We start from the raw sequence: 448,466 nt of genomic DNA on the forward strand, positions 1-448,466 counted from the left end.
CTGTGTCAAGTGTTCATAGGAAACTCACAATTATGTCTGACCCATCTTTGCAATAAGGGAATTTCTGCAAAACTCTGGCTGAAACTCACCATGTTAACGTTATTGCCTAGTTATGGTTTTTAAAGTCATGTCTCAAGTGACACACTCCAACTAGGTGCTTCACTCTCAAAATTACCCTAAAGTCTGATATATAGCATGGTCACAATAAATACAGTTTAGTATTTTAAAATGTGAATGTGAATGTGAACATACAACACATCGCTAGAGTTAGTGATATGAAGTGAAATACAAATGATCACTCTTATATGTACATGAATGTCCTATAAGTTAAAATGGTACATAAATATTACTCTAAACCTGTGGGTAGGGATTATCCTGTTGAGTATCTTTCTCTTCTGTCTTCTGGCAGAGAAAGCTTTCCCCAGGAAAAGTTGGGCCAATATATGGGGATTTTAGGCCTAGACAGATGTTTATATTCCTTTCACTCTGATTTGACAAGCCGTAAAAAACAGAGGGGAGGCTAAAATGGTGGACACAAAGTGATAAACAGGTAGAATAAGAGACCAGTGAATATTTGGGGGTAATTGAGTTGTTGTGACTAACTGCTTTGGAAAATTTTCTAGAATTTTCATAACAAAGGAATTTCTTTTTTAAGTTTATTTATTTGAGAGAGAGAAAGAGAGAGAGTGTGTGCAAATGGGAGAGGGGCAGAGAGAGAGAGAGAGAGAGAGAGAGAGAGAGAGAGAGAGAGACTCCCAAGCAGGCTTCACACTCAGTACAGAGTCCCATGCAGGGCTCCATCTCAGAACTGTGAGATCATGACTTGAGCCAAAATCAAGAGTCATCCACTTAACTGACTGAACCACCCAGGCACCCTTGAACAATAATAAGAGCAACAATAACTTCCATTTCTTGTATCCTTGCAATGTGCCTGGCCTAGTGCTTCACAAAGAGTATCACATTCAATTTTCTTGATAACCCCAAGAGGTCAGAATTATTATCCTTGCTTTACAGACAAGGGACTGGAACTTAGAGAGGGGAAGTGACTTGCCCAGTTTCGCACAGCTCATAAACGGAAGAGCCAGGATCAAACCTATGTGTATTTGACTCCACAGCCTTTTTGGTATATTGCATTGCCTCCTTCCTGAAGGAGAAGAGCTTACAATTTTCCTAGGCTTCCATGGCAATGGGAAACTAGTTTTGCTGATCCTAGATGTGGAATAGGTCATTAAAGGTGCAAATTATTTATGTCAAAATCAATGAATTTTTAGTAAATATTTCACTAATGGCTTTTTACTAGGTGCTATATTTGGGATTTTCATAGCACTGTGCCATATCATACTTTGGGATAGAACAAATGTATTTCCATAGAAAACATTTATTGAACACTCCAGAGGCAAAACTCCAAACTATTTTTACTTTCACTGGTGATTCTAAAATAAAGATTTATACTTTTCACTGATTTGCATAGGAGCATAAATATACTTTTCCTTTCTAGCCCTTTCCAGTTTATTCTGACCTACATGGTAGAGGTTTAGCTAATAATAGGAGTAATTTAATATGAAATGTTCAGAGAATCCTTAATGAATATTGTTAAAGTTTTGAGGAAGAACAGTATCTGTTCCCACTTTAAGCTGTCCAAATCCTTTGGTGATACTGAAAAAAGGAAGTTTCATTACAAACTCACCTGAGTTCTTCATGAACCTGCAGCAAACTGTCACATCCAAAATGTTTTATGTGATGTCTCAGGTATATTAGTTACCTATTGGTGGATAACAAATTGCCTCCAAAGCCTTGTGTCTTAAAGCAATATTTACTATCTCAAAGTTTCTATGGGTCAGGAATCTGGGAATGGCTGACTGGATTCTCTGCCTAAGGGTGTCTCTCACACAACGTGGCAATCAGGGTGTCAGCCCAGGTTGCAGTCATTTCAAGGCCTGACCATGGGCAGGACGGCTTAGAAGCTCATGGGCAGAACTATTGGCAGGCCTTAGATGATCCACTTCTAAGCTCACTTACACAACTGTTGGCAGGCCTGATATCTTCCCTGGCTGTTGGATGGAGACCTCTTTTCCTTTCCACATGGTATTCTCCAAAACAGGACTGGTTGCTTCTCCCAGAACAAGGTCTCAAGCAAGAAAGAGTGAACGATGGCGAGCAAAATGGAAATTATAGTCTTTTTGTAACCTAATGTTGAGAGTGACATCACATCACCTTTGTGCTATTGAGTCACTAGCTCTGGTCCACACTCAAGAGCAGATAACTATATAAGGCTGTGAACATCATGAGGCAGAGATCATTAGGGTTCTTTTAGAGGCTTCCTACCACACAAATTAGGACTAGACCATAAGAGAAATATTATTATTATCCTCATTATTATAGTCATACAACATTAATAACATACTTTTATAGTAATTTACATTTTTCAGAGTGTTGTAGAAAAAGCTTACCATACTAAAATTGGATGAAACTTTATCAGTAGATAAATTGGGCATATGTGAAATTCATCAGTGGAATAGACTGGCGCCTATGAATCTGATAAATGCTTATGCCTTGTGCCTAAGTTGGGAGGGGCAGTAAAGTTGTAGTGAATTCATCTTAATATGATGCAAGGAAGTGCTGGTGTTTTTGTATATACTTTTGCGATATGACTTGGCTGAAAGGTCAAGTCTGTGACCTTGGGCCTGGATAAAGCTAACTTGACCTCAAGGTGGTTAAGCCAATGATCATGACCTCATAAGCCTAATCACCTCAGCGCTTGATCCCAATGCTAACAATGCCTGAGTACATTGTGATTGTATGACCTCCAGGTTAGGGGCTGCTAATATCAAACAGTAAAAAATGTGGAAATGATAAAGAACAGTTTTTGATTATATTTTCTTTGAGAAAATATTTCTTAAACCTATTAAATAAACTCTTCTGAATACCTGAATTCTAAATATCTGATAAATTAAAACCACTTTTCAAAATTGTCTTATTCATCAATTTCATGATGAATCCACTGGTTCCAGCTAACAATTCCCTTTATACAGATAAAGAGAATTGGCTGAAGCTACCACAGATGGACACGTCTCCTGAGACTTTTAAAAAAAACCCTGTCTGATGAATAAGTAGCTTGTCTGTTAATAGGGTGACATATTGCATGGGGGTATGAACAAACAGTTTTAATACCGAATTTCCAACTCTTCTATTTGTTAGCACTCTCACTCTGGGGAATTTCCCTAAACTTTCTGAAATGCAATTTCCTTACATCCGAAATGAGGATGACATTCTGTGGCAGCCAGAAGAATGTGCCTCCCAAGACTCCCTCCTACAGGAAGCACAGCAGACTGAAGGCCCCTGCTGCTACACTTTGGTACCCATGGCTGCATTCACACTGACCCATGCCTCCTATGTGTTATTCCCATCGAATGACAGAGGGTGATCAGGCACTAGGTCCTATTCCTAGGGGACATGGGACTCCTTCACTGGCAAATTTTGGCATTCTTCCCAACTGCCTTGTTAAATCCTCCTCAGACTATTTATCATTCTAGGATGCTTCTACTCAAAGAACTTCTCTCCCTCTTCCTTCTCTCAGGCTCAGATTTGCATGGTAGTCTGTTGGTTCCCAGCCTTTGCATACTCCCTGTATTAACCATGTCTTTTTATTTTCTGTATTCTGATGTTTTGACATCTTAGGACTCTGGTGACTTTGGAAGGAATGACCTTCCCAGGGCTAGCCATTTCCCAGAGATAATAAACAACTTGCTCCTGAGCATGCCTTTCAAATGCAAACCAACTGATCCAGAGCCCCTAGACCCAACCACCTTTTTATCTCGCTTTTATATTCCAGGCCACTATTCCCTTGCCTTAATCACCTGAAGACCAGGAACCAAAAAATTAAGGTCATCCCCTATTTTTAGAGTCCACTGAAATTGTTCAGACTCACCAATCCCAAACCTGCATATCCTACCTCCTCCTATCCCTTCTTTCAGAAACCACATTGAAGGTTTTTGTCCACATTCTCTTCAGTTCCCTATGTCTCCTGACCAACGCTGGTATACCACCTATTTATAGGAAACTGTATCATTTCCATGTCTGTGTTTCTTACCACACATGATTAAAACAAATCCTAGGTACCCTTAAAATGTCTTTCTATCTCCTTTCATATAGGCATTTTCCCTGATTATATTCTTACACATTTAATCCTCTCTTGGCATCTGCTTCTTTGAGGACTTGGACTAACTCACACTGCTTGCTAAAAGTGGTACTTTTAGCAATCAGTGAGAGAAGGGGGTCTGGAGTAGGGGCCAGAGCACACATTTTGTGTCTCCAGGGCAGAGGAACAACTCCATTTTGCCCCATCTTTATTTAGATTGTTCCATTAGAGGAAATCCATATTTTTTAAGTGTTCATTCAAAATTTTCAAAAAGGCTGTGGAAATTTTGAAACAAAATTTTGAAAGGCTAAATGTGACTCGTGGGCAACACGGAGTCAAAAAAAGTTTGGCGGGGAGCGGCGCAGAGTGAGAGTGTAGAACTCCAGGCAGAGGGGAAAGCCTAAGCAAGGCTGGCAAGTGAGAGCAGCCATAATTCACATATAGAACGTCCCCCAGGAAGACCAGAGATGGGAGTTGTTGGGAAAGCATAAGTAGGAGTGGCTGGAGAGATCAGCAGAGCCCAGATTAAGAAAGGTCTTATGGGGCACCTGGGCGGCTCAGCTGGTTAAGTTGAGCCACTTTGGCTTAGGTCATGATCTTGCAGTTCATGAGTTCAAGCCCTGTGTCATGCTCTGTGCTGACAGTTCAGAGCCTGGAACCTGCTTCAGATTCTGTGTCTCCCTGTCTCTCTGCCCCATTCACACTCTGTCTCTCACTCTCTCAAAAATAAACATTAAAAAAAAAAAAAGGTCTTGTCAACCATTTATGGAGTTCTTTGATCTTCAAAAGGTTTTAAGCAGTGGAATTGGATAGTAAAATTTACCCTTCATAGAATGCAATACGGACAAAGAATTTTTCTGGCTGCAATATGTAAAAAGAATTTGAATATGGCATAACTATTAAATTGGAGATCATTACTTTCATCTGTTCAAGATATCAATTTTCTGTGACAACTGATAATAAAATGTGCTTCAGCCTGTACCTCTGGCCCATATCTATTCCAATCCTCTTCTCTCAAACTCAATCCCCACCTCCAACGTGGCAATTAGCTGGAAAATATTAGAAGAGTACTGCAGACAATCCACCATAAGGAAGAGAAAACACACAGACACAGACACAGGCACACACACACAAACTTGGGCTCTGCATTAGTTATTTATTGCTGCAAAATGGTTATTCCCAAATTTAGCATCTTAAAAATAGCAACAAATATTATCTCACAGTTTTTGTGAGTCAGAAATTCAGAAGCAGCTTAGCTGAATGGTTTTGGCTCAGTGGTGTCATAAAAGGTTGCAGTCATGGTGTTAGTTGGGGATGCAGTCATTGGAAGTCTTGACTGGGCCTCCCTGGGGGATCCACTTCCCAGATGGCTCATTCACTAGCTATTGGCAGGAGGCCTCCGCTCCTTCCATGTGGCCCTATTCATAGGACTGCTGGAGTGGCCTTGTGACATATTTGAAACTGGATACCACTCCAGTCTTGAGATGCTTTGTTATTGTAAAAAAAAACCTTTGTAGCTTTAGAATATAATCAGAGAAAGGAAGGACAAATTCAGAGATAGAAATTTGAGTGGCTTGACAATGACTCAATAATCCTAAATTTGGCCAATAAATCATTGTGTTTGTCTAAACTCACATGGAATAATATGAACAAAGTTATTTAGCAGAAGGTAATATGGGATCTCAGAGTCTGAAATCAAAACCAGTTCTAGAATAAACTTCTATGTTATAGAAGTGAGTCTTATTAGCTGTCATAATTGGTGAAATAGATGCATGGTACTAGGAAATTTGAGCTAGCTAAAGCTTATACTTGGTCCCAAAAAGATTCATAGGAGACTCAGTTTTAGCTTAAAGAATTATCCTAAAGCCATCTGACTTCTAGATATAATATAATCTACTACTCATCTACTTGGGGAACCAAGAATGATCCAAAATGTTATAGTGATACCAATATGCATGAATTCCTAGAAACCCAAGTGAAAAAAACCCAAGGGAACCAAATAATAACCTGAGTCATTTACTTAAGATAGTTACCTAAATAATATATAAGGAAATTCCCAAGTGTATTATGATTCCTTACTTAAAGACAGAAAAATTAACAGACAATAAAACCTGTGTAGAAGAGTATAACTCACAATGAGATTCTGAGTTCAAAACTAATATCTACATTGATAAATCATATGAAAGATTAATGATGAATTAATAATTTAACATTATAAATATGTTTAACCACCAGGATAATGCCCCCCCCACAAATAAGCAGTTTACAGACAGATACCATATGTTTTCACTCTCATGTGGATCCTAAGAAACTTAACAGAAACCCATGGGGGAGGGGAAGGAAAAAGAAAAAGAGGTTAGAGTGGGAGAGAGCCAAAGCATAAGAGACTCTTAAAAACTGAGAACAAACTGAGGGTTGATGGGGGGTGGGAAGGAGGGGAGGGTGGGTGATGAGTATTGAGGAGGGCACCTTTTGGGATGAGCACTGGGTGTTGTATGGAAACCAATTTGACAATAAACTTCATATATTGAAAAAAAAACAAAGCAACATAATTTATTAGCAAACAGGCATACTACTCAGCTAAAGAACCAATAAGGAGAGGACACAATCAACCATCTTTTGACTCAATGATCTGTTTGCTGTTAGGATACAGAGAACTGTCACTGGGGGTCAACAACCTTAGATACAAAATAGGGTTAATTTTTCCAGAAGACGGGGATGGCATCAAAGACTTAGCAATCTACTGGGCTGATAGAATTCCAGCACATCTCCTCCTACATGCTACCCTATGAGTGCAATTTACGAGCTCACAACACAGAGAAGAATCCCTAGGGAACCCCAGAAGATAACAAACCTCTGTCCACTTGATAACTCTTGTGTAAACAGACTTCAGAAAACAGCAAAAGGACTTCACTTGGGAGCCAACACAAAATAAGAGGTTGTCAGAGACATGCACCCTAATGCCTCTCCTCTTTAAAACAGTCTCTGGATGTCTATGACCTGGGGGAAATTCTCACAATGTAAGCTAAGTTTTAAAAAATCAGGACACAAAACTACTTACAGAGAATTATGCCCTATGTTCCATTAAAAAATGTTATCTGTTGCTATATTTAGCTATAGAGCCAGTCATATAGATATATTAGCAAAAAAAAAAAAAAAAAAAAAAAAGAGGAATTGGACACTCAAAAAACAAAACAAAACAAAAAACAAAAAAACAAATAAGCAGCTTACAATGTAAGAAACTTAGAAGCATGAAAAAAAATTACCATTTCTCAAAAAAGCCACTCACATTAAGTATAATGGGATTGTACATCTTTTTTTGCACAAAACCCAGACAAAACAACATGTTAATATTTGTAAAATATACATTGACTTAGTTAAAAACTAAATGAAAAATAAAATACGTGTAATAAAGTTTACAATTTCTCCCTGAAGACTACCTAAGGAATCACATAAACATTTAATTATGTTTTCTGCACCAACTGAAAAATACTATACTTTATGTCTTAAATTGCTGCTTTTTTCACCTTTTCAAAAATGCTTACCATGTAACTGAGGATATATTTATAATATCTGTTGAGGCAAAAATTGCACTGAACAAAGTTAAACAGTCAAAGAAGATTTTATTTGAGGCCATTGCAATAAAGGAGAGAGGCCAGAACTCAGTTTGGACTCAATCAATCCCACTAAAACAAAGAGCTGGAGAGTTTTCAAGAACTGGGAGGGGTAATGGCCATCTGTGTCTTCTAATTAACTTTACCTAAAGGACAAGCAAACCTTTTCTGTTCTTTGTAACAGGAGGTAGTTTTACAATTTTACAATTTGAAGCAATATGCTGACTGAAGTTGGGCTTCTACCCTCTTGAAGCAGTAGGAGATAGGGGCACTACCTCCCTTGATAATTAATTTCAAGGCAACAATATCCATGTCCTTGAGAAAGACAGTCTTGGGAATAAAACTGGCAAAAGCTTTTAAAAATTTGCATCTCAAAGGAGCAGGGAAAAAATTTATAAGTGTTCTAAAGTAACTTAGTAAAGCTCTTTAAAAAAGAGAGGTCAAGTCAGGAAGAAACTAGTCTAAATTTTAGTCAAGCTGTGGGGAAGGTTAAGGCTGTCTTGATCATACTAAATCTATGTCTATACATGTGTATTTGAGCTAATCTGTTGGCCTTTCACAAATGGTAGATTCTACTTCTGCCCTAGAATTCCAGTCTTTTTTCTTTATTCCAACTAAGAGTTCAACTGAGTCAGTTGTAGGGATAAGGATCAAGTATCACACATGGAAGCTCTGGATAGGGTAAGTATCCTGACATTCATCAGAATAATCCAATAGGTGAGGGCCCCTTCTGTTCTAAGAACTTATAAAAAGGCACACCCCACCTCAATAATCTGATACAGTAATTACAGCCCTCACAGGCAAGACTGTCTTCCATAAATCTAATTAAAATTCTTCATTTCCTACTTTAATGTTCCCTGGCCTGCCCTTAGAGATCTTCCCTTTAATATCCTCTGTGCTTCTATTCTTTGTCTAGCTGAAACATGAATTTCCCCCATTGTATTCAATTTTGAGGGTTAAATTATCCCAGCCTTATCCATGACTATCCCTTGGTTGAATCATGTTAGTGCCATCATAAGTTGTTAGAAATACTTGAAAACCAAAGAAATCCCATTTCTAATCCTGGGTCCCTCACTCTTTTTCTGGCTAGAAAGTCTTAGACACAATTTGAGAGTCTCACCTTCCTCATTGTAAAATAGAGTCAATAAAACTTATTTTGAAAGAAAAGGATTAAATGAGGGGCGCCTGGGTGGCTCAGTCGGTTGAGCGTCCGACTTCGGCTCAGGTCACGACCTCGCGGTCCGGGAGTTCGAGCCCCGCGTCGGGCTCTGGGCTGATGGCTCAGAGCCTGGAGCCTGCTTCCGATTCTGTGTCTCCATCTCTCTCTGCCCCTCCCCCGTTCATGCTCTGTCTCTCTCTGTCTCAAAAATAAATAAAATGTTAAAAAAAAAATTTTTTTTTAAATAATAAAAAAATAAAAAAGAAAAGGATTAAATGAGACAATGGGTTGAGCACACAGATTTCTAATAAATGTTAGTGCCTTTCACCTTCCTTCTTTTCTTAATGGCCTATTTGTTTTTCACCAAGCACACTGGCCACTCATTCCTCTATACTGAGAACAGAGAAAATACAATTCATCGATGCGTATAGTTTTTGAGTTACCATATCACTGATGGTGATGAGCTTTACATTAAAATTATAGGATGTATCGTGAAGTGTTGGAAATATTGATCCATCCTTTAATTTATAGAGTAATGGAGCAATAATGTCAGAAACCAAATTAAGAGTTGGTATGATTGAGAGAGGCTGCTGAGGACCAATCAGACCAGGACTGAAAACTGTCCTTTGTGTTTAACAGCAAGGACAAAACTGTCCTTTGTCATTGGTGATTTGACCTTGTTAAAGAGTTAAGTGGAGAGGAGAAGCGAAGATGGCAGAACAGCATGGAAGTTTTTTGTGTGTCTTGCGCCCATGAAATACAGCCAGACCAACACTAAACCATCCTACACACCTAGAAAACTGACTGGAGGATTAACACAAGAGTTGTTATGATTGATTTTAAAGGGGCATTAGAAAAAAAACATTTTTCATTTAATCTCTCTTAAAAACCAGTTAAATCAATTTCCTTAAGTTCATGGAAGCCAAAGGGCTTGCAGATTCATTTCCACTCTCTGATTAAGAAAAATGTCATATATAAATGTGAGGATATTTCTTTTAGTACAAGAATGTGGAAGAAGAAACTAGCTGATCTGCTATATTACATGCAATAAAGACATCAGTTTTAAAAGTCCCAAGTGATCATTCAACTCTTTCCTAAATCTAAAACAAAAATAAAACAAATTCTCTCCTAAAAATTGAAAGATTTCTGTCCTCAAAAGACACATGAGAATTTTTCAGTCAACTATTTAGTATTATATTAGCACCAGGTCATAACACATAGTCAGCTGAGTAAAATTCAAATAAGCCTGGAGTAATTGAAGTTTATTCTTTTTCTTTCTCTGTCTTTCCTGGAAAGCCAGACGATAGAGGAGTATACTCATTCATTATGTCCATAATAGAACACATTGCCAAGTGCTCTAATAAGCTGATTTAATTCATCTTAATGAATTAATTATCTTAAAAATTCCCATCTCACTTTTTTGATATTCAGAGTCATGCCCTCCTTATAATGTAGGGTTAAGCTAGGGATCTGTTTCTGGCACATTTCTTCTTTCTGTCAACAGGGCATTTATTGGGCATCTACCTGTGCAGAGCAGTGCCTCAGGCACTTGAATGGTCACTGTGAGAGATGGATATGGAAAACCTGGACGCATTATTAGGACACTTAAAATCTGAGGATAAAAAATATACAGAGAGACCTAGAATAGCAGGCATCTTTCACATTTCATTTCTTGTCTAAAATTCCCAGATTATCGCTTCATTGCTTGATAATTAATTATTACTTTTTATTAGGTAGGTCAGTCAAATACAGAAAATGACTAAGGATGTGTATGAAAGTTATGAATTGCTAAAACTACTCTTCAATGACACAAGAAGTCAAGGGTACATTGATTAAAAAGCACAGTTAGTGTCTAGGAGAGAGAAGATCTGGAAAGGGAGCAAATGCAAATAAATTTCTGATGAACTTTATAAATGAATAAGAAGAAAGTGGTTCCCAGTGAGGAAATAATGTAAAGAACATAATTACATTTTCTAATGCCTAAACCTAAAATAGTTTGGAAATGTAATATTGTCTCTTAAGACTTGGTAATTAAATACCTGCTCACTGCTTGAAGCTTTTGCTAAATGAACTTGACACATGATAGCACAAAGTAGTTAAAGCCCTAACCAGTTTTACACTAACATATATTTGTTTCATACTATGAAATTCAAACCAATCCCGAGTGTAGACCTTCATAATGGCTGTCCCCTTAACCGCAGCTTTTCCCATTCAGTTGGGCTTTGCACATTGCAATTTACATTGTCATTCCAACACAGCTGTCATTCACCTTCGTTTGATCTGTAGGAAATCAAGAACCAATAGTGGTGATAGCTAAACAAAGTAAAGCAGAGTTTGATATGGGGGTGATGTTACTTGATCTTGTCTTATGATACACACACCTGCTATTATCACTTTGTCTGGGTTAAATGCTTTTAATGAGCAACCGATCCAGTACTGTAGTGTTGTATAACAGAGAAAGTTAGGATGGAGACAAGGCTGTTACCTACCCTCATCTCAAATGACAGCTAGATTTATTCTCACAAACTCACCGAAAAAAAAAAAAAAAAAAAAGAATCTGCTCCAGTAAGTGGTGATTTAAAAGCCTATGGCCTAGGATTCAGCTGTTTGATTAAATTGAGTTTAAAAAGAACTAGTTAGAAGAAGTATCACTTTTTGAAAAAAAAATCAAATTTCTTATAAGAACAGTTTCAGGTAGAATTCAAAACTAGTGTTTTTTGAAATAAAAATCATATTAACTCACAATGCACATCCGTCAAAGTTATTAGAAAGAACCCTTCCCAAAGACCTAGGTTTATCTCCATAAAAATCTCTCTCTCTCTCTCTCCCTCTCTCTGTCACACACACACACACACACACACACCACTATTAACAAAATCTCTTTGAGCACAGCTAGGCCTCAGCATCAGACACTGCATAAGATTCTGAAAGCCGTGTTGAAGAGATGCAGGCAGCTAAGGGCAAGAGGCCTCCCCACATCCTACCCCAGGACCCAGCTTGGTTCTTCCCATGGCTAGAGTGGGAATATGGTGCTGCCTAGACCCCTCCACCTTACCCCCGTGAGGCACATGGGCCCTTCTGAATTCTGAGGCTCAGCATGATCTCCAAAAACCCTGCAATACACAGGGCTTCCTTTGAGAATTCCAAGTTGCCAGTTCTAATATAAGAACAAATACACATTAAAAATAAGAAAAAATAATTCTTCCTGTTGAGAACAGTGATGCGGGGGGGGGGGGGGGCAGATTTCTATATCCTCAGTTTCCTTAGAGCATTTACCTTAGGAAGCTTATAATTGTAAGTGTTTTCTCATCTCTTTGAAATGTACAGAAATCCTTTTGAAGACTAGATAGGCCTCTTGCCAGCTTTATAACCCAGGATCATCTTTCTCAAGGACCTGGGAGCCATCCCTGAGATGTTAACATCAAGGGAGGTAGTACCTCTGTCTCCCAGTTTCTGTGGGGCAGTAGGAGTCTAACTGTAGCAGTGCCTTGCTCCAAGTTGCAAAACAAAACTACCTACAATCAGAGAACATAAAAAAGTTTGTTTTTCCTCTGGATAAAGCCAATTAGCTAACAAAGATGTTTGCCCCAATTTCCAGGAGAATTTAGGATGAACTACATGTGGCAAATAGTGGTGTCAAGTCCTCTTGAGTACTGGTCATTGTTTAGCTTGAAAACATGTACCCAATGGGTTATATCTGCTTGGCTATATGAAAGGGGGAGATTTCTTTCTGTCTTTGCATGCTCTTAACATTTGCCTGTGACTGCACATCACATTCTGATTTAATGCTTATTCAAGAGAAATGTGTTTTCTTTCTCTACTACCTTCACGGAGAGGATTTCTGGGTTGGGAGAAGATTTTGTTTTTGATTATATTTCCTAACACAGGTAGAGTCCAACTGACCACCTAGGGAGCCCGAGTTTCAGCAGGGATCCATTAGCCATGATTATAGAACTAAGATATTTATTTATTCCTGTCCTGAACCCACCCCACTGTTTCCTGGCCTCAGGGTGGGGGAGATTTGGAGTAGTTCCTCTTGTCCTAAAGATGTACGAATAGTCAGTGGCTTCCTTGTTGCCTTTAGACAATAGCTGTGTTAGTCTCTTTAATGTCAGCTTTTGCAGACTCATTTATGAACAAAAAAAAATATTGTTTTTGAACTAACACGTTGCTATTGTTAAAATTTTTGTGAAAATAGAATTTTTGTTCTTGGTAAATCATAGTACCTCAGATTTTAAAACAAAACAAGTCTAACAACAACTACCACCCCAACCAGTTTTAGATCTATTTCTCCAATCAAATGTAGAGATGAATTTTCTTTCTTCTTCTTCTTTTTTTTTTTTTTGTAATTGCAGTAAAAAAATCTCATGATATGAGATCTACTTCCAACAAATTTTAAGTATGCAAGGAAGTATTGTGCACATATTGTTATTCAGCAGATCTCTAGAACATTTTCATTCTACATAACTGAAATTCTATACTCCTTGAACAGTGACTCCCCATTTATCCCTTCCCCAGCCCCTGGTGACCACCATTCTACTCTGCTTTTATGACTATGATTACTTTAGATACCTCATGTAAGTGGAATCAGGCAGTATTTATCTTTCTATGACTAGCTCATTTCACTTAGCATTATGTCCTCAAGATTGATTAGATGACAGGATTTCCCTCTCTTTCAAGGCTGAATAATATTCCATGCTATTTATATACCATATTTTCTTTAGCCAGTCATCCATCAATGGATATTTCAGATTTTTTTCCACTTCTTGGCTATTAAGAACTATGCTGATGGGGCACCTGGGTGGCTCACTCTGGTAAGTGTCTGACTTCAGCTCAGGTCATGATCTCACAGTTCATGGATTCAAGCCCTGTGTCAGGTTCTGTGCTGACAGCTCAGAGCCTAGAGCCTGCTGCAGATTCTGTGTCTCCCCCTCTCTCTCCCTTCCCCCACTCATGCTCTGTCTCTCCATCTCTCAAAAATAAATAAACATTAAAAAAATTTTAAAAAAGAACAATGCTGCAATGTACATGGGAGTGCAAATATCTCTTTGAGATCTTGTTTTCAATTTTGTTGGATAAGTACTCACAAGTAGGATTGCTGGATCATATGGCATTTTCATTTCTATTTTGTTGAGGAACCTCCAGACTGTTTTCCATAGTGGCTGCATCATTTTACATTTCTACCAACAGTGCATAAGGGTTCCAATTTTCCACATCCCTCCCAACACTTGTTATTTTCTGTAATGTTGATAATGCCCATCCTAAAGAGGTAAAAAGCAATATCTTATTGTGGTTTAATTTGCATTTCCCTGATGATTAATGCTGTTGAGCATCTTTTCATGTGGTTATTTGTATGTCTTCTTTGACAAATGTCTATTCAGGTTCTTTGCCTATTTCCTTAAATTGAGTTATTTATTTATTTGCTTCTGAGTTATAGGTGTTCCTTATATATTTTGAATGCTAGCCTCTTATCAAATATATGATATACAGATATCTTTTTTCCCATTCCATAGGTTGTCTTTTCAGTCTGTGGTTTCTCTGCTATGCAGAAGATTTTTGGTTTGATGTAGTGCTACTTGTTTATTTTTGCTTTTATTACCTGTGCTTTAGGTGTCATATCCAAGAAATCATTGTCAAGACAAACGTCCTCAAACATTTCTCCTATGTCTTCTTCTAGGAGTTTTAGAAAATCAGGTCTTACTTCTAAGTTTTTAATTCATTTTGAGTTGATTTTTTTTTTATATACCTTAACGTAAGGATCTAGTCAAGGTTTATCCCTAAGATGCAAGGATGGTTCCAAAGTTTTTAATTCATTTTGAGATGATTTTTTTATATACTGTGACATAAGGATCCAATCAAGGTTTATCCCTAGGATGCAAGGATGGTTCCATGTGTGCAAATCAATCAATTATGACATGCCACCTTAGCAGAATATAGGATAAAAATCACATTATCATTTCAAGAGATGCAGAAAAAGTATTTGACAAAATTCAACACTCTTTTATGATAGAAACACTCAACAAAGTAGGAATAGAAAGAAATTACCTTGACATAATAAGGATCATAAATGAAACACTCACAGCTAACATCATACTCAATGGAGAAAAACTGAGGGTTTCCAAGGTATGAATACCCACTCTTGACATTTCTATTCAACATGGTATTCTGCTAGCTAGAGCAATTAGGCAAGATAAAGACATAAAAAGAATCCAAATAAGAAAAGAAGTAGGGGTGCCTAGGTGGCTCAGTCCGTTAAGTGTCCAACTCTTGATTTCAGCTCAGGTCAAGATGTCGAAGTTTGTAAGCTCCAGCCCTGTATTAAGCTCTGTGCTGACAGTGTGGAGCCTGCTTGAGATTCTCTTTCTCCCTCTCTCTTTGCCCCTTTCCCACTCATGTGCTCTCTCTCTCAGAATAAATAAATAAATTTTGAAAGAACACAAAAAAAGAAAATTAGAAGTGAAATTATCTGTTTGCAGATGACATTACATGTGGAAAACCTTACAGATGCCACACACGCACGCACACACACACACACACACACACACACCCTCTTGGAACTAATGAATGAAATCAGTGAAGTAGCAAGATAAAAACCAACATACAAAAAATCAGTTGTGTTTACATATTTTAACAACTATCCTAAGAGGAAATTTTTAAAAATGAATCATCAAGAATAATAAAATACATGCAAATAAACTTTATCAAGGAGAAATAAGACATAGTACAATGAAAACTACAAAATGTTTCTGAAAGAAATTAAGGACACAAATAAATAGAAATAAATGTTCTCCCTTTTGAGTGATGTATGTTGGTATGCTACATGCTCATTAACCCCACTGCAAACACATCCTTAGCTTGTTCTGACCAGAGTCATTTACATGTTAATGGAATCACTTTGCAATTGACATTGGATAAAAGAACAACCTCTGGATGGATGCAGTAGGTTAGGTGAGTGGGCTTGAAGAGAACCTAAAAGGCACAGTGGAGAAGAGTAATAAAGAAGGGACTCGGAAACAAAGAATCCGGGGAAGGTATTGAATCTTAGGAAAAAATAGAATTAATAAAGTAATACGCCTGCAGAAAAGTAAGATTTTCAGAACAGCCTGAAACAAGGATTCAAAGATAAAAATAGCCAATTAGAGGTGTCAGGGATAGATTATGAGATTTACCAATTACTTGAGTGAGGAGTTATCACAGTAACCAATTTAGAAATGGTCCTGGATGGGAGAAGTAGCAGTGATAGGCATTACCTATAAAAGTAAAGCCCAGGAGCACCTGGGTAGCTCTTGATTTCACTTTAGGTCATGATCTCAGGGTTCATGAGTTCTAGCCCTGCATTAGACTCTGTGGGGAGCCCACTCGGGAATCTCTCTCTCCCTGTGCCCATCCTCCCCACTTACACACTCTCTCTTTTTCCCAAAATAAATAAATAAATATTTTTTAAAAAGGTCAAGCCCAAGAAAAGAAAATCAACCTTACATAATAACATTAACTCTGATAATACTATGGATCTAAATTGCCTGCTTCCATGTAGTTTGCACACAAAGAAACTCTACTCGATTGCAAAGTAATTACTATGCACTGTACAATTAACTGGGATTGTGCTGACTTCAAAAAGCCATTCAAGAGGAAAGCTGGGGCCCGGTTCCTCAGATCTGTAGAAGCTAGGTATTCTTAGCCCTTTGAATGATACTTTTAAAGGAAACCAGCAGCAAAGACAGATGCTCTCTGTTAAAGAAAAGTGTTTTCTGACACTTCTTTATCTATTATGCCATATTTGTATCCACAGTGTCCATGGTCTTAAACACAGATTTGATTGTTAACCACAGAACTCAGTGTGTCAGGAAGAGAGCGTGCAAGTCAACCTCTCTTATTGCCATGTCTGATAAGGAAGGGACACTGTGTGAGGAAAGGTAACATAGGAGACCACACCTCCAGTCAGAAACATGGTCTGTCCTTCTCCTACACCTCGCAGAACCCGTTAGTAGGAAAACAAAATGGATTCTCTTTAGCTGCTCTTTCCAGCATGCTCAGAGCCAGGGAAGATAATGGAGGCATCAGTTACAAAAACAGTACCACATACGTGCTTCTCAAAATTGGAGGTTAGTCTGACTTAGGAAACTATGAAGGTAAATACTGAATAATCAAACCAACATTTTTTGTTTGTGGAAAATTGAAGTCTATTCAAGAAAGGATTTTTTATCTCCCAAAGAATCACTGATATGCAACTGAATTTCTTATGATATGTGTTTGTTATCGATATTGTCTGACTTCCTAATTCCTCCTAAGAAAGGCCCTAGAGAAAACACAAACTGCCCTACTTGAAACTCTCCAACTGTGCTTTATTCATTGTTCTAGCTACTTTACTATTTTCAAAGTTCCAATTACAGTGACTTATGTTCTAAGGAGAGAGCTTTTCCAGTTAGCAACTCTTTAAAAAATGCAAGTGATTCTAAGAAAACAGGTACCTTATTTGACATGTGGGTTTTATAACTCTGACGGCATTTTTTTTAATATCATATCCATTGGTTCATAGAGAATGGATCCTAAAGAAGCAGCTTACAGAACTCAATCAATGAGCGTGTAATGGTGATAATTACTCTGTCTGTGCTGGTACCATGGACCTCTCTAGAAAGAACTACCCTCATTTTTAGTCGTGAGAAAAAGATACTGATGTCCTTGACGAGGACATTTAAATAATAGTTTCATTCTGCAGTTGAAAAGTATCTTGTCCTCAAATATTTTCCCATATTATCTCATTTGACTCTCAAACCAACTTTTTAAGATAGATGAGTAATTGTGACCTCTATTTTATAGATAATAACTGAAACATTTTATGCTGCACTTTCTAGTTTATAAAGTGTTTTAGTGTCTCCTTCACAATGCCATCTGAGGTAGGCACTATACTTTTTATTTTCTCAGGCTTAGGTTTTATTTTCTCAGGCTCAGACACTAGGGCTCAAAAAGATTGCTCACAGAACAAGTCACCTGGTGTTTGTCCTCATCACTGCTCCTACAGGGGCACCATCATCTCCTCTGGGAATTCTTTGAAAGATGACAGACATGCTCATCAACAATAGTTTACATGACTTCAAAACTATTGGAACTCTTAAGCAAACATTATCAGAAACTCCATGCATTATCTCAGTAATCCATGGCAAGATTGATGAACCATTCCAAGTATAAATGTATAAATGCCAAACTTGTATGATGTCAGTCCTAGGTAGAATTCTTCTTGGTATCCAACTATGGCTTCTCCAATCTTAATGCTCATAAATATATGAATAGTACAAAAAAAAAAAACAACCCTATCCTTCCAGCAACCTCTAGAGAAAGACCTATCAATAATAAAGTCCAAGATTGGCCTAGGATCATAGTTTACATATATTTAAGGCAAAATATATTATTTTAGGAGTGGATGATATTTGTTCCCTATAGAAGGTGGTGGTTTATCAGTTGATGGTCATGCTGTAGGTGTATGTTCTGAATTCACCTAGCAGTTGTTAATACTTGCCCTACTCATCCCTCAGCCAACAAATATTTGTTAAATTTCTACTATTTACCAGTTGCAACACCAAGCACATAAAAGATTTAAGCATTAATAGGACAGAATCCTTGAATTGTTAAGAGGACCAAGACAGCATATGTTTGAAAAACATTTAGCATTCCTTAAACACTTATTAAGTAACGATTAAACATGACCCCTGCCTTCACAGAATTTATAATCCCTTGGGGTATCTGGGTGGCTCAGTCGGTTAAGCGTCTGACTTTGGCTCAGGTCATGATCTCATGGCTTGTGAGTTCAAGTCCTGCACTGGCCTCTGCACTAACAACTTGGAGCCCGGAGCCTGCTTCAGATTCTGTGTCTCCCTCTCTGTCTGCCCTTCCCCTGCTCATGCTCTGTCTCTCTCTCTCTCAAAAATGAATAAACATTAAAAAATTTTTTTAAGTAAATAAAAAAGATTTTATAATCCCTAAATAAATAAGATGCTACTATTATTAGTAGTAGCAATTCTTATTATTATATTATCATTTATTGCTAAGTCACATATGTGACAATAAATTAATTTAGAAACTAATATTTATATATTTTTTTATGTTTATTTATTTTTGACAGAGAGACAGAGCATGAGTGGGGAAGGGGCAGAGAGAGAGGGAGACACAGAATCCGAAGCAGGCTCCAGGCTCTGAGGGGTCAGTACAGAGCCCAACACGGGGCTCGAACTCACAGATCGCGAGATCACGACCTAAGCCAAAGTTGGACGCTCAACCGACTCTGCCACCCAGGCGCCCCTAGATACTAATATTTAGATTAATACTCCTTTTCATCAGTATTTTTTTTAAAAAAATAGTAAGGAAGTAACTAATTAATGTCACCCATAAGATTTAATTCAATCTTTTCAAAGCACCAACCAATGCCCTGAATCTGTATCCAAAGGTACTGACTTTTTTTTTTTTTTTATTCAAAAGGAGGTATTTTGCTGTGGATCCTTGGATTAAATTCAATCTTTTCATTGCTATTTTCATAATGTATTGTATTAGAACTTGAAAATACATTTATTTAATCTCTTGGCTATTGTTTATCAGCAAAAGACTTTTTCCCTGCTATTGACATTATTTGCTTTGGCAAGCATGCGTGTGAGAGCACTGAGTGAAGAATAATGGCACCAAGAGTGGGGACATGGGTGAGATGTAGGAGTTAAAGTTCACTCTTGGTAAGGAAATGTGCTTGTGCCTAAAAGCAGATGTTAGGATTAAAGCTGATGGTAAATGCACAAGTGAGTAGGAAATAAGCATAAGGGAAAACAGCTAAGAAGAGATGAGAAATAGAGCAGCTATGTCTCCCTCAGTACAACACCACACCCTGAAAAATCGAAACATTCAATTAACTGATTATCATGAGACTGGTTTTATAGGTGACCCTTGACCACCACATCCCACACAGACCTAGTCTTCGGATCAACCAGTTATGTGGGTGGGTGCCAACTTTAAAGCTATGCATGATCTCTGTGTTTCTAGCTGAGTTGTGTAAGAGCTTGAGGTCAGTGTGTGGGCAGGGTGTGGGCCACATGGGGACAGAAGAATGGAAAAGGAACCTGCTTTCCTTTATTTGTTGACGGGGGCTATAGACACTGTTAGATGAGGCCAATGTACTTTTTAGGTGCCCCCAAATTAATTACAAACTTTCTTCACTTAGTGAAGGAGAAACAGGGGGATCATTTTTTAGTCATACTCTATACCACATACATATGCACATACACACACTTTGACCTGACTAGAGGAGATACACACACACACTTTGGCCTTACTGGAGGAGATCTCCCCTCTTCCCTGGCTGTTGTTTCCTAATTGACAACCCAGACAAGCCTGCTCCTTCACTTAAGCGCTCTGAGCTTTATCCCTCCTGCCCTGCTCTCACACTTACATCTCATTTATGTCTTTCCCATTTGGAATTGCATCCTGAATATGCATTTAACTCAGTCTGACCTTGTTTGACATTTATATCAATTCTGACTTTCTGTTAGATGTCCTGAATTTCCTCTGACTTCTTGTCCATCTTTACTACTAATAAATAACTTCCTCTCCCCAAAACGTACACACACACACACACACACACACACTCACAATATCCACATAGACACACCCAATACATAGACCAAGGGAGTCTCAAATTTTTGAATTCTGAGTTTGTTTTTGTGCCATTAATGTCCTCCTTGCCATCTTGATCTGAATGTGACCCATTTGAAGTGCTAGCCAATTTTACAGCTCCGTTGAGTCACATTTTAAGCCTCATTACAGGGCCTAAAATGATTTGCATCGCCTCCCACTCCGAAATACAAGCTTTTTAAAAATAAAGTCTCACTATAAATAGAACTGCTCTGAAATTACATGTGGCACATAATTAAGTGGTGCACATTTAAGCACTCAGCTGTTTCATAATTCTCCAGGACCTGATGGCACTGCATTAGAATCCAGAAAATACACTGCCCTTCTTTTGGGCACTGTCAAACCAGAGAGCGAGGTAGCCACAGATTTAGTTCATCAGGACGTGGTGTGAATTAGTAACATTTGAAAGCAGGGGTCCCCACACCAAATGCGCTCCTTTTTCCACCTCAGAAGCATGGAGACATCAATACCCAGAATCTTGGCTGCCCAGTTGTCCCTCCTGATGCACAGGGCCTGACCTTTCCTCCTGCTGCCAAGGTAGCCTATGCACCTGCTGATAAGCATCAGAAAAATTTACAGCTCACATGGGAAGTGGAGTTTCTCCCTAGACAGAAAATCTACTGAAACACACATGGGTTTTTCTGTCCTTGGCAAGCTTGAAGGGCAGGGACTATAGAAGAGCAAGTAACAGATAGAAGGAAAAGATGTCTAAAGCCTCTTACCTATGACTGGATCTGCAGCTCTCCTTGCGTCTGCAGAGTGCCAGCCAAAGTTACATTAGTAGACTGCTGGTGTGATACCATCAATATTTAAAGGGGGGAAGGGGATGGGAAGGGGGGAGGGAGGCTTGAGAAGTTATCTTTGTTTCTGAAAGAGGCCAGAGAGTATCTTCTTTCCTTCTCTAATGACTAAGAGCTTCTGAGCCTTGGGACTGAATGTCAAGTCCTAAAGCAAGCCTTCCCAGGCAAGTATAGGAATGCAGAAAGGAAGAAGAAAGAGTGGGGCAAGGAATAAAGGAAAAGAGATGAAAAAGAGAACAGAGCAAGAAGAGACAGGGAAGCAGAGGAGATGGGCCTGTGGCAAGAAAAGCGAATAAAGCAAAGGAAAGGAGAAAGTGCAGAATTGATGATAAAATGGAAAAGCAGAACAGAAAAGAAAATGGAACTAACGTGAGCCAAATCCAGTACTTGTTCAGTTGTCCTGGAGGAAGACTTTCCCACCTTCCCAAACAAGGGATGGGGTGGGGGATCCAGACATGAATGATCATTTACCGTTGTGAACACTGCTGAGTGGTAGGGCCTCATGGGAGGTCTCTTGATCAGACCTGTTCTGATCAAGGAATGGAATTAAGGAAATAATATTTTCATGCTGAAGGGAAATTTAGAGGCCACTTAACTCAATCTTCTATTTAATGTAAGATTTCTCTACAAATTTTCAGATAAGCAGTTTCATCCTCCTCTTCTGTATCTCTTAACGAGAGAGGGTCACTCCTAGGAAAGTTGTTCGTCTATTTCAGTTAATGCTCTGATTTAGAAAGTTCTTCCTTCTTTTGAACAGAAAACTGTTTCCTTGGAGGCTTCCAATGGTCTTATTTCTGCAGACACAAAGAGAAAGAATTGAAAAGAAACAAATAGGAAGGATGAGAGAGGAGGAAGGAGGGAAAGAACAGTGCAAGATCGCATGGTAACTAAAAAGAATGCATAAAGAAAAAATGAATGAATAATAAAAAGGTATAGAAATTGTGACATTGAAGGAAAAGGAAAATTGGAAACAAAAGGAAGATATAAGAAGATCCTTATCGTAGAAGAGAGAAAGAAACAGAGACAGATGTGTTGTCATCTAATTAATTTTATTTTAATATTTCTCTGATGACTTTTGTGTCTTCTCCAAAGTGGAACTTTATTGTTCTGGAGAATAATGGTAGTAGCTTAATTGTCTTTTTGTGTTGTAATTCTGAAAGTGTTAGTTTTCTCTAATTTTCCAAACACAGCCATAATCTCTACAATCCAGCTTTTGATTTAAGAATGATGAAGCTAAATTTGTGATTCTTCTGTCTAACATGGTCATTACATGGTTGGAGATACAGTAATTGCTTTTTGTTTTTCAAGTGTTTGATTTCTGTACTATAAATAAGCTGAATGTTCTAGTTGTTCATAAACAACTTCCATCTGGGGTTCAAAATTATAATGGTTTTGGCTTGATATGTATTTATATATTGCCAAGATCTGAAATCTATTAAAAAGAAAGGTTTTATATACTATTGACTTGTGCCTAGCCACATGTTCCTGAATTTCCAAATATGCCATTTTTTCATATTTTCTCAGAGAAAATATATACATTATAGGAACAATATTTTATTAGGGCACCTGGGTGGCTCAGTCAGTTGAACATCCAACTCTTGATTTCGGCTCAGGGCATGATCTTGTGGTCATGAGGTTGAGCCCAGTGTAGGGCTCCAGGTTAAATGTGAAGCCTGCTTAATATTCTCTCTCTCTCTCTCTCTCTCTCTCTCTCTCTCTCTCTCTCTCTCCCTCCGTCCCTCCCTCCCTCCCTCTTCCCTCCCTCCCTCTGCCCTTCCCCCCTGCTCGTGCTTGCTCTCTCTCACTGACTCTCAAAAAAGAAAGAAACAATATTTATTTTTTAATTCACTCCTCAGACCACAAAAAGGAAGCCATAAGTATATATTATTACTGCGGAGGAAATTTCACATATATTAGATTAAAAGAATTATGAAGACAATGACTGTATTTAGAGGATTATTGCCCACTTGTGGGGTTAAAATAAGTTTGGTTTCCTATCTATTTGTCAGAAATCTTTAAACTAAAGAAACATTGAGAGACTAATACCGCCAATGAAAAAACAGAATGTTTTCAAAATCATGTTATTCAAAATAAATGTGTTGCTTTGAAAGTCTTCTAAATTTTATATAAAATCCTCTCTAATAGGCTTGAATAGACTCTTCAATGTGAAAATTATACAGAAAGTTCCATGTGATTGTATCACTTAGATGTTAATTGAGAAAATGCCTCCCGGTGGTCTTTAACACTTAAGCATTTTTCACCATTAGTTTTAAATTTTATACTTCCTTATGAATAATAGCAACATATTGAGAAATGCCCCCCAAAATTGCTTTCTTCTCCAGTGTTCTGAGGACATATTTGAAATCCAGAAGGGCAAAACCTTTTTTTCACCAAATCAATATAAAAAGCAATGAAATGTTCTTGTCTCAAGAGATGTAACTAACTTACATGAATGCAAAAGGTAAATGAGTATTGTCATCAGATAAAGAGTTGTTCATACACTGTGATGCTTTTTGAGACAGTTCCTAAGATCTTATCCATTGTAGTTGCTGAAATTTTTCATGTTAAAGAATACCTATACTACTGAAAACTACCATTCTCAATAACAAGATGTGAAAGTAAGCAAAGTCATATTCTCCCACCCCAGGATTCAGTCTCTTTGCCCCTTTCTATATTTCTGATACCCAAATTGGAGGTCTTATTTATGAAGTGGAGGATGATTAGTACAGGAACTAAATTAATCCATATCAACATGGATGTTCTGGCAACTTTTTCTTCTTCTCATATATTCTTTTCTCTGAGAGTATAGTTGAGTAACATGTAGGGCAAGATCTATCTTTATCTGATTCAATTTTTTACCTCTGACACTTTTTCCAAATTTTACAAAATTGTTTTTGTTGTTTTAGCTTTATGGCCCTCATATGCCTACCCTGTGACCTTAGCCAGGGTTCTAGTCTTCAAGGGAGACCTTGCTTGAGCCTGGAGCCTACTTCGGATTCTGTGTGTCTCTCCCTCTGGCCCTACCCTGCTTGTACTCTGTTGTTCTCTCTAAAAAATAAACATTAAAAAAATTTTTTAACATTCTCCTTCATTAATTTAATCGTTAGTTCCACAAACATTTATTGATATCCTACTGTGATATCCTGCTGTGAGTTGGGCACTATAGTTGGCATTAGGAATAAAAGATTTCAAAGGACTCAGAAGAGAGGTGGAGAATTGAATAGATGTGGTAGAGATGATGGTTAGGCTGAGTCTTACAAGGTGATTGAGAAAGACATCATATTTCTACATTGCTTTTGTAGGAATGAAAATATCAAATGGCTGGCACCTGGTGACCAGAGATTCTGGGACACCTAGACCACAATTGGAATTTGGGCCTGGAAGAGGAAGGGACTAGACACCAAAATCGGGACAAAATCCCTGAAAGTGTGGGTGCTGCTAATTTGTTCGGCAAAAGTCTTTTTTCAGTGAAAGCCATAACTGGGAGTGAAGTATTCAAAAAATGAAAACTTACCAGACTTTGCCTGGAAATATGCAAAGCCTTCCTCTATCAGATGGGCTGGTCTTTTGCTACCCACTCCCAGCTGCTGTTGCTTGATCCCTAACAGCCTTGACATAAGCAGAGCTCCAACCTATCAGTTCAACTGAAGACTGAAATGTCCTTCTTTAATCATGGGTTTCTTCCGACCATCCAGGGGTTTGTCCCAGGGAGTAGCACTTCACAAGGACTTTGCCCACGTGCTGCCTATCATTTAGTGAGTGGGCAGAATGGGGAAGAAGACCCTCTTGGTGTGTCCCAGGTACCAGATGTCAGATGCCCTAAAGGAGATCTTGTGAAGTGGTATCTCTTCATCCCAATCCCAATGATGGAGCAATAGGGTTGCATCCAGCAAAGAAGCAAATGATCTTTTAAAAATGACTGGATGGGGTGCCTGGGTGGCTCAGTCGCTTAATTAACCAACTCTTGATTTCAGCTCAGGTCATGATCCCATGGTTCATGAGATGGAACCCCATGTCAGGCTCTGAGCTGACAGGGCAGAGCCTGCTTGGGATTCTCTCTCTCCCTCTCTCTCTGCCCCTCCACTGCTCTCTCTCTCTCTCTCTCTCAAAATAAACAATAAAAACATTTTAAAAATAAACAGATAAGTAGAAAAATAAATAAATAAATGAAGATCAAGTTTATAACATCTAGTTATAAAGTTAATTTCTAAACATATTGATATAAAAGTTATAACTAAATATTTATGGTCATGGGGAAATGTCCATACTATATATTAGTAAATGGAGAGAAGAGCCTACAAAGTAATATGTAAACAATCTTTTCGGGGGGAAATGTACCTATAGTACACATATTTACATATGTGTAAATATATGTGATACTAGAAGGACTCATCAAAATGTTTAAAGTGATGATCTTTTGGCAATAGGAGTAAAGGTACTTTGTGATTTTCTGTATTTTCAAGTGGTTTTTGTTGTTGCACTGAGCATTTTATGTCAAAATGTTACATATACAAATAATTCAATAAAATTAAACAATTCAGATTGGAATCATGAGCAGGAGAAGTATGTATCTGCATTTTGGTGATGGTTACAGAAAAGTGGTCACCTGACACCTTTAGAGTCATAATTTCATTTGGAATCGAAACTTTTTTAACATTAAGATATAAAATATATGTGGAAACAGCATGTTTGCCTTCATCAGGTGAGAAGAAAAGTATTTCTAAAATTTTTTAGACAAAATGAAATTATATCTTGTTCAGTCTGGTGTCCTTTGCTAATAGGTATTGTAATACAACAAAAATATGAATATGTATTATCTTCTGATTTTCTCATTCTCTAATGTGCCATCAAGCACGTTTTGTGGACCTCTCTGGCTTTTCTTTTTTCAGAACACCAGATGGACATGGATCACACAGTGTGCTATGAAACGTTTACTCCTCCTACTCAAGATTTGTGCAGACAGATTCTACTCCATAATTTCCCTTCAACTGCATAATGGCCAACACCATTATGGATTTAACCCACTTCCAGGAACTATCATGGTGGGTAACTTTTATCACAATGGAAACTAAGCTACCAACATTGAATCAGTGTTCTCAGAATGCCAGTTTGGGTCAGTTTGGGCACTTCTTGTATTTTCTACTATTAAGAATCAAATGAAATAAATGATCATCATTTTGTGAAACTTAATTTGACTTGAAAACAAGGAGAGGTTAACAGGTTTCTTGTTCCAGGTACACTTGTTGAATCTTATTAGTGTATGCTGTTGGTATAAATACTCACACTGCACCAGAGGTTCTATTCAAAGTTATATTTTTCTGCAGCTCCCTTGGATGTTGTTAAAATTCCACTTTGTTTATATGGTACCTTCTGTCATATTTTTAATGCAAAATCATACATGAAATAGTAAGAAATTACTTTACTTTTTATTTTATTCATTCTCAAAGAATGCATTGTTCTTTGAAACCAGGTTTGAAAGGAATGTAGTATGTATCATCTTTTCCTAGGAAAGTGTAAAATTTTAATCTTGGTGTTAAATCTCAGCTATGGTTGATGCAAAATACTCTAATCATCCTTCCCTTCAACACTAAAAACAACAGCTACAAATGCAGGTAATAATTAAAAGAGTGGAACCATTATTATGTTTCTACTACAAATGTTACCTGAGTGATTATCGATGCTTTTTATGAACCATGTTGTAAGCACTTTTGCATACCTGGAATTATCATCTTTAAGTCTTCACATATCATATGTAATCCATGTGGCCTTTATATGCACTGTGAGCTGATCTGTGAGACATCAGGAAAACAGCTTCCTGATAAACTAATTACTCAACCCTTGGGAAAGAGAAGTTTTGGAGCAGCTTATAGTGGGCGCATTCTCAGAAGCTCAGCCCAGTGATAGAAATAAAAGAAAAAAAAAATATCAAGTTTAGTTTTTAGGCAAAATGCCTCTGGCAACCTGTAGAATACAGGGTAGTACCCTCAGTGCTTCCAGAATGCTTGTTAGCAGAGCTGGCATTACCAGGAGTCATCCAGGGAAGGACAAATGTGTTACAGTGTAAAGCACACATTTATGAAAGGCCAGTGATGGAGTCTCCTGAGTGTACACACACAGGAAATGAGTTAAGCTCAATCACATGCAACTTCCTTGAGGGGAATCTCAAGAAAAACGGCAACATCAGTGAAATTTATTAGTGTGGACAGTCTTTTCAGAACATCAACTTGAGGTCCTCAAAACCTAAGAAAGTCGAGTGACTCCCTAGGTTAAGATTTAACCATAACTTATTGACTGAGTTCTACGTACTTTATTTATTTATTTTTATTGAATGCATTATAGCCATCCCATGGGTCTCAAATCTGTTTTGACCTTGCCACCCTCAAGTCTTTGATCCATGATAAGTGATAGAAGGAACCAGTCTGTGATGAATGAAAGAACTTCCTATCTGTAAAGATTCTTGAAATAAGCAAGAAGCAAAGAACAGATCCATGGAGGAATACTGTGAAAAAAGAGCTTTAGAGGGTCTATCTCATATAATAACCCACAAATTGTGACACTTAATTGACTGTGTTATACAACAGAAAGTGTTTTTATATTCCTATGTGCATATATGTATTTACACATATATTTTTTGTACATGTTATATATATATATATGTTTTATATGATGTATATATGTTATATACATATATCATGTTGAACACAATATATGTATAACAGAATACATTGTCACAATTTATTTGTGGGTTATTATTTGAGACATGCCCTCTGAAAAAATGCTCTTTTTTCACAATATTCCTCTATGGATCTGTTCTCTACTTTGTATATGTATCCCCTCCCTGCCCCCTCCCCACCACACACACATACAGCATTGCCATGTAACCCTTTAATTTCACTATTAATGCTGAGTCTTTTTTTGTTAATCACGACTTTTGGAGCAGGAAGGGACTCCTGGGGATAATGTGATCCAGTCCTCTTATTTTCAGATGCAGAAGTTGAGAACTGGAAATGTTAATGATTTGCCACCGCACACAACCAGTTAATGGCAGAGTCTGGTCTAGAAATCACAGAGCTTGACTCCTAGACAGAGAGCTGGTAGGTAAGTTCTACCCTGCCTGCAAGTGAAACACTCCTGGATCACCAAGGTATCATTTCTTAAGCTATTACTTTAAGTCATTAAGGCTCTTTATTCCTCAGCTTCCGAGAAGCAATTTCAGGAGCGGTGCCCTAATAGGATTTAAGAGTTAGTGGTGCTTCCCAAAGTACCCCTTTTGGTCCCCGAGGGAAGTTTGTCAGCAAGGATGCTCTAGTTCATTGTGTTCAGAGCAACACAAAATACCATATATCTTGAAAATAAGAAAATCATCCTACAAATGAATGCTTCTGAAAAAAAATAAAAAACCTAAGACACAAACAGATGGTTGGTATATCTTAAAAACACAAAGAATGACAACCTGTTTTCTTTGTGGAATTATTAAAAAGCAATCCAACACTATAATCCTTTCTTCTCTTAGAGAGTATCTAAAGTTGTTGATGAGGGAAATGTCGCAGAAGTTCAAATGTTTGTAGGTTTCAGGAAAACATTGCATGGTCTTTTGTGATATGATGGAGAAAAATAAAAACAAGTAATAGTGGAGTTGTATGGAGATGTAGCTGATGAAATAATGCTAACCAAGGAAGTAGATCTACGTCACTTAAGGAAATCACTCATATCCACCAAGACTCTCTTTTTGGTCCAGGCTTGAACATGTGAAGACACTGTCAGACACTATGATTACTTTTACTCTTGTTCCAAAAAGAAATTTGACACAGCCTGTAATGATACCTATACTAAAACATGAAAACATTATTTAGAGCAAGAAAAGAGAATTGAGACAAAGTGAGAAAATTTAAGCCAGGAATGAAATTAGTACTCAAAACACATGCCACTATTGCCATTCATCCCCCACAGAGCACTGGAAATTTCACCTCATCTCCTTCGATTTCGTGATTAGGAGAGAGAGTTTTAGAGTCAGCCAAAAAGACTCAGTTTCCTCCTCTCTGCAAAGGGGATAGTGATAGCACCTACCTCAGAGGGCAAGATGAAGATTAAATGAGATAATACTTTCAAGAGATTTAACAGAGTTGTAGGTACAGAGTATGAGTTCAGTTAGTATCTGTTCTATCAATAACTCATTTACAACATTTATTGTATTTGTTTTAATTCGATCTTTCATGTCTGTTTTAGTACTTGACTCATAGAAGATGCTCCCTAAATGTGCACTGAAAGAAAGAAATCTGCAGATTCCATAATGGTTTCAGGAATAGCCAGTTTAGAAGATGATAGATCAGTATCCATACACTTTTAAATATATGGCAAATATGGGCTTAACTGAAAAAAACAAAATGGAATCAGAAAACTTGTAAATCCATTTTTATAAATTAAAAACTCTATTTCAAAAGTGCAGGGTGTAAGATAGCTTGAGAGCAATTCACATGAAAAACAAGGAGGTTTAAATAGACATCAAGCCAATACACGCTGACAGTGTTAAATTGCTAAAAATGCAGTGGATTATTATTAATAATAACAGTACCTATTGTGATACATATATTAGGTCATTCAATCTTTAGGACGACAAAGATATATTGACAGTGTGTAGATTAAGAGTGGATTAGAAAAGATCATTTGCTTTTTTTTTTTAAGGACGCAAAGCAAATATGTGGCTGAGCTGTCTTTCAAATTCTGAAGCTAACACCCACTAACTTAATCATGTACTATATCTGCTTTTGCTTGTGATGTGGTATTTGGACCAAGGTCAGAAAGGCTGATTGCTTGCTATAATGGAAGGTGCCATCTAAAAAAATATTAACATACTGAATGATCCCAGAGAAAGGGTTACATCACATGAGGACATTTAATGGGATGAAGAAAGTTAGCACTTAGAAGAGAAAATTTCAAATTGATCTACTCTAGCTGCCATCAACTATTGAAGATCTATCATTTAGGAAGCACTTTCAGATACCTGGTCCACCTCCCCACTTGATGGGGAGAAATTCAGTTCAATACAAGGGAGGTATTATTAAAATTAGGTACATCCAACAATGGGCAACATTTCTTCATAAAAAAATACATTTCTCATTGTTGGAAATGTTTCTCCCCTGGGGACTTTATTTTTAAATAATATATAAAAAGCTATTTCCTACCAGAAAATGTTGCTTACTTTACAACATTAAGGTTTTTTTTTTTTCTTGCTACCAGGTTTTACATGTGTTGTCCTCTCACATATCACTTTATGGAAAAGCCAACCTTGGCTACAAATGCTTGATCCCTGTTAAAACTTCAGATTTCTCTTATTCATAGTTCCCTGGTCCTTTCTATTTCCTGGTTCCATCCTATCTTTTGGTGAACAGTTCAGGCTTACTTTCTCTGATTTATGTTTTCAGTTCCCCAGTCACTCTAGCTCCAACTGAGAATTATTTATTTAATATCAGCAAATCCCTTGCCTACAGGTAAAAGGCAAGCAATTTACTTAGGCACTTAGTCCCCTATTGTTCCACGAGATTCCCAAGAGCAGATTAGGCTTCCATTAACTTATCTCCAGAGCCCACTGGAAATTCATAGATGACACAGAACCTGGACACCGAGGGTCAAACAACTGTCAACTTATAAGAGTCTGAGATGGATAAATCTTTCTGGTAGCAGGTTAAAACAAAAACAAAACAAAACAAAACAAAAAGCCGTTTAACAAAACAGGATTGAAGTAGCAAGTAAACCAAGCGATTTATGTCATATTAAAGTGGCCTTTTTTTGTTTAAAGGCCATATTCTCATCTCTGCTTCTGCTCAGGCAAATAGTTTGAATTTCCATTGGACAACCTGACTACCCTGTTGCCTTCAGAGGAGTGAATGAATAATCTACTCCAATAGTAGAAATTAATACCATAAATCAGCAAGACCATATTCCAGTCAGACCATACAAACATAAGCACTTACGTGAGAAGCTACAACTGATTTAGCTTTATAACATTTGTTTTCCATTGTTATCACCAGGAAATGCATTTGTAATGACTTATTTCAATTATTGACCAAAGGGAAGTTTTAGTCTCTAGGCCCCAAGGGTCACACAGCAGAAGGCAGTAAGCATGGTTCTTATTTAATGTCTGACTCAATCTAAGTGTATCTGCCAGGAGATTTTTCAGCACCACACCTAATCAGGTAGGATTTAGAATTAACCTAAATACTAAACTTTGTTTGGTTTTACCTGAAATAGTGATTACTGACTTTGGACAAGTCAGCTAGACTTTCTGGAGCCTTTCTTCAAATGCACAATAGACATCATTGAAGCTCATAGACTTCCAGGGATAACTAAATGATATGACAGCCAATAAAAAGCACTTTAAACAAATGTAAAGGGTTAATCAAATACCAGACATTATATCTATTTGAATGTTTCCGTACATCTTTAAGTTAAACTATTTTCCCCTAAATAGACCCTCTTCTTGAATGTCCTCATTTTCGGTCTAAGGGCTTAGATTAAAGGAAGTCTAAATATTACCATGGGTCCCTGCAAGTTTGCTAATTTCCTTCTGTTTTTTAATTATTTCTTTGCTTTATACTTAGTCACAAAATTCTATGAATTGCTTACTTTGATCCATATTTTATTTAAAAAATTTTTTTTTCAACGTTTATTTATTTTTGGGACAGAGAGAGACAGAGCATGAATGGGGGAGGGGCAGAGAGAGAGGGAGACACAGAATCGGAAACAGGCTCCAGGCTCTGAGCCATCAGCCCAGAGCCCGACGCAGGGCTCGAACCCACGGACCGCGAGATCGTGACCTGGCTGAAGTCGGACGCTTAACCGACTGCGCCACCCAGGCGCCCCGATCCATGTTTTAGATTATTCTCCTGATCAGTTGTCTTTCATTTCTACACCTCAGATCCAGGTATCTGGTTCTCCTGCTGTCAGGCTCTCTCTTTTTCATCATGAACATAACAGGGGTTCCAAATTAACCTATCTAAACAATATTTTTTTTCTTGTCATTCTTGTACTACACTCTCTTGTTCTGGGCTCCTGTTCATTTTTAGATAAAGTTCACATTCCTCAGACAAGCAAGAAGCCTTGTGCTGATGGACCCATTGAATCTATTTTACCTTCTCTGTAACTATTATTTCATGAACTCCAAAATATTTATCAAATACCTATTATAGATAAGTTTTGTTCTGTCTAAACATGTCCCATCAGTACCCACCAATGAATGCATGCTCCTTTCCTTCTTGTGTGTTGCTTTTTCAGAAATAAAGCTCTCCACCAACCCATTCTCTACTAATAACTATTGAGCCCAACTCAATTCCTATTTCCTTCATTAAACCTCCATAAGGCCACATAGGTCTACATGGACTTAATATACATTCTTGTAAAATTTACATTTATATTTTTGACTAGTCTATCATACACTTGCTTGTAATCTTTTTTTTGTTGTTGTTAATTGATCTCCAGTAAGCTGTAAGAAAAGCATAGACTCTGAAATGAGTAAATTCTTGGGTAGAACCCAAACTCTAACTTTGATTTGCTAAGGAGATGGTCACGGTCCAAATTCAACTTCTCTGAGCTTAAATTTCTCCACATGTAAAATGGGAATATTATTCATACCTCATTGCTTTTAGAAAATAAATAGTGTCTATGAAATTCTTGTCCCACAGGATATCTATAATAAAAATTAGTTAACTCCATCTCCCTTTTTCAAATATTTTATGAATATCTTTTGAATCATCAACTGAATTGTTAAATATGTAGGTATACATGTAGCATCTTCTTCTTTCATTGTATAATCTTTATTAGTGAATGAATGGCAAAGGTAGTAATAGCAATCATGACAATAATAATAACAGCTGTCTCTGATACCTTTTGTTGCATAACAAACACCCCCAAACTTAAAGGCTTAAAACAAACATTGATTGGGAACTACTAACAGAATGGAAGTAACAACGTTTCCCTGGTGAAACAACCATAACTAGGGAAAATTATATTTTAAAACTCATTTAAAATTTCTAGAAACTATCCTTAGGGAAGAATCAAGATGGTGGGCTGAAAACTTGCACTTGATTTTTCCTGTTGACAGGATTCCATTGAGATTGCAAAGGCTAAATAAGAAAATAATTCTATATTGGTGTTTAAAGAAGGTGCTAAAAGTTGGTAACAATTTTTCTAATGTCTGGAAATATTAAAGCAAATATGATTATATTTTTAGATTTATTTATTTTGAGAGTGAGAGAGAGAGAGCACAGGTACAAGTCAAGGAGGGGCAGAGAGGGGGAGAGACAGAGAATCCCAAGCAGGCTCTGCACTGGCAGCATGGAGCCCAATGTGGGGCTTGAACTCACAAACCATGAGATCATGACTTGAGCTGAAACCAAGAGTTGGACACTCAACCAACTAAGCCACGCAGGTGCCCCCAAACATGATTGTATTAAGAGAGAAAGTAGGACAGAGGAAACTGCAATGGCAACTGTGTCCTGGAGAAAGCTGAAGCACGAGTAAGAGTCATTATTTCCAGCAGAATCCCAGAGTCACAGATCAAGGGGCACTGGGACAGAGAGCAGAAATGCAGAAATGGGCTAATGCAGGTAGCTCTTCCATCAAAATAGTCAGGGAAGACTTGCCACAAATTGGCTATGCCCGCTCCAGTTGAACCAGTGCTCTTCTGTAAATAAAGAGCAAAGGGCTATAGATTTAGCCCCAATAGAATCTCCAAAACTGAGACAATACTTCAGTTAGGAAACAGGAAAAGCAAAGATTTAAAAATGAAATAAAGGGGAGGTACCTGAATGTTCTGAATTACTCTGAGTGAAGTCCTCTTTACTTTGGCTATTGTTGGAAAGCCTGGCCTCCTTACCTGTTTCCAGTTCCAACAATCTGTATTCCTTTCTGCCTCCAAAATCTTCTCTCTTATCAGAACTCTGAGTAAGCCCTCTCATTTAAGGAAAACGACAATTGAGTATTTGAGTATCTGGACCAAATCAACAGACCTCTTTATTACCAAGGAAGAAGAATTTGAAAAAAATCTATAGATGAAAGAAAAAGATAAAGATAAACAGAAAAATTGACCTTAGAAGTAGCAGATTATGCAAGGTAAAAAAAGAATATATATTGTATATAAACATCTTCAGAAAAAAGTGAGGATATAGCATTCACAAAATAAAAAGGGGCATTGATGGTAAATGGGAAATTTGAGAAAAACAATTAACTGCTTAGGAATTAAAAATGTCATTGATGAAATTTAAAAAACTCAATAGAACTGTTAAATTATAAAAAAAAGGACATGGCTGGTGGCTAAGTTAGGATTGTGAGTATTAATACAGTTAAGGAACTCTCCCAGAATATTGAGCAAACACTGAAATATAAAACATGGGGGAAAAAGATTCAGGTCACCTTCTGTGTAATAGGAATTTCATAAAAAGAATAAAAACAAGAGAACGAAAGACATCATCAAACAGCCTGTAGAAGTAAAAGTGCCCAGATTTGAAAGCTTTTTTTTTTCAGATGGAAAGAGTTGGGGAGATGAAAAGATATTATATATATATATATATATATATATATATATATATATATATATATATATAAAATATATTATTGTGAGAAAGGGAGCCAAGATGGCCAAAGAGCATGGAAGTTTTTTGTGTGTCTCATGTCCATGAAATACAGCCAGACCAACACTAAACCATCCTACACACCTAGAAAACTGATTGGAGGATTAACACAACAATCTGCACAACCTGAACCACAGAATTCAGCAGGTACGTGGCGCGGAGAGGTGAACTTGGGGAGAGAGAAGCCGGCGGCAGGCAGGGGGTGGCCTTTGCAGGTGGAGAATACAGGAAAAGCACCTTTCACCAAAAGCAGCTGAAGAGAAGGTGGAAAATTGGAAACAGCCGCAGGGACTAAACTACAAAGGGAGAAAGCAGAGGGTTTACATTCCAATAAGACTGTAAACAAGGGGAGCGCAAAGGCTGCAACTCTGCAGCTCCATACCTGGTGGTGCTCTGGTGGGAAGGGCGAATCCCTAGGAACAGAGTGGGGTCCGGGAGGTTCTCAGGCCACACAGGGAAAAGCGGTTCCACTGCCGGAAGGACATTTGGTAGAGACTGTCGAAGCCACCTGGTCCCAGCAGACCCCAGAAAACAGCCACATTCGCTGATGCTGGAACAAGGTCCTTAAGGGTGAAGCCTGGTGCCAGATGCGTGTTGTGATTTTCCATAGTCCCCGAAATGCTGCTGCTACACTATCTCGCAAACTTTTTCTGGGGCGGGCTGGCACCTGGCCACAGTCTCGGGGTACCAGCAGCAGCAGGGTCCAGCAAGCGTTCCTGGGTGCAGCTGACATTCGGCCATTGCTCGGTGAGACCCTCCCACAGAGGTGCGGAACGGGTCAAAGCCGCAATCCTTCCGAAGTAAGGGGCCGGGGAAAACGGCCGCATCTGAGACAAAACTTGGGAGAGAGGTACTGCCTGGGGCTTGGTCACGGACAGTGAAGAAGCAGGAAGTGGACGAAAGCTGAAGACACAGACTGGGTGTGTGATTGCTGATGGGGGAGAACAGAATTCTGGTATTAGAGACCTGGGACCTGAGTGACGCCATTTTCACCACTACCGCGCATACGCACCTACGAGCGCCGCAACACTCCACCCCCAGTAGGCTAGCATCGCCATCTAGTGGAGAACAGAGACGTTACACTGAGTCCCGCTCAACCAGGCCAACTTTGCTCTTCAAAAACATAAATCTCACCGCCGGCTTAGTTTATGGACTATAAAGCGCAACATAGACTGACTTCTAGGGGAAAACGAAGTAATTATAGTCCTACTTCAATCTGTTAGCAGGTCCACCTATTCAATTTTTTCTTTCTATTTTTTTTTCTCATTTACACTACTTTTATTTTTCTTGAACACAGAAAGAGAAAAATTCATTTTTATTTTCAATTTTTATTAAAAATATTTTTCTTTAAATTGTTTTACTGTATTTTTTACTTTTGTGTAAATTTTTTCAAATTCTATCTTACTTCCATCATTTTATTTTAGTCTACTTCAGTGTATTCACCTTTTCAAATTTTCAAACAATTTCCTTATTTTCTTTCTTCTTATTCTTTTTTCTCTTTTTCATTTCTTTTTCTTGAATGCAGAAAGGGGAAAACTTCATTTTTACTTTCGATTTCTATTAAAAATATTTTCCTTTAATTTTTTTACCATATTTTTTGCTTTTATGAAAAAATTTTTAAATTCTATTTTACTTCCATCATTTTATTTTAGTCTACTATAATGTATTCACTTTTTCAAATTTTCAAACGATTTCTTTTTTCTCTTTTTTCTCTATTTCATTTCTTTTCTTTTTCTTGAATACAGAAGGAGAAAAAATTCATTTTTATTTTTAACTTTTATTAAAAATATTTTTCTTTAATTTTTTCTACTATATTCTTTACTTTTGTGTAATTTTTTCAAATTCTATTTTACTCCCATCATCTCATTTTAGTCTACTTCAGTGTATTCAGTTTTTCAAATTCTCAAACGATTTCCCTTTTTTTCCCCCCTTTTTTTTCTCTAATCTGTCAAACCACTTTCAACACCTAGACCAAAACACACCTAGGATCTAGCATCATTTATTAGATTTGTGTGTGTGTTTAATTTTTTAATTTTATATTTTTTTAATTTTAATTTTAATTTTAATTTTTCTACCTCATTGATTCCTTTTCTCCCTTCAAAATGACAAAACGAAGGAATTTGCCCCAAAGGAAAGAGCACAAAGAAATGACAGCCAGGGATTTAACCATCACAGATACAAGCAAGATGTCTGAACCAGAATTTAGAATCACAATAATAAGAATACTAGCTGGAGTTGAAAATAGATTAGAATCCCTTTCTGCAGAGATAAAAGAAGTAAAAAATAGCCAGAATGAAATTAAAAATGCTATAACTGAGCTGCAATCATGGATGGATGCAGTGGCGGCAAGGATGGAGTAGGCAGAACAGAGAATCAGCAATATAGAGGACAAACTTATAGAGAATAACGAAGCAGAAAAAAAAAAGAGGGAGATTAAGGCAAAAGAGCGCGATTTAAGAATTAGAGAAATCAGTGACTCATTAGAAAGGAACAACATCAGAATCCTAGAGGTCCCAGAAGAGGAAGAGATGGAAATAAGGGTAGAAGGGTTATGTGAGCAAGTCATAGTGGAAAACTTCCTAACCTGGGGAAAGACACAGACATCAAAATACAGGAAGCACAGTGGACCCCCATTTGATTAAAAAAAAAACCTATCAACAAGGAGTATCATAGTCAAATTCACAAAATACTCAGGCAAGGAGAGAATCATGAAAGCAGCAAGGGAAAAAAAGTCCCTAACCTACAAGGGAAGGTTTGCAGCAGACCTATACACAGAAACTTGGTGGGCCAGAAAGGAGTGGCAGGATATATCCAATGTACTGAATCAGAAAAATATGCAGCCAGGAATTCTTTAGCCAGCAAGGCTGTCATTCAAAATAGAAGGAGAGATAAAAAATTTCCCAGATAAACAAAAATTAAAGGAGTTTGTGACCACTAAACCAGCCCTGCAAGAAATTTTAAGGGGGACTCTCTGAGGGGAGAAAAGATGAAAAGCAGTAAAGATTAGAAAGGACCAGAGAACACCACCAGAAACTTCAACTCTACAAACATCATAATGGCAATAAATTAATATCTTTCAGTACTCACTCTAAACATCAATGGACTTAATGCTCCAATCAAAAGACATATGGTAACAGAATGGATAAAAACACAAGATCCATATATATGCTGTTTATAAGAGACCCACTTTGGACCTAAATACACCTTCTTATTGAAAATAAGGGGATGGAGAACCATCTATCATGCTAATGGTCAACAAAAGAAAGCCAGAGTAGCCGTACTTATATCAGACAATCTAGACTTTAAAAGAAAGACTGTATCAAGAGATGCAGAAGGGCATTATATCATAATTAAGGGGTCTATAGACCAAGAAGACCTACCAATTGTAAACATTTATGCACCAAATGTAGGAACACTCAAATATATATATCAATTAATCACAAACATAAGGAAATTCATCAATAGTAATATCATAATAGTAGGAGACTTCAACACCCCACTCACAGCAATGGACAAGTCATCTAATCAAAAAATCAACAAGGAAACAATGGCTTTGAATGACACACTGGACCAGATAGACTTAACAGATATTCAGAACATTTCATCCTAAAGCAGCAGAATATATATTCTTCTCTGGTGCACATGGAACATTCTCCATAATAGACCATATACTGGGACACAAATCAGCCCTAAGTAAGTACAATAAGATTGAGATCATACCGCGCATATTTTCAGACCACAACACTATGAAACTCGAAATCAACCATAAGAAAAACTTTGGAAAGGTAACAAATACTTGGAGACTGAAGAACATCCTACTAAAGGATGAATAGGCTAACCAAGCAGTTAAAGCGGAAATTTAAAAGTATATGGAAAGCAATGAAAATGATAACACCACAACCCAAAACCTCTGGGACACAGCAAAGGCGGTCATAAGAGGAAAGTATATAGCAACCCAGGCCTTCCTAAAGAAGCAAGAAAGATCTCAGATACACAACCTAACCTTACGCCTTAAGGATCTGGAAAAAGAAGAGCAAATAAAACCCAAACCAGCAGAAGACGGGAAATAATAAAGATTAGAGCAGAAATTAATGCTATTGAAACCAAAAACAAAACAAAACAAAACAAAACAAAAAAAACCAAAACAGTAGAACAGATCAATGAAACCAGAAGCTGGTTCTTTGACAGAATTAACAAAATTGGTAAACCATTAGAGAGTTTGATCAAAAAGAAAAAGGAAAGGACCCAAATAAATAAAATCAAGAATGAAAGAGGAGAGATCACAACCAACATAGCAGAAATAAAAACAATAATAAGAGAATATTATGAGCAGTTATATGCCAATAAAATGGGCAATCTGGAAGAAATGGACAAATTCCTAGAAACATATACAGTACCAAAACTGAAACAGGAAGAAATAGAAAATTTGAACAGACCCATTACCAGTAAAGAAATCAAATTAGTAATCAAAAATCTGCCAAAAAACAAGAGTCCAGGGCCAGATGGCTATACAGGGGAATTCTACCAAACATTTAAGGAAGAGTTAACACCTATTCTCTTGAAGCTGTTCCAAAAAATAGAAATGGAAGGGAAACTTCCAAACTCTTTCTATGAAGCCCACATATCCTTGATTCCAAAACCAGACAGAGACCCCACTAAAAAGGAGAACTATAGGCCAATTTCCCTGAAGAACATGGATGCAAAATCCTCAACCAGATATTAGCCAACCGGATCCAACAATACATTAAAAAAATTATTCACCATGGCCAAGTGGGATTTATACCTGGGATGCAGGGCTGGTTCAATATCTGCAAAACAATTAACATGATTCATTGCATCAATAAAAGAAAGGACAAGAACCATATGATCCTCTCAATAGATGCAGAGAAAGCATTTGACAAAATACAGCATCCTTTCTTAATAAAAATCCTCAAGAAACTAGGGGTAGAAGGAGCATACCTCGAGATCATAAAAGCCACATATGAACGACCCAATGCTAATATCATCCTCAATGGGGAAAAACTGAGAGCTTTCCCCAAAGGTCAGGAACAAGACAGGGATGTCCACTCTCGCCACTGTTATTCAACATAGTATTGGAAGTCTTAGCCTCTGCAATCAGACAACACAAAGAAATAAAAGGCATCCAAATAGGCCAGAGGAGGTCAAACTTTCACTCTTTGCAGATGACATGATACTGTATATGGAAAATCCTAAAGATTCCGCCAAAAAACTTCTAGAATTGATTCATGAATTCAGCAAAGTTGCAGTATATAAAATCAATGCATAGAAATTGGTTGCATTCCTATACACCTACAATGAAGCAGCAGAAAGAGAAAGCAAGGAATCAATCCCATTTACAGTTGCACCAAAAACCATGAGATACCTAAGAATAAATCTAACCAAAGAGATGAAAAATGTATACACTGAAAACTATAGAAAGCTTAAGAAAGAAACTGAAGAAGACCCCAAAAAATTGAAAAAGATTCCATGCTCCTGGATAGGAAGAACAAATATTGTTAAAATGTCGATACTACCCAAAGCAATCTACACATTCAATGCAATTCCAATCAAAGTAACTTCTTCACAGAGCTAGAACAAATAATCCTAAAATTTGTATGGAACACGAAAAGACCCCAAATAGTCAAAGCAATCTTGAAAAAGAAAACCAAAGCAGGAGGCATCACAATCCCAGACTTTAAGCTATACTACAAAGCTTTAATCATCAAGACAGTATGGTACCAGCACAAGAACAGACACTCAGATCAATGGAACAGACCAGGGAACCCAGAAATGGACCCACAAACATATGGCCAACTAATCTTTGACAAAGCAGGAAAGAATATCCAATGGAATAAAGACAGTCACTTCAGCAAGTGGTGCTGGGAAAACTGGACAGAGACATGCAGAAAAATGAACCTGGACCACTTTCTTACACCATACACAAAAATAAACTCAAAATGCATGAAAGACCTCAATGAAAGACAGGAAGCCATCAAAATCCTCGAGGAGAAAGCAGTCAAAAACCTCTTTGATCTTGGCTGCAGCAACTTCTTACTCAACACGTCTCCAGAGGCAAGGGAAACAAAAGTAAACATGAACTACTGGGACCTCATCAAAATAAAAAGCTTCTGCACAGCGAAGGAAACAATCAGCAAAACTAAAAGGTAACTGAAAGAACGGGAGAAGATATTTGCAAATGACATATCAGATAAAGGGTTAGTATCCAAAATCTATAACGAACTCATCAAACTCAACACCCAAAATACAAAGAATCTAGTAAAGAAATAGGCAAAAGACATGAATAGACACTTCTCCAAAGAAGACATCCAGATAGCCAACCGACACATGAAAAAATGCTCAACATCACTCATCATCAGGGAAATACAAATCAAAACCACAATGAGATACCACCTTACACCTGTCAGAATGGCTAATATTAACAACTCAAGCAACAACAGATATTGGCGAGGATGCAGAGAAAGAGGATCTCTTTTGCATTGTTGGTGGGTATGCAAGCTGGTGCAGCCACTCTGGAAAACAGCATGGAGATTACTCAAAAAACTAAAAATAGAACTACCCTATGACCCAGCAATTGCACTACTAAGCATTTATCCACAGGATACAGGTGTGTTGTTTCAAAGAGATATATGCACCCCCATGTTTATTTATTTATTTATTTATTTTTAATATATGAAATTTATTGTCAAATTGGTTTCCATACAACACCCAGTGCTCATCCTAAAAGTGCACCCCCATGTTTATAGCAGCACTATCAATAATAGCCAAAGTATGGAAGGAGCCCAAATGTCCATCGATGGATGAATGGATAAAGAAGATGTGGTACATATATATAATGGAGCATTACTCGGCAATCAAAAAGAGTGAAATCTTGCCATTTGCAACTATGTGGATGGAACTGGAGGGTATTATGCTAAGCAAAATTAGTCAGAGAAAGACAAAAAGCATATGACTTCACTCCTATGAGGACTTTAAGAGACAAAATAGATGAACATAATGGAAAGGAAACAAAAATAATATAAAAACAGGGAGGGGTACAAAACATAAGAGACTCTTAAATATGGAGAACAAACTGAGGGTTACAGGAGGGATTCTGGGAGGGGGGATGGGCTAAATGGGTAAGGGGCACTAAGGAATCTACTCCTGAAATCGTTGTTGCACTATATGCTAACTAATTTGGATGTAAATTTTAAAAGAAATAAAAAATAAAACAAGTTAACATAAAAAAAAATACCTTGATTGAAAAAAAAAAATACCATGGCATATAACAGGTGCTCAATAAATATTTTTCTGACCTAAAAAAAACCATACTGTTGCAAAAATTGAAAATGCTAAGGAAAAAATTACCTATATTAGTCAGCTCAGACAGCCATAACAAAATACCTCAGACTGAGTGGCTTAAACAAAGGACATTTATTTTCTCATAGTTCAGGAATCTAGAAATTCAAGATCAAGGTGCCATCAGTTTTGATTTCTGGGGAAGTCTCTCTTCCTGGCTTGTACATACCATCTTCTCTCTGTGTCCTCACATAGCCTGTTCTCTGAGTGTACAAGAAGGAGAGATCTGTGGTGTCTGTCCCTCTTCTCATAAAGATATCAGTCATATGAGATTAGGGTTCCAACCTTATGACTTACTTTTACCTTAATTATCTCCCTAAAGTTCCTATCTCCCAATACAGTCACACTGAGCTTTAGAGGTTCAACATATGAATGTTGGAAGGATGTGACCCTGTTCACAACATCAACAAAAGAACCAGAACTATCATTGGTCATAAGCAACACTGCATGGAGCAGTGATTCCAAAGTTCCAATAAAACACCATTCCCACACTTCCAAAGGAAAATGATTTTAAAACAATATACATTGAATTATAAATCAAATATTTTAAAAAATTCATTGAAAAAGTTTAGACAGAAGGTTTATCTCAGAACTCTTTTTGGGAAAAAAAATTACTTTGGGATATATTCCAGCAAAATAAGAACTATATTTAAGAAAATGCAGGATGTGTGCTATAAGAAACAATGTAATTAACTAAAAATGTGAGGAAAAGAAATTCCAGAAATGGTGCCGAATCCAGCCTAGAAATTAGCTTAAATTAAAAGAGAAAGTCAGAAAACCCTCAGAATGACTTAAAGAAAAAAGTGGATTTGAATAGCAAATTGTACGTTCAATTAAGAATCTGAAAGTATCTTAATGATAGGACAAAGGTATATTTTTATTTAACATACTAAATAAATCTTGTCAGCAATAAAATATGAAATTTTAAAAAATGCTGAGAAATATGACAACTGTTAAATAACTATTATTCAAAAACATAAACCAAAATAAAGATTTTGAACAAAATTTTGAATAAATAAATAATAGGGAGTGAGAAAAGATAATTCATATGAAATTGTTCTTCAGAATATTCTCCTTTGATTAGCAAAAATAAAATGGTATAACATAATGTTTTCTTCTTTATAAACACAATCATATTATTGATTCTTCAGTGAATAATTATTTATGTGGTGAGAATATTTAACAGTCTGTTTATTGCATCTCAACTTTTAGAATTAACCAATGAGCAAATATTAACATTTCAATGTGGCAGAATAAAATATAAAAGTAGTGGCAGAATAAAATTTAAAAGCAAATATAAATATCTGTCTATATAATCTATATCTTAACAAAGAATCCATCTGTATCCTTCTGGAGGAAGGCATCAGGAATTTATTGGAATGGATCAGCTTCAACCCTCATAAACCCACTTCCTAAATACAAAAATTCTGTGACCTTCTGGGAAAATGGAATGGATTTCAGAAAATCTAATTGGGTGAAAAATTAATAAGGTTAGTTCCAAAGGCATGCTACAATTATTATGAAAATTCACTCACTGTTTTATTCCCCACATAATATGTTGCTCTGCCATGTTTTCCACCATAGGGAGATGATTGCTCAATCAATCTTATCCCTGATTCTATCCTTGTAGTTTTGAGGTTGTGCCTCCCAATAATTTCCTGTATCTGATTCCTCCTGAGAGTCATTTGCTTTCCAACACGTTGCCTTGTTTCTCTTAGGTTATGTCACACTTGGCTTTAGCCATCCTTTCTGATTTATTAATGAATATAATCTCCTCTTTTTTGAAATGTCATCTTTGGGAGCTATTTGATTTGGGTTTATCTTCTTTTCTCTTTCATTACTTACAACTTTGTCACTTCCAAAATTCTAACCTGGTCATTAAAATTTTTAACCCTTTCAGAAAGGAAACTATTGTTCGTTTATTCACCCACTTCCATCCTTGCTTTAATTTCAAATTTGCACTTTTTTTTTCCCCAAAGCAATCTGGTTTCCCCTGGAAAATCTAAGCAAACTTGATTCCTAGAGACACTGTCCAAATTACAGCCTGTTTACATTCCTTTTCAGTCTATCAGGTATTATAATAATTGTATCGACTTCATTCTGTCTCTGAATCTAAAAAATATCTCTTTGGTCCCCCTTTTATGATGTTGTTAAATCCTGTTGTGATAGAACCCAAATTCTACAGACTGAATTGTGTCTCCCCAAAATTTACATATTGAAGCCCTAACTCATAATGTGACTATTTTGGAATAGGAAGTAATTTGGGTTTTGTGGGGTTTTTTAAGTTAATTTATTTACTTTGAGAGAGAGAGAGAGAGAGAGAGAGAGAGAGAGAGAGAGAGTACAGGGGAGGGACAGAGAGAGAGGAAAAGAGAGAATCCCAAGCAGGCTCCTCACTGTCAGCAAGAGCCCCATGCAGGGCTCAAACTCACAAGCCCTGAGGTCATGACCTGAGCCAAAATCAAGACTCAGCCACTTAACCAACTGAGCCATCCAGGTGACCAAGGAAGTAATTTGGAATAAGGAAGTAATTAAGGTTAAATGAAGTCATAAGGGCAAGTTCCTGATCTTATGGGATTAGTGCCTTATAAGAAGAGACATCAGAGAGTTCTCTCTCTCTCTCTCTCTCTCTCTCTCTCTCTCTCTCCCCCTCTCTCCCCCTCTCTCCCCCTCCCCCTCTCTCTCCACCATGAGAGGGCACAGAAATAGGTAGCCTGTCCATATCTCAAACAGAGGGCTCTCACCAGATTTGAGTCTGCTGGACATTAATCTTGGACTTCTAAACTTCTGAACTACGAGAAAATTAATTTCTTCTGCTTAAACCAGCCAATCTATGTTATTTTGCTATTGCAGCCCAAGCTTACTAAAACATTAAACTTTGGGTCCCTGATATACAAAACATAAATGGAACATATGAAATTAAAAACGAACCCATAGCCAGCATGAGCCCACTACTGATGAAGTTAAGAGACTCAGAACAAGACCTTAAGGGTTTAGCCCTTCTGCAAAAAGGGTCCCTTCTTGACCCTGAATGAAGTTCAAAACAGGGTAAAAAAGAATAGAATTTGGGGTTTCAATCCAAGTTGCAACTACTTATGCCTGGCCTTCCACATTTAAGTTAGAATCTCATGCAGTAGGGCTCTGAGAGCTATGTGACTCTTACCTGTCTTTATATTATAAAGTTTTGGCCTGACGTTCTAGATAAGAATCAAATAAAGAGAGCAAATTTGATTCCACCTACCAGTACCAAAAAGATAATTAAAAAGCCCTTCATAATGATATAATTCCTGATGTTCAAACCCATCTCCACTGGCCTTGCCTGCTATGCCCATTGTATCATTTTTGGTACAATAGAATGAATGGACTGTACTTGCTGAGATCCACTGGGCTTTGGCTTGTTAAAGCCAAAAGCTTGTTACAGCCACTGCCTTACAGACTCCGGTCACCACAGTGACTTTAGGAGGCTGGATAACTTCATATGGTATTTGTTCATCCAAAATTGTGAGCACATCAAACTTTCTAAGAACCATGTACTGTGTTTTCAATCTACTAGATAATCAAACCCCTCCTTGTTCCTATAATTAATTCTAAAGAAATAATTGCAATAATAGTGTTTATGATAAAGAACATTTGATAACTCAAATATCTAACAAAGTATAAAGAGTATATATACTAATATGTTAATTGTAATATAGTGCACTGTTCTGTTTTTTCCTAGATTTGTTAAATTTTATGTACTAAATACTTATTAATTGAGCATATGTTTTTTGAATAAAGAATATAAGATGCCTAGAAAAGGAACCATTAAAATTTTTGGTGCATTTTTTTTTTTTTTTTTTTTTTTTTGCCTCATACCTCTTGTTGCCAAAACTGAATTCAAACACTCTACTTCCAATGGTTTTAACAAACAACTTGAAAAGCTCTTTAGTTGGCCTTGGGAAAACAATGGACCGTCTGTGTCTGGCCAGATGTATGGTTTTACAATTACAATGTCATCTTCTTTTAAAAGAATGGCTACTTAACTCAGATGAAAGGCCATTCACAAGCATGCTTTGAATAAGTGGACACAACTGTTTTGAAGCTGTTTTGGCCATTGATGCTTAATTATATTCTGTCACATGTTTTAGACTCAGAAATATGTGGACCAAAAAAAAAAAAAGAAGGAAATAAGGCTTAACTAAAATTTAAATTTGAGTAACTTACCAATGATTTATCTAAGACCGAGGAATGACCGAGGAGGACTAATAGTCTATGCATGTCCTCAAGTAACCTTCGACCTAATGAGAAGTCCCAATATGCATATAAACAATTATACCACAGGTGCTAGAATGGATCATGAAAATAAATACCAAGTGCTACGGGGAAGAGAAGTGAGAGAGTGACAAATTGTAAATGTAGGACAAATTGTGTATGGCTTTTTCTGTCTTTGTTGTGTCATTGCATAATAATGCAGTGGGCAGAGAGCCGTCTTGCTGCACACTTCTGGTCAGGACATAGAATACACTATGAATAGTGTTCCCTGCGGTTATGCAGCATGGAAGCCCTACAAAAGGAAAACATTAGTGCCTTCAGAGGTTTACAAAGACCCGCAGGTGGTGGCTTTGAATACACCACTTCCTAGCCCTATCATTTAGCAGTGCTTTGGGTTGCAAAAACTTAAGTTTATGATTTATGAAACAAAAACATCATTATCTCAGATTCCAAAAACTGAAGACAGACATTCTCCATTTCTTCTTGAGAAATCTATTATCAGTGCTCTGATTCTTCTTTGTGTACAGATGATCTGCTTTCTCATCCTAAGAGCTAAAGACGCGGAGGGAGAAAACATGCAGGTAATTTAGAGAAGAAGAACATGCCAGGTAGAGAGGGAATTGGCAAGTGCAAAGTGCTCTGGCTTCCTCTCAGCATACAAACTAACCTGGGCCACTGGGTGTCTTCCTATAAACTGCCTACTCAAATGTACTTTCTCAATTCACCTTCCCTGGTACCCATATGTAAACAACCCCTCATTCAGCCCCGCCTTTCTTCTAGCATCTCTTTACTTTTTACTCCATCACCTTCAATACATGCTATATTTATTTTCGTATTTGTCCTTATCCCTCCATTAGAATGTAGCTTCTTGAAGGGCAAGGACTTAGTCTTTTTGTTTACAGCTGTATTCCCTATGCTTAATCTGTTCTTGCTTGTGATAGATGTTCAGTAAATATTTGCTCAATGAATGAAGGAAGGGAGGGCTAGTATAAGTGCATGGCTACTATACTGCTGTCATTGTGCAGGAGCTGTCTGATTCTCTCCCATAATAAGGTAATCAAATCCAGGAAAAAAACTGCAGTCCTCAGCATGCACTTTTATCTAGGCTTTTTCAACTTCCTCTGTTTCTGCTCACAGTATTTTACTTTGGGGAATTGGTTTCCTAGGACACAGTGCACCATTGCAAATCTCTGCCTGTTGCATTTTGGGAGTTGTAGTCTCCTAAGGAATATAAGAATATGGGGACAGTTATATAAAAAGTAGCAATTTCAAAGAAATGGTATAGCCTCTCAGTTTCCTGGTTTGTAAAAACAAGACAAAACAAAATAAAACAAAAACTATTGCTTTAGCCAGGAGCCATGCAATTAAAGAAGAATTTAGTTTCTTTCCATCTTTCAAATGGGAAGAATTACTTGATTTCCTGAGACAAAGCAATACAGTGTAAGTAAAGTACTGATAACTTTTCTCCGTTAATGGTAATTTCACCCTGGTTCTAATGAAAACTTTCTAACATTTCCAATGTTATGTGTTTTCACAATTTCACCATTTATTTTTTGGTTCTCACAGGTATGTTTTCTTAAAAATATGCTAAGCTGTGTTATAAGTCATTACCCAGATGCTTTTCTAGCCCTAATGTTAGAAATTATAAAGTAGAGGCTAGTAAACATGTTAGAAATGCTAAAGAAAAAAAAATCCTGCATCCAGTTCCTAGATTGAATTAGGTAACATTTAATTTTTCTTCCAATTTTATATACTGTTGGCAGTAAATACATCTGATATTGATTCAAAGAAAGCATATTTTACAAATATAAAAACTTTGTCTTACATTTATTTCTTGCTTAGAGTTCACAAATTGCCTGCACACTTGACAGAAACTGCTAATTGCTTACCCAAATATCAGAATTGTGATTTTGTTGGGAAATGCAATGTGCCCACCTTAAAAACTACATTACCCAGCCCCCCACACAGTTAGAGCTTTTGCCCTCCTTTTGGATAGAGAAGCCATGCTGGTTATGGCTGGGCTGTCCCTTGTATAAGAAGAACATGAGGCTTCTGGAGACCTGCTTGCTCTTCTGCCATGTCTGAGCTGTCCTGGACAAATGAAAGCCATTGATTTCTCCTGCAATTCATAGATTGAGAAATGGCAGTTTTGTGCCTTCCCTGATACACAAGTTTACCCTTGTGCCTCAGTAACATGAGGGATTGGCAATTTCTGGGTGACTGTATGAGACTGTCGGACTCATTTCTTTAGACCCATCTTATGCACACTTTTACTGCTCCTGGGTTGACTATTGAAATGCTGAAATTTTAATACCCCTCTGAGCTTTGCAGGTAAAGTCTGCTCCCAGATTGCCAACCCATGTGAGTTTTTATTAACCTGTAACCTCATAAGTGTCAGTCTAGGTGCAAGGGGTCAGAGCTCAGCCTCTTCATTGAGATCCACCAATAAATAAGCTCACTTTGCTCCATTTCTAATTTTTTTTCTTTCTCCAAGACCATAGAATCTTTCTCTGGGCTTGGTAGGAGTGCCAAGCAGGATAGAGAAGTCAGGGGAAATGAGACACTTTTTCTTACTCATTCTAAATTTCTTTTCTATACCAAGAACCTCCTTTTTGTTTCACTGCAATATATTATATCTGTTCTCCAAATAAGTTAGGATATAATAGATTAGCTATTCTGAATAAAAGAATGGGTCATGAGATTATATAAACTACTGGAAATGAAAAAATGCACTAGAATATCAAAAGCCTATCTTATTCCAAGTGTATTAGTCAGAGTTCTTAGGTGCAAGCAACAGAGACCCTTCCTAGCTAATTTAAGCAGAAAGGAACTTATTTAAAAAGCTGCAAGCAGACTTGGGAAAGAAGAAAGATTTTGTATACAGAATCCCAGGCAAAATCATTCCAACTGAAATAGCTTTTGCTGTAAAATGAATCATTCCAAAATTTAGTGGCAACCATTTGTTTTGCTTACAATTTTGCGGTTTGACAATTTGAATTGGGTTCTCTCGTGGGTCTGTGATCAGATGCTAATGACCTGGGTGGCTCTGTGTCTGTTTGGCTAGGGACTGACTGACTGACACAAGAGGTCTATGTGATTCTCATCAACCAGTACATTAAGCCAGGCTCATCTACATAGCTGCTCAACATGGTTCCAGAGAATGAGAAGTGTACCATTCTTTCAACCTTACAAAAGACAGATATAATTTTCACCCAACTTGACTCTTGTAATGTATTAGATCCCACGATACAATCTAGAATTTAATATGATGAATCTAAACAGTTGGCTTCGATTAGTTAGGATCATTTTAACTTCATGGGGTGATGTGCTGTTCAAATTCATAACTGTAAATGTAATCACTTTTAACCATTAAAAACTATTAATCCATTTGTGTGTAATAATTCTCATGTCCATTTCTCTGTTCATTTGTTTTATATTTTAAATACTCTGAGTGGCATTGAAAATTGATTTGGCACAAACATATAAGTTTTTACTTGAAGTTAATGGGCAAACTTTAAAAATAAATAATTTCTAATTTTATAGAATTCCTTTTACTGTACTATATTATTTAAAATTCACTTGAGGGGCGCCTGGGTGGCGCAGTCGGTTAAGCGTCCGACTTCAGCCAGGTCACGATCTCGCGGTCCGTGAGTTTGAGCCCCGCGTCAGGCTCTGGGCTGATGGCTCAGAGCCTGGAGCCTGTTTCCGATTCTGTGTCTCCCTCTCTCTCTCTGCCCCTCCCCCGTTCATGCTCTGTCTCTCTCTGTCCCAAAAAAAAAAATAAATAAAAAAACGTTGAAAAAAAAATTAAAAAAAAAAAATAAAATAAAATAAAATTCACTTGATAAGGACACCTGGGTGGCTCAGTTAGTTAAGCCTCTGACTCTTGATTTCGGCTCAGGTCATGATCTCAAGGTTTGTGAGCTCGAGCCCCGCATCATGTTCTGTGCTGACAGTGCAGAGCCTGCTTGGGATCCTCTCTCTACCTCTCTCTCTCTGCCCCTCCCTTGTTGTCTCACTCTCCCTCTCTCAAAATAAATAAACTTAAAAAATTTTTTTAAATAAAAAATAAAATTGTTTTGATAGACAAAGTGCTTCTAATTAAATGAATAAGGTATAGTTTGGTCATTTGCTATGTCTTGATGATTATATTTTGATAAACTCATAAGAAATTGAGAAAACAAATAACTCTAATGTCTAGTTAACAAATAATTTTCAAGATAGGCAAAATTCTTTTCATATAAATTGTAGAATCAAATTGTCAAGTTCCTTTAAGAAATATTTTGGAATTGTTATTGGGACTGCCTTTAGTTTATAAGCAGCTTCAGAGAGAAGTGACAATTTTGTAATATTGAGTGTCCTGCTCCATAAACATTGCATAGCTCTCCATTTATTTAGGACTTTAATTTCTCTCATTAAAGCATTTTAGCTTTTAATGTAGAGATCTTGAAAAACTCTAGCTTAATTCCTATAAAAACTTGATAACTTTTTATTCCATTGTAAATTAATACAGCTACGTCAGTTTCTTTGGGCAAGTTTTTATATGGTGTTCTCTTTCTTGTCTATACCTTTTCAAATTTTCAAAATCTTCTGTAAATAGGACATAATTAATTTTTAAATCCGATGTACCAGTCCTCATATTTAAAATAAATAACAGTCAACTTGAAGGCCTTCAATTATGTATAAATAATTATGTAGTATATACATTATACATTGTATGTTATGTACTTTTATCTTCAATTTTCATATGTTGTTTTTATTTGTTCTACCTCGTATACTTTTCTTCACCTGATACATTGTTCTTTCCTCTTTTTACCCTCCTTCAATACAATGAAAGAACGTTAGAACATGAGAGACATATTTGATGCTTTCTTGACTTTCATGCTATTTTAATCATGTTTCTTTACCCATCCTTACTTTCATAAGGGTCTAATCTGCTGTTAAACCTATCTGTATAATTTTTCAATTATATAACTTTCAGATAGTTCCTCTTCAAATCTGCACACTTAAATCCCTTGAAGAAAATTTAAGTTTGAGTTTTATCTCCATAAGCAGAATAAGTGTCTTTACCCAAGGATGTGTCTGAGAAATCCAATATTTGGAGTTTTTTGGGGTCTATCTATTGCTTCTGCTGATTCTGGCTCATGCAAACTTATTATATGTATTGACATTTCAAATTATTTGATGGTCAATTTTATTGGAAAAAAAACATCTTTTAGACAAAGTTTGCCACTTTGTGTGATATCATCTTCTTCAGAAAGGATTTTATCTCCTTGTTCAATTACCTATGGACACTTGAAATACAGGATCAATGTTTGAGGAATCTCTATGCTGTCTCTGGGGTCCCTAGAGCAATCTTTACATCCTGCTTCCAGAATTCAGCTTTCTGAGGTGTTTGCTCATAACAGGGATAGGTTATTGCCAACTTTGGCAGTTGCTGAGCTCAGGCTCAATTTCCCATCTTTGAAAATCTGCCCCAAATCACAGCTTGCCTCCCAGATGTGTTATTGGGTGTTCCCACCCAGTCACCCTAGTCCTCTTCACTGAAGGCTGAGTTGCCTCCTCTCCGTGAGCAAATGCCCCCAGTGTCAACAACTCTAGTTCACCTTTCTGTGGCGTTCACCCTCACTAGTCCAAGATTGGTCATTTTTCACTAACTTCTTGCATGTTCAATGCTATTAGGAGGATATTTTCTGTATTTTGTATAGCTCTTTTGCTTATTCTCAGCAAGTGTTAGTCAAGTCACCTAAGTAAACATTACCAAAACCATCTTTTTTTCACTTATATTATAAATGAATGACGGTAGATATCAAATCACAATGGCATTTAGATTCCACTGGACACATGTTCTAACAGATTTATCTAATACTATCAATATTTACAATATGCCAAAGTTTTATCATTTGTACTAATTTAAACATACCTTAAATTTTAAGATACTAATATAAAATGGACAACGAAAAGCTTTTTTTCATATTATTTTAAGAAGCATGTGAGAAAAAATCGTGTAGACTAGTGTCTGTTTTCTAAGTATTTGATTTCACATAACTTCCCTTAGTATAGTGTAAACTTGTTTAGGACAAAACTGTGCTCATTTATCTCTATGCCTTCAGTACCTGGTACAGTACCATATATAGAATAGCCCTTCAATAAGTATTTCTTGAATTGTTACATTTAAATTTTTTTCCCAAATTTTAAAATTGAGTTGTGTATGATGTCAATGAGCAGCTGATCAGCAATAGAAAACAACATTATTTTCATTAAATCTAGTAAGTTTCCTTTCTAATCAATACAACAGTTGGTTTCAGTATTCAAATGGCATTAAGACCAAGGTTCCATCTGCTTTTTCTGAAATATTGGTTAATTTACTCTAATTTGCATGCCATTTTAAATAACCTTGAAAGAACTCAGCACAGATTGAACAAATTAAAGATATTTGTATAATGTGGCTTTTGCCATTTTATGACATTTGAAGGTTTAAAATTTCCTCTGAATAGTATTTACAAAGGCAAATGGATGTCTAAAATTTAAATATTACATTAAAATTCTCTCTACTGTATTTTATGGCATATTAAGGAATATTTTTAATTTCTGTCAAATCTTCTGTGAAAAATAAACTATACATCGTTCTGTTTGCATTATTCCTGTGTATATGAAGTCATGTCACAAATTCACTGTGCTCTGTGAATTCACATCCACAGATATGACATTCAAGAGTCAAGACTAGATATTTCAGTGGGATAGAGGGTTGTTTAAGAACTCTGCCATGAGAGCGATTGGTGAGAAATGGTATATGCCGGAAAATGTCACTGTTTATTCTGGAGACAGTAAGATCAACCACGTGGGTTCAGAGTAAATTCAAACTAAAATTTAGAATTAGTGAGAATTAGGATAGATGGGGTGAAGGGAAATTCTGAAAGTTGTTGAATATCAGGGGTCAGCACTGCATTCCATTAAGAACCCAAGAGAATATTTTACATTTTGTGAGCTACATAATCTTGTGTCACAGCTACTCGACTCTGCCACTGCAATATCAAAACAGGCATAGACAACACAGAAAGGCTGTGTGTGGTTGTGTTTCAGTAACACTATTTATATTATTTTTTTAAGTTTATTTATTTATTTATTTATTTAGAGACAGCATGAGTTGGGGAGGGGCAGAGAGACAAGGAGAGAGAATCCCAAGCAGGCTCCACACTGTCAGCACAGAGCCTGATACGGACCTCCAACCCACGAATCAAGTAACACTATTTACAAAACCAGGCTGGATTTGGCCTATGAGATGGTGGCTCACCAACTCCTGCTGAAGAGGGTTCCAGGACCCCAGGAGCTAACTTGTTGTTTGAAGGAACAATGCTGGAAGACAGAGAACCAAAAGCCTTACCTTTCTCTGTGGCATCCTGGCTCCGTTTGCTGCCAGATCTTGGTTCTCCACAATCCCATGCAAGTTAGCCCCAGGCCTATGAGATTCTCATGGTGACTTGGAATCCTGCACAGTCTGCAGCATTGCCCACTTGGAGACTAAGCAAGAGTTTTCTCATTTCACAATCCTACACACATCCACTGTTCTCAAAGCACAGCACCATGCCAGGGCCAAGTCCAGAGGGACTTCCAAACTTAGTTACATATCCCTCCAGAACTAGCTCTTCCTTAACAATTCTTGGGTCCTATCATTCTAGATTCGGGTCATGAAACCAGAAATACTTTTCCTTCTGGCGAGTTCCTCTTGAGAGTCTTTATGTCTCCTCCTGCCAGAAGATCTCTTGTTTAGGGACACCATAGGTCACCTTGAGAGTTGCCCTTAATTTTGATTTTTTTTCACCCTTAATTGTTAAATTGGGGTCAGAGTCTGGGTCTTTTCTTCCACAAAGACCCTAGCTTTTTATAAAACTGATTCATCTGTCAACATATCAAAGAAAACAGAAAAGTAGTCCCCTGGCAACAAAAGTATGATACCCTTCCCTAAGGATAGTGAGTCCTATTCAATTTACATTTCCCTATGCCAACCCTTTTCAAAGCAGAGATCTGCTCCAAGGTGACTTCTTTCTTCTCCTATAGAATAAATATGCAGTTTCGCTTTACAAAAGGAAAATTTAGCTCTGTTTAAAAGAAGCTCTTATTCAGGTGTGAGATCATTTTCTTGGGATGCAAGAAGCTTTTCCTGGAAGAGCTAGACTTTCTAAATTGAATGGAAGCTAAGTTATCTAAAATGCAAATTAGACCAATACTGCATATCTCGATTCTTGTAAATTGTCAGTACCCCATACTTTATTCTATCATCATCTCACATGTGCTGGTCCATCACATGATCCGAAGTTCACGAATCAATATTTGTCAATCCCAGTTAACCCCAGTGAGTCGTGTACATAGACAAGATGTGCATAGTTGCAAGTAGTGAAGCTCCACAATCACTGTATATGAGGGGTTCATGGACACCTTTGTCATCACTTCTTCCTGAAAATTGTGGGTGGCAGCAAATTATGCAGTGGTAAACAACTTGTGTTGAGGTTTAATTTGTAGTATATTAGGATACATTTCAGGATGATGGCATGGTAGGATTATGGCTGGAAATCAGTTAGACACTGACTAGTAACACCTCATACTTTATTCCCAGAGAAATGCTCTTACAATATCATTAGTATCAATCTTACAGAGTGTGTATTACACAGAAACTTTGGGTTATAAGTGACAGGAACTCAAAGAAAAGCAACAGGCACAAGTTGCTTGGAAAGGAGGTGATTATCAACTCACATAGCTGAATCTCAGAGAAGCTTGTGTTGCAGCTGTCTTTGTGGCCATTGAGTTCAAGAACTCAAAACTCTCAGGAATCTGTATCCTTTGTATCTTCTTCTCCCTTCATGTCAACTTTATTCTCTTCTACTCCTAGGAGACTTTCTTCATTTGGCAGAAGGAACAGGACCATGGGCAGCTTGGGACTTACACTGTCACAGCCTTGCTACCAAAAAGGGGTGAAAGGGAACATTTCCCTCTGACTCTAGTTAGAAAGCCCGTGGGAGGGTACTCTGATAGGCTCCTGTTGGTTTTATGATCATCTCTGGGCAAATATCCACTGGCAGACCATAGGGTATCATACATGATAGGACTCACTTCAGTCATGTGCTTACTCCATAACCAATATGTGGTGAATTCTGTGACAGTAAATGCCTCCATGCCTCAGGACAACATATTGGCTTGTATTTGGAGAAGAGGTCCTACCTCAGAGGAAGGGATGGATGTAAACCAAAGAACCAGATGTTTCCAAAGCCTGAGATCTACAAAAGACAAACAATTAATGAAATAATAGTTTACTCAATTACAAATCAATAACTTATATAATTCAATCTAAAGGGTGAACCGGGGGCGCCTGGGTGGCGCAGTCGGTTAAGCGTCCGACTTCAGCCAGGTCACGATCTCGCGGTCCGGGAGTTCGAGCCCTGCGTCGGGCTCTGGGCTGATGGCTCGGAGCCTGGAGCCTGTTTCCGATTCTGTGTCTCCCTCTCTCTCTGCCCCTCCCCCGTTCATGCTCTGTCTCTCTCTGTCCCAAAAATAAATAAACGTTGAAAAAAAAATTAAAAAAAAAAATAAAGAGTGAACCAATGAATCTAAGGATTCTAGAGTTTATGAGAACCATCTCCACATTTGCAAAGATCTGTCACTTGTGACTCCATACCTGTGTGAAATCAACTTTGCATTAATTTTGTACACCAGAACAAAGTCCAGAATTAATTTACCTATTTTCCAATTACTAATGAACAAATTTTTATCAAAGATGTAATTAACTAAAGGGGTAAAAATTATTTTAAGTATATAATTTTCATGTAGTTTATATATTACTTTGAAATTAAACTGTAATTCTATTTGTTTTAGTTTAAAGTTATGCAACATCGGGGCGCCTGGGTGGCGCAGTCGGTTAAGCGTCCGACTTCAGCCAGGTCAGATCTCGCGGTCCGGGAGTTCGAGCCCCACGTCAGGCTCTGGGCTGACGGCTCAGAGCCTGGAGCCTGTTTCCGATTCTGTGTCTCCCTCTCTCTCTGCCCCTCGCCCATTCATGCTCTGTCTCTCTCTGTCCCAAAAATAAATAAACGTTGAGAAAAAAAAATTAAAAAATAAATAAATAAATAAATAAATAAAGTTATGCAACATCTTAATTTTAAGAACTCTATTGCTTTAGCTCTTTTCATAAGTGTTCGAGAGCACACTGTAAGGATAAAAGGGGTGTGAGTGGCAGCAAAAGTTAAGAACCACTGCTTTACGTCATCTTACATTGGTTCCCATGTCTTTTAATAATTTTTTCTAAAATCTTTTGAACTCCTGTCCTAATTTTTCTTATAATTGTTTATAAAACGTAAGTGTGGTGACTATAGTTAATAATACTGGATGGAATATTTGAAATATTGCATATTTGAAAGTTGCTAAGGAGTAGATTTTAAGATTCTTCATCAAGAAAAAAATTAATTATGTATAGGGATGGATGTTAATTAGAATTATTGCAGTGATTGCTTTGGAACGCATATGAATATCGAATCATTACATTGTATACCTGAAACTAATCTAATGTTATATGTCAATTACACCTCAATAAAAAAAACCATAATGATTATATCATGACTTCAAATTAAGAGGGAACAGAGAAAACTTTTAGTTTCTTATGACAAATAAAATGAAATTCCCAGTCCACAGAGGAGTTGAATAGCCAAGGAAACCAAGATACATTCAAGAGGCACTTAAGTGCACAGGTGCTCAGAGAAAAAAAAAGACCACTAACATTTGGATTCTAGAAAATTTTTGGAGCTGCTAAAGCCTAGAGACAAGGCTAGAAAACTTCACAGGGAAAGGGAGTCTTCAGTAGAATTTAGGAGAATTTCAGATGCAGTATTTACAAGAGCACATGGTTGGCTACACACTGGGAAGAAATCAGAGGATGCAGATCTGCTTGATTGGAGCACATTTCTCCATAGCTCCAGAGGGAGGCTCAAAATTTTGATGTTGGACTAATTATTATAAAAAATGTATGCAATCAAAGGGTAATTACAGAAGGATTGAGAAAACAGGAGTCATTCTGGACTAATTAAAATAGATTCTTATTTGTGTGTCAGACACTTTTCACACTTCTTGTGAAAATTGCCAATGTGCTGAAAGTGTTGAGAGAGAAGAGAAAGGAGAGAGAGTGTGTGCTTATCCCAGCAGGATCATAAATCATAAAAGCCTAAATTAATGAAAGCACTTACTCAGAATCTTTATTGTTCCAGGGTTATACCAATCACTGTAGGGGAGAATAAAAATTATGGAATTCACTTATTCAAAAAGTATTCACTGAAGTCTTGAAATGTACAAAACACTATACCAAGGATTGTATGTTGGGTCTACCCAGGGGACAGTGGAGGCTTAGACAGAAAGATTGGTGGAGGCCAGACCAAAGAAGCCCTTAAATGCCAGCCAAGAGACTGGAGAACATTGGAGCGTTGTTTTTTTTTTTTTTTTAAATTTTTTTTTTTCAACGTTTATTTATTTTTGGGACAGAGAGAGACAGAGCATGAACGGGGGAGGGGCAGAGAGAGAGGGAGACACAGAATCGGAAACAGGCTCCAGGCTCTGAGCCATCAGCCCAGAGCCTGACGCGGGGCTCGAACTCACGGACCGCGAGATCGTGACCTGGCTGAAGTCGGACGCTTAACCGACTGCGCCACCCAGGCGCCCCGGAGCGTTTTTAAGCAAATAAGTGACATGATCAAAATTGTACTTTGGGAGAAATAAAATTAAAATCAAAATTAAAGAGTTGATCATAGGGGCTCCTGGGTGGCTTAGCCAGTTAAGCATCCAACTCTTGGTTTCGGTTCAGATCATGATCTCATGGATCGTGGGTTCAAGTCTGGTATTGGGCTCAATGCTGACAGTGCAAAGCCTGCTTGGGATTCACCCTCTCCCTCTCCCTCGGCACCCTCCCTGTTTGCTCTCTATCTCTATCTCTATCTCTCTCTCAAAATAAATAAATAAACATTTTATTAATTTAAAAAAATGAATAGTTGATTATAAAATGAAGATACAAAGCCAGGGAAATTGATCCAGAAGCTATTATAACATCATAGAAATAATTCTTCATTAAGAATTGAACAAAATAGTGAGAGCAGAAATGTAATGGAGAGGATGGATAGAAGAAATATGACATATGTCATTCCCCCAATTCACTCCTACAGGTGGGAATACAATATTAGATTAAAATATATCAAATAAAATAATCATGGTCATAATCAAGTGCTACATTGTGCAGTACAAAATAAGGTCCACTGTTGTTCAGACAGAGGTCTAGAAGAGCATGTGAGATGTATGTGTATTCCAGGAGATGGGAACAGCATGTGAGAGGGTTCAGAGGCAGAGTGAACATGGTCCAAGTATGGCTCAAACAAGTTCATCAGAAGAGAGGACACAGTCTGCAGAGGGGGAAATGAGGCTGTTCAATAAAGATAAAAAGTGTCTGGTAGATCATTTATTTAGAGGGGTGTTGTATGGCAAAAAGAGCTTGGGGGACACAGCAAACTTTTGCAGGAAACCAGGCATTAATTGATGCCAATGGAAATAGGGAAGACACAAATATGAAAGAACAAATTTTCACTGGAAATTCAAAAGGATTTGGAGACTAAATGTAAGGGATGAAAGGCATGAATAAATCCAAGATGATGGCAAGATTTTTATATTGAGTTGTTGGCTCTATCTTATACTTTAATTAGTCGTTGCTTGTTACTTACCAGTAAGATAGTAGAAAACCTTTTACCCAGTGTGACACTGAAAGAAAAGGAATAGTCAATTTATGTTCATGTATTTCTCAACCTTTTCATACATAAAATAATGTATTAATACAGCACAGTATGGTAAAGTAAAAGAAAATTAAGGGCAGCTATAGAAAACTTAGTGGGAAAAATTAATTATATTTTTACAGTGTGTAACCATGAAGACAAATCAAATTTTAGGGGAATACATTAAATATAAAACTTCCAAATAAAATCTATTCAATTTTTTTAATGAGAAACTTGAGCTTACTTCCAAAAATATGATTTTTGTAACAGGGAATGGATACATACATTTTCTGATCAAAATTTTTAATTTTGATCTCTCTAACTTTGTGATAGTTACCACTGAAGAAAATCTTTGCACAAGTAGCTGTTACAAATCTAAAATCATTGCTTTACAAGCATTGAAAATATAACAACCTTTGAAATTAGATTGGACAAATCCAACAACTCTGCTTTCATTGACCAAAGTAATGTCTAAACTATTTGTGGTCACTTTTTTAAAGCTTATTTATTTATTTTTGAGAGAGAGCGTGAACACAAGTGGGGAAGGGGCAGAGAAAGGGGGAGAGATAGAATCCTAAGCAGGCTCTGTGCTGTCAGCACTGACTCTGAAGAGGGGCTTGATCTCACGAACCATGAGATCACAACCTGAGCTGAAATCAAGGGTAGGATGCTTAACTAACTGAGCCACCCAGGCACCTTTCTTGTGATCACTTGGATATTTTAAATCCAATTAAAATGTTTATATCAAATATGTCAAAACAAAAATGGTGCTCTTATTTCCAAAATGTGTATGTGTGTGTTTAGGGCATTTTCACCCCATGAAAGTTACGTTGGGGTGAGAAAGTCTGTGGCTCACATGCTCTGCCACTGACTGTCTGGATGGCATGTCCAGTTGGTTTCCAGTTCTTGGCCATGTTCAGTGCATTGGGGTGGAACATCGATTTCTGATGGCTTGCAGCTCTCTGAGCATGCTGTTATATGATGCTCCACCCTAACCAGAATGCTTACAAACAGAAGCAACGTGCACTGAAGGACTTGCACAGACCCTGCCATACCCCTAAAATATAAGTATTTTGGGGGGTAGTTGTAACCCATTCTCAACACATCAGTATGTCAATGCACACCCATAGCAAAGCTCCACAATGCAACTTTTTGTTTGGTTCCTGCTGTCACCACTATGGGATATCTTGGGATTACCACTACTCTCAGAGCAAATGTATATTCCTGTGGAATGGGACTCACTAGAACTGGGTAAGTCACCTTTTATCATGCCCTCGTAGGGAACCACGAGGGACCATGGTGGGCAAAAGTCATTGATAGTAGAAAATGTAAAACCCAATTACAAATTATCTCCTGCCAGAGAATACTGTTAGGTGTTATTTTTTAAGTTCTTAAGTTAATCCTTAAGTTAATAAGTGTCTTGTGATCCCTTTGTCTTATTTAGGGGTTTTTCGTTGCAGCCACAGACGTGGACTCTGGCTAAATTTATGAAAGAAAGAGAGAGGGGATGAGGGAGAGAGACAGAGGCAAGAATTTATTTTAGAGGATATGGGAAATTTTCTTTTTTTTTTTTAAATTTTTTTTCAACGTTTTTTATTTATTTTTGGGACAGAGAGAGACAGAGCATGAATGGGGGAGGGGCAGAGAGAGAGGGAGACACAGAATCGGAAACAGGCTGCAGGCTCCGAGCCATCAGCCCAGAGCCTGACGCGGGGCTCGAACTCACGGACCGCGAGATCGTGACCTGGGTGAAGTCGGACGCTTAACCGACTGCGCCACCCAGGCGCCCCAAGGATATGGGAAATTTTCAAAGAACAGAAGAAAGAAGAAAGTCATACTTCTCAAAGGAAAAGAACATGTCACTTCTGAGAATTGAAAGACCAAAAGAAATTGCTGTTCTCTCTGCAGCTGCCATGAATCAACATCAAGAGTTTTCCATCTTGCAATCACTCCCTTCAAAATTCCAATTATTAGGGAATTTATTCCATTTGTTTTCACTTGGCGCCCCATCCCCACTCCCCTAGTTGACCTGGAGAGGACTGAACACCTAAATTACAGCTCTGACTGCAGGAGTGGACAGTTCTTCATGAAAATTCAAGATACTATCACAAGAAGGAACAATGGGTCTTGGACAAATAAGATGTTTGTTAGATGTTCATTTTACCATTCTGACTCTCTCTTTAGGTGAGGAAACCAAGTCCCTGAGGTAAGATGTTCTCTTCAATCAATGATGAGGCCAGAATTAGAACATCACTTTCCCATCTGTCAGAACTTTCCTCATTTTGCTTCTTTTTCTCCTTCATACATTCAGTTCTTTTAACCTTCTCTCTTTTAGAAAAATGAAATAATATCTTACATTGTCTCCTGAAAATGCTATGAAGTGGGCTGGTGTCTGAGAAATACATTACTAAATAAAATATACTTTTTTTCAACCTTAAAGATAAATGTCAGACAAATATCCCAAGGATGAATACTTGCCAAAGAGCTGAAAAGGAGTTTGTATTTGGCTGTGAGCACCCAAAACCAACACATAGGAAAACTACTTCTTTCTTATCTCAGGAGTCTGACAGTTTTAATAATCATGTCAAATGCATTTTCAGGCATATTTTTTTCCAGGTTATTTGTGCCGTGAAGTACTCTGTCTTGTGAAATGTCAGAGCGCTGCATGTTCAATGGGTGCCGTTTTTCATCTGAATGCACTGAAATAGGATTTCCAATGAAAAATATTCAAGTTCTGTGAGGCATGTTAAATTGTTTTTAATGCCGCCATTATCATGAAGACTTACAACTAGCAACATTCAACACACAAGTTCTGCACTTGGCCCAAATATGGACGTACATGGTGAATGTGGAATAGAGCATTCTTTAGTTCAGGATTGTCCTCTAGTAGTTGGAGGTCCGACCACCTCTAGTAGCCTCAATGCTGGAAGTGGCTCCAAGGTCCACTCTTCCCAAAGCGTTCCTTGGCCACCACACTTAAGAAGTTTCTTCATAGTAATTACAACCACACCCTAATTGTTTCTTCAGTAGTGTACATCACAAGAGGTAATTATATGCTTGTTACCAGAGGCAGAGTGTGTGGCCCTTAAGATCACAGAGCTTGGGGCAATCTACTGGGTTCAAAAACTCAGCTAATTTCAGTCACTGCTCTTAAATATAATAGCTAACCTCTCTGAGTCTCAGGTCTTATAACCGAAAAATATGACACAATGGTATCCAGTTCTTAAAGATGTTGTAAGCTTTAAATGAGGTAAAAGGTGCAAAGCATTTTTAACAGTGACTTGTCTGTAGTGAGCATCATGTAAGTGCTTTCTATTGTTTTGGCGAATTTATTATCCTGTGTCTTCTCCCTTTTCACGTGCACTAGACTCTGGTTTCTGTGAGGGCAGGAACCGTATTCTATTATTTTATCCAGTGGGTATCCAGGAAGAAAAGTGCCTCTTGCATAGTGGTGGGGAGGGGTCAATCAATATTTGTAGGTTGAATGGATGGACAGATGAATGGATGGACCAGTTTGATAACATCCCAAGTGCTCTCACATATATTGTCACATTTGAGCTCCCAAGTGCTGCTGTCAGGTGGCACCAACACATCTCTCATTTTATGTATTAGGAAACTGAAACTTGGAGTGACTTGCTTGAGAGCAGACTTCAACTATAAATCCTGGACTTGAGCTCAGGTTTCTGACTCCAAATCTCATTTTCTTCTGGTTCGACCTTTTACTACTTAATGTTTTCCATCTCTGAATCCTGTCTACAAGATTATTCTATAAAAGAATTTGCCTTGTTCATTGCATTGTTTTCAACATCAAAGTTAAAGTACGTAAAAGACATTTAAAAAAAATACATCACACTCTTACTTCAATGTAAAATTATTATTGTGTTTAGTATTTGAGGGATTGTATGAGGTAGCTGGATTGTTTTGTGAAATGATTTTAGAGGGGAAAGAAAATATTTTAAAAGAAGTGGGATAGAAGAAAAGAGCATCTGGTCAAGGGAGGGATAAAGGATTTACAATAGGAATTGGCTTTGAATTCTGAAGCATTTCCTGATCCTGTACCATGTGGTCAGATCAAGCTGGTCCGACCACCTAGAGGAGAAGGAAAGTGCCTTCCTAATGTTTCAATAATTTATTGAATTATTGAGGTGTGGTCAGCATGCATCTCTGATATTTTCTCACACGCTTTCAGTTCTTGGCTAATAAAAATAGGGGGCTATCGTTTTAGCCTTCTGTTTTACCTCCTCTTTATATAGAAGAGCTGAGTTTAGGGGTGCCTGGGTGGCGCAGTCGGTTAAGCGTCCGACTTCAGCCAGGTCACGATCTCGCGGTCCGTGAGTTCGAGCCCCGCGTCGGGCTCTGGGCTGATGGCTCAGAGCCTGGAGCCTGTTTCCGATTCTGTGTCTCCCTCTCTCTCTGCCCCTCCCCCGTTCATGCTCTGTCTCTCTCTGTCCCAAAAATAAATAAACGTTCAAAAAAAAAAAAAAAGAGAGAAGAGCTGAGTTTCCAGGATGATAGATTAAAAAATCTTCCAACTTATTTTTTTACCGCCACCACAAATTGCAAATTCTGTTGAGGTACTAAGAAAGTTGAAAACAGAAAACACACGCAGGAGAATTTTGGTAGTAATGAGAAGTATAGTCACTGATTAATAGCAAGATGACTGGTAAACAGGATCAACTAACAATTATTGAACATTTAGTATGTGGATGAAACCATGTTAGATGGTTTTATATGCATTGTTTATTTCTTTTCACCATACCCCCACTCACCTCCATCATTTAATTTAATTGGTTCATGCATTCCTTCAACAAATATTTACTGAACAGTTATTTGCCAGGCACAATTCCAGTTACCAGACAGGACATATTAATCTTTTAGAGCTTACACTCTAGTGGGAGATAAAGTCAATAAAAATTGACGAATAAATACTTGCTAAACTATCAGATAGTGGTAAGTCCTATGAAGAAAAACAACATAATGAGTAAGGATAAAGAGTAATGGAGGCCTGAGGTGATTAGTGCTCTATAGGTGGAGTGAGTAGTCCTAAGGAGTTTAAATTTGGCCAAAGGTATGAATTAAGTAAGAGGTTAAACCACACGGTGTTGACAGAAGAGCATTCCGGGATGAAGAAACAGGAAGTGCAAAGTCCCTGAGGGAGTACAAAGCTAGACTGGGACTGTCAGACCGTTAAGGCATAAAGCAACATCAGTAAGGTCCATGAATCAGGCAGGGCCCCTGGATAGGGCTTTAAGAAAAATGTGAGGAATTTAGATTTTTCTCCTGGGTGTGATGGAGAGTTCTTAGAGGGTTTGGGCGAAGAATGACACAATTGGATTTACTTTTCAAAAGATCATTCCAGCTCCTGTAAAGGAAATGATTTGTAGGACATAGGGCTAGCAAGAGTAGAAGCTGGTAGAACAGTTAAGAGGCTGTTGTGCCAGTCCAGGAAAAAGATGGTTGTAGTTGTGGAGGGTGAGGGATGGGGCAATTCATCAGCTTTGGAAGATAACACAGCTCTCTTCTGATTACTTCTGCTTTCTGAGTGAAATGAGTTAAGTCGTGAGCTGAGAATGACAAGATTTGAATAAAGGGGAGAAGGTGTGAGTTGTTCCTCCGAGAGTAGAAAGTGAACAGACTATGGAAAAATACTAGGATTGTGGGATATTAGGGCCTGTTTGAAGTTTGTGGTCATCAGTCTAATGCGAGACAAGACCACATGGCTGTGTGTTCTTCCCTACCCACCTTCAGTTGTTCCGGTGAGGGCAGGTAATTGGGTTCAGTTTGGGCTGGGATTCTGCGAGTGAAGTGTGGTGCATAGGGAGGTGGAAATGGAGTTTTGTACAGTGGGGCTCTGGAACCCAAGCCCGACAGAAGAAAATGAAAAAAAGAAAAAGAAAATCAGACTGTCTCCACACTGTCAAAGATCTACTGGAGTGTGCTATAGACTGAATATCTGTGTCCCCTCGAAATTCCTATGCTGAAACCCTACCCCCCCCCTCAATGTGATGGTATTTGGAGGGGACATTTGAGAAGTAACTGTTCAGATGAGGTCATGAGAGAATAGGAATTGGACTGAGAATGTTGGCATTGGTGGTCAGATGCTTCAAATAGAGACTTATAAGATACTGGAAATGACCAGAGGCACATCATCATGGAAGTGAGCTATCTTTCTTATTACATAATACAGGGTTTTTTATTTGCTGTGTGTTTCCCCCTCTGTATTACTTGACCCTTCTAAGTTGTCAGAATCATCACAAAATTGAGACCAGCCAGGCACACTGCCAACAAGGTGAAGGACTTATTTTAGATTGTTGATGTCTGAAGAGGTGCCTCTGTGATGCTGGCTTTGTTGGGGAGGTGTGATGCTGAGGTCAGAACATGTCCTGGCCTCTGGGCTCAATGGGTATGCCCACACATCTGCCCCATCGTTGCAGGGAACCCTCACCATCCCCAGACAGGTGATGGTGTTCATCAGCAGGAAGAGTCGCTATTGCAGGGAGCCAGGGAATCTCCTAAGCAGAGAATCTTCAAAAGGGGTCGTGCCGTCCTTCCTTGATAGCAGCCAGCCTTCAATAAGTTTCCACCACGGCCTACTTTTCAGTATGGGATCCAAGTTTTAATTTCACGCAGGTAGAGGTCTGTGTTGATGCCGTGGGCCAGTGCGCAAGAGCTGGGCTTCTGCTCTCCAGCAATCCTTAAGTAAGCGTTCCTCGAGTGGCCCAGGGGGCTTTCCAGGCGGGTGTGGGTGTCTGAGCTCCTCAGCCTCTCTGCTGCAATATCCAGGGGTGCGTCCCCCCTTTTCCGATTCTTGACGTCAAGCTCTGACAGCGCGAAGCCTCGCAAGGGCGGTGGAGAGCAGAGGGAGGGTGGCAGGGAGGGGAAGCCATTGCAGCAACAGCTTGTGGGAGGGAGCTGGACGTCTCTAGGTGGAGAAAAACCGGGAGCGAGGGCCAGAGTAGGGGAGGAAGGAGACCTGCCGGTTTAGGGAGCCTCTTGCTGCAAAGAGGGGCGGGGAGAGGCGGGGGCGCTGCATGCAACGCGCTGGCTCCAGCGGTGCCCGCGGGGAATGTGACATCAGCGGCGCCGGGCGCTTGCGGCTGGAGAAGGCAGCTCGCCTCGGCTGCGCGGTGCACACCTCGCCCGGGGGAGGACGCGGACTCCGGCAGGCGGCCGGGATGTCGGCGAAGGAGAGGCCAAAGGGCAAAGTGATCAAGGACAGCGTGACCCTCTTGCCCTGCTTCTATTTCGTGGAGGTGAGTTGGTGCAGCGCCTTGGCGTAATGCAGATCTCGCTGGCAGCTCCGGAGCGAATTCGGGTCCTGGACGGTGCTGGAGGCGCGGACACTGTGCCGGGGTGCGCGCCGCTGCCCTAAAATGCCCGACCCTCCCCCTTCCCCTAGGTTTCTCCGGAGCTCCCCCGAGTGTCCCTGTGAGTGTCTGCCAGCCAGGGGTGATTATCACTAGCGGTGTCGCTGCTAGGTGGCCTGCAGGGAAGAGATACCTGTGTGAGTGAATGTGGGGCTAGTTCCCTGGCCCTCCTGTAGCGCCTGTGTGCATAGCGTCCGCGGCCCACAGGGGCCATGATGCCGATATTTTGGGATGTGTGTTTTGCGTCTGCCAAGTACGTATCTAGAACTCTGTGAGCTTTTGCTAAGAATGCAAATGCACACAGCCATGCTCAGAATGTATGAGGTCTGGGGATGTTTATAGAGCATTAGAATCACTGATTGCTTTATTAAAAAACAAACAAACAAACGTTCCCCTGTTATGATTTCTATGGTGCTCACATCTGCTTCTAAAATTGGGTCTGCATCCCTAGGCATCAACCTATCGGCCCTTTTCCATGGTTAACAAAAATTACACATATACGTGTATATATGTATTATGTATATACATATGTGTGTATATATATCTGTAGTATTTTTAAAATCATCATCTGATTTTGCATGATTTGTACATGTGCACTTTTTCTGTGCTGAGCAGTATTACAGATAAGCGATTGACATGGAGCTGTAGTGATAATGAACCTCTAACTTACCCAAATGCAGTATTTAAGAAAGGAACAATTTATGGGAGGGTTATAAAGATTGACAGGTACAGTGATTCCATGCACGATGGTCCATTGCATTAGGAAGACATTTTTTAAACAAGAGGTTTATTAAGTCATAGGTAAAAAAAGAGATGCATTGGGTAGGTTTAGGGAAATTAAATGGTTTTAGGCACAAATGTATGTTCTGTAATTGAAGCCTGATTGCATAGAGAATTATAAGACTGTTGCTGAATTAAAAAAATCCTTCATTGGCTGTCTTTTCAGCCAAATATGGAGGTTTAGCACTTCCAAGTACAGACAGTAGACTCTGTATTTGGTGATTGTGAGGCTTATCTATATTGAGGGACAGCCATAGCCTTGAAACTTGGGGGAAGGGACACTGTCAGATTGTTTCTTGTACAGAACAGTATATTTGCAAATTTGTCTTGGGTGTCCTAAATTTTAAAAACAGTTTCAGTTATCAGAAAGATGTATGTGACTTGCATAAGTCTCAGAAAAATGATGGGTGACTCCTTCATGATCCATAGGGGGAAAAAAAAGATATCTTGTTTATTTAAAGTAATTAGTTGAGTCATTTATTTTTGGCCTTTCTCTTTCACAAGGGATTTTGAGGCCATGGTTTAGACAATTTTGTTGAAATACAACAGAGAGTTTTCTCAAGAAAAATGTGGGCAGCAGAGGATTCCATGATGAAAAGGGAAAATAAATAGAAAATGGGATAACTGACTTTAAGCTAAATCATGTCAGGCCACTTGTCGCATTGCTAATCCACTGTGGTTTAAAGCACTTTCATTCACGTCTGGACCCCTTATGTGTTCTAGGAGAAATCAGTTCATTTCTGGGTTCTACCTCCAGGATGGAGCACACCTGAGGTCAGCTACAAGCTGACTACATACGGATTGCGGCTGTATGGCTTCAAGGAAAATACTTCTTTGAAAGAGGATGCAAACCAGAGAATTAAGAATATGCCTTTAAAGAGTCTGTGTGTGCACTAATACATTTGAAATGTGTCTATTGGGACAGCTGGCTGGCTCAGTTGGTAGAGATCACTCTTGATCTCAGGGTCCTGAGTTCAGGCCCCACATTAGGTGCGAAGCCTACTAAAAAACAAACAAACAAAAAACCAAAACCTGAAAATGAAGTTTGTCTCTAGGAACAAACATCTCACAATTGTTACTTTTTTTCTATGAATGGAAATAGCCCCCAAGTCATTACATTCCCTTTGACCTATTCAGATACCCTCTACAAATTCCTTAGCAAGGCAAGCTATAAAACAATTACTTGAAGACTACGCATGGAGTTGGACTGAGCATTAATGACATTACATCTTGGGGGTAACAGATTTCAAAGGGAGAGCCACAAAATTGGATTGCAAATTATCTCCCTGAAACTTCAATGCATGATGAACCACTAAAGAGCCTCTAGAAAATGGGAGAAGACATTAGTACACCAATTATTTAAGGGGTTGACAGGATGCCCTACCAGGCTTCTTTGGAATGACTCATTTTGAAACCAGTGAGAATGAGCTTTATATCTCCTTTGGAGGATGAATAAATAGCACAAATTAATATGTCAGTAAAATGCTCTAGAATAATGACACTTTGTTTTACAACATAGTTTCCCAGGACCTTAGTAATTAAAATAGAAAAGTGAAACATGAGTGAATCTTCCATCACAGATCAGCCCAAAGCACTTATTTCAAGCCTTTCTCTGTTACTTCAGACAAAAATTTAAGCCACCTCTTTGCCAATTTCCAGAGCTGGTTTGGATTCCAGAGCATTCCTGAAATTGACCTGTCTGAATGGAGAGAGTAACTAACTGAGTGCTATTTACAGTTTGTACAAGGATGATGGCAACCATTTACGAAGCACTTAATAGATACTAAGAATAAAGAAAGCTAAATGCTTTACGTGCACCATCTCATTCAATTTTTAAAGGTTCTCATTAAGAAAGATGCCATTATTATGTCTGTTTCAGAGAAGAAGAAACAGAAACTCAGGACATTCAACAACTTGCCAGGGTTTAAAAGCAAGGTCAAAGGTAGAGCTGAGTGTTGATTCAAAACACGTGCTCCTAACCACTGCACCACCTGTCTCTCTCAACATGTTGAAAGAATATTCACATAGGTAAAGTTACGGTCTTTGGTCTCCCACTAGTAAACATCAGAACATGTAGTTTAAAATAACGGCATGTTGATAAAGATGACAGTTTTTCCTGATAACAGACCAGCTTTCTCAGCTCAGGCTGCCTCTAGGTGCAAAGGGTTGATGGACAGTGTATACTCCCCACACTGACTCACTAATTAGTGGCTAGTGTCCCCACAACAGGGGAAAGAGTGGAGACCCTGGCAGACTATGTGCAGAGTGTCAGAGCATGGAGATTATATCCCGTGGGTGCTGGCTTGAGGTGTTCAACCTCTAACATCACCACCAAACTCAATGTTAAGCAAAGATTAAATTACTGGAGAGCATTAATTTTTTGTACACCTTTGGTTTATACTGCCAATTGTCTGCTGATAAAGGAGTTTATGGTTGACGGTAACTAAATACATGAATATTACATGATGACTTTAAAAACACATGATGATTTCCAGCAGGATACCTCACTTTATGAACAAGTTTGTTTATTCGGTTTGGCATTGTTCAACTTGAAAGGAACTCTCAAACAAGCACATCCAAAGCCTTATCAGGTTCAACAGAAAAGCAGGTTAAAAGAGAATGTTCCACTGAAGAAAAGGTTTCCTTTACCTTTAAAGTTCCAAAGCACTCTCCAACTGGTGGTTGTATCACTTACGATGACAATTGCAGCCACAGCATACCTAGAATTAGTAAAAGGTCTTTCAGGCTTCATCACCCAGTAGTACATGTGATAAAGCTGAGTGTGTGCCTAATGCATTTTCTTTATGCAAGCCATCATAATGGCTGTACGTATGCTCAGACTCACCATTTTGTTCTCATTAGTCATCCTATTTAAAGAAATGGGTTCACATCCATTCAGCATGTAATGGCAACAAATGACAAATACTTCTAAGCCCACAAGGTATATTTCTTAATAAGTAAATGGGAAAGAGATCCTTTTCATTTAAATGTTCTGTTTTATGACATACATTTTTATTATTAATCTAATGTTTATTTTATGGAGATAGAAGAGCTATGTTTAACCAACATGCAAAGATATTTTTATAGGGCTACAGATACACATAGTTTCAAATTCTTGTTCTTTGTACACACACACACACACACACACACACACACACACACACCTACACACATAGTCATGCACAAACATAGGTGGAGTGAAAATATCATCACTCTCCATTAAGCATAAAGTAATAGTATCTGAAGCCTTACATATTCGAATATTTTAAACATTGCACACTTGAAATTGTATGGATAGTTTTCACTAGTTTGAATGTTGTACTTAACAATGGGTATGTTTCAGGATTTTGTTAATGCAGGCTAATTACTATAGGGCTGGTAACCAGACAATGTGTTCAGGAGTAAAAGCCGTTGTTTCTCAGTGGCTGTCCTACCTGGAGAAGTTCCAAAAGCCTTTGTTTGAGCACAGATACCCTGTATCAGTCAGAACACCATGTGCAGATATTCTCGTGCCCTGACAAAACATTAATCTGATTTTTTTCCCTGCCCACTGGAGAGTGTCCACAGATTCTTAGTTGTAGCAAACCTTAATTCACAAGATTTCTGTTCTAGCTCATGATCTATGTGAAAATTATATAACTCATTTGATCCCCTTGCTGAGAAATATAGCCAGCTTATTTTCTTCTACGTAAACTTTGGCATCCGTAAGAAGTACAGAATCACATTTGTGCATTGCACATACCAAAATAGTAGCTGTAGGTTTCTCCCTTTTCTAGATGGCATGGAGAGAGAGTCTGCTCAAAAAAGTACTGCAAACATTGCCAACAGAGATGAGCTGACAAATCGTTCCTCCTCTTTTAGAGTCACAACGTGCAAAGTCTTTTGATGAGAAACAAGAAGGAAATGGAGAACATAATAGATTCCTAAGTTTTAGAGAGATTAAATGAGGACATTCCCACAAATACCAAGTATTTGGAAATAGGCAGAACCTGCTATTAGGAAAATCTGTGCTATTCCTAAGCACCAATGCCATCCTACTGTGTCTCCATGGCCAAGTCACTCATAATGTTCTTTGCCCTACTTTTCTCTAACAAGAAAAAAAATATTTGGCTTCTACAAACCTCAAAGGAGATTTAAATAATAATAAAACAGAATAATCAACTTCAAACCTCCTTTATGTGACAGACCCTGTCCATATGATACCTTTAATACTGAGAACTACCCTAGGGGTTCCTAGGTGGCTCAGTCGGTTAAGTGTTCGACTTTGGCTCAGGTCATGATCTCATGGTTCCTGGGTTCAGGCCCTGCGTCAGACTGTGTGCTGACAGCTCGGAGCCTAGAGCCTGTTTCTGATTCTGTGTCTCGCTCTCTCTCTGTCCCTCCCCCACTTGTGCTCTCTCTCTCTCTCAAAAATAAATAAACATTTAAAAAAATACTGAGAAGTACCCTAGAAGGTAGTATTAATATTGTACTAAGGTGATACCAAGAAAGTATTATTATCCCTATTTTTAATTTTTTTAAAGTTTATTTATTTTTATAGAGAAAGAAAGAGCGAGTTGGGGAGGGGCAGAGAGAGAGAGAAAGAGAGAGAGAGAGAGAGGAAGAGAGACAATCCCAAAAAGGCTGTGTTGTCAGCATAGAGCACAGCACGGGTCTCGAACTCATGAACAGTGAGATCATGACCTGAGCCAAAATCAAGAGTCAGACACCTAACCGACTGAGCCACCCAGGCACCCCTGTTATCCCTATTTTTCAAATCAGCAAACTATAGCTCAGAGAGCTAAATATTTCTGGAGACACACAGCAGTGAAGTGAAGCAGCCAGGATTTGAGTGCTGGTCCATCTCACTCTCACATTGCCATCACACCGCCCTCTCTCACACCTGCTCTCATGATAAGGCTGAATGTGAAAATGCAATGGGATGGGGATACTGGGCTCTGTGATGCCTGGGCTAGCTTCATGGTGTCTGAAGGCAGGTACTTGGAAGATGTCTGGTTGGGGTTCCCTTTGAGTTGTAGAATAAAGTTGTTCTCTTTATTCATCTGCTACACTTGGCTCCATTAGTGCTATCTCCTTCTCATAGTAAGTTATTTCATCCAGACATGGAGGTGTAGATGACACAGTATCTGTCCACCTATAAAGGTGCTTCCTTTGGGAAGGCACAGAGGACATCCATGAGTCTCCTGTGGAGACCGTACAAGCAGCTGTGGATGGAGTGACAGGGAGGAGTTGGAACTGAAATAAAGCTTAGAAAAGGAGAGTATGCAGTTCTTTGGAAGAAGGGATCCCCAAAAGAGAACAGAAACAGAGAGAGGCCAGGCCAAGGGGAATTAGGAGAAAATATAGACGGTAGGAGTGAAGTGCACGTGAGGGTAATGGAGATCCAATCTGTGAGCAAATCATGGAGACACCTTTAGGCATTTGGGTTGTCTAAACTGGCTTGTTAATAAAAACCATTTAAGGCACAGTTGTTACTATTTATGTTGGGAATGTATTACAAATATTATGCACAGCACAGGCTTTTTTCAGGCAACCTCTCTTTAAAAAACAAAGTTAAAGCAATGTTGTATTACAGAATTAAGTCTAATAATCATGCACTCCAAGAACATCTGGTTTGATTCCTCTATGACAGAGGAGAAAATTGCGGCTTGAAAAGGTTAACTGAGTTACCTAAAGACACGCTTTGGTTAATGTAAGGTCAGGAATAGAACGTGAGTCTCCTGACTCCTGTTCTAGTGCTCAGTCCTAATTATTACTATTTCTAGAATTCCTCATATTAGAAAATTTCCCCCTGGATTATAACACTTAAAATACAGGTCATTCTAATTCTGCATGTGAGCAAATTGTGCTAGCTGTTTGAAAGTTGTACCTAAATACCTAGGGCACACATTTCATGATACTGCATTGCAATAATCAATATGTTAAAGCCATTATGGATGATGGATCTTCTGCTTTTTCAAATTGTTAGCCTCTTTGAGAAGCACGTTTATAGCTAGAAGCATCTGGGTGGCTCAGTTGGTTAAACATCCAACTCTTGGTTTTAGCTCAGGTGATGATCTCACAGTCCACGGGATCAAGCCCAGAATTGGGTTCAGTGCTGATGGTGTGGAGCCTGCTTGGGAGTCTCTCTCTTCCTCTTTCTCTCTTTCTGCTCCTCCTCCACTCATGCTGTCTGTCTCTCTCAAAACAAATAAAACTTAAAAGAAAAGAATACGGACATTTAAGAAAAATAAAAGCATGGTTACAACTATAGATCATAAGATTGGAAGTGATATTTTTCCTTCTCATTGCCTAACTCCCCACTAATAATTTCACAATTACTTGCTTTACATGAGGTCTCTGACAGACAGAAAAGGAAAGAGGATACATTGAAGAGTAAGAACATAATCTATATCATCAATAACAAAGTAACTTTGAATTTTCTATTATAGCGTAATGTAATTTTTCACATATATTGTCTCATTTGATCCTTTAAATCCAACTGAGGAGTAGATATTAACTCTGTTCTACAAATTAAGTAACTGAGACTCAAGAAGGTCCAAGAATGTGCCTGAAACCCAAGTAGTCCTATTCTCCTACGCTGGCCACAAGAAAAGAAAAGAAAGTTTGTATTTAAAGTGTGAAATGTCTGGGGTGCCTGGGTGGCTCAGTCGGTTAAGTGTCTGACTTCAGATCAGGTCACAATATCACGGTTCATGAGTTTGAGTCCTGCCTCGGACTGTGTGCTGACAACTCAGAGCCTGGAGCCTGCTTGAGATTCTGTGTCTCCCTCTCTCTGTCCCTTACCTGCTCATGCTGTCTCTCTCTTGCTCTCTCTCTCTCTCTCTCTCGCTCTGTCTCTCAAAAATAAACAATAAACATTGGAAAAACATAAAGTGTGAAATGTCTAATTATGAGCATCTTAGCTTTCTATGGTTTCTTCTAGAATTAACTAGCCGAGAAATGTATTTCCAGGTAACTATGCAATGGAATAATCTCCTCATGGTCATGGGTTTTGGAATGTGGAAGCCAAGGATAAAGATGCTAATTTTGACACAGTTAAGGTGGAGGTGTTTTTCCTGATCAGTAATTAGATACTGAATCAATTGCCCTATAGGTCCATTACTCTTTTGTTGTTTTTAAATCACAAAGCATTTATGTTAATTAACATAAAGGGGAATAATTGCTTTCTTATTTGCTGTAACAAGATGGCTTCTGTACATTTTTCTAGAACTGACATTAGACCCCTTAGGTATAGAATAAAGCGAAGAAGAAATCTAGGTAATTAAAATCAGTGTATTTTAAGGAAAAGGTAAATGAGGTATCAGTTCATTTAATAGAGTATTGTTTGGGAGTGGGAATAACAGAACTATGTGTGAATATGTTGTCTATGATATAATGTCCTCACCAAAAGCCTGGGCTGTTCAATTGCCTTAGCAGTAAAACTGCCATTTTATAAAGTCTTAATCATGCTTCAGAAACCAGGTCCACATACACAGAATCCAAAGAGACCGATCTTAGAACAACTACTCTCCAAAAAGGGGAGCTACAATGAAATACCAGGGTGTAATCTGTTTGTGCCTTCATGACATTTATTCATTTAATAAATATTTATTGATTGCTTGTTATGTGCCTTTTAGTTAAATTAGGGGAAATAATATGGAACCATTATTGGCATACTTCCTAGGCCATAGTAGAATTTCAATAAATTTTCACTGAATAGATGGAATAAAACAGCATTAATATGAACATAAATTCATCTTTAACTTTCTCTTTCCTGCTAGGGGAGACATTTTTATTTGTAAGTGCTTTTATTTATAAGTAAGTGCTGATGAATGTCGCATCAAATATGTTGCCCTGTCTCATGGATTATTGAACAGGGAAGGATTAAATCAGTCTCCAAGGTCTATGAGTCCTCATCTCTTAATTATACTCATTTTGTGATCTAAGGCATACCTATGGATTTTTTAAGATTTGAGACTTCAAGGAGAGGTGATATTTAAACAAAGAATTCATTGTTTTAATTTTCAGAGAAAACACTTTTAGTTACATAAGGTACCCATGCTAGCAAAGATTGGGCCAGTAATTCACTTCCTCCAAGCCTCAGTTTCCACCTTTGTAAAATGGTGAAAATACTGTGGACATGTTAGTTTTTGTGACTGTTTGGTTATGTACAAATTATATAATATGGCTAACAATTTCTAATGGAAATGCAATGCCTAGTAAATGAGCTTTCTCTTTCCCATTTGCCAACACCTATCAACTCATCATCTTATCTAAAGTAAACTTTCTATGTAGCTTCAGAGATTACTAGATTCCTTGGAAGGAGTTTATTTTTCTGATTTTTCATACCACATATTTTGGTATATTTTATAATGTGCATACAGTAATAATTTGTTTCAATACATAAATACATAAAACATGTGCTTATTGGATTGCACACTCATTTTTATTGATAGAGGCACACACACACGCACGTAACACATACACACACAAAATGGAAAGCATTTGCTTTGATTACCCTTACTTAACCTTGTCAGTGGAAGAAAATTCACATTTACTGAACAACTTCTATATACTAGTTTAACACTCTATTGCAAGTCCTTTCTCTAAGGATGTTGGTCAGTCCACACTCTCTGAGACCCTGCCATTCTTGACTTTTCGGAATTCTATGGTACCATATATGAACTCAGCAGCAGCAGCTATCAGGTGCAAATTATACATCTTCCCATGTTTCAATTAGGCCATCTATGAAATTTAAAAAAATAATGTCCTACAAGAAAAGATGAATCAAAAGATAATCCAATCTTTGGAAATAAGTGACCTCATTTAGACTATTAGGGTGAAATTCATTGGAATTTTTATTGAGACAGTTGGGTATGCCTTAAAGTATTAATAAGTGTTTTTGCCTCCTGTACAATGATCCAGAGACACTTGCATTGTAGCAACTGAGATTTGCATGCTTCAAATATAAAGAGCTTCCAACTGTAAAGATTTGGGGTTCTCAGGAAAACATAGAAAGATAAGTAGTTACCTACTGGGTAATGTATACTAGAGAGACAAACACTTGAAGCTTTTCCACCCTAGGTTCTCATTAGGTATCTAGCCTCCAGTTGAAGTTCATACATGTAGGAAAAAAATTTATTCACTGATGCTAGATTCAATGATGTTTAAGTCTCATGGACAATATTGGTTCTAGTGACACTTTAGATAGTTAAACCAGGAGATAATTAAGATAATTTTTTTTCATTTTTTTTAACTCCACCATCTAGAGCAATAGAAATAGCAAGGAGCAGATAATAGGCTCTTAATAAATTTGTGCTGTATTAATGTTACATTGGTCAAGAAGTCTGTCAACTTAATTAATGGAGATAGAGAAATAGAGACTGTATGGAGCCTCAGCTTTGATCTTAGCCTTGGCTTCAGGCTTCTCTTGCTGATTTGGAAGGCTAATGGTCCTTTAGGTCTAGTTCGAAACAGGGAAGAAATTGCTAAAACTTCATTGCTCAAATATGTGTTCCAACATGTCTAAGAAGGACCCAGGGCAGCACCTCCCAGAAGATGCCCGCTCTGTGGGGCTATAAGACTACAGAATGCTCATTCCAAAACCCCCCAGCCCACCTGACTCAACAGGCTGTGTCCCTTCCTCCACCACCACCCTTTCACTTTAAGATTGCAGAGGTCAACACAGCAGAGGAGAGGAAAGATGGGTAATAGGAGATGACCCCAACAAGCACAAATACCTTAGTGAGCTGTGCTGCAGTCTCACATTCTTTTCTGTGTTGTTTCTTCATTTTCCGGGCCACATGAAAAATCATAGTAAGGACAGCAATTTCTAATCTAAGCAGAGGCTGTTAAGCATAACAGAGGGGCAGAGACTGAGTTTGGGCAGTGAGGCAACAGCATGATAGGGCTGCTTAGCTACACATCCCAGATGGCTGGGTTGCCATAATCAGAGGCTGCTCAAATCTTGGCATATGAGTAGGGTTAAACAAATCTCTAATGGATGGCTACTTCTCAAAATGGGTGGGGAGGTTGCTTAAAAATGTCATTAGCCACAACACTGCTTCAAGATCCCTCCAGCTCAGAGACATTTCCATCCTCCTGGGCCACCTTCAAAAGATCTGTGCATGGTTATCAGGTGAAACTCTATAAGTCTGCAAAAGGGCACACAAACATGTACACACACACACACACACACACACACAAATGATCTCATTTGCTTTTTGACTTTTGGTGCAAACCACTTACCTTCCTAGGTTTTCGTGTTGGTCAAGCAATTCAGCAGTAATTAGATTAATTCATTTCCAAGTTTAGTAATAAAATGTGCCTCTTTGTCAGATGTACTTGTATCCCATGTTACAGTGTATTTGACTTTCGATGCATCTAAAAAGAAGCACATGATACAATTACATTTAATTTAATCACAGCCTTAGAATGTTGGAAGATAAAACTTATCAGTGTTCTGTCTCACATTAACAAAACACCTTCAGTATTTCTTTTAAATTCATTGGTGTCTTTCACAGGTACATTAAAGTAAATAAAATCTTTAGCAGCTTTGGAAAATCTTTAATCTTGAAGGTTGACTCATAATGTGCAACTAAATATGCATCTAAGTATGTAAGAGACAAGCTTGAAGGAGAGAGAGTCTCATGAGACATTGTTAAGTTCGAATCTAAAAAAATAGATTGGAAATCCCTTTGCTGGATAATTGATACATCAAATAAAACATATCAAGCACATAGTATACACTCAATAAATGTTTGTTAAATAGATCAAATAATTATTACATAATAGAAAATATAAACTTTTATAGTGCTTAAAAAATGGTTTAATGATAAATTGATACCTCAATTTAGTAAGCAACTAAAAATTTTTTTCAAAATACTGATATCTCTAATTCAATAATGTCTATGTATATAACATAAAATTGTATGTCAGTAAAATTATATGTCAATTTAGATCTCAAAATCAGAATTTTGGTTTTATTATTCCATATCTCAAATGTGTCATTTTTAGTTACATTTCATTTCCCTGACATTATTGCATGACAATATTTATATATTTTTCTTTTACCCTGTGTTGTTTCATATTAGGAAGTATTTATTGGACCCTAAATGTACTATGTACTTCCTTTGTAAGACTGTTCAGGTGAAAATAGGTATGCTTTTCTACATGAATAAAATAAGTAATGGTAAAAATGTCATTTAATGTAAGTATATTAAGATTTTAATTTTTCAAGGAGACATCAAAAAATACATGCACAATTCCCAGCAGAAATTGTAAGGTGGTATCCATAGTATACAAAGATAAGATGTACTTTATATTAATGTATTTTTTTTTTTTATTTCTAAACATCTTTGTGAAGGCAAAGGTCAGAGGTGGTAGTTTTAGCAAAAGGCAGTGGGTATAATTAGGTTGCAAACATGAACTAAGGTGCTATGTTTCTTGAGTTTATAATCTAGCTAAACAGCTGTATAATCTTGCACAAGTCTTGTAATCTGTGCCTCAGTTCTCTCATCTGTATGGTAGGGTCAGTAATAGTGCCTAACAGGTTTTGTGAAGATTGCATGAGTTCAGAAATTTAAACTACTTTAAATGGTACCTGGAAAATATTAGTAGCATTAAATTGCTACTTGTATCCATATTTCTAAAAGTCAGGTATATGTTCTAAGGGAAAAGAAATTACAACTGTAGAAAGATTTAAAAGCAATTACTTTTAACAATTGAAATACAGGTCTCCAGCCTCAGGTCTTAGTCTAATTTGGTTTAAAAGACAAAATGCTTTCCAAGACAATGCACATACTTCACTGTCTAATTATGTAAGGGGAACAAATCTTCAAAACCTAAGGTTAAAATCGGTGATTACAAAGCTTACTGCCCCAAGCCTAATGCTGAATCAATATTCAGGTAATGAAACAGACATGTATTATTATTTTAAACTTTACTAATTGATCACTGAATGATTGTAATTAGTACTTTTAGAGCTATAAAGATGTAATTTATATTTGGATATAAAGACATAAGACAGAGTTTTCCCATTAAACCTAACATATATATTGGGTCTCGTTGCTCTTCCCTATTAACTGCGGTTGCTAGTTGAAGGACTTAGTTTAATTTTCTTGTGCTCTTTAATATTTAAAAAAAAAATCATTAGAATGCTAGAAATTTGCAGTAGGAGCATGTTCTGTGGTAGAGGTAGGCAAGGATCTTTTAACATGGGGATTTTTCTTTTATTGTATTAGCCGCATGACAAGATCTATGTAAACACTAACATCTCTTTCAAACCACCTATACATGTATGTATTTATTCTACATTGAGGCTACTGAATATGTCCTTTGCTATGCTAGGCCCTGGGGATAAAGAAGTGAATAAGAACATTTCTCTGTTCTCAAGGGTCTTATCATTGAATAAAAGAGAAAAGTGAAGGAACAACTGCTATCCCATAAGATAATCACTGTGACAGAAGCAGTTAGCAAAAGAGATCCAAAGGAAACATTAAAGACAGGATAGCATCTGGAGCTTTAAAGGTGCCCAATTCCTAGAATTTTATACTAGAAGTTACTTACAAGGGAAAACAAAAGTGAAGATAAAAGCAGGCAACATCCAAGATACAGTTAAAGGTTCTTAAGATACTGCCAAAAAAAATTAAAATTATATCAGAGAAACTGCACAGGGAAGAACATTTAAGACCCTGGAATATCATATGATTAAGAGCGTGATTTGAAAAGTGCCTCCCACCTTTCACTCTTGGTGCCATTTAAACCCCTTGTACACATGGCCATCTCTGGCCTCTGTCCTTAAGTGGCATTTTCACTGAAGCCTGGGGCTATTCTTTCCTGAAAAGCACTAGACTAATGCCAGATGGTGACATGTGCCAGGATGGCAGCAGGGTGTAGTGGGGTGTGTGCATCTAGGAATTTCACAGATTAGGTTCCCCACTCTGGCTTTGTACTTAGAAGCCAGGCATGCTGTTTAACTTATCCAGGGCGGGGTCTTTTCTTAAAACTTATCTTAAAATTCTCAAAGAGGTTATGAGTATTAAATTAGATAATTTATGGGGAATTGCCTAAATAAAAACCCAAGAGATGTTCTTGTCTTCTTAGATATGTGTTGCTACTCCATAAATTCTATTTTTAGTGACTGAAAGCGAACTGAGTTCTAGAAAGGATGAGTAGTAGATTTGAGCCTAAGAGGCAATTTTCGTGTTTGAGTGGTAAAGAAACTGGTAGAGAAACTGTTTAAGAGGTAAGGGTTAAGAACTGGGGGCCTTTATTTCAAAAGGCACCTATTTCCTGCAACACCCTCCTCCCGTTTGCCAATGGCAGCCATGGTAGCAATGTTGAGCGGGAAAGCAATTTGTGACGCATTAGCAAAGAAGTTGTATATATAGCATGTTTCCTGGACTTAGGCACCTGGGAAGGAATGTGGGTACTCCCATTACCAGCTTTGTGACCCCTGGACAGTTTATGTAACCTACTCTGTCTCAGTTTTCTCATCTGTAAATTAGGAATACCAATAGATACTTTACAAGGTGTGGACTGTATGGAAACTATCTATAAAAGAACTATAAGAGAACTTAGCACAATATCTGGCACCTACATCCTCAACATATATGCTATGTGATTGTTAATAAATTGGCCATGCTTCGTGTTTATTTAATACTAATGTCCTGATTTCTTTTGATTAAATTCAGCGAACATTTACTGGACACCTAAAACACTGAAAGCACCGTGTGAATACAGAGATCTCACTTTTAAGTACCTAATCTTAAAATTAGGGCTGGTAATATACAAGCATTGTAATTCAAGGCAGACACACAGGTCCTAAAATGAACTAGATATGGAGTACATAAGTCAGAGTCTTCAGTTCTGAATGAAGAGCATGGAGACATTTATGAGGAAGGTCATCTCGCCCTTTATGAGGAAAATTTTTATGGGACACAAACGTGAAATGTAAGATAAAGCAGAGACCGGAACATGTCCTTTGAGATAAAAGTGTAATGGAAACAAAGGTTTTTCGTGGGCTGGGAGAGTGAAGAGTAGGTATGGAGCAAAATTAAACAAGAAAGCAGATTAGGCTATAAGATAAAAGGTCATAAGTGCCATTCTAAAAAAAATTTGCACTTTATTCTATTATTAGTGGGACACTCTTAAAGGCATGATCAGACATGAACTCTAGAAAATCAGCCTAGAAGCATTGTGCAGGATGAAATGAATCGTGCAGAGAACAGAGGCAGAAGACATAATACTTTATAGAGGGTAGTGACCATGTAAAAGAAATGGTTGGAATGTTTCTGAAATCATGCCAGGATGTAGAGAGTTCTAGAACTAGATGGCAATGTAAACAGACCCTCACTTCACTGAGAACAGAAGAGATCCAGAGAGGTTAAGTGACTTGCCCCAAATCCCAGAAGCTAGTGGAATAAATGCGGAGAGGCTGGCTTCTCCTGTGGTGAGACTGGCCTTGGTTTCCCTCTGTCACGCTGCCCTGTTTGAATTTGTACCTATGCATGCCATTTAAGCCACAGCCATTTTATCTGTGAAAACTAGCTTAGATACCTAGACCTTGAATGACACTGTAGACTCCTTCTTGACCTATTCCTTCCTTTAACAACACTATGTGTTAGTGTGTTTTTTCATAATTCATGTTTTGGAGATTCATTGTAGTTCATCTGAATATGCTACAATTAAGATAGTTTTATAAACTATGAAGTCCTATACTATATTATAGTATATATTATTAGTTATTATTATTGTCAGTATTTGAAGGAGACATTTATCTGTATTACCTACAAGGCAAAAATTACTAAGGGATATCATTATACATATATATATATATATATATATATATATATATATATACACATATATATACATATATATACATATATATGTATACATATACTGTAGGAAGTGAAAAATTCCACTATCACCATGTTGACCTATGACAACCTCCTTTGTGGCACAAGCTTTAGTAAACTTCCTTTGATCTGCTAGTATTTCTTCAGTTTTAACTTGATTTCAATATATTTATTAATGTTTTAATTTTCACATTTTATATGATTTTGAGATACTTTACCAGAATTGGTTCCCAGCCTCCCACTTAAAATTTGTTATTCTCACAAGAAAATGTTTCTTTTCTTGTGGATTATGTCCTGCATATGAGTGGTAGGAATATACACAATACATTCTTTCATATTAAAACCAAAGTAATTTAGTGCTGAAATTTCTTGTGCAAGTGTTCAAAAGTGAGTGTGATGTTTAAAGCATCATGTATCAATGACATGCACCTTTCTACCTGCAGCCTTGGTCTAGATTGGCATCTTATTCTTTTCTGACAGCTACATTTTGATAACTAAGAGGGATCTCAACTGTCATATTCCCCAAACAGAACTTTATCTTTCTCCTACTTAAGCTTCTTCCACCTTTTCCTCTTCTAATAAATGATGCTACTGACCCAATTGCTCAAACCTTGAATCCTTGAAATCGGCCTTTATTGTTTTTTCTTCAGTGACCAGACCATCAACAAGTCTTGTGTGTCTCCAGAATCATATCCAGATCTGGCAACTTCTGTGTATCTCCACCACTACACCTGAGTAAATGTGCCATCGTTTCTTGCCTGGGTTACTGCAAGTGCCACACGTCCACTAGCATATGGAAGCTTCATGAGTGCAGGGAGTTTTCTGTTTTGTTGACTGCTATTTTCCTTACATTCAGAGCAGTGTCTAGCATGTACTAGGTATTCAGTAAGTATTTGCTGAGTTTTGGTGAGCCTTCTAAATTTCACCCTGCTTCTACTTTTGACCCACCTCAATCCATCCTCAACCCAATAGCCAGAGTGATGTTCGTAAAATAATATTTTAAGGCATATTACACCTTTGCTTAAATTCTCTAAAGCATTTCCAAATGTACTTTGGATAAAGTAAGTATTAACTCTACCCACAGCCTTCAATTCTCTGCAGAGTGTGGCCCCAAATGCACCTTTCTGACTTCTTATATCACTTTTCCCTGTTGACTCTGCTTTTACCTGGTTTTTATACGATTAGTTCTTTCTTGCCCCGTCAAGCCTCTGCTTAAATGGCACCTACATAGGTAGATCTTCTCTGATCTAAAATAGCAATCCAGGCACTGAGTTACCACAGCCTTCTCTTTCATCTTCTTTATAGTATATGTTCTTTCTCATATTGTAATTTTTAAATTCTTATCTTCCTTCCTCAGCTAGAATGAAATCTCCATCAGAACAAGGACTTTGGGGGTGCCTGGGTGGCTCTGTCGTTAAGTGTCAGATTTTGGCTCAGGTCATGATCTCGCAATTCGTGAGTTCAAACCCTGCGTCCAGCTCTGTGCTGACAGCTCAGAGCCTGGAGCCTGCTACAGATTCTGTGTCTCCCTCTCTCTCTGCCCCTCCCTCCCTCGCACTCTGTCTCTCTCTCTCTCTCAAAAATAAATAAACATTAAAAAAAAAACAAGAAAAAAAAAACAAGGACTTTGTTTCATTCCATCCATATTCCAGGACACAGGACAAGGCCTAAGCGCTAGGAGGCTCTCAGTAGCTATTTGTTGAATAAATAAATAAATAAATAATAAATAAACATATTTAAAATATAAATAAAATAAATAAACATACAATAACATATTGTATGTTAATTGGCCCTTTGTGACTATAATTCCACTAGTTTAAGAGGATCTCTTGAGACTCTGCACTCACAATGGCCATGAAAAAAGGAAAAGAATGGAACTGACCTGTATTACTCTAGGCCAAGAGCAAAGTAAATTTTCCCAAATAAGAAGGAAAGTTGTTGGTTCTTATGATCAACATGCTAAAAGCAAGTAAGTTATCTGAACTAGATAAAATGTCATGATAGATTCCATAAAGTGTTTTGCTAAAATTGATAGACTGTCAATTTGTATTTTTTAAATTGACCCGAAAAAATCAATATTATCTAGCAACTGTAATCTTTTGAAACACAGTTCTTTTGTTTGCCTTGTCTTCTAAAACTGTTATAATTTACTCTTAAAAATTGCTTCTATTATTTTTACTGCAAGTTCCTTAGCAGATGGCAATTATAAGAATGATCTCTTATTTTTTAAAAACCATTTTGCTAATCGTCAGGTAATTTCCCTTCTCTGTATTGCTGCATAAAAATAGCAAGTTCATGCTTTTTTTTTTCTTCGCTACACAATAACTAGTGAATAAAATTCCTAATGCCTGCTTATACAGATCTTTTAAAATATCTTTTTAAATCTCATTTTAAATGCAATCAGAAGATGCCTATGCTTTTATATATCAACTCTGCATCTATGCCCAAATTAGTACATACTATCTGCTAAAGTTCTTCCATTCAAAAAGAAGTTTTGTTGATGAGTATTTCAAGAGATAAAGGATACCTCTGAAGACAAGTATTTAAAAGTGAGCTTTATAAAAAAAGAAGTAATGATTTTAATTTAATTCATTACATTGTCTGGCAGTAAAATACCATATGGGACAACAATGCATAAAATTACTATTTCCTCAAATACAAATATTTTGTTCAAATCACTCTTTCTTAAAAACAAATTTGAAGTAGAATACAAAGAATAAATAAAATACAAAGAATACAAAATCGAAGTAGAATACAAAGAGAAAGAAACACCAAAAAGAAGAAAAATATGACTATCAATATTTTGAAAACAGATGAGGGTCTTGAAACATGTTTCTATAGAACTGTAAACAATATTAATACATGGGGAGAAAAATGGTGTCACTGGAAAAATTGGTGGTTTCAAGAAGGCCAATGTCTGAAATGACTAAGGTACATAACATTACTGAAGGAAATTATTTTCACTCAGAAAATGAATTTATTATATTCATATACATACATATATATTTGGAACTCACTCTGATATATATTATTAGTGGAAATACAGAGGTGAGTAAGATTAGACCCCCACTGTAAGATTTTCATTTGGGGGGCACCTGGGTGGCTTGGTCAGTTAAGCATCTGACTTCAGCTCAGGTCATGATCTTACAGTTCGTGGGCCCCCATGTCGGGCTCTGTGCTGACAGCTCAGAGCCTGGAGCCTGCGTCAGATTCTGTGTCTCCCTCTCTCTCTGCCCCTCCCCCATGCATGTTCTGTCTCTCTCTGTCTCTCAAAAATAAATAATTTGTTAAAAAATTTTAAAAACAAAAAGCTTTTCATTGGGGAAGCAGAGCAAAGGCTCCAATTAACCTATAGCAGATAACTGTAATAAAGAAGAACACATACAAATTTCCTAAAAAGAAGTACTGGGGAATTAAGAATGAGGAAATTACTCTCAAAAATATTACCATGTAAGGCATTATGGAAAAGGTGACATTTGATAAGTATAACAACAACAACAATAATAATACTAACATTTATAAAATGTTCTTCATTCCATATATTATTGAAAATTACTTTCAATACTTCATTTAATTGTTACAACTTCCTGTGATGATGGCTACTATCAGTGTACCTATTTCATAGAAAAAAATACTGAGATTTAAGAAAAACATTTCCAAGGTCCTATTGGTAGTAATGAATGGAAGAATGGATATTAGAACCTCCTAGGTGCCTTGAAAACCATATGACCCCATGGGGTTTGACCAGAGTATGTTGAATTCAGAGTGTCCACACTATTTACACACACACAGGTACACACACAGACACACACACACTATAGGAATAGTACTTTCATTTCATGGTTATGTCTTCACTGGTACAGTTAAGCAGACTCTAAAGTAATCATCCACAAAATTCAATGGCAAATAATATCTGTAGTAGAGAAGATTTACTTAATTTTCAGATTGGACATGTTAAGTTTTGTTCACCTTTCTGCAGAAGACATCAAATTCACTTTACTGGGGCATTAGTATATTAAACTGAGAAGATCAAATGTTATTTAGGTAAGTGTCAAAGGTTTCAGACCTGATTCCCATTTACAAAATATCTGTATGAGACCTAAAATTTCATTATCCTAAAACTTTATTACCATTTTTGGGAAAAAAAGCATAGAATAGTGGTTAAGAAATAAGACCGGAGCTATGATTCCTGGGCTCAGAATCAACCTCTGCCACTTACCAAAGGAGACTGGACTTCTTCACCTGAAAAACAAAGATAATAATAGCACCCATGTTATATCATAATAAAAAGTCTTAAGTTAAATGAGTTAAAATTAATTAATAAAATTACTTAAGATTTCTAAAACAAAAAAGTGACTGGCACATAGTAAGCACTATATGAAATACTGTTAAGTTAAAACTAAAATATATTCAAGTGGATTTAAGTGGAAAATCTCAATCACACATATGCACATGAAGCACTGCTTTATTGGTCAAGACTGAAGCTACCATTCATGCATTATGGGAGAGGGGAGTGGTGAGGAGAAATGATCACATATTTGGAGTGATCAAATGATCATGTGTTCTAATGCAAGAAATAGAAGTGATTTGATGTACTTTTTGTTCTCTCTACTGAAAAGCATCAATCTGAAAAACAGGAGGACAATGCCAGATAAATCTCTATACATAATTAGTTGTTCCAATAAACCTAATTCTCACTTCATTACAAAAAGACCCTTGGGAAAAGAAGGCATAATGCTATTTTCTACACTTATATTTTTAACTGGACAACCAGAAATAATGGATGATCAATAATGTCTTTATCAAAAATCTGCCCAGTTTAGTCAAATAATTATTGTGTCTTCTACAAGTAACAAAGCCTTAAGCTAAACAGTTCTTTTTAAAAAATGTTTATTTACTTTTGAGAGAAAGAGAGGCGGGGGGGGGGGGTGCGGTGTGGGAGACAAAGGATCCAAAGCAGGGCTCAAATTCACGAACTGGGAGATGATGACCTGAGCTGAAGTGGATGCTTACCCGACTGAGCCACCCGTGTGCTCTAAACAGTTCTTAATAATAATGTGACATAAACTGAATTTTCAGATTCTGAAAGGCCTAGCATCAATATACATGCAGTATTTTCTCTTAATCTTTGATCCTTGCTGGCCAAGCCCATGTCCTGTTCACCATATTGTAGTTAGCATCGACATAGTACTTGGCATATTGTAGGTTGAGTGAATTAATAGTTGAATCCCTAACACAAAGTCTAGAAAGTAAATTGTGTGTAATTTAGGTTTACCAGACAAACTAAAGGGTATCCAGTGAAATTAGAATTTCAGGTAAACAACAATTTTTAGTATAAGTGTCTTCCAAATATTGCATGAGACATACTTATACTAAAAATCGCTCAATGATTATCTGAAATTATAATCTCACTGGGTGACCTGTAATTTCATTTGCTAAATCTGGTAACTCTAGTCTAGTTATTATAATAAATTAAGATTTATTAATTTATTCAATTAGTCATTCATCAACAAGTATTTATTGCTGTATTAAATTATTAAATGATGTACTACAGGCCCACCCTGTGCCAGGAACAATTCTGTGCCCTGACTCAGCAATAAATAAATAATACTGGCAGACTCTCACTTCATGGAGCGTGTATTTCAGCACAAATGGAGGGAGGGATGATGAAAAATACATAAGTGAAGTATTAAATTGACAAGGTAATTTCAGTTAATGATTGGTGCCATGAAGAAAATCAAGCAAGATGATAAGGGTCAAGAGAGAAGGATGGATCAAGGGCTACCTTAGTAAGAAAGTACAGGAAGTCATCATTAAATGATGAGAAGAGGCCAGTTGTACAAAGAGCCAGAGGAAGAGCAAATGTAAAGGACCCTAAGTAGAAATGAATTGGACTGTTTCAGGAAAAGTGTGAAAACCAATTAGAATGTGGTGGGCAGGGGCTTGGGGAGTTGTATAAACATTGTACAAGAAGAGGTAAGAAACTGAAGCAAGAGCCAGTTCATGCAGAAACTTATATTCCATGATGTGACATTCAGATGGTATTTGAGTAGAATGAAAAGCACCAGAGTGGTTGAAATAGGGAGTGATATGATCAAAAGTATTTTCAAAAGACCTGTTGGTTTGCTGGGGGGAAAATGGATAGATGGGGTGTGGAGGGGAAGAGTGAGAGTACAAGACCAGGAGGCAGTCCAAGAGCAAAAGTGAGGGACAACACAGGCTCATAGGCTGGTGACAGAGGTAGGTGAATTGGAGATATGTTTTGAAGGAGGAAGCAAGAACACTCATGAAGGGCTTTGACTCTGAGACCGGAAAAGAGTGGTGAGAGAAGATAGCCATTTGTTTCCACTTAAAGATGCACTGATCCTATGTATGACCCATGCACAATAATAAACTACTCTTCTATATCCTTCTTTCTCAGTTGCCTATATTGGCATCATCGGTGGTTAGCCTGTATTTCCTTGAACTCACAGATGTCTTCAAACCTGTGCACTCTGGATTTAGCTGCTATGATCGGAGTCTTAGCATGCCATATATTGAACCAACCCAAGAAGCAATTCCATTCCTCATGTTGCTTAGCTTGGCTTTTGCCGGACCTGCAATTACGGTAAGAATTGCCCCCAAATTATGTTTGTCAGTCCCCAAAACTAAGAATGGCCACATTTGTGTAATAAATGTGTTAAAAATAAACAAAAGGTGAACTCTAAATCTTGGAACAGAGAGATCATGTCTTTGAGATATTTTGAAAATATCATGGGACTTAATAGTTGAAAATTACTGGCATTCAAAGTTATAGAAGATTATATGATTGCAAAATTGATGGGTCTCTAATGTTTAATTTTATAAATGATTCTAAAAATGTTAATAACTGTATAATTCCTCTTGAATGGCTAATATGATGTTTCTGATATACTTCCTAATTAATGTGTTCTTTTGGTATCTGAAGTCTGGAAAACTGGAGGGGAAAACCAAATAATTATACAGCCAAGAGACTTTCTTCTCAAAATACATGTAGACATCGCTTACAGTTCCATGTTTACTGGGTTAGCACTTTCTATTGATTAGGAGCACTGAGCTCTAGCAATTGTAAAGTAAAAAGGTCACAACTCACACTTCTGGCATACTGGCTCATGCACACATGCACCCACACACATGCATACACAGAGACAAATAAAATACTTTAGATTCAAAACAGGCATTTGCATTTTTAAACATGTAATATAAAATAATGCCCTAACCTACTGGAATTGAATTAAAAACATAGTTATTTTTAGTTTGCTAACTTACACATTGTGAATAAACACACTTTTTCTTTTTTAAAAAACCTTTTTTTTTTAAGTTTATTTATTTTTGAGAGAGAGAAAGACAGAAAGAGCGTGAGCAGGAGAGGGCAGAGAGAGAGGGAGACACAGAATCCAAAGCAGGATCCAGGCTCTGAGCTATCAACACAGAGTCCGACACAGGGCCTGAACCCATGAGCTATGAGATCATGACCTGAGCTGAAGTCGGAGGCTTAACCGACTGAGCCACCCAGGTGCCCCAATACACTTTTCTTAATTCATTAATACATAAGACTAGACAGAGAAAGACATATATATGATTTCACCCACATGAGGAATTTAAGGTACAAAACAAATGAACATAAGGGAAGGGAAGCAAAATAACATAAAAACAGGGAGGGAGACAAAACAGAAGAGACTCTTAAATATAGAGAACAGAGGGTTGCTGGAGGGGTTTTGGGAAGGGGGGATAGGTTAAATGGGTAAGGAGCATTAAGGAGGACACTTGTTGAGGTGAGCACTGGGTATTATACATAGGGGATGAATCACTGGAATCTATTCCTGAAATTATTGTTGCACTATATGCTAACTAACTTGGATGTAAATTAAAAAATTAATTAATTTATAAATAAATAAATAAATAAATACATAAATAAATAAATAAGACTAGGCAAGCTTTTCCAGAAGGCTTCTTCTGGAAGAAGATTCTGCCCCTAGAATCCTACATAAAGAGCAAAAAACAGGTTTCAAGGTTAATAATATTTATTTCTACAAGTAGGAACTTTTAATTTGCCTTTATTATGCCCATGAATATCAGAGGAAGTGGTTTTTGAATGACAAGCTGTATTTGAATGGAGTTTTTATAGGATTCCCTAATGAACTGACCTATTCTGGTTCAGCACATCAGCAATTTTAGAAAAAGAATCTATGCATAAACCTTCCAAAGTCTATGCTTTTATGTAGCCATGAATTTGCTTTAAAAATTTTACCCTATATTAAAAATCATAGCATATGTTTACACTCTAAATAAATTATACAAAATATTCTCAGAAGGTAAGGTAGAATGCGAAATTAATACTCCATAGAACTTTGTCATACTCAAAATACTTTGTAAGTTAATGAATTATTTGAACTCTAGTAACGCCAGGGTAATTGGAACTATTCATGATGTGCTTAGAAATAGCTGAGACTCAAACTAATAAAACATATTTAAAGTGCAGTATTACTCAGAATAATAGCATTTTCCTGTCATTTCTCTAACGACTTATTAAAAAATTCATATCATCAGTCATTTGATAAGAGCAAAATGGATATATGCTTTACACTATTACACCAGGAAGCATTTCTCCTAGTTAGGGTATAATCCCCAAGTTTATTATAATAGAATATTTGAAATTAAATTCTGTACAAATGTTCAGGACTCTGCTGAAAAGATTGTGTTGATATTCAGTCATTGAAATAATTTGTTTTTTATATATCCAGAAGCCTTCCTTCTCCAGGATATTTTATTAAGTTGCTAAGAGAGCAAGTCTAACTGTGGTACTTGCTGCTGGCACCGTTTAGCCCACATTGATCCCTTTGTTGACACTGTTACATGTCCTAAGGACAATGACCTTGGCCTCATCACGGTGTCCCTGCATCTGTGACTCCTTCACTTCCCATAATAAATTCTCTATATGCAATTTAGAGATGCTTTCTGGGGATTCTAAGCCAAAGCTTGCTTTCTTGAGCCCTGAGAAATGACAGGGCAAATCTGTCATGGCTGCCTCCCACCAAAGTTGACCTGGGGAACCCAGTGCCAGTTCCTCCCACAAAGAACCCACTGGATCTGGGGGTCTTCACAGGGCCTCTCTAGTGGCTGCATGCCTCTTAATGGAACAAGAGGCAAACTAGGGCAATATTTATTTTTTTAGGGACCCTGGGGTCCCTAAATACCCCCATATCACTTGGAGTTCCATGATATTCCAGGGTGTCAGTGATTCTTACACATGGTTTCATAGCTTTGTGTAAACACTCAAAGGTAAAACAAATCTTGACTTTGCTGACATCAAATATTGTTTTCACACCTTTCTTTTCAAATATCATGCTTCTTCTAGATTTCTTTCCAAGTTCATTTTCCCTTCTCTATTTTTAGGGCCTTCTCCCAAAACATTCATTTTCTCAACATTGGTCTTATGTCTATAGTCATCTTGTTCTAGACTCATAATTCTGCCTCTAATCTTCCTACATAGTTACAATTGTAACCTCCTTCCCCTCTTTTCCTGAAGGTGAAAAATAACAAGTAGACTCTAACCGCCAACTCCCAAGGATGCTGTTCTCCTTTAACCTCTATGGTAGCATAAACCTGTTGCAAATGCGGTGGTGAGCACAGGAGGGGAGGCAAGAGGAATCTTTCATTTGAAAATGGCTTTTAAAGCCCACTTCTGTGAAGAGAAGCACTTCTTGTTTTCACCCATTCACCTGGAGAGAAGATCAAGAAAAACAAAGACCTCATGTCCTTGATATTCTTCAAAAGAATCTTTATATGAACAAAAGAAGATCGACTGATTTTTTTATACAGGGGCGCCTTGGGTGGCTCAGTCAGTTAAGCGTCTGACTTTTGATTTCAGCTCAGGTCATGATCTCGGGGGTCGTGGGATCAAGACACAAGTAGGGCTGCCCTGATAGCACAGATCCTGCTTGGGATTCTCTTTCTCCCTCTCTCTCTGCCCTCTCCTCCTCTTGCACACGCACATTCTCTCTCTCTTTAAAAAAACAAAAAACAAACAAAAACAAAAAACAAAAAACAAAAAACAAACCCAAAACTCATGTCCACAATATTCTTTTTTTTTTTTTAATTTTTTAATCTTTATTTATTTTTGACAGAGAGAGAGAGAGAGAGAGTGCAAGTGGGGGAGTAACAGAAAGAGAGGGAGACACAGAATCCAAAGCAATCTCCAGGCTCTGAGGTGTCAGCACAGAGCACGACACGGGGCTCAAACTCACCAATTGCAAGTTCATGACCTGAGCTGAAGTCGGACCTTCAACCGACTGAGCCACTCCAGGCACCCCCACAATATTCTTTAAAAGAATCTTTATATAGGGGCGCCTGGGTGGCGCAGTCGGTTAAGCGTCCGACTTCAGCCAGGTCACGATCTCGCGGTCCGTGAGTTCGAGCCCCGCGTCGGGCTCTGGGCTGATGGCTCGGAGCCTGGAGCCTGTTTCCGATTCTGTGTCTCCCTCTCTCTCTGCCCCTCCCCCGTTCATGCTCTGTCTCTCTCTGTCCCAAAAATAAATAAACGTTGAAAAAAAATATATACTTAAAAAAAGAATCTTTATATAAACAAAAGAAGATCGACAGATGTTCTTATATAGGCATTCAACTATAAATCTTTTAGTGTTTGCTTTTCAGATTTTTTAAAATGCTTTGAGAGGTTTTAAAAATAACTTGGCTTTGTGATGTTGAATGAGAAACTGTAAAAGTTCCTTTCATGTCTGTGAAATACATTTTATGTCTCTGAAATTGCCCTTAAATTGGAAAATTTCATCCTTAATATTCACTTTTCGTTTACTTTAAAGTGATAATGAAACCAGCATTTTGTTCAGTCCTTTGGAGACTGTGTCCCAGGGAAAACAACAGAGAGTACCATAAATCTTCATGAAATCTATATGAAAAGAAAAGGATGTATATTTTCACTTCCCTGGAAGTAAAATTTTATTACATATTCTTAAAGGATAAGTATATCTAACTTTATAGAAGAATTCTATTGGAATTGGATTATGTTCCTAGAGGGTAACCTTAGCTTTGGGAGACTATACAATCAAAAGGTAGAATATTAAATGTATTAGGGTTTCCAAAAGACATTCACTGCAAATTTAAACACTGAAGATACTATGATAAATATTATATTTTTGTCATTGTGCTTTGTTTTTTTCACAAGGAAGACTTCTTTGATTGGAGTGCTTCCTCTGGTGGCTATTCTTAGGGCACTGCCCATATGATTAATAAAAAGCAATATATTTCTCACTATGCCTTTTCTGAAGTAGAGTCACTTCAGAATCTTTTCCAAAAACCTGCCTTGATATTGGACAAGCCAAAAAAATTGTCATTTCTTTTTTGGCTTGTGTACAGGCTAAACAGAATATTGCGAAAAGACGCTTGTCACAAATTGTTTTCTATTTACAAATGACAAAAGCAACAAATAATTTTACTGTCAAAGGCTAAACTCTGAAACCATATTTTAGCACAACAGCATGCCATTCAGAATGAGGAAACAAGTAGGTGCATTTAGAAATAAATCAAGAAGCATCTCCCCTCCCCCTGAGGAGAATTCCATCTTTAAACAGAATTGAACCACTTTGAAAATTCATGCAATGACATACAGCTCAAGGTTAAATGAATAGAAGTATGAGGAGAAAATTGATGTGTTTCTTAGAGAGGACCAGTGGGTGATGTCAAAATAATGACAAGAAACCTCTATCCATAATCAAGCCAAAGAGTATTAAAGTACTCTCTTGACATACAAGTTTTGAGCATATTACACAACTAAAATAAAACCCCTGAAATCTCAAGGTCATTCGAGATAATGACTATTGTGTTGTATGATAAGATACATTTCCCTAATAGCACTATACAAATAAATGTGTATATAATTTAGCTTTCATGGGCAAAATGTGAATCATTACATATAATTGAAAATAGGGGAAAATTATTCACAGAATTATTGTTGAGAAAGTGAAGATGAAATCAGTATTTTTTAACCATACAATAATGCACTTCAGGAATGAGTGGTTAATGTTCTTGAAATGATGAGTTTGAGATACCCATTATCTTATGCTTTGTGTGTGGAATATCATGCCACATCTATCTGTGCAGAATATAGAACTTATTGTGTTTCTGTGTCTAACTTACGGTGATAATGTAGGATGACATTTTTCAAGAAGTATAATTAACTCACTGTTCAATTATTTGAGAAAAAAAAAACCCTCCTTTTGATGATTTCTGTAAGATTGATTTTAAAGATGTTTATCATGTATGCCACATGATCTTCACACATGTGTGATTATTGGTAGAGTTCCATTAAGAAAATTATTTTTATACAAATTAAGATTCTTTGTAATTGTACACATACCATAATACCTAAAGAATTAAATATAGCAGATTGAACATTCAAAGCAGAAGGTCGTAGGCTTACTGTCATTAGTTTTAAAAAAACTATAGTTTTAAAAACTTCATAAAATAAATGTTACACTAGTAATGAAAACTGAGAAGTTTCCCTTGGGAAATCTGTTTGAGCCCCTAATCATGACCATGACTTTTAAAGTGACACCATCACTTGTATCTAAGAGACTTTTGGTGTCTCATGTAACTCAACTTTCCTCAGCTCCACACATATCTACAAATCAATGTCGCATTTCATAATAATCTCTTAGGCACAATAATCTTAAATATTTGAAAATTTTTTTCATAAATAAAACTCATAATTTCAAGTCTTACTTCTCTTTTTTTTAATTTATTTAATGCTTTTATTTATTTTTGAGAGACACAGAGACAGAATGCAAGTGGGTTAAGGGCAGAGAGAGACACACACACAGAATCCAAAGCAGGCTCCAGGCTCCAAGCTGTCAGCACAGGGCCCGATGCAGGGCTTGAACTCACGAGCTGTGAGATCATGACCTGAGCTGAAGTCGGATGCTCAACTGACTGAGCCACCCAGGCGCCCCTCAAATCTTACTTCTCTTGTATAGAATAACCAATGACCTGAATGCCCAGGGTAATTAGCCAACAAGAATCCCACAATGAGGGTAACAAATGCAAATCCCACAATGCCAGGCATTGTGCTAGACAATGAGAATTAAAGGTAAATAAGAAATGTCTCATTCCTCAGAGACTTGTAGTCAGGTAAAAGACAAAAAAATGAACTGTTCAAGTGCATTTTAACCAAGCTTTGCTAAGAGGGAAGGATGAGGTGCTGAGGAAGCCACAAAGAAGGGGACCTAATTCAGTTTAGGATGCTGTGGGGTATTTCAAGGAAAGCTTCTTAAAGGAAATGATGCCTAAATGCATTGGGTACCTTCCCTGATGTCCTATGTCTTGGAATCCTACAGCAAGTATACTTTTCTTTATCTTAACCTAATCCTTCTGATACTACAGCATGGCTCACTGTCCATTGTAAACACATTTTGCAATCTTATACCTAGGGAATAACACCTTGCTCACCTAAATTCTCTTGTAATCTTCATTCTCCAATAAAGTAGCTACCAGCCACATCTGGCTATTTTATGTTAAATCTAAATCGATTTAAATTTTAAATACTGAATTAAATACAGGGTAATGAAACTAAAAATTTGGTTCCTCAGTTGTGGTAGCTAAATTTCAAGGCCCAGTAGCCACATGTGGGTAGTGGCTACCCTACTGGACAGGATGGAAAATATTTCCATCATCACAGACATTTTTATTACGCTGCTCGGCTTTAGATAGCACCTTTCTAACCCTGTGCATACTTTCCAGGGATTGAACCTTCTGCTCAATCCCAAATTGGTTTATTGAAATAATATGCCAGTAAAATTTCCTAATCCTAACTTTGGTACTTATTTTGTTCCTCATCATCCCCACCGGTCATCTTGTTTTTGTGCTTTTAGCAATGAAATGCCAAGACTCAAAGGGTTAGGGCAGGATCAGTCATCATGCAATTAATCAATTAGGTATCGTCCCTGGGTGTCATTGAGCAAAAAAGCCAAAGACTGAGTGCTCCAACTGCATGAAAATGCCAGGATGCTACCACAGCCTTGACTGGTACATAGGCACCCAGAAGATCCAACCAGAGCTCTTTACAGTGCCCTGATTGCTTCTTCTCACTGCTCCCTCAACTACTCAGGAGAACTTGCTCACATCTCTAAAGCTTTTAAGAAAACTACATCTTTACCTTGTTGAACTGATGATGTGTTTAGAGATAAGGTAGAATTCCTTTGTACCCACTGAGTCCATTCCGAACACTGCCCTGTCTTTACAGATTATGGTAGGGGAAGGAATTCTCTACTGTTGCCTGTCCAAAAGAAGAAATGGGGTTGGACTGGAGCCCAACATTAATGCTGGAGGCTGCAACTTCAACTCCTTCCTTAGAAGAGCCGTCAGATTTGTTGGTGAGTGTGGGGAACCACAAAGAAAGGAATTTTTTTTCAAATAGAAATGTTATATTTAATTACAGATATTAAGTCTTTAAAGCTATAATTTAGATGTATAATTTCGGGTCCATGATGAGTTTTACATTATATGAAAAAACTGTTAAAACACTAAGATTTGGGCTTTGTATCTGTAATGGGTTATTTACAGTTATAGTGCTTGTTCTGAGAGCTAACATGCCATACATTTCAGTATATTTTTGTCTTAGCTGTGGCTGAAGCATAAATTTACCTTAAAATGGTTTTTCTGGATCTGTGTTCGTTTTTTAAGGTGGAGAATAAATGTCAGCAGGCCATTATGAATAGATAACTCTTCAGAAATTAGTTTAGCCACATCAGTGATTCCATTTCAATTCTCCTGGAGTGTTTTCATCCAGAAGTTACTGCACATGGAAATGTCACCATAGAGAGAGCTGAATCATGGCTATTTATCCTTGGTTATATCCTCTAACTTTGCCTCTTATTTTTTATAAGGCCTATAGAAAATCAACATCTGAATCTAACCAGTATCTAAACCTTCATCTCTTCTGATTAGCATGAGACTATCCTAATGTTTGAGTCACAGGCCTTTTTGTTCTCCAATAGGTCAGTAAAAAATTTACCTGTAACCTCTCAGCTCAAAGGAATAGGTCATTTCATTTAATAGCTAGAAGATAATGAAGTACAACCTTCTTCCCCACTAGAAGAAAAGTCCAGTCTAAGTCATGCCCTAGATTTGCTCCACTAAGCAAGGCACTTGGAGATGGTAAGACAAAAAAAGGCCCTTTAGCAGGGTCACAAACTGAGGCAAGGACAGAAATCTTAAGGACACATAGCTGATCTGAGAAAAATAAATTTTTGTAATGTAACAAAATTCTGTGGACAAGGGGGCATATGACCTCTGTGAAAAGCCTCATGCCTTTGAGGATGGTCCATCCTTCCTTAGAGAACAGTGCCCAGAGTCAGCAACCTCATCCTCCATGGGTCGGGAGATTCTTATTCTCCTAAGGCAGACATGGATGGGCTTCCCCACTGAAGCGAACTCCTCTCTAAGACCTTGCATACTTCTGGGAATTAGAATGCAGAAATTAAGGTTGTGTCATGAACCCTAGTCGAGAGGGTGGAGAAGGAATTGGGAGAGTAGTTGCTAGATGGGGATAAGCAGAAAAGGAAAGTGGAAAACAAGGTAACGTGCAGGCCAGTGACCGTGGTCTGGAGGAGTCTACTGATGAATTGCCCAGCTGCCTCTTGCAATGATTTCTATGAGAAAATCACGAATAAGAATCCAGGATGTCAATTCAGAGTGAATCCAGGGTGTCAAGACCATGTAGAGGAAGCAGGTGAGTGAGCAGAACTAGACTCCCAGGCAAGGGACCTGCATCAGAATTTGTGAGTTTGTGGTTTGAGACTGGCCACAGGACACAAAAGAAAGATAGGATTTGGGTGGGGAGATACAAGAACATCATTTCTGAATTCCAAACACGCAGGAAGGCTCCCACAGCCCCGGACCCAAGATATGACTGTTTCTGCGACAGGACCCACCTGCCCTCTTCTCTGTTTTAATTAGCATTCCTGATATGTCTACAGCTTGTAGGGAGTTGGAACCAGTTCTATAGGGTTTAGGAACTACTGGAGAGAGCGAGCCCTGAAAGCTCAAACATGTGAAGCAATTTTAAACCATTTTGAATTCTGCTTCATCCCCTGTATTTAATCCTTCTCAAATCACACAGTTGGCCACCTTAATATGTCCTGGGGGTCTTACAAGACACCAATGGCAATGATATTGAGAATAGGTCCTGCTTAACCCAAATGACAAAAATACCTCAGATGACTAACTTGGAGATCCTAATTGCCCTTATTTTAGCAGCAAGTATCTGGTTTAAAGGTTTAGGAATTTTCTATACTGTTTTCTCCAAATTAACTCAGAGAAAATAATCACAACAGATTTGAAGGTTGCCACACTAATGTGTGATAAACATGGCTGATGATGGCACAATATCAGCATTAGGCACTAACTTGGTAACAATTTCTTTCCCTCTGCTTGTAGGCGTTCATGTGTTTGGACTGTGCTCTACAGCTCTCATTACAGATATCATACAGCTCTCCACAGGCTATCAGGCGCCATACTTTCTAACCGTGTGCAAGCCAAACTACACCTCCCTGAATGTGTCTTGCAAAGAAAATTCCTACATTGTGGAAGATATTTGCTCAGGATCTGACCTTACAGTGATCAACAGTGGCAGGTTAGAAATTGAGACTTAAAAACTTTCCATGTCAGTGTTTTCATTGTTCATTAATAGTGTGGGGTATCATTTTAGGCCCACATTTTTCAGTCATAATGACTTTGGTTTTATTTATTTTTTTCAATTCAGTGATTTCTTTAGTGGTTATACCATAGAAAACCCATTGGTGGCTCTTTCCAAATCCTCCGTCTGTCTCCAAATTTCAGCCTCACATTGCTGCCACTAATATTCATATCACCAAATTCTACTCACATTTTGTGATCTACCCTTTACTCATTATGGCTTTAGGTTATCACAGTTGGTTTATTTGAGGATATTATAGTTAGTCATGATTTACAGTTAATACGTGTCCTGTATTGACTTATGTGGTAGGCTAAATATCTATATTTACATCTCCCTTATATGTTCTAGTTTTTAAAAACTATGTGAATTTTCTGTTTGGTAGAGTTTTATACATACATCTTCTTTGAATAAACCCAAAAGATCACTGTAGCTCCTAACCTTGCATTTTAGAAAATAAAAGACAGGAAACCTCAAGAAAATACCAATGCATTAAGGTTTTTTTTTTCAGTGAATAAAGTAAAAATTAAGCTTTTTGGCAAGAGATAATGTTTCGGAAGTTCAAAAGAAATAAATTGCAGAAGGACAAAGGGCAATGAACGATTTTGCTCTAAGAATTTCATGTCATTTAGTGAGTTCCTAAGATCAATTTAAGAGTCAAAAATAAGCTAGTAAGTACTCTTGAAGAACACAGCCTGATATTATGTAATTATATACATTCAAGTTCTCATGGCCCATTCAATAATTTTGAAGCTGCTTTTAAGACCTGTGTCTTCTTCTATTCTTTCTCAATCCTTTTTTACATATCTTGTCTGTATTAAATGGTAATCCTTTTTATTGGGTACCAAATAATTAGGAGGATTTTAATATAACTGAATTTTATCTTTAATTTTTTTTATCCATTAAAATAAATCTCTATTTTTTTCTTCACCTGTCCTTTTCAGTGTCTCTCATATCCTGTGTTCCTCCTCTCTCACCTTGCTTCTTTAACTAGATTCTCAGCAATTCTTGAGATGATAATTATTTTAAAGGCAAAATGCAGGGAAACGTTTTGTTAAGATTGGACTTCTTGTGTTTTCTAGAGTATAAAAAAATACACTTAGATTCACTGCTGTGAGAAAATAATTTTACCTTTTAAAGTTTTATGTAAATTAAACCATATATTTAGGAGCATAGAAAAAGTTTAAAAGCTTTAAAGTCCTAGGTTTTATGGACCTTTACTTTAAACTGACATAATTCTAATACCAAAGAACAAATATAATGTTTTCCAATCCATTTCAACTCTCGACCATCATTTCAGTGGTGTAACAAAGTGATCATCTCCAAAGCTGGCACTTGATATTGAAAAGTGTATTACTACTATTCTTTCATTCTAATGGTGATTAGCAGTGTTTATCACTCAGATCTTTCTCCAGAAAACTAAACAGAATTTAAAGTTATCACTTATTGCCTTGAGGCTTTTAAGTTGAATGTTTTAACCACCCAGTGTTCTCAAGATGATTGTTAGCAATGGATCTGAGATAGAAGACATAATTTGACTGTCTTCCTTTGGCAGAAAATCATTCCCTTCTCAACATGCGACCCTCGCTGCCTTTGCTGCTGTGTACGTTTCGGTAAGTCACTGGCTCTTTTTCATCAATCTGTGTCCTAGAGAAAATTAGAGAAATGAGTGCGGTGTCCAAGTGACTAATTAGATTATATAGCCATGTAATAAAAGAACAGTAAACTTTAGTACAGCAGTCCTGCAACACAATTGCATCGAGAGCAGAAACTGGGTGATACTGGAAACAATATTACAGTAAAAGAACTTTTCTACACAGTCATAATATTTATTCATCCCAGTATTCCTTCAATGTAATATTGTACCTCATGGCAGGGTACCGTGAGCTACATGAATGTTATAAATCTGAAACTGAAAGAACTGTGTTAAGCACAACACACACACACACACACACACACACACACACACACGCTTTACTTTCAGCATTTATGTAACAGTTCAAAGTCAGTGTAAATTTGATAAATGATATGCAATGAATCATCATCATATCTGATTAATACAATAATCCATCAGGTCTTATGTGAGAAAAGTAGACTGAAATTATGTGACAAGTAACGTGGAAACTAAACAATTATCTGGCTAATTTTATGGCTTCAATTTATTTTTCAAAGTTTCATGTAAGTCTGTTTTTTACTAGATGAATTTGCTATGTATTTCCTTTTTTTCAGGTATAGAACGTAACCATTACAGGGCAAATGGAACAGTAAAATTGATGTTAAGTGTACCAGTTAGGCTTTGAGTTTAAGTTTTTATTTGATTACAATTTAATAGTAAAATGACCTTTCTAACATACTTAACACATCTCTTTCATTTTTTAAGATGTACTTCAATTCCACATTAACGGATTCCTCTAAGCTTCTGAAACCTCTCTTGGTCTTCACGTTTATCATCTGTGGGATCATCTGTGGGCTAACACGGATAACTCAGTATAAGAACCACCCAGTTGATGTCTATTGTGGCTTTTTAATAGGAGGAGGAATTGCTCTGTACTTGGTAAATAATTTATTATTCTTACTTGATTAACCACAGTTTAAATGGAAAACTTGCACTGAACATTTTGTACTGTAATAATTTACTTGCAATATAGTTTATATTCGTGAGAAAATGTTTGGGTGCCTCTCCATTCTAAGCCAAAACACACATCCTACTTTCAGCAAAATCATTTTTTTAACTTTTCCCATGGACTAGAAACTCCACTTTTAGGATTATTGCATTTTATCCTCATCCACACACACCCCGAAAAGAATCAAGGATTACTTTTGCTAGTATAATTTTATAGATGAGGAAAGTAAATATTAGTGAAAGTAAGGTTCATGACAGTGAAGGTTTAGTAGAAGTTTATATAATTTGCCCAACAACACAAATGTAGCATCTGGATATATAGGCACCAACTAATACTGGATTTTTTAGCAGTATTCTATTTTCAAGCCTAATCTTCTTTCAAAGGAAATATTCTCAGCATAAGGAAGCTGAGATTATCCATTTCATGCATTAATTCTTTCACTCATTCATTTTACATTTATTCAGTATATGATCTGTGCTAGGTACTATACTGAGCATCAGAACAGTGAGAATATATAGTCTTAAGAAGTCTTCAGTGTAAAGACTAATAAAAATACAGATGGTTACAATATGTTAAATGATATAATAGGGTGTGAACAAAATGCTTTGGAATAGCAGACTGAAGAAGGAAGTTAGGGAAGCCTTCAGAGACATGATGTGGTTTTTAAGAAATAAGAAATTTTTTTCTTAGGGTAAGAAAAGGAGGAAGGACTTTCAAGCAGAAGAAACTACACAGGCAAAAAGATGGACGCATGAAAAAGCAAGTATAAATGGAAGGTGAGGGAACAGGAAGTATGAGAGATAATGGCCAGTTTCCAGCTTGGAAGACTGGGCAGATGGTGACTTCTGGTCTAGCAGACCAGTTAAACAATGGAGGGAGCAGGTTGGTCAAAGCAGCTCAATTTAAGGATCCACAGGCAGTTGAAGAGTTGGGTCTGGAGCTCAAAAGAGCAATTGATAGTGGAGAAATAGACTTGGAAGTCATGGATATTATTGGAGGAAGCACCATTATAGTTATAGGGGTATTTAAAATTGTTAGGTAATAAGAATAAAAGCCAAGAGACACCAACATGCAAGCAGCACAGAGAGGAAGAGGCAATAACCAAGGAAACTGAGAGAGGCTGGTAAAGAAATGAAAATCATCTATAGCAGCAGTTCAATCATGTGATCTTGGTGCACTGTGGAAGGTGTTACAAGAAAATGATTACAAAAAAATAGTAAAAGTGCTGAGGCAAGCAGTGATTAATTTTCATTTTTATAAACTAGCATGGTCAGGATTGTTACTTCAAATCTCATGCTTACTCACATGCTTTCTTCTGTGGCAGAGAATATGATCCAGGTAAAGATAGTATTCCAGGAATTGGGCATAAGCTTGGGTTTCTCATGCGAATGTTGATTGGTGATGTGTGTTACAGAATAAGAAGACTGAGAACTGCATCCCCGTAGTTCAAGAATTGCCTTCACACATGTGTGATTTCATGGTGTCCTGGAATTAGCATGGGCTCCATAGTCTGAAGAATTTGGGCTTGAATCTCCAACATCCTTGACATTTGGCCAAGTTACATAGTCTCTAAGAAGCTTGTTTCTTCACCTATGAAATGAGAATAATAGCTACTTACTTCATGGTATAACAAGGATGAAGCAACTATATTTATTAAGCACAATGCTAGGCACTGAATGTTGAACAATATGGGCAGAGGTTATTTGCAGTCTAGTGGATGATTTTCCTAAACTGACAACAGTTATTACAATTATTAATACAACATTAGGTAGGCCTGCTCATCCTGGGAAATCTGGCAGCGAGAGCATAGATAGATATTATTTAGAAGAAAATTTCAACCGGGAATTAAAGTGGTTGGATAGGCAGAAGCTTGACTTTATTTAATTTCTGTTTGCATTCTATGCCCTGAGGTTGCATATTCATCAATTCTAAGCCAATGCTGTTTTAAATTGTTAAGCATTCTATAAAATGTTGATTCCATGGGATTCTTTTGGCTTGATTTGAAATGGTAGACAGTGGCTACCATTCATGGAAATTAATACCCAAATAGGTATCTGTTCCTTGCTCATATCTCCAAACTAAGCATCTTAGAAATTGAAAATCCATCAGGGATTTGGTCTTCTACATGTAAAAAGTAAAAATTCTGAATCTGAATTTTTACTTTATCCAAATTTGTATCCCCTAAATCTAAAATAACAAAAAATTGGTAGGTTAAGTATGAAAGCAAGATTAAATAAAATTTAGCTCAAATTTAGTGTCCTAGCACTAAATTGACCAAATATACACTTCCAAACTTGAGACCAAGTTAAAAAAAAGAATGTGGGTGCCCCAAACTAGTGACAATTTCTGCCCTGTCTTCTGAGAATTCTGCACAATACTGAACACACAGGGCTGTGCTCGATCTGAGTCATAACAACATTTGTATCTGACCTCACTGCAAAACCTGATGACATGTTTTATGAATGATTTGGTGTTTCATATTTTTCACACCTCTCCTGCTTTCCATCATAAGGTGTGATTAAAAAGGAAGGTAAAATAGATCAGTTAAGCTATCCAAGGTGTCGCTCAACAAGAGGTTCCTAAATCCAGAAAAATGAAATGCTTTGAAAAGCAGAAGAATGTCTTATTTCTCTCATTGTCTGTCTTTTTGTTTTCTCTCAAAACATACAGAGGATAGATAAGATTCACAAAAACATCCAGTGGGATGGAGAAAGGAGAGGAAATCCAACTAATAAAAAATAACGGGCTCCTTATTTCTGAACAGTTAGTTCAGCGATTTATGATATAACTTACAAACTACTTCCTGAGTAATTGTACTTTTGGTTTTTTGTTATTTGTATTAGTCAGTGGTGTATAGACAGCATATACCTTATTTATATGCATCAGTGGGTCCTCTAAGACAAACTCTTAGTAACCATGTCTTCTAGTGCATGATGTTCTTGTTTCTTTCCAATACCAGGGCCTGTATGCTGTGGGAAATTTTCTGCCTAGTGAAGAGAGTATGTTTCAGCACAGAGAAGCCCTCAGGTCTCTGACAGACCTCAACCAAGACCCCAGCAGAGTATTATCTGCTAAAAATGGCAGCAGCAGTGATGGAATTGCTCACACAGAAGGCATCCTCAACCGAAATCACAGAGATGCCAGCTCACTGACAAACCTCAAAAGGGCAAACGCTGATGTAGAAATCATCACTCCACGGAGTCCCATGGGGAAGGAGAACATGGTTACCTTTAGCAATACCCTACCTAGAGCCAACACCCCATCCGTAGAAGACCCTGTCAGACGAAATGCCACCATTCATGCCTCTATGGATTCTGCTCGATCAAAGCAGCTTCTCACCCAGTGGAAGAATAAGAATGAAAGCCGTAAGTTGTCCCTGCAAGTTATAGAGACTGAGCCTGGACAGTCACCACCCAGATCCATAGAAATGAGGTCAAGCTCAGAGCCCTCCAGAGTAGGGGTGAATGGAGACCACCATCCTCCCAGCAATCAGTACCTCAAGATCCAGCCTGGCACTGTCCCCGGATGTAACAATAGCATGCCTGGAGGACCAAGAGTGTCCATCCAGTCCCGCCCTGGGTCCTCGCAGTTAGTGCACATCCCCGAGGAGACGCAGGAAAACATAAGCACCTCTCCCAAAAGCAGCTCTGCTCGGGCCAAGTGGTTGAAAGCTGCAGAGAAGACCGTGGCCTGTAATAGAAGCAACAGCCAGCCCCGAATAATGCAAGTAATAGCAATGTCCAAGCAGCAGGGTGTCCTGCAAAGCAGCCCCAAGAACACCGAAGGCAGCACTGTCTCCTGCACTGGCTCCATCCGCTACAAAACCTTGACAGACCACGAACCCAGTGGGATCGTAAGAGTTGAGGCTCACCCGGAGAACAACAGGCCCATCATACAGATCCCATCTACCGAAGGCGAAGGTAGCGGCTCCTGGAAATGGAAAGCCCCTGAAAAGGGCAGCCTTCGCCAAACTTACGAGCTCAACGATCTCAACAGGGACTCAGAAAGCTGTGAGTCCCTGAAAGACAGTTTTGGCTCTGGAGATCGCAAGAGAAGCAACATAGATAACAATGAGCATCACCACCATGGAATCACCACTATCCGTGTCACCCCAGTAGAGGGCAGCGAAATTGGTTCAGAGACGCTGTCTGTTTCTTCTTCCCGCGACTCTACCCTGCGGAGAAAGGGCAACATCATCTTAATCCCTGAAAGAAGTAACAGCCCGGAAAACACTAGAAATATCTTCTACAAGGGAACCTCCCCAACACGGGCTTATAAGGATTGAGTGATGGGATTCAATCCCTTGAGCGAACCCCCCAGAAGACCATGTCTTGATTCTCCCTCTGTGCTCTGTTTTCAGTGGATTGGGAAGCCTTCTCATCAAACTGGGTCATCTTACCATCAGCCCGGAGCTCAATGACTCTTGAGAACTACTACATGCAAAGCTTGTAGATTTCACATCAAGGGGAGGGAAAAGCACAATGCAAGAACCTAATTAATATGATAAGGTGAAGAATCTTAAGACCTATCTTCAAACTCAAAAGGTTTGCAGAAGGCAGTATCAGAAGAAAGTGGTTTCCTTCAGTGTATACTATTTTACTTCCTGAATGTGCCAACTTTAGGGATTTTTCTTTATAATTAGCTGTGGGAATCCAGAACACGGTTCCCTACAGCAGAGGCCATGCAGTATTATATATTCATTTTGCAGAATCTGCGCCTACAGCCCAGTAAGGGTGGTGCTGATTATTATAGTACACATACCATGTAAACTCTCAAATTCTATTTAGCTGTGAAATAGTGGCGTGCAATTCCTTGTCAAAGAAATGCTACTGTATTAAGAAGATGCTGGCTGCTTTGTGTTAGAATAGGACACCCCGCAGCTTCTCTGTAGTGGCTCTGTCACAGTCAAAAAATGAAAAAGTTTTGTGCATTTCCTCAAAATTATGCTTTCTTCAACAACAAAAAATGTGTAGGAATATTTTCAGTGAAAGGGAATAACTAGTACTTTTCTACATAGTTTTTTTTTCTTGCTGCTTACTTTTTATTTAAGTGTAGGTACTACTAATGATTCTGTTTTTTAGTGAGTAAATTTGCATAACTTAAAAAATACATTGTTTTAGAGTTTTTCAAAATTGTTGTGATCATATTTTGCATTTTATGGCTCCTCCCTTATTTATTAATTATTTTTTTGATGTCATAGATATGTTTTTCTATTTTTAAAGCAAGAATAACAGTTGACATTCCTTGAGCAAAATATACTGCTGTGAATTTATAAACAAGAAATCTGAACCAACACTTGACATTGTGGGTTACATTGCCAGCAATGTTGGTTGAGTCTACCCTTAGACATCTCCAACCAGCTGGCTTAGGTTGCTATCTTAATCAGTAATCCAAAAACTCTGTTTTGTTCCCGATTAGTAATTTTTTGTATTCTAATAACCAGTAAATCAGAGCAACAGTAGTTAGGTTTTACCTTCTTCCCTAAGATATTTTTGTCAATTGGACATCAACAGGAAGAATCTGGGGAAAAAAATGCAAATTGATAAGTGAAAGTATCTCACAATATAAATTAAGAATGTATTTCTTCAAAATATCTAAATAGACACAGTTTTTGTGCTTAATATGCAAACAACAATTTTGCTACCTATCCTGAATAAAGCCTTCAGCCTAAATCAAAGGAAACAAATATTATCAATAAGAAGATAAAACCAAAACATTTGGAGGTGTTTTCCAACTTAAAAATTTAACTGTGGAGAAATATTTGGTTCTTGGAATTTAGTATCAAACCTTTTTTACACCATTTCTTAAGAATTCTAATATACACTTGATGATTGCCAAGGGATAAAAGGTAACAACAAAGCTGGTTGATCTGATCTGTTTTCAGTGAGAACAGAAGGAAGGGGTTGTTAAGAGATAAAGACTATCACATCATTATCAACTTCTACAGGAAAAGGGCAAAGCTTTCTAGAGTTAACCAACCTCCTAAGAGCATTAGGGATTTAGCTGAAACCAGCAGAATTGAAAACTCTGGCAATAAAATATGATTCAACTATATCCCTTCTGGCAATTTCCTTCTCAGAGAGGGGAGTGGGAGTAAAATGTTGCCTTCCCCACTTCTCACCACCGCCACCATCATGGCACTCCTACTGGCTTTTGCCATTTCATAGAGAGGAAGGTGGACTGGTTTTAGTACTCTGAAGAAAAAATAATAAAGCTGCAGCATTTCAGGTGCAGTATGATATTTCCTAATCTTTCCTATTTCTTAACAAAAGATTTTAAAGTACTTCTCTAGTCATTGAAGGTTTTTTTTTCTTTACATAAATATTGATATATTCTTTTTCTACTCAAAGTGCCAAAGGCTACAGTTTTTAATGACTGAACAAATTGTACCACATTGTTAAGGAAATATAATGATAGTCGCTAGAACTCAGACCTCTGCATGTATATTTGATAATACATCTTTTGTAAAAAAAAATTACAAAAATATTTGTTTACATTCCACTGGTACCTTAATTTAAAATAAATGAGACTAACAGGTGGTATCTCTTCTTAGTGTTCTATTTATCTGATTTGCTAATGAGAGCACTTCTTCCTTTGTTAGGCTGTGCTTTACTGATAAAACCAAGTATTGAATAAAGAGAGTAATTATCTTTTTAAAGTAAATAAAATTATGAAAATATATATAATATATATAAAGTATTGTGTTTAATAAAATGTTATGCAATGTTTTCCAAACTGATAAAGTTTGTAAAGTGCTATAATGTATTTTGTTAAGTACAGATTAAAGCTATTGTGTGAGTATATTGTGCTAACATCATAGAAATAAAGATTAGATTTCTTCATCAAAATTGGAACATTTTGATTTTTTACTTCAGAGTATGAATGGATAATAACTTGGCTTATAGGAAAACATCTGAAGAAATAAGAATGAATCAGAACTGATTATATTCATAACTGTTTAGAAGAAAGAGAGTTGACTAACAAAAGTTGGTCAAACTATGCCATAATTTTCCCTCATCATTTGGAATTTTTATTTTATGCTTATTAAAGGAGCTCTTTTAGATTTACTTAGGCATAGATATTTTACATATCAATGTTATAAAGCATGAAAACAAAAATACGTCAGGGCCAATTGCTCGGAATCAATTTTTGACTAAGAGTAGTTGATGTGCCTCTTTTCTTCCATATTATTACCTCCCGTGCCAGATTTTCTCTAGAAGAATGCTCTACTATTAATTCCAGGATTGTTTTTCCAAGCTATTAGCATCTGTTTTATGAGTTTTACTGCTGATACTTTATATGTTTCACTAGAAGGTATTAACAAAAGTTTTTAGGCCACAATAGGACTCATGCTTTAGTCAAATGATCTTGAAGTGGCCCACTTACTGAAGTGAAGTTACAGTTGTTCAGTAATGCCTACAAGTTCATGCATAAACAAGCAACTACATCATGATTTCCACCTGGCAAACAACCATGGTAAGACACTATTCATTATAGAAAACACACTGATTTTAGAGATGATCATATGAATTACAATGTGCATCTTATAATAGTTGAAATGCAATGTTAATATTCTCTAGGTCTTGATTTTTTACCTCTAATATGGGGATGTTCAGCTCTATTATCCCTTCTAAAAGATATCCTAAAGTCTTTTCTAAATTTCTATGGATTATTATTAAGTATTTTATCTAGAGCAAAAACTAATGACAAAAGAATAGGAAATAACTTGCTGGTTTAACATGACTAACTAATGAGAATTGTCATCTTTAATCATAAAGCTAAAATAAGCAATACAATGGGGTTGCTAAGAGTCTACATCAACATTTCATAATATGTTAACAATATATAATATGTCAAAATAGGTGATTTGTACCCCTGATCCTAGTACCTTTCTCATCAGGTATCAGGTGAGTGCATTCTGGATTATATACATAAGAAGCTATCAATAGGGGGTATATCATTTCTGTCTTTTACAGATACTTACTTGATATCTATGGGTCATTCCATGTTACAGTTCAAAGGAAATATAAAAAATACATGCATGGTTCAGATAGTAATTTAATTATAAGGAAATGAAAAGGAATTAAAATGGTTTACTCTAAAAGGAAAATATAACCTGGAAAATGGATAATAGTCTATTTCTGACTGTACATTTCATTTCCTCTGTTTATTAAATGTGTCTCCTGACTTTAATCTGTAAAAAGCTTCTAAAATGTTCTCAGATCAAATGCTCCAGTTGGAAGAAAATATAGTTTTCAGTAACAGTATGATATTTCAGATAAGATCCAGTTACAGGAAATCCCCAGTGACCATGCTTTCTAATTGCAAAAGAATATCTAAATAAGTCCCTTGATCTAGAAATGACTTTTATTTCACTGTCCATACAGTTGTTAGTCAATGAAAGCTCTTAATTGTGTGTGATTGTGTGCTGTAGTCCATGATAATGAGGGAGAACTGAGTAAAATTCCATTTAACGAATTTGTTGAATGCCCATTTTATCTCCTTTACTCCCCCTACCTTAAGATTCTCAGCCATTGACTTTGAGAAAACCCTATCTAAACTTTAATGTTAGCTTTACAAAATAGTACAATTGACAAATGGGAAATGAATTTGAAAAAGACAAAGTATGAGAATTGTATTCCCATAAAATCTCCTTTTTCCCTTAATCACTTCAGGACATTTTGCACCCAGGTACTGCCTTTTAGGAAGAAAGCTAGATATTTATTTTCTGTACTAGGAACTCTCTCTCCCCCCTTCCCTCCATGTTGTGGTTTATACCTTCTAGCTTGAGATGCCCCTCTGAGAAAAGATGCTCCATCTTTGAGTAGTAGGAAAATCTAATTCACTCCACTCTCAGCTCAATCTTTCCCAATCTGCATCTAAAGTTAATAATGGCAGATATTTCCACAGATACTTCTGGAAGTATAAAAAGTCTTTTAAAAAATTAACTCAAAATGGGTCAAAGACTTAAGTGTAAATGTAAAACTGTAAAACTTTTAGCAAAAAATATAGGAGAAAATCTTCAGGACCTAGGACTAGGACCAGGCTACCAGTCCTTGGTTAGGTATGTGGCTTGCAAATATCTCTTTCAGCCTATAGTTTATCTTTTCATCCTCTTAATAGGATCTTTCAAGGACCAAATGTTTCACATTTTAATGAGGTCCAATGTATCCTCTCCCTTTATGGGCCATGTTTTTAGAGTCAAATCTAGGATATATAATAAATCCTCAGAACTCAACAAATAATAATAAACACAGTAAAAATTAAACAACAGTAAAATAACAACAGTAAATATTAAAGACCAAAAGAGTAAAACCATAAGATAAAAAAAAATGAACAAAGGTACGAAGAGAGGGGCTCCTGAGTGGCTGTCGGTTAAGCGTCAAACTCTTGATTTAGGCTCAGGTCATGATCTCACAGTTCGTGAATTTGAGCCCCATGTGAGGCTTTGTGCTTACAGCATGCAGCCTGCTTAGGATTCTCTCTCTCCCTCTCTCTTTGCCCCTCCACCACTCTCTCATTCTCTCTCAAAGATAAATAAATAAACTTTAACAAAAAAGATATGAAGAGACATTTTACCACAGTGGATATAGAGATAACAAATAAGTAATGAATAGGTGATCAACATCATTAGTCATTTAGGAAATAGAAATTAAAACTGCAATGAGATATTACTATACACATATAAGAATGACTAAAATAAAAAATGGTAAGAATACCAAATGCTGGCGAGAATGTGGAAGAATTGGATCACTTATCCATTGGTAGTGCAAATGTAAAATGGTATAACCACTCTGGAAACAATTTGTCAATTTCTTTTAAAAAAAAACAAAACTTTTTTTGTATACATTTATACGACCCAGGAACTACACTCTTGGGCATTTTCCCACAGAAATGAAAACTTATGTCCACATGCACACACAAAATGGTACCTACATATTCATCTTCATTTTATTACTAATAGCCCAAAACTGGAAACAACTCTGATGTTTTACCATGGGTAAATGGTTAAACAAATCATGGACTACTACTCAGCAATAAAACTAAACGAACTATTGACAGCACACTACTTGAATAAATCTCCAGGGAATTATGCTGAGTGAAAAAGCCACTACCAAAAGCTTGCACACTGTACCATTCCACCTCACAAGACAATACAGAGTTGAGTAGCCCATATATGGAGACATGGTTTTGCCATCTGTAACACACAACTTCCATAGTGTCTCCATTTGCCATAATTCCCAGCAGGGGTGGGGTGGGATGGAGGAATTAAAAGATAAGCAGCTTTGAGAAGAAGACATAGAAGTTTCATATGTCATGTGTAATCTAACCAAATGGTGCAAATTAGATCTCCTTGGCGGGAGGAGAGGCGGGGGATATAGTCTCTAGCTGAGAGGCCCCGGCCCAGCTAAAAATTTGTGTCTTCTCTAATTAGACGAAAAAGGATGAGAATGGCTCCTGGGGGCTAAGGATCAGTTCTGTCATACCAGCTTCAAGACCCTTCACAATAGGACCTATAGAGCCTTATATATCACTGCTTCTCCATACAAACCTATCTGCTGCATGAGGCCTGGCTTCCTCATTTGTGTGTGTGTGGGGGGGGGGGGTGGGGGTGGAGGGGTGGGCACCTGAGTGTGAGTGTGTGTGTGTGTGTGTGTGTGTGTGTGTGTGGTTTATTTTTAACTCTCTGGAAAGTCTTTGTGCCCCGTTTTAAAGTCCCCTTCGTCAGGGCTAGTATCCAAAATCTATAAAGAGCTCACCAAACTCCACACCCAAAAAACAAATAATCCAGTGAAGAAATGGGCAGAAAACATGAATAGACACTTCTCTACAGAAGACATCCAGATGGCCAACAGGCACATGAAAAGATGCTCAACATCGCTCCTCATCAGGGAAATACAAATCAAAACCACACTCAGATATCACCTCACGCCAGTCAGAGTGGCCAAAATGAACAAATCAGGAGACTATAGATGCTGGAGAGGATGTAGAGAAACGGGAACCCTCTTGCACTTTTGGTGGGAATGCAAATTTGTGCAGCCACTCTGGAAAACAGTGTGGAGGTTCCTCAAAAAATTAAAAATAGACCTACCCTATGACCCAGCAGTAGCACTGCTAGGAATTTACCCAAGGGATACAGGAGTACTGATGCATAGGGGCACTTGTACCCCAATGTTTATAGCAGCACTTTCAACAATAGCCAAATTGTGGAAAAAGCCTAAATGTCCATCAACTGATGAATGGATAAAGAAATTGTGGTTTATATACACAATGGAGTACAACGTGGCAGTGAGAAAGAATGAAACATGGCCCTTTGTAGCAACGTGGATGGAACTGGAGAGTGTGATGCTAAGTGAAATAAGCCATACAGAGAAAGACAGATACCATATGTTTTCACTCTTATGTGCATCCTGAGAAACTTAACAGAAACCCATGGGGGAGGGGAAGGAAAAAAGAAAGAAAAAAAAAAAGAGGTTAGAGTGGAAGAGAGCCAAAGCATAAGAGACTGTTAAAAACTGAGAACAAACTGAGGGTTGATGGGGGGTGGGAGGGAGGGGAGGGTAGGTGATGAGTATTGAGGAGGGCACCTTTTGGGATGAGCACTGGGTGTTGTATGGAAACTAATTTGACAATAAATTTCATATAATAGATAGATAGATAGATAGATAGATAGATAGATAGATAGATAGATAGACAGATAGATAAAATCCCCTTTGTCCTTCAAGGCTAAATGTCAATATTCCTTTATTTTCAATTTTTCCTTTATTCTAATTTAGGGCTGGAAGGGACTTGACATATCACTCATCCTTCTAGGTATAATAACTGTGGTTACTATGTTTCACACATGAGAAATGTAGAATGCACGAGAAAGACTTTACTCAAAATCACACAAGTTGTAGATGTAAGGATGCTGAGGGCAGAGAAGAATACCTCCTGCTCATTTTTTATTCCCTAATCTTTAGCACATCACCTACCATATAGGTTGGACACTCAGTAAACATTTGAAATGAATGAATGAATGAATGAAATATTTATACTTATAAATGCTTGTTATGCATGAGCAATGTATTCATTAATCATACAGTTTGTATTATTAATCAATTTGACTGATGAGGCATTGAATACTTACTACACATTAAATTGTAAGCTTTTATAAGCAGCTCTTAGCACAACAGGTGCTTGATAAATATAAGGTTCATTGAATGAGTACAGTATGTTCCATTTACTATAAGTGAAAAATTATGAAAATAAGTAAATAACAGAATTCATCATGTGAAGGAAAGTATGAGAGGATTTGGAAGAGAAAGAAATGGTTGTCCATTTGATTGTGCCCCGAAATCTTACAGTTCTCAGAAATTGCCTCCAAGACTCTGAAGCCAAATATATGTTATTTATATTTTTCTCCTTTTTCTTATTTGAAGCATCTTTTTCAAATGTTGACATTGTATAAGCCAGATCTTTTGAAACAAACTGTCTCCTCACAATAGATATGATTTTGCAACAGTTGTTTGTTCAAATGTTTCCCACCTCCACAGAAATCTCAGTGCAGGAAAGTGCCAATAAGGAACACTTACTTCTTCCATCATTTAGAAAGAAAGCAAGAAAGCAAGAAAGAAAGAAAGGAAGAAAACAAAGAAAGGAAAGAAAGAAAGAAAAAGAAAGAAAGCCCACTTTATAATCAGCATTCTAAATTATTTTTCAAATTCAAAATCAGACATTAGAGTCCAGGGACTTTAGTAATTTCTTTATTTCATGCATATCCACTGGTCTCTTATTCCCACCTAATCCGCCACTTAGGGTATCACAATTATTTCCAGAATTATGGAGTAATGAGTCTTTGGGATCAGGCTGACAAGTGTTCAGATTCTAGCTCCAACTACTGTGTGCCCCAGTTTTCTTGCCTGTATAATAAGCATAATAGTTTAAGGTTGTTATGGAGATGAATAAATAAATATAGGCAAATCATTTGAAACACTGTATGGCAGTATATATGTATTGGTTCCTATTCTTGGGAAATGTTGTATGACTTCCTTATCTCTATTCTTCACTCCTCTCTAGAAATCTAGAACTAAATACACAACTGCCTGTTTGATTGATATCTATCCTTAAATATCTATAATTATCTCAAATTTAACATTTTCAAAATACATTTCCAGGTTTCTATTCCCGGATGTATTTTTCCATCTTAGTAAACCATTGACCCCACTACAGTTGCATCTCTACCTCAATGGCATTATCCATGACCTCTAAGAATGTCTAGTGACCTTAATTACTCCAAATAAAGTCATCTCTAATATTATTGGTACACCAAAATAATTCCTTTATTTATTCAGTTGGCAAATATTTGTCAATTACATTCAACATGTCTATCTTCCAGAAACAGATTTTAGAAATGCAGAGCACTTGAGTGCAATCCCGGCTGGATCACTCACCAATTCTGTGACCTTGAGCAACATCCCTACCCTTCCTGAAAAGCTGGGCAGGTTGCTAACTCAGATCCTATCTTGAGTTTTCCACCCACCAGCTGCTTCTCAGCATGTTGTACTGATATCTGCTTCTTCTAGTCTCACAGTGGCCCACCACTGACTTCTCTGCTTGTCACCATCAAGAACTATTCGGCATGGTAGTTTAATAGGATGCTGTTCCTTTCACATGGATTTAATGAGGAGGAAGATGAAGAAAAGTCAAAAGTTCTTGTTACTGTCCCTTTCTTTTGTTCTCCATACTACCACATATATGCATCTATATAGATGTATTCAAGTAACCACAGGAGATGATAAACATAGGAGGTGAAAACATTAAAACTTTGTGCTAAAAATTAATTTCCTGCAATTAAACAAAAAAGCTATCAAGCATGAAAAGACATGGAATAAACTTAAATGCATATTACTAAGTGAAAGAAGTCAGTCTGAAAGGTTTCACTGTATAATTCCAATTATATGACATTCTGGAAAAGGCAAAACTATGGAGAGAGTACAAAGATCAGTGGGCAACCATTTTATAATATATTTCCGTAGATTTTCAGTACTTCTTTTTACCATTGATCATTCATCTTCCAGATCAAGAGAGAAAAATACTAACAAAAATGTAGTAGAGATCTCTCTGCTAAGATCTTAAAGTGTGTCCTTCCAATTAACTTTCCAATCCAAATGCAGTTATTGAAATAAGACATATTATTAAAGGGTGCTTTTATTCTCTTGCCTCTCTAATTAATCCTTCCTCCCCTGTCATTTTTTTTTTTTTGCTTTGCTTATATTAGTCAGTGTATATTACCAAATGTCTTGAATCTTCCAGTCTTAAATTTAAATTTTTACCTGTGTCCAAAATATATACTGTTACTGATGAAATTTTGTTTGAAAGTAGTCAAACTTTTCTCTTTTTTTAAATGTGTGTTTATTTGAGAGAGAGACAGACAGAGAGAGAGAGAAAGAGAGAGAGAATGAGAGGGGGAGGGGCAGAGAGAAAGGGAGAGAGAATCCCAAGCAGGTTCAGTGCTGTCAGCTCAGAGCCAGACGTGGGGCTTTATCTCCCAAACCCTGTGATCTTGAGACCATGACCTGAGCCAAAATCAAGAGTCAGATGCTTAACTGACTGAGCCACCCAGACGCCCCAAAAGTAGTCAAGCTCCTCTTGATCAATTTTTTAAAAATACATGTGCTTGAGTTAAAGGGCTTTAAATAATTTCATATAAAACAATGATAATTTCATAAGAAATGAAATGTGGTCCATACTTTAACAATTACACCTTTTAGTAAATACCTCAGGTGATGATTATTCTCACTAACATTTTGGAAACCATTTGGAAACCATTGCAATAGACCATACTCACCAAGTGGACAGGAACTGTGTTTTACTCACCATTGTATTTCTAGTGCTTACTACAGGGCCTTGGCATTGAAAAAAACTATCTATCTACATAATTTTATTAAATCCTCCCAACTTACTAGATATTACTATTTCAATTTGAAAAATGACAGGCAAAAACTCCAAGAAGTTCAAGGACTTTGTCAAGCTCACTAACTAGCTCTTGACAGACCTGATTTTAATATCCAGGGTTCCTGGATTGCAGCGGTATCTTTGATGGTGAGCCACACAAAAGAAATTGGAATTTTCCCCCCTTCATGGAGAATTATCAGGCTCAAAAATGTGCACTCATTCAGCTTGGAGGAGGCATCCAGATTTGGAGGGAGGTGGAACAATGCGTTAAATTCACCAAAATTCCATCATGGGAATTTAGCCTGGAAAACTCTTTATCAGCAGCAAAAAAAAATACTGATTTTTTTCAATAATACATTTGATTAGAAGCCTTGTTCTAATATGAGTTCACTTTATCTTTTAAGATAAATGTAAATCAAATTACTAATTCTGTTTTTTTTTATTATTTTTTAAGAAACACTATAGTTTATTTAGAAACTTTAGATATATCTTGGAGAAAAAAATAAGAGCCTCTCCCAAAATCCATGACCAGCTAGGTCATGACTACTATCTCTAAACTGAGCTTTTAATGTATTCTAAAATTTTTATTAATCAATAGACACCAGGAGCGGGGCAGGAGCCTACATACTCATTTTGTCCCCAAACTAAAAGGTTCCCAGTAAGCAACCATCCTCCTTCAGCTCTGTTAACCCTGCTCTGTCCACTTCACACATGGCTTGCAAGACCTTGGAGCATCATGATTAAGTGGCCTCATTACCAAGTCGGAGAAATTCTTTCAGTTCCTGTGTTCTAGGTTGTTAGGCATATATAATGGGTGACATGTGGGTTCATGTACACTGACTATAAGAGAGAACATACACCTGTATGTTAGTCAAAGCTTCCAAGTAGTGGCTATATGAATATTTCATGTTTCCTCCTGGCCAATGCTTCTGTAACCTGTTTTTAAGTGAAACAAAGAGAGAGAGAAGAGTACAGGAGAGGTAAGTTTCCATAGGAACAAGTGTCACAACAGAAAAACCTGTTAGAGCTAGAGCTTTGCCTCCAGCTCAACTGAACTCACACCACCAGTGTGTTATGAGCAGCACAATTCCCTAATTTAATTGCATTCTCCAAAGCCATCTCTAAAATCCTTCCATAAGCAATAAGTATTTACAACTTTCCTTTTCATTAGGCATTTTGCTTTATTTTTTACAAACTGGACTTTTGAATGTCTTTAGCCATGAAGTGAAATAAACTCACCAAAGTCTGAATCCTGTCCTATGTCCATATTGACAAGTTCTTAGGGAATAAACCCAGAACGCAGCCTTACCAGTAAGAGAACAACCACTAAAAATACTCCCCCATATCATAATATACAACATTGCATTATTATATTTAACATAAAATACGTAAAATAAGTGTTATAAACATGGACTCTCTGGCCTCTGAAATAGAAATGTTTTAAATCAGAAAATTAGCTATATTTTTTGTTTGGATTGGTATTGTTTGAACATAAGAGGAAAAGCCAGCTAAAGCATGAATATCCTAGGAGAAAATTAAGGCAATACAAAATAATTACTTTTTCTTAAATACTAGTTGTAGTAAATATAACTGTTAAAACACACTGGCTCCTTGACAGAAGGCATTAAGAATAAAAAATAATAATAATAAAGTAATAAGTAACTTATAAAACTTTTCTAAATTTACAAGATGAATTAATATGAAATAATTCAACTTAGAAGAAAAATTGGTAATTTACAAATTACTTCTCATGATCAATATAAGAAAGCAGTATTATTCTGCACTATATTTTAAGGAATCAAAGGAAAAATTCCATTTTATAAAGTCCATAATTATCATGTAAACTCTAAGACTTCTGTTTATAGCTTTTGAAAAGGGGTTTAAGTATTAAAATAGCAACAACAGATAAGTTCTAGAAATCTATTATCTTTGAATTGTTATTTCTTCTCTCTCCACATACACTTTGTCATAGAACTCTGTGTTCTGTCACTTCTTGTCCTTTACCCATGACCTCACTCTAACACTTCTTTGGCCCCCAAAGCTCTAGGTGCCCACCCTGCAAGCTTCCAGTGCTCCAATGCAGAATCACTCTTCCTTTTTGTATTTACCTGTCCACATTCCCATTCCTAATGGGCAAGTTTCTCAGAGGTTTGCCAGAAAGGTCTGATTAAATTATTTTGCAATATGATGTAAGTGACTGATGGAAATGTCACTGTGTTGTACTTCCCAGAGTGATATGCATTCAAAAGGGAAATTGATAATCCCCCAAAATTAATTTGTTGATTCAAATCCTTTGGAAATGAGAAGAAACATTTTTTAATTTAAGTAAACAAATGAATACTCAAAGGAAGAATGAATCTATAATGTTAGAACATCAGCAGTAACACAGCTGTAGACACCAATAGTCTCTTAATTTGCATAGTTTTTAAAACATTTTTTAAGGTTATTTATTTATTTTGAGAGAGACAGAGACAGTGTGACTGGTGGAGGGGGAGAGAGAAAGGGGAAGAGAGAGAGAATCTCAAGCAGACTCCACACTGTCAGTGCAGAGCCTGATGTGGAGCTGAAACTCACAAAACATGAAATCATGACCTGAGCTGAAGCCAAGAGTCCGATGCTTAACTAACTGAGCCACCCAGGCACCCCTTAATTTGCATAGTTTTGACAACTAACTCCTTCACATACAACTATTAGCTCTGCAATAAAATTTTGGAAACTTAGAAGCTACCTGATTTATTCTTCACCACCCTGTCCCACAATTCTGAATTTGCAGCACCAGTTACCTTTAAAATGGAAATAAGGATGAGGTTAAAAACAAGAGGCTGTTTAAGTCACAAGAGCCTTCAGATTTTCTTCCTCATTCTCCGTTCCCTACCTCTTCAGAAAACTGAAGATATGTCCTTGAAATGATGAGACAGAGATTTATTTGAGAGGGTAAGAGGTCTGTCCCTTGGAAACATATACCAGAATGGGGCAGAAATCCATATTAAAACTTTCAAGTTCAGTGCGAGTGTATCAGTCACATACTGAATTTTGAAAACCCAATCTTTTTGCTCATTGGGATCTCAGAATGATGACAGGTAGGCTACTAATCTCAGGTCAATGGTAGAAAACTTCATTTCAGAGAATTTGACTGGCTCAAGAAGAAAAGAACTAAAGATACTGCTATTAGCCCAACTGGATTAACCAGCCCAGAGATCAATGAATCAGGAAGATATAATAGTCCTAAACGTAAATGCACCTATTAACAGAACTTCAAAATATGTAAAGCCAAAATTAACAGGACTGAAAGGAGAAATTAAATCCACAATCATAGGTGGTTATTTTAACATTATTTTCTTTGTAGTTGATAGAACAGGCAGAAAAAAGTATTAAAAACATGGACATTTTGATAAACACTATCAAAACTTGACCTGATATTTATACTTTACACACAACTGAAGAGTATACATTTTTCTTAAGTGCACTGGGAAACACTCCCTATGCAGATGATATGGTGTGCCATAAAACAAGTCTCAGTAAGTTTAAAAGGATTTGAAATCATATGCTTTGATACCTTAAGTGCATTTAATTAAAAAAATCAATAAGATATCCAGAAAATCTCCAAATAGTTGGAATTTAATCAGCTTATTTCTGAATAACTGATGGAGTAAGGAAGAAATCACAAGGGAAATTAGAAAATATATTAAATGATAACTAAAACACAACATACCAAAACTATCAGGATATAGCCAAAGTAGTGCTGATGCAGTACTTAGAAGGAAATTTATAGTTTTAAATGTTCATATATATATATATATATATATATATATATATATATATATATATATGGCAAAGCCAATGATCTAAAACAAGGGACTGGGCTAGACACCAGAAATTCAATGGTAACTAAAACACTGTCCATCTCCTGATGGTGGATACGGCCTAGTGCAATGGTTGCCCTATATTAGCATGAAAAATCACCACCAGGAGTATTTACTAAAATGTAGAATCATTAGAATGTAGACCCAATTACAGTTTCCCTTATGAAGCAATCACTGTTTCAATATGTCCTTCACAATGAGGATTTCCATGTCACTAACAAACATATGAAGAAATCCAATTTCATTACATATTAGGAGAGTGTTAATTGGAAACAATGAGAATTCACTACACACCCAACAGAATTACTAAATGAAAAGGACAGAAAATGCCAAATGCTGCAAGGATGTGGAACAACCAGAACTCTCACATACTGTTCGTGAGAATTTAAATCGGTAAAACTACTTCGGACAACCGTTTGGCAGTAATGGCTAAAGCTGAATGTGTATAAACTCCATGACTCATCCAAATTTCTTTCCTTAGTATATACCCAACAAAAATGCTTACATATGTTGACCAAAAGCCATGTACAATCATATTCAGAGCAGCGCTATTTGTAAATAAAAACTAATAAACACTACCTAAATGTCTGTCAAGGTAGAACAGATTTTTAAAATGGGGACATAGCCACATAATTAGACACTACATAACAAAAAATAGGAAAAACTACAAATATATGCCAAATTTGGATGAATATCTTTAAGGAAACACGGAATAAAAGGAACAGCATCGATAAAATAGTATATACAGAATGATTCTATTCATATAAATTTCAAAAACAGACAGAACTATTGCATGGGGGTTGAAGTCAGAATCATGTTTAGCTGTGGGGGATGGGGAGTGGGGGTGACTGGTAAGAGACATGAAGCTAACTTTTGGAATGCTGGCAATGTTCTACTCTTTGATTCGTGTGTGCTGCTGACATTTGAAGGTTCATATGGTAAAAACTCACTGGGTTGTAGACATAGAATTTGTTCACAGAAAGTTCCTGTTTGTTTTAATTAAAAGTTCAAATACAAATAGAAGAAATATTTCCCATGGTTTTTAGTTTGATTCATGAAAGTCATCACCAAAGTATCTTCACTATCAGGATTTCTTAGGCCTACAATTGCCAGCCACAGTTCTTTTTCTCCTTACATTTAGTTAAAATGGCTTGGACTCTTCATTCACACTTACTATGTACTCTTTGTGTGTTCAAATGAATGGGATATCATTAACATTTTCAGAGTCAAATAATAAGTTTAATGTTTCGTTAAGGGGATAATTTTTGAGGTTAATAATTGACCATGTAATCCCCGTGTATTCCTATGTAATCCTTTTTGAATCAGGCTAGTGAGGCTTACAACTCCCTGAGAGTGGTGGTAGCTACTTGAGCTATGTCCTTTTGGGAATGGAAAGCATTGCTTTCCGAAGCTGAACAAATCTATATTGAATCATAATCCTCCTACTCTGGACCATTGGAGATATCTGGTATAATTTAAAATCTACTTCTTGGACTCTACTCATTTTCTTTTTCTTTTAATAGACATACAGGAAAACAAGTAAACTTTTTGCAAGTTTTGCAAGTAAACTTTTGAGAAGCCTTTAAACAAATATTCATAGAAATATGAATTATCTTGTGTTCCTTAGTAAGTTATAAATGGTTTTTGTTGTTTAGGAAAATATCCATTTACTCACATTGGTTTATGTTAAGTTAAATTGCAATTTGCCTTGGAATTTAATGCATAACTGATATGAATTTAGTGAATGAAGGATCTTAAATTTCTGACATTTGTTTTATACAACTTCATTGTAAAGCACTGGATATCTACAGATTTTCGAGAAAAGTCCATTCATTAAAACATTTATCAATGGAATATTTGCTTTCTTTTGTTTTATCTTCGATAAATTAAAACATATTTTTTAAAAAAAGATAAAAAGAAAACTAAATTCCATTCCCACCAGCATTAGCTGTAATTCTTACTGTAATCTTATCAGTGAGCCACAATCACGAGTTCAGGAATGACTGCATTAGTGCGCCAAATATGTCAGCTGAAAATAACTACACAATTAATTGTCAAGGGATTTTATCACTTTGATGGTCATATAATATGATTCCTGGACTCTTCCAAAGGTGTACAAAGTTTGTGCAGTGTAGTCGTGGAAGACATGGGTCTAGGTCAAGATATCTACCAAATCAAAATGATTTGGACATTGCATTTGAAATAGGTTTAATATTGTTTGCCTTATTATACAGGCTTCTCAAAGTACATGAGTTTTATATTTATCTAGTTTTCTTAAAATAACTGATTTCTTCACAGCATCTTTTAAAATGAGAGCATGCCTAGCTTCATTACAGCTACACAAATTTAAATAAAGTATAATTGTAGATTGTTTTTCCCTCTGTTACCATCTTTTGAAAAATATCCTATTCTTCATTTTTCCCTAATAATTATGAGATATTTTGTGTTTTATTGCTTTCTATTCATAATACTCACATCTTTACTTACACTTTCATGGTTTCTGAATTGATTGCTGTTTCAGTTTCTATGGTAACTCTGCCAGTTGCCTACCTATAAATAGTCATTTTATAATAGGCTCATGAAAGTTCAATTTTTGAATACCCTTCTGCAATAAGGAGAATTTCTAGAATAATAACATATAAATCAAGATTTAGGAAAACAGACATCTTATACTTGTCAGGGTGTAAAAATAGATGACTAAAATTGAAAGTTCAGTTAAATACATGCTGGCAAGCACATGGCAAAAGGAGAGAATACTCGAATATTTAAACGGAAAAATGTACAGTTGGGACATACTTTTCATTTCAGGCTCCAGTGAAAATTCATGATACCTTTTAAATAACATTTATTAACCACATACAAACTCCCCAGACTGCTTTCCTTTTCTTATACTACTCTTCAACATGATTTTGTAGAAATTATTATTATACTTATGGATATTATTCCTTGGCTTTATTTATATATATAATAGATTTTTATATTTATATATATTTAAGATATATACAGGGTCCGTGTATAAAATAGATCCATGTATATTTGAAATTTAATATATGATATGATGTATATATAAATCTCATATATCTTCCAATCTATTTTTTTTATCTTTTAATGTTTTTTATGTTATGGTTTCATTTGCCAAACAGGTATTTTAATTTATGTAGTCAAATATGTCAGTTTTCAAACAAGAATTTATAAAACGGGGTGCCTGGCTGTCTCAGTCAAGACGGCATGCAACTCTTGATCTCCGGGCCACGAGTTTGAACCCCACATTAGGCCTAGAGTTTACCTCCCCACCAAAATATTTAAAATAGGTCAGTGGTTTCTGTGGATTCTGAGTCTGTGTCTCAGTTAGGAAGCCTGTCCTATTACAAGATTATAAAAATATTCCCTTGTATTTCTTTTTTATTCTTAAATAATCTTAAAAGTATATTATGCTATTAATCTATTTGGAAGTTATTTTTGTGTTTATTGTGGGGTGAGTTTCTATTTTTTATAGACTGTCAATTGAATTATAGGTAGTTATCATTTCCTTGATAATTTTAATGCCCTATTTATCAGATATTAAATTTCAAATATACATGGATATATTTTACACATGGACCCTGTATTATGGTCCTTCATTTATTTGTTTTATTCCTACACTGATATCTGCTTGTTTTAACATATAGTAGTATATTTCAGGTGTGTGCTAGTATTCTGTTTATTTACCCCTCTGTTTGAACTTTAGAATCAGCCTGAAGTTCCATAAAATCCCCATTACTGTTTCCACTTAGTTTATTATTTAATTCAGGAACAAGGTACATCTATATAACATTTAGTCTTCCCATTCAGAAACACAGGAAATGTCTACATTTACTCTGCTCGGTTTTATGTTTAACAGTAAAGTCACATTTTATTCCCTGCTCAGAAAAATTGCAGAATTTTATAGTTTTTTTGCTATTGTATATGGAATATTTTTTCAGTTTTTTTCTGTTTCCTTCTTGTAATTAATGCTGCTAATGCTAGCATATTTATCTAGCATTTAACCCCCTACCTGCACTATTGTATTAGTTCTATTGGCTTTTTGGTTCTTTAATATATATTTAAAGACTTATTAATATATGCTTTCATTTTCTACCCACATATCTTATAAATCTCATAAATACAGTTTTGTACACTTTGGGGAATAATCTAAATATGTACCAAATCTTTGGGAGAGACAATAAATGTATATAAGTCTGTACATTTCTGTCCCAGTTAATGCATTAATACCTAGAGACAGAGTGCAGACTCTAAGTCCACAAAATAACATATTAATGTTTTTAAACAAAAGTTATCAACTTCAACTTTTCCTTGATTTAAGATGTATTATAAATTTTCACATGATATAATCTTCATTGAATTATGAGCTCCTTAAATTCTGTAGGTCCACCTTATTCAAAATATCTTTCAGTCACCAGGCCCACCCAGTGAACTCATTCTGTGTTGTTGGATCAATCAATCAATCCTTAACACCCTAATTATTTTTAGTCAACAAAGAAAAGCCTACAGCTTGATTGAAACCTATGAAATTTTCTCTGCTTTGAAAATATTGTAATTTTATACCATATTTGGTCTCATTCCTAAATGCTTTTTATTTGTAAAAATGATTATGTATTCAACAGAAAAAGGGGCTCTTTTCAGTTTAATCAGAATCTGCAGGTATCTTGCACATTAAGGCACAGAAAGATAAAAAAAAAATTATGCTCAAAAATGTCTATTTTTCCAGAAAAGAATATTTGAAATGAAATACTAATATCGTCTGAATACTTGTCAAGTTTTCCTTTTCTTCTACAATTTGATTGTGACTATCATTAGCATTGTACTTTCTGGGTGGTTTTCATGACACAAATCAGTAAGTTGTATTGTCTGTGCCCTTTTAATATAGCAAATGTAAGTTAGATATTCCTGACAGTGTGTTAGGATAGACACATATAAATTACTCCTAAAAGTTCAGATTCACAAGAGTCACTTCTTTTGAGGTTTCTTCAGAGAATGATTGCAATCACATAAAGAAGATTCAAGAAAGTAACTTCATTTTATTGCATTCAGGACAATGTTCCATTGATGAATGGATTTTGCATTCATTGCAGGGGAGATTGTGTAATGAAATGTATGTCAGACATTTAATGTCTGTCAGACTATTCATTTCCTTCGTATTTAAAAGCATAAGCTTTTGGGATGAGCACTGGGTGTTGTATGGAAACCAATTTGACAATAAATTTCATATATAAATAAAAAAATAAATAAAAAAAAATAAAAGCATAAGCTGACCTTATCAGATGCCTAATAAGTGAAGTAATTATACCTTGTACTAAACAAAGTATCTTTCATTATAACAAAAATGAGATTCGGTTACATCATAAAGATATTATTTTTGATGTTCAGTAGTTTATGCTTAAATATATATTTCTGGTGCTAAAGAAACTCAGCCATTTATTCAAACAATAATATTTGGAATGCCTACAGCAGTGTTTTTAAAATATATAGTTGTTGGAAGTATGGCAAAGAAAACACAGTATCAATAATCAAATATTAGCAATGCTGTCCATTTCTTGATCTGTTCAGACAAGTGGTAGATAGCTACAGCAGAATATATTCCATTTATTTCCATACAAATAGTATTTCATTTGAAAATTATCAGAAGAGCAATGACTAAAAGAATGGGTTGTGGCTGTGCTGCAAAGCAGACCTTCATTATCTGTGAGGAAATAAGTAGTTCTAGAAACTAGAAATCACAAGACATATCCCTACCGTAAATTAGATTATTTCCCTACTGCTCTAGTTATGTAAATGTTATCTCTGATGCCATATTTGCAATGTTGTCAACTTCTAGGTAGATCAAAAGGCTCCCATTTACTTTCTCTCCAGTTTGCTTTTTGACTGGCTGCACCCTGCTCCTTGGTCTGTGCATATGCCAGTAAGAGTGGCCTTTTGGTAACTATGCATTGCTAGGACTTCTTTTAATGATTGACATACTCTTCTCTGTACATGGCCCAGCCCTTTATCTCTCTGAGCATTTTAGAGTACAGAAATATTACCTTCTCAGTGAAAACAACAGCATTTTCACTGGCCCAAAAGTATGTCGTGTACTATGGGAACCCTCTTTAAAGTGAGGTTTTATTTAATATTAAACTATTTGCTTCCCATAAGGCTTAGAAGTCATAGAAAGCTTAGGACATCTTTCTTGAATAGACTTTATATGCCTTATCCTATTTGTGTCTGTCCTAAGGCCAAACTTCTGTTCCACGATTTGTATTCCACTCATAGTCTTGGTTCTCTTCACCCTCCTCAGGTAGTGTTCCCCTACAGGATAGCTTTCCCATCTTGACCATCAGAATCCATCCTATTATACAGATGCCTTTGACCTCTTAGATGTCTGAGTAGAAAGTACAGAAGAGATGTTACAATGTCAGTCTCCACGCTTCACTCTGACACATACAATTTGCCATCATGTTTCTCCCTGCTCTGCATTATTTATTTCCATGACAGTACCGCCTTCTCAATCACCCAGGCTCTTTGTAGTTTGGGTCCCCTGACCACTATTTTCTCTCAAGATGTTCCCAGTTTCTCTAAAAGAGAAGTCTCCTGGCTCTGTCTTGGAACCCTGGATTCTGCTTCTGCCAACGTGTGGACCCAACTAGGTTTGCTGAGCATATATTCCAGATCCCAATTTCCCTATAGAATAGAACATTGATTAAATAATCTGAACTTTGATGCATTCTAAGTTCTATTTTGAATCTCGTCACATGACTCATACATCTCTGCTTTTTAAGATTTACTTTCAGACCTATGAATTACTTTTATTCTCCCACCCTCAATTTCCAAAGTATTTTCCCATTTCTTTTTCTATTTACTTTATATCATCAAGAATTTACTGGGCAGCTCATGTACCTGGAACGTACTTAATACAAAGACATGGGCCCTGGCCCAAGAAGCTAACTTTTCAAAACTTGTCTTTCCTTCAAAGCACTCTGAAGTCCAATTTATGCAGGTTTAAAGAATCGGAATGACAGAAAAGGAAATGGAGAGATGTGAACCAATAATTTTTGTTTTGTTTTTTAATGTTTATCTTTATTTTTGAGACAGAGAGAGACAAAGCATGATGGGGGAGAGTCAGAAAGAGGGAGACACAGAATCAGACACAGGCTTCAGGCTCTGAGCTGTCAGCACAGAGCCCGATGCAGGGCTCGAACTCATCAACTGCGAGATCATGACCTGAGCTGAAGTTGGACGCTCAACCGACTGAGCCACCCAGGTGCCCCGAATTTTTAGTTTTTTAAGTATGACTATCATGTACTTGAGACTGGTAAACATTCAAGTTCCTAGAAGAGTTTTTGAATATGCTATTCTTAGATTCCATGAAAGAAGCAGAACTTAAATACAAACTTTATCTATAGATATAATATCTAAAATGGTAGCTGATTTTACTTAAATTTGACCACTGCTAATCTGAGTCAGCATATTGTATAAGCTTCTGAGAGCACAGAGATAAATTATATATAAGGGAAAATTAGAAACTGCTTACATCAGAAAGTTCCAGTAATAATAACAATTTGTAAAAACCATGGGAGAATCTAAAACAATACAAATTACAACACAAAGAAAATATGGGAATCTTACCAGGAAAGAGGTATAAGCAAACAAAATAAAGGAAATCTGTTCCCAACCCTTATCAGATTGGAGGTATGAAACAATCTTAAATTACAGTGTGGCACTATTGATTGTGGCTGCTTGAGAAATTTTCATCTGCACAATGAGAGAATTTAAAATAAAGGATAATTGCATATCCTTCCAAAACTGAAGCACTTTTTAAAAAAAGAGCTTCACGTGTCTCGTGATATTTTTATAAGAATTTTAACAGAAAGTTCTCTTTCCTGAGTTTTATATTCATTTTCTACTGAAAAGGAAAACTTTCCTAACAAAGGGCTTGAGGGAGAATGGAGACAAACTTCTCTGACCCCACAATTGTAACCAGGGGTCCCCAAGTTGTAATATAATTACAGGGAAGTCTTTGGTAGGAGTCCACTAAGAAGCAAGGAAAAAGCATTAGCGGATGCTTTGAACTAAGGGAACTTCTGCATAGACTTTATAGACCCTTAAGCATAATGAATGCCTGATATTTGCTTAGCTAGTTTAGTATACACTTTCCTAGTTTTCCTAGTGTGTTTTTATGCACAGATCTATTTCATTGATCCTCTCAATAGGTTTGTGGGAAGGGAAATAATCACTACTTTTTTTGTCCATCCACTTTTTTCTTTTAATTGTGTAAAATTCCTGTATAATTAACATACAGTGTTTGTATTAGTTTCAGGTGTACAATATAATGATTCAAGAATTCTACACATTACTCAGTGCTCATCATTAGTGGATTCTTAATGCACTTCACCTATTTCACCCATCCCCCCCATCCACATCCCCTCTGGTAACCATCAGTTTGTTCTCAATAATTAAGAGTCTGGTTTTTTCTTTGTCTCTTTTTTTTTCCTTGTTAATTTGTTCTGTTTCTTATATTCCACAAATGAGTGAAATCATATATTTATCCTTCTTCCACTGATTTATTTGACTTAGCATTACACCCTCTAAACTTCTATGTCATTATAAATGGCAAGATTTCACTCTTTTTTTATGGATGAGTAATGTACACACAGTGTGTGTGTGTGTGTGTGTGTGTGTGTGTGTGTGTGTGTGTGTACCATCACATCTTCTTTATCCATTCATCAGTCAATGGACATTGGGCTGCTTCCATAATTTGGCTATTGTAAATAATGCTGCAATAAAGATAGGGGTGCATATATCTTTTTGAATTAGTATTGTCATATTCTCTGGGTAAACACCCAGAAGTAGAATTACTGGATTATACGGTATTCTATTTTTAATTTTTTGAAGAACCTCCATACTCTTTTCCACAGTGGCTGCAGTTTGCATTCCAACAGTGCACGAGACTTCCTTTTTTTCCACATCCTCACCAACACTTGTTGTTTCTAGTGTTTGTCATTTTAGACATTTTGATAGGTGTGTGCTGATATCTCATTGTGGTTTCGATTTGCGTTTCCCTAATGATGAGTGATGTTGATCATTTTTTCATGTGTCTGTTGGCCATCTGTTTGTCTTCTTTGGAGAAATGTCTGTTCATGCCTTCTGCCCATTTCTTAATTATTTTTTTGTATGTTGTTTTGTATAAATTCCTTATATATTTTGGATACTAACCCCTTATCAGATATATCATTTGCAAATATCTTCTCCCAGTAATTAGGTTGTATTTTTTGTTTTGTTAATTATTTCCCTCGCTCTGCAGAAACTTTTTATTTTTATGTAGTCCCAATAGTTTATTTTTTCTTTGTTTCCCTTGCCTGAGGAGATACATCTAGAAAAATGTTGGTACAGCCAATGTCAGAGAAATTACTCCCTTGCTCTTTTGTAGGATTTTCACAGTCTCAGGGCTCACATTTAAATCTTTAATCCATTTTGAGTTTATTTTTGTGTGTGGTGTAAGAAAGTGGTCCAGTTTCATTCTTTTTGCACATAGCTGTGTAGTTTTCCTAACACCTTTTATTGAGGAGATGGTATTTTCCCCATTGGATATTCTTTCCTGCTTTGTCATAGATTAATTGACCATATAATTGTGGATTTATTTCTGGGCTCTCTATTCTGTCTATTGATCTATGTGTCTGTTTTTGTGCCAGTACCATACTGCTTTGATTGCTACAGATTTGTAGTATATCTTGAAATCTGGGATTGTGATACTTCTATTTTTGTTCTTCTTTTTCAAGATTGCTTTGGCTATTCAGGGTCTTTTGTGGTTACAGACAAATTTCAAGTATGTTTGTTCTAGTTCTGTGAAAATGCTATTGCTATTTTGGTAGGGAGTTCATTGAACCTGTGGATTGCTTTTGGTAGTTTGGACATTTTAACAATATTTGTTCTTCCAATCCATAAGCCTATTCTCTCATCTTTTCTATTTGTGTCATCTTTAGTTTCTTTCAACAATATCTTATAGTTTTCAGAGTATAGGTCTTTCACCCCCTTGGTTAAGTTTTTTCCTAGGTATTATATTATATTTGGGGCATTTGTAAATGAGACTGTTTTCATAATTTCTCTCACTACTACTTCATTATTAATGTATAGAAATACAACATACTTCTGTATATTGATTTTGTATCCTACAACTTTACTGAATTCATTTATCATTTCTATTAGTTTTTTGGCGGTGTCTTTAGAGTTTTCTATATGTAGTATAATGTCATCTGCAAATAGTCAATGTTTTACCTCTTCCTTACAAATTTGGATGCCTTTTATTTCTTTTTCTTGTCTAATTGCTGTGGCTAAGACTTCCAATATTATGTTGAAAAGAGTGGTGAGAGTGGTCATTCTTGTCTTTTTCCTGATCTTAGGGGAAAAACTCTTGGTTGTTTACTATTGAGGATGACATTAGCTGAAGGTTTTTCTTATATGGTCTTTATTATGTTGAGGTATCTTCCCTCTAAACCTACTTTGTTGAGGGTTTTTATCATGAATGGATGTTTTACTTTGTCAAATGCTTTTTCTGCATCTATTGGAATGATCCTATGGTTTTTATTCTTCTCTTGTTGATGCAATGCATCACATTGATTTGTGAATATAGAATCACCCTTGCATCCCAGGAATAAATCCCACTTGCTCATGGTGAATGATTTTTTTAACATATTGTTAGATCTCGAGTGCTAATATTTGTTGAGGGTTTTTGCATCTATGTTCATTAGAGATATTAGACTGTAGTTCTCTTTTTATGTCATGTATTTACCAGGTTTTGGTATCAGAGTAATGCTGGCCTCACAGAATGAATTTGGAAGCTTTCCTTTGTCTTTTATTTTTATTTTTTTGGAATAGTTTGAGAAGAATAGGCATTAACTCTCCTTTTTTTGTTTTTGTTTTTATTTAGAGAGACAGAGACAGAGTGAATGAACAGGTAGAGAGGCAAAGGCAGAGAGAGAGAGAGAGAGAGAGAGAGAGAGAGAGAGAGAGAATCTCAAGCAGGCTCCACACTCAGTGGAGCCTGATGAGGGGCTCAATCCCACGACCCTGGGATCATAACCTGAGTCAGAATCAAGACTGAGACGCTTAACTGACGGAGTCACCCAGGCACCCTAACTTTTTAAATGTTTGGTGGAATTCACCTGTCAAGGCATCTGGTCCTGGACTTTTGTTTGTTGGAAGTTTATTGATTACTAATTAAATTTCATTGTTGGTAATCAGTCTGTTCAAATTTTCTATTTCTTCCTGCTTCAGTTTTGGTAAGTTATATGTTTCTAATAATTTATACATTTTTTCTAGGTTGTCCAATTTGTTAGCATATAATTTTTCATTATATTTTCTTATAATCCTTTGTATTTCTGTAGTGTCAATTGTTATGTCTCCTCTTTCATTTATGATTTTGTTTATTTGAGTCTTCTCCTTTTTTAAATAAGTCTGGCTAAAGGTTTATCAATTTTGTTAATCTTTTCAAAGAACCAGCTCCTGGTTGCTTAGATCTGTTCTATTGTGGTTTTGTTTTGTTTTGTTTTGTTTTAGTTTCTATGTCATTTATTTCTGTTCTAATCTTGATTATTTCCTTCCTTCTACTAGTTTTGAGTTTTGTTTGTTATTCTTTTTCTGGCTTCTTTAGGTGTAAGTTTAGATTGTTTATTTGAGATGTTTCCTGCTTATTGAGGTAGACCTGTATCACTATAAATTTCCCTCTTAGAATAGCTTTTGCTGCATCCCAAAGACTTTTTTTTAATGAAATTTATTGCCAAATTCGTTTCCATACAACACCCAGTGCTCATCCCAAAAGGTGCCCTCCTCAATGCCCATCACCCACTTTCCCCTCCCTCCCACCCCCATCAACCCTCAGTTTATTCTCAGTTTTTAAGAGTCTCTTATGGTTTGCCTCCCTCCCTCTCTAACTTTTTTTTTCCTTCCCCTCCCCCATGGTCTTCTGTTAAGTTTCTCAGGATCCACATAAGAGTGAAAACATACGATATCTGTCTTTCTCTGTAGGACTTATTTCACTTAGCATCACACTCTCCAGTTCCATCCATATTGCTACAAAAGGCCATATTTCATTCTTTCTCATTGCCACATAGTATTCCATTGTGTATATAAACCACAATTTCTTTATCCATTCATCAGTTGATGGACATTTAGGCTTTTTCCACAATTTGGCTATTGTTGAAAGTGCTGCTATAAACACTCGGGGTAGAAGTGTCCCTATGCATCAGCACTCCTGTATCCCTTGGGTAAATTCCTATCAGTGCTATTGCTGGGTCATAGGTTAGATCTATTTGTAATTTTTTGAGGAACCTCCACACTGTTTTCCAGAGTGGCTTCACCAGTTTGCATTCCCACCAACAGTGCAAGAGGGTTCCTGTTTCTCCACATCCTCACCAGCATCTATAGTCTCCTGATTTGTTCATTTTAGCCACTCTGACTGGCGTGAGGTTGTATCTCAGTGTGGTTTCGATTTATATTTCTCTGATGAGGAGTAACATTGAGCATCTTTTCATGTGCCTGTTGGCCATCTGAATGTCTTCTTTAGAGAAGTGTCTATTCATGTCTTCTGCCCATTTCTTCACTGGATCATTTGTTTTTCAGGTGTGGAGTCTGGTGAGTTCTTTATAGATTTTGGATACTAGCCCTTTGTCTGATATGTCATATGCAAATATTTTTTCTCATTCTGTTGGTTGCCTTTTAGTTTTGTTGATTGTTTCCTTTGTGGTGCAGAAGCTTTTTATCTTCATGAGGTCCCAATAGTTCATTTTTGCTTTTAATTCCCTTGCATTTGGAGATGTGTCAAGTAAGAAATTGCTGTGGCTGAGGTCAGAGAGGTTTTTTCCTGCTTTCCCCTCTAGGTTTTTGATGGTTTCCTGTCTCACATTCAGGTCCTTTATCCATTTTGAGTTTATTTTTGTGAATGGTGTAAGAAAGTGGTCTAGTTTCATTCTTCTGCATGTTGCTGTCCAGTTCTCCCAGCACCATTTGTTAAAGAGACTGCCTTTTTTCCACTGGATATTCTTTCCTGCTTTGTCAAAGATTAGTTGGCCATACTTTTGTGGGTCCAATTCTGGAGTCTCTATTCTATTCCATTGGTCTATGTGTCTGTTTTTGTGCCAATACCATGCTGTCTTGTTGATTACAGCTTTATAGTAGAGGCTGAAGTCTGGGATTTTGATGCCTGCCGCTTTGGTCTTCTTCTTCAATATTACTTTGGCTACTCAGGGTCTTTTGTGGTTCCATACAGATTTTAGGATTGCTTGTTCTAGCTTTGAGAAGAATGCTGGTGCAATTTTGATTGGGATTGCATTGAATGTGTAGATAGCTTTGGGTAGTATTGACATTTTAATAATATTTATTCTTCCAATCCATGAGCATGGAATACTTTTCCATTTCTTTATATCTTCTTCAATTACCTTCATTAACTTTCTATAGTTTTTAGCATACAGATCTTTTACATCTTTGGTTAGGTTTATTCCTAGGTATTTTATGCTTCTTGGTGCAATTGTGAATGGGATCAGTTTCTTTATTTGTCTTTCTGTTGCTTTATTATTAGTGTATAAGAATGCAACTGATTTCTGTACATTGATTTTGTATCCTGCGACTTTGCTGAATTCATGTATCAGTTCTAGAAGACTTCTGGTGGAGTCTATCGGATTTTCCATGTATAATATCATGTCATCTGCAAAAAGTGAAAGCTTGACTTCATCTTTGCCAATTTTGATGCCTTTGATTTCCTTTTGTTGTCTGATTGCTGATGCTAGCACTTCCAACACTATGTTAAACAACAGAGGTGAGAGTGGTCATCCCTGTCGTGTTCCTGATCTCAGGGGGAAAGCTTTCAGTTTTTTCCCACTAAGGATGACCAAAGATTTTGTACCATAGTGTTTTCATTTTCACTTGTCTTCATGTATTTCTTATTTCCTCTAATTTCTTGGTTGAGCCATTCATTGTTTAATAGCATGTTATTTAACCTCCATGTATTTGGTTTTCTTTCCAGAATTTTTCTTGTGGTTGATTTCTAGTTTCACAGCACTGTGGTCAGAAAAGATACATGGTATGACTTCAGTCTTTTTAATTTGTTAAGATTTGTTTTGTGGCCTAATGCAATCTATTCTGGAGAATGTTCCATGTGCACTTGAAAAAAAATATGCATCCTGTTGTTTTAGGATGGAATATCTGTTAGATCCCTCTAGTCAAAATGTATCCTTCAAAGCCATTGTTTTCTTGTTGATTTTCTGTTTGAATGATCTATCCATCAATGTAAGTGGGGTATTAAATTTTCCTACTATTGTATTAATATTGATCACTTCCTTTGTTATTAGCTGCTTTATGTGTTTGGATGCTTCCATGGTGGGTGCGTAAATATTTACATGGTGGGTTGTTCCCTTCATGATTATATAGTGTCCTTCTTTGTGTCTTTTTTTAAAGTCTTTTTTGTCCAATACATGTATTGCTAGCCCAGCTTTCTTTTCACTTCCACTTGCACTATAAATGATTTTCCATCCTTTCACTTTCAATCTGTATATGTCTTTAGGTCTAAAATGAGTCTCTTGTAGGTAGCGTACACAGGGGTCTTGCTTTTCATCCATTCCATCACCCTATGTCTTTTGATAGGAGAATTTAGTCCATTTATATTCCAAGTAATTATTGATAGGTATGTACATATTGCCATTTTGTTACTTATTTTGTGGTTATTTTTGTATTTCTTCTCTGTTCTTTTCTTCTCTTGCTCTCTTCTCATGGTTTTCTGGCTTTCTTTAGTGATATGCTTGGATTCCCTTCTCTTTATTTTTTGCATATCTATTACTACTGGTTTTTGATTTGTGGTTACCATTAGGTTTATATATAACATCTTATGCATATTGCAATTTATAGTAAGTTGATGGTTGCTTAAGTTTGAACCCATTCTAAAAGCACTTAATTTTCCTGGAAGTAAATAGTTGCCACTTTTTAAGCAGTGGAGAGCAGCAGGTAAATCCAGGGACTTGAACTTCAAAGACTTGCTTTTTGCTACTTTGCTAGGGGATAGTAGGAAAACACAGAAAAAAAAAATGTGTTCGTTTATAGCCCTGTGGACACAAGATTTATTGCGTTGTTTCTTAAGTCAAATAGTCATGAGATTAATTTTCTTAGTGTCACAATAATTGAATTGAGTCTATATTTTGAACTCCTCTTTTTTCATAACTAAATTGTCATCTTGTTATTTTAAGCCACAGTGACACTCATTCCTCCTTACCAGAAGGACTCAGCAGTCAGTGGAAACCCCACTGTTGTTCTTTTATCATCTTCTTTTTTCTTGACAGCCAGTAAGAAGACCTGAGCTTTAAGTCTCAGCTCTACTATTAACTAATTGCCTGATTGAAGACAGAAGATTTTACCTTTACAAGCATTCATTTTCTGATTATTGAAATGAGGGAACTAAACTAAAAGATTTTCAATGACTTTTATGTTTATCATTTTATAATAATAACACTTTAGGGCCTATGTTGCATAAACAAAGGACTTTGTCGATTTTGTTCATTGTTGTATCCTCCTTGGTTAGAACAGCATTTGCTAAAAGATGCTCAATAAATGAATAAATGAATAATATCTCACTTCAGGTATAGAGAGGACACATTCAGTAAACAGATGGTTTACCACTCAAGGAAGGCCGCAGCACAGAGCAGCATGGTCTAATAAAGAGCCCACCACTTTGAAAGCTCAGAAAATTAAGTTAATTTGTTCATTAAAGGTGACCAGGATTAGTGGAATTGATGCAAAACAAATTTCACAAGTGACTGCTTGATAAATTGCAACTATCAACTCATAACTTACCACAAAGCACGTTTACTCAGTGTGCACTAGGATTTATGTTCTTTCTGATGAATGGGTTCTAGGAATGAGTCTAAATCAACTCAAGTACCACAAGATTGCAGTGGCAACCCTGCTTAGCTCACATTTAGGATTCTGAATTTACAAGAAACTTTCCAAACTCAAACAGTTTTTATATTTAAGAAGCTACCTCCAGTGCTGCTCATTCAATTATCCTGTTAATGCATAATCAGCCAGACAAAGTTTGTTACTGAAGTCAAACCCTTGTACCCCATACTCCGAAATGCCCATAGAGAAGTATTTCTTTTCTTTGAAAATGTGGATTCCTCCAATGGGTAAGTGAATACCAAAAATACTTGAACTCCAATATTTGAGTGAATATGCTCATAGATGAAAGTCTTTACACTATACTTATAATTCTGTATCCTATAGATACTTAGAAAATTCCAAACAATGACATTTCATAATCATTTTTCATTTGAAATGAGGGAATGTGGTTACATTAAGCACAATCAACTAGTATGAGCTGTCTCCAAATGGACCATATTATTAAGTGTCTAAAGGTATCAAGTACAGTGATGGTAATATTTCTTTTTTTTTTTTTTTTTAATTTTTTTTTTCAACGTTTATTTATTTTTGGGACAGAGAGAGACAGAGCATGAACGGGGGAGGGGCAGAGAGAGAGAGAGAGACACAGAATCGGAAACAGGCTCCAGGCTCTGAGCCATCAGCCCAGAGCCCGACACGGGGCTCGAACTCACGGACCGCGAGATCGTGACCTGGCTGAAGTCGGACGCTCAACCGACTGCGCCACCCAGGCGCCCCTGTGATGGTAATATTTCTTATAAATTGGTCACTGAGGTAGGAGTTCATAACAATAAATGTACAGACTTGTAAGATACTTATCCATCTTTTTTACATTTCTCTTTATAGCAGTGTTAGGAAGTTATTTAGGCTGTAACTGAAGTTTTAATATGAGTCTGAGCTCCCAGATAAAAAAGATCAAGAGATTTCTCAGGCCAATAATTAGCTAGAAGATGAAAGAGATTATATATCCACTATTTCCTCCTGCACTGGACTCTGTCTAATTCTAATTATTGGATAATATACTTGATTCCCTAATAAGTTTAATATGACAAGTCTGAAAATATTTTCTTAGTTTAATTTCTTGGAAAGGCTTTGATGAGTCATTAATTTCTCCAAATCTACATGAACACTCAGTTAAGAAAAATGTATTTGTAACTAGGACTAAGAAAGTATATCCTTGTCATATTCTACCTTTAATCAGTATTTGAAATAAAATCTGATGATGAATTTTTTAAAGTTTCAATAATATCTAATAGCAATGCTGAGCACTATGGGGTTAAGATGATTTAAATGGCAGTAGTATAAACCCCAATGTTAACAGCAGCATTATCTACAATAACCAAATTATGGAAAGAGCCCAAATATCAATCAACTGGTGAATGGATAAAGAAGATGGATAAAGATATAGATAGACATAGATATAGATGATATAGATATAGATATATAGATAGATCTAATGGACTATTATTTAGCCATAAAAAAGAATGAAATATTGCCATTTGCAATGACATGGATGGAGCTAGAGTGTATTATGCTAAGCTAAGTAAGTAGTCAGACAAAGACAAATACCATATGATTTCACTCATGTGGAATTTAAGAAATGAAACAAATGATCATAGGGGGAAAAAGAGAGAGGAAAGCCAAGAAATAGTCTTAAGTATTGAGAACAAATGGTTCTCTGGTAATGGTTACCAGAGGGGAGATGGGTGGGGGAATGGGTTAAATAGGAGATGGGATTAAGGAGTGCATTTATTGTAGTGAGCACTGGGTGTTGTATGTGGGTGTTGAATCACTGAATTGTACAACTAAAGCTAATATTACACTGTGTGTTAACCAACTGGAATTTAAATAAAAACTTAAAAAAATTAAATAAATGTTAGTAGCATACATCAACATATGCAAATAAAATAGATTTTCACTCTACCCCTAAACACTAAATCAGTTTAAGGTTTGAACAATATTTTGAAACAATTTGATTTTCAAAAAGTAATTTTTATGGGGCGCCTGGGTGGCGCAGTCGGTTAAGCGTCTGACTTCAGCCAGGTCACGATCTCGCGGTCTGTGAGTTCGAGCCCCGCGTCGGGCTCTGGGCTGATGGCTCAGAGCCTGGAGCCTGTTTCTGATTCTGTGTCTCCCTCTCTCTCTGCCCCTCCCCCGTTCATGCTCTGTCTCTCTCTGTCCCAAAAATAAATAAACGTTAAAAAAAAAAAAAAGTAATTTTTATTACTAGGAAATAAATTCCCCTTAAAAATCTTCCCATTTAAAGAAATATATATAGCAATAGCTAGATGACATCTTACAAAATATGAGCAAGACTAAGCAAGACCAAAGAAAATGAAGTTTATCAATGCCATACGTATCACATTTGGATTTCCAAGTGCTTACAAAGTGCTCTTTCTAGTTAGGCTTCGAACATGATTACGAATCAATAACCTAGGGGCGACTGGGTGGCTCAGTCTGTTAGGCATCCCACTTTGGCTCAGGTCATGATCTCATGGTTTGTGGGTTCGAGCCCCGCGTCAGGCTCTGTGCTGACAGCTCAGAGCCTGGAGCCTACTTCAGATTCTGTGTCTCCCTCTCTCTCTGCCCATCCCCTGCTCATCCTCTGTCTCTCAAAAAAGATAAATAAATGTTAAAAAATTTTTTACAAAGAATAAATAACCTAGACTTTAGCAAAAGACGTTAGCAGCAGAAAGAGTAAGACCCACTTTCCTTTTCCCCAAGCCCCAGCCTACAGGGACCTTTGCTTTTCTCAACCTACTACTCATAATCTAACTCCTACTGTCTATAATGCCTGATGAATTATAATGACCAATGACGTATTCACTTGTAGTCATTGTTTCTTTGAATAACAATATCAAGCATATCAAATTTATTTCTTTATCACAGTAATTCCAAAAGGATATAGAATATAAAGACCAAACAGTTCTATGATGACTAACAAGAAAGAAAGTTTATAAGAATGCAAGAGGGGAAATGTTATTACTCATTAATTAGTTCACTTAAGCATTTATTCTAATGTGCATTTCAGAAACACTTAGAAGTAAGTTGCTCTTTATCCTGACCTAAATCCAAATGGTTTTATAAAGACATTACAGTTAATAAAAAATAAAAATAAAATTACTTTTCTCCCAACAATAAGAAATGACTTAATTGCCTAACAGGGTAGTTGTCTCTAGGGTTATTTTGCTTCTGCCCCTACTCTCCTTAGGTTTATCTCCTTTTCTGCCTTTTTCAGGGCATCTTTTCACAATATTCTTATTAACATAATAGACCTTTTTAGTAAAAGTTTAAAATTATTTTAATTTTGATTACTTCATGCTGTGTATTCTGCTGTGTTGCAGATATTTACCTAAATTTTAAAGCCATCAATAAAATGGGGCCCCTGGGTGGCTCAGTTGGTTGAGTGCCTTACTCTTGATTTCAGCTCAGTCATACTTTCACAGCTCATGCGATCAAGCCCTACATCACATGAGTGTATTCTCTCTCTCCCTCTCTCAAAATAAATAAATATTTTAAAAAATAAAAAATAAAATCATCAATAAAACATTTGAAAACAATGTTTTCTCAGTTACTTAACATGTCTAAATCATGTTTTCTTTAAAGATATATGACAACAATCAAAAGGAAGAATGGGGGTTTCTTTAAACCCTTAACCAAAAAGGGCTACAGGGGGTTCTAGATCACTATATCTTTCTGTAAACACAGCTATCTACAAATGCAGAAGTCATGACCTGCTAGCTTCTCCCCTAGGAGGAGTCTCATAAAATGGGTTTACTGTCATCCAAAAATTTTAAGATGAAATGCAGCAAAAGAGAATAAAGAAGCCAATTTCTCTTATCATCAAATACATTACTTTTTTAGTCTGCCAAAGGCAACTCAGATTTTAAAGAAAAAAATTCAATAAATGTCAATTTAACTCCTACTCTATGCCAGGATCCTTTCTGGGAAACATGGTATTTAGTTTGCTAATATTAACATGCAAGTGGCAGGCAGTGTAAAGTCAAAAGGAAGTAGAAACTAAAACCTTATGGTATTGATTCAGGAAGAGATAAATGGATTATTGTAACAATAGATTTCAGAAAGAGGCCCACGTATAGATAATTGCACAATAATTGACAGTGGTAATAAAATAACTCAGTGGGGAGGGGATAGTCATGAATAGATTTTTTTCTCAGTAAATTGAGAGAAAAAATTAAGTTGAACATTTTATACCTTTGCAAAAGTAAATCCACTTGGATTAAAAATATAAAGGTAAAAGTCAAAGCCTCAAACACATTATAAGAAACATAGGAATCCATGTTTATAACTTTGGAATAAAAGATGCTTTTAAAAATAATATGTAAAACACAGAAGCCATAAAGAAAAAGTTCATAATTTTGACTACAATTTAAAATGTTAAATAAAATAAGCCTGTCAAAGAAGGACAAATACCATATGATTTCACTCATAGGTGGAATTTAAGAAACACGACAAATGAGCAAGGGAAAGAGAGAGAGAGAGAGAAAGGGAAAGAGAGAGGCAAGCCAAGAAACAGATTATTAACTATAGAGAACAAAATGATGGTTACCAGAGGGGAGGTGGATGGGGGGATGGGTGAAATGGGTGATGGGGATTAAGGAATGTGCATGTGGTGATGAGCACTGGGTGAGCAAAATAAAAAGTTTTAAAAATAAAAATATGGGGCACCTGGGTGGCTCAGTCAGTTAAGCGTCCGACTTCGGTTCACATCATGATCTCACCGTCCGTGAGTTGGAGCCCAGTATCGGGCTCTGTGCTGACAGCTCAGAGCCTGGAGCCTGCTTCGAATTCTGTGTCTCCCTCTCTCTCTCTGCCCCTCGCCCACTCACATTCTGTCTCTCTCTCTCTCTTAAAAATAAATAAACATTAAAAAATTCTGTAAAAAAAATAATAAAATAAAAAGTAAATTAAAATAATTTTTAAAGAATATTTTAAAATTTAAAAGAATCAATAACCTAGACTTTAGCAAAAAACTTTAGCAGCAGGAAGAGTAAGACCCGCTTTTCTTTGCCCAAGCCCCAGCTTACTTTTCACTTAACTTCATATCCTTCTTTTTCACTTAACTTCATTCATATCATAAACTTTTTAAATCACATGAACTACATTCATATCATAAACTTTTTAAATTATATGTATAATATTTTATATTTTGTTATTTGTAAACATTAAATGATTGCATAACTCTGAAAAAAATTAAAAATTAGGAAACAAAGCTACAGACTGAGGAAAATGTATTATCAACTTATATAACAAACAGAGAGGGATTAATATCCAGAATAGATAAGCTACAGATGAAAAGAGCATATTTTTCAGTCTTTATAATGGGACAAAGATTATTTCCCACATTAGATACAAAGCTCATACAAATCAATTTAAAAACCATAGTAGTTAGAAAATCATTTTAAAGTTTGATACTATTATATGTTGGGTTTTGGGGGTATTTGATATTGTCATACCCTATTGATAGGAATGTAAATTGGCACAGTCCTTTTAGAGAATAATTCATCAGTACCACTAGAAGTTCAAATATGAACACCCTATCACCCAGCAATTGTACTGTTTAATATCTTCCCTAAAGAAATAACTATCTGTGTGTGGAAGAAGGCATATACAATGACATTCTTTGTGACATTGTGACACTGAAAATTGAAAACATTAAATCCCCATCAACAACAACAACAAAAAGATTATGAAAAGTCATACAATGCAACTCCTGAACAGAATAAGATATATTCATATTTAGACAATGTGGAAGGATCTCCAAGGTATAACTATAAGGTAAAAATGCAAATTATAGACCAATACTCACAGTGTAATACCATTTATTTTACAAACTAGTTACCCAAACTATATATTCTTTATGTACATGTATATGTAACAGATATATAGAAAACTAAACTAATTGTGGCAACTGAAACTATTATTTTATTTGAATATTCTGAAAGTATATGAGAATACATTTATTAAATGTTTCTACAATTACAATATTTACCTTTAAAGAGATTATAATGATTATAAACACAGGAATTTGAAAATGGTATATTAATATGAAGCTGTCAGGGCCATCTTAAAAATGACACTAAATGAAATAAAACTATTTCTACTCAAAGATGGCTTTTATTGTATCAATAATTAGAATTCTTCTTACTATTAATACTATTTAGATGATATTTCAACTGCTAAGCCCTCTTATTTTCATTTAAGCTTTATTTTTATAATACTTCTCACACTCTGAAATTAAATTTTCTATGGAAGTCTATACTGGCTCATCACTTTTACCATTAAACTAAAGATCTTCTGCACACACTATATAAAAAAGTATATGCTTTTATATACTCCTCAAGGGTTCCACTTCTTAAGGGATCATTTGTATTTTTGTTTTAATGTCAAATGAAATTTTCAAACATTTTCCTTAAATAGTAGCACCAAATGAAATCTCTAGAACATAACCCCTAATTAATCCTATTATTCATTTCTCAACCTAGAACATGAACACCTCTATAATTGTTTCAGCACTTATTCAAAATTCCTGGGATATGATACATAATCAATAATTTGGAATGGATGGATAGATGGATGGATGGATACCTTGATATTTGGATGCTTTGGAAAACTAGTATAGAGATAAATGTATCTGACCTCAGTCTTCCACTCTAAACCTTTCCTTAAATCCTTTACAAGCACTATGAGAACACTCACTTCCAACGAAATAGTTTTATCACTTCATTGGAAGACCAGGGACCAGGGTGCAGAGATCCTTGGTGAGTATACAATGCTCAGCTAGGCTGTTCTGTCCCTTTGTACTCTCTTCGTTACAAAATTACATGTTCCCACCCTGAAAAACAGATGCTTATATTGTGATTCTCCCAACTGATTAAAACAAGTAGACTTTGTGTGATGTTTTGCTATGTGTAAAGTAATTTTGCTTTATACATATATTACCTGGACGAAAACCAGGTATAATTGCAAACCATTTCTCTACATAGCATTAATCTCCCAGCTTTGCTTTAATTTCCCCCCATAATATATATCACCTTCTGGCATATTATATAATTTACTTACATGTTTTGTTTATTGTCTGTCTCTTTGTCTCCTTACTGCCAACCACCCCTACCCATATACACTAAATATAAGCTTTATGAGAGAAAGGAATTTTGCTTAATTTCTTTCACTACTAACACCTCAGTATTTAAAACAGAGCCTGGTACATACTGAGCATTCAATAAAATTTTGTTGAATAAATGAATGAACATAGTGTTTACAATATTTTGACATTGCTTGAGTGGATGAAATTTGATGAGAAAGTTTGGCTTTTTGAATATTAAGAGCACACCTCCAATTTCCCCAGTTTTATTGATCTTACTGCTTTGGTGAATATATTAAGTGGCAGAGCAATAATGATAATAATTCTTCGAGTCCTACATAGACTTGGTTCTCCCAGATTCTAGGATGAACAGCTCGTTAGCACAGATCAGGCTGTTTCACTTCACTTTACCTTTGTCTCCATCAGTTTGGGCTCGTTGCAGATTGAAACTGAGGATAGACATAGGGAGCGACGTGAGCAGAGCCACGAATTTTCATTGAAGAGATTTAAAAATCATGGCAAATTTATTTGCAAAGAGAATTTATATGACATGACTTATAGTCAATACTACCACGAAAGATGCTCTGCCCCAACTTGTTTCATGAAATTCTTTTGCAGCAGTGCTGTAGAACCAGAACTATTTATTGGCATTATTCCATAGTAAAATTGATTCACACTCTCTGAGTATGTGATGCCTTTGTAGGAAAGAAATTTGGGCCTCCCCTCAGCTTGGACAGGCTCAGAGACAATGTAAAGGAACTAAAGTGAGAAGGAGGCTGGTTTTATCTTTCCCATCTTTTCCTACCCTCATTCTGTTTCTGCTTCTCTCACACCACCAGTTTGTACCCCCACCTTGCCTACCCCCCAACAACCCAATCTTGCTTGCATTACATTTATTTCACTGTTGGAGGTGAGGTGGGGTAGGAAACATGTTCAAGAAAAAGAGACCCCTTTTAAAAAATACCTCGTGTTACTAAACACCATGGCAGGTGTCCTAGTTCTCCCCCACCCCCTAACAAGGGCACATGTGTGGGTTCTTCAGAAAAATATATACGAGTCTCCACACTGCAGTTTGCTGATATAAAAGATACTCTCCAGCTTAACCTCCCCCAATTCTCTCTCTTTACCTCTTGCTTTTTGGATCTCAATCTCAGCAGGCATCTCTGCCATCAGGTCCTCACAAGATAACTACAACCCAACTTTCTTCCACAGAGTCTACATAACCCTCCTCCATCCTTATAACACTAAGCATTGAAAATGCAGAATTCTCTCACACTTCTTTTCTCTATCCTCCCTGCCATCTCTTCCCTACTCCTCTCCCCTTGTTCTACTAGGCAAGAGGGCCGTAAAACAAACATGCCTCAGAAGATAGCCATCTAGGACTTGAGCTAACTGCCTCCCTTGTTTATGGAGGAGAGAGTGTAGCAGTGCCTAAGGGCTAAGTATTTGTATCAGACTGCTTGAGTTCAAATCCCAGTGTCTCTATTTACTGCTCCTATGACACCAGGCAAGTTTTTAAATTTCTCTACCTCAGACACCTCATCTACAAAATGGAGATAAAATAGTTTGAACCACTTAGGGTTATTCTGAAGACTGAATAAGTTAATTCATGTCATACTCTTATAACAGTACCTGATAAAAAGAACCATTTGATATATGTTGTCTATTATCAACTCCAATTTTTATTAGTGGTTGTTTTAAAATCTCTTTTTCAGATCAGGGAATATGACTCTCATCCCACACCCCCTTTTGCCACGGAGACATGGCAAAGACTCAGCATTCTCTTTTTAGGTAGAGGACACTTTGACTCTCCTGCTCATTTTTGAACACCATCCCCTCCCTCCTAAACTGCTGCATTAACATCTTAACCTATCCCTCACCTCCCTACAACCACAATGATTTCCTTAAAGCAGCAGTCATAACACTTTTTTCCATAAAAGGTCATATAGTAAATATTTTAGGTTTTCTAGGACAAGAGGCAAAATCAAAGATATTATGTAGGCACTCTTATAAGAAAAGACACATTTTGACATAATTTTTACTGACAGAATTCAAACTATAATAATAACTGAACACAATTTTCTTATGATACAAGTACACTAATGAAAAGAATAATTATTTTGAGGGAATACGTTTTCTTCATTGGGATTCAAGGTAGTGTTCTCTATCATCAAAACTGATGGCAAATGTTCATTTGTCAAACTGAACTGAAATAGAATTTCAGATGTTCCATCTTTGAAAATGCCTTTTCACAAAAATTAAAACTGAAATGACTACTCAATGAATTTACATATATTGAAGCTTAAAGGTTATTTAAAGGACACATGGATTTTTCTTCTTTTAACATTCAGTCATGTATATCGAATGGACAGACCAGAGAAACCTCATAGTAAAGGGTACGTTTCTGTACCTACTGGTGCCTCAGGCTAGACTCTATGACAGTACTCACAGTGAAACTGATTACCACACCTCCTGCTCACTCAAGATGCAATATAATGCTAAAGAAGAGTTAGATGTTTCCAAGAATTTTTACAAATACATTTTATAAAAATCAAGCCATTAAAGATTTGGGGTAACTTGTCAGATACAACACAAGAACATTAAAGTAAGCTTGATGCACATTTTTTAGTATTAAAAACTCAACAATGCTCTTTTCAAAGTATTTTCAGTTAAGTGTCATAGATACTAGAACCAAAAGGGATTTCAGAAACTATTGAAGTATCAAAAGCAAAATCAATCGATTTTAGAAATCTCCTTTTGGAGCTAGAAAGTTGAGTCAATAATAGGAAAATTTCTTAAACCAAATATATTAGGAATATTTTTGCAACATGAAGGAAAATATGTTAGGATATATTAATAATGCATATTATTATTCAAACTAAATTTTATCATCTTAATACTATTACATATGCCCAGTTGTTTAGTAGAGCAAAGTTCAATTAGAAAACAATCTTCAGTTTCATAGATCCTTATCTAAAAGTGAGAAACTTTAACCTGATTGTTAAAGAAATTTAAAAAAACAATGGAGAAAGTAAAAGTGTATACACAAAGAAATGCACTAAAAGCATGTAACAGTAGGAACTGACCTAAAAGGGGAATTGTTTCCCAATATCTCAGTATCATATTAGAGTTTAAAGGAAAAAAGGCCACTTGCAATAAATAAACAATGCTTGCCAAAAATTTAATGTGCTCTAATAAAAAATTTTATAGGAGTACTCATAATTCTCTTTTTAAACACAGGTTGCAAGTAAAAAAAATGTTTTTCTTCTACCTCATGAAACATTAGAATCAGTCCTTGAAAGATAATTTATAAGAACACAGGGTTTTAGGCTCATGCGCAAAATATGTGGTATTTTGCTGTAGTAATTATGATGAAATCATTGAAGCCAAAGAGAAAAGCATAAAATACCTGAGAGGCTGTTAGCAATGTGACAATACCATTCACTTCAGAGTTATTATTTCGCTCATAGACATACAAAATAAGAGTCATTTTCATAAGGACCTTATTGCAATGATAATACAACAGTAGCAGTGTGACATTTTAATCTAAAGACATTAAAGTCATAGAAAATATAAAATTTGTATCACAGTAGTAAAGGCAGGGCTTTCTACACTAAGGGCTCTTCCAAAGTTAAAAGTTATTCTCAAGTGTTATCTTAGATGCTTATTGAAATATTATCAGAGGATCACAATGGAAGAAGAATGAACTAATGAGAACGATGGCTAAAAGTGCATATCAGAGTAGCTCCTGCTACTATAAAGCATACTATATGTCACCTACTTACCTGTATTTAGTGGATAATAGCTCATTTCTCCTAAAATAACCCAGTGAAGTAGGTGCTATTATTAGCTCCCTCTCCATAATAGAGAAAAGAAAACAGGAGTGAAGTAACTTGCTCAAGGTTATTCAGAGGCAAGCACTGAGGCCTGTATTTGATTCCAGACCTTCTGCTACACTGCCTTCCACTAGCCCTGTTAAAGCAGCAGCTGTATATACTAAAATAAAATGAAAGTCCCTGGGCAATAATCCATCTTAAAATTCATCAGTTTTCATCTTTGATGTATTAGAAGATCATAATAATGTTGATAGTACCTAACACTTGTATTGTGCTTACCATGTGTCATGCACTGTTCTAATCACTATTATAATATATAGTTATAGTTATTTCACATGAGGAAACTGTAGTATTTATCAGCTCCAAGATCTCTTCCTTGGGGAAGACCTTTCCTAAGTCCAGTACATGCACACACAGACACACATACAAATTGTCTTAATGCGCAATACTGTCACAATTGCAATTTTACAATTATGATGTAATGACTTGAGTAATGTCTTTCTCCTCTACTAGACCCTTAGTGGTAGGAGGTTCAAAACTCTGACTTGCTTTGTCACTTGTCTTAGGTTGGGTTCTCTGAGGCAAAGAATTGTATGAAAATAATTTGCTGGGGAAATGATTCCAAGGAGCACCAATAGGGAATGAGAAAGTAAGACGGGGAAGGGAACAAAGCCAAAATAGGGTACATTACTGAACAGTTCACTATTGTGAGCAATTGAGGCTCTCTCTTAGGTCATCTGAGAGACTCTGTAGAACACCCCTCAGAGTTGTTCTATCTGAGACGTGAGGAAACTATGGCGTTTCTCTACCAACTCCATCCACAAGTTGGTTGTTAATTTGAGTCATTTCCAGCCTATTATGCACACAAGCCAAGCACATTCCTTCAACCAGAAAAAGTACTCGGGCAGATTGCTGACAGATGTTTGCAGCCATCAATGTGTATAGAGTTTGTGCCAGGGAGACATAAATGTCGACTGACAGTTTTTGCTACAGCCCAGCACTTGAAACACTCATGATCCAAATTAAATGTACTCAATCCTCAGTCCACCACAGATATTTAAAATGGATAACTGTCACAATTTCTTTTGGAAAAAAAAAAGACAGTAGGAAGATTAATGGTACAAACTACAATTCTTGTTGCACTGTTGTAATTGTTGAGGCTGTAATTTACACTGATTACCTATCTCCTCCACCACCTATTTTAGGTTATAATCAAACTCAGCACTTTGACTAGTCCAGGTCTACTGCCTCTGTGGCATGATGCCAACCTATCTCAAAACTACGGTGTCCAAACCCCTAAATATAAAATCCTTGTTAAGGCTGTGGTTGCTGGAGTAGCCCATTTGCTATTATCACTGGGCATAAAAGCATCAAGAGACACCATAATGACTCCCATTATCTGCCAGTGGAGCATCTAATTTCTTTGCCTGATAACTTTTGGTATGTGAGGCCCTAAATAAATAGGCATAAGCCATAGCTTGGGGTTTAGTGGGCCCTTTGTTATGCCCCCTGGTTAGAAGTATCACCCTCAGTCCCGTGGGAACCAGGACCTCTAATCACTCAGAGAAGACAGGAAGCACAAATTCTGTAAGTGAGTCCAGGAATGATAGGAAGAAGGACCACATCTCATGCTATAGTGCACAGCAACTCAACAACCCACTCCCAGTACGGAAGGAGCACCAGGATCATGGCTTTGGTCATCATAGTAATAGACTGCCATTGGCAGTAATAGTGGGAAAGTAGCATTCAACTAATGCTGACAGATGCCATGGAGGGAACAAACATGAAATAGGATGGTAAGTACTGGATGTAGCCAGGTTTGCCTTTTTCCTTGATTCTGAATTCATTTTCTATATAATACTTTCTGTGCAGTAACTTTATAATTTCAGATTGCTACAGAAGAGCTGTACAGATCTCAGGAGTGATCTGTGACACATTTTTTAAAAGTTAATTTAACACATTTAATATATGTTGACAGAAATGGTAGATATGGACTATGCTAGGATTAAAAACTGATAACAACAATAATAACAGCAACATCTGGTTCTTAAGGGCTTGCTAGGTGCCATTCCTGGACTATGTTTTTTATATGCATGTCTCAGGCTTCACTGGTTAGTGAAACAAATAGGGTCACATTTATAAGGAAATGCCAATTCATGATGCTAAAAGAATTCTAGATACCTTTCTAAGAGTTCTTTCCACGATGATCACCAGGAACTTTCAGTGGCCCTTCCATGAGCTGTCCAAATGTGACCTACTGTAGAATGCTAAGCCCGGTCATTTTTTTTTAAGTTTATTTATTTTGGGGATTGGGGGCAGAGAGAGGAAAAAAGGGAGACAGGGAGAGAGAGAGAATCCCAAGCAGGCTCTGCACTGTCAGCACAGAGCCCAGTGGTGGGTTGAAATAACCAACTAATTGTGAGGCCATGACCTGAGCCAAAATCAAGAGTTAGACGCTTACCTGCTTAACCGACTGAGCCACCCAGGTGCCCCACTAAGCTCAGTCATTTAAATAGTTTTCCCCTGCATCCACTTAATGATAAGTTCCAGCTGCTGCTCCCCATTCAGCTAACTGTCTTGGAGCTTCTAAGGAGGGCAGGTGAGCAATGCTGTCTTTGTCAACCTGTGTACCATTGCCTGCAGCCAAATCTGCAGCCAGAAGCTGATCCTTGCTTACTGGTGAACCCACTACACTCTTGTTCCACATCAGATATCCACATCTTCCTGGCCCCTGCCCTACAGCTTTCCCTGGAACCAAGGTGGAGCTTGTTTGGTATACATGCAGGACACCTCAGAAGGTAGAGATCCGACTGAAACCATCAGATCTCTACCTCATTCATGAGGACCTCCTCCAAAGGGCCCTGTAATAATGCTCTGCTATTTATTCATAATACCTTTGTGTCCCCCTCCCGCCTCCCCCATATATATCAATTGGACCTACATAAGCCCAAAGCTAAATTGTAGCAATCAGCAAGTTTTAAGTTCTTTCTCAGCAGTCTGAGTGGTCATATGCAAAGGATAGGATGTAACCAGGCCTCAGACATTTTCAGTACAGTAAATTAGACCGTATAGAATGCAAACATCTAATGGAGGTCGGGTGATGACACAATATCGCCTACGCACATAAAATCTCATGCAAGTCTTAGCTTCAGTTTCTGCTACACACCTCTTTTCTCATGTAATCCTCAAACAACACTCTAGGATAAGTGATATCATCTTTGTTTAGGAATAAGGAAGCCAAGACAACTTAACTTGTTTGAAACAACATACTTAGCAGTGGTAAAAGGTGGATTTGCAGTTTGGAGGGGGGAAAAGAAAGATTCCATCTATCTTGTGTCAGTGTCACCAAAATCACTAACTAGGAAAATATTCAGAACAAGAATTGACTACGACTTTTAGCAAATTTGGGATACAGCATAGCTCCACCTTCTTCAGCACTAACCTAATGTCCTTAAAGACACTTTACTACAACTTAATGTATTCTTTTTTTAGTATACCCATAGGCATTTTGAATATACATCAATATACTTTTAAAATTCTTACTTCTCCCTTGGGCCAAAAGATGATAATCTTTTATTCATGCTGAAGACTGTACACATTTATAATGTTCATGCTAGAAGTTGTTGGGGAAAAGCCCAGATAAAAGTAAGTCATCTTTCAAATATTGAAATTAATTCCAATTTCAGCCTTTCAAGACATATGTCCAACAAAAGTCCAAATGCTTTCATCATCTGCATCTTTAAATAGTATTTTAAGTACTACATGCCAAGCTAACAAAATCCTTGAGTTTAAGACTCTAATCTAGAGCATTTTAAATCAGTGGATCCTTGTAGTAGTATAAACAGACTACTGTTGAGGTTCAGAGGCCCATTAACTCCAACGGCCAAAGATTTCCCATGTGAAAGACAGAAAGAATATGTGATTGTTGCCTACTTCAAAGACCCACATGCAAAGACTGATAAAGCTGTCCTGATTCCCTAAAGGAAACAAAAGTGGTCCATCCTTTTTGTACTTAGAATCTTCAGGGGAGCAAACAAAATGCTCTTTGATGGGCGGTTTGTTTATTTCTTACCAAAAGGAAACTTTCATTTGCAGAATCAAAGTTAATGTATAAATACAACCCTCTAGTCCTTTTCAGTGATGAAGCTTGAAATTTGGGAGATCATTTCCCTTGGCATGTGTAGCATCTGAGCTCAAAGAAAGAGAACTATGTTCACTTTTTAAAATCAAATCATATGCTTCAGTCTGTTCTTGAGCTGTCCTCTCACTATCTTGCACTTGGCAAGGATAAACTCAAGATTCAGTTTCTGTTTGTGGCAAAATAGTATTTTATTTCCATAGTTTTTATTTGTGCTTTACTTTCTGCACAAACAAGCACGTGGTTTAATATTCATCTATATGCTGGCCTTACTAATTCCAATCCACTATCTCCTGCCTTGTTTCTCATGTCCCCATCTTCCTCTGTCTCAGCCAGACTGTGAGCAAGGAGTCTTTGGCTCTATCTCATGCTCACTGATAATAATCCTGTTTGGTGCTGGGTCTGGGCCCTGAGAGCAATCCTTTCTCTTATTACAGCAGTCCCTTTATTTTCTTATTTTTCTGTACATTTTCAGCAGCATGCTACTTTCTCTTTTCAGTAATTTATTGCATTCATGATTTCTTCCACTGGATTGAGATAGATCTCTTTAGGTAAAGAATGGTAGATTTCTGAAAGACTTTAAATTCTTTAAATAAATTTCTAACTGGCATGAACTGCCATTCACTTTTACTTGGTAAGCAGATGTGTCATTCTTTACAGTGACTCAAAGAAAGTGAAAGGTATTGACACAAAGCAAGCTTCTTAAATATCACTAAATTGGTGTCAAATTCAGCAACATTTAAAGTTGGCATCCCAAATGAAATTTAGTGGAAGCTACTGTTGGTACCGCACAGAACACTAGCCTTCACTCTACTCCTCTCTGAATATGAGACTTGGCATGGTTCACCGTGGGTCCCCTAGCATCAGATACAGCCAAAAATAAAGGGAAGAGTGCTAATTATAGACTTTAAATTGTCTGCTCTTTTTGTGACTGAACTTTCTTCAGGAGGATGACTCTAGAGCCATAAAATCTTGGCACCATTGTTTCACAATGAAAAGTGTTTTTGCTTTTCTCTTATATATTGAAGTAATTCATGATCTTAAAATAGATTCAGTGAAAAGGCAACAGCTTTCTCTTATTTTTTCCCATTCATTACTACAAGGTCACAGGAAAATATTGAGACAAACCTGTATTGGTATTTTTACTAATTTGGTTTGCCTTGCGTTATATAGATGAGGACTTTCAAATATATAAATTGATTTTCCTAAATCTTTTCTTTCTTAGTAATTAACTGAGATCATCAAATGTAAGCATACAGTTCAATCTTGCCAAAGGGCTGCTTGGGCCAAAACCTACTTATTCTTTCTGGGCTTCCCTTGTTCTTTCTAATTCCAGTTTACCAAGACTAAAATGCAGGAAGATAGTGTCTTTCCCTGGAGGGTTGGCATTTAACTAGATTAGGACTCCAAGGCAAATTAAATGCTTCATGGCCTGAGAGCTTAATTCCACTCTTGTTAATTAACTAGTCAGTGGATTGATCACAGAAGTTTAGTTTTACTGGGAAAAAGAGACCTTGGTTTTTCATATTTTGTAGTATGTGCACTTTAGAAAAATAACAAACTGCTGAACCCAATCTGAATGCTAACCTCCTAAAATATCCACATTTCTGAATAATGAACGTCAAGGTTAAGACTGATGATACAGGAGTGTCTGGCTGGCTCAGTCAGTTAAGCAACCAACTCTTGGTTTCGGCTCAAGTCATGATCTCATGTTTGTGAGATTGAGCCCCACACTGGACTCTGTGCTGACAGTACAGAGCCTGCATGAGATTCTCTCTCTCTGCCCCTCCACATTCTTTCTCTCTCTCAAAATAAATAAATAAACTTAAAAAAAAAAAAAGGTCGATGGGGTGCCTGGGTGGCTCAGTCAGTTAAGCATCTGACTTCAGCTCAGGTCATGATCTGGTGGTTTCTGAGTTTGAGCCCCGCATCAGGCTCTGTGCTGACAGCTCAGAGCCTGGAGCCTGCTTCTGATTCTGTGTCTCCTCCTCTCTCTGCCCCTCCCATGCTCATACTCCATCTCTCTCTTTCTCTCAATAATAAATAAACATTTTTTAAAAATTAAAAAAAAAAACTGATCCATGTTGGTGTGTTAAGTACGTTGTATGATTTGAGGAACAACACAAGTTCTCTCACTGGTCTGCAAATCCTCTTCCCCAAACCTTTATGATGCCACCTAGTATAGTTTGATTTACATTATGACCTCTACATGTCTGACACCTTGAACTGCAGCACAAATATGTTGTTTCCTGAAAAGTAACTTGAAGTACCATGAGAATACATTACCTCTTACCTTAATGAACTACTTGTCAGTGAATTCCCTTAGTGGATGGTAGTGAATGAAAGGGAGGACATCAATACCCAAGCCCTATATTGTGGTAACCACAAGTTTACTCTCAATATTATATATGGGGTGCTAATCTGTTGGATGTTAAAGAAGAATGACAGAAGGTGAATGATGTCTAAAAAATTGAGGAAGGCAGTTTATGAGTGGTTATGAGACTGGGCTCCCAAAGGAGCTAAAATATATATACATATTGGGACTAACTACCATATTTAATCTTTTTCCCTAAAGAACCTTTCTTTTTCATCCATTCAACAAATATTTGTTGTGTGCCAACTATGTGTCAGAAAGTACTCTAGGTACTGGAGATTCAGCAGTGACATGATATGATCTTCATGTTAGAAGTGTCACTCTGGTTTCCATGAGGAAATAAGACATCAGGGAAACAAAGTCAAAAGCAGAGGAGTGAGTTAGGAACCTATTACAGCAATCCAGGAAAGAAATGATAATGGCCTGAAGGATGACAGTAGTTGCACAGCTAGAAGCGTAGAACTCGGGATACAATCTGAAGGTAGAGCCAACAGGGTTTGCTGATGGATTGGAAGAGGTGTAGGAGGGGCCTGAGCAAATAGAGGAAGAGGAATGACATTAACAAAAATGAAAAGACAAAGAGAGTTTTTGGAAAGAATCAAGAGCTCTGTTTTTGAGAGGAATATGTGTTATGGAGTGGACAGTTAAACATATGAGTCAGAAATTCAGATAGGAATGGTTAGTAAGTGGATGGTATTCAAAGTTGGGTGTCTACATGTGATCAACTATGGAATGAATTTAGAAATAAGAAAAGTTCTAAGTCATGGGGGCACTCCAAAAATTAGAACTGGTGAAGAGAACAGGAGCTGGAAAAGAAGATTGAAAAAGACTGGTGAGATAGGATGAGAACCACAAGAGTTGAGTGTCCTGCAAGCTGAGTAAACAAAGGATTTCAAGGAGGGAGTGGTCAACTGTGTGGTTTTGTGTTTGTTTTGTTTTGTTTTGTTTTGTTTTGTTTTGTTTTTCAGAGAGAGCAAGCATGTGCAAAAGATGGGCAGAAGGAGAAAGAGAGCTTCAAGAGGTTCCAAATCCAGCAAGGTGCCCAACATGTGACTTGATCTCACAAACCATGAGATTATGACCTGAGCCAAAATTAAGAGTCAGACACTTAACCAACTGAGCCACCCAGGTGCCCCTCAACTGTGCTGAATGAAACAGGAAGTAGAGCAAATGAGAAATTATACTTGATTTGGTTATATGAAGTCATAAGAGAGGCTGATGGATGACAGCAGCTTCATGCCACCTTCGAAAGCCTATGTGATGGTTTTCTCAGAGAGTGAGACATGAACTAGTGACAGCAGGAAATACAAGGTTACCAAGAAATTTTCAGTAAAAGAAAACAGAGATCTGAGGCAGAAGCTGGAAAGGGAAGTTTGGCCAAGTGAAGTGTTTGTTGTTTGTTGATGAGCATTGAAAAGAGGTTGGGATTCTTTAGGTGGAGAAAAGGAACAATGGGCTGGAAGTAGAGGAACAAGAATTACTATCCTGCTTCTAGTTAGGGCCAGTGTAGGAGCAAAGAGGCACCACGGGAAGTCTGTGTGCAGAAACAGTGTCCTCAGGGAACTGACAGGTTGGGGTTGGGAGGGATGGATCTGTGAGCCATAAGATGATGGGCAGACTTATAGAACAAAGACAATAGAAGTCTGAGTCTCTTCTGTTGAGTGTGGTCCACAAGAGTGTAGAAAATGTTGATATTATATGACATTATATTCCTTACTTTCTCACACTTAGGCTCCCTTTAATGTTTACTTTATTATATTTTATAGTTTAAATACTCTTGGGTAAAAATAGTAGACACAGAAATATGATATACAGTGTGATACAGCAAGAGCCCCAGATGGCACTAAGAATTTAGAATATATTTGTATTTAGATTGGGAGAAGGAAAGAGTCTGAAGGAGACTGAGTTCCTCACAAGGCATGGATGTGTAGCGTTCTAAGAGGTAGAGGCTGAAGGATACTAGGAAGCTACCATTAAGGCAGAAAGAACATCACACATACTTTTTTTTCTCTTAGCCATCTACCTTTTCTAAGAATAGGGGGGTTAGGCAAAGGGTTGGAAAGCAGACACTTAATAATCAAGAGAAACCAGAATATAAGAACATAAATTTTAATATTCCCAATGATTTTGACTCATTTTCTTTTACTGCCAATAATTATCCATTTGAATTTTCCATGTTTATTCTATCTTTTAAAACTTTACTATTAAAATATGAAAAAGGAATTACATTTGGACCTGAGACCTTACTGAATTCCTTGTAAGAATTTATTTCATATTTCTTTTGCTTTTCAACTCATCTTTTCTACTTATTTCAATTTCTCACTTCAAATAGAGTGAGTAGAGTCTTATAAAGCTGTATCACTGGTTTGGATAAAGAAGTATAGTACGTATATGGACAAAGATTTTTAAAAACAGGTAACTCACAAGTAGAGCAGAACTCACAAGTAGCACCTAGAAAAAAAAAATCAATGCTACCTTTTCTATTTGGAAACTTCTCAAGAGTTTACATATGCTTCATTTCTCTGAGTTTTATTATGTATAATTTGATGAAAACTTGACTGTCCCTGGGGTGCATGAATATCTCTATAGTCACTTACTATATACATCACTTAAAATTCTCAGATTACATTATGTTCCAGTATAATATAACTATTTTTTCTTCCAGTTACTAAGGTGTTCACTGAAATGACATCAAAAATTAATGTGTTTTCTCTTAAAGCAAAGGTTAATGTCGAATGTTAACAAATTGTCTTTTTACTCAGACACGCAACTTGTTCCCAGTAGCATTGTAATGCTACTGGGAAACAGCCACACATCAGTACCTCAGGCTCATCTCCTTCCCTGTGTCACCAAATGGAGTTGCAACTTGCATATTTTAGATGAATGACCACTTGCTGCTGAGCCAGATTGATAGCATTTTCTGGTTGAGATAAATATAGAAACCACCTCATGTTTAAAAATTCTGAACAGTGTTAGAGCAAGAAGGAAGGTGAGGCCAGATATTAATTTTTCTATTTCTCCAAAATCTTAGGGAACTGAGAGCAACAACAAATCCTGCAAAGAGGAAACTGGCACATCAACTCCAACTGCTTAAAGAAAGGAACACCAACTCAGGCTAATGTCTTTGAAAAGTTTAGCCAAAAATATCGGTATGACTCAACAGGCTCCTAACCTCACCTCCCCACTCAGAGATAAAAATTATAAACAAAGGAAGAAGACAAATATACCACACTCTAAGAAACTCACTTAAAACACACCTCCAACCAATCTGTAGAAAGTCGGATGGAAGGGTAAAAAGCCCAAACAAATAACCAACTCCACACTCAAGAATTTGTCTTGTAGTCATCTACAATGGAATTTTATTAAGTATTCCCTTAATAAGGCAAATATCTATCAGGGGCTGTCATAGTGACCATATGAAGTGGGGGAAAATTCAAGGTAAAGGGCAATTAATTAACAAAGCGAAAGAAAATGTAAGTATGAGAAAACCTTAACAGAAGTTAAATTCTGGTGGGTAAACAGAGGATTATGAGGAATAGGACACTGATATACAAAGATCTCCAGGTCAGGTGTATCTCTGCTCCATCCCACTCCCCAGTGACTCCAGGAATAGAACAAATAACTATCACTTAGCTTTCTCCTATCTGAATTTTAGGGGAACAAAACAGAGTTTAAGGAGAAAAGATAGACAGATGAGAGGTATAGACTTGGTCCTGACATTCTGTTGAAGCTAAGGTTCAGGGCTGCATTTTGCCTTAGGAAAAGGTAGGAAGCTTGAACCTTTCTACCAGAGAAAATGCATATGAGCCCAAAATTGGCATAGACAATTATAGGGAGCGGGACACACATTGTTTTTATATCAAAGCTGAAGGAATATCTTAATAAGACTATTTGTGTTATAAATGAGTAAGAGAAAAAAATGGCAAAGCCTCAATTTTAAAAATGTCAGCACACAACAAAAGAAAAAATAGAATTAAAGAAACATATGATTTAAAGGATGAATATAGAGCCTCATATGCAAGCAATCATAACCAAAGAAATAGAACTTTCCCTACAAGTGCTTTCTACAATAGAAGAATATAAAAAACAACAGTAATTCAATGAGAGACTTCAAAGATGGGATGAAGAAACAAAAGAATTAGTAAGACTATAGAACTGAGAAAACCAATTAAAGACCAAAATAATACCCACAGAGAAATAAATGCATTGCAAGTAGCAATAAGCACACTAAAGCCAACTGAATCCTTAAGAGTACAGAAAATTTATTTAAGAATATGGGGAAAATGCAAGTCAGCCCTAAGAATGGTGGTATAGAAAGAATGGATCCCTCACAAGAAAGAAGCAGTCTTCTTTCTACATAAGAATGTACGGGGCGCCTGGGTGGCTCAGTCAGGCATCCGACTTCAGCTCAGGTCATGATCTCACGGTTCGTGGGTTTGAGCCCCTGCATCGGGTTCTGTGCTGACAGTTCAGAGCCTGGAGCCGGCTTCGGATTCTGTGTCTCCATTTCTCTCTGCTCTCACCCCCAACCCGCCTTCTCAGATGAATAAACATTTAAAAAAATTAGAAAGGATGTTAGGAAGGCAAAACATTAGACAACCACTAAGATAAATACAGAGGGTAACTGCATAATGATACAAGTTTAAATTCGCTAAGAGGATATACCAATTTAAAAGAGAGTAACTCCAAAGTATACAAGAGTGAACTATGAGAAAATGTGACAAATTCATGATCATAGTGAAAGTGTTCAAAGTGCTTCTCTCGGTTATCAGATACAACATACTAAAGTATACTATGTACAACATACTATAGTATAGTATAGTATAATATAGTATAGTGCAGTATAACATAATATAGTACAAAAAATTCAAAAATATGCTATCAACCATATTCTCCAATCACAAAGCAATTAATCGGTATCAAAAAAGTAAATGAAAATTCCCATATACTTGGAGAATTTTAAAAATTACTTCTAAATATATCATGGGTGAAAAAATGTTCATAGATATTTAAAAATAGTTTGGGATAAACAGTGATGGAAACATTATATATCAAAACATATTTGATTTTAAAAAGTGGTATTAAAAAGACCTTATTGGGGCACCTGGGCGGCTCAGTCGGTTAAGTGCCTGACTTCAGATCAGGTCATGATCTCGCAGTCCATGAGTTTGAGCCCCACATCGGGCTCTGTGCTGACAGCTCAGAGCCTGGAGCCTGCTTCAGATTCTGTGTTTCCCTCTATCTCTGCCCACCTCCCCAGCTCATACCTCTGTGTGTGTGTGTAAAAAAAAAAAAAAAAAAAAAAAAAAAAAAAAGACTTTATCAAAAGGGTTAAGTTAGAAATAACAAAGGCCAGAAATTCATGAATAGTGATCTAACTAAAGAATGCCTAGAGATGAAGGATGTTACAAACAATAAACATAGATTTATGACCAGTTACAAATATCAACAAAAGCCTCATAAAAAATTACAGAAATGAGGACTATGAGTAGGCAACTTTTACTCTCTTCCTAAAGAAAGAAAAGAAAGATTTTATTTTTCCTGTATACCTTTTTTCTACTAATTTATGTAGGAATTTATATAAGATAAAGTCTTTGCTGGTAATATCATAATTTAGTCTATAGCTTACAAAATACCACGATGTGATTGTAACTGCCCCAGAGTAGAAATAAACATTACCCAGAAAGATATGCAGAAACACATGAGATTTGGGGCTTCCCCTTTGTTTTTTTTGTTTTTTTTTTTATTTTTTTTTTTAAATTTTTTTTTTTTTTTCAACGTTTATTTATTTTTGGGACAGAGAGAGACAGAGCATGAACGGGGGAGGAGCAGAGAGAGAGGGAGACACAGAATCGGAAACAGGCTCCAGGCTCTGAGCCATCAGCCCAGAGCCTGATGCGGGGCTCGAACTCACGGACCGCGAGATCGTGACCTGGCTGAAGTCGGACGCTTAACCGACTGCGCCACCCAGGCGCCCCATGGGGCTTCCCCTTTGAAGAGAAAAAAGTGAGTTTTCATTTGAGCAGAGGATTGTTGAATTACATTAAGCATATTGTTCTTGCTTTTATGTCATTCTTGTTCTTGTTTGAAAGTTTGAATGTGGGAAAAGTTTGAGTGGATGTTGAGTGGCAGAAAGTGTACTTAGTTGACTCATTCAACACCCATTCCAACTCACTTCCATTTTGACTTCCTAGTTCTCTAAACTGTAAAGCCAAAGATTATATTTCTTAGACTCCCATCCATCTGGCTTCAAGTAAGTAATCTGTGCTCTGTATCTATATAAGACTGGGGCTTAGTATTAGCAACAAAAAAGGCAGCAACATGTGGAGGAGGAAGTTGGTTCTACTTTAGTGGGGGTGATGTTAATTTTATGTGTCAACTTGGCTAGCCTATGATGTTCAGTGTTTGGCAGTCTAGATGTTGTTGTAAAGATATTTTTTAGATGTGATTAATATTTATAATCAATAGACTTTCAATGAAATGGATTACTATCCATAATGTGGCTAAGCTTCATCCAATCAGTTGAAGGTCTTAACAGCAAAGACCAAGGTTTCTCATGAAAGAAGCAATTCACCATTGAGACTTCAACATAGAGACCCACCTGCTGGCCTGCCCTGCAGATATCAGATAGTACTATAACATTAAATCTTACATGAATTCCTAGACTGCTGATCTGACTTATAGATTTCAGAATTGCCTGCTTCCACAATCCCACAATTACATGAGCCAATTCCATAAGTAGATTGAGAGAGACAGAGACAGAGACAGAGAGGCAAGTCACAGCAGATAGGGTGTTTAGCCTAGAACAGTCCAAGATGTGCATGAGTGAGTATTTTTATCCTTACATTTCAGCCACACTTACACTCTCCAGATTCCTTTGCATAATCATATATTCTTTGTGGAACGCCCATCACCTCACATCTCTCCATGTCAGCTGAAGGACTCCATCTCACACTCAACTATAACTTTTTCTAGAATAATTCCTTGAAACCATAGCATTTAAACATTCTCTTCTACGTGTGCACAGAGTAATTTTTTCATGTTTTTATTATGGGATGTATCTTATTATTACAATTATTATTTTACATACCTACCATTCTTCTCTTGCACTACACACTAGAATATAAGCTTGTAAAAGACAGAGAATTTATGCTGTCCATTTGTGTGTGTGTTTTCTAAGCCTAAAGCCTTACTTGGAATATAACAGTTTCCTGATGCTTTGTTGAATTAATGAGTGATTTAATTTATGTAGCAGCATCAATTTTCATGCATCCCAATTTCTCTTAGTCTGGGCGTTCTTACTGACTCCATGGCAACAAAGTGCTTAAGTAACCTCAGAGGCTATTATTCACTCCCAGTAACACTCACCAGCAGAAAGGGTCACACATAAAAGCTTTCAGAGAAAACATAGAGGTAAATAGTTTACTAAATCCGTGTTGCTTATGTTAATCAAATGCTCACAAAAATACATAAAGGAATAGTATTACTTAAAAACACTCAAGCATTGGACTCCCATCAGCTTTCCTCTGCTTAGTTGCCAAGATCAAAGTCTTTGGAATCAAGTGAACTTGAACTCAAAACACACCTCCACCATATACTAAGCTGCAGAAATCTTGGAGAACTTACCTAACCTCCCTGAGTTTCACTTTCCTCATCTAGAAAACACACTTATACATACTTACCTCAAAAAAAACATCACTAGAGTTAGGTGTGTAAAGATAATTAATTACCACAATATCTGGCACAAAATAAGCACTAAATAATTGTTAACTGTTTAAGTTATTGTAATATTTAAATCAAAGAAGAATTATTAGAGATTAATGCCTGTGAAGAGAGATTTTTAGAGCCCACTGATACATCTTTAAAGCACATACGTATATTATTTTATAGTGGAAACTACACCCATATCTTAATTATGTGTAAAAATAAAATAGTGTAATGGGTAACACAAGGTCAAAGGGTAATGCCTTTATCATATGCTGGCTTCATACTTACTAATTATTTCTTCTCTGAGGACTAGTTCATTAATTTTTATAATATTCTTGATTGGTTGATTAATAATCTTATGTTCCATCTTTACTAATAAATCCATTCTACAATATTTCATAATCACTTGCAAAAAAATAGGCATAAAAAGACAATGGTTATGGGGTGCCTGGGTGGCTCAGTTGGTTGAGCGGCCATCTCTTGATTTTGGTTCAGGTCATGATCTCACAGTTCCAGAGAGCAAGCATCACATCTGGCTCCACGCTGACAGCATGGAACTTGCTTGGGATTCTCTTTATCCCTCTCTGTCTGTATCTCCCTCTTTCTCTTTCCCTCTCTCTTTATCTCTCTCTCTCTAAAATAAATAAATAAAATTAAAAAGAAGACTATGGTTATTTTTTTAACTGTTGCTTCTAATTATTTCTTCTGTTTGAAATTTAAATGTTCTTGCTATTCACATTCATAGCTCAAACACATGATAAAAATATGTGCCTGGAGTTATTACCAAATATCGATAACACCATTTGATTGGAATACATTGCATAAAACTTCAGATGATATCTATATTTCATTTCTACTGGTCATATTTTTTTAAATTTAAATCCAAGTTATTTAACATAAAGTATAATAATGATTTCAGGAATACAATTTAGTGATTCATCACTTACGTATAACACCCAGTGCTCATCCCAACAAGTGCCCTCCTTAAAGCCCATTGGCTGTTTAGCCCATCCACCCACCCAACACCCTGCCAGCAACCCTCAGTTTGTTCTCTGTATTTAAGTTTCTTTTGGCTCATCTCCCTCTTTGTTTTTATATTATTTTTGCTTCCCTTCCACTATTGTCATCTGTTTTGCTTCTTAAATTCCATATATGAGTGAAATCAGATGATACTTGTCTTTCTCTGACTTATTTTGCTTAGCATAATACACTCTAGTTTCATCCACATTGTTGCAAATGGCAAGATTCCATTCTTTTTGGTTGCCGAGTAATATTCCATTGTATATATATATACCACATCTTCTTTATCCATTCATCAGTTGATGGACATTTGGGCTCTTTCCATACTTTGGCTATTGTCAATAGTGCTGGTATAAACACTGGGGTGAATGTGCCCCTTCAAATCACCACTGCTGTATCTTTGGGATAAATACCTAGTAGTGCAATTGCAGTAGTGCAATTCCACCAGCAGTGCAAAAGGGTTCTTCTTTCTCCGCATCCTCACCAACATCTGTTGCTGTCTGAGTTGTTAATTTTAGCCATTTTGACAGGTGTGAGGTGGTATCTCATTGTGGTTTTGATTTGTATTTCTCTGATGATGAATGATGTTGAGCATCTTTCCATATGTCTGTTAGCCATCTGGATGTCTTTGGAAAAGTGTCTATTCATATCGTTTGCCCATTTCCTCACTGGATTGTCTCATGGGTGTTGAGTTTGATAAGTTTCTTATAGATTTTTGAATACTAACCCTTTATCTCATATGTCATTTGCTAATATCTTCTCCATAAGTTGCCTTTTAGTTTTGCTGATTGTTTCTTTTGCTGTGTAGAAGCTTTTTATTTTGATGAGGTCCCAATAGTTCACTTTTGCTTTTGTTTCCCTTGCCTCCAGAGACACATCAAGTAAAAAGTTGCTGTGGTCAAGGTCAAAGAGGTTGTTGCCTGTTTTCACCTCTAGGATTTTGGTGGCTTTCTGTCTCACATTTAGGTCTTTCAACCATTTTGAGTTTATTTGTGTGTGTGTGTGGTGTAAGAAAGTGGTCCAGATTCATTCTTCTGCATGTCACTTTCCAGGTTTTCTCAACACCATTTGCTGAAGAGAATGTCTTTTTTCCACTGGATAATCTTTCCTGCTTTGTCAAAGATTAGTTGACCATACATTTATTGGTCCATTTCTGGTTTTTCTATTCTCTTCCATGGATCTGTGTCTGTTTTTGTGCCAGTAACATATTGTCTTGATGATTATAGCTTTGTAATACATCTTAAAGCCCAGAATTGTGCTGCCTCTAGCTTTGGTTTTCGTTTTCAACATTACCTTGGTTATTTGGCATCTTTTCTGGTTCCATACAAATTTTGGAATTGGAGGTCCAAAGATAAAGCAGGCAACCAGTAAGAAGGCCATTTTATTTAGTACTCTCTCCTAGGCAGTAGGTCATGGTAGCTGCTACTAAGGCAGTGGTGGGAGTAGAAGGAGGAAATATTTAAGAAATGTTTAGTAGGCATTTAAGAGATGATAGAGTGGATGTGGGATAAGAACGCAGAAAGTTCAAGGTGAACTCCCAAGTTGTTGGCCTAAGAGCTGAGTGGAAGACTTTCTTTATAAGATAGAAGAACTGGAAGAGGATCATTTGGGGAGTTAAACCATTAGCTTTTGGTGTTCAGATTGAGACATAAAAAAGAGAGGTCAAGTGGGCCACATGAACATATAAATCTTCATCTCGAAGGAAAGGAATATGTGAGCCATGATTACTTGGAAAAAAGATGCAAAGTTATATATTTGATGTTTTTACATGTATTTTGTAACAAGGCATTTATGACAAGAACATTCATTCATATATCTTATGTCAAATTAATTCAATTATTTTCCAGCCAATTTCATTGATGACCCTTTGGAGATGCATTTGGTTCAGGTCCCATGTCTCTCTCCCCTCAGTCACCTTCACTGCCTTAAGAATAAACTCTCTCCTTAGTGTCCATGTTAACTTTAATTTATAAATAGCTCTAACCCTCTTTGTTTTAAAAAGTTGGCTGAAGAATGAAGGGGTACTAATATGACATGAAATAATTTCTCTAAATTAGAGATTAGTTATTCAAATTATGGTTAAAGAAGACTTTCAGGTTTAGATGCCAATTATCAAACATTATGTTTCTCTCTCTTCAGGAATGTTGGGGTAACTTACGGCCTAACTCATGGTTATCATCCAATATAACGTATTATTATCCAGATATAATTTACATCATTTAAAAAAATTTTTATGTTTATTTATTTTTGAGAGAGAGAGAGAGAGAGAGAGAGAGAGAGAGAGCATGAGCAGGGCAGGGGCAGAGTGAGAGGGAGACATAGATTCTGAAGCAGGCTCCAGGGTCTGAGCTGTCAGCACAGAGCCCAATGCAGGGCTCAAACCCACAAACCGCAAGATCACGACCTGAGCCGAAGTCGGACGCTTAACCAACTGAGCCACCCAGGAGCCCCTAATTTACATCATTTTTAAATGATCGGGCTGTATGACATTCTCTGTTACCAGTATTCCTTTGAATATCCATTTTTGCAGGCTTCCAATTGCTTTTCATATATATGTGTATGTGTATATATATATTATATATATATTTGAAAGTGTGTATGTGTATATATGTTATGTATATACATATGTAAATATGTATACATTACATAACATATATACATATATAATGTATACACATATGTAACATATATATACATATATACTTATATGTAAACATCACATTGATAGGATTATGCATTTGTTATTATAATTAGTTGAACTTTTAAGATTACTAATTTGGAAATACTATCTCCCATTTATATTTAAGTTTTAAACTTCAACCTAACATTTCCTCTATTATTCAAAAGAAGCAAACTTTGGGTAGAAAAAAATATGGAAAATTTTCTCTTAGACTCCTTTAGAGGGGAAAAGGAAAGGCAATTCAGAGAGATCTATAAAATATCATTGAATAATTTTGGTTTGTCTGGAGTTTTCACTAACCATAAAAGCCTCAGAAGAAAGGCAGTTTTAGACCTTTGGGTTATCATGAGAAAAATTGTTTTTTTAAAATCCTAAGTATCATCCATAAAATAGGATGATCTTGCCACAAAGCTCTAGGGTAAAGAGCGATTAAACACACACCATGTTCTCTATTAATCATACATTTTCTTAGGTCTCATCTTGTCCTAATTTTATCACCATAAAGCATTTTTTACACATTTGTAGGTTGACAACCCCTGAGATATTCTATGAATTCAAATAAACACCAAGAATTGTCTAAAAAGAGGGAAAGCTTCCTTTAAAGGCTACTACCTAAACATGTCACTTTAAGGAAATTGCAGGCATTTCCAGTACCCCTTATAAGATGCTATAGGCAGCAAGAGATACCCTGCCTCCCCAGCCCTCCCCCTTCACCTTCTATTGAGTTCTCACAACTACCAATATTTATTAATTCATTTACTATTTAATTCATTCATTGATATTCCCAGCTAATGTTTTCTTTGTACACATGATGAGATGGCCACACATGAGATTCTGGTACTAAAATAGTGAAAAAGACATGATCCCTCAAGCATCAACTAGAAAGAGAGACAATGAACCAACAATTATAAATACTGTGCATAACACCATCTGAGAGGTATGCACACGCTTCAGCTGGAGCAGAAAGTGGTCCTCTCCCCATGGGGAGCACGGCATGGCTGAGTATTGAAGGATGAGTTTACTGTGCACCAATTTTAAGCAAGGGGATAAAATGAGGAGATTTTCATTTACAATAGATCAGTCTGTCAGCAGTGTGGAAAATGACAAGAGCAGAAAAAGACGGGAGGGAGCTTCGCCAGGAGATAAACAATCCCGTGAAATCACAACTAGCATAACAAGAAAGGAAATACTAATTTTAGCTGGAAACATCTTAACAGAACAGGCTGTTTAATATGTTAATCTAGTCAACTGAAGAAGCAGAATCTGTATCTTAATGTCTTGGTAGATGCTGGCATTCATCTCTCCTTATGAAGTACTACATTGTGGGCACTCATGGCAGGGACATAGGAGAAAAAAGGAAAACAGGCAAACTCAAGTGACAAGGCATTCGTGCCTCACATCTTTTCAACTTCAAGGCCATCTCCTGGATGAATGAGCTTACTCAGCTTGGCAAATGCTCAGCCAGGCAGGCAACACAGAGAGCTCATCAGACTCACACTTAGAAGCTGCCACCCAAATCCAAAACACCTGTGGCATTGCAACAAAAGTGAATTCCAAATCAGTCCTTTGTAAAGGAGAAAGTAGCTGTTTGGGATAAATACCTATGTGATTCACATACTGCAGAAAATGAGCCTTTTTTGTTGTTGTTTATTTTTTGTTTTTTGTTTTCGTTTTGGTTTTTTGGTGGTTTTTTTTTTTGTTTTTTTTTTTTTTTTTTTTTTTTTTTTGCCAGCTCAAGAAATACTGCTATATTCAAACAGCTGTGGGCTACAATAGGGAAATATCAAGGCTTTCAAAGCAGCAAATTTCTACATTCACATCGCAGTAACAGTCCCATAATGGGTGCTAAATAGGACAGAATGATCTATAAAGTTTTCACATGCATATTTCCTTCCTCTTTATTTGTTTTTAACTCCAAATATACTGAGTTATTTGGTGGTGGTGGTGGTGGTGGTGATCTGTGTGGGAATGTGTACCACTGTTTGTTGTACTATGAGAATCAGTTAGGTATTTCAGGAAGACTGAGGGAAATGGAAGGAAAACCAGTTTGGAGAGTTGTATGAACCTTGATTGAACCCTACTGCAGCATTTCATCTTTCCGGGAACTAGGCAGATGTCAGTAGATTCCATTTCCTCATGTGTAATTGAGAATAATCCACATTTTAGGGTTGATATCAGGATTAAATGCAACAATAAATATAAAAGCATACAATAGGAACTCAATAAATGCTGCTTTTCTTTCTGCTACAGACTTTAAATGACAGAAACAATCTACTATTATGTTCAGAATTGCAATTTTCAGATTTCATGTCTTTTTTTAGCCTCTTACATCTCGTACTTAGATAGCTAAACATTTGCACTGACTGACTTAGCTCCTTCCACACCCCCTCATCTGCACCCTATGACACAAACCTACCCACACCTCTGAATAACTGGTGTTCCCATGGCACATCTCACACTCTGACTGTTCTTCTGCCCTCACCGTTCCATGTGACTGGAAAGCCCCTCCATCAATCTTCACCTAGTAAATCTTACTCATTCTTTGAGGAACTCAAATTTCACCTTTTCAAAAAGTGAGATCTCCCACACATCAGGTAGAATTCATCCTGCTAGCTCTGTGCTCCCACAACACTTAGTCTAAACCACTGGTACTGTACTTAAAACTCATGAAGTTCCAGGGGTGCCAGCATGGCTCACTCTGTTGTGCACCTGACTCTCGACTTCGGCTCAGGTCATGATCTCATGGTTCGTGAGTTGGAGCCCCACATCTGGCATCTGGCTCTGTGCTGATAGAGCAGAGCCTGCTTGGGATTCTGTCTCCCTCTCTCTCTGCCCCTCCCCTGCTTGCTCTCTCTCTCTCTCTCTCTCAAAATAAATAAAAATAAACTTAAAAAAAATCATGAAGTTCTGGATGTTTCTTTCTCTATTGCTAGATAGTGAGATGTCAGAGGTGAGGCATCCTGTCTTGTTATATAGCACCAAATCTGGAACATGTCACTTAAATGACTGTCAAATTGCTTTAAAAAAAAAAGTCATTTTAAAAAAAAGTTCATGCATGGGGTGTCTGGCTGGCTCAGTTGATAGAGCATGCGACTCTTGATCTTAGGGTTGTGAGTTCGAGCCTCATGTTGGATGTAGAGATTACTTAAAAATAAAATCATTTAGAAAATAAAAATGTTACATGCTTAGATGAAACACCATCATGTCACACACTACATTTACTGCTCCTTTTCATAGCTTGGCTTTTCGATTACGGAGAATATTAACAATATACTTTTTTATTTACATAATATTTAATTTTCCTTAAGAAATATTAGAACATAAGTAGTTAAACTTAGATGCATTCTATTAACCATATACTTATTAGTGCTATATAGCATTCTGTCCTTTAGAGATTTTCTATAATAATGTTTGGCTGGATCAGTTATTAAAATATGATAGTATGCACCTATAAACAATATTTTCATTATAGCTGTGGGTTTTTCCCCCCACTTTCCAAAAGCTTTACTTCAATTTCTGCAGTACTGTAGGGGATATGATTTCTTTTACAATTACTTATTAATTAGGCAATCATTAATTATAACAGTTGTCAGAATTATTATAAATTTTAGCTGAGTAATCCATATTTATTATTAAAAATAAAATAGAGACAGGCAAAATGAAAAGGTATCCATAATTCCAGATTCTAGATAACAAGTCTAAATATTTTGTTATATATCTTTTTAGATACTTTCAATGGAAAAGTAACATAAATATAAATTTTCAAAAATGGGATTATGATGTACATGCCATTCTATAACCAGCTTTTTTCACTTAAGAATATACCATGAATATATACATTACATGTACAACATACATTGTAGGGATTTACAAACATGTAGTTAGCCAATCCCCTGTTGTTGAAATTTTAGGTTCTTTTCTATTTTTTTCTATCATAAAAATAGTGCTGCAATGAATTTCATTGTACATATATCTAAGCAGTATTTATTATAATTTATTTGAGCTATACCAGCATTTCATTTCCATTGTAATTTTCATAATGACCCTGATTTTTAATATATGAACTGCTATTAATTATAAGAAGTTTGAGCCCCAGGGGTGCCTGGGTGGCTCAGTTGGTTAAGCATCTGACTTCAGCTCAGGTCATGATCTCACTGCTCATGAGTTTGAGCCCCGCATCAGGCTGTGTGCTGACAGCTCGGAGCCTGGAGCCTGCTTCATGTTCTATGTCTCCCTCTCTCTCTGCCCCTCCCCAACTCATGCTGTCTCTCTCTGTCTCCCAAAAATAAATAAACATTTAAAAAATTAAAAAAAAAAAAAAAAGAAGCTTGAGCCCTGGAAATAGCATCACAGGTAAGATTTTTTAAAAATGTTAAGCATTCATATATAGCTCTTAGGCCCCTCCCCCCTTTACTTATAATTAAAAACCATGGCTAGTTATGAATGCTATAATTAACTTCGACAATGCATTTTTAAAACATATAGTTTCAATTGGCTCTTTAGTGTCATATGGGTTATAAAAACTATTCACACAATGGTAACCTAGAGGTTCATTAATTTTTATCATTTAAAATGCACAGGGCTCACTCAGAATGTTTTATGTAATCTTTTTCTGTTTCCATTGACTAATCTTTAATGTTTGTATTATAAATACAAAGTATTAGTAGTTTTAAAATATCTGTATTATTAAAGTTCCTGTCGGGAATATAATCTTGGAATTGTGAATCTGAAATTGGTTAGGTTCTGACTTCAATTCCTTCAATCATTCTTACATGTGAGTCTTAACAATGGAAGATTCCTTGGAAACACAATTGTGTTAAAACTGACTTTATTCCCAGACATGAAACTACTAGTTAATGACTAAGCTCATTTTAATACTTTCAAGATGTAATAATGATTTATCTCTAATGCTGCTCCAAGAACCGAGAAATACCTGTGAGGGAAGTATAGCATCTTAAATCAACAAACAAAATATGGCAGAAAGGAAGTACAAAAGTGGGAAACCTGTCACTTTCACTTATGGAAGGGAAGGAAACAGTTCTCAGAGAAAAGATAAAATTGTAGGCAAAAATCACAATGATTTTAAAAGTCCAAATCATTGCTAATTGTTTCTTCAAAGACAGTAGTTGTGTAATCATTTGCATATTTTAATTTGGTCACATGTTAAATTATCTCAGTATTATATTCTAGGAAACCTTATTTTGGTGACATAATTTTCAGAGAAGTTATATTCAAGATAATCTGAAATATACCTTAAATGGAGATAATTAGAGCAGTGAAAGTAGTCTACAGAGGGTTACTGGGTATTTTTCCAGAATACTGGTGGTATTCTTGTGGTTGCACAAGGTCTCTGATTTGCATTTACCTAGCATTACACTTTAGCAAAACTCCCATCTGAAATGTCAAGTTGAGTAGTATGTAAAATCCCAAACTGACACTCATTTGCATAATATGACAGAGATGAGTGCAGTGATAGAATGTATGGAAATTTCTGGGTCCTCCTTTTCATACCTGGGACCAGATGACATAATCTTAAAAAGTAAACATAACAAGGATGCCTGGGTGGCACAGTCAGTTAGGCATCCAACTCTTGATTTCAGCTCAGGTCATGATCTCATGGCTCCTGAGACTGAGCCCTGTGTCAGACTCTGCACTGATAGCATGGAGCCTGCTTGGGATTCTCTCTCCCTGTCTCTGTGCCCCTCACCCACTTGTGCACTCATTCACTCTCTCTCTCAAAATAAACAAACAGGAGAAAAATTAAAAAAAAAAAACAAAACAGAAAAAGTTGGAATAAAATTCCTGATACTGCTATGGATTTTTATAGTACTGTTGACTTCTTGAGTATCACTGTAAGAATAAATAAAATAATATGTCTAAAGAACCTAATGCAGGGCCTGTTACAATATAGTAATGATGTAGCTCTGTAGTTAATGCTCTTTTCCTACACTACAGGGAATCATAGTTACAAGTAAGTGTATCAGCCTATCTAGATATATGCGTTGGGGTTCTTAGAGAGTCAATGAATTTTCAATAATGTCTCTATTCTGCAACTGAGTACTGAGCCATTGGAGAAACAGACTTGACAGCCTAACAGATGGAGGTAATGGTGTCAGCTTTATTACTGGTAATGTTGTTTGGAGAATGGCTTAACTCTGTAAAGGAGACTTCCCTGGCCAGTCTGGCAGCTGAGGATGACAGCCAGAGGCCCCCAGAGGCAGAGCCTACTGACAAAAACTCTCCTCCACGAAACTTAAGTCAGGCACCTGGGAGCTCCCTTCTCAGCTAGGTCTCAACCTTGGCCCCATCTTTGCTAGCCTTGCGTAGCTGCTTTAGCAAGAATTCTGTTAAGTCGGCTTAGAGAGAATTGTCACCCTCAGTATCTGACCAGATTCCTCATCCTCCACCATCCCCCAGGCGATATCTGATCCCACTGGCCTGCCTTCAATGGGACTCTTAACAGGAGAACTAACAGAAACTAACAGATTTAGCAAGAAACCCCCTACCCTTAATGTCTCCCCTTAGAAATTTTCCATCTACTGACCACTTCAGGTGCTCCTTAGCTATAAATCTTCATTTATTCTTGCTGTATTCAGAGTTGAGCCTGATCTCTGTCCCCTATTGTGATAGTCTGGACACCTATCACAATATTCCTGAATAAAGTCTTCCTTACTGTTTTAATAAGTATCAAAATAGGGTTTTTTTTTTCTTTAACAGCTCAGTATAGAGTGGCAGAAAAAGGAGATGAGAATAAATCCTCTCCACAGTCAGGCAGAACCCAAAAGGAGAGAAAGGAGCAGCCATAATGTGCATGCATGTCTAATTTTTGCTCTGATGCACATTGGGATTCATGAATGTTCTTTCTTCTGTCCCACCGTTAATGTTCAATTAGGACAAATAGTGAACACGAACTTCAAATTGAGGTGTCCAGATGTTCACTAAAGCCTTACCGATGTGCCCACCATTAGGAAGAGTAAAAAACACTTGTAAAACATAATCCTTACCATCAAGGAAATCTTTAAGCAATCCATTGCAATTAATTAAACCATACTTAGTTAACCGAAATGAACTTAGTAAGCATCTACTCTGTGCTGAGAACAACACTTTAAGATAATTCAGAAATGTGAGACTTGGTCCTGGGGATGTTCCTCCCACATTCTTCATCTACCTAAGACTTATTTATTCTTCAGGTTTCAGCTCACATGTCACTTCTCTTCAGAGGCCTTCCCTGACACACCGGTCTAAATCAGCCACCTTTATTTTACTCCCTCCTAATAACCCTGTATTTTTTCTTCTTGGAGCTTATTCAGACTGAATTTTTATTTTTATTTACGTGATTTTTGCTTAGCATCTAGACTATAAGTACCCTAGACTATAAGAACTATGAGATCAATGTCTTCTTTACTATTTTCCTAAGTATCATAATACTGAAATATAGTGATCAATAAACACTAATGGAATAAATGATTGATTAACTCTTCTTAGAAGCAGAGGTGTGAATGGGCAATAGGGGGTCTTTTTTGATCCTTATGCCTCAAATAATAACAACTGGTAACAGTCTTGGGGTAATTTATAAACTTGAATATTTATGATCCTAAATAACCAAGAGAAGGTTAAATTATTTTGATATTGTTTAATTAATTATTTTGATATTTGAATTGTTTAATTAAGGAAGTGTGTAACATCTTTTGCAAAGGCTTTAAATGTTAAAGTTTTTAAAAATATATCTATGAAAATGGCTATTTCAGTTATTTTTAAGTTAGTTAAGTCAAATAACTTTTTTGTTTAATCAACACAGGATTAATGAGATATTTGGGAAGTGAACGTTTATGTATATGAATCGATCCATATGTCATAAAATGTATATTACAGACATTACAGTCCAATGGGAATAGGAAAGTAAAAAGATCATTTTGGAAGTGATCTACCTAGGAAACTCCTTGGGTAGGATTAGTATAGGTAGAGAGGGCCTACGGAACGGATTCTAGTGAGATAGAAGAGAACAGGCAAAGATTCAAAGATGGGTAAGAATATGTGTATGTGGGAATTATGGGGAATCTGCATGAAATGGAGCAAAAGGTCCACATTATAGCAATAGGTTGACTAGATGGGTTGAGGGTATTTGTGAGTATGAGGGTAGGAGGAACAAATGTCAAAAGCCTGATGCTCCAAGAAACAGGACTATGCCTTTCATTGTAATAGGGATCCCAGCAACTTCAAACTAAGTAGGAACTCTTTCTCACTCCCTGAATTTCCTCTGGTAACAAAGTGACACAGCCTCGGGGGAAGTCTTTCCTGATGCAAAATGCCTAATACCAAGTGCAAATTGGGTGATTATGGTTTTGGTGGAGGTTTTTTCCTCCAATTAATACCAAAATCCTCAGTAAATATGAGCAAGAAGACTGAATGCAGCCACTCTAAGAGTCACCTGGGTTCTAAGGTCTACAGTTGATTCAGATATTTAAAAGGCCAGCACCTTCCTCAGTCTCCAGTATGAGCTCAGCATCCCACACATCAGACTGCTGGCCAGAACAACCCAGACAGGAGATAACCTTTATTTAATCATCACAACAACAAAGGGTTTTACATAGGTTTTAGCCTGGTCTTTTGCTCCTGAGGGTCTAAGGCACATAAACAAAATTCCTTCCCCAACACAATGGAGAGATTGTCTTACATAAAGAAAAAAAGTAAATTGTCCAAAACAATTAATTAAATAATTGTTTGGTGATAATATGGAGCTGTATAAATCAACAGGATTATCAGTGGCTTAGATATATTTGTTACATTTATAAAACACACAAAATGGGAAAATAAGAACTAATACATTCAGTGTTAAGGTGAAGAGTCAGTAAGGTATTATGCTGAAATGATGGGTTAAATATAAAATTTAACGACATAGATGTTCAGACCTATATGCAGTTTCCAAAAAAGAAATTGATTTCATAAATAATGAATATGCTTCCAAGTAGAATCATATACAAAAAGTATTCAATTAACTGCAATTACAACCTAACACTACTTAGATTTAACATACTGGCACCTCCTTATGTTTTAATAGTGCTGTGCACTTCACAAAGTGCTTTTATTTGATGTTAACAACAAGCCTGTAAAATATACGGCAGCAGGAAACATTCAGTGAGCACATAACTATGTGGCAGTATTTTATATGCATTAATTCCTTCAACACTCAGACCAAAATTCTATGTGATAGGTGCTACTATTATCTCCACTTTACACACGAGGAAACAGGTTTCAGAGAGTAACTTGCTGAAGGGGCTTCTTTTATTCCTTTGAGTCTTCCCAGTGCTAAGCACACTCTATACCACAGAGAAAGTGCTAAAAATGATTGTGTGTGAGGGTGTGTGTGTATGTGTGTGTACTTCAGCTTAAAGAAAGGCTTCTCCAACAGAACATAAGAAAGAAAATTGGAATAAAATGAGTAGCTTATTATACGGTTTTATATTAGAAAATAACTATAATGATTTCTAACCCGAAAATCTATTGTCTTATTATTTTTAAATAAAGAGGAAGCATATTGATTTCAAATTATCTTAAAAGTCTCCCTCAAAATTTATTATAAGCAAGATTAGGAAAATATTAACTATGTGGAGAAAAGTTTTTAAAAGTTCCAAATAAGCAAGTAATTTAAAAAGTTTGTACACCTTTTGTCTGTAGGGATTAGAAACACCTAGAAATAATTCCCTGTTTCAGTGGATAAAAATATATGTAATCAATTATTATTTACTTACTTATACCCTTCCTTATTTTGAACAGATTTAATAAAATTTATAAAATTTGATGCAACCTATGATAAAAATATGTGATGAAATGAAAAAAAGCAGAAAATTGGAGGTAGAAAGGATAATGAAGCACAGGACACAAATTAATAAACATGATACATATTCAGAGATCCTGTACATTTGCTGCAGATGTGAGAAAATTTTATATCTGAATTTTCTAAAACCCTACAGAGAAACACTCTCAGATTTTTGGTTTGCCATCTCATAAAATAAAGCAAACAGCTTGTTTGGGAGAAATAAACAATATCTGATACTAAGAAGAAAAAAAAATTTCTCCTGCATAATGTTACGAGCGACATTCTCAACAACACTTAAACAAGACCAAATGTTTCATTGATATAGGCAGATAGTTCCATGTTGATGTGCAGTTTTGCATAAGAAACTCTTGTCCATTGCCACAGTTTTTGCTGAGTTGCTTTAAAGGAAAGATATACTTTAGAGAAGATTCCAGAAAAATTAACTTGCATATTTTCCTATAGTCATTCATATATGTTATTTCTTTTAAAAGCTTTTTATATTGGGCGCCTGGGGGCTCAGTTGGTTAAGCGTCTGACTCTTGATTTTGGCTCAGGTGATGATCTCACAGTTCATAGGTTTGAACCCCGCATCAGGCTCTGCATGTTCAGTGCGGAGCCTGTTTAGGATTCTCTCTTCCTCATCCCCTCTCTGCTCCTACATCCCTCATGCTCTCTATCTCAAAATAAACTTTTTTTTTTAAAAAAAGCTTCTTATATTTTATTATTATCAAAGGTATATGTTTATATGTGGAGGCAGATGGTTAGAGAATATATTAAGGGTACTTATATCAAAGGTATCTACTTTAATAAATCAACTAGTTTTTGTCCTATTTATTATAAAAATGTAGTCCTCTATACCCTCTCCATCACCTTCTTCCTGATTTCTCACAGACAACCATTTTCATCTTCTCTATTTCTTTTTTTTTTAATTTTTAAAAGTTTTTTAAGTTTATTGTTGACAGAGTGACAGAGCATGAGTGGGGGGAGGGGCAGAGAGAGAGGAAGAGACAGAATCCAAAACAGGCTCCAGGCTCTGAACTGTGAGCACAGAGCCCCATGCGGGGATCAAACCCACGAACTGTGAGATCATGACCTGAGCTGAAGTCAGATGCTTAACCGACTGAGCCACCCAGGTGCCCCTCTGTCTATTTCGTTTGATGCTCAGCTTTATAGCATAAAACAACAACAAAACTTTTTCAACGTCAAGCATTATCTACTGATTTTGTCTAAAAAAATAAAGATTTAGCTTTTATCTCATACATATATACCCTTCTCTTTCTTCCATCTTCACAATATACTTCTATCATAATTTTATTTATATCAATATTCAGTGTTAACTTAATATAGTTTATAACTATGGAAACAGTATTTACAATGGAACTATATTATATAATTGTATTTTCTTTCTTGCACAATTTTTCTTTTCCCCAGAATGCATTTATTTATTCTTTCATTCACAAATAATGACTGAACCCCAGGACGGTTCTTGTTGCTTGGGATGCATTCATAAACAAAGAAAATGAAAAGTTCCCATCACTGCATATTGTACATTCTACATTCAGGTAGAAAAAAAATTAACCACAAATCTTATATTAACTAATATTATAAGTCATAAAATATGTACTATATTAGAAGTTAATAAATTCTATGCATAAAAGGGAATTAGAAATGAAAGTAGGATATAAAATTTTAAATGCATGTATGAGAATATTCATATGCATATTCAATTTACTAATTCTGTCACCTGAGAAGGACTAAAAGCCAAGACAACCCAGATGCAATTAATATACCTGACATCCAGATCTTGGCCTCTAAACACCATTCTCCATTGAAGGGTACCAGGAGTCCTTGGAGAAATGGCTGATTCCAGGGCTAACGCAAGAAAAACATAAAATAAGCCAGGAACACCTTATAATGGCAAAAATTCTGAAAGTGTTCAAGGAAATAGTGAGGATATGTCAAAAGGACACAAAAGCCAGCTTAAAATGGCTCCCACAGGCCAAATCTGGGACAATGTGAGTGTCAAAATAAATAAAAATAGTACTACATGCAGTAGGGGTCCATGTGTCCTCACTGATGGAAAGAAAGATGAGGATAAGGGTCCTTTCTTTCAATAGAAAACCAACTAATAATGTAGACAGAATGATGTAATTAGAAAATTGCCGTTTGGCACCCGTCATAATAACAGTTGACTCAAGCAAGATTATCAGTGGATGCTAAAACTAGAAGTTAGAGTTTAAGGGAAGTCAAAGGATATTTGCATAGTGCCAAAGTGTCTACGCACAAGATACCTACTAATTACAAAGGGTAAAATAATAACTTTGCAGGACTATAACCTGGCAAACACCACCTTTACCAAATGATCAAAGTTAATATCTTTAATAATGAGACTAATTGATAGCATGTGTCTCCTGACATAAGGCACTGAGAAGAATTCAGCATTAGATCTATGATACTCCCACCAACAGATCATAAACTGAATCTCATCCTAAGGAAACATCAGACAAACCCAAATGGAGAGACATTCCACTAAATAACTGACCCTACTCTTCAAAAATATCAATATCATTAGAGACAAAGACTCAGAAATTTCCAAAATAAAGAAGATTTAAGATAACTGAATACCAAATACAACGCATAACCTTGGATAGATTTTTTGGGCTACACAGGGCATTCCATGTTTAAAATCTCAATAAAGGCTGTTTAAAGAGGAATCTGAATAAAATTTGCAGTTTATATAACATATAATATAATTATATTTCATCCATGTTAATTTCCTGATTTTGATCATTACACTGCAGTTATATAGTACTCTTTCTATTTTTAGGAAATACACACTAAAATATTCAGAGACAAAAAGGAATCATCTCTGCAACTTACTCTTAAATGGTTCAGGAAAAAAATAAGTAGCAGTTACACCATTGAAAGGACCCATCACACAGTGTATTCACGTAAGACTACTAAAAGAGTAAAGGATGTGATGCATCAGGAAGAAACAAGCACAGGCCAACATCAGAGAGACTGAGGCTTTCGTTGTAGCTCTAGGGGTCCTTTCTTGGTCCCACAGAACACACCTCACCTTCCGATTATGAATCACCAAGATTGTCACTGTCTTATCTCAGGAAGGGTTTTGAATCACCACTGACCACAGAGCCAAAAGCAGGTTGCCTGACCAGTCTCAACAGTAGAAACGAAAGAACAAAACTGAAACCAGGTGCAAACCATCAATCTGTACAATTTCTAAAACCAATGCTGATAAACTGCCAAGGTTTCCCCTGATGTTCTGCAGACCCTAACGCAGATCTGTATCAAGCACATTTCATTCAGGTTTGGCCTGGAGTCAGCACCATGCCCCTGCTGTCTCAAAGATAACCACAGAATTTAAATAGCAACTGAGATTAGACCTAAACTTCCAGTCTAAGCCCCTAACCCTTAGTTAACCATTCTGAATTACAAACCACTCATCACTATTCTTTCTGCATTACTCAAAAGTAATAGAACAAAAGAGGAACACCTGGGTGGCCCATTCAGTTGAGTGTGTGACTCAATTTCGGCTCAGGTCATGATCCCACGGTCATGGGATAGAGCCTTGCCTCAGACTCCATGCTAACCCTAGAGCCTGCTTAGGTTTCTGTCTCTCTCCCTCTGCCCCTCTCCCAACTCGCATGCTTTCTCTCTCTAAAATAATAATTTTAAAAAAAGAAATAGAACAAAAAAATAGAAATATACACACCAAAATACTAATCATTTGTATCTTCTATTGAAGGGTAAGTATTGCTTCAAAGAAACATTTCAGTTTACCACATTTCCAACATGGACTTATTCATAACCATGTATGTACAAATTGACAGCTCTTACCTCCTTCCACGGCTAAATATGAACTTTGTGGAAAGTTATCAACAGACTGATTTAATGTAACGGTTAATTGATCCTTAACAAAGTCTCTTCTTTCTCAAGGCAATCAGATTTCATTATAAGAACAGCTTATAGAGTTTTCAAGTTCATCCTCTCAATACATTTGATCAGTACCTAATTATTAACCTTACCGATTACCTCAGTGTTATAACAAAATGAAGTTACATTACAACTGTAGTAAAATAACTATAAAAACAAGATCTCAATAAAACACACAGGGACCCTCATGAATACCTGACAAGCTCTAATATTTTGGTATACACCTAAAGATAAACTGGTTGCAAACACAGGCCTAAGTACCTAAACAATCTGGAATAAACTAGTTAAACTTTATAAATATGAGAGCTTTTGCTTAGAGTAATCACCACACCTCCTTTGTGAGAAAAATCTTTTCTGGCCTTCAGAAACCTCAGTAATCTAATGAATTCAAAGTTAGGGACCGTTAATAGTACACATATCTGGCTATTTCAAATTTAAGCAATCTAATAAAAAAATGTTGCACTGTTGGTAAGCTAAATAGTATTTATCACAATATATTATATAACTTCAATGGATGAATATTTTAATGTAATGAATTACAAGCTAATAACCTTGATTTTAACTACTTTTTATTTTTCTCTGTCTCAATATATTATTAATTGATTGAATATCACTTCCTGAAAGGGAAACTAAATTGCAGAACACAAAAAAATCACAAATTTGAAAATGTTTAAATTTTTACAGATTCTAAAATAACACTTCCACTTAAAGGTAGCTTAAAATATCAGTGAAAATCAACATCACTTTACTACCAAAGAAAAATTTTAACCTATATTCATTTAGGCAACATATTTTTCAGCGATAAAATTCTAGGCTAGGTAATGGGATGATAAAATTAATAAATCATAGTCACCAATCCCTAGGATATTATAGGTTTCTGGGCAAGTCAAATGGGAAAATAAACAAGCAGTTACAATGCAAAGGTCTCTTCATCACCTTAGAAACAAAACAGGTATAAGGAAAACAATTTTTGCCCTCAGAAATCAATACTCAATCAAAGCAGAGATTTGCAAATTCTACTTAAAGAGACTGGTCTGCAGGCCAGTAAAGTTTAGATTATAATCTTATTTAAGTGCAATAAAATAAGAAAGAATGGGTCAATTAGACAAGGGGTAGTTCAGCCACTTAAGTAGAGAAAATGAGATTCATGTACAGAAAAAAAGGCAAATTTGGGAACTCTTGTCCAAATGCCATCCAGAAAAGAGTTTTATCAGACTGGCAGGCTTATCTGCTTTGCCTAAAGTACATCCTTTTGTTGTGATCATCACGTCCAGTTAAGGGAGCCTAATGCCATAAAATATTGAAATTATACAATGTATATAAATTCCCTTGTTCTGATTTCATATTTATCAAGACTCTCTGATAATCTGGCTTTTTCAGTATAGCTTATCTACAGGGAGCAAATGTACTTATCAGACAAATGTGAATGTAAATTGGCTTCCCAGATGTTTCTCATTTTAAAGTCACAAAATGGCCTCTGTTGGGTCTCTTACTGTGAGTTAACATATTTATGTCCAATTATTCTTATTAACTGAGACATGGCTGAGGCTAGTTTCTGAGCACACAAGGCCAAGAGTCTGGTCTTGGACTCTTGTGAGGTCTCTGGGCAAATAAATAAATATGACCTTGTGGCAATCTGTCTAGGTGACCAGTCGGCCTTCCATATCAAACAACCTCTTCATTTTCATTGCATTTGTTCTTAAATCTTCTAAAGTAATGATGGTCATATCAGAGATGTACATGTAGCATACCTAACTCTGCCTAGAGTGCATTATGGGGGGTGGGAGAGTGGGAGCTTATGCTTCAGCTGAGGCTTGACTTTGCCAGGTGGCAAAGGGGGACCTCCAACACAGATAGGAGGAGATCAAGACTGGATATGGTGGAAATGGAGGGCATAGCTGACAATCAGGAAAAAATTCAAAAACAATACTCAGAATATTTTTAATAAGCTACTGGATAAATAGTATTATTATTAAGCAATATTTTTTTAAATTCTGAGAAGAAGCAAATTTGGGGAGAAATTATTTACATTTTAAACCTAGTGTATTTAAATTAGTTGTTCAATATCCAGAGAGGACAAATTAATAGGTAATAATAAACATGGGCTTAGAAACCAGGACAGGGATATTGACTAAAGATACATATGTAAGTCTCATTGAAATGTAGGAAGGTATCTATTATATACCCAAGGAATATTTATCAAGTGAAAAGAAAGAACTACAGAGAATATCAACATTTAAAAGGTACATGGAAGAAGATGATCCTACAGAAGAAATATGATTGTGACAAACTTCAAAGAGCACTATTGAATGCCAAAGACAAGTCCAGCATGGATATATCTGAGCATTACCCATAGGATTTGCCATACTGGAGGTCTCTAAAGACCTTGGAGGGAGCTGTTTTGCTAGTGTATGTGAAGGAGCATAAAAGAGAGAGAAATCAGGTTAATGAGTGAGTAGGAAATAAGGAAATGAGGACCCTCAAAATAATTAAGATAATTCCCTGAATCCCAGAGGTAGAGGGCTTTTTCTTTGCCATTACACATACATATATATGTGTGTTTTGTGTATATATTTTTTATTCGTATTTGTATATGAGAGTCTTGGACATATTTAAAGTTTAAGGAGATAAAACTAAAATTTAAAAAGTGTGAAAATACAGGAGACCCAGTTAGGCTGCTAACATATGGCTGTATTCAAGGGCTCCTGGATGGCTCAGTCAGTTGAATGTCCAACTCTTGATTTCAGCTTAGGTCATGATACCAGGTTCATCATATTGAACCCCACATCAGGCTCTGCACTGAGCATAGATCCTGCTTAAGATTCTCTCCCTCTCTCTCTCTCTCTCTCTCTCTCTCTCTCTCTCTCTCTCTCCTTCCACTCACACATGCTCTCTCTCTCTTTCTAGAATAAAAAAAAATATATATGGCTGTATTCTTACAGATTATCCTAGTTCTTAACTGACCAACAAAGGACAGTTGAATCGTGCACCTTGGAGGTCCTGTGTGTTGCACATGTTGATACACTGGACATCCAGCAGGGTTTGTGTGCTTACAAATATAAAAATGAAGGTATATAGATGTGAACCCTGTCCTATTAGCCTATTCCAATCCTAGGCAATAGCAAGTCTACCAATGAAATATGTTCATTTCCTCATTAGCTTTCACCTTCTCCAAATCTCTTTGGTCCTAAAATTCCCATTTTGCTCACCCACATCAGGTCCTTAATAGCTTCCCTGTTCATAGATTAGCAGAAAATAAACACAGGTATTCAACAAGTGCATTCAGAACTCCCCACAAAATAGATAAGAGTTGAGATTTAGGATCTAATAGCTATTTTCCTACCTGCATTATAGGAAATAAAGTGTTTTAAATCATAGTTTCTGAAAGCTTAATGAGGTTCATTTCATTAAATTCAATCATAAATCCATGAGTACTATGATCACATTGACAGGATTTTCCAGAACAGAATATATCTCACATATTTTTATCCTTTTCCCCAAAATTAAAGTTAAATAAGTTTATAATTAAATGTAATTTACTATTTTTCCTTTATAAGATTATCCATATAAATAAATAAATGCACAAATAAAAATGTAAAATATCAGACATTGGGCATAAAATAAAGTCACTGAATGTATAAAATACTGATCACACTTCATTTCTGTCAGAATGTGGAATGAGGAGCAGGTAGAGGCTAAGAGGTGAAATTCAAATTAAAATGACCTCTAGCTAAATGGCAAAAAATGGTAAAATATAACAAAACAAAGTAAAAACAAAAAAACACCTACTCAGCTGCCATTACTAGTTAGCATGAGCTCTTAGAGAAAGTACCCCAGTCTCTATGGTAAACTGTTAGGCATTTGTAGAGGAAAAATTAAAATGTTAGTTATCATCTTCTCAGTATCACATGACCTACTTGTGCCCATGCTAATAACAAATTAACAATAGCTAATATTCATTATTTATTATATACCAGGCACTATAATAACCACTTTACAAGGCTTGTCTCATATAATCCCAGAATCAACCTGAAGTATGGATACAATCAATATCCCAATTCTACAGATGAGGTAACTGAGGCTTTGGAAAGGTTGAAAAACTAATCCAAGATCCCCTAATTAGTAAGCAAAGAAGTCAGGATTTGAACCCCACAGTCTAATAATTTATCCCTTGCCAAGTCTCATGACTGCAAGATGGAAAGTGTTGAGATTTTCCTTGGCCTGGCAGGACTGAATATTTATAGAAACCTATGAGGCACGCTTATAGAGAGAAGGAGTGAGTTTTAGTTCAGTGATGTGATTTTATATTTACCTGTCTATAGTGCTTTATAGTGTACAAAACCCTTGACATATTCTCTACTTACCAAACCTCGCAATAATCCTATAAGATAGATGGGACAGGCCTTAACTCCACTCCACGTTCCACAGATGAGGAACAGAAGCCTGGGATTTGGGTTATTTGTTTGAAGTAGTGTTGATAAGAACTGGCAGGACTGAGACCTTTGTTTCCAGAACAATGCCATTTCCATTATAACACACTACTCAAATGGACACCTATGGATAATTAGGATAGGATAAGCCAGACATCCACAGTGTACATATGCATTCAACTCTGAAAGAAAACTTACTGATTAGCCCAAAAGGAAATGTCAATGTTCAGTGACAATTTTTCAGCTGCCCTGGAGAAATGCAATATGCAGTGACTCTCTGCCCATAAATGCTTCAGCTTTCCTGCAACTCCTTGGAAGGAATCCTGAGCTTCCCACTCTAGGAAAGTGCTGACTTAAGCTTTGCAAGTGATAAGAAAGGCCTAAGGGATGTGCTCTAGTAAAGAAGTCAAAGGAGAAAGGGCTGGTTGGCACTCAGAGACACAGGAGCTGGCAGGAGTTGGGGGAAATGATGACGCCTCATGATTTCCCACAAATCCTTTTCAGGAGTGATGGATAATTAAGAATGGCACCTGTAGACAGAAAGCCAATCTAAATGAAGTGGTTTATTCCTGATCTATAATGCTCCATTTGAGCCCAGATTTAAAATATGGCTGTGCAATTGATAGCTAGCTTTTCTCCTCAGCATTTGATCTCAAACCAAATGTAGGTAAAAATACATTTTGCCCCTGAGCGCTTTTCAAGTTACATTTTAGAAATGAAAGAAAGAAAATGGGGTGGGGAGAAGAAACCTTTGAAGAAAATCAACCAAAAGAATTTTGCATGTAGCTATAAATAAAAGGATTCATTTAAAAAATAACTAAAATAAAGATCTAATAAAAAAGGAATTCATTATATTGTTTCTTTTTTACTAGTGAAGATGGAAACCCTTTTACTCCTTTATGCAAATGGATTTCTGGTTTGATAACCAAAATTTCTTGAAAATAGTAAATGCACAGGTGTGAGAAAGCCACAATTCTACATTTAAATGACACATAGATGCTACTAAAACTGGTGTGAATGACATCAGAAGCTGAACCACATGTGTTGTTGGAGCACCTACTGAGTATCCATCACGATGATGGGCATTTTAGGGAGGAAAGGCTTTTCTACCCTTTACAAGCAGAGGGTTGGCTCTCCCCTCACAATGAGCCTGCACCTGTGAATTCAAGTTAATGGAGAATGGATACATTCAACCAATGGAGGAAAATGTCTATAAGGAGTGACAAGACTGAATTTGGGGGCAGAAACTAAGCCACACATTTTATTTGTCAGAAAACTGGGCTTTGTACTGTGGACAACCTCCTAGATACTAAAAATACGAAAGTCATCAGTGGTGGTCCGTGCAGCCACTCTAGGAGATAGTGGGCACCCAGAAACTTTATACAGTTATAGAATGCATTCGGCTGTGAATAATAGAAGCAATCCCTTAAACCCCTCACCAAATGTAACACTGGCTTAAACAAATTTAGGCAGTTTGCCTACATAACAAGAGGTTCTCAGAAGGAAATCTAGGGCTAATTTAGCAACTGCACAATGCCACTGGGAGCCAGGCTCATTTCACCATCCCCCTTTTCGCTTTTGTTTGTATGGTTACTTCATTATCATAAGATGGCTGCTTCACATCCAGCATTGAGTTCACATTCTGGAGAAGGGAAAGGGTAAACACTGCAGGGCAAAAAACACGTGTGAGCTGAGTCCCTCCCTCTTTAGAGACCTTTCCTAGAAGTTTCATCCAGTAAATTCTAATTTCATCTCATTGACCATCCCTGGCTGCCAGGAATGCTGGCAAGTGTAGTACTTTTCATTTAGTTGAAGCATGATAACCAAAATAAAATTGGGGGCAAGAAAGGAAAGGAAGCTGGATACTGGGAAGGCACGTAGAGCTTTGCCACAGACAGGAAGAAGAATGTGGAATGGCTTGGCTGCTGCTCAGTGTCAACCACAAAGTTGAGGACTAGACTTTGGACTTCCAGACATTTTCATTTCTCTTCATTAACCTATTTTGATGTAATTAACCATTACTTTATCAACCTCCTTTGTATTTTAGGACTGTAACACAGATTGTTTCCCATAAAATAACTCAATTCAATTCAACTACCTTTAATCAGGGATTTATATTCACCAAGCACTAGTTTTAGCATATAAGAAACGTATGGCTAACATTTATTTAGTAGTTACTGTGCTTAGGCGTGGTACATATAATCTTACGTCCTTAAAACATTCCCATTAACTACATATTTTATTTTTGTCTGTTTTGTTCACTGTTGTATCTCAAAATACCTATGAGAGTGCCTAGAAATATCCCAACAAGTATTTGTTGAAGGAATGAATCCTCATTTTACAAATTGGAAATTTGAAGCATAAATAAGCATAAATTGTGTAACATTTAATTTAGTAAATGGCAGAGCCAGATTATAAACCCTTGTAGTCTGATTCCAGAACCTATGTTCTTACCACTATGACAGCTGGTCTCAAGTAGGAATAAACTACTTTCTGATGGCAAAGACCATGGTTTACTTGTCCATTAGCATCCTCAACTACTAACACAGTGCCTAAAGTATCTTGGGTACCAGTAAATACTCTTAATGAATTAATGATAGCCAGAGGAAGAGAGAGTAACCAGCGGATCTACAAATCCCAACCTTATATTGGCTCCAGGACAATGTAATGGTCCTGGCAAAGCCTGACAAATTCTTTCCAATATTTAAGCAACCTAATCTTAGAAATCTCCAGGGAGAACACTCTTCCTCTATACCTTGATATAAAGCTTTCCCTTGTTACATTTTGAAACCTCATTTCCAAAAGAAGAAATACAAACAAAACAAAACAAAACAAAACAAAACACCCAAACATTTAAAAACCAACTAAAGGAGTAGGAAATATTACTTGAGCTAAAGCTTTGGGTTTATTTAGGCTTGCTATATTTATTGAAAGTAATTCAAACTCCTTAGCTTGCCGTTCATAACTTTCTTCCCGTGAGCTAGTCCTATTCCTATTTTTCATCACTGATCAGGACTTCCTGTGGCCACAGCCATCCTTGGCTTCTTGCCATTCTTACTGCCTGATTGCCATGTGGATTTGCACATGCCGTTCCCTTAGCATCACTTATCTACCTAGGCTCTCCAACTTTGCTTGCCTGAAAAATTTTGTCTTCCAAGTTGAGCTGAAAGTTTTAAAACAAAGTTGTTACTATTTCAGGCACTGACATTTGCTGTTTCTTCTGCCTGCAACTTTCTCCTACCAGATAATATATATAACTTGTTCTGTTATTTCAGTTAGATCTCTGCTCCAATAATGTATCATCAGATATACTACCACTGATCTTTCCATTCAAATAATTCCTTCTACTCTCTACTTAACTTGATTTATTTTTCTTTATAACACAGAGCAGTACTAGACAATGTATTTTATATTCATGTTTATATTGTCATCTACCACTAGATAGTAAGATTCTTAGAATCTCGTCTCTTTTGGTTACCATCGTAACCTCAGAACTTACAATGGTACCTAACATATTGTAGGATTTATCTCACTATTAATTCGCAGAATAAATGAATCAATGAAATTAATTCAAAAATGTCATGAAAGAAAACTGGCAGAGATCAGTGCAATGTACTCTTAAGAAAGTGACTAAAGACATGCACAAAGATGACTAAGACAGATCAGCTCCTATACTAATGTAAACATCAGTTGAATCAACTAAAATTGATACACTTTTGGTTCTTGTCCTAAAAGAAATTCTTCATATGTGCATTTTCCTTCTGTGGAGGAAGAGGTTTATGCAGTTATGACTTTTATCTTGTGGGTTCCATGGGAACAGCATGCTTTATGTAACCAGTTATCCAATTTAAGAAAATTTCAAATATATCCTAAATGAAAAAAATTCCAGAGACCCTAATTGCTATTACTGGTGATTTTGGATATGGTCCTGAAAATCATAAAGTTGAATATCAACAAACACAATGAGGAGAGGAAGTAATGATATGACTATTCTGCAACCAAGAAATGAAATTTGGAGGTGCCTGGGTGGCTCAGCTGCTTGAGAATCCGACTCTTGATTTTGGGTCAGATCATGATCCCAGGGTCACAAGATAGAGCCTGTGTCAGGCTCTGTGCTGGCAGTGCAGAGCCTGCTTGGGATTCTCTCTCTCCCTCTCTCTTTCTCTCTGCCCCTCCCCTACTCATATGCATGAGTGCATGCTTTCTCTCTCTAAAAAGAAAGAAAAAGAAAAAAGAAAAAATGAAATTTTGATACTGCATCATTCATTCCCTGACTGTACAGAAGAAAGTATAAGTGTTAAATTGAATTGAAAGAATTTAAATTCACAAATTGAAAATTTGTAAGCAGACATAAGCAAGAACCTACAGACTCTAAAAGAAACAAATTATTAACACAATAGCTGTTGAATCATCAATTCCAGGAATATTTTAAATAGAATTTTTATCCCCTTTGTTAGGAAAATCTAGATGTAGACACATCTTATTTAAAGGTTGAACAATATGACCTCTTTAGATACGCCTATGGACTGAATTGTGTCTCTCCCCACCCCCCAAAAAATTAATTTATTAATCCCTAACCCCCAATGTGACCCGGATTTATTCACATGTCAGTGACATGGTGGTATGGTTTCAAAAGAAAAAGCAGAAGCGTGTATGACTCCCTGAGGCCCACACTCACAAGTGACATAGGGTCACCTGTGCCACATTCTATTGGCCAAAGCAAGTCACAAAGCTAGATCAGACTCACGGAGTAAGGAATTAGGGAAATAGATTTACCTCTTGATGGAAGAATCTGCAAGGTCACACTGCAAGGCCATGGATACAGGGAGGCTGCTAATTGTGACCTTGAATGCAATTGATTCACATTAGAGTACCCGAGAAAGCAATTTACAGAGTGAATATGTGAGTGGAAATGGAAGGGGGGTACCATATGGGGATAAATCAGAGCTGACATTACTTAAACACAGTTGTCATAATTTAAGCAATAGTACTACATATAGAGGAGTGGGAGTAGAAAGAGTATTCTAATTTTCTTAATGAAAGAGAATTCACTTCTTTAAAAAAAAAAAAAAGGAATTTAAACGAGAAAGATTTTAATTACATAACCTTAACATGGAGATTTTCACTCTCTAAAGTAAATCAATTCATGTTGTGCTGAAATCTAGAAGATTCATTTCCCCCTTCCTGTTGAATGAATATTTCCTTGTAATAATTCTCTTTATAGAGCACAATAACTACCCAGCCAGTCTGTCAGTTCTCTCTGAGTGGGAGAATGTCAAATAATATACGAGAGTCAGGAAAAATGCATCCATCTTTCTGCATGGTGACATTCATGAATCAGACAAAAAGCTTTTAGTAATATGGAGAAAATATGTGAGTTTTAGGCCTAAGTGCACAGAAACAGAATAGAACTGTCATGATTACAACATGTTCCCAGATAGAGGAGGCAAAAGACAAAAAAAAAAAAAAAAAAAGTAAGCAGCCTTCAATTTCTTTTAAACCTTCAAAATGATTGGGTTTTCCTTTTTTTTAGGTTTTTTCCCCTCCTGGTTTGACAATGGTTAAACATATATATTTTTTCTTGGACAGCACAATCAGAATTACATTATGGTAGTCTCATCCCAAACATAGGTCAAAATTAATTCATGGAATACTTGATAGTTGACACTAAAGCAGGATAGTAAGAGGAAGCAATGCATAGTTTGGGGCTTAATGGAAAAAGGAGCTGACTTCTTGAAAAAGAAGTACGAACTTCCATCTTTATTTAATTCTAGTATAAATATATTTCGTGGTGTTTTAATAAAAAATTAGGCAAAGCGATAGTTATCTATCCACTCCAAATGGAAAAAAATGTGACATCTAGTATTCTTAGTACTGATATCATTAAATCATCTAGATTTCTTAGTATTGATATTCATTAAACATAAAAGCTTAAATCCTTTCTTTTTTTTCTATATTTTCTTTTTTTTTCTTAAACATATTTGACCAAGTTGGCCACACTGCTTTAATATTTTGAGACCATTTAGGTACAGTCACCATCTTTGTTGAGGGAAGAAATCCTTACAGAATTGAGGTGCAAAGTTATAACCTGTTAAGGTTCAGGCTACTGCTATGAATGTTCCTCAAGGGAGATAAATGGAAACTGATAGCAAGAGAAGATTAAAGTGGAAAAAGAAGATATTCAATATTTAAGATTTAATGTCTGCCCTTGTAGTTTATGTTCACTTACTTTATTGTCATCATTATATAATCTATAGAACATAAAATGATTTTTTTCACCAAAATTCAAAATTTTACCAAATAAATATTTAAATGTTATCTCTAGTTTTCAATCTGGGTATGCATTCTGAACTTTAATGTATCTGGGGTGGGGTAAATCTTACCACGCCCCAGGTCTTGGCCCCAGGGTGAGGTAGTGGTGGACCAGGCTTCCGTTGGATCTTTGTGCCTTAATATAAAATAGGAGACTCTCAGCAAGGTTCTCCAGAAGAATGGTTGGTGTCAACCTAGTTAAATCCAGAGAAGTCATTTTGAAAATTGTCTCCTAAAATTTGCTTACCAGAAGTACCTAAAAATGGAATTAGTGGGTTCTGCTTTCTTCTACTTTTAAAGGGATTCCATTTCCCAAATATAACATTATAGGTCTACCAGGTTCCAGCAATGGGGCATTATTATAGGTCGGGACACCTCAACAAAGCAAACTTTGTTGTTGCTGAACAAACTAACAAAAAGTTGTTAGATTTGGTGGTGATAGTTAAGCAAATTAAACACTTCTAGATGTTTGTTTAACAAAATCACAAAAATTGCGTCAAAGTAATCCCTGAAATACCTTCACACCTGCTTAGTTTAATGACAGCTACTCTCACCTTTAAAGAGTTAAACCTCAGATTTCCAATAGTTCACAAAAGCAATTTTGAAAACTTTCCTCATTAAACATGGGAACACACTGCCCTTGAGCTCTGAAATAAGAAAATTTCCCTCCAATGTAATTGCTCCGTGTGAACTACTACATAATATTAACCTACTTGGACATCCCAAGAAACTTTCAAGTGGCTCATTACCTCTGAAGATAGCAGTGTACTTCCTAACGTTTTCCAAACTCACTGGAACAGGAAATGGAAGTGGAAAGCAAGGTCTTCTAAAACAGTCATAATATTCATGCTGGCCCTAGCAGAATCAAGCAGTTATTATTCATTGAGTGATCACGAGGTGCCAAATGCTTCACACTTATTAATCCATTTCATCTTCACAAAACATCATTGTTTTCCCTTCTTACAATGAAGAAAACTGAGGCACAGAGTGAGTAATATGTCTGGTGTCACAGGAAGGAAGGAAGGAAGGAAGGAAGGAAGGAAGGAAGGAAGGAAGGAAGGAAGAAAGAAAGAAAGAAAGAAAGAAAGAAAGAAAGAAAGAAAGAAAGAAAGAAAGAAAGAAATGGCAAAACCAGAATCTAAATCTCCATAGTTTAATATACTACATTATTCCTCTTCTTTAAAATAATTCTGGCTTCCTGAGAATGATTCAGGTGGGTTTGCTCAGCAATTTTTACTCTGTTGAATTGCATCTTTTATGTGGGAAGAGGACAGGCCAGCTCAGAGCAGCTAATGGGGACTCTGCATCCAGGAAGAGAAAAATGGTCCAGGAACTGTGTCAAGCACAGTATTTCATATTGTACTGTGTGCACTATAGGTCGTAAGCACACCTTTACTATATGTATTACAGTATCTTTGGCTTCTGCCTATTGTTAAAGGTGTGAATGTGTTCAAGGCCCCTGTTGATAATGGAACATGAGCAACATAAAGAAAAGCCCCAGCACCTTAGATTTAGAAGAAACTTAACAGCTACATTTCTTTTGGTTGTGAAGTGAGCCCCCACTAGAGAGGCCCTATTGGGGCCCACTGTGTTATAAAAATATTGCTGATATATTTTATTAATAATCTATGTGGGAACAATATTATGCATTTCATATGCAGTATTTTAATTTTTATGATACCTCTACAAGATTTTAGAGATGTCCCTATTTTAGAGATGCCAATCTCAGTGCTAGTCAGTGACAGAGATAGAATTTTAACTTGGGTGTGTTTTAATCCAAAGCCCATATTTTTCACTGCTACTCTAGTTTTTCACAAAAGGGAGTCTAAATGTATTTTCTACACTCATGCAGGAATTGCTTTTATTGGTAATGTGTCTTGAATACAGATCCCAGAAAACACAGTTGCATACAGGCCTAGGGTCTCCAAAGCAGGTGGTCAGGAGCCAGGAAATGCCCAGGGACTTGAATTCAAGACAAAGTGGCAGTGGGAAAGAGACTCAAGGGAAGAGGAGGATCAAGGCAGACAAAATGGCAGACGCATAGTCCTCAAAACTGAAGTTATCCAGATTTTGCTGAGATTGGTGTTTATAGCTCCATGTTACCACAGGGTCCGGTAACTCTTTTCTTACACTCAACCTGGATTCAATCCCCAAGTTACAATTAATGTTCTTTCTTGCCAGAATTTGAATATCGTCCCTAATAGGATGCCGTTAAACTCATAGTAAGTTCAGTAATCAGTATTTCAGTACCCCACAAGGGCATACCTGGCTGACAATCATGAGAGGCTTGACATCGCTTGGTATATCCCCTTGTTCTTGTCTCTTTCAACAAATGAAACTTTCCATTTTCACCAAAATATGTCAACAGTAACAGAATATATGCCCATCTGAAATGTTTATGAATAGCTATCTTATTTCAAGATGGCAAACTAAACCACAACTTTTACCATTTAATGTGTACCTTTATGCCATCTCATCATAGGCACACAATTATTTAACTCCATTGAAAGTTGTAGTGGAGTAGGCACTAGCACTAAATGATTGCTGCTAAATGATCAATGCATTTGTTAGGACTTCTCCCATCGCAAGTGCAAAAACTCATCCAAAACAAGATTACAATTAAACAGGGAAATTTTTGACTCACATATATAAAATAGGTGCTGGCCTTAGGAATATCTGGTTTCTTGGACTCAAGTAATGTTATCAATGCCTGGATCCACCTCCAGTCTTGACACATCTCTGTGTGTTGTTCTTATCCTCCCTTCCATGTGGTGGGTGTAAAGTGAATGAGGTGGTGATGGGGTTCTTTGTGCAAGCAGCAGCAAAATGCAAGTTCTTCTCTTCTGCTTTAGAAGAGCTCCAGAGAAGGACTGGGTTTGACCCAGTCGATCACTTGCATACAACTTTGGACCAATGACTATTGAAAAAGGCATGGGTGTCATAGTCTAAGGTCACTCTGTTGCTGGTGCAGTGGAGTAGGGCCAGATTCACATGGTGGGAATCTCAAACAAAAATGGAAATGATTTTGCCAGAAGAGGAAAGACATGGCAGGATGACTAATAAAAAAAGCTGAAAAAAATAAAAATAAAAATAGATACTTGCTTTCCATCAGTCTCAAAAGAGCGATCTTATCTGATTTAATGAAATATCCATTCTAATTGTGTCTGAAATGCCCAAATACATTACACTCAAAGATATTCTATGCATTTGACCTCATTGTTAAGAAAAAACACAGACTAGAAACTAAAGACTTGTCTTTGGGTCAGAGTCAAATGGAATAAAAATTAACAACCATGTGCTACCAAAAATTTGTGGATCTTTATGAGATTTTGTTTGGGGTTTGTTTTATATTTTGTTTTTTGTTTTTTTTGTCCTGAATATTAGAACCTAAAGTGAATTAAACATCACAGAATAAGACATAGTCTCTATTTGAAGAAATCATTTCAGAAACTAAGATCAATTCCCACAAAAACATTGCATGTGTTTCTCATATTGTTTCTATAATTTATTTTCTGAAGGTGGTTAATGACTAATTCATTAACTTATCAAGCTTAAAATTTTTTATTCTCTTTTAAATCCTCTCTCTTGCAAAAGAAGGCATTTCTATAGGAATCATTTTCCTTTTCAATTTCCTTTTCAGTTTTATATACTTAGCATTCTGAAAAATAAAAGCACAGAGATTAAGGAGGAAAATCATCCTTTTATTATCTCACATATATAGCCGCTTATATAAGTATGGTGATACCATCCTTTCAAAATATACAAGAATGTAAAGGAACTTGGCTGAACTCTGAGTCTTGTAATTAGCATGGAAATTTTTGCTGAGGAAAAGGAGGCATTTGAAATATTGCTCTTACACAAGCTGGTAGTAATATTTCGAATAAGAATTTAATTTATAGATTCATATTGTAGAACCTCAAAACATAGCAATCCACATATAAATGTATTTTCTTTATTTCAGAGTTTTTCAGAAGCTTTCCATGAACAATAATATTCTGGGAACTTTTTTATGAGGCATATGCCTGAAAAACTGTGTGGGTGGCTCACTGTTGAGTGGAAATTCTACTGCACTTTAATGCTCTGCAATCTTAGAGATGTTGGTAATTTTCAAAAGCAGATGTTCTTCTTTGCATCTACAGTAATATTTAGCATATATGAAATATATGCTATACATGAATAGCATGTATATATGAAATATATATGAAATATATGAATACATTAGGATGACCAAATGATAGGTTTTACTGTTTCTGTAGTCTATTTAAAGCTTGGAGAAGAAAAAAAAAATTAAACTAAAAGGAACAGTTACTTAGCTCAAGGCTAATAAAAAAACAACAGAGCAAATTAAATTTATTGCTCTCTAAGTTTAGAATTCCATGGCAGCCTTTATCTCATGGTAATTTTAGAAATGGCAACCATCAGTAACATTTTTCCCCGAAGTGTTTCTTTGTGGATATTCCCAATGGGGTCAGTAAATACTCAAAAAGAAACTTAGAAGAAAAAAGAAGAAGAAGAAGACGTTTAGGTGATCATTTTTGCTTGTCGGTTTTTATGAAATGGGGAGGAAAAGGAAACACATGATTTCTACCCACATGCAAAAATGAAATCAATGTTCAAGAGCCAGGCTTAAATGACATTGTTACGTCTCCATCTTAACAAATTAATAAAGATCTTACTATTTTTTTTGAGCATTAAAAACTAATTATCCACATGTAAATAAAAGAATCCCAGTTTAAAAAAGATATATCATTGCTTTATGGACAGAAGAGGAGAATTTGATATCAGGATTTCATGAATTTGTAATATTCACTCAGTAACTACTCTCTGAACTCCTATTACACATCAAGCACTATTCTAGGCACTAGGAAAAAGTATGGTGGGTGGGATAAAATCATTGCCTTCCAGGAGCTATCAGTGTCATTCAACTGTCATTGACCCCCCTTTGTCAAGTGATTTATCCAATGATCTTAATAAAATTCCATCTTATTGGCTGAATAAGGAGGGTATTGTATATGAAAGATAATCCTTTGGTCCTTAAGTAGAAAAGATTCAAAGGCCAAGATATCTGCTGTAAATTGAATAATGAGATGTGGCATACCAACTTGATCAAAACACTAATTGCCAAGTTTGATGTGCTTCCTCTAGGTTGAAGATCCCTTAGGAATGCCCGTGGAAGCATAAAAGAAAAGAAGTATGAGAAAATCAATTCTTTTCATCTGCTTCAATAAGTTTAAAAAAGGAAGCATGGTTAGACCCTCTATAAACGTCCTTAATGTAGATCAATTCACATAAACCTTGATATCAAGATATCAAGGAAAGCTTTCTCATGTTGTGTTGGGAGGGCAGTAATATCCGTGACTTTTATTTCACCAAGTTTCACCAAGATTAATGTGTATTTGGAAGGTGGAAGATTTCATGAGACATTCTAAGTTTCTCATTTTAGACGTTAGTATTTTCTAAATCAAAGGCCACATATGAAGACTGCAGTGTGCTCTGACCAGAGTTTTATAGAGCTCTCATGGGTTCCAGTGGATAATTCCTTTGCTAATGTCTCTGAAGATCATTGAAAGAGGTATGCCATCATTTCCCAGTTTCAAAAAAATATTCCCTGTCCTAAAAGTGTCATAGAATATGATGGCTGCCCCTTATCCATTCTCTATTCAGTCAACCATCTGTGCTAGCTCAGCAACAACATCCCATTCTGCAGTGACGAGTCTATAGGGACTGAGAGATGCCAACTCAAACTTCTGCCTGACCCCCCCCGACCCCCAAGCCCCTCTAAAGAGCCATATGCAAATCAGGAACAAATGAGGTCATTGGAAGGAGAATTTAGACTTATTTAGTCAACAATCTGCCTGAGATAACTGCTTTGTCAGTAAAGGAGACATGAAGAAAAATATGTTTTTCAATCGCAGCACAAATTGCATTTATGTTTCATATCACACTTTCCTATGTCATTATGAAATAATACATTTTTAGCTGCATGACCGTAGGCAAGAAGTTTTATGAACTAAGTACTATCTTAAAATACCTAACCTGGGGGCGCCTGGGTGGCGCAGTCGGTTAAGCGTCCGACTTCAGCCAGGTCACGATCTCGTGGTCCGTGAGTTCGAGCCCCGCGTCAGGCTCTGGGCTGATGGCTCAGAGCCTGGAGCCTGTTTCCCATTCTGTGTCTCCCTCTCTCTCTGCCCCTCCCCCGTTCATGCTCTGTCTCTCTCTATCCCAAAAATAAATAAACGTTGAAAAAAAAAATTAAAAAAAAAAAATACCTAACCTGAAGGGACGTTGCAAGAATAAAATGAGATGATGTATGAAAGGACTTATCACAGTGCCTGGTAAACATGGAGACCATACTGTATCCTCCAGAAAGAACTATTTGCATTGATTTCTACGGATGGAGACCCCTGGAAGTGGGCGATAATGATATACTGGCAAATATGCATATTTTTAAAAATAAGCACATGGCCAGGCACAGAGTATGCACTATATAGATATTCTTTTTACTTTTCTCTATGCATCAGTTAATAATATTAGTGATGAGGCTGTTGTCTACTAAAGCTACCAGTCTCTGATGACACACCTACCTGTTGTGTTATCATTGCATAGGGACTGTGCTCAAGGTGACCTACTCTGGACATTTCTCTTTCCTCTCTTCAAATCCTCTCAAGTCATGGCAGGCCTCCAGGAAGAACTCTTTTCAGCTGCTATTCATACACATTTTCTAGCACTTTCAGGATGCTGGATGTTTCTGATGCTCTGCAGAATGTGATCTTTAATTGCTTACTGATATTTACTCTCTGTTTCCTTTACTATTTCCTTGAAAGAACTATATAGCTTCCCCCAAAAAACCATAATAGTTTTTTGGGTTTTTTTTACAGCAAGCATAGCACTATTATTTACATATCTTTTTTTTCCAGGCTTTATAGGTCAAATCTATTCATTACATTACAATAAATGAACAAAATAAAGACCACAACAAAGGAAAAAAATTACAGAAAACACTCAACTCAGGATTGTACATTACAATGCTAACTACTAAAGCACACAAAGAGCCAGCCACACTAATGCTCAGAGAATGGAAAATAAACATAAATTAATAATGCACTGACCATGGTTGGGAGAACAAAACAGTCAAGCACTTTGGACAGAAATTTGACAGTGCCTGTTAAAACTGAATTTAAATATACCCTACAATTTAGCAAGTCCACTCAATTACACACCTTGGAGAAACTAGCACATGTGCACAAGGATAAATAATTAGAATATATATTTGAGCATTGCTCCTATGAGTGAAAAACTGAAAAGAACTCAAATATCTACCAATCAAGAATGATAAATTGAGATATATTCATACAATAGAATACTACACAGCAGTTAAAAATGAACCAACACAAATAAACATGAATAAATCTCAAAAATAGAATCTTGAGTGAAAAGCAGCTTGCAGTATTCATACAATTAGTATTTTCAATAAGTATTTATTAAACATTATCTATGTGTCAGATATACAAGATTATTGTGAGTAGTAGAAATTCAGTTGTGGAGAAAATAGACAAAAATCTGTGATCTCAAGAAACTCACATCCTCATAGGAGAAAAGAGATAAGTAGAAAGTAAATAAATACACAATATATCAAGAGTGAAAAGTGAGTGAAGAAAATTAAAACAGAGTGAGGATATAGATATTGAAGGGACTGCTTTGTAATCTCAGGGAGAGATTCTAATAAAATGTTTGAGCAGAGACCTGAAGGAAATGAAGGAGCAAACAGGGAAGTGCTTTCCAGGTAAAGAAAACAAGCATAGGGGCTACTGGGTGGCTCAGTCAGCAGGGCATCTGACTCTTGATTTCAGCTCAGGCCCTGATCTCCAGTTCATGAGTTTGAGCCCTGCATCTGGCCCTGCACTGACAGTGAGGTGCCTGCTTGAGATCCTCTCTCTCTCTCTGCCCTTCCTCTGCTTGTGTGCTCTCTCTCTCTCTCTCCCTCTCTCTCTGTCTCTCTCAGTCTTTCTCTCAAAACTAAATAAAAAAACTTTTAAAAAAGATAAAAAATAAGCATAAGCCCTGGGTAGGACCTAGCTATGTTCCAGTGATAGTAAGGAGGCCAGAGTAGCAAGGGAAAGACTGGTAGGAAGTGAGTTCAAGGGCCAAGAGCACATAGCAAGATCAGAGGAAGGACTTTCCTTGTGTTCTAGGTAAGACAGAAAATCATCAGCAGATTTTGAAAAGAAGAGTTATTTACATAATTTACTTGTCTTCAAAAAAATCACCCTGAGTGCTGATTTGAGAATCTACTGTACAGGACCAAAATGGAAGCTGGCAAACGAGTTTATTTTACTTTCTGAATGATTTAACTATTCCATAATTTTGAAGATATGCTAAAATGGATTGGTTTGTATTTATATGCATCTGTGTATAAAATGTATTTGTGTCTGCACATATATATTTATGTATATAAAATATTTCAGAGGCAAATAACCTAACAAATAATAGAAGATATGCCAGGGGGGTACACATATAGTGTATACTGGGTAAAGGATAGAAATACTACTTTGCAGCCACCTCTGGTCTAAAGGCCAACAAATAAAAACTTTGGTGCCCAATTGGGAAATCAATGCTGTTTCAGGAACAAGATGTTTTCAACTATGCAGAAAACTAGAGTAAAAAAAATTAGATCACATATGACTATAACAATTAAACACAACATAGCAAAGAACATAGGGAACAAAAAGATGAGTCAAGTTTTAGAAGAGTAGTTGGAACACATGATCTTTATGATTCTTTCCAGTTGTAATCAGAATAGTAATGGCAGGGAAAAGTGCAACTCGGTCACCTGGTGTCAGGTACAACAGCCTGAAGCTTAAATATCTATGTGTGACATTTAACTGTCATTAATCATTAGGCAAATGCAAATTAAAGCCTCAATGAGATATCACTACATCAGGGGTCAGCAAAGTTTTTCTGTAAAGACCAGATCATAAGTATTTTAGGCTTTATAAGCTAGATGGTCTCCATCACAGCTACTCAACTCTGCCATTGTAAAGCAAAGATAGCCAGAGAAAACATAAGTAAATGTGCACCACTGGGTTCCAATTAAATTTTATTTGCAAAAACAGGCAGTGGGCCAAATTTGGCTCTTGAGCCACAGTTGGCGGCTCTTTCATTATAATCTCTAGAATGGCTGAAATTAAAAAGAGTAACTGTACCCAGTGTTGGTAAGGATGTAGAGCAACTGGAATTCTCATGCACTACTGGTGGGAATACAACATGGTACAACATTTTAGAAGACAGTTTGGCAGTTTATTAAAAGAATAAACTATACCTACCACATGACCCAGCCATTCATCTCCTGGGTATTTACCCAAGAAAAATGAAATCATAGTCTTTTACATGACTTTCAGTAACTTTATGTACAATAACCAAAAACTGGAAACAAATGTTCATGAACAGGTAAATGGGTGCACAAATTTCATCTTATCCATCCAATGGACTCACATTCAGGAATCAAAAGAACAGACTATTGATACAGCTTCATTGTGGATGCATCTCAAAATAATTTTGCAGTGTTAAGCAACTAAGAATACATACTGTGTTTTTCAAATTTATATAAAATTCTAGAAGCAGAAAATTAATCTGTAGTGACAGAGAAGAGATCAGTGGCTGACTAAAGTTCAGGGTAGATGCAGCAAAGGGTGGAGAAGAAGGATTACAAATGGGAATAAGGAAACATTTGGGAGTGATGGAAATGTTCATTGAGTTGACTGTGATCAGAGTTTCATACGCGTAGACATATCATTAAAACTTATCAAATTCTAATACTTTAAATATGTGCAAAAACAATTGTGGCTGAGAGGTAAAAGGAATGGTACAGAGAAATGATTTCCCTTGAAGAGGACTGTGGATCAGGCTACACTTGAAACCTTTCCCATGAAGTCTGCTTATGGATAGGCATCTCTGCTGAACTACAAAGGTATCAATGTTCAGGTTTAACTTTTTAAGTTAATAAATTCATAAGCAAAAATGAATTATACAAGATCATAGTAATGAATTTCTCATACACAGTCACATATAAAGAAATTCCAGCAAAGCTGATGAATAAAATTTATACTGTAACAAAAGTTTTAATCAATGTCAACCTGGATGCATTAATAGGCTGAATTCTTTGTGGGCTTTAAATAGTGGCAATGATGACTCATAATTCAAGAGTTAAAATCAATGTTTTAATTATGCCGAGGGATCCAATGAAGCTATCATAATTAAGATGATAATAAATCAGTCATGTAGACTTAAGTAAACTTGAGAAAGTGGATATATCTGTTTTATAATAAGTGATATATAGTAGCAGGTAGATTTAGGGATTTTTCCTGCCCAAAGTCCGTGTTCTCATATTCTTTGAGCATGAATATTGAAAATTGACCATGTAGCTAATATTAAAAAAAAAAAAAACCAATAGACATCATAATCCTCATCCCATTGTTTTCTTAAAGAAGCAAACAGCCTGTGGCTCCCTGAGGATAGATATTAGGTCCCTACCCCTTGGCCCTGCCACAATGTCTGACAATATGTGGAGGTGCTCAATTAATGAAACCAGTGGTCTCCTCTTCAGCTGTCACTTAAAAATACCACACTGAACTTGTAAACTAATACTACCTTAAGGCAGCTTCAAGAAATGTTAAGTTATGCTTAATAAAAGCAATCAGTAAATGCATAATCTTTGAACACCAGTAGCTTTGAATAAAGGGATAAGCCTAAATAATAATAAAAATAGTAATAACAGCACTATAATAATAGTAAAACCAATAGTAATAAGAGTAATATTGGACACTTACTACATGCCAGGCACTGTGTTAAGTACTTTACAGTTATTCCTTTTACTTCTCACAACAATCGTGAGAGATAGGTATTATTGTTATCATCACTTGACACTGTACTGACCTATTAGTTACATAGTTGTATAGGGAAGGGACCACATCTTTCTTGTGTTCCACTGTGTGCCCAGCACCAGGCACAGTTTCTAACACAACAGATATTTATGAGCACATTATACTATTGAATAAGGAAGATATGTACCTAGCCCAGGGTTCCATACTTTTTATATAGCAAAGTCAGGACTTAGCATTAGATCACCCAAACTCCAAATTCCATTTGCTTATTGCTCTTTATTTTTTTTAAGTAGGCTCCACACCCAACTTGTGGTTTGAACTCATGAACCTGAGATCAAGAGTCACATGTTCTACCAACTGAGCCAGCCAAGTACCCCTTATTGCTCTTTGTTTGTGCCAGTAAAAAGTTAAAAACAACCTAAATGTTCAATGGTATAGGAATAGTTACATGCATTTTGCTCTAGTAACTCTATGCAGTAATATACAGCCATTAACATTAATTTAAAAACACTAACTAGCTACATGGGAAAATGCTCATACATTAATGGGGGGAAGAAAGAAAATAAAATTATATCTCTGCTTTGATTACAATTATGTAAAAATGATGCATATATATTAATAAGAACTATAAGGGAGTAAAATATTAAGCCATCTTTTTTATGGCAGTTGGGGATAATGTATTTAATTTTCATTATTGTTATTTAATACAGCCTTCTAAAAACTACTTTAAACAGAAGAAAAACAGTAGCATGGAATATGCTTGTATTATGTGGAAACTGCATTTTAACCAGCGTGTTTGCATTTAAACACCACCTCAAACCATTCCCATTTCAAATAAATGTGTGTTAGCGTTGAATAAGTAAGAATTCAGTTAAAGTCCTGGTAGATGGTTAATGTATAGTTTGGGGCAGGCAGAGAGATTATCATACACCTAAAGCAGAAAAAAGAAGCTACGAAGCCTTCAGTGCCTTCTCAAGAGGTCACCTTCATAAAAGTCTTCTATTTCTTTGTACAAGATCTAGAAAATCTACAGATCATTAATTATGTTGACAACCCTTTGTAAGATAAGGAATTCTAGTCACCAAATTCCCCATATGTATCCATCTTCTTCAGCAAATTTAACACCAAAATGATGTTTCCTTCATCAATAATCTTTAGGTAGAAGTATTCAGGCATTCTGGGGGTCATTTCTGCAGCTTTCTTCTACAATTTAAGAGCCTTCACTTCCACTCTAGGCATCAGAGCTGAGATTACCAGATCTTCCAACAGGATAGATCACTGCCAACAGCTACACAGTTGGTGTGGGTTACAGCCGCCAATCTAAAGCATTTGAGTCTGAGTTCTACCACTTACCAGCTGGGGACCAGAATTAAGTTGCTTAACTTTTCTGAACTTCAGTGTCCCTGGTTATAAAATGGAAACCATATGGCCCTCAACTCATTGGTTTATAGAAAGGATTAATTGAGGAAATGTAAATAAGGTGCCTAGTCCATAATTAGTCCTCATTGATATTAAATAATACTATAATAATACCCATTAGTATTGTATTTCCTTAACAAGTACCTGCAATATTCCTTATCAAATACCTCCAGCAACTTCTGGATGCTTTGCGTAGCCCTTCCACTGACTCTTCACCATATCTTCACTGTCTGTCTAACCTCTATTTATATCTTCTGCGTGTGTGTGTGTGTGTGCGTGTGTGTGTGTGTGTTCTAAGGTTACTTCATTTCTCTCTCACCTCTAAGAATCTTGAAATCCTTCACCGAGATTTAATAGGTATACAAAAATTATTTGTTTAATGAATGGATAAATTCAACATCTTTTGCTCAATCTATAAATCTTAATTTAAGATTTCAGCATTTTTCCATTAAATTACAAAGCCTTTCTCTTAGTGTTTGATAACGAAAGCCACTCCAGTTGAGGTAGTAAATCAAAATAACTTCATCTTTTGTGAGGGAGAATGGACCATTGCCACAGTCCAGACTCGAAGGATACAAGAGTGATAGTCCCCCACTTAATTCATTAGTCTGGCCTGTGCATAAACCAGATGGATTTTGATGGATGACAGTGGAATAACACAAACTAACACAAACTAACCAGCACTCACCCCAGTTACAGCTACTGTCCCAGATCTGGTATCTTTACTAGAGCATATTAATAATGCCCTAGGAATGCCATATGTGCCTTTGATATGGTGAATATGTTCTATTCAACACCCTTCAGGAGATTAGAAGAACTTTGCATTCACTTAATATGAACAATTAAACATTAAAAATCTTGCTGCAGGGCTATGTTAACTCTACTGCCCTCTGTCACAATATAATCTGAAGGGACTTGAACCATCTGAACACTGCAGCACATCACATTAATACCCCATATTGATGACATCACTGTAATCAGACCTGATGAGTAAGAAGTAGCAAGTACTCCAGAAGTCTCAATAGGAAATATGCTCCCCAGAGAGAAAGAGAAACCATACAAAGATATTGGAGCCTACTGTGCCCATGAAGTTCTTTGGGGCTCATTGATCTGAGGCATGCCAAAAGATCTTCAAAATAAAGAATGAGTTATTGTATCTCTCATCAACTATTCCTATGAAATTCAGTGTGTAAGAAGGCCTCTTCATGTTTTAGAAGCGGCAAATTCTACATTTGGCAATACTGATCTGTCCCCTTATTAAATGATGAAGAGACTATAATTATTGCAATGAGATGACAGAGGCTAGGTAGCCAGATCATTTTCTTTAAAAAGGAAGTAGGATAGGGGCGCCTGGGTGGCGCAGTCGGTTAAGCGTCCGACTTCAGCCAGGTCACGATCTCGCGGTCCGTGAGTTCGAGCCCCACGTCAGGCTCTGGGCTGAAAGCTCAGAGCCTGGAGCCTGTTTCCGATTCTGTGTCTCCCTCTCTCTCTGCCCCTCCCCCGTTCATGCTCTGTCTCTCTCTGTCCCAAAAATAAATAAACATTGGAAAAAAAATTTAAAAAAAAAAAATAAAAAAAATAAAAAGGAAGTAGGATATAGGAATTAAAAACACACTTTGAAATCACCATATCCATATAGAACACAGCTCTACTGCTCATTAGCAGTGTGACCTTCAGCAAGTTACAATGCCTCTCTGTTCTTCAGCTTTCTCACCTGTGAACTGAGAGTAATAATAGCGCTCACCTCATAGAGCTGTCGTAAGGACTATTATGATTCAATATGTGTAGTGCCTCTAATATAATGGACTGGATAGTCTGAGAAATGGAGGATAAGAAGAAGAAGCCCAAAAAATGATTATAAACATTTATGTTCATGAGCTGTTATTTTTAGTGAATGGGGTAAAGAAAGTTAAGGATTACTTTGACAAAAGAAAAAGTGAAGGGTTAGCTCTTATGCATAATTCACAGAGAAGCAAGGTCAGAGCGTGATGGGGAAAAAAAAGATGCCTAGAGATGGGGAAGAGGACCCACACAGAGAAGAAGTGAGGGTGACTGGAAGACATGGGATGAGTAACCACAAAGGACAGACAGAAAGGACAAATTAGACTTTAGAGTTGGAAGGAGTGGGGCACCTGGGTGGTTCAGTCGGTTAAACACCCAACTCGATTTTGACTCAGGTCATGATCTCACGGTTTGTGAGTTCGAGCCCCATATTGGGCTCTGTGCTGACAGCTTGCAGTCTGCCTGGAATTCTCTCTCCCTCCCCCTCCCCAACTTGTGCTCACTCTCTCTCTCAAAAATAAATAATAAAATAAAATTAAAAAAGATTTAAAGTTGGAAGGAGTTAGGAAATATAACTCAGGTTGTGGAGAGTATGCAGCAGTAAAGAATAAATATCAAGGCCTTTACAAAAGAGACAGAACAGTTGACAAAAGATTTGAACACTCTCCATGTTGGAAGAATTATAATTGAGAAGAGAAGGTGGGGCATTTCTGTTCTTGCAGATACAACTGTCAGCACTCTGGTAAAATCACCCAAACTGGAGAGGGTGATTAACAAAGAGAGGAGGTAATCAGAGTTATTGAGAAAATAATTGCAAAAATAGTAGGTGAAATCACACCCATATGATCAAGCAATCAGTGGGAAGCAAATAAAACTAGAGATATTAAAGCCCCAAGCACCTAGTCAATAAATATAATCCTTCTCATGTCATTTGTTTAATGATTCCCACTGGCATGGATTTCATCAGCAACAATGTGCCCAAGATTGACAGAGAAGCTTTGAAGGTGCATAGAAAACCTTGGTTCATATGAACCAGAGAACTGTATCAAAATCTGAGCCCAGCACAATCAAATGAGAGTTTGGGCTCCCTACTAGAGAAAGACTCCTTAGGTTGATATCTCACCTCCAATGATGTGTTGCAAACTTGGACCACGTTTAACTTCTCCAGGCCTCAATTCCTTCATCTATAACATTAGAAGAATAATGTACCTATTTCATATGATTGTTATAAAAATTAGATGAGTAAATACATGTCAAGTTCTTATGCCAGGTACTAACTAAACAGCATGTAAGTGTCCACTAGTATAATCTTTGCAGAGGGTGTCCTTTCCCTTTCAAACTCACTGATAGGATCCATTCTATTAACTCTTTGTTTTGACATATTTAAAGAAGAAAGATTTAAATTATTTCCAAGTATTTGTTTCTTAAAAACTGTCTTATTTATTTACAAAAATTGGTAAAAATAGGAGAAGAGGAGGCAAAGTACTAAGCCATCATAACTGTCCCCAGCAGTAGCTGGGTGTGGTTGTTACTCCTAAGTCACCAAATAAAAAATATTTCAACACACACAATCATATGCGCCATATTCCCCATGTCAATTATAAAGACCATTAGGTCTCTTCACATAAAAGTCTTTGTTTTGTGTTGGTTCTACAATGGCTAACACATATTAGGGGCAGCTCAGAATTTCATTTTTAATTAGGATGAAATGGGTTTCTGGAAAAGAGAGTCTTGAAAAGCTAAGCTTTTGAACTTTCCAGAAGAGTTATAAACAATGAACTATGGTATCTCATCAGAGGACCCAACCTCTAGGGTAGTAGAGACTTCCAGAGGCATTTTTTTTTTCAAAATAGCAAGGACTGTGAAAGCAGAATATACTCTCTGAAAAGGTAGAGATGGAGGTCTCTGGGATGGCTGCTCACTTGGGAAAAACCTTCAGCCAAACTTTCTCCCCTGATGAGCACCCACCTCAGGGACATAGCCCTGTGCTACTGCAGCTGAGTAGGGGTTGTGGCTAGAAACATGATATTTCAGTAAAATAACTTTCTTATCAACAAATACCCTCCAAATCCCAATGGTCATGAGAAAAAGGTACTACATTTCCTCTGAACAAGATAGAAACCGCTGTTCCAAGGATGGAAAATATTCAAGCAAAATTTTCCATGGTTATTTATAACATCAAATGTAAAAAAATTAAAATACTGTTTTGTGTGGCCTAAGTCAGCCTCAATTTTTCTTTCTCTAACATGGCAATTATCATTTCAGAATATTTCTCTGTTAGTTGTATAATCATTAAATAATTAGTGAGGATCTAGCCTTAGATTTAGGATGATTTAGATGATTTAGGAAAAATTCATCTAAATAGATATTTACCCCAAGGAGTCAGAAACAATCTAGATGAAGTACAATAACAGAACTCAATCTAGATGAGACAGGAGCCAGAGAACTGGCTGGTTTCAAAGAAAGAATTTGAAATAGTTTGTGATTGTTGGAGAGACTCTGCTATTTTCCTCATAGCAAGACCACTTGTCAGAGAAGCACATGATAGGGCAACAAAGCTCCCTATTAGGTCAAGTAAGTAGTCATTTCATTACATCCTTTTTAAATGTAACACGCCTCAAGAGTTAGAGCCATCCCAGGATAAGAACTACCATGTGTGTCTGCCCACCAATGCTCCACAGCACCCCACCCCCGTCTCTCATCTTTATTCCACCACTTCTCTAATCTCCTGCCTCTCATTTTGCCTCCATACATTGGGTCTGATTCTCCATTAAGTCCCTTGGATTGATGCTCCAGTCACAGACCATCAGTCGATTTCCAGGATGCCACTTCCTGTTTCAGTGCCCTGGTTTCCCACAGCAGCACACCCAGCCAGGCTGTACCTTCCCAGGTTTAGCCTAACACAAGCCTGACCTGCTGGCCAGGAAAGTAAGAAGGAAGTTTCAAACAAACTCTGGAATTACAGCAGGTCAGATACAGTACAGTGCCTGAGCAATAGACCCATCTCCAACCAGATTTTAGACAAATTATCTGTGACCTTCAGCCTTCAGAGATGTTGACCTTTAAACTGCAGCTCACAAGTGTTAGGTAGTGTCAGTCTTTGTGCAGAGGATACTAAGCAATTTGATGAGGGTCAGGGGCAAAGCTTCAGTCTTTTTGGAGAAGGAACAGCCTAGAAAAACAGCCCTAGATCCAAGGAAGTAAGAGACAAGATGATTACAATAACTAACTGGAGCACTGGTTTTGAGGCTTTGATCCCAATGAGAATTGAGGCACACAGGCCTGAGGTCATTTGGAGCTAGAGTAAGTCAGCAACCATGGTCCATTACTACATTAAGGAGAGAGCAATCCCGTTGCAGTGGAAGTGATAATAGAGACAGGATGAGCTGTTCCCAAGTCTGACTGTGCCAAGATGCTTTCCCTCCAGCCCCACCCTGCTTCCTCCCACTCTTCATTCTGAGGGTAACATCTAGAGGAGAGAAAGATTTACCAAGCACTGCCATCAAACTCCCACCCAAGCGTAGGCTGCCAGCAGGCAGATAGACTTAGCACTGATACAGTTCCCATGAAAAGAGAAGCTTCTGTCTGTCTTATTGTTTGGTTTAGTCAGACAGATAGAAATCTCAGATAATGCTGATATGAGTAATGAAGTAATTTATAAACTGTTTGCCAGCAAATTGATCTTCATGTAATCTGCCATATTACATACATAGACATGCTCTAAGTAATCAGCACACAGATAATAAGTGTCATGGGGAAAATTCTTCATCTTATATTATCTTTCTTTTTATTTGGTTTTAAACTCTCCATGATGGTGAGTAACACCTCTGGTTTGCCTGGGACCTTCAACTTTGAGCACTGAAAGCCCCACACTCTGGGAGAACGCCCCAGTCTCATCCACACTGGGATGGTTGGTCACTCTAGTGGGAATTCAAAAAGCCAGACTGGAGCCTTCCCGTACCACAGATTAAATATGTGGTTTGGGGCATATCAGTTGGCATATCCTATCCTCAGATATAATGTAAGGCAACATTAAGACACACACAAAGCATTCCCTTAATCTTTTTATTATATCAGAGGTCCTAAACCAAGGATAGGCATCAACACCAAGTAAAACAAACCCTGAATAGTGTCAAGTTTCCCCTCTCCCTTCTGCCCTTTGTTAAGAACCACAGATACAGTTAAGTATCTTCAAACATTTCAGTATTTATTAGGTAATGTATTCACTTTTAGTATGAATTTAATATGTATTCAAATAATAATCATTTACTTAAAAATATATTTGCCTTCCTGGAGCAAGCATTTCTCTTACTCCAGGCACCTCTAGCCTTTCTGTCTTACTGAAGTGGGGTAAGCAATAAAAAAGCAAAGGAACCTTAGTAAGTTTACACTTGGTAAGAAACACTTAGCCCAGGAACTCAGGCTCACTAAAAGACTTATATTTATTCATAAAATAATGAAAGATGTCCCTTCCCCGTGCCTTATGTGATGGTTAATTTTATGTGTCAATTTGACTGGGCTCAGGGTCCAGATGGCTGGCAAAACAATACTTCTGAGTATGTCTGTGAGAGTATCTCTGAAAGAGATTAGAATTTAAATCAATTGACTGAATAGCAACTGCTCTCACCAATGTGGTGGGCATCATCCAATTGGTTCAAGTTTTGAACAGAAAAAGGTGAAATTCCTTCTCTCTGCTTGGGTTGAGACATCCAATTGTCTACAATAACCTTGGGACCTGGGTGCTTCTGGTTCTCATGTTTTTGATTCAGAATGGGACTTAAACCAGTGCCCCTTCCCTACGTGATGATACCTATTTCCTAATAGTCCCTATTTCCAAATAAGATCACATTCACAGGTGCCAGGGGTTAGGAGTTGATTTATCTTTTAGAGGAACAAAATACAACCCACAAAAGATACTACCAGAAAAAAAAATCCAGTCACAGAGTGAGAACTGGTCTTTTCAACAAAAGTTTACACAAAGTCTCTCCTCTCTCTTTTGCTCCTTTCTCGCTCAGTTCCAGCACTGATAGCAGAGTTCTGTTTATCTTGAAAATACATGTTCCAAAAAATAAGTTGTAGTTGTTGAGAATGACAAAGTTACAGGAACATACAGTTCTGAACATAGCTCTAAAAACTAGCTTAACAGCCGAAAATGTCTGTATTTTCCACTAAAATGTTTTTCAGTTTTTGTAATTTCTGTGATATACTAAAGCAAACTCCTCCTTGCCATCTTATTTACATTGTCATTTTAAAGTATTGTTCTAAAATGTTTTTTTCCACCCCCAAAGGGCTGATTTTAAAAATACAGAAAGGGACTGCTTTTCTGTACTATTCTCCATTTGGATGTGGCTCACATATGAAGACTAGAGAAAAATAAAAATCAACATATCTGATAAAAATCAAAGCAAGGAAAGGCTGTTGAAGGGGGGGGGGAACCTACCTCAGGGGGAAAAAATGTGTGTTATTGTGACAGAGTAATTTTTAAGAAAAAAATTATTTATTTGTACTTTCTGTTCTGTGTCTTTTTCTCTTTTTTCCTTCTCTCCTTCTCCTTCTTCTTCCTCTTCCTCATCCTCTTCCTCTTCTTCTTCTTCATTTTTTTGATGTTTGTTTAATTTTGAGAGAGAGAAAGAGAGAGCACAAATGGAGTTGGGGCAGAGAGAGAGAGAGCCTGATGCAGGGCTCGAACTCACCAGCTGCAAGATCATGACCTGAGACGAAGTCGGACACTTAGCCAACTGAGCCACCCAGGTGCACCCCCACCCACTGCCTTTTTTTTTGGTGTATTCAACTAGTGAATATTGTTTAAAGAAAGGGGAAAAGTACCAACTGCCTCTGCTTATACAAAATTATTTTTTTCTGACTAATATCAAAACTGTGTAAATGTGACTATATAATATAAAATGAGGGACTGTATATTTGAACACTAAAAATATTTATTCATATTATAATTAATAACCATTAAAAACGTGTTGCCTAAATGCTCATACATTACAGAAATTCAAAAACAAAAGTTATTATATGTCAAGGTAAATAGTTAAGTAGTTTAACATAAATAGCTTAAATGTCTTTGACATTTTATGATCTGACTGTTACCTCTAAAAAATCATCTTCTACATACCATGTTGTTAACTCTATTCCAGCCACATTAGTTCCTTGTTATTTCTCCACTATCACAGACATATTTCTGCCTCAGGACATTTGCATTTTCTGTTTCTGCTATCTGAAAAGCTCAGCCCCAGACATCTACTAACGTTAGGATTTTACTCAAAAGTGGCCTCAGTGAGGTGTTTGCTGGCCTGCCTAAAATTCCAGCATGCTATATAATACTTTTGTCCTCTTTTTCTTATTTATTTTTTTAGTTTTAGTTAGAAGTAATGGCTGAAATTTTCTTTCCAGATCATTCTGATCATATTTTTCATATATATAACAGCCAGGCTAGCTTCCCTAAAAGTTTTATACACACACACACACACACACACACACACACACACACACATATGGTATATATTATGTTTAGTATATATATTTATTTATATTTTTATATATTTATTTATATTATTATGTTATACATAAGTGGAAAAAAATATGAACTATTTTGTGGGAAACTTGCTTACACTGAGCTTTCCCCCATATCATTAAATTCCTAAAGATATGACATTATGAAAAGTTATCTTTTCACTTAGGCTACTAGGCAACTCAGTGCCAAAACTGTTGTTCAATTATAATTGAATTCATCTATAGGTCCTGAATTTCTTATTAATTTTTCCTAATCTTGATCTCCTATTCAGTCTGTTTCCTTATTCTATTTTTTTTTTCATTTTTATTTTAGAGAGAGAAAGAGAGCATGATCAGGTGAGAGGGGCAAAGGAGAAAGAGAAAATCTCAAGCAGGCTCTACCCTCAGCACAGAGCCCAACCCTGTGCTCCAACAACTCCAGGATCATGACCCGAGCCAAAAGCAAGTCGGTCACTCAACCAACTGGGCCACCCAGGCAGCCCCCTTTATTCTATCTTTGCCTTTCCATCCTATATTACACTATGTATTTTATGTGTTTCCTTAAGTTGTTTCAAATCATTGTGGAGTGTGCTTTGTGTAAGTAAATACCAAATAAGTAAATAACAAATAAAATACTAAGACCTTATATGGAGAGAAGATGAAATAATTCTTAGGTCTTATTCCTTCCAAATAGCATGAGAAAAAGATGGTCTTTGGTAGCTATTGTGGCTTTTTCTCCCCAACAACTCTCCTGCTCCAAAGAGTGTATATAACACGGTGGACCTAGCCTTCACCATGAAAAATAAGAGGGCAGTATGAGTTAGGGGCTTCCATTTGCTTCATTGTTTTTTTCTTTTGAACAGTTAGGGAAAGATACTTCAGGACTAGAATACATACAGTCTAGAACATAGCATATTCCAAACACTTGAAAAATATTTGCTTGGTCAGTAAGTCCATTAATGATTGAATTAATTAGCTGCTAGATGAATATTGTCCTCCTTGATGAACATGTTACTTCCTTTAGGGTAAATTATAATAATTGGTCACAATTCTTTCTTCTTTCTCTGTCATTTCAAGGGTTTGGTGGGCAAATTTTGATAAAGTTATCAAAATTCAAAAACATTTTTATACATATATATGCATTATATTATACATATATTTAAACAATTAATATACATATTAACTCGATTACACTGTGTGTGTGTGTGTGTGTGTGTGTGTGTGTGTGTGTGTGTGATGAAGCCAGGTTTGCTGCCAAGGGGTTGGAGTCAGGGACAATCTTCAATGACATTAATGTGTGTGTGTGTGTGTGTGTGTGTGTGTGTGTGTGTGTGTGTGTGTGAGATGAAGCCAGGTTTGCTGCCGAGGGGTTGGAGTCAGGGACAATCTTCAATGACATTAATGCATGGAAGGACCAGACAAACCATGAGGAAAAGACTCTGGAATCTATGAGAATCTACAAGGTTGCTCTCCTCTAAAGAGTTGAGCCCTCTTTCTGCATGCTTGTCCCTCAGAACTGAAAACAAAGTGCCCCAAACAACAGAGCCCACTGAGACAGGTCCCTTCATGTCTATCTCTTGGCAGCTGCACCAAGTCCTGAAGGTCTGCATGCTGGGCTCTGTCACAGCTTCCTAAGACCCACTAGGGATGGAGTGCATGAAGGTAAATTCAGGTAGCAGCCACTCCCTCCACAAATAAGAATTCATGGTGGAGGTCTTTGACTGCTTCCTGGAACTTTCCTACAGTTTAAAATCCTGAGCCTGATCCAATTTGTAAAACACGCAGGAACACACAGTTTCTAAGAGCTCTCCAGCTCTGTTGGGGGGGGGGGGGGGGCAGGGCAGGTCCATATAGAAGAATCAAAGGTATCAAGTCCAATGGCACAAAGAGCAGCCAAGCCTGTAGAATGATGCTGTGAGCCCAGCAGTCCTGAGCCAAGACCCTGTTGACCAGCCTGTCTCTCACATAAACCCAGGCATCCCTCTCAGCTGGTGTTACTTCAGATTCCAAGGTTAAAAGAGACTTTAGCAATCAGCAGTCTGGTCTTGGCATAAATCCATGATATAGAATTCCTGCCAGATGGTCATCTAGTCTCTACTCACTTGCTGTGAAGAAGCACAGCATTCCTATCAAGGGAGTCAATATATAAGTCCTTCCATATGCTAAGTCAGGCTCTATGCTTCCTGTATTTCCTCCTACTGGTTCTGGTTTGTCTTTAGTATGGCCACACTCTTCTTTCCCCAGACAGCCCTGTGCAGATGTGAAGACACTAAGTCAACACCCCCTAAGTCTCATGGGCCTGGTTCCTGGATTTGAAGATTGTCTAGACTGTAACAGTGTTATTCAGTGCATAGCTAAGTTGTGAGCATATGCTCATGTTCACAGTAGTGAATCCACCATTTGGAAAATTTATTACCAGGGACCTTACTTCACTGTCCTTCTGGAGTCTGGAATTCTTTGGAAATGAAATTTGGTATCTTCAAAAAAAATAAAAATAAAAATGAAAACACAAATAAGGAAAAGGGGATAAGAAGTATTGTGTTGGGTGGGGTGATGGAATTTTAGACAGGCCAGGGAAGGCCTCATCTAATGAGACAGACTCATCTCATAGTATGAGGGAGGAGAGAAACAGATGAGTCAACAATGACACCAAGATCTTGACTGAGCAGCTAGAAGAATGAAGAAGACACTGACTAAATGAGGAAGTTTCAGGAGCAACAAGTTTGCAGGAAAATGCCAGGAGCCCTACTTTGGACATCATAAGTTCAAGGTACCTATTAGACATCCCAGTGAAGCTGCTAGGTAGGCAGCTGGATAGAGGGATTCCCAGTTGTAGGGGGAAAAATTCTTACCTGGAGATATAAATTGGGGTGTCGGTAAATGTACAGACAGTATTTAAAGCCATTGGTCTGGATGAAATTTCCACCAGGAAGACAATATATTGAAAAGAAAAGAGGACTCTCCTTTGAGTCACCTCCAACATTTAAAGATTGAGAAGATAAGAAGGAACAGCAAAGGGACTAAGAAAGAGAAACAGTAAGGGAGAAAAAGCTGATGAGGGTGGCTTCGTGGTGGTGAAATGAAATGTTTCAAGGAGAAAGTGGTAAGTTGCCAAATAGTACTATCTGTCAAATAAGATAAAGACGAAGAGATGGAATGACCATGGGGTTTCAGCCAGAGGTTACTGGTGATCACGACACGAACACTCTTTTACTTATATTAGAACTTTGTTTTCAACTTCATTCGTTGTCTTTCAAAGGCACTGAAATAACGATCTGTTTTGAGCTTCCCACAGTGATGTCAGGTAGCAGTATTGTGACCCCATATTGACAAGCGGGCTCAAGATCACACAGTTCTGAAAAGGCTAAACCAGATTCACAACTCCCTGAGTCACAAGGGTCTTTCCACTTCCCCCGCCTGGCAGTCTGTGGACATGAAATAATAGAGGGCATTTTCCAAGTTGTCCTCTGTCCTTTGAAAACTATCTCCCAAGAATAAATTTATTTAAGCCTCTCTACATTACTAACTTGGCTTATAACACCCATGGAATAACAAATGCCATTAATTTGCTGTCCACTTAGCACTGTGATGTGCCCTTTTTACCTCTGCCTACCCCTTCCCAACTGTGAGGGTTGTCTCCAGTACGGACTGTCTGGGTTGTTTAACGAGACCATGTTGGAATCATACAGTCATATTCTTATTTAATCTGCATTCCTGTTCACCACTTCCCCTTTGCAGACAGCTTTTATGCCGACTTTCTTTTGTCTGTCTCTTAAGGAAGGTGTTGAGATGCTGTGGTGGAGAAAAATCCTTAAAAAGGAAAGTGTTTTCCTAAGTTCCAAAATGCTTGCTTCTTTCGATGGTTGTCACACTCAGACAGCTACAGTGCTCTCTTCTGGTGGAGATGCAAAATTATTTCGTACATGCTTCAGATGATAATCTCTGTGCTTATTTTCTCATGACGCAAGATGATTTGGGATGTCTTACATTAGAACTACAATACGAGAAAATTTTAAATAATCTTGATTATTCTGTTCTAAATGCATTAAAGAATTATTGCAATATATGGGCCATCTAAAGAAAAAGGTTTGCAAGTAAAAAATAATCCTACTTCAAATTTAATTTTACTCCCCCCCTGCCCTCCATTGAAAAGGTGAGAAACAAATCCAAACTTACTAAAGCAAAAAAAAGATAATTTCTTGGCTCCTTTGATGAAAAATCCAAGGCATACAGGGTTTAGCTCTGGGCATGCTGGGTTTAGGGGCTCAAATAAAGTCATTGAGACCCATACCTTGGCTCTGTTCTCCTCCACAGATTTCATGGTCAGTCTAATCAGAAAGGCAAGTCTCTTTTGGGCTACAGCATCTCATATGCCTGCAGCTTTGGCTGAAAGACCAAATCGGGTGCCTGAAGCAAACACTGTGGCCAGAGGGACTATATATGTGATTTTCTTAGGTCGGGAAGCATTACATGTGGTAATAGTAGGTACAGGTCATCTCCTCAAGAGCAATAATAGTAACTACAGCTGTAAACCAGAACAAGAGTAGAGTTTTGTTACTAAAAAAAAGAGAAAGAGAGGAAAGGTGGAAAATAGGAGTCAACTCCACTTGGGCACCAAATCTAAAGAAATCTTTCTACTGTGAGTGGAGTATTTTGTAAAGGATAGCATGTTTAGCTAACTGATGGGAAAGGGTAGTAGGAGTTAGCATTACTGAGCATCTTATTTAATTTTTTACATGTCTGTGTCATAGCTGATGCTGTCCTTATTCTACAGATGAGAAAACTGGGGTATGGAGATGTGCAGTAACTTGCCAACAGCCTTGTAACTATTTAGAGACAAAGCCAGCATGGAACCAGAGCTTCAAGCTCGGAAGTCTATGTTACCCCTCACCACGAGGCCCTGCACCCCTGCTGCTGAGAGAAGGTAAATGAATGAGAGTTAAATTAGATGCAGTTGACACTGAATGCCAGCCGTGCAGGCAAGGTAGAAAGCTATCTGTGTGGGGGCGCCTGGGTGGCGCAGTCGGTTAAGCGTCCGACTTCAGCCAGGTCACGATCTCGCGGTCCGGGAGTTCGAGCCCCGCGTCGGGCTCTGGGCTGATGGCTCAGAGCCTGGAGCCTGTTTCCGATTCTGTGTCTCCCTCTCTCTCTGCCCCTCCCCCGTTCATGCTCTGTCTCTCTCTGTCCCAAAAATAAATAAACGTTGAAAAAAAAAAATTAAAAAAAAAAAAAAGAAAGCTATCTGTGTGAAGGGGCCAGCTGTACTGTCCTTGATGTTTTTCACACTCTAAACCATGCCTGTTGCCAGACGCCTGGTCCACAAAATTAAAATTAAAAAAATTTCCTAACACTGAATTGAAGGAAGCCCCTTTTATAATCCAGGGAGTCCACAAAAATGGTATTATTTTAGGATATTTTTGTATGACACAATGTCCCTTTAATGTAAAAAAAAAAAAGGTCTGTCCATATCGATTCATGTTAGAATCATGTATGTAAAGGAAATAAAGTAGAAATTTTCCAGTTTGAAATTGGAAGAATAATCATGCTGTCTTCTGTCCTTGGCCAGCGTCCTGAAAGCCTTTTCTTTTTTTTTTTTTTCTTTTTTTTTCAACGTTTTTTTTTTTATTTACTTTTGGGACAGAGAGAGACAGAGCATGAACGGGGGAGGGGCAGAGAGAGAGGGAGACACAGAATCAGAAACAGGCTCCAGGCTCTGAGCCATCAGCCCAGAGCCTGACGCGGGGCTCGAACTCCCGGACCGCGAGATCGTGACCTGGCTGAAGTCGGATGCTTAACCGACTGCGCCACCCAGGCGCCCCCTGAAAGCCTTTTCAAGAAGAGTGAACACAGAGGTGCCTGGGTGGCTCAGTCGGTTAAGCATCCAGCTTTTGATTTCAGCTCAGGTCATGATCTCATGGTTTGTGAGATTAAGCCCCACATTCGGCTCTGTGCTGGCATCACGGAGCCTGCTTGGGATTCTCTCTCTTTCTCCCTCTCTCTGCCCCTCTCCCACTCATGCTGTCTCTGTCTCTCTGGAAATAAATAAACTTTAAAAAAAATGTTTTTAATAAAAAAAAAAAAGAAGAGTGAATGCAGATGTGCATGTAACACTAAATGTTGTTGTTACTTGTTGGGATGAGCACTGGGTGTTGTATGTAAGTCAATTTGACAATAAATTATGTTTAAAAAAAAGATGCAGACCGTTCTTTGCTTCTCAGCTTAAGTGCTCTGAAAATACGCAGCCTCCCTTGGTATTTAGAACTCCCTCTTGGCATTAAATAATTTCATTGGGAACTGGGGCTAAAAAGAACATCTTAGAGTTCATTAAGTATCATGCCACTTAAACAAGATTTTTAATTTCTCTTGTTCTTCCTTTTGTTAGATAATCAATAACTGCCAACACGTATTTCTTAATGATGTAACTCCCAGAACAAGCCTGGAAAATGATGTCTGATGAACTCACAGAGGTTCCTCCTTATATAGAATGCAAGTCTATGCTTTAAAAGGGATGCTTTTCTGCTTGGATAAACAGAAAAGAAAGCTAAATGTTTCCAAAGTAACTCAGCCTTTTAGCCACAAAGGAAAATCCTGTGCCGAGATTCCAGAATTTCTCTTTGTCTTGGTAATTTTCCAGCACATGTTTTTACTCTTCCAAATGCCACATCAGAATCACAGATGGCAGCATGACTCGAGCAGGTTTGAGCTTCTCTGTTCTTTAATCCAAATCCTAAATTAGACAGAAGTTGATATTAACCTCTCAGCCTCCCGCACCTTTGTCTTTCCCTTCTTGTTCCCGGTTGTTTTCATCTCATTGAGCTTTCAATTGTTTGACCCCATTAGTATTTTTTGCCAGCACAATTAAAGCACCAAAGAGTCTTAGTAATGTTAACACACCACTTCCTAGCAGCTCAAGCATTTCGTTTCTTGTTTCAATTTGTACTCCCAAATCTAATTGAGGTTATCAGAAGAATGCTGGTTGGTTGGCTTTGCCCAGCTTTAAAGGTAGATGTAATGTTGATAGTACATTTGAGTTTGGGCTTTAAAAATTAAAATATCATACTTTAGGCTGTTTCTATATAGCACATTTGGCTTAGGATGTTTCCAATTTTTCACTTTTTATCCAGATGCTGTATATGGTTTAGATGGGACCTTAACTCTTAAAACTACAAATTGCATATATGTTTCATGTACTAAGATTTAAAGACATTAATGTCCCAAATTTCAACAAACTACCCAAAGATATGAATCTCATGCATGATACTAAACTGTTAACTTCTTTTTAGAATTCAGTAATTTTTTACTGAATGTCGACTATGTGTAAGACTTTGGCCTGGGAAGACTTTGAGAAATACAATAAGTAAGAAGAGATCTGCTCTCAAATTAATGTCTGTAACACTCTGTTTAACAGGTTAACCCAAACATATGAGAACATATTACTTCGCTGTAAAAAGATTTCTGCTTACAGATGCCACTGATTCTGTTTGTGTTTTGTTACCAATTTCCATGCATTCGTGTGCTGTAGCATGCAATTCTGGGCTAGCTTTAATGAATTCATTAATTCAACAAATATATAAGCACCAACTATGCTCTAGACATCCTACATGGCACTGAGGATAAAAAGAAAGTTATCTCTTGACTCAAGGGGAACATCCAGTACAATAGATTTGGCTATCCAAATGGATCCTTAAGTATAATGCAGTATGGAATGGGCCATGGAGGCATGCCCAGGGTGTTCTGGGAGCACTGAATAGAGGCCACTATGCTTACATTTTTAAGTTCCTCTCTGCCTAGTTTCCAAACTTCAAACCTTCTCCTTGCTAGCCCTTCTTCCTCTAACTCACCTCTCCCAGTACTCTAAAAACAGAGACCACTGGGAGAAACACATAATGAGATAGACTTTAAATCTGGCTCCATCGCTGATGAGCTATGTATCTTTGTACAAATTGTTTTAACGTCTCTGAGTCTGAATTTCTCCCTCTCTAACATAGAGATGTTAATGCTTCTGCATAGATTTGATGTCAGCGTGAAGGAGAAAACTTGTACGAGGCATCTAGCAGAGAAGCCACATATAATAAATGTGAGTACTCTCTCCCAACAGCCACACCTTCAGTGACCTTATTGGCCATATCTTTTTAAAATTTTTTAATGTTTATTTATTAGTGAGAGACAGAGAGAGACAGAGCATAAGCATGGGAGGGGTAGAGAGAAGGCGAGACACAGAATCTGAAGCAGGCTCCAGGCTCTGAGTTGTCAGCACAGAGCCTGATGCAGGACTGGAACTCACAAACTGCAAGATCATGACCTGAGCCAAAGTCAGACGCTCAACTGACTGAGCCACCGAGGTGCCCCACTTATTGGCCATATTTCATGTCTGGCCTTGTTAACCAGCCTGACTTATAATGCCCACAGCCAATGTTTATTGAGTCACAATGAGCCAGTTGTCTCAGTTCATCCTCACAACCACCCATTGAGTAGATACAGTCCAGCCAAGTGTTCTTACCTTCTCATTCCCACCAAAGCCAGCACACTGTTCTTCCCATACATTCCTACTACTATCTATGAGTGGTCTATGCTCCCAGCCACCTCCTAGCTTTGTAGGCTCTTTCATATTTGCAGTCTGACAGATCCACACTACCTTCTTGGACTGCCCCTTCCTATGCATTACCCCCTATTTGAGGCCTTTTGCTGTACAAGTGTTCAAAGAGTTCCCAGGCACCAGGCCACAAGGAAGACCATATTGCTGGAACAATAGGATTCCTTCTTCATAGTCTTTTCCTATTTCCTTCTCAACACCCCCCCCCCCCCACCACCACCACCACCACCACCTCTGGTCCTGGCCAAATGCCTCCCAATTGTTGTAACCAGCCTTGTGATCAATTTCTGCCAAAGTGATCCTGGCTGGGATAAGCACATAGAAACCCTTTAAGGCTTTCCTGTCTGCTAGTTGCAACGTAGACTTATTTAGAAAGAAGAAAACTTGCCATTTAACTATAGCAAAAGGTAGAGTCTGTTTAATGTTACTAAGAAAAGCACAAGATGCTTCGGGAAACAGATGCCACAGAACCTCGAGGAACTCACCTGGATCCTCACTATGTCTTTCATAAACCACATGAAGAGAAATTTAAGCCAGGAGGCCTTGATAATCCCAATAATCTCTTACTGGTTATCTCACTATCTTGCTTCCTGAAGCATCTATTCAGTTTCCATTTCCCTTTTCTTTAAGGAAAAGCTTTTGTTATATGAACAAGCAATCTCTACCGTGATCGCCCGCACAAAGGAAAGCAAGGACGGGCTAGAAACTACCTGGATTCTTCAATCTGTGGCAAGCTTTTTGATAAAATTGATGCCAGAAGCCAAACATCTCAGTTTGATAATGATAGCTCTTAATCACTAACATTATAATTTCAAGTTGTAAAGACCCTTCTGACCAACAACCACACATTTTCCACTCGGTTCATGGTTCCTTGGAGGTGAGGCACTTGGAGGGTCACCACTTGAGGTGTGCAGACTAAGCTATCTTCCTAGTGGCTTGATGGCATATCTGCTGTTTATGTTAATGACTGACATTGCCTGACAATCTGAAATTAAAGAAATCAGTATCTCATGCATTTCAAGGGGTGGTTTTAGCCACTTCAGAATATTTCTTCCACCAGCTTCTTGTCATCTGAAAATCTGAGGAAATTTTATTTGGTCTACAATCTATCTTTGGTCAGTCTTTTGGTCAAGGTTGTCAACTTTTTCAGTAATTGCTCATCCATTTTAATTCTTTTTTAAATATTTTTAACATATCTAACAACATAAAATCATTTATTTGTAACTTATTATTATCATAGCACTCATTACAATCACTTTTAGTCTAATAATAAATTACTATTGCATTCAGTAATGTGGTTGTTATAACATGTATATAAAAGCTTAGATGTCTTAGATGTCTCCAAAGCCAATCAAACTCATTTTCTCAAACCCAAATCTAAAATGTATTCTTCAACCAGTGTTTGTTAACTCCATAATTTCCCCTCCTCTGTTTTGTTACTCAAGCTGGAAACGTAGGAACTTTTCTCACTCTTGTAACCCTCTACCTCAGGCCCCTACCTCAATATTAGTCATTAGGATCTATTGATTCAATCTCCCAAATCTCCCAAAAATCTCTTTATTTTTAACTTCTCACCATCTTTCCTGCTGCCATCTAGGCCAACCAACTATAATCATGAGGCCTACTCATTGGTCTTCTAAATCCTTTTTGTCACTTTAATTTATTTTCCAATCTGCAGCCAAAGTTAATCTTAGAAAATCTCAAATCTTTTATTTCACTCCCTTACTTAAAATCTTCAGTGGCTTTCCATATTTATTATCTGTGTTTAATACTAGTAGGCCCCAAACAACCTGAAGCCTGTCCCCTTTTTGTTCTTTGCTTCTGACATTTCTCAGCCTTGTGCTCATTTTTTGGCCACATTGGTTGGTCCAAGCTCTTTTCCACATCAAGATATTTTCAAATATTTTTCACTTCCTGGAACATTCTCCAACATTCTCTTATGTCCCCTTAACCAAGCTAACTCTTATTTGTCTGCAGGATAAATAAAACAGCTAAAATGTTCACTCAAGGTGGGGGGGGGGGGGGCTGGGTGGCTCAGTTGGTTAAGCGTCTGACTTTGTCCCAGGTCAAGATCTCATGGTTTGTGTGTTTGAGCCCCCTTTTCGGCTCTGTGCTGAAAGCTCAGTGCCTGGAGCCTGCTTCAGATTCTGTGTCTCCCTCTCTTTCTCTGCCCCTCCCCCACTCGTGCTCTACCTCTCTGTCTCTCAAAAATAAATGAATGTTTAAAAAAAAATTTTAATGTTCACTCATGGAATATTTACTTCCTTCATCCATCCTATTCCACAAACACTCCCAACTAAGCTTCTAGTTCTGTTTCTACAGTACCCTGCATTTTTCCCTCATAGATCAGTCTAGTCACAATAGTAATCACTTGTTTACACTTGTGTTCTTTGTGGAGTGGTAGCAGGTAGAGACCTTAATCCACAAATCCAGATGTGCAAGCAATAAAGCATTGCTTTGTTTTCTTTAAATTAACTTAAATCCAACACTGCTTAAACAACTTGATTCCAAATCCCACCAATGTGCAGAGCTTTTAATCCCAATAATTATTACAAGTATCTGTCCTCTTTTCCTTAGTGTCCTATAAAAATCCAGGTGAGGCATCTTATTCTGTTACAAAGCATTGCAGAGGCCTGTCCTGTTTTTGGTATGCACTGAATACCGTACCGCTTTTTTGCCCTTTTGACATTGTCGCACATGGTCTCTACCTGCTTTGTACCTCTCTTGAGACCCAGGAATCTTTACGGAGGAGAGTGAAAAGTCCATGTCTAGGACTTGAGTCTCCAGATACACTTTGAGTCCTGCCATTGCCCAAGGGTGCTGCCAAGGAAAAGGGTTAGGGTCATTCAACTGGCAAACCCAACAGCCCTGCTCCCACCCTAGTCTGGGAAATCAGCATTCTTTCTCAGTGACCCTGACAGTGTTCTGCTCTCCCCATTTCTCCACTCTCTATGAACACAGTCTTCCAGAAAGAGGGTAGCTTTCAAAGAATTTCTACTTTCTGCTCCCAAAAAGAAAGCTTGTAGCAAGAAACAAAATCATCTGCTGAAAATAAGGAAATGACCAATGGAGAAGGAAAGAACATACAAAATAATGTGTATAGACAATTCATTAGGGCAACTCTTGCCCATAAAGCATGTTCAACACACATATTTATTGAAAGAATGGATGGATTTGAATTAACACATAACCCTATCATATGTTTCATATGTGTCCAAGTGTGTTGACAGACATGCCTACATGTACAGAGGGAGAGAAATGTGAGGTGATTTTTATGGACAGTAAGGAGGCAGCCTTTCCGTTCCCTGTGTTACCCATCATAGCACCACATCCAGTGCCATGGCCAGCTATGCACTTGCAGACACAACCACAGTCATTGTGGGAAATAAAATAAGAGGAAAATTAATAGGTATCATAGGAGAGTTCTCCATAATACATGAAGCCTAGTATGTGTTTTCCATAGGCTAATAGCAGTCTGCCTTCCCCTACAAGGTAGACAAGGAGTGTGAATGATTGGAAGATAGAACTGGCTGTAAGACATCTTTACCATGTGTGAAGCCGAATTGAGTATTTGGGGTATAATCAGAGTTTAAATCAAGTAGGATCTAACAAATCATGTACAATGGTACTTAGATAACCTTCCTCTCAAATACACAGAATATTTCTACTTCCCTCTGCCATGATTGAGATAAGTTCAGAAAGATTTATTACCCTTCTTTATAAACGCCAGACATGGGGGGTGAGGGAGAGATAGAAGCTGATTCTGATGTAGTTCCTCAACAGGATTTCTTATTTTTCCAGAAGACACCCAGCAATTGGGCTATGCTGGCAGAAATTTGTTTCAACTCTCTAAAGCACCATATTGTCTAATATGTGGTTGATGCTTAAGAATATCAAATAAAGAACAATCATTTCCTGGGAATTCAGCTCTCTCCCAGCTATGAACAGTTGGATTTTGCAAAATGTGTTTGTTTCTCTAGCACTAAAGCCGATCTGGACTTTGGCAAGGCACCTATCCTATAGGACTGGTTCTTTTAAGAACAAGCCCCAAGCTCCCAGAAGCACATTTGCTCAAATGTGAGTGGGCTGCAATTCAAGTAATTTGGTCCCTAGCGCCTTGTGACAATCTTGTTTCTGTTTCTGTGTTCTTTCTCCAGCTCCCCTCCTGCTTTGCCCCTGAAGATTGATGCACCATTTCATCTGCTTTTTCAGAAACCTAGTTTCCTTTTCATGTCCCACTTCTGGGCTCACATACTGTCTCCTAAGCCCACTATTTCCATGGACTGATAATCTTCTATAAAGTCCCCCATCTTGCAAAAGATTAATATTTGGACCTCCAAGATATCTATGCCCATTTATAGCCCCACTCGATGAGCCCCAGACCAAATCCTAAATTAGGATCCTAATTAGATTAGGTTACATAATCCTGTCTTGGAATCAAAATCTTATCTTTAGGTTCCATGGTGTAGTGGTTAGCACATCTGCCTTATACCCAGAAGATCCTGGGTTCAATTGCCAGTGGAACCAAAAAGTTGCTTTAGTTTCCATTCAAAAGAAATTTGGTGAATCCTGTCTCAGAATCTGAAGCTTTATCAAAGAATTTTAATACTGGATTTCTAGTTTTAAAAGAATCTCAGGATAAAAAGGTACAGGGCTAGCCTGATATAGATACCCTGGCTATCAGTCATATCCAATTTATTTCAATCACTGGTAAAGCCAACTTCTTAAACCAAGATATTCAGCTTTCTTTAAGCAGACTCCATTATTTAATATTTAAGCTAGTGCAGAATCATTTTTTTTTGTGTGTGGCACACACTCTGAACACCAGGCAGAAAAAATTACTGTTATCCTTTTATTCTGAGGATATAGGACACATTTTTCCACAGGATGATTTAGGTGTTAAGAAAAATATATGCATCCGGACACATTAGATTTAGTGACACAGTTGACAAGTAAAGGCACATCTCCATCCTCTGCACCATAAGCTCTTCCTCAACATAATTATGACAAGGAAATGCCCAACTCACACTTACCAGGTGAATAACACATTGCATAAGTCATATGATGAATGAGGATAAAATCAAGTCACAGAGCATTACTGGAGAGAAAAATAACATCAGAGTAGAATCCAACCATAAAATTACAGCCAAGGATGCTGTCACAAGTTAGCATGGCTAATGGAAATAGCAAGTCTAACAATTGTTGCTCATGGACCCAACCATCCTTCTTCCATCCCACCCAGACCATCTAATCCACCCTTACCTTCAGCCCTGTTACATCATCAGAAATCAATCCTAGCCTTAGGAATGGGTTTTAAGAAATTACAAACTAATATGTGGATGTGATACTCATACAAGCGCTGACCTTGCTTCCTAGAACACAATCCACAATCGCATCTGGGTAGTTTTTTTCTGCTCACTCAAATTTTACAAAAATATGGCTTTTGAAACCAAATGGGTATAAATTCCTACCTTATTTCCATTAAGGAAGCTTTACTTCTGATCCATTGCCTATGAAATAAAGATAAAATAATTTATTTGCAGAGTTTTATAAGCATTCAGTAGGATAATGTGCCTAACAAAGAGTCAAGTACATGGTATATGCTTAACTTGTTGCTTTTTAAAATTCTCATAACTACCATTCTTTAGGTTTCCATTAGTTTAGTTTGATACCTGTTTGTTACAATTTTTAACATCTCATCTCAAAAATCGCAACACTCTAATTAGGCATTTATTCCTCTAGGCCTTCACTGTGCAAATAAAGTATCACTAGTCACATGTGGTATTTAAATATAAATTTTAGGGGCGCCTGGGTGGCTCAGTCGGTTGAGCGTCTGAATTCAGCTCAGGTCACAATCTCGCGGTCTGTGAGTTCGAGCCCGGCGTCGGGCTCTGGGCTGACGGCTCAGAGCCTGGAGCCTGCTTCCATTCTGTGTCTCCCCCTCTCTCTGCCCCTCCCCCGTTCATGCTCTGCCTCTCTCTGTCTCAAAAATAAATAAAACGTTAAAAAAATTAAAAAAATAAATAAATTTTAATTACTAGTTTTAAATAAAATTAAATATTCAATTCCTCAGTTGCACTAACCACATTTCAATTGCACAATGGCCACATATCGCTAGTGGCTACTGTACTGAACAATACAAATAGCATTGCCATTATGGCAAAAAGTTCTATGGGACAGCACTGACACAGATAATATCTAAGCACCTTACAATGTATTCCATTGATTAGCTCTGAAGCATTTCATAACCTTTTCCTCAACATGTCAACAGATGACAAGTGCCCCAGAGACCATCTGCTTCTGTAACACAAGTTTTTAAACTTGAAACTTTTTCACTCTGTGGTCACTCATTCTTTCTATTAGTTTCTCTTAAAAAGCCTGCTTTCCCAGGGGCACTGGGTGGCTCAGTCAGTTAAGCATCAGACTTCAACTCAGGTCATGATCTCATAGTTTGTGAGTTCAAGCCCCACATTGAACTCTGCACTGACAGCTCAGAGCCTGGAACCTGGAGCCTGCTCTCTCTGGATTTTCTCTCTCTCTCTCTGCCCCTCCCCGGCTCATACTCTGTCTCTATCAAAAATAAACATCTTTTTAAAAAAGCCCTCTTTCTCCTCTAAACTTCCTCCTAACCAAGGCATCTGTTCACATACAAATTATCTTGTTTCCATTGTCATTAAACATCACATCCTTTTTTTAAATGTTTATTATTTATTTTTGAGAGAGAGCGAGCAGGGGAGGGGCAGAGAGAGAGGGGGACAGAAGATCTGAAGTAGGCTCTGTGCTGACAGCAGAGAACCCAATGCAGGGCTTGAACTCATTAACTGTGAGATCATGACCTGAGCCAAAGTCAGAGGCCTAACCAACTGAGCCACCCAGTGGCTTAATGTGCCCCATTAAACATCACATTCTTGGGTACCTAGGTGGCTGCGTTGGTTAAGCACCTAACTTCGGCTTGGATCATAATCTCACGGTTTGTGGGTTCAAGCCCTGGGATGGGTTCTGTGCTGACAGCTCAGAGCCTGAAACCTGCTTCAGATTCTATGTCTCCCTCTCTCTCTGCGCCCCCCCACCCCTGCTTGGGCTCTGTTTCTCAAAAATGAATAAATGTTCAAAAAAATTGTTTTTAATTTAAAAAAAAATCACATTTTTAAATTCAACTCTGAGTTCAATGAACTCTTCATTTACAGGGATCTAAATTTCAGAATATTTAATAAAATAAAGTTAGTCATGAAATTAGATCACTAAAGTAAATTTCTACCCAAACTGTTTAGGAGAACTATGTCAAGCTAGCTACATAGAGCTCAGGTCATGTTTTTCTTTATCAAAGTGAAGAAGTGTCTAGTATTTAGTGTATTTAGTATTTAGGGCATAAAAGATAGAAAAATAAAGCAAACTAAGCTGTAAAATCCTATTCCCAGAAAATCTTCAATATCTTACTTATATGCAATAAATATCTAAATATTTCCTAAGTTATATTTTAAAAAACCACAAAATTTCCTTTTCCCCTACCAGCCTCTATGTGTGTATGAGGGGCGGGGAGAGGGGAGCCAGGTGGCAGGGGGATTAGGAGGGGTGCTAAAGATAAAACAGAAGAATAGAAACTAGCTATAAAATTAGCAATGAACAATTTATTGCAATGCTTGGACTATTATTCTTATAACTCTGTAATATGACTTAATGTACCGAAGGGACAAGTTATTTCATATCTCCAATTTGTGTAGTGGGGGTCTGTTCATCTTTTAAAAGACATATACTCTGTTAAAAGGGTAATAGTATGTATAGATTTTAAACTGAATGTCAAATGAAAAAAGAAACTCATACAAAAAATAATGGCCCAAATTAACGCTGTCAAAGAAGAATATTCTGGTGATTCAGAACTTGGAGTCAAAAAACCCCGAATATTTGTCTACCCCTGCCCCCTTGTGGTGGTATGTGCCTCTTAGGTAAAACAAGCAAATTTTTTATAGATTTGAAACCCAACACGTCAGTTTTGAAAACAGAGAAGAGAGAATTAAAGTAGAAAGGAATTATTATATTTAATACATAATAAAATAATGCTATTTCCATTAGCATGCATGTTAGTGTAACATCTGTGGTTAATTTTTAAAAGCTGCTGTACAAGAATAGTTATAAATGCAAAATCTAAATTTGTCTGAGACAGAAAGAAATAGCAAAATTATGGTTAATTTTTATTTTAGGTGTTCAAAGTCCTGTAATGGTAATTATACAGAACTGTGTTTTAACCATAGACTACAAAGGATTAATGATATATGTCATTCACCCAAGATGATGGATGTTTACTGAAGATCTACCATATGCCAGGCATAGGCTTATATTTTGGGAAGCAAATAATTGTTTGGAAAAACAATAATAAACAGTCTTTTCCCTCATGGAGTTTATGCCTTGTGGAGAAAAAATACAAGCAACATATAATCATACTAAAAAATTACAATCTCCAAATGACGTTTGAAGAAGACAATATGATCCTATGAGAAGAAATATATCTAGCAGAGGGGAGCCTAAAAAATAGAAGAGCATTTTGGAGGCTGTGCATTTGGAGGCAGGGAGTATATGAGAACTCCCTGAGTTCTCTCTGCTCAGTTTTACTGTGAACCTTAAACTGCTCTAAAAAATAAAGTCTAGTTTAAAAAAAAAAAAGGAGAGAGAGGCATTTCATAACAAAGGACACTGGGGTAGGTATGAAGAGGCATGCACAGGAAAGCAAACAGGCAAAGGTTCTGGGCTGAACAGTGGCGTGGCATATTCTAGAGTCTGAAAAGGCCAGTCAATGCCTGGAGCCCAGAAAAAGAATGAGTCCTCCAAGAAACCCAAAAAGGTATCCAGGGGCCAAAAATTGCATGAGCATATGGGCCATCTTATGAATTTAAGAATAATAGAAAGCTATTAAAAGTTTGTAAGAGTAATAGAAAGCTATTAAAAGGTTTTAAATAGGGTGGGGCACCTGGGTGGCTCAGTTGGTTAAGTGTCCAACTTCAGCTCAGGTCATGATCTCGTGATTCAAGAGTTCAAGCCCCATATTGGGCTCTGTGCTGACAGCTCAGAGCATGGAGCCTGCTTCAGAGTCTGTGTCTCCCTCTCTCTCTGCTCCTCCCCCACTCATGCTCTGTCTCCCTAATTTTAAATTTAAAAAGTTTTAAATAGGAGTATGACATAATCTGATTTGTATTTTACAAATATATTAAAATGTTTTAAATAAATGTTAAGAAAAGAGGGGCTAAGAAAATTATAGGCTGCCTTTATAGCAGCATATAGTACTGTCCTTAAAGAGGACAAATATCTATCAGCCAGACAAGAGACAATGAGTTTAAAAAAGAAGAGGAAAATAACCTCTGACCACAGAAGCTTAGAAACCTATGATCAGAGAAGTACTTAGGTTGTGAAAGAATTCATAGACATTACTTAAGAAGGATGCTAGAGGAAGAGAGACTTGAGTTAACACAAGCAAGTTGGGGAAATTGGAGACAAGACTGACAGCACAGGCAACTTTGGTGGCAAACAAGCAGACAAATTCACCAAAACTCCGTTCACCAAATGGCCAAATCACTGACAACCAATCCATCAAATATATGGATTTGACAAAAGATAATCTTATAAGTTTTAAGAAGAGTATTTGATTTGATGACCGAATATGAAATAGTTCACATGAACTAAGTAAAATTTTGCTTTTCATATGGGGATTCTCAGTTTACACTGGTTTTTACTTCTTTTTTAAAATGTCATTTTAAAAAATGGGGGCCCCAGGGTGGCTCAATCTCTCGAACGTCCAACTTCAGCTCAGGTCAAGATCTCGGGGTTCGTGAGTTTGAGCCTCAAGTTGGGCTCTGTGCTGACAGCTCAGAGCCTGGATCCTGCTTTGGATTCTGTGTTTCTGTCTCTCTCTGCCCCTCCCCTGCTCATGCTCTTTCTCTCTCTCTCTCAAAAATAAATAAACTTAAATAAATAAATAAAAACAAAAAATAAAATAAAATGTAATTTTGTATTGATCCAATCTTTCAGCTTTCACCTGTTATCGTTTATTATATTTTTAATCAATTTATTTTTTACCCTTCTTCAACATCTTTTTGATTTGATTTATTGTGTTCCTTGTTTTTTTTCCATTGTTTTTTGTGCTTTTCTGAATCATTTTGCTAATTGCTAACCAAGTCGTGATACCCTAACTGTTCTTTGACAGAAATGACATTTTTAGTTTCATGGGGAAGTAATGTTTTTAACTAATTCTGATTCTTTTGGATGACTTTAAATTGTAATTCTAAATTTAAGTTAATTTAAACATTTTATTTCATTAAATTTTAATCTAGTTTAAAATTCTGATTTATTTTAGTGCCTGTGAGTTAAATTTAAAGTTTAATCTTCATTAAAGTTTAATTTAATCTTAAACTTTAAATGCTAGATATATAAAAGGAAAGTTGGATGCCATTTGAGGAATTGGCAAAAGAATTAGAAAAATGCTTAAAATTCACCAAAATAGAAAATGACATTCAAAGATAACTGAAAATATTTCAGAGGTAGACAAGTGATCCCATTACATATCAAATGGCGGGGTGGGGGGAGGTTGGAAAATAGCTTTTCCTTTGAAAAAAAAATTTTAAATAAATACTGATACTGTTTTTGCTATTCTTACCATTCTGCCAAGTTCCCAGGTGATACATCAACCTTAAAAAGTTAGTATCCATAAAATCTTATTTCATCATTGGGAAACACACTTAAACATCCACAGAGCTTTAACTCTTAAGACTGTTTGGAATAAACTGATAAATCTGATGAATCCAAGCATTTGGCAAATGGTCATTCAGTGAACTGGTCCTTTAGCAAAGTGTTTTCAAATTAGGAAGTGTCTGATTCACTGTAACAGAGATAAGCTCTCTTAATTCAAGTCTCTCACAATCTGCAGGAGAGATAAATACTCAAATAATTACAAACTTTCTGATAAATGTTTAGAAAGGAGGTGGGTGCAAAGTTCTATGGTAGCACAGGAAGCAGGGGAGGGGAGCAGCCAACTCTGCCTCAAGGAAAACTTCACAAGGTTCACAACAGCAGTGACAATATAGCTTATTATTGAAATATTTTTCCAAGCATAAAAGGAAGAAAAAGATAAGTAAGCTTTTTCAAAGTATGAAAGGGCCCACTGTTTTCTGAGAATGGCAAATAATGTAGTTTCAGCATTCAATGTTCCGGAGACATGGATCATGACAAATGGTAGGAAATGGGGAGTGAAAAAATCATTTCAAGTTGAGTTACATTTTAGAAATAGAATGTCTTGTTAATTAACAAGACTAGAGTGTATTATGCTAAACAAAATAAGTCAGAGAAAGACAAATATCATACGGTTTCACTCACATGTGAAATTTAAGAAAAAATAAACAGATGAACATAGGGTAAGGGAAGGAAAAAGAAAATCAAAACAGAGAGGGAGGCAAATCATAAAAGACTCTTAACTACAGAGAACTGAGGGTTGCTGGAGGGGAAGGGGGGGTGGGGAGCTGGGCTAAATGGGTGATGAACATTAAGGAAGACACTTGTTGGGATAAGCACTGAGTATTCCAATGAATCACTGGGTCTGCTCCTGAAACGAATACTACACTGTTGTTAACTAACTTGAATTTAAATAAATAAAAATTTTTAAAAAGACTTAGAAATTGACTTAGAAAAAGACTTAGAAATTGATTGGGGTGTGAGGAATGATGAAGGAGTAGAGCCTCATTTGATGTGCAGTTTCCAACTTGGACTCATTTAGAAATGAGTTCGAGGTGCTTGTGCAGCATTTAAATTGAGAATGTCACATAGAAATTGCTTAAATGGTTATAGAATTGAAGACCAATGTTCATATTCATGTGGATAAAAGACATGGGCATGAGTGGCATATAGTTTATAATAGGAGTGAATGATATCAGCAAAATATTTAGAGTTAAAAAAATGGAATTGGGGGCTAGAACCCCAAGGAGCACCAACATTTAAAGAGGTAAAAGAATACCCAAAATGAGACTGAGAAAGACGAGTAGGGTGGAATGAAAAGGACACTAAAACAGGGAACTTGGAAAGAAGGAAAAAGAGAAGAGAGTAGTCAACAGAACTAAATATTTCAGAAAGGGTAAGTGATTTAAGAACTAGGCAGTTTCCACTGGATGTATTACTCGAAAAGAGGAGGCACTTTATTTGAGGTGTGAGGACACAAACCGGGTGCTTGGAGAGTGGAGGTGAGGAGGTAGAAACAGTAAATGAAGATCGTGAAGAATGGAGCAGTAAGCTTCAGGGAGTAGTTTTCCTTGAGATTGTAGACATTTGAGCATGTTTAAATACAAGTAGAAAGTGAAAATAGAATGAGGGACTTTAAAGATACATGGTGGTTCAATCACACTTGCTTTGTGAGCAAACTGCTTGATTTTTCTGATCCCAATTCTTTCATCTGCAATATGGGGATATAAAATAGTGCTGACTTCATGAGCTCTAATGACATAACCCATACAGAGCTTCACATATTACCTGGAATATACTAATCACTTCATAAATACTTGTTAATATTAAATAGCTTAAGGAGTGGAGTTGGGATAGGAGGAAAGGATGAAATGGGGATTTGGATCCGTGACTATGTATAGATTTGGCAACAGGAAATTAACAGGTTGAGTCACATAACCACTATTCTTCAAGTACAGAGCAGGAAAAAAAATGGTAGAAGAATCAGAGGTTTAAGAAGTGAGAAAAAGGACTGCATTCCTTATATCTAAGGGAAGATGGAAGGAAGTATAGAAATTAAATTTATCAGGTATCTTTTATGAATCATGCATTAAAACAAATGCTTTGTTTACATTATCTCATTCAGTTCTCAAAATAGTTATTATTCCCATTTCCTAGATGAGCAAACTGAAGTTTCTATATTACAGTAGGCTAGGGTAATAATAATATCAGCCAATGATTCAATATAGAATAAGTTTATTTCTTGCTGTCAGAATAGTCCAGGATAGTGACAGGGCTCTATTGCCATAGCCACTTAAGAATTGAGGTCTATAAAAGCTTTGCCATGTTCAATGGTATGATTTCCAAGTTTGGCATCTCCAGCCAAGTGGAAACTAGCAAGGAGGGGCTTCTACCTGTTTTGGTGGTAGTGGTTGTGGTGGTGGTGGTGGTGGTGACAGTGACATGGTGGTGGTGGTGGTGGTGGTGGTGGTGGTGGTGGTGATGGTGACAGTGGTGGTGGTTGTGGTGGTGGTGATGATGGTGACAGTGGTGGTTGTGGTGGTGGTGGTTGTGGTGGTGATGATGGTGTAGTGGTGGTTGTGGTGGTGTGGGTGTGGTGGTGGTGATGACGGTGACAGTGGTGGTTGTGGTGGTGGTGGTTGTGGTGGTGGTGATGACAGTGACAGTGGTGGTTGTGGTGGTGGTGGTTGTGGTGGTGGTGGTGGTGGTGGTGATGGTGACAGTGGTGGTGGTTGTGGTGGTGGTGATGACGGTGACAGTGGTGGTTGTGGTGGTGGTGGTGGTGGTGGTGATGGTGATGGTGACAGTGGTGGTGGTTGTGGTGGTGGTGATGATGGTGACGGTGGTGGTTGTGGTGGTGGTGGTTGTGGTGGTGGTGATGATGTAGTGGTGGTTGTGGTGGTGTGGTTGTGGTGGTGGTGATGACAGTGACAGTGGTGGTGGTGGTGGTGGTGGTGGTGGTGGTGGTGGTGATGGTGATAGTGGTGGTGGTTGTGGTGGTGGTGATGATGGTGACAGTGGTGGTTGTGGTGGTTGTGGTGGTGGTGGTGGTGGTGGTGATGGTGACAGTGGTGGTGGTTGTGGTAGTGGTGATGACGGTGACAGTGGTGGTTGTGGTGGTGGTGGTTGTGGTGGTGGTGATGATGGTGTAGTGGTGGTTGTGGTGGTGTGGTTGTGGTGGTGGTGATGACGGTGACAGTGGTGGTGGTGGTGGTGGTGGTGATGACGGTGACAGTGGTGGTGGTGGTGGTGGTGGTGGTGATGATGGTGACGGTGGTGGTTGTGGTTGTGGTGGTGGTGATGATGTAGTGGTGGTTGTGGTGGTGTGGTTGTGGTGGTGGTGATGACAGTGACAGTGGTGGTGGTGGTGGTGGTGGTGGTGATGGTGATAGTGGTGGTGGTTGTGGTGGTGGTGATGATGGTGACAGTGGTGGTTGTGGTGGTTGTGGTGGTGGTGGTGGTGGTGGTGATGGTGACAGTGGTGGTGGTTGTGGTAGTGGTGATGACGGTGACAGTGGTGGTTGTGGTGGTGGTGGTTGTGGTGGTGGTGATGATGGTGTAGTGGTGGTTGTGGTGGTGTGGTTGTGGTGGTGGTGATGACGGTGACAGTGGTGGTGGTGGTGGTGGTGGTGGTGACAGTGACAGTGGTGGTGATGGTGGTGGTGATGGTGATGATGGTGACAGTGGTGGTGGTGGTGGTGGTGATGACTGTGACGGTGGTGGTGGTGGTGATGACGGTGACAGTGGTGGTGGTGGTGGTAGTGGTGGTGGTGATGACAGTGACGGTGGTGGTGGTGGTGGTGGTGGTGACAGTGACAGTGGTGGTTGTGGTGGTTGTGGTAGTTGTGGTGGTGTGGTGGTTGTGGTGGTGGTGGTGATGGTGATGGTGACAGTGGTGGTGGTTGTGGTGGTGGTGATGATGGTGACAGTGGTGGTTGTGGTGGTGGTGGTTGTGGTGGTGGTGATGATGTAGTGGTGGTTGTGGTGGTGTGGTTGTGGTGGTGGTGATGATAGTGACAGTGGTGGTGGTGGTGGTGGTGGTGGTGGTGATGGTGATAGTGGTGGTGGTTGTGGTGGTGGTGATGATGGTGACAGTGGTGGTTGTGGTGGTGGTGGTGGTGGTGGTGATGGTGACAGTGGTGGTGGTTGTGGTGGTGGTGATGACGGTGACAGTGGTGGTTGTGGTGGTGGTGGTTGTGGTGGTGGTGATGATGGTGACAGTGGTGGTTGTGGTGGTGGTGGTGGTGGTGGTGATGGTGACAGTGGTGGTGGTTGTGGTGGTGGTGATGACGGTGACAGTGGTGGTTGTGGTGGTGGTGGTTGTGGTGGTGGTGATGATGGTGTAGTGGTGGTTGTGGTGGTGTGGTTGTGGTGGTGGTGATGACGGTGACAGTGGTGGTGGTGGTGGTGGTGGTGGTGGTGACAGTGACAGTGGTGGTGATGGTGGTGGTGATGGTGATGATGGTGACAGTGGTGGTGGTGGTGGTGGTGATGACTGTGACGGTGGTGGTGGTGGTGATGACGGTGACAGTGGTGGTGGTGGTGGTAGTGGTGGTGGTGATGACAGTGACGGTGGTGGTGGTGGTGGTGGTGGTGACAGTGACAGTGGTGGTTGTGGTGGTTGTGGTAGTTGTGGTGGTGTGGTGGTTGTGGTGGTGGTGGTGATGACGGTGACAGCAGTGGTGGTGGTGGTGGTGGTGATGGTGATGATGGTGACAGTGGTGGTGGTGGTGGTAGTGGTGGTGGTGATGACAGTGATGGTGTTGGTGGTAGTGGTGGTGGTGGTAGTGGTGACAGTGACAGTGGTGGTTGTGGTGGTGGTGGCGATAATGGTGACAGTGGTGGTGGTGGTGATGGTTTGTTGGTTTGCTGTGGGCCTGGAAGATGGTATTGGCCAGACTGGGAAGGGGTGCCCATAACCTCTGTACATACCCCATTGACTAGAAATCAGCCACATGCCACAACCAGCAATCTCTATAAATGTTTATTTGTTTGAAGAGGCTTGGGAGAAAGGAAGAAGATCACAAGTTTATTTTAAAAACACTGAGTTTAAGATTAGTTTATATGTTTAAATGGAATTTCCCGTGTAGAAATAGAGTTTGAGAGAATCTCAATGGGGTTTGGAGAACCCTGAAGCTGTCAAGTAAATGAGAACACCAAGCTTTGAAACAAATAAGATTGCCCAAAAAAGATATTACAGTAGTCATAATATGTAATATTTTCATAGATAAAATAGCACTGAGAGAATCCCTACCTATTAATTTAAAAGTTTGTAAACATAAAATGGGGATTGAGTCCCCAAATTGCTAAGTAAACACTTAGAATTACTATTCCAGAAACTATACTAAAGAAGTATACGTGATCATTTACAATACCACATTTCACTTTTCAAATGTCTTTTTTCCCCTGTACCAATAAAAGTATTTGCTATACAATTAAAGACCAAGTAGCAAAGGAGACGTTGTCTACTTAGGAACTGGAAACAGTTATTGATGTTGCCTGGCAACTAACCGATAATCTATTTAAGATTATTCTGTTGCATTTGATTCATTTTCCTGATATATTTCAGGCCATATACTAACTATGTAAATGAAGATTTAAAGCAAGCAACCATCACATGGGTGGCTCAGTAAGTTAAGCATCTGACTTGTGATTACAGCTTGGGTCATAATCTCACAGTTTCATGGGTTCTAACCACAGGTTGGGGTCTATGCTGATGGCGCGGAGCCTACTTGGGATTCTCTCTCTTTCTCCCCTCTCACTTTCTCTCTCCTTCTCTCTCTGCCTTTCCCCAATCTCACTGTCTCTGTCTCTCTCAAAATAAATAACTTAACTTTTGACACAAAAACAGACACTCAGATCAATGGAACAGAACAGAGAACCCAGAAATGGACCCACAAACGTATGGCCAACTAATCTTGGATAAAGCAGGAAAGAACATCCAATGGAATAAAGACGGTCTCTTCAGCAAGTGGTGCTGGGAAAACTGAACAGCGGCATGCAGAAGAATGAACCTGGACCATTTTCTTACACCATACACAAAAATAAACTCAAAGTGGATGAAAGACCTCAATGTAAGACAGGAAGCCATCAAAATCCTTGAGGAGAAAGCAGGCAAAAAACTCTTTGATCTTGGCCACAGCAACTTCTTACTCAATACGTCTCTGGACGCAAGGGAAACAAAAGCAAAAATGAACTACTTGGACTTCATCAAAATAAAAAGCTTCTGCACAGCAAAGGAAACAATTAGCAAAACTGAAAGGCAACTGAAAGAATGGGAGAAGATATTTGCAAATGACATATCAGATAAAGGGTTAGTATCCAAAATCTAAAAAGAACTTATCAAACCCAAACACCCAAAAAACAAACAATCCAGTGAAAAAATGGGCAAAAGACATGAATAGACACTTCTCCAAAGGAGATATCCAGATGGTCAACGGACATGAAAAAAATGCTCAACATCACTCATCATCAGGGAAATACAAATCAAAACCATCATGAGATACCACCTTACACCTGTCAGGATGGCTAACATTAACAACCCAGGCAACAACAGATGTTGGTGAGGATGCGGAGAAAGAAGATCTCTTTTGCGCTGCTGGTGGGAAAACAAGCTGTTGCAGCCACTCTGGAAAACAGTAGGGAGGTTCGTCAAAAAATTAAAAATAGAGCTACCCTATGACCCAGCAATTGCCCTACTAGGTATTTATCCAAGGGATACAGGTGTGCTGTTTCAAAGGGACACATGCACCCCAATGTTTATAGCAGCACTATCAACAATAGCCAAAGTATGGAAAGATCCCAAATGTCTATCAATGGATGAATGGATAAAGAAGATGTGGTACATATATACAATGGAGTATTACTCAGCAATCAAAAAAGAATGAAATCTTGCCATTTGCAACAACATGGATGAAACTAGAGGTTATTATGCTAAAAGAAATTAGCCAGTCAGAGAAAGACAAATATCATATGACTTCACTTATATGAGGACTTTAAGACCCAGAACAGATGAACATAAGGGAAGGGAAGCAAAAAGAATATAAAAACAGGGAGGGGACAAAACATAAGAGACTCTTAAATATGGAGAACAAATACAGGGTTACTGGAGGGGTGGTGGGAGGGGGATGGGCTAAATGGGTAGGGGGCATTAGGGAATCTACTCCTGAAATCATTGTTGCACTATATGTTAACTAAGTTGGATGTAAATTAAAAAAAAAGAATTAAAAAATTAAAAATTAAAAAATTAAAAAATAAATAAATAAACTTCAAAAGAAAATAAAGCAAGCAAGAAAACAAACAAAAACAAACCTCACAATCTTTTTTTTTTAAATATATGAAATTTATTGTCAAATTGGTTTCCATACAACACCCAGTGCTCATCCCAAAAGGTGCCCTCCTCAATACCCATCACCCACCCTCCCCTCCTTCCCACCCCCCATCAACCCTCAGTTTGTTCTCAGTTTTTAAGAGTCTCTTATGCTTTGGCTCTCTCCCACTCTAACCTCTTTTTTTTTTTTTCCTTCCCCTCCCCCATGGGTTTCTGTTAAGTTTCTCAGGATCCACATAAGAGTGAAAACATATGGTATCTGTCTTTCTCTGTATGGCTTATTTCACTTAGCATCACACTCTCCAGTTCCATCCACGTTGCTACAAAAGGCCATATTTCATTCTTTCTCATTGCCACGTAGTATTCCATTGTGTATATAAACCACAATTTCTTTATCCATTCATCAGTTGATGGACATTTAGGCTCTTTCCATAATTTGGCTATTGTTGAGAGTGCTGCTATAAACATTGGGGTACAAGTGCCCCTATGCATCAGTACTCCTGTGTCCCTTGGGTAAATTCCTAGCAGCGCTATTGCTGGGTCATAGGGTAGGTCTATTTTTAATTTTCTGAGGAACCTCCACACTGCTTTCCAGAGCGGCTGCACCAATTTGCATTCCCACCAACAGTGCAAGAGGGTTCCCGTTTCTCCACATCCTCTCCAGCATCTATAGTCTCCTGATTTGTTCATTTTGGCCACTCTGACTGGTATGAGGTGATATCTGAGTGTGGTTTTGATTTGTATTTCCCTGATGAGGAGCGATGTTGAGCATCTTTTCATGTGCCTGTTGGCCATCCGGATGTCTTCTTTAGAGAAGTGTCTATTCATGTTTTCTGCCCATTTCTTCACTGGGTTATTTGCTTTTCGGGTGTGGAGTTTGGTGAGCTCTTTATAGATTTTGGATACTAGCCCTTTGTCCGATATGTCATTTGCAAATATCTTTTCCCATTCCGTTGGTTGCCTTTTAGTTTTGTTGGTTGTTTCCTTTGCTGTGCAGAAGCTTTTTATCTTCATAAGGTCCCAGTAATTCACTTTTGCTTTTAATTCCCTTGCCTTTGGGGACCAAACCTCACAATCTTAATGGACATAATGCTCAACCCAGCAAAATCATACAATTCCTCTAGAATAAATTCCTTCAGGAACAGCAAGTGTAGTAAAAGGAGCAATAAACTTAGATTCTTTTTCCTAGTTCTGTAAATATCTCCTTGACTAATTTGGGGAAACCCTCTTTCCTTGGGGAGTGCCTCAGCTTTTCCATCTGTAAAGTGATGCAAGTTTGAACTAGATTAGATTCAGTTTATGAGACATTATTGGTGTTTATTGTCAGATTCTGTGCCAACTATAGGGGGTAGAAAAATGGTTATGACACAATCCATGTACCAAGCTGTTCACCAGTAGTTCTCCCATCTTTCCTGGGCACATGGAAGACTAAACAGCCCAGTTCTGCTATCTAGAACCCTATGATTTGTGATGGCCAGTGAAATATGAACAGCACAGACCAGGATGAGTCAGGATGCCCCTATTAAATTTCTAATCTTTCTCTTCCGCCGTGGAAGTCAGAGAAAAATCCCTTTTGCTGAGAAGGTAGAGCCTGAAATTTGAAGTTGCCTGGATCTCTGAATCCCTGAATGGAATGGCAGACAGCCGTCCTTGAGAGCTGCCCTGATCTGCCTCAGACTCTTGCATGAGTGAGATGTAAACTTTTGTTCTGATAATCGTCTGAGTTACCCACAACAGAGCCTACTGTTTCCTCACAAAGGAGACTAGTTATAAGGCAGGCAGGATACAACTATGTACCATGGCATAAATAAAGTGCCCTTGACAGGGAAAGGGAAGAGGAATTAGTTATTTCTAAAGAAGTCGGGGAATATTCAGAAAGTAAAGATGAGTGTGGCAGTCTGAATGAAGCAACTAGAAATTTAACATTGAGATGGCAGTCAAGCATAGGCCCTTAGGGAAAATTTAAGAATTAGATAAAGGCAAGGTAATAGAGAAAACTGAGAAGACAGAGGGGAAAAGAGAAAACCAAAAGGAAATGGTGAACTCAAACCCAGAAAGGAGAACATTCCAAGTCAGAAACGGTTTATAAAGTTGTTTCCTGGGAGATCATGAGATGTCATCTGAGAAGAGGCCATTTGATTTGAAATTATGGAAGTCTTGAAGACAATCTAGATTATAGTCATTTGAGAGATGAAAAGGAGGTAAAATATGCTTATGATAAAATATTAGAATAGCATTTATCACAGTTGGGAAATACTTGCTGCACAAAATGCTCCCCCAAAATGCGGAGAGGTTTAAGGTCAAATACATTTTGGACATGCTACATACTTTATACCTACAAGGACATTTCTTAAAGATCTATTCAGAATTTTCTCATGAGAAAATGGGGGGGGGGGGTGTGCGGGGATGGTATCATTTACTTACAAACTGGTAACACCAAAGCAAGAAAGCAAAAATAGCATCCTAAAAGAAGTCCACAAGTGTTGATCAATAATATTTAGCTTCTACTGTCACTAACTTTTGTGTCAGTAAGCAAAATAAAATACATGACTAAGGAACAATTTGGATAAAATTTTAATTGAGTATGTTCTGAAAATAAAAGAACCAATAAAATATGTGTCACTTCTGATGTAACACATTTGTAGAGAAGTCAGATTGGCAGCCTGATCACAATGATGAGATGTCTGATTTTGACCAATTTTCTGTTTTTTCTTAACATAATTTATTGTCAAATTGGCTAACATACAGTGTGTAAAGTGTGCTCTTGGTTTGGGGCATAGATTCCTGTGGTTCATAGCTTACATACAACACCCAGTACTCATCCCAACAAGTGCCCTCCTCAATGTGATTTTGGCCAATTTTCACAAGTTCCCTTCCTCTGATCTGTAAAACAGAAATAAGAATAATATCTACTCCAGGAGGTTTTGGGGGGAGTCAAAATAAAACATGGAAAGCACTTAGAATATTGCTTGGCACATAGAGAATGCTCAATAAATATTAACGATTATTATTACCATTACTATGGAACTTTTCATATCTCCAGCATTAAGCTGACATTTGGCAGAACTCAAAACCTGGGCTCCCTGATGAAGTGATGTTAGCAACTCTGGAAAGCATTAAGGCATAATTTACACACTAATAATCAAGAGTTGACAGAGAAACGATTATGTTTGGTTACTTCGATTTCATGTAGAGAAATCTGTACTTGAAAATGAACTGCCAATAGCCAGGATTCTTGCAGGAGAACAATACTTGTGGGATTTGCTTATTGTCCACGTGATTGCATGAAAATGGAATAATTTAATGCATATTCCTATCTGGGCTTCACACTTAAACACACACATGTTCCTAGCTGAGTGCATAACAAGTCTGTGCTTTTCTATCACCACCCTAATCATTGGATTAAATCATTCCTCAAGGAATCTGTTTTCTGAAAGGATACTAGATAAAAATGTTTAGCCATTTTTATAATTAAAGGCAATTCTTTAAACCTTAACATGAATTAAAAACTCGAACATAAAGTCTGCTCTGAGGAAAATGCGATTATGTATGTTGCTACTGCCAAAGAATTCCCTCCCCGAGAACTTACACCCTGTGATTGTGTGGGCTGTGAACATCGTGAGAGCTTTCCTCTCAAACCTCCCAGACTGAGCATTGCCTCCCACACAGCTTTTTTTTAAAACAACATAGGATTTTTAACTCATTTTTGCCTTTAATGCCAGACTTATTCTGAGGTGATTTATGGAATCCAGCATTAAGCACAGAAAAAGTTGTTGAAGTCACCTCTCCCCCATGTTGCAGTAAAAATAAATAGCTGAAGCTATCTGCAAAACAATGGTCCTAGGTTGTGTAGATTTAAAACTCATGCTCTGAGAGCAGCACTGAATTCCCCTTAGAATGCCTTTGGAGATGGGTTTTTTATATCAGCCATCTGGGCTTTTTATATCTGCCAACCTCAGAAGGCATTTTACACATTCCCTGTCTGTCCAGAGAGAGGTCCCTGAAAGCCCATAATAATTGCGCTATGGTGAGAAGAGTAACCCAATGGTTCCTGGTTGCTATCTTCCACCTCTACTGAGACCATACAGACTCTTCTTTCCCTCTTCTGGCACCATCAAAGCCAAAAGGAAGGCAACCTGTTCACCTACATTTCAATAATTCTACCACAGGTCTCTGCTTTCCAAGGTGGAGAGAAGTGTTTTAGGAGAAAGGGGTGTCACTCCAGTGTCCTGTTGTTATTATGTGAGCTTTCGAAATTTCATCACATTCCCTTCAATCAGCCCCACCAGAAATAGTCAACTGGCTGACTTTGAAGTTACAAAACCCTTTTAATATAAAGAATAGAGTAAGATCTGTCATGTGCACTTGACTCTTTCCACCACCAGCTTCACCTGGCCAATTCCTATTTATTCTTCAAGTCTTACGTGTAACGTATGCAGGGACACTTTCTGTCAACCCTCTCCCCCCACACACACCAGTCTATAATAGGTCCCTCTATACAGTGTTCTTAGAATTAGAAATTTTCTTCATTGCATTTAACACAACTCTAAGTATGGGATGATCTGTAATTGTGTTTTAGTGTTTTTCTCCCCCACTGGACTGTTTGCCCACCCATGGTTACTGTTGAATGAGTGTTGATCAAATGGATCATTGAGGGTAGTGTCTTTCATTAAAGAAGCAAGGCTGATGAGATTATGGCTGTGCTTAGATTTCAGTTGTCAAACAGAGGCATGATGAGGGAGAAATCGGGATGAGCCACTGCATCACTTTGGCATTTAGAAAAGCATTTAATCTAACTATAATTCATTTCTGGAGCCGGGCCCTTTAAATTTTAAATGAAGCAAATAAACACACAGATATCATCATATCCTTGGGAATACTATTTCTCCCCTGTTATTGTTTTCTATAACTGACCCAAAACATTAAAATGCAGTGCCTGCTTTTGTAGCCAAACACACAGGATCCAAAGTACCATTACAAAATAGCCCATTGAGGAGAATAAAAATTTACTACCATCTTCTATTTGTTTCCCTGATCAATTGCCTCTAATGGCTACTCTGTGCTATTCCCCTGCCTTCTCTGCTGTTGATGTCTTTCCGGCTGCCTCGTTTTCTACTTGGTGTCCTCTCTGTACTTCACATACTTTATCGTAGGCACACTCTCCACTGGTGGATTTTCCACTGTGTGGAAATCAGAGCACATCATTAACCCCAGACTGACCTCCTGCTCCTGACATTTACAGAACTGCCCAGAAGTGCCCCTCTCCCCTTACAGCTGGTCTGTGCTCAGAAAATGCAAGCAATTATAATACTGTCCTGAGGTAAAAACATAATTAGGAAATCAAATCACTGGAGGCAAAAATATCCAGAATAATGCTTTCCAAAGCCAAACATAAGTGATTTATTAAAAATTATCTGTTCTCATTTGTTAGGCCGTTTTCCAGAATTCAAAATCTCATTTAACACTTCTATCCTTACCTATGATGGCACATAAAAGGTTATTTGAAATGTTGTTTATAATTATGAATTCTTGTGGTCTTACAGAAATCAAAATACCAAGAACAAATATATGCAAGGATAACAAAGCAGTTGCAAGCAAATGTTTTTTCCTCTAAATAGATTCTCAAAATTTCTTCTTACTGAATAAAATCAACGATGTAAGTGGGTTCTGCTAGAAAATATTAACAGGCCTACAAGCAAATTGATTCAATAAATACTTACCAGGTGCCTGGCATGTATCTGACACTGATGAAATACAAAACTAAGCCAATCTGTAACTTCTTTATTCCTCAGTATCTTCATCTGCAAAAGGATAATAATAATAGCACCTAAATCAAATATTTGTTGTATTGCATGAGTTAATGCATGTGAAGGACTCGGGGAGGGCCTGGCATCTAGTAAAGGCTCAAGAATGACAGTTATAGTTATTTTTATATTATTGTTTTAATAGTAATTATAATTGTAATTAATTGTTTTAATTACTAATTTTTTTTAAATTTTTTTTTTAACGTTTATTTATTTTTGGGACAGAGAGAGACAGAGCATGAACGGGGGAGGGGCAGAGAGAGAGGGAGACACAGAATCGGAAGCAGGCTCCAGGCTCTGAGCCATCAGCCCAGAGCCTGACGCAGGGCTCGAACTCACGGACCACGAGATCGTGACCTGAGCTGAAGTCGGACGCTTAACCGACTGAGCCACCCAGGCGCCCCAATGTAATTACTAATTATTGTAATAATGAAGAAGACTCAGCCTAATGGCAAGACTTAAATGTAAGCATATAAATACGGACTTCCTGTGGTTGTTTTGGAAGTTTCTAGTGTTTTTTCAAACCTCATTTGCCTCTACAATATCACTACATGAGTAACAAGTCTGGTACAGATCTGACCGAGCATTGGACATCTCAGAGACTTTAAACGAAACCAGTAAACTAAGATCTTGCCTGACCTCTTCTTCCCCTTCACTCATTTCCAGAGAAAGCTTGGAAATACTTCTTTCTGGAGAAGGCCCAAGTTTCCAGCTCAGTCTATCCTGGATCACTTTTTGACTACCTTAAAGTGAGCCTGATTATCAGGTTAAACTCTGAACATAATTTGTTTATCTGTTCCTTTTATTTATTTTTTTATTTTTTATTTTTTTGGCGGGGAGAGAAGTGTAATCTATAAAATGGGGATAATTATAAAACTAACAAGCATTTCCATAATCCTTTGAACCAGACACCCTTGCAAGCACTTTCCATGTATTGTTGTTTAATTCTCACAATAACAGTTATTATCCCCAATTTACTGATGAGGAAGTTGAGGCACAGAGACATTAAGCAATTCACCCAAAGTCACACAGTTAACCAGGATTTGAAGCCAGTCAATGCTCTTAAGTACAACAATATACTGGTGCTTATACTACTCTATTCCCACCTACATAATAAATTTTGCATTAGCCAAAACTTCTAGTGTTTTAAGGCCAGAAGCCTTAGGAGCTCCTGAGTGGAAAAAAAAAAAAAAAAAGCATTTGTTTTGTCCTATTCAACGAAGTTTAACTGTGCAGTTCCTACAACTAAGGTTACCATACATCTAACTTACCCAGGACAGTCCCAGTTTGCACCTGTTGTCCTGGTGACAATTATAAACAGCACTCCCTTTCACTTTCAATGGCATCTTTCTGAATAATTTAAATTATATGTCTGGTCTCTAACTTAATATGTCTGAAAATGGGAAATGAATCTGTGTGTATATGTGTGTCTATGTTTCCCTTCAGATTTTGAATTATTTTGCTTTTTTTTATTTTGCTTTTGTTTTGTTTTTTGAGAGAGAAAGTGTGAGCATGAGAAGAAGAGAGGCAGAGGGAGAGGGGAAGAGAGAATCTCCATACCCAGTGGAGAACCCAACACGGGGCTAGATCTCACCACTGTGAGATCATGACCTGACCCAAAATCAAGAGTCAGATGTTTAACCAACCGAGCCACCCAGGAGCCCCTTGAATTCTTTACATTTAAAAGGCTTTTTTAACATTTTTTTGAACTTTTTTTCATGAATTTGTCTCACACAGATTTCTTCATTTAAAACTAAAGCATCCATCTTCGTTGTCCCCTGGCAAGAGGGGTAGGGGGTATGAGGAGAAATGGGCCTTTCCACCCATGACACAAAGTGTTGACGATATGTCTAATTAGAACTCAGTTACTTTCCTATTTTTCTGTTTAGTTCATGAATTGTTGTTGAAGTTACTTTTATAAAAGTATTTGAATGCATCCTTTACCAAACACTATTAATCACTTTCAATTTGTCTCAATCTCCACATTGACGTATTCACTCATCTGATTATTAAGTAAGAGAAAAGCATCCTCTTCTGATGCATGAAATTTTCAGGGGTGGCTTCAAAGTTTTCATGCATTTTGGGGGTATATATAAAGTAACAAGTAATGGGTTTTATTTCCCCCAGTGAATTTTCATTGCTTCTTGTTCTGGTTTAGTAGTCCTTGATGCTGCTTTGTTTTATGACTTCCTCTCATCCTCTCTTAATCCAAAAATAAATAAATAATATTCACAATTATACCTCTTTTATATGACTTCTGGGTATCTACCCGCCACTTCTCATTGTTTTAAAAACAGAGTGAGTCTCCTGTTACAGATTAGAAGGAGATATCTGACTAGAACGCCCTTCTTGTCTTCTCCCTCTGGTAAAATCTTACCTATCCTTCCAAGCCCAAATTAAATATCTTCTCTTCTGTGAACCCTCTAGCCAGAATTAATTGCTACCCCCTCTGTGATACTGCAGTTTTGTTCATTCTGTATTATGATTTTATACTCATCTGTCACCTCCATCAGTTGCAAGCTTACTCAGAGCAAGGACTATATCTTACTTGTTTTTATATCTCTCCGTTGGCCTTAACACAAGGTCCGGAATATATATATTAAAAAATGCTTGATAATGAATAATACTTTATAGCACACAAAATTATCTCACATATATTATCTCATCTTAGGTCTATAGCAATATTATGTAGTATAAGATTATGAATCTGCACTTCATAGATGAAGAAACTGAGATCGATAAAGGATATGGAGAGAGGCTGTAAACCAGTCTATATGTTTCTAACTAATTAGATTTATACAAATTATACATGACCTAGTTTTCCAGGGCTTCAAAATCAATAACTTCCATTTAAGAACTATTTGATTTGACAACTTTTTCTAGTGTCCAGAGAAGACTTCTGAATTTTTTTTTCTGTTTTGAGTTTATAGTAACAGAGTTATCAGATTTGCTATAAAGTTCACCATGGCAGCTTCACTTGACACAAACTATAAGGACACACTATATACACAAGTCAAGAAAGACAGGTCTTGAAATTATATTCCCAAGTAGATTTCCATGAATTTTAGAATGGCCTCCAGAATTGACTGGCTTCCACAGAGCAGACCTTGGCCAATGTTCATGATTCCAGCCTACCAAGAAAATTTCCATGCAACAACAGACCACAGACAGCTAAGGCAACATGGGTAAGACTGCTCTCAGACCACTGAAAAGTTGTCTAAGCTCCCTTTGCAGTGGTCCCATCCTTTTCCTCTTAAATCACTCACTTACTTTTCTCTCTAAGGAGGTGGGGATGCAAGAAAAGACATTGACATAAATTTACACTTGACTCCTGAACAAGAAATAATGTGAGCTTACCAAATTTTCTGAATTTAATTACTAAATTTACTAAATATATATAACATTATACATATTAGATATGTATTAGGTACATATCATTAGATATAAAGATAGTATATATATTTCCTTCTCCATTCATTACTAAAATCATTTTTAGTCCAGAAACACAAAATAAATTAAGTATATAAGCAAAGGGAACAGAATCAGCAAGTTGAGCCTAAGCTACAGTGTACCATGGTCAGACTGAAATAAGACAAGTCAGGAGTGTTTGTTCTTTTAGCCAGTATTTACTGAGCACCTGCTATGTACCAGGCATGGTGCTACATGTTAGAGAGTTAGTATGAGATGAAATTGACATGGTTCCTGACTTCAAGAGCATCTACTCTCACAGGAAAGCAGACTTTGAACACTTACCTGCAGTAAAGTCTAAGTGCTACTATTCAAAATGTCCACAGAAGCCTGAGGAAGTGATATTTAAGCTCAGACTAGTGGATAGATATGTTACTTAGATAAGGGAGGGTCAGGAAGATAGGGAAATGAGAATGTGCTTTTCAGGTAGAGAAAGATAAGGACACTAATGAGAGCCTACTGCCACATATTCTCTCTGATTAAGAAACACTAAATCTGGCTGTTTGAGTAACCACAAGAAATTAAGAATATAGGGAGAGAGTCAAAGCTCGAAGGGGTAGATAGAATATAAATCCTGGAGTACCTTAAGTCATGTTAAGGAGTTAGGACTTTAGAACATTCAAAACAATGGTATACCAGTGAAGTGAGAGGAGTACTGACATGATAGACCATTCATTGAGTGCTGGATGAAAAAAGGATTGGAGGAGGCAAGATTGGTGGTAAGGAAACCATCAGGGAGCTATTACCAAGTCCCAGTGTAATAGATTGCAAAAATGGCTATGAAATATTCCTCTCCCTCTATCCACAACCTTTGGCAGTGTCTTGCCACAGTGAGTCAGGGGCTCTGGATGACATTAACAAATACAGCTCAAGGGCCTGAAAAATACTTGTACATCGGGGCTTCTTCTCTTTTACTGCACTTAGAATACTGAGACCACCATGTGGATGAGCTAGCCTGTTGAAGAATGAAAGGCCACATGTGGAAAAGAATCCAGCACCCTGGTCAAAAGCCATACAGCCATGACCTGACAGCCAGTCCATCACCAGATATGTAAGTAAGGCCATGGTAGGTCATTAAGCCACAAGCGATCTCAGCAGATCACAGACACAAGAGTAAGCCCAGCAGAGCTTAGCCAAACTTGTCCAGACCTAAAAAACTACCCAGCTGGCACACATAATTGTGAGTAAAGTAAAATGATTTCTATTTTAAGTCACTATGTTATGGGAAATTTTATATTGTGCAGCAAACACTAACTGATACACTTGGCAAGAGATGATTCTGGCCTGAACTAGAAGGTTAGTGGTGAGGACCAGCAGAAGATCATTGAATCAGGAGATATTTGGGTGTTTTGATCAAAATAACTCCATTATGTATGGCTTGGACCAATAGGTAGATAGTGGGTCCTACTAGCTGAACTAGAGGACAGTAAAGGAGAAAAAAAATATAGGGAGGAAGATGGCAAGTACAGTTGAGAATGTGTAGAACTTCAGGTGATTCCAACAGGCCAACAGATAGATGGTTGGAGAACACTCAAGAGAGATCCAGGCTGCAGATACAGATTTAAGATTTGTCGGTATAGAGATTCTGGTATAGAAGTCATGATAAACTTTCCTAAGCAGAATGAGGAGAGTGAGAAGCCTAAGGAGCTCTGGTAATTACTATGTCATTTTGGACAAGTTACTCAACATTTCTGAGCATGTTTTACTACCTGTAAAATGATGTAATGTTAACCAACTTATTGAGCTATAATAAAGATTATATAAAATTTATTTGGTTTCAATCATCTGACACACAGTAAGGAATTAAAAACTGCTGATTACCATCCCCATCACTTACAACTAAACTGCACACAATGTATTCGAGTCAGTTTTGCTCCCTGCTTTTAGTTCTTGAATATTTGAGGATTAGTGGTGAGTTTCAATCATGGGCAATAAGAATACTAAATCCTCCACTCTTCTTTTGAAATCTTTAACAATGTTTCTTAAGTTACATGCATCAGAATTACCTGTGATTATTAAATATGCAAATTCCTTAGCTCCACCCTTGACCTTCTGAACCAGAAAGTCTAGAGGATGCAAACAGGATCCTACATTTTTAATAAGCTCCCAAAGTGATTCTATACACACACTCCAAAGGTTCACAACCCAACCCTTCCCTGTGGCCCTTAATTAATAATTAAAAGACAAGCAGAACTGGCTGAAGTTTATTTGATATCCTATGAAATTTACACACAAATGGCTACTTGCTTTTTTTTAATATGAAATTTATTGTCAAATTGGTTTCCATAAACACCCAGTGCTCATCCCAACAGGTGCCCTCCTCAATGCCCATCACCCACCTTCCCCTCCCTCCCAAACCCATCAACCCTCAGTTTATTCTCAATTTTTAAGAGTCTCTTATGGTTTGCCTCCCTCCCTCTCTAATCGTCTCCCACAACTCTACCCCCGCTACTACCACCATCACAGGTAAAACTCTGCAAATACTCCCCCTGCCTGTGAGTTTGAGTGGTCTTTCTTGAAATGGAAATCCTTGGCTTCTTCCTGAACCCTTTTGTTGTATTTCTGAAGTAAAGTCTGACCCATCCCACCATCCCAAAGCATCCCTTTCAGAGCAGCATACTTGATCTCCTATTGAAGTTCCAACTCATCACTCAGGCAGCTCTGCATGGTTTAATACGCAGTTACATACATTACATGGTTTTAGACTCATGAAATCGGTTGCTGACTAAGAATAAATATTGTCTCACAGCTGTTAGAAAGGTTCAAATACTTTAAACTGAATGCAGGAAGAAAATAGGTCCAATCTGTTCTGTTCTGCAAAATGTCAATAGAGACTGTTAAGCAGGCACGTCTGATACTTTTCTTTTTGCACAAATTACAGGGTAGAATAGAAACCAGGATAGCATGAATAGAAAGTCATATTTCAGGAGAATAAAAGCGGTGGCAAATCAATGAGCTGAACCTGCATAGGTAGCTACTTGTCATGAGTGTCTGAAGCTAAGTCCATCTGAAGAGAGGAGGAAGCACTTCAAGACAGAGGTCTCTAATCACAGGGCACTGTTCTAGGCACATGTTTTGCTTTTTTTTTTTAATATGAAATTTATTGTCAAATTGGTTTCCATACAACATCCAGTGCTCATCCCAACAGTCTAGGCACATGTTTCTATGAACTTGCTCGTTCATAACACTTGGAATCAAAAATGCAGGGCCCAAAAATAAACTGTATTCGTCTTTCTGAGAGCAATTTGCCTATTTCTTAGCAGCTGCAGCAGAAGGGAGAAGATAAGCTAGGGAGCCACACACATGTTCTAAAATAGCATTAAAGGCCTATGATTAAAATACCTTTAAATCTGTTCAATAACACATTCCAGCTCAAAGCGTTTCTCCTTCCCAGCTCTCTCTCTGTCTCAACCCCCGCCTGCAGAGAGCCTGTGTAATTGCCGAATCACTGATGTTTGAAACAAAGAAAAGATAATCCTTCTCTGAATAAAATCATTAAGAGAGTGAAGAAAGCCCAATCTCCGTGCTCCTATCATGAGATTGGGTTTTAATATTTCTGCTGGTACATTGTGAAATACTTATTTTTAAATAATACGTTAGCAGCAGGCTGTTGATTTATTCCCGTTTGAATATTCAGCCCCCACACACCCATGTTAAAGCACATCCTGTGTCCTTAACATACTTCAGCCCAAATAATAATCACAGATGGAGTGTGGTGCTCACCCCAAGAGCACTGTGCACCACTCTGTTTCTACCTTCATGTGTAGAAAATCTTTGGTCTTAATTTTTTTTTTATTCTAGAAGAAATCAATGTATATGCATATTGTTCTCAATCAGAAGAGGGTGCTCCTCAAAATGAAAAGATAGCACGTGTCTCCCTATGCCTGTGGTCTGCTTTGATTCCACAAGTGCTAAACGTCATGGTCACTGATGGTAAGTCCCGGTGTGCACAATTGCTGGTAGGAGTTGACACTAGGCAACTCAAGGAATCTATTGAGAGCCACAGTTTCAATCTCAAGAGAACTTTGATAGGTCAGGTGAGGAAAGGGGGATTGCTTATGTCACTCCTTTTTTTTTAAATTTTTTTTAACGTTTATTTATTTTTGAGACAGAGAGAGACAGAGCATGAATGGGGGAGGCTCAGAGAGAGAGGGAGACATAGAATCCGAAACAGGCTCCAGGCTCTGAGCGGAAAGCACAGAGCCCGACGCAGGGCCCGAACTCACGGATCGCGAGATCATGACCTGACCTGAAGTCGGCCGCTTAACCGACTGAGCCACCCAGGCGCCCCGTATGTCACTTCTTCCTTTGATAATTTCCTTTTCCTTCATGCCTAACTTGATCTAATTGAAATGAAGTTTTCAGGAGTTTCTGATGGCTAGGGATGTCAAAATCTGAGGATTAAAGAGGAAAAATTATTCTCTAATCACTGTAAATTAAATTAAACTCATTCCAATATAATTCAATTAACCCTTTCTCTGATCAAGACACTACTCAATGAATGTTTCAAATACAATATATTCTACAAGCTTTTTTCATTAAGGCTTACTAATAATTGCTTTACAATGAAGAAAAAAAATATTAACCCCATTTTAAATACTATAGGAATTCTGAGGCTCAGAAACTTTAAGTAAACTTACATAAAATCAAGATGCTAGTAACACAAAATAATTCTGAAACCACTATTCTTATTACTGTAAAGGTGTGTTGGAGGAAAGACTAGTTCTAGGGCAATGTCTTAGTCCGTTTGGCAGCTATAACAAAATGCCATAGACTAGCTGGCTTACAAATGACAGAAATTTATTTCTCACAATTCTGGAAATTGGGAAATCCAAGATAAAGGTGTCAGCAGATTCGGTGTCTGGTGAGAACCCAGTTTCTGGTTCATTTCTGGTTGGTAGCCATGACCTCACATGGAGGGAAGATGAGGGATCTTGTCTCTTTTTTTATATAGGCACTAATGTCATTCACTTGGGATCTGCTCTCATAACCTAATTATCTCCTAAAGTCTCCACCTCTTAATGCCTTAATACCTTGCGGGGTTGAGGTTTTAACATATGGATTTTGGGAGGACATAAACATTCAGTCCATTACAGGCAAGATGTATAGATTAAATGAGATACTTGATGCTATAGCTAGAGGTGAAGGTTCACTGGATTCTCAAGTAGCAGGTATACCTAGAAATAACCTAAGTAGAAAAAAAAATTGCTAAGCCTTCAAATAACCTCTATCTCTATATTCAACTAGAAGTTGAAACTGTACCAATTCTTGAGGATCCAAATTGTAATGATTTTAGTGCAAAATTGTATGTCATTTCTAGATTTTACAGATATTACAGTAAATGTAGCTGAACATACAGCTGGAGGTTTGTACTGCAAATTTGAGCAGTATTGTGGAGGTATCCAAGTACCTACCACGCCCTTCCCCCCCACCCTACCCTGTGAGGAAAGCAATAGCAGGTAATGTCTTCTATTAAAGTTGTCATGTTTTTACCATGTGACCTTGCTATACTGGTCATAACTCAACCAGGATGCCCACAGCTAGAATTCACAGATGCCCTTTTCTCAGTGGATGACAAAATACATCACAAGAATTGCTATTGGGTCCTGGAATAGTTGTTGAATCTTGGGAAATGTTCCAATTTTCCATAAAGCTAACTAAATTGTAAAATTTGGAAAGCAGTTTTCTATGCTTCCTCATTTCTCCATGAATTCTCAAACTAAATCCCAACTACCTGAAGAAGATAATTCACCAGAGCCTAACTAGCAATATTCATCAATATTACCATAGTTTTTAGCCACAAATAGGGAGAACTATTTTACTTGCACTTAAAGTCATTGCAGACACACACTAACCATCAAAAAAATGCAAAATTAAAACCACAACAAAGTATCATCTTATACCTGTCAGAATGGCTATTATCAAAAAGACAAGTTTTGGTGAGAATGTGCAAAAAAGAGAACCCTCTTGATGGATTGGGAATGTAAATTGGGCAGCCACCATAGAAAACAACATAGAGGGTCCTCAAAAATTAAAAATAGAGCTACCATACAATCTAGCAATTCCACTGAATGTTTATCCAAAAAAATGAACACCAATCAAAAAGATACATGTACCCATATGTTCATTGCAGCATTATTTACAATAGCCAGGATATAAAAGCAATCTAAATGGGGTGCCAGGGTGGCTCAGTTGGTTAAACTTCCAACTTCAGCTCAGGTAATCATCTCAAGGCTTGTGCGTTCGAGCCCCACGTTGGGCTCGGTGCTGAGAGCTCAGAGCCTGGAGACTGGTCAGATTCTCTCTCTCTCTCTCTCTCTGTCTCTGTCTCTCTCTCCCTCCCTCCCTCCCTCCCCTGCTCACGCTCTGTCTCTCTCTCTCTCCTTCAAAAGTAAACATTAAAAAGAATTTTTTTTAAATAAGTAAATAAATAAAAGCAACCTAAGTGTCCCGCAATAAATGGACATCCATCAGTAGATGAATGGATAAAGATGTGGTATATATATAATAGGACTATTACTCTGTCATCAAAAGAATGAAATCTTGCCATTCGTGACAACATGGATGAACCCAGAGAGAATTACACTAAGTGAAATAAATCAAATAGAGAAAGACAAATATCATATGATTCTACTTACATGTGGAATCTAAAAAACAAAACAAATAAACAAAATAGAAACAGACTCATAAATACAGAGAACAAACTGGTGGTTACCAGAAGAAAAGGGAGTGGAATGATGAGCTAAAAAGATAAAGGGGATTAAGCAGGACGAACTTCTAGTTATAAAATACATAAGTCAAGGGGATATAAAGTGCAGCATAAGGAATATAGTAAATAGCATTGTAATAACTTTGTATGGTGACGGATGGTAACTAGACTTATCCAGGTGATCTTTTTGTAATGTGTGTAAATGTTGAATCACTGTGTTGTACACCTGAAAGAAATATAATGTTGTATGTCAATTATACTTTAATAAAACAAAACAAAAAAGAGTTTCTTGAATTCTCTAATAAAAAAATAACAAAGAAAGAAATCCAGCTAGCCTTGACCAAAACAAACAAGCAAACAAACAAAAAACCCTCCTTAAAAATAGCTTAGCAACTTTATATTCTCTATAAATCTATCATAAATGATCAATAAAATAAAATTTTCCATAACATAGTAAAGTCCTTAGAACACATGGGCTTTTAATTTGCTCACTGTGTGACCTATAATAAATCAACTTATATTTAATTTTGTTTCTGTTTCCAGACATGTTACCTTGGACAAGTTACTTTGCCTGACCTGTCTGATCCCAAATTTCTCACCTTTTAAATGGGCATAAAATTAAAAATAAATAGTAAATAACTGGGCATAAAATTGGTTCTTATTTCATAGAATTATTGTGGAATAAAAAGAGACAATACCTACCAAGCATTAGATACAATTCTTAGAACATAGTTAATTTTTTTTTCTTTCCTTTTGTTCTTCTTAGTCTCCAGTCCTGGCTACTTAACAAGTATAACCACTGCAATGACAAATATATTTCACTGAAGTTTGCAGTCTAAGACATAATAAAAAGGTCCCCTTTCCCTGAATTCTTCAATACTCAGCCCCGCCTGAGGTCTCCACATTTCTAGAGTTGCAGGCCCTCACATGAGGAAAGGTGTGTATGTAAAGGCACAGTCTTAAAGAAAGTTCCTTCCCAATTCCCCCCACAGGGGCAGGGGCTTATCTACTCAAGAGTTGAGGCAAGAAGAAGCAAGGTTATGGTCTTCCCACAACGTGTACAAAATGTCCTAACAATAAATAAAAACCCAGATGCTCTTGGCTGCCATTTCCACCCAAGGGACATGGTCAGACATAGCTAATAAAACTCTGGCTGACAGGCTGTCAGAGGATCATTTATTTTCATTCTGTGCACATAAAAGAAAGCACTTTTGAACCTATGAAACATGCCAATATGCACATTAAAATACATTCTTCCCCATTAGAAGTTTGACTTTCAAAGCAACGTAAAGGTCGTGTATCAAAATTAAGCAGGTGCAAAGAATCTCAAGACATCAACAATTCAATGTTAGAAACTTGAAATGGTTCAATGAAATGAAATATCCATATTTTATTCACCAGGTGAAAAATATTTTTGACTCATCACAGAAAAGGGATGACTGACAAGCTAACAAGTTAAGCCTGAGACTTCAAGAAGCAACTCAAATTACATTGAATTATAAGTGATATGAAATAAAAAGCCACAAGTGCTAGAAAGCAGATGGAGGGGGGGAAATTTAGCCAATTCCTCAATGCGATAGAAACATCTTCCTGGTGATGCTTAAATAAGGTGCAGAGTAAGAAAATCTGTACAGACTTCTGAGTTAGAAATTGGGCAAATTTTCTTTGGCCTGTTAAAATCTGATAGGGTGATTTAAAATTAGTAATCTAATACCAAAGGAAATGAAAGATACTTCTCCACACACTCTTCCTCCCTAAAAATAAAAGTCCATTAGACCTTTTTGTTTACTGCCAAGGAGATAATTAAACATTTTTTGTTCTGTTAAAGGCCAAAAATGTTGATAGGCTATGGTGGAATATAGAACTACTTTGAAGAAATAGTTCAATAGTTGGAAGCCATTATGGCCTTTATGTTAAAAGATCTAGTCTACTGATCTCATTCAAATACCTATAAAAGCCAGGTCAGTAATAATATAACAATAAGTAATAAGCAATGATAAATAAAGTAATAACACCTACAAAGTACTTATTATGTACTAGTGATGGTTCTAAGTGCAACACATACACTTATGAGATAGGTGTCTTTTATTTATGTTCAATTTAAAGATGAAAACCTGAAATGTAGAAAGGTTACATGATTTGACCAAGCCACATAGTTAGTGAGTGGTGGAGCTTAGATTCAAACTCGAACAATCTTGTTCTAAAGGTTGTGCACTTAAACCAAAAATATAAGAGAAGGAACAGGGAAAGAATGAGAACACAGATGTTCAGTTTTATTGTTGGGAACAAAAAGGCAGGATGGAGACTTTAGCTAATTGGAGAACAAACCTATCTGTGAGTCAAATTCAATCCTTGTCTCGCTGGTTTGCAGACTTAGGCCTGAAGAAGATAAGAAGATAAGGACTACATTGCCCAGAGTAGGACACGGTGGAAGCTATAGCCTTGAGCATTGATCAGGGTAGTCTTTCAAAGCCTCATAGTAGCTTGATTCCTAGAGACTGGGCAGTTGGATGAAGGTGGGGTTCTGTGGAGTGTCATACACTGGCTTACTTGTTCATAACACCTTAAAAAGGACAGGATCTGAGTCATTGACAGCTACTTGAGTTCTGATGGAAATGGAGCAGGCAAATAGAGCCATGGCCAAAGTTCCTGGAACACTTAGCTCTTGAGAAGAGATGCTACCTGCAGAGCCAGACACTTTCAAAAATATCTTATGGAATCAGAAAAAAAGCAATAGCAATCTGTGATAGATCAGAGAGCCAGGGATTGCTCTCATTTTTCCTGGACTGTGCAAATCACAAGGTTTGGAATAGCCCAAGAGATAGGGCAGGACCTGAAAAAAATGAGTGATATTAGAATTAATCCTTGGAAAACGAGAGCAAGAAAAAGTTCCAGGAGGGCAAGACCTGTCTGCCTTCTTTTCCAAGACTATCCCCAGAATTGAGCACATGTCTGGCATATGCAGAATAAATAAACCAGATTTTCATTGTATCCAGAAAAAAAAAAAAAGGCTCCATGGTATTTCTTCCATCTCAGGTTTTGGAGCAACTCTTACTCTATTCATTGTTGATTTATAGATTGTTTTTAAGCTGAAAGGGACTTCCACAATTATTCTTATATTTTATAGATGATGAAACTATGACCCAAGAACCCAGCCAATTAGTGGGAGAGCTAGGACTAAGGACTCATCCAATCCTTCCTCACTCTAACAATATATCCACTTACTTATCTTCCAAAAATTCTTATAGTCTCAAAATAAAACTTCTGTTAAGAATAAAACATTTCAGACAATTACTATCTTTTGCATTATAGGTTTTGCACTCAGTCATGCTATTGTGCTCATGCAAAAGTAATTTCTGCTTCATATAGATGGCCTTTGTGGCCTCACCACCAACTTTCACACACCCCATTTACTTCTATCCAGAACACGTCCTACTTGGAGCTCAACCTCTCCTCTCCACAGAGACTTTCTTAACAATTCCTTTATTGAAATTTACCCATTTACAACTGGGAGCCACTATTTGGCAATGGGCCCTTCCCACATTCAAAGAGGCAATTAGGGTCATTCACACTAAATTGGGTCAAGTGAAACATCTTCTCTATAATAGATAATTCATCCAGTCACTTTTATTTGCCTCTGAATCATTAAAGCAGACATTTCGAAGTGCAAGTCTCTTACCAATAATTTCTAGTGAGTCAGTGTTTTGTATATTTTTAACTCAAGTTGGAATAGCTAATCTTTCTTTTCTTTATTACCCTCTTAGGGTTTTGTCCTATTCTTACTCAGAGGTATGAGAAATAATCCTTCCCCAGTTAGTTTTGAAGAAAACCACTGGAGATGAGAAGGAAGCCACAGAATGCTAAACAGGCTAAAGCCACAGGATGCCAAACACAAGATTACAGTTAGAAGGGATGTCAACATCATTGAGACATACGGTATCCCTCATTTTTTCTACACACTCCCAACAATAAATATCTGGCATCCATCCACAGACAAAAGTGCCTTTGAGGGAGCTGTGGGATCCAGCACAATACACCAAGGGGCTCGGAAGGAATCTCACCCATCCAGGCATCAGGCAATAGGCAGACAGACTTTGGTCCCATGTGTGGACCCTCAGTAGCAAGGAACTTGCTCTAGTCTCTCTTGGCCCACAGTCTGGGAGCTCCAGAGAAAAATGACTTTTAGACAATTACTCATGGATGAGAGAGCATTTCTGGAAGTCCAGATTTCCAGAGAAGTTCCAGCACTTTGTCAGAGCAAAAAAACACAAGTTTGGATGCATTGGAGTGGGTAAGAAAAACAATTTTACCTTACCTGTGTCACCTATGTCCCAAGTTGGTATGGCTTAGGGCCAAGAAATATCTTCATCAGCCTGTCATTTATCTTGCAATGGAAAAGGAGAGTATGTAAGTGAGAATCCAACTTCCCCAGCAATGTGGGAAGCTATAAAAGGAGCTCATTTCTCTCTTGCCCCATCCTCAGAACTAAATCAGGTGCTCCATAACCAGGGAGCAGAAAGAGTCTGGTAGATGAGAATATCAAAGTAACTTCAGCTATCACTTAGAGTAAAAATGGGGAGCTACTGGCAGGTTCTGAGCACAGTAATGGCATAAATGCTAAGAAGAAACAAAGAGCAGGCAAGAGAACAAGAATAGAGGACAGTTAAGAAGCTACTGAAATAATCTCCAGGTAATAGCTATAAACAGCTGTTTATAATGACAGTGGTGGAGATGGTAAGAAATGGTAGATTCTGGGTATTCTTTGGAGGTAATTCCAAGAGGTAATGCTGAATGATTATATGTGGAATATAAGAGAAGACAATTTCAAAAAACCAACTCCAAGTCTTTGGGATGCAGCAACTGCAATGATGAATAAATCATTGATCAAGGTCAAGAAAACTAGGGAAGAAGCTTTGAGGCAAAGATCAGGTGCTCAGCTTTGCATATGTTACATTTAAAATGATTATTAGATTTTATAAATTGAAAACTCAAGTAGGTAGTTAGAAATATGAGCCTAGATTTAGAGCAAATGTCCAGGATACAGTTCTATATCATTTATTCATCAGTACACAGATTGTGCTTAAAACCATGAGATTCGAGAAGACCACGAATGCCTAGAGACAGGAACTTCACATGTAAGGTCTAGGGCACTTCTATGTGAAGGGTTTGGGAAGATGAGGAAAAACTAGCAAAAGAAACTGAGATCAGGGAAAAACCAAAAGAGTATAGCATCCTGTAGGTCAAGAGAAAAAGGAGCTTCCAGAAGGAGAGAGTAATCAATGGTATCAATGTTATAGATACATTAATAAGATGAATGCTATGAAGTTACCATTGATTATAGAAACCTAAAAATCATTGATAGAGTTTGAGTAGAATGATGGAGAAAAAAATCTAATTGAATTGGACTCAAGAGACAGTGGGAGGAGAGTAATTGAGGATATAAAATACAGAGTATTATTTCAAAGACTTTTTCCCTAAGGGAAAAAAGAGAAAATAGTCAGTAGTTTGAGACTGAAGGGGGTTAGGAGAACGGTTTTTATAATCTAAAAAACTAACTATGTGTATATTGGTAAAGGCATTGGACTGCACTTATATGGAAATTACAATTTTCCTTGAAAATTGCAGGCTAATTTTTATCTCATTCCTCTTGAATAGCTATGTTTAAAACTGGCATGTATTTTGTTAACAAGAAGACAAAGTTGTAGAATCAAACAATTCAACTTGGGGATACAGAGTAGTGTTAATAATTCTAATTGGATCCAATCCTCAATTAGATATTTCCTTCAATATTTTGAGTGTGAAAAATTCTTATCGATGCCCTTCATTATTACAGATTCCTGAGTATTTTTAACTTTTAGTACTAGAGTGGATGTAAACACCATACCACATAAAACTGGGAAGACAAGCATGGGATGAAAGGTTAATACATCTAACAGCACGAACACATGTACTGAAACTGTTACAGATTTCACTGAGACATTAATGTATTGCTAGTCAGTAACTTCTATATTTTTCATGTTCACTTTTACAAGTAAATAATTTGGGACTTGTATCAAAAATGGCTATGAATTAATTTTAATTATATTGAGGTGTAAGAATAGAATTGAATTTAAAACCATTATGGTACACAGGTTTTCCCAGCACATGAATGGTATGCAACTGAATCTATGAATCATCTTGGTAAAAATAAATGGGATTCTCAGTTTCGAATCTGACTGGCTCCTGTGAAATGTTTCTTAGAAATGTGCATATCAATGTGGTATGTGGCATACACCAATGGTTGTTTGCCAAAATTATCTTCCCTTTGCCTTTACTGCCAGAAACCTCAAATTTTAGCTACCAAAATACATACAGCATCTCAGAACATAGACAGTCCTTAACTCTATTTGCACCTGAGTGTGGCTGTGTGACTGGGTACAAGCCTGTGTGAATGTGAAAGTAATAGAAGGCATCTTCCAGGAACTACTCTTAAGGAGAGGGTACTTGCCCTGATTTATCCCTTTCTACTATCTGACTGGAATGGAGTTTTATTGGAGCATCCAGTAAACATGGGAATAGTGACTGTACAGAAGAAAGGTAGGAAAGGAGACAGAAGCCTAGATTTTTTCCTGACCCTATGTAATACCACTTCAGCTTTATGCTGTCTGCTCCAAACTTCTCAAATGCAGGGGGAAAAAAAGTGTCTCGGGGCACCTGGGTGGCTCAGTTGGTTACGCATCCAACTCTTGATTGTGGTTCAGGTCATGATTTCATGGTCATGGGTTCGAGCCCCACATCAGACTCTGCACTGACAGCTCAGAGTCTGCTTTGGATTATTTCTCTCCCACTCTCTCCCTGACACTCCCTCAGTTGCTCTCTCTCTGTGAAAATAAATATTTTTTAAAATGACTCTACTGTTTAAGCCACTATTAGTTGATGCTTCTCTCTTGACCCTGATACATGGGATAATACAAAGAGGCCCAGAAAGTAAAAACTTTGAATGATGTAAGATAAAAATAGGGGACAGAAGTCCCAGGAATAATGCTTGAAATATTTTTTAGAAAGGGAAATTATGAATGCACAGATCCATATGCAGAATAACTAATTGTCCAGGAAAATCTCTTTATCTCTAACTTCATCTAAGATATTTATTTATTTATTTATTTATTTATTTATTTATTTATTAAAGCAAGGATTAGAAAGGCATCTATGGCATCTTAAGGCCCATTCTTGACCACCCTTCTCGAAACAAGAAAAAATGTTTTATGACTATCTTTGTACTCTGGGTACAAAACATGAAACTCTTCCTTACTAATGGAGTTCAGATGCCCAAGCAAAAATGAAACCATGAATTTTGGTTAAACAAGGGGACAGTTGCCTCTACTGATAACTGCCTTGAATGAAATTTATTCAAAGGATATTAGAGATTGCTATCAGACTGCCTTAAGGAGAAAGAAGGAGATAATAGCCCTTACTAATAAAAATGCCTTGATAAAAGACAAAAGATAGGAAATATGATCAAAGAAGGAAATTGATGGTGAGGTTCAGAAAATAAAAACTACTTGTCATACAATATACTTTGAACCACATGAATAAAAAAGTACACCAAATCGAGATTTTACTACAACTTCCAAAACCAATACTTTTCTTCTTTGATTGTTTTTATTCAAAAGTAAAGGTGTTTCTCTTTGGTAGTGAGCACTGTGGGTAGAATAGTGTTAATTCTGGCATCTCTCTGTGAACATGAGAACGTAATAGGAAACTGGACAATTGCTCACATTTGACTCTATTAGACATTGACACTGGAAATGGCCAACACTTTGTTTCAGAACAAAGGACATCAGGATGCTTGCTTAATCTCTCAATATTGGAAGAGGGCATTTATATCTCTACCTACCTAACTAACTTCTATTTTCAGAAATACATGAAACTTTAAAATATTGCACTACTAGCTATTCTTATAGGGAAAATAGATTAAATAAATTCTTGAAAAGAGGCAGTATATTTGGTCTTTGGTAAATGGAAAGGGTGTACAAGTTCTGGAAAATAGAATGACTTTTTAAAAATGTGTCCACACTGGAGACTGTTATGCTAAGTGAAATAAGCCATACAGAGAAAGACAGATACCATATGATTTCACTCTTATGTGGATCCTGAGAAACTTACCAGAAACCCATGGGGGAGGGGAAGGAAAAAAAAAAGAGGTTAGAGTGGAAGAGAGCCAAAGCATAAAAGACTCTCAAAAACTGAGAACAAACTGAGGGTTGATGGGGGGTGGGAGGGAGGGGGGAGGGTGGGTGATGGGTATTGAGGAGGGCACCTTTTGGGATGAGCACTGGGTGTTGTATGGAAACCAATTTGACAATAAACTTCATATATTAAAAAAAAAAAAAAGAAAATAAAAATAAAAATGTGTCCACAAGGAGGAGCAATCAGGCTACTAAATAGGAAGGAAACAAAGGCGTTCTGCTACCTAGGTTGAGATGAAGAAGCCAAGAAGAAACCAACATGACTATGAACCAAAAAGGAAAAGCATATGGTAAAAGTGCCTATGGTTCTGCAGGAATGATAAAAGAGGAAGGAGGGTTAGGGTATGTAAACAAATTTCTGCTTCTGCATTTCAGGCATAGCTCTCTAGAATTTAGTTTTGTTTCCATCAGTTAGAAAAAAAAATGCACAAGTACATACTCAGTCTAGTACTACCACAGGTACAGACCTAATACAATTAAATAAGATCTATTATTAAATACAGTTGAGCACAGTAAAATGAGTAGTGAAGCTACTGGAGGACGATTACTGGTAGGAAGACTCTATAACAGGAATATGCAAATGCCCTACGAAATATACACGCATGGTAACTGTAATAACAACAAAGGCCAAACCCAACTCAATCTCTAATTAGATTGACTCAACTCCCATGCAAAAGACTGAGCAATGTGAACGATGTAACAATTTCTGGGCACCTATCCCCAGATTCTGTTTACCACAGTCACTGCATTCCTACATAAGATTAAGATCATGCATGCAAAAATCTGTAAGACACATAAAGAAGCAATTTTTAAAAACTGTCCAGGGAAAACCAAATTCAGATATGACCCAGATGTCTAAGTATTAGACAGGGAATTTAAAATAAATATGCTTAAAATGTTAATGACTCTAATGAGAAAAGTGAACAACATGCATTAATACATGGGAACTTCAGCAGCCATAAAATCTGTAAGAAAAAATTAAAAGGAAATTATATAAATGAAAAATGTAGTAACAGATAAGAATTCCTTCTACTAATCATTGGTAAATTCAACATGGCTGAGGAAAGAAGCAGTGAAGTTTACAGGTCAATAGACAAAATAAATAAATAAAGATCAGTATAAATCAGCCAAACTGAAACAGAAAGAGGAAAAATGAGTGGAAAAAAAAGGAACAGAACATCCAAAAGCAGTGAGACAAAATCAATCCAGCATACACATAATTGGAAACCCAGAAGGAAGAGAGAGAAGGAAGAGAGAATTATATGAAAGATTAATGTTTGTGAATTTTCCAAAGCTACTGACATACACAAAACCACACACACAGACACATACAGACATACACATACACACAAGGAAATACCATATTAAAACTATAGAAAACCAATTATAAAGAGAAAATTTTGAAGTAATGCAAAGCAAAAGGATGTATTACATACAGAAGAATAAAGGTAAGAATTACAGCAAACTTCATGTCAGAAACCATGCAAGCCAGAAAGCAATGGAATGCTATCTTTAAAGTATTAAAAGGAAACAAAAAAAAAAACCTGTCAACCTGAGATCCTATATCCCATTAAATGCCTCTCAAAACTGAAGAAGAAATAGATTTTTTCAGAAAAGCAAAAACAGATAAATTATCACTAGCAGACTAGTGGTAGGTTATACTATGACGAAATGCTAAAGAAAATTCTTCAGGAAAAATGAACACAATGCCACACAAAAACCTGCAATTATACAAAGAAATGAAGAATACTGAAAATGGTATAAACTAAGATGAACAAAAAAGAATTTTTATTTTTAATAGCTCTAAAATTGGCTGCCTAAGGGGGCACCTGGGTGACCCAGTAGGTTAGGCGTCCGACACTTAATTTTGGCTCAAGTCATGAGCTCACAGTTTGTGAGTTTAAGCCCCATGTCGGGCTCTGCACTAACAGCACAGAGCTTGCTTTGGTTTCTCTCTCTCTCCCTTTCTCTCTCTCTCCCCCTCTCTGTCTCTAAAAATAAATAAACTTAAAACAAATAATCTAAAATAAAATAAAATTAGCTGCCTAAGGCAAAAATTATAGCAGTGAATTGTGTATTTATAGTATACGGAAAGTACTATGTATGTCAACAATAGCACAAAGAATGGGAGAAAGGAATTGGGAATATATTGTTGCAGGGTCCTTACACTGTATTAAGCTGTGTAACATAATTTGAACATAGGGTAACTAATTAAATACATATAGTAAACTCCATACTAATCAAAATAGACAAAATTCAGGGCCATAATACAAATCCTAACAAAATAAAAAAATTAAAATCTTGTAAAATATATTCTCTGACCATAATTAAGTAAGCTGTAAATCAATGACAGATACCTGGAAAAATCTCAAAATACTAACAAAGAAACAATATGCTCCCAAGCCCATGGGAGAAAGAGGAAGTCATAAAGGAAATTAAAGAAGATTTAAAATTAAATGAAAATGAAAACACAGCATATCAAAATGTGTGGGATGAGCCTAAAGTAGTACTTAAGAGAAAATCATAGTACTAAATACTCCTATTAGAAAAGAAGAAAAATTTCAAGTCAATGATCCAAGCTTCCAATTTAAGAACTAAAAAAAAGAAGAGTAAAATAATCCCAAACCAAGCATAAGGAAAGAAATAATAAAGGAACGAGCAGAAATCAAACAAGTTGAGAACAACTGGTAATCTACTATTCTTATATCCCTTATATACATTCTTATATTCCTTATATTCCTTAGAACTATCTTCCTTTTATATTAATTAATCTTTCGTTATGCTGATTTCCTGTTATAGTCAACAATCCTTTTTATTTAACTTTTCCAATTCAAATTACTAATTATTATGTGGTTTTTCTTTCTTGATTAGACACAGACTAATACAATTACACTTCATTCTTCCTCAAAACCAGTGGTTTGAATAACATATGGAAGGCTTTGTACTACCTCTCTCTGAGGACTTTCAAACCACCCCACTGCAGAGCCTATAAGCCCCACTCTAAAAAAGGAGGGGAGTCTATTTTTTTTCTTGTCCTGCAAGAAAATGCCAATATGGCACCTGCATAAAATATGTGAGTTAAAAACCCAAAGAAGCTTGCAATTTTCTTTTACCCCTTGAATAGAAGGGGTATTAAAATCCCTCCCCCATTAAATCCCTCCCTTGGGACATGTAGGCTGGGGAAAAGAATTGTTCAATACATGATTAAAGCTTCCCATTGAGAGGAAAGCACAAGATTTTTCCTCTCATGTGCCACGTAAGACTTCATTACAAGACTGTATTTTTCTCTAAGCTTAAAAAAAAAAAAGTGAAATTCTGTGCATAGTCTTCCAAAATCCCATATGATTTTTATATGCTGAATATTTTAATACCATATACTTTTCTACTTGGAGGCTTATTCTTCCATATCCCTAACTGGTAGAAGTTAAAAGATAAGACCAGAGTCTACAATAATAATGAGAGTAGGAATAGGAAAAAGGAAAGGAAAAAAATTCATTTTTTATGCTGATTGATTTGAATTTGACATGCTCGAAAAATTCTGACTGGCTAATCAATAGATTTGGGAAAAGAAATGGCAGAATTGAAAAAACTATAGACTATAGATAAGGAGAGTTAGAATTAATTTATTCATATTCATTGACCCTTGAACACCCTATAGAATTCCCACTATGTGAATATCTCACATCATGGGAAACACAGTATCAACACAACACTCCATTCCATATATGGACAACAGATTGTTAGAAAGTTTTATTTACTTTGAACTGAAGTCCATTATCATTGTTCTTCATTTTATTCCTTGGGTTTATACAGAATAAGTCTAAGTCATTTTTTATACAATAGTCTTTCAAACAGCTACAGATTTATGCCATGTTCTCCCTTACCACATTTTCTTTGTACCTCTGGTAATGACAAACTTTGGTTTGCTCCCAGAACGAGGCTCACAAAATGACTAAGATAGTGATTCTCATCAGTAATGAGATAAGACAGAGTTCTCACCTTACTACCTCAAGTGATGAAAGACTGAACATCCAGTTCTAACTTCACTTAGAGTCTGAGAGAAGTGAAAACAAACCATCTGTCCATAATTGCTCCTGAGCAGAAGCCACCTCAGCTCAGAAATGCTTCTTTCTTCCCAGACCACCTGTTAAGAGTCCCAGAACTTTTAAGGTTCCTCTACTGGGTACTGAGGCTGTGATCCCAGGATCTGTCATGAAGGACCTCATGAGAAAAGGCTAACATATTGAATACGAAGATGTGAAGAAAGACATTTTACATTTTCTCTAATGATCTTCTCAATTTATTTTAAGTAGTTCATTTCCTGATGTATCCTACTAAAAAACTATTTGTCTCTTAGAATGTCAAGGTAAACATTGACAGTATACTGTTTGCAGGAGCTGGTTAGAATATAGATGCAAGGTTAAGTTTAAGTTCAAAGACCAGTATTTTTCATGTAATCCACAAGATATACATTGCATGCTAAAACCTGAATTAGATTGCACACCTGCAAAGAAAGGATTAAATGATTCCAGTTCCCACAGAAAATGACTGAACAATTTCTTCAGTGGAACCTGGGGCATTCCAGACTCATCTCAGTTCTGGGAGGTTCCAGTCACTTGTCTCCAAGTCTTATTTCTTAAATGTTGATTGATATTACATTATATACACTATTTAAGTTAATGTATACATCTCTCAGATTAAGTTCAAAATAGAAGATACCCACCAGTTGTGTTTATTTAGTGAAATAGAATAACTGGAACTCCAAGCACAAGTGTACAGATGACAGCAAAATCTAAATCTGGTCTAGATCACGGAAATAAGTATCAGCTCCATGAAAGAGCTCTCATTTACATAGGGAGGAGGGGCAATATATTACAATACAAGACAGCAGATGCTACGTGCCAAAATAGCTACACACACAAGAAGGGAGGAATCCTAGTGGGATCCAATAGATGGGGAAGGCTTTCTGAAAATGTAGGCTTATCCTGAGCCCATAAAGGAAAAGTAAGATCTAGATAAAAGAAAAGAAGAGAACAAGTCATTCCAAGTGGTGGGAACTGTATAAATCAAAATGTGGAGGCAGGAATGTGCAGAGTACATTCTCCACCGGACAATTAGTCCAATTGGACTAGAAGGAATAAGTCAGTGAGAGATAAGTATAGAAGGCAGGCAGGTCAAGGCCAAAAGGTAAGGGTCATTTAAAAAATTCAATTTATAGGAGTTTCTATAAGAAAGAGTATTTTAGACTCAAATCAACAACACGAGAAACAGGTGCTAGAGAGGGTGTGGAGAAAGGAAACCTTCTTACACTGTTGGTGGGAATGCAAACTGGTGCAGCTACTCTGGAAAACAGTATGGAGGTCCTCAAAAAGTTAAAAATAGAACTACCCTATGATCCAGCAATTGTACTACTAGGTATTTACCCAAAGAATACAAAAATTCTAAATCAAAGGGATATATGCACCTCGATGTTTATAGCAGCATTATCTACAATAGCCAAAATATGGAAATAGCCCAAGTATCCATCTACTGATGAATGGATAAAGAAGATGTGGTATTGATTTGGGACTTGCATGAAAGAGATATTCCAGGATTAAACCACCAATTATTTCAATGCAGATGTAATTTGTCATTTTATTGAAGTTAACTTTAGTCAAACTGTGTTGGCCTATGTGAGAATACATCCAGATAGATAAGAAATCGATGGAACTATATTGAAATTACAAATCTGGTAACTTTTAAATGTTGTATTATGTTCCCATTTCTTGTCCTAAAATAAGAAAAGTTGTATCTTTAAAAAAAAGAAGCAGCTGTGATAAATACACACACACACACACACACACACACACACACACACACACAAGAATATTACTCAGCCATTAAAAAAAAAGAATGAAATCTTGCCATTTGCAACAAGGATGGAACTAGAGTATATTATGCTAAGTGAAATAAGTCAGAGAACAACAAATACAATATGATTTCCCTCATATATGGCATTTAAGAAACAAAACAAACGAGCAAAGGGGGAAAAAAGAGAGAAAGAGAGGCAAACCAAGAAACAGATTCTTAACCATAGAAAGCAAACTGGTGGTTACCAGGGGGGAGGTAGACAGGGGGATGAGTAAAGTAGGTGATGAGGATTAAGGAGGGCACTTGTGATGAGCACTAGGTGATGTATGGAAGTGTTGAACCCTATATTGTACACCTGCAACTAATATTACACTGAATGTTAACTGGAATTTAAGTAAAACCTAAAAAAAAAAAAAACTAAGGCATTCCTTTTAGAGCAAAAAAAAAAAGCATTTTATCACTGGCATGATTTAGAATCACTGGTGTATAGTGATTATTAAAAAGTAGACCATTTTTCACTGGTGTTGTTATTCTCTTTAAACTCTCCACATGAGGAGCACAGAGTAATGTAGAGAATTATTGAATTACTATATTGTATACCTGAAACTAATACAACACTGTATGTTAGCTACACTGGAATTAAAATTTAAAACTTAGACAGGAGGTGCCTGGGTGGCTTAGTCGTTTGAGAGACTTCAGCTCAGGTCACGATCTCACAGTCTGTGGGTTCAAGTTCCATGTTGGGCTCTGTGCTGACAGCTCAGAGCTTGGAGCCTGCCTCAGATTCTGTGTCCTCCTATCCCTCTGTTCCTCCCCCCACTCGTGCTCTGTCTCTTTCTGTCTCAAAAATGAATAAACATTTAAAAAATTAAGAAAAAATAAAATGTAGATAGATGATAGATAGATAGATAGATAGATAGATAGATAGATAGATAGATAGATAAATACTCTCTGCAGGCAATGCATCTCCTTTTTGCCTGTACCCAAGAGTTGACTGCTTTCATTTTCCCTATAGTACCACACTGATTTAGAATATGTTATAGAAACTTCATTATGAAATATCATGCTCATTATTTACATAATTCTCCCGCCCCCTTCCCTCATGTCTCTTTCTCTCTTTTTCTAAGCACTTACAATTTTCTAGGCGAGGGCTAAACCTTTTATATACATTATCTCTCTTAATCCCAAAGCAATCCTGTAACTATTATTATCCCTACTTTACAAATGAGAAAACAAGACCTGGAAGAGTTAATTGGCTTGCCCAAATTTACAATGCCAATGAGTCATACGCAGGCATCTCTGGTACTGAAGTACAGTTCCTTAGCCAGTTTCCCTATTTTAATTGCCAATCAATAATTAGTAGCTTTGCAACTATCTGCAACATATTCGAATCATACTTTTAAGCCATTATTGCTCCTGAGTTTTTCTCACATTCTCTGCTGCCACCATCTGGACTCTTGTAAAACTTTCAAGCTTTTCTTCTCAAGTCCTTTTCAGCCTTATCTGAGTTTTGCATTCCCTTAAAAAAGGGCTGAAATTTGTGTAGACTGGTTCCATATTACTTAAAAATTTCTGTTCTTATCAATAGGCTCTCCTTTACTTCTCTGCAACGTGTTAGGGTCATAAAGAGATTAAAATGGAAATTAATTGGCTAATAAATTGTACTGGCAAAAGAGAAATCCATAACAAATCAGCCACTGTGCCAAATGCTGCAGACGGGATGTGTCAGTTCTAGATTCAGGGAGCAAAGTGAGCTTGATGCATTTTCCCTTGGTTGACTGTGGGAGCCATGAATTAATAAGTAAGGGAAGGTCAGGAAATACCAGCAAATCAATACGGCCATTAAGAAGGGGTTCAAAGGGCAAGGGAGGGACCAGCAGAGATTTAGCACACAAGTCATCGACTTCCAAAAGGCTATGACCCTAATCCTATGAAACATAAAACATGTTCACATTTGTAAGAACAGGAAAAACAGTAACACCCTTGCCAAGCCTTACCATGATCTGGTTTCCCCAGTCAATCTCTACCTGACTATTTATTAAAACCACTGATTGTGGGTGTGCTGTTTCAAAGGGACACATGCACCCCAATGTTTATAGAAGCACTATCAACAATAGCCAAAGTATGGAAAGAGCCCAAATGTCCATCGATGGATGAATGCATAAAGAAGATGTGGTGTATATACACAATGGAGTATTACTCGGCAATCAAAAAGAATGAAGTCTTGCCATTTGCAACTACGTGGATGGAACTGGAGGGTATTATGCTAAGAGAAATTAGAGAAAGACAAAAATCCTATGACTTCACTCATATGAGGACTTTAAGAGACAAAACAGATGAACATAAGGGAAGGGAAACAAAAATAACAGGGAGGGGGACAAAACAGAAGAGACTCATAAATATGGAGAACAAACTGAGGGTTACTGGAGGGGTTGTGGGAGGAGGGATGGGCTAAATGGGTAAGGGGCACTAAGGAATCTACTCCTGAAATCATTGTTGCACTATATGCTAACTAATTTGGATGTAAATTTTAAAAAATAAAAAATCAAATAAAAAAACCCCACTGATTGTGCATTAAATGCTATTAGGTCTCATATGGGAAGGAGAGAGAGGCAGAAGCGTATATGTTAGGAGGACAACTTACTGATGTGGAAGAGCGGGAGACAGAATTTTCAGTCCTCTCTTGGATCTGGCCCCACTGTCCTCCGTGTGTTCGCGAGCGGTTCAGTTTCATCTCTAAGTGCCTTCCTACTTCTCTCACACCTTGATTCCCTTCTTACAGTGTATAACCTTAATATCATATTGAAATTTAGGGAATACGAAGAATGGAAAAGGAGGCAACAATTTAGCACCTCCTACTTTCCAGGACCATGTATGGTTCTTCGAATCCATTGCTTCATCTCATTAATCCTCACAATAATTCTGTAAAATAGAGATTGCTACCCTTATTTTATCGTTGAGATAAACAAATCTTATGAGCTCAGAGGTCAGGTAAACTGACCAAAATTATGCAAGCTGCTGGCTGAAGAAAGCAAGATTCAAATAAAGCTTTATTTAAATGTATGAATGAATGAATGAATGAATGAATGAATGAAGTCAAGAGAGAAGTGCATTCTTCTCTTATTTAACAAAATAGACATTTCAAGCTACTACGTATTTCATTTCTCACCAATCATTGGGACTAAAATTCTGTTCCACTTGAAGCCGCCTGCAAAAAATGCATGCAATAATAGCTAACATGTACCCAGCACTTACTAGGTGTCAGGTACTATTCTAAATACTCAAACCAGTTAATGCTCACAATGACTCTATGAGGGAGGAACTATCCCTGGACCCATTTAACAGATAAGGAATGTAAAGACTTGAGAGGTTAAATAACTTGCCTAAGATCACAGTTAGTACATGTAGAGCAAAAAATTTGCCTCCCCCTGCTTCTAGAGTCTGTGCTCTTAACCAGTCCACTATAGCACCTCTTCAACACACATACCTACACACACATCCTTCATATACATGTACACACACACATGTGCACAGTCTCACTTATTCATTACACAAACACATGGAACTATAAAGACAATAGATTCAGTGCTCAGATGTTCTGGAACACATCAAATTCTCACCATCCATTGTAACACTCCCTGTCTATCCACCAAACTGGAAGTCAGAGGAAATAGAAAATTATAATTAAGGGCACATGAAAAGAATCATATCTCCTAAAACACCAAAAACTTCACCCTACCACCAATGTGTTGTGGTTGATAAAGTTTATAACCACCAGCACTGGAATTCATAAAACCTCTCAGAAAAGTGAAGACATTTTTCTGAGAATTTCCATAGTTATAGCTGTATTGTATTAGCTTGCTCGGCTGCCATAACAAAGTACAAAAGACTGAGTGGCTTAAACAACAGAAATTTATTTTCTCACAGATCTGGAAGCTGAAAGTTCAAAATCAAGGTGCTGGCAGGGTTGGTTTCTTTGGAAGCCTCTCTCTTTGGCCATTTCCTCCATGGGTCTCCACATAGCCTTTTCTCTGTGCTTGTTTATGTCTTAATTTCCTCTTACTACAAGGATACCAGTCATATTGGATTAGGGCCCACCCTAAAGACCCCATTTTAATTATTTCTTTAAAAACTCTATCTCTGGGGCACCTGGGTGGCTCAGTCGGTTAAGTGTCTGACTCTTGATTTTGGCTCAGGTCATGATCTCACAGTTCATGGGTTTGAGCCCTGCATCGGGTTCTGTGCTGATAGTGCAGAGCCTGCTTGGAATTTTCTGTCTCCCTCTCACTCTCACTGCACCTCCCACACTCTGTCTCTGTCTCTCTCTCTCTCAATAAACAAACAAACAAACATTTTTTAAAAAGATCCTATCTCCAAATACATTCACATTCTGAGGCACTATAAGGGTTAGGACTCCAATATTATAAGTATGGGGGTTAGCAGGAAGAGACATAATTTAGCCCATAACAAGTACTAAATAAAGAAGAACATTCTAACAGTTTAGAAATTGATTATGTTCAGAAGTGGATGCTTAATGTTGTTGTCTAGGTCAAGTGAATATTGCCATCAATCACGTTTAAAATTTCCCTTTTATCTTTTATCTCTATAACAAAGTGAATGAGAAGCAATTTTAATACATGAACAAAATAAGACACAGAAATTCTTAAATATTAATTATGAGAAATTAATTTGTATTGAGAAACTTAATTTTGAGATATTTTACTCTGCTGTCTTTCAAAAAAAAAAGGTACTATATCTGATATTTTCAGAAACAAGGTTCTACTTCCTTCTAAGATAATTCTCATAATATTTTAAAATCTGGAGTTTAAACTTTAAAATAAAAAACAAACTTGGACTTGATGACCTATAATTTTTTAATTCCTTTTTTATTGAAGTATAATTGACATACAATGTTATATTAGTTTTAGGTGTACAACATATTGTTTGACAATTCTATACATTACTCACTGCTTACCAGGATAAGTATAGTCTTGGTGACTTATAATTTAATATTAGTTGGAACAATAGAAGACTTAATTCAATACAAGATGATTCTAAATATTTTATTTCCTCTGGCAATTGTGTTTGATTGCTCTCATAGGAAGAACAAGATTTTTCAAGCAAGTAGCAAAATTATTTTGTCTGCAATATCCTAGCAACGGCCTGAGAAGATTCATGTTTCAACATATTTAAATACTTGGAATAAGTTTTTGTTTTCCAAAATAAATAGGAAAGCCTCAGTAATCACCTTTTTAATTAATTAAATAACCATGCATAGAATTATCCGTTTCATACATTTAATACAAATGAAACTGTCTCGGTATGATAGCAATTGCTATTAGGTAGTAATTCTAAGTCAACTATATTTATATTCTAAGTTTTTGTGACTAATCCTAAAAAGAACAATCAATAGATTCATAAAAAGTAAATCTGACCCTAAGAATTGAAATAAAGTAACAGAAATACTTTCTTATTCCAGGGATGTACATAGGACGGGCTGTAAGTTTTAGAGTTTGTTTAATTTCATTTCTTTACATGAAACCATAAGAATAACAAGCATCTTAATAAAATACTGGGTGATTTGCTCACTTCTACAGTCAATCCCAATGTCAACAAGCAAAGTAGGCAAGTACCTAAGTGCAACTAATAAGCAGCATAGACATCTTGGTTGTCTATAAAATTGTGTCAAACCAGATTTAACTTGAAAAAAAAAAGACATTAAAGCCAAAAAATGAAAAAAGGTTATTCAAAAGAATACAAATACAAAATCATTTACTAGGTACCTACTAGGTACCTACTGCTAGAGTTAGCGGTAGAACTAGTTAAAGGTCTTTTGAATTCAAAACTGAATAATTATTGTAAAGATAAATAAAAGGAACAGAAACATGAATAATTATACTCCGATTAGTTCATAATGAACTAATTATGATTTCCTACAATATTGAAAAAGGGTTTCTTAATTCCTTTTTCTTTTTTTTTTTTTTTGAAGTTTATTTATTTATTTTGAGAGAGAGAGAGAGTACAAGCAGGGGAGGGGAAGAGAGAGGGAGACAGAGAATCCCAAGCAGGCTCCACACTGTCAGCACACAGCCCAATGCTGGGCTCAAACTCACAAACCATGAGATCATGACCTGAGCCAAATCAAGAGTCAGAGGCTTAACCCATTGAGCCACCCAGGTGCCCCCACTTTTTAAAGATTAATTAATAGAAAAGTAAGTACAAGAAAAATTATAATTAAGGGCAGGTGAAAAGAATCATATTTCCTAAAATACTCAAAACTGCACACTACCACCAATGTGTTCATTAAATAATTAAATTACATTACATGTCATTTAAGCCAAGCCTCAATTACACAACTTAGTGAAAAAATTATTCAGATCTTTTGCCCTATCTCCTTGCTTCTAATAACAATTCTTTAAGCAAGTCACAAATCACCATTGTCAAATTGAAAAAATACATTTTTCTTTTCTCTTTCTTTTTTTTTTGTTTTTAGAGAGAGAGAGAGAGAGCTGGCAAGCATAAGCAAGGGAGGGAGCAGAGGCAAAGAGAGAAAGAAAGAGAGAGAGAGAGAGAGAGAGAGAGAGAATCTTAAGGAGGCTCCACGCTCATCGTGGAGACTGACCCAGGGCTTGATCCCACAACTCTGGGATCATGACCTGAGCCGAACTCTTGACTTAAGAGTCAGATGCTTAACTGACTAAGCCACCCAGGTGCCCCCCCAAAATAAAATTTTAATATGTGTAATTATGTCAATTTGCAATTTATGAGACACTCTGATAAAATATTTGCTTTTCTTGTAAACTAAACCTTGTATAATGGCTAATTAAGGTTTGAGATTGATTATTGGTTAATGCCCATTATTCATGATACCACTAAGGTTAATATGGATAATCCATAGTTTCCTCTGTTTTCAAAGTACTATTTTTAAACATCTCTAAATGTCATAGAAGAACTTTGACCTTCACTCAAATTTCCATATTGGATCACCGAAGATATTTATGTATTTAATCTTAAAGTATTCCACATGATGATTCTTTTAAAATTCAAACGAGTAGTTTTTAGTTTGGCATTATAGACAATCTGTTTTGAAAGCAATTGTTCAGTTTAAAGGTTTTTGCAAAAGAGGCCAACTCTCTTCAAAGTTAGCACAGGTCCCCAGAACCCACTTAGATGGCTATAGATAGAAATAACATAGCTTGGAACTTTCTAATTTAGGGATTGACATAAAAACACTATCTTATTTTTCTGGCCCTTAGAGTTATTTCTCCTCAGTGACAGAAAGAGAGCTTTGAACTCTGCCAGAACTGATCCATTTCTCCTATTTTATGAGAAAAGCAAAACCAAGAGAACTAAGCCTGTTACTCCACTACCACCTATATTTTCAGGAACAGCAGTCACTCCAACATTTCTTAGATCTGTACGGCATAGTGAACTAACTTCCCAACAAGCTGGCCTCTTAATTTCATCTTGCTCTGAAAGTAAAAGAATAATGAACTCAGTGATGCTGACACAATACTCCCAACCACCAGGAAGGAAACCTTAGTGTCCGGCTGTCACTCACTGACTGGGTTCAAGACTGATGAATTCCCGCTGCACAAAGCAGTGTTCACTCCTCTGTAGTAGTAAGTCTTGATGTTTATCTCATGGCAACTCTGCCAAGCAACGTAAGGATCAACTTATGAAAGAATACGTGTTTCTTAGCTGGTATTCTTAATTGCCCCCTGGAGAGGGAATGAAAAGGTTGGGGGAGTTGGAAGCAGTATCCTATTTCTCTCCGATGTATTGCCAATTTTCTAAAAAGACATTTACTTTCCCATATTATTCCTCTTAAAACCTGGCCTCTGGCCCCAACCATTGAGGGTCTGAGAGTCATCAGATACTTTCTAATTTTCAAATCCAGTGGTTTCTTTTCAGTTCTCTGCCTCAGCTTTCATCATGTTTGATATTGTAGACCCACCTATTAAAATCCTTCTTTTCCATGGCTTCCATCTCCTTTTTTTTTCCCCCTTTTTCCTCATTCTTGCTCTATGCTCGTTCCCCTGTGAGGGATTAGCACACATGCTAATAACTCTTTGGGATACAAAAATATTCCACCTCCATGTAAAGCAGTATAGAGCATGATGTTTACAAATCAGGTTCTAAAAGTAGACACACCTGAATTTGATTCCCAACTGTACCATTTACTGTAGGTACATACAATTATTCCCTTATTATTTCTCTGGGCCTCAGTTTCCCACGTCTATAAATGAAAATCATAATAATAGCGCCATTTTTTTAGGTTTGAGAGAATTCAATTACTATTTGAAAAATATTTATCAGACTCATGGCACAAGAGTTTTTATTTTTTTTCTTCTTTTTTTTTTAATATTTATTTATTTTTGAGACAGAGAGAGACAGAGCATGAATGGGGGAGGGTCAGAGAGAGAGGGAGACACAGAATCGGAAGCAGGCTCCAGGCTCTGAGCTGTCAGCACAGAGCCCGACGAGGGGCTCGAACTCACGGACCGTGAGATCATGACCTGAGGGGAAGTTGGACGCTTAACCGACTGAGCCACCCAGGCGCCCCTGCACAAGAGTTTTTAAATAAATATTGGTATTATTTCTAATACCAGTGCTCTTGGACAGACAAAATTAGAAATGGATAGCATTATAGATCTTAATCAGAGAGTAACCAAGTGACAGTTGGATTTTTTTTTTTTTTTTTTTTTGAGAGAGAGAGAGAGAGAAATCATCAGCAGGGGAAAAGCAGAGAGAGACAGAATCCCAAGCAGGCTCCGTGCTGTCAGCACAGAGCCCAATGGGCTCAAACTCCCAAACCATGAGATCAAGACCTAAGCCAAAACCAGGAGTTGGGCATTTAACTGACTGAGCCACCCAGGCACCCCTGACAGTTGGATTTTAATTTGCTTGAATGGAATTACGAATCTAAGGATCCAGGAAAGACCACTGAGTCCAGGAGTCAGCAAGCTATTGCTCACAGGAGAAACACGGTCCACCTCCTGTTCTTGTAAATGAGTTAATGGAACAAAGCCATGCCCATTCATTTATGTTTTGTCTATGACTGCTTTTGTGCTTCAACAGCAGCACTGAGTAACTATAAAAGAGACTATATGGCTTGCAAAGCCTAAAATATTTTACAGAATAAGTTTGCTAACCCCTAATGCATTCTAACCCCCATAATTTTTCTAATGAGAAAATTAAATACAATCACATGATTCTGAAATTGCTAAGAAACTTCCCAACGTATCATCTTTGTTAGTTTACAGGAAACTTATATGTATGCAGACTGTTTACTGATGGAAAAAAAACCTTCTTCATTAGCTTGTTTTGTTGTTTCTGTGACACAATTATAGTTTTTGGGAGTCCCACAGAACATGGGATTTATTCTGACACTATATATCTACACTTGCACTATGAAAAATAAAGCATTTTCCATTAGGGCCAGGAAAACTCGAGGTTAAAAAAAAAATAAAACAGCATAAGCTCATGCCAAAAGCTGAATTTTCCTTAATAAAAAGAAAGGTGGCAGCTTCCAACTTCAGCACAAAGTACGAGTGTCAAATTGCTAAAGAAACTGCTGTCTTCTGGCAATTGATGACCAGAATGACCCCAGAAGCAATTGTGTATTCTCATGAGATGGCTTGCTTAGGCACTTCTGGGAAGGAGCATGGGTCTTCAGAAAGGTTAGCATGTTGTCTATTTCCTGGTAACTACTTGCAGAAGGTCGAAGGAGTTGATGGGACCAGACGTAAAGCAAGAATAGGGTCAGGCCATGGCATTTAATCAGTGGCTACAGAGGGCATGAGTGGATTGCCCAGAAAGAGGAACATTTCATGGCTGAAGCTCTGGTTTGCTTCTAGTATATTCATGTTCATTCCCTAATGCAGTATGAACATCACAAATACAAGCCACTCCTGGAGATCCCAAGGGTAAAGCTGAGCTTCAACCGAAAATTCTCAAGTCTCAGATGTAAACATCTTGCAGTGGCATCAGGAAGGGAGAGAAAAAGAAAACATCATTTTTCTTTTGGAGAAAACAGCTCTATTTTCTTCTATGCCACCAGAAATGGCATTACCCTGGACTGCAGATGATGCTTAAGGGATGCAGAGATAACCTGTAGCTTTTGCTACCAGAAGACCTCATTATGTGATCCCTCTGGTGGTGGTCTACAATCACCTATTTCAGGATTACCAAGCGTGGCTGTTAAAAAAGCAGACTTCTGGTTCCTGTACCAGACAGTGTGTATCAGCACGTCTGTGTCTCACACCCAGGCATGTGCATTTTCAACAAGCTTCCCACACAATCCTACTGCAAAGCTAGAGTCTGGAGACTGAGGGTCCATTGAAGGGGGAACTAGCACTAATCTTTTAGCTCTGCCATTTAGTCTAGCCTTGTGACTTTGAGTAATTGACTTAAAATGAGTCAAATATAATCTACTCTGCTAGCCAACAAGATTTATTCATTTTGAGAATAAAAGGGAAGAGCCCAAAGTGTGGTGTCAGTGCAAGGTATAATTCCCTGGAAGAGATTAGTGCACTCAGCTAAAATGGCTAAATTGCTCAAAGGCAGGGATGTGCAGAAGGCTCCATGTGGGATTACATGGCTTTATTTTTCTAACGTACTCAAGGAAAAGTACTGTGATTTCATAAAATGTTAGCTTAGCTTTTTATGTTATGTTTGCTTCTTCCTATCCCATAAATTTAATTGAGTAAGCTAATGTCTATATGAAGGAAGAAAATCTCAGAAATGAACAATTTACCAAAGCTTTGTGCAGTACTGCCTGCTCAGTATATTCTGTGCAATTAAAAGGTCTGGGGGCAGAGCTTGAGCCACCCCAAATGAGAAACCATCTAAACACGTGAATGTTGCTACAGACTAAACTAGTTTCCCCAGTTTATTTTACTCTCCCCAGCTGCTTCAGAATCCTTCTTCTGCCTAAAAGCCATGACCACAAAATCCAATTTCACCTTCTCCAGGGCTTGGTACCCCTGAATATACAACAGCCAAATCTCTCTGGTATTTTACTCACAAAACAAAAGGTGGCAAAAGCAGCTGTACTTGAAGTCACTGTTACTAAATAAATCCCAAACCTGTCCGTTTGCTTTTCTGCTACAATATACAGTTCAAAACTGGACCTGCACTGCTGTCCCCATGATGCCATAGTCACTCCTGGGACCGAGGAACTAAGTGGTCACTGACATTAATATAGGTATGCTGGGAAACAATATCCCCTCACACTCATTTTTTTAAAATGTTCATTAAGAAACACTTGAATATACTAATAACAATAGATAACATGTATTGATTATGTGACCGATCTTTTTTTAAGTTTACTTATTTATTTTGAGAGAGAGAACAAGTAGGGGAGAGGCAGAGAAAGAGTGGGAGAGAGAATCCCAAGTAGGCTCTGCACTGTCAGCACAGAGGCTACTTGGGGCTCAAACTCATGAACTGTGAGATCATGAACTGAGCCAAAATCAAGAGTTGGATGCTTAACAGACTAAGCCACCCAGGTGCCCCTGTGACTAGCCTTTTAATACATCATTATCCTACCTCATCTTCACAAGAAGTCTATGAAGTCAATATTATTATCTCCACTTTACAGATGAGGAAAGTGAGAAAGAGCTGAAAATTGCAATGAATGTCATAGTATGGGCACTGAAAAATCACATTAGGTGGTCAGCCCATGTTTACTTGGTTCCAAATACCACAATTTTAACCATTACAACAAAACAGACTTGATGACCTTGATGTATCTGTCTCTCTTAACAATCTAATCCTTGTTCAAATTGAATCAGATTTCTCTGTTAGCCATTATTATCAATTTTCCTTAAAATCTAGGAATCATCTCTAATGGAAGGGACTGTATCTTTAAGACATATAATAAGGTGCTCAGCAAATATTTGTTGAATGAATGAATCCTCAGTACTTAGAAGAACTGCCAGTTATTTTAAATCTCAAATCCTCTTCCCTATTACAAGCAACTATCAGCATTATTTTCATGCCAATTTAAATGAGAAGTTCTTTTTGTCAAAACAGACAAATATAAGGGAAGGAAAAAAGAGAGAGGGGGGGAAGCAAACCACAAGAGACTCTACAGAATAGAGAACAAACAGGGTTGATGGAGGGAGATGGACAAGGGGTTTGGCCAGATGGGTGATGGGCATTACGGAGTGCACTTGTGATGATCACTGGGTGTTGTATGGAAGTGATGAATCACTAAGTTCTACACTTAAGGGAAATTTTACCATCTATGTCAATTAACTAGAATTTAAATAAAAACTTGAAATACAAAATAAAATAAAATAGTTCTTCACAGGTGAATTGTCACTGCTAGTAATTACAGAAACATTGTTTATAAATTATTTACTTTTGTGTGAAGTGAGAAACCCTTGTGTGAACTAGAAACCCTTACTTCTGACCAATAGTAAACTCAGGGGTTCCAAGACCACATTTAGTTTCAATAATTCACTAGAAAGACTCACAGAACTCACCAGAAACACTTATCTCATGATTATGGTTTTAGATACAGATTAGGTTAGGTTAAAAGATAGAGATTAAAATCAGCCAAGAGAAGAAGCACATAGGGCAGAATCTAGGAAAGTTCCAAACACAGAGCTTTGAGTTATCCTCTCCCCATGGAGCCAAACACACACAGCATTACTCTTCCAGCAGTAATATATGATGATACAAATGGAGTATCAACCAGAGAGCCAACCAGGGAAGCTCACCCAAGCCTTGGCATCCAGAGCCTTATTTGGGCTCTATGGTTGATTGCCCACATGGCTGACCTCAGTTGCCAGGCATTCTGGGGTCAAACTGATACTGTGTGACTCAAAGTTCCTACTATATTTAATACCGTTAGACTACCTGGAAATTCTGTCAGACTATCTGGAAATGCAGAGGCTGTGAAAACTCTGAAATTCACAGCCTCCAGTCCCACAAAGGCTCCTATCAGGTATGGCATTGCAAGGGTTTAGAGAATACCTCCCAGCAGCTGAGGGCAGAGGGCAGACCTCTTCTGGACAAGGATTATTCTTCACTACATAAAGAGTTTAAAGAAAATCTAATTTTTTTTTTTTTAAGATTACTAGTTTCACTTGCACTGATATATTTTCCAATGTAGAAGATCTAGAGACCAATTTATAACTATGGGGCCGGGATATGGATGTGACCATCATCTTCCAGGCATGTTTTTACTTCAAAAAATATGATTTAAAAAGGAAATAGAGCTGGGGTGCTTGGGTGTCTCAGTCGGTTGAGCATCCGACTCTTGATTTCAGCTCAGGTCATAGTCTCACGGTTTGTAGGTTCAAGCCCCAGATGGGGCTCTGTGCTATCATCAGCTTGGGATTCTCTCTCTAACTATCTCTCTGCCCTCCCCTGCTTGCATGTGCATGTGTTTTCTCCCTCCCTCTCTCTCTCTCTCTCAACCTCTTTTTCTCTTCCTCTCCCTCTCTGTCAAAAATAAATAAATAAAATTTTAAATTTTTTTTTCAACGTTTTTAATTTTATTTTTGGGACAGAGAGAGACAGAGCATGAACGGGGGAGGGGCAGAGAGAGAGGGAGACACAGAATCGGAAACAGGCTCCAGGCTCCGAGCCATCAGCCCAGAGCCTGACGCGGGGCTCGAACTCACGGACCGCGAGATCGTGACCTGGCTGAAGTCGGACGCTTAACCGACTGCGCCACCCAGGCGCCCCAATAAATAAAATTTTAAAAAACAAAATAGAACTGACTTACGAGGCAGCCCAAAACTACACGTACAAGCATAGATAGCATCAAGCTACAATAGAAACCAACATGCAATAATAGCTATTTTACACGACTAAGTTAGAGAATCTAAATATGGAGGTAGATCTTACAGCATCTAGTTTAGAATCCAGTCCAATAACTAGACTCTGAAATTAGGCCTCTCCTAGATGATTGTCCCAAAAATCAATCTTCCTCTTATTTCCACCATTCTTTTCCTCCAGTTCATTCCAGACTCCTTGCTCTTCCCCCTTCTGACTGCCAAGGAAGCAGGTGGTTTGTCCATCTGGAACTCCAAGTTTTGCTCCATCCTGATCATTTCCAAATACACTGAATCCTCAAAGGCTTACATCTTGTTCCAATTATTTCAATTATTAGGTTTTTGGGTTGAAAGCAATAGCAACTTAATTATAATTAATTTCAGCAAAAATTTTGGACCTAGACACACATATAGGAGAATGCCATGTGATTTCTGTTGCTTAAACCACCTAGTGTGTGTTACTCTGTCACAGCGCCCTAACAAACTAATACACAGACTAAATATGTATTTCTGGTCATTTGAACATCATGTTTTATAGTTCTTTCATCTCACTGGTCAAAATCAAGCACAGTTCACATAAGAACTTCCTCTTTTGCATATGCAATTCCACTCTCTTATATTTTATTTGTCATTAATCATCTTATACCTATTGGTTTCTTTATTCACATCACAGATTTTATTCCATACAAATACCATGAGAATCTAGGCTAAATAGTCATATGTTAGGTATAAAGACCTTAATTTCAAATATTGAACTTTGCAGACCCAGATCTCCATCATATTCTTTTAATAGATTCCAATTGTCTATTGAAATAGTCCATCTTTTTATTCATTTTGCCTTTATTTTCCTTTATTTTTGAACATATAAACCATGGTTATTTTGAACTCCTTACTAACTACATTCCGTACTTATATCACATCTAGGTCCATTTTTTCTGTTTTATCTCGTAATTATTTGGCACTTTACCCACTTATTTGCAGGCCTAAAACTTTTTATTAAATGCTGGATATTATAAATGATATATCATAGGTGCTTTGCAGTATGTTATCTCCTAAAGGACATTAATTTTTTATCTGGCAGATAATCATATCACTAGAGGGTCACCCTCATCCTGTCACATTTAGTCTGAGTCAAGGGTGGGTCTATTTCACTTTGCCCTTTTTCCTAGAGTCCAGCCCTTACTTCTAGCATACTCCGAGCATTCCCCTAACTTCTAGGATGTGGTATTTCAATGACAACAACAAGCCTAGGGAGTTCACTTAGCTGGACCCAAACATTAATGTCTCCACAGAGTTGTGAAACCTCTAAAATTCCCAATTATATTTCAGGCTCCCTTTATTTTCTCTCTGTCCCATCTCTTGAAATCTCATTCTGTCATGCTCCACTTTATGAGTCAGCCAAAGACACAGTGTGAACTTTTGTGTAGATTTTTGAAGGTCCTGTAGCTTCTTCTGTCTGATATCCTACCCTTCAAATTGCAGTCACCATGGTAACTCCAAACACCAGTCTGTTTCCTCTGATAGCAAAAATACTGTTTTCTGCTTGGGCTCTATTCCCCCAAACAGTGGTCTGGAAATTCCATTCAGGGAGAAATCAGGGTGAATGCAGGATGTAGCTCATGTGTTTCCCTTTGCTCACAGACATTGCTTGCTGCCCATTTCCTGCAAGTAATTGTTTTATATTCTTCTCCATACTGGTACACACTTTAGTGGGAGGGGAAGTCTGATACAAGCTAATTAATCATGGCCGAAATTTAAAGTCAGGCATAAAGTTCTTAAATACAGGCATAAAGTTCTTAAATACAGTTCATGATTCATTTCTTTGTTCTATATGCCCTTCTCTCCTCTCTTTCCATACCTGCAGAAGGAAGTTTGGAAGCTTGAGGAAATTGCTTCAGATTGAGCAGTTTGGGCTCCCACTGACAGATGTTGGCTGCTCATATTGACATATCCTATTGAAGGCTAATGAAATCTTAATGAAATATTAGTTCATTAGTACAAGTGGCTTGGAACAAAGTGGTTTTCAATTTGGGGGCTGCACAGAAGATCACCAGGGCAGGGAGTTGTTTTAAAACTCTAGGTGTTCTAGCCACACACGAAACCCATTACATTTAGAGACCCTGGAAACGGACCCAAGAAAGAAGTTGTTTTCAAATCTCTACAGATAATGCCAATAGCAGCCAAGGTTGAGAATCATGGACTTAAATTCTTGGCTGAAGCTCTCTTATGTAAAAATAAAACATCACTGAGATGATCCCTGAGCATCCTTGCCATGCAAGTCTGTCCTTCATCTCCATAATCCTGCATGAGAGCATTTCCTTCACCAGTGTTCTCCTTTCAATGCTCACGAAACAACGAGGAAAATCCAGTGAGGTCATTTTTGCCTTAGCTTTGTGACTTTGGTGAATACAAATGTTCTCCAAAGTTTACATGGCTTCATAAGATGTTTACCATGTCTGCTCACCTAGTCATTTGTCAGAGGAGAAGGAAAAACAGCTATAATCTGTCCAAAGAAAAGTGTAAGTCGAACATGAAAGATATTACAAAAATAAATGTTTTAGAAGTGGGATGAGCCTTTTTGTAAACACAAGAAAGCACCTGCTTATTGACACCATGCTACTGTGGAAATTATGTGCAAGTGTTTGCATAATTACAGATCTATATTCCATATATGTAAAGCAAAACTATTTGCATGAGTCATTTGCAGAAGACTTGGAAGCCTCTTGCCTGAGTCCTGACAGTGCTCAGTGCTCTCTCTCTTTCCCAGAGCAGATGTGTAATGAGAAATGCCATGATTGGCCAAATGGGCTTTTATAGGGAGGCTCTGGGAAGAAGAAAACTTGGAGCCAGGCCCATCCCCATAGCACGATCACCTGCTGTGGGCCATTCAGTTCATGCCAGCCATTTTTATCCACAGCTTTTTCTACCTCACAGGTGTGTCATAAAAGAACTACATAATGTGTAAGACACTCCATGGTGCTGTGAAGCAAGTAACCAAATAAATATAGGATGTTTACCTTGCCAAAAAACAGCATCTCAGCATCCAACGGGAAGATGCCAAGCCACCTGCTAAGGTCAAATGGTTTGTGACCTGAAGCAAACTGCCTCTGCTCAATACAAATGGTGTAACATCCTTGCCCCCCCATCCAAAATCTTCAGTGTGATCCATTTATATTCTTCTTAAATGTATCTGTATATTTAGGCCTTTTCATCCTTATTCATACCTTTGCCCCACCAGCAAGATCTTTTGCCTTTTTCTGTCCTGTCTCTCCTCCTCCTTCAATCCCAGCTTCCACCATTGAAATATAACCTGTCATTCAAGCTCCAATTTAATAAATAACAGCTACCATTGTTTACCATTTACTGTGTACCTGGAACTAAGCTGAATGCTTTACATATTTCATTTTACTGAATTCTTCCAACACATCTACAAAGTTACTTTCATTAAGCCAGTGTAACAAATGACAACCAAAACCCGGAGCTAAAATAACTTGCTCAAGATCACAAAGCCAGAATTCAAACCCAGGCCTGTCTTGATCTAAAGTTGATATTATTACACACTATATTGCAGTCATCCTTACCAACTTCCCATACAAACTTTCTTGATGACTCCACAATACAGCAATTTCTCCCAACCTAAACCTAGCTCCCCTCCAGAACATATTTTGACATGCCTTGATTACTGTTTCGTTTATATTGCTATTTGAATTTAGATGAGTATATTTAGTTTCCTTTCCTAAGTATATTATAAGCCTATTAAAGCCCCAGAACTGTTCAAATGCTAAACTAATGCACCTACATTCTCCAGACACATACAGACATTGGTCTTACTCTACAGTCTTGAGTATAATTTTTTGTTACCCTTTTATCACCTAGCATATTTTTATGTACAGTAATCTAACCCCACCAATAATTTGCTCTCATTTGTTAAAAGTCCAAATATGAGGGGCTAAATGAAAAGCATGAGGTTGAGAGGGCCAGTAAAGGTGTGACCAGAGATGAACATACCTACTTCCAAGGCATTATGTTATGATTTCTAAGTTGATAAGAACCATCAGAACTTAAAAAAAAAAAAAAAGAACTTAACAAAGGCATTCCTTTTTTGTAATTTAAGGTATGTTTGCCAAAATATACTGACATTATACTGTATTCTAAATATGTATGAGTCATAATATTTCCCAATCAGCTATTAATAGTTACTAGTGTCTTCTTTGTTCAGAATGCTTTTCAATATGCCATAGCACAAAGGTAGAATCAAGCATAAAATAAATTAGCATAGTATTTTACATTTTAGGAATAATGAACACTAGGTCTATCTATGCAAACCGATTTGATGGATCAAGAAAAATGCTTAGAAAACTCAGAAGGCAAAGCACTCTAGCCAAACAGAAAACTGAGGGTAAACTTTTAGAGCTTGAATGAAATAGATAATACTTTAAGAGGAAAGAGCAAATTATATAAATGAGTACTTATTGAGGAAATGAAATAAAACCTGTTATGAGTGATAAAAATAATTGGCACCCAGGAGATACCCCACAGGGACTTCCTGTACCAACCACAGTATAGTTGTTTTCTTCAAATGAAGGAGGGGTAAAGGTTACATGTTGTGTCTTCCAGATGAGTATAAAGTTACTCCAGTGCTCATTTTCCTAATTCCAAAATTCTTGAGTAAGAGTGCTTTTGTCTTTACTGGGAACACAAAATGGAATACAAAGGGAACTAAATTAAAGTAGAGAGGTATGCATCTCAGGAAGAAATGCATTTGCTCAGACTCACCTGTGAACAAGCCTTGAGGACGCCTCAGTAGCATACCCTGTTTGGGGTATAAGAATATGAAACCACTTCATGATTCAGAAGTCAGGAATGTGAAATTTACCTTCCTTTTGGCCACAGTCTCAGTGTGTGGGAGTGTCAAGTGTATTCTTCTCTTATTTATGAGTTTGTCTCTTGTATAGACTGGGATAATACCCATTTGCTTTCCCTCAAAAATCTCAGGGGTGACTCATGGCTCTTCTATTCAGCCAGTATGCTAAGATACTGTGAGTAATAAATAATTTTTTTTAAGCCTGCAGAAACTTCCGTCTGCATTTACTTAGAATCTCATTCGACTTTTCCTATTTATCAACAGCTGTGAAACTTTCAAGAATTGTTACTGCAAGTTCTCACCATTTCCTGGAGTCCCTATAGCTATAGATTTTCTAGCCATATGATCTTAAAGAGTCAACTTATTTTTGTGAAAGCAGCTTCAGATACGGTGTCAAATGACCCGTGTTCATATCTCAGCTCTGCCTTTTGACCTTGATTAAACCAAGCACCTCCCTAAGCCTCAGCACCTTTCTCTATGCAAAGGGGAAATAGTACCTGCCTGTACTTACCCACAGAATTGTGGTGAGGCTCAATTTGAGAAGTATCCAAAAATGCTGCATAAATCACATCTCTATAGCAGGATTGTTCATGCTATTTTAAGTGTCTTTTAGCCCCATCATTTCTATCAAACAGCAATCACATGCAGTTAAGGTTTTATTTCCTTCCAGTCTTTTTTCTACAGTGTATGTGTTTGTGTATCTGTGTAGATTTACTTTTTTAAATGTAGGCAATATTTTATTATGATGTAATTGTGTATTATCATATTTACATATATTATGATATATGTATGTATATATCCCTAATAAAAGTTCTTCCAAAACATGGTTAATAACAGCTTGAAATGTCTATCATATATAATATATATAATGAAGTATGATGGAGACATGCATTTTCATGTTATTAAAAATTATTTCTAAACATGGTTAATAATGGATGCATTAAAAATATGTTGGGTAGTGCTCGTTTCAGCAGCACAGATACTAAAATTGGAATGATACAGAGAAGATTAGCATGGCCTCTGCACAAGAATGACACACAAACGCATGAAGCATTCCATATTTTTGCACAGGTAGAAAGACAAACACCATATGATTTCACTCACGTGTGGAATTTAATAAACAAAGCAACAGAGCAAAGGAAAAAAAAGAGCGAGAAAGGCAAACCAAGAAACACTCTTAACTATAGAGAACAAACTGATGGTTGCCAGAAGGGAGGTGTGTGGGGGGATGGGTTAATAAATAGGTGATGGGGATAAGGAGGGCACTTGTGATGAGCCTCAGATGTTGTATGGAAGTGTTAAATCACTAAATTGTACACCTGAAGTTAATATCACACTGTGAACTAACCAACTGGAATTTAAATAAAAGCTTTTTAAAAATATGGTGGGGGGGCGCCTGGGTGGCGCAGTCGGTTAAGCGTCCGACTTCAGCCAGGTCACGATCTCGCGGTCCGTGAGTTCGAGCCCCGCGTCAGGCTCTGGGCTGATGGCTCAGAGCCTGGAGCCTGTTTCCGATTCTGTGTCTCCCTCTCTCTCTGCCCCTCCCCCGTTCATGCTCTGTCTCTCTCTGTCCCAAAAATAAATAAACGTTGAAAAAAAAAATATGGTGGGTAATAATACTACCATAGGAGTGAACCATAATTTGTGGGATCACTCTCCACCTTTAACTCATTAAAAATACACATTTACAGGTTCTTTTGTTTTTGCTTGTTTTGCTATTTTGTTGTTGTTGATGTCACTGAGTTTAGTTGCTATTATAACCAAGATTGTAGTAAACATCTTTGTACGACAATCTTTTTATGGACCCCTAATTCAATAGAGGACATTTCTAGAACTGAAATCACTGAATCAAATGTATGGATTCTTCTAAGGTCTTTGGCTAGCCCTTGCTAACATATGGTCAGATTCTGTTCCTGAAGTATTGTACTGTTTAGACAATGTAAGAGATAACTTTTATGGTAGCTTCATCATGATTACCTATTTTAATCATTACCAATTTCATAGGCAAAAAAAAAAGTAACTTTCCATTATCTATGTTTATATGATCACTAGTGAAGTTGAAAATCTGTCATGTTTATTGATTTTAATTATTTCTGCCACAAATGTCTTGTATCAGTTCTAGCAGACTTTTGGTGGAGTCTATCGGATTTTCAATGCATAATATCATGTCATCTGCAAAATGCCACAAATGTCTTATGTTTGCTCCATTTTCAGTATTTTCCTTATTGACTTTTACACCTTATTGACACCTTAAGAAATTAATTACACAGTCATCCTAACTCATAAAATTTTCCAAATTTGTCAACTGCATTTTAATATTGCCTATGATTTTTGACATTGTAAGTTTTTTTTAAGTTTTTTTTCTTCCAGTCTTATTGAGACATAATTGACACATGGCATTGTGTAAGTTTCATATAAGGTGTCCAACATGTTGGTTTCATACATTTATATATTGCAAAATGATAACCAACATAGCATTAGCTAATACCTCCATTTCTTTTTTGTGGTAATTTTTCAAGTTTTTAAAAATCATATTTACCAGGCAGTTTATTCCATTGCTTCCTTTTTTGATATTTTTGTGAGTTGAGTAGAGGGAATCCCTACTGCATCCATACAGTAATTCATCATTTTAATAAAAACCAGCCCCTAAGTTCAAAGACCTAGCAATCTAGAGTAAAGTTAGGGTGTGATGGTACTGATTATTGCTGCTCTACCAGGAAGTCAATTTGAAAGCACCTGCAAGGAGATTATTAACTATTTCTGGTGCAGGAGGAATTAGCACCAACTCAGACACAGCCCTGTTTATAAGCCACTCAGATACATACTGTGCCAAGGAGTTTGGCTGATGGTGAGCACCCAGAAATTCTGACACTTGGAAAGCAGAAGGTCTGTGCTAGTACATCTGTTAAGTCAGAGGGGTCCAGGCTGAGGCTCAGGCTCAGGGAGACCATGGGGAACAGGGAATAGACAACACCAAAATCAGTTCTGCTAGGGAAGAGGGGTTTGGAAATGTCTGAGATGCATAAGCTATAATTAACAAGGTGACTCTAAAAAGAACTGGACTTCCCTCCCAGTTCTAAGTTTCTGTCTCATCATTCTCTGACTCTATTTGCCTCTTGTGCTGAGTTAAGGGCAAACTTCTTGCTTGCCTTATATTTAAATTTGACACTTCTGTGTTTAGAAAGGCCCATGAGGAGGCACACTTGCCTCCTTAGCAGCATGAATAGTAACCACAGTTAATACAGTTAATAAGAATTAACATTATTTAGGCTCTTCCGATGGTCCAGACCTTGTTCTGAGCCCTTTATATTCATGGAACCCTTCAAAACACTTTTAACTGGTAGGAACACAATTTCCTCCATTTTATAGAGGCACAGAGAAGTAGATGACTTATCCAGGGTCACACAGCCCGCAAGAAGATGAGCCAGGATTTGAAACCAGACACCTGGTATCAGAGTTGGCAACTTTATTATATTCTATGATATTCTGTATTTACTAATACAAATTTTGGTAACAAGTATTTTGATTCCTATATGTGAAAAGATGTATGCAAATATATCTATACATTTGGAAAGATCTATGTATGTTATATCCCTGGATTTCTGCTTTTATTTATTAGGGTCAATGACAGGGGAGGATTAGGAATTAATTAAAGAATTACTGGTTTATCTAGGCCTCTGGCTTTCCCACCTTCTGATACTTCTACCAGAAAACAATAGAACAAAGGAATAACACATTTTAGACAAAAATGACTATTTTCCCACAGTTTGATGTTTATTAGTTCTGCTGGGGATTGACTTCTAAGGGAAACCAGACTCAATATAATGATCAAAGTAAGATCAAGTTTATATACCCACCTATTATATTCCTAGTACCTCTGGTGCTTCCATGGGTACCAGCTTAGTGCAGGACAGTGGAGTGTAGAGTGTGTGGAGGCAAATCCCCAATAACAACACAATTTTGGCAGTCTCTGAATAAGCCTTGCCAACATAGCTGACAGACTCTTGTCCCTTTTGTCCCTTTCTTGCCACCTCGATATCCATGCAGACACAGGGGTCTCTCATGGCTGCAGTTTCAGAATTACTTATGGCCAAACACTGCTTGATGTCTCAGATGGCAACAAGGAGAGGCTGTACTACTGTCACCAATTTTCTCTCTTGTCTCGTTCCCTCCACTCCATCTCCCCACAGCCTTGCTAGACTAATAGTTTCCGTACAAATTTAGTCACATTCCTCTCCTTAAAAATCCTTCCATGGATTCCCACCACCAACAGGTTAAAATCTCACCTCCCTAACATGGTGTCCAAGCCCTTTGACAATATGGCCCTTCTCCTATCTCCAATTTAGTCTATGAGCTCCTTACAGGAAAGTAACCCTGCTCTCCACCCTTGTGAATGGCACTTAATAAATATTTAATGGATGAATGGATGGGTGGCTCAATAAAAGAATGGATGAATAGTGTCTTTCACATGGTGATCATTTCTTTTATTTATATTTTTTATATTGTTAGCAAAGAACTCCAAAATATATTATCTCAATTAGACATGACAACAAATTCCTGAAATGGGTAATACTGACAATTTACCCATAAGGAACAGGTTCAGTAAGGCTAAGAGACTTGCCAGACATCACATTTGCGTCACACCAAACCTTATAGCCTTTCTAATATGCCACAATTCTTTCCCATAATGCATGAAGTGATCTAAATGTAGTTATTTAATGATGCAGAGATTTGTAGAGTTTTACAGCTGGGAGACTCCCCTAGCCAACTCTTTTTATTGGAAACATGAAAAACTCAGATCCAGAGATATGAAATTGCTTAAATTTGTACCACTCATTAGCAAGAGACTAGAAAATAGCTTCCTGGATCCTATTTCTAACTTTCTACATCCTTAAATCCATCCTCTGCCAGTCTCTGTGCAACTGTACAACTCTAACCTTTCTGTGCCTCAGTTTCTTATACTGATAAATCAGGATAATAGTAGCACCTGCTGCACAGAATCGTTGTGAGGATATAAAAGGGATAATACAAGGGAAATTCTTCAAAATTAAGTGCTTTAAAAATATTATCTATTAATCACCATCATTTCACGTGGATGGGTTTTTCCCTTTCATAAATCAGTAACATTGAAGAAGTGCTACCGTCGTGATAGTGGTCACACTCAAATAATAAAAGCTGAAAGGCAGAGAAGCAATATGATGCATGTTCAAATGCAAATAGTAAGTTATAGGACTGGAAGATACTATGAGTGAATGATAGAAAACCCTAACTCAAGGTCACAGGCAAACAAACTGTTAGGCTTTTTTTTTTTCCTTGAAACTTCCCACTTTCTGAGGGGAGGTAAATTATTTTGAATTGCAATGTATGGTTGAAAAATAATAAAGTAAGAAGCAACCATTTTTCATTACTTATTTCCTCCCCATAAAATAGTTGTATTCTTCTGTCTGCTAACTGAAATAGATATATGCCCAAAGATACACATAAAACATAACTAGCAGTGAATACACTGCCTTACCTACTGAAGAACCATTCAACTATAATCATTGCCTCTCCTACTGAGTTCCAGCCAGCTGGTTTTCTCTGTAGGAAAGGATTTTCCATACTTCTCATTAATCAACCCCATGAATTGCATTTACTCATTGACACCTTGCCGTCCTAGCTTTCAGTAGTAGTGAGATTAGGTAGGGCTGTGCTGTAGTAACAAACAAAATTGCATTAGCTTACAAAATCAGAGTTCCATTTCTCACTCATGGTTCATGTCATAGTGGACTGACTGTAGCTCATTGTAGGACTCACCTGACATAGTCATCCCTGGAACATTGTGGGCATCACAGCAGAGAAAAGGAGTTTGGCAAAGTGTGAACCTGCTCTCAAAGCTTCTCCCTGTGTGTAACACACGTCACTTCCATTCATCTTCATTGGCCAAAGCAAGTCACATGGCCAAGTCAGTCTTCAGTAGGGTGATGAAGTAGATATTCATCAACAGCAATATAATCTATCACGTATTCCTACTGTAATCTTTATTCTTGTTTTTTCCCCTCCTGAGTTATAGCAGATTCTAGTTTTCCAAGGTTAATGTAAATTGTCTGTATCATTCTTCCTGCTTATTTCTGTGTGACTCCTGATTAGTTTTGTGAAACTGGATACTGAACACAGTGTTACTATCCTAAAAAAGATACACATCACAAAAAAAGCTAAAGGGTTTGTTTGTTTGTTTGTTTATTTATTTATTTATTTATTTATTTATTTATTTATTTATTGTTTATTTACCAAAGTTAGGTTACCAGATGACTACATGAACTCATTCTAACATAAATTCCCATGAGTTTCTATATTGTTTCTCCAACTCTCTATTACACCTGTAAATGTAACTTCTAATTTTCTAAGTCTTTTCCCCCACAGGGCCTGGAACTTACAATAATTACACATTTTGTGTTTTCATAAATACTTGCTAATAAAATGATTAAAATAAACTGACAGCACCTCCTAGAATAAAAATAATAACTTTCAATCTTAGATCTATCACCAAACTGTTCTGCAATGCGAAAAAGGACAGGTCTACGTCTTTAGATTTAGAAAATGATGATGTCACTCTTAATGGTATTGGTGAGATTGAAGAATGTTCATTATCTAATGACTGTAATGGGCTCTGAAAGCATCCTGCAATTCATGTGCCTTATAATGCCAAGTCACCAGAATCCAAGAGAAGGGTAAAATTATTTTGGAAATCATTCTCTCCATGAGTCAGGGAAAACCAACTTTTGCATAATTTACCTTACATGTAATTTCCAAAATTACATTAACCAATTTGAGTTTGTAGAGTATTTTTCCCCAAATTACCTACACTCACCTCAAATCACCAGAACCAGAAGTCAGGTAAAGCAAGTTACTCTCTTCTGGGCGGCTTCATAAAATTCATTGCTTTGCCGAAATCCATCAATATCAGTGTTCCTCAACTTAAGGAGTCTTCTTAGATATTTCTTTTTCTAATCACCCACACACAATTTCAATACCACAGATATACTGTATGCCTGACTATTTATTGTATGTATATCTGTGCTTTTTTCATTTAAAAAGTAAGAACTGGGGTGCCTGCATGGCTCAGTCAGTTGAGCTTTGACTTCAGCTCAGGTCATGATCTCACAGTCCATGAGTTCAAGCCCCACATCAAGCTCTGTGAGGACAGCTCAGAGCCTGGAGTCTGCTTCAGATTCTGTGTTTCCCTCTCTCTCTGCCCCTCCCCCCTTTGTACTCTGTGTCTCTCTCAAAAATAAAAAATAAAATAAAATAAAATAAAATAAAATAAAATAAAATAAAATAAAATAAAATAAATTTTTTAGGGGCACTGGGTGGCTCAGTCAGTTAAGTGTCCCAACTCTTGATTTCAGCTCAGGTCATGATCTCATGGTTCATGGGATCAAGCCCCATGTCAGGCCCTGTGCTAACAGCATGGAGCTTGCTTGGGATTCTCTCTCTCTCCTCTCTCTCTGCCCTCCCCCTGCCCAAATAAATCAATAAACATTTCCAAAAACTTTTTTTAAGTAAGAACTATTTTTTTCCTCCCTTTGGAGTAACACTGCCTCTTTGAGAACACATGATATTTAGGAAAGATGCTTTCCTCTGCCATGTACTTTCACCTTTTTTACACTTACATCAGAATGTTCTGCTCTTCTTTCTCGACCATGCCCTTTTGCTTTTTCTCACCTCAGGATCTTTGCTCATGAGATACCTTCTTTCTGGAATAATCTCATTTCTGTTGAGTCCAACCATTTTTCAAAAATCACATCAAGCTCTACTCCCTCCAAGTAGAAGTTTTTCTAAATACTAAATTTCTAAATACTAAATACCTTTCCCCTAGAACATTTACCTTTAACAGAAGATATTTTCTCTACATAATATCTCAGTCTACTTTAAATTAATATTATTTCAATACATGAACTTCTCACTAAATTGTAAGCCGACAGATGGCAAGGACTACTAGTCTTTGGATCTCCCATTTTTTCAGAAAGAGTGCTCAATAAATATTTGTCATATTGAGTTTATTAATTTATGACTCAATTATTTCCAGCTAGCACTTCATATTAAAAATAGACTTCAGCTGCGAGCTCACGTTGTTATTTAGATGGGTATATAGACATAGATGCATACACACACAGGTGCCACCTAGCTGGGAAAATGGGATATTCCTTCCACTCTTCATCCTCTGCACATCAAACTTTGGTTCCTCCCTGGAAAGTTCCCTGGATCTATCAACGGCACCATTATTCTTCATATTGTACAGGCTCAAAATTTCAGAGGCACTTTAATGCCTCCCTTTCCTTCATTCTCCATACCTAAGTGGTTGCTCAAACTTGTTGGTTCTTCATTTTTCATGAATCCTTGATTTTTTGCTTTTCTCCACTCCAGCACCTTATTTTAAATCTGTGACATCTCACTTACAGTCAACTCCTCCATCTACAGTTCTCCTCTTTCCACATTGCTAATCATAACTATTCTTCAGTCCATCTTACTCAGGATTATCTTCCTGAAACATAGACCATGATCTTATTCTCTGTTGCTCAGCTGCTTAAGAAACTGCAGACAATTCAGAATAAATCCAATCAACTCAACAGGAATGCTACGGACTGAGTTGTATCCTGCCAAAATGCATTTGTTAAAGTCCTAACCCCTGTTGTAATGTTATTTGGAAACGCAGCCTTTGTGAGGTAATTAGGTTCATATGAGACCATAAGGATGGGTCCCTTGTGATGAGATTAGTGCCCTTGTAAGTAAAGTGCTCTTGCTGTCTCTCTTTCTCTGCTATGTGAGGATACTGTAAAAAGGCACCATTTGACAGCCACAAAGAGAGCTCTTCCTGGACCCCAACCAAGCCAGCATCCTGATCTTGGACTTCCAGCCTCCAAAACTGTGATAAAATACTTCTTCTGTTTAAGTCACCCATCTGTGATATTTTCTTATGGCAGCTTGAATAGACTAATATAATAACCTTTGTGATCCTGCTTCAAGTGGCCTTACCTAATCAACCCCAGCAGCCAAGCCTCCCCACAAGGAATGTTCACATCTAGTTAGGCCTATGTCATTTCACACACACGCTAGAATGAATTCTCTACTTAAAAGGGTTAAAATGCTTTCCAAAATAATTGGTTACAATAAAGATTGTTATTGTTTAGATATCTTTTCCAAGGAATGTTCTTGCTAAAGTAGTCTGTAAGGCTCAAAAACTGTAAAACATACACATTGCAGGGTCTGCCCTAAGCTAAGAGAACCGCACTTGCATTTAAATTCAAAATACTATAGCTTCTTATACCAAAAGTAACATAAAGAGGGAGAAATTTGATCACTCACACTTTGCATTTAACAAATATTACTGTCCATCTATCATAAGCCAAGCCTTAAGCTAGGTGTTATCAATACAATAGTCAAAATGGACAGTTTCGACCTTTCTGGAAACTGCAGGTTAGTCTGATGAATGAGTCCAGCTCTTTTCTGTAAGCAAATGTGGAAAATTACTTCATTTGCTTGAGAATAGGTCTGCATGTGGTTTCACATTTGGGCCACAGAGAAGCTGTTAAGTGGCTTGCTTGCTCAGAATGACTCCCTTTTATTTCCATCTCTGAGGCTGTCTGTCTCTTTCTGTTTCCCTCACTACCTCCTTATGTATAGATAAATGGAAAAGTTCTCCCTACACTGAATTTTTCCTTCTTCAAATACAGAGAGAAGATTGAAGAGACAATTCTCCACTATGCTTTAGCAAGAATATCCTAAGAGTTCATGGGCTCTCTGAGAAACTCATAGCAGAGGCCATGCCATGCAGCTAAACGACATTTTCATGTTTGAGAATTTACTGCCTCTGGACCTTTCAAAATAAAGTAGAACAGTAGGGAATCTAAGAAATTTAGTTTTGTCTCATGTTTTAGAGGATAATTTCTCTTTCTAATGTTAAAACCGGTGCCCTAGAAAAGATTTTAATTTAAGGAAAATGATTTTAAATTCAAATGTATGGATTTCTTTCTGGAGTTCATGTAACCCCAAACAGATATAATGTGCTTTATTTCCTTTTGTAAGAATTATTTTGCATATTTTATGTGTCCTCCAATGTCACAAAGCAGTCTATTCATTTTGATGACATAATGTTCTACTTAGCCAATTTTTATCCAAAGATCAAATGCTAAACTATGACAGAATTGCCAATAGTCAAACCCAACTCCACATAGAACCTCAGTCTCGGGGCGCCTGGGTGGCTCAGTCGGTTGAGCGACCGACTTCAACTCAGGTCATGATCTCATGGTTTGTGAGTTCGAGCCCCATGTCGGGCTCTGTGCTGACAGCTCAGAGCCTGGAACCTGCTTCTGATTCTGTGTCTCCCTCTCTTTTTGCCCCTCCCCCACTCATGCTCTGTCTCTCTCTGTCCCAGAAATAAATAAACATTAAAAAAAAAGAGAGAACTGTCTCTAATACAGGCTTTCATTCAGAGCTGAAATAGAGTTGTGTCATTCACTCCCTTACTGTCTTTTAGGAACTTAAAGAAGGTTTACCCATGTGAGCTCCCCCTCACACCTCATATATATCTTGCACATCTTTGTAGAAGCCAATATCCTTCATCAGTGGGCCTGAGGTTCCCCAGTGGGGAGGGGCCTCACTATGCAGCAGTTTTGCCATTTTATTTTATTTTATTTTATTTATTTTTTTTTTTTAATTTTTTTTTTCAACGTTTATTTATTTTTGGGACAGAGAGAGACAGAGCATGAACGGGGGAGGGGCAGAGAGAGAGGGAGACACAGAATCGGAAACAGGCTCCAGGCTCCGAGCCGTCAGCCCAGAGCCTGACGCGGGGCTCGAACTCACGGACCGCGAGATCGTGACCTGGCTGAAGTCGGACGCTTAACCGACTGTGCCACCCAGGCGCCCCGAGTTTTGCCATTTTAAAGTCACAAATTAAGTAGAAATTATGTGAATTACACAGGTCTTCTAGTGTTATGGATTCAAGGTAAAAAAAAATTTCCTGGGAAAAGAAACACAAATGCTGAAAACTTGCTTTTCATTTACCTATGCACACCATAAACAGAGTAAGAACAGAGAGGCAAGAAATCTTGTTTCTAAAAACCAAATTCTTGGGGCACCCAGATGGCTCGGTCATTTGAGCATCCAACTTTGGGTCAGGTCATGATTTCACAGTTCGTGGGTTTGAGCTCCTCATCAGTTGCGCTGACATCATGGAGCCTGCTTTGAATTTTCTGTCTCCCTCTCTCTGTTCCTCCTGTGCACGCTCTCTCACTCAAAAATAAATAAACATTAAAAATTTTTTTTCAATAAAAAATAAATTAAAACAAAAACCAAATTTTTAGACAGGTCTCTGGTGGTTCTTCATATCATTTCCTTCTTCTCTAAAATAGAAATAATAAAAGTTTCTCATTTCAAATGTCCTACTATGAGCAAAGCCTTGGACTTTTTCAGAACAAAGACCAAACTTGAATATTTTTGATATATTATACTTTAAAATATATATATTTATTTCAGGAAGCCTGGGTGGCTCAGTTGGTTGAACATCCGACTTCAGCTCAGGTCATGATCTCATGGTTCATAGGTTTGAGCCCCACATTGGGCTCTGTGCTGACAGCTCAGAGCCTGGATGGAGTCTGCTTAGGATTCTGTGTCCTCCTCTCTCTCTGCTTCTCCCCTGCTCACACTGAGTCTCTCACTCTCTCTCAAAAATAAACAAAACATTAAAAAATTTTAAAAAATACATATGTATTTCAAAAAATAATAGCATAATTATTGAATGCCTCCTGAGTGTCGCATACTTTGTTAAATTCTGTTTCACCTCCCTACAACCCCGAGTGGGTATCATTATTATCCTTATTTTACAGAATAGAAAATTAAGGCTTATGCCTCAATTATAATAAAGAATAAAGAGGACACACAACTAATAAAGACTGAAGTCATAACTTCAACCAATGCCCTTTATCAACACACAATATTGCATCTCCATAATTTTCATGAGAAGCTTCATTGCCATCACCAGAGCCAGTTAAAGCCCCATCACCGACCCACTAGCTCTACCCTAGAAGCAGACAGAAGTCATTCAATACATCAGGCAGAACCAAATGGATGGAGCTGCATAGCATGTTGGTTAAAAAATGCCAACGAACCAACCAAACATGGAGACTGCCAGCTCCATCTTACTCCTATGGGAGCCTGAGTAATTTATTTAACCTTCTTGTGTTTTGTTTTGTCATCTATAAAACAGAAATGATAATAACTATATCTATTTACAGGGTGACTGTAAGTATTAAGCAAGATAACCTCTATAAAGCACTTAATGTCTGTCCTGTACATCAGTTATTTGTGTTAACATACGAAGACCATACCCTTTTAAGCTTTTTATTCTCGGTGCCTCTTAACGCCTGACTTATGGTAGATTCTCAATAATTGTTTGATAAATGAATAAAAATAAGGTAGGTCAAGATTCATCATCAAAGGAGTATAAGCTTACCCCAAAACCAGGTTTTGTAGCAAATGTGAACTCAGAGAGATGACCAAGGTCAGATAATCAGTTACCCAAAGGAGAGATAGCAGATGCAAGGAGAATAAACATGGCTGTTGGGGCTAAGAGCAAGATCATGGTCAAAGCTGGCAGAAGCTAAAGGGGAAAAAGCAGGGCTTTAGGATATGGGTACATTTATTGGATTATATAAGGTGACTTGTCTGCCCTTCCTCTTTCCTTTCCTCTTCAAACAAACATTTGCTGGGTACTTTCTTTGTATCTAAACTGTATTAGTCTCTATGATTATAATTAATAAAATCATTAGAATTAATTAATTTGCTTATTTCCTCATAATGCTTCTTTGAACTGCAAAGAAGGTTGTGACTACGGTAGTTGAAGAGGGATTTCTCCTGCTTCGATTTTTACTGAAAGATAAGTATAATCTATATCTGATGCCAAACTGAGTGTGAGACAGATCACCATATATAGAATTTGTACCTGCCAAAAAGTTAAAGTAGTTTCCAAGTCATGGATCCACCTACTTACCTTGAAAATATAAAAAAGGAGAAAGGGAGAGAGAGTATGAAAATTGAAAAATATTTGAGAAGAATATTTCTTTAGAGAAAGCTACACTTTGAGGTTTCTCCCACTTACTCAGAACAGAAGAGTGGTCTACTATTATCTCATTTTTCTCTCGCATGGACCTTCCATGGCACCTAGTTGAACAACTAGGTTTTCCCTTGCCATTGATGGACATAGAAGACTGAAGCCTGAAGCCTGAAGCCTAAGTTAGCCTGAATGACCTGTGGCAGGGTAGCCCTGTTGCAATCAAGCTATTCTCCTTAATTTTTGCTGGCACAAGGGTTGTATAAATGTTTCTGGTGGATGAGATGCAAGTCCCTCGGTAGAAAGAGCTACCGTGTTATCAAAGTGGGCCCAGTGAGGCAGAGACACCTACAGAAGCAAAAAAATCCCAGGAACAAGAATCTAGAAGCTAGAAGACACTTGATTTCTAGGGACTGTAAAAGGGAGTCAAAGAGACCATGTAATATAGAGATAGACCTGAAAGAGTCAACAAACCTCAATGTGAGAGGTCTCCAGGAATGAGAATCCCAGAAGAACTCACAAAAATGCCCATGAGAGAGAGAATCACATCTGAAAAGTACTCAGCCCAGAAGAACCAATTTATGACCTTTTCTCTTCTGTTACTCCCAACCTCAACCTCCCTCTCTACCCAAACCTCAGGAGCGTCAAGAACAAGCTCAAAAACTGGTATGAGAAGACTGTTAAGGAGAAGAAAACACAAAGCACAGAAAGACAGAAGCCAACAATGTCTCTTCCATCATGTCTATCAACTAGAAGAAGGCCTGAGTTGGAAAAAGGGAAAACATCTGATACTGAATCAAGCTCATTTTGTATTAACATCTTACACTTGACAACTCTGATTTATTTATTGACACGGGGTTTGTTTCTTAAAAGAGATGGTAGGATGTGTTAATAACCAAGTAAGAGCAGAGAGGTTATGGAAGCTACCCAAGTTCTGATTCACTAGCAAGAGATAATTACTCTCACTGAATGTCTGAAATAAAGCTGAGGGAGACAATAATGAAGTTGTGTTTTCATTATCTGTCATGAGTCATGTTTGCCCACAGAGGCCTGAATCTCACAACTAATCTGTCTCCATCTCTCTCCATCTTCTCTCTCTTCCTCTTCCTCCTCCTCCTTCACTCTTGCTCTCACTCTCCACCCCCTCCTATCCCTCTCTCCTTTATGTCTGTGCATTTATTTGTCTCTCTCTTTCTCTTTTTCAAGGACCTTTGGAATTGTCATTAAAAGAAATTTAAAATAATTGATATTGTAACATACTAAGAGAGGTAAATAACATTCTCAACACAATTCACCTTGTACTCTCTATTGGTCAGTGTCCTGATGCAGAGAGCAGACATACACATAAAGCACTTAGTTCAAATACAGCCTTGCACATAATAAGTACTCAAAGAATAAAAGCTATTATTACTTTAAACACCACCTCTTGGAAATGCTGAGGGACAAGTCGTGCTGAGAATCCCTCACTTTTTCTTTTTACATGTTGTTCTGCCACTATGTACAAAGAAATGTATTGTATTATGCATTCTCTTTCAATTCATACCTTTTGTTTGCAGATACCAAGCCCCTTTCCAATCATTAGAAATAATAAATCACATTTGCACATTCCAACCTCTGAAGAAAGTTAAATATTTACAAAGTTCTGCATGGCAAATAAAGAACAATTGACTGAGACAGGCCCTTAAGAATGATTCTTTATACATTTTTAGAAAACTCTTTCAGAAATTTGGCACAAATATTATAACAATAATTCATCCGATCTTTAATGTTATCACTGCTTTTAACTTCCTCAGATCCAAGCAAGAATAAAATGCAGCAAGATCTACAGGAGCTGTTACTAAACTAGTATTTTTCTAGAATGCAAACTTTTGATTGTGCCAATTGAAATCACCTAAAACACATAGTAGGGTGAAGCAAATTTTTTTTTCTATTTTCTTTCTGCCGTTCCCTGCTCCACAGTCAAATGATAAAAAGGGATAACCTTCCAGCCATCTGATGTTACCAGAAAATCCTAAATTTTCTGGATTTTTATGAAAGCATGCATCCATAAAATCAAACATCCAAATAACCAACAATTATGTGAATCTTTGTGGTCTACACAGCACTTCTGCTATTCACGACTCTTGCAGTGCTCCCCTTCCCCCGACGAGCTAGGCTTTATCATCCTAATTTATAGATTAGGCAACTACAGCACAAGGCCAACCAACCAGCAAGTGCTGGGTTATAACTCAACTATTGGACTCCTGAATCTTGTTTATTTCAGTATATAATGCTTTATCAGCCTCTTTAAAAATACTTTATGCTCTTTACTGAAAGTTGATCATCTGTAAGGAAGCGAAGTGATGCAACATTTAGGACACATGAGGAGGACAGAGGAAACTCTGGCTTGTTTGTTTGTTTGTTTGTTTGTTTGTTTCAGTTACTGAATGACTAGGAAATGCAGCAAACACTTTCTGGGTTTTCAGGTTTCTTCTGGTGAAGTAGACATTCCCACTGCCTTCCAGGGAGATAATGACAGTGGGACGGGAGCAGATGAGGATGGGGAGATATATCACATGCTAACTCATCTTACAAGTAGAGCTGACTTCAGCCTTTGCAAGCGTGTGGTTTAGCATAGACCTTGACACATGGCATGAGTGAATTCAGAGAGGCTATGAAAAAAATGGTTAGGAAGATAATAACAGAACACCCAAAAGCATCTCTTGCTAGTTCCAAATCCAGCATTAGGCAAGGCTGGGCAGCTTCACATTGAAGTCAACAACTCCATTGTGGGCTAAGTGGTGAAGACACAATGTAGGCTTATCTGGGAGGATAAGAGATCTAAAGAAACAGAGAAAGTGTCTATGAAGTACTTTGAGCTCTTCAAAGATAAACACTGCTACTCCAAGTTGCCATCAGCAATGACTTGTTGTGGCACTAGAAGGGAGATGTTAATTGTGTTACAAGTAGGCTTGCTTTGCTTATACCTACAAGAATAGTGACTGATAAACCTGACTCACCAGGTAGTTAGCAATCTCACTCTCCCTAGTGCACAACAGAAAAGGTTTTGTCTTAACAATGTTCTCTGCTCTCTTTCTATGCCATATCTTAAAGATTGCTCACCTTCATCAGCTACACTGTGGGCTATGCTCTTCCTTTTCCCCAAACTCCTGCAATGAAGAATTCTGCCTCAAAATAATATTTTTTACCTTCTTCCCCTATTAGCCATCTCCTCACCTTTCTTCTAACTAACATTTCCTTCCTATCTACCCTCACACCAAAAGCAGATATGTCCAAATTTAAGAAAGTTTAAGAAATATAAAAAATTGAACTTATAAATATAGTAATCATGAGTGATGTTTCTGAAATATTTCATTTACAAAAGAGTAACAGAGTCTTATAAATATTGTCCAAATTTCATTTAAAATGTATTTAATTTTTTACCAAGTATATTACCAAGTGCTTTTCCAATTGTATAAAATGAGGTTCACTTATATTACCTTCTTTTAGAAAATTACTAGGTAACCAAATAAATAAACAGCATCAGAATTCATCTTTAATATTGCATTATCATGTTCTTATAGCATGTCGGCTTCAGCAATGCCATGAAAGGGATAATACGAGATCAGCCCATGGATTTCATGAAATTTATAGCTAAATTTTATTTTTTAAGCTTTTTTTTTGAGAGAGAGCAGGTGTGCACTCATGTGTGCACATGAGTGGGGGAGGGGCAGAGAGAATCCCAAGCAGGCTCCATGCTGTCAGCATAGAGCCTGATGCGGGCTTCAATCTCACAAACCGTGACATCATGACCTGAGCTGATATCAAGAGTCAGATGCTTAACCGACAGAGCCACCCAGGAGCCCCTATAGCTAAATTTTAATTTGGGCTAATTTGGGCTTTACTACAAATATCATTTCAGGCCTAACGACTTTTGGGCATTGGACAATTTTGTCATTCCTCAACATACTAATGTGCCTGGTGATCTCTTAAACAGAGGGACTGGGCTGTTTTAATACTTCAGACTACAAAAGGCCACTTGACTCTGGTCATTTTTCAAAATTATAAGTTTTTGTGAAAAATACACTAGAAGAAAGCTTTTAACAGTTATTTCCTAACTCTTTTGAAGGCACAACGTCTTGCTCTTAGAATTCTTTCAACATACACACTAAAAGCCAGTTTTAAATTTGTCAAAATCCCTTCAGCATGCCCCTTTTCCTAAGCCCCATCCAGCCATGGAGATAAATTGCTATGCTCATACCACCAGGTTTAAAATTCCATCCACAGGGACACCAAAGGTGAGCTCTGTTGCAGAAAGAGAATTAAGCTTGGCAAATACATGTAAACTAATTTCTCTATTAGGTTAGCAAAAGAGAAACTTATCCTCCTTATAAAAAAAACAAAAACAAAAACAAACCCTATACTTAACATGGAGCCAATTTTATATCTTTACTTTTATTTCCCCAGAAGACTTAAAAAGTGATGATCAAGGTGTTTCAAATAAATGAGTGCCAGGTCAGAATGAGGTCATGGTTTGCTAGGAAGGAGATACTTCACAGCATTAACATCACCTTGCCAAGAAAGTCATAAAGAAAAACTATGTCTTCATTCAGGCTCCAGATCTGATAGCCTTGTGGGAAAATACATAGATGATAGATGATAGATAGATAAATAGATAGATGTAATGAAGAAATACCTCCCACCTGCTGAAAAGCTACAAAATTGTGTGTATGTTTATGGAGTCCTAGCTGCACCCACATCATGCTATAGTTTACTTCCTTAATATAAGACAAAAGAAGAGAGTACATATCAAGCTATACTTTTTTTGCCTCTATCAAGTTCTGATCCAGTATTTAGACATCATAAATTATCATAGTTTTTTTTAATTTTCCATTTCTAGACCGCTCCTAAACTATTAAACATCCAGCAACACTCAATCTATCTCCTTCAGATATTCTAGAAAAAGTTTGCTTGGGAGAAACCAGTCATTTTCTGTTTTGATCTTCTGAAATCTACCCTGTTCAAAGAAATCCATCACTACCGACAGGTTCAGGCATGCTTAGTTCCATTCTCTGTAGTTGCAGTCACACCATTTACCAGTTTTGCCCACCCACGAATTCAACACAGCCTAACCAACAGACTTAGGTCAGAATTACCTGTATATTTAAAAAATTCTAGTATTGAATCAACACAACTTAACACAGATACAAGCAAGATGTGTGAACCAGAATTTAGAATCATGATAATAAGAATACTAGCTGGAGTTGAGAATAGATTAGAGTCACTTTCTGTGGAGATAAAAGAAGTAAAAGCTAGTCAGGATGAAATAAAAAAATGCTATAACTGAGCTACCATCTCGAATGAATGCCAAGGATGGATGAGGCAGAGCAGCGAATCGGCGATATAGAGGACAAACTTATAGAGAATAATGAAGCAGAAAAAAAGAGGGAGACTAAGGCAAAAGAGCATGATTTAAGAATTAGAGAAATCAGTGACTCATTAAAAAGGAACGACATCAGAATCATAGGGGTCCAGAAGAGGAAGAGAGAGAAAAGGGGGTAGAAGGGTTATGTGAGCAAATCATAGCAGAAAACTTTCCTAACCTGAGGAAAAACACAGACATCAAAATCCAGGAAGCACAGAGGACTCCCATTAGATTCAACAAAAACCCACCATCAACAAGGCATATCAAAGTCAAATTCACAAAATACTCAGGCAAGGAAAGAATCATGAAAGCAGCAAGGGGGAAAAAAGTCCTTAACCTACAAGGGAAGACAGATCAGGTTTGCAGCAGACCTATCCATAGAAACCTGGCAGGCCAGAAAGGAGTGGCAGGATATATTCAATGTGCCAAATCAGAAAAATATGCAGCCAAGGATTCTTTATCTAACAAGGCTGTCATTCAAAATAGAAGGAGAGATAAAAAGTTTCCCAGACAAACAAAATTAAAGGAATTCGTGAACACTAAACCAGCCCTGCAAGAAATTTTAAGGGGGACTCTCTCAGAGGAGAAAAGATGATAAAAAAGACCAAAGCAACCAAGACTAGAAAGGACCAGAGAACACCACCAGAAACTCCAACTTTACAGGCAACATACTGGCAATCAATTCATATCTTTCTGTACTCACTCTAAATATCAATGGACTAAATGCTCCAATCAAAAGACATAGGGTAACAGAATGGATAGGAAAACAAGATCCATCTGGATGTTGTTTACAGGAGACCCATTTTAGATTTAAAGACACCTTCAGATTGAAAGTAAGGGGATGGAGAACCATCTATCATGCTAATGGTCGACAAAAGAAAGCTGGAGTAGCCATACTCAGACAGTCTAGACTTTAAAATAAACACGGTAACAAGAGACGAAGAAGGGCATTATATTATAATTAAGGGGTCTATCCACCAAGACCTAACAATTGTAAAAATCAATAAAACTAAATTTTCTTCTCCCACAAAATTTTTTAAAATTTATTTACTTATTTTGAGAAAGAGAGAGAGAAAGAGAGAGAGAGGAGACAGAGAGAACAAGTGGGGGGGGGGGTGCAGAGAGATGGAGAGAGAGAGAATCCCAAGCAGGCTCCACATTGTCAGCACAGAGCCCAATGAGGGGCTCAAACCCACCAACCATGAGATAATGATCAAATCCAAAATCAAGAGTCAGACACTTAACTAACTGAGCCACCCAGGTGCCCCTGGTTTTTTAAATCTTCCTAAATCCCTAGGAAAAACTTTCCTTCAAATATTTAGTCTGATAAATGTCAATAAAATCAAGAAAGAAGCCTTGCATTCCTGCACATCTGTCAAATCAATGTAATTATGTGGCCAAAGAATGACCCAGATCCAGAATGGATTTTTAAAGTATCATCAATAAGTTTCTGAAAAGTGAGCTCTTGAGAATATGGGATAGGGAAATGGTATGACTAAAGCTTAGGAAAACATGATTTTATTAGTTTTATTAGTTAGTTCATCAACACTGTCTATAAATACAAAGGAATCCAGAGAAGCAAATCCTGCATTCAGGGCCACTTTCTTCTGGAGACTTTTGCCTCTTTTAGGAAAGAAGCTGAGATGCTGAACAGAAATTCTGAAAGCCTTTATAGGCCAGAGAAATGAACTTTCTCTGGTGAAATACTCCATATTTCGGGTTATAACCCCATAGGGCTGAGTCTTAGGAAGAAGGATAAACTAGAAATAGTTCAACCTTTGCAGGGACTGAAGCACAGCTTCATATCATATTAATTTCTATAATTAGAGCAAGTTGATCTGGGAAGGCTAATGCTTCTAGGCTCTTGCCAAAAGAAAATATACAATTAATAAGGCCTGGGATAGCACTATCATAAGCTTCAAATTAATTTCATAGTTTTCATTATACATTTTTCAGCACAGTCAAAAGTAACCATACAATGTAATTAAAAACCAAGAGAAATAGGGAACAATAGATTTAGGCAATCCAGATGATGAAAATTTTATGCATAGACTTTTTCATATGTCCAAAAAGACAGAAAACAACATGACAAATTTTGACAAAAATGTAGAAACCATATAATAAAACCAGATATTAGAAACTCAATGGATGAGTCTAAAATTAAATTACATACAGCTGAGGACAGAATTACTGAACTAGCAGCAAAATTTGAATAGAATCATCAAAATGAAGCACGGAGAGATAAAAGTAAAGAAAATACAGAAAAGAGGGTAAGAGACATAGGAGATACACTGAGAAAGTCTATCTAATTACTTACAACTGAAATCCCAAAAGAAAAGAAAGCTAATGGGGCAGAAAGAAGGAATTCCAAAGTTTCTGAGCAAGTGTCTTTCAGAGAAGCTAAAATCAGCTAGTTTTGGCAGTATCTTCTACAACAGTCAATGCTAAAAATAAAATAATAGAATTGTCAGCCAAGGTCCAAGACTTTTACAACTAGCTTAATTGTCATTTGCCTTAAGTCAAAACCAAACTGTGAAAGTTATTCTCCTTACCGCTTTTAACTAAAATAAATGGGTTTGAGGTGTCTGATAGTTATTCTGATGTTTTACCTTTTTAGTGATAAAATGACTTTAGGGGCGCCTCAGTGGTTCAGTTGGTTAAACGTCCAACTTCAGCACAGGTCACCATCTTACGGTTCGTGAGTTCGAGTCCCACATTGGGTTCTGTGCTGACAGCTCAGAGCCTGGAGCTTGCTTCAAGTTCTGTTTCTCTCTCTCTCTCTCTCTCTCTCTCTCTCTCTCTCTCTCTCTGCCCCTCCCTTGCTCACGCTCTCTCTGTCTCTCTCTCTCTCTCTCAAAAATAAATAAACATTTAAAAAAATGACTTCAATGTATTTTATGTTTTTTGTCTTAGGGCTTGTAAATACGATGTTTCCTAACCTACAAAAATCCAAAGCAAAAAGTATCCTACAATTACTCTGACTAAGCTTTCAAACATAATTTAAGTTTCAAGGAGAAGACACAGCAAATATTTGGTACACTCCTCAGTTAAATATTCTCATCAAACTAAATGTGACCAAGAGGTAACTGAACTTTGGGGAATTTTTGCCCAGTGATATGGCACTAACTAATCAATTAGGAATAAAAAGTCAGTCCCTGGGGAAATCTGTAGTTATAAAAGAAAATTTTTAATATTAAAATGTATTCAAATTTCACAAGATTTCTCTCTTAAAAGTTGCTGATAAAAATTTTGCCAATTCCAAGGCATTATGGAAAGATGTGTCCTGTGGAATCTAATTGACCTAAGGCTTACTTGGATTCCATCTGACATCACACAAAACGAGCTTGATCAGACTGTTATCTAGCAGCAATTGCTTTTGAAGTTTAGAGAAATCTGATCATAAATTGCTTAACTCAGTTAAGAGTGAACAAATATCTCCAGCATAGTGCTTGGTACCTGAAAGAATTCATTTACTTCTAAAAGGTGAGTCATTTACTACTACCCACTCACTAGTCAGACAACATCAATATTGGTAAAAATTTTTCCCAATGTTGTCTTAGTAGTATTTATTTTCCAAACTTCACTGAGAGAAAGGAAAAATTGATTTGAGGAAGGAAAATTCACAGTGCTTCTGCATATTTGTGCTTTATTTTATCAAGCTTGATGAATTATGCTCAAAAAATAACACACAAATAAAATTTCTTTACAATGCCAACACACTGTGAAATGTCACAAGATTCCACAACACTCTGGGTTGCCCAGACGACAATAACAAGGGGTCCTTTTATATTATGTGGTAATGCTATTGTTGTACAGAGAATGAAATTTAATGCCAAAATAATTATAGAAGCAACCCCATGATAATAGTGATTTCAAAAAGCATTTTCTTTGGAAAGTTGAAAAAATTTTTTGAAGGGCTGTCAGAGATCAAAGAGGAAAGAAAATATAATTCTGAACAGAGACAAAGCAAATATTAAACCTAGCCACAGTTCATGTCAGGGCCAGCAGATGAGAGGTCAATAACACTAGAACTAGAATCCAAAACAGGGTTCACAAGTCAGAACAAAAGTCAAGTAAGAAAGATAAGCCGCCCAGTCAGATTCTTTCCACATATAAGCATGAAACTATAGATGAACAAGGATGTTGGGCACTCTGTCTCCTTTATGAAAACAGAAGTGACTGATATAGCCTTGGCCCTTGGATAATGCCATTGTGGGTCAATAGGTCACTCTGCTCCCATCAATCAAGAGACTATATTGGTACTTAGATATTTGCAGAACAATGTTTTCAGTGTTAGTTCTGTAGTTTTAGGTGCAACAGACTCTCTCCTCCAATGCAAAGTCTTCTTAGTTGATGAAGATAATCTAGTCAACATCAAAAGTAGACAAATCACGCAATTAAAAGCAGTATTTGTTGGATTTCACTAAATAAAGAGACTCACTACAGCATGTACTTAGTGTATATTTCCTGAATAAAGTCTGGGAGAAGATAGAATCCATTCATAGTTCAGGAATCACAACACAGGGACAATAGAGGCCATCAAATCCTACCTCTCACTCACGGAAGGAGTATCTCTCTACAACTTCCCTGGTTAATGGGCAAGCGGCCTCAACCCAAACACTTCTGGAGAAGGGAATGGGTAAATTGTTGATTGCTAACTCTACCTTTTTTCCCTTTAAAAAATTGTATCATTAATATATATACACAGGGATCATACTTTTTAAATTATAAAATAATACTCCCTCCAACCCACCTGCCTAGTTCTACAACCACACCACCAGCACCACTGTATCCCACCCTGCACCAAAAACCATCATTATAAATTCCCTGTTTATTCTTCTGGAGGTTTTATACATACAAGAGTGAATGCAAATATATTTTTTCCAGTTCCACTTTAAGGAGTTCCACTTATTAGAAAACACTCATTTGCTATAATTCTAATTTGGCTTCATTTTATTGAACAGAAAACTTAGAGCAATCATGTTCAAAGACATTAAACAGCATTAAATTTGAACACATATGAGTGTTGTACACTACCCTAAATGCTTTACAGTTAATATGCCACATTATCCTTACAAAAATCTTATAATGTAGGTATTATTTTCATTACAAAGGAAATTAACCTTTGACACAGAAATAAAACCTTGACATAGTGAATTGCAATACAGGTTAACAAAAACATCCTCTGATTTCTTTTTGTCTTATCCTTCTTCCCTAATGCCCACATCTACACTTATGTCATTTTTTTCCTCCTAAATTCTGCCATGTTCACCTCTAAGTGAACCACATATACAATATCAACTTCACAGCTCCTTAACCTACATAGACTTTAGCATAGACTTTGGAGACAGACAGATCTAGATTTGAATGAACTTTCACCATTCATGAGCTCTACAAACCTGGATTCTATCCTTACCTCTTTGAAAGTAAGAAATTGGGGGTGGAGTGGGGTGAGGGTGAGGGAGCACAAAATGAAAAAAATTCTATAGATTTTTGCTACCAAACATTTATGATTCTGAACCATAAGTGGGTCTCCAGCTTTCTTTTATTTTGTCCCTTTTTAATCTTTCCTATGGTGATTAACCCAAACCGCTGTCATTTTCTTTTTTCCTCCTTACCTCATTTCTATAACCCTCATTATCAGCATATTAACTTCAAATAAGACCATTTGGGCAAGTGTGACATTAGAGGAAATATATATTTAGTCTCTGTTCCTGGTTCCTGCCACAGCTCCTAAAACCCTTGTAATTTCCTAAGTAATACGGATGTTAGGAGTATCTTTTTTTCCCCTAATATTTGAGTTTACTCTAGTTCCTGACACAGAGCTTCTAAAACCTTTGGAATGTCCTGGGTGATTAAAAAAAAATGTTGATAGTCATTATTTTAGTGTAGGTCCATTAATGACAAATTCTCTTAGTTTTCCTTCATCTGAGAATGTCTTGATTTCCCCTTCATTTCTTTTGTTCAAATGAGGCAACTCTTAGTGGGCTCCTGAATAGTTTTAGGATAGGGGCTGCTCATCAAAAAGACCAAGCCATGATTAAGAGCTTGGAGGTTTTAGCCCCAACCCCCATTCTCCAGAGAAGGAAGAAGATGTGGAGACTGAGTTAGTAATTAATCATGCCTACATGGTGCATCTTCCATAAAAATTCCTCAACTACAGGGTTCAGGGAGTTTCGGGGTTGGTAAAAACATCCACGTGCCAAAAGGGTGGTGTGCCTCGACTTTATGGGAACAGAAGATTTTGTGCTCAGGACCCTTCTGGACCTTGCTCTTTCTGCCTCTTCATCTAGCTAGTGATTTGTATATAATAAGCCAGTAAGCATAAGTAAATGTTTCCTTGAGTTTTGTGGTCGCTTTAGCAAATTATCAAATCTGAGGGAGGCTTGTGGCAAACTCCAACTTGTAGCCAAGTTGGACAAAAGTGTGGGTATCCTGGGGACCCATTACTTGCAACTGGTGTCTGAAGTGAGGACAGTCTTGTGGGAATAAGCCCTTAAACCTGTAGAATCTGACACTAACTAGTGTCAGAAATAAATTATATGATACCCAGATGTTTATGATGTCTAGAAAGTTGGTAAATTGGCTGGTGTGAAGACAGAGGTGGGACAGAAAACCCACTTATTTGGTATCAGAAGTGTCAAAAAAAAAATCTCAACAAATTTAAGAAAATTGAAATCATCCAGAGTGTATTCTCCAACCACATCAAATTAGAAATCAGTAAGAGAAACATAACAGGAAAATATACAAACTTGGAAACTAAACAACATAATAATTCGTAGATGAAGGCAGAAGTCTCAAGAGAAGTCAAAACACTGAACTAAAGGAAAATGAAAATACAACATATCAAAATTTGTTGGCCACAGCTAAAAGAGTGCTGAGTGGGAACTTTATAGTATGAAATGCATACCTTAGAAAAGAAGAAAAGTTTCACATCAATAATCGAATCTCCGACTTCAAGAACCTAGAAAAAGAAGAGCAAATCAAACCCAACATAAACAGAAAGAAATAATAAGAGCAGAAATCATTGAAATTAAAAACAGAAAAAAACAGAGAAAAATCAATGAAACAAAGAACTATTTTTCCAAAGATCAGTAAAATTGGCAAGGCTCTAGCAGAATGACAAAGTGAAAAGAGAAAAGACATAAATTATCAATACCAGTAATGATACAGAGGATATTACTACAGACCCTGCAGACACCAAAAGGAATATGGAGGAATACTATGAATAAATATACATACATAAATTTGACAAAGTAGGTGAAATGGACCAATTCCTCAAGCTACCACAGTTAAACTAATATGAAATACATAATTTGAATATCCCTATAGCTATTAAGGAAATTGAACTCACCAACTGAAACCTACCAAAAAAGAAATCTCAAGGTATAGGTGGTTTTACTGAGAATTTTACCAAACTTTAAAAACCAAACACCGGGGCGCCTGGGTGGCGCAGTCGGTTAAGCGTCCGACTTCAGCGAGGTCACGATCTCGTGGTCCGTGAGTTCGAGCCCCGCGTCAGGCTCTGGGCTGATGGCTCAGAGCCTGGAGCCTGTTTCCGATTCTGTGTCTCCCTCTCTCTCTGCCCCTCCCCCGTTCATGCTCTGTCTCTCTCTGTCCCAAAAATAAATAAACGTTGAAAAAAAAAAATTTAAAAACCAAACACCAATTCTGTACACTCTCTTTCAAAAAACAGAATAAGGGAAAGCTAATATTTTGTGAAGATATTATCTGACAAAGACAATAAAAGACCAATATTCTTCATGAACATAGACACACAAATCCTTAATAAAATATTACCCAACTGAATTCAATAAAATGCAAAAAGAATTATACACTATGACCAAGTGAGGTTCATTCTGGGCATGAAAGGCTGATTCGGTATTTAAAAATCAATCAGTATAACCCATCATATTAACAGGCTAGAGAAAACAGTTGATCATATCAATTGATGCAGAAAAAGCATTTGAAAAAAATCCACTATTCATGATTTTTAAAACTCTCAGAAAACTAGGAATAGAGTGGAACTTCCTCAATTTGATTTTAAAATCTACAAAAAATCCTATGGGTAACGATAAAAAGCTGAATGCACATACCTCCATCACCACCACAACAACCACCATCTAGATCAAGAGCAAGACAATGATAGCCTTCTTACCACTATAGTTCTGGAAGCTCTCGCTAGTACAATAAGGAAAGAAAGGGAGTGGGAAAGGCATGGAAACTGGAAATGAAAAAATAAAACTGCTTGTATCTTCAGATGACATGATTGTCTATGTAGAAAGACCTAAAGAATCTACAAAAAAAAAAAAACAAAAAAAAACAAAAAAAAACCCTAGTACCTCCTAGTACTAATAAATGAGTTCAGCAAGGTCACAGGACATAAACATACAAAAATCAATTATATTTTATATACTATCAATGAACATATAAATGCTGACATTGAAAATATAATACCACTTACAATTGGTCAAAAAAAAAAAGATAAAATACCAGATGTAAATCAAGGACAAGACTTAACATGTTGAGAAGTAAAACACTTACGAAAGAAATCAAAGAAGATCTAATAAATGAAGAGATAAACATATGCACAGATTAGAACACTAAGCATAAAATGGTGTTGTGTCTCCCCAAGCTGATATACAAGATTTGACACAATTCTTATCAATATTCAGTAAAATTTCTTATAGATACAGACAAGATTGTTCTAAAATCTACATGGAAAGACAAAAGAACTGGAATAGTTAAAATACTTTAAAAAAAAATAAAGTGGGAAGAATCTGTCTATCTGAAGTGAAGACTTACAATATAACTGTAGTAATCAAGACTGTGTGATCGTTGGAGGGATGAGCGCATAGATCATAACAGAGAATGAAAAACATAGTAACATAACAGAGAACCAAAAAATAGACACACACAATTATGCCTAAATGAATTTTCACAAAGGGAGAAAAACAAATCATTGGAGGAAAGATCGCCTTTTCAACAAATTATGCTGAAGAAATTGGACATTCATAGGTGAAGGAAGGAAGGAAGGAAGGAAGGAAGGAAGGAAGGAAGGAAGGAAGGAAGGAAGGAAGGAAGGAAGGAAAAGGAAAGAAAGCAAAGCAAAGAAAAAAAGAAATGTAACCTAAGCCTTACCTTATACAAAAATCAATGCAAAATAGATCATAGGCTTAAATGAAAAACAGACAACTATAAAACTTTCAGAAGAGCACATGTGAGAAAATCTTCAGAACCTAGGACTAGACCCAGTTCTTAGACTTGGTACCAAACAAAAAATTGATAAATCGGACTATCAAAATTAAACCTTTTTCTGTGTGAAAGACCTTGTTGTTGCAAACTATGGACTAGAAGAAAATATTTGCAAACCACATATCCAACAAAAGACTGGTATCTAGTAACTAGAATATGTAAAAAATTCTCAAAACTCAACAGGAAAAAAATCCTATTAGTAAGTAGGCAAAAGATGAAGAAACATTTCACCGAAGAGCATCTACAGATGACAAATAAGCAAATAATGGTGGACATCACTGGCCATTAGAGAAATGCAAATTAAAACCACAATTACTTATGACTACACACCTATCAGAATGACTAAAACAAAAAACTGTGACAACCATAAATGGCAAGGATACAGAGAAACTGGATCGTTCACACTTTGTTACTTGGAAGGAAAAATGATACAACTCCTCTAGAAAACACTTTACCAGTTTCTTCAAACACTAAATGCAACTACCATACAATCCAAGGGCAATTGCACTCAGGCATTTAAGCCAGAGAAACAGACTTATGTGCACCTAAACCTGTGCATGGATGTTTATAGAAGTTTTATTCATAATAGCCTAAACCTGGAAATAACACATGGCACTTTGCATACTGGAATTATAATTCCTGGAGCATTTTAGTTATTTGCTTCCATGTCCTTCTACCAACTAAAAAAATGACATTTGAGGGGCGCCTGGGTGGCGCAGTCGGTTAAGCGTCCGACTTCAGCCAGGTCAGGATCTCGCGGTCCGTGAGTTCGAGCCCCGCGTCAGGCTCTGGGCTGATGGCTCGGAGCCTGGAGCCTGTTTCCGATTCTGTGTCTCCCTCTCTCTCTGCCCCTCCCCCGTTCATGCTGTGTCTCTCTCTGTCCCAAAAATAAATAAAAAACGTTGAAAAAAAAAAAAAGTTTAAAAAAAAAATGACATTTGAGGGGCGGCTGGGTGGCTCAGTTGGTTGGGCAACCGACTTCGGCTCAGGTCATGATCTCGCAGTCCGTGAGTTCGAGCCCCGCGTCGGGCTCTGTGCTGACAGCTCAGAGCCTGGAGCCTGTTTCAGATTCTGTGTCTCCCTCTCTCTCTGACCCTCCCCCATTCATGCTCTGTCTCTCTCTGTCTCACAAATAAATAAACTTAAAAAAAATTTTTTTTAAATGACATTTGAGGTCAGAAGTCTTATATCTATTTGTGGGACGTAGTGTGGAGAGTTAAGGAATGAAACTCTGGAGCCAGAGACATGGTAGCTCACTGGCCTTGGAGAAGTTATTTGATTTCTCTGTGTTTTTATTTTCTCATCTAAAATAATGATACACCTTCCTGTACAACACTTGGAATAGCTCCCAGCACACAGTAAGGTCACACCACATACACCTGACTTCTGGCACCTAGCCTGACAAAGAACGAGTGCTTTAACAAATGTTTGTTGAATGAATGAATGAGTGAATGAATGAATTATTAAGGTTCTGAAATAATTCTTCACAACTGTATAAATTGTTGCCCCTTTTAAAAAATCTAATCAAGGCCCTTATCACATCTTATCATACTAGTATAATAAACTCTGACCTAATAAAAGAGATAAAGTTTAACATAGTTAGCCCAATGCCTGACACAAAATACTCTACGATTATAGCCATGATTACATGGCTACAGTCTTTTGTAAACTCCTTCCCAGTTCTGTCACCAGGAATCACCTTTCTCTTACTCTAATAACATATTAATGTAAATCTCTTAACATAACATTTAAGACATTACAATCTGGCATTAACCTAATTCTACATACAAAGAAAATGCTCAATAAGTAACAGCTAAACTTATATTTACTAACTTTCTCACTAGATTCTTTTCCACATCCTATATTCAAATCCCACCAAATTACTATTTCCTAAAGAAGCAATGGTTCTACCTGAAATGTTCTTTCTGACAAATATTTTCTCTTCAACAAAGCCCCATACCATCATCTGTCTCTACTCAAGCCCCACCCATACCTATCCATCTAAATCATTCTTCAAGCGTTCATTTATTATTTATCTTCTTATCCCTAGAGGCCAGCACAGTGCCTGGCACATAATAACGCTCACTAATAATGTTTGTTACATGAATTGAGGAAGAGAGAGAATTGCTAAAGTCACTAATTTTCAAAACTCTTGAAACTTGCACTGTTTTCTTGGAAATGTAATCATTATAACTGAGTGCTATGTGAAATGTTTGGTAAAGTGCTTGAGTTCTAAGAAGTAGGACACTAACTTTTAAGACATTATTGAAAAAGTTGCCACATGAATCTCCTGGGAAACCCTGAGTGTGTCTCTAAGGGGTGTGTCCAAGCGGGGTGTCAAAGGAGGTGCCACCATTCCGGCCCTCCTCTCCCTGGCTCCCTGCCCCAGGAAGACTACTCCCAGCTACCCTACCTCGTGCTGCCCAAAGCTCCCAAACACACACTTCTGGTCCACATTCCCACTGTGTCCTTTCTATGTTTTCTAGCAGCCTTCTTTCTCTTTCCCATCCAATCCAACTTCTAGGATCCTATTCTCAGCTATTTTAAATAATACTAATACCCAGATAACTAACACAACTTACAGTTTTTCTTCTACCCCTGTCACATCATTTGAGCACTTGAGAATTCTGAAGTCATTCCTGTTTTGACTTCAGATATCCTAGCCAGGAATTGTACCTCATCCTTCAAATTACTGCCACAAGATAGTGCCAATGATAAGAATATAAGCTTTACCGAACACTGAGCCCAACTTTGTATAAACCTGACTTCATCTTCAAAAATTAAAAACGTCTAATTAAAAATGAATAAATTAGGGGCGCCTGGGTGGCGCAGTCGGTTAAGCGTCCGACTTCAGCCAGGTCACGATCTCGCGGTCCGTGAGTTCGAGCCCCGCGTCGGGCTCTGGGCTGATGGCTCGGAGCCTGGAGCCTGTTTCCGATTCTGTGTCTCCCTCTCTCTCTGCCCCTCCCCCATTCATGCTCTGTCTCTCTCTGTCCCAAAAATAAATAAACGTTGAAAAAAAAAATTTAAAAATGAATAAATTTAAATTCATTATATAATTGAATCAAATAATTCTTAGAGCAAAGGTATCACTCTCAAGGTACATGAATCTACTAAATGCTTTTATTTGTTTATTTTTTTTCAGTAAAACATTCTGGCAAGATTTTGACAGATGTTCCTAAATAGATTTTCCTATTAGAATTCTTTCCACATTTTTAATGAGCTAGTTTTTTTTTTGTTGTTGTTCATAATAATAAATCACTCCCGGACCAAAACTGAGAGTGTGCTCCTTCCCCAGCTGCTTTAACTCCTAATCACTGTTTCACATTGGCCCCTTATTGTACCGAATCTTCATCTCTCCACCACTTAGGAGACTGGAAATATAATCGAATTTAAAAATCTATGACTTTGCTTTCTCTTTCCATATATATATATATATGATATCAAGTCTGATCATATACATACATTTTGCATCTGCAACCTGAGCAGACTTGACAGTTTTCCCCACCTGTTAACATAGAACTTGCAGCCCCACACACAAAGTCCGTGTAAGTCCCACCCAGCCCAGGCCACTGATCCACATGCAACCAGGGCCTCCAGGGTGATCTACAGAGCAATGAGGATAATGCCTCTCTCCTACTTGGGTTAAACTCCTAAGAGTAGGGATTCTCATGGGTATTTCTCAAACTTCACTGTTTATGTTTTCAGTGAAAGGGATTTTTCTATTTTTACTGATTCTCTTTCCCCGTCAAAAGACAAACACTACACTTTCCTGTTCAAAATCATTTTTCCCCTTCAATGTCTAAAACTTTATAACTCAGCCAAGCATGGGGTCTGGTTCATTTTGCTTTTAGGATGAAGTTTCCACCCAGACATGCTCAGCTTGCATAAACAGTTCTGTGAACCACCCCAGCATCTCACCAGACATACCCAGCAAGTCTCAGTCCTGGAAGGAGCAAAGCTCAGGTTCAAGTTGATTCCCCACTACCTACTACGACTAAATAAAGGAATAGGACAAAACTGGTTGCATTAAAACCTCTTGCAGATGCTTCCATTTCAAAAGAGAACATCTGAAAATGATAATACTTTCACCCAAAGAAATAAATGGCTAATAGCAAAACTTCCAAGAAAGGGACAGCAAGTGAGGAAATATTTTTTTGGAGGTTTTCTATCAAATCACACTCTAATCAGGATTATGGAGGCAGCCTCCTCAAAACATCCAGGGCTTTCTTAACTTACATACAGGAGCACTCTTGCTGAGCATTATTATGGGCCCATCAGCCAGCCTCAAGCCCGGGGTCCTAAGTAGCACAGGTGGTATCATATCCTGTCTCTAGGGCACTTAAATATCTGCACTCAGGAGCTGGCCAGCTGCCACCCACAGAGAGAAACTTCACACAGGTTTATTGTGGTAATTGGGGGATTCAAAAACAACCTGACATTTAAGTTTTGCCACTAATTACTCTAACAATCAACCCACTGTTCTTCAGAACCACCTTGTGTTTCCTTCGTTTCCATCCAGCTTTCGTTTTGAAATAAAAGTCATTTCCCACCTGACTTCTTTTTCTTTCTATCTGTGCAGATTTGTGAAAATCTTTCCTCTAGATTTATTTTATTTTTAAATCTATCTAAGATTTTTAAAAGTGTGTAGACAGTGGTTGATCATGCAGTTGTTAGATTGAGCATTTGCTCAATGTGGGGAAGGGAGAACTGGGGCAAGGACATCTATAGAATGTTATTCTGGGCATTATTCTGGGCCTTCCCTCAAGGATAAGTCGTGTTGCCTTCATTTTACAGATGGAAAAACAGAGGCACCAAGAGACGAAGTAATATGCCCAAGGTCATATTGTTGCTAAAGCATGGAGACTGGGTTTGAGCCCAGGTCTGTCAAACTCCAGATCCCATTCCCTTTCCATATACAAAAAGCCTTCCATCAGTCAGAAAGAGAATTCCATAGATAATTCTCTCCACACCAGGCAGGCCCTGAATTGAAGTCTGGCTATTCACTTCCCAACATACCTCTTAATGCATGTTTCTATAGTCAGCATGTTAGAAGAGTCTTTCTGCCTTGTATTTGTCTCCAAGTAGATAGCTCCACTATTTTGTCTCATCTGTGTATTTTTTGTATCTCAGAGGTGCCGTTTTAGAATTATTCCATAATTTCTTACAAAGTACTCTCCTGTAAATGTATTTTCTCTCTCCTGGAGACTACTTATTTGGATGAAATTACTTGGGACTACTTAGCCAAATTACAGCTATTATTGAAGTATGAAATAAAGCTGAAAGATTTAAATCTGCCATCTCAAAAGACCTTGCTTCCGGATGATAGAGTTAATTATTACCTTCTTCAGTCAGGTGGGTAAGGTCCTTGATAATAAGATGGTTTGGGAAAACAATAAGTCTTAAAGTCTACAACAGTTTGATAAATGGCAATGAAGTATGTTAATATAATCAAAATGTTAATGTTAATATAAATTAATAAGTATATAAATATATATAAATTATAAATATAAGTAAACATTAATATAATTTTGTAAACATCAATCAGACATATTAGGTGAAGATTACATAGAGTCAAATATTTGTACAGAACATGCCTGGAATTCTGGGCATTTAACTTTCCTCTGTAAACTCTTCTGAATTGTTATTTGTGTGGGCAGCACTGTTAAAGAATTCTACAAAGAAATACTCAACCAGTGAGGTCAGCCTTAGTTAAGTATCTGCAAGAAAAAAATGAAATGTGTATATAAGAGTATAAATCACTGAGTCAACACACCATGTAGAGAAGACACAGCAGCTATGTAGAAATGCATCCAGACAATTTTGAAATCCCAAAGTAATTTACAACAAATTATCTAGCTATAGTAGCCTACAACAGCATCTTGCATTAAGAAGGGCAAAGTGCCCAAGGTCTTGAATTGGACAAAATTCATGTCATCTGCTTTGGGTGGATCTTCATTTAAACAATTGAGTTCTATAAGCAAATAAAATTTTTATTTAATGTTCAAAAATTTTTCTCTCTTTTCCTTAAGTTGGGAGATCTGTGGTACATCAGCATACTCATTCTCAGTAAAAAGGCTCCCCAGTTTTCTCAAAGTTTCCCTCCTCTGGAAAACATTCTATCATCATCACGACACGAAAAACCATCTCCTTCTCCGAAAGCTACACACATTAGCAGCATCCTACACTTGCCACTTAACATATATTATCTTGCATTATTATTTATCTTTCACAACTGATTATTTGTATCTTACATGTATGCAATGTGTACACCAGTAATAAGACTGTACAGTCCTGGAAGCAGAGGCTGCTACACATTTTTATAGTCTCTCCAATGTGTAATGGCTGCTGTGTACGTAGTGGATGCTCAATGTAGAGCTGTTGATTTACCTAGCACTGGTTTTTTGGTTTTTTGTTTTTAGTTTTTTGTTTTTTTGTATTTTAACCAGGGCTATCTTCTTCAATAAATGTGAAGTATTTTTGCTAAAGTATACTGCTAATGTGAAAAGTTGAATCAAAACAGACTTTTTTTTAGTCCGTATACAGATATCCTTACTGCAAAGATATGAATATAAGGTCTGGTGTTGAGACAGTCACTAATCAAATGTACACAAAATCTAGACATAATATGTAAGAATTCTAGAAACAAAATACCAGAATAGGACTTGAGAGATCATAAAATTATCATTCTGCCTCAGCATTAAATGATCTTTTAACCATCCATTTAAAAACATACTATACATTCACGTGTGGAACTTGAGAAACTTAACAGAAAACCATGGGAGAAGGGAAGGGAAAAAATAGTATCAGAGAGGGAGGCAAACCATAAGAAACTCTTAAAAGTAGAAAACAAACTTAGGGTTAATGGGGGGGGGTGGAGGGGAAAATGGGTGATGGGCACTGAGGAGGGCACTTGTTAGGATGAGAACTGAGTGTTGTGTGCAAGCGATGAATTACGGGAATCTACCCCCAAAACCAATAGCACACTGTATACACTGTACGTTAGCTAACTTGGCAATAAATTATATTAAAAAATTAAAATTAAAAAAAAATTTAAAAACCTTTGTACAAAGGCTATAATGTCTAAAATTACTTTTTATCACAGCTTTGTTGTGTTTTATATGTAATTCATTAATAACTCTAGTATATACTTCAATTGAAATGTTTTGGTACATTTTTACTACTCTTTAGTTGCCAGATAACATTGTAGTCTGAATCTTTTTAAAGCTTTGAATCTTCCAGGCATTGGTTCATTTGCTACTTTGGCAGATCTAACAAATGTTCCTTAATTTTATTATTTTATCTCCTTTTCAATGATCCAATGCCTTTCATATTTTTTCATTTTGATATTTTCGTAGAGAAATTCAACTGAAATTCAGCATGTACTTAATTCTAACTTTGAATAACCCATAAAATTAATTCATGATGACACTGACAAGAATCTCTGGACCTTATCATAAATTTTTGACATTCTTTGGTAGAGGAGAGTATATACATCATAACAGTACAAGAAAATCATGATAAATGAACCGATAAAGATTGAAATGACAATTTTCCAGCTTCTTAAATGTATCAACCTTTAACAACCTAAGATTATAATAAACTTTGAATAAAACCTGAAAGTCTTCCCCTACCTGGGTCTGTTTTCAAGTCAAACTATATCCAGTCTGTGGGACTTGACCCTTTTGCTAACTCAAAATCTAATCTGCAGAGGCCAATCCTAAAACTAACATGGAAGACTCATAATAATGAGCAGGAAATCTGGCATTCAACTTGGTACCAGAACCTCTGTCCAAATCTTTAATATTCATTACCCTCGAGTCCAAGCACCATCGCTGAGAGAGACTTATGAACCTCCACCTCACTGGAACATTTTGAGGTGAACCAGAACTAGGAAGAACTTTATTGTTTGTGACAGAACCTAAGAGACAACTCTGAAGCAGGAAATCTGATTTCATAATTGAACAATCAAACCTTGCAGGAATTGAGATGAGTGACATCTTTAAGAGGAAAAATCTCAAGAGAAAGCCCCAGTAAGAAGAGGAACATAGTATGGACACAGAAGCAGGAAGAAAGGGGAATGGAGGAATAGGAACTAGAGAAAGAGAGAAGGGAGGAGACCAAGATCAAACCTGAGGAGATTGTAGGAGGTATGAGGGCAGGTCAGCCAGTATCCCTGTTTCTGAAAGCCCCCTCCCTCCCCAACTCTCTGTCACACACACATGTGCAGACAAACACACAGTCTAAGAAAGTTACATTACAAAAGAACGTTGGTTACAATAATCCACACTTAAGTGCTGAGCTAAGCAAGGGAGAGTGGCAAGAGAATAATCTCTCCCCTGCCCGGTTGGGAGGAGAGGGTTCCTGGAGATGAGGACATTGGGACAAAGGAGTTGAACTCTGAAGGGGAGCTTGGAACAACACCAGAACGCCTGTCAGCATCTTCTTATCTAGCATCTGCCTCCCTGAAAGATTGGAACAGTCCCAGAGCACACTGTTTTTGCTTGGTGGTGTGGCCCTGACCATATGAGGGAAAACTGTTCAGTAGGTGAAGACATCTGCTTGAGGGGGTGCTCCTCCTCTTCCCCTCTCAGGTTCAGAGCAAGAAAGATTAATAGAGATTTCTTTTTCTAACATCTCCTTTTAGGCAAATCTGCCAAAGACATTATTATTGCTACTTTTTGTAACTGAAAAGCTAGAATTAAGATATTCCCAATTTAACTTAAATGATTATTTTTTTTTATTTCAGCACCCTCCTGAGGAAAAAAAAATGATAGCTAAACTATAGTCATAATAACCCCCTCTGAAATGCAGATTTTAATGCAAAATAAGGGAAAGCTTCCTTAGAGAATTCAATGAAAATAGAATGGGTGGTCTTTGGTGGGATGGAGGTCTTCACTACTTCTTCAGGCAGAATCTGGGCCCTAATAAATTATTATGGATGATTCATGAATCAGGTGTGTGTATGTATACAGAAAGAGAAATAAGGATGGCAAAATGTCAGTAATTATTGAATCTAGGTAGAAAATATATAGATGTTTATTATTCTTTCACCCCTCTGTATGTTTGAAAATTTTCATAATAAAATGTTGGGGAAAATCCTATGCTGACTTGTGTGCATAACCTGAGCACTCCCAGTCAAATTATTACATTTTATCCTAAGTGTTGTTTTGTGCCCTTTTTTCACCAAATATATCATAAATATAATTATTCATATGAATAAATTTATGTTTACATTATAGTTTAAAGTAGTCCATTGTAGGGTGTCTGGCTGGCTCAGTTGGTGGAGCATTTGACTCTTGATCTTAGGGTTGTGTGTTCAAGCCCCATATTGGGTATAGAGATCGCTTAAAAATAAAATCTTAAAAAAAAATTAGTACATTGTAGGGCTTTGCTTTAACTTTTTTGAAGTGATCATCATTAGTCTATGAAATAGTAGGTAGCTTCCATTTGTTGTTACATTAAATAAAGTAGAAATAAGCATTTACATGCATATCTTTGCTTCTGTGTGATTATATCCTGAAATAATCCCTAAAAGTAGAAATACATGGTCACAAAGTATGTATGTGTATTTTACATTTTGTAACAATGGTTGCAAGACTGTTCTTCATGCAATTTGTACCACTGTATATTCCCTCTTACAGTGTATTAAGAGGCCCCATATCCTCAGTCTTGCTAAATATTGGTTATTACCAATTCTTAAAATGTTTTTCAAGATAAAATGGTAAGCATTCTTTTAATTTGCATTCATTTCATCATTGATGAGTTTAAACTTTATTTCATATGTTTAATGGCTATATGTATTGTTTCTTTTGTTTTTCTCCAAGAGTGTCCACTATTTCCTTATTGATTTTAAACCTCTTTTCTAATATCTCATATAAAATAAAGCTTAGTACTTTTTATTTATCTTTCAAATTTGTTTATAGTGCTTTAACGCATGGAAATATTTTCATGTAACCAATCTACAATTATTTTCTTTAGATGTTGGTTTTAGATGTCATTTTTAGAAAGTATTCCCTACTCCTAGATTATAAAATTCTTGCTTAAATCTTCAACTATCATTATTTTTTTTACATTTAAATTGTACTTGTTTTGAAATGTAATTTGACATAAGTAGCTGGATGATTTGCTTTGTTCTGGTTTTCTCCAGACTCAGAGAAAAAGTCTTTTTCTTTCAGAGTTCCATGTCTTGCCCAAATGTCATTCACAGATACTTCAGGATTATTAATTCTGCATCCTAATTCTACCCATCCTCTACTCCTAAATTGAGTTTACTGTCTACTCCTAAACTGCTTGCCAATATGGCCATTTGAATTCAAAAAGTACTACTGACACAAATATTCATGTAGTGACATTTCGGGACATTCATACAAATTTCTCAAGTTCTGAAAAATCATTTCAAAACCACCCAAGTCCCCCTAAAGTATCAGCTTTCCTGCCACCCCACTGACAGGAAATGGTCTAAGTGTCTCAGCTCATTGAAGAAGTGACTTAAGTAAAAGGTAACACTTCTAGCAGTCTAAGAGTTTATCAAAGTCTCCTGCTCACAGAAAAGCCCTGAATTTTCTCTCATGTCGCTGTCACTTCACTTGATCTACACATGTGACAAGTCAGAGTGTAGCATCTTCCTTACAAAGGCTTTTCAGGTGTCCTCTGATCACGGACCTGACATTAGAAAGACAGGGAAACCTAAAGCCAATGGCATAGAAAAGGAATCTGTCCCGCTGTATTATCAAAAATTGGTCTCCTTTTCTCATTCAGGTTTATCCATAAAGGTTTCCTAATCACTCAGTGACAGCTCTGAGTCTGGAGCCTCTGTGTATGTTTGACTGAACTGAGGCGAGAGAAGGCATATTTCTGTTCCTACAGAATTAAATGGAAGGCCTTTTCCATTTTTTTCCATAAAATGATCAATGAGGTACTATGAAAAATAGATTTTCATGAATTAAGCAGAATAAACTTAATGTGTCAGGTATTTCCAAATCACAATGGCTCCATTTTCCCTCTCATCTGAAAGCTAATAAACTCTTTTGCATCAATGAATTTGTTTTCTTTTGAACCAACTACTTTAGGCCTCGGGTTAAAAAATTACTGAGTGTTAACACAATTTTATTTCATGTCTTCCAAGCAGGTCATAATCTGTCCCTCCAACAATACTATCCCCATGCTTTCCCCAGAAATTCCTTCAGGGAAACTGGCATCATTATTTCATGTGTTAGTCTTTTGTTGTATTCTCTCCCAGTCACTGGAAGGATGAAGTCATCTGGTTGAACAGGTTTATTTCTTCCCATTCAAGATGAAACAGGTCAGCCCTTTCCATAGGATAGCCACTATGAGCTGTGATAATTTAGAGATCTGTTATTGAGTGTGTCATCTATGAAACTAAACCAGAAAGCACTAGAAATGTTGCCACATTCCACTCACCTGTTCAGTGATCTAAGCAAGTAGGAAGACTATGAAACTTAAGTGCTTATCTTCTACAATCCAGTTGCATTCATAGATTTCCCCATTTGCACTAGGGTCCACTGAGGATAGGAAAGTTAGCATAAAGTAGGATCTCTCATGATATATTTTTTAAAGGGTAAGCTTTAAGTCAGTGCATTCGTCCTGTACACCTGGACTGTTTTTCTCTCTTTGGTCTCTGTCTAAATGGTGTCAGTCCTGACCATAGTAAAAACTGGCCGTGATAAAGAAGATAGTTAGGAGGTACCATACCTTTTGAAAAGCTATGATGTAGCCATGTGGAATCCACCCTGTCTTAGATAGGGAGCTTGCAAGCTTTGGCATGTCTTCCTGTGCTGGTCTGCCAGCCTCCACACATTATATTTTGAAAGCACTTCCTCCAACTGCCGCTGAATTGGCAGGGCGGACCTCCTGTGGATCAGTTTTTCCATTCTCTCAGTCCGGCTTAAGCACGGTGTTCTGTTGTCTGTCAACTTTCTATTCTAGACCAGGCCCTGCCCTTGGCCTGCTAGAAACCTGGGAGCTGTTGGAAAAGAGAGAGCCCTATTAATGGTGCATATCATACAGTCAGGCATCTGAGGCTTTGCCACCTCTCCAGCCACACACCACTGGTTTTAGAATAGCAATAAGCAGGGGCAGAGCAGAGGTATGTGATAATTTGGTTTATTTAAACCAGATTCTTTTACTGAATGTTCACTGGCCTCCTCACATATCCTGTGCACATGTGATGTACAGCCAGAATCCCTTTTGGTCCTCATTAAGCCCAGGGATCATTTCTCTAGACCCAGTCCAGAGCTATCAGTGACATCTCATGAGCTGTCCTTTTGATCCATTCCAGCAGAAGAATATTGTTTTTATCACCTTCCAAATAAAAAGTAAAACAAACAGATGTTTATTGAGCACAGGTTCTTTGCCCAGCCCCATCTAGAATATTCAGATGGCACAAATGTGGTTTATAAGGCATGATCCCTGTTCTCAAGCTACTTAAAATTCTATTAAGAAGAAAAGACCACAACTAGAGCCACATGAGGAAAAACAAGTAGTAATGAATTAAATAGTATGGAATAGCTCTTAGTAATGTGGATGCTAGGAACGTCAAGAAATAAAAGATATGAGTGAGATGGAAGTGTTGGGACATACTTCATTTAGGAGGTTGAACTCAAAAGATGAATAGATAGTACTTTGCTTTGTAGAGAAAGTCAGGAAGTAGGAAAACTGGATCCATCAGAATGAAAGGCTTTGGTGTTTTCAAAGGACAATTGAATAGTATCTTTGCCAAAGAATATATTTATAATGATAAAAATATGAATTACTATTTAATGAAAGCTTACTATGCATCAGATACAGAGTATAATATCATATATGTCATAATGTATAATGGTATTTAATCTACACAATAAGCCAGATACCATTATTAGCCCCATTTGAAAGATAATGAAATTCAAGTTTAAAGTAGCTAAGTAGCTTGTTCAACATCATAGTAGGCGATAGTGCAAAGAACTCAGGACTTTTGACTCCAGAACCAAGACCTTGACCAGCTTCACCCAGACCTCAACCCATATTATTATCACCCACAAAGGACAATGCTTAAACACTAGTCACAAAATTCCAGTCAGAGCTCATTTTGTTCAAGATTCCTAAAACCTCCATCCTTAAATAATATTAGTTTAGAGAACCACGATAGCAAAATCTATCTGAGGAGAACAGCAGACTTATTTGGTCATGTGATTTTCATAGTAAACTATAGTGCTCTATTCATGAAGAACATGGATGCTGGGGCTTGTAGGGTTATAGGGTTTCTCACTATGGTCCAGAATAGTCCCAGAATTTATAACCTAGCCTTAGGTTATTGGCAATCAAGAAAATCCCTTGAGTTGCATAGGAACAACAACCACTTAAGTCCCCACAAAGCCCTTTAACAGGTTCCTTACTCTGCCTTAGAACAGATGCAAATATTTCAGGCCCACCTATTTAGGATGAGGCCCAATCTGGACCTCTCAAACTTTTCTACTGTGGGGAAGAGCTCCTGGATCACCCAATACCTAGTCTATCTTCAACAAAACCCACCATTGATCCATGTGAGTCTTCTTTTAATGGCCAAGTCTTAGTAATTTATTCATTTATTCAACAAAAATTTATTGAGTATTTCCTATGTCTAATCCCTGTTCTGCCACACAAGCGGTATCAGAAAAGGGTCCTTCCTTATACTCAACTCTGTGAGGAGCAGAATATGTTGCCTAACCTAATAACATTGAAGTTATGCTGTGAGAGGCGCTCAGTATTACTGAGAAAAGATTACTGGTTTACAGGAGTTGCAATCTAACAACTACTGGGCTATTTCTTAGTTTTCCTGGAATAAAACCAAAAATGGGTAGTACTAAGTTTGGAAATATCTTGATGGGGGCAGAATGGAGCCAGGAATGATGGCAGAGATTTATAAAGGGAAGGTGGGAGTTGGGGCAACATATAGAGGAGGAACTTTCCAGAGTCCACCTATTTTTGTTATCTATTGCTACATAAAAAATTACCCCAATATTTGTGACTTAAAACAGTAATAACCATTTATTATCTCTCAAGATTTCTGTGGATAAGGAATTCACAAGGCACAGTGGGGAATGGCTTGTCTGTGCTCACAGTGTCTGGGCCTCAGTTGGCCTCAGTCACCTCAGTTGGGTGACTAAAAGTCCAAGAAGGGGCTGGAATGGCATTATGTGGCTTCTCAAAGTGGCCTGGGTTTCCTCACAACATGGTGGCTGGGTTCCATAGGCAAACATCAAGAGAGAGAGAGAGAGAGAGAGAGAGAAAGGGTGGAGGGGAGCAAAACTGTATATATTTTTTTTTATGACCTAGCTCCAGACATCACAAAGCTTCACTTCTGCCATACTTGATCAGAACTTAGATTCAAGTTGGGGGTCTAGGACCCACCTCTTGCCAAGGAGAGTATAAGTCACGCTGTAAGAAGAGCACATGAAACTGGATAAACATATTTGTATGGTCATCTTTATAAAATACAGTCTGTCATATCACCTATAGCTGAATCTGAATGGACTAGCAGATGACCATGAGTGTAGTAACTAGATGCTTTTGCAGCTTCCCCCAAACTGTAAGAATGTTGGGAATTTTTTGGCAGGAGACTCTATGTCCCTTTCCACTTGTTGTAGAATAGTGCTGTTGTCTTGGATCATTCTATTATCAACACCACTAAGCTGGAACCAAAGGTCCCCAGAATCTTCCTTCCTATATGGTCCAAGGCTGAAGTATGCCAAAAGAGAAAACTTGTGAGATTTAGTAGGTGGAAGTGGGGCAGTACACATTTCTCTCTTAAAGTCATTGTAGTGGGATATATTGAGGGGCAGAGTTGCCCAGAGGCTTCTGCCTTGTCTTTGCTCTCCTCTATGCAGTCATCAATTCTTTCTCTGCTGACCCTGCTGACCAATGGTGGCCTCATGCCTACCACTAGATGTTTAGCTATGGACCCACAGAGGCAGTCGTAGGCGTACAGATCAACAGCTTTCCAAAGACATCAGACAAATTCCTGTTCCCTTTCCTACTTCAATGGGTAGGCATGCTTAGCTTCTCAGATTCTCCCTACAACTCCATTTCTTCACCTGTGAAAGTGCTTTAAGAGGAAGAATTAGTCACTCTTTCCTCAACCTCCAACGTCTCCTTTTTGAAGTCCATTCCCTCAGCTCCTCCCACAGTTTTTAAAAATCTAATTCCTATAATAAATCTTTCATTTGATAACATTCATAGTGGTTCTGCTTCTCTGGGTGAACCCCAACTAATAGAGTTCCATATGGGAATTCATGGAAGCATCTGTATCAGTGATATTGGCAGATCCCTTTCCTGCCTGTTAAGACAATGTGAACACTGGGGCACAGAAAGGACTTATTCAAGCAATTGTGTGTGTCTGTATCACACACAAGTGGCCAAGCCAAATAGGGAGTATCTGCTGTCTGTCTTAGTCTTGAAGATAAGCCATAGGAGGAACCCATTCAATATAGGTTATAAATAAGGATGTGTTAGAATTGTGTTCTGATGTATTGTTGCCCCCCTGAAGCTAAGTACTTGTATTAACATCACAGGATGGGGAAATAATGGAGAGATTAAGAACACTTGTGTGTATGATTCCTCTTTCTCCTTTTAATAATAAATTAATTCCAATATTTAAATTAAATTAAATTAAAACCAATATTTATTAGGAATCTCTTTTGCCCACCTCTGGATAAACCTTGTCAAGATTAAGCAAGGGGGATAAACAAAATATGAATCCTGCTCTCTAAGAACTTACAATTTGGTAAACAAGTTCTCTCAAATGTATATTACCTTAATGAAAGATAGAAGATTTAAAAAAATGCTATGAGAAAAGTTCAAATGTAGGTAAATAGGAGTTTAGAACAAAAGAGTTTGCTTCTGGTGTGTTTCTGGGATCAAGGAGCACTTTGAAAATTTAAGAGATCAAGGAGCACATGGAAGTTTAATAATATATTATTTATTCAACAAATATTTTATTTATTTAAATGTTTTATTTAAGGTCCTTTTATATCAATATATTAACATACTTTATATAAATGCTTAAATGCTATTACAGCACTACACCTGAAACTGTGACCTGGAAATCAGAACCTTTACTTAGAGAAAAAGGTGTCATAAAACTGAATAAATGAAGGTAAGGTGATGTTCATCCTAGTAAACAACGCTCTGGAGAAGGCCATTGAGGTGTTACAGCTCTAAGCTTCATGATGGTCACAAGTAGAGAAAGGTAGTTCTCTCTCTCTCTCTCTCTCTCTCTCTCTCTCTGGTAAAAAAAAAAAAATATGCCTGCATTCTGGGGCTTGAGGCCCTATGAAGCCAGGAAAATAAAGACTCATGAGGAAAGGAAGTATTTCTTGGCAACAGAATAATCTACAACAACATTGCCACTCATCATCCATGAGTCCTAAAGGTCACAAAACCACACCTTAGTTCACACAACCATCTAATACTTAAGTGGAACACGACACTCTGGACCTTAAGGAAACAACTTCCCTAACAAAACAAGAACAACAGTGAATGTCTGTTAGAAAGAGCTTCCTCTATAAGACTGAGACAACTGAAACAGAGCAGCCTCTGTTCCAAGGCCAGGGTCCCTTTGTGAGAGGACACGCTCACTTTGTTCTTTTGCCTTTCCAATCTGGCTCCACTTCTTAAGGGTGAACCTGTTTGATCCCTGCCAGCAGCATCAGCAAGAGCTGCCCCTTTCTAGGCATCACTCTGAGCACTCTGTATCATAGCTCCCTCCTTGCAGTAATGTAGCAAATGTCTACCACACGCCCAGACCTCATCCCGGACCAGAGGGGCTTATGTCCTAGTCCTTCTTCTGTAGAAGTAGGACTGTTCTTCTTCATGCAGAATGAAACTCTCAACATATCAAAACCAAGCCTCCTCAGTCTTAGATTTCCTGAGAGAATGAGTAGAGCACTCAGGAAGGGATAAGATCAGTGACAACCAAGTTGTTTTTCCAGCCCTGCCATAGCTGACAGGAGAAGTGAAGAACTGTTCACACAACCTCAGCCTCCATGTCTTCTCCTCAAAAACCATCACTTGACAGAACTGTCCTATCAACAATAGGTAGGGGGAAGGGTGCAGGGAGCATTTATTAAATGAAACTATCTGGGACACTTGGGTGGCTCAGTGTGTTAAGTGTCTGACTTCAGCTCAGGTGATGATCTTATGGTTCGTGAGTTTGAGTCCTACATCAGGCTCTGTGCTACAGCTCAGAGCCTAGAGACTGCTTTGGATTCTGCATCTCCTTCTCTCTGCCCCTCCCCCACTCATACTTGCTCTCTCTCTCTCTCTCTCTCTCTCTCTCTCTCTCAAAAATAAATAAACATTAAAAAAATTTTTTTAATTAAATGAAACTATTTGTGAAAGTGATATTTTATCTTAGAAGCAGTCCTGTCAAGGATATCAGAACAAAATAAGGTCAAGGACATACCACAAGTGCTCAACCCACTGCTATTTATGTCCATTTGATGCCCTCTAGAACATTCTTCCAAAGCATATATGCTCTGCAGCAACTAACATCAAAACCGGAGTATCATCTTAACACCCTTGTTAATTGACTGCATTAGAAATCCAGTACTGTAACAATATATACCCTAAAAAGTTAAATTAAATGAAAAATCAGTTTAAATTTTCATTATGTGTGTAAGGAATAAAATACTGATTTAAATGACCAGGAATTAGACAGACAGACAGAAGAAGAAGAGATATTCATAGACAAGAGCAATTATTCCCAACTGGGGGCAATTTTGCCATGCCTCCCCAGTATATTTAGCAAGATCTGAAGACATTTTTGCTCATTACAACTGGTAGGGAGTCAGTTGCTACTGGCATCTAGCGAATAGTGGCCAAGAATACTTCTAGACTCCCTATAATGCACAAGACAGCCCCCTTCCCCCTAACAAATAATTATCTGGCCCAAAATGCCAAGAATTCTGAGATGAAGAAATCCTGGACTAGAGTCATCAAAAATTATATTATCTTTAGCAACCATGAATTTTAAAATATAGTTTAATGGTTCTTTTTTTAATGTTTATTTATTTATTTTGAGAGAGAAACAGAAAGAGAGAGAGCATGGGGGAGGGGCAGAGAGAGAGAGAGAGAGAGAGGGAATCCCACGCTGGCTCCACACTGACAGCACAGAGTCTGACGTGGGGCTCAGTCTCACAAACAGTGAGATCATGACCTGAGCCAAAATCAAGAGCTGAAGGCTAAACCAACTGAGCCACCCAGACATCCCTAGTTTGACAGTTCTTGTCTAAATTCATACTTTGAGCCTCTCTTCATCCGCCACAAGCATGTTCCAACCATAGTACTATAAATAAATTATGGAAAGAAAACATCAAAACACAAAACTATGCTTACAAACAAGATAAGCATCCTTGTGAAACAAGCAGTGAGAATTGGAGAGTCTACAAAACTCTGGATACAGGTGCAGGCCATGACCGGGATTCTGATCCCTATACACAATAAAGAAAGTGGGGAATGCAGCAAGTTTCACTGCATAAAAGCATGTTGTGAAAATAAGTTGAGAAAAACTGCTATATACAGCTCTGTGATGCTATGGCTCATAAGAAGCTGAATGCCCAGGGAGGTAAAGGAAACATATACACACTCTTAACTAGGACTTGAGTCTAGCCACTCAGTGTTTAAGAATCTATATCTTTAATATTACCATGAGACAGACACATGAGCCATCAATGTAAGACCTGCTTTCCGGTTTGGGGCCAAGGGTCCAGTGACAGTGACTGCAAAAGTGCTAGACAGCAGAGAGTAGGAGGCAGTAAATCTGTACATCAATTCCAAAATACATACAGAAAATTAACCCTGAGAAAATTACTTAAAAAAAAAAAAAAAGCAGAGCAGGGGGCGTCTGGGTGGCTCAGTCTTCATTTCAGCTCAGGTCATGATCTCACGGTTCATGGGATGCAGCCCCACGTTGGACTCTGCACCAACCATGTGGGGCCTGCTTGGAATTGTCTCTCTCCCTCTTTCTCTGTCCCTCCCATGCTCGCACTCATTCTCTCTCTCTCTCTCTCTCTCTCTCTCTTTCTCACTCTTGCTCTCAAAATAAATAAATAAGCATTTTTTTAAAAAGACAGAGCATAAATTCAGTCTAGATTAAGTTGTTCTCAGCTGGGGGTGATTTTTGTCAGCCATTTGGCAATGGCTGGAGGCATTTTTGGTTGTCTCAACTGGTAGGGGTTGGGGTGCTACAGGAATCTTGGATGTAGAAGCCAGGGGTGCTGCTGAACATCTTACAGTGCACAGGACAGCCCAGAACAAAGAAAGGTCTGGCCCAAAATGCCAACAGTGCTGCATTTGAGAAACTGTGCTCTAGAAGAAACAAACATTAATGGAAATGTACAAAGTCCTCAAAGAGGTCATTGAGGCCATAACATCCATTTTTAAAAATGGGAAGTTTTGAAACAATGTCAGAGAAATGAACAAATGAATGTATTAAAATCTTATAAATAAAAAACACCAATATTTTAAAATTTGAACATGAGAAGTCTACACAACATAGAAAATTAGTAAATTAGTTTAGAGTACTGAAAAATTCACCAAAATTCAAAATAGCATGATGAAAAGAAATTTTTAAAAAGGCAAAAGTAGGGGCACCTGGGTGGCTCAGTTGGTTGAGCCTCCGACTTCGGCTCAGGTCATGATCTCACGGTTTGTGGGTTCGAGCCCCACATTGGGCTCTGTGCTGACCGCTTGCTCAGAGCGTGGAGCCTGCTTTGGATTCTGTGTCTCATTCTCTTTCTGCCCCTCCCCCGCTCATGCTTTGTCTTGCTCTGTTTCTCAAAAATAAATAAATGTAAAAATTTTTTTTTAAAAAGGCAAAAGTAGATAAAGGACATGAAGGACAAATGAAGAGTCTCCAACTTCTAACAGTAGTCCCAGGAAGGGTGTTAGAGGCAATGGTGCTGATGGCAATGTTCAAAGGTAGAGTGGATAAAATGGTTTGAAATATGAAGAAGACTATGATCACTTATTGGAAGAGCACTCTAAGTACAAGCAGAATAAACTAAGATAAATCTGCATTGAGACACATCAGAGTAAATCAGCAGAATATTAATATGTAAAGAGAAAAATTTTAAGAACTACCAAAGAAAAAGTAATGATTACCAACATTTTTAAAGTATTTTCATTGTCATTACATTTCACATTGGTAGCAATAGATGCCAGAAAATAATGGAATAATAGTGGAATAACGGAATAATAATCTTCTAAAACCTTAGGGAGAATAACATTCAGCCTAAAATTCTATACTCAAACTATCTTTCAAGAGTATGAACAAAATAAAAATACTTTCAGACATAATAAGAATACCTATAGACTCAGTCTAGAGAAGAATCTCTGTGGGTATATAGAGAGACAAAGATGTGTGTATACATCCTTACATATAGAATTGTATATAATCATTTATGCATATATAACACATGTACATATACATGTGTGTATACATATGTACGTTTAGCTTCTAAACCAGGATAGGAACAAAAAGTGGGAGAATGTATAAGATTCTATCATTTTGGAATGAATAAAGAAAATGTGGCGTATATATAAATATATAATGGAATATATATATATATATACATATATATATATATATGCAATGGAATATTATTCAACCATAAAAAAGAATGAAATTTTGGCATTTGCGACAACATGGATGGATCTAGAGGGTATAAAGCTAAGTGAAATAAGTCAGAGAAAGACAAATATATGGTAATATAATTTCACTCGTGTGGAATTTAAGAAAGAAAACAAACAAAAAAAAAAAAACAGAAAAAAAGAGACAAACAAAAAGCCAGACTCTTAACTGTAAAGAACAAACTGATGGTTACCAGAGGGGAAGTGGGTGAGAGATGGGTAACACAGGTGAAGGGATTAGGAATATACTTATCGTGATAAGCACTGAGTAATGTATAGAATTGTTGGATCACTGTATTGTACACCTGAAACTAATATAAAACACTGTATGTTAACTATACTGAATTTTTAAAATAAATAAATAATTTTTAAACTATCATTTTAAAAAAAAGAGAAAGGGGCGCCTGGGTGGCGCAGTCGGTTAAGCGTCCGACTTCAGCCAGGTCACGATCTCGCGATCCGTGAGTTCGAGCCCCGCGTCAGGCTCTGGGCTGATGGCTCAGAGCCTGGACCCTGTTTCCGATTCTGTGTCTCCCTCTCTCTCTGCCCCTCCCCCGTTCATGCTCTGTCTCTCTCTGTCCCAAAAATAAATAAACGTTGAAAAAAAAAAAATTTTAAATAAAAAAATAAATAAAAAAAAATAAAAAAAAAAGAGAAAAAGAGAATGAAAAGAAAGAAGCAAGGAAAGAAGGGGAAAGGATAATAACAAGAAAACACAAATAAGATAGTAGAAACAAGTCCAAATATACCAATAATCATATTAAATATAAACAGATTAAACCACCTATTAAATAAAGATATTATCAACATATCAACATATGTATATATACATAGTTTGATATTATAAAATATATACACAAATAGTTCGCAGGAAACACATTAAAATAAAAGTACACAGAGAGTTGGGAAATAAATGGGTAGAAAAGATATATCATGAAAATATTAATCAAAATAAAGCTCAAGTTTCAAACAAGTAAATGCTTTGGGAAAAATAATAAGGAAAAAGAAGAGAACTAAATAATAAAGAACACTGTACTGTTACAACAATAAATATGTATGCATCTAATAATTTGGCCTCAAGTATATAAAGCCAAAACAGAATAATAAAAGAGAACTAGACAAAAAATGATAGCAAGAGATTTTAAAACCCCCATACTGGAAATAGATCAAGCAGGGGTAAAAATTGAGATATAGAAAATTCAAACAACATAATTTTACAAGCTTAATCTAAGAGACATAAAGAAAATCCTGCACCTCGCAAATCAGTAACATTTTTATTCATACGTGAAACATTTGTTGAACAAATTAATAAATATTTTATTAATCTAAAGAAGTACATGCTAAAACTTTTATATGCTAGTCATTATCTAGACAAAAGAATTCCTGAGAAGAAGTAGCTGGGAGAAGACAGAGGTGAAAGAAATATATTTTAGTTTATTTAGCAGACAAATACTTGAGCATCTAATATGTTGCATACTCCAAATTGGTTTAAACATTTTTTTTCCAAAGTGCTCACCACCCACCCCCTTGCCACACACATACTTGCTACCCATTCTCCCAGATGTTTCTCATGTTCCTTCCCCAAACAAAAAGCAGAGATCACTTTTGAAGGATTCTCTCCTGAGAAACAGGTATGTAATTCTTTTAAGTATATTTTGGGTATTATTATTTTAAACTACAGAAAGCTTGTAAGGGACAAAGGAGTGAGAATTTCATTTAAGGGTTAATTGATTGATTGAGCCTATTCAGCGAATCACCATCAGTGGTTTTAGATTTTAATTAATTGCAAGAACTCAGATTGGAGGTAGACACAAGATCTTAAATCCCTTTTCCCATCTCAAAATCCACAAAACCCAAGAAACTGCTCCCAAAATGCCTGTAGGGCTGAAGAATAGGGGGAAAGGAGATAAGAGGCTTTCATCTTAAGGCAGCAGCAGGGTAAAAGAACAACTTGACATGAATCTGACTCCACCGCTTGTCAGTACGCAACCTCTAGCAAGTTCTTAACCTCTCTGATCATGTTTCCTTCTTCTTCATGAAGTAGAGATAATGATGCATCAAACGCTAGTCTTTGGAGATTGTAGTGGTGAGGGAATGACATAATGTTCAAATGTGTAGCATAGGGCTACTGCGTACTAAACAATTCCTCTTCCAGTTAAATCTCTCATCCTGAAACAGTGTGGTGGCAAGGGCTCCCAAACCAGCTAATCACTGTTACTTTCCTTAAAGACCACCACCTGATCCGGTGAGCTGCCCCCACCCTTTCCTGACTTGGTAACATCAACTTTGTGACCATTTTACTGTTTCCATACTGGGAAATAGGCAGCTTTAGGTTCAGGAATAGTCTGTAGCAGTCATAATGCCTACCAGGGTAAGGTATTCAGAGAATTTCATGGGTGCGTTAGGAGGACATAGAGACTAAAATCAGAGCTTCATAGCCCTGGGATTTTGGAGGGAAAGATGCTTATTTTCTTTTTGTTCCATTCTCCTCAAATGTTTAATATTACTAGGAGACGAATACACCAGATGAAACAACTTTATGACTGAAAGAAGAGCCAAGGAGAGGTCTGACCGCACCGTTACTTACAAAATGGGGTAAAATCCTAAAATCCTGCTAGATGGAAAAAAAAAAAAACAACACATAGAATGTAAAACGTTATTACAGCTTTAGAATTTTCAAATGGTAATGTCTTTGATTCGAAATAGTAGCTTATAATTTAGTCTGAGTATTTCAATTTATAATCTTCAGTATAATACTCCTATCATAAAAACATTCAGCTACATTTGGAAAGGCAAAAATTGACCACAAATAGAAAGCATCATTTGATTTTGACTTTATACGATATGAAAGTTACATCTACTTAACTAGAAGCGCCAGGCTTTCTAATAGTTTTTTCTGTTGGTTGGTTGGTTGGTTGATTTTTTTCTTATCTTTTGAAAGGTTCCAGCACAGATATTTGCTTTCACTACCACGTTTGGTGAGAAAATATTTCCCAGCACTTTCTTCCAACCCAGCATTTAAGCAGCTGCCACTCTGAATCAACACTTCCCCAAATCCTGGAGCTAGTGTGCAATAAGACATTGGCTCTCACATCAAACTTACATGTGAATTTTAGCAAGATGCCCTCTGCCCCAGTTTTCTTTTGATGTAACAAAGGAAAAAGACTACTTCCCTCCTAGGAAGTGAAAAAAAAAGTATCAATAAAAATGAAAGGAAACTTTTTCAATGGAAGGAAAAGGAACACATCACACTTATAATATCGTCTCCTTTGCTAGACCATAAGCTCCATGAAGACAGAAACCACAGCTAAACTGGTAATAATAATACCTTCATCGGCAAAATTCTGTAACAGACAACACAAAGTACTCTGGCCGGTAAAAGAACAAAAGGATTTATCAGGAGGTACCCAGTGCTTACGAAATTGTTGGGAATTCAGCAGATTCTACCATTTTAGGAAGCACCTGGACCCTCAGAATCATTTTTCCTACGCAGGCGGCTGGCTGCTGACCACAGGACCACACTGCCTCTATGTCTTAACCAGAGAAGCAGAGCCATGAGGAATAATATACAATATGGGATTTATCATAGGGATTTGCTCTTACACAATTACAGGAGTCGTTTGGTAATATATGTATGACTGTTGCTCCTGCCCCTGGGGTTAGGGACTGACTGCTCCTGGTCAGTAGAGTAACAGTTGGGAAGGAAAGATGAATGTGAAGTAAAAGAGAACAGAGTAACCTAGAAGGATAAGCTGTAGCCCACAAGAAAAACTGAAACCCACATTGGCCTCTTACAGCTTCTAAGCCTTCAACGTCAATATTGAGGTGTTCTGTAAGAGAAGCTGGTGTCCTTTTACACACAGACCTGGCTCAGAAATTGAAGAAGCTGAAAGGGAAGATTTAGTGCAACCCAGAAGAGCTATAGGCTCGGCTACTGCCCATGTCTACAAGGTGATATATACAATACATACAATAGATAGAGATGCAACAGGGCCTGGTGTCCTCCACACTTTCTGAGGGTAAAAAGAATATGACAATTACTGCTGCATTTCCACCTTCCAAATCTCATGCAAGATCACATAGCCCATGCTAACCCAGAATGATGCAGGGAAGGGAATTCTGAGAGACACAGTCCAAGTTTAGCTAAATTAAGAGCATACAAACCCACTCCATTCTGCTGTGAAATGGATGCCTTGTGCCTTCAGTTCCAAGTCAAACCTCAAGCCAATGAACCTGATAGGAAGACTCTAAGTCATATATGGCACCCTAGTTGCAAGGGAGTCTTGGGTAATGCAGTTCTCCTAGCTGCATGGAGAGGCACGCTAGAAGGCGATTGGAAGAGAGGCTGAGCCAGCCAACACATAATATCTGCCATAGTAACCAGTACTTATTGAATCTTTACTATGTGCTACATGCTGTGCTTATTATTTACATACATTATGATCATAACTTATTATAAGGAATAGGCTCACATGATTATGGAGGCTGAAAAATCCCACAATCTGCCATCTCCAAATCCGACATTTGGGCAGGAAATCTACCCCAAATAGGGGCAGGAGCCAGAGAGCTGATGGTGTACAACCAAGAGCATCAAGGACAGAAGAAAATAATGTCTCAGCTCAACCAATCAGACAGACTGCAAAGTCAAGCTTCCTCTGATTTTTTGTTCATTTCAGAACCTCAGTGGATTGGATGATGCCCACCCACAATGCGGATGGCCATCTGCTTTACTCGGTTCACCAATTCAGATGCTAAGCTCTTCTGGAAACACCCTCACAGACACTCCCAGAAATAATATTTAATCAGTACTGGGCATCCCATGGTCTGGTCATTCTGACACATAAAATTAACCATCACGGAGCTTTAACTGGATAGGTGCCAATTAACAAACCCAGAAGGACTTCACATGAACCAACCTTCCCTTCCCACTTTTTGTAATTTTCCACTTCTCCAGCTCTCCTGAGCCCCGCTCTGTCCCCTCCCTACTCCCTCATCCTCCCTTTTTAAAATTCCTGGTCACCACTTTACAAATCAAAGTTGAGTTCAATTCCTGCTGGACTCTTTTCCCTATTGCAATAGTATATTACAGATTATATGTACTCTGTCTTTACCACTTCACCTTTGTCCAGCTTTGTTTATCTTTGGCAATACTTAAATATTAAAATGAGTTTCAAAACTGCCAGTTTAAAAAGTGCCACTTTTTTAAGAACTGTACAAGAAAACCTATGAAGAAGAAAGAAAAAGAAAAAGGTGAAGAACAAGAAAAGCCACACTGGTCATTACAATACTAAATCGACTAATACCACTAAATTTTTAATGGAAATTTTGATGCTAATAAATAATCTTTTTGAGTTCCTCTGGAATGAAGAATATTAACACTGCCTCAGAAGTAAATACAAAAGGCCACTGCAAGCCTTCCTTCCTTCATTTGTCCACTGAACAGATTTTATTGAGTACCTAGTGAGTCAAGCACCAAGGAAGCAGACAGAATAAGCTGGATGTCAAAAACAACATAGAAATCAGAACTCAAGCCTGACAAAAGAAAAGAAAAAATAAAAACACAAGAGGGCCATGCATAATTTATCATTTATTATTATTATTATCATAGCTTATTAACATTAATTAAGGACTTGCTAAGTATTAACACTGTGCTAAGTGCATTACACATTATGTAAGACATGCCCATCCCCAGATCATTTTAGCAAATGAAATTACTGCATTGTCTGACCACTCATCTCTTGTATTCCTTCACACAGCTTCCTATTCTATTGCTTCTCTCTTTACAAGAAAAAGAACCTGGTACCATTCTGATAAATCTTGGATTAATTCAAATTCACCTAACCTGGGAAAGCCTGCAGCACTGCCATCGGATTTGAAAGGGCTAGGCCCCAGCTGGATTATAATTTGTGCAGGCACACTGGAATTGTGTGTCCCTCCCAAGCCCCCAGCCCAAACCCCCCTGCCATAAGCATTCTCGGTCACACATGTGCAACATTCTACATAGACTGTAGAATATGATTTGGACTGAGGCCCATACACCCTCCAGACAGCCAGAAGGATATTATTAAAGAACTCCTGAGCCCACTTGAGGCTCTTCATTACTAAAAACAGTCTAGACACCTTCTTTAACTCCCAGTAAGGGTCAAATGAGATAGTCTATGGGAGTAGGCTTTTTAAACACTACGCAATACCATATAAATGCTCAACTTTATAATTCCCCATCAAGCTACCCTGAGCCAGGATGGCACATGATTCAGGACTGAAATGGTCCTCAAACTAGACTCCAAGTGACAGGAAGTTAAGAGACTGGCCAAACATATTATTGTGGACTACAACTGTAAGAAGGAAATTTTTTTTTCTTTCTTGCACAAGGGCCATCAAAATGACAAATGAAATTTGTGTGGCCTGCAAAAAACTGTTAAAGAAATGGAGAGATTTTCTACAGGCCCCACAACCAGTCAGTTCAGAACAGTAGCTGAAATTAATCCAGTTCATTGAAGGCAACATTTACTGATGGGTGCTGAAGAAAGGAAAATGAATGATCTGAGCCCTCCATCCTCCACAGTTAGCTTCCTCATGGCTATAAAATCTTCATTCCTTTTGGTTGGGTCATTCTCCTAGGAATGACACTATCGCTGCCAGTTTCCTAGAATGACCAGCTGCCCAGGCCTGGTGGAGGCCAAGCAGCTGTGCAACTCTCCTCTATGATTTCTGATGCTAGAGGGTCATGCAGTATCCTCCACTTCCAAGACTGCACCTCTGGCTGCCACCCAGAAGGCCAGCAATTCTTTATGGTTACTCTTCTGGTTGCCCTGAAGATGGTCTCCCCAATTCCTTTTCATTGTATTGGTTGAAAAGCATTATTTTGAGGTATAAAACTAGAGGGCCGGTTGCTCAGGTCTCTGGTGGCTTCTGAGTTAACTAAAGTTTTTAAACCCAAACACACAAAATCTTAGAGTAAAATACAGCTCAGAGGTCAGCAGTCCTTACTGTATTGACCTTGCTGCCATGGTCGTAGGGTAGTATTATGCAGGCCATAGGAGAGAGCTTAGCAGCATCACTACTTACCTAAGGGGGAAGAATTCCCTTGGCAACCTCTACCATCAAAATATTTGAATTCAGGGGCACCTGGGTGACTCAATCAGTTGAGCATCTGACTTCAGCTCATGTCACGATCTCACGGTTCATGGGTTAGAGCCCCATGTCGGCCTCTGTGCTGACAGCTCAGAGCCTAGAGCCTGCTTCAGATTCTGTCACCCCCTCTCTCTGTTACTCTCCCCTACTCATGCGCTCTCTCTCTCTTGCTCTCTCTCTCTCTCTCTAAAACAAATGAACATTAAAAAAATTTTAAGGGGTGCCTGGGTGGCTCAGTTGGCTAAGCGTCCAACTTCAGCTCAGGTCATGATCTCAAGGTTCATGGGCTCAAGCCCCATGTTGGGCTCTGTGCTGACAGCTCAGAGCCTGGAGCCTGCTTCAGATTGTCTCTCCCTCTCTCTCTCTGCCCCTCCCAGGCTTCTTGCACTCTGCCTCTCTCTCTCTCTCTCTCTCTCTCTCTCTCTCTCTCTCTCAAAAATAAATAAATTAAATAAATAAACATTTTTAAAAAAGAAAAAAATTTTTTTTTTTAATTTTGAATTCATACTCCCAAAATGAGGACCCTTAGCAATCTTCAGTGGCTTAGAGGAATCTGATTTATCTGAAGAACACAACTAAGCTAAAAAAACATTTTTTTCTTTTTTTTTTCTTTTTTTTTTCTTTTTTTTCAAAAGAAAAGACAGTATCAGACAGTCAAGGCCCTAGTGACCAACAGAAACAGTGAGGTCTGAAAAAGGAGAACATTCACAGAAGGAACTCTTGGGTATGAAGAAAACAGTGACCACAGAGACAAGATCAACCCAGTCCTGCAGCTTCAAAGAGGACGGCACCCAAGGGGAATTCTGAGGGTGAAATGTATAATGATTGAAAAAACTTCATCATAAAAATGACTGAATTTGAAGATGTCAGGGGAGGGGAAGCAGAGAAACCAAATCAAAAGAAACTAAGCTTTTCTCCACAGAGAAAGCACACAATTTTTTGGAGAGGTCCAAACTTTATGAGGAAAGGGTTATTATTATTGTTTGCTTTTTCCTATCACAGCAGCCTAGCTGGAAAGCGAAAGAGTCAGCTACAAAAACACAATGAAGCCTTCTGTTCTAGGGGAAGCGGAAACAAAAAAAGAGGTCCAAGGTTGCCTCCTTCTTACCCACTCTTGAGGCACATTTTTATACCATTGTTGGACTTTGTGGTTTTCTCTGGTTGCCATGGCATCAGAGAGACAAATGCCTTGCTTCCATTTTAAAGCTGAATTCTCTTACAAACAAAATTGTTTCCATTTGAGAATATTCTCACCCTCACGCTCCATTAGAACTGTTTTCAGAACTGTTTTCAGAAGAACGTGTCTTTGTGAAATATGGATGAAATTCATTGCATTCTTCTGATTATAGAAATAACACATTTTTTCTTTTTAAAAAATTAGAAAATGCAGAAAAATATTTTTTTTTTAATGAAATGGAATTGCCCTACGGGCTCCTCACCTACAGATGACCAATAATTCATACTTTGGCATATTTAGTTCAGGTCTTTCCTCTATGTATATGTATTTTTTGTATTATTATGTTACATAATTGCAACCCTGTTATGTAGACATTGTACATGTTCTTCTTTCTTTACATCCTATAAATGCACTCTCCGAAAGCAGGGCTATAAAACCCAGATATGTACTGATAAAGCTTTAGCATTTTCTTCATTTGTATCTTACATATTCTTATCAAAAGAAGAATTTAATAAGTCAGCAGTTTGGCCTTTATGTCCCCACAAATCTAAAGTTTGAGAAAAGAGCATCAGGGAACCATGAGGTAACTGTATTAAGAAATCCTTCAGTGGCTATTTGTTTTCCATTAATTCATGCCATCAAAGAAGAGAGTACAGATAGCATCATATATTATCCTGGGTTTTATTGAACGATAAAAATATCTGAGAAAGTAAGTATAAAATGTTATGATTTTTCTTTCAATAATTACACGTTCTCTACACATACCAGAATACTTTATAATTAGTAGTTAATTAGCCTATTCATTCTTGAAAAACCAATCAAGATTACTAGTCTAGTCCCATAAGGCAGGAAACTCAACTCCGAAGTATATGAAAACAGCAACGAAGACAGTGTTCGAAAGCAGAAATTGTATCGCAGTTTTCCATCACACAAAAATGGTTTCAAATCTAAGCCCTGAAATTCAGTAGATGGGTGATCTTAAACATGTTATTAAAATTCCTTACATCTCAACTTCCTTATCTCTAATAATCTATATTGAAAAATTACCCAGCCACAGGATTGCACTAAGAATTAAATGAGATGAAATATGGAGTGGGAGTGGGGAGAATGCCTTACATCACGCCTGACACATAGAATAACTATTGATATCCTTCTTTCGCTGGCAACCTGAGTTAAACTTAAAATTCTTCCTTAAGTTACACTGTTTCTGGAAACAATGGTGTTTACATTGCTCATCACGTGATTAGTGATTTTATGTTGTTTTTCAGTTCTTCATTAAAACCAAGCTTGGTAAATCCTGCCTCCATTCTCCTCTTAGTAAAAGTTATGTAACGTAGGAATTTTCTAGCAAAACTAAGAGTCAGGAAGAACAGGAATGTTCATATTTCCAGCAGGTTCCTTTTACAGAATTCCCAGCTCAGTAGAGGAAACGAGTTAATTTGTGTGCCATCAAAACCAAAAGAGAAAAAAAGACTTCCCTGTTCACTGTTAAGAAATCTCCTTAACTATTCTACCAGGGCTTCCAAAATCAAGATTAAAAAAGAAAGAAAAAAAATGAAGTTTCCACACGTTTCTTATCAATAGAAGGATGTTGAGACTGTGCTGGTAAACATGGTAAGGAAGCAAAAGTCTCATTACAGTCTAATTGTTATAAAATTAACCATACTGGAAGCAGATGCTATGGGGGCGGGAGGGAGTTGTGCTGAAAAGATTTTTGAAGATTACAAGATTAAGTTAAGCCAATTTATTTACTAAATCTCCTGAAAATGTATAGCAAGCACCAAAAAGCATTCTCATGTTTTAATATAGCGAGGATTGGTCTAAGTCCTAAAAAATATTAAAATTTGATTTTTTTCTTTTGGATATTAGATTTGTTTATTTACCATGTTTCAATCAAGGTAACTAAAATCAAAACCACTTGTACAGATAAATCAGTGTAACATTGGAGACTGGAACAATTCACACCCTGTATTTTTATCTGCCTTAAATACAAACTACCACTACTTCTACTAGGAGATAAATAGATGATAGACAAAGATAGATAATAATTAGATATAGCAAAATACTACTTTTGAACCATTTAAAAAATGATTGAGATATATATCTGCCCTCAGCTAATGAGATAATCTATGAGCTTCTATATATCAATGTCATTTTACAGATGAAAAAATAATAATAATACCCAAGAAAATTTTGTGATTTGCTTAACGATCTAGACTTGAAAACCAAAGTTGAAGTGTTTGGATTTTCTTTCTGGGACAATGACGAGTCATTGAAAGTTTTTGATCATGCAGGTTATATTGTCATTAAGATGTCTTAGGAAGGTCATTTAGAAAGTACTTTGCTGAATAAACTGAAAGAGAGAGACATTGATGGCAGTGAAGTAAAATAGAAGCCTAATGAAATAATCCACCAAAGGGCTAATTTTTAAAGGGTGATAGGTTTGCTTCCACTAAAAATAGTTTGGTTTAGTTTGGTTTGCTTTCTGTTTTGTTCTGTTTTGCTTTGCTTTGTTTTTATTCCCCTACCCCATTAGAAATACCTTCCTTGTCTATTGTCTCTTCTTCTTTAAAGGAAATCTGTCCACTGTCCTTCCCCCTTCCTGCCCCTTCTTAGGAACCCCCACCTTGTGACATTTCATTTTCTTCCTTTGGAGTCCAGCTCCAGGTTCTAAAACTTCTCCGTCTGTAAGTATAGGGGCACGTGTCAGGATTGTCCATAATGTTTCCCTATTTACTCCTCCAAACTCTCCACTTGCAGTGCATGCAACTTTGGGCCCCTCAGAGAAGCAACCTGCATGTGTGGCTATAGACTAAATTCTTTGTGAGATTACTTTCCAGCAAAAGAGAGACACAGGGATGTCTATCATCCAGTGTTCCCAAGTAAGTCTTGACTTTTAACCCCACAACCTCTTTCAAACAGACGAATTTCTTTGCAGAGAGAAACCTCAAATCCAAAAAAAAAAAGTACTTCCTTTTATTTATTTTTTTAAATTTTTTTTTATGTTTATTTTTGAGAGAGACAGACAGACAGAGAGTGAGCAGGGAAGGGGCAAAGAGAAAGGGAGACACAGAATCCAAAGGAGACTCCTGGTTCTGAGCTGCCAACACAGAGCCCGACGCAAGGCTCGAACCCGTGCATGAACTGTGAGATCATGACCTGAGCCAAAATCCAATGGCTTAACCAACTGAGCCACCCAGACATACCTAAAAAGTATTTCCTTTTAAAATACCCATTTCTGAGGTTTGGGGGAGCTAAGGTAGGCTGACTAGGGTACACAAGTGTAGAGTCTCTGATTTCGGGGCCTGCATCTCAGAGTCCAGTCTTTTTTAGAAGGTAACAAGGTTTCTCATCCTTTTGAGGTATGCTGCCTGCCTTACAGAATGTACGGAGGTTTTTTTTTCCCCCTTTTTCACTGTGAGAATGTCTTCCTTTCTTGGGAAACATTTTCCTATTTCAAATAAACTGAAGAAATAGGAATCTTGATGATGAAGGGAAAATATGGTCACGTTTAATTTTTTTAATGTTTATTTATTTATTTTTCAGAGAGAGTTCACACGTGAGAGTGAACAGAGAGGGGCAGAGAGGGAGGGAAAGAGAGAGAATCCCAAGCAGGCCCCACACTGTCAGCGCAGAACCTGACTCAGGGCTCAGGCTCCCAAACCATGAGATTGTGACCTAAGCCAAAATCAAGAGTCAGATGCTCAGTCAACTGAGTCACCCAGGTGCCCCTGGTCATGTTTATTTTTATGTGACCAATAAGTAAACCTTTTTAACTGAACCAATAAACATACAAGAAAATGTATGACATTATTTGACAAAGCTCATGGACTTTTAAAATTCAAAGAAATTTTAAAGAATGTATATTCTGATTTTCCATTTTGTATATGAAAAAAGGAAATTTCCCTCCACCTGGTAAGTGAATAATTTCTTGGTGGACAAAGTATAAGAAATTAAAGAATATCCCCAAATTCTCTGCTAAAAATCTTTGAGATATTGGCAAATCATTCAGAGTTTAGGGATTACCCAATATAAAAAATACTCAATAAGAGCATTATATTTGGACTAATATGTTTTCTGTGTTCCAGGATCTAGTTAACATGCCATGTTTATTAATTTCAACACAGGAGAAAAAAATGTTTTTTAAACCTCTGGCACTTTCTCAAAGTGCTTATCAGATTGTTTTGAACTCCCCTATTGTCTTTACCCACCACTAAACTGTAAGTTCAGGAGGACAGGGACAGCATCTGACATGTTCATCATTATATAAGTGACTAGAGACTGTAGGCTTCAGTAGCTATTTCTTGAATAAATTAACTATCAATTCAGATTTTAACAGCAGGGCTGTTTTTTAAATAAACTTTTTAGGGGCGTCTGGGTGTCTCAGTTGGTTAAGTGTCCAACTTCAGCTTAGGTCATGATCTCGCGGTCCGTGAGTTCAAGCCCCACGTCGGGCTCTGTGCTGACAGCTCAGAGCCTGGGGGCTGCTTTGGATTCTGTGTCTCCCTCTCTCTCTGCCCCTCCCTACTCACACTCTGACTCTCTCTCTCTCTCTCTCTCTCAATAAATAAATAAATAAATAAATAAATAAATAAATAAATAAAATAAACTTTTAAAAAGGTTTTAATATCTTTAACATTACACACAAGTTGTAAAGACGGTACAGAGAGTTCCCAGGATATCTTCCTTACCCAGTTTCAGTTTCTTCTAAAGCAGTCATCTTACCATGGTCCATGTCTCAAAACTAAGAAGCCAACATCAGTGCATGATTATGAAATAAACTCCAAGGTTTTTTTCAGATTCAATTTCATTCTCCCATTAGTGTTCTTTCTCTGTTCAAGAACCCAATCCAAGGAAACACACTGTACATAGTTGTCACATCACCTAGTGCCCTCTGATCTGTGACAGTTTCTCAGTCTTTGTTTTTCATGAATTTAGAGTTTTCAGGAATATTGGTTATGTATTTTGTAGTCCTTAGAATTGGCTTTGTCCAATGTTCTTCTCATGATTTAGACCGGGGTTATGGGTTTTTGGAAAGAATGCCACAGAGGTGCAGCACCCTTCTCATTACATCACATTGAGGGTATATGATATATCCACGACAACACTGGTGGTGTTAGCCTTAATCACATGGTTAAAGTAGTGTGTGCCAGGTTTCTCCACAATAAAGTTATTATTTTTCTCATTCCCTACCCTTTCCTTTGGAAGTGAGTCAGTAAGCCCACCCACATTCAAAAAAGGGGGGGGGGAAGTATCTACCTAAATTATCTGAAATTTTTCTGTTAGAAAGATTTGTCTCTTCTCTCCCATTTACTTTTCTATTCAATCATTTATGTATATCAGTATTAATTCATGTTTACATACTGTATACTTTATATTATAACACTGTATTATGCTACTTATCACACTGCTCAAATTATTCTACTTCAGACAGTGTCCATACCTTCAATTTAGCTCCTGTCACTTTGACATGCTCAATCCTTTACTTTTTGAGCATATCCTTACTTTTTTGGTAGCACAAAATGCTCCAGGCTTATCTTCTGTTTTCCCTGCGCGGTCCTACAATCAACCATCTATCCAAGGACCCCTAGTTGCTTGTATAGCAAAATGACATTTAGAAATCAAGATGTGTGCACTGGCAGTGCTTGTCTCTCCTGGGAGGTCACTGCTTCTAGGCTCTCAGTGGACAGAGCTAGGTAATATATGTGTATTAACTTATATGTGCACACATATCTAATTTTTTTCTGGAATGATCCATCTGTGTATATATTAAGCCACATATGAGTTCATACTGATGTCTTTGACTAATCCAGCACCACAGGATTCATTCTAGCCTTCCCCTCTCGTAACCTCCCTCTCCAACAGTCAGAAATATGGCGCCCGCCATCCACTACCCATTTACTTATTTGTTCAATTTCAGTATAAATGTAAAGCAGTTTCATAATTGTTAGCCCATACCTCCAGGAGAAACAAATTCACCAACTAGAATACAGTATGTATATATAGTTCTTTTGTCTTCACCCTTAACAGTTTTGAGCCAAAACACCATTTTCAAACCTAGGTCAGCTCTTTCTTCCCATACACTAGTGCTGTTATGTTGTACATTTGTACCATAGTTAGGATCACTGGCCAAAGTTTGTATTCCATCTTGAGAATCTCTAATATTCCTGGTGGACTTCTTTATAATTTCGATAGGTTATAATTCACTATATGTGTAGTTCTACAGATTTTGAAAAATGCATAGGATTATACATCTACTGTTCTAATATCAAACAGAACAGTTCTATCACCCTAAATTTGTCTTGTATGTCCCCTTTGTAGTCAACCACTGCCCCCATCCACCAACCCTTGGGAACCCTGATCTGTTTTCCGCCACTGTAGCTTTTGCCACATATGTAGCATCACAGGAATGAAATGATACAATATGTAGCCTATGGGACCTAGCTGCTTTTACTTCATAGAATGTGTTTAAGATTCATTATGCTGTTGGGTAAATCAATTGCTCATTCCTTTTAGCTGATGAAGAATGGACTGTTGAATGGATGTACCACAGTTTATCCATTTTTCAGCTAAAAAACATTAGCTTTTAGTGATTATGAATAAAGCCTCTATAGATATTCACATGCAGGTTTGTGTTTGAATATGTTTCAGTGCAGTTTGGAAATACTTAGGAGTGTGACTGCTGGGTCATATTGTAAATCTATGTTTAACTTTATGAGAAACTGCCAAACTATCTTTTAGGAACCTTTTAAAATACTATAATACAGACTTCAGAATAAAAATTATTCTTAAATCAGTTCATCTATAAATTAGATTGTAGCATTAACAGTTTATTATCATAATTTTAAAAACCATACTAGTTAAAAAGCTCCTCTAAAAATGTCTACAATTATTGGTGCCTGGAGGGCCTCAGGCCAACTATCATTCAGCTAACATTATCTGTGAATAGTGTTGTATTACTTACATACAAAAATTACCAGGTTAAAGCAGTTTTTGTCTTCAGGATATTTGTAGCCAGTGTAGCTAATTCATAAAGACAAACTAATTTCAGGTGAAGAATGTGGTAATTCTCTACAAAGCACATTCAAAATTCTGCAAATATCAATACACAATTTCTTTAAAGCACTATGCTTCTCAAATATAAGGGCCTTAGACTATTAATTTTAAGAAAAATTAAGTAATAGTCTCTCGGAATTGTTAGTGAAGCCCTTCTTTTGTATATCATATATTTTACATGGCACTCTTTCCTTTGGCCTCCTGGTTTAAGTAAATTATTCCTTTAAAAATTTGAAATTATTCTTTTTTTAAAAAAGTATTTATTTATTTGAGAGAGAGTATGTATGTGCAAGCAAGGGAGGGGCAGAGAGAGAGGGAGAGAGAGAATCCCAAGCAGGCCCTGCACTGTCAGCACAGAACCCACTGTGTGGCTTGAACCCACAAACCATGAGATCATGACCTGAGCCCAAATCAAGAGAAGGATGCTTAAGCTAACACTAAGCCACCCAGGCACCCTGGAAGTATTCTTACAGCATCTTCAATCTTCTTCAAACTCAGCTACATACTTTCTTAGTATTAGGTATTTTTCTAAATCTGTTTCCTGAAATGTAAGCTAATCTGTCAGTTCTTCAAAAGGCAAGGCTGTTTCTTTCATTTCTTTACTTTTCCCTACAGCTCCAGAAGGTCAGAAGACAATTAAGTAGGCATTTTCAACTACTCAGCTACATTTTGTCCTCTCGCTCAAAGAGACAATATGGAAAAAATATTAAAGTGTCAATATATAAAAAGTATTTTTCTGTTGGTATTACCTCTTGTGTCCATGAAATCATATACAGTTTCTGAACAGCTGATCTGATTTTGGTCTCTAATTCTCCAGTTATTAAAATATATTTCTCCTACTCTCATCTTTACTCCCCACCAAAAAAAGGACAAAATTATAGACTTAACCATTCTAGAGCTTCTCTGTGCCTATAAATATCATGCATAATAAAATGTTTAAAAATTTAATGCCAACTTTACTCTTCACTCCACAACCTTATTAATGAGGATGACCTACCAATCTTTATATCAAGCTGTCTTCAATGTAGATCAATAAAAAAGAGCCAGGAGAGGTCATTCCTTCTCTGAGTTCAGGATCAAGGATCAACTTCACAAATATGCAAATTGTGTGCAGTCACCCAGGGCTCCACACTTACAAAGGTTCCACATTTCGTGTAATGCTCTGCTGTCTCTGTCTTGAAATTCCTAATAATTTTTTAACAAGAGGCCCCTCATTTTTATTTTGTACTGAACCCTGAAAATTATATAGCCAGTCCTATCAAGATCATATTCTAACCACTAATCAAGACATGGCAAGGGCACTCTGTAGAACTGTACATAATTTTTCTTTCTAACTGATTCTGTTTTTAGGGTCATAGACTCCTGAATCAGACAGCTTGGCTTTGCAAAAACTACAATTCTATAAATTCCTCTCTCCTGATTTGTCAGGGATGAGGATATTGTAGGGGAAAAGTGGGGAGAAGCATTATAGTCAAAAGCTTCTTTGCAGTTTTTATATTAAAATGGACCTTTCCATGATCTCACAGTTCATGGGCTGGAGCCTGATTCAGGCTTCCTGCTGACAGCTCAGGGCCTGCTTGAGATTCTCTCTCCCTCTCTCTCTGCCTATCCACCTTCCCTGCTCTCTTGCTTGCTCTCTCTCTCTGTCTCTCATTTTCTCGCTCTCTCAAAATAAATAAATAAATTTAGAATAAAATGGACCTTTCTAGAGGCACCTGGGTGGCTCAGTAGGTTAAGCATCTGACTCTTGATATCAGCTCAGGTCACGATCTCTTGGTTCATGGGTTTGAGCTCCACATTGGGCTCTACGCTGACAGTGCAGAGCCTGTGGAGTCTGCTTGGGATTCTCTCTCTCTCCCTCTCTCTGCCCCTCCTGGCTCATATGCACACACTCTCTTTCTCAAAATAAATAAACTTAAAAAATAATATAAAATAAATAAAATAAAATGCACCTTTCTAATGGTCCAGATTAATGAAGAGGCCTCTGATTTAAGACGCTATATCTAGTAATCCACTCTGTTCCCCAAACTGGAATCAAAGGAAATAAGGTGTGATGGATGGATGAGGTGTAATTTGTGTGAATCACATTTTCACCACTTTCCAGGTTTTTGATCTTGGACAAATTATTTAAACACGGAGGCTCAGTTATTTATTTTTTTAATTTAAAAAATAGAGATAATGATACTTCTCTGCAAACTTTCATAAAATTAAAGAAAAAAACCTAGAACATGCTCACTATTATTATGGAACCATTCCCTTTCTAAAAATCTAAAAATTAAAAAAAAATTTTAAAAAACAACAACACCCACACACCCTTGAATGACTATAATTTTAAAAACTCTAAATTTCCTCCCCTTGTACCATGCTCATTTCAGGGTTCTTTTCTACTTTGTCATGTTGCCATTAAAAATTCGTCACATGTATGGACAAAGAAGATGTGGTGTATATACACACACACACACACACACACACACACACACACACACACAACAGAGTATTACTCGGCAATCAAAAACATGAAATCTTGCCATTTGCTACTACGTGGATGGAACTGGAGGGTATTGTGCTAAGCGGAATTAGTCAGAGAAAGACAAATATCATATGACTTCACTCATATGAGGACTTTAAGATACAAAACAGGGGCGCCTGGGTGGCTTAGTCGGTTAAGCATCCGACTTCGGCTCAGGTCATGATCTCGAGGCTTGTAAGTTCGAGCCCGATGTCAGGCTCTGTGCTGACAGCTCAGAGCCTGGAGCCTCCTCAGATTCTGTGTCTTTCTCTCTCTCTGTGCCCCTCCCCCACTCACACTCTGTCTCTCTCTGTCTCTCAAAAATAAATAAACATTAAAAAAATTTTTTTTAAAGATAAAAAACAGATGAACATAAGGGAAGGGAAGCAAAAATAATATAAAGACAGGGAGGGGGACAAAAGCATAAGAGACTCTTAAATATGGAGAACAAACAGAGGGTTATTGGAGGGGTTGTGGGGGGAGGTGCTAAATGGGTAAGGAGCATTAAGGAATCTACTCCTGAAATCATTGTTGCACTATATGCTAACTAACTTGGATGTAAGTTAAAAAAATAAATTAAATAATTTTTTTTTAAAAATTCATCACATGGATTTATATCCTCACTGAAAAACACAACATATTGAGAATAGGATCCGGCACATAGGTTCCTTACACTTGGCAGACGCTTATTAAACCGTTTGGAAATGAATAAAAGGAGATGGGAGGAGTGCATCAAAAGCAACCTTTGTATGTAGTTTTTCAAGAACTGGCCCACCTGTGTCATTGAAGCCCTACAAATCTACACCTCTCTTGGATAGATTGTTCTGAGGGTCTCCTTCTCACTATTTAAGATAGTAGAAGAAGAGAGTTCTTTCATCTATGTTTTGCTTATAAATCTTTACTTCTGCTTGGGAAAAAAAATTATCTATTTTTTTAATTCATCATCCATTCTCAGAACCATTAGATAATATGGTTTACTTCATTTAAAAAAGTTTAAATTTTCTCTCCAAGGAAGACATCCAGATGGCCAACCAACACATGGAAAAATGCTCAACATCACTCATCATCAGGGAAATACAAATCAAAACCACAATGAGATACCACCTTACACCTGTCAGAATGGGTAACATGAACAACTCAGGCAACAACAGATGTTGGCGAGGATGCAGAAAAAGAGGATCTCTTCTGCATTGTTGGTGGGAATGCAAGCTGGTGCAGCCACTCTGGAAAACAGTATGGAGGTTTCTCAAAAAATTAAAAATAGAACTACTGTACAACCCAGCACTACTAGGTGTTTATCCAACGGATACAGGGGTGCTGTTTCAAAGGGGCACATGCACCCCAATGTTTATAGCAGCACTATCCACAATAGCCAAAGTATGGAAAGAGCCCAAGTGTCCATCAATGGATGAATGGATAAAGAAGATTGTTATATATATGTATATATATAATGGAGTATTACTCAACAATCAAAAAGAATGAAATCTTGCCATTTGCAACTACGTGGATGGAACTGGAGGGCATTATGCTAAGTGAAATTAGTCAGAGAAAGACAAAAATCATATGACTTCACTCATATGAGGACTTTAAGAGACAAAACAGATGAACATAAGGGAAGGGAAGCAAAAATAATACAAAAACAAGGAGGGGGACAAAACATGAGAGACTCTTAAATATTGGAGAACAAACAGGGTTACTGGAGGGGTTGTGGGAGGGGGGATGGGCTAAATGGGTAAGGGGCATTAAGGAATCTACTCCTGAAATCATTGTTTCACTATATGCTAACTAATTTGGATGTAAATTTAAAAAATAAAAAATTAAATTAAAAAAATATTTAAAAGTTTAAATTTTCAATGTCTTTAAATTGAATAAATTAGGTTAAAAATTGTTTCAAGCTGTTATCATTACCAAGTGATATAATTAAATTCCAACAGGATGCTTTCACAGAGGACATTCAATGTCAAATTTGTTCAGAGCTATTTATAATTAAGTTTCAGTTGATGAAGGTCATAAGTAAACAATTTAGATGCTTTATCAAATTCCACCACCAAAACTGACCCTGCCAGAGTCACTTATGCATTGCAACTTTAACTCAATGGCTTTCTTTGTATGTGCCTGATTGTTGACATTGACCCATGAAAGGAAATTACGTAAAACAAGAGGCTGGCAGGCCTAGGAACACAACCAGTCCTCTCAACCTTCCTCAAAAAGTTCAACTCACCTAATACCAGTTAGAAGATTAGTTTGTCCTGTAAGACTATGATTAAATTTCTGAAGATACAATAGGTCATGTCCATCTATTTTTCAAATTTGTTTTTGAAATTTGTTCATTTCTAATATGGATCTGTATTATTTCTCAGAATAAAGACATCAATCCTATTACTTAATGAAACTGTTTTCCCATTAAAATTGTCATTAAATTTTAGACTGAGTGCCTTTGGAATTGTCTCATCCATCCGCTTTATTTTACAGTCCAGAAAACTGAGACCAGATAATTTGAGGAACTTATTCAAATCTTGCAGCATGCTAATTGCAGACCTGGAGCTAGAAGTTGGTCTCCTGACTCCTGAGTCTATTGTCCTTTTCTTTAGCAGGTAAAAAGCCACTCGAAACTTTATTATATTTGTCTGTGTCTTTTGCTGAAAACTGCTTCTTGCTCACGTACATCAGAATCTACTCAATGTCAGAGAAGCAAGAGGCTCAAGTATGGATGGGAATCTTAGGTACGATCAGAAACAAATATTTTTGCCCACATTTGAGTAAAAATTAGAAAAATAATTTCTTTTAATGTATGAAAATTTTCCCCATGGATTTGCAGCACTTCTAGGACTGACATCAGCTGCCACAATCATGAAACAGCTGCACAGCAAAGTAATCTCCAGATGGCCACACCAAGTTGGCAAGATTCAAACTTCTTTTTCCTCATGTCTTCACCATCTCATCAAAAGTCTGGATTTATTTTCATTCAAGTGTGTCTTGTTTTGTTTTGTGTTTTGTGTTTGTCTATTTGGGATGTTGGTTTTTTTTGTTTGTTTGGTTTTGGGGTTTGTTGTTGTTGTTGTTGTTGTTGTTTGCTAAAGCCAAAATACACGTGAAATAGTTTCAAGATCTTTCTGGAGACCCCATAGCGCTAACCCTAGCTGTAGCAGGCAAGGTGTGTGACACCAGGGCCAAGGGAACCATCCAGATGTTTAAAACAGAGGATCTCTCCCCCAGACCCCATTATTGCCATAATGCTACACTCAGCCCACCCTAATTCAATCTTCATCCCCATCCCTAGCTCACCACTAAGACCCTTGCAGTCTAGCGTCACATGGGAACTTGTTACAAGGACCTTTTTTTCATCTCCCTAGACCCGCTGAATTAGAAACCCTGGGGATGGGACTCAGCAATCTCTGTCTGAATAAGGCCTCTAGCTGAGTCTCAATGACTCTAAGGTTTTAAAACCCCCAATCTAGCCTATATCCCTTCACCTTAATTATCACCAGTAATAGGAGAAAGAAGCGTAAGGCAACAATAAGGGTTTGAAGAGACTGGAAAAAGTCTCTGTAGGGAATTCAATGAGGACTAAATAGAAGTTGAACAAACAGTTCAAAAAAACTTCAAAACTTCAAAGTTCTTAAACCTGTCCTATAGTAACAAAGATTCAATGGAATTTAGTTAAACGCAACATGCAAAAATTTTGCATCTCATCTTGCAGTTAAAAAGAAATAAAGAAGTGTGCCTGGGTGATTCAGTTGGTTAAGTGTCTGACTTCAGCTCAGTTCATGATCTCGCAGTCTGTGGGTTTGAGCCCCAGGTTGGGCTCTGTGCTGACATCTCAGAGCCTGGAGCCTGCTTCGGATTCTGTGTCTTCCTCTCTCTCTGCCCCTCCCCCACTCACTCTGTCTAATAAATAAAAAGAATGTAGGTAGGGAAAAGGACAAGTGTGGTGGATTTGTATTTATGTCAACTTAGCAAAATTTCTCAGAATTCCCTTTTCTACACAGGACTAGGTGAATATGGAGCACAAAAGACATTTGCATGACATTTGAAAGGTGAAAGAGGAGAAGCAGTCATCTTCCTTTTGTGCCGGGAAGGTCAGTGCCAGGCTCAAAGCACTGATGCAACTCCTTGACATTGCATTTCTGTGCCCTTCCCTTGCATGGCACAGACCAGGAGCCGAGTGCACAAACTTCTCCAGCTCCTGATAGATCTCTCACTTCAGCTTCTGCAGATCCTGGGTCAGGTGCATGTTTAGCTCTGTGACAAAGTAAGCCAGCTTCTCTTGTAGGATATGCCCATCACCTGAGTTAAAGGGAGTCAGGAAGGAACTAATTCAGGGCCAGAGTATCTTCAGGACCATTTTGTGTTTCTTTCCCCTCCCAACTGCCTGTTCTGAGAATTTCAGCCTCCATTACCAAACAAACAAAAGCACTATATAAGCTGTGCAATCGCAACTACATGAGGTCAAATCCTTAAGATAAATTCCTTCTATAGTACGTGTCTATGTTGACTTTTATATACCAAGGATATTGAGATAGATACAGATGATATAGATGATAGATGATATGGATACAGATGTAGATACACATATAGTATAGATATGGATGAGGATGTGGATGTGGATATGGATGAGGATGTGTTATGGATACGGACGTAGGACCTAGACGTGACACAGACATAGAGACAGATAATGGTTTTCTGACCAGATCCTAACTGATACAGATTTAGGTACATGGAAATGGATGCTACCGTAACAAAAATTTTAAATGTGAGTGAGTGGCTTGAGATGGAGTGATAGGCAGAAATGGGAAGGACCTTGAGAAAAATGTTAGTGAGAGCCTAAACAACTTGGAAGAGACTGCTAATGAGAGCCTGATGTGCTCTAACAAGGGTTTAAAAGACAGTGTGTGAATGGGTAAATAAACTGTGGTATATCCAGACAATTGATACTATTCCACACCAAAAAGAAATGAGCTATCAGGCCATGAAAAGACATGGAGGAAACTTAAATTCATGTCACCAAGTAAAAGAAGCCAGTCTGAAAAGTCTATGTAGTGTGTAATTACAGCCATATGACACTCTAGAAAAAGCAAAACTATGGAGACAGTAAAAAGGTCAGTGGTTGCCACAGGTTAGGGAGGGATGAATAGATGGAGCAGAGAGAATTTTCAAGGCAGTGAAATTACACTCATGATACTATAATGGTGGCTACATGTCATTATACATTTGACAAAACCTATAGAATAAACAACACCAAGAGTGAACCCTAATGTAAACTATGAACTTAAGGTGATAATGTGTCACTGTAGGTTCATTAACTGTAAAAAAAATATACCACTGCAGTGGAGGATGTTGATAGTGGGGAAGCTGTGTTTGTGTGAGTTTGGGGTAGCTGGGAACTCTACTTTCTGCTCAATTTTGTTGTGAACCTAAAATTGTTCTAAAAACTAACGTCTATTTTAGGGGCACCTGAGTGGCTCAGTCGGTTAATCATCTGAATCTTGATTTTGGCTCAGGTCACGATCTCACAGTTCATGAGTCAAGCCCCACACTGGGCTCTGTGCTGACAACACAGAGCCCACTTGGAATTCTCTCTCTCCTCCTCTCTCTGCCCCTTACCCCATGCACATGCCCACACACACTCTCTCTCTTTCTCTCTCTCAAAATGAATAAATAAACTTTTAAAAAGAAAACAAAAAAGTCTATTTTTAAAAGAAAAAAAAAGAAAATGTAAGACATGGTATTGAGAGCTTAAGGAAAGAGTGTCCTTGTTATGTAGTGGCAGAAACGTTAGTAGTAGAAAATGCATCTAATGAGCTAGATGATCTAGGTAAGGAGATTCCCAGCATTGTGCTATGAGTGCCACCTGGTTTTCTTCTGCTCCTTATAGTGAGATGTAGGAGGACAGATGAGCTGAACAAAAGCACTGACATGTAAAGAAGCCAAGACTTGCTGAGTTCAAAAATGAAACTCTCCCATTCTCAGCCCTTCCAAGATTCTCAAATTAAGAAATGACTTCAAGACAAAGATCAAATCCAGTGGAGAACCATCAGATCCTTTCTTAAGGCCTCAGAAGTATCTAAGGCAGTACCTGGAAAAATTACTCAGTCAGACAAAAAAAGGTCCCCTAAGGTCTAAGACTAAGAAGCACAAATTTGCTCCTTTAAACAAAAGCCCCTCAGAGATTCTTAAAGGTGATGTCTCAGTAAAAATGTGACATGACTAGAGCCATTTTTTTTTTTTTTTAATTTTTTTTTTTTTCAACGTTTATTTATTTTTGGGACAGAGAGAGACAGAGCATGAACGGGGGAGGGGCAGAGAGAGAGGGAGACACAGAATCGGAAACAGGCTCCAGGCTCTGAGCCATCAGCCCAGAGCCCGACGCGGGGCTCGAACTCACGGACCGCGAGATCGTGACCTGGCTGAAGTCGGACGCTTAACCGACTGCGCCACCCAGGCGCCCCAGCCATTTTAAAATAAAGTCGGAGGAGCTACTGTAGAAAAAACTGCCGTATCCGTCTTTGTTTGAACTGGGCCAAAACCTGTGAACCAGGCAAAATGGCAATTGTTTTAAGCAATTGTTTGAGAAGTCAGCAGAACGGACATCCTGATCACAAGACTGATGGTTGTGGACTTTCTGAAGATAGAATCACTAGTCAGTAGATGCATAACTCAGAGTAGCTTAGCTTATTAACACACATAGAAAACACTTTTTTCTCTTCTTAACTGCTGTAGCTCTGCCTGAACCTGCTCCCTTTTCCTCAAAAAAACCCCCTTGCTTTCACCCTGTAAGCAGTATCTACTTGAATCTGTGTTCTCTGAATTGCAATTCTTTCATCCTAAATAGACAGTCACTTGCCTGTCATTGTGGTTTATCTTTATCTTCTGGTTGACCATGTCTCAGTAACCTTGTAGGAAGATCAAGGTGAAGAGGGGCCTATCTTGAAAGATGTGTTTGTGTAGCTTTAATCTAATAGACTGGATTATATAAATCAATTCATTAAAAAAAAACCCACAAAACTTTAAAAAATTGTATCTTCTTGGATTTAAAGGAATAAAGGCAGTATAGAATGAGAGGCCTCCGAATCCCCAAACACTATGAGCTAGAAGCAGTTTGAAAAAAACCACTCAGTTGCAAATGCTAATCATTTCTTATGAAAAAAGGAAGACTCAGAAAGTAAAATCAGGAGCCCATAGAGCAGAGGCAACAGCCTTGGAGAATCTCTCCAGGCAACAGAGTTGAGCCCTAATCAAGGAACTGGAACATGCGACTAGCTGGTACCTCCCAAGTTAAAGTGATTCAGGTCTAGCATTTCCATAGACCACTGACCACGGTATGATGCCTATTTTCTCCCCTTTTTATTTTTTTTTTTTTAAATTTTTTTTTTTTCAACGTTTATTTATTTTTGGGACAGAGAGAGACAGAGCATGAATGGGGGAGGGGCAGAGAGAGAGGGAGACACAGAATCGGAAACAGGCTCCAGGCTCTGAGCCATCATCCCAGAGCCTGACGCGGGGCTCGAACTCACGGACCGCGAGATCGTGACCTGGCTGAAGTCGGACGCTTAACCGACTGTGCCACCCAGGCGCCCCAAGTTCTCCCCTTTTTAAAGAGTGTGGATTGCTACTAGCCTATGCCTTTCCCATAATTGTTGGATACTGGGCCTTAGAGGGGACAGAAAACTTGTATCCTTCATTCAAAGGTCTTCAGATCTCAAGGAACATTATTAAGGACCTATATCCAGATCCGACTCAAATGATGCAGTTTTGGAATTTGAGCTGATACTGTAAAAGCATGAGATTCAGGGGTCTTGTGGAAGGGGATCAATATATTTTTTAAATGGGAGAGACATAAACCATTGGTAACCAGTCTCAAGAATAGCCTCTAATGATCCTCACCTTCATGTATTCCATGCCTTGCATAGTCCCCCGCCTTAAACTGAATCATGTCTGCCTCTGTGTGACCAGTACAATATGGCAGAAGTACCAGTACAATATGGCCAGTACAATATGGCAGACTGCTAAGACTAGATCATAAAAAGCATTTCAGCTTCTCTCAGTTCATTCACTCTGGGGGAAGCCAGGCATCACACAGTAGGAGACCAGAAAGCACCACCCCAAAACATGCTTCTTTAGCATAAGGATTGTTTTGAGAAACAGTAAACAAAAGAGAAGCTCTGAAAACAGAAGTTACCCTTTTGTAAGATTTATACAGAAAATTTCCATTTGTAGAGATGTCTCCCTACTTGCAACCAGGAAGAGGATTATTTGAAATCACACTCTTATCCATGGAGAAGACACTTAAATCTGCATAATAAACCTTACTCTTATTTACTGTACTTTTCCTATTCATCTTCCCATAACTGGCCTCCCCCAAACCTTTGTTCTGTTCAAGCTGAAGATGGTATTTAAACCCAGATTCTAGGGGCATCTGGGTGGCTCAGTCAGTTGAGTGTCTGACTTTGGCTCAGGTCATGATGTCACTGTGTGTGAGGCCAGGCCCCGCGTCAGGCTGTGCACTGACAGTGCAGAGCCCGCTTGGGATTCCCTCTCTCTCTCTGCCCCTCCCCTGCTTTCTCTCTCTCTCTCTCTCTCTCTCTCTCAAAATAAATAAATAGAAAAGCCTAAGCCCAAATTCTAGCCACCCCTTTGAATTACTTATCCCCCAATTTTTCCATGTATATATGAGATACACATGTTAATAAACTTCTGTGTGTTTTTCTCTTCTAATCTGTCTTTTGTTGCAGGGGTCCCAGCGGAGAACCTAAAAAGGCAGAAGAAAAAAAGATTTTTCCTCCCCTACAATTCCATGAGGAAACTCAAACAGCCCCATGAAGAGGCCCATGAGGAGAGGAACTGAATTGCCCAGTCAATAGCTATATGAGTAAACCACCTTGGAAGTGGACCTTCCAGCCCCTGCTAAGTCTACAGATAATGGGAGCCACAGCTGACATCTGACTGCAATATTGTGAGATGCCCCTAAAATCTTGACCCACAAAACAATGAAAATACGTGAAAGTGAGGATCATTAGAGACTAATGGTGAGGTGGCACCAGCAGGAAGTCTAGCATCTTCTTTGTTTTTTTAAGTTTATTTATTTATTTTGAGAGAGACAGAGACAGTGCAAGCAGAGGAGGGGCAGAGAGTGAGGGCAAGAGAGAGAATCCAAAGTACACTCCATGCTGCCAGCACAGAGCCCAATGGGGGGCTTGAACTCACGAGACTGTGAGATCATGACCTGAACTGAAACCAAAAGTCAGACACTTAACCAACTGAGCCACCCAGGAGCCCCTAGCATCTTCTAAAACTGGCATCCCATCCTAATCCTGAATTGTCTGAGAATTCCAAGGGCTTTCACAATTCAATTCAAGGGTCATTTTTTTGCCCTAAATACTAAGAGAAGGAGAGAATGAAAAGCCCATCAGTCCACCTAGCACCATAGCTGGGGTCACTGTCAGAGTTCCTGCACTAGCTAAAAGACAACTATCCACTGCGGAGGTGGCATCCATACTGGACCAGATCACAGTCATGGCCACAGGGCTTCCCTACACTTGCATTTCAAGGTGGGTTTTTTTTTATTCTTTTGAGTTTTTGTTTTTGTTTTTGTTTTAATTCTCAAATGCTTAGCCATTGTGCCCAGAACACAACCTCATGGCAGGGCAGCTAGATCCAAAAGGGCACCCACCACATCTCCCCTCCTTTAACTCTTGGTCCATGTATTGAACCCAGATCACTAGTCATTTAGCCCTTACCTAGAGGTGATGCTAATAGGACTTTCCCTAAAGTAAATATTAAGTGTGTCAAGACATGTAAAGAATATACACTCTGTGGTGCATAGCAGGTTCTCACTAATTGTTATTATCAATATTATTTTACATTCGAGAACACACATCAAGTGGTGGAAATCTTCTCAGAGATACAGACTAAGCATATTACTGTTCACAAAATAATTTCTAGCTCTTAATAGCACCTTAGAAATAACATTTGGTCATTCTCTCTTTCCCACAGCAAAAACAGAGCACTGTCAAGAGGCAAATCTTCAGCCTAGGTAGTCATTAAAAGTGAGAATGGATGAGTCAGGATTTCCAATCCTAACAAAGCTATATGTGTTATAAATAGTTCTTTTATAATAGAGTGAGCAAGTCAGGGCAAGGCAACATTAGTGAAGAAAAACTAAAAAGAGAAATGGTTATGAAAAAAAAAAAGTTCTAGGGGTATAGAATGAGGAATAGGACCACTTAATGAAGAATAAAGTATGATTAATACACTACATGTGTTTTCTGTGCTGATACTTCAACATACAAATCCTTGTATGACCTGTCTTCCAACCTTCACTCAACTTCTGCCCATTGGTGTACATCAATGAAACTCCTAAAGACAGTGTCACAGGGTGCCGAGTACTTCTGCCATTTAGAACCATGAGAGGACCTGGGATGGGGCAAGTTTCCTCAGAGAAATCTTGACAAGTGACCATTCAGGGCTGCAGTGCTACACTCCACATGCTGCCTTTGAAGCAAGCCTATTTCTTTTTAAATCACCCTCTCAGGAGGCAGTAATGACTTTAACAAAGGGACTTCCTGAGGATTAGCTATTTGGAGGCAGGGAGAAGTTTCCAAACTATCAGTTCCCTCTCCTCCTCAGGAAATGCCAGGCCCTTTGACAGCTATTACTTCTTTTTTTAAGTTTATTTATTTATTTTGAGAGAGACAAAAACAGTGTGAGAGGGGGGAAGGTCAGAAAGAGATGGGGAGAAAGGGAGAGTGAGAGAATTCCAAGCAGGGTCCGCACTGTCAACATGGAGCCCAATGGAGGGCTCGATCCCACAAACCACAAGATCACAACCTGAACCAAAATCAAGAGTCAGATGTTCCACCGACTCAGCCCCCCCCCCCACCCCGATAGCTATTACTTAAGCGGATACTGCCACGTCATTTCATTTCTAATTAACCCCAACTTACCACTTTTAACCGTGTGCTGAAACCATAGTTTAACTAAAACTAGTATTCCAAATTCTTCCCCCTCTGCCTCCCAAGTCAATTCTGCATCACATAGACAGCAGTATTTAGGGCTAAGAAAACTTGATCTAAATCATCACTTCTCTTTTTAAGAATGTATTTTCCTTCATTGGGCCTCTTTAAGGGGCACAGCATGACAGTTTTCTTTATAATATTTCACCAGGTTTCAGTAATGAAACTGCCTTGGTAACGAAGAAAGTAATACTATAATCAAGTGTGACTGTGGGTGTCTGCCAGTCACACAGAAACAAAGAAGAAAGCTCTGGAAAAGAACATGAAAGTTAATGAGTTTGCTCTGCAGGTAGTTTGCCTGTGTTCCCCTAGTCCTTTGCTGTGAGGACACTGTCCTGACTGTGTCCTGGGTGCTGGCACCTGTCCTTCTGTCCTCTCCCCTGTGGCTCCTGCAGTGGGCCTCACTCCAGCTCGTGTGTTTGAGGTTGTCTGTCCTTCCACTCTGGCTGCAGCAACTGACCAGCTACAAAGCAGGGATGATTGACAAACAATAGAAGGACCCATGTTTCAGAAGGTGTTTTAAATTCCAGGGAAATATATCTGTGAGCTCTAAAGGAAATGCTGGGGGGCCGCACCTGATGAGCAACTAATCAACACTCTCGATGTCGTCATTAGAGCGTGTCCTCTTAGTAACAGGATTGGAATAAATAGACTCCCTGGAACCAGAGGGTCAGATCCAGGCAAAATTAGCTCAGCTTTTCATCAGGGTAATGACTGTAATCTTTTGCATTCCCTACAGTGCTTTATGGTCAGGGATCTTGGGGAGAGCTTGCTAACAATTAATCTCAGCAGAGGCCTGTGGGCTTCAGGATGGACAATAATATTCATCTACTTTTTAAAAAAATTTTCTTTAATGTTTATTTTTGAGAGGGAGACAGCATGCGAGCAGGGGAGGGACAGAGAGAGAGGGAAACACAGAATCCGAAGCAGGCTCCAGGCTCTGAGCTGTTAGCACAGAGCCCTATGCGGGGCTTGAACTCACAAGCTGTGAGATCATGACCTGAGCCAAAGTCGGATGCTTAACCGACTGAACCACCCAGGCACCCCAACATTCATTTACTTCTTACTGGTCTATGGTGTGCTCTCACATGGGGCTGCCTGCAAAGACCATGTCTATCAAACCACAATATTACCAGTAGTATTACACCTTTGAATAAATATTTCTATCGAGGACTCAGTGATCCATGTGGAGTCCAAAAGTGGAGAATCACATGGCAAAGCTGTCTGTAAACAGTGCATTCAGCCAGAGTGGGACAAGTACAATACCTTGCCACCAACTATCCATCAGTCCCCGTTAAGGGCTTGAATCCAAACACCCAGAAACTGAGTGTGAAACAGACCTGTTTTCTATGAAATGTACTATAAGTAGAATACTATTTTTGCTCCAGATGATATTTCTGAGAATACAAGAAAAAGAGAGAAAGAAAAGATAGACAAAACAACAAGAATAATTCCACAAATATGATGAACATGAGTTTTCTCAAGAAAGTTTATAATCAGTAGTTTTCATTTTGCCCAGAGAAGAGACAGAGTCATAAAAGCACAAGATTTTAGAGCAGGAAGGTAGCTTGGATATATATAGACTAATTTTCTTATTTTATAAGGAAAAAATAATGTAAACTAACTTTTCCCCTCAAGCAATTAAGAATAGGTTTCCAGGGGTGGTTGGGTGGCTCAGTCAGTTAAGCATCTGCTCTTGATTTTGGCTCAGGTCATGATCTCATGGTTCATGAGTTCGAGCCCTATCTCCCTTGGGATCCTCTCTCTCTCCCTCTCTCTCTCTGCCCCTCCCCCTCTCACTTTCTTCCCCCCCCCCTCAAAAATAAATAAATAAACCAAAAATATATTTTTTAAAAAAGAATATGTTTCCCTTGAAGGGGAAAGAGCCAGGTAGAGCCAGGGCATAAGGCACTGCCTGAGGAGGGGAGGGCTCCGTGGGATTCTCCATGACCAAATTGCACACAAGGATCAAAATGCTGAAAGGGAAAATAAGAATGCCAGAAGGACAGATAGAAGGAAACACCAATGTGCTGCCCACATTCTCCTAGACTTTCCTTGAACCCACCCTGAACTGCAAGCAAAAATGAGGATCTCGAGTCTAAAATGAATGCAACAAATTACAATCCAATGTCAAATAAAACTGCCACATGCATTTCTGGGAAGCCTTGACAGTACTCCTATAAAATGTGGCAATAAGCACATGTCTTCTGCCAAATATAGACCTTTGCTCTATGTTCCCTACTAATAATGTTAAATAAGACATGAATGAATAGAGATAATTAATGAAACCAGGAAGCAAGGTCCTACAAGCTCTTCCATTTGAACTTAGGATAGTAAAATACATAATTAAAAATATGTACTTTTGACAATTAAAGAGTGCCATTTGCCAAACTCTCTAACAATGCTATAGTCTCACACTGCTTCTAAAAATTCCTTTCACAGTTGCTACTATAGAAGTTTACGTTCTGCACTATTCTTAGCTCCCAGCTAGGTCTCCAGCAGTTGGAGAATTCCGGGGAGTCCTCAATGCCAAATTCCAAGCCATGAAGCTCATACCACCACTTCAAACTTCTCTTTTTAGAGCAAATGCATGACTTTAGGTTTTAGTTATCAAAAAAATGTTGCTTTTAAATATAATGTAGACTAAAACAAAGATTTTTCTATAGCAAACTTTTAAAATAACAATTTCAATGAAAACTTATGACAAGGGTAGCCATGGGGGTGTAAACAAAAAAAAAAAAAAAAAAAATATATATATATATATATATATATATATATATGTGATTTTTTTAAATAAGCATCAGAGTTGGGGCACCTGGGTGGCTCAGTCGGTTGGGCATCCGACTTCGGCTCAGGTCATGATCTCGCGGTTTGTGAGTTTGAGCCCTACATCGGGCTCTGTGCTGACAGCTCGGAGCCTGGAGCCTGCTTCGGATTCTGTGTCTCCCCCTCTCTCTGCCCTCCCCTGCTCATGCTCAGTCTCTCTCTATCTCTCAATAATGAATAAATATTAAAAAAATTTTTTTAAATACACATCAGACTTAATATATGGCTCTAGTACCAAACTTTCAAAGAAAATTGATATTTCACATAGTAGAGCAATTTGATCAATAAATTTAACAGGTGATACTGAATGCATTTCTCAATCTCTCAGAGTAATTCATTAATCACATATTTATTGAGCACCTACTATGAGCCAGCACTAAATGGTTGTGGATAAAACAAAAATCCCAGACTCTGTGGTGCTTACATTCTAGTGGAAAGAAACAGAAACAAAAATAAACATTAGAAAAATGCCCAGAAATTATGTAGTGTATTAGAAGGGGTAAACACCATGCAAAAACCGAACAGGTAAGAAGATCAGGGCAGAGATACTCTACAATTTTAAATAGGGTGGCCTAGAGTAGCTCATTGAGAAGGTGATGTTCAAAAAGGCTTACAGCAGGTGAAGGAGCTAGTCTTATATGTATACAGTGGAAGAGATTTCCAGGAAGTGGCCTGTGCAAAGGCCCCGAGGTGGAGCACATTGGCTTGTGTGAGGAGGAGAGAAAGTATAATAGAAGATGAGGTCAGAGATTAATAGAGGCCCAGTTCATACAGGAATTTGTAGGACATTGTTAGTATTTTGGCTTTTATACTGAGAGTTTGATGCAGAGGAATGACATGACCTGACTCAAGCTTTATAAGGATCAGTTCTTGTTGAAACAAATGGTAAAGAGCAAGGATGGAACCAGGGAGACCAGTTAGGGGTGAGAGACAATAGTAAGCTTTCACCAGGGTGCTAATAGTGGAAATGATGAGAATTGATCAGATAAAGCATTCTGTTTAAAGGTAGAGCAAATGAGATTTTCTGACTTATTGGATGTGGGGCAAGAGAGAAAGAGAAGATGAGGTATAACTCTAGGAACTTGGCTCTGAGCAGTTAAAAGGGTGGGTACTGCCACCAACCAAGATGGAGACAAATGGAGAATTCCTGCAGGGGTGAAGATCAGACGCTCCACTTTGGATATATTGTTGAAGATACTATTTAGCTCTTCTGGTGGAGATTTCAAGAAGGAAGTGAATAAAGGCAACTGCTTCAAAGAATTTCACTGCAAAAGAAAGCCAAGAAATGGGTGGTGACTAGCAGGGATGGTAGAGACATTAGAAAGCTTTGGTTTTCATTATTTAAGATGGAAAATAGTATATTTGTATATGATAATAAAGTTCCAAGAAAGCGAGGGGCACCTGGGTGTCTAGGTTGGTTAAGCGAATGACTTCAGCTCAGGTCATGATCTCATTGTTTGTGGGTTCGAGCCCCACATTGGGCTCTGTGCTGTCAGCTCAAAGCCTGGAGCCTGCTTGGGATTCTGTGTCTTCCTCTCTCTCTCTGCCCCTCCCCCACTCATGCTCTGTCTCTGTCTCTCTCTGTCTCTCTCTCTCTCTCAAAAATAAAATAAACATTACAAAAAATTTTAATAGTTCCAAGAAAGTAAAAAGTTGATGAAGTAGGAGAGAGAGGGGAGAATTGACTTTCAGTAGGCAGGAAAGGGTGGGATCCAACACTCAAGTGGAAGCATTAGCTTCCTCACTAAGGTGAGACCATAGAAACAAGTGCTGATGGTGGGGCTAATGGATGCAGATGGAGCATTACCTTTCAGTTGTGATTGAGGATGATGGAGGAGGTATTTGAAGATTGAGGAGAGATGTGAAAAAAAACTAGAAATGTGGGAAAGTCAAGAGAATCAAGAAACGTAATTATCAGGCAGCATTCGGGATAAAGCAGAAAGCACTGGAGGCTCACTTCAAGTAGGTAGTCACTAATGTATAGTGGAATAAATTTGGGAAAATTAGGAGTGCCTGGGTAGCTCAGTCAGTTGAGCATCTGACTTTGGCTCAGGTCATGATACCATGGTTTGTGAATTCGAGCCCCACCATCCCACTTCGGCTCAGGTCATGGTCTCATGGCTTGTGAGTTCAAGCCCCACCATCGGGCTAGCTGCTGTCAGCACAGAGCCTACTTAGGATCCTCTGTCTCCTGCTCTCTCTCTCTCTCCTCCTCCCCCATTCGTGCTTTCTCTCTCTCTCTCTCTCAGATATAAATAAACATTTTTAAAAATTGGACAAATTATACAGTCAGGCAAGATTGTCTGTTTTCCTCTCATTCTTCTCAGATTCATTGGTGTGGGTATGTAGTAGACAGAATTGGTGGCTTGAGCAAGGAAGAACACTGAAGCCAAAAACAGCAAAGGAATTGGGGGTATATGCAACGGAGTAATTACACTGACTGCAAATGGAATTTAAACTTGGTCAAGATAGAAAAGAGGAGGCACCTGAGTGGCTCAGTTGGTTAAGTGCCCGACTCTTGGTTTCAGCTCAGGTCATGATCTAATAGTTCACGAGTTCAAGCCCCGAGTTGGGCTCTGCAGTGACAGCGCCCAGCCTACTTGGAATTCTCTCTGCCTCTCTCTCTCCCATTCTCTCTCTCTCTCTCTCAATAAAATAAACATTTTTTTTAAAAAGTAAAGTTATAAAATAAAAAGACAGAAAAGACATCAGAGGGTGACAGTGACAAGGAAGTAGGATCAACGGGTTTGGAGATCTGGGTGGGATCAAATGATTGGAATCATGATTCTAGAATGAGTGAGCTAGAAGATAGAAAGTGATAATCATGGAGTAGGAAGAGATGAAGATATTGCAATTATAAGTAATGACAAAATTCGGAGTAACATCTTTTTATTTGCCCCAGGACAATCACTACAGAGAAGAAAAATAGAACGTGACCAGAGGAAAATGAAGGGGGGGTTAAACACACAACTGTTGAAAGAATCAAAGCTTTTCAGAAGGGACTGCTACACTGCCTCCTTGGGAATTTTGTGGGTATGGAGAAAACAGTAAGCAGCAGCAGCCAGTGTGAGAAAAGGACTCTGGGAAGACTTCATTTTCACAAACAACTATCTGCAATTATTTCACCAATTCAAAGTTCATTTGAGTTCTAACACTCCCCTTGTAATGTGCACTTAGCACATTAGTCATCTACACCTCAGTATAAATTCTGATAATTGGAGTGTTCTAATATTCTCCTGCCTCTGAACTTAGATTTGAGCAAGTGGAAGTTCTGAGTAGAAAAATTGAACAGATGGAATACGAAACCTTCAGTGATATTCACATCAGTATTATTCATAAGAGCTAAAAAGAAAACAACCCAAGCGTCCATCAACTGATGAATAGATAAATACAATGTGGTATATCCAAACTGTGGGATATTATATGGCCACAAAAAGATCTGAAGTCCCGATATATGATACAACATGGATGAACCTTAAAAACATTACACTGAGGAGCTCCTGGGAGGCTCCATCGGTTAAGCAGCCCACTTCAGCTCAGGTCATGATCTCACGGTCCGTGAGTTCAGGCCCCATGTTGGGCTCTGTGCTGACAGCTCAGAGCCTGGAGGCTGCTTTGGATTCTGTGTCTCCTTCTCTCTCTGTACTTCCCCCACTCACTCGCTTGCTCTCTCTCTCTCTCTCTCTCTCTCAAAAGTAAACAACATTGTGCTCGCTTCAGCAGCACATATACTAAAATTGGAACGATACAGAGAAGATTAGCATGGCCCCTGTGCAAGGATGACTCACAAATTCGTGAAGCGTTCCATATTTTTGAGAAAAGGGAACCCTCTTGCACTGTCGGTGGGAATGCAAACTGGTACAGCCGCTCTGGAAAACAGTGTGGAGGTTCCTCAAAAAATTAAAAATAGAACTACCCTATGACCCAGAAATAACACTGCTAGGAATTTACCCAAGGGATACAGGAGTACTGATGCATAGGGGCACTTGTACCCCAATGTTTATAGCAGCACTCTCAACAATAGCCAAATTATGGAAAGAGCTTAAATGTCCATCAACTGATGAATGGATAAAGAAATTGTGGTTTATATACACAATGGAGTACTACGTGGCAATGAGAAAGAATGAAATATGGCCCTTTGTAGCAACATGGACGGAACTGGAGAGTGTTATGCTGAGTGAAATAAGCCATACAGAGAAAGACAGATACCATATGGTTTCACTCTTATGTGGATCCTGAGAAACTTAACAGAAACCCATGGGGGAGGGGAAGGAAAAAAAAAAAAAAAGAGGTTAGAGTGGGAGAGAGCCAAAGCATAAGACTTAAAAACTGAGAACAGGGGCGCCTGGGTGGCTCAGTCGGTTAAGCGTCTGACTTCAGCCCGGGTCACAATCTCGCGGTCCGTGAGTTCGAGCCCCGCGTTGGGCTCTGTGCTGATGGCTCAGAGCCTGGAGCCTGCTTCAGATTCTGTCTCCCTCTCTCTCTGCCCCTCCCCCGTTCATGCTCTGTCTCTCTCTGTCTCAAAAATAAATAAACGTTAAAAAAAAATTAAAAAAAAAAAAAAACTGAGAACAAACTGAGGATTGATGGGGGGGTGGGAGGGGAAGGTAGGTGATGGGTATTGAGGAGGGCACCTGTTGGGATGAGCACTGGGTGTTGTATGGACACCAATTTGACAATAAATTTCACATTAAAAAAAAGTAAACAAACACTAAAAATTTTTTAATTAAAAAAATTACACTGAACAAAAGATGTCAGAAACAAAAAGCCATATATTGTATGATTTCATTTATATGAAATGTTCAGAATAGACAAATCTAGAGACAGAAAATAGATTAGTGGTTGCCTAGAGCTGTGGCTACAGGGAGATTGTGAGTGATGGCTAAGGGGTATGGGTTTCCTTTTGGAGTAATAAATAGGTTCTAAAATTGATTGCCATGATGGATGCATACCTCTAAATCTACTAAAAAGCCACTTTCATGGGTGAATTGTGTGGTATGCAAATTATGTCTTTTGAAAAAAAGAAACCTTGCGTGAGGTTTGGACAGCTGCAGGACAGCATTAAAATAGACTACAGGAAAGAAGAATCTGGAAAACACTGAAAGAAGCTCTTTATCTTTCCTGAAATTTGACCTGAGCCCTGCTGCTAAGTCACACACCATGGGTGTCTCTTAAATCTACTCCATCACTATCCTGGGGCTGTAAGCCTTCCTCACAGAAATACGCATGGACCAAACTAACCTAGGCAGGTTTTCAGAGCACAGTGTTTAGAGTTCAGTTTCCAAATCCAAGCAAAAAAGGATTCAAAGCTCTCTCTGCCATAGGCTGCATGTGTGACTTTGCACGAAGTCTCCTTACCACTTTGGTCTCAATTTCCAATGGAAATAATAACAGTGCCTATCTTACAGGACTGTTGTAAGAATTAAATGAGATTAGAAAGTCATAGCACTTTAAAGCAGCTGGCACAGGGGGCACCTGAGTGGCCCAGTCGGTTGAGCTTCTGGCTCTTGATTTTGACTCAGGTCATGATCCCAGGGTCATGGGATCTAGCCTCTCATCCAGCTCCATGCTGAGCACAGAGCCTGCTTAAGATTCTCTCTCTCTCTCTCTCTCTCTCTCTCTCTCTCTCTCTCTCTGTCTCTCACTCTCGCTCTCTTGCTCTCTCCCTCCCCCTTCCCCCACCCCTCTCCCCTGCTTGCACTCTCTCTCAAAATTAAAAAAAAAAAAGTAGCTGGCACATAATAACTGCTAAATAATTATACAACTTTAGGAATGTAAAGAGAGGGAGATAGAGAGTCCAACAAAATTTAAGGTGTACACTCCATCACCCCACATTTATGTCCTTCCAGGCCAGGCAAACTGGAAAGAAGAGACATGTGTTCAAGAGAAGTATATTTCGCCCCCTTCCTTCTCTCGCTACCCAGTACTTCCTAACTGACAAATATGCCCGTCTTTGGGTAAAATCTGCTCTTGCGACAAAGAAGAAATGGTAATAGTGCAGGGACAGCTACATTTCCACCCAAATACTCAACAGTGTTAGGTCCAATGCAAAAGAACTGCTGTACTGTCACCTTTTGTGAAAGAAGCAGGCCCAATGTCATCAAATGGCCTTCATAAGCTTATAAAGTAAAATTCTCCAGAAATATATTTTATGCATTTGATATTAAGAATCAAATAGGAATTTACTACCAGATGATTAAAACACTTGCTGAACTTGTAGATGTCATGTTCTATTGGGCATACAGATCTCCAGATACATTTAAGATTACAATTTATTAAGCAGTATAATCAAAGTAGGTACGGGCTATGGTGCCACATGAAAGAAAAATTAGTTCTATCAATCTAGGAAGGCTTCAGAGAGGAGGTGTCCTTTCAGCAGGCCTCGGAAGGGTGAGAAGTTCTAAAGCTGGGGAGGAAAGGAGGGACTGAGTAACTTCACAGGTGGATCTCATAGCAAGGGGATAGTGAGTAAAATGGGGAGTGTGGAGATCAGGTAGGGCAGGGTCAGGTTGCAGAGGTTTTGACTGCCAGGCTAGAGGTTTGGACCTTATTGTGTAATTAAAGGAGGCAGAGAAGTGGTATGATAAAATCTGTGTTTGAGAGAAGAATTGTGGAATGTAACTTTAAACATATATACAAATAAATTAATATATATAAATAATATATATAATTCACAATAGCAACAAAAATGTATAGTACCTAGAAATAACTCTAATGAAAGATTTTGTGTCAAAGACTCTTAGTTGTCCTTCAATACCCATTTGTCTTTCCTCCTGGTAATAGAATCTCTAGCTGAGCATGTAACCACACAGAATGAAGACTACCTTCTAGTGTCCTCTGGATGAACAGAAAGTCAAGGGGCAAGGCACTGCAGAGCCCTGGAAAAGGACGCTGTTTCACACATTACACCACAAGTGATTATCCATCCGCTTCTCTTAGCAAAGGCCAGTGCCTCTATCTGCACTCAGGACCCAGACTCCTCTTTCAACAACTTTTCTTCATTAACTACCCCTCCTTTGTCTTACAAAATCTGTGGCTCACCCTCCATTAGTATCATTCCCACTGGCTGACAAATATTTTCCAATATCTATAGTCATTAAAATCAAGAACTTTCTTGTCTCCATACCCACTTCCAGCCACTGCCCTACCTCCCTGCTTCCAAAAACGGCCATTTTTTGAGATTTAAATGCATAGTTGCCCCGCTTCTTCATTTGTTATTGTCTCTTTAGCCTGTTCCAAACTGTCCTGGGAACTCACTGTGACACTAAATATAGACGTCCATAGTGTCAATTCTCTCCTCCACTTTTCTGTTCTCTCCTAATTTAACCCAAAACGCAGCATCCGATGCCACTGTCTCACGTTCTTCCTTTTGTAATACTCATCTTGCACACCTTCCTGCCTTTCCAGCTCCCTTTCTGGCTGCTCCTACCCAGTGTCCTTGCTTCTCCTCCTGTACTGACCTCTTAGTACTGGACTTCCATAGAGCTCAATCTTGGACACTTTCTTCTTTCTCTACATTCTCTCCCCTAAAATGTTCTCTTCTATTCCCATGACTTTAAATAGCATCTATAAAAGATGATGACTTCAAAATTAGATTTTCCAGCCCAAATTTCTTCTCCCAACTCCTGTCTAGTATACCTGTCTCCGTGTGGATGTCTTAGGTATTTCAATTTTATCAAGCGTGCAGCCACACTCCTAATTTATACACAAACAAACAAAAAACAAACCTGTTTTCCTCTCACTTATCCTCCCTCACCAAGAGTTGTTCATGATAAACACCTGCATGTCAGCGGTGGGGCCCCTGGGTGCACCATTTAGAGCTCCCTTCAAGAAAACCTCTCTCAGAGGGCATGGTTGGTCTCTAGGTGCACACCTTCAGATCTGTTTTGATGTTCATTGTTCACTCTGAGGCAGTGCTTCCTGCGGCTGCTCCCAGGATGACTAAAAGCAGTAAGAGAACTAGAAGCAGGTGGTTTCAATGCAGGACTCCTCTAATGGGCAACCTTGGTCCAGGAACTCTCCACTAACCTATCCAACACTTTCTGAAAATGGCACTGAGGTCTGAAATTCTTCCTAAATAACCCTTACTTCCTTGCCCCTTTCCTTTTTCAGGTGACAGACCTGCATCATGCTTTGGGGTCTCCCCACCTACCCATGCTCCCTCCCATATAAATATCTATGGGAATGAATCATTAATGAACCAAACAGTTGACCACATCAGTGCCTCATTCAAATACTATCTTTCAGTTAGTATAAGCTTTAAAAGGGTCTCTAAATTTTTTCTGTCTTGGAGCTATATTTTTATGTAATTCCTTGAGGAGGAAAGATCAGAACAGGAGGACCTCCAGGCAAGCCTGTAGTGGCATTAAACCCCTGGATCCTCTCCATGTCTCCTGAAGCATCACAGGAAGGGGGCCATGAGGACAACACCTGACTGGTACCTACCAATGAGATAAGGCATCACTGGCTGGCTCATCGATACCTCACAATCTATAGAGTGGAAACTATCACCCTTGAAATATTTGCCCCAGAATCCAATTACCCATGTAGCTGGTCAAAATACATAAAGGAAGGTCAGGCAAGTTGGGTTAACAATGAGGACATTGGGTGGGATACATTTTCTGAGGAGGCTATGGCTCTAACATTTTTAGGAATTGCCCACATCATTTCTCTTTTCACATCACTAAATTCTGAAAAGACCGAGATAACTTTTTTGGTAACTTCTTTGGGAAGCCATCGAAAAGACCTAACTCCCATGCCAACAATGTTGGGATGGGTGTAAATATATAAAATTCCTAAAAGCAAAGTCACTTTTCATTGGCAAAAAAAAAAAAAAAAAAAAAAAAAATCTATTATTTCTCAAATAACTATGCTCATAGCTAAAGTCTGGCTATTTAAAGTCATGAGGCTATTTTTTAACTATTACCCATTACCCAGATGCAGTTTTCCCTACCTGTGAGATATTTACTATAATTCTTAAAAAGAAACCAACTCTCCCTTATGCACAATTTTCAAACCTATTAAATGCTTATATGGCAACCACAAGAAGGTTTGGCTAGTTTAGAAAAAGCAGAGAAAAACCAAAGTATTGAGCCAAATTCAAAGGTCCAGAACTATGAAAAAAGGAATCCAATTCATAAAGATCCATGAGTTTTCAACTTGGAATAATTCAAATACTACCTCCTCAGAGAAGCTTTCCATGACTGCTTAGTCTCAATTAGCTCACCACCCATCACCACCACCGCCCCCAACAAGTAACTCTACTGAAAGTTCTGCTTGGTTTTCTCTATAGAACTTAACACCAGCTAAAACTGTGCTCATGCATTTGCTTTTCTCATGTCTGTCTTTCCCTACTGAAACCTAAGGCCCAAGAGAGCAGAACAGCGTGCATGCTGCACGTGGACTTCGTTGTCGGGAGTGAGGATACAGGTAATAACCAAGAGTTCTGTACACATTTGAAAAACAGAAAGGAAACTGGCCATGATATGGGATTAATTATGCATGCTGCTAGAATGTTGGCTACAAGATTCAAATGTGTTAGCACTCCTTCGTTTGGCAGAAAGAACCAAGAGCTTTTGACAGAGAAAGGTATAAAAGCTCCAGTGATATTGTTGTGGGAAACAAAGACACTCAGCTATTATTTTAATACCTATCAAAATGACTTTAGAAAAATTCAGGTTTTTCTCCTCAAAAAAAGAAAAAAAAATCTTCTGTAGAATGTTGAATTTACATTTTGATGTTGGAGTAACCATTGTGTGCTGAGAGCTCTTCCCCAGGCCACATCAGTCCTAGAGAGCCAGGGAGATCATCAGGAATATAGTGACAGTTGCAGTAATCTTTGACTCTTTAGCCTCCAGTCTGTGAGGGCACTCCACTCCTAAAGGTCCAATCTTTGCCGATTCTTGTTGACCCGGGTGGGGGTGGAGAGGCTCCACACACTCTGAGTCTTTTGTTAGACTTCTCTGCTCTTTCTTTGGTGGCCTCTTCTATAAAGCAGCTCCTCTCCTCCCCGCTCTTTAGAGTTTCTTATTAGGCTACTAATGGCACTATACTCTGTTGGTTTTTATAGCTCTTACCCAGGATCTGAGATCAGATTTCTTCAGGTTCAAATCCAAGACAGTTACGTCTTACACACAAAACTTCTCCGCTCCTATAATAATTAATCAGCCTTCCAAACCAAGGTACAAGTCTTTTCATCAGTCTCCTATACCAAGGTGAGTTTCCTGACTATTCAGGATGTGTCTAGCAGTTTCTGGAGCCCCAGAGCCAAAGAATTCGTTCCTCAGTTGTCTCCCTATTTGCCTAGGAGCCCACATGCACATGACCTGATATCACAACATTCTCAATGATTAGTAGATTAGACTCCCTCCTATCTTGCACCCTACCATATTCCCTCATCAAGGTAAAACTCTAATGTGGTATGAACTTGGTGCCTTTCAAGAGAATGGAAGTGCGAAATTTAGAAGCTCAGCTTATCAGTCAAAAGTTCTTTGTTTATTTCAGGATCTTACCTGAAACAGAGAAACATCATATGAAAGAGAGAAACAGAGAAACAGAGAAACAGAGAAGGAAGGAAGGAAGGAAAGAAAGAAAGAAAGAAAGAAAGAAAGAAAGAAAGAAAGAAAGAAAGAAAGAAAGAAAGAAAGATTGGAGGGAGGAAGGAAAATCAGTGGTTTGCTCTATAGTAAATAAAGGAGGAAAAAAACTGTGAATCAGTTAACATTTAGGACTTCTCTGTAGGAGTTGAATATTTCTCCTAAATACAGAGGTCAGCGGGCTGCCATGTAATATCTATTCAATCAGCTAGAACATTTTGCTCTTTAGTATAATGAAGCTTGTAAATAAAGCTAAGCTCTGAGTTGGTTCCCGAGGGGAAGATCATACAGTTTGCTTTGGTGGAATGTCAAGACGTAAGGGGAAAAAGTGATCATCAATAAACAAATGCACAGAACTGAATCATTACATTCTTTTTTGTAGACAAACCCTTCTTTATTTTGAGCCCTAAGTTAAGAAGTCACTGCTCCTCCTCTCTATAAATAACTTGGCACTTGGGGGCTACCATTTGTAATGGCCTGTAAGAGCCCCTCTGTACATTTCGCCCATCATGTACCCATTGCATACCATTTGTTTGCATTCCATTTGTCAGCATGTGCATTTGCACTTGGTAGATTTGTGGGAAGGGGGAGAAGATCCAGCAGTCACACAAAACTCAACAAAAAAATTAAAGTGTTTATACTGCTGTGTTGGAAGTAGACTACCTTCAATAACCCCAGGAAACCTAATACTTGCTCCATTAAGCCTTCATAAAATCCATCTTCTTGCTTCCACACACACACACACACACACACACACAGATTTGGCAAATTCAAAGAAAGGAAAACAGATCTGCCCCACACCCTAAATGGATGTGATTTTTTATTTCATTTCTGTCCATTTCTAAGCAATATGTAAATAAAGCAGGGGAATAAGAATAGAGCTTGATAAAAATCAAATGTCAAAGGGGCCAACCGTAGTAAGCTAATAAAGCCTTGATCAAAATTAGCCAGAGATAGTTATCTGGCTTGACTCTTCTTTTCCATCTGAATTACCATTCTTCCCCTATTCAGAACTGCCTTTAGAGGGCTGATTACTATTGTGGTACCATAATGGCTTAGGATTTCATTTTTAAGAATTCCAAGGTCCGTGAAGAACAGAGTAGACTGCTCTTTGGAATTTTACTTAACAGCAACAACAAAGACAGAAACACTCATAAATACAGAGAACAAACTGGTGGCTGCCAGAGGTATGGGTGAAATAGGTGAAGGGGATTAACAGGTACAAACTTCCACTTATAAAATTAATAAATGAAGACGATGGAAAGTACAGCATAGGGAATATAGTCAGTACATTGTAATAACGTTGTATGGGGACTACACTTATCATGGTGAGCCCTGAGTGATGTATAAAACTGCTGAATCACTATGTTGCACATCTGAAAGAATATAACGTTACATGTCAACTGTACTCCAATAGTAAAAATTTTAAATTAAAAAGAAGGAAATATTCATTTATACTGTTTTTCAATTTCTCTTCTGAAAATATTTTTGTTACAAGATTCAAATCAGATATATACTAAAAGGAGCAATTTTGTTGCTGAGATTCTTTTTGAAAGAGGGATAATGAACAACTAATATGGGCATAAAATGGCAGCTGTCTCTGCCACTATTTGGGCTATCCTCGACCTTCAATTTTCACAGGAAATAAGGACTTAGGAACCTCCAGCCCTAAGGGAGGTCCTACAGATCTGTTTGTGGCAACTGTAATTCTTGGAACTTAGTGTTCTCTTAAATTCCCACCCCACCCACACCACTGCATGACTGCATAATGCAATTCTTTCAGTCTTTGCCCTGGGCACACATTAAGCAATCTAAATCCCACAGTTAGAATCTCACCAAAAGAAGAGGAAGGGGAGAGGGGAGTATCTAATGATGAAAGAACAAAGATTTTTTTTTTCATACTGTGCTAAAACAGATTAAAACTTCCAAATGAAAATGTTTGGGTTTTTGGTTTTGTTTCACTTAAGTTCCATTTTAAGAGGTCTATCTAAGGCATATGCAAAAAATCACTGGCCCTTACAAAACATCCATCTCTCCAAAGAGAGACCCATTAAATATTTCAGAAGTAAACTTTCAGTTGGCATCTTTCAAAACATTTATTTCCAAAAAATCTTCAAGCTAGAATTACAATTGTCTGGAATCCAATCTGTCACTGAACAAAACCTCAAAGGCATCATTCGTAATGGTGAAGTGGACTGAAGGGCAGACACACTGACAGCTGGCTCATTTCTTGCTTTGCCATGTAAATCCACTTTAACATAACTGGCTTGCACCCTAACTTTCAGAGTGATGGCTCTGCCTAGAAGCCAACCTAATTGGATAAGCTTATAACATATTTCCATAATGACAAAGAATCAGACCAAGCCTTCTAAGATTTCCATAGTCAGTCTAATGGAAAGACTGCTGGACAGAGAATGTTACCATTTAATGAATTGGATCCCTGCCCAAATTAGTCAATCCATCTATGCCTCAGTTTCCCACGTTAGAAATGAACATATCTGATAGCTTCTTGGTTCACGGAGAAGAATGAGATTCTGGTCTTTCTCCTGAACAAGTCAATTAAAATACTAGGTTATATGTGTGGAAAGATGCATTCAGCAAATAGTGAGAGCACTGAAAGAATTAATAACATGCCTGCAAGATTTAACAGGCTTTCTTATTATACAATATTATTCTTATTATACAATATATTCTTATTATACAATAAGATAAGTATTCTTTTTTTTTTAATTTTTTTTTCAACGTTTATTTATTTTTGGGACAGAGAGAGACAGAGCATGAACGGGGGAGGGGCAGAGAGAGAGGGAGACACAGAATCAGAAACAGGCTCCAGGCTCTGAGCCATCAGCCCAGAGCCCGACGCGGGGCTCGAACTCACGGACCGCGAGATCGTGACCTGGCTGAAGTCGGACGCTTAACCGACTGCGCCACCCAGGCGCCCCAATTCTTATTATACAATAAGAATAAGTATTCTTATTATAAACAAGATAATTAAGTAATAACAATAATAATAATAATTAGTTACTATTTATTACATAACTATATGCTCTGTGACCACCTTTACTTAAATATTCATTTAACCCTGAGCAAATAATTATATGGCAACTATTATTACTATCAGTTTACAAAGAAACAGACTCTCTGAGATATGAAGTGATTTTTCCAAGTTCATTCATCTAGTAAGTGGAAAATCTGGAAAATAAGCCCATGCCTCTCAGATTCTAAAACCACCTACATTTATTAACTTTCCAATGGCAGAGAATCAAGATTTTGATGTATGTGAATTAGTTAAGGATCATCAACAAATATACATAGATCAATTTATTTATAATATGTGTATACATATGAATACCTATGTATAGTCTTTGAACACCATATACCTTAAGTAATAAACTGGGGATTTGTAAGCGTGTACATGGACAATTTGTTAAGTTTGTCATTCCATCATCCACTAAGGAATCTGTACCTGAGAAAATTATTCACTTTGTCTATGACCATCTAGAAAATCAGGAGCTTTTGTGACAGAAATTGTGACTGTACAATTTCTCCTTTGCTTCCCCACCCACTACCCTGACTTGATCTCTTGGTTAATTAACTCCTAAATGTCCAAATATAAAAGACTCAAACACTCAGCTCAGCTGTCACCTCTGCTAGAATGACTTGGCTGAACTCTGGCCTTCCCTCTGCCCTAAATCTGACTTTGGTGACCTAGCATTTTTCACACAGTGTTTACTTGTCTTCTGTTTACCTCCTGTCTTTTCCACTAAAAAGCGTTCATTGTCTTATTCATCTGTCTCTAGCACATAGCACAATGTCAGTTACATAGCCAGTAGACGTTTAACCAATGTGTGATGTATGGATAGATGAATACTCGGAACCCAGAATACCTGAACTTCCAATTAGTAGTGACACTGCTTTATAATTGAATATCCAATTTCCAAATTACATTCCTGTGATGGCAAAACTGTTCTTTGAAACCTCTTAGGGAATACAGGTATTTGAGGTCTAAATATTAGAACTGGGAATACCTATGTCTAAATTTGGGAGTCTAGTCAAACTATGAATCAGTGACTTCTTTATGGGGAGGATTGCCCCTCAATTATCAATTTCAACCTCTCTCTTTGCATTTATGATCCCAAAACATATAGAAGGGTATTTATTTTGCTATACCAACAAAAACTGAAATTCAAACTTATGGAGGAAGGAGGGGCACCTGGGTGGCTCAGTCAGTTAAGCATCTGACTCTTGATTTCGGCTCAGGTCATGATCTTATGGTTCATGAGATCAAGCACTGCATCAGGCTCTGCCTTGAGAGCACAGAGCCTGCTTGGGGTTCTCTCTCTCCTCTCTCTCTCTCTGCCCCTCCCCTGCTCACACACATTCTCTCTCTCTCTCTCTCTCTCTCTCTCAAAATAAATAAATAGACTTCAAACTTATGGAGGAAGTAAAAAGAAAATGCAAAATTTTCAGTAAATTGAAGGAGCCCCACTCAATATTTCTTTGTGCAAATCCAGGGCACAAATTTCTAAGTACTCAAATGCTAAAAAACTTAAAATCTATTACTGTTTCAACTACATTCACAAACTTAAGAAAAAGAAAAAGAAATTTTTCAAAACAAAAAGCAAATCTCAAACTCAGAAAACTAACTCAGAAGTTTTCTGAGTTTGAGCTTTCTCAAACTCTGAAAGCTGAGTACACACAGAAGCACCCTGGACCATTTAAACACCCAGTTTTGTATGTGCTATCACATATCATGACACCATTCAAGATACTTTTAACTTCAGTAACACTTTTTGGTTGGACTATTTTAAATATTACATTGAATCAACTGGCTAAAAGTGAAAGCAGCAAGCGAAGGTAGGTATCAGAGTGGAACATTTTTTAAAACACCCCAACCTAAAAACAATGCTGAAGGGAGGGCTACTTCCTTACACTGCAAACAAAGGAAGGAAAGTGAATAAGGCAGCGGTCTTCACCAAAGGCTCTGACTCAAAACAACATTTAAAGTTCAAACTAAACGGTCCTTTTCATCTCTTCTATGGTGCACACTGTACAAGGGCATGAGTGTCTCAAGGTTTATCTGTGTGAGTGGTAAACTGGCAGAGAATTAATTGTGCTGGGGCACCTACAGTCCTTTACCTTGGTGGGATGATAATGACAGGCTGTTTAGCCTCTTGCTTTTCCCTGGTTTAAAGAGATCCTAATGCTTTTCATGATACCAACTATTTTCATGTCCATTTACAAACTGAAGCAGAGAAAACTAGAACATAACATCCCAAATATGTTAAACATTAACTTCTCTCGTGATGTGCACATGAGAGGGAAAATAAATTATAAAACAACTTCACTGTGTTTGATTGGGGTTTGGGGGGATTATTTTGCTACATATATTTGGTTTATTCATAGGTTATTTTTTATTGGTGGCTATTTTTGATAGGCTGTTAGGTAACTTGAGGCCGTGTTCTGAAAACAGCTGCCTCTTTCATTCCCAAAAGTCCAACAATTGAACAATTTAAATATTCTTTCCACTAAATCAGTTGTTGGAATTCTAGGAAACTCAACCTGAAAGAGCTGTATGATGCTTAAAGAGAACGCAACATGTTTAACCACATTTCTACTCTCTGTTAGTAGAATTTTTTTTCTGCAATACTTCACTAACAGAAAAATCATAGTGTCATCTTTAAACAAGTTGCCAAGGAAAAATAGCTATAGACTGTGTCCAATCTTAAAGAATCAATTCCACAAATCATCAAAATAATCAAATTTGCTTGTCATGCATAATATATTATTCTAGGCATATAATGATATATGTGGTTAAACCTCATGCTATGGTATCTATTACAACTAAGGAAAAACAGAGATGGGATGATATAGTGGACTGAGATGAAGCTTTGGGACTAGACTAGACACTCCTAGAATTAAATCCTGTTTCACTGCCTACTGGGTACAGTAGTGTTGAGTGCTGATTTCCAAATCCATTAAGTAGACCTGTAAAGCACCTGAGACAAATGGACAATCAAACAGTAGATCATAATCATCACCATTCAACAATTATTTGTTGAGTGTCCACAGGTACCAGGACTGTTCTAAGCACTCAGAATACAGACAGAACTTTTCAGGGTGCTTGGGTGGCTCAGTCAGTTAAGTGGCTGACTTCGGCTCAGGTCGTGATCTCGTGGTCCGTGAGTTCGAGCACCGCATCGGGCTCTGTGGGATTAGCTCGGAGCCTGGAGGCTGCTTCTGTTTCTGTGTCTCCCTCTCTCTCTGCCCCTCCCCCATTCACGCTCTGTCTCTCTCTGCCTTTCAAAAATGAATAAATGTTAAAAAAAAATTTTAAAAAGAATACAGACAGAACTTTTCACTATCTAGAAGTTGTCGTCTAGTAAAAGAACACGGGTAATAAACAAACAAACAAAAAGAGTGCAATATACAGTATTATAGAAGATGAAAAGAGCTATGGCAACAAATAGAACAAGGTGAGAGGAATTGGTAGAACCAGAGAGAGGTTTTGGCAATTATCTGTAGCGTGGTCAAGGGAAGCCTCATTGGGAAGGTGCTATCTTGGCAAAGGCCAGAAAAAGGTGAGGCAGTGAGCCATATAGCTCTCTGAGGGAAGTGAGTTTCAGGTGGAGGTAACAGCCTTAGACAGAAAAGAAGTCTACCCTGGAGATACAAACAAATTCAGAGTTTGGGCATATCAAAGGCATTATGATGAGACTAAATGAGATTCCTGGGGAGTGAGTAGAGATGAATGGAGAAAAAAAGGCACCAACAACTGAGCCCTGGTGCACTCCAATTTCAAGAGGTTGTGTAAAAGAGAAGGAACGAGCAAAGAAAGCTAAGAAAGAGATGCCAGGGAGGTAAGAGTAAATCAAGAGAGTCAGGGGTCCCAGAGGCCAAGGGAAGAAGGAAAGGAGGAGGGAACAAGTCTGTCCAATGCCATGAATGGTTCGAGTAAGAAAAGTACCTGCACTGTAGACTGTCTTGAAGCCTATTGCATTTTCCCCACTTACCCTCTAAACCAGAAAGCTCAAATTACCTAACAAAGACATGAGTATATTGCCAACCCAATGATATAGAGTACTCTACGATGAAAATAAATTATTGTCAGGAATCTCTTGTGATTTATGTAGTTCCCCTATTCACATACCTGTTTGCTACTTGTGTATAGCAATTAAATCCCACCCTGGGGTCTACTAGAGAAGGAAAGGATGCAAAAAAGCCCATATTTCCCAGTGATATGAGAGAGTAAGAGTCAAAGGTAAGAAGAATTGAGATGGCCTGGTTCATATGTAATAAATCTGAGGGTCAGGATTTTTTAACGATTCTTCCAGAGATACATTATGAAAAAGGAAATTCCCTGTCCTTAGGCTGACACCATTTCTGGCCTTCAGAAGTCTGAGAAGTCATAAAGAAAGAAGGACATAGAATGAGAGAGAAAAGAGTCAAAAGGAGAGGGAACATTCACTTTTTTTTAACAGGATCTGCATTCAAAAGAGCTCTAGAAAACTCTTCTCGCATATATATCCAAGAAATATTTACTTCCTGCCTTTGGTTTCCTTTGATTTTCTTCCTGCCACTATTTTATTTGAAATTAATTCTCTATGGTTTTCAATGCAAAATCTCTAATCTAAGCTTCCCTTTTGTACTTAATTTGGAACCTACAAATTCTCATTCTTCTCTCCAAGTTAACGCTCACTGAAATGTTTTTTGGTTTCCTCCCTTATAAACCATTCCTATTGCCATCACTTTGGGGTTACAAAATATTTAAATTAGCACCATAAGTACTATTCCACTTATTTTGTCCTATTTCTTGACCTCTGGATTCAGACCTTCCAAAAGACAGGAAGAAGCCTGAAGACTTTCCCTCTTCAGAACACTGGCAAATGTTTAAACTTTTTTTTTTTTGTAGTTTATTTATTTGAGAAAGAGAGAGAAATAGAGAGACAGAGCGAGCCGGTAGGGCAGGGGCATAGAGAGAGGGAGAGAAAGAATCCCAAGCAGGCTCCATGCCGTCAACACAGAGCCCGAGGTAGGGCTTGATCCCACAAATCTTGAGATCATGACCTGAGCAAAAATGAAGAGCCAGACACTCAACCGAGTGAACCACCAAGGCGCCCATAAACTCTTTTCACAGGCACTCACATTTCATATCTCTTACCTTCCTACCTAATCTTTTCCTATTCCTGTCTGTTCTGAAGCCAACAGTATTATTCTCTTAAAATATGAATTTGATCTTTCATCTCCCACTCCCCTAGTCCATTTTCCCTAAACATCAAATTCCATGTATGGATGTATACTTCTATCAGTCTTTCTGCTTAATTTCTCCTCTCTGCCCCAGGTAGGACCATCCCCTTTCTGATCCTTTATCACATTATGTTTCCCTCCCTCTCACACTTAGAAATGACTTCTCGCCTTTCAAGTTCTGCTTTCTCTCTGCAGTGGCTTTTCTGCAGCTTACACTAATCTTTATCTTCTTCAACTCATTTCATACTTACTGCTTGTGCTACACAATACCATATTCCCTGTGCTATACCCTCCTGGTCCCAAATAGTGCAATCATTAGTACTTTGTTTTATCACAATACAATGACAGCTGTTTACCATTTTTGTCCCCTAATTGTTTCTAGCATATGTCTTACCTCTCCAACCAGATAGTGAATTCATTTTAAGAAAGGACACTGTCACAGAATCGCTTATATCCCTTAAGCTCAGGTAATTGATTTGTAACTCCTAACTCTTGCCATACTCATTTATATTGGTTGGCAAACAACAAAGTCTTCACTAAAATTGCTTTAACAAGATATCAGGAAGCAGATGAGTTCTATTGTATATCTATTTTATAAAGACTGACTTTGGTTATGAATAATATATGGTTAACATTTAATGAATGCTAGTTCACTAGATTATACTGCTTTGTGGACTACAATTCTAAATATTTTCTGATCCTGCTTACTTTCTGAGATATAATATATTTTATAAAGCCAGCTGAGGCTTCTTTCCTGAACGCCAAACTCATGTATCCAATTTCTCCTCAACATCTCCATGAGATAACTCATTGACCTGTCCAAAACTAAGCACTTGGTATCTACCCTCTCTGTAAAAACAGAACTATTTCACCAACTTCCCTATCTCAACTGATGGCAAATTCCATTTGTTCAGTCCAAAAGTCATAGAGTTATCATGAATCTTCTCTTTCTCTCACACTCCATATTCAATATTGAGAAATCCTGTCAGTTCTACAGTTCAACCAATTCCCAAAATGCTCATTGCTATCACCTTGGCTCAAGCAACCACCATTTCTCAACTGGATTACAGAAATAGCATCCTACCTAGTATCACTGCTTCCATCCTTACAAAATATGCTAGGTCACGTCACTTCTCAGTTCAAAATATCTCCTGTCTTCTCACTTCACACAGGATAAAAGCAGAGTCCTTACAGTGTTCTATGGGACCCTGTGTGGATTGAAACCTGTTACATTTCCAACCACAAACCACAGTGGCCCTGGGGCCTCCTAAAAGGTATAGTTCTGCTAAGTATAGTTCACCTTAGGACTCATGGATGACTCCCACCCCTCCTTGGAGGCCTTGTTCAAATGCTCCCTACTCATTCTAAATTCCAAATTGCAACCTTCTACTCATTAGCAAACTTTATTCTTCTCCCTTGCTCTATTTTCTTTCCATTGCACTTATCACCATGGCTGTCATAAAAATGTGCCTCCCAGACATCCAACTACAGGAGCATAACTGACAAAGGGTCCCAGCTGTTGCACCCTGAAATCCAGCCTTACGTTTGCATCAAGACCATGCCTCTCAGGAGCTACTCCCAGCTAATGGCTGAGTACGGCAGGAATGCTAAAACAGTCTCGTTCCTGGGAGACACAGGCCCTCTCTGGTAGCTTACTTTGGCTCCAGGACTTTCTGATGGCCTTTCCAGTCTGACTTAGGCTGCACTGCAGATCAGGCTGTTTCCACTCAACTTTCTTTTTGTCTGTCCCTCACTGGAGTCAGACTTGCACCCCAGTCTAACCAGTCTCCCAGGCTTTGCCAGCTCCAGCCCTCTCTGCCTACCTCCCCCATCTTCTCTCATACAGCCATTCTCCTAATAAAATCCATTACTTTTAACCCATCTTGCCAATTGTTTCTCAAGGAATCCAACTAACGTAATCACCTTCTCACCTATTCTTATTATCTTTCATTGCCTACCAGAATAGAAGTTCCAGAGAGCTGAAATTTTGCTCATCCTTGTATCCCAAACACCTAGCACAGTGCCTGACACATCATAGGTGCTCAATAAATATGTACAGAATTAATGAATAGCAAATGCTCTAAAAATATTAGCAATTATCAGCTAAGTAAATGAATAAACACATCACGATAGAAATCAATTGTCACAACTCTGCTCCCTCCTAAATTCCTTGGTCTTATTTTATCAAATCCTTCCCTACACTAGAAAACCTTTGGGCTCTCCCAGAGCAGAAATGAGATTTGAGCGGTAAATTGTTTTTAGGAAAAGATCCAGACTAATAATTGGATGACTGCCCATCCGTTCTGGGCAGCAAACATGCAATTTTGACTGAGATATTTATCACTACTGTTCTCTTGGATTTAATTTCAGCAAGGACCGACATATAAACAAAAACAAAAGGTTTGAAGGTTTGACTTTTTTTAACTTGAATATCCATCAAATAGTAACCAAAGTTGGCCCATGCCTAATCAATTTTCCAATTCTCTAGCTTTCCAAAATGTCTCACTTGAGTATGTATAAACAAGGACAAACTATTCTCGAGTATGATTTCAGACTCTTGAAATTGGTGGGTTTCACCTAGGGCTCTGTGGCTGGGTAGCTCCAAATGACAATATGGAAAAGTATTTTCTCTCTAGGGCCACTAAGTTACTCCAGAGCTTCCCACGGAAATCTGCCGAACGGGTCTGTATCCAGCTGTAAGTGTTCTGGGAGCCAGAGGGAGGAGGAGGATGGATGGAGCTCCAAGTCTTTCTCATAAAGACTGATATAACTTTCAGCCTGTGTCTCACCTTGCCCTGCTTCCTTGGGTAGGCTCTGGTGAACGGGTATTATAAAGTCAGCCAGCCCATTCTGGTTTTTCCATTCATAGCTATGACAAATTACATCTCTGAGCCTCAGTTTCCTCATTTTTAAAATGGAGATAATAGCATCTATCTTCCAGCACCTTGTAAGACATACAGTATGTGAAGCATTTGTCTATAGACAGTACTCAATAAATATTAGCTATTATTATTACAATCAACAACACAAAGGACATTAAACCATATGTTCACTATTTGGCTAGTCTTTTTAACCTGTTCAGCTGAATGTTGATATGAAGGTACTTGATAGCATCCAAACACGTAACAATGAGGTAGATGATAATTAGGGTTTACTACATCAAAATTTAATCACAGGAATCACAGGGGAAAGAGAACAAAGTCAATTGTAAAGCTTCCAGCCTCTGCTAAGAGTTTCACTGGACTTGACGTTCTTTTTCTAAAGGGCAAGGGAACACCCACACGATTTTTTCGGACTGCATGAGTTACAGAATGTCTGGTCACACTTTCAAGGGCTCCCTCCTTTCTCTTGCACAACTGGTGAGGTCAAAATGGGCACCTTCCTGAAAGCCGAGAGTGTCATTTCTGAATAAGGTCCAAGAAAGAACAGCATCCCATGGAAATCCATGACAAGAAATAACCAAGGGCAGTACTTGACGTTCAAATCTCACTAAACACTGCTGGTGGGCCAAGAGTCCCGTTAACACCTTTGATTTCTCCATGACCTAAAGATTCCAAAGTTTGCTAAAGCAGGAGAAGGAGGGAGAAGGAAGGATGATGTGATGTCAGTTTACCAGTATATTAAGTTCTAAAATGACTGCAGAATTTATTATTATTATCTGAAGCCAATCAGAGGAAGAAAGGCAAGCAAGTGGCCTAGGCAAGTGAAGGTGAGGCTCTGTCTTTGTAAACTCTGGAGGAGGGTGCAGGTAAACTCTGTACAAACACACACAGACCCACACAGACAGAGATGGCTGTGTGTTGCTAGAGCAGAGGCTGATTAAACACTCAGCTCATGGGCCTTCCTGTGCCACTCCTGGAAAATAACGAGTTGGGTAAGGAACAGTTAATAAGAAAATGTGACTTGCTAACTGTGCACATTACAACAAAGAGCTGGCAGCTCCTGAAGGAAAAGGGCTGGTGCGGCTGCCGTTCAAACTTGTCAGTCAGCTCTCGCCAGCAGCCTCAGGGTCTGCCTTCCCGGCACACTCTCATTACATGTGTCTGTCTGGCCTGATCTGTACATCTGCTCAGAGACGCTCCTGCCGAGCCGGGGATTTCTGCCTTCCTCCACTGGTGCAAAGAGCTTCTCCTCTGTCACCCCTCTCCTCTCCCCAAGGAGGCTCCTGCTTTATGGTAGCTTTGGACTTCCTGCGCCGTCTGCCTGCCCTTGACTTCTAGAATGGAAGAAGCTGAGCTGGTGAAGGAAAGACTTCAGGCCATCACAGTAAGTCTGCGTACAGTTATAACTCACGGAGGTGGTTGCTTAGGGGAACAGCAGACACATTGCTAGTGCCCCTGCCGCTGAGCCTCTGTAAGTGGAAAAACAGAACTGTCATCCTTCATGGACATGCATCTGTCGCTCTCTTAACCCTCGTGACCCTCTATAATTCTTGGGTTTCGGAACCTGAGTGCAGGGCAATGTTCTTTATTGTCGCAAAAACCGTGCCTATGTGTTTAGCAGCAGTCAGAAGCTATGAAGGCAGTTCGGTTCACTGACATTCACCTTCTATGTGCCTTAAAAATACAGGTTTTCTCTCAGTTGGTGTTTGCCAGACATTAGATCAAAAAGCAGATCCCCAACTTAGAAACTTTTTTAAATGGTTAATACACCAAAAAAATTAAACTCTTTTGAAAGGGGAAGAGAGAAAGAAATAAAACAAACGACTTAAAACTTTTTATTTGTAGTGTGGTAGTATGTTCCAGAAAAGTCTTACAGAATGAAAACGAATGTCGCTGTACTTAAACTAAGCATTAAACAAGAGAAAAGTAGGTAAAAGCATGTATCAGGTTAATTCTTTGATATCAGTTTTCAGCAGAGTCACAAACTGAACAAGCTCCTGAAGGAATGCAGTTGTATGCAAGGCAATGGATTTGGAAAATATCTTGTTAATACCGGGAAGGAAAATAGTGCATTTCTTATGTCTGTTCTGGGAAAGAATCAAAGCAAGAAATAAACTACTTTCCTTAAATGACCCAGCTTTTTTTTTTTTTAATTTTATAAGATCCTGTATTTGGCAGTAACCTGTAAATCTGTGGCACAGTCATTTATGATTAGCTATAATTTGTGACAGAATTTTTTAACAACTTGGAAATCCACATTCCAATTTCTCAGCATTTTCTGCCACTGAAGTTAGCTGTCAGGAAGAAATGAGTACTTTTAAAAAATCGATGCAAAATCAAGGTAGGTGGGAGGATATTATTCTTTGCTCTTCCAATTCCCATAGCATAAATAATAATGTTAACCCAAATTTAGAATTTTTATTAAATGGATACAATGTCTCAGTTCCACCCAGAAAGGATTCAATACGTTGAAACATTTTCTCAGCCAATAGTAAGGAACCAGAAGTCCAGAAGTCCACCAATAAGGCTGGCACTCTTCCATAAGACGATGCTTTTGAAATGTCTAACTTCTAATTAGTACACTTTCCTTTCGTCAGAAAACTTTGGTTTGGATCATTGTTTGTTTTGTTTTGTTCTTTTTTTTTTTTTTTTTTTTTTTTTTGTCGTTAAGCTCAGCCACTATTTCAGCTGTCAGGCTTTAAGGGACAGGAACTGGGCCCTGTTCTGTTGTTTTTGGCATGGGCTTTGTGTATTACAGCTGTTGTCTAAAGGTTACTTTATTACACTGTGTGAGTTGTGTGGGCACAGGCTCAGCCTTTGCTTCTACCTCCTAATTTACTAAACTATATCATGTAGCCAATGAAATACACAAGTAGCCCCTTGTGTATTTTCCTTTTTTGAATTGTAGCACACCCTTCTTTCAGCCCTTATTACCTCCAGTGCCCCTTATAACACCCACTGAAGCAGTACATGTTCTAAAGATACGACTGCACACAATTATTCAGGAAGACTAGGAATTTTCACTGAGGGCTCCGAATGCAAATAGAGGCATAATGCCTTACAAGCAGACAAGAGAGTAAGTAGTTCCTGAATGTATTGGTGTGTCCTTTTTCTGATGATTAAAACATACACACACACTCCTACTTTTTAATTACTCCATTTGGCCTGAACATATCCCATTATAAGGAATTAAGCAAATCTCCAAAGTAAGATTACAAAGTAATTCTTTCTTCTTATTTCTTTATTTTGAGAGACAGAGACAGAGTACAAGAGCTGGGGAAGGGCAGAAAGAGGGGGATAGAGAGAATCCCCTGCACCATCAGTGCAGAGCACAATGCAGGGCTCAAACCTACAAACTGAGAGATCATGACCTGAGCCAAAAACAAGAGTCAGATGCTTAACTGACGGAGCCACCCAGGTGCCCCAAGATCACAAAGTAATTCTACCTTGGAAGTAATTTGTTTACATGAAGTTGTAGGGGGGAGAATGGGAAAAAACAGTTCATGGGAATAAATTCACACTAGCCTCCACCTTACCAGGCTAAACCCAGTCACATTTGTCACAACCTAGAGGGGAAAATGGAGCAGTGGTGTGTCCATGGAAACAACACATCCACTCATCTGCCTCCTAGAAGCCCTGGAAGATGCCAGCTTGATCCACCCTTGCCTTACCAGGAAGCCACCTCAGAGCTTCCCCATCCTCCAGGAAAATGAAAACATACAGCATCCAGAGAATTTGCTGGGGCTGTTCCACTTTTGGAAGTACTTAAAACCTTCCAAATCTCTGACCTAAACTGAAGCTCAAACACAGTCTTCTCATTTTAACTGTTTTCCTCCTATTTCCTTACACTGAAACAATGTTTGCATACTTCAGGAACAAAATCATAAGACTATTCCAGGGTATGCAAGCACAGCAACTCACAGACTTTGTTAGAAAAGAAAAAAAACTTTTTATTACATTTTTTTAACGTTTGTCTATTTTTGAGAGAGAGAGAGAGAGAGCAGGGGAGGGGCAGAGAGAGAGGGAGACACGGAATCTGAAGCAGGTTCCAGGGTCCCAACTGTTAGCACAGATCCTGAAGCAGGGCTTGAACCCATGAACCACGAGATCATGACCTGAGCCCATGTAGGATGTTTAACCAACAGAGCCACCCAGGCACCCCTCAAAAAACTTTTTTACACTCTCTGATCTATTTGATTTTTATATTAAAATTTTTTCCTCCATTTCCTGGCTGTGAAATGAGATGATCTTTACTGTTTTATTTATTCCACCTGGTTTGGGGTGTCTAAGAAGTCATTATTTCTACTATAGGGAGTTGAAAAAACAAATTTATATGCCTATAACTTGACAGAACCAAGGGCCAGTCTTCTTGTTTCTCTAAAAAAAAACCAGATTAAACACAGTAGATAGATGGAATGTGGCATGTAGGCTCTCAGACTGAAAACTCATTTACTGTAATAGTGCCATTCATTTCTCACATCAGTATACTGAATTTAGATTGTCAGAAGTCTTCTCAAAGACTTAGAGAATAAAGAAAAAATGATGAAAGTACACAGAAACGATTGTTAAAGGACAGTATATCAGTTCAGGTATACCAAATATGGATTCTATTTTGCACACTGTCACATTTTTCCTTCATTACTTTCTCCATGTACCAACTCTTCCTTTACTGAATTAATGGTAGAAGTATCTCTTAGCCAAAGAGTTCAGTTTTCAGCTACAACTCAAAAATAGGACTACTTCAAATTGATTAGGTATTACTTTGATTGATAAGTCTCTTGAGGCTCTTTTCAAGTTAGTACATATTTTAACAACTAGCTGATTTTCATACATAGAGCTATTGAAATAGACTAGTAATTTGAAATTCACTTTTAATATTGCTGGGATGGGGGCACCTGGGTGGCTTAGTCGGTTGAGCATCTGACTCTTGATTTCCACTCAGGTCATGATCCCAGATCTCAGGGTCATAGAATTGAGCCCCACTCAGGCTCCTCTTGGGATCCTTCCTCTCTCTCTCTCTCTCTCTCTCTCTCTCTCTCTCTCTCTCTCCCTCAAATATAAAAAGTGTAAAAATTAAAAAAATATGCTGGAATGGACGACACCAATATCTCCAGCATTTTCAGGAAGAGTGGGATGAAGGACTGACTGTTATCCCCCACACAGCTCCTCTCTGGAAGGAAACTTGGCCCACAGTGAAACCAGTGAAAAGACCCAGGTGAACTCCCCACAGAAACAGAAAGATCCCCTTACGATTAGTAATATGCTCTTGACATCCTCCTCTGCGAGGAACGCATTATCTTATCTCCATTCCTACTATGACCTTAGAAAATTCTGTTCCTAAATAACATGGGGACACTCAGACTGGAAAACTCCTAGATGTTAAACTGGCTAGAGATCATAAAAATAGCACTGTTTGGGGGCTGACCCCTGAAGAATTCAGAGAACTAGAATCAATCAATCTTTTGGAGAACAGACCTCAATGGGAGAAAGGGAATAAGAATAAAGCTCACATTTTTTTCCTCATCAAGGCTTATCTTTAACTGCTAGGAATGTGGGCGATCAGCTCGTTCTCTCATTCCTTGATTCAATTAATGGCTATTGAGCACCTACTGTGTGCCACGCCTTAGGCATTTAAATGAAAGGAAGTGAAATAAGGGAACCAGGAGTAAGTTGCAGATCGCAGGGGTACTAGCACATGGGCCTCATGGAGAGGGTGACATTTAAGCACAGGTGTGAAGGAGGTGAGCTCTGTCAAAATTTAGACAACAGGAATAATCACAACAAGCACCTGCCTAGGATTGACTCCATTTGGAAGGGAGCCATGAAAAGTCCTGACACTGGAATTTGAGCAACAGTGCCAGATTTGCCGGCCAAAGCTGCTCGTGACGCAAAATAATAAGGAGCTCTCACATTTCCCCAGGTCCACTCCCTATTTCTTTCCACTCCCAAAGCATTTTTTCTGGACTTGTAAACATAGGAATTTGGGAGGCAGAAAATTTTTTGCATAAAACAGAAATCTACACAATACAAAGACCAATATTAAAACAATAACAAACACACGTCCTGGCAGGTTCTAGTTGTTTCTCTAGTGTGTGTGGCCCGCCAGTGGACACTGCCCCTCATCTTGTTTCCTTTTTGTCAATTATCTGGGACCTTCTAGCAGTTAATAAGACAGTTAATGGCCTCAAAGCGGGACCTGCTACATAATTTGTGGGGCCAGTACACAGTGAAAATCTGGGGACCCTTGTTCAAAAAGCATTCAAAATATCCAGATGGTGTCAGCACAGTGTGAAATGAAGTGCTGGGCCCTTCCCAGCATGGTGCCAAGTATGTCTGGACAGGTCACTTGCCCAAGAAACCAGCCTCCTGGGCCAGCCATACACATTTTTTTCCCTCTTCATTCTGTCAGGGAGAGTGAAAATGAGAGCAAGCTGCCTGGATCTTTGCTGAAGGTATACCTTCATGTGTGTTGGGATCACTGAACTATTTAGAGTTCTAAGGACTTTCTAAAATAATAATGGCTAAAATACATTGTGCCAAAGTATCTCATGGTTAAAACAAAGTTACAGGAAGAACTTCTGTCATGAAAATCTAAAGACATTCACCTAACAATGGTACGTGGAAATGGAAGAATCTCCTAAATAAAGAAGTCCTGTGCTAGAATATTCAAACAACAACAACAACAACAAAACCCTGCACAATTTTCCACAGTGCCATACTGAAATTGCATGTTTCTTCCAGAAAGGGAAAGGTTTCTTCAAACAAAATGTGCTGTGCCATATTTCTTTGCCAAACATAATAGCCCACCCACAAAGGAGAGCATGTGATGAGGTATAATAACTCTGATAGTTATTAAGGAAACTGCTTTGTGATAACAGGGTGAGGTTTTTCCAGTGTGCTACAGAATGATAATGCTACCTTGCAAAGACGTCTACTGACAAGGATCCCTGAGAACTTTCTTAATATTACTGGATGGTAAAAAACAAAAGCTGCTTCTTTAGAAAACTGTGATCAATAAAAAACAGAGGCTAAGTAAGCACTGAAGTCTAACTAGACCGTAAACAAGTGCAGCATAGTTCTGGCTGAAAGTCAAACAGGGTTTCTACTTCCTCATCTCCAGTCTCAAACTACCTAGTTTCTCTTAAAATAAAGTCCAAATATTTTCACTTCTTTCAATGACACTGGTGCCTTTTGGGAAGAGGGTCCCTGAAAAGTTACTGCCTCAACAAGTTCCCTCATCAGGAACCCTGTAGGATGTCTACTTTCCTAAGACACCATAGGAACAGGTTAAGTAAGATCTGTACTTCACAGGTTGTTTGGGGTTTTTTTGCTTTTTTGTTTGTTTGTTTTTGTTTTTGTTTGTTTGTTTGTTTGTTTGTTTTTTCATAAAACTCCAGTGACAGAGTGGACTCAGTCAAGCCATTAGAGACATAGAACCAGGTTATTCTCTGAAGCTCTGAATGGAAATCAAAACTGGTTCCTGTCCTAAGCACCAAGTTTTCAAAGTATAATTGCATCTATGATTGATAGAGGGGATGCAACATATTAAAATGAGCTACAACTGTTACTCAGAATCAACCTACACTCACAGATCTAGAACATAGAGGACATCTCATAAGTGAAAGAATTCCAAGATTAGTAACAATAATAACAGCACCTATTCTTACACGGTGCTTAGGCTTTACAAGAAATAAAAATAAAGCTTTCATATCTATATCTCATTTGTCCAAACATCCTAGGAGTATTTGCAAAAGCAGGTGTCATCATCCCCATTTTGTAGGCAGAAAACCTAAGACCATGAAGAGTTAAGGGATTAGTGAAATAGCACAACTTGAGTCCATTCTTCTGCTTGTCAGAGTTTTTGACCACAGCATCACAATTAATTCTAAGAAACATCAAAACCACAAACCTCACCCCATTTAGAACTTCCTCTGTGGTTCCCTCTCAATAGAGTTTGAAGGGGAGCAAAGAGAAGAGTCTATGGAGGTTCTGCTTCACTTAACCACATTTTTCACTTAACCACATTTCTAACCCTAAGCAGTCCTTCAGCCCTGACAGTCTCCTCTGCTTTCCTCAGTTCGCCGGGAGTACAGGCAGAAAAAATGTGATGCAATTTCAGATGCATTTGTAATTGATCAACAGGGCTGGGACAGCATCATTTCCCAGAGCATCCTGTACTCTAAGCCTTTGTTACCTTCTCCCCATCCCACTTCCATTACACCAGTCTCTTCCCTCCAGCCAGGAATTATTTTTTATTTGTTTTTAAATTTTTTTAACATTTATTTATTATTGAGAGACAGAGCATGAGCATGCGAGGGGCAGAGAGAGGGGGAGACACAGAATCCAAAGCAGGTTTCAGGCTCTGAGCTGTCAGCACAGAGCCCGACCTGGGGCTCGAACTCACAAACCACAAAATCATGACCTGAGCCAAAGTCGGATACTTAACCTAAGCCACCCAGGCGCCCCTTTTTAATTTTTTAACGTTTATTCATTTTTGAGAGACAGAGAGAGACAGAGCATGAGCAGGGGAGGCGCAGAGAGAGAGGGAGACACAGAATTAGGCTCCAGGCTCTGAGCTGTCAGCACAGAGCCCAGTGTGGGGCTCGAACCCCAAACTGTGAGATCATGACCTGAGCTGAAATCAAGAGTCAGCCGCTTAACCTACCAAGCCACCCAGGCCCCCCTCTAGCCAGGATTTCTTAAGGCAGGGACACCACTGCATCTCACACAGCTCCCCAGCACTGCGCTCAGCACTAACTGGAGCAAAACAAGCAACCATCGTGAATGAGTAAATGAATGAATGAACGCCATCAAGCTGAAAAAATGTTTTTTCACTGAAGACAACAACCAAGTTTACCATTGCCCTTTGATTATTGGGGGGGGGGGAGGGGGAAGGGGGCTTGATTTGTGTTTTTTGTTTATCCTTGTTTTGTCACTATTCATTAGAACAAACAAGAAAGGACAAAGGAATAAATGAGTAGACCACAAACTGAGTTCTATTTAGAGATCTGTCAGAATTTGTTGCCAGGCTAGGAAAGAAGACTAAAGTTACTAAATAAAATGAGGTTTAGAAAATGTGTGCTTTTAATTCACCCCATTAGGAGTAGTGATAACCACATCCAATTCCCATGGATAACTTAAAAGTTAGGGTATTTCAGAACTGGATGCAGAGAGAAGCATAGAACCAGGAGAAAATCTAGAGATTTCTCATTCTAACAGAAGAAAACTCAGAGAATGTCCACATTCTCATCCTCGCTATGCCATGCTCCAAAGATGCTCACCCAGCTTCTCCTCAAACACCTCCAATATCAGGTGTATCAATACCTCCCCCAATACACTCTACCTTTCGAGAAGAGCCCTCTGTGTTAAGAGTTGTGACATACTGTGCTAGAATCTAGTGTCCTTAAACTCTCATCCAATCCTCATGACTCCAGTCACTGAAGCCATATGGCTTCATTTTCTTGATTTCAATCATTGTTCATATCACAGGCTCATTCTAGACACTCTTTGAAATGTCAGTGTCACTCTTAAATTTGGTGTTCAGAGCTGAACAGAACACTCTGACCTGTGCAGAGTGCTTAGTGCTATGACATCACTTGTTTGGGGAATTGTATTTCTACTGACAAATTTTGGAAGTGATAAGGAGTGGTATAAAAAGCATCATTTTTGGAGTTCTAGAAAATTAGGTTCAATGCCAGTTCCAACACTAGACCAACCATGTGACTTGGGAAAATTAATAAACCCTCTAGTCCTCAGCTTCAGTGTCTGCAAAGTTAAGAATAAGTACTAACTTAAAAGTTCAGTAGTCAGATATACAATGAATATACAAAAATCAACAGCTTTCTAAAAAACAAGAATTACTCAGAAATGTAATACAAGAAATATCCCATTCCTAATAGCTACAAAAACAAAAAAACTGTTAAAAGCTGAAAATAGAGGCGCCTGGGTGGCTCAGTCAGTTAACCATCTGAATTTGGCTCAGGTCATGATCTCGCGGTTCATTGGCTCAAGCTCCACGTCGGGCTTCGAATTCTGTGTCTCCCTCTCTCTCTGCCCTTCCCCCACTCATGCCCTCTGTCTCTCACAAATAAATGAACATTAGAAAAAAAAATTTTTTTAAAGGAATTAGCTGAGTAAATATAGTACATAAATGTATATGTATGTATATACATATAAAAAATAATATATATGTATATATTATATATAATGGAATAATATGCAACCATTCTAAACAATTTAGAAGACTTTAATGATATGGCACATCATTATGTTCATGATATATTGAAAAATAAGTCAGATTACTAAATATGTACAAAAACTCCAGTTTTATATGAGCTATAATATATTTTGCAGATATAAACCATATATAGCAATACTGATCTCTAATTATCTCTGGATAATGATAATTACTATTAGAAGCAACGTTTAAGGTTCTATCAGAGTATATGGTTTTTTGTTTGTTTGGCTGGTTGGTTGAATGGGGAGTAAAGAGGGATAAGGAATTAGTTGGGTTTTCAATTTTGTTCCTGTTGGAAATTAACAAAATAACTCCAAAGTCCAACTGGAATAAAAAACTACTGCTACTAATTAAGACATCTTAGACAAGAGCAATAAAAAAAACTTACCCAATAAAATGTTAATTTACCTCATCAGCACATTATCTAAACTACGTAATATTAATACCAAAACCAATAATTAAAGAAACTATGCAGATAACCTAGAATCACACTCTAATGTACATGAAAAAATTAGTAAATGATGAAAGTCAGTAAATGATAAAATTAATACATTTTTATTTAAAAAAATTTTTTTTCAACGTTTATTTATTTTTGGGACAGAGAGAGACAGAGCATGAACGGGGGAGGGGCAGAGAGAGAGGGAGACACAGAATCGGAAACAGGCTCCAGGCTCTGAGCCATCAGCCCAGAGCCCGACGCGGGGCTCGAACTCACGGACCGCGAGATCGTGACCTGGCTGAAGTCGGACGCTTAACCAACTGCGCCACCCAGGCGCCCCAGAAATTAATAAATTTTTAAAAAGCAGATCAATAGAAAAGAAATTCTTTGATAAAGCTTCAGGTTAGCCAAAAATTTGGAGAAAAAAAATAGGTTCTTCCTAATTTATTTTAACCAAATTAATTCAGCTATTTTAAAGAGGCTTTTTAAAAAATCTTTAGGAAACTGGAAGAAAATATGGACAAATAATTACTACACCTCAGATGATAAAGATATCAAATACATCAAGGCAATAGAGAACAAAAACTTTTAGTACTTCTAAAAACACCATAAATAAAATTTAAAGACAAACAAGAAAATTATTTACAACTAACATGACAAACAAAAGTTGCTATCCCTAAGTCAAAGAGCTTTTACACATTGGTAAGTAAATAAATAATAGGTTTCACAGAAAAATGGGTAGACATCATAAACAGGCAATTTAAAAAGTAATTAATACAAATGGCCAAGAAAATTATGAATAATATTTGACCACACTAATCTCAGAAATCTCATTAAGACATCAAAGTGAGATGCTATTTGCTCTATTCAAATTGCTAAAGGATCTTTTACTTGCAATATTCATAAAAGTAGTAAGGGTGAGGTGATGGATACTGTTAGTAGAAATATAAGTTAAAACAACTTTATATTGAAGTCTTTTTAGCTATTTGTATGAAGAATTTTTTCAATGTTTGTCTATTTTTGAGAGAGAGAGAGAGAGAGGGAGAGAGAGCATGCACACAAGTGCGAGGTGGAGAGGGGCAGAGAGAGAGGGGGACAGAGCATCAGAAGCAGGCTCTGTGCTGACAGCAGACAGCCTATGTGGGGCTTGAACTCAATAAGCCACCCAGGCACCTCTATATCAAGAATTTTTATAACATCCATACCCCTAGGTAACTAATTTTTAGGGACCTATCTTGAGGAAATAATCAGAGAAAAGTGGTCCAAATTTTACGTACAAGGAACTACATCACACAACTACTTATAATACCAAAAGATTCAAAAAAGCCTAAGGGGCAGAAAAAAAGGAGGATGATTAAGCAACTTGTGATATTCTGAATAAAATTTAATATCTTTATTAATAAAATTTAATTTCATGAGAAATGATCATGACCCAATATTAGGTGCAAAAGGTGGAACACAAATCTGTGTGTGTGGGCCCCCTCGTGTGGTTTGCACATGCGTGTTCGTGTAAGGGTGTGCATCTGTGGTTTGAGTATACTGAGGAAAGAATGGAATAAAATGCACCAAAATGTCAATGGTAGTTCATTCTAAAGCAGTGGGAGTTATGGGGGTTTTTTATATTTTTCTTTAAAGTTGTCTGGATTTTTTTAAATCTTCTACAATTAACATATTCTATAAAGTTCCATAGTTTACATTTATTAATAATAAAATTAATCATTAATTTGGGTCCAACATTCCTAACAGACAAGATCTTTTGAAATCTTGATTTGGTCATCTTTTATTTTATTGACTCCTAAAACTAGCTGTTCACTAAAGCCAGCTGGAACAGTTTCTACCAATAAATCTTCCAGCCCACCCCTACCTCACCCTTAAAATTCTGATTTGGAAAGTTATCTCAATATGTTTATGTTCATTGGGTGTATTTTTAGTTTTCTCTCTTCTTATAAGGCATTGTTTTAAAAAAATGTTAAGACAATTACTTTCAATGGTCTATTTTTTTCTGTTTGCATTTACAAAACTTTCCAAAGAATAAAATAAGAAAAGGGGGCCGGGGTGACTCAGTCAGTTAAGCTTCTGACTCTTGATTTCGACTCAGGTCATAATCTCACTCATAGGATCAAGTACCCAGTTGGGTTCTGTGCTGATAGTGCAGAAGTCTGCTTGGGATTCTCTCTCTCCCTCTCTCTCTACCCCTCCCCTGCTTGCTTTCCCTCATCTCTCAAAATAAATAACGTTAAAAAAAAAAAAAAAAAAGAAGAAGAAGAAAGTAAGAAACCTTGTCCAAAGCTACACTAAAACACAGATATACTGAATTCCCATGATCCAGATGTCTTCATTCCTCAATTTCTTCACCTACCTAATGCAGATAAATGTGGTCCCTACTTCAAAGAAATTTGGAAGAAAATTAAATAAATTGATACATTTACGTGCTTTAAGTAGTTCCTGACACATATAAAGTTATCAGCAAATGTTAGCTATTTTTGCAACCACCACAATCTTCATCATCTGCAGATCTTGAAAAATGAAGCAAAAGAAATAAAGTTAGCTTTAAATGCTTTGTTTTTAGTAATCGAATGTCATCTCTTAGGCATTGCTTGTCTAAATACAACACTGTTTAATAATTCATTCTACAACTTTGCCAGGGATTAACCAGTAAGTTCACCAGTCTTTAAATATTCATAATTGCCTTTTGTCCCTCTTCAAAAACTTGGGGCACTTGCCATTTGCAGTCTTCAGGTACCTCTTCACTCGAGATTCCAGGATTACTTGACAATATTTTTCTGTCGTGCCTATAAATTTTTCTCCTCCCTGAGGTGAAACCCATCAGAGTCTGAGCAGCTCTGTCTTGGTGCTCTGTTTCCTCTTGTGCTTCAATTTTCCTTCAAACTTATTTGTTCTATCCTTTCCAGGGTTAATATTATTCTCCTTAATCAAAAATATGGAAGCAAAATAGAAACAGAATGGTTCTATTTTCATCACGTTGCTATTACACTATGTATCTCAGCAGTTGTCCAATGACTGACTTTAGCTTTTTGCTCTGAACATAACTTAAATGTATATAATTATTTATACACCCATGCTTTTTGTGCCCTCAATGTTTTTCACATGCTTCTCACCTTCACATCACCTCAGATTTTTTTCCACCTTATTTACACTATTACAAATAGGTGCTACCTGCTTATCTTCATTCTCGGTTTCATGAGCGCATGGAGAGTTCACAGTGATATCAAACTATTTGGTTTAGGTTTGCTTATAGTAACGCTCTTTTCTTCTTACCTGAGATCATTTGTAATTGTGTAGCCATGTTTCTACTTGTAAATTTCCCAGGCTTCCTGGTCTATCCTCCCTCTTGAAATGTGTGCATCTTTTTCAAAAAAATTTTTTAAGAATTTTTAAAGAATTTAAAAAATATAGTTTCACTCAAATCTAGGAAACCTCTCACTATGCTAAGGATTCTTCTCTAGGAATATTGTGCTAGCAACATCCCTTTCTTTCAAGATTACCATTATTTGCACCTCACCAAGAAGTTCTGCATTGTTGGAAGTAGTTAAATCCAAATAAGCAGCTTCTATTATGATTCTTTTGAAACCTTAAGCAATTAAAATGTCAATAAAGCTAGTCATGAAATTATAAGATACTCAGCTTCTAGCAGAATGTATCTCAAACCATCTGACTCATTGAATTGGCCCAATTCACCAACTTCTATTACAAATAATATGATTGACCCCGAAATAAAATTCCACCTGGATTTCTTTCCTTAAATGTAGGTGCTTCATGAAGTATCTGGCCTTAGCTCTCCTTCTCTTTTCATAAATATGTTTCCCATCATGCCCTGACAGTCTTCTGACTTCAGCTATTCCTTCCAAAACTCCCGCATCTTTAGCTCTGACCCCTCATCTCTCTCCAACCAATGTTTCAACTGCCCACCAGACAACTCCACCTGGTTGACCCAAAGACACCCCAAACTTTTTAAAAGTTTTTTTACTTATTTTGAGAGAGAGAGAGAGATTGACAGAGCACACACATGCATGAGTAGGATGGGGAAAGGGAGTGGCAGAGACAGAGAATCCCAAGCAGGCTCCGTTCTGTAAGCATGGAGCCCAACATGGGGCTCAATCTCATGAACTGCGAGATCATGACGTGAGCCAAAATCAAGAATCAGACACTTAACTGCAGGGGCCACCCAGGCACCCCAAGACACCTCAAACTTGGTGTGAATCTACCATCTTCCCTACCCAACTCTTTCTTCCTTCTTCTGAGTTTCTTGTGTCTATTGGCAATCCTGCTCTACCTCGGCATAAAAGCCTCATAGGTAACTTCTGCTACCTCTTGCTCAAGCTTTCCTGGTCTTATGTATGAGTCATAGCCTAAATGACCATCCCCATTCAAGTGCTCCTCCTTCAACATCTACTACACAATTAGGCTATATTAAATTTCTTAAAACATGGTTTTAACTCTATTAATCCTCTCCCTCTGAACACTTCCATTGCTTTTTATCTCAATACATAAGTAAATTCCAAACCCCTTGTCCTGCCATTCAATTTTCTTCTGAGGACTTACCCTCACCCTGCGATCCCTACTTTATTTCCCACTAACTCATATGGCAACATAGATTCCAGAATTGCTGTTCTATATAATGTTCCAATTTTCTACTTCTAGGCCTTTGCTCATATTAAGCCCTTAACCTGAATGCCTTTCCTCCCCACTCCCCTCGTCCCCACCAACTATCCAACATACTCTACTCAAATGCTACATCAAAGCCTCTCCCAACCATATTATCTAGAAGCAACTGCTCCCTGTCTCCCCTCAACTCCCACAGAACCTCCCTCATGCCTCAGGAATGACATCTGTCACTTTATTTCTTAGACTATATAGTTACTTGAATTAATGATTTTCTTTATTTATGAGAATGTAAGTTTCTTGACAAAAGCATCTGCTTCTGAATAATTTTTAAATATTGCACAACTTCTAATGTCACCTTAAACACAGCATTTGTACATCAGTACTGCAGTATTAGATAAATTAACCATTAAGTAACTCAGGATCGGGGCGCCTGGGTGGCTCAGTCGATTGAGCATCCAACTTCGGCTCAGGTCATGATCTCATAGTCTGGCAGTTCGAGCCCTGCGTCGGGCTCTGTGCTGATAGCTCAGAGCCTAGAGCCTGCTTAGATTCTGTGTCTCCCCCTCTCTCTGACCCTCCCCCATTCATGTTCTGTCTCTCTCTGTCTCAAAAATATAAATAAATAAATAAATAAATAAATAAATAAATAAATAAATAAAAATAAATAACTCAGGATCAATCATGCCTTCTTTACAGATTCAGGCATTTCTAGAATATTAGCTCCTTGTTAATCAATAATATCTCTAAAATACCCTCCTAAGTATCGTGCTTACTGTGAATACGGTAATATCATTGAATCATAGATGGTCACAGTAGCTTTCTATTTGCACAAGATAAATAAATTTTCAAAATAATCAAGAGGTAGCTTTATACAGAATTAGAATTTGTGGGTGTCAACTGCTAAAATATTCTAAGTCAGACAGCTAAAATTCTACACAACTGTTCATTAAACAGAAGTCCTCCTTAGTTGAACATTAAAGAAGTAAACATCAATATAAGTTACTCATAAGAGTTAACATTAATAAGTATCTGATGTGCCAGGTAACAAAAGGTGTCTATAGAGACGTTCAAGCTACTGGGAAAATTTTTGGGAGCAGATGGCATTTCACACCTATTTGTTCCATGATAATATGGGAAGGAATTAGCAGGCTCTGGTAACTTTCAGTACACTAGCAATAGAGGTAGGTATACAACTTAGTGTTGACTTAAAGTTTATTTTGCCTTTATAAAATTAACTTATTGCATGGGGCGCCTGGGTGGCGCAGTCGGTTAAGCGTCCGACTTCAGCCAGGTCACGATCTCACGGTCCGTGAGTTCGAGCCCCGTGTCAGTCTCTGGGCTGATGGCTCAGAGCCTGGAGCCAGCTTCCGATTCTGTGTCTCCCTCTCTCTCTGCCCCTCCCCCGTTCATGCTCTGTCTCTCTCTGTCCCAAAAATAAATAAACGTTGAAAAAAAAAATTTTTTTTTAAAAATAAATAAAATTAACTTATTGCCATCTTATTTTTCAGTAATTCCTATAGGTCCCCGAGAAATTTTGCAAAAGGATAACTTGCTGTTGAATATCTTATGAGGAAAAAGTGCTTCTATCTTAAAAGAGAACCATGCCTATAACATTATAAACTTATCTTCTTAATTACCTAGACTGGCATAAGGGAGGCATCACATTACCTCTGAGAGACAAAACATTGGTATTCCTTAGCAACCCTGTGTAAGCCTTGTGTTGCCAAAACACTTCAGACACCCTGACTCGCTCTACCCACAGCTTTCCCTTATTACTAACCCCAAGATGAAACCAGCCCAAACTGGCTATCAACAGGGGTGGGGAAGACTTGCTGGCTTCAGCAGTCACTGTCTCTTATACATTCTTCTCTATGGGCCACCAGTGGTGAGAGGTGGATGATTACACACCCACACTAAAAAGGGTACCAAAAATGGGCTCCCTCCTTTCCCTCCCTCACTCCTGTTGCTGGCTATGCTGGCACTGCCTCTAGGCCACAGTTCTTCATGATAGAGGGGACAATGAAGGAAGTTGTGAGAAGCTGGACTAATTTCTCATTCAGGAAAATGGTGTCATGAATTGGCTAAGAGTGTGGAGGCTGAACTAACTCAAACTGCGTGGGTTCAAATCCTGGCTCCACCACTTATGAGTTCTGAGAGCTTGGATAAGTTAATTAGTAAAACTTACATTTCCTCTTCTAAAATAAAAATCGTCACGATATCTTTGTTATTATGAGGATTTGATGAAATAGTTCCTGTAAAATACTTACCAAAATGTTTGGCATAATACATTTAAAACATTACTAATCTTTGCTCAGCTACAGCCTCTAGATACAGTGGAGAATTGACTCACAGGTTGTCAGAGTTTTTGTTCCTAAAGACCAGATTTGATCCAAAGCAGTGATACTGGAGACCGACACTTGTTACCTAGCTAATTTTTTTTTTCACAAGAGCTGCTCATGAAATTTACAAAGTGAAACTGATGAAGTCATATATTCTTCTAACACACAAAGAAAAACATGATATAAAGTTGGAGAGCAACATGTTGTTTTTCTTCAACAAATGTACCTGAACTTATACATCAAAAAAAAAGAGTTTTTATCTTCAAAGGAGTCACATCAGGAAGCCATGCACTGATTTCAACAATGCTGCCAAGTGTTTTTGGAACACTTCCTTCTAAATTACCTTCTGAGCCCGCTTCAAATTCTTTTAGTTGTCTTCATTGGCAACAAGTTATTATCCTTTGGGAGTTTTCAATTTTGAAAGCAGATTTAAAACCCACTCTTATAAAATAGAGGATAATGTCACTTCTGGTCAAAAAAAATAAATAAATAAGGAAATAACTGCCTTTTTGCATAGCTTGTAAAATGTCTAAAACAATTCCAGAGAGGGAATCTCGAAAACATTTCAGGCTAATGGAAGCATTATCAGAATTAATGTGCTACTTTCTGTGATTAACAGGTTAAGTGGTATTTACTTAATTTTTTAAGACAAATACTTACAGAGCACTATGTGTCAAGCACTGTCCTAGGAACGTTTACATACATTTAATGCTCATATCTTATGAGGGAAATTCTCTTATCCCCATTTTTCAGATGAGGTAATTGAGGCACAGAGGAGTTAAGGACTTTGTCCAAGGACACAGAGCTAGTAAATGGCAGAGCCAGGAATCAAACTCAGGCTAGTTAGTATATACGCTATATTTTCTAAAAAGTACCTCTGGGCATTAACAGTTATGCTTTCTGGGTTTTTTGAGGTAATGCAATTTAAACTTGGTGAAAGATACAGTATCTCCCCCATGAATTTTGTGTAACCTTGACTAAAAGCCCTCTTACTGTTTATAAGCATTATCTGAACCCTTTTTTCTCTATCTTCACATAGCAAATTATACAGGGAGGAAACACTCCACTCTCTAGCTTCCTAGTTTTCTAATGCTCTGTAGGCCAGCTATCCTGTTTTCCCACAGAAGCAAACCTTTTACCCAGCAGTTTCTTCAGCCCTGTGCCAGGAACAGTCTCTCTCCTCAGAGTTTCCTCATGTCTATTTCAAAACTCCCTCCTTAAAATTCACTTTTCCCGTTGCATCACTCAGTAGTTCAATCTTGCTACGTTAATGGGGAATATGTATTTTAAGGGGATGGGAGGGTAGTGGGGAAGGAAAGACATTAAAATATTTTCAAGTTCTCTTTTTTTTTCATAAGCAGCTTATATCGTTTTCCATCAGCAAAATGCTTTGAATGTCTCACTTTGCCCTCCTTCACTTTGAAATCTGAGTTTCCAAAGCGGCTTCCTACTAATGCCAAGAGCATACGCCTGGCCAGCCATTCAGTAATGATGACAACCCCAAGGAAACATATTTAAGCAAACTGAAAAAATAGATTATGCTGGAACTTCTTTTATTTCAGGATAAAAGAAAAATACAGGAAGAAATCTCACAGAAGCGTCTGAAAATAGAGGAAGAAAAATTAAAGCACCAGCATTTGAAGGTAATTTGTTATTTTAATTTCATTTCAATGATTTTGTATTCAAATATTCTAATGGCATTCAAATTTCTGTAGTAAAGATGCTTTAGGAAGGAAAAGAAAATCAGCATAGTTCTACTAACACCCTAATAACCATAGGGCAGGACAAGAATCTAGAAAATCTGCATATGAGATTAATACCTTCTGGTAAACTTGCGGAAAGTTGAAAGCATGCTTTTATTACTTTATCCCTTATTACTGAATTTCCTCATTTTCTTGGCTAACCTTGAGAATCTAGCCTTGATAATTTGGCCCTGAACACAGTCTTGCTTAACATCCCTAGGGATAGAACCAGCTAGAAAGTCCCTTTTGGAATCAATGAAAGGCCAGCCTTTCCCCAGGGGGTACACAGCAGACAGTGTCTGGCAGGGCCAAGGATGCTTGGATTTAAAAGCTCAGTGCAATGAATCCAATTTTGTTTGAGTATGGCTTCGGGGTTTTGTTTTATTTTGTTTTGTTCTATTTTGACAAAACATGAGATCATCACCAGAAATAAATCTCCATTTTTAAAATCAGACTTTACATCTTCCAAGGGTGTGGTCATGTTGTAATTAAAGCACATTGAGTTTCAACATTTTATTACGTAGCTTAGTCACAGGATGCAACCAAATGACAAACAGGAGCTCCTTGTGAACAGGTCCAAGCAGGAAGCTACTTAGCTGGCAGGGCTGCTATCAATAGATTTAATGAATCCCTCAATGAAACAATGCTGCACACTTGTGGAATCTACACACTTAAGGTAAACTTGCCAAATTCAGCTAACTCCATCTTTCTGATGGGTCAGGTAACCACCTCTGAAAAGAAACATAATTTAAGATTCCAATTAGCCTCAGTTCTCTGGATTCTGTTTGCTCCTTTGTTTCTATATAAATTGACATTTCCAAAGTTTGATGGATAATTTCAAAGTATAGTCAGCCTGCTATCCTTGCAGTATGTCACAGTGAATTTACATAAGTAGTAGACATAGCCAAGAAATGCAGTGTATATAATCAGAAAAATCAATGAAACAAAAACAAATTTTACCAAGTTACTTTGGTGAACGAAACTCAAATCAAAAATCAAATCCACAATAATTTTTGAGCTAAACCATTTCTAACTGTTAATCAGTGCTCTCTCTCTCTCTCTCTCTCTCATTCTCTCTCTCTCTCTCCCTCCCTCTCTCTCGCTCTCTCTCTCTCTCTCTCACACACACACACACACACAGTTTACACACAATTTGAGTCTCACAATAAAGTAATGATTGCTTCTGAGTAAACAGAAAGCTGTCTAGCATTCAACAATTGCTATTCTTGTAGAATGTGTAGCCAAACAACAGTAGAGCTCACAGTAAGAGAAAGGGTTAAATATCCCCTCAGTTCACTCTAGGAAGCAAGTTTCACAAAGAAAACTCTGGCTCCAGGGCACCTGGGTGGCTCAGTCAGTTGAGCTTGAGTGTCCAAGCTCAGGTCATGATACCAGGGCCATGGGATCGAGCCCCATGCTGGGTTCCATGCTGAGCGTGGAGCATGCCCAGGATTCTCTCTCTCTCTCTCTCTCTCTCTCTCTCTCTCTCTCTACCTCTGCCCCTCTCCCCTGCTCTTGCTCTCTCTCTAAAATAAAAACAGAAGAGGAAAGGAAAGGAAAGGAAAGGAAAGGAAAGGAAAGGAAAGGAAAGGAAAGGAAAGGAAAGGAAAGGAAAGAAATGGAAACTCTGACTCACTGAAAGTTCTGTTTCTGAAGTGGCGCTTCTTTTCAGTATTGCCAAAACCAGTCCAAAAAAATAATACATGATCTTCCATATAGGTTTGCTTTCTGGAACCCAGGATACCTCTTCTAATCCAATCCAATCAACATATTATCATGCTTTGGATTGCTGTACACAGTTGTGCAGATTGTGTACTGAACAAAGGTACCTGAGAAAGGAGTGCTAAAACCCTGCCCATGCTCCCTTGGAACTGTGCACTCTGGCATCAGTCTGCTTCTGTCTGAAGGATGACGTTTCTTTTTCTCTGCACAAAGGTGCTATCCACCTTCCCAGGCTGTGCACTGACCCAAAGGGGTGGGGATGAGAAACAGCAATTTTTCCTGATTTTTTTATTAATGCCATAGAGACTAGCAGTGGCCCTGGAGGGCTGTAGCCCTTCTGCCTGCAACCTAGTGGGAACCCCAATATTAAATAAATAACTAGGACATTAAATAACTAGGAATTAAAAGATAATTTCTTAAATTTAAACAGTAGTATAAGCAGTAATCTGGGGTGGTCAAAGGAGGTCTATTAAAGGTGTGGGATTTAAGCTGAGTCTTAACTGATAAGTAAGATTTATATAGGTGTATATAGGACCTTTTAGTCAATAAACATTTATTAAGGACCTATTATGTGTAAAGTACTAAGCAGGGCACTAAGAATACAAAATAAAGTTTGACCTGTATCCTTAAAATGGTAACTGACACAGAAACTTATAAAGACATACATTATGTGATGAGCGCTGTGTGCAAGACTAAAACTGCAAAAGGAACTCAGAGGAAAGACTGGCAGTTTGAATAGAGTCACATTCGTCTAAGTTGTGCAGAAAATGGTTGGCCACACCAAACAGCAACTAGGCACCATTCCAAAATGGGGTTCAGAAATGTGCAGAAATATTTTTAAAATCGATTCTAAAATATGTTCACCAAGTCAAGAAAGCTCTATTGGCCTCTACAGTTGCCAGTCTCCTTTAATTTTCTTCTTCATCCACCTGTTCTCAGCACTTTCCTGATTGCAAACTATTTCATTACACTTCACAAACATAAACATTTACAAAGTGCTCCTTCTGTGTCATTAGTACATACATTTCCAAATAATTGTAGGAACTCACTCTGATATTCTTTCGCTCTGGAACCTGGCAATCATACCAGTGACATGCTAGAAAGGGAGTTTCTGGGGATATTAGTAGCATTCTGACTTTCAAACATTTCTGAGATTTGTACACTATGGGTCTCCTTGCCTAGTAACATGATCACAATCTGTCACCAAGACACACAAAATACACTCAACTTAGAAAACTTTTCTTCTCTGGAAGTCCATTTGATCCATGGTATAAAGAACTAATTTATTCCTAAAGTCTACTCTAACTGCTGTATGGAATGGAACGTGCTTCAGGAAAACCTTTCCCTAAAAAAAAATTAACTGCCCAAATATCCATTACCCACACATCACTTATATTTTCATACACTTATATTTTCGTGAATTATGATCAAAGTTTTACAAAGATAAAATTTAAATTATTCTTGTTCCTAACCAGACTAAGAACCAAGAATGTAGCCCCAAGTTCACATAATCACATCACATGAATTATTCTCTGTTCTCTGTAACTCAGCATCATAAGACCATCCCATCTGAGTGCTTCTTGTACTGATACGGATGTAAATGACTGAAACTGTCCTGGTAGGTGGTTTGTAAGAACTGTAATTTACTTTTGATAGGTGTCATCTGTCTTCTTTACTATGCATTAATTATCATCACATTCCATCAAATAAAAATAAATTAAAATCAAAGCAAATTCCTCAAATGAGTGTACTAAGATTTTCTTGGCATCTTTGACCTCAAGAGATAGATCTTGACCTTTATTAAGAACATTTTAACTGTGTCTGTGGGAGAACATTTCCGCAAACAGCTCAACAGCCATAATTAGGGGTTAAGGTAACACTGGGGCAAAGAATCTCTGGCTACAAACTGGAATAATACAAACTACTCTTATGGGGGGTGTTGTCCACATGCAATCACTTGAAACTCTGAAAAGGACAAAATGAACATGATCATCTGGGATAAGGCTGTTACTCAATCTAGCAGTTTTCAAACTGTGTGTTCTGGGCATCCACAGGCTTCTGGGCCCCCTCCCTGCTTCAACTAGAGCAGGCCAGGTTTTATCAGCTCTATAAAGTATAATTCCATACAATATGTATTTGTAAGCAGTATAACATTTCTTATTGGTTTGGAGACCATTGCCTTACTTAAAATAACCATCATGTGATACTTACCTAGCACAATCAACCTTATTTAAATTTTGTTTAAAATTCAAAGATATTTAGATTCCAGTAGTATTAGTTCTAGCATCCTTTTAAAAAAGGCAAAAGTTCTTTTTACTTGCTCTCATTTTAATTGTGATGTAAGAGAAAGAAGTCTCAGACAATACAGAGTTCCCATTCTTCTCACCATTTTAGGCACAAATCCCCAATAAGTAATTATTAAACAAATAGTTTACACAGGTAGATTAGATATATAGGGAGAACAGTTTTCTTCAGGAAGAAAAGGAGAAACTCAAACTCTTTGGAATTAATACCTAACACTTCCTGCGTAAGACATGGATGGGGTGCTAGCTAAGTCCTCTCCAAAATTTACACATCTCTCATTTGCTTTTTCTCAGGCTCAGGATCCAGGATTATAATTCTTTCATGCAAATTCAAAGGGTTTTTTTCCCATATGCTAAAACATAAATATTTATCATTTTGTTAAAGTTGACAAAAATTCAAGTTAGATCAGTGAATTTTGGGCATCGTATTATTGGAACAAGTAGTTTTGTACTAAACTTAGGTATCTGGAACCGGGGAGGTTCTCAGAAGACAGAAGAGGTACTGGGTGGGCAAAGCAATAAGTGCTGACCACACCACTTAAGACTAACATCGAATTAGTTTAAGACACAATAGCAATCTCTTGTTTTGCCCCTCATTTCAATTAATCCCACCAAAAAAAATTTTGGAGCATTTTCTGTACACTGTCATTGGGATGAATAAAAAAATGGCTTCAAGGAAGGAGCCTTTTATTTCAAAGACACAAGATGTACACCCATTAATCAAATAAGTAATAGTTAGACATCACGTGATAAGATCTCTGTACAACTGCTAGACATACAGTGTAGGTAAGCAGAGTGCTGCATGATTCTGAAGAAAGAGAGCTCTCTGAGGGTGAGGATGGGGGAAGGACAGAGATTTTCACAGAGAAGGAAGAACCTACTCTAGAACGTGTAGGATAAACAGGATTTAGATACATAAAACTGGCTTTGGAAGGGGGTTACAAAGGGTGCAATGAAGGAAAACACCAGATTTATTCAGGTAACGCAGTGAGAAAAAAAAACATTTCTCTTTACTATGTTCACTATTAATATTCATAAGATTTCAAAGTAGTTAGAGATTTAGGAAATTATTGATTAAGAACATCTTTATGTTTCCTGATATCAGAAAAAGGCCTTAAGGGAGAAATGGCTTCTAGATGGAGTCAGCAGCGGAAAAGAACAGGAAGAGATGAAGAAGCAGAATCAACAAGACCAGCACCAGATCCAGGTTCTAGAACAAAGCATCCTCAGGTACAGCCCTCACTGACCTACTCCATAACTCCCTTTATTTTGACTTTGCCCATGTTGCATGTATAAGATCCATCCTTATTTTTAAGGGCATAATCACATCTTCATTTGGATTTCTAATAAAGACTAAGGCAACACCAGAAGATGACAGAAATTTCACTGTAAATGCCACCTACACATAGCAACACATGATTTATTTTTTAAATACATATTGGTGACTTACCCAAAGCTCTCCAAGCCTATTTCCTCATCTACAAAATGGTAGTAACAATATCTATCTTTTACACTTGTTGGGCAAATTAAAAATATATGTGCTAAGCTACTAGCACCAACTGGCACATAAGGGGTAGTCAAAAAACAGTCCTTATTCACAGCCCCAACCCCTACTCTCACCTTAGAACAGGTGACAGTTCTCTGGATGTGTTTACACTGTGTGTCCATCACCCTTCTCCCGGGCTCTCCCCAGTCACAACCATGTTTTGGAAGAGAAGACACTGTAGGAATACTTCACTAGCATTTTCTCTCTTCTACCTTCCCAATTATTGGGTCCCAGATGTTGACTTCACTTCTCAATGTCCTTCCCTGCCCATCACACACAATCAGTACCAAGTCAGCAACTTGTGATATAACAAGTAAAGCTTTTAAATTGCCTTGGCTTAAAAAGTGATGAACATGAAAAAAATATATATATTGAAAAGCTCGAATGGAAGATGGGGTTATTAGTATTATCACAAAATATAGATAGCATGAAAGAAAGAGATGTGGGAAATGTCAGAATCATTTTCTAACCTACACACAGAAAAAAGATGGAATTTCTTGTGGTATAATAATGACAATAATTTAAAGCCTATGGATCTTTGAAATAAATATAGGTAGCTTTCAAAATCTCACTCACTGTGAATTTGTCCTCTTTAGTGAGAACTATAGGAAAGACCTGAAAGGTAAAAATATACACTAGCTGTACAACTACATTTTGCCCATCCTCACCACACTATACAGACAGACTGCATTAGGCCTTCAAATTGACAGCATGGAAAAAAGCTTCCTTTTTTTAACTGTTTCTCACATTACTTGCCTAATTTCACACGTTTGTACATTTAATAGCTAAAATCACTGACTACTCATCCTTATTCAGATTTTTTTTAAATTAACAATTCTTTAAAAGTTATATTGTAATCATTGAAGTGTTTATATTTATAAACCCCTCGGTTGTTTGCTCAAAGATGTGAAGTGTTTCTGAATGGTAGATAACAATTCCTTAAAAATAACTCAATAAATCAACTCTACAGTTGGGAAAACTTGATCCTTTGTCAGGCGTCCCTTAGCAAGAGCTTCTTACCAAAGTCTGGCTTAGCTGATGATTACTTTCTCATCCTTAGCACAGAACCCTTATCTCTGAAGGAGTTCTGAATTTAATCCCTGCATACCCTGCGCTCTGCAGACATATCCCTGCTTCTCTTCAGAGCCCCCTCTTATTTAAGAGTCTTTGCCCATACTGAATACCTACAACTTTTTCTGCACTTGATGATAACTGAAGTGGCTAACAGACTCAGACGCCATTAACAAGTTTGGGCAGCACTGTAAGTAATCCCAGAGAATTTACTAGGGTTCTACTGATTGCTTTCAGACCTTGCCTGAATGCTCTGAGAAGCACATAAGTTTCTAGTGGTACCGACCATGGCTTCCCTAGTTAGAGTTCCTATCTGACCAAAAAAAAAAAAAAAAAAAAAAAAAAAAAAAGGAGGAGGAAGAGGAGCAGGAAGAAGACAAACCATATTTACCAGCCATATTACCTGCCAGGTACTTTACAGATTATCATCCCATCCAACCTTCATAACCCTGTGATGCATTGTCATTATCTTCACTTTTGGCACATAAGGGGTAAAGAATTCACATAATTACAAAGTGGTGGATCAGAAACTCATGACTACCCTATGCTACCTATAAAGTGATGCCACACAGCATTTTAGACCACACACTATGGTCCAAAAACCTATTATCTCTTACAGGAAGTCTTTAAAACATGTTCTGACCCTTGGTTCTCCTTTCTCCAAAGAGCTCCTAGCACTCTCCGGATCTTCTTTCATGTTGCTCTCACATTACACAATTCTGGCATCTTCTGATGAGTTTTTTTTTTTCCTGTTTTAATTGAAGTACTGTTGACGTATAATGTTACATTAGTTTCAGGTATACAAAATAGTGATTCGACAGTTCTATACATTACACAATGCTCACCACAACATGTACAGTCACCACCTGTCACCGTACAATGTCACTGCAATATTATTGAATGGATTCCCTATGCTGTGCTTTCATCCCCGTGACTTCACTACAACTTTGTTTTAGATCTTCAGGATGTCATTAACCATAAGTGCTCCTTTATTAGCACCAAATGATTTTAACCCCCAAATATAAATAACAGGAATGATTTATTTTTAAATGGCCTTGTGCCATTGACAAAGCACTTGCACTTCCATTAAGTCATTTCATTCTCACAGCAATCCTAGAAGGAAAGCATTAACACCTCCATTGCATAGAGGAGGAAATAGGCTCAGAGAGGATAAGGGACTTAATTAAGGTCACAGAGCCATTAAAGGTAAACTTGGGCCTCAAAGTAAGTCCCATTCAGTGCTCTCCTGCTATAAAACTAAAGGAGAGCTGTGGGTGTACATGTTCTGGAAATAGTAAAACATCTAATACCTCATAGCAAGTTCCTTTGTTTAAGGAATGGTCCTAAAAAAAAATGTATTTGCAAAGAGTTCGTATCGTGAATTTGCATTGTTGTGATGCACGAAGGCTGTTTATCTCGTTTAAAATGTGCAGGGAACAGAATGTTCTGAAGCAACATACAGAGACAAAATAATATCTGTGCCTTGTCTATATTAAACAGCCTCCACTACTGCCCAGCATTAAAGAAATCATGTCACCAAAGCAGCTTTACCTGATAACTGAACATTTTCTTCTCAGATATTTCTACAACTGCTAAATAATCAGGTGCATGTTTTTAAATTCAGTGTTTCTCCAAAACAGCTACCCGCAGTGCTTAAGAAGCTTTTATTACCAGCTAAAGAAAGTACATTTTCCCGTTAGCTCCAAGAGGCAACCAAGTCAAAGGATGGAATTGAACTAGACAGAGCCACCCTTCTTCCCTAAGCAGGGAAAGCATCCCAAACCCTGAATGACTGTTTATCACTTGACTTAGGTGCCTGCTCAAGGGTGACATTTGCCACCTGCCAGGCCTCTCAGCTAGAGGATAAGATTTTAACGGGAACATCAAAATAGAAACGCTGCTGTTACCTCAGAGTCTGCAGCAGGGCCAGACTGCTCCTGAAGTTTTCATTCCTACTACTCCTCCCAGTCTTCTGAGAGGAACTGAAAGAGCATGGCCTTTGGCATTCAAATCCCTGCTCTGTCAACCACAGTACCTATAAGCCTGACATGTTCTCTCATCTCTTTGGGCCTCAGTTTCCTTGTCTGTAATAGTGGGACAATTATAGTGACTTCACAGGACTTCATGAGTGATCAGCTTGGAGAGTACCTGACACATGGTGGGTGTTCAAAAAATATTAGACCCTAGTCCTTATTAGGAGTCAAAAATAATTAGAAGAAGGACACTGCCTGGAATTTTATCTGGGGATTTTTATCTCTTGGCCAAGATGTCTCATTTCTTTATGCCAGTACAAAGAATCTTTTCCTTTGAGTAAACTGAGATTACCACGCAATTAGAATTCTTTCCATTTGGAAATAATGGATGGGTTTTCTTTATGACTTGAAGACTAAAACACTCACAATACTGGTTAATTTTTACATAGCATGTGTTATAGACCAGGCACTGTGTTCAACATTTCATATAGATTATCTCACTGAATTCTCACAACCATGCTATGAGGTAGATTAACACTTAATAGGTGAGAAAAATAACATTTGTAGATGCTAACTTGCCCCATCGCATACAGCTAAAAAATTAGGACTCAGGATTTAAAATCTAATTAAATGTCTTAATCACAAAAATAAATTATGCCTCAGATCCTGTAGAAAATTTTTATAAAAGTTAAATCCTATAAATGCTACCCTTTTACAGCACTTTTAATTTCCAACCCATGTAATGATTTCACTCTCTTATATGCATAGATACTCATATGACTCTCTGCCATATTAAAAACTCAAAGCTTCCCTGACTCACACATAACCTTTAAGTAAAACATGTCTGCTTATTCATCCTCTCATCTTTTCTTTCAGAACAGCAACGTTTCAGAAAATAAGTAGGTTTCCATGGTTTTTGTCTCTGAGTCACATTCTTAGCTTTGGAACAATATTAGTGGGTATTTTGCCTGTGCCTTAGGAGGAAATGTTCCCAGGAGTAAAATGATACTGAACATCTCCTTCTGAATCGCTTTGCTTAAATAGAGTTTCAATTTGCCTCCCAAATGAGCCTTGTTCTTACTGTGACCACTGAACCATTTACTACCTGATTGTAGGCACAGGTGCAAATCCAGCACCGACCTCTCAGTCCAGACACCCATGTGTACAAATTTATAGGCTGGCTTAGAATTCCTGTTTTGTCACGTCTGTTGCTTTCCTCCATCCAATAGCCAACACCCATAATGAGCGCCCCCTCCAAACACCCTCAGAAGCATCCAAAGGAGCTGTGTCGTTCACATTCTAGATTCCTCTTTCCTATGTGGCTTCCCAGCTGTCCTCCCTCTGCCAAAATGCCTTGCATCAAGTTGCCCTCCAGAGGCTTGCTACTTTTTGAACTATGTCCAAAGACCTCTGACTTTAATTGGAGCACACAGAGTGCCTGACAGAAATGTCATAAGCATAAAATGCAAAAGGTTAACTGCCAGGGAGAATGATGTAAATGCACTGCCTCCCTTTGAGAAGGATTATCTACTTATGATTAAATGTTCTCTAGTAAGGATTTTTTTTTAATATTCCAAAGTACCCTTCTGACCCTCTGCCTTTCTTTAATGAGCTTTAATTTGTCTCCAAATGGTAGACACTGCCTGCCCCATAAGGTACTAATATGAAGATGCAGGAAAGATTGGATTTCTGTGTGATTGTATGTCATGAGAAAATCTGAGGAGCGGGTCATTACTGCAGCTGCCACCATCCCACATAAGGGAAGTGCCACTACAAATGGAGATGCAATATTAGGAAATGCACTCTGCTCAAGATCATATAAAGCAGTAATCTACTCTGTTAACTCAAAAAATAGCAGGCAAGATTCAATTTCAAAAACAGAACCCAAAGGATCGATGGAGAAATATAAAGGCTAAATGATGTTGATGCTGGTTATAGTTTATCAAAGTTCAGCTCGCTGTGATTTCTATCCAAATTCAACCCCCTACCTAATGCTCTCATCTACCTGTGCAGGCCAAATGTACCTTAATGAAACTGATGTCTCATCCAACACAGTGAGGAATGCTGCATGAAAAATGTCACATTCTGACCCAACAAGCCATATCTAACATCATATTGTGGGAGAGGCACAAGCTGCTCTTGTGACAATGTGAGAGAGAGAAGAGAAAGGGGGGAAAGGCACACAAAAAAAGAGAGAGGGAGAGAGAGAGAAACCCACCATTTGTTTCTTCTTCTTAAATTTGCTGTTGCCTAGAAACACTTAAGAAATTATTCTGAAGCAATTATATGAGTCAAAAGCATTCAAGCATGTTTTTCACTTTCCATATTTGACTAATTGGTTTATCAGATTTGCAATAGTTCATCTGTTGTTGTTTTTAATTTCCCAGATATTGTGATTATTTTTAACTCAGGAGATTTTTTTAATGTAACAAAAACAGCAAAATAAATCAAATTTCCAGCAAAAAAAGAGGAAGAAATCTAACCCCCAAACCCCATCAAAAAAAAAGCCTAGTACAATGCCTAGCACATAATAGGAATACCTGTGATTATGTAGCTTAAAAAATGAATGAATGGGAAAATATGGATGATGGATGATGGATGGATGGATGGTCAGACTTGAAAATACCATGTATTAAAGGGTCCAGCTAAAGACTAGACAATGACTTGAACATTAATGAAGTAAAAATTAAAGCCTTGAAATTCTTTAAAAAATAAAAAAGGATAACCACCCAACTATCTTGAGTCAAGGGCAAAGTCACATGACAGTGGTTTTTGAGGCCATTGTTGATGACGTGTTGTAACACCTCACCCTCACTTCACTTTCTCATCTTTCCCCTCTTTCCTATGCTCTTTTATTTCCTTATCCCCCACTTCCCAGCATCCTCTGTGATTCACACCTGCCAATCTCATCCATAGCTTAGTAAAAATAGGGTTAAATGATTACCCAGCATAAACACCCCCACCCCCACCAGTGCTGTGATAGTCTAAAAGTAGATTAGAATAACACCACGCCACTGCAATTCAATAATAACAGCTACCCTTTATGCAGCATATATTATATACTCTGAGCATTACTCTGAGAAAAACAATTCTCTGAGGAAAGTCTAATTAGCATTATTTTACATGTAAGGACACTAAAGCACAGAAAGCTATAAATCTAGCAGCAGACAAGCCATGAGTCACACATAGATCTTTCTGACCCCAGACCCATTCCACCAGGACTCACTCGGTTCATTCGTGATTCATTTCAATGAAGATTTATAGAGAGCCTGCCACATCGAACCCATCTTTGTCTTAAGTAAAGGAGATTGAGATCATAAGTGCCTCAAAGCAAATTTTTAGTTATGTTTGCTTCTCTTTAGATCCTTTAACTTTTCAAAGTGATTTTACATTATTTCATTTAAAACAATATTCAGGGGGCGCCTGGGTGGCGCAGTCGGTTAAGCGTCCGACTTCAGCCAGGTCACGATCTCGCGGTCCGTGAGTTCGAGCCCCGCATCGGGCTCTGGGCTGATGGCTCAGAGCCTGGAGCCTGTTTCCGATTCTGTGTCTCCCTCTCTCTCTGCTCCTCCCCCGTTCATTCTCTGTCTCTCTCTGTCCCCAAAATAAATAAACGTTGAAAAAAAAAATTTAAAACAATATTCAGTAACTTGAAATACAAATTTAAAACTACTAGCATGGACGTCATAAATCTTTGGCTGTGTTGACATGAGTAATGAAGGAACAAAGGAGCAAATGAACAAAGGAGAAAGTGGGAGAGGATTAATTGTCACAAAGAATGTTCAAAGGCAGAAATTCTTTGTATAATATGCTACCAAAGGGCCTAGGTTTCCCCATTCTCCAAGATTGTCCCCCACCCCAGATCTATGACTAAATTTATCAGCTCAGAAAGCTTCCACATACACCCCTTGGAATGCATCTTTTGTCTGCCACAAGCTAAGTGTCACTTAGCCCATTTAGACCACCCCAGGCTAACTGGTCCTTGTTGGTTATTCTATGTTATATTAAGATTGGAATTTATATTTATTGGTCTTCAAATAATAGAGTCCTGTTCTTGGTATCAAATATGAACAATTAATACTAGAAGCAAAGCAAAAATGAAGTGGATAGAAAGTTGAAAATATAGTGGCTGCTCTATAATACTGTTGGAAATAAATGTTAAGGGTTACAAGGCATAAAGCCAGTAATTATTTCTGAACAGAGAGAGTCAATGGCTGCATACATCATTGAATATGTTTTGCCATTTCATAATATGGTAACAAGTAAATTATTCACTAAAAATATTTTCCCCTACAACTTTTTTTTTAAAGAAAAAAAAGCTTTCCAAAATCATGGATAAGCACATTTGCAGCGAATTTGCCATGTCCTGGCTAAGGCACCTCATGGCACCTATGTATGTAGAGGTCGATTTGAATTATTATTAAAACTATTTAGCTCAGGGTGCCTAGGTGGCTCAGTCAGTTAAACATCTGACTTCAGCTCAGGTCATGATCTCATGGTTCGTGAGTTTGAGCCCCACGTCAGGCTCTGCACTGACAGCTCAGAGCCTGGAGCCTGCCTCGGATTCTGTATCTCCCTCTCTCTCTGCCCCCCCCTTTCTCTCTCAAAAAATAAATAAGCATTAAAATTTTTAAGTTTAAAAAAATATTTAGCTCTTATTAAGTATTTATCATGTACGACAAGGCTCTCTACAGGCTCTAATTAAAAACCACACACCCAGCTTCTGTCCTACCAGAGCACTCAAGAAGCCCATAACTAACCAGTCTACCATACCACACCAACCTCCAGACCGTGCATTTATTTGCATTCATTTGAAAACCTTGTTTGTAACCTGCCCATGAAAGGGGCTGATTCTCTGAAAACCAGTTTGGCTTCTTATTTTTCATGGAAAATGAAAGCTTTAATTTACAAAATATTGTTCTGATGAAGAGCATTTGCTTTTCTACTAAATGATTATCTTCTAACATTATCTGCCTACATGGCAGTTTCAACTCATGATAGTATCATCTGCCCATAATATAATTATTAATATTTACAGAGTTATATTAGGAGATGAGATTCACCCATGCAAAAGCTGCTCGCATGTAACTATAAATTATTCAGCTTTTCTAAACATCTGCTCTGTTCCAATTATCAGAGCCAAGTGACACTTGTTTCAATGTCACTGCTGGGCTAGCTCTCTGCTTCTTGTTATCTTGAAGCTGCTGTGTCGCATTGTTCCTCCTGTTCTTAAATGCTCAGGATTAGAGGCAATAGATCTGGCTTAGGCCAAACTGAGTGTTTGTTGTATGCCAAATGCCCTTTAATTCTCTGGCATGCTTACCCACAGCATGTGATTGTTTGCACTAGTGGGTTAGATCTTCCTTATTATACACATGCCTGTTGGCAAGGCTGATTGTAAGGCAATTCATGTCCTATGTCTGTGCGTAGAAGTATTCTTCATCTTTTTTTATTATATAGATTTATTTCAGTTTGGTGAGTAAAATGTGCCTGACATGTGTTAAGTGCTTAAAAAAAGTGTGTTAAATGTTTGATGAAATTTATCAGACCCCTAGTTTTAAAAATAAAACACAAAAATCAACCCACCTTCTACTAGACTGCATATTCTCAATTTTATGACAAAATAGAGTTTGATATTATCATAAAGCAAAGTATCTATAAAGATAAAATATCTTGGGGCGCCTGGGTGGCGCAGTCGGTTGGGCGTCCGACTTCAGCCAGGTCACGATCTCGCGGTCCGTGAGTTTGAGCCTCGCATCAGGCTCTGGGCTGATGGCTCAGAGCCTGGAGCCTGTTTCCGATTCTGTGTCTCCCTCTCTCTCTGCCCCTCCCCCGTTCATGCTCTGTCTCTCTCTGTCCCAAAAATAAAATAAAACGTTGCAAAAAAAAATTAAAAAAAAAAGATAAAATATCTTTAACCTCTGATCCATCAATAATAACTTATCTGCCCATTACATATGACCAACACACTGCAGTCAACATTACCTAATTAAAGTCATCAACTACATATACTTAATAGTACCTGTTAGAGTTCCAAAGCTATTCATTTTAATCAGTCATAGTTAAAAAATAAAAGATCTTTCTTTTATCATTGTAAACCTTAGCCATTGAGCTTTAACTAGCTAACATCAATATAAACCATGTCAGATTTGGTAGATGATTTAGAAACATGTAACTTCTTCAATCACTAGATGCAAAGCTGATCTATTTTTCTATTTTTACTGGCTAACTACCTGAAATGCAAGGTAACAATGAGTAATTTTGCAAATCAAAGAAAAAAATCTCATAAAGTTGGTTATGCAAAGGTTCATCCCTATAAGGTGATGCAATAATTAGCATACTGATTTTGATGCTTTAAAAGATTCTATAACCGCAGTGGCTTAAACAAGATTAGAACATTCATTTCTCTCACACCCATAACAATCCTAGCTAGGAGACATTCAAGGGAGAAAGAGAAGCAACATCCCATGAGATGATCGAGAGACCCTCCCTGTTTCTTTCTGTCTTGCTTTGCTGCTCCCTAAGTGATGCTTCTGGTAGGATGGTCAAAGACAGCTCACTGCCACAACATCTGCATTCCAGTGTAGGAAGGGGAGGATAAGTGGAGGCCAAACAGTTCTATTTTAAAGTTATGACCTGAAAATTGCAGATGTCACTTCTGCTACTATCCTATTAGCCAGAATTTAGTCACATGACACCATTTAAATGCAAAGGAGACTGGGAAATGTAGTCCGTAGCTGGCGAGACATATAAGACTCAAGGACTTCTATTACTAAAAAGAACAAGAGAAATAGATTGGGGTGAGGAGATTTCATTTACAAAATAGATAACATTTGTTAATTAGACACCATTCCCATAAATATTATGAAAATTCTAATAATCCTGGAGTACTATTTTGGTTTCTTGTCTAGACCTGTATTTTTAAAGGACAGGTGTGTCCCTAAAGCTATATTCACACCCACACTCGCTCCAAAATCATTGATATCAAAGTTGAAGAACAAATCTCCAAATAGACCTGGTAGGTTTTCTTTTTTATTGGAGTTGTCATAGATGGCCCTCCTTTTCCTACCAGAGTAGGAAGAGAAAGGGCTAACTAGTCATTATTGAGTAACTCCTCTGTGTCACACCCTGTGGTAGAGGCTTACAAAAATAATTTTATTTACCTCCTTAAGACAACCTTTTGTGAATACTATTATCATCCACCAAAGAAGAAAACTGAAGCTTGGTTGGGCTAAATAAGTAAGCCAAGTACATTAGCTTTCATATGGGCTCACTGTCTTGTTTCCATGGGTAGAGCTGAAAACAAAAAAGTAGACCTTCACACAAAAACTCACAAAATATAGGTAAACCACCAGCCACCTCCTGTTTTCCCAAGATTCAGTGGGGAAAAAAAAGGAAAGAGAATCTGCACTTAAGGGAAGAGTCAAAGATTACAACTGCTCACCACTCCAGACCAAATTCAACATCTGCTGGAGGTGAACACATTCTGAGAACCTGTGAGTCCCAAAAGAAACTGAATCCTTCTTTGTCTAGCTTGGATGGGGTCAGTGAGGTGGTCCTAGCAATTGCGTCAACTAATTTCAGAGGTATATCAGTGGTGGCACAACCTGGACCAAGTCCTGCTGATTCAGACCATCCCAGAGAAATGATCACTGGGCCATCTCTGGGTGTAGTCCTGGCCTTTAATAGGCTCCTAGGCTATTACAGCAAAGAGCTCATCAGTCCTTTAAGAGTGTATAGCCAAAGCCAGTCATAAACTTAATTTCAAACACAGCATCAGTGATTACCTTCAAACTACAGTATTATAATCAAATTACATCAGCCAGCTTTTATTTAAGACCTAAAACTTCTATTACTTTGAACAACAGTCTTGTGCCCAAACAAAGAAAGGCTGGCTATAAAGTGGCTATAGCTTATGGAAACCCCAGACTCTGAAACAGAGACTGTTGTAAGAACCTCTACCAAAATCCAAACTCAAACAACCAAAAAAAAAAAAAAAAAAAAGTGACAAAGCCTTCACTTTAATCCTGGTCACACTGACTTGTCCACTAAGCAGAAAAATGCCTAGTATAACAAAATTACCCTAATGAATACCAGGACAGAAATATTACCTTTGTATATAATGGGTCAGCACTTTTACATGTGGCCAAACCCCAGCTATGATTTCAATCTTCTGTTTCTTTATTATGATAGGAAGTAAGAAATCCTTTTATACGGATGAGCAAAATGAGTGTTGTGTCTAGGTTCATAAGAACCCATTTTTTAAAGTTTTGTTCCCATAGTGGTTAATTAGAAAGTTGTTAACAGCTCAGGGTCTGTCAGCAGAGATTTGATTTCGAATTCTGTCCTGCCACAAGCTACCTGTAAGCCTCCAGGCCAGGGGGCTATCAAGGTGCCCAGCTTGCTTCTCTGTCAAATGGAACTAATAATGGTACTCACGGGGGTTGTTGGAAGGACTAATTAGGCCAATGCCTCATACGGTATAGATACTCAATACATTTTAAATGTTGTTATAATTGCTAGCAAGTAAAATGATGGAAGGTAGAACATAACTCTTCTGAGTCCTGGCCTTTTTGGCCCCAGTGGTAAACTCCATTAGATTGTTAGTCCTTGTTAACTCCACCAAAAACTGAAAGAGATAAATGGACACTTAGCAGCAGAAAAATTGCCTTCTGAAATAACCCCTTCTTGGTGCATCCAGCATTTATGTGCTGTCCTTTTCCTAAGACAAAAAATTGCATGTTGGAATTGGATTGGGGACATTATCTCGTGATGATTAAGGGAGGTTATTACTAGAACAGTGCATGAAATGAAAGCTACCTGCTTTCACATAGGGAGCTCTTGAAAATAACCCTATTTTTCCCCAGCAAATAGGCAGGGAGAAGAAAGATTCCAATAATGGATAGCATTACAAATCCTTTTTCATGTACTCTGCTTATCTAAATTGGCACATGATGCCTGCCCACCCTCTCTCAGAAATCATGAGAGGTGCTAACTCATCCATCAGGCCCCGCCTAACAGCCCAGGAGGCACCAAGAAGGATATTTCTCTTTCTCTGCTGCCTGTTTCTCGTCAAACTGAATCAGCATTTCTGGGAGCTCAGTTCCCATTCAGAAAGGTAATACCTTGTAAAAATGGGCATGGCAGCACTTATGGAAATTCTAACCCATCAGCTGAGAGATAAGCAGGTGAAGGTTAGAAAGTTATTCCCTAGTGACCTCGCCAAAAGCTTTCCATGTAAAAAAAATAGTTTTACATACATATTTTTATTTTTATATATACAAAACTAAAGTTTTATATAAATACACATATGTATGTTTATGTGCAGGTGTATATGGATGAATATACATACAAATATATATACATACACATGCACAAATATGTATACATATACACACAGATAGTACAGATATATGTGTATATATATACACAATATACACACACACACATAAATATTCCCCAATATTTCACTTATACTTGCTAAATTTTTCTCTCTACTCAAAGCTTTTGGAAAAGGATTACATATGAGTCGCTAATTTAAGCCCTGAATTTTTCTGAGCTTTAAATAAGAGTTGAGTATCCTCCTAACTATGAAGAGTCACTGAGCCAGAAAAAGAAATTAATATAGATATAGATACAGAGAAATTTGAAAAGGAAGTTAACCCAAATGGTAATATTAAATAAAAATACAGATGATCAAATTTATTCAACAAATAATAGTTTGGATTCCATATTATGTAAATGAGAAAAGAGAAACAAGGAGGAAAAAGTAAAACTATCAGAGAGACAGATATTTTAAAAATCCCTTATGAAGCATGTATCAAGTATCTACTATACTAGCTGGGCATTGTTTTAGGCTTCCCAACCTCAGCGCCATTGACATTTTAGGCCAGATAAGTCTTTGTTGGGCGACTGTTCTGTGCATGTAGGATGTTTAGCGGCATCTCTGGCCTCCACCCACTAGGTGTCAGTAGCAGTCCTCAAGTTGTGACAACCAAAATGTCTCCAGCATTGCCAGATGTCCTCACGGGGAAATCACTGTCAGTGAGACCCACCATGCTAGAGATACAAAAATAGTGCCTACGTACCAGTTGCAATTTTTGTTTTATGTTCCTTAAGAACAGGCAATCCTCAAAAACTTGGCACATTTTCCAGGGAGGAGGCACATTTCCTCCTCCTTGGTGTGGAGGTTGTTAGACCTCCTCTTCTTCCATTGCCGGACTGCCACCATGCTTTCCCCTCTCAGTTCCGACCCTGTGAGGGGGAGGCTGGCTAAAGCCAGTTCCATGCTCTGTTATTCTTTCCTGGGTTTCCCATCACTTCCACTGGCATTCTGATCTGTCAGAATGCTTTTCTAGAACAACAAATGTGTAACATTTATCTTTTGATCTTATTTATATTGTCCATAAATAATATATAGAAGTATCAAATCAACATATAAAAATAGGATATAGAGTTTTGCATTTGAGTGAGAATTTTAGGAAATGCTCTGTATCACTAAGCATCTCCTGTAGAGGTTTGTGATTCTAAGTAATTAGCACCAAAAGGATTCCTTCTTATCCTGTGTAACAGAGAGCTGGCTGTAACTAAATGATAAAGAAGAGAAAGGGGGTGTTCGTTTGTTTCTGTTTGGTTTTAATAAACATGCCTGATATGTCATTTGACTGCAACCTCATATTAATGCATCTTTCACCCAGTGACTTGAAAACCTTCAAAAACATTCATTAGCAGATACTTTGATGAGGTTAGCAGACTTTCAACCTTGTATTCTTACCATATTAGTCTAAAGACATCCATGAGAATCATATGGCATTACACTACCCATGGGCCTCTCTACAGAGGAAAACAACTATAAATACCAGTGCATTTCTAATTCCCTGAGATGTAATTGGCCAAACAGATCAAGAATCTATCTCTGTGCCCCAGCTATAGAAAGGAGCGGAAACTGGAGGAAACTAGCTTTTGCTGAGTGCATGCTATTTCTTTAATTCTTTATTAAACCCTATGAAGTAGTAACATTGCCCAGATCTCTAAATGTTTAATTTTTCCAGGATTCAGTCCTTGGAAGCCCTGACTTTCTAGGAAATCTTATCCACGCCTATGGCTATACATACCAACTCCCAAATTTACATTCAAACCCAGACTTCTCTGAGCTCCCAACGTTTGTGTCTGTTTTCTCCATGTCACCATTGACTATCTCGAAGTTACCACATCCAGCACCACTCTCTTTCTTCTCCCTCCCAGATTTCTGTCCGAGCAATTAAATTCACATCTTTCCAATTATTCACAAACATCAGACTCACCCTTGACATCTCTCTTTTTCTCACACCCCACATGTAATGTATCAACAAATCCTGGCAACTCTTCCTTCAAAATATTTCCAGATTCTAATCGCCTCTCACCCTTCTACCAGCAACCCCCCTGAATTAAGCCATCTTCTGTGAAGTGTTACAACTACTGACCTCCGTGGTTTTCCCCTCCAGCCTATTCTCCACACAGCAGCCAATGTGATTGTTTAAATTTCAGGTCATGACATGTTTTGTCTTCTGCTCAGTATTCCCTGTGGTTCCCTAAAGGCCTTACCATACATTAGGCCCCATATGATCTAGTCACCTGTCACCTCTCTGACTTCATTTCTTACCACTCTGCTTATTCCCCGTGCTCTTACCCTGAGTTTTGTGATTATTCTTACCTCTCCAGAAAGCACTTCCCCTACCACCCTCATGTACCCTTCTCTCGCTTCCTTCATATCTCTGCTCAAATGACGCTTTGTCAAGTAGCCCCTCCCTGACCACACTGTGCAAACAGTGCCTCCTCCCCAGGCACTCTTCATCCCTTTACCCTTATGTTTATAGTCCTTATCCTACTTTATCCTACTTTTTAATGGAAGTATTTTTCTTCATAAATAAATGTGTGTATATGTATTTACATATACATATGTAAATATGTATGTATATACATTTGCAGGAGTTGGCAAACTATGACCCAGGACAAAATTTAGCCCTGGCCTATTTCTATATAGCCACAAGCTAGGAATGGTTTTTATTATTATTATTATTATTATTAAAGGGATGTAAAAGGGAAAAAAAGATAAATAAGCAAAAGAAATTGTATGTGTGGCCTGTAAAGCCTAAAATTAATTAATTTTTAATGAATTAATTAACTAACTATCTGGCCCTTTATAGAAAAAGTTGCCAGTTCCTCTGTTAGTGTATTGTCGGTGTCCTCCCACTAGAATATAAACTTCTTGGGGCCAGGAATTTGTTTGGTTTACTGTCATATACCTAGCACATAGGATTGTGCCTGCTACAAAATAGATGCTAAACAAATATTTTTCTTGAACAAATGAATAAATGAAATGAATGAAGATAATGAGCCTTAGCAAGGTCTGGTGACTTGTCTAGGGTCACACAAGAAGTTAGAAGATGAACCAGTATTCAAACCCAGATCCATCCGGTTCCACAGCTGAATCCTGCAGTCTAAAAGCTGCTTGCAGCAATGATATAATCATCTTTGTTTTCTATTCAAAAGATCCTCATTAGAGTGTCTCTAACATGCTGTTGGATAAAGGATCCCGTGAGACAGGGCATGGAAGGAGAAAGAGACACTGTGTGTTGTAGAAAACCTTTAATGATTATACCATAATAATACATATCCGATATCAACCATATTCAATGTGCTCATATACATCATCTCTTCTTAACTTCACCAAATTTCTGTATAAAATTTAAGGCAGGTACCATATTCTCATTGTACATGTTATAAAACCGAGTTTCAGGGAGTTTAAAGGAATTGGTTGTCACAAGCAGTGAATAGCAGACACAGAATAATCCAGATCTATCGCTTTTAGTATGGACCTTTCCATTCTACCAACCAACATATATCCCCACAACTCTACTGATGGACAGATGTGCTACCATGGATGGAGACTGATTTTAATAGAATGTCAGTCACACCTCAGTAACTTCTAAGAAACCCGAAGTACTATATTTTACTTGGAATTCTATAATAGGTGAGAAAACTTCTTTAGCTACAAATGGCCAACTACCAATGGCCAGCAGCAGCAGGAAAGTCAGAACTTTGCAACTGTAGCAATGAGTGGGAGAATGGTCAGGCAGACCACACCTTGGGCTTTTATTGGTGTGACAATAACACAATATTTTTAAAAATTTTTTTAATGTTTATTTTTTGAGAGAGCATGTACATGAGGGGGGAAGGGGCAGAGAGAAAGGGAGACACAGAATCCAAAGCAGGCTCCAGGCTCTGAGCTGTCAGCACAGAGCCTGTCGTGGGGCTCAAACTCATGAACCATGAGATCATGACCTGAGCCGAAGTCAGACACTTAACCATCTGAGCCACCCAGGCACCCCAATAGCACAATATTTTTGCACTGCCAAATCCATAACCATCTTAAAGAAGGAAGCCAAAAACTGACAATTATCATAGCAGATGCTAATACCCATGGCTGTCACCTCCTGGACTAGCTGCTCTATCTAATCAGCCATCCTCTGAGGCAGCTGACTTTACAACATAGAGTATTTGGCTGAGAAACTACATGTAATCCATGGCAGCCAAGGGTCAGTCTTACTAACTGCATGAATGCTGGTGGCTGTATGTTTTTATAAAGGAAGAGGTCACGACATCACACCCCGATGTTAACTTGAATCTGACAAGCAGCTGCACTCTGGTCAAGATTCCAGGTCAGAATGTTTGCAACAGTCCAATTTCAAATGGCTCTCTCTTGGCCCCAATAAGTTCCCTTACACTTCATTAGGCCATGTGTGGGTTTTTTTATTGTTGTTGTTTTGTTTTTTGTTTTTTTGTTTTTCAGAAAATGTAGCCTCTATAAACAGCAGCATCTGAGGCCATCATACTAAGTTTTGTCCGTTTCTCATCTCTCCACCCTATTCACTACAGTATGTCACAATTCTTAGGAAACTGTGAAGTTAAAATGAAGTGTCATTTTCAATGTTAGGATATACAGGGTTTGGGAAGTGATAGTTTTGATTATTAAATTAAGTCTAATAATTATAATCTTATAAAGTGCTGATTAGCTACAAAAAAATTATTATAATGTTTTCTCCAAATAATATGGAGACTCAGGTAAGAAAAATCGGTAACCTAGGTAATAACTACAGATGAACCATACCTTGTGGCTCAACTTCAAACTTAAGTCTCTTTATAAAAGAAATTTCTCTATTTCATTTGGAAATAACATTTGTAATTGCAAAGAAGAAAATGAGGCAAGGTTCAAATAGTTTACCTAAGGAAAAAAAAGATGTTTGTTTTAACTTGAAGATTGTTACATCAAAGTCAGGTGTTATGTACCTTCTATGTACTAAACCTGATGGTTAGTGTAATGCTATGTTCTTAAAAGGTATCTGGATATATACATGCAATATTCCAAGGAAAGTTTATATATGGAGAAGACATATTTGGGAACTCTACGTTTGTACTGTCGTAAGCAGTAAAAAGTGCATCTTTCTGTTGTCAGACTTGAGAAGGAGATCCAAGATCTTGAAAAGGCTGAGCTGCAAATCTCAATCAATGAAGAGGCAATTTTGAAGAAACTGAAATCAATTGAGAGGACAACAGAAGACATAATAAGGGTGAGCATTAACATTTAAAACTATAAGTCCCTCCCAGAATGAGTCTACAAACAGTATATAATTCTTCAAACTATATCCACATTTAGAATTTGTTTTAAACTGAACTGTTTTAATCATGGAGAACTCTTTTTCTTATAGTCTGTGAAGGTGGAAATGGAAGAAACATCAGAAGGTATGTTTTTGAGCAGTCTATTCTATGTCTAACTACATTTTTTAATAAACCCACAGAAACATTTCCCATTATTGTAAATATATTCTAAATGTATTTTGAATTAATATTAATTTTACAGAGTCAATTGAAGACATCTATGCTAATATTCCTGACCTTCCAAAATCCTATGTGCCTTCCAGATTAAGGAAGGAAAGAAATGAAGGAACAGAAGATGATGAACAGAATAGAAAAGGTACATGAAAAATCTGTATCCAAAGGCAGGTTCTCAAATTCAGATTTTATAATGTCAGATATTAACAACCTGCTGTTACATCTGATGCTTCAGGTTAAGCAACAGTCCATTTTATAAAGTTCCATGAGGTATCTGAGTCACTTGCATAGGTAGGGATAATGGAGTTATAGGGACAGAGAAGATAAAGGATTGAGAAAGACAAACTCTTAAAAGCAAAGCTCCCCTGCTCAAAAATATCTCTCCCCAAATATTCCATCTAGTAGGCAATCTCTTAGATTACTAAGATCCTTTATGAAAGTAAAAATATCCCTTGGAAAAGTTAGGCATTATTTACCCCCATGTGGAATGGTTTTCATAAAACTAATACTTCCAAGACTCCAGAAAAAATGAAGGCTTGTATGGGGCCAGAGATGGAACCTTTGAATTTCAGACCAGAAAAGGAAGCTACACTCTATAAGCAGGTAGCAGTCATTCATTTAAATATTCAACAAATATTTAGTGACCACATACTACAGGGCAAGCTCAGTTCTTGCACTAGGAATACAGTAGTGAATAAAACAGCAAAAATCTCTGCCTTCTTGGAGCTGACATCCTAAAGGAGAAAACAGACCTAAAATTAAGTAAATAGATTAAAAATACCAAATTAGGCTGTGAAAATACTAAAGAATAAAACAGAGGTGGGGGACATGGAGAGTGGGAATGGGGAGGGTTGCAGTTTTAGTTGGGTAGCTGGGGGGAGCCAAGAACCACCGGGCTACCAAGGAGGTATGAAATCAAGATGGGTCCAAAAAGGAAAGTGGGAGGCCAGAGCAGAAGCCAAAGCACTGCCACATTGTAATTGGGCCCAGATTCCTAATAGTTCTTAAAACTCCAGTCATGAGGAATTTGCCTGCGCCTTGAAGCAGGGCTCATCCACGCAGTGCTCTCCAGTTCACTTGCTTCAGTTCAGCTTATATTGCTCTATTTTTTTCCTCCTACTTGAAAATTGGAATGAAAGAAACACAAAAAGAAGGCAGAAGGAGAAGCATGTGATTCTTGCCTTCCTCCTCCCTCTTCAATACCAGTTCTACATTTAAACAGCTTCCCTGCTGTGAAAACTTTAGAACACTCCTCTATGATTTCAGCAGGCTGCTGGCCCACACAGCAAGGATGTGACTTAATAAAATATACCATGCTAGACCTTTTACCTGCTGTAATGCCTGGTGCAACCCATTCTTCCTAGCTAACAAAGAGGTCCGACTCCTCCCATTGGATAATGTAAGAGTGCGATCTGTCTTGTTGGATTTATTAGTTACAAAGAGGATATTTTCTGGTTTCCCAATGGAATCATCAGCTTCTCTTCTCCAACCAGCTTTTCAGTCCCATTTTTTCAGTAATTCCATACATCCTTACATAAAAACCTAGGTCATTACGGTGCTGGCCTTTACATTGATTGACCTTATACAATCAATGAATAAAATCAAAAATTTTAAAAACAGACAACAGCATCTCACATGAAAGAATATCAAAGGGTATACTTAACATAAAAATACATTGTGAAAGCAGGCTACTGTATAAGAGAAAAAGTTAACTAAATCAAAGATCAAATTTCTCTCCTGACAGCTTTGTATGCCATGGAAATTAAAGTTGAAAAAGACTTGAAAACTGGAGAAAGTACAGTCCTGTCTTCTATACCTCTCCCATCAGATGACTTTAAAGGTACAGGAATAAAAGTTTACGACGACGGGCAGAAGTCAGTATATGCAGTAAGCTGTAATCATGGTGCAGCATACAATGGCACCGATGGCCTGGCACCAGTTGAGGTAGAGGAACTTTTAAGACAAGCCTCAGAGAGAAACTCTAAATCTCCAACAGAGTATCATGAGCCTGTATATGCCAATCCATTTTGCAGGCCTACAACTCCACAGAGGGAGAAGATAACTCCTGGACCAAATTTTCAAGAAAGGATAAAGATGAAAGCTAACGGACTAGGTAATGATATGAATGAATCTGTATACACTATGGACAATGGACTTTCAGAGGAGAGGGACAACAGCTTCAATCATATCAGCCCTGTTCGACCGATACCTCAACCCCGATCAATGACTCAACAAGCCAAGGAGATGCCCGACACCCTACAAAAGAGGCTGATGACTCCTTGGGAAGAATCAAATGTGATGCAGGACAAATATTCACCCTCTCCAAAGGCAAGAATGAGTCCCAGCGAAGCAATAGCTGGGAAGCCAAAATACCAGGATTCTTCTCCTGCTTGCCAGGAGGATGAGGAAGATATCAGATACAAAATCGTTCATTCCTTACCCTCTGACATGGCTGATACAGAACCCGTGACAATGATTTTCATGGGCTACCAGCAGGCAGAAGACAATGAAGAAGAAAAGAAGCTTCTGACAGGGTATGATGGGATCATCCATGCTGAGCTGGTTGTGATTGATGATGAGGAGGAGGAGGGTGAAGGAGAAGCTGAGAAACCATCCTACCATCCTGTAGCTCCCTACAGTCAGGTTTACCAGCCTGCCAAACCAACACCACTTCCTAGAAAGAGATCAGAAATTAATCCCTATGAAAACACAAACCACAAATCTCCCCACAAAAATTCCATATCCTGGAAAGAGCAAGAAGAAAGCTTAGGCAACCCGGTTCAACATTCTCCACTTGATGTTCAGATAGCTGGAGATGGGACTGAGGATCCGTCCTTAACAGGTAATGAAAATAACAAGGCTTGCCACTGCTGTTTAATCGTGTGACAATCTTCCTTTTGTGTTAACAAGCCCTCTTGCTTTCAGCTTTTTTTGACCACCTCATAGAATAATACACACTAAGGGTTTTTTTCTTTTCTTTAATTAATAATGATCTGATTAAGTCACTTCAAAAGATAAAATGAAAAAAAAAAAAAAAAACAGTTGTTGCCTTATTTGGATATTGCATTGATTGACCTTAGAAACTTGAAGTCTGTCTTCTGTCACAGTACGGTACTGCTTGTGAATGTATTTGGATTACTAATATACTGAATCATCTATATCATATCTTTTCCCACCAGAATCTGATGCCAGCTACTTGTTTGTGCCTGTTATTTAAACTTCCTACTTAAGTTAACAAGTTGCCTTAATTTTGCAAGAAAAAACAAGAAACAAATTTTATTCAGTGTGATATTTTATTACTTTGCTATATCTCATTTCCCTATGCTTTTATAGTTTAACTTTACTTCCTTAATTTTTCTACATTTTAAAACAGAATGCCAATTTCTCTTGCATTATCTATAACATCTAACTTTCCATAGTCTTCCCTAACTTAGCAATTTTTTTTCTATTTTTTTCTATTTTCTATTTACACTTCTCGGTTTCTATAAAGTTTTATAGCTATCTAGCTTTTTTAGCATTCAATGGAAAATTACACTTTTTTCTACAAAAGTGACAGCTCATCAATTTTAAATTCCTTGTTATCGCTTGAATATCATATTCTACTTCTCATTTATAAAAAAATAAATAAGATTCTGACAAAATTAATTATAATAGCTCTACTTAACCTTAGCTAAAGACCTAAGTCAAATTACTCAGACATATAGGTTCTGAATGTGTTAGTGGGATGATAATTTTAAATGTTTCTAGTGGAAAGATTCTCATTAAAAAGCAATAAATGTTAAGCTCCAGCTAATTCAGCAAACAGAACTTGATAATTCTATAGAAGTGTGGTAGTACTTGCACAAGTGAGGAAGTGTTCTTTTGCAACCCATAAGCTCAATTTTGGGTTGACAATAACACAAGCAAATGGGCCTCTTCCATTCTTTTAAGTAGTTAAATTAGGGGCATACCAACCGAAATTTTAATTATCTGAAGAATTTCTAACCTGTTGGTAAGTGTACACTTACCTTTCTAAATCAGAGCTGTGTGATACATCCCCACAATGAAAACCTGCTAAAACTAAAAGTTCCTTTCCATTTTGAGAATGAGTTTTGCTTGCTAATAAGATTTTGTAAATTAAATTCATTTTTAAAAGAACAACACAGTACAGGTGCCTGGGTGGCTCAGTGGTTAAGCGTCTGACTTCGGCTCAGGTCATGATCTCTCAGTTTGTGAGTTTGAGCCCCATGTCGGGCTCTGTGCTGACAGCTCAGAGCCTGGAGCCTGCTTCTGATTCTGTGTCTCCCTCTCTCTCTGCCCCTCCCCTGCTAACAGTTTGTCTCTCTCTATCTCTCAATAATAAAAAAATGTTAAAAAAATTTTTAATATAAAAAAAAAGAACAACACAGTAGACTTAGAAGGAACACATTGATTATGGTCAAGAATAGTGACATTCCCTACTATAAAATCTTCCATTTTTGCACTTGGATGTTAGCCACCTCCTCCTGAATGCCCCTATTCCTTCTTCCCTACCCATGTCAACACATTTACCCCACAGAAAAAGACAGGAAGTGACTAATGTTTCCAGACAACACTAATCATGCCACTGAACTAAAATAATGAAAACAGGAAGACCTTTTCCAGACAAAGTAACAATACAAAGTTCTGTACTATCAATCAAAGCCTATTATAAACAGAATGCTCCAAATTCCTTGCCTTCCATCATGATATTGTTTTACATTCCTGTTTTCCAATTCAGTGCATGGATTATAGAGCTGCTATATTTTTAAATGGGTTTTTTAAATAAGCACATCATACTGACATATGCTCTCACCCCCAGAAGGCATTCCCATACATAGAATATATAGCCACCTATGCAATTCAATTTCACAAGCACCACATAGGTTGAGCTTCTCCCCTAAAACTGCAAAAATGCTTACTGAAATACTTGAAAATCCATCATTTCAGTCAATTTCTTTACTTATGGTATAGGTCACCTACTAAATATAAATATTCTTGGAAAGCCTAATAGTTAAGAATTATTAGTCTCTTTTTTCTTAGTGTAAATGTTGTTATGAGAGCCTTATCTAAGAGCAATTTTGAATTAGGAAAAGAGCACAAAGGAGTAAGAAAGAGGGGAGAAAGTGAAGATCCAAATGTCTCAGTCAAAACTTTTGAACGGGTGAAGTCATGACAAGAAAATTCAGCAAAGTCCATTGGCTAATGTAAATATAAAATGGTCATGTTCTAAAGTATAGCTTAATGCCACACACATCCACCAGTGAGTTGCCTCAGTGTGCTTTTACTGGGACTCCTCTACTATTCCCACCAACTAGGCAGCTGGCTTTCTTTGATAGTCCTTGCCAACCTCTTCTTGTACTCCTAGATCTAGTCACCCCTCTTAGATATGTCAGCATCACTTCAGGATGATAGAGGTGGGGGACCTCAGCTCCAAGGGATTCACATGCTCCTGGTGTCAAAATTGCCAACCTGTGGCAATCATTAGGAAGCAAGGAATGCTGAGTGTAAGGAGGCAAGCTCTCTTCCACCACGTTCAACCAGCCAAAACTATATGTCTGAATTGCTGTGGGGAGAGCAAGTAAAGATCAGAAAAGAGCAGAAAGGAGGAATAAAAAGGGGAGCTGAGGGCCCAGATTTTTTTTACCTGCTACACCTGCCTATTGTCAACATGCTCCAACCCTACACATCCACTTGAAACTCACACCATCTACTTGCCATAGGCCACAAGAAAAAATAGCAGACAGTTACAATCTAGAATTCTTTTTTTTACCCCTAAAGAAATGGGACAGTGAGCTACTGGATTACCTCACTCCTGAGGATGTGCACATCCAGGATGTCTTTCAAGAACTTCACTGAATGTCCATAGCACCAAGGCTGTGCCTGATTTACTGAATCTCAAGTTGAGGAGGAATTGTAAAGAGGAAGACTTTGTCCCTGCCTTAAAAGATACCTTTAAAAAGTCCCTTAAAATGGACTTTTCCCCTGCTCTCTTTTTTTGGTATGGCCAAGGCAGAGGTCCATAAAATCCAAGAGTAGAAAATATAAAGCCTTGCTTTCTGCCTTCAGTTCACTTCCTGCTGTTGAAGTATAGGCATCTTCTTAGGCTTGACCATCCAACATCTCTTGGCTACAGAGCAAAGGTAATTCTCTCAGCTAGCCCTAAATTCAAGGAAATATTCTTGACCCTGACACTAGAAATGATCATTCTCCTTAAGGTTCCATGGGAAATAATGCTCCTTGACTTCATTTAAATGAAAACATTTCATATAAGTAGAATAACAATAAAAATTATCATAGTCTTTTTACATTATTGGATCCCCCATCACTTCTCATATTTGTAAAAAAAGAGCTCCTTAGAGATGGGGTCATTTCATTGTTAATAGACAACTAATATATGACCGGAAAATGAGACACATGTCTTCCCTGTTATATTTTTTTCATTAAATAAAATCTTGCAATCAGTTAAAGAGCTGGCTCTTGGGCCATATTACACATGAATATAATGATCAGTGCCTTGAAAGCATCTTTCAATTTTTGGAATATGACTGAGGCAGTATACTTTAAAGTCCTAAATATTAAGGACATGATACCAGAACATCAGAGCAGTGTTGTGAATTCTAAATCTACATTTAAAAAAATGGTTTCTACTTCATATTTATTATTAGCAATGGAATATGCTTAAAAGGTATACTGTCATTTGAAAGTATATCTTTTTTTAAGTTTATTTTGAGAGAGAGAGTCCAAGTGGGAGAGGGGCAGAGAGAGAGGCAGAGAGAGAAAGAATCCCAAGTGGACTACGCATTGTCAGTGCAGAACCCAATGCAGGGCTCCAACTCTTGAACCATGAGATCATGACCCAAGCCAAAGTCAGACACTTAATGAACTGATCCATACAGGTGCCCCAAAAGTATACTTATAACATATCTTGACAAAGATATAATTTTATAATTATTCCAACTCTTAATTAGTGGTTCACATTTTTTCACTCACAAGTAATTTGTTTTTGTCATTCTATATCCAAGAATGGAGCCCCTTGGGATAACCAACTTTGATGACCTAAAAGATAACTCAATCATGAATTAAAGTCATGTTTTTAGTTTTAGTAGTGCATAGCTCAGAAATATGACAAAACATAGTCACTGACATATAGGAATTTATCTAAGGCTAATAGTGAAATTGTGCACTAATCCTATATTTACTCAACTTATGCTGTGTTTGCCTTACTAATTTTTCTAATCTTTATAGAAATAGGTTCCTTCTAGTTCTGAACCTGTTTCAGTCCTAAGTTAACCATAGCTTATTATTTCTACTATCTTTTTGTGCTACTAAAACAATGCTCACATTATTGGATAAAATCATCTGAGGTATGTTTCAAACTTTCCTGCATTCTATGAAATGGTCATTTAGAGTGAAAACTAAAGCTTTTTTTATAACTTTTTTTTTTTTTCAATTTTCAGCTTTAAGGATGAGAATGGCAAAACTGGGGAAAAAAGTTATCTGAGAGGTGTATCATCTACCCAAACATCCTTTGGAGAAGAACCTAAGAAACATTTGCCAACTTCCCTTCTGGATATTTTGTTTCTTTTTCCTGAGACTCAAAAAAAGTATAATTATAGCCATAGTAAGCCATGTGGATAAGCAGTAATCATTATTTGTGAAAAATTCCAAAACAGCTAGGGAGAACAAACGCTTAACTTTTCCAGTTACTTGACACAATTTGTTGGGGGTGGGGGCAGAAACCAGCATATTTTTATTGTATTGATACCAAAGCATTTCTAATAAGAGTGTGTTAAATTTAAGAATAAAGTTATTTAAAATAGCCTGACTATGTTCTTTTAATTGACATGGTAATTTTGCTAATACAAAAATTGAAAGATCATAGGAAGCCACTACACCTCATCACAGAATTATTCATCTACAGCTCTAACAAATGAGCATGATATCCCAAGTGAACAAGGCATTAAGACATTCTTCTCCTAAGGACCAGTTGATTTCGTAGAGACTTCAAATTCTTCGCATCCATCCCAAAGGTGCATACAATAATCATCCTCATATTTTGGGACTAGATTTGTAGTATCTTGACAGTCCTCATCACTTTGCATATGATAACTGACATGTTCATTCTTCTTGAAATATTACCTTTTCTTTCATTCAGTTCAGTGTGAACTGCATGGTGCAATGACTGATTATGACCTAAGACTACTGGACGGAGGACTTCACATGTTCTCAAAGAATATAAATCTAGTCTAATGTTTGCCCAATTTTTGTATACATGTTAGAATCCTAATATGAAAACTTGATAAGAATGTGTACAGTATGTCATTTCTAAGTATTCTTGCCAAGATGTTAAATCCTAATTTGAAGAAGAATATTCCTATGCCAATTCTCTCCTACTCTGCCTTATTGTACTGCCCTCCACCTAACGCTCTCAAAATCCGTCCTCACACATCTTCCCTGGATCATACCAGTGCATTTTACTCAGGTCCTGCAAGTCCTTCAGTGACTAGTCTGTTTCCTCTCAGAGCAGAAACTGAATTTCTCTTTTGAGGCTATGATGAGACCTTATCTTGGTTACTGGTGTGGAAGTAATGAGAGGTAAAAGAAGCAGATCCTAATGAGGACAAGCTTAAACCTGCCAAACATCAACCTCAGATGGATTGTTTGCAAGGGCAGTTGTTCTATAGCAGGAGACAGCTCCTCTCCTGGAGGAGACTGGGATCTGGGAAATCTGGAGGTTCAAATTTCAGAGACACTTCAACACAAACACCCTATCCAATGGTCCCATTCCTTCCCTCCCATGGCTCTGAGTTTAGCATAAGTGACTTGTCACATCTGCACATTCTTTTGTAGGTCTGCCATCCTTGTGACTAAAGCATTGATTTTTTTTTTGTTTGATTGTTTGCACACAAGTGTTTATTAGAACACTGCCTGGCACCTAGTAAGTGATCAATAAAGAATGAATTAACTAATGGTTCAGAAAGGAAGAGATGTAGTCTGCAAGGAGGGACTGCGTAATACCAGCTGGCCTCAGGCAACATGAGCCAGAATCTGGCCGGCAGATCTCTGGCCCCTTCCCAAAGGGCATGGGCCAGTGTTGGTGCATAGAAGTGGACCAGCATGGCCAGAGGATACAGAAGGCTGGAGGTGGTCTTTTACCTATGGGTGAAGCTGAAGCTGCTGTGGAATTGGCTGCCAGGTGGACAGAGGGGGCCTGAGGACAAAGCTGAAGCTGGTCAGTCCAGGCAGCTGAAGTGAGGCTGTACTATCCCACACACCAATCCACTGACTCCTGTGTTCAGTGAAAAGGAAGGAAAACTGAAAAATGCGAGTGAGGTGCCTTGCACTATTGCCTCGCAGCAGCCCTCCAGCACCCTCTATTGGCAAACCTAACATTGCGTCAACTGGCAAAGGAGAGATGTTTACAGGGTCAGGATCATAAGGCGGGGCATAAGATGGATCTGGAGATGAAGCATTAAATGGTGAAGATAAAGACGAAGCCTCAGGGCTCCTGGGTGGCTCAGTTGGTTGAACATCTGACCCTTGGTTTCAGTTCAGGTCATGATCTCCTGGTTGGTAGGATCAAGACCCATGTCGGGCTCTGTCCTGACAGTGCAGAGCCTGCTTGGGATTCTCTCCCTCTCCCTCTTCCCCTCCCCTGTCCTCTTTCTTTCTCTCTCAACATAAACTTTAAAATAAAAGATGAACCATTACACTAACACAGCCCATCCATTTTTCTTTTATCTTTTTCTTTTCCCCCCCTTTTTTCTAAGTAGGCTTCATGGCCAGTGTGGGGCCCAAGCCCAATGTGGAGCTTAAACTCATGACCTCAGCTGAGATCAAGAGTCAGGTGTTTAACCAATGGAGCTACCCAAGGCACCCTATTCCACCCATTTTTCTACTCAGCTTCCATACTTATCCTTACACATACATTTGAACATTTAAGAAACCAAAAAACAACTGTTTCCATCTAATAAGATGCAACAATCCTTTATACAAAGATTTCACCCTGTCCCTAAAAGGAGACACACACTCTCAGGAGTCACTGTTTCCACAGATAACTACATTAGACATTGTTTTTAAGAACAGTTTTAGATTAACAGAAAGATTGAGAAGATAATACAAAGTTTCCACATACTCCATACCCTCTAATTTCTTACATTAATATGGTAAACTTGTTATAATTAAATGAATCAATAATGATACATTATTAAATCTCATAGTTTATTCAGATTTCCTCAGTTTTTACCTAATGTCCATTTTTTGTTCCAGGATCCCACAGAGAAAACTACATTACTTTTAACTATCGTATCTACTTAGGCTCCTTTTAGATTTTTCTTGTTTTTGATAACCTTGACAATTTTGAAAATTACTGGTCAGGTATTTTGCAGGGTGTCCCTCTATTGCAAATTGTCTGATGTTTCTCTCATAATTAGAGTGGGGCTGTGAATTTTGGAGAAGAAAGATCACAGAGGTAAAGTGACATTTTCATCACATCATATCAAGGGTACATACTTTCAATGATTTATTACTGATGATGTTGCCCTTGATCTCCCAGCTAATGTGTTTGTCAGGTTGCTCCACTGTAAAATTGTTATTTTCTTCCCCTTCGTATACTGTATGCTTTGGAAGGAAATCACCATGCACAGCCTACACACTTAAGGGAGTAGGGAGTTAGGCTCCTTCTCCTTGAAGGCAGAGTATCTATATAAATCACTTCCAAATCTTTTGCACAGATTTGTCTCTTCTTCCCATTTATTCATTTATTTATTTATTTATTTTCAATCATTAATTTAAACCAGTATGGACTCATGAATGTTTACTTTGCATTTGAGTTATAATCCAATTCAACACAATTTGTTGCTCAAATTGTTTCAATTTGGGCCATTTCGGTTGGCTCCTGTATGCCTTTGATGTACACCCATAAATGTTTTGAACATGAGATGTCTTTCCATTTCATTAGATCTTTAGTTTCTTGCAACAATATTTTGTAGATTTCAGTGTGCCAGTCTTCCATTTCCCCAAAATTTATTACTACTTTTTTTAAGTAGGCTTCCTGCCTAGTGTGGAGGGAGCCCAACATGGGGCTTGCGCTCACATTCCTGAGATCAAGACCCGAGCAGAGATCAAGAGTGCACACATAACTGACTGAGCCACCCAGGCACCCCATTCCTATTTTATTCTTTTTGATGCTATTGTAAATGGAATTGTTTCCTTAAATTCACTTTCAGATTGTTCATTGCTAGTGTTTGGAAATGCAATTGATTTTTGTATATTGATTTGGCATCCTGCAACTATAAACTTCTTGAACTCGTTTATTCTAATAGTTACTGGATTCCTTAGAATTTTCTACATATATGATAAGGTTATGTCATCTGTAAAAAGTGACAGTTTTACTTCTTCCTTTACAGTCTGGGTCCCTTTTATTTCTTTTTCTGGCCTAACTGCCCTTACTAAAACCTCCAATACAATGGTGATGCAAAGTGGTGAAAACAGGCACTCTTGTCTCATTTCTGATCTTAGAGGGAAAATGTTCGGTCATTCACCATCAAGTATGATGTTAACTGTCAGTTTTTCTTAGATGATTTTATCCACATTTGTTGAGTGTTTTCTATCATGAATTAGTGCTTCTCTTTAATTTTGGCAACTCTTTCTTCATGTGTTTTGAAGTCTGTTGGTAGGCACATACATATTCATGACTGTAGTGTTCTTGATGAATGAATGCTTTAGTCATTAAGAAAGGGCTCCTTTTATCTTTGATAATACTCTTGGGTGGAAATGAATTTATCTAGTACAAACACAAACATCTCAGCCTTCTCATGCTTACTATTTCATGGTAAGCGTCCACTGATTTGCTTCAACTTACCAACCTCTTTATATTTAAATCACATCAAGGGTTTTACTTTTTTTACTTTTTTATCAGTCTGACATTCTCTGCTCTTTAATTGGAGTATTTAGTCCACTAATGCTTAATGTAGTTATTACTATGGTTGAGTTTGGGCCTATTTTATTATTTGTTTTATTATTTTTTTGTTTTATTTATTTGTTTTATTATTTGTTCCCTATCCCGTTTTTTGCTCCTATTTTTCCTTTCTTACCTTTTTAAGTTATTTAAATAACTTTAGAATTCCATGTTAGTTCTTCTATTGACTTTTATATATATGTCCTATTTTTTTCTCTAGGAATTACAATATGCATTCTACTTGCATTAGAACTTAGAACTTACTAAGAACACATTATTAGTAATAAACTAAGCATTATTTTATTTTATTTTATTTTTTAATTTACATCCAAGTTAGTTAGCATATAGTGCAACAATGATTTCAGAAGTAGACATTTAGCCCATCCCCTTCCCACAATCCCTCTAGTAACCCTCTGTTTGTTCTCCATATTTAAGAGTCTCTTATGTTTTGTCCCCCTTCCTGTTTTATATTATTTTTGCTGCCCTTCCCTTATGTTCATCTGTTTTGTCTCTTAAAGTTCTCACATGAGTGAAATCATATTTGCCTTTCTCTGACTAATTTCGCTTAGCACAATACTCTCTAGTTCCATCCACGTGGTTGCAAATGGCAAGATTTCATTCTTTTTGGTCACCAAGGAATACTCCATTGTATATATATACCACATCTTCTTTACCCATTCATCCATCAATGGACATTTGGGCTCTTGCCATACTTTGGCTATTGTTGATAGTGCTGCTATAAACATGGGGGTGTATGTGTCCTTCAAAACAGCATACCTGTATCCCTTGGATAAATACCTAGTAGTGCAATTGCTGGGTCACAGGGTACTTCTATTTCTAATTTTTTGAGGAACCTCCATACTGCTTTCCAGAGTGGCTGCACCAGTGTGCATTCCCACCAGCAGTGCAAAAGAGATCCTCTTTCTCCGCATCCTCGCCAACATCTGTTTCTGTCTGAGTTGTTAACATTAGCCATTCTACCAGGTGTGAGGTGGTATCTCATTGTGGTTTTGATCTGTATTTCCCTGATGATGAGTGATGTTGAGCATTTTTTCATGTGTCGGTTGGCCATCTGGATATCTTCTTTGGAGAAGTGTCTATTCATGTCTTTTGCCCATTTCTTCACTGGATTATTTGTTTTTTGGGTATCAAGTTTGTTAAGTTCTTTATAGATTTTGGATACTAACCCTTTATCTGATATGTCATTTGCAAATATCTTCTCCCATTCCATCAGTTGCCTTTTAGTTTTGCTGATTGTTTCCTTCACTGTGCAGAAGCTTTTTATTTTGATGAGGTCCCAATATTCCATTTTTGCTTTTCTCTTGCCTCTGGAGACGTAACACTGTATAATTTTAAATAAAATGCAGACATCTTACAACTATATAGGTCTATTATCCCCTCCCATTCTTTACACTAACTTGTTATTATACTACATCCGTATATATTACAAACCCCTTGAAGCAATGTATTTTTCAATTGTTTGCTTAAAACAGACATATTTATTATAAAGAATTTAAGTAGGAAAAGTACAAAAAGAATTTTATATTTACCAATATTTGCCATTGGTAAATTCATTTGAGTGTTCTTCATTCCATTCTGAGGATCCATGCTCTCATTTAGTATCCCTTCTCTTCAGCCTGCAGAATTTCCTTTTGCATTTCTTATACTGCAAATGTGCTAGCAACAAATTCTCTTAGCTGTCTTTCACCCAAAAAATGTCTTCACTTTGTGCTAAATCTTGAAGGATTTTTTTTTAGATAGAATCCTTGATGACTTTTTCTTTCAACTTTAAAGATGTTATTCCACTCTTTCTGGCCTCTATAGATTCCTATGAGATGTTAGATGTTAACCAAATCATTGCTACCCTATATATATAATCCTTCCTTTTTCTCTTTCTCATTTCAAGATTTGCTCTATGTTTTTTGCTTTCAAAAGCTTGACCATGATATTAAAAAGAATAACTGCCTTCATATATATATATATATGATTTTTTTTTTTTTTTTTTTTTTTTGCTTAAGTTGTTTTTCTGTATCATGAGTCAGTAAAGTTAAGCCTTTTAACAAATTTGGGAATTTTCTAGTCATTATCTCCTCAGATTCTCCTCTCCTTAGGTAATACCTAAAGATGCCATCATTTAACAGGTCCCTGAAACTCTGTTTAATTCTTTCCCAAAATTGTTTCTTTCTTCTCTTAAAACATGAGACAATCTCTATTCATCTATCTTCAAGTTCATGAGTTTTTTTCCGTGTCATCTCCATTCTGATATTAATTCCCTCCAGTGGATTTTTCAAATAGTTTTAGTTCTTCAGCTCCCCAATTTCTATATGGTCCTTTCATACTGTTTCTATTTCTGTGCATCTTTTTTTATTTACAGCAAGTATATTTTCTTTTATGTCATTGAGAACAGTTATAATAGATGCTTTAAAATCCTTATTTCATGGGGTGTCTAAGTGGCTCAGTCAGTTGAGCATCTGACTTTGGGTTCAGGTCATGATTTCACAGTTCATGGGTTCGAGCCCCACATCAGGCTCTGTGCTGACAGCTCAGAGCCTGAAGTCTGCTTCAGATTTTGTGTCTCCCTCTCTCTCCCTCTCTCTCTCTCTCTCTCTCTCTCTGTCCCTCCTCCACTGTGCTTTCTCTCTCAAAAATAAATAAATAAACATTTTTTAAAAATCCTATTTCTTGACTCTAATCATCTAAGAAGTCTTAGAGGTTGGTCTCCATTGATTACTCTTTAGAGCATGGGTTGAAAAACTATAGCCTACAGGCCAAATCTATCCCACATCCTGTTTTTGTATACTTTTGTATTGCTCACGTTAAAAATGGTCTCTCACATTTTTGAAGGATTTGTAAACAAACAAACTAACAACACAAACAAAACACCACATATTCTACAGAGACCATATGTGATCCACAAAGCCTAAAATATTTTCTAACAGGCCCTTTAGAGAAAAAGTCAACTACTTTGGAGAATGGGTCAGAATTCCTGGTTCTTCTTAAGTCAGGTAATGTTGGATTATCATCTGTACATCATAAAATATTAGGTTATAAAAATACTGGATTCTCTTATTTTTCTCCAATGGATGTTGCTTCTTTTGTTTTAGCAGGCAATTAACTGGGTTAGACTGCAAACTCTTTCTTGTGTTATAACTCCAATCTGAGGTCAACTACTCATTTTCTTTGCTCTAACTGCTTTGTGTTCACTTCATGTATGTGAACACATCCAGAGGTCAACCAGAGTTGTGGGCAAATAGAAACTGGAATCCCTTCTCTTGTGTTTTCTTTCCAAGATCATCCTGTCCCTCCCCCTGATGGTGGCAGTTGGCCCAACCATCAGTTCTCTGGTTTCCTATGCACTGCCACCTAGCACCACAGCCAGTTGACTACAACTGCACCACAGCTAAAAACTTTGAAAACAGGGCACTCTAAACAATTTTCCTCCTCTGAGTGTGGACTCCTCACCAGCATCCTCCTACTTCAGTTCACTTTTCAGGACCTTCAAGTAACTACTTTTTGAAGTTTACACTAGTTTTCTGGAGGAGACTCAGTTTGGCAGGATCTCACTCAGCCATTATTGGCATTATCAGCCATTATTGACAGTACATATTTAAAATGTATGGATTCAGGAAATTCTTATCCCAAGAATTTGATTACCATATATCAGTGTCTGATTACAAATCAAAAATATGCTTAGGTCCTTATGGGAAACCCAGAGTACAGTAACAATTTCTTTTACACATGAATAAGACATCATATGAAGATATACTTCTAAAGATATGTTCTAGGAAGTTACTCCACCCTAAACTAGAGGTATATGACCAAGCATAAAATAAAATTACATTAACTTCTTTGATAATGAAATAATGAAGCTGATACCAACTCTACAGCCAGCAAAAACCCTAAATCTTTCCACCAAAAGGTAAAATCCAAAAGCAGTAATAAGACAAATATTTGCTTTACTGAGGTGAAAGTCACACAACATAAAATAACCACTTTACAGTGGACAATTTAGTGACTTCCTCACATTCACAACGTTGTACAACTATCACCTCTATCTCTAAAACATTTTCATCACTCCAAAATAAAATCTTATTCCCAGTACGCAATTACTCCCCATTCCCTCCTCCCCCACCCCCAAGACCCTGGCAACCACCACTCTGCTGTCTCTATGGATTTACTCATTCTGGATATTTCACATAAGTGGAATCATAATATGTGACCTTTTACATGTGACTTCTTTTACTTAGTATAACATTTTGTAGATTCATTCACATTATAGCATGTATCAGTACCTCATTCCTTTCTATGGCTGATAATATTTTCTTGTATGTATGTCCCACAATTTGTTTATCCATTCATCTGTTGATGGACATGTGGGCTAGTTCTGCCATTTGGCTATTGTGAATAGTGCTGCTCTGAATATAAAAAAAAATTTATTGTGGTAAAAATATACATACCACAAAATATACCATTTTAACCACTTTTAGATGAATTCAGTGTTACGCAAGCATCACTACTATCAATCTCTGGAACTACTTCATATCCCAAACAGAAAGTATTAAAACACTAACTAACCCCCCATTGCTTCCTCTCCCTCAGCCCCTGAAAATCACCATTCTACTTTCTTCTCCATGAATTTGACAAGTTCAGGTACTTCAAATACATAAAATTATATAATGGTTGTCCATTTACACCTGGTTATTTCACTGAGCATATTTTTCTCAAGGTGAACATCAAAACTTTTTATAAAACAAAAATACACATTTCATTTGTAAAAATGACTAAAGTTTAACATTGTAATCAAACAGCAACAACATCATCAACAACGTGTACAAAGCACCTTTTGCTGGAATCACTTCATTCATTCCTCACAATTGCCCTGTGAGGTGGGCTTTACAGATGAAGAAATGAGGTCCAAGGAGGATAAGTCATTTGCCCAAGGACAGGAAGCTTGTAATACAAACATGCATATGCAAGTCTCCCAACTCCATCCCCAAACTCCCAGTCCCTTTGAATTGACAGTATCGGCTGCCTCCTAGCCCACTACCATGCCACTTGTAACGGTGGTCAAGAGAGACCCATGTGGAAGGAAGAGCCAGGGAAGGCTCCAAGAATGAGGAAGAAGCTTCTGCTAGAAGGGGGGAAACAAATGGGCATGCCAGGCAGCACCATGACCATCAGTGACCTGGATGCAGATGAGCCTGGGTACTGGGCAAAGAGGAAAGAAGCCGCAAATGGATTGGAACAGTGTGTATCCTAATCAAATTTGAAAAGAGCTTAGAAGAACCCTTTCATTCCCACCTATAATGACTTACCTTAAACAAGAACCTTTGTTCTTTTTTTTTTTCTGCTTTACCAGAGTATAGAGATAAATAAAATTTCAGCCAAAAGCTACATGCACCCCTAGAGCTTCCTAGTTGGCATCAGCTGCCAGTCGGCATCTCTATTTTCACCGCATCCTGGACTGGAGGCAGGATGTGGAAGGGATGCATATCAGAAGTGATATTCAATTCATACATTACAAATCCTGATAGAAGCCAAGTAAGCACTAAAGTGAATTTAATGCATTTATTTGATTACTTATGCCATAGGCTACCTTTGCCTTTAAGATTGGCTTCCACAGAGCAAAAAATAATAAAAGCAAAAAACAGCCTCAGTTGTGAACCACAATTTTCTAGAATTTGTTTCATCTTTTCCAAAAAACATTACTTATTTTCATCTTATAATGGAAACCATATTAAGGAAGGTAACTTACAATTTTTTTTTTCCTGAGAGAGTGGGTGCATGTGCAGGGGAGGGGCAGAGGGAGAGAGAGAAAAAACATTTTTGGGGGGAGAGGGTGCAAGTGAGCAAGCGGCAAAGGGTAGGGGAGGGGAGGGGAGGGAGAGTGGAGGGGGAGGGGAAGGGGAAGGGGAAGGGGAAGAGGAAGGGGAAGGGGAAGGGGAAAGGAAAAAGAAGCAGGGCTCACCCGCAGCAGGGCTCCCGCTCAACCGAAGCAGGGCTCGTGCTCAC

The 448,466-nt window shown here is 37.7% G+C and overlaps 2 protein-coding genes, 2 long non-coding RNA genes and 3 other non-coding genes across 12 annotated transcripts; 5 read left to right on the forward strand and 2 right to left on the reverse strand.

Moving 5' to 3' along the window:
- Positions 1-55,197: 55,197 nt before the first annotated feature.
- Positions 55,198-325,503, reverse strand: LOC147578196 (uncharacterized). 5 transcript variants are annotated; one of them, XR_015254915.1, is made up of 10 exons: positions 325,237-325,503; positions 311,177-311,230; positions 242,777-242,857; positions 107,212-107,258; positions 103,044-103,328; positions 77,779-77,913; positions 70,198-70,268; positions 59,354-59,390; positions 57,839-57,873; positions 55,198-55,882 (listed from the first exon to the last, which is right to left on the reverse strand). It is a non-coding gene; the product is annotated as an uncharacterized LOC147578196 (long non-coding RNA). The 5 variants fall into 5 exon arrangements; XR_015254918.1 differs by lacking the exons at positions 107,212-107,258; positions 242,777-242,857; positions 311,177-311,230; positions 325,237-325,503 and adding an exon at positions 104,607-104,744; XR_015254916.1 differs by lacking the exons at positions 55,198-55,882; positions 57,839-57,873; positions 59,354-59,390; positions 70,198-70,268 and adding an exon at positions 77,269-77,378.
- On the forward strand, positions 66,351-108,586 carry PLPPR4 (phospholipid phosphatase related 4). Of its 2 annotated transcripts, XM_025935017.2 has the most exons (7): positions 66,351-66,654; positions 88,813-88,998; positions 96,664-96,793; positions 98,859-99,054; positions 100,670-100,727; positions 101,495-101,668; positions 104,698-108,586. In XM_025935017.2, the coding sequence occupies exons 1-7, from the start codon at positions 66,433-66,435 to the stop codon at positions 106,021-106,023; spliced, it is 2,292 nt and encodes a 763-aa protein (XP_025790802.1). In that variant the 5' UTR covers positions 66,351-66,432; the 3' UTR covers positions 106,024-108,586. The 2 variants fall into 2 exon arrangements, with proteins under 2 accessions (XP_025790802.1, XP_086573779.1); XM_086717653.1 differs by lacking the exons at positions 66,351-66,654; positions 88,813-88,998; positions 96,664-96,793 and adding an exon at positions 97,210-98,151.
- Positions 223,468-223,540, forward strand: TRNAI-UAU (transfer RNA isoleucine (anticodon UAU)). Its single transcript has one exon. It is a non-coding gene; the product is annotated as a tRNA-Ile (tRNA).
- On the forward strand, positions 286,731-286,837 carry LOC112849022 (U6 spliceosomal RNA). The gene has a single exon (XR_003222473.1). It is a non-coding gene; the product is annotated as a U6 spliceosomal RNA (small nuclear RNA).
- Positions 325,504-369,609: 44,106 nt separating the features above from the next.
- Positions 369,610-369,716, forward strand: LOC112849016 (U6 spliceosomal RNA). The gene has a single exon (XR_003222467.1). It is a non-coding gene; the product is annotated as a U6 spliceosomal RNA (small nuclear RNA).
- An 18,811-nt stretch (positions 369,717-388,527) lies between these two features.
- On the forward strand, positions 388,528-438,314 carry PALMD (palmdelphin). Its single transcript, XM_025927536.2, has 8 exons — positions 388,528-389,010; positions 406,830-406,910; positions 412,140-412,264; positions 430,119-430,233; positions 430,372-430,405; positions 430,524-430,637; positions 432,240-433,337; positions 437,953-438,314. Exons 1-8 carry the CDS (start codon positions 388,966-388,968, stop codon positions 437,994-437,996), a joined length of 1,656 nt encoding a protein of 551 aa, XP_025783321.1. The 5' UTR covers positions 388,528-388,965; the 3' UTR covers positions 437,997-438,314.
- On the reverse strand, positions 407,371-411,057 carry LOC147578197 (uncharacterized). The gene is made up of 2 exons (XR_015254919.1): positions 410,943-411,057; positions 407,371-407,740 (listed from the first exon to the last, which is right to left on the reverse strand). It is a non-coding gene; the product is annotated as an uncharacterized LOC147578197 (long non-coding RNA).
- Positions 438,315-448,466: the final 10,152 nt, after the last annotated feature.

Source organism: Puma concolor, chromosome C1 (genome assembly GCF_028749965.1).
Source record: "Puma concolor isolate L17-30 chromosome C1, mPumCon1.1.hap2, whole genome shotgun sequence".
In the NCBI taxonomy this organism is placed as follows: Eukaryota; Metazoa; Chordata; class Mammalia; order Carnivora; family Felidae; genus Puma; species Puma concolor.

Excerpts from the sequence above, each read along its gene's own strand:
- PLPPR4 (XM_025935017.2), top strand. The coding sequence starts at position 66,433 with ATGCAACGCGCTGGCTCCAGCGGTGCCCGCGGGGAATGTGACATCAGC. Across the intron at positions 66,655-88,812 it reads CCTGCTTCTATTTCGTGGAG|TTGCCTATATTGGCATCATC; the intron begins GTGAGTTGGTGC and ends CTTCTTTCTCAG. Across the intron at positions 100,728-101,494 it reads TTGCTGCTGTGTACGTTTCG|ATGTACTTCAATTCCACATT; the intron begins GTAAGTCACTGG and ends TCATTTTTTAAG.
- PALMD (XM_025927536.2), top strand. The coding sequence starts at position 388,966 with ATGGAAGAAGCTGAGCTGGTGAAGGAAAGACTTCAGGCCATCACA. Across the intron at positions 412,265-430,118 it reads CTAGAACAAAGCATCCTCAG|ACTTGAGAAGGAGATCCAAG; the intron begins GTACAGCCCTCA and ends TTCTGTTGTCAG. Across the intron at positions 430,234-430,371 it reads CAACAGAAGACATAATAAGG|TCTGTGAAGGTGGAAATGGA; the intron begins GTGAGCATTAAC and ends TTTTTCTTATAG.